The following is a 576,716-nucleotide window of genomic DNA, read 5'->3' as shown; positions in this document are numbered from 1 at the left end:
CTTACTGTCCGTTGCCTACAAAGTATTTACTAAGGTAATTGCAAATAGAATCAGGAACACCTTAGACTTCTGTCAACCAAAGGACCAGGCAGGATTCCGTAAAGGCTACTCAACAATAGACCATATTCACACTATCAATCAAGTGATAGAGAAATGTGCAGAATATAACCAACCCTTATATATAGCTTTCGTTGATTACGAGAAAGCGTTTGATTCAGTCGAAATCTCAGCAGTCATGGAGGCATTACGGAATCAGGGTGTAGATGAGCCGTATGTAAAAATACTGGAAGATATCTATAGCGGCTCCACAGCCACCGTAGTCCTCCATAAAGCAAGCAACAAAATCCCAATAAAGAAAGGCGTCATGCAGGGAGATACGATATCTACAATGCTATTCACAGCGTGTTTACAGGAGGTATTCAGAGACCTGGATTGGGAAGAATTGGGGATAAAAGTTAATGGAGAATACCTTAGTAACTTGCTATTCGCTGATGATATTGCCTTGCTTAGTAACTCAGGGGACCAATTGCAATGCATGCTCACTGACCTGGAGAGGCAAAGCAGAAGAGTGGGTCTAAAAATTAATCTGCAGAAAACTAAAGTAATGTTTAACAGTCTCGGGAGAGAACAGCAATTTACAATAGGAAGCGAGGCACTGGAAGTCGTAAGGGAATACATCTACTTAGGGCAGGTAGTGACGGCGGATCCGGATCACGAGACGGAAATAATCAGACGAATAAGAATGGGCTGGGGTGCGTTTGGCAGGCATTCCCAAATCATGAACAGCAGGTTGCCATTATCCCTCAAGAGAAAAGTATATAATAGCTGTGTCTTACCAGTACTCACCTACTGGGCAGAAACCTGGAGGCTTACTAAAAGGGTTCTACTCAAATTGAGGACGACACAACGAGCTATGGAACGAAGAATGATAGGTGTAACGTTAAGGGATAAGAAATGAGCAGATTGGGTGAGGGAACAAACGCGAGTTAATGACATCTTAGTTGAAATCAAGAAAAAGAAATGGGCATGGGCAGGACATGTAATGAGGAGGGAAGATAACCTATGGTCATTAAGGGTTACGGACTGGATCCCAAGGTAAGGGAAGCGTTGCAGGGGGCGGCAGAAAGTTAGGTTGGCGGATGAGATTAAGAAGTTTGCAATGACGGCATGGCCACAATTAGTACATGACCGGGGTTGTTGGAGAAGTATGGGAGAGGCCTTTGCCCTGCAGTGGGCGTAACCAGGCTGATGATGATGATGAAAACGAGCTGCACTTGGAAAATTAACTTTAACTGAATTCATTAGTAATGTTCTAATTTCGTGCGCAATGAAGAAAAAACACAAAAACAAGATAAAGACCAAAGTAAATTGAAGTGAGATAAGAAATTCAGAACTATATATTTTGAAACACAGATAAATTATACGAAAATATCAGCATTCTCATTTACAGTAATAAATATACAGTAATCCAATTACATATGGGGCCCGGATTACAACCGTTATCAACTCTAAAGATATTGTTACGGGAGTAAAAGAAGCAAGAAATAAAAGAAGTAATAACCGTACAGAAACTGTCACAATAGGATTCCGCCGAAGTCGGCGTTCTGGAAAACAAATATAGTGAAGCAATACCAAACATGCCGCTGTTTTATTATTCAACGGAAAAGATTTATAGAAGAACCCTTCCAAAAGCTTGGACTGAATTTGACTCTGTAATTCTTTCCTTTAGCGCTACTGTACTATATGTTACAGCCATAGGAACGTTTGTGAAGCCTTCTGCACATTTCTACTAAAGACAAAGCGAATTGCATGCTAGAATTCTTGTAAATACTCATTATGCTCACAAAATTCTCAAGTTACCTAGATAATTTATTTTTCATATCTGTAACAGTATACGCTTTCATTCCCATCTGCAAGGTACTTACTTCATTTCACCCTAATTGACTTTTTTTTAATTTCTAACAGTTCCTTCACCGCCAGATTCATGGCCGATCTCCCAGAGTTTGTTGCACCATTTCACTAGGGAACAAGAACAAGAAAACCAGACATTCACTACAGTGGAGCTCCTCTACAACGAATGCCTCACAACATAGTGACCTGTATTACGAAGGAATATTTCTGTCCCGGTTCTACTATTAGCTGTGCGGTGCGCACCTTTTATAACGAAGTGATCTGTATACCGAATAATTTCAGAGTCTCCATGGACTTTGTTATAAAGGCTTTGGACTGTATACCTGTGAACACACCTATTCAAGAATGACATGTGCCGCACTTTACGTCGCCAGTTGAACGTTTTCACCAGTTAAGGAGTCGCGTGAAACTGTAATACAAGGGAGTTCTCACGCACCTATCGAAAAGTATATTGACAAGATGTTTTACGAGGCCACCTTTGGCTTCTTGGCACATCATGTCGGAACAATATATCAAACTTGAGACAGGGACAGAGGAGGCAAGACAACGCAAGCACTTGTGTTGTCTTGTCTCCTCTGTGCGCGTCTCAATTTTTCGCTCTTGTTCCAACGTGATGCTCTTAAAGTCATTCAAAGACTGCAGTCTTTTTAGCCGATGACTGCGACCTAAACCAATTTGAAGAGGTGCCGAATACATAGCTGCTGACTATCTGAGGCCACCAATGTGGCCGTCGTACTGTCAAAACGATAACGTGAAAAAAAAAAAACACAGTGGAGGTACCAAGCATATAATTTTGTAGAGGGAACTATTTACCAGCTGTTTAATACGCTGCTCTTCATGGATTTGGGCCTTTTGTCGTGGAAACACCTTGTGGATTTGGTGTACATAACAATAAACTCTCACTGCGCTTCTAATTTCTACCATTACATCCAGTTAAGAATGCTTGACGCGTATATCTGCTTAGAACATAAAATACACACACATTCTTCATTATGGGTGTTACAGAATATTACTTATATTAGCATTACCCTTGATATAAATTCTCGAAATTTCGTTCTCACTTGAAAATATCATTACTAAATAAGTTAATGGCACGCCTAAAGCACTTATTCGATCTTCGAACACTTATTCGATTCCCATTATGATGACGATGATGATGATCATGAGGACGATTATTTATCAAACTATGCCAGATAAAGGGATTGGCCAAGCATAGGGTGGTTCATTTAAAATTACATAACTTTAATTGAATAATTAAAGGCAACGAAAGAGTTAAAGAAACGAAAAAGAAGAGAAGTCATCCAAAATTGCTCGAACGTGATTCAGAAATAACACAAAATCAACATGAGAATTCCCAAGGAGATGAACGATAATTTAAAATTTGCGCAGTAATCGTATTGTTATGCAAATGAAATACAACGTTGCAAGAAAAATATTCCTATGTCTGAAGCCCAGGCCGAAGTCTCGCTAGAAAGGATAATTGGGGACATTAATGCTAGTCATAAGTTACTGAAACGGAGCCTCGAGGACGTATATTTGTTTGTAGCGAGAATTAACGGTAGAACACACGGTGACGGAACGGTTACGAAACCACGTTTTTTTTTCAAAACTTTATCTTGCACTTTCTGTATTTAACAGTCGAGAATGTTCACCAAACTTCCAAAAGTCTGAGGCTGAGAGAGTGAGAGAGAGAGACTGAGAGAGATGTACTTATACCAGCATAGTAAGTCCCCCCCCCCCCCTGTCCGCCATACCAAAATTTTCAGTCAATGATAGAACTCTGTCAATTACGGGTTTTTGGGAGCAGAAAAAGGCAAGGTCATCTGCGTAAAGCAATACAGCTAAAGAGAAGTTCTTGTTGGGCAAGTTTATATCTATTATGTTCAATATAACTATTTAAAAGCGCCAAATAACACACAGCACACAAGAGAAGATAACGGGACAGAGCGCCAATCCTAAGTGGTTCATTTTTACAGAAAACACGTACATATTATATACCCTCAGTGACCGCATGCGCATTAAGCGCATTTCAAGCATCAAGTGCGGTATGCTAAGGATGGCTGAACAAACTTTGTACCGGCCTTAAACAATGGCATGGACTTTTCACAAAAGCACAAACTAGGGTTCTTACTGACATAGAACACTTCCATGAATTCCCTGACATTGGTATCTTCTGGCTGAATCCGCACGTCAGAAAAGCATGGCCCACAAGAGCGCGAGCTGCAGTTTCTAATATGCTGAGGTAAATTTCGGCCTTCTTTATTGTGTACAGCGTTTGGTTCGTGTTCTCTGATCCAGTCATTTGCACACCGCGCGGTTTGTCGTATATATATATATATATATATATATATATATATATATATATATATATATCCGGAGAGGCCGCCATTGGAATCTGAACCTGGCAACGTTTAACGTTAGAACGCTGTCTAGTGAGGCGAGTCTAGCAGTGTTATTGGAGGAATTACAGGGTACTAAATGGGATATAATAGGGCTCAGTGAGGTTAGGAGGACAAAAGAAGCATATACAGTGCTAAAAAGCGGGCATGTACAGTGTTACCGGGGCTTAGCGGAGAGACGAGAACTAGGAGTCGGATTCCTGATTAATAAGGAAATAGCTGGTAACATACAGGAATTCTATAGCATTAACGAGAGGGTGGCAGGTCTTGTTGTGAAACTTAATAAGAGGTACAAATTTGAAGGTGGTACAAGTCTATGCCCCTACATGCAGTCATGATGACCAGGAAGTCGAAAGCTTTTATGAAGACGTGCAATCGGCGATGGGTAAAGTCAAAACAAAATACACTATACTGATGGGCGACTTCAATGCCAGGGTAGGCAAGAAGCAGGCTGGAGACAAGTCAGTGGGGGAATATGGCATAGGCTCTAGGAATAGCAGAGGAGAATTATTGGTACAGTTTGCAGAACAGAATAATATGCGGATAATGAACACCTTTTACCGCAAGCGGGTTAGCCGAAAGTGGACGTGGAGGAGCCCGAATGGTGAGACTAGAGATGAAATCGACTTCATACTCTGCGCGAACCCAGGCATCATACAAGATGTAGACGTGCTCGGCAAGGTACGCTGCAGTGACCATAGGATGGTAAGAACTCGACTTAGCCTAGACTTGAGGAGGGAACGGAAGAAACTGGTACACAAGAAGCCAATCAATGAGTTAGCGGTAAGAGGGAAATTAGAGGAATTCCGGATCAAGCTACAGAACAGGTATTCGGCTTTAACTCAGGAAGAGGACCTTAGTGTTGAAGCAATGAACGACTATCTCATGGGCATCATTAAGGAGTGCGCAATAGAAGTCGGTGGTAACGCCGTTAGACAGGAAACAAGTAAGCTATCGCAGGAGACGAAAGATCTGATCAAGAAACGCCAATGTATGAAAGCCTCTAACCCTACAGCTAGAATAGAACTGGCCGAACTTTCTAAGTTAATCAACAAGCGTAAGACAGCGGACATCAGGAACTATAATATGGATAGAATTGAACAGGCTCTCAGGAACGGAGGAAGCCTAAAAACAGTGAAGAAGAAACTAGGAATAGGCAAGAATCAGATGTGTGCGTTAAGAGACAAAGCCGGCAATATCGTTACTAATATGGATGAGATAGTTCAAGTGGCTGAGGAGTTCTATAGAGATTTATACAGTACCAGTGGCACCCACGACTATAATGGAAGAGAGAATAGCCTAGAGGAATTCGAAATCGCACAGGTAACGCCAGAAGAAGTCAAGAAAGCCTTAGGAGCTATGCAAAGGTTGAAGGCAGCTGGGGAGGATCAGGTAACAGCAGATTTGTTGGAGGATGGTGGTCAGATTGTTCTAGAGAAACTGGCCACCCTGTATACGCAATGCCTCATAACCTCAAGCGTACCTGAATCTTGGAAGAACGCTAACATAATCCTAATCCATAAGAAAGGGGACGCCAAAGACTTGAAAAGTTATAGACCGATCAGCTTACTGTCCGTTGCCTACAAAGTATTTACTAAGGTAATCGCAAATAGAATCAGGAACACCTTAAACTTCTGTCAACCAAAGGACCAGGCAGGATTCCGTAAAGGCTACTCAACAATAGACCATATTCACACTATCAATCAAGTGATAGAGAACTGTGCCGAATATAACCAACCCTTATATATAGCTTTCATTGATTACGAGAAAGCGTTTGATTCAGTCGAAACCTCAGCAGTCATGGAGGCATTACGGAATCAGGGTGTAGATGAGCCATATGTAAAGATACTGGAAGATATCTATAGCGGCTCCACAGCCACCGTAGTCCTCCACAAAGAAAGCAACAAAATCCCTATAAAGAAAGGCGTCAGACAGGGAGATACGATCTCTCCCATGCTATTCACAGCATGTTTACAGGAGGTATTCCGAGACCTGGAGTGGGAAGAATTGGGGATAAAAGTTGATGGAGAATACCTTAGCAACTTGCGATTCGCTGATGATATTGCCTTGCTTAGTTACTCAGGAGACCAATTGCAATGCATGCTCACTGACCTGGAGAGGCAAAGCAGAAGGGTGGGTCTGAAAAATAATCTGCAGAAAACTAAAGTATTGTTTAACAGTCTCGGAAGAGAACAGCAGTTTACGATAGGTAGCGAAGCACTGGAAGTGGTAAGGGAATACATCTACTTAGGGCAGGTAGTGACCACGGATCCGGATCATGAAACTGAAATAACCAGAAGAATAAGAGTGGGCTGGGGTGCGTTTGGCAGGCATTCTCAAATCATGAACAGCTGGTTGCCACTAACCCTCAAAAGGAAAGTGTATAACAGTTATGTGTTACCAGTACTCACATATGGGGCAGAAACCTGGAGGCTTACGAAAAGGGTTCTGCTGAAATTGAGGACGACGCACCGAGCTATGGAAAGAAGAATGATGGGTGTGACGTTAAGGGATAAGAAAAGAGCAGATTGGGTGAGGCAACAAACACGCGTAAACGACATCTTAGTTGAAATCAAGAAAAAGAAATGGGCATGGGCCGGACATGTAATGAGGAGGGAAGATAACCGATGGTCAGTAAGGGTTACGGACTGGATTCCAAGGGAAGGGATGCGTAGCAGGGGGCGGCAGAAAGTTAGGTTGGCGGATGACATTAAGACGTTTGCAGGGACAACATGACCACAATTAGTACATGACCGGGGTAGTTGGAGAAGTATGGGAGAGGCCTTTGCCCTGCAGTGGGCGTAACTAGGCTGATGATGATGATATATATATATATATATATATATATATATATATATATATATATATATATATATATACAGATATGTATATATATATATATATATCTGTGTATGTATATGTACAAGTATGAACGACCGCATGATAAGGAAATATCATAGACTACCCCTTCGGCATATGTTATGAACGCTCGCCCATGCTTAGTTCGGCAGCCTCTTTCCTTTTTTTGTCCTTTCCTTCTTCTATCCGAGACCAAAGGCCTCCGGGCTTCCTATGGGCTGAGAAGACGAGCGGTACACCAAGCCTACTCGCAGCCTTCTCCCAATTGTCGGCCAACTTGTGCACATACCACCGGTCCCGTACAACTTGTGCTACCGCTCTCGCCTCTTCTCGATGGACCTCTGCCCCAGCCCTCACTGTATTCTCTTCATTTTCGCTTTCGGCGACCCGAGTCACAAGCGAACCAGAGAACCCAGCTGTAGCCAGCCTGGTCAATTGGTCTTCGAAAGTCGATTTCATCTTGTGAATACATGATTTCTTCAGAGCCGGTTCAAGGAGAGTGAAGCAATTCCTTGCTTTGAATGAGAGGAGTCTCTTGACAAAAGCCCTTTCTTTGCACGCGGAACATAATCCCAAGAAAGCCAATCTGTACAGAACTCTATGTTCAGATCTAAAAACTGCAAAAAAAATTTCCCTCAGGCAGTTGACGCGTAAAATCTAAGCCTTTTCCGTGTTGTACCACTACGGATAAAACATTGCCCACAGCTTCTGTGAAGTTTAAACTCCCGTACTTTCTTAAAACAATCACGGGAGGAGCAATGCAGAAGAGCTGTCCGGACTAGACGTAATTTGGTATCTGTGGAACGGCCGTTCTATCCGCACTTTCAGTGAGGTCCAATAAGTAATGTCATTGCATACTGGAGTCGAATAAGGCAGAATTTTGCGTAAATTTTTCCGTCTACATTCATTAGTGTAATGGGTCTATGTCATTCTACGGACCCTAACTTTTATCTGTCACTACCTTTAGGGATTAAGGTAATATGCATTTAGGTAAAGGATCATGGTAGGCAATTTTCATCAAAACCAGCAGTAAAAGTTTAAGTATAACCTGGCTTAATATAGACTTAGAGGCTTTATAATTTTCTCATGAGAGAGACAGAGAGAGAGAGAAACTTTATAGAAAAGAGCACACGAGCGTAGGTAGCTCTTCCACTGTGCAGTGCCCTCAGTCCAGGAGTCCAGCGGCCTTAGCAGCCCTTCTCGCTCGGTTGACGAGGTTGAGCTGGTCCGTCGAGTCTTCGCTGGACAGCGCTGCATCCCATTGCCGTGTAGTGGGGTGTGTTATGGGCGGGAGCTGTGGTGTGCTTGCGCAGGCCACACACCATGTGGTAAAGACTTGCGCATTGATGACAGTGTGGACATTTATAGGAATACTGCGCAGGGTGCATGGCGTGGTCGAGACTCAAATGTGGATATGTGTTTGTTTGCAGTTTTCCCCATATTAGGGTTTGCTGTCGCGTCAGAGTATTATGAGGCGGCTGTAGTGTTGTAGGATGTGCGTGTAGGCTAATGATATGGGCTCGGGGCGGAACGGCTCGGCGTGACCCTCTCGCGGCTGCCGGTGTGCACGCACTCGGGCGTAGGCGTGTGCCTGCTGATTGCCGCGTAAGGACTCATGCCCCGGAATCCACACGACTTGTATGCATGGCGGGAGCTTGTGCGCCCCAATTCGAATGCGATGTGCGGCCCTGGAAATCTTGGCCTTGGAAAAATTTCTGCATGCCGTCTGAGAATCCGCTAGAACTATGACGGACTTCCAGTGTGGTCTCGTCGTGATGTCTAATGCTATGGCTAGGTCCTCTACTTCTGCAGCGCTAGCTCTGGAAACCAGCGACGCATTTATTTCGGTCCCGTGATTGTCGACTGCGCTGGTGGCAAATGCAGTGCTTCTTGCCGTGCTGGCCACGTCTACGCACAAGACATTATGGTGGTTCTCATACTTCCTCACGAGCGCCTACGCTCTGCCATGTCGCCGTCCAATGTGGGAGTTTGGGTGCATGTTTCTGGAAATTGGTGAGGCGAGCATAGCTTCCTGTATTCGTGTTGGCATTTTTGTCAGTGCGCTGGTCTTCTGTGCGGAATATCCAAAACATTATGCAAAAAAGAGGTGAGGCACGCGCACAGGACACAGAAGTAGAGAAGTGGGCAACACGAACGCCGACTATCAACTGAAGGGAGCACTGAGGCGAAAAAAGAAAGAAGATACAAAACTCATCTGCGCAAGCTCAGGAATGGTATCAGCACGTGTCAGTCAGGTACATGTGTCGGTCTATGTGAGAGATAATTGTTAAGGCACTTAATCTCTTCCTTATGTAAAGTAATCGAAAGCTGAGTCACGATATAGATATAGACTCACGTTATAGATATGCCATGCCTCTACCATAAGACGAGTATCTTGGTCGAAGATACTCGTCTGATACTATACTCGTCTGATACTCGTCTGATACTCGTGAAGATACTGCAACGGTGGAAGTGCGTGCGTGAGTCAGCCTTCGATTACTTTACATAAGGAAGAGATTAACTGTCTTAACAGTTATCTCTCACGTAGACCAACACATGTATCCGACTGACACGTGGTGATACCATTCCTGAGCTTGCGCAGATCAGTTTTGTGTCTCCTTTATTTGGTCGCCTCAGTGCCCCCTTCAGTTGATAGTCGGCGTTCGTGTTGTCCACTTCTCTACTCTTGTGTCCTGTCTGCACGCCTCACCTCTTTTTTGCATAATGAATCCTTACCAACTAGCTCAACTTTCTGTCGCTCTAGATATCCAAGACGTTTCAAAATGCAGTGTCCCGCTGTTGTGCGTTGTAGACTTTCCTTCAGGTTTACCTGAAAAAATCTGGTTCTCCTAAAAGTTAATCCGTCAGGGCCTGGTGTTTTGGAAAGGGATTACTGATCACTGGCAATTTCTTGCTGGTAAAACGTGCATTAAGAAGAGCACATTCGTCCTTTGAGAGAGGATTCACTAGGGAGACGAAATGTGTCAAAACACCGGAATTTCGCGTTTGAGTAGAGCTGGACAGCGCCATAGAACAGCTTTGAAATTCCGTCATAATATCTGCCGTATTTGTGACAAGCATGCCACTAGAATATGTTTGCGATATCATGTGAGTATATATCTGTGCCTCTAAGTATCAGCGCCTCCAAGTCGATACCGGGATCAGCTGACGAAAATTGCAACACGAAAAGCAGCTAGAGAAAACTGGGTTCGATTCGCCAAGGATGCTTATACGTATCCATACGTAACATACGTATAGCGTCTTCCGAGAAAAAGTCGTCTTCGCTCAACGCAAAACTTGCTGGCTTCCCTACTACGCTTCTTGCCCTTTGAAGTGTGTGCTTTATCTCAACGTTTAGCCCGAGTGCGTGACGCCGACACTTATTTTGGATATCCTAAGGCGCCTCCGTGTACGTCCTGCCGATCTGCACCGACCTACATTCTTCTTTAGTTTTCCCCATGGCAAAACATATTCCCATTTCCTCACTGAAGCCCCAGCAGCCTTTTTCTATATTTACCCCACCGTCTGCTCGATGCTAACAGCAATAACGACATACGAGGAGTTGCTGCCATGAATTTCTGAAACCTCAACTGCTTCCTTTCATTCCTCCGGAGCGATGAACAGTGCTCCAGGCTCTGATTTTAACAGAGGAACCTCGCCTTTTAAGCTAGGAAGTCAGTGGACTCGCTGACATAATTTAATATGTTGGATACGTTGCCCCTGGCAGTGTTACACCTGGCGCTCGTCCTTCAACAAAGATGCTTCGTCAGCGAGCATGCTGCTTATATGACGTTCGTCCCAACGCCTCTTAAACTTGGACTGTTGAAGTCAAGAACTGTAATCAAAATGGTTGTGGATGATTAATAGCGCTCGTGGGTGTGTGCCTAGAAAGGACGGCAAGTCCGCCTTGCTGCGGCGGCTAAATAAAATTCCTGGCCCCATCCTCCCCAAAGTTCAGCGCCCGAATGGACAAAGATGAGGGTTCAACGGAATCGCTGCGGCTCAGCTACTGATGGCGAAGAACGCGGCCCTGCCCATAGGTCAAGTGTCTGACACCACTGCGGCGAGAGTTAAAGCGGACTTCGCTAAGCCTGCTGCTGGCGATGAATGCTCTTCGGGAAAGTCTGGGGATCTGAGGAGCAAAGATTTTATTTAAGCGCGGAACACGATGCTCATGCGGACTTACTTTTCGAAATCTTCAACGTGTAAAGAATGGCCATGAAATTTATTTTCTGGTCCCTCTGGGCTTTTCTGTCGCCTGTAGCCAGGCAAAGCACCAGCCCTGGAGCCTCTCTGGCCATTGGGACACCGATATCCTAACACTAGGAAGTAAGTCGGACAAGGCGGCCTGGGTCGTATGAACAACCTCTATTTATATATTCCATAATAGCGTCGGTGTAGCCGCAGTTTTAGCCTTGCGGCGTTGCACGGCTATGGTGCTCGAAATCATGATGCGTGGCCGTGGTGTCGTATCTTACTGGGCCACCACGGCGTTGCTTGGGTCTCCTTGTTTACAGACTTAAGCGATCGTGATGAGCGAGCGCCGCGTAGTCCGAAGGCATGGACGTCTGTAAAGTTCGCCATAGCCCACATGTAGCCACAGCATCGCGGCTGCATCGCGGTTTCTGGCAGCACACGAGACCTTCCAGGTTGCAGCCGTCACATGCCCCGGACTGCAAGCGGGGGTCGTTGTGGCGACGTAGTCGCAGTCGAGGGCATCGTGCGGTCCTCCCGGCGTCCGGAGGACTGGCCACTTCAAAGACCGGAGTTCCCAGGATGCAGTTGTGAAAAGCCCCGGAGTGCACGCGGTGGTATTTCCAACGGCGTAGTCACTACCGAGGCCTTCTTGGCGCGCTTCCCGTGCCGGGAGGGCTGGCCAGTTCCAAGACGGAAGCCGCGGACTGCGCGCGGCGGTCTTGCCGTCGGCGTAGTCGAAGCCGCAGCATTGTTGGCCGTCTTCCCGTGTCGGGAGGGCTAGCCAGTTCCAGGACGGCACATCCCAGGATGCAGCCGTCAGATGCCCCGGACTGCACTCGGTGATCTTCCCGGTGGCGTATTCGCAGCCGAGGCCTTCCTGGCGCGCTTCCGGTGTCGGGAGGACTGGCCAGTTGCGGGACGGCAGATCCCAGGATGCAGCCGTCAGAAGCCCCGGACTGCTCGCGGCGGCCTTTCCGGCGGTGTAGTCGCACCCGAGGCCTTCCTCGCGCGCTTCCGGTGTCGGAAGGGCTGGCCAGCTCCAGGACGGCAGATCCCAGGATGCAGCCGTCAGAAGCCCCGGACTGCACGCGGTGATCTTCCCGGTGGCGTATTCGCAACCGAGGCCTTCCTGGCGCGCTTCCAGTGCCAGGAGGGCTGGCCAGTTCCAGGGCGATAGATCTCAAGGTGCAGCCGTCAGAAGCCCCGGACGGCTCGCGGTGGTCTTTCTGGCGGATTATTCGCAGCCGAGGCCTTCCTGGCGCCCTTCCCGTGTCGGGAGCGCTAGCCAGTTCCAGGACGGCACATCCCAGGATGCAGCCGTCAGAAGCCCCGGACTGCACGCGGTGATCTTCCCGGTGGCGTATTCGCAACCGAGGCCTTCCTGGCGCGCTTCCATTGCCAGGAGGGCTGGCCAGTTCCAGGGCGACAGATCTCATGGTGCAGCCGTCAGAAGCCCCGGACGGCTCGCGGTGGTGTTTTTGGCGGATAATTCGCAGTCGAGGTATTCCTGGCGCCCTTCCGGTGTCGGGAGGACTGGCCAGCTCCAGGACGGCAGATCCCAGGATGCAGCTGTCAGAAGCCCCGGACTGCACGCGGTGATCTTCCCGGTGGTGTTATCGCGACCGAGGCCTTCGTGGCGCGCCTCCGGTGTCGGGAGGGCTGGCCAGCTCCAGGACGGCAGATCCCAGGATGCAGCCGTCAGAAGCCCCGGACTGCTCGTGGTGGTCTTTCTGGCGGTGTAGTCGCACCCGAGGCCTTCCTGGCGTTCTTCCGGTGTCGGGAGGGCTGGCCAGCTCCAGGACGGCAGATCGCAGGATGCAGCTGTCAGAAGCCCCGGACTGCACGCGGTGATCTTCCCGGTGGCGTATTCGCAACCGAGGCCTTCCTGGCGCGCTTCCGGTGTTGGGAGGCCTGGCCAGCTCCAGGACGGCAGATCCCAGGATGCAACCGTCGGAAGTCCCGGACTGCTCGCGGTGGTCTTTTCGGCGGCGTAGTCGTAGGCGAGGCCTTCCTGGCGTGCATCTAGCGTCGAGAAGACTGGCCAGCTCCAGGAAGGAAGCTCCCGGGACGCAGCTGTAAAATCCTGTACCGCATGCGGTGGTCGTCGTGGTGGCGTAATCACGACCGATGTCTTTGTGGGGCGTTCGCAGCCTCCGGAGGGCTGACCAGTTCGAAGACGGGAGCGCGCAGCATGCAGCCATAAGAACCCCCGGACTGCCCGTGATGGTGGCAGTGGCGGTATAGGCGCAGCTATGGACTTCCACAGATGCTGCCGAGAGCCAGAGGACTGGCGAGATCGATGCAGCCTGCGAGAAGGACGCCAGCTGGGCTCCTCCGCGCAGCCGTGACGAACAGGGGCCCCTTGCGCCTCTGCGTGACGTCTTCGCCTTGTCCCAGGCAGTCTCAACGTGGGGCGAAGCGTTGATGTTCCGGGCTGAGCTGAGATGCTGAGAGGTAGACCTTCTTCTTTGAATCAATGCGTCTTGTTCGAAAGCACGGTCTCGCGCGCAGGCTCGTGGCGCATGAAGCGTTGTTGTTGTTGTTGTTGTTGTCCTGAGTGGCCGTGGCACATACCAACAGTGGGGGATTGACCAAGAATCGGGTGGTTTAATTAGGTGCATAAAAATAATAATGATAACAGGGGAGTTAAATATTTTAGCGTGTGAGTTTAAAATAACCGTTTTGTGTTTCGAGAAAAAAGGAAATAATCAGATGAAAACTTGGTATAAAATAATAATAATAATAATAATAATAATAATAATAATAATAATAATAATAATAATAATAATAATAATTAATGGATAAGAAATAAAAGAAAGCTATGGTTGGGAGGGAGAACGATCAATCTAACATGGAAATCGATTGGTTGTAATTATTGGTTCGTTTCGTTTTCCTTGTTTGCTGGCACATACCCCCTGGGGAAATAGGCAAAGATTAAGATGGTCTTGTCTTGCCTTGTCTCCAAATACTGGCTTATACCCACTCGGGGGATTGGACAAGAAGCAGGCGGTTTCAGCTATATTGATTAGAATTGAGATAAAAATTAAATTTGCCAAGGTGAGTGTGAGTTAAAGATATTAGGAAAGAAGTTATTGCTACTGTATCGCGCCTTGGTCTTTTTGCGCAATTGGGTCTGATGCCGCACATCATTCCAGCGTTCCATATGGCCCCTCGCGCTCGTGCATGCTTTTCGTGTTGTTTTATTGCGAGAGCAATTATATCAACCATCAGGCCCATTTCTGCCGTCAGCGTCGCCGTCACATTGAGATTCCGTATAAAGTCCAAGAGCGATAAAAACGTTGCCGCGCGCCGTATGCTGTATCATCATCATCATCACCACCAACTCCTCCACCACCACCACCACCATCATCATCAGCAGCAGCAGCAGCAGCAGCAGCCTATTTCATGTCCACTGTAGGACGAAAGCCCTGCTGTATGCTATATGTGCGAGCGAAAGCGTGCGACGGTGAGCCGGCGATCGGGGCTCAATCTGGCGCACGCAACGGCGGAAAGCGGCGAGGAAGCGCGCCGCTTTCCGTCGCGCGCAAGCCTTTGGGAAGAGGGTATGGCGGGGGTGGGCGTTCTACTATGGGCGGCCGGGGCGGCCCCACACTCCCGGCCGGGCCGCTGTATCTTCAAAGTCGTCTGCCACTGCGCTGTGTTTTTGCGGCGTACTTAGCGTTGATCCGAGCGGCTTCACGAAGGTCAATTCGCTCACTGCAGCGTTTTGACAGCGAATTTCCGCGGTCATCGAGTGAGATGTGTTCATGCTGGCTTGTGCGTGCGTGACACCATGCTTGTTCATTTAGTTAGTATGCATATGTTTACAAGTTTATACGGCCGATAAAGGTACTATCATTACTTCGAAAAGCAGTCCACAAATTTGCTATCGCAATCGATACCTCGCCTTTCGGGCAAAACTTCAACTTTTTTTCCTTGTCTGACGAAATTATCCAGTGTGCGCCAGGCTGTACAATCGCACATACAAGTGTTAGATTCTGTCGCGCACAATTCGTGCAAGGTGAATCGTAGGCAAGGTCGATAGGCCGATAGATCGATAGGCCCAAGTTCGTGCCATGCCTCAACAATGTCGTATACGAAATCCCCCTCCCATGCGGGTCTTGTTATATCGGCCAAAAGGGCCGGAATTTAAATAGAAGGTTGCAGAAACATTCTTCCAGAATGAGGAACGCAGGACTATCACACTAGACAACCCATTGCGCAGCTTGTGGTTGCAAGCCCACTTTTGACTGCACACGCTTACTCCGGAAAAATAAAAATGCAAAACGGCCGCGTCATATCAGTAAATCTGATGACAAGTGCGTCAGCCAGGCGTCACTGGCACTACAAAACAAAGTAAAACGCTTTTTGGGTGTATCTAACCGTTAGAAAAATACCACTATCCCACGTGTTCTGTTACCGGTCTTCCTATGCGTGAGCTTCCTATTTACGTAGTGTTTGTAAGCAATAGAATTTGAATCGTGAGTCAGCGCTCGTGTTACGTCCTTCTTTGCCCGTGTTGCTTTGTTCACGAAAAGCAATGATGCAGATGGTACCGACTCTCCCAGCTAGCTACCGCACTTGCGGGAAACGCGTTCAAACTTATTTACCAATTGTCAAGTGAGGCACGATCACAGTGGCAAGCGGGCGTCGCTCGCTGATGTACAACGAGCGACATCATTCGCAAGCGTCTGTAGCGGTAGCTGAAGCAGACGACAGTCGGGATGGAGGCCATAAAGTTTACTGGAATTACCAGAGGCAACTCTGGCGATGCTATCGTTAAGCCATGATGAGAATGAGTGGTAGTACGTACATGAATTTGACTGATTTTTGTGTTTGGAGCTTCAGACGTTTTGGCGGCTTCGTTTATTGCGCTTTATCTGGGCCTAAATTGGCATAAATTTCAAATCAATCGATACTTTTTTAATGCAGAAGGTAATAAGACTCTGCAAGCATGCATAATTGCTGCTTGAAGTGGTTCCGCTTGTCCATGTGACAGTGGCACAAGGTGCCATGCCTTTGAATTCTGCCATCGGATAATTTTAATTATGTTTTTTTATTGATGACGCAGTTCTTTCTTTAAAATGATCATTTTTCAAAGTCACGAAGTCATTTAAAACCAGAAGGCCTAAGTTTAGACAAATAGATGCGTTACCCATAATTCTCCTGCTGGTTCAGCTGCCATGCTTGCAGCTCGCGTAGGCACTAGCGCCACTGTTCCCTCTAGTAATTGTACGAAACTCTGTGGGGGAGGCGGTGACTGCGGTTGGTGACACGGAAGTGAAAGAACCCTGCCAAATCTATCGGCTGGCGCGGAGCAACTGCTAGTGTCATCCATCTGTAGCACAAGTGGTAAAACTGCTCTCTCGCCACCTCAAGAAAGGAACACTGTTAGTAGAGCAGTCGACTCTCCTGTTTATCTTATGGCATCTTCGGATGGCCGTTTTCGGAGCACTCTAGAGCGCTCTCGTGAGCGGCGTTCTTTTCGGCTGGTTGAAAGAGGGTGCGTGCTCTGCGTTCGGGTGGCTCTTTTCGATCGCTCTCCCCCATCTTCGAGCGCTCTGAGGCGCTCCGAGCGCTGCCGTCGGACCAGGGCGTCTCGACGAACGCTCGTCCCACCGGTGCGTCCGCCGATTTTCCCGGCAGCGCCTGGAGCTTTGGATACTCAAAACATTGGACGTTGGCAGTAGTCCCGTGGTTATGCATCTGTCATTTCCTCCTGCGAGAGCGAGTAGTCACACGTTTGGCTTGCGCGCTTGCCTCTACCTCTGAGTTCGTGGAACGCCGGATCTGCCCGACTCTGCTTCGGGGTATGGAGGCGGCCAGTCGAAGATACCATCAGCGGCTGAAAGAGGGTGCGCGCCTTGCATTCGGCTTGTTCTTTTCGATCGCTCTAATCCACCTTCGAGCACTTTGAGGCGCTCTGAGACCTCTCGTCGGAGCAGTCGTCCAGATCGAAACGTTTCCCTCAACGTCCCCAACAGCGGCGACGGCGTTGGGGACGGTCCGCCGTAACCTAGGTATTCTACGCCACTGCACGCTGGCGTCTCGACGAACGCTCGTCCCACCTGCGCGTCCGGCGGTTGTCCAGGCAGCGCCGGGAGCTTTGGCTACGCGAAACATCGCACCTAGGCAGTAGTCACGTGATTATGCCTCTGCCATTTCTTTATCCGAAAGCGAGTCACGTGTTCTGCTTGCGCGCTTGTCCTCTACCTTTGAGTTCATGGAACGCCGGATGGATCTGCCCGACTCTGCTTTGGGGGATGGAAGTGACCAGTCGAAGATACCATAAATGTTACTTGCTTATCTCGGCTGCTGACCAGTTATTGTTTCTCTGAGGTATTGTCTGACCTGCGGGTCAAGCACGTCGGCCTTTATACATGACTTGTCGAACGTACCAGTGTAATTGTTGGTGCCCCCGTGCTTTCCAGAAAGTACTTCACAATTCGTGTCGCGTATACACTCTGATTACACAATGTTCGGCGAGAACATGCGCAACACTTAGAATGAACGATAACATTTGATTAAGTTTCAAATCATGCAGGCGCTGCTTGCACTAAGCGATAACTTGGTTGTTAGCTGGTGAAATGCAGTCCACGGATAAAGGATAAAGTACACATGTCAATATTACAGTTTCCTTATTTTACATTCTTAGAATAAACTAAATATGCGCCCGGTGGGTGGGCTATGCTGTGTGAATAAAGTGAGATGGCAGTGTGTATTCACGAGACCGTCATAACGCAGCACCGCAATTCTGAACGCTTTAGCTCACAGGACCCAAAAGCATAATAGCATATCTTTTTGTTCACTACAGTAATCCACGAATATGCACGGCGAAAAAATGACTACGACTGCCAAACCCCAAGGAAGAGACAAATAAAGCTTCGATTTAAATAAATGTTGACTGAGGAACCGAATGATTGCGGGTCCGGCTCAATAGCACAATGTACTTTCTTAAGCTCTTGCGTGTGTGATAGAGTGCGCCACATGTCTGAAGCTGATGGTCCCAGAGACTTGTTAATGACACATTGTAAGAATGCAACGAGTGTACATATGGCACAGCCAAAAGGATAGAAAGGAAAGAAAAAGAACACTTTACCTTGCACTCTAAAAGAAGTTTACACCCTTTGGGGCTTATCGTGCCCCAAATGGTGTACGATAAGCCCCAAAGCTTTGGCCGTGCATTGGGCCATTACAGTGAAGTTTTGACATTACCAACTTGGACGACGGTTCCATCTTCTGACAGACAACTGGTCAGTTGCCTGCTTGACGACAAACTTTAAGCCCTCTCGACGCTTCACAGGAATGCTACTCGATCTAGCAGAGTTCGACTTCTCTGTTGAACATCGACCAGGACGTCAGAACCATGTGGCTGACATGCTTTCACGTTACTCATCCGCCACAGTGTCTCAAGCCCACACCCTCATCACAATGCAAGCTGACGATGAAACATGCAAGGCCATCCATGCGAAGCTTCTGTCAGGACAGGAGAACCAGAACTTTGTTGTGGCCAATGAAATCCTCTACAGGATTGTGAGTCCAGATCTGTACACAATTGTTGTCCCAGCCAAAGTGCAACAGGAAGTCCTTGAACTTGCTCATGATGCCAATGGACACATGTAGGTGTCACGCACCCTCACAAAGATCAAAGAGTGCTATTGGTGGCCGAAGATGGCTGCTACTACGAAAGAGTATGTTGAAGCCTGTCAGGTTTGCCAGGTACACAACCGGCCTACCACATCTTCAGTTGGTACAATGTGTTACACGCCTACTACTGAGATTCCCTTCAGTGCCATAGCTCTTGACCACATCACAATGCCAGGAACAGAAGAGAAGTACATCCTCAACGTCATTGACTTCACAACCAGATACATTATCCCAGCAGCGGTGCCCACAACCTCAACCAAAGATGTGCTGAAGCACTTGCCTTCGTTGTTCTACAGATTTAGAGCTCCTGACGACTGTCTCTCCGACCATGCCAAGGCATTTGAGTCTCACCACTTCAAGAATTTCATGCGCATGCATGGTGTGAACATGCATTTTTCAGTAGCATACCGTGCTGCCAGCAACAGACTTGTTGAGCCTGACAGTGGAACACTTGTGATAATAATTCGCAAACTATGCGATGGTGATCAGTCACTTTGGGTGACGAAACTAGAAGAAGCCGCTTTAGCTGTCAATACAAGCCACCATCGAAGCACTGGCTTTTCGCCCTTCGAACTTTTGTTTGGGTTCATACCAAAGCTGCCACATCAAAAAGTCCGCCCACATCAAGCCTCTAACCTCAGCGAAAGGCTCCTGACACTGCCAGGCCGGCGAAGCGAAGGAGTCAGTAACTCGGAACAACCGCAAGAAACTCGGAAAACAATATATGACAGGACCCACTGCAATGCATCATTTGACACTGGCGACTTTGTATGGGTACGCCGACAAGAGCCAACCTTACAGGGATCTGAAAAGCTTGCTCCCAAGTTCAAAGGCTTATACCAAGTCATACGCAAGAGAACTCCTGTCACCTACGACGTTCAACAGGTAACCAACTCCAGAATGTCTAGACAAGATACTCGAGTTCAATTCAATTCAATTCAGTCTTTATTTTTCTCTTGGACAGAGAAGGAGACAGGACTAAAAGCTCGTAAGCTTGACAGAGGTCCTGCCCCCTTTATCAACCTGGCAGTACAGTACACAGGCAGAGATTTTCAATTTTCCGAATAAACACTGAAACAAAATAACAAAACACTTGTAAAAAGCAGCGCTATGCATTTCAGCACAAACATAGGTATTAAAAAAACAAATAACTGGTCATGGGGAAACGAAAAAAAAAATAATAACAGGTATAGGTTTAAACTGAGTGCAACATTACGTAATCTTGCGAAGAAAAAATCGCTTAATAACATCACTTGAATGCTGAAAGTGGTCAAACAATTCTCTGTTTAATTTATTTAATAATACTGGAACAGTATAAGAAAGAGACTGCTCGGTATAATATGCCCTAGGCGTCGGCACTAACCAAATTTCTTTATGTCTAGTCTGCAGGATATGCGTGTTTTTCTGAAGTTTTGCCAGATGACTAATATAATGTTCATGACTGTGTGAAGACCGTTTATAGATCATTAAAAGTCTATAATTATATAAACTATAGATTGGCAGGATTTCATATTTTTTGTTCATGTTAGCCAGATGAAGAGGTACCGTCCACCATACTTCGACCCAATCCTGGCGCAGCCAACTGAGGGAGATGAACGCCCTACTCCAGACTCCGCCGAGTTGCTGCCCGAGGACCACGTCCCTGTTCACTCCACCGCTGAACTTTTAGACGCACATACCTCACTTCACATGTAGATGAAGCCTCGGCCCACCCTCCAAGTCGACGCCCCCTACGTTATCGCACACGACCCCGACGTCAAACTACCTGTCAATGCAAGAGTAGTTTCTCTTTTCCAAGTGGACTTGGACTTCTAGGTGAGGTGGGATGTGAGCTTCAGCTCTAAACATAGCTGTATTCGGAATCCAGGTGAAGCAACCCTGAGAGCCGTTGGACGTTTTTCCGCACAAGAACGGAGAGCCGGGGTTTTCAGCCTTGTACAATGTGACCGTGCTTTGTAAATTTGCCCAATTAAAGGTTTTCCACCCTTTCCGCCCGCTTCCTCCGCTCACTATATAAACACCGGGCCTCACGGCGCACGGGATTTCAGGAGCCATCATCATCATGACAAGTGCCGTGGTAGGTTGCAACAAGTACGTAGACAAGGCAGAAGAGGAAGATCTTTGAGGTCGATCAGGTTTAACACATATGAACTCGAAGCCTACGTTTGTGTATGCCAAGTGATGTCGACTGTTGTTGGAAGCGACTATGAGCAGTTCTTGATGAACCTCTTTGTCGATGTCGATGATTTGGGCGCCGGCGTCTTCGACCCACACCAGATGTACAAGGCATTGGCGTACACCATAAGTCCCTTCCGGCACTGCTCCATCACTTAGTTGACCGCGGCGTTCCTGATCACCCTGGTCGACCGAAACAACACAGGTTTCGTGAACATGCAACAGTTTTTACGCATACATCAGATTTTCTCCCACTTCTGGATGGCCTTCCGGATCTATGACCCCAACGATTCGGGTTGGATTAAGTAGACGGACCTCGAAGCTGCGATGGCGTACTGCTGCCTCCCGATGACGGAGCGACCAGCGAACGATGTGCGGCACCAAGTCCACCGCAGGGCCCGGTTGTGTCTTGACCACTTTATTCGACTCTGTGCTCTGTCTATGAGCGATATGCTTGACCAGTAAGGCTGGACAGTCTGAAGTCGTCGACTTACCATCCGCAATAAAATAAATAAAAACTGCCAGCATGTTCTCTGGAGTATTCTTATCGTGCACGCTCAATGCACAGTGCACAAGAGGTGACATGTTGCAGCACAAAATGCAACTGAGGTTTTGCTTCTTCGTTCCCCAGGGAGCAATGATGATGATGATGATGTGTTTTGTGGCACAGGCGCGCACATATGGCAAAGGGTGCTAAGCAAATGGTCATGAGTTTTCAATGTAAAATTGTGAATGGTAGATGTAATATCTTTGCAAAGAAGCCTAAGAACATGTCGCTGTCAAGTGCCTAAAATACATACGTATTACAACGAGAAGAAAGGGGGTTGACCGAAGGGCCCGATTTTTATTAGTCATATTGTAACGTATTGGTCATATTGGTAACCCTGTTAAGGTGCCGATAATCCACGCAAAAACGCCATGAAGCTTCCTTCTTTTTTACCAGTACAATAGGTGACGCCCATGGACTACATGACGGTTCAATAATGTTCTTGGCAAGCATTTTGCGAACTTCTGCGTGAATAACTTGACGCTCAACCGGTGACACTCGATACGGGCGGCGATGAATAGGAGGGGCATCGCCGGTATTAATTCAATGTTTAACAGCTGTAGTTTCGGCCAAACGACGATTGTTAAAGTAAAAAATATCGTGGTAGGAAAACAGAACGCGGTAGAGCTCACGAGTGTGCTCGGCACGGCATGTCGGGCGCAATCATTTTCTGTAAGTCGGCGATGGTACAAGTTGCCGACTGCGATGGTAGAGGAGGATCAGCTGAATTGTCGTCTACTGCAATAGATGCTACTGAGTGATCCTCGAATGAGCAAAGCTGGGCCAGAGACATCCCGCGTGGCAGCACTTGTGTCGTCAAGCCAAAATTGACCACTAGCAGGCAGACGCAATTCGCCGTGATAGATAAAACTGTATGAGGTACGGTGATCCCGTGTGTAAGTAGGACGTCTTGCACAGGAGCCGCGATGTAGCGACCGTCGGGCACTGGTGGGGATGACACTAAGTCAACGTAAGTCAGTGCCGAAGGTGGCAAGCGAACGAAGTCGACGGAACTGAGGCGACAGGGGTGTGGTTCAGCGGGACCCAGAACAGGCAGACCAAGGCGGAGTACTGGCGGAACAATCGATGAGAGCCGAATGTGCGGAAGGGAAGTCTAAGCCGAGGATGATGTCGCGGGGACAGTGGGCGATGACTGTAAATAGCATGATAGTGGAGCGATCGGCGAAGGAAACGCGAGCGGCACACATACCAATTAGAGGGGCTGTTCCGCCTTCGGTGACACGGGCAACAGGTGTCGTGGAGGGCATGATTATTTTCTTCATGCGGTTGCGAAGGTCAGCGCTCATTACCGACAAATGCGCCCCAGTGTCTATAAGAGCAGATACAGAAACACCGTCGACTTGCACGTCAAGAAAGTTCAGTTGAGTGGGTAACGTCAGTAGAGGATTTGGCGGCGTAGGGATCAATGAAGCGTCACCTCGAGGCGCTGCATCGCCTAGTTTTTCGGCTGGGAGCGGCGTCCGAAGGGAGTCGGCGAAAAAGAGCGACGTGGCTGGGGAGAGCGAAATTGTTGTCGTTGGGGCGAAGGCGAACAAGAATAGGGGCGGTTCAGCGCAGGAGAATCAGTGGCGGCATTACCAGAGTGTGCGACATAGGGACGAGAAGGGCCACCTGAGGAGCGAGAGTAGTCAGTAGAAGTAGACAGGGTCGGAGAACTCTAGCTACTGCGAAAGTGCCGAGAAATGTGCCCGATGCGATGGCAGTGAAAACAAATGGGCTTGTCGTCAGCAGTGCGCCATTCAGATGGGTTGCGGAAACGTGGTGGGTGAGAAGATGCTGGATGGGGCGGAATCGATGAAGCTGGGTGGTTAACAGGGCGACGGGCTGAGCAGATGGCGTGAAGGCCTCGCATCCGCAAACATCACATGCAGGAATATCAGCTATTCCAATTAGTGCTGAGTAGGCATTCGCGAAGGCCACTCCAAGCCATAACCGACACAGAAGAGACGCTTCACACCGGTGCAGACCGGCTGGAGGTCTGAGTTGAAGTGACGGGTTTAGTCTGTGCAGTCTTGTGCGCTTTGTATGTACGGTATTCCACTCTGCTAAGGAGATCGTGCGTGCTGGAATGCCAAGTTGTCTCGCGGCGTTGGTCCTTGAGAGAGGACTGGGGACGCAGCGGTCTTCTTGGTTTGCCGTTTGAGCTGCCTTATCGGCGTCATCATTTCCAATGGTACCGCAATGACCTGGTATCCACTGAAAATAGATATCATGGCCTTTTTCTCTTAAGTGATGGACAAGTTCCGAGATTTCGCACGTGAGCTCATCGTGAGCTCCATGTAAGGTTCACTTGAGTACGGTAATGTAAGGTTCACTTGAGTACGGCGCATACACCATGGAGGAATGGAAGGCCTTGCCGCAGGTGTGCAACCTGACCTGAAAGACGCACGGTGCGCGAAGACAGTCGCACTGCATGTCGTGTGAGGCCTATCTACTGGGAGACTTGCCAGGTGGTGGGTAGGGGTCCGAGCGAAGTGTCTTATGTGCACACGCATTGTTTCAATGCTAATATGCGTTCTAATAGTGAAATATTGAGCAACTGCAATAACTTCAGTCGTTGACGCACTCCGCGGTAGAGCGAGACATATCTTGAGGGCTTGGGCTTGGATGCTTTGGATTATATTCAGGTTAGTTCTGCAGGTGTTGGACATGACCGGTAGGCTGTACCGCAAGAATCCAATAAAGAGGACCCTGTACAGTTGCAGCATAGAGTGTATTGGCACTCCCCAGGTCTTTCCTGCAAGGAACTTAAACATATGGCAAATTCCTGTCAGGCGTTTTTTCACGTAATTCACATGAGGGGTCGAGGAGAGATTTTTGTCAAGGACCACCCACAAAAATCTGTGACTCGTGCTGTACGAGATCATGTGTCTGTCGACGGATATCACGTATGGAGACACTGATTTCCTGGTAAATGCCACCGCTGCGCACTTTTCGTATGATACACGAAGTCCTTGTTCTCGAAGATAGAATGATGTTAAAGTGGCTGACTTTTGAAGCCGCGCGCGAAGCTGCAGTCGCATCACAGCCGACGTCCAAATGCAAATGTCGTCGGCATAGATGGAGAGCCTAATGGTGCCTGGCAGGATGTCGGTGAGTCCAATGAGTGTTAGACTGAAGAGCGTTGGGCTGAGTACTCCGCCCTGAGGCACCCCACGGTTACTGTAATGCTGGGAGGTCGGGCCATCCTCGGTAAGTACGAAAAAGGATCTCTTATGTAGATAGCTACTTATCCAGAAATAGACTTTGCCGCCGAGTGAACTGCTTCTAACGCGTTGAAAATCGCTTCGTGCGTTACGTTATCGTACGCTCCTTTAACATCCAGAAACAGGGCAGCAGGTAATCTCTTGCAGGACTTCTGGTACTCGACGTACGTCACCAAGTCGATAACGTTGTCTATGGAAGAACGGCCACGCCTGAAACCGGCCACTGCATCTGGATATACCTAGTAATGCTCGAGGTACCATTCTAGCCGTGTTAGAACCATCCTCTCCATTAGTTTTCCGATGCAACTGGCAAGTGCAATTGGTCGGTATGATGCAATGTCTACAGGCTTAACCAGAGAGCGACGCTTAAAAAATTCACATGTTGACATCCATGAGGCGTTTTACTCTCCTAATATTTACATAAATCAATAAACGTTGATTCCATCCATCCATCCATCCATCCATCCTTCCATCCGTCCAAAGAGAAGCAAAGCTTTAAATAAATGGTTACATGAGTACTGTACAGCTCAGAACAATGCGTACAATGTGTTTATGTTCCTCCTATACAATGTGTAATCTCGTGCAATGTTGACGTTTATGCAAAGGCCATGACTTTTATGTCATTCAATGTTTATATTTATGCACAGTACCATTCAGAAACTACGCCAAAATACAGATGTCTAATAAGCTGGATGCACAGTGTGAGAAGCCGACGTGGACGAAGGCTATGTCAAAGGAAGAATGCCGCGACCTCGTGCTTAGCAGCCCATGCAACCAAGCAACCGCGGCCGTTGTATTTGTCTTTGTTTTCCGGAAAGGCGACTTTGGTGGAATGCAGAATTTAGAGTTCATAACGTTTGTAGTCCAGCTTCGTAAATTAGATTGCAATGTATGTTTATTGCCGTGATTGATAATGAGAATGAGGACATTCTCCAATATGATACCCGTTTTAGGCACAGTACTGAATTACTCATGTCTGTTAAATATACTTTCGTCTTGATCTCATTTCTGTGTTTTTCTCTTAATTATTATTCACCAAATTAAAAGGCGCCCACGCAGTTTTGGGGCACTTTACTAAAGAATTCAATGAAAGTTAATTTTCCATGTACAGGTCGCTTTCGCTGTTGGCCAAAACGCTGGTCGACTTTCATTTCACGCTTTTCTGGTTTCATTTAAGGTGACTTGGTGTACGCCCTATGTATGCACCGCAGTTGCAGGTTTTGTCCTCGTTTCATATGAGCACACCCCCATTTACACATTCACGTTCTACCAAGCTGCAACGCTGTTTACAGCTTAGCCTCATCATCTGCTCGCTTTTATCCCACATCCCTATCGAAAAAGTCCCCTTGCTCAATAACTCCCCATATACAATAATCCGACATGAAACATATATAGTATCCCATACAAACACCCATTTTTCCAATATGTCATTTTATGGTGTTGGACGTAGTAGTTATGGGGAAAACGAGTTTTTTCACTAGGGATGATGCGCTGAATGTCTGTATAGCCTCAAGCGCTGCCTGAAATGGTCACCTGTAATGTTACCACCAGAACGGAGAGCGGCTTCTCGCGATGGCGCTGACGTGAGTGATATAGCTGCAAGCTGCATTGGTGCCTTTGTTGGTTTGATGTCATACTGAAGCAGCAACCGCGGCTTTAGTGCTGCCCACTCAGTCAGTTCCGAACACCGTACTTTAACATGTGGCATACGTTGTTTCTCGCCTAAAGAGTAAAGAAAACGAGGCGGCGTCTCGTATGTTCAACGTGTATTTACATAATTTACAAAGAGCGTGGGTGCAGCTGGCGTTATATCGCCATATCGCCACGATGATAAGCCGCGATGGGAATAGACGTAGCGCGATAAGTGACCGTGGCGTCACATCTGTCGAGGCAGTTGTCACGCGGCTGGGGTGCGGTTGGTCACGGACTTGACTGTCCGTGCCAAGCGTCCTCAGCCACCGCGTCGATGGAAGTCGCGGTGGTGTCCATGCTCGCCGTGGCGCAGTCGTCGCCACAGCATGGTCCGTGCCCAAACACCAGGGTTGCGCCGTACGTTGGCCCGCACGGGAGGTCCGAAGTTTCTGCAGCCGTCGGAACCCCGACATCGCCCACGGGTCTCGTTGTAGCCGCGTATTCGTGACCGAGGGCTTCCTGGTCCGCGACCGGCTTCTGGTAGACAGGCCAGCTGCCCGACGGCTGCGCTAAGGACTTCTCCCCGTCTCTTCGGGGCACCGGCGACGATCGGCGGCCCCCGCCCTCTATTCGCGACGATCTCGCCTTATCTCGGACAGTATCGACGGGAGGCGACGCGCAGGTCTTGCACGCAGATCGTAGAGGCTGTGCTCCAGTCGACATGGTCGCGTTCTTCTCCTGCTGATTCTTGGTCATCTTGGAATGCACGGCTCGAGTCCTGGCACGCGGTGCGTGAAAGCCGACGATGATGACGATGATGATGATGACCTCATGCTATGGCTCGTACCCACACTGGAGTATTGGCCGAGAAGTGTGTACGTTCAAAAATTTATTCGTTTAGTTGATTGTATTGTCACGTGGTAGTGACGGTGAAGAAAGCAGCCCAACTGCGAAAGACGAAACTAGCGTTTTATTCGGCCAACTTGTGCCCTCGAAAACAGGCTCCACTCAAAGAATGTCGACAGCGGCGAACACAGTCGGCGATCGTCGAAAATCTGATCGGCGGGTCAAGCGCGTCGGCTTTTATACAGCAGTCGTCGAATGTTCCAAACTAATCGTTGGGACCCGCTTGCCTTCCACAAAGTTCTACACCATTCGCGTCAGGCGATGAAATCAGATAACACAAGGTTCGGCTACAACAGACAGCGGATAGAAGCATCGAAAACTTTCCAGAAACTTCGGATACATGCCGGTGCGTCCCCCGCTGTGTGATAACATTTGTTAGGCGGCGAAACGTGGTCGCCCGATAAAGATTAGTACACGTGTCAGTATGAAACCACAAACGGCATCAAAGACCATGGTGCCGCATGTACCTCTTCGGTGTAGGCGACTATGGTCCCTGCTGGCATCTCGGAAAGCGAAATTTGACCGATGATTAAAATGTGGGAGAATACCCTCTTCTGCGATACACTCAAGCGCTTAGCGTCTGTAACTTCAAGTTCTAAAATAAATGTGAAGACATACAAATAAATTGAAAGAAGATGCTCACAGTGGGCTCAAAGCCATCAATAATTGAGGAATGGTTACCCTGTAGCGTGCGCGGCAAGGGCATTAGCTTTAATGGAATCATATCCTACGAATCGTTACTAATACTTTTGTGCAAATATAACCTACGTAATAAAGTGAAAAGACTTCGCTGCTTCTCACGGAGGACTATACATTTTCCTGTTTACATGAATGACGTCGCAATAATACCATATTGCCCACGTATTTCTCGTTTCACCAATGAAGAGTATTTTTTTCTGTATCAGCGAATATCTGTCTCGAATATATTTTAATACGATTACGTATGCAATGCAATGAGAGGCAAAGCAGAAGAGTGGGTCTAAAACCTAATCTGCAGAAAACTAAAGTAATGTTTAACAGTCTCGGAAGAGAACAGCAATTTACAATAGGCAGCGAGGCACTGGAAGTCGTAAGGGAATACATCTACTTAGGGCAGGTAGTGACGGCGGATCCGGATCATGAGACGGAAATAATCAGAAGAATAAGAATGGGCTGGGCTGCGTTTGGTAGGCATTCTCAGATCATGAACAGCAGGTTGCCATTATCCCTCAAGAGAAAAGTATATAACAGCTGTGTCTTACCGGTACTCACCTACGGGGCAGAAACCTGGAGGCTTACGAAAAGGGTTCTACTCAAATTGAGGACGACGCAACGAGCTATGGAAAGACGAATGATAGGTGTAACGTTAAGGGATAAGAAAAGAGCAGATTGGGTGAGTGAACAAACGCGAGTTAATGACATCTTAGTCGAAATCAAGAAAAAGAAATGGGCATGGGCAGGACATGTAATGAGGAGGGAAGATAACCGTTGGTCATTAAGGGTTATGGACTGGATTCCAAGGGAAGGGAAGCGTAGCAGGGGGCGGCAGAAAGTTAGGTGGGCGGATGAGATGAAGAAGTTTGCAGGGACGGCATGGCCACAATTAGTACATGACCGGGGCTCTTGGAGAAATATGGGAGAGGCCTTTGCCCTGCAGTGGGCGTAACCAGGCTGATGATGATGATGATGATGCAATGTTTCTCGCTAAAAACAACTGTAATGCAGTTTTAATGACACGTGGCTGTCCTATCAAGTAATGTGTGAAGCGACATTCCCCAAAAATTTAAAAGATAAATTGGGGGGTTTTACGCGCCAAAACTGCGATCTGATTATGAGGCACGCCGTATTTCCAAATTTCGTAGTCCAAATTCATAATCCACGCCGTAGTCCAAATTTCCAAACTCGGGTCCTCCTGGGGTTGTTTCACTTGCGCTTATATCTAAGTACACGAGTGTTCCCGCCCCCATTGAAATGTGGCCACCGTGGCCGGGATTCGATCCCGCGACGTCGTGCCACCATAGCCACTGAGCAACCGCAGCGGGTTACATTGCCTAAAGCGACAAAAACGGCCCTGTGAGATGCCGTAAGGTGTTGACTCTAGATTAAGTGAGACATCCCTGTGCTCCTTCACGTTCTTGTGCGTGGAGCCCCCGATCCCACCAACATTTTTCCATTCCGCGCCTATCGAAATGAGGCTGCCGTGCATGCTATTCGAACCCGTGACCTAGCGCTTCGCACTAGGACACCTTCGCCAGCGTAGGGCGATTCGATATGAGGGAAGAAAAGGTGCGAGGGGCAACAGGATGGCTGCGTAGAACACGCCCTCTGACTTCATTAAGCCGCGTAGTGCAAATTAACTCGCATGGAATCTAAATGCATACCGACTGGAACGTACGATGCAAGGGATGCGCGACGGCCAATCGCGACTGTTGCGAAGACGACAAACTGCGCGTGCAGCCACTTGACGGCAAAGAGGCAAATAAAAAATAATGCAGCAGCGTAATTTCCCCCTCCATCTCTATACCAGATACGGGCTTAGCAAAAAGATGAGCAGAAGAAATTTATGATTCAATATTAAGCACTTTCGTGAACTCCTTCTCATAGAAAATTTAGCAATTGCCTAGATAATATATATATATATATATATTGGTCGCCTATTGTCTATTGGGTACACGTAAGAGACAGTATGGGACTATTTCACTTGAAAACCAAAACAGGAGGATGTATGAGATCAAAGATTTCTGAGGGGCAGAAAGAATTTCGAATGCACTTGCGATCATTCTATTTTGTGTGAACCCACAAGCATACGGCTTTACGAATGGTCGCCGAGGCCTTCAGATTTAAACATGAAGTTTTTTTTTCTTATTCAGTTATTTATGGAAAGGTGGCGAAAAATACCGTAACCGAGAAATATGTAAACAGGGCGACACTGTAACCACAGGGAAGGCAAAGAGAATGAATATAGCTGGCGCAAATAAAGTGCCGGTTTTGAAATCAAATAGAACATCCTCTTGTCTTAGCGTCCATCGTTGGCTCCGTATTTTTCATTTTGCTACTTCGCCAAACGATGCGCGCTCTTTTATCAGTTTTTTTACTTTCGACATCTGAGCTTCCTTTGGAATAATGAATGATCTGCCCTACATCGATGGCATATTATATTTACAGGATTACGGCACCCCATTTAGAAAGCTTTCCACATTAATTTACTCATCTTGCTAGTAGTAATCTTTGCTGTGTTGAGGCCTCTCCTCAGGATTTCAGCTACAGGCGCTTTCCCCTTTAAATGTGCCATTTTCTGCGCGTTCTACTACTTCTACTACTACTACTACTACTACTACTACTACTACTACTACTACTACTACTACTACTACATACTACCACTACTTCTACAACAACAACAACAACAGCAACAACAACAACAACTGCTACTACTACTACTACTAAAACGTCTTCCGCAGTGAAAGCGGGACTTCAGTGGATCTAAACAAAAAGGTGGTGTCGTACTGATTGCTGTAGACCGTTCACTAAAGTGTGTTCTGCGCAACGACGTAGGAAGTGCACAGGAAATGGCTTGACTAAAAGTCAGCCTAGCGCGCTGTCATTGGGTCTTTCTGTGTTCAGCCGAATATTGCCCCTGTTTTGTTTGATGAGGTCACCTCTTGAATTGAAAGTGTAATATCTTCCCATAGCCAGCACAGAGCAATTTTCCTTGGTGATTTTTACACTCCTGGAATTGATTTCCGCACGCTTAGATATTCTCATTACAATCATTACATAAAGAAAAAATGGATCCTTTTATACGTCTTCCCGCCGTCTTTTGACTTCAGCAGAAAACCTTGATCGTTAATTCCTGTTTCAACGTCATAGATCTTTGCCTCTCGAATGCTCAAGTTATTGATATCTCTTGTTGGACATGTCCCTATTGCGTCGGGACAAGCTTCACCCGTCAATATACATAACTCGCTCTTTATCAGCTCTGAGGCAGAGCTCCTCCAGTGGCGTAAAAGATTTCTCTCGCTTTGCTTTCAAGCGTGGTGGTTATCTTGGTTTATGTTACTTCTTATCCACCACCGATTCGTCACCGGCCATAGACAAAACCAATGTAGATGACCAAGTAGATGAGGGGTGGAATTCACTAAGCTGCGGTGCACACACGCAATTTTTTAGCCAAGAACTTCTTACGGCAAGATGAGGGTGCAGCCGAAGCGGCAGCGCATATAACTTATGGTGTCTCATTAGAGCGAGGAGGAAGCAAAGTTCAGAGAAGATCAATGAAGTGAAAGAATCGCGGTCAACCGCTAGCGTGATCACACATGATGCAACTGCAGTTGAGGCTATATTCTTATGCCAAATCACGTAGACACTCCTATTCGACTACTTCTTTTTCCGAGCGTCTGGTACAACACCGACAAGCGAGACCGCGCTCTCCCGTTCACCGCACTGCCGTCAGGAGAATAGCAGTGGAAGTTTATACAGGTGTTCTGCGGTTCAAGTGTAAAGGCTGTTTCACGTGCTGCGACTGGAGCGAAAAAAGTCGGCGCAGTCGCCCGCGTCGTAATGCGATATTTAGAGGGTTCATTTCGCACGGTTGCGATTTAAACAGTGCGACGCCCAGGGTTGTGTGTTGCCACTTTTTGTGGCATACGCTGCAAAATTTTCAAAATCCGATATAAAAAAGCCTGTGTTTTACGATGTTATTCACCTGTCTTTAACACGAGCAATACTAGACTTGTTTTTGTGTAACCAAGTACTTTGTAATTTAACCCAAGCATTACGCCAATGCTCAAATCAGGGGAGACTGATTCTTTTCTGGCTGTTAAAAAGCTACTTGAATGTTAGCAGCTTAGTAAATATTGTTCTGAGGTAAACTGTTAATCATTGACAATATCTGTAAGCTTCTGTATGATATTTCTTCATGAACAACAGTGCAATAAAACTGTTTCAAATTCCAAAAAGTATAAAATTTTTCACGAGATTCCATTAAAATTTTCAGGTATAGACAAATGTGCCTAAGTACAACTACCGACTGAACACAATTGAGTGGTTGAGTAGCTGGCTGCAGAATTTGAACAGCGTCCGTACCTGCTACCTCGAGGTGACTGCTAAGTTCCACGTAAGTTTCTCCTACAGTCCATGGACCCGGCAAGCGGCATGGTCATGGTCATGTGTGATGCCATTGCAGTGTTAGCCTGTGCTTATTTTTTATTTTTTGAAAAATGGCGGCCAACTCGTCGGAAGTTCGATTCCGTTTGTACATGCATTTAGCATTCGTCTGCATCTTATTAAGCGCACGTTTGTATCAAGTTTTCATTTTGTACCTGCAGTGATGTAATCGTTTCTTTTTAAATATATTGCACCGCAACCACTTATTCAGCTTATTGTTGAAATGTGCTATATGGCATCCCAGGAGGGAAATGCCCAAGATAGTGAACGGCATCGGCAAGAATACGTTGCAGATCCAATGCACTTGTTCGAATTGACATGAGGCGAAGCTTTCACGCAACAGTCAATCAAATTCGATAATACCAACTGCAATGTGTACAATTGATTTAATTTTCATCCGATAGAGCAAGGACTCCTATGCAATGTTTGCTTACGCATCACGCAGATCACAACTACAATGCCAGGCAATGTATATCGCATGGCATTGCCGTGAGCTCACTAAAGTTCACTAAGACTTGGACCCAACCGTGAGGCTGAGTTCGTATGAGCGTGGCTGAGTAAAATTCTGGTGAATATCAGTCGGAGCAAAAGCGGCTGAGTAAAATTTATTGAATATGAGTCGCAACAAATCCGAAAATCCATAACCTATCCATAACAGCGTACCTGCTGTGTGGTTTTTTGTACTGGAATAAAATGAGATGACTTCTGGCCTTAAACGGGAGGAGGTGTTTACTTGACAGCTGCGTCTCCTTGTGAGCGTGGCCGCTTATGAAAACGGAGAAAGGAAGTTGGTCGTATTAGGTTCAACGCCGTAATCAGAAACTATGCGTGTGTAGCATGCCTCGAGTCGCTTTGGATTTAACGTTATCATACCTCACAAATAGTTCCCAGTACTGCTATAAAAGAATTTCCCCATCAAGTAAAATAAAAAATAAACTTTAGGTCGTCCGTCAGAGTTCTATTCTAGAATGCTGCTCGCTCGTTTGTTTGTATACATAATAGGGGTCATTTATCTTCAGATGCCTACCAGCATTCCAAACGCAGTTTTTATTGCACCAGCAAAGAAATCTTATAAGTGCAGACAAATATCTCGCCTTGTAAGACTATCGAAAGGTCAGAGATTTATACTTTATGCATTAACAACAATCACATAAAAATTAATGCAATTTGAAAACCAATAAGTAAGATAGACGACAATCCTTGTAACATTACATTTGAAGGCGCATTGATTCAACCTAATGAAAAAAAAAATGAAGTGCGTGGTTTGCGTGCGAATGTTGTCGGGTTAATTGCACTTATTATTGGTGAATCACCAAACTTTCCCAAACAGCTGGACCTCCATGGAAAGTAGCATCCTATTCCCCGATTGCTAATGCAGATTCTCGGCTGTTCATATTTCTATTCGGAATTACCTATAAAGTATAAACGTTTAGCTTTGCTATAAAGTTATTGGCACAAAGGCATCACATGAAGAACGAACATAGAACGTTAACTTTTTTTTTCTGTGTATGAGGATATTCTACTAGCTGCTCGCATATAACAGAGCTCAATGTGTTGTCGCATGACTCCGCTGACGCGAGGGATGGTGTACCACGTTCCGGTGGAAAAAAGAAAAAAGAATGAACACTATAGGTTGGCTTTTACTTGTCAACACAGTGAGTGATGAGTGAAACAAGGCCACCGTGCACGTATGTACGATCTGTATTTACATATTTTACAAGAGCGTCGGTGTAGCCGGAAATTGGATGCCGTGGAGGTGTACGCGGCCATGGATGTCGCGCTGCGCGATGCGTGTAGCTGGGGCCGACGTTGCCCGGTCCGCAACCAGACTTCGGGAGTCTGGTTGGTTACGGATTTGAGGGCCGCCAAAAGCGGCCGCCGCGTCGTCCGTGGGCACCGGCCGTGTCACGTCGTCCACGGTGACGTTGCGGCGGCAGCATGTCCCGTGCCCTCATGGTGCCCGGGCCGCATCTCTCGCCGGTCCGCGTAGGAGGCCCCAGGTTGCAGCCGTCAGAACACCCGTACCGCACGCGGTGGTTGTTGTGGCGGCGTAGTCGCAGTCGAGAGCTTCCTGGGCCTCTCCCGGCATCCGGAGGACTGGCCAGTCCCAGGCCAGGTGCAGGGAAGACACCACCCCTCCTCGGCAGACCGGCGATCGGCAAGGCCACCCGTCGCCTCCACATGACATGCTTGCCTCGTCCCTGGCCCTCTTGACTCCAGGCGACGCGCTGGCGCTCCGCTCCATGCCTGGGCGTTGACCTGACGCAGCCGTGCTGGCTTGCTTCTGGTTCCGATTCCTCAGCCGCTTGAGAGCACGGTTCCGCGCACTGGCTCGCGTCGCGTGAAGTGCGGCCGCCTCGTGGCGTCTTCGTCTTCGCTCTTCTTTTATCCTGGTCACTGCTGACATCTTGGACAGAGAGTGGAGACGAACGTTGAGATTGTGTGGTCTTGTGGGATATCTGTACTCTGACCGTCCATAACGTGACAATGTAGCGTAAAAACTATTCGAATATATTGAAAGCGTCGTTAACATTAGGTGGCGCGACGTATTGCCGAGAGCAAAAGTTTGGGGGCAGAGGTGGCGCAAAATTTTCTTTCCTTTTCGCAGCCTAGGGATAAAGGCTAAAGACAAGTAGTGCTGCTTACGTGTGGCTTTTTTACTTGCATCATGCATTTCGACAATTTCACGTTGCACGGCTGGGCACAAGAAATAATTTTTTTTTGCTCATGCCGTAGTCCCTAATCTTCTGTTCTCGACTGTACGAGTTCGCTTTGCCGTAACTAGGGTTCCGCGTTTTCGGAACCTATTTTTTAAAAAAAAATATCGGTGGCTGCTTTACGGAATGAAATTTTTTTCGCACCAGTCGGAGTGTATCGAAGCTTATTTTTCCTTTCCTTTCTTTAACAGCGCATCCAATATCTGTGTTTTACATGCTTTTTAGCGTTTTCTCCCTATTTTGTTTCACTTACACCTTAAAAGCACCCTGGACTGCTGAAAAAAATAAAAGTGAGAAGAGAAAAGAAAGAATAGAAAAGAACAAAGGGAGTGATTGTAGTATTGGAATGTTTTTTATTTAAAGACATCATTTACAATAGCGGAAGTATTTCTCGCCGTTAGAATGTGTGCCGGATAATTTAGCCAAGGTATCGAAATATGCGAAGGCAACCTAGGAGGACGACACTGAGTGCATGTTGTTCGCTGCTGCATGGAGCAAGACACACGAGCCTTTTCTTCTTGCTTGCGTAATTAGTCAAGATTTAACTAATTTAGCAAGTAATAACTTTTGAGAATAACTTTTGATGGTAAGGTTGTATATTCTCCAACAAGTTTGCGCAGAAGTGCAAAGAGCAATCGCTGCTTTAAGTGCACAAAACAGCATCAAAGTAGAAGTGGGCATATATGAGAACGACCTAAAATGCTTTTAAACGTATGCGAAACCACGACGCCTCGTACGATGCCGCAACTCGCGCTATACCTATTTTTACGCTTTTATTAGTGGTCTGCGGAGTGAAGGGATTAGAGCAGTCTTCCGAAGAAGCACCTGTTCACGAACTGCTTCGAGCAACAATGCCAGCGGTACTAAAAGTGTCGGTCGCTCCCGTTCGTGACACAACTCAAAGAGCGTTTCGCGGAGCTCACTGTTCGGACAAGAGTTGCCCTTATCTGCTTGTTAACATTTCTGTTAATTTGTGGATCGCAGCTTCGACTTGATCATCTTCGTAATTGTGAAATGCTGCGATACGGACATACTTGCAGCAATCCCGTAAGTGGATCGGTAATTGAGCGTAATTGCATAATTCGTCTATTGGCGAGAAGCGCAAGTAGGGATAGTGTCGTGTCGATGGTCATTGAATGAAATGCGTTTTCCTTGTTCTGAAAGCGCGTACAACTATACGGAAACAGACGCGGCAGTTGTTACCGCAGTGATGAACATGACGATCTGCCCGGGCTACGGTGAGGCACGCGCTACACCGCAATACACACAGAATGAGCTTATGCGCGCGGGAAACATGTATTTAGCTGTTCAGCGTGATTATGCCGGACGCATCTCGACGTAATGCATGCCAAAGCCACGAGATGAATGGACCTTTCATATACGTCTAACGTCTAACCTGCTTGTGAAAAAAAGCTCGAGATAGGCGTCGGACGTACCTTTAGCCACAAACTAAGTCATTTCATTTAATATAAGGACGTCGTGTTAAAAAGAAATGTTCTGTATTCGCCGTCACTAAAAGAATGATATACAAAAGGGGACCGTACATCATCACACGCGTTATGCGAAAGATGTTGGTTTGACTCCAATCGGTGGCAAGGTATCTGCTTTAGCCAATTATCAGGGCGCTGGAACAAGATATTTGAAGTATGATTGTGCCGGAATGATCTTGTTGCACCTCAGGAAGCAAAAACACTTTACTGTTCCATAACCCGGAAGTACATTTGAGTGTTGAGAATCGTTGCTGTTCGCCTTGGTAATTATTATGTTAAATACCGTAGCGACCAACCTTATCTTTCTCACTACTGCCCTCGTCAGCCAAACTCCGCCAATTTCGAGATTCATCCTACAAGCTGCTCGTATTTGACAGTATTTATTTATTTATTTATTTATATATTTAATTGTTTATTTGTTTATTTATTTACTTACTTACTTCAAAATGCTGTCAATGTTCTAGCGAGGATTGTTACAGGAGTGGGAACAAAATACCAACATTAGGTAAGCATAGGTAACAACTCACTCAAGAAAAAATGTCAAAAACATCCGCAACTGTCTCTTATTTAATTGGGAACATTCGTAATATATGTATGCATACAATATACAACACTAGACTTACTGTGGTTTCAAATGAGAAGAACACAGGAACTTATGAAGCAAGGAAACGTTAAATGAAACGCCTACAGATGGATGTTAGTGGCTTAGTATTAGGAGCTTGGAGCTCCGGGATATATTCAATTCTTTCTAGAAACCTTTCCAGTGTTGTCGTCTCGGCTACAGTTAGTGGGTCAAGCGCATTCTATTCCCTTTTTACTTGAGGAAAAAAATGAAAAACGGAATGTATTTTTGTTGCAAAAATATTCTTTAAACATTTGGTAATGTGTCTGGCGCGTTTTCACATTTTCTTTAGCAATAGCGAAGGCTGTGGCATTGGTTTTAAGTGGCCGTTTCAGAATTGATAAAAGAATTTCAGACGATGTCTTTTGGCTCTGTCACAAAGCGTAGACAACTCTGCTCGGTGCCGTAGCTCAGTAGGGGAATCAGTTCGCTTGTAGCTGTTAGAGATAAATCTTGCGGCCTTGCGCTGTACGTCTTCCAGCATAGAAATGATGGTTTTCGTCTAAGGGAACCGCACTATATTCGCATATTCCAGCATTGACATAACAAAAGAGATGTACGATAAGCGCTTTCTATCTGTGGTAGCGTAATGTAGTGTTCTTATGAGGAAAAACAACTTGTTCATTGCTTTTTTCGTCACCTGTTGCACATGCGCCGCCCAGATGAAATCAAAACCACCAAATATTTCTACTGAGTCACTCTACGAAGGGAGACACCATCAAAGGTATGTGGAAAACTTCGTGCCAACGGAATATTTCTGAAAACGCATAAGGTCTTAGGGCGAAATGAGTCCGATGAAGCCAAAGAACGGGTTGCAGTATCTTGTAAAGGCCGAGTCGTGACAGGCGACATTCCATGTTCTGTTGCCAACGTTGCGGCCACATATATTTGTAGGCAAGGCGCACCAAAGCTACGATTTCTGGGCTGAATTCTCTCTACCGCAGTTATTAAAATGGCAAACCTCTTCATTATTTATTTAATCAGAGAGGCAAGGCGGCTTTGCGCATACGTACAACTTCTATTTAAATAACACAAGAGCTTCGCAGTAGCCGGCAAGTGAGCGACGTGACACTGCGCAAGCCCCTTGACCGCACAGCGATGTTCGTGGTGGCGCCATCGCTGCTTACAGACCCATAAACTTGCTTCAGGAAGGTGCTTGGCTGCGGATTCGGGTATACCCGTCAACCGTAGCCGCCGAATCGTAGGTGGCCACAGACGTCAACAGCGTTCGCCGCGGCTTAGTTAGCATGGCCCGTGCCTTCTTGGCGCCAGAGCCATGTAGCTCGTCGGACCGCACGGGAGCCCCCAATATGCAGCCGTCAGAAGCCCCGGAACACTCGTGGTGGTCGTTGTGGTGACGTAATCCCAGCTAATGCCTACGTCGGCCACTGCCGCTCCAAGCGTTCGGAGATCCGGCCAGCTCCAGCCAGGCAGCGGGAAGGACGCCTTCCCGCTTCCTTGGCGTAGCGAACACGAGCTAAGCACCCTTCCGCCTCCGCGCGACGTGCTCGCCTCGTCCGTGGCCGTCTTGACCAAAGGCGACGCAACGCGTCGAGCTGCCGAACTCAGCTGCCGTCGACGGGCTCATCAGTTTCCGAATTATCTGCTCTAATCACATGGACAGGTAAGCCGGCTCGCGGTGCGTGATGATGACGATGATGACGTTTTACTTAGTGGCAGAAACCTACTGCGCTGGACTCGCCACGAATCGGGCGGTAGTATGAGAAATATAGACAAGGAAAAAAGGAAAACAACGAGTCGGGAAAGAAACCGACATCAAACTATTGTAAATAAAGTAGTGTGTAATAAGGTAGTCAGCCTTACATAAACAGGTAGAGTAACATCTACTATATATTTTAAAAAAATACCTAAAACAAAGGGTCGACGTAAGGATAAGTAAGTTAAACTTTGAATATGAGTATTATTAATATTGTTACTATGAATTTGTGTTTCTGCTATTTCAATTTTCCAATTTGATAATTTATTGAGGATTGAGGATGAAATCGCTTTAACATGAAAATTCCGGTTCCCTGATTGACCAATAGCGTGTTCCAATACGCAACTTCTTAAGGTTTATGGATGAGCAACTGCATAATAGTTCTCCTACGGTTGGCGATTAAAAGTATCTGAAAGCTATTCGAAAAATGTTCGTATTTATAAGTAGTGACTATTTCATTCGGTTCAAGAAAGTAAATACGCCAATATTCTTTTTGTGATTCGAAAGCATCGAATATTCGCACACCCCTAAATGCTGCTGGCATATCTCACAAATGTGGGGTGGGGTCAATGCTCATTTTTTTATTCAGATACCCTAAATGCCCTTACGGGCATTACATAGAGGGGGGGGGGGTTAACAACAATATATTTAAACACAATTAGAGGGAAAGGCAATGTAGAACACCGTGGTACAGATCACCGAACACAACAAAAAACATAAAAAATAAAAAATGCATACATAATGAAAAAAAGACTCTCGGTACAAAGCATGTAGATGCACTTACAATGCGTCAAAGGCACAAAATTAACAAAATTCTCTTTTTACTCAACATACGTAAAACTGCGCTTCAAATGACTTATAAATGGGTCATGATCATGTATAGAAGCAATTTCTTTTGGCAGCTTGTTCCAGTGACAAATACCAAGAAAGAGCGGTGATTGTCGAAGGAGATTCGTACGTGCAAACATGGGACGCACTTTGAAGGGATGGTCGAGGCGGGGGAAAACTTTTTGCGGGGGTTTGATATGGGATGCTGTAAAGGATGACGGGGTATGATACAACCTGTGGAAGTGGGAAAGCAGTGCTAACAGTCGTCGTTTTTCTATAGAGGGTAATTGAGGGGCCTCATTGATAGCCGTCATGCTGAATGTTCTAGAGTAGTTTTAGTAATGAAACGTGCTGCTTTATTTTGTAAAGATTCAAGCTTGTTTATTATGTATGTCTGATTTCGATTGCATATTATGGAAGCGTATTCAATCTTTGAGCGAACTAGAGCTGTGTAAGCTAATAATTTAGTTGACTGATTTGCCAAATAAAAATTTCGCCTGATGAATCCAAGTGTTTTATTTGCTTTCGATATTATTTCCTCAATGTGATCATTCCATGTAAGGTCTGAAGTTAAATGAACGCCCAAGTATTTTAATGTAAACACATTCTCTATGCATATGTTGTTCATAAAATATGAACTTATGTGAACGTTGCTGGCTCTGGTAAATGTCAGTGTTTTTGTTTCTGAAACATTAATTTCCATATGCCATTGTTCGCACCAAAGAGAAATATTGTTTAGGTCGGCCTGTAAAATAATAGTATCTTCACAGGTGATAATTTGTATATAAAGAACGCAGTCATCTGCAAACAACCGAACTGTTGAGGTCAGGTTGTTACTGATGTCATTAATGCAAATTAAGAATAAGGTTGGCCCAAATACGAAGCCCAGAGGAACGCCAGATTTAACTTGTGCTAAAGCGGAAAACTGATCATTTACGGAAACAAATTGGTAGAGATTAGTTAAAAAACTTGAGATCCAATTAACAATTTTATTATGTATGTTAAGCCGGCTAAGTTTCATCATTAAGCGAGAATAGGGAACTTTATCGGATGCTTTCTTGGAGTCGATAAATATGGCATCAATTTTTATGGAATCCTGAACAGCTGGATGAAGATCAGTTATAAGTTCGAGTAGTTGTGTTTCACAAGAGCGTCCTTGCTGAAATCCATGCTGATTATTAGAAAAAAGAAGTTATGTTCAGATAGATAGTTCATAACTGCGGAAGATATGATATCCTCAAGTAACCTACCTGGAATACTAGTCAAGGATATAGGTGTATAGTTTGAGGGCTCTCATCGGTCACCTGATTTGTAGATGGGAGTGATACGACAGATCTTCCAGTCGTCTGGTACAATTCCTGTATCTATTGATTGCTGGAAAAGGGCGGCTAACACGGGAGATATTATAAATTTAATCATTTTGAGTATCTTTGTGCAGATGCCATCTGGACCTGGCACTGAGTTATGCGAAAGTCGATCGATGGCCGATTCTATTCCATCCGGTGTAATTATAAGGTCATTCATACATGAGTTAATTGAAGGAAACGTAAGATCAGGTGGTATTGGGTTTTCGTTTGTGAATACAGAGCTGAAAAACGAGTTTAATTCAGTCGCAGCTTCAGATGTTGAGATTAGCCCGCCGTTATTAACGATTGGTATAGTGAATTGAGAAGAGTGTTTAGGGTTAATTACTTTCCAAAACATTTTTGAATTGTTAATTAACATTCTGACGATCTCACGGTTAAAAAACTTGTCTTTAGATGCTTGAATTTCTGCTTTACATTTATTTGATTGTTCTTGGTATCGCTGCCAATCACCACCCGAGTCGGACAACTTAGCTTTAGAGTAAAGATGTTTCTTTTTGTTGATTGCTCTCTTCACTTGGGACGTGAACCATGTGCTCTGTGTTGATGAGATGATTTCAATTTTGGGAACACGCATTTGTTTCAGTTCAGTAAGCTCTCTTCGGATAGCGAGCCAGTTATCATTTGTATTCCGATAAGCTGTGGTTTCCAAGAACCAAACAGAAAAAGATGACAGCTCTGTAAGAATCGCGTCGATATTTGCACGGGAGTAATCGTAAATAAATTTCGTTGCTTTTTCTGGTTTACTACTTTGTAAAAGATATTCACAGTATACTACGTCGTGGTGGCTAATACAATCAAGGACGTGAACAAGCATATTCTCCGGTTCGGATGTGAGGGCTATATCTAGAATTGAGTTTCCACGTGTTGGCTTGCAAACTATTTGATGCAAATCGAATGAATAAAGTACATTTGTATGATGGCGTCGCGCAGAGTCAGAGTCTGTGCTTGTCGGATGAAGGATGCGTCTTCACGTGGAAGGAGGTATGAAGGAGTAGGTACGAGAAACTTGAGACGCTACGCACTACGGCGTCTTGCTGCTGAGCATGAATGAGGGGTTCGACTCGCGCCTAAAGCAGCCTCAAGTCCATACCGACGAAATACAAAAACTCTCGTCTACTTGAATATATGTGCACGTCAAATAACCGTATGTTGTCAAAATTGATCAGTTCGAACGTTACGCAAAAACAGAATTCTCTTACATTGTTGGCGTTCATCCCAGTTTCCAATCCTAGATGTCAGTACCAACGATGGTTGCAAATGGTAGGGCAGGCTTCTTGGCCAATTCCCTATAGTGGGTAAGCGCCATGGTATACGTAAGAAGCAAGCAAGCAAGCAAGCAAGCAAGCAAGCACTTCACCGTCTGAGCTCTGGGCTTCATCTGGAGGGATATTTCTCTTGCCATATACAATTTGATCGGTAGCAGAAAAATTGTGGCGCGATAATTTATATTACCCTTCTTCCCATTTCTGAAAGTCTCGCATCCAAATTTAGAGTTTTATTTCACCTACCTTTAATCAATCCTGTACGATTCCTCTTCTCTTTTTATTCTTCAGACCTGTATTTCCTTGTATTTCTTCGTTTCGCCTTATTTATTTTATATGTATTGTCCGCTTCTTGTCTAATTCCCCGTTGGGAGTTCTTTCTTGTTTTTTCTTTTGTTTTTTGTTGTTTCTTTTTTTCTCGATTTCATCCGCAACTTTAGATTCTGTTCTTGTACAACCATGTAGTCATCCCCTGTAATGCCCCAAAGGCCCTGAGGGTAAATAATCAAATAAGCCCATAATAAAAAAGAGATCATCATCATCATCTCGTCATGCGCTGCGAACCAGCGTGCGAGAACGTGCGTTCGAAGCCGCTGAGGAACCAGAAGCACAAGAAAGCTAGCATGTCAACGACAGGTCAACGTCCAAGCTCGACGCGGAACACCAGCGTGTCGCCTCGGCTCAACACAGACAGCGACGAGGCAAGGACGTCGTGCGGAGGCGACAGAATGCCTTGCCGATCGCCAGTTCGCCTAGGAGGACCAGCGCTTTCGCTACAGATGGCCTGGAGCTGGCCAGCGCTCCGCACGCCGGAAGTGGACCAGGAAGCACTCTACTACGACTACGCCGCCACAATCACAACCGGGAGTGGTCCGTTCGTTCCGATGGCAGCATCCTGGGCCCCCCCGTGCGGTGCGTGGGTTCCAACGGCTGCAAACTGGGGCCTCCCGTGCCAGCCATGGGCTCCGACGCCTATACCGTGGGGCCTCCCGAGTGGTCTCTGGGTTCCGATGGCTACATCCTTGGTTCTCCCGTGCGGTATGCTGGTTCCGACGGATGCATCTTGGGGCCTACCGTGGGGTTCGTGGGATCCAACGGCCATATTTTGGGGTCTTCAGTGTGGTCCGTTAGTTCTGACGGCTGCATCCTGGGGCCTTCCTTGCGGACCGACCTACGGCATGGCCCCCATGAGTGCGCTCGCCATGCTGCCGCGACAACGTCGCGTTGACCAACTGGGCCACTCCCGTGGCCACGGCCGACGCGGCGGTCGCAGTTGGCGCACACTCTAATGCGTAACCAACCAGGCTCCAGAAGTCTGGTTGCAAATCGGCTGAATTCGACGCCACCGCCACGCATCGCGTTGCGTGAGCCCCACGGCCACAAAACGTCGCGGCATCCAGGTGCCGGCTTCACCGACGCTCTTGTAAAATATGTAAATACAGGCTGTCCATTCGCGCAAGGTCGCTTTGTCACATTCATTCAATGGACAAAACTGCACCCTTGTCTTTCTGAACCCTTTTTTTTTTTTTGCGCGGGAACACAGGACTGCGCAAGTCGCGTTATGGGCGTCCAGAGACAATGGTTCAAACTATGCGAGCAGCCGGTAGTGTAGCCATTATAGAGAGCGATGCGGCTTCAGTGGGAGCACGCGTGTGAATCCACGCAGAGTTGGTGGGGGCGAAAAGCAAAAGCCCACCTGTCCCATGCCATGCGGGCACGTTAAGGTCCCCTGGTCATACAAATGAACCCGGACTGCCCCACTACGGCGTGCCTCTTAATCAAATCGTGATTATGGCACGTAAAACGCCAGAATCCATCCATCTATCCCCAAAATTGACGAGAATTACAATAAGAGTAAATACATGCAGTCTATACATTTTTTCGCTTATGCATGCAACACATTTTTGTACAATTCTTGCAAGTTCAGTTACGTGTATGTTGAGAAACCCTTCGAATTTATTTTCGAAAATAGCAGTTTATATCTTGTGGATAAATAATGATGCGAAATAAAAATAATTCGCACCTACATTGTCATCTGTGCTCTATGTGGAATAGAGTAGGTCATTTTATAGCACTCTCTTCGTTAGCAGTGTGCTAATAGCAGCTTTTGAGACCGAACCCAATAAGAATCTAATAGTACCGGAAGCGAATTGAATCAGCATGAAAAAGTGCAAGAAACGATTCGAATACCTAATACATCCCAATATTGCTAATCAGTTTTTCTGGAATCCCGAAAGGTAGAGGAAGTGCAACATATACCCACTGCTCCAAGTGGGCGTCAAATAATTTCTTCGAACAGCGACAGCTACCCAGTCCCGCATCTACAGTAACCCATAGTGGCGCGAAAGAGTTTCGTTAAGACTACATAACACATTGGCCACATACTCAGAGACCTAAGTTGACCCAACGGTTGGTTTCGAGCTTTGTTCCCCTGATCTCGCCTACCCCCTAGCCCCTCCCCCCCCTCCCCCCCGGCAGAGACAGAGAGGGCAAGGCAGTAGGGCAATGTGTAAAACTAATGAAACAACAACGCAAAGCTCGGAGACGAACAATGTCAGCATGTTATGAAAATATCGAGATGATAAAAAATAAGCGTTACAAAGTCTCAGTATTTCAGTATATTCCGTGGACGCTTGAGTGTTGGTGATGACAGGCAGGAAGGAACATGGAAAGGTCTATCTACTCTCGTGATCTTCGACGGAATACGAAATACGATACAATTGGGGATTTCGGAGCAGGTATGTATCCCGCGAAGAAGTTTTAACTGAAGCACGACGAGTCCTGCTGCAGTGCACGTCTCATACATAGCGCATTACGACGGTGGCAATACTTTGTGTCCATATATTGCTTCGATGGTAAACAAATTGAAAAAATTATGGGGTTTTACGTGCCAAAGCCACTTTCTTATTATGAGGCACGCCGTAGTAGAGGACTCCGGAAATTTCGACCACCTGGGGTTCTTTAACGTCCACTTAAGTCTAAGTACACGGGTGTTTTCGCATTTCGCCCCCACCGAAATGCGGCCGCCGTGGCCGGGATTCGATCCCGCGACGTCGTGCTCAGCAGCCTAACACCATAGCCACGAGCAACCACGGCGGGAAACGCATTTCCGTCGACATAATCGCGAAATGGGTTCTGCTGAACTTTTCTTAGCTCATTGCTGTTTCGCCCCGATGCGATGAAGTTCATCGGCGAACAAGCGCAGCTATGCCGCTGGCGACTGCGTAGCCTGGTGGCTGGGTAGACGGCATATCTTGCTGCGTCGCGTGAAGGTTGTTTGAATAGCAGAGTGCCGGCAGCAGGTAGCTCACCTGATGCGGTATGTTTCTTCACCGGGAAAGAAAGCACCGCTGCCGACTTTGTGGTCAGCAGCCGTGTGACTGCATCACGGACAGGATCTTGTGACGGTACTCACGTGGCAGAGTCCGTAAATTCCAGACGTGTGCACGCTAATTTGATTGGCTGAGATATTTGCTACGCGACATTATTCTTCTTTGAGTCGGCGACCACGTGGTGCCGACGTATATATCAAATGAAATAAAAATTATCTGGTTTTTCGCGCCAATACCACGATCTGATTATGAGGCACGCCGTAGTAGGGGAGTGCGGATTAAGTCTGACCATCTGGAGATCTTTAATGTGCCCTCATTGCTTGTGCCAAGGGCGTTTTCCCATTTCGCCCCCATCGAAATGTGGCCGCCACGGTGGGCAATTTTATCACGTGACCTTGCACTTAGCCGTGTTACACCACAGCCGCTAAGCCAGCACGGCCCTCAAGATAGCAAGGATTACTAGTAAAGTGAGGAAATTGAAGTTAAAAAATTTAAATTAAAGACGAGGTTTAGATAAGTCTTTTTCTGTGCATCAAAAATCTACGGGACAGTGAAAATAAATATTCAGTAATTTCAGGGCAGTTGCGAAAATGACATACAAGGGGACTGCATCATTCCACGCCTTTTCAAATAACTTAACAGAGGAAATGGGGCATCGCAGTTATGTAAATATAACACACTATTGACGTGTGGGAGACCATTGATTACTCAAGGGGAAATGCAGATGCTGACAGTAAGAAACAGACAACACTGCGTGCATTGTGAACCGTAGTCGGCAAAATGACAAATGCAGGATCATTGACGGACTCTAAGGCAAGAGGATCGGTCATTTCATTCAAATGCCTGCACCTCAATTGCAGCTCTATTTTTATCTTCACCTATCCTAGTCATTATTGAGGTAATCGAGAAATCCGCAGAGTACAATCAGCTTCTATATATGGCTTTCATAGATTACGAAAAGGCATTTGATTCAGTAGAGATACCAGCAGTCTTAGAGGCATTACGTAATTAAGGAGTACATGCCGCTTACGTAAATATCGTGGAAAATATCTACACAGATTAAACAGCTGCCTTAATTCTACACAAGAAAAATAGGAAGATACCTATAAAGAAAGGGATCAGGCAAGGAGACACAATCTCTTCAATGCTATTCACTGCGTGATTGGAACAAGTATTCAAGCTATTAATGGGAAGGGTTAGGAGTAAGGATCAACGGCGAATATCTCTGCAACCGTCAGTTCAGATTACGTTTTCCTGTTCAGCAACACCGGAGACGAGTTACAACAAATGATTAATGACCTTAACAGAGATAGTGCAAGAGCACGGTTAAATATTATATGCACAAGACAAATATAATGATAAATAGCCGGGCAACGCACCAAGAGTTCAGGATCGACAGTCAACCTCTAGAGTCTGTGAAGGAGTACGTTATGTTAATTACTCACAGGGAACGCTGATCATGAGAAGCAAATTCACAGAAGAATAAATATGGGTTGGAGCACATACGGCAGACATTTTCACCTCCTGACTGCATGCTTACCATTATCATTGAAAAGGAAGGTATACATTCAGTGCATTTTACCGGTGCTGACATATGGGGCAGAAACCCGGAGACCGACAAAGAAGCTTTAGAACAAGTTAAGAACTGAGCAAAGAGCGATATGAACAATGAATGCTAGGCATCGCGTTAAGAGACAGAAAGAGAGCGGTTTGGATCTGAGAGCAAACGGGTATACCCGTTATTCTCATTTGCATTAGGAGAAAAAAATGTAGCTGGGCAGGTCATATAATACGTAGGTTAGATAATCGGTGAAACATTATAGTTACAGAATGGGTACTACGAGAAGGAAAACACAATCGAGGACGACAGAAGACTAGGCGGAGCGATGAAATTAGGAAATTTGCGGGTGCTAGTTGGAACCAGTTGGCGCCGGACAGGGGTAATTGGAGATAGTGGGGTGAGGCCTTCGTCCTGCAGTGGACATAAAAAGGGATGATGATGATGATGATCTTGTATTGAAGGTATCACCCTGTTTATACACGTATCGCCGACACCCTTTTCGTCGCTTTTGACAAAGAAATTTTAAAATGTTTTTTGCCTAAATGCGGAGGCTTTGGCGCGCATTCCTAATATAATTTCCGCATGTTGATTCAAAATTTGTTATACCTCTCGCAAACGTCATAACTTCTAGGCGCGCCTCATTTGGTTCTGTAGTAAAACAGAACTATACTTGTTTTTACGTGTATCCCAACCAATAATACGCGACCAATGCATATACACGAGAAGAAAGAGGGTTAACCGAGGGGCGCGATTTTCATTAAGCCTATCATAGGAATCCAACAAACATTGACACCAAGGACAACAAGGGGCAAATTACTTGTACTTACTAAGCGATTTAAACAAATGATAAATAAATTGAAATGAAAGTGGATGAAAAAACAACTTGCCGCCGGTAGGGAACGAGCCCACGTCCTCGTATTACGCGCGCGAGAAGCGAGAAGAAACGAGACGAGAAATAAATGAAAACGAGAAATAAACGAGAAGAAAGCGCATTAACCGAAGGGTCCAATTTGTATTAAGCATATCATAGGAAGCCAACAAACACTGACACCTATATATATATATATATATATATATATATATATATATATATATATATATATATATATATATATATATATATATATATATATACACAGCATCATGTGCAATATCAGGGTCTATGGCAAATCAGTTCTGCGGAATCCCGCAAGGGGGAAGAAGCATCATGAAAAGAAAAATTTGGGCATCCACCCGAATGTCGCGCGAGACTGCAAAGGAGTGAGACGAAGAGAGAACATTCATTTCTAATGAAGTGAGGAGACTACCAAGGAAAGTCATATGGATTTCTCAGAAAGAACCATTCGCAGTTAAAGAAAAATTCGTCTTAGTCCGGGACCCGAACCCGGGACCACCGCGTTTACGGGGCAGCTGCTCTACCATCTGAGTTAACCAGGCGGCTAGCAGATGCCAGGACGACTTGCACACATGTATTTGTAATGACTCTTCGTGCTTCATTAGAGCTAATAGCCCTACTGCGCATGGCACATGGTAACCATTCCTCAACTATTTACGGTTTTGAGCCTCCTGTGAGCCAACTTGTTTTCTATTTATTTAAATATCTTCACATTCACCTTACAGCTCGACGTTGCGGACGCTAAGCGTTTGATCGTCTCACAGAAGTGGGTAACCTCAGACATTATGTCCGCAATGAGCAACATCATGTGCACAGATGAAGTCAATGATCACAGAAACGCACAAGTAAATTTGCATAATGCACACTATTGGAGTGACTATAATGGACACTGGGTAAAGCACAGCCAGAACCAGTGCGAATGGTCGGTCAATGTGTGTTTCGGAATTTACGCCGGTGCTATAATCACTCCCATCTTCTTCGGTCACACACTGACTAGACAGCGTTACGTGGACGAAGCAAGCCACTGAAGATTGATAAAGCGGACTCAGTACTGCGTAACTGCAGAAGGAGACTTATTCGAATACGAAGCAGCTGTTGTTCAACGGCGTTTATGAATTCATAGAAAGTAAGGGCACACTAAAATCGGATGTTTTTTTTAGTTTTTTGTGTAGGCGTCCCGATTGCCAATTTGGCTGATTTAGAAGTGGTTGCTTACTTTCGTGAACGCGTCGGTTGTGCCTTTTCACAATACTGAGGGCCGCTTCGCGGTCTGTTCACTTCGCTGTTATTTTATACCACGAACCTGTTTTTGCTGCACGTATGCACTCTCACGAAAACTAAATACGTCACTTTAATTTGGCTTTTGTCCGAAGCAAGCTTATGGCACGAAATATAGCTGCGCGCGCACTCTGTCTATGCGGTGCGAGCAAAGCCGGGATTTTGAAACATGCTATGCCTATTACATTGCTTTTCGTGTTTCGTGCGTAGTCAGAGCGGCGCTTCGGCCGCGTTGTCAAGGGGCTTTTGTTATCGATGTGATCAGTCGACCTTGAGAGACGGATAATAAGTGCGACGTATATCGGAAGGAACAGCTGCAAAGCCGTGACACCTGCTGTTGCAATGGTGCTCCTTCCATACCATTATCACGGTAATGCGCTGTCTCTTCGTGTTTGCGACAGGCAATGCAGTTGCTTTCAATCAGCTTTTTTGAGGGCGCTGCTTTGTGAAGCGGGTAGGAGCGCAGCCAAGTGGTGTTTTTCATTTTTCGTGAGGTTTGTTTGCCAGCCTGAAAAAATTGCACGCAATTGGTACGTCCCTGAAAACAAAGCAGTTTGATGTCATTTGGGGGCACGTCAGCGCCATCGCGAGACGGCGCTCTCCGTTCTGGCCGTCCCATCGGAGGCGGCCGTTTCAGGCAGCGCTTGAGGCCAATCAGACATTCAGCACATCATCCCTACGAAAAAAAATCGTATTCCGCATAACTCCTATAACCAACATCATATGACATATAGGAAAAACTGGTTTTTGTATGGGATAGTATGTGTTTCATATCGGATTATTGTATATGGGAGTTAAGGTGCATGTGGATTTTTCGATATGGATCTGTTTTAAAAGCGAGCCGATGATGGGGCTAATCTGCAGAAAGCGTTGCAGCTTGTTAGAATGTGAATGTGTGAATGGGGGTGCGCTGATATGAAACGCGGACGAGGCCTGTAACTGCGGTGTAGACATAGGGCGCACACCAAGTCAACTCAAGAGAAACGAAAGAAACGTGAAGTGAAAGTCGACGAGTGTTTTGACCAACAGCGAAAACGACCAGCACTTGGAAAATGAACTTTAACTGAATTGATTAGTAATTTTCTAATTTCGTGCGCAATAAAGAAAAAACACAAAAACAAGATCAAGACCAAAGTAAACTGAAGTGAGATAATAAATTCAGTACTATATAGTTTGAAACACAGATAAATTATACGAAAATATCAGCATTCTCATTTACAGTAATAAATATACAGTGCAATCCAATTACATATGGGGCCTGGATTACAACCGTTATCAACTCTAAAGATATTGTTACGGGAGTAAACGAAGCAAGAAATAAAAGAAGTAATAACCGTACAGAAACTGTCACAATAGGATTCCGCCGAAGTCGGCGTTCTGGAAAACAATTATAGTGAAGCAAAACCAAACATGCCGCTGTTTTATTATTCAACGGAAAAGATTTATAGAAGAACCCTTCCAAAAGCTTGGACTGAATTTGACTCTGTAATTCTTTCGTTTAGCGGTACTGTACTATATGTTACAGCCATAGGAACGTTTGTGAAGCCCTCTGCACATTTCTGCTAGAGACAAAGCGAATTGCATGCTAGAATTCTTGTAAATACTCATTATGCTCACAAAATTCTCAAGTTACCTAGATAATTTATTTTTCATATCTGTAACAGTATACGCTTTCATTCCCATCTGCAAGGTACTTACTTCATTTCACCCTAATTGACTTTTTTTTTAATTTCTAACAGTTCCTTCACCGCCCGATTCATGGCCGATCTCCCAGAGTGGGTTGCACCATTTCACTAGGGAACAAGAACAAGAAAACCAAACATTCACTACAGTGGAGCTCCTCTACAACGAATGCCTCACAACATAGTGACCTGTATTACGAAGGAATATTTCTGTCCCGGTTCTGCTATTAGCTGTGCGGTGCGCACCTTGTATAACGAAGTGATCTGTATACCGAATAATTTCAGAGTCTCCATGGACTTTGTTATAAAGGCTTTGGACTGTATACCTGTGAACACACCTATTCAAGAATCACATGTGCCGCACTTTACGTCGCCAGTTGAACGTTTTCACCAGTTAAGGAGTCGCGTGAAACTGTAATACAAGGGAGTTCTCACGCACCTATCGAAAAGTATATTGACAAGATGTTTTACGAGGCCACCTTTGGCTTCTTGGCACATCATGTCGGAACAATATATCAAACTTGAGACAGGGACAGAGGAGGCAAGACAACGCAAGCACTTGTGTTGTCTTGTCTGCTCTGTGCGCGTCTCAATTTTTCGCTCTTGTTACAACGTGATGCTCTTAAAGTCATTCAAAGACTGCAGTCTTTTTAGCCGATGACTGCGACCTAAACCAATTTGAAGAGGTGCCGAATACATAGCTGCTGACTATCTGAGGCCACCAATGTGGCCGTCGTACTGTCAAAACGATAACGTGAAAAAAAAAACACAGTGGAGGTACCAAGCATATAATTTGGTAGAGGGAACTATTTACCAGCTGTTTAATACGCTGCTCTTCATGGATTTGGGCCTTTTGTCGTGGAAACACCTTGTGGATTTGGTGTACATAACAATAAACTCTCACTGCGCTTCTAATTTCTACCATTACATCCAGTTAAGAATGCTTGACGCGTATATCTGCTTAGAACATAAAAAACACACACATTCTTCATTATGAGTGTTACAGAATATTACTTATATTAGCATTACGCTTGATATAAATTCTCGAAATTTCGTTCTCACTTGAAGATATCATTATTAAATAAGTTAATGGCATGCCTAAAGCACTTATTCGATCTTCGAACACTTATTCGGTTCCCATTATGATGACGATGATAATGATCATGAGGACGATTATTTATCAAACTATGCCAGATAAAGGCATTGACCAAGCATGGGGTGCTTGATTTAAAATTACATAACTTTAATTGAATAACTAAAAGGCAACGAAAGAGTTAAAGAAACGAAAACGAAGAGAAGTTATCCAAAATTGCTCGAACGTGATTCAGAAATAACGCAAAATCAACATAATAATTCCCAAGGACATGAACGATAATTTAAAATTTGCGCAGTAATCGTATCGTTATGCAAATGAAATACAACGTTGCAAGAAAAAAATTCTTATGTCTGAAGCCCAGGCCGAAGTCTCGCTAGAAAGGATAATTGGAGACATTAAACCAAGTCTTAAGTTACTGAAACGGAGCCTGGAGAACGTATTTTTCTTTGTAGCGAGAATCAACGGCAGAACACACGGTGACGGAACGGTTACGAAGCCACGTTTTGTTTTCAAAATTAATCTTGCACTTTCTGTATTTAACAGTTGAGAATGTTCACCAAACTTCCAAAAGTCTGACTCTGAGAGAGTGAGAGAGAGAGAGACAGAGAGAGATGTATTTATACCAGCATAGTACCGTTTCCGCCATACCAAAATTTTCAGTCAATGATAGAACTCTGTCAATTACGCGTTTTTGGGAGAAGAAAACGGCAAGGTCATATGCGTAAACCAATACAGCTAAAGAGAAGTTCTTGTTGGGCAAGTTTATATCTATTATGTTCATTATAACTATTTAAAAGCGCCAAATAACACACTTCACACAAGAGAAGATAACGGGACAGAGCGCCAATCCTAAGTGGTTCATTTTTACAGAAAACACATACATATTATATACCCTCAGTGACCGCATGCGCAATAAGCACATTTCAAGCATCAAGTGCGGTATGCTAAGGATCGCTGAACAAACTTTGTACCGGCCTTATACAATGGCATGGACTTTTCACAAAAGCACAAACTAGGGTTCTTACTGACATAGAACACTTCCATGAATTCCCTGACATTGGTATCTTCTGGCTGAATCGCACGTCAGAAAAGCATGGCCCACAAGAGCGCGAGCTGCAGTTTCTAATATGCTGAGGTAAATTTGGCCCTTCTTTATTGTGTACAGCGTTTGGTTCCTGTTCTCTGATCCAGTCATTTGCACAGCGCGCGGTTTGTCCTATATATATATATATATATATATATATATATATATATATATATATATATATATATATATATATATATATATCTGTGTATGTATATGTACAAGTATGAACGACCGCATGATAAGGAAATATCATAGACTACCCCTTCGGCATATCTTATGAACGCTCGCCCATGCTTAGTTCCGCAGCCTCTTTCCTTTTTTTTCCTTTCCTTCTTCTATCCGAGACCAAAGGCCTCCGGGCTTCCTATGGGCTGAGAAGACGAGCGCTACACCAAGCCTACTCGCAGCCTTCTCCCCATTGTGGGCCAACTTGTGCACATACCACCGGTCCCGTACAACTTGTGCTACCGCTCTCGCCTCTTCTCGATGGACCTCTGCCCCAGCCCTCACTGTATTCTCTTCATTTTCGCTTTCGGCGACCCAAGTCACTAGCGAACCAGAGAACCCAGCTGTAGCCAGCCTGGTGAATTGGACTTCGAAACTCGATTTCATCTTGTGAATACATGATTTCTTAAGAGCCGGTTCAAGGAGAGTGAAGCAATTCCTTGCTTTGAATGAGAGGAGTCTCATGGCAAAAGCCCTTTCTTTGCACGCGGAGCATAATCCCAACAAAGCCAATCTGTACAGAACTCTATGTTCAGATCTAAAAACTGCAAAAAAAAAACTTCCCTCAGGCAGTTGACGCGTAAAATCAAAGCCTTTTCCGTGTTGTACCACTACGGATAAAACATTGCCCACAGCTTCTGTGAAGTTTAAACTCCCGTCCTTTCTTAAAACAATCACGGGAGGAGCAATGCAGAAGAGCTGTCCGGACTAGACGTAAGTTGGTATCTGTGGAACGGCCGTTCTATCCGCACTTTCAGTGAGGTCCAATAAGTAATGTCATTGCATACTGGAGTCGAATAAGGCAGAATTTTGCGTAAATTTTTCCGTCTACATTCATTAGTGTAATGGGTCTACGTCATTCTACGGACCCTAACTTTTATCTATCACTACCTTTAGGGATTAAGGTAATATGCATTTAGGTAAAGGATCATGGTAGGCAATTTTCATCAAAACCAGCAGTAAAAGTTTAAGTATAACCTGGCTTAATATAGACTTAGAGACTTTATAATTTTCTCATGAGAGAGAGAGAGAGAGAGAGAGAGAAACTTTATAGAAAAGAGCACACGAGCATAGGTAGCTCTTCCACTGTGCAGTGCCCTCAGTCCAGGAGTCCAGCGGCCTTAGCAGCCCTTCTCGCTCGGTTGACGAGGTTGAGCTGGTCCGTCGAGTCTTCGCTGGACAGCGCTGCATCCCATTGCCGTGTAGTGGGGTGTTATGGGCGGGAGCTGTGGTGTGCTTGCGCAGGCCACACACCATGTGGTAAAGAGTTGCGCATTTATCACAGTGTGGACATTTATAGGAATACTGCGCAGGGTGCATGGCGTGGTCGAGACTCAAATGTGGATATGTGTTTGTTTGCAGTTTTCCCCATATTAGGGTTTGCTGTCGCGTCGGACTATTATGAGGCGGCGGTAGTGTTGTAGGATGTGCGTGTAAGTTAATGATACGGGCTCGGGGCGGAACGGCTCGGCGTGACCCTCTCGCAGCTGCCGGTGTGCACGCGCTCGGGCGTAGGCGTGTGCCTGCTGATTGCCGCGTAAGGACTCATGCCCCGGAATCCACACGACTTGTATGCATGGCGGGAGCTTGTGCGCCCCAATTCGAATTCGATGTGCGGCCCTGGAAATCTTGGCCTTGGAAAAATTTCTGCATGCCGTCTGAGAATCCGCTAGAACTATGACGGACTTCCAGTGTGTTCTCGTCGTGATGTCTAATGCTATCGCTAGCTCCTCTACTTCTGCAGCGCTAGCTCTGGAAACCAACGACGCATTTATTTCGGTCCCGTGATTGTCGACTACGTTGGCGGCAAATGCAGTGCTTCTTGCCGTGCTGGCCACGTCTACGCACAAGACATTGGGGTGGTTCTCATACTTCCTCGCGAGCGCCTACGCTCTCCCATGTCGCCGTCCAATGTGGGAGTTTGGGTGCATGTTTCTGGAAATTGGTGAGGCGAGCATAGCTTCCTGTATTCGTGTTGGGATTTTTGTCAGTGCGCTGGTCTTCCGTATGGAATATCCAAAACATTATGCAAAAAAGAGGTGAGGCACGCACACAGGACACAGGAGTAGAGAAGTGGGCAACACGAACGCCGACTATCAACTGAAGGGAGCACTGAGGCGAAAAAAGAAAGAAGACACAAAACTCATCTGCGCGAGCTCAGGAATGGTATCACCACGTGTCAGTCAGGTACATGTGTCGGTCTATGTGAGAGATAACTGTTAAGGCACTTAATCTCTTCCTTATGTAAAGTAATCGAAAGCTGACTCACGATATAGATATAGACTCACGTTATAGATATGCTATGCCTCTACCATAAGACGAGTATCTTGATCGAAGATACTCGTCTGATACTATACTCGTCTGATACTCGTCTGATACTCGTGAAGATACTGCAACGGTGGAAGTGCGTGCGTGAGTCAGCCTTCGATTACTTTACATAAGGAAGAGATTAAGTGCCTTAACAGCTATCTCTCACGTAGACCAACACATGTATCCGACTGACACGTGGTGATACCATTCCTGAGATTGCGCAGATCAGTTTTGTGTCTCCTTTATTTGGTCGCCTCAGTGCCCCCTTCAGTTGATAGTCGGCGTTCGTGTTGTTCACTTCTCTACTCTAGTGTCCTGTCTGCACGCGTCACCTCTTTTTTGCATAATGAATCCTTACCAACTAGCTCAACTTTCTGTCGCTCTAAATATCCAAGACGTTTCAAAATGCAGTGTCCCGCTGTTGTGCGTTGTACACTTTCCTTCAGGTTTACCTGAATTAATCTGGTTCTCCTAAAAATTAATCCGTCAGGGCCTGGTGTTTTGGAAAGGGATAACTGATCATTGGCAATTTCTTGCTGGTAAAACGTGCATTTAGAAGAGCACATTCGTCCTTTGAGAGAGGATTCACTAGGGAGACGAAATGTGCCAAAACACCGGAATTTCGCGTTTGAGTAGAGCTGGACAGCTCCAGAGAATAGCTTTGAAATTCCGTCATAATATCTGCCGTATTTGTGACAAGCGTGCCACTAGAATATGTCTGCGATATCATGTGAGTATAAATCTGTGCCTCCAAGTCGATATCGGGATCAGCTGACGAAAATTGCAACACGAAAAGCAGCTAGAGAAAACTGGGTTGGATTCGCCAAGGATGCTTCGCATTAAATAGAACGGACGTGTTTCGCCAACATACGTATAGCGTCTTCCGAGAAAAAGTAGTCTTCGCTCTATATACGCAAAACATGCTGGATTCCCTACTACGCTTCTTGCCCTTTGAAGTGTGTGCTTTATCTCAATGTTTAGGCCGAGTGCGTGACGCCGACACTTATTTTGGATATCCTAAGGCGCCTCCGTGTACGTCCTGCCGATCTGCACCGACCTACATTCTTCTTTAGTTTTCCCCATGGCAAAACATATTCCCATTTCCTCACTGAAGCCCCAGCAGCCTTTTTCTATATTTACCCCACCGTCTGCTCGATGCTAACGGCTATAACGACGCACGAGGAGTAGCTGCCATGAATTTCTGAAACCTGAACTGCTTCCTTTCATTCCTCCGGAGCGATGAACAGTGCTCCAGGCTCAGATTTTAACAGAGGAACCTCGCCTTTTAAGCTAGGAAGTCAGTGGACTCGCTGACATAATTTAATATGTTGGATACGTCGCCCCTGGCAGTGTTACACCTGGCGCTCGTCCTTCAACAAAGATGCTTCGTCAGCGAGCATGCTGCTTATATGACGTTCGTCCCAACGCCTCTTAGACTTGGACTGTTGAAGTCAAGAACTGTAATCAAAATGGTTGACTGCACTCTCGCGTGGATGATTAATAGCGCTCGTGGGTGTGTGCCTAGAAAGGACGGCAAGTCCGCCTTGCTGCGGCGGCTAAATAAAATTCCTGGCCCCATCCTTCCCAAAGTTCAGCGCCCAAAGGGACAAAGGTGAGGGTTCAACGGAATCGCTGCGGCTGAGCTACTGATGGCGAAGAACGCGGCCCTGCCCATAGGTCAAGTGTCTGACACAACCGCGGCGAGAGTTAAAGCAGACTTCGCTAAGCCTGCTGTTGGTGATGAATGCTGTTCGGGAAAGTCTGGGGATCTGAGGAACAAAGATTTTATTTAAGCGCGGAGCACGATGCTCATGCGGACTTATTTTTCGGAATCTTCAACGTGTAAAGAATGGCCATCAAATTTATTTTCTGGTCCCTCTGGGCTTTTCTCTCGCCTGTAACCAGGCAAAGCACCAGTCCTGGAGCCTCTCTGGCCATTGGGACACCGATATCCTAACACTAGGAAGTAAGTCGGACAAGGCGGCCTGGGTCGTATGAACAACCTCTATTTATATATTCCATAATAGCGTCGGTGTAGCCGCAGTTTTAGCCTTGCGGCGTTGCACGGCTATGGTGCTCGAAAACATGATGCGTGGCCGTGGTGTCGTATCTTACTGGGCCACCACGGCGTTGCTTGGGTCTCCTTGTTTACAGACTTAAGCGATCGTGAAGAGCGAGCGCCGCGTAGTCCGAAGGCATGGACGTCTGTAAAGTTCGCCATAGCCCACATGTAGCCACAGCATCGCGGCTGCATCGCGGTTGCTGGCAGCACACGAGACCTTCCAGGTTGCAGCCGTCAGATGCCCCGGACTGCAAGCGGGGGTCGTTGTGGCAATGTAGTCATAGTCGAGGGCATCGTGGGGTGCTCCCGGCATCCGGAGGACTGGCCACTTCAAAGACCGGAGTTCCCAGGATGCAGTTGTGAAAAGCCCCGGAGTGCACGCGGTGGTATTTCCAACGGCGTAGTCACTACCGAGGCCTTCTTGGCGCGCTTCCCGTGCCGGGAGGGCTGGCCAGTTCCAAGACGGAAGCCGCGGACTGCACGCGGCGGTCTTGGCGTCGGCGTAATCGAAGCCGCAGCATTGTTGGCCATCTTCCTGTGTCGGGAGGGCTAGCCAGTTCCAGGACGGCACATCCCAGGATGCAGCCGTCAGAAGCCCCGGACTGCACGCGGTGATCTTCCCGCTGGCGTATTCGCAGCCGAGGCCTTCCTGGCGCGCTTCCGGTGTCGGGAGGACTGGCCAGTTGCGGGACGGCAGATCCCAGGATGCAGCCGTCAGAAGCCCCGGACTGCTCGCGGCGGCCTTTCCGGCGGTGTAGTCGCACCCGAGGCCTTCCTGGCGCGCTGCCGGTGTCGGAAGGGCTGGCCAGCTCCAGGACGGCAAATCCCAGGATGCAGCCGTCAGAAGCCCCGGACTGCACGCGGTGATCTTCCCGGTGGCGTATTCGCAACCGAGGCCTTCCTTGCGCGCTCCCAGTGCCAGGAGGGCTGGCCAGTTCCAGGGCGACAGATCTCATGGTGCAGCCGTCAGAAGCCCCAGACGGCTCGCGGTGGTCTTTCTGGCGGATTATTCGCAGCCGAGGCCTTCCTGGCGCGCTTCCGGTGTCGGGAGGACTGGCCAGCTCCAGGACGGCAGATCCCAGCATGCAGCTGTCAGAAGCCCCGGACCGCACGCGGTGATCTTCCCGGTGGTGTATTCGCGACCGAGGCCTTCCTGGCGCGCCTCCGGTGTCGGGAGGGCTGGCCAGCTTCAGGACGGCAGATCGCAGGATGCAGCCGTCAGAAGCCCCGAACTGCACGCGGTGGTCTTTGCGGCGCCGTAGTCGCACCCGAGGACTTCCTGGCGCGCTTCGAGTGTCGGGAGGACAGGCCAGCTCCGGGACGGCAGATCCCAGGATGCAGCCGTCAGAAGCCCCGGAATGCACGCGGTTGTCTTTCTGGCGGCGTAGTCGTAACCGAGGCCTTCCTGGCGCACGTCCAGTGTCGGGAGGGCTGGCCAGCTCCAGGACGGCAGATCCCAGGATGCAGCCATCAGAAGCCCCGGACTGCTCGTGGTGGTCTTTCTGGCGGTGCAGTCGCACCCGAGGCCTTCCTGGCGTGCTTCCGGTGTCGGGAGGGCTGGCCAGCTCCAGGACGGCAGATCGCAGGATGCAGCTGTCAGAAGCCCCGGACTGCTCGTGGTGGTCTTTCTGGCGGAGTATTCGCAGTCGAGGCCTTCCTGGCGCGCTTCCGGTGTCGGGAGGACAGGCCAGTTGCGGGACGGCAGATCCCAGGATGCGACCGTCAGAAGTCCCGGACTGCTCGCGGTGGTCTTTTCGGCGGCGTAGTCGTAGGCGAAGCCTTCCTGGCGTGCATCTAGCGTCGAGAAGACTGGCCAGCTCCAGGAAGGAAGCTCCCTGGACGCAGCTGTAAAATCCTGCACCGCATGCGGTGGTCGTCGTGGTGGCGTAATCACGACCGAGGTCTTTGTGGGGCGTTCGCGGCCTCCGGAGGGCTGACCAGTTCGAAGACGGGAGCGCGCAGCATGCAGCCATAAGAACCCCCGGACTGTCCGTGATGGTGGCAGTGGCGGTATAGGCGCAGCTATGGACTTCCACAGATGCTGCCGAGAGCCAGAGGACTGGCGAAATCGATGCAGCCTGCGAGAAGGACGCCAGCTGGGCTCCTCCGCGCAGCCGTGACGAACAGGGGCCCCTTGCGCCTCTGCGTGACGTCTTCGCCTTGTCCCAGGCAGTCTCAACGTGGGGCGAAGCGTTGATGTTCCGGGCTGAGCTGAGATGCTGAGAGGTAGACCTTCTTCTTTGAATCAATGCGTCTTGTTCGAAAGCACGGTCTCGCGCGCAGGCTCGTGGCGCATGAAGCGTTGTTGTTGTTGTTGTTGTTGTTGTTGTTGTTGTTGTTGTTGTCCTGAGTGGCCGTGGCACATACCAACAGTGGGGGATCGGGTGGTTTAATTAGGTGCATAAAAATAATAATGATAACAAGGGAGTTAACAATTTTAGCGTGTGAGTTTAAAATAAACGCTTTGTGTTTAGTTAAAAAAGGAAATAATCAGATGAAAACCGGGTGTAAAATAATAATAATAATAATAATAATAATAATAATAATAATAATAATAATAATAATAATAATAATAATTAATAGATAAGAAATAAAAGAAAGCTATGGTTGGGAGGGAGAACGATCAATCTAACATGGAAATCGATTGGTTGTAATTATTGGTTCATTTCGTTTTCCTTGTTTGCTGGCTCATACCCTCTGGGGAAATAGGCAAAGATTAAGATGGTCTTGTCTTGCCTTGTCTCCAAATACTGGCTTATACCCACTCGGGGGATTGGACAACAAGCAGGCGGTTTCAGCTATATTGATTAGAATTGAGATAAAAATTAAATTTGCCAAGGAGAGTGTGAGTTAAAGATATTAGGAAAGAAGTTATTGCTACTGTATCGCGTCTTGGTCTTTTTGCGCAATTGGGTCTGATGCCACACATCATTCCAGCGTTTCCATATGGCCCCTCGCGCTCGTGCATGCTTTTCGTGTTGTTTTATTGCGAGAGCAATTATATCAACCATCAGGCGCATTTGTGCCGTCAGCGTCGCCGTCACCTTCAGATTCCGTATAAAGTCCAAGAGCGATAAAGACGTTGCCGCGCGCCGCATGCTGTATCATCATCATCATCACCACCAACTCCTCCACCACCACCACCACCATCATCCTCATCATCAGCAGCAGCAGCAGCCTATTTCATGTCCACTGTAGGACGAAAGCCCTGCTGTATGCTATATGTGCGAGCGAAAGCTTGCGAGGGTGAGCCGGCGATCGGGGCTCAATCTGGCGCACGCAACGGCGGAAAGCGGCGAGGAAGCGCGCCGCTTTCCGTCGCGCGCAAGCCTTTGGGGGGAGGGTATGGTGGGGGGGGGGGGGCGTTCTACTATGGGCGGCCGGGGCGCCCCCACACTCCCGGCCGGGCCGCTGTATGTTGAAAGTCGTCTGCCACGGGTAGAGTCCTCGCTGCGCTGTGTTTTTGCGGCGTACTTAGCGTTGATCCGAGCGGCTTCACGAAGGTCACTTCGCTCACTGCAGCGTTTTGACAGCAAATTTCCGCGGTCATCGAGTGAGATGTGTTCATGCTGGCTTGTGCGTGCGTGACACCATGCTTGTTCATTTAGTTAGTATGCATATGTTTACAAGTTTATACGGCCGATAAAGGTACTATCATTACTTCGTAAAGCAGTCCACAAATTTGCTATCGCAATCGATGCCTCGCCTTTCGGGCAAAACTTCAACTTTTTTAGAGCGCAGCTCTTTGGCGTCCGTTCCTGGGTTTCGTGTCGTCGTCGGCCTCGTAACCAGCTCCGCCCCCCTTTCATCCCCCCAGCGCTAGCAGCGACCGACTGATACCGCTGGACGCCGCTGACGCCGCTAGAGAGTCAAGATAACGTGACTGCATAGAACACCGTCGCCGCCATGCAGAAAGAGGAGGAAAGGGTCCCCCCCCCCTGTATCGGCGTCAGCGGCATCAGTCAGTCGCTGCTATCTCTTCCCTCCTCCCTTTATCGTGTTGTCCGCTTGCTGCGCGCGCTTCTGCCCCCATCGTTTGCAGCTGGGTGTACACGCCGCCCCCCTCCCCCCTCTTCCTGCGAGTCTCCGGTTGTCAAAGCGCCGGCTCGAACTTAATTCCTTTCTTCGCTCCTCCTCCAATGCAACCCCTGTGCGGTGGCAATCAGAGAGCCAGATCGGTGGCGGCGGATCTGTATATGTGCACCGCCCGAGCCGAAATTGCCGCTGCCGTTCGCCCTGTGCGGTGGCAATCAGAGAGCCAGATCGGTGGCGGCGGATCTGTATATGTGCACCGCCCGAGCCGAAATTGCCGCTGCCGTTCGGCACTGCGAAATTATCTGCCAGTTCTTTCTGAGCCATGAGCGAGACGACCGATGGAAGTCCTCCGTCTGCTGCTGCTGCTGCTGCTAAACGAGCTGCCAGAGCAGAGGCCCAGCGCCGTCGCCGTCAGAATCCAGAGGTGCGTGCCGCCGAAGCAGAAGCTTACCGTCGCCGCCGTCGAGATGATCCAGGAGTACGGGAAATATAAAAAAAAAATTCTGTGATAGCGCATACATGTGTTGCTCGATTTCTTTGCCTCAATCTATCGAAAAGGTGAAACAGCTTATTTGCTGCGCTCAAATTTCGCATTAGGAAGTAACGTAATGGTCGGTAATTTTTTTTTCCTTGTCTGACGAAATTATCCAGTGTGTGCCAGGCTGTACAATCGCACATACAAGTGCTAGATTCTGTCGCGCACAATTCGTGCAAGGCGAATCGTAGGCAAGGTCGATAGGCCGATAGATCGATAGGCCCAAGTTCGTGCCATGCCTCAACAATGTCGTATACGAAATCCCCCTCCCATGCGGGTCTTGTTATATCGGCCAAAAGGGCCGGAATTTAAATAGAAGGTTGCAGAAACATTCTTCCAGAATGAGGAACGTAGGACTATCACACTAGACAACCCATTGCGCAGCTTGTGGTTGCAAGCCCACTTTTGACTGCACACGCTTACTCCGGAAAAATAAAGATGCAAAACGGCCGCGTCATATCAGTAAATCTGGTGACAAGTGCGTCAGCCAGGCGTCACTGGCACAACAAAACAAAGAAAACGCTTTTTGGGTGTATCTAACCGTTAAAAAAATCCCACTATCCCACGTGTTGTGTTAGCGGTCTTCCTATGCGTGAGCTTCCTATTTACATAGTCTTTGTAAACAATAAAATTTGAGTCGTGAGTCAGCGCTCGTGTTACGTCCTTCTTTGCCCGTGTTGCTTTGTTCACGAAAAGCAATGATGCAGATGATACCGACTCTCCCAGCTAGCTACCGCACTTGCGGGAAACGCGTTCAAACTTATTTACCAATTGTCAAGTGAGGCACGATCACAGTGGCAAGCGGGCGTCGCTCGCTGATGTACAACGAGCGACATCATTCGCAAGCGTCTGTAGCGGTAGCTGAAGCAGACGACAGTCGGGATGGAGGCCATAAAGTTTCCTGGAATTACCAGAGGCAACTCTGGCGATGCTATCGTTAAGCCATGATGAGAATGAGTGGTAGTACGTACATGAATTTGACTTATTTTTGTGTTTGGAGCTTCAGACGTTTTGGCGGCTTCGTTTATTGCGCTTTATCTGGGCCTAAATTAGCATAAATTTCAAATCAATCGATACTTTTTTAATGCAGAAGGTAATAAGACTCTGCAAGCATGCATAATTGCTGCTTGAAGTGGTTCCGCTTGTCCATGTGACAGTGGCACAAGGCGCCATGCCTTCGAATTCTGCCATCGGATAATTTTAATTATGTTTTTTTATTGATGACGCAGTTCTTTCTTTAAAATGATCATTTTTCCAAGTCACGAAGTCATTTAAAACCAGAAGGCCTAAGTTTAGACAAATAGATGCATTACCCATAATTCTCCTGCTGGTTCAGCTGCCATGCTTGCAGCTCGCGTAGGCACTAGCGCCACTGTTCCCTCTAGTAATTGTACGTAATTGTACGGTGACTGCGGTTGGTGACGCGGAAGTGAAAGAACCCTGCCAAATTTATCGGCTGGCGCGGAGCAACTACTAGTGTCATCCATCTGTAGCACAAGTGGTAAAACTGCTCTCTCGCCACCTCAAGAAAGGAACACTGTTAGTAGAGCAGTCGACTCTCCTGTTTATCTTATGGCATCTTCGGATGGCCGTTTTCGGAGCACTCTAGAGCGCTCTCGCGAGCGGCGTTCTTTTCGGCTGGTTGAAAGAGGGTGCGTGCTCTGCGTTCGGGTGGCTCTTTTCGATCGCTCTCCCCCATCTTCGAGCGCTCTGAGGCGCTCCGAGCGCTGCCGTCGGACCAGGGCGTCTCGACGAACGCTCGTCCCACCGGTGCGTCCGCCGATTTTCCCGGCAGCGCCGGGAGCTTTGGATACTCGAAACATTGGACGTTGGCAGTAGTCCGGTGGTTATGCATCTGTCATTTCCTCCTGCGAGAGCGAGTAGTCACACGTTTGGCTTGCGCGCTTGCCTCTACCTCTGAGTTCGTGGAACGCCGGATCTGCCCGACTCTGCTTCGGGGTATGGAGGCTGCCAGTCGAAGATACCATCAGCGGCTGAAAGAGGGTGCGCGCCTTGCATTCGGCTTGTTCTTTTCGGTCGCTCTAATCCACCTTCGAGCACATTGAGGCGCTCTGAGACCTCTCGTCGGAGCAGTCGTCCAGATCGAAACGCTTCCCTCAACGTCCCCAACAGCGGCGACGGCGTTGGGGACGGTCCGCCGTAACCTAGGTATTCTACGCCACTGCACGCTGGCGCCTCTACGAACGCTCGTCCCACCTGCGCGTCCGGCGGTTTTCCAGGCAGCGCCGGGAGCTTTGGCTACGCGAAACATCGCACCTTGGTAGTAGTCACGTGATTATGCATCTACCATTTCTTTATCCGAGAGCGAGTCACGCGTTCTGCTTGCGCGCTTGTCCTCTACCTTTGAGTTCATGGAACGCCGGATGGATCTGCCCGACTCTGCTTTGGGGGATGGAAGTGACCAGTCGTAGATACCATAAATGTTACTTGCTTATCTCGGCTGCTGACCAGTTATTGTTTCTCTGAGGTATTGTCTGACCTGCGGGTCAAGCACGTTGGCCTTTATACATGACTCATCGAACGTACCAGTGTAATTGTTGGTGCCCCCGTGCCTTCCAGAAAGTACTTCACAATTCGTGTCGCGTATACACTCTGATTACACAATGTTCGGCGAGAACATGCGCAACACTTAGAATGAACGATAACATTTGATTAAGTTTCAAATCATGCAGGCGCTGCTTGCACTAAGCGATAACTTGGTTGTTAGCTGGTGAAATGCAGTCCACGGATAAAGGATAAAGTACACATGTCAATATTACAGTTTCCTTATTTTACATTCTTAGAATAAACTAAATATGCGCCCGGTGGGTGGGCTATGCTGTGTGAATAAAGTGAGATGGCAGTGTGTATTCACGAGACCGTCATAACGCAGCACCGCAATTCTGAACGCTTTAGCTCACAGGACCCAAATGCATAATAGCATATCTTTTTGTTCACTACAGTAATCCACGAATATGCACGGCGAAAAAATGACTAGGACTGCCAAACCCCAAGGAAGAGACAAATAAAGCTTCGATTTAAATAAATGTTGACTGAGGAACCGAATGATTGCGGGTCCGGCTCAATAGCACAATGTACTTTCTTAAGCTCTTGCGTGTGTGATAGAGTGCGCCACATGTCTGAAGCTGATGGTCCCAGAGACTGGTTAATGACACGTTGTAAGAATGCAACGAATGTACATATGGCACAGCCAAAAGGACAGAAAGGAAAGAAAAAGAACACTTTACCTTGCACTCTAAAAGAAGCTTACACCCTTTGGGGCTTATCATGCCCCAAATGGTGTACGATAAGCCCCAAAGCTTTGGCCGTGCATTGGGCCATTACAGTGAAGTTTCGACATTACCTACTTGGACGACGGTTCCATCTTCTGACAGACAACTGGTCAGTTGCCTGCTTGACGACAAACTTTAAGCCCTCTCGACGCTTCACAGAAATGCTACTCGATCTAGCAGAGTTCGACTTCTCTGTTGAACATCGACCAGAACGTCAGAACCATGTGGCTGACATGCTTTCACGTTACTCATCCGCCACAGTGTCTCAAGCCCACACCCTCATCACAATGCAAGCTGAAGATGAAACATGCAAGACCATCCATGCGAAGCTTCTGTCAGGACAGGAGAACCAGAACTTTGTTGTGGCCAATGAAATCCTCTACAGGATTGTGAGTCCAGATCTGTACACAATTGTTGTCCCAGCCAAAGTGCAACAGGAAGTCCTTGAACTTGCTCATGATGCCAATGGACACATGTATGTGTCACGCACCCTCACAAAGATCAAAGGGTGCTATTGGTGGCCGAAGATGGCTGCTACTACGAAAGAATATGTTGAAGCCTGTCCAGTTTGCCAGGTACACAACCGGCCTACCACATCTTCAGTTGGTACAATGTGTTACACGCCTACTACTGAGATTCCCTTCAGTGTCATAGCTCTTGACCACATCACAATGCCAGGAACAGAAGAGAAGTACATCCTCAACGTCATTGACTTCACAACCAGATACATTGTCCCAGCAGCGGTGCCCACAACCTCAACCAAAGATGTGCTGAAGCACTTGCATTCGTTGTTCTACAGATTTAGAGCTCCTGACGACTGTCTCTCCGACCATGCCAAGGCATTTGAGTCTCACCACTTCAAGAATTTCATGCGCATGCATGGTGTGAACATGCATTTTTCAGTAGCATACCGTGCTGCCAGCAACAGACTTGTTGAGCCTGACAGTGGAACACTTGTGATAATACTTCGGAAACTATGCGATGGTGATCAGTCACTTTGGGTGACGAAACTAGAAGAAGCCGCTTTCGCTGTCAATACAAGCCACCATCGAAGCACTGGCTTTTCGCCCTTCGAACTTTTGTTTGGGTTCATACCAAAGCTGCCACATCAAAAAGTCCGCCCACATCAAGCCTCTAACCTCAGCGAAAGGCTCCTGACACTGCCAGGCCGGCGAAGCGAAGGAGTCAGTAACTCGGAACAACCGCAAGAAACTCGGAAAACAATATATGACAGGACCCACTGCGATGCATCATTTGACACTGGCGACTTTGTATGGGTACGCCGACAAGAGCCTATCCTACAGGGATCTGAAAAGCTTGCTCCCAAGTTCAAAGGCTTATACCAAGTCATACGCAAGAGAACTCCAGTCACCTACGACGTTCGAGATGTAACCAACTCCAGAGTGTCTAGACAAGATACTCGAGTTGTTCATGTAAGCCAGATGAAGAGGTACCGTCCACCATACTTCGACACAATCCTGGCTCAGCCAACTGAGGGAGATGAACGCCCTACTCCAGACTCCGCCGAGTTGCTGCCCGAGGACCACGTCCCTGTTCACGCCACCGCTGAACTTTTAGACGCACATACCTCACCTTCACATGTAGATGAAGCCTCGGCCCACCCTCCAAGTCGACGCCCCCTACGTTATCGCACACGACCCCGACGTCAAACTACCTGTCAATGCAAGAGTAGTTTCTCTTTTCCAAGTAGACTTGGACTTCTAGGTGAGGTGGGATGTGAGCTTCAGCTCTAAACATAGCTGTATTCGGAATCCATGTGAAGCAACCCTGAGAGCCGTTGGACGTTTTTCCGAACAAGAACGGAGAGCCGGGGTTTTCAGCCTTGTACAATGTGACCGTGCTTTGTAAATTTGCCCAATTAAAGGTTTTCCACCCTTTCCGCCCGCTTCCTCCGCTCACACTATAAACACCGGGCCTCACGGCGCACGGGATTTCAGGAGCCATCATCATCATGACAAGTGCCGTGGTAGGTTGCAACAAGTACGTAGACAAGGCAGAAGAGGAAGATCTTTGAGGTCGATCAGGTTTAACACATATGAACTCGACGCCTACGTTTGTGGAAGCCAAGTGATGTCGACTGTTGTTGGAAGCGACTATGAGCAGTTCTTGATGAAGCTCTTTGTCGATGTCGATGATTTGGGCGCCGGCGTCATCAACCCACCCCAGATGTACAGGGCATTGGCGTACACCATAAGTCCCTTCCGGCACCGCTCCATCACTGAGTTGACCGCGGCGTTCCTGATCACCCTGGTCGACCGAAACAACACAGGTTTCGTGAACATGCAACAGTTTTTACGCATACATCAGATTTTCTCCCACTTCTGGATGGCCTTCCGGATCTATGACCCCAACGATTCGGGTTGGATTAAGTACACGGACCTCGAAGCTGCGATGGCGTACTGCTGCCTCCCGATGACGGAGCGACCAGCGAATGATGTGCGGCACCATGTCCACCGAAGGGCCCGGTTGTGTCTTGACCACTTTATTCGACTCTGTGCTCTGTCTATGAGCGATATGCTTGACCAGTAAGGCTGGACAGTCTGAAGTCGTCGACTTACCATCCGCAATAAAATAAATAAAAACTGCCAGCATGTTCTCTGGAGTATTCTTATCGTGCAGGCTCAATGCACAGTGCACAAGAGGTGACATGTTGCAGCACAAGATGCAACTGAGGTTTTGCTTCTTCGTTCCCCAGGGAGCAATGATGATGATGATGATGTGTTTTGTGGCACAGGCGCGCACATATGGCAAAGGGTGCTAAGCAAATGGTCCTGAGTTTTCAATGTAAAATTGTGAATGGTAGATGTAATATGTTTGCAAAGAAGCCTAAGAACGTGTCGCTGTCAAGTGCCTAAAATACATATGTATTACAACGAGAAGAAAGGGGGTTGACCGAAGGGCCCGATTTTTATTAGTCATATTGTTACGTATTGGTCATATTGGTAACCCTGTTAAGGTGCCGATAATCCACGCAAAAACGCCATGAAGCTTCCTTCTTTTTTACCAGTACAATAGGTGACGCCCTTGGACTACATGACGGTTCAATAATGTTCTTGGCAAGTATTTTGCGAACTTCTGCGTGAATAACTTGACGCTCAACCGGTGACACTCGATACGGGCGGCGATGAATAGGAGGGGCATCGCCGGTATTAATTCAATTTTTAACAGCTGTAGTTTGGGCCAAACGACGATTGTTAAAGTAAAAAATATCGTGGTAGGAAAACAGAACGCGGTAGAGCTCACGAGTGTGCTCGGCACGGCATGTCGGGCGCAATCATTTTCTGTAAGTGTGCGATGGTACAAGTTGCCGACTGCGATGGTAGAAGAGCATCAGCTGAATTGTCGTCTACTGCAAAAGATGCTACTGAGTGATCCTCGAATGAGCAAAGCTGGGCCAGAGACATCCCGCGTGGCAGCACTTGTGTCGTCAAGCCAAAATTGACCACTAGCAGGCAGACGCAATTCGCCGTGATAGATAAAACTGTATGAGGTACTGTGATCCCGTGTGTAAGTAGGACGTCTTGCACAGGAGCCGCGATGTAGCGACCGTCGGGCACTGGTGGGGATGACACTAAGTCAACGTAAGTCAGTGCCGAAGGTGGCAAGCGAACGAAGTCGACGGAACTGAGGCGACAGGGGTGTGGTTCAGCGGGATCCAGAACAGGCAGGCCAAGGCGGAGTACTGGCGGAACAATCGATGAGAGCCGAATGTGCGGAAGGGAAGTCTAAGCCGAGGATGATGTCGCGGGGACAGTGGGCGATGATTGTAAATAGCATGATAGTGGAGCGATCGGCGAAGGAAACGCGAGCGGCACACATACCAATTAGAGGGGCTGTTCCGCCTTCGGTGACACGGGCAACAGGTGTCGTGGAGGGCATGATTATTTTATTCATGCGGTTGCGAAGGTTAGCGCTCATTACCGACAAATGCGCCCCAGTGTCTATAAGAGCAGATACAGAAACACCGTCGACTTGCACGTCAAGAAAGTTCAGATGAGTGGGTAACGTCAGTAGAGGATTTGGCGGCGTAGGGATCAATGAAGCGTCACCTCGAGGCGCTGCATCGCCTAGTTTTTCGGCTGGGAGCGGCGTCCGAAGGGAGTCGGCGAAAAAGAGCGACGTGGCTGGGGAGAGCGAGATTGTTGTCGTTGGGGCGAAGGCGAACAAGAATAGGGGCGGTTCAGTGCAGGAGAATCAGTGGCGGCATTACCAGAGTGTGCGACATAGGAACGAGAAGGGCCACCTGAGGAGCGAGAGTAGTCAGTATAAGTAGACAGGGTCGGAGAACTCTAGCTACTGCGAAAGTGCCGAGAAATGTGCCCGATGCGATGGCAGTGAAAACAAATGGGCTTGTCGTCAGCAGTGCGCCATTCAGATGGGTTGCGGAAACGTGGTGGGTAAGAAGATGCTGGATGGCGCGGAATCGATGAAGCTGGGTGGTTAACAGGGCGACGGGCTGAGCAGATGGTGTGAAGGCCTCGCATCCGCAAACATCACATGCAGGAATATCAGCTATTCCAATTAGTGCTGAGTAGGCATTCGTGAAGGCCACTCCAAGCCATAACCGACACAGAAGAGACGCTTCACACCGGTGCAAACCGGCTGGAGGTCTGAGTTGAAGTGACGGGTTTAGTCTGTGCAGTCTTGTGCGCTTTGTATGTACGGTATTCCACTCTGCTAAGGAGATCGTGCGTGCTGGAATGCCAAGTTGTCTCGCGGCGTCGGTCCTTGAGAGAGGAATGGGGACGCAGCGGTCTTGGTTTGACGTTTGAGCTGCCTTATCGGCGTCATCATTTCCAATGATACCGCAATGACCTGGTATCCACTGAAAATAGATATCATGGCCTTTTTCTCTTAAGTGATGGAAAACGGGTTCGTGAAAAACGGGCGGTCGTCGAGATCGGTCACAAAATTGCATTTACGCTGAGTCCGCATGATGCGGTGCGGTTCGCATGCGCCCTTTGGTTGTCCAAATAGGTAACCAGCAACTGGCAACATGCATCAGCGAGTTGGCAGCCTCGAGTGCTGGCGATCAGCAATATTTCGCACCGTGCCAGGATTTTTTTGTTTACGTTTGTGTATTATTAGTTATTTTTTTATTAGTTAGCTCGAGCGGTTCGAATGCGCCTGCATCCGCACTTCGGTTCGGGGACGCGACGTCTGTTGAAAGCTGGCAAACATTCGGCAGTGCGCAGAGCAACACTGTTCGAAGTCGGCAACTATCGCCAACAGCAGACGACACTAGCATATTTTTGTCGATGTAGGTAGAAGCTTCCGCGTCATGGTGAAAACGCGACTCCTGCACTGTCACATTCTGTGCTGCATGTGTGGCATTGACGTGGTGACCCACCTTTGGAACACTGTGCAGTCGTCTTACCTGTGCCGCTTTTTTGTTATTTGTTTGTGGCTACCCCGTAATGTTGCGACAACATACGTCACTATGTGCTCGGTTGTGTACGGCGTGCTGGCGAACTTTTTGTAGCTGTGCTAGCGAAAGCTTGTGTTGTGGACAAGCGACGCACCACCGGTCCTCGGCTGGACGAATCACCAGCGTGAAAGAAACAGGAAGCGACCCCATCCCAGGTTGAGTTCTGATAATCCTCCGTCGGGGGGCCCTCAGCGTCTCGGCTACCGGACAGGGACCGAGAGTTTGCCCCCTTGAACACATGCAGCTCTCGCCTGCGTCTTTTGTAGAAAATAAACGCAGTCTGTTTTCTGCCACCAACCGATGCGCACTCCTTTCACGGATGGGGCCAGACCCCGTACGTAACACTGGCGATGAGGCAGGAGTTGCGAAGCGGATCTGTAAGTTTTCGAAGTTAAGGCCATGGCTATAGGACGAATGTACGGCCCTGTCGAGCCTTTCTCGGGCAAGTTATGGGAATCGTGGATCCAGCGCCTCGAGTTTTACTTCGTGGCGAGCGACGTCAGCGAAGAAGCGGGCACTTCTCCTCACGCTTTGTGGAGCCGACACTTTCGAACACCGTGTGCGCGCTGATATACGCCGAAGATCCCGGCAGAAGTAAACTTAATGATTTAGTGACACTTCTAAGGCGGCACTTCGACACCAGGACATCCGAGCTTTAGAGCCGGTACGTGTTTCAAAGACCCGACCAACGGCCAGACGAGTCGATCAGCAGCTAAGCTGCGGCCCTCGGAACGTTGACAGCCGACTGCAACTTCGGAGCGCTGCCTTAGGCTACAATATCGACGACGTCACCTGACACCCAAACGACCGCTTCAGCGGCGAACCCACCTATGCCGCCCCAAGATGTGATGCTGCGGAACAAGTTCGTCCGCGGCGTCTGGCACGAACATCTTCCGCAGACACTGTTCGCAGAAAAAGCCTGACATTTCAATGCGCTGTGGACTCAGCCTTGTCAGCGGAAAGTGCGTCAAGGCATCAGCGAGATATCAAGGGAGTGGCAAACTCGGAGGAAATTAACAGGACGTCGCAAATCAAGCCAGGAGGCAAGCATACGTCAGCGTGACATTGCTATCGATGCGACGGCTTGCACGACCCTGAAACATGCAAATTCAAGACAGCCGAGTGCCGTTTCTGCTCCAAGGAAGGTCACATCGAGCATGCCTGCATCTCAAAGAAAAAGAAAAACACTGAACCACGCTCCGACAATTAACAGCTAGGGGCCCACAGTGTCAAACCACCACCTGTCAGCAAATCCTGCTGCAAGCTGCAGACAGATAGTGTACGTACACACTGCCCCAAGTTGCTCGTGGACTTGATAGTGGAGGGAAAGCCAGTCCAGTTTGAGGTGGACACAGGTACAGCATGCTCCCTGATAAGCGAAGACACAGCCTACAGAAGGTGGAAGAAAAACACTCCGTGGCTTTCATGCGAGCCGCTCGATTTGTGCACATGGTCAGGTAAACAATTACACGTCCTGGGCTCCACACAAGTTCATGTGATGTTGAGATCAAAGGACTATCTGCTGCCGTTGTTGGTTATGACGGGCACCGGGTGCAACCTCCTAGGCAGAGATTGGTTTTTGGCACTTCAAATTCAGGTGAAGGGGATCAACCACGTTGGAGAGCCAGCACTAGAAATTACAGAGGTCATGGGATGACACCCAGATGTCTTCAAGGAAGACATTGGAAGCTATACAGGTCCTTTAGTTCACCTGGAACTTGAAGACGGTGCGACAGCAATGTTTTGCAAGGCTCGTCCGATTTCAGTGGCGCTGCAGGCGCTTATGGAACATAAGCTTGACCATCTGCAGCGCCAAGGCATCCTAAAACCAATGCAGCATACCAAAGGGGCAACCCCATTGGTACTTGTTCAGAAGACCGACGGTACACTCAATGTCTGTGGTGACTACAGGAGTACTGTTAAAACTGTTACTGTTAATGCAGCAGCGAAGAAGGCATCTTACCCGCTACCAACTATAGATGAAGTGTTTGCAAACCTGCATGGTGGAACCCTCTTCTCAATGTTGGATCTTTATCAAGCATATCAACAACTGAAAGTTGATGAAAAAACAGCAGCACTGCTCACAGTGAACACCACAAAATGACTATTCAGGGTGGAATGCCTCCCGTTCTGAATTTCTGCTGCACCAGCTATCTTCCAGTGCGTGAGGGAGATAAAGATACCTGGAATTCCAGGGGTGAGTGTTCCCCTTGATGACATCATTGTCAACGGGAATAGTGCAAATGAGCATGCACAGCGTCTGAATCAGGTTCTGTCGAGACTGAGAAAGGCTTACGCCTCAAGAAAGAAAAGTGCAGGTTTGGAATTACGTCAGTTTAGTTTCTGAGACATCGAAGTGATGGCAATGGTGTTTGCAACACCGAGAAAAAGGTTGAGGCTATACTTCAAGCACCCAAACCATCTGACAAGACATCCCTAAGGGCTTTTCTGGGCCTTATTTCATTTGACGACCGCATTTTGGAGAACAGAGCAATGGTCGTGGTGGAATTGTATAGGCTCCTAGAGAAAAACACGCACTGGAAGTGGAAGAGCAAGCATCAAGCCAATTTCAAGGCACTTAAGGAGATGATTCGTGCATCTACAGTGCTCGCTCACTACGACGGGACGGATCCCCTTCTTTTGTCTGTGGACGCATCGCCGTACGGCGTTGATGCCGTCCTCGCTCGGGAAGATGCCATTTGCTGAGAGGCGCCCATTGCATTCAGTTCATGAACACTGGGAAGTGCCGAAAAGAGCTACTTCCAGCTCAACAAAGAAAGTGCAGCAGTAATCTACAGCATCAGTCATTTTCATAAGTACATAGCTGGCCGGCATGTGACCATAACAAATCACCAGGCATTGATTGTAATCGTGAGTGAAACAAAGCAAGTACCCCGGGTCTTTTCATCAAGGATTACGCAATGGTGCCTTAAACTAGCAATGTACGATTACAAGTTGCTGTACAGGCCTGGCCTACTGCACCAAAATGCGGACACTCTAAGCTGACTTCCACTACCGGCACAAGATAAACCTTATCCCCTAAGAGACGTGCTCATGTTGGCTACCATTCCCAGCTTCAAGCTTTCACCGCGTCAACTAGCACGAATGACTCGAGAAGACTCAGTTCTGTCCCAAGTGCTGGAGGCTGTTTCAAATGGTGAAGTTCATAAACTGCCAAAAGAACAGTTTTCATCGTGCCGGAAACTGAAGACAGCTTTCAGCGCAGGAAGGGTGCCTTGTTAGAGGCTTCCGGATGGAAACTCCAACAAAGGCAAAAAACTACCTTCTTAAACTCGCACCTGCAAACCACCATATAATTGTGGTCATGAAGGTATGTGCAAGAAGGTACTTTTGTTGGGCAGGCATTAACTTTTGTTGGGCAGGCAGGCATAACGGGCCATCCTTCGCTTCAGTAGAAGTTGAGAGCTTCCTAAAGAAGAATGGGGTGGTCCATGTAACAAGCACACCGTACCATCCTACAACAAATGGCCAAGCAGAAAGGATGGCTTTTGAAACAAAACGAGCATTAGCCAAAAACAAGGACGAAACATTCGCGTGTAGGCTGGCCCACTTTTTCTAAAGCAACACACCACAATCTGCACATCAACGGGTGAAATGCCTACTGCACTTGTGTTTGGGCGTGAGCTGGATACAGCTCTCACGTGCATTCAGCCCCAAGCAAAAGCGAACGAAATCCATACCAACTGCAACAGGGACACAAAGTCGAGAGTACTCGCTGTAGGACAAGCAGTTTTCTTTTGAAACTTTGGATGGAATCTGATCTGGACAGAGGGAACGATTTTGGAAAAGCTAGGCCACAGATTGTGGCTCATTAAACGCCCCAACAGGTTAGTGCGATGACAATGTGACCACATCAAGCCTGGTATATTGAGACACCCCACAGAAGATTCGGCGGCACAGGATAAGGGCTGTACACTAACCGCGAGCAGTGTCCCACTCCCATTTATGCTTGGGATAAAAGCAGATAACTCCACGTCGTCAGAGGCCACTCTCTCAGGAATGCTGGAGCCTTCGCAATCATCGGTGACCAAACCAGAGATTGGCACTGCCCCTGAGACCGTGCCAAACACAACTGCAGAGTCATGTTCGCAGTGGGAACGACACCCTCCGGATCACTACGGCGACTCCATCTGAGAAGGGAGGCAAGTGTTTTGTACAAGCGGTGCACCACCACTCCTCGGCTGGATAAGGCACCAGTGCAGACGAAACAGGAAGCGACCCCGCCCCGAGTCGAGTTCCAAGAACTCTCCATCACCCTCAGCGTCTCGGCCACTAGACAGGGACCGAGAGTTTGCCCCCTCAAACACATGCGGCTCTCTTCTGCATCCGTTGTAGAAAATAAACTCGGTCTGTTTTCTGCCACCAACCAATGCGAATTCCTTTCACGGATGGGGCCAGACCCTGTACGTAACAGCTTGGAAGAACACGCATACACGAACACACAGGTGTATCTGTGTGTTCAGCCAATGAGCAAGGGATCTGTCACAGCAACAGCGTAGCACGCTGAAGCACCGTGGCATTATCTATTAACATACTCCTATACAGATGTTCTATTAGCACGGAATACAGCTGTGTTGATTGACAAGTCACTTCATCACCGAGCACGCATGTGAATCATCAACAGTGGCTTGTTGATTTAGTTGCACTTTGCTGCTGAGGTCTCTTTAGTAGCTGTCAAGTTAATAGTGAGCCTACAATTGCTTACATGATGTAATATGGCATTGCACTTCTGAACAATGATGTTACACCGAATGAACACACAGGGGCGCACAGAGCTAGCATTTGTTCATTCTATGTTACGTCATTATTTCAAAGTGCACTGCCATGTTAAGTCATGACTAAACAACTAGCCATCAGTACGTCTTGAGCAATTGATTACAATTATGACATACATAAAAGTGATATGTACATATCACAGTTATTTCTTCAGGCAGAGATGCTTGTCAGATATGTTTTCAAGAGAAGAATGTTTGCATAAAAACAAATATTAATTCATATTGCTGATAAGACACCACATATAGGCGTGAATTCACCTAATGTTTACATTTCTTGTTGGTGCTAAAAATGTCCCTGCCAATAGAAGTAGTGTTATGTCATTCATGCCTTAAGAGATAACAGAGCTTTACAGGGCACACAAGGCAGCAATGCCCATGCATAAAGGCTTGGGTGGCCAATCTGCTGCCCCTTCACTATTTATCCATACTTCTTTCAGCATTTAAACAATGTACAGCCTGTGGTCAAAGTGAATACAGGCACACTTGCTCTCTCAGCAATGGCGACAATCAAGGATGATTGCCTTGAGACCGTTTGCTGCTGTCAACATCATTTATGCATGCATTCTCTTTTTATTCTTTTCCCTAGACAAAAAAGAAGCTTGCACAGTCAGTGAGCTATAGCAAAGTAATGTTACTTGATTGCGTTGGGCTTGGCCCAAACGTCATTCATGTAGTGACAACCTAGCTAGCTGATGCACAGCCACATTAAAAAGAAAGAGAAGTGCATAGGCTAACAAACAGGTGCACAGTACGTGTACTTCATCTCAAAGCAAAGCAAGATTATCAAGCGACTATATAGAGATCTAGATTAAGGGGACGCAAGCATTGAGGCCCCCTAGTATTTCGAGCCTCAACGATTGCATCCCCCTGATCTAAAACTCTCTAATAAGCATTGCAATGAGTGCAAGGATCTTGCATGAAAAATGGTTGACGTAGTAAGTCATTTTATATTTGCCTTTCTGAATCAGTAACAGCTTAAACAGGTACATGACAATGAAATGAAATGCTGGCTCATATGGTGCACAAGACACAAGTAGGGGAGAACATTTGGCATGCCTGCTGTAACACCGATTCCAACATGCAGTAGCTTGTGGGCAATGAATGCATGTTCATTGTGTCAGAGCAACTTGCAACTAACCCTAATGAAAGAACAGAATGTCTGCATTGTAGACATTAGTTAATTAGCAGCATGTACGGGGCAGCACAAGAGAGTAAGGGAATGTTTGTTGCCATTTTTTATTTTCATAACCAACAGACAGTTTCTTGGGTGGAGCTTTATGATGAATTCATATTATGTTCTGTGTAAATCTGTGATGTGGGCATGTTCTATTATGCAATCACTTCATAAGTAGTCAAATGAATGCAGATAGCCCCATAAACACTGTGAAACGGAACGCAGAAATTTCCAGTTAAGAAGCCATAGTAACTCACACTCTGTGCTGAACATAAAATAGAAAAAATGCGTAGTGGCAAATTGGGTGCACATTCTCATCTGCCATACAAATCCATATATTACAAGTAATCTTTTACTCATTCTCGTATTGCTTACAGTTGCACGAACCTTACTGCAGCATCCTCTGTGGAATAAAATAATCTTGCCAGTCACAGCTACTTGTTCACTCTATTAACATATATTAGCCCCCAGGCTCTCCTGTATCCCTTCATGCATGCTACAATACCATGGCTGTGCTCAATCACCTCTTTCCGTTCCACTGAAATGAAGATGGCATATATTTGTTACCAAAATATGCTGTAAAGCATAACTGTTCATCATTCTTTAAGCCTCTTAGAAGCAAGGATGGATGTTCAACCTTGCTGTTGTGGGATTTCATAGGTTCTAACCCATCGTCGTATTTCTAAACAAGCAATGATGAAATTATATAATCAAGCCATACCATCAGTACAACTGAGGTATTGCTTCCCCAGGGAGTCTCACTGCCACCCCAATTTCGTAAATACTTAGACATGTTAACAACCTAGACATGCTGAATTTAACTTCACAGCCTGTGTTTTAACACGACAAATAAACCAAATTAATCCAACAGCCCTTATATCATTCTCTTAATCACTTGAAATACTAACTAGCACAAGGCATTATAGTCATATTATATTCTGTTTGTATGTTTGGTGAATTGCACAAATAATTTTTGTCGCCCTTACAGCCTAGCTGATGCTGCCTTTCTTTATAACAATTAAGCAACAACCTTACTTGGTGCATTGCGGTGAGAACTATAACTAGCTTCCCAGTAGCACTGCACATGTACCCTCAGACTACATCATAGACATGCTTCTGTACATACTAGAGGCTGGCCACAATCAGCATAATTTTGAAATCTAGATGAACAGGGTGCGAATTCATGTGTATCAAATAAATGTCTGTTCCATTGAGAGGCTGTGTATTTGTGTGCAACATAGTTATTAATTCACTATACTTATGGTAGAAGAACAGAATACACAGAACAACAAAATCAAGTTCTCTCTGAAAAGCTGCTTTTTGCCACTATTATATGCAGCAAAGTAAGACTTCAGGAAGCGCAAATATGGCTTAGAACGACAGAAAGCTGCGCTAGTTGGTAAGGATTCATTATGCAAAAAAGAGGTGAGGTGTGCAGACAGGAAACAAGAGTAGAGAAGTCCACTTCTCTACTCTTGTGTCCTGCCTGCATGCCTCATCTTTTTTTTGCATCACAAATATGGCTTGGGGGCCTCTTCATGCATTGTGAGGTGGGCGAATGTTAATTTTTTTCAAACAGAAATTGAACAAAAATAGTAAGTGTCAAATATTGAATAGTGACACGACGACGTGAGTACTTGTAGTAGCAATATTTATTTCCGTATATTTAGGTACTACATCTTAACCAACTAGTGCGAAATAGAGCTAACTATTGGGGACAAAGGATAAGTTTTAAATGCAAGGCTACTAATGTTATATATAAAAAAAAATACTTGAATAGTGTATCAACAACTTTAGAGCCTCGTTGCAAAGAAGCTTTCCAAGAAATAATGGCTGCTGTATGAAGAGCTTCCAAAAATGCAAAATAAATTGTTTCCAAAAAAACATGAAAGTTGTAGAAAAAACAAACATAATGAAGGGTCAATGTTTTGCGGACACATGTAAAAGGACTTGTTGCAAGGAAAACAGCAGAGACTTTTCACATAAAAGATAAATCTGCTAGATCGAGATGGGTGCTTGGCTTTAGGCAAAAAAAAAGCCTATGGAAAAGTTTTGTGCCAATATGGCTAAAAGATACATTCGTTACCGTGCTTGCCTTTGGAAGGCTGCATAGGCTTGTTCACATGCAAGTACTTGTCACATATTCGTTGTTAAAAAACTTCCAATTTATATATTGACACAAATGCCTCCTCTGATCACGGAAAAAGAATAGTATTGTCATATAGTACACATAACATTTAGAACATCAGGGTACTATTTTTCACATTACACAAATACTCATGAGAGACCAAACTGCAAGAAACAGCATAACACTTTGGCATAATCTGTAACTGATTATACCAACGAGTTTCCCATTTCATGTGGCACAGTTGCATAGGGCATATGGGATGCGATATCTGTGATTCAAAGATGTGTTATTGTATCTGAGCACAAGTATTATACAACTGATCGTTGTGGGAATAAAGAAATAACAGGCATTGATTACCAGTATGTCATCATGTCACTTCTATCTGAAAAGTGACTATCATTTCAAGTCAAAGTTGCATTGAGCACCATGTTTATGTGCTCGTATATGTGTATCCCATGAACCGTTGCTTTAAGTTATGACCAGTGTCATGTCATTCCTGTATGTAATTGTGGTTTTACACAATATACCTATAAAACTTTTGATCAGCATCCTAGTACATTTCTTTGTATTTTCACGCAGGCTTTCTGTCGCAACACACTCTTCGCACCCACGATAAATACTGCAGTCAGTAAAATAGAGCTTTAGATTATTTCCTAAACTGCTTTCATTCCAGTAAGTAGACGCCGAGCAGACGCTGTGCCACAAGTGAACATTTATGAGGGAATTCATCCTTGCTGTCTATTAAGGTGGCTGCAAGGTAAATGGAGGGAAAGTGTACAGGGGAAGTAAAGCTCCGCTGTCGCATGCACGTAAACAATGCTTATGGTTATGGCATCGAAACATTTTTTGCGTCAATCCTCCAACCATGGAGCATGTACTGACAGGAAGGAAAGCAGACACCGAGCAGACTGCGCAGCGCGATGAACACATCTTGAGGGCCATTCAGCCTTCCTATTAGCTAAAGAGCCCAGCAGCTTCTCTAGTGCTGCAAGGAACTACTGAGATGGAGTATATCTCACAGAACACATTGTTAGCGTGAAAGGTTGGTGTCGTGTTCCAGGGCTTCCGTGAACGAAGAGGCAGACTGAACTTGAAACATGTTTTATTGCATGGCAGCAACTTAATGTGGCAGAATGACAGCCAAGGAATATAAGGACAAAAAGTACACCGCAGCTTGGCTGCCAGCGATTATATACACATAGTGGGCAAGGGTGATGCAATTGCAATATGACCGGCGTGACAGAAAGGGAAATGCTATCACACATGTACACGTGTACAGATATGCGACAGTTGGGCAGTGGCAGAGAGGGTGTTTTGCTGTGTCGCCACATGTGCAAAAATTGCATAAGGAGCATTTGCATAGCTTACATTGCAGCACATGACACCTAGCACAAAATGAATAATTGCAATACGTGGAACAGTGCTATAACTTCTAAGCTGTTCCCTAGCCTCCCCTCTTCATAAAGTGTAAAATGTGCAGAGACAGCTCTGGAAACAAACATGTACAAAGCAAGGAATCTGCTTTGATACAATACCTATATTGAGAGGCATAAGAGCATAAAAGATCAGTGATGCTTCTGCAATGTTTATTACAGCAGAGCACATGCAATTGACAGAAAAAAATCACAGATGATTACGATACTCCCTAATACGAAATTTGAGTGCAGCTCTACATGTGTTGTCATTTCGTTGGCAAGGACAATCGGTCTCGTGTCGCATGTTGCAAACGGAGCGAAGTATGGCGCCACTGCCTTGCCAATCTGGAGATCGCGTGAGCCAGCGCATGGGTGACGCATGGGCATCGTTCATAGAAGCCACCGCCAACAAACCTCCCAGACATTGCGTGCTACTCTGGCACCATCTCATAGCTACCGTCACTGCATTTCACTTTTATTTGCACACTTTTGCCATACACTCCTCTCCTTTCTGCCTCATGGTTATGCTGCACCTTCCTATCCACTTTCCTCCTCATGCCTCTTCTCACTTGCCGATTTTTTAATCTCCCACTGCATGCTGCCTTTGCTCTCATCTTTTGCTGAACTCGTTCGCTCAGTTTAATCGAGCGAACGAGTGGTCCTCACAGCACGACAAAAGCTAAAGGAAATGTGCTCAAAAGTAAATGGAATGATCAGCGAAAGGAATACCCTGAATGCATGCACTATAAACCACGTTAAAGGATTGACATGAATGCACGATAGACATGGTCTACAAGATACCTTTGACACGTAGGGCTGATTACATGGGCCAAACAGGCAGGTGCGTAAACCATTGACTGTGCGACCACCTATACAACTGCAGTCTGATATAAGCACCCAGAGACCTTGCCATACACTGCGCTTCATGCCGTATCTTCCACAGGATGGGGATCTTGCTCAAATGTAGTAACCAAAGAAAAAGAAGTCATGGAAGCCTACAACATCAAGATGACCCCATGTGCCATCTACATCAGTCAGCAAAGAGATTAGCATAATGACTGACAATAGATGGCATGGTTAGACTGGGAAGAACATCCTTGAACATGCGAGTAGGCTATATGAAGGTCTCATTTTCCGAAAAATAAAACAGTTGTTAGTTTGCACTTGGGTGTCGTGCATTGTTTTTCTCTCTTAAGTCCTGCCCCTTCGTCACTTTGTGCAACAGTGTTATGTCGAACTGGGAATTTTTTTTTAATTATATGTAATATGCTCTGAGTGCACATTTATGTCAGTCTTGTTTGCAATGCACATGTGAAAGACAGCACAAAAAAGATGCAATATTAGAGGTGAGCAAATAAGGATTTTTGGGACCGAATAGTGTAGTGCCAGAAGCAAATTGAATCGAACACTTCTCTAAAAATGAAGAGCCATTATCGTAATTAACATAAACTGATGTTTATATCCCTGTATTCTTGAAGTTAGCAAATTTCTGTAATAGTATAGTACCTTACTAAGTATTGTACTTGAAAAACACAAACTGAGCATACGAGCAAACAAGTACTTTATTCGCATGCACAGGGCTCTTCAGAGGATGCAAATGATCACTGTAGAGCCTGCAAAGTGTGGCTGCCTGAGTAACCTAGCCTGCTCCTCTACGCAAGTTTTCATGTTTTATGGCTATAGCACACCTGTCATGGTGAAAATTTACCGTACTTTTCTGCAATTTAGTGTTTATGTGGGTGCAGTTGGCATTTTGAAATACCCGAAACGTATAAAAAAAATATTCACATTTACAAAAGGTGACCACCGAATCGAATAGGGCACTATTCGATGCATAATTACAAAGTTGCAAATATTCACACATCCTTATGCAATATAACAGCTTAAAATAATGGTTTCGACACTTACATACACACTACATGCTCCAGCAGCCAACAGAATATCATATATTGACAAAAGGGTGTTTAACTGGGCTACTTGGTTATTCTTCGAGGGTTGTAGCAGCAGAACTTAAGGAACACGGGCATAGAAGGAACGACTAGACGAGTACGCAGCTGCACTGTCAACTGATTTCTTGATTGAAATTCCCACTAATTATTTCATCGCCATATCTCTTCTCTTATACATCTGAGGCTGTCTCAAAAAGGTGACTTCCTTTCTTGTCAAGGCCACTGACGGTGTGCTTACACATTACGCTCCTGTTTTACTTATCTCGAATGCCTCAAGGATCTCCCGAGTTAGCCTATCGTCGTTCCTTTTCAGGACTTGTACTTCATGAAATTACGAGTTACGACAAGAAAAGTTTGCCAAAGTCTGGTGCCTACTGTCAGCGGCGTGTGTTCGTGTAGTGTCTCCGCGTTTCTCGTTGGACGGGGTGAAGCAACGGAGCAAGACCATTCTCAGGAGAAATGAGAAAAGCATGCGCGCATGAAACAAACTTACGAGCGTCTCAACAGAAAATATTTGCAAAAGAAGCCTCCAACGCAAAGATTTCTCGCCATCAACTTAGCGTGAACGATCATTGTCAGCAGTGAGATAGCCGAGCGTCTAACGGTGGTGTTCGAGCATTGTGTAGCACCGTCGATTGATTGCTTTCCACCAGTGCTCACCAGACGCGCAAGCTGTAGAATGTGTGCTGTGGCACAGTCACGCATAAGTTGTGTTGCCAGCGCTCGACATGGTTTCCCACAACATAGCTTCACACTGCTTTTCGATTCTCGTGATATGTTGCAATTAAACATTCCCAAGACAGTGTTAAGAGAGCAGTTAAAAAAAAACATACAAGAAGGTAGGTAAAGCAGCTTGTGAACCCACTCCTATACCACCTCTACCTGCGTCTGTTTGTAAATGTGTGTTTTCTTGCGTTTGTAGATTTTTTTTAATTTCCCACATTTCTTTCGAGTTTTTTTTAGTTTTCGCATTTGTGTGTGAACACATGCCTGCTACCATGCGTGTTTGCGCTTACTCTTATTTCTGTCCTTTTATTTTATATTAGCATTTGTTTTTGCTAGTTTTCTTTTAGCAAAGTCTTTACACATTTTTATTAACCAATCTCATTCAAAGCACTAACTCCTGTACACTACAGGGCTGGTCTCTTCCATCTTATTAAAACCTGTCTCGCTGGTCTACCTAGTCTTTTCAATCTGCCTACTCGCTGTGTTTTCTGTCCTTGCTTCTTGTGTTGTTGCTGCAATGTGATTAACCAACTTGCTCAAAACAAATTTTGGTCGCCTATGAAAACAGAAAGGTTTAGAGATACATTTTCTTAAAAGCGTCATGTGGGTTGCACAGTACTTTGCCTCTTACCTCTGTTCATGCTTATGCATCAGTGCATGTGGCAGCTCGCCAAAAGTGCACATGAAAGGCTGAATATTGCAAAACAACACCTTGCTATGCTGTTGCATTTTTCATGCATTCAGTCTTAGTAAACAGACAGTTTCACTGCCCATCACATATGATGGTAAAAATATTCAACATGAATAACATTGTGCAGTGGGGTATCATTTCCTGTCTGATGCTTTCGTCGTTGCAAAGACATTTTTCAGTGAATGGAGCCCGGCGAAGCAGTGCACTGAGAGCTTTTGCAACTTTCAACATTTATTACTTCACGAATGTCATTGTCTGAACCTGGCTATCGATCGCTATGCCGATGGCTTGTGAATTAAATAATTGCCTCAATAAAAGACATTCAACTTCACTCAGCATTTTTTAGTACAAACAATGTTAGCAGAGCTATTTAGGGTGAATAATTGTGCTTACATTGGTGTTACTTGCGCGGTCAGATAAACAAATATAACAAAGGCTGCGGCATGACTGCGATTTGATGTGCAGATTGCAAATGGTGCCTTTCAAGCGTGCCCTCGACTACTGCTATTAATAGCTACCCGACTGAGTATTTTGGCCCTAACTAAGCTATTGATGTTTGATAATTGATCTCTTATCCGCATTACTTGCCTGGGCCAGGTAGCCAAAATAAACAATGCCACCACATTAATGTGTGTTTGCATGCAAGCACACATTAATGTGTGTTTGCATGCAAGCTGCCAACAGTGGCTGCCCTTTTTGCGTTGATTGCTGCCATTTCACCGACAGTGGCGACAGCTTGACTGTGCTTTGACGTGCAGACTGCTAATGGTGCCTTTCAAGCGTGCCCTCGACTACTGCTATTAATAGTTACCCGACTGAGTATTTTGGGCCTAACTAAGCTAATGATGTTTGATAATTGTTCTCTTGTCCATATTACTTGCCTGAGCCATATAACCAAAATAAAGAATGCGACCCGACCACATGAATGTGCTTTTGCATGCAAACTGCTAAAGTGGCGGTCAATTTCGCATTGACTGCTGCTGTTTCACCTACAATGTCCACGACATGGTTGCGCTTTGAAGTGCAGATGCTAAAGGTGCCTTTCAAGCATGCCCTGACGACTGTTCTCTCATCACAGGGCCCGTCATGCTCGTAGGTGGTTGCCAAATAGAGTATTTTGGGCCTTCTGACATTGGCATTAGTCATCTCAATGGGCTGGAAATAACAGTAGGCGCAGCACAACTGCACGCAAAGCACAATGTGCTTTGGCGTGCACATTGGTGTGGCTGTCGCTTTCACGTTGACTACTGCTTTTTCGTGTGAAGCTGGATAGTGGGTGCCCGAATGAGCATTTTGGGCCCCACATAGTTATTCAGGGTTAACAACTGTATTTGCATTCAGGTTTTCCAGCATTTCAGCACGTTTCCATGCCAATACTTATATTGAGCACGATCTGTGCAGGACGTTGCTTTTTCAGAATTGGGCTTCCATTAAAAGGAATGTGTCACCAAATGAACTGCTTATTTATTTGAGAGGTCACGGCAGAATGCTTGGCTGCTGCGAACCCACCGGCAATATTTTGGTAGCCCTAATAAGGGCTGTCCTTTCATTAAAAAGAAGCCGTTATGCTTCATCGAGTGGCTCAATGCCGGACAGCTCGTAGTCGGAGTCGCTTTCTTGACTGTCATTTTCACCCAGTTGGATGATGATGGGTTGCATGTGGTCACTTCCAGACATATCAAGCCTGAACTTTGCCTCCAGGTCCATCACATGGTGAAGTTTTTTCCTCCAGTCTTCCGCCGTTACGTGCTTGATTTTTTCCCTCAAGACGTCTCTGACCGTGGACAGCTTGACGCCTCTGTTGTCCTCAGCTATGCCATTTTTTACCTTTGCCCATACGAGCTCCATAGGATTAAACTCGCAGTGGTACGGTGGGAGCCCGAGTACGATGCAACCGGCCCTTTCAGCTGCATTGTCTACGATGTAGCTCAGAAAGCGTGGCTTTACAGATGCTACCAACTCAAGCAGCTGCTTTTTAACCACCCTTTCGCTGTAGGTGATGTTTTTGCTTTTGAGTCACTCCTGTATTTTTTCCTTCTTCCAAGCTGTTGACAGCAATTTCTCTTCTCGCCGGGAATGGTAAGGTGCATTGCCCAAAATAATGACGCTACCAGCAGGCAACTTCTGCAGAACATCATTAAACCATCCCTCGAAGTGATTGCTGTCCATTTCTTCGTGGTAGTCGCTTGTTTTTCGGCCTCAGAATATAACTAAGCAGTCATCGACGAAGCCATCCTCGCTGCCAATGTGCGTCACAATCAGGCGCTGGCCTTTTCCAGAAGGTTGTTTCAGACCCGTTGACAGGCCATTTGCTCGAGCGTATAGGTGTCCGCGCTTCTGCACCACGATGTCTGTCCACACGATCGACCCAGTGTGTACCGCCGTCACCCATGTCTCGTCCAGGAAAAAGATCTTTCGGCCTTCTGCTTGTAGCGCTCCACGTCACGAAGGTAGCGATTCTGCCATTCAGCGATGTCATCCTGATTGGTCAGCAGCGAATTGTGGCTCCTCTTCTCGTGCTTGAATCAGATCTCAACAAGCCGGCAACGCACAGTACACCGCTTCAGTGATGGGAGATCCATTGTTGCATGTGTCTAGGTATGTGTGGCTGGCAGGAGGTCTGGACCCCACTTCACGCAGAGTCAGAGATGAGGAGAGCTTTCTCGGTGAAGAATTCTTTATATAATGTTTAAATGTTGTTGTTGTGATCAGGAGAGAGACCAACAGAGTAGCTGCAAGCTGCTTAAATAACACCCCTCAGTCCACAGATTCGCCAGACAGTCCCTAAGGACAAAACAAGGTCGAGAGAGAGAGGGTCTGGGCAGCCTCCGTGGTCCTAACCACCGCTCTTGGTGGCCGGCACTTCCTCAAACCGCACTGCGGCGTCTGGTCGATCTGGCGGTCGGTCAGAATGGTGCGCCGGGGTAGTTTTATGGCCCGCATAGGACAAAGGGAACCAACTGTACAGGGTCGAAACACAGCCCTCCTTTGGAAACCGTCCCAAACACAGTGGGAGTCGTTCGTGGTGCGGGCACTGCTAGACAAAGGAGGGGGGGTTGCATTGCTGCCGGCACGGGGAGGGGCCAAATAGCAGTCCGTGATCCGGTGGCCGCTTCTGTCGTGGACGCCGTGCAGCCACGGGGAAACCCAAGCCATGCACGTAGTCGTGTGCCCGAAGCAGGGACCATGCGGGGATGAATGCTGCCTCCACAGTCGACACACCATAGCACTGGCCTTCCGTCAGACAAATTCCAGGGCACAAAATAACACCATATACGCTTCGAGAACTCGTTAGTGATCTTCTCGACCGTCGATATCTCATTGCGGCGAAAGTAATCGTGCACACGACCTCGGTGTGCACAATGTGTCATACTTCGTGCTGTGTCTTCTTTTCTCCGCATTTTGTGGGCACTTTCGCGAGGGCGTCGATAGTTTGCCACCCGAAATATGCAAAGCTTCGACCTCCCTCCTCACCTTGAACACCGTGCTTTTGCTAACACCGAGCATCTTGAGTTTGTAATGGTTGCGATAAATGCATTGTTTTATATAAGTACTTGTTCAATAGAAGCTGATTCATTTGAAGCTCGGAACAGGAGTAGTAAATGTGCCGTGCACATGCAAACAAGCACAAAAGCCAGAGCTGCTCTTTCTACTTTTGTCACTTGCATGAAGCTAATGAGCAGACGACAGGCAGTGTTGTGGAAGGCAAAGGGTTATTTTTCGGTCGCGATCCGGCATGTGCTGTAGCACATGAGAGCTCTACTAAACCAGTTATCAAAATACGAAAGTCTTTATTTATACCTAGAATTGTGCGTTTTAGAAGCATTTTTTTAGTGGAATTATTTTAGTCACGGAGGCAATCGGACATCGCGCTTTGGTCATCTGGGCGAGGCCTCCCCTTTTTTCTAAAGTTGTATCCGACTATAATTGTTCCTTCTGTGCCCGCATTCTTTAAGTTTTTCTGCTACAATCCTCGAACCAGTTGTGTTGTCATCTTCATGCATTGTTAAAAAATGCATACAGCTTTTTATCAAAAAATGCAAATTGTCAAGAATCACAATGAAGTATCCAGTTCTCACACATTATATGCTTATCATGCTGTGCCACTGGTGTTGGCACTAACAGTGTGTACTCAGACACAAGAAACAACCAGCTGAATTTCTTGCACATGCAAGGCGCTCAAATCTCTCAGTATAAAAATGTATACTTTGCTTAATCTAGAAATACGCCTCAGGATTTCTGCTGTTTACACCAATGTCCCTATGACAAAAATGAAGAGTGCCCGAAATTTGCGTTCATGAGAACAGTGCGCACGCGCGTCCACATTTCACGATAGCGCGCATGTACTCATGTAACTTTTAAGCTGTTCCTTCTATTGCCCTCAGCGACTATAAACACCTTCATAGCACAGAAATAAATTCTGAAAAACCCACAAGATACGTGAACGAGGCAGAAAGGGCCGGAACCAAAACTCGCCCGCAACGCTTATGCACTGTTCACTTCAGAACATATGCATATTGCATGAAACGAACACTTATACGCCTAGCACCACTGCGACACATTGCACGTGCATATCACAGTACACTTACGCTTCGTAAAAGTAAGAACCCTAGCGCCCGAACATTCTGTACGTGTTCGCGATCACCAATGCGCATCGCAGCCGGCAAAACAGCTCACACGAAGCAAGACACAAACAGCACATTACGAATGCCTGCAATGAGACGACAACGAAGCTCATCGCTACACATCGTGGCATCACTTCTGAAACACAAGCCAGCACTGCACAAACGTGCAATCTTCGTATCGATGAAGCGCGCACACACAACACCTACGAACACTATATGCTGATGTGGGCGATCGCAAATCTTTTCATTTTGGCGCGTACCGAACTAGTGTCATGCTTAAAATGCAGGTGTGTGCGATGGCCTTCACGTTTGTAATGCACATGCAAAAAACGGCCTAAAACACACGAAATCGGCGGCTTCATTCCTTCCGATCCTCGCGCAAACACAACGCACATCCGTCTGTTTCCTTTGGCGATCGCACGTACTGAAGACTGTCAGGAAGAGTACAGCTGCTTGTTACGTCAGACAAATAGCTTTGCAGGTGCTGAATAGCTCTTGCAATCATCACAATAAACCACACAAAAAACAAACGGCCGCTGAAGCCTTGGGGTCTAGGGCTTGCGCCCCGCTTCGCTTCGAACCAGCGCCATGTTTGTGCGGTCGCCGTACGCATAGAGTTTCCTACAAAATTTTGTAGGAAACTCTATGGCCGTACGGATATGGCACGGAGGTAAAAGTATAGAGGCTAGAAGGTTATATAGTAAAAGTTCACGGCCGCCTCTCGTGACGTCACGTCGGCCATTACTGGCGGGCCGCTGGCTTGCGCTGCGGCGTGCGGCCATGGGCGGTTTGAGCGTTGAGAATTTCACGTTGCAGGGCTGGGCACAAGAATTTTTTTTTTTTTTTTGCTCATACCGTGGTCCCTAAACTTCTGCTCTCGACTGTACGAATTCGCTTTGCCGTAACCAGGGTTCCGCGTTTTCGGAACCTATTTTTTTTTTATAAATATCGGTGGCTGTTTTACGGAATGAATTTTTTTTTTCGCACAAGTCGGAGTGTAACGAAGCTTATTTTTTGTTTCCTTTTTTTAACAGTGCATCCAATTGCTGTGTTTTACGTGCTTTTTAGCGTTTTCTCCCTATTTTGTTTCACTTACACCTTAAAAGCACCCTGGACTGTTGAAAAAAATAAAAGTGAGAAGAAAAAAGAAAGAATAGAGTTCAGGACCGCCTCTCGTGACGTCACGTCGGCCATCACTGGCGGGCGGCTGGCTTGCGGTGCGGCGTGCGGCCATGGGCGGAGAATTTCACGTTGCAAGGCTGGGCACAAGAATTTTTTTATTTTTTTGCTCATACCGTGGTCCCTAAACTTCTGCTCTCGACTGTACGAATTCGCTTTGCCGTAACCAGGGTTCCGCGTTTTCGGAACCTATTTTTTTTATATAAATATCGGTGGCTGTTTTACGGAATGAATTTTTTTTTTCGCACAAGTCGGAGTGTAACGAAGCTTATTTTTTCTTTCCTTTTTTTAACAGTGCATCCAATTGCTGTGTTTTACGTGCTTTTTAGCGTTTTCTCCCTATTTTGTTTCACTTACACCTTAAAAGCACCCTGGACTGCTGAAAAAAATAAAAGTGAGAAGAAAAAAGAAAGAATAGAAAAGAACAAAGGGAGAGATTGTAGTATTAGAATGTTTTTTATTTAAAGAAATCATTTACAATAGCGGAAGTATTTCTCGCCGTTAGAATGTGTGCCGGCTAATTTAGCCAAGGTATCGAAATATGCGAAGGCAACCTAGGAGGACGACACTGAGTGCATGTTGTTGGCTGCTGCATGGAGCAAGACACACGAGCCTTTTCTGCTTGCTTACGTAATCAGTCAAGATTTAACTAATTTAGCAAGTAATAACTTTTGAGAATAACTTTTGATGGTAAAGTTGGTAAAGTTAAAGTTTTGATCGTAAATTCTGGAACACGTTTGCGCAGAACTCCAAAGAGCAATCGCTGCTTTAAGTGCGCAAAACAGCATGAAAGTAGAAGTATATGCAGAACGACCTAAAATGCTTTTAAACGTATGCGAAACCACGACGCCTCGTACGATGCCGCAACTCGCGCTATACCTATTTTTACGCTTTTATTAGTGGTCTGCGGAGTGAAGGGATTAGAGCAGTCTTCCGAAGAAGCACCTGTTCACGAACTGCTTCGAGCAACAATGCCAGCGGTACTAAAAGTGTCGGTCGCTCCCGTTCGTGACACAACTCAAAGAGCGTTTCGCGGAGCTCACTGTTCGGACAAGAGTTGCCCTTATCTGCTTGTTAACATTTCTGTTAATTTGTCGATCGCAGCTTCGACTTGATCATCTTCGTAATTGTGAAATGCTGCGATACGGACATACTTGCAGCAATCCCGTAAGTGGATCGGTAATTGAGCGTAATTTCATAATTCGTCTATTGGCGAGAAGCGCAAGTAGGGATAGTGTCGTGTCGATGGTCATTGAATGAAATGCGTTTTCCTTGTTCTGAAAGCGCGTACAACTATACGGAAACAGACGCGGCAGTTGTTACAGCAGTGATGAACATGACGATCTGCCCGGGCTACGGTCAGGCACGCGCTACACCGCAATGCACACATAATGAGCTTATGCGCGCGGGAAACATGTATTTAGCTGTTCAGCGTGATTATGCCGGACGTATCTCTACGTAATGCATGCCAAAGCCAACGAGATGAATGGACGTACCTGTCATATACGTCTAATGTCTAACCTGCTTGTGAAAAAAAGCTTGAGATAGGCGTCGGACGTACCTTTAGCCACAAACTAAGTCATTTCATTTAATATAAGGACGTCGTGTTAAAAAGAAATGCTCTGTATTCGCCGTCACTAAAAGAATGATATACAAAAGGGGACCGTATATCATCACACGCGTCATGCGAAAGCTGTTAGTTCGGCGCCAATCCGTGGCAAGGTACCTGCTTTTCTTCAACTTTTAGCGATATTCTCATAGTTTAGCCAATTATCAGGGCGCTGGAACAAGATATTTGAAGTATGATAATGCCGGAATGATCTTGTTGCACCTCAGGAACCAGAAAACACTTTACTGTTGCACAACCCGGAAATGCATTTCAGGGTTGAGAATCGTTGCTGTTCGCCTTGGCAATTCTTATCTTAAATACCGTAGCGGCAAACCTTACTTTCTCATTACTGCGCTCGTCAGCCAAACTCCGCCATTTTCGAGATTCATCGTACAAGCTGCTCGTATTTGACAGTATTTATTTATTTATGTATTTATTTATACATTTATTTGTTTATTTATTTATTTACTTACTTAATTACTTACTTACATACTTAGTCACTCACTCACTCACTCACTCACTCACTCACTCACTCACTCACTCACTCACCCACTCACTCACTCACCCACTCACTCACTCACTCACTCTCTTACTCACTCACTCACTCACTCACTCACTCACTCACTCACTCACTCACTCACTCACTCACTCACTCACTCACTCACTCACTCACCCACTCACTCACTTACTTACTCACTTACTAACTCTTTTACTAACTTACTTACGTACTAACTTACTTACTTACTTACTTACTTCAAAATACTGTCAATCCTCTAGCGAGGATTGTTACCGGAGTGGGAACAAAATACCAACATTACGTAAGCATAGGTAACAACTCACTCAAGAAAAAATGTCAAAAACATCCGCAACTGTCTCCTATTTAATTGAAAACATTTGTAATATATATACGCATACAATATACAACAGAAGACTACTGCGGTTTCAAATGAGAAGAACACACGAACTTATGAAGCAAAGAAACGTTAAATGAAAAGCCTACAGATGGATGTGAGTGGTTTAGTATTAGGAGCTTGGAGCTCCGGGATATCTTCAATTCTTTCTAGAAACCTTTCCAGTGTTGTCTCGGCTACAGTGAGTGGGTCAAGCGCATTCTATTCCCTTATTACTAGAGGGAAAAAAATGAAAAACGGAATGTATTTTTGTTGCAAAAATATTCTTTAAACATTTGGTCATGTGTCTGGCGCGTTTTCACATTTTCTTTAGCAATAGCGAAGGCTGTCGCATTGGTTTTAAGTGGCCGTTTAAAAATTGATAAACGAATTTCAGACGATGTATTTTGGCTCTGTCACAAAGCGTAGACAACTCTGCTCGGTGCAGTAGCTCAGTAGGGGAATCAGTTCGCTTGTAGCTGTTAGAGATAAATCTTGCGGCCTTGCGCTGTACGGCTTCCAGCATAGAAATGATGGTTTTCGTCTAAGGGAACCGCACTATATTCGCTTATTCCAGCATTGACATAACACAAGAGATGTACGATAAGCGCTTTCTATCTGTGGTAGCGTAATGTAGTGTTCGTATGAGGAAAAACAACTTGTTCATTGCTTTTTCCGTCACCTGTTGCACATGCGCCGCCCAGACGAAATCAAAACCACCAAATATTTGTACTGAGTCACTGTACGAAGGGAGACACCATCAAACGTATGTGGAAATAATAGTTCACTTCTTTTGTTGCTTATGTTCATTGCGACCGTTTTTTTTAGAATTAACTACCATCTGCCTGTCGCGGCACCACTGGGTTATATTGTGCAGGGAATTGTTAAGGGCGACTTCGTGCCAACGGAATATTTCTGAAAACGCATAAGGTCTTAGGGCGAAATGAGTCCGATGATGCCAAAGAAGGGGTTGCAGTATCTTGTAAAGGCCGTGTCGTGACAGGCGACATTCCATGTTCTGTTGCCAACGTTGCTGCCACATATATTTATAGGCATGGCGCACCAAAGCTACGATTTCTGGGCTGAATTCTCTCTACCGCAGTTATTAAAATGGCAAACCTCTTGATTATTTATTTAGTCTGAGAGGCAAGGCGGCTTTGCGCATACGTACAACCTCTATTTAAGTAACACAAGAGCTTCGCAGTAGCCTGCAAGTGAGCGACGTGACACTGCGCAAGCCCCTTGACCGCACAGCGATGTTCGTGGTGGCGCCATCGCTGCTTACAGACCCATAAACTTGCTTCAGGAAGGTGCTTGGCTGCGGATTCGGGTGTACCCGTCAACCGTAGCCGCCGAATCGTAGGTGGCCACAGACGTCAACAGCGTTCGCCGTGGCTTAGTTAGCATGGCCCGTGCCTTCTTGGCGCCAGAGCCATGTAGCACGTCGGACAGCACGGGAGCCCCCAATATGCAGCCGTCAGAAGCCCCGGAACACTCGTGGTGGTCGTTGTGGTGACGTAATCCCAGCTAATGCCTGCGTCGGCCACTGCCGCTCCAAGCGTTCGGAGGTCCGGCCAGCTCCAGCCAGGCTGCGGGAAGGACGCCTTCCCGCTTCCTCGACGTAGCGAACACGAGCTAAGCACCCTTCCGCCTCCGCGCGACGTGCTCGCCTCGTCCGTGGCCGTCTTCACGGAAGGTGACGCAACGCATCGAGCAGCCGAACTCAGCTGCCCTCGACGGGCTCATCAGTTTCCGAATTGTCTGCTCTAATCACATGGACAGGTGCGCTGGCTCGCGGTGCGTGATGATGACGATGACGATGATGACGTTATTAAATGTCTTAACCATGCGGATGCTAAATCTAATTTTTGGGTGGGTATATATATAGTAGCTTTCTCATAGAATGTAGTTTTGGTAGAGAACAGAGGTAGCCCAAGCCATAAGCTTAGAGCTTCTCATCCTAACAACACATGAGGATGAATTCTATAGGCGGGGCCACCAGAAAACAACACCTAAACAAATTCCAATATGGCTGAGCATACATCCGGTAAATCATAATTAACTAATCTAGCCCGGCCTACTCCAGAACGACGGTGACTGCTCCGGCGCACCCTACCGATGGCGGGCTGTGCTTTAGATTTAATATGTTCAATGTGATTACACCAGTCGAGATGGCCATCGTAGGGCCTCAATTCAGAGCCCAGAAGAGGATGACTCGATGCGGTAGCAACAAGTTAACTACTTTCCTAATAGGACCCAAATCTTCACCAATCCCCCACAGAGTGTATATGGGCCATGGAAGAAGGAAAATGGAACAAAACAAACAGGGCCACGCGCTTTTTAACACCTATGCTGTCCTTTATTTCTTCATATAACATTATTTTACATTAATTGTACCACCGGCTTCTTGGACCGTAGCCCTAGGTGGGTCTGTACCTTACGAAGGAAATCATTATCATCATGATCAGCTTCATGCGCCACGAGCCCTCGTGCGAGGCCATGCGTTCGAACCTGACTTATTGATTCAGAGAAGAAAACCACCATGTCTGCTTGTCAGCGCCAGCTCAGCAAGGAACAGGAGCGCTCCGCCCGATGTCGAAACTGTCCGGCACAAGACTGGGACGTCATGCAGAGGCGGCCGGGGCACTCGTTCGTCGCGGATGTGCAGAGGGGCCCAGCTGGAGTCCTTGAAGCCGCCGGACTCCAGCTCCCCAGTCCTCCTGACGCCGGAAGCGTGTCAACAAGGCCCCCGCTGTGACGAAGCTGCTGGAATGACTACCGCGGAGAGTCCGGGGCTTCTGACGACTACATCGTGCGAACTGCTGGCCTAGAATTGGCCAGCCCTTCCGACAACGGAAGCGCGCCAGGAAGGCCTCGACTGCGCCTATACGCTGCCGTAACGACCACCGCGTGCAGTCCGGGGCTTCTGGCTGCACCGTGGAAGCTGCCAGACAGGAACTGCAGTTCCTGACTGGCAGCGTGGGAAGCGCTGGCCATGGCCAGCGCTTCCCACGCTAGAAATACCCCAGCAAGGCCTCGGCTGCGACAACGCCGCTGTAAAGTCCACCACGTGGAGTCCAGGGCTCGTGACGACTGCTCCGTGGAAGCTGCCAGTCAGGAACTGGCCAGCGCTTCCCACGCCAGAAATACCCCAGCAAGGCCTCGGCTGGGACTACGCCGCCGTAAAGGCCACCGCGTGCAGTCCGGGGCTTCTGATGGCTGTACCATGGAAGCTTCCAGTCAGGAACTGGGCGGCGTTTCCCACGCCCGAAATTCCTGAGCAAGGCCTCGGCTTCGACTACGCCGCCGTAAAGACCCCTACGTGCAGTCCGGGGCTCCTGACGGCTGCTCCCTGGAAGCTGCCTGCCAGGAATTGGCCAACGCTTCCCATGCCAGAAATACCCCAGCAAGGCCTCGGCTGCGACTACGCCACCGTAAAGGCCACCGCGTGCAGTCTGGGGCTTCTGACGGCTGCACTGTGGAAGGTTCCTCTCAGGAATTGGGCCGCGCCTCCCACACCCGAAATACCCCAGCAAGGCTTCGGCTGCGACTACGCCGGGGCGCCACCGCGTGCTGTCTGGGGCTTCTGACGGCTGCATCCTGGGAGCTTATGGCCTGGAACTGGCCAGTGGTTTTCACTCCCTAAGCGTGCCAGGAGGGCCTCGCCTGCGCCAGGGCCGCCACAAAGACCAACGCATGTAGCACGGGGCTCCTCACGGTTGCATCTCTATAGCTCCCGTGAGAACCGATGTACTGCGTTACCTCGGAGCTCGGAGGGATCGGGCCATGCGGGGGTTACAATTGGGCCAAGTACGCGATGGCCGCTCTTGACGGTTGCGTCAATGCCTAACCAAGGAGACCCGAGCAATGCCGTTGCGGTCCATCAAAATACGACACCACGACCACGAATTGCGCTTTGCGAGTACCATAGCCGTGCAGCGCCACAACACTAAAGTTGCGGTCACACCGGCGCTATTATGTGATATGTAAATAGAGGTTGTTTGTCCTACTTTGGCAGCCACGCCTCACTCACTTCGTACTTTTAGGAAATCGGTTTCGGAAACGCTCCAGAGGCTCCAGGGCTTGTGCAAAAGGAAGAGAAAATTAATTTATGTGAATTATTTATACGTTAAAATTCCTATGGAAAATCCCGCGAGAGCGTCGTGCTCCGCTCTTAAATAAAATCTTTGTTCCACACATCCCCTAGGCTTTCCCGAGTGTTCTTTCATAGCATTCATTGCCAGCAGCAGGGACAGAGAAGTTACGTTTAACTCTCACCGCGGTTCTGTAAGACAGTTGACCTATGGAACGGGCTCCATACTTCGCCGTAAGTACTAGGACCGCAGCGGTTCTATTGAACCCTCACCGTTGAGCACTGGGGCTCTGATCTTCGAGAGGGATTGTATCAGTTTTTGAGCCACCGCATCAAGGCGGACTACTCAGGACGAACTAGTCGGTTGGTTGGTTATGCATGCCTATTTGATCACAGCGCACTAAATATTGACAGGGACGGAGGTTCAAGTGGTGACTGGGTCGGCAAAGTGCATTCGTATGCTGATTTGATTTTTGTTTTTTATTATGCGGCGCATGGCTATGATTCGCACGAGATATTTCCCGCTATCGAGGGAGGGCTTCATGAATTGCTTTGCGTTTTTTGTTTTCCTGCACACTGTTACTCGTCGTAATGTATATTTGGAAGCGCTTTGCATGTCAATTAACCAGTTGCCGTCAGCGCTTTGCGATGTCCACTATGTCACTCCCTGTCAATTTTTTGTGAGCTGTAATGAAATGGAAAAGGCGGACCAGCCGTCCCTTCCATGGACGCAACCAAGCGCCATCACACTCCCACGAGTTCGATTAATCATCTTTACGCCAAGCTATCAACCATCTTGATTGCAGTGCTTCTGTTCTTTGCAAGCTCACAAGTCGAAAAAGCATTGAGACGAACGCCATTCATGCAGCACGCTCGCTGAAGCATCCTTGTTGAGAGAGGACAACGTATGCGACATCTTACACTCTATGGCAGCGAGTCATCTGCAGATGACTCGCTGCCATAGAAGGCGCCGTAGCTCAGCTTAAAAGGCGCCGTAGCTCTGCTAAAATCGGACCGTTCAGCACTGTTCACCGCAATGGAGGAACAAAGTCCTGGTCTTGCCAGGAAGCAGTTGGGGTTTCATACATTGACCGCAAGAACACCTCGTATGACGTTGTGGCTGCTAAAATCGAGCAGACGATGGGGTCAATCTCAAATATGTGTGGAAACGGAGTCCGTTTCGCCACAGGAAAAACCAAAGGAGAGAGTGCTTCGGTTGGGGTGGGCCGGACGTAAACGACGGTGGCGTAGAATAAACCAAGTGAGCTTCGTCATTGCGCAGGCAGTCCAAACACCGAGGTAAAATACACACCTGAAAGGTCAAGAAGCGCAGTAAGTTCCATTTAATGCGAAGCATTCTCGGCGAATTGAAGCCAGTTTTCTTTAACTGCTTTTCTTGTAGCCGTTTTTGTGAGCCGACACCGATATTGAGTGGCAGCCGCAGACGCTGAGAGGCACAGACATATATGCACATGACATTACATTCACAGACATATTCTAGTGACCTGCATGTTTACAAGAATATAACAACGCTCAATGAGATCATTAACGAATGTCGCCGCTTTGAAGACGCGAAGAGCCGCCGAATAATTCAACAGTTTACGCGTCTGCCCAATAGCGCAGCTTCGTCGACGTGCGAAGACATTTGTCGACCGCGTGAGCCCACCTCCTCCGAGAACCTCGTACGTATCGTCCGGCGAGAAATTGAAGCAGCGTCTCCTGCCATGCAGGGACGCAGTGCTTCGAAGATTCGCGTCCGCTCGTGTCTCTCATCTAGTCGGTCGGTCATTCGCCAAGAATTCGCCAATGTGGGTCTTCCGTCCATCTGCTCCGCCAACCATCCGGACTTCGCTTCGTCTGCTGCATCTGCCCCTGTTCACCGGAGCCAATACGGTCCACATCCGAGCTATCGCAACCCGGCTGAACGGCGAACACATGATGATCGACCCATCTGCTATCATTGTGGACGTGTGGGCCACATCTCTCGCCACTGCCGAAGTTCCTGGCCAAACCATTCTCGATCAAGTTTTCCCGCCTACCGCCGCTCCCCAGTGAATCCTCGCCCACCTGCACTCTCCACCGAGGTTGCAGACACACCTAGCAACGCTTGAGCCACTGCAACTAGCCGCTTGCCATCACCACACAGTTGCCGCTCCCGTTCGCGCAGTCTGCGTCGCTCCCCGTCCCCAGCTTACCGTCTCACTAAGGCCAATGGTATCCCAAACAATGTCTGATAGTTCCTCAACGATTCCTGATAAGCTAGCCTCAATCGACATAGTTCGGGTGTGAAAGATTCCAGTTTGTCAGATGTCAGATTCCAATGGCGGCCTAGTTGTCCAGGTCCAAACACTATTAGCACGCTCTGCTGCGTTACAGGTCTGACCGCCAGCTTGGTCATGGGCTCCGCAGCTGCTGCGGACTAAGGGCCAACTGGTTGATCGAATGAGTCATATGGGAGAATATGGCCGAATACTGCACCAGGGAGGCCAATTCCTGTTCTGGGGAGGGAGCGTCTTTTGTTGAAGATTATTGGGTCTTCCTAATTTGGTTGTATATGGGTTATAATAACCCCACTCACTCTCGGCATCTTCTGCCGCTGCGAGGGGCCACTACAGACATGGAGATGTAGTGCACTGGAGGAGGTGAAATTCTTCCTTACCATCCTCAGAAAATGGTTATTTTTTCATATATTTTCGGCGAATTTGAACACTTAAAACGTGTGAAAAAAAGTAATACAAAGGAAAAATGTTACAGCCCTTACCAAGAAGCCCGGAGTCGCCTATGCGCGAAGAGACACCCATCCGCTTATAGTTGCGCCTGCCTGCCTCTGGTCATCTATTTGCGGCTGTTTTCTGACCGTCCGCTCGCGAATATAACGAAACTTTCCCTCCCGGGCGAATACTAAAAGTGGCGAGACGGGCGGCCAGAAAAATATGGTTCGGAGCTGCGCGTACGACAGGCAACCGTGACAGCACCTAGGTGACCTTTCTACAGATTTGGACAGCGCTTATACCAGAGCTAATGAGAAGAAAGAAATGGTGGAACGTGCCCCTTAGCTGACAGGGAATGCTTCAGACCTAGACGCTAGCAAGTCAGGAATGTTCTGCCTGCTTTAAGCTACAGCAAGGCCGTCTGCGATCAGTCATACATGGTTTGTACATTTCGCGTGCATAAGGAATTTACGACCCTGTTACCGCCACGCTCGCAATACAATTCAGAGGAACACAAATGTAAACATGCAAGAACGAATAAACGCACATGTAGAAGAAAGGAATGGACGCAAATACAACCGTTCTCACGCGATGAAAATATGTGCGTTAACTTTACAGGTGGTGTCACTACGTGCTTTTTCCTTATCTGCGAGCGAATACTCTAAAGCCTTCTCGTACTTTTCGCTGTTACTTCTGTGCGGAAATTTTGCATGATGTTAGGAAGCACGTCTCAGCAGCGCGCTTCGTAAGTTGGTGCGGATAAATTCTTGAACTTTTGTGCCGTTGTGGAGTGTACAGGACAAACATCTATTCAGGCATTAGGTTCCCCGAATACGTTTGCGACATATGTATAAGCAACCTTCTATGTACAGGGCTTACAAAGGAAAATCTCGTCCATATTTTTTAAAGCGTCATCATGGAATGTACAGATGCTATGGCTTTGTCAATGTTATATTTTCTAGTGATGCACGTTTCTCGCAAATATTGTTATTTATGGTGTAATAAATACCATGTAAGAAAAGAAAACTTATTGTGGCCTTATCTTGAAAGGTATGGGCAGCTGATCTGGGTGACCGCAGTTACAGCCCACCATCGGGCATGCAATTGAACTTTTTCCAACATTGAACTGTTCGGCAGGACAGCAGCAGTACCAGCCAGCAACCACGGTCCGGAAAAGCGCAGGAGGTTTCGCGACGCAAACTTCGCTTTAAAAATCTGCGCTTTTGCCGAAGGTATTTATCCACTCAATCATATATATGCATCTATTTGCCGAAAGTATATAATATGTGAAGCTCTCCAATGAATCTTTGGCACCAACTTGATTCACTGGATGTCACAGGCACAACGAAAAGGATGCTCTGGACTTCGTATCAGTTCCCAACTCGTCGCAAAAGCACTAACCGTTCGCTGCAGAATAGTTACGTGAAGCACTACACCTGTATTCTACCAAACCAAGACTGCTTCGCATAACGTTGATGTCAACTAGAGTCGTGCCTGCTTCCATCTTTTAGCGAAACATTCTTGGCGAGTTCAAATGATCCAGTTTTCTGTAACTGGTATCTGGACGATTTCGTGGGCCTATACCGAAGATAGAACAGCCTAAATATGTGGGCCCTTTACATTGATATGCGTCACTGAGTATAGGCCACTGGGTGTGATCCGCTCTTCATTAAATTGGGCATGTGTCACTCCGTATGTGCCACTCAGTACGTGTCACTAGGGCTGCTGGTTATGTTCCGATTGTCAATGAACCTCTTGGACGCCAACTCGGGGATATGCCACGGTGTCCACTGCGTATGGATCGTTGGCGTCTCCGCCACGGGATATGGGCACCTCAGTGTGTTCAGTTCTTCAATTAGTTCATTCACTCCCGCTTGGATTAATGGCTAACACAACGACCAGCAGCACAATGCGCTGCAGTCTGCATCAGTTGAGAACACATCGCAAAAACTTCAACTGCTTGCTTCAGAACAATCATATGGTTCGTAGGAACCATTATCTAGAAAACCAAGACTGCTTCGAATTACGTATATATCAACTGGAGTTGACTCTGCTAATTGTTTTCACCACACGGGCTGCCATAGGGTGCTGTATTTAAATGGATGAGTAATTCGCTCAATGAGTTTGCAGCAGCGGTCGTTTCTAAGTGCCGGGGGCAGGAAAACGGCCTTCTGACAGGGATGTGCTGTTATGCACATTAGTGGGGGTTTCAAATGCTAAATTAAGTAGAGGGAACTATCGGGTGACTGCATGGGTGCATTGCTTTTTGCAGAAGACTGGTTCCTTCTCTTGCATGTATGGCTGTTGAAGCAGTATGGGCGGTACAGACAGTTTATTTATTTATTTATTTATTTATTTATTTATTTATTTATTTATTTGGAAACACACCCGGCCATAGGGCATGACAGAGAGGATGGTTAAGTTCAAATGAAATTATTGGCAACCATCTTGAAGTTGGTGGCGTTCTTGGACCAGGAACGACGAACATGGAGACGAAGTGCTCCTATAAGAGAAGCATGAGAAAAAGAATAAGCTTATGCGAAGGAGACAGCAGCATTACCTACGGGAGGAGAGAGGATCAATGGGCCCACGGTCGTCGCAATTTCGCCACCTCGCATGCGAAGATCCACAGTCCACTGTTAACCAGAGAGAGACGCTTATAAAATTCACATGTTGACATCCATGAGGCATTTTACTCTCCTAATCTTTACTGAATTCAATAAACGTTGATTCCATCCATCCATCCATCCATCCATCCATCCATCCATCCATCCATCCATCCATCCATCCATCCATCCATCCATCCATCCATCCATCCATCCATCCATTCATCCATCCATCCATCCATCCATCCATCCACCCAACCATCCAAAGAGAAGCGAAGCTTTAAATAAATGGTTAAATGAGTACTGTACAGCTCAGAACAATGCGTACAATGTGTTTATGTTCCTCCTATACAATGTGTAATCTCGTGCAATGTTGATGTTTATGCGAAGGCCATGACTTTGATGTCATGCAATGTTTATATTTATGAACAGTACCATTCAGAAACTATGCCAAAATGCAAATGTCTAATAAGCTTGATGCACAGTGTGAGAAGTCGACGTTGACGAAGGCGATGTATGATGCCTGTCAAAGGAAGAATTCCGCGACCTCGTGCTTAGCAGCCCATGCCACCAAGCAACCACGGCCGTTGTATTTGTCTTTGTTTTCCAGAAAGGCGACTTTGGTGGAATCCAGAATTTAGAGTTCATAACGTTTGAAGTCCAGCTTCGTAAATTAGATTACAATGTATGTTTATTGCCGTGATTGACAATGAGAATGAGGACATTCTCCAATATGATACCTGTTTTAGGCACGCTACTGAATTACTCATGTCTGTTGAATATACTTTCGTCTTGATCTCATTTCTGTGTTTTTCTCTTAATTATTATTCACCAAATTAAAAGGTGCCCACGAAGTTTTGGGGCACTTTACTAAAGAATTCAATGAAAGTTAATTTTCCATGTACAGGTCGCTTTCGCTGTTGGCCAAAACAGTGGTCGACTTTCATTTCACGCTTTTCTGGTTTCATTTAAGGTGACTTGGTGTACGCCCTATGTATGCACCGCAGTTGCAGGTTTTGTCCTCGTTTCATATGAGCACACCCCCATTTACACATTCACATTCTACCAAGCTGGAACGCTGTGTACAGCTTATCCTCATCATCTGCTCGCTTTTAACACACATCCCTATCGAAAAACTCCCCCTGCTCAATAACTCCCATATACAATAATCCGATATAAAACATATATAGTATCCCATACAAACACCCATTTTTCCAATATGTCATATTATGGTGTTGGACGTAGTAGTTATGGGGAAAACGAGTTTTTTCACTAGGGATGATGCGCTGAATGTCTGTATAGCCTCAAGCGCTGCCTGAAACGGCCACCTGTAATGTTACCACCAGAACGGAGAGCGGCTTCTCGCGATGGTGCTGACGTGAGTGATATAGCTGCAAGCTGCATTGGTGCCTTTGTTGGTTTGATGTCATACTAAAGCAGCAACCGCGGCTTTTGTGCTGCCAACTCAGTAAAATCCGAACACCGTACTTTAACATGTGGCATACGTTGTTTCTCGCCTAAAGAGTAAAGAAAACGAGGCGGCGTCTCGTATGTTCAACGTGTATTTACATAATTTACAAAGAGCGTGGGTGCAGCCGGCGTTATATCGCCATATCGCCACTATGATCACCCGCGATGGGAATAGACGTAGCGCGATAAGTGACCGTGGCGTCACATCTGTCGAGGCAGTTGTCACGCGGCTGGGGTGCGGTTGGTCACGGACTTGACTGTCCGTGCCAAACGTCCTCAGCCACCGCGTCGATGGAGGTCGCGGTGGTGGCCATGCTCGCCGTGGCGCAGTCGTCGCCACAGCATGGTCCGTGCCCAAACACCAGGGTTGCGCCGTACGTTGGCCCGCACGGGAGGTCCGAAGTTTATGCAGCCGTCGGAACCCCGACATCGCCCACGGGTCTCGTTGTAGCCACGTATTCGTGACCGAGGGCTTCCTGGTCCGCGACCGGCTTCTGGTAGACAGGCCAGCTGGACGACGGCTGCGCTAAGGACTTCTCCCCGTCTCTTCGGTGCACCGGCGACGATCGGCGGCCCCCACCCGCTATCCGCGACGATCTCGCCTTATCTCGGACAGTCTCGACGGGAGGCGGCACGCAGGTCTTGCACGCAGATCGTAGAGGCTGTGCTCCAGTCGACATGGTCGCGTTCTTCTCCTTCTGATTCTTGGTCATCTTGGAATGCACGGCTCGGGTCCTGGCACGCGGTGCGTGAAAGGCGACGATGATGACGATGGTGATGATGACCTCATGCTATGGCTCGTACCCACACTGGAGTATTGGCCGAGAAGTGTGAACGTTAAAAAATTTATTCGTTTAGTTGATTGTATTGTCACGTGGTAGTGACGGTGAAGAAAGCAGCCCAACTGCGAAAGACGAAACTAGCGTTTCATTTGGCCAACTTGTGCCCTCGAAAACAGGCTCCACTCAAAGAATGTCGACAGCGGCGAACACAGTCGGCGATCGTCGAAAATCTGATCGGCGGGTCAAGCGCGTCGGCTTTTATACAGCAGTCGTCGAACGTTCGAGACAAATCGTTAGGACCCGCTTGCCTTCCACAAAGTTCTACACCATTCGCGTCAGGCGATGAAATCAGATAACACAAGGTTCGGCGACAACAGACAGCGGATAGAAGCATCGAAAACTTTCCAGAAACTTCGGATAAATGCCGGTGCGTCCCCCGCTGTGCGAGAACATTTGTTAGGCGGTGAAACGTGGTCGCCCGATAAAGACAAGTAGGCGTGTCAGTATGAAACCACAAACGGCATCAAAGACCAGGGTGCCGTATGTACCTCTTCGGTGTAGGCGACTATGGTCCCTGCTGGCACCTCGGAAAGCGAAATTTGACCGATGATTAAAATGTGGGAGAATACCCTCTCCTGCGATACACTCAAGCGCTTAGCGTCTGTAACTTCAAGTTCTAAAATAAATGTCAAGATATACAAATAAATTGAAACAAGATGCTCACAGTGGGCTCAAAGCCATAAATTATTGAGGAATGGTTACCCTGTAGTATGCGCGGCAGGGCATTAGCTTTAATGGAATCATATCCTACGAATCGTTACTAATACTTGTATGCAAATATAACCGACGTAATAAAGTGAAAAGACTTCGCTCCTTCTCACGGAGGACTATACATATTCCTGTTTACACGAATGACGTCGCAATAATACGATATTCCCCACGTATTTCTCGTTTCACTAATGAAGAGTATTTTTTTCTGTATCAGCGAATATCTGTCTCGAATATCTTTTAATACGATTACGTATGCAATGTTTGTCGCTAAAAGCAACTGCAATGCAGTTTTAATGACACGTGACTCTCCTATCAAGTAATGTGTGAAGCGACCATTGCCCAAAAATTTAAAAGGTAAAGTGTGGGGTTTAACCTGCCAAAACTGCGATCTGATTATGAGGCACGCCGTATTTCCAAATTTCGTAGTCCAAATTCATAATCCACGCCGTAGTCCCAATTTCCATACTCCGGACCTCCTGGGGTTCTTTCACTCGCGCTTATATCTAAGTACACGAGGGTTTTCGCCCCCATTGAAATGTGGCGACCGCGGCCGGGATTCGATCCCGCGACCTCGCGCTTAGCAGGCCAACACCACAGCCACTAAGCAACCGCAGCGGGTGACATTGCCCAAAGCGACAGAAACGGTCCTGAGAGACGCCGTTAGGTGTTGGCCCTAGGTTAAGTGAGACCATCCCTGTCTTCCTTAACCTTCTTGTGCGTGGAGCCCACGAGCCCAAGAACATTTTTGCATTCCGCGCCTATCCAAATGAGGTGGCCGTGCATGCTATTCGAACCCGTGACCTAGCGCTTAGCACTAGGACACCTTCGCCAGCGTAGGGCGTTTCGATATGAGGGAAGAAAAGGCGCGAGGGGCAACAGGATGGCTGCGTAGAACGCGCCCTCTGACTTCATTAAGCGGCGCAGTGCAAATTAACTCGCATAGAATAGAAATGCATACCGACTGGAACGTACGATGAAAGTGAAGCGCGACGGCCAATCGCGACTGTTGCGAAGACGACAAACTGCGCGTGCAGCCAGCTTGACGGCAAAGAGGCCAATAAAAAATAATGCAGCAGCGTAATTTCCCCCTCCATCTCTATACCAGATACGGGCTTAGCAAAAAGATCAGCAGAAGAAATTTATGATTCAATATTAAGCACTTTCGTGAACTACTTCTCATAGAAAATTTAGCAATTACGTAAATAAGATATATATATATATATATATATATATATATATATATATATATATATTCGTCGCCTATTGTCTATTGGGTGCACGTAAGAGACAGCATGGGTCTATTCCACTCATAATTTTTTCACTTGCAATCTTTTCCGCCAGTCGTTGTCATCAGGCCAGCTTCCTTTAGACTGGAAAATTGCAAAAGTGATACCAGTCCACAAAAATGGTAGCAAGAATTCCCCAGAATACTTCATTGACAAGTATTTGCTGCAAAATGCTTGAACATCTCATTGCATCTCACATATATCATCATTTGGAATCAAATAATTTTTTCTTTATTAACCAACATGGGTTTAGGAAAGGTTTGTCATGTGAGACGCAGTTACTAGAATTTACTACAGACTTGCATTTTAACATGGACCATAATCTTCAAACAGATTGCTTTTTTCTCGACTTCTCCAAAGCCTTCGACCGTGTGGCTCACTGCCGTTTAATTTCCAATTTATCCGTTCTCAAATTAGACTGCTTAACGCTCTCCTGAATTCGTAACTTCCTAACAAATCGTCAGCAATTTGCAGTCGTTAATAATTTTACGTCACCCCTTGCATACGTCAGTTCCGGTGTACCGCAGGGTAGCGTACTAGGACCCTTGCTTTTTCTTATTTACATCAATGATCTGCCCAATAACATCTCATCCTGCATGCGTGTTTTCGCCGATGACTGTATATTATATCGACCAATTCGCAGCCTTGATGACCATCACATTCTTCAAGAGGACCTTCATCTCGTTACCAAATGGTGTGAAGACTGGCAAATGAAACTTAACTCATCTAAATGCCAACTAATGACATTCACGCGAAAAACGTCAACTCGTAGGTTTTCCTATTATATGAACTGAAGTATAATATCTCAGGCATCAGCATATAAATATCTAGGCGTAAATTTTACACCGAGCCTTTCCTGGGCCTTTCACATTGCAACCATATGCGCAAACGCTTCCAAATCTCTTGGGTATATTCGCCGCAACTTGCGTAATAGCCCGTCTAACATCCGTAAATTAGCATTCGTATCATTTGTACGCCCTCAGCTCGAGTTCGCGTCCCGTATATGGTTTCCCTACCATGAATACCTAATCCACATGATAGAAGCCATCCAAAACCGAGCTAGTCGATTTATTTCCCGAAATTACAGCTACCAGTCAAGCATTACTCAAATAAAACTCGACCTTTCCCTTCAATCACTGAGTAGCCGACGTGACATAGCACCCCTGTCCTTGCTCCATAGATATGTTCACCAAATCAAGCCACCAAACTTGCCACTGGAACGCGCGTCTTGCACATCACGACGACTTTATAATGATTTAAGTCTCACTCGCATTTATGGCAACACTAACGCATTTAACTTCTCGGCTTTACCACGAGCGATTCGGTTATGGAATTCGCTTCCTAATAGCACTGTCGCTCAAATGAGCAATGATAAATTTAGACAACTACTGAACCTACAGTCTTCATCATAAACAAATATCTTCATCTGTACATATGTCATGTCATATAATACGTGACTTTCTTTTTCTTGTTATTGTGGTTTCAATTTTGTTTGCTTTATGTACTCGCGCTATGTACGTTATTTTGCGCAAGTGTTACATCGCCTTTTATGTTAGGGTGAAATGTACTTTTCATTCCTTTCCCGATAACTCTTTGTATTGATTTAGCGTTTTTTTAACACTGTTTTGGAAGCATGTGATCGTTACAAACATTTTTAACTCTCACATTTTTTAGCGCTCATATATCTGTTTTCTCTTGTCATTTGTTCAATGACGCCCCCCTTACTCAATGTTCCCCTTGGGGCCTGTAAGGTACTTTGAAATAAATAAATAAATAAATAAATAACCAAAACAGGCGGATGTATCCGATAAAAGATTTCTGAGGGGCAGAATAAATTTCGAATGCACTTGCGATCATACTATTTTGTGTGAACCCAGAAGCATACGGCTTTACGAATTGTCGCCGAGGCCTTCAGATTTAAACAGGAAGTTTTTTTTTCTTATTCAGTTATTTATGGAAAGGTGGCGAAAAATACCGTAGGCGAGAAGTATGTAAACAAGGTGACACTGTAACCACAGGGAAGGCAAAGAGAATGAATAAAGCTGGCGCAAATAAAGTGCCGCTTTTGAAATCAAATGGCACATCCTCTTGTCTTAGCGTCCATCGTTGGCTCCGTATTCTTCATTTTGCTACTTCGCCAAACGATGCGCGCTCTTTTATCGGTTTTTTTACTTTCGACATCTGAGCTTCCTTTGGAACAATCAATGATCTGCTCTACATCGATGGCATGTTATGTTTACAGGATTACGGCACCCCATTTCGAAAGCTTTCCACTTTAATTTCCTCATCTTGCTAGTAGTAGTAATCTTTGCTGTGTTGAGGCCTCTCCTATGGACTTCAGCTACAGGCGCTTTCCCTTTTAAATGTGCCATTTTCTGCGTGTTCTACCACCACTACTACTACTACTACTACTACTACTTCTACTACTACATACTACCGCTACTTCTACTACTACTACTACAACAACAACAACTACTACTACTACTATTTCTAAAACGTCTTCCGTAGTGAGAGCGGGACTTCAGTGAATCTAAAAAAAAGGTGGTATCGTACTGATTGCTGTAGACAGTTCACTAAAGTGTGTTCTGCGCAACGACGTAGAAAGTGTACAGGAAATGGCTTGAGTAAAAGTCAGCCTAGCGCGCTGTCATTGGGTCTTTCTATGTACAGCCGAATATTTCCCCTGTTTTGTTTGATGAGGTCACCTGTTGAATTGAAAATGTAATAGCTTCCCATAGCCAGCACAGAGCAATCCTCCTTGGTGATTTTTATACTCCTGGAATCGATTTGAGCACGCATAGATATTCTCATTATAATCACTACATAAAGAAGAAATGGATCCTTTTATACGACTTCCCGCCGTCTTTTGACTTCAGCAGAAAACCTTGATCGCTAATTCCTGTTTCAACGTCATAGATATTTGCCTCTCGAATGCTCAAGTTATTTATATCTCTTGTTGGACATGTCCCTATTGCGTCGGGACAAGTTTCACGCGTCAATATACATAACTCGCTCTTTATCAGCTCTGAGGCAGAGCTCCTCCAGTGGCGTAAATGATTCCTCTCGCTTTGCTTTCAAGCGTGGTGGTTATCTTGGTTTATGTTACTTCTTATCCACCACCTATTGGTCACCGGCCATAGACAAAACCAATGTAGATGACCAAGTAGATGAGGGGTGGAATTCACTAAGCCGCAGTGCTCACACGCAATTTTTTAGCCAAGAACTTCTTACGCCAAGATGAGGGTGCAGCCGAAGTGGCAGCGCATTTAACTTATGGTGTCTTACCTGAGCGAGGAGGAAGCAAAGTTCAGAGAAGGTCAATGAAGTGAAAGAATCGCGGTCAACCGGTAGCGTGATCACACATAATGCAACTGCAGTCGAGGCTATATTGTTATGCCAAATCACATAGACACTCCTATTCGACGACTTCCTATTCCGAGCGTCTGGTACAACGCGGACAAGCGAGACGGCGCTCTCCCGTTCACCGCATTTCCGTCAGGAGAATTGCAGTGGAAGTTTATACAGGTGTTCTGTGGTTGAAGTGTAAAGGCTGTTTCACGTGCTGCGACTGGAGCGAAAAAAATCGAAGCAGTCGCCCGCGTCGTAATGCGATTTTTAGAGGGTTCATTTCACACGATTGCGATTTAAACAGTGCGACGCGCAGGATTGCTTGTTCCCACATTTTGTGGCATACGCAGCAAAATTTTTAAAATTCAATAAAAAAAAGCCTGTGTTTTACGATGTTATTCACCTGTCTTTAACACGAGCAAGATTCGACTTGTTTTTGTGTAACCAAGTACTTTGTAATTTAACCCAAGCATTACGCCAATGCTCAATAAGGATTCTTTTCTGGCTGTTAAAAAGCTACTTGAATGTCAACAGCATAGTAAATATTGTTCTGAGGTAAAGTGTTAATCAGTGACAATATCTGTAAGCTTCTGTATGATATTTCTTCATGAAGAACAGTGCAGTAAAACTGTGTACCTGCGCAAGTTTCAAATTCCAAAAAGTATGAAACTTTTCACGAGATCCCATTAAAATTTTCAGGTACAGACAGAAGGTACAGAAGGTACAGACAGGTACAGAAGTGCCTAAGTACTACTTCCGTCTGAACACACTTGAGTGGTTGAGTAGCTGGCTGCAGAAATTGAACAGCGTCCGTATCTGCTACCTCGAGGTGACTGCTAAGTTCCACGTAAGTTTCTCCTACAGTCCATGGACCCGGCAAGAGGCATAGTCATGGTCATGTGTGATGCCATTGCAGTGTTAGCCTGTGCTTATTATTTTTTTTTCGATAAATGGCAGCCAACTCGTCGGAAGTGCGAATCCGTTTGTACATGCATTTAGCATTCGTCTGCATCTTATTAAGCGCACGTTTGTATCATGTTTTCATTTTGTACTTGCAGTGATGCAATCGTTTCTTTTTAAATATATTGCACCGCAGCCACTTATGCAGCTTATTGTTGAAATGGTGCTATATTCCATCCCAGCAGGAAAATGCCCAAGATAGTGAGCGGCATCGGCAAGAATACGTTGCAGATCCAATGCACTTGCTGGAATTTACATGAGGCGAAGCTTTCACGCAACAGTCAATCAAATTCGATAATACCAACTGCAATGTGTACACTTGATTTAATTTTCATCCGATGGCGCAAGGACTCCTATGCAATGTTTACTCACACATCACGCAGATCACAACTACAATTCCAGGCAATGTATATCACATGGCATTGCCGTGAACTCACTCAAGCTCACTAAGACTTGGACGGACCCGTGAGGCTGAGTTCGTATGAGCGTGGCTGAGTAAAATTCTGGTGAGTATCAGTCGGAGCAAAAGCGGCTGAGTAAAAATTTAGTGAATATGAGTCCCAACTAATCCGAAAATCCTTAACCTTTTGATAACAGCGTGCTTGCCGTGTGCTTTTTTGGACTGGAATAAAATCAGACGACTTCTGGCCTTAAACGGGAGCGGGTGTTTTCTAGACAGCTGCTTCTCCTTGTGAGCGTGGTCGCTTATGAAAACGGAGAAAGGAGGTTGGTCTTATTAGGTTCAACGCCGTAATAAGAAAGTATGCGTGTGTGGCATGCCTCGAGTCGCTTCAGATTTAACGTTCTCATACCTTACAAACAGTTACCAGTATTGCTATAAAAGAATTGCCCCATCCAGTGAAATAAAAAAAAAACTTTAGGTCGTCCGTGAGAGTTCAATTCTAGAATGCTGCTCGCTCGCTTGTTTGCATACATAATATGGGTCATCTATCTTCATATGCCCACCAGCATTCCAAACGCATTTTTTATTGCACCTACAAAACAAATCTTATAAGTGCAGGCAAATATCTCGCCTTGTAACACTATCGAAAGGGTCAGAGATTAATACTTTATGCATTAACAGCAATCACATAAAAAATTAATGCAATTTGAAAACCAATAAATAAGATAGTCGACTGTCCTTCTGACATTACATTTGAAGGCGCATTGATTCAAGTTAATGAAAAAAAAAAGAGAAGTGCGTGGTTTGCGTGCGAATGTTGTCGGGTTAATTGCACTTATTATTAGTGAATAACCAAACTTTCCCAAGCAGCTGGAGCTATATAGAAAGTAGCAGCCTATTGCCCAATTGCTGATGCAGATTCTAGGCTGTTCACATTTCTATTCGGAATTACCTATAAAGTATGAACGTTTAGCTTTGCTGTAAAGTCATTGGCACAAAGGCATCACATGATGAACGAACACAGATCGTTAACTTTCTTTTCGGTGTATGAGGATATTCTACTAGCTGCTCGCATACAGCAGAGCTCAAAGTGTTGTCTCATGACTCCGCTTAGGCGAGGGATGGTGTATCACGTTCTGGTGCAAAAAAAGAAAGAGTGAACGCTATAGGTTGGCTTTTACTTGTCGACACAGTGAGTGACGAGTGAAAGAAGGCGACCGTGCACGTATGTACGATCTATATTTACATATTTTACAAGAGCGTCGGTGTAGCCGGAAATTGGATACCGTGGTGGTGTACGCGGCCACGGAGGTCGCGCTGCGCGATGCGTGTAGGTGGGGCCGACTTTGTCCGGTCCGCAACCAGACTTGTGGAGTCTGGTTGGTTACGGATTTGAGGGCCGCCAAAACCGGCCGCCGCGTCGTCCGTAGGCACGGGCCTTGTCACGTCGTCCACGGTGACGTTGCGGCGGAAGCATGGCCCGTGCCCTCATGGCGCCCGGGCCGCATCGCTCGCCGGTCCGCGAGGTAGGCCCCAGGATGCAGCCGTCAGAACACCCGTACCGCACGCGGTGGTCGTTGTGGCGGCGTAGCCGCAGTCGAGGGCTTCCTGGGCCTCTCCCGGCGTCCGGATGACTGGCCAGCCCCAGGCCAGGTGCAGGGTAGACACCGTCCCTCCTCGGCAGACCGGCGATCGCCAAGGCCACCCGTCGCCTCCACATGATGTGCCTGCCTCGTCTATGGCCCTCTTGACTCGAGGCGACGCGCTGGTGCTCCGCTCCATGCCTGGGCTTTGACCTGACGCAGCCGTGCTGGCTTGCTTCTGGTTCCGATTCCTCAGCCGCTTGAGAGCACGGTTCCGCGCACTGGCTCGCGTCGCGTGAAGTGCGGCCGCCTCGTGGCGTCTTCGTCTTCGCTGTTCTTTTATCCTGGTCACTGCTCACATCTAGGATAGCGAGCTGAGACGAACATTGAGGATGCGTGTTCTTGTAGGATGATAACTAAACCCAGAGAGTCAATTACGTGATGATGTAGCGTATAGACTCTTCGAATATATTGAAAGCGTTGTATACATATAGGCAGCCCGACGTATTGTCGAGAGCAAAAGTTTGGGATTAGAGGGGCCTAAAATTTCTCCCTTTTTGCATCCTAGGGATAAAGCCTAAAGTCAAGTGGCGTTGCCTACGTGGGGCTGTTTGACTAACGTTCTACATTAAGAGAATTTCACGTTGCACGGCTGGGCACCAGAAATTATTTATTTATTTATTTATTTTTTTGCTCATACCGTGGTCCCTAAACTTCTGCTCGCGACTGTAGGAGTTCGCTTTGCCGTAACTAGGGTACCGCGTTTTCGGAACCTTTTTTTTTTTCTAAATATCGGTGGCTGTTTTACGGAATGAATTTTTTTTTCGCACAAGCCCGAGTATAACCAAGCTTATTTTTTGTTTCCTTTTTTTAACAGCGCATCCAATTGCTGTGTTTTACGTGCTTTTTAGCGTTTTCTACCTATTTTGTTTCACTTACACCTTAAAAGCACCCTGGACTGCTGAAAAAAATAAAAGTGAGAAGAAAAAAGAAAGAAAAGAACAGAGGGATAGATTGTAGTATTGGAATGTTTTTTTATTTAAAGACATCATTTACAATAGCGGAAGTATTTCTCGCCGTTAGAATGTGTGCCGGCTAATTTAGCCAAGGTATCGAAATATGCGAAGGCAACCTAGGAGGACGACACTGAGTGCATGTTGTTCGCTGCTGCATGGAGCAAGACACACTAGCCTTTTCTTTTCTGCTTGCTTGCGTAATTAGTCAAGATTTAACTAATTTAGCAAGTAATAACTTTTGATTGTAAAGTTGTATATTCTCCAACAAGTTTGCGCAGAACTGCAACGAGCAATCGCTGCTTTAAGTGCACGAAACAGCATCAAAGTAGAAGTGGGCATATATGGAGAACGACCTAAAATGCTTTAAAACGTATGCGAAACCACGATGTCTCGTACGACGCCGCAACTCGCGCTATACCTATTTTTACGCTTTTATTAGTGGTCTGCGGAGTGAAAGGATTAGAGCAGTCTTCCGAAGAAGCACCTGTTCACGAACTGCTTCGAGCAACAATGCCAGCGGTACTAAAAGTGTCGGTCGCTCCCGTTCGTGACACAACTCAAAGAGCGTTTCGCGGAGCTCACTGTGCGGACAACAGTTGCCCTTATCTGCTTGTTAACGTTTCTGTTAATTTGTGGATCGCAGCTTCGACTTGATCATCTTCGTAATTGCGAAATGCTGCAATACGGACATACTTGCGGCAATCGCGTAAGTGGATCGGTAATTGAGCGTAATTTCATAATTCGTCTATTGGTCTATTCGTCTAGTGTCGTGTCGAAGGTCATTGAATGAAATGCGTTTTCCTTGTTCTGAAAGCGCGTACAACTATACGGAAACAGACGCGGCAGTTGTTACAGCAGTGATGAACATGACGATCTGCCCGGGCTACGGTCAGGCACGCGCTACACCGCAATGCACACAGAATGAGCGTATGCGCGCGGGAAACATGCATTTAGCTGTTCAGCGCGATTATTCCGGACGCATCTCGACGTAATGCATGCCAAAGCCAATGAGATGAATGGACGTACCTGTCATATACGTCTAACGTCTAACCTGCTTGTGAAAAAAAGCTTGAGATAGGCGTCGGACGTACCTTTAGCCACAAACTAAGTCATTTCATTTAATATAAGGACGTCGTGTTAAAAAGAAATGTTCGGTATTCGCCGTAACTAAAGAAATGATATACAAAAGGGGACAGCATATCATCACACGCGTTATGCGAAAGATGTTGGTTCGGCGCCAATCGGTGGCAAGGTATCTGCTTTTCTTCAACTTTTACCGATATTCTCATAGTTTAGCCAATTATCAGTGCGCTGGAACAAGATATTTGAAGTATGATAATGCCGGAATGATCTTGTTGCACTTCAGGAACCAGAAAACACTTTACTGTTGCATAACCCGGAAATACATTTGAGTGTTGAGAACCGTTGCTGTTCGCCTTGGCAATTCTTATGTTAAATACCGCAGCGGCAAACCTTATCTCTCTCATTACTGCGCTCGTCAGCCAAACTCCGCTATTTTCGAGATTCATCCTACAAGCTGCTCGTATTTGACAGTTTTTATTTATTTATTTATTTATTTATTTGTTTATTTGTTTTCATACTTACTTACTTACTTCAAAATACTGTCAATCCTCTAGCGAGGATTGTTACAGGAGTGGGAACAAAATACCAACGTTACGCAAGCATAGGTAACTACTCACTCAAGAAAAAAATGTCAAAAACATCCGCAAATGTCTCTTATTTAATTGGGAAACATTTGTAATATATGTATGCATACAATATACAACAGTAGACTACTGTGGTTTCAAATGAGAAGAACACAGGAACTTATGAAGCAAAGAAACGTTAAATGAGAAGCCTACAGATGGATGTAAGTGGCTTAGTATTAGGAGCTTGGAGCTCCGGGATATCTTCAATTCTTTCTAGAAACCTTTCCAGTGTTGTGTCGGCTACAATTAGTGGGTCAAGCGCATTCTATTCCCTTATTACTTGAGGAAAAAAAAAGGAAAAACGGAATGTATTTTTGGTGCAAAAAAAATTCTTTAAACATTTGGTAATGTGTCTGGCGCGTTTTTACATTTTCTTTAGCAATAGCGAAGGCTGTGGCATTGGTTTTAAGTGGCCGTTTAAAAATTGATAAAGGAATTTCAGACCATGTATTTTGGCTCTGTCACAAAGCGTAGACAACTCTGCTCGGTGCAGTAGCTCAGTAGGGGAATCAGTTCGCTTGTAGCTGTTAGAGATAAATCTTGCGGCCTTGCGCTGTACGGCTTCCAGCATAGAAATGATGGTTTTCGTCTAAGGGAACCGCACTATATTCGCATATTCCGGCATTGACATAACAAAAGAGATGTACGATAAGCGCGTTCTATCTGTGGTAGCGTAATGTAGTGTTCTTATGAGGAAAAACAACTTGTTCATTGCTTTTTTCGTCACCTGTTGCACATGCGCCGCCCAGATGAAATCAAAACCACCAAATATTTGTACTGAGTCACAGACACCATCAAAGGTATATGGAAATAATAGTTTACTTCTTTTCTTGCTTATGTTCATTGCGACCGTTTTTTCTTAGAATTAACTACCATCTGCGTGTCGCGGCACTACTCGGTTATATTGTGCAGGGAATTGTTAAGGGCGACTTCGTGCCAACGGAATATTTCTGAAAACGCATAAGGTCATAGGGCGAAATGAATCCGATGAAGCCAAAGAACGGGCTGCAGTATCTTGTAAAGGCCGTGTCGTGACAGGCGACATTCCATGTTCTGTTGCCAACGTTGCGGCCACATATATCTATAGGCATGGCGCACCAAAGCTACGATTTCTGGGCTGAATTCTCTCTACCGCAGTTATTAAAATGGCAAACCTCTTGATTATTTATTTAGTCTGAGAGGCAAGGCGGCTTTGCGCATACGTACAACCTCTATTTAAATAACACAAGAGCTTCGCAGTAGCCGGCAAGTGAGCGACGTGACACTGCGCAAGCCCCTTGACCGCACAGCGATGTTAGTGGTGGCGCCATCGCTGCTTACAGACCCATAAACTTGCTTCAGGAAGGTGCTTGGCTGCGGATTCGGGTATACCCGTCAACCGTAGCCGCCGAATCGTAGGTGGCCACAGACGTCAACAGCGTTCGCCGTGGCTTAGTTAGCATGGCCCGTGCCTTCTTGGCGCCAGAGCCATGTAGCACGTCGGACAGCACGGGAGCCCCCAATATGCAGCCGTCAGAAGCCCCGGAACACTCGTGGTGGTCGTTGTGGTGACGTAATCCCAGCTAATGCCTACGTCGGCCACTGCCGCTCCAAGCGTTCGGAGGTCCGGCCAGCTCCAGCCAGTCTGCGGGAAGGACGCCTTCCCGCTTCCTCGGCGTAGCGAACACGAGCTAAGCACCCTTCCGCCTCCGCGCGACGTGCTCGCCTCGTCCGTGGCCGTCTTGACCAAAGGCGACGCAACGCGTCGAGCAGCCGAACTCAGCTGCCCTCGACGGGCTCATCAGTTTCCGAATTGTCTGCTCTAATCACATGGACAGGTGCGCTGGCTCGCGGTGCGTGATGATGACGATGACGATGATGACGTTATGAAATGTCTGAACCATGCGGATGCTAAATCTAATTTTTGGGTGGGTATATATATAGTAGCATTCTCATACATTGCAGTTTTGGTAGAGAACAGAGGTAGCCCAAGCCATAAGCGTAGAGCGTCTCTTCCTAAACACATAGGAGGATGAATTCTATAGGCGGGGCCACCAGAAAACAACACCCAAACAAATTCCAATATAGCTCAGCATACATCCGGTAAATCATAATTAACTAATCTAGCCCGGTCTACTCCAGAACGACTGTGACTACTCCGGTACCGATGGCGCGCTATGCTTTAGTATTAATATGTTCAATGTGATTACACCAGTCGAGATGGCCATCGTAAGGCCTCAATTCAGAGCCCGGAAGAGGATGACTCGATGCGGTAGCAACAAGTTAACTACTTTCTTAATAGGACCCAAATCTTCACCAATTCCCCACAAAGTGTATATGGGCCATCGAAGAAGGAAAACGGAACAAAACAAACAGTGCCACGCGCTTTTTAACACCTATGCTGTCCTTTATTTCTTCAGATGACATTGTTTTATATTAATTGTACCACCGGCTTCTTGGACCGTAGCCCCAGGTGGGTCTGTGCTTTACGAAGGAAATCATCATCATCATGATCAGCTTCATGCGCCATTAGCCCTCGTGCGAGGCCATGCGTTCGAACCTGACCTATTGATTCAGAGAAAAAAACCACCATGTCTGCTTGTCAGCGCCAGCTCAGCAACGAACAGGAGCGCTCCGCCCAATGTCGAAACTGTCCGGCACAAGACTGGGACGTCATGCAGAGGCGGCAGGGGCACTCGTTCGTCGCGGATGTGCAGAGGGGCCCAGCTGGAGTCCTTGAAGCCGCCGGACTCCAGCTCCCCAGTCCTCCTGACGCCGAAAGCGTGTCAACAAGGCCCCCGCTGCGACGAAGCTGCTGGAATGACTACCGCGTAGAGACCGGGGCTCCTGATGACTACATCGTGCGAACTGCTGGCCTAGAATTGGCCAGCCCTTCCGACAACGGAAGCGTGCCAGGAAGGCCTCGACTGCGCCTATACGGGGCCGTAACAACCACCGAGTGCAGTCTGGGGCTTCTGGCTGCACCGTGGAAGCTGCCAGTCAGGAACTGGCCAGCGCTTCCCACGCTAGAAATACCCCAGCAAGGCCTCGGCTGCGACTACGCCGCTGTAAAGACCACCACGTGCAGTCCGGGGCTCGTGACAACTGCTCCGTGGAAGCTGCCTGTCAGCAACTGGCCAACGCTTCCCATGCCAGAAATACCCCAGCAAGGCCACGGCTGCAACTACACCGCCGTAAAGGCCACCGCGTGCAGTCCGGGGCTTCTGACGGCTGCACCATGGCAGCTTCCAGTCAGGAACCGGGCGGCGTTTCCCACGCCCGAAATTCCTGAGCAAGGCCTCGGCTTCGACTACGCCGCCATAAAGACCCCTACGTGAAGTCCGGGGCTCCTGACGGCTGCTCCGTGAAAGCTGCCTGCCAGGAACTGGCCAACGCTTCCCATGCCAGAAATACCCCAGCACGGCCTCGGCTGCGACTACGCCGCCGTAAAGGCCACCGCGTGCAGTCTGGGGCTTCTGACGGCTGCATCCTGGGAGCTTATGGCCTGGAACTGGCCAGTGGTTCTCATTCCCTATGCATGGCAGGAGGGCCTCGCCTGCGCCAGGGCCGCCACAAAGACCAACGCATGTAGCACGGGGCTCCTCACGGTTGCATCTCTATAGCTCCCGTGTGAACCGACGTACTGCGATACCTCGGAGCTTGGAGGGCTCGGACCATGCGAGGGTTACAGTTGGGCCATGCCAAACATGAGAGGCGCCCATGCTCTCGGAGTACGCGATGGCCGCTCTTGACGGTTGCGCCAATGCCTAAACAAGGAGACCCGAGCAATGACGGTTGCGGCCGATCAAGATGCGACACCACGACCACGCATTGCGCTTTGCGAGGACCATAGCCGTGCAGCGCCACAACACTAAAGTTGCGGTTACACCGGCGCTATTATGTGATATGTATATATAGGTTGTTCTTCCGACTCTGGCAGCCACGCCTCACTCACTTCGTACTGTTAAGAAATCGGTTTCGGGAACGCTCCAGAAGCTCCAGGGCTTGTGCAAAGGGACGAGAAAATTAATTTATGTGAATTATTTACATGTTAAAATTCCTATGGAAAAATTCGCGAGAGCGTCGAACTCCGCTCTTAAATAAAATCTTTGCTCCACACATCCCCTAGGCTTTCCCGAGTGTTCTTTCATAGCATTCATTGCCAGCAGCACGGCGAGAGAAGTTATGTTTAACTCTCACCGCGGTTCTGTAAGACAGTTGACCTATGGAACGGGCTCCATACTTCGCCGTAAGTATAAGGACCGCAGCGGTTCTATTGAACCCTCACCGTTGAGCACTGGGGCTCTGACGTTCGAGAGGGATGGTATCAGTTTTTGAGCCACCGCATCAAGGCGGACTACTCAGGACGAACTAGTCGGTTGGTTGGTTATGCATGTCTATTTGATCACAGCGCACTAAATATTGACAGGGACCGAGGTTCAAGTGGTGACTGGGTCGGCAAAGTGCATTCGTATGCTGATTTGATTTTTGTTTTTTATTATGCGGCGCATGGCTATGATTCGCACGAGACATTCCCCGCTATCGAGGGAGGGCTTCATGAATTGCTTTGCGTTTTTTGTTTTCCTGCACTCTGTTACGCGTCGTACTGTATATTTAGAAGCGCTTTGCAAGTCAATTAACCAGTTGCCGTCAGCGCTTTGCGATGTCCACTATGTCACTCCCTGTCAATTTTTTGTGAGCTGTAATGAAATGGAAAAGGCGGACCAGCCGTCCCTTCATGGACGCACTCAAGCGCCATCCCACTCCCACGAGTTCGATTAGTCATCTGCACGCCAAGCTTTCAACCATCTTGATTGCAGCGCTTCTGTTCTTTGCAAGCTCACAAGTCGAAACGGCATTGAGACGAACGCCATTCATGCAGCACGCTCGCTGAAGCATCTTTGTTGAGAGAGGACAACGTATCCGACATCTTACACTCTATGGCAGCGAGTCATCTGGTTACATAGCTTAAAAGGCGCCGTAGCTCTGCTAAAATCGGACCGTGCAGCACTGTTCATCGCAATGGAGGAATAAAGTACTGGTCTTGCCAGGAAGCAGTTGGGGTTTCATACATTGACCGCAGGAACACCTCGTATGACGTTGTGGCTGCTAAAATCGAGCAGACGATGGGGTCAATCTCAAATATGTGTGGAAACCGAGTCCCTTTTGCCACAGGAAAAACCAAAGGAGAGAGTGGTTCGGTTGGGGTGGGCCGGACGTAAACGACGGTGGCATAGAATAAACCAAGTGAGCTTCGCCATTGCGCAGGCAGTCTAAACACCGAGGTAAAATACACACCTGAAAGGTCAAGAAGCGTAGTAAGTTCCATTTAATGCGAAGCATTCTTGGCGAATTGAAGCCAGTTTTCTTTAACTGCTTTTCTTGTAGCCGTTTTTGTGGGCCGACACCGATATTGAGCGGGAGCCGCTGACGCCGAGAGGCACAGATATATATGCACATGACATTACATTCACAGACATATTCTAGTCACCTGCATGTTTACAAGAATATAACAACGCTCTATGAGATCATTAACGAATGTCGCCGCTTTGAAGACGCGAAGAGCCGCCGGATAATTCAACAGTTTACGCGTCTGCCAAATACCGCAGCTTCGTCGACGTGCGAAGACATTTGTCGACCGCGTGAGCCCACCTCTTCCGAGAACCTCGTACGTAGAGTTTCAATCGGTCGGCCGAAGTGAACGGACGTGTCGTCGGCGCGCTCCGCAACCACCGAGACTACGCGACCTTCACCGACCGCCTTTGACCGCCCTTGCCGGGCTGCTTTCGCCGGGAGTCGTATGGGAAGCGGCTTTCTCGCCGTTTCCCGCCGACCGCCTTTTCTTCCCGGGACTTTGTTGCTGTTCCCCGCGCCTCTACAGCTCTGAAGCAGTTCCAACGCGGCTGCCCCTGCCGGGGCCATAGCTGCCTTGGCGTGATTTCTACACCATGAACCAAGAGCGCCAAGCGACCAGCTCTTCCGAGGCCCATGTTCTAAACGGGCGTGCTAAGGGCCTTTGACCAATTCACCGCTCTGTTTCGATGGAGCATTTATCTACCGCAACGTCATTTTCCAACGAGCAGAAGACGCAATCGGCGACGGAGAACGCCGACGCGCGTTCCTCGACAACAACGAAGACGCCCGAGGTGGATACTGCGGGAGTGGCCGCCGATCCCATCGTCGCCGATTTTCCCTCCCAACAACGAGAGGTAGACACTCCGACCGGGGAAAGGATGGAGGAAGATGCTGCCCCGAACATTTACGACGACAAAACTGACGACGACACAGGTGGCTGTTGGAAGACAGTCATACATAAGCGACGCATCCGTCAAACGCGCGCTAAGACGCAACCCTTCGAGAACATCTTGGGCATTCCGGACGCCTTCCAGCCTACCGTACGCAAGCGCATTCGGAATCAGAACATGCCGCAACTTCCTTTACACGATGAAAAGATAATTGTGCGGCCTCACGGAGGACTTTGTCTCGATAAGTGGACGCGCCCAGAACTCGCCAGTGCTCTATGGAGTGCTGCCGGCTTGACCACCGAGGATCGTCAGGACATCATATTCCGACTGCGACCTCAGCAGAACTTGGCAATCATCAGCACACCGCAATCACACGTAGCCGACGCATTGTACAAGGTGAGGGAGCTGAACCTTGGTAACCGGGTCTATCCCATCACGACATATTTTGCGGCCCCAGACAACTCATGCAAGGGAATTGTTCCTGGCCTTTTGCCCGGTACATCGTCATCCAAGCTAGTGGATGAGCTTGTGGCTCCTGGAACTCAAATACTTCAAGCACGAATGATGGGTCAAACCAACGTTGCGTTGGTAACATTTGAAGGACTTAAAGTGCCTCGCTACGTGCGTTTCTATGGTGCCGAACTCCGCTGCTACCCCCATCGACCTCGCCAACTGGTTTGCAAGATATGTCACAAGCTCGGCCATTGGGCTGATTACTGTCCTACGCCGCACGTGGTCATTTGCGCGACGTGCGGCACTGACAACCTCACCCCGTCACATCCGTGCACCCCACACTGCAGATCCTGTGACGGCACCCACCCTACAGCGGATCCAAACTGCCCGCGGCGTGCTAGGCAGACACTGAACAAAGCTTGGGTGCGGAAAGCTCTCGAGAAAGAGCAGCGTGAACTCCAACCCTCCAGCGACCCGACCACTACCACAGATACGGCGGAGACCCGAACGTCGCGCGCCCCAACGAAGGAGACTAGAAAAGTCCGGTCAGAGACCCGTTCGAGCTCCCGTCGCAAGTTCCGGACCCGCTCCAAGTCTCGGTCCCGATCCCGCGAGGCATCGGTGCGCCTGCCAGAAAAGCGCCCTCCTTCCCCATCTTCCCGACAACCCTACAAGAAGTCCCTGCAGACAAACGCCCCAGCCAAGGTGACCCTGGTCCCTTCAGGGGTGCAGCGGACCCGGGAGCGGACCCCGGAGGCGCATCGGGAGGTAGGTCGGGCGAATGGTACCCCACAGCTCGCTCTGCCCAGTAAATCTCTCCCTACCCCTTCCCCTATTACCAATTCGTTACCAAATCCCGATCCTCAATAGAAATAGCCCGCCTACGTCGTGACATGGAGGCGCGCTGTGAGCGCCTACAAAAACAAATGGACGCGCTGGTGGCAGACATGAGCACTTGTATGCAGGCGGCTCTGGGCAGGATAGAACGCCAAATGAAGGCCCTTCAAATAGGGATTACGGAGCAAGTAAAATCATGTATAGAGTGCACTTTCGCACGTATGCAAGTTCCTGCGCTTAGCGGTAACAACGAAAGCGCGCTTTCCGACCAAGGCTCTCGGCCGCAACCTTCATATGTGGGCACCCGGCGCCCGCATCCCTATGCACGACCGCCTGCTTCCTCTCGCGATGATGATGGCGCCGCGTAACGCGGAGCAACTAGTGGTGTGGCAGTGGAATTGTAGGGGATTCCGCCGAAAACGAGGTTCCCTACAGCAGTATATCGCCACATCCATGAACCCTCCCGATGTCATCCTCTTACAGGAAGTCAATTGCACCCCTTCTTTATCCGGTTACAGCACGCTCTCGGGTGTCTCTCCTCTTGTGGGAGCCCTAGTTTCGAAACATGTTACATGTCGCATGCATACCACTAACATTGACATTCCTCACCAAATATTGGAAATAATTACGCAAGGTAAACACAGCGAGAGTCTGTTTATACTCAATGCATACAGTTCCCCCCGTTCGCGAACGCACTCTTTTCAGCACCTACTAACAGAATTTGGTAGGTTTGGACGGGTTTGTGTGGTGGCCGGCGACTTTAACGCTCCGCATACTGCATGGGGTTACGTTAAATCGCAGGCTAAAAGGACCCGCTTATGGAATGCCATCTGTAACATGAGATACACACTCCTTACCGACCCAGAGCACCCCACTCGTATGGGCAGCAGCGTATCTCGTGACACCTGCCCTGACCTTACCTTCGTGCGCAATACTGGCCCAGTCGTTGCGCACGGGCCTTTAGAGGAGCACCTTGGTAGTGACCACTACATTGTGGCGACCACCTTGTCATTACGGGGTGTGCGCAGGCCCGAGCGAAATGTGCGTATAACGGATTGGGCGAAATTCAGGGAACGTCGCCAGGACCCACCTGAGCGCCAAGGGTACGAACGCTGGCTTGACTCTCTCGCACAAGATCTGGAGGCCACCACGAGCACACTGCGCACCACAACCGAGACACCAGACACAGACCCGCATTTACTTGATCTTTGGAACGCCTGCAGAGGGTTGTCACGACGATGGAAACGACAACGCCTCAACCGCAAACTTAGGAAACATATAGATCAAATTACACGGGAATCTCAGGAGTAAGCAGAGATCCTTACGAGGAATAACTGGCGAGGATTTTGCGATCGCCTCTCAGGCACATTGAGCACAGCAAAAACGTGGTCGATTCTTCGCTCACTCGCAGATCCCACCACAACAAAGGGAAAAACATTTCAACAGCTGACCCATCCTAATGCACGAGTACAGGGACGATGTCTCGACACTCCTCAGAGAGCTAGAGAACCATTTCATACCCACAGGCCCGCCGGCCCAGTACCCTGACTATCCTTATGTAGGCGAGGCGAACGAATTGCTAGATGCGGACATCACATCTGACGAGGTGCGGGTGGTCCGACAAGACCTACGCCGCAACACGGCACCGGGAGCCGACCACATCCGATTCGCCACCCTCCGTAACCTCAGTGACGCGGATATTAACCACCTCACTAATATCTTCAATGATTGCTGGCGCAAGGGCATGCTTCCCCAAGCATGGCGACATGCCGACATCACACTGATCCCCAAACCGGGCAAGCCTGTTAAGGTTGGAAACTTACGACCCATCTCCCTAACATCCTGCATTGGTAAGCTCATGGAGCATGTACTCTTGCGGCGTCTGCAGCTCTTCCTCGAAGAAAAATCATTCTTTTCAAACTCTCAATTCCGATATCGGGCTCATCTGTCTGCCAAAGATGTGCTTTTACAATTGCGGGAGGAGGTCATAGGACCTCCGTCGTACGCCCAAACGAGAGCACTCATATCCTTAGACCTAAAAGGGGCATTCGATAATGTTGAACATGACATCATCCTTCGCAATGTTGCACATTCACACTGTGGAATTCGTATGTACAACTATATCCGCGCATTTCTTCGAGATCGCACAGCCACCGTAGGAATGGGACCGCATCGATCCGGTACGATTCACCTTGTAGGACGTGGGACACCCCAGGGCTCAGTTCTTTCCCCTACTTTATTCAATATCGCGCTCGCAGGGCTCCCCCGACTACTCGACCAGATCCCTGATGTCGCCCACGCTATTTATGCGGACGACATTACTATCTGGTCGACACGGGGTTCCGACGGAGCCATCCAGGACCGACTGCAGCAAGCAGTCGATACAGCTTCCGAGTACGCGAGAAAATGCGGTTTAAGATTTGCTCCGGAAAAGTCGGAGCTCATAATCATTCGCCCCCGGAGCCGTTCCTCTACTCCCCCTATCACTGTGCACGTGGATGGCACACCGATACCACAGGTTAATCGTGCTCGTATCCTCGGCCTACACATCCAAGCGGATGGCAGGTCAAACTACACTGTTTCCCTTCTATCCAGATAGATTGAGCAAATTCTGGCCATGATCCGGAGGGTCTCCAACAGGCGCTCGGGCCTTCGAGAAGAGGACCTGCTGCGCTTGGTGGAGGCATGCGTGATCAGCCGCCTTACATACCACCTCCCATTTCAGCGGTTGACCCAAGCGCAACAACTTCGCGTAGACGCAATGATTCGCAAAGCGACGAAGCTGGCCCATGGCCTCCCGAACTATACTTCCACACACCGTCTCCTTAACTTAGGGACACATAACACACTAGGCGAGCTGCTAGAGGCACATTGGGTCAGCCATCGCCAGCGCCTCCTACTCACTCCTACTGGCCGCCATCTTCTCACACGGCTAGGATACTCAGTCCCACTCCTTGAGTCTGAAACCCGTCCAACGATCTTGTCGTCAGCGATACGCCAAGCACTAAGTATTCATCCATTGCCACGTAATATGCATCCCGAGCATGACAAAGGGCGGCGCAAAGCCCGTGTACGATACATTGGCCGCATGGTTGCAAACATCCCGGAAACACACACTTTATACACGGACACATCACGCACTCAAGAGGGCTATACCGCGGTAGTTTTGGATGGCACCGAATCCCTGAGAGACTATGCTGCAATGCGCGGAACAAATGCCGCTTACGGAGAAATTCTCGGTGTTGCTCTTGCAATTCGATACGCCATCCGTGTTCCTAAGGAAGTGTATATATTGACGGACTCGCAACAGACATGCCGGGCGTTCCTATCAGGACATGGCATCCCTAGAGCGGCGCACCAAATTCTCAAACAGATCCCACAAGATACACTAACCACACCTCCCCGCATCCACTCACTCTGGACCCCTGGTCATAGCTCGCTGCCGGGTAACGAACGCGCACATGCGATTGCCCGAGAAATTTCCCTCCGGGCGACTCGGCGTGGTGAGGCGACTAGTTCAGAGTGGGGGGATCCCTTGCTCCGTTATAAAGACATACTCCGTCATTATACACGCATTCGTCGCACCCACGCCGCACCACCGCCGTCCTTCTCGCGGGAGGAAGCAGTGGCATTACGCCAGTTACAAACCGCAACTTTTCCTAATCTTGTCTCTCTCAATAAATTCTACCCACACTGTTATGCAGATCGTTGCCCTGGCTGTGGCAGCTCGCCCACAATCTTCCACGTCACGATTGAGTGCACTGCAAACCTCTTTCCTCCCTTGCCAACTCTCCTTTACCCCCTACGCAACAAAGAGCTGTGGGACGATGCCCTCCGCGACGAACCTCCCGAGGTCCTCCGCGCAGTGATACAACAGGCTCGAAACATCGCCGGAGTCACCTTAGGGACCCTGGACTGAGGGTTCCTCCCACACTGCTCTCGCCATTCAGATCTTATTAATGAAGATGTTTTACTCTCTCTCTCGTACGTATCGTCCGGCGAGAAATCGAAGCAGCGACTCCTGCCATGCCAGGCAAGCCGTGCTTCGAATATTCGCGGCCGCTCGTGTCTCTCATCTAGTCGGTCGGTCATTCGCCAAGAATTTGCCAATGTGGGTCTTAGTCTGCGGCATCTGCCCCTGTTCACCGGAACCAATACGGTCCACATCCGAGCTATCGCAACGCGGCGTAACGGCGAACACATGATGATTGACCCATCTGCTTTCATTGTGGACGTGTGGGCCACATCTCTCGCCACTGCCGAAGTTCCTGTCCAACCCATTCTCGATCAAGTTTTCCCGCCTACCGCCGCTCCCCAGTTAATCCTCGGCCACCTGCACTCTCCACCGAGGTTGCAGACACACCTAGCAACGCTTGAGCCACTGCAACTAGCCGCTTGCCATCACCACACAGTTGCCGCTCCCGTTCGCCCAGTCTGCGTCGCTCCCCGTCCCCAGCTTACCGTCTCACTAAGGCCAATGGTATCCCAAACAATGCCTGATAGTTCCTCAACGAGTCCCGATAAGCTAGCCTCAATCGACAGAGTTCGGGTGTTAAAGATTGCCAGAGTCAGTTTCCAATGGCGGCCTAGTTGTCCGGGTCCAAACACTATTAGCACGCTCTGCTGCGTTACAGGTCTGACCGCCACCTTGGTCATGGCTCCGCAGGTGCTGCTGACTAAGGGCCAACTGGTTGATCGTATGAGTCATATGGGAGGAAATGGCCGAATACTGTACCAGGGAGGCCAATTCCTGTTCTGGAGAGGGAGCGTCTTTTGTTGAAGATTATTGGGTCTTCCTAATTTGGTTGTATATGGGTTATAATAACACTCGCTCTCGGCATCTTCTGCCGCTGCGAGGCGCCACTCCAGACATGGAAATGTAGTGCACTGGAGGAGGTGAAATTCTTCCTTACCATCCTCAGAAAATGGTTATTTTTTCATATATTTTCGGCGAATTTGAACACTTCAAAAGTGTGAAAAAAAAGGAATACGAAGGAAAAATGTTACAGCGCTTACCAAGAAGCCCGGAGCCGCCTATGCGCGAAGATATACCCATCCGCTTATTGTTGCGCCTGCCTGCCTCTGGTCACCTATTTGCGGCTGTTTTCTGACCGTTCGCTCGCGAATATAACGAAACTTTCCCTCCCGGGCGAATACTAAAAGTGGCGAGACGGGCCGCCAGAAAAATGTGGTTCGGAGCTGCGCGTAAGACAGGCAACTGTGAGAGCACCTAGGTGACCTTTCTACAGAATGGGACAGCGCTTATACCAGAGCTAATGAGAAGAAAGAAATGGTGGAACGTGCCCCTTAGCTCACAGGGAATGCTTCAGACCTAGACGCTAGCAAGTGAGTAATGTTATGCCTGCTTTAAGCTACAGGGCCGTCTGCGATCAGACATGCATGGTTTGTACACTTGGCGTGTATAAGGAATTTACGACCCTGTTACCGCCACGCTCGCAACACAATTCACAGGAACACAAATGTAAGCATGCAAGAACGAATAAACGCACATGTAGAAGAAAGGAAGGGACGCAAATACAACCGTTCGGACGTGATGAAAATATGTGCGTTAACTTTACAGGGGGTGTCACTACGTGTTTTTCCTTATCTACGAGAGAATACTCTAAAGCCTTCTCGTACTTTTCGCTGTTACTTCTGTGCGGAAATTTGGCATGATGTAAGGAAGCACATCTCAGTAGCGCGCTTCGTAAGTTGCTGGGGATAAATTCTTGAACTTTTGTGCCGTTGAGGAGTGTAGAGTACTAGCATCTATTCAGGCATTAGGTTCCCCGAATACGTTTGCGACATATGTATAAGCAACCTTCTATGTATGTGGGCTTACAAAAGAAAATCTCGTCCATATTTTTTAAAGCGTCATCGTGGTATGTACAGATGCTATGGCTTTGTCCACGTTATATTTTCTAGTGATGCACGTTTCTCGCAAATATTGTTATGTATGGTGTAATAAATACCATGTAAGAAAAGAAAACCTATTGTGGCCTTATCTTGAAAGGTACGGGCCGCTGAGCTGGGTGACCGCGGTTACAGCCCACCATCGGGCACGCAATTGAACTTTTTCCAACGACCAACTGTTCGGCAGGACAGCAGCAGTACCAGCCAGCAACCACGGTCCGGAAATGCGCAGCAAGCTTCGCGACGCAAACTTTGCTTGCTTGAAAAATATGCGCCTTTGCCGAAGGTATTTATCCACCTAATCATATATATGTATCTATTTGCCGAAAGTATATAATATGTCCCGCTGTTCAATGAATCTTTTGCACCAACTTGATCCACCGGATGTCACAGCCACAAAAAAAAAAAAAACGATGCTCTGCACTTCTCATCAGTTCCCAACTAGTCACGAAAGCACTAACAGTTCGCTGCAGAACAGTTACGTGAACCACTACACCTGTATTCTACAAAACCGAGACTGCTTCGCATTACGTTGATGTCAACTAGAGTCGTGCCTGCTTCCATTTTTTAGCGAGGCATTCTTGGCGAGTTCAAATGGTCCAGTTATCTGTAACTGGTATCTGGACGATTTCGTGGGCCTATAGCGATAATAGAACAGCCTAAATATGTGGGCCCTTAACATTGATATGCGTCACTGAGTATAGGCCACTGGGTGTGATCCGCTCTTCATAACATTGGGCATGTGTCACTTCGTATGTGCCACTCAGTACGTGTCACTGGGGCCGCTGGTTATTTTCCGATTGTCAATGAACCTTTTGGACGCCAACTCGGGGATGTGCCACGGTGTGCACTGCGTATGGGTCGTTGGCGTCTCCGCCACGGGGTATGTGCACCTGAGTGTGTTCAGCTCTTCAATTAATTCTTTCACTCCAGCTTGGATTAATGGCTAACAAAAGGACCAGCAGCACAATGCGCTGCAGTCTGCATCAGTTGACAACACATCGCAAAACTTTAACCGTTTGCTTCAGAACAATCATATGGTTCGTAGGAACCATTATCTAGAAAACCAAGACTGCTTCGAATTACGTATATATCAACTGGAGTTGACTCTGCTAATTGTTTTCACCACACGGGCTGCCATAGGGTGCTGTATTTAAATGGATGAGTAATTCGCTTAATGGTGTTTGCAGCAGTGGTGGCTTGTAACTGCCGGGGGCAGGAAAACGGCCTTCTGACAGGGAGGTTTGTTATGCACATTAGTGGGGGTTTCAAATGCTAAATTAAGTAGAGGGAACTATCGGGTGACTGCATGGGTGCACTGCTTTTTTGCATAAGAATGGTTCCTTCTCTTGCCTGTATGGCTGTTGAAGCAGTATGGGCGGTACAGACAGTTTCTTTCTTTATTTATTTATTTGGAAACACTCCAGGCCATAGGGCATTACAGAGAGGGGGGTTAAGTTCAAATGAAGTTGTTGGCAACCATGTTGAAGTTGGTGGCGTTCTTGAACCAGGAACGACGAACAAGCAGACGAAGCGCTCCTATGAGAGAAGCATGAGAAAACGATTAAGCTTATGCGAAGGAGACAGCAGCATTACCTACGTGAGGAGAGAGGAGCAGTGGTGCCAAAGGGCGTCGCACTTTCGCCACCTCGTATGCGAAGATCCACAGTCCACTGTTAACCAGAGAGAGACGCTTAAAAAATTCACATGTTGACATCCATGAGGCATTTTACTCTCCTAATCTTTACTGAATTCAATAAACGTTGATTCCATCCATCCATCTATCCATCTGTCCATCCAAAGAGAAGCGAAGCTTTAAATAAATGGTTAAGTGAGTACTGTACAGCTGAGAACAATGCGTACAACGTGTTAATGTTCATCCTGTACAATGTGTAATCTCGTACAATGTTGACGTTTGTGCAAAGGCCATGACTTTGATGTCATGCAATGTTTATATTTATTCACAGTACCATTCAGACACTATGCCAAAATGCAAATGTCTAATAAGCTTAATGCACAGTGTGAGAAGTCGACGTTGACGAAGGCGATGTCAAAGGAAGAATGCCGCGACCTCGTGCTTAGCAGCCCATACCAACAAGCAACCACGGCCGTTGTATTTGTCTTTGTTTTTCAGAAAGGCGACTTTGGTGGAATCCAGAATTTAGAGTTTATATCGTTTGTAGTTCAGCTTCGTAAATTAGATTGCAATGTATGTTTATTGCCGTGATTGATAATGAGAATGAGGACATTCTCCAATATGATACCTGTTTTAGCCACACTACTGAATTATTCATGTCTGTTAAGTACACTTTCGTCTTGATCTCACTTCTGTGTTTTTCTCTTAATAATTTTTCACCAAATTAAAAGGCGTCGACGCTGTTTTGGGGGACATTACTAACGAATTCAATGAAAGTTATATTCCATGTACAAGTCGTTTTCGCTGTTGGCCAAAACAGTGGTCGACTTTCATTTCACGCTTCTCGGGTCTCATTTAAGGTGACTTGCTGTACGCCCTATGTATGCACCACAGTTACAGGTTTTCTCCTCGTTTCATATGAGCACACCCCCATTTACACATTCACATTCTACCAAGCTGGAACGCTGTTTACAGCTTAGCCTCATCATCTGCTCGCTTTTAACACACATCCCTATCGAAAAACTCCCCCTGCTCAATAACTCCCTTATACAATAATCTAATATAAAACATATATAGTATCCCATACAAACACCCATTTTTCCTATATGTCATTTTATGGTGTTGGACGTAGTAGTTATGGGGAAAACGAGTTTTTTCACTAGGGATGATGCGCTGAATGTCTGTATAGCCTCAAGCGCTGCCTGAAACGGCCAACTGTAATGTTACCACCAGAACGGAGAGCGGCGTCTCGCGATGGCGCTGACGTGAGTGATATAGCTGCAAGCTGCATTGGTGCGCTTGTTGGTTTGATGTCATACAAAAGCAGCGACCGTGGCTTTTATGCTGCCAATTCAGTCAATTCCGAACACCGTACTTTAACATGTGGCATACGTTGTTTCTCGGCTAAAGAGTAAAGAAAATGAGGCGGCATCTCGTATGTTCAACGTGTATTTACATAATTTACAAGGAGCGTGGGTGCAGCCGGCGTTATATCGCCATATCGCCACGATGATCAGCCGCGATGGGAATAGACGTAGCGCGATAAGTGACCGTGGCGTCACATCTGTCGAGGCACTTGTCAAGCGGCTGGGGTGCGGTTGGTCACGGACTTGACTGTCCGTGCCAAGCGTCCTCAGCCACCGCGTCGGTGGAGGTCGCGGTGGTGGCCATGCTCGACGTGGCGCAGTCGTCGCCACAGCATGGTCCATGCCCAAACACCAGGGTTGCGCCGTACGTTGCCCGCACGGGAAGTCCGAAGTTTCTGCAGCCGTCGAAACCCCGACATCGCCCACGGGTCTCGTTGTAGCCGCGTATTCGTGACCGAGGGCTTCCTGGTCCGCGACCGGCTTCTGGTAGACAGGCCAGCTGCACGACGGCTGCGCTAAGGACTTCATCCTGTCTCTTCGGTGCACCGGCGACGATCGCCGGCCCCCGCCCGCTATCCGCGACGATCTCGCCTTATCTCGGACAGTCTCGACGGGAGGCGAAGCGCAGGTCTTGCACGCAGATCGTAGAGGCAGTGCTCCAGTCGACATGGTCGGGTTCTTCTCCTTCTGATTCTTGGTCATCTTGGAATGCGCGGCTCGAGTCCTGGCACGCGGTGCGTGAAAGGCGACGATGATGACGATGGTGATGATGACCTCATGCTATGGCTCGTACCTAAACTGGAGGATTGACCGAGAACTGTGAACGTTCAAAAATTTATTCGTTTAGTTGATTGTATTGTCACGTGGTAGTGACGGTGAAGAAAGCAGCCCAACTGCGAAAGACGAAACTAGCGTTTTATTCGGCCAATTTGTGCCCTCGAAAGCAGGCTCCACTCAAAGAATGTCGACAACGGCGAACACAGTCAGCGATCGTCGAAAATCTGATCGGCGGGTCAAGCGCGTCGGCTTTTATACAGCAGTCGTCCAATGTTCCAGACTAATCGTTGGGACCCGCTTGCCTTCCACAAAATTCTACACCATTCGCGTCAGGCGATGAAATCAGATAACACAAGGGTCGGCGACAACAGACAGCGGATAGAAGCATCGATAACTTTCCAGAAACTACGGATATATGCGGGTGCGTTCCACGCTGTGCGATAACATTTGTTAGGCGGCGAAACGTGGTCGCCCGATAAAGATAAGTACACGTGTCAGTATGAAACCACATACGGCATCAAAGACCAAGGTGCCGTATGTACCTCTTCGGTGTAGGCGACTATGGTCCCTGCTGGCTTCCCGGAAAGCGAAATTGGACCGATGATTAAAATGTGGGAGAATACCCTCTTCTGCGATACACTCAAGCGCTTAGCGTCTGTAACTTCAAGTTCTAAAATAAATGTGAAGATATACAAATAAATTGAAAGAAGATTCTCACAGTGGGCTCAAAACCATAAATAATTGAGGAATGGTTACCCTGTAGCATGCGCGGCAGGGCATTAGCTTTAATGGAATCATATCCTACGAATCGTTACTAATACTTGTGTGCAAATATAACCTACGTAATAAAGTGAAAAGACTTCGCTGCTTCTCACGGAGGAATGTACATTTTCCTGTTTGGCTCTCCTATCAAGTAATGTGTGAAGCGACATTGCCCAAAAATTTAAAAGGTAAATTGTGGGGTTTTACGCGCCAGAACTGCGATCTGATTATGAGGCACGCCGTATTTCCAAATTTCGTAGTCCAAATTAATAATCCACGCCGTAGTCCAAATTTCCATACTCCGGACCTCCTGGGGTTCTTTCACTTGCCCTTATTTCTAAGTACACGAGTGTTTTCACCCCCATTGAAATGTGGCCACCGTGGCCGGGATTCGATCCCGCGACCTCGTGCTTAGCAGGCCAACACCACAGCCACTAAGCAACCGCAGCGGGTGACATTGCCCAAAGCGACAGAAACGGTCCTGAGAGACGCCGTTAGGTGTTGGCCCTAGGTTAAGTGAGACCATCCCTGTCTTCCTTAACCTTCTTGTGCGTGGAGCCCACGAGCCCACGAACATTTTTGCATTCCGCGCCTATCCAAATGAGGCTGCCGTGCATGCTATTCGAACCCGTGACCTAGCGCTTAGCACTAGGACACCTTCGCCGGCGTAGGGCGTTTCGATATGAGGGAAGAAAAGGCGCGAGGGGCAACAGGATGGCTGCGTAGAACACGCCCTCTGACTTCATTAAGCGGCGCAGTGCAAATTAACTCGCATGGAATAGAAATGCATACCGACTGGAACGTACGATGAAAGTGAAGCGCGACGGCCAATCGCGACTGTTGCGAAGACGACAAACTGCGCGTGCAGCCAGCTTGACGGCAAAGAGGCCAATCAAAAATAATGCCGCAGCGTAATTTCCCCCTCCATCTCTATACCAGATACGGGCTTAGCAAAAAGATCAGCAGAAGAAACTTATGATTCAATATTAAGCACTTTTGTGAACTACTTCTCATAGAAAATTTAGCAATTGCCTAGATAACATATATATATATATATATATATATATATATATATATATATATATTGGTCGCCTATTGTCTATTGGGTGCACGTAAGAGACAGTATGCATGGGTCTATACCACTTGAAAACCAAAACAGGCGGATGTATCAGATAAAAGATTTCTGAGGGGCAGAATAAATTTCGAATGCACTTGCGATCATTCTATTTTGTGTGAACCCAGAAGCATACGGTATTACCCGCCGTGGTTGCTCAGTGGCTATGGTGTTGGGCTGCTGAGCACGAGGTCGCGGGATCGAATCCCGGCCACGGCGGCCGCATTTCGATGGGGGCGAAATGCGAAAATACCCGTGTGCTTAGATTTAGGTGCACGTTAAAGAACCCCAGGTGGTCAAAATTTCCGGAGTCCTCCACTACGGTGTGCCTCATAATCAGAAAGTGGTTTTGGCACGTAAAACCCCAAATATAATAATAATAATAATATAAGCATACGGCTTTACGAATTGTCGCCGAGGCCTTCAGATTTAAACAGGAAGTTTTTTTTTCTTCTTCAGTTATGTATGGAAAGGTGGCGAAAAATACCGTAGGCGAGAATTAAGTATGTAAACAAGGCGACACTGTAACCACAGGGAAGGCAAAGAGAATGAATATAGCTGGCGCAAATAAAGTGCCGCTTTTGAAATCAAATGGCACATCCTCTTGTCTTAGCGTCCATCGTTGGCTCCGTATTTTTCATTTTGCTACTTCTCCAAACGATGCGCGCTCTTTTATCGGTTTTTTTTACTTTCGACATCTGAGCTTCCTTTGGAATAATGAATGATCTGCCCTACATCGTTGGCATGTTATATTTCCAGGATTACGGCTCCCCATTTCGAAAGCTTTCCACTTTAATTTCCTCATCTTGCTAGTAGTAATCTTTCCTGTGTTAAGGCCTCTCCTATGGACTTCAGCTACAGGCGCTTTCCCCTTTAAATGTGCCATTTTCTGCGTGTTCTACTACTACTACTACTACTACTACTACTACTGCTACTACTACTACTACTACTACTTCTACTACTACTTATTACCACTACTTCTACTACTATAACAACAACAACAACAACTACTACTACTTCTAAAACGTCTTCCGTAGTGAGAGCGGGACTTCATTGGATCTAAACAAAAAGGTGGTGTCGTACTGATTGCTGTAGACAGTTCACTAAAGTGTGTTCTGCGCAACAACGTAGAAAGTGTACAGGAAATGGCTTGACTAAAATCAGCCTAGCGCGCTGTCATTGGGTCTTTCCAGAGTCCTTCCATGTTTTTTCTGGTCACGAAACTGCCGCCTCAGTTTCATATAGCGCCAGCGCCCGCCGCTAGAGGCGCAACCGTGCATGAGAGGGCATGCGAACGCCGCTACCGCTGTGGTTGTGTGTGGGGCAGCCTCGGTATTCTAGCTTTCTCAACTTCCTCAACGATCGCTTTAGTTTCACGTAACTATTTTTAACATTGAATATAATTAAATTACTGCCTGAGCGTGTCTTCTGCGATGATATGAGCGCACGGGACGAAAAAAAAAGCCGCTCATAACATGGAGCTTGCGACGGTCTCAGACCAAAAAGAAGAAAGATCTGGAATTTTAAGAGCCAGAACCGCGATACGATTATGAGGCACGCCGTAGTGGGGGACTCGGGATTAGTTTTGACCACCTGGGATCCTTTAAAATGCACCTAAATTTAAATAAACGGCTGTTTTGCATTTCGCCCCCGTCGAAGTGCGTCCGCTGTACACGGCCGGGCTGTCCCGGTCCGGATTTCTTCGTCATCGCCGTTCGCCTCAACGCTTCAGTGGGCTCCGCTTTTTAATATTTGCCTTAAATTAAACACCGCGCATTCGCAACAAAACGCCAGTGGTCCCACTTATCACCAGAGGAGTAAGCGCCAATTCTCCGTTGCGCATAGCGCCAGATTGTTCGCCGAGCACAGCTGTTCAATTTCTGTTAAACTGTGGCATAGAAGGACTCTGTGGGCAGTATCTTATAACGAGATCAAAAGAATGAAATTGCTATTGCAAAGGGCTGCTACCGTAGAATACTTAATGACAAAGAAAAGGGAACTGAGCTGCTCCATGCGCTTAAGATTTCTTGCAAAGCGATGTCATTTCTCAATAAGATTTAGGTAGAATTAATGCAAGACGAACTTCGCTACTAAATGTCTTCCTAGACAATCACATGTAAGAAGACAGGACAGACAGACAGACCTGTCCTGTCTTCTTACATGTGATTGTCTAGAAAGCGCAACCAATGTTTCCTATTACAATGAACCAACTTGCCCAACAACGCATCCTGCTAAATGCCTTCGGTGCGGCTTTTAACAACGGATTAAGGCGAACCTGAAGTGTTAGGACCTGCACAGTTGAAACTAGCTGTAATTAGGCAATTGCCTTAGCAAGCAGTCGTTTAGAAGCGTCAGTAAGCCCAGCACTTCACTGCTCGTGGTTTCGACGCAGAAACGACGAGACTAGGTATTTTGGTTCTTAATTTGCAACTATTTACAATATGTTAAAATGTTGCAATCACCGGTCCTGATATTCTTATCATGGTCGAAAAATGAAAAAAAAACTTTATAATTCGATTAAGAAAATAAATAAAACGTGTTGGTGCAAAAACAAAATACAAGCACGATCATTTATTTATCATGTAAAATAAGCGGAACGAAATACAGATAGCACGGAGGCGTCCGGTCACAAATGGTCCACCATTCACAATGCAAGAAGTTTGTTAAAAGCATGACACTGATATAATACGCATAAAGAAATAAGATCAAACGTGAGAGGTATGCATTGGGAGGCAGGAAACAAACACCAGCAAACGAATGGCAATAAGTACAGAATGCATAGTCGATTGTTTCTATAAACAAGAAAGTGTAAAGCATAAGCATTTCATAACACACGGCTAAAGAACTCTCAAACGAACACAAGTAGCCACATCACAAATACAGCAATTTTTTTTAAATGGCTTGTTAGAGATACCACCTTTCTACTTCTTCAGCTGTTACTTAAACATGCAGACAAAACTTGCTCAGCAAATCACAATACAAATGTAGCTAACAGTGTGCTAACAACCTTCTTACTCATAGCAGCTTACAGACTTAAAAGTACGTGCAATTGAAGAATTGTAGCCCATCATTAGCCAAGACTAAAGGACAATGGAAAATAAAACAATGCATATTATTCTGTTTTAACACTTGCATTTAAAGGAATTCTAATGCTATACCTTTCATAGATGGTCGGGGTAAGGGAGCTATTGCTTTGAACTCCTCTATCCTGGTATAACACAAATTGAGGTTGCAACAAAGCATAAAGCAAATGTGTTCAGCGTCGGCTTCTCACGCTCCAGGGACACGTCGTCGCCGTTGCTGTTGAAATTGTACGCAGTGACGATGTCCGAGGCGTCAAAGTGTTTCGCGCACACACGTGTATACTTCGATTCGAAATTAAAACCGCCACTTTCCTGCCGCGGTATGGCCCGCTTCCATTTCTCGCGCTGCTCCTTGTTATTAGGTAAACAGAACAACGACACCTTTTCGGTCGTGCCCTTGTAGCCGGAACGGCATCCAGGCACGCAACACGTTTTCGGCATCGTTGTCCCACCCCACCACTTCAACCAAACAGCCCAACACTCGAAAAATAGCACAGCACATGCACAGAACGTACCCGAAAAGTCAGCTCGCCTCGCACTGCGCACGCATTTCGGTACGCGAACGATGCCCTCTGTGGCACAGTGGCGCCGGGTCGCGGCACCTTTGGGCAGCATATGAACCTCTCCCATAGCGTGACGGCGGAGTTTCGTGACCAGAAAAACATGGAAGGACTCTGGTCTTTCTATCTACAGCCGAATATTTCCCCTGTTTTGTTTGATGAGGTCACCTGTTGAATTGAAAGTGTAATATCTTCCCATAGCCAGCACAGAGCAGTCCTTCTTGGTGATATCTATACTACTGGAATTGATTTGAGCACGCTTAGATATTCTCATTACAATCATTACATAAAGAAGAAATGGATCCTTTTATACGACTTCCCGCCGTCTTTTGACTTCAGCAGAAAACCTTGATCGCTAATTCCTGTTTCAACGTCATAGATCTTTGCCTCTCGAATGCTCAAGTTATTGATATCTCTTGTTGGACATGTCCCTTTTGCGTCGGGACAAGTTTCACCCGTCAATATTCATAACTCGCTCTTTATCAGCTCTGAGGCAGAGCTCCTCCAGTGGCGTAAATGATTCCTCTCGCTTTGCTTTCAAGCGTGGTGGTTATCTTGGTTTATGTTACTTCTTACCCACCACCGATTGGTCACCGGCCATAGACAAAACCAATGTAGATGACCAAGTAGATGAGGGGTGGAATTCACTAAGCCGCGGTGCTCACACGCAATTTTTTAGCCAAGAACTTCTTACGCCAAGATGAGGGTGCAGCCGAAGTGGCAGCGCATATAACTTAAGGTGTCTTATGAGAGCGAGGAGGAAGCAAAGTTCAGAGAAGGTCAATGAAGTGAAAGAATCGCGGTCAACCGGTAGAGTGATCACACATAATGCAACTGCAGTGCAGGCTACATTCTTATGCGAAATCACATAGACACTCCTATTCGACGACTTCCTTTTCCGAGCGTCTGGTACAACGCCGACAAGCGAGACCGCGCTCTCCCGTTCACCGCACTTCCGTCAGGAGAATTGCAGTGGAAGTTTATACAGGTGTTCTGTGGTTGAAGTGTAAAGGCTGTTTCACGTGCTGCGACTGGAGCGAAAAAAGTCGAAGCAGTCGCCCGCGTCGTAATGCGATTTTTAGAGGGTTCATTTCGCACGATTGCGATTAAAACAGTGCGACGCCCAGGGTTGCTTGTTGCCACATTTTGTGGCATACGCAGCAAAATTTTCAAAATCCAATAAAAAAAGCCTGTGTTTTACGATGTTATTCACCTGTCTTGAACACGAGCAATATTAGACTTGCTTTTGTGTAACCAAGTACTTTATAATTTAACCCAAGCATTACGCCAATGCTCAAATAAGGTGAGACTGATTCTTTTCTGGCTGTTAAAAAGCTACTTGAATGTCAGTAGCATAGTAAATATTGTTCTGAGGTAAAGTGTTAATCATTGACAATATCTGTAAGCTTCTGTATGATATTTCTTCATGAATAACAGTGCAGTAAAACTGTGTACCTGCGCAAGTTTCAAATTCCAAAAAGTATAAAATTTTTCACGAGATCCCATTAAAATTTTCAGGTATAGACAAATGTGCCTAAGTACAAGTACCGACTGAACACACTTGAGTGGTTGAGTAGCTGGCTGCATAATTTGAGCAGCGTCCGTATCTGCTACCTCGAGGTGACTGCTAAGTTCCACGTAAGTTTCTCCTACAGTCCATGGACCCGGCAAGCGGCATGGTCATGGTCATGTGTGATGCCATTGCAGCGTTAGCCTGTGCTTATTATTTTTTTTTTCGATAAATGGCAGCCAACTCGTCGGAAGTTCGATTCCGTTTGTACATGCATTTAGCATTCGTCTGCATCTTATTAAGCGCACGTTTGTATCATGTTTTCATTTTGTACTTGCAGTGATGTAATCGTTTCTTTTTAAATATATTGCACCGCAGCCACTTATTCAGCTTATTGTTGAAATGGTGCTATATTCCATCCCAGCAGGAAAATGCCCAAGATAGTGAGCGGCATCGGCAAGAATACGTTGCAGATCCAATGCACTTGTTGGAATTGACATGAGGCGAAGCTTTCACGCAACAGTCAATCAAATTCGATAATACCAACTGCAATGTGTACAATTGATTTAATTTTCATCCGATGGAGCAAGAACTCCTATGCAATGTTTGCTCACGCATCACGCAGATCACAACTACAATGCCAGGCAATGTATATCGCATGGCATTGCCGTGAACTCACTCAAGCTCACTAAGCCTTGGACCGACCCGTGAGGCTAAGTTCGTATGAGCGTGGCTGAGTAAAATTCTGGCGAGTATCAGTCGGAGCAAAAGCGCTTGAGTAAAAATTTAGTGAATATGAGTCCCAACAAATCCGAAAATCCATAACCTATTCATAACAGCGTGCTTGCCGTGCGTTTTTTTTTTTACTGGAATAAAATCAGACGACTTCTGGCCTTAAACGGTAGCGAGTGTTTTCTAGACAGCTGCTTGTCCTTGTGAGCGTGGTCGCTTGTGAAAACGAAGAAAGGAGGTTGGTCGTATTAGGTTCAACGCCGTAATAAGAAAGTATGCGTGTGTGGCATGCCTCGAGTCGCTTCAGATTTAACGTTCTCATACCTTACAAACAGTTACCAGTACTGCTATAAAAGAATTGCCCCATCCAGTAAAATAAAAAAAAATAAACTTTAGGTCGTCCGTCAGAGTTCAATTCTAGAATGCTGCTCGCTCGCTTGTTTGCATACATAATATGGGTCATCTATCCTCATATGCCCACCAGCATTCCAAACGCATTTTTTATTGCACCCCTACAAAACAAATCTTATAAGTGCACGCAAATATCTCGCCTTGTAAGACTATCGAAAGGGTCAGAGATTAATACTTTATGCATTAACAACAATCACATAAAAAATTAATGCAATTTGAAAACCAATAAATAAGATAGACGACTGCCCTTGTAACATTACATTTGAAGGCACATTGATTCAAGTTAATGAAAAAAAAATGTAAGTTCGTGGTTTGCGTGCGAATGTTGTCGGGTTACTTGCACTTATTATTGGTGAATAACCAAACTTTCCCTAGCAGATGGAGCCATATAGAAAGTAGCAGGCTATTGCCCAATTGCTGATGCAGATTCTAGGCTGTTCACATTTCTATTCGGAATTACCTATAAAGTATCAACGTTTAGCTTTGCTGTAAAGTCATTGGTACAAAGGCATCACATGAAGAACGAACATAGACCATTAACTTTTTTTTCTGTGTATGAGGATATTCTACAAGCTGCTCGCATATAACAGAGCTCAAAGTGTTGTCTCATGACTCCGCTTACGCGAGGGATGGTGTATCACGTTTCGGTGCAAAAAAAAAAAAAAACAAGGAACGCTATAGGTTGGCTTTTACTTGTCGACACAGTGAGTGACGAGTGAAAGAAGGCGACCGTGCACGTATGTACGATCTTTCTTTACATATTTTACAAGAGCGTCGGTGTAGCCGGAAATTGGATACCGTTCTTATAAGGAAAAACAACTTGTTCATTGCTTTTTTCGTCACCTGTTGCACATGCGCCGCCCAGATGAAATCAAAACCACCAAATATTTGTACTGAGTCACTGTACGAAGGGAGACACCATCAAAGGTAGAAGCAAATAATAGTTTACTTCTTTTCTTGCTTATGTTCATTGCGACCGTTTTTTCTTTAGAATTAACTACGATCTGCCTGTCGCGGCACCACTGGTTTATTTTGTGCAGGGAATTGTTAAGGGAGACTTCGTGCCAACAGAATATTTCTTAAAACGCATAAGGTCTTAGGGCGAAATGAGTCCGATGATGCCAAAGAACGGGTTGCAGTATCTTCTAAAGGCCGTGTCGTGACAGGCGACATTCCATGTTCTGTTGCCAACGTTGCGGCCACATATATTTATAGGCATGGCGCACCATAGGTACGATTTCTAGGCTGAATTCTCTCTACCGCAGTTGTTAAAATGGCAAATTTCTTGATTATTTATTTAATCAGAGAGGCAAGGCGGCTTTGCGCATACGTACAACCTCTATTTAAATAACACAAGAGCTTCACAGTAGCCGGCAAGTGAGCGACGTGACACTGCGCAAGCCCCTTGACCGCACAGCGATGTTCGTGGTGGCGCCATCGCTGCTAACAGACCCATAAACTTGCTTCAGGAAGGTGCTTGGTTGCGGATTCGGGTATACCCGTCAACCGTAGCCGCCGAATCGTAGGTGGCCACGGACGTCAACAGCGTTCGCCGTGGCTTAGTTAGCATGGCCCGTGCCTTCTTGGCGCCAGAGCCATGTAGCACGTCGGACCGCGCGGGAGCCCCCAATATGCAGCCGTCAGAAGCCCCGGAACACTCGTGGTGGTCGTTGTGGTGACGTAATCCCAGCTAATGCCTGCGTCGGCCACTGCCGCTCCAAGCGTTCGGAGGTCCGGCCAGCTCCAGCCAGGCTGCGGGAAGGACGCCTTCCCGCTTCCTCGACGTAGCGAACACGAGCTAAGCACCCTTCCGCCTCCGCGCGACGCGTTCGCCTCGTGCGTGGCCGTCTTGACCAAAGGCGACGCAACGCGTCGAGCTGCCGAAATCAGCTGCCGTCGACGGGATCATCAGTTTCCGAATTGTCTGCTCTAATCACATGGACAGGTAAGCCGGCTCGCGGTGCGTGATGATGACGATGATGACGTTTTACTTAGTGGCACAAACCTACTGCGCTGGACTCGCCACGAATCGGGCGGTAATATGAGAAATATAGACAAGGAAAAAAGGAAAACAACGAGTCGGGAAAGAAACCGACATCAAACTATTGTAAATAAAGCAGTGTGTAATAAGGTAGTCAGCCTCTACATAAACAGGTAGAGTAACATCTAGTTTATATTTTAAAAAAATACCTAAAACAAAGGGTCGACGTAAGGATAAGTAAGTTAAACTTTGAATATGAGTATTATTAATATTGTTACTATGAATTTGTGTTTCTGCTATTTCAATTTTCCAATTTGATAATTTATTAAGGATTGAGGATGAAATCGCTTTAACATGAAAATTCCGGTTCCCTGCTTGACCAATAGCGTGTTCCAATACGCAACTTCTTAAGGTTTATGGATGAGCAACTGCATAATAGTTCTCCTACGGTTGGTGATTAAAAGTATCTGAAAGCTATTCGAGAAATGTTCGTATTTATAAATAGTGACTATTTCATTCGGTTCAAGAAAGTAAATACGCCAATATTCATTTTGTGATTCGAAAGCATCCAATATTCGCACACCCCTAAATGCAGCTCGCATACCTCACAAATGTGGGGTGGGGTCAATGCTCATTTTTTTATTCAGATACCCTGAATGCCCTTACGGGCATTACATAGAGGGGGGGTTAACAACAATATATTTAAACACAATTAGAGGGAAAGGCAATATAGAACACCGTGGTAAAGATCACCGAACACAACAAAAAACATTAAAACATAAAAAAATGCATACATGATGAAAAAAAAAAGACACTCGGTACAAAGCATGTAGATGCACTTACAATGCGTCAAAGGCACAAAATTAACAAAATTCTCTTTTTACTCAACATACGTAAAACTTCGCTTCAAATTACTTATAAATGGGTCATGATCATGTATAGAAGCAATTTCTTTTGGCAGCTTGTTCCAGTGACAAAGCAAGAAAGAGCGGTGATTGTCGAATGACATTCGTACGTGCAAACATGGGATGCACTTTGAAGGGATGGTCGAGGCGGGGGAGAATTTTTTGCGGGGGTTTGATATGGGATGCTGTAAAGGATACAATCTGTGGAAGTGGGAAAGCAGTGCTAACAGTCGTCGTTTTTCTATAGAGGGTAATTGAGGGGCCTCTTTGATAGCCGTGATGCTGAATGTTCTAGAGTAGGTTTTAGTAATGAAACGTGCTGCTTTATTTTGTAAAGATTCAAGCTTGTTTATTAGGTATGTCTGATTTGGATTCCATATTATGGAAGCGTATTCAATCTTTGAGCGAACTAGAGCTGTGTAAGCTAATAATTTAGTTGACTGATTTGCTAAATACAAATTTCGCCTGATGAATCCAAGTGTTTTATTTGCTTTCGATATTATTTCCTCAATGTGATCATTCCATGTGAGGTTTGAAGTTAAATGAACGCCCAAGTATTTTAATGTAGACACATTCTCTATGCATATGTTGTTCATAAAATATGAACATAAGTGAACGTTGCTGGCTCTGGTAAATGTCAGTGTTTTTGTTTCAGAAACATTAATTTCCATATGCCATTGTTCGCACCAAAGTGAAATTTTGTTTAGGTCGGCCTGTAAAATATTAGTATCTTCAGAGGTGATAATTTGTCTGTAAAGAACGCAGTCATCTGCAAACAACCGAACTGTTGAGGTCACGTTGTTACTGATGTCATTAATGTAAATTAAGAATAAGATTGGCCCAAATACGGAGCCCTGAGGAACGCCAGATTTAACTTGTGCTAAAGCGGAAAACTGATCATTTACGGAAACAAATTGGTAGAGATTGGTTAAAAAACTTGAGATCCAATTAACAATTTTATTAAGTATGTTAAGCCGGCTAAGTTTCATCATTAAGCGAGAATGGGGAACTTTATCGGATGCTTTCTTGAAGTCGATAAATATGGCATCGATTTTTATGGAATCGTGAACAGCTTGATGAAGATCAGTTATAAGTTCAAGTAGTTGTGTTTCACAAGAGCGTCCTTGCTGAAAACCATGCTGATTATAAAAAAAAGTTATGTTCAGATAAATATTTCATAACTGCAGAATATATGATATGCTCAAGTAATCTACCTGGAATACTAGTCAAGGATATAGGTGTATAGTTTGAGGGCTCTGATCTGTCACCTGATTTGTAAATGGGAGTGATACGACCGATCTTCCAGTCATCTGGTACAATTCCTGTATCTATTCATTGCTGGAAAAGGGCGGCTAACACGGGAGATATTATAAGTTTAATCATTTTAAGTATCTTTGTGCAGATGCCATCTGGACCTGGCGCTGAGTTATGCGAAAGTCGATCGATGGCCGATTCTATTCCATCCGGTGTAATTATAAGGTCATTCATACATGAGTTATTTGAAGGAAACGTAAGATCAGGTGGTATTGGGTTTTCGTTTGTGAATACGGAGCTGAAAAACGAGTTTAATTCAGTCGCAGCTTCAGATGTTGAGATTAGCCCGCCGTTATTAACGATTGGTATAGTGAATTGAGAAGAGTGTTTAGGGTTAATTACTTTCCAAAACATTTTTGAATTGTTAATTAACATTCTGACGATCTCACCGTTAAAAAACTTGTCTTTAGATGCTTCAATTTCCGCTTTACATTTATTTGATTGTTCTCGGCATCGCTGCAAATCACCATCCGAGTCGGATAACTTAGCTTTAGAGTAAATGTGTTTCTTTTTATTGATTGCTCTCTTCACCTGGGGCGTGAACCATGCGCTCTGTGTTAATGAGATGATTTCAATTTTGGGAACACGCATTTATTTCAGTTCAGTAAGCTTTCTTCGGATAGCGAGCCAGTTATCATGTGTATTGCGATAAGCAGTGGTTTCCAAGAACCACACAGAAAAAGATGACAGCTCTGTAAGAATCGCGTCGATATTTGCACGGGAGTAATTGGAAATAGATTTCGTTGCTTCTTCTGGTTTACTACTTTGTAAGAGTACAGCACACAACACTGTACTTTGTAGAGCACAGTGTACTACGTTGTGGTACGCTAATACTTTTAAGGACGTGAACAAGCATACTTTCCAGTTCGGTTGTGAGGATTAGATCTAGAATTGAGTTTCCACGTGTTGGCTTGCAAACTATTTGATGCAGATCAAATGAACAAAGTACATTTGTATGATGGCGTCGCGAAGAGTGAGAGTCTGTGCTTGACGGATGAGCGATGCGTCTTCACGTGGAAAGAGGTATGAAGGAGTAGGTACGAGGAACTGGAGACGCTACGCGCTACGGCGTCTTGCTGCCGAGCATGAATGAGGGGTTCGACTCGCGCCTAAAGCAGCCTCAAGTCCATACCGACGAAATACAAAAACTCTCGTCTACTTGAATATATGAGCACGTCAAATAACCGTATGTTGTTAAAATTGATCGGTTCGAACGTTACACAAAAACAGAATTCTCTTACATTGTTAGCGTTCATCCCAGTTTCCAATCCTAGATGTCAGTACCAACCATGGTTGCAAATGGTAGGGCAGGCTTCTTGGCCAATTCCCCATAGTGGGTAAGCGCCATGGTATACGTAAGAAGCAAGCAAGCAAGCAAGTAAGCAAGCAAGCAAGCACTTCACCGTCTGAGCTCTGGGCTTCATCTGGAGGGATGTTTGTCTTGCCATATGCAATTTGATCTGTTGCAGAAAAATAGTGGTGCGATAATTTATATTACCCTTCTTCCCATTTCTGAAAGTCTCGCATCCAAATTTAGAGTTTTATTTCACCTACCTTTAATCAATCCTGTACGATTCCTCTTCTCTTTTTATTCTTCAAACCTGTATTTCCTTGTATTTCTTCGATTCGCCTTATTTATTTATATGTATTGTCCGCTTCTTGTCTAATTCCCCGTTGGGAGTTCTTTCTTGCTTTTTTTTTGTTCTTTGTTGTTTCTTTTTTTCTTGATTTCATCCGCAACTTTAGATTCTGTTCTTGTTCAACCATGTCCTCATCCCCTGTAATGCCCCAAAGGCGCTGAGGGTAAATAATTAAATAAGCCCATAATAAAAAGAAGATAATCATCATCATCTCGTCATGCGCTGTGAACCAGCGTGCGAGAACGTGCGTTCGAAGCCGCTGAGGAACCAGAACCACAAGAAAGCTAGCATGTCAACGACAGGTCAACGTCCAAGCTCGACGCGGAACACCAGCGTGTCGCCTCGGCTCAACACAGACAGCGACGAGGCAAGGACGTCGTGCGGAGGCGACAGAATGCCTTGCCGATCGCCAGTTCGTCTAGGAGGACCAGCGCTTTCGCTACAGATGGCCTGGAGCTGGCCAGCGCTCCGCACGACGGAAGTGGACCAGGAAGCACTCGACTACGACTACGCCGCCACAATCACAACCGGGAGTGGTCCGTTCATTTCAATGGCTGCATCCTGGGGCCCCCCGTGCGGTGCGTGGGTTGCAACGGCTGCAAACTGGGGCCTCCCGTGTTACCCATGGGCTCCGACGCCTGCACCGTGGGGCCTCCCGAGTGGTCTCTGGGTTCCGATGGCTACATCCTCGGTTCTCCCGTGCGGTATGTGGGTTCCGACGGATGCATCTTGGGGCCTACCATGGGGTTCGTGGGATCCAACGGCTACATTCTGGGGTCTTCAGTGTGGTCCGTTTGTTCTGACGGCTGCATCCTGGGGCCTGCCGTGCGGACCGACCTACAGCATGGCCCCCATGAGTGCGCTCGCCATGCTGCCGCGACAACGTCGCGTTGACCAACTGGGCCACTCCCGTGGCCACGGCCGACGCGGCAGTCGCAGTTGGCGCACACTCTAATGCGTAAACAACCAGGCTCCAGAAGTCTGGTTGCAAATCGGCTGAATTCGACGCCACCGCCACGCATCGCGTTGCGTGAGCCCAACGGCCACAAAACGTCGCGGCATCCAGGTGCCGGCTTCACCGACGCTCTTGTAAAATATGTAAATACAGGCTGTCCATTCGCGCAAGGTTGCTTTGTCACATTCATTCAATGGACAAAACTGCACCCTTGTCTTTCTGAACCCTATTCTTTTTTTTTTTTTTGCGGAACACGGGACTGCGCAAGTCGCGTTATAGGCGTCCAGAGACAATGGTTCAAGCTATGCGAGCAGCCGGTAGTGTAGCCATTATAGAGAGCGATGCGGCTTCAGTGGGAGCACGCGTGTGAATCCACGCAGAGTTGGGAAGAACCGAGTGTGCATGGAGAGCACCTCAGGAGAGGGAGAAACGAGTGTCGGCGAGGAGTGATGGAGATTCTAGCCACTTGGCAAGCTGCTTGCGCTGCTTTACGTGGAGTCCAGACCGACGTATCAGTTTAACTGTATTGAAGCAAATGCGCCTGACCGAAATTACTGCCGCCGCCCCGGTGGCTCAGCGGATATATGATGTTGCGCTGCTGAGCACGAGGTCGCGGGATCAAATCCGGGCAGCGGAGGCCGCATTTCGGTGGGGGCGAAAAGCAAAAGCGCACCTGTCCCATGCAATACGGGCACGTTAAGGTCCCCTGGTCATACAAATGAACCCGGACTGCCACACTACGGCGTGCCTCTTAATCAAATCGTGATTATGGCACGTAAAACACCAGAATCCATCCATCTATCCACAAAATTGACGAGAATTACAATAAGAGTAAATACATGCAGTCTATACATTTTTTCGCTTATGCATGCAACACATTTTTGTACAATTCTTGCAAGTTCAGTTACGTGTATGTTGAGAAACCCCTCGAATTTGTTTTCGAAAATAGCAGTTTATATCTTGTGGATAAATAATGATGCGAAATAAAAATAATTCGCACCTACATTGTCATCTGTGCTCTATGCGGAATAGAGTAGGTCATTTTATAGCACTCTCTTCATTAGCAGTTTCTAATAGCAGCTTTTGAGACCGAACCCAATAAGAATCTAATAGTACCGGAAGCGAATTGAATCAGCATGAAAAAGTGCAAGAAACGATTCGAATACCTAATACATCCCAATATTGCTAATCAGTTTTTCTGGAATCCCGAAAGGTAGAGGAAGTGCAACATATACCCACTGCTCCAAGTGGGCGTCAAATAATTTCTTCGAACAGCGGCAGCTACCCAGTCCCGCATCTACAGTAACCCATAGTGGCACGAAAGAGTTTCGTTAAGAGTACATAACACATTGGCCACATACTCAGAGACCTAAGTTGACCCAACGGTTGCTTTCGAGCTTTGTTCGCCTGATCGCGCCTACCCCCTAGCCCCTCCTCCCCCCCTCCCCCCCGCAGAGACAGAGAGAGAGCAAGGCAGTAGGGCAATGTGTAAAACTAATGAAACAACAACGCAAAGCTCGGAGATGAACAATGTCAGCATGTTATGAAAATATCGAGATGATAAAAAATAAGCGTTACAAAGTCTCAGTATTTCAGTATATTCCGTGGACGCTTGAGTGTTGGTGATGACAGGCAGGAAGGAACATGGAAAGGTCTATCTACTCTGGTGATCTTCGACGCAATACGAAATACGATACAATTGGGGATTTCGGAGCAGGTAAGTATCCCGTGAAGAAGCTTGAGTCGAGTCCTGCTGCAGTGCACGCCTCATACATTGCGCATTACGACGGTGGCAATACTTTGTGTCCATATATTGCTTCGATGGTAAACGCATTTAAAATATTATGGGGTTTTACGTGCCAAAACCACTTTCTTATTATGAGGCACGCCGTAGTAGAGGACTCCGGAAATTTCGACCACCTGGGGTTCTTTAACGTCCACCTAAGTCTAAGTACACGGGTGTTTTCGCATTTCGCCCCCACCGATATGCGGCCGCTGTGGCCAGGATTAGATCCCGCGACGTCGTGCTCAGCAGCCTAACACCGTAGCCACGAGCAACCACGTCGGGTAAACGCATTTCCGTCGACATAATCGCGAAATGGGTTCCGCTGAACTTTTCTTAGCTCATTGCTGTTTCGCCTCGACGCGATGAAGTTCATCGGCGAACAAGTGCAGCTATGCCGCTGGCGACTGCGTAGCCTGGTGGCTGGGTAGACGGCATATCTTGCTGCGTCGCGTGAAAGTGGTTTTGGTAGCAGAGTGCCGGCAGCAGGTAGCTCACCTGATGCGGTATGTTTCTTCACCGGTAAAAAAAGCACCGCTGCCGACTTTGTGGTCAGCAGCCGTATGACTGCATCACGGACAGGATCTTGTGACGGTACTCACGTGGCAGAGTCCGTAAATTCCAGACGTGTGCACGCTAATTTGATTGGCTGAGATATTCGCTACACGGCATTATTATTCTTTGAGTCGGCGACCACGTGGTGCCGACGTATATATGAAATGAAATAAAAATTATCTGGTTTTGCGCGCCAATACCACGATCTGATTATGAGGCACGCCGAAGTAGGGGAGTGCGGATTAATTCTGACCATCTGGAGATCGATAATGTGCACTCATTGCTTGTGACAAGAGCGTTTTCCCATTTCGCCCCCTTCTAAATGTGGCCGCCACGGTCGGCAATTTTATCACGTGACCTTGCACTTAGCCGTGTTACACCACAGCCGCTAAGCCAGCATGGCCCTCAAGATAGCAAGGATTACTAGTGAAGTGAGGAAATTGAAGTTAAAAAATTTAAATTAAAGACGAGGTTTAGATAAGTCTTTTTCTGTGCATCATAAATCTACGGGACAATGAAAAGAAATGTTCAGTAATTTTAGGGTCGTGGTGAAAATGACATACAGGGAGACTGCATCAGTCCATGCCTTTTTAAATAATTTAACAGAGGAAATGGGACGTCGCAGTCATGTAAATATAAAACACTATTGACGTGTGGGAGACCATTGATTACTCAAGAGGAAATGCAGATGCTGACAGTAAGAAACAGATAACACTGCGTGCATTGTGAACCGAAGTCGGCAAAATGACAAATGCAGGATCATTGACGGACTCTAAGGCAAGAGGATCGCTCATTTCATTTAAATGCCTGCACCTCATTTGCAGCTCTATTTTTATCTTCCCCTATCCTAGTCATTATTGAGGTAATCAAGAAATCCGCAGAGTACAATCAGCTTCTCTATATGGCTTTCATAGATTACGAAAAGGCATTTGATTCAGTAGAGATACCAGCAGTCTTAGAGGCATTACGTAATTAAGGAGTACAGGCCGCTTACGTAAATATCGTGGAAAATATCTACACAGATTAAACAGCTGCCTTAATTCTACACAAGAAAAATAGGAAGATACATATAAAGAAAGGGATCAGGCAAGGAGACACAATCTCTTCAATGCTATTCACTGCGTGATTGGAAGAAGTATTCAAGCTATAAATGGGATGGCTTAGGAGTAAGGATCAACGGTGAATATCTCTGCAACCGTCAGTTCAGATTACGTTTTCCTGTTCAGCAACACCGGAGACGAGTTACAACAAATGATTAATGACCTTAACAGAGCGAGTGCAAGAGCACGGTTAAATATTATATGCACAAGACAAAGTTAATGATAAATAGCCGGGCAACGCACCAAGAGTTCAGGATCGTCAGTCAACCTCTAGAGTCTGTGAAGGAGTACGTTATGTTAATTACTCATAGGGAACGCTGATCATGAGAAGAAAATTCATAGAAGAATAAATATGGGTTGAAGCGCATACGCCAGACATTTTCAGCTCCTGACTGGAAGCTTACCATTATCATTGAAAAGGAAGGTATACAATCAGTGCATTTTACCGGTGCTGACATATGGGGCAGAAACCCGGAGAGCGACAAAGAAGCTTTAGAACAAGTTAAGAACTGAGCAAAGAGCGATTTGAACAAAGAATGCTAGGCATCGCGTTAAGAGACAGAAAGAGAGCGGTTTGGATCAGAGAGCAAACGGGTATACCCGTTATTCTCATTTGCATTAAGAGAAAAAAAAATGTAGCTGGGCAGGTCATATAATACGTAGGTTAGATAACCGGTGGAACATTATAGTTACAGAATGGGTACTACGAGAAGGAAAACGCAATCGAGGACGACAGATGACTAGGCGGAGCGATGAAATTAGGAAATTTGCGGGTGCTAGTTGTAACCAGTTGGCGCAGGACAGGGGTAATTGGAGATAGTGGGGAGAGGCCTTCGTCCTTCAGTGGACATAAAATAGGATGATGATGATGATTTTGTATTGAAGGTGTCACCCTGTTTATACACGTATCGCCGACACCCTTTTCGTCGCTCTTGACAAATAAATTTTAAAATGTTTTTTGCCTAAATGCGAAGGCTTCGGCGCGCATTCGTAACGCCGTACTCCTTTGGGTTGACACCTAATATAATTTCCGCAAGTTGATTCAAAATTTGTTATACCTCTCGCAAACGTCATAACTTCTAGGCCCGCCTCATTTGGTTCTGTAGTAAAACAGAACTATACTTGTTTTTACGTGTATCCCAACCAATAATACGCGACCAATACATATACACGAGAAGAAAGAGGGTTAACCGAGGGGCGCGATTTTCATTAAGCCTATCATAGGAATCCAACAAACATTGACACCAAGGACAACAAGGGGAAAATTACTTGTACTTACTAAGCGATTTAAACAAATGATAAATAAATGGAAATGAAAGTGGATGAAAAAACAACTTGCCGCCGGCAGGGAACGAGCCCACGTCCTCGTATTACGCGCGCGAGAAGCGAGAAGAAACGAGACGAGAAATAAATGAAAACGAGAAATAAACGAGAAGAAAGCGCATTAACCGAAGGGTCCAATTTGTATTAAGCATATCATAGGAAGCCAACAAACACTGACACCTATATATATATATATATATATATATATATATATATATATATATATATATATATATATATATATATATATATATACACAGCATCATGTGCAATATCAGGGTCTATGGCAAATCAGTTCTGCGGAATCCCGCAAGGGGGAAGAAGCATCATGAAAAGAAAAATTTGGGCATCCACCCGAATGTCGCGCGAGACTGCAAAGGAGTGAGACGAAGAGAGAACATTCATTTCTAATGAAGTGAGGAGACTACCAAGGAAAGTCATATGGATTTCTCAGAAAGAACCATTCGCAGTTAAAGAAACATTCGTCTTAGTCCGGGACTCGAACCCGGACCACCGCCTTTACGGGGCAGCTGCTCTACCATCTGAGTTAACCAGGCGGCTAGCAGGTGCCAGGACGACTTGCACACATCTATTTGTAATGATTCTTCGCGCTTCATTAGAGCTAATAGCCCTACTGCGCACGGCATATGGTAACCATTCCTCAACTAATTACGGTTTTGAGCCTCCTGTGAGCCAACTTGTTTTCTATTTATTTAAATATCTTCACATTCACCTTACAGCTCGACGTTGCGGATGCTAAGCGTTTGATCGTCTCACAGAAGTGGGTACTCTCAGACATTTTGTCCGCAATGAGCAACATAATATGCACAGATGAAGTCAATGTTCACAGAAACGCACAGGTAAATTCGCATAATGCACACTATTGGAGTGACTATAATGGACACTGGGTAAAGCACAGCCGGAACCAGTGCGAATGGTCGTTCAATGTGTGTTTCGGAATTTACGCCGGTGCTATAATCACTCCCATCTTCTTCGGTCACACACTGACTTTACAGCGTTACGTGGACGAAGCAAGCCACTAAAGATTGATAAAGCGGACTCAGTACTGCGTAACTGCAGAAGGAGACTTATTCGAATACGAAGCAGCTGTTGTTCAACGGCGCTTATGAATTCATAGAAAGGAAGGACACACTGAAATCGGATGTTTTTTTCTGTTTGTTTTTTGTGCAGGCGTCCCAATTGCCAATTTGGCTGACTCAGAAGTGGTTACTTACTTTCCTGAACGCGTCGGTTCTGCCTTTTCACAATACGGGGGCCGCTTCGCGGTCTGTTCATTTCGCTGTTATTTTATACCACGAACCTGTTTTTGCTGCACGTATTTGGTTGCACGTAATTGGCTTTTGTCCGAAGCAAGTTTATGGCACGAAATATTGCTGCACGCGCACTCTGTCTATGCGGTGCGAGCAAAGCCGGGATATTGAAACATGCTATGCCTGTTACATTGCTTTTCGTGTTTCGTGCGTGGTCAGAGTGGCGCTTCGGGCGTTGTCAAGGGGCTTTTGTTATCGATGTGATCAGTCGACCTTGAGAGACGGATAATAAGTGCGACGTATAGAGGAGGGAACAGCTGCAAAGCCGTGAAACCTGCTGTTGGTGCTTCTTCCATACCATTATCAAGGTAATGCGCTGTCTCTTCGTGTTTGCGACAGGCATTGCATTTGCTTTCAATCAGCTTATTTGAGGGCGCTGCTTTATGAAGCGGGTAGGAGCGCAGCCAAGTGGTGTTTTTCATTTTTCGTGAGATTTGTTTGCCAGTCTGAAAAAATTGCACGCAATTGGTACGTCCCTGAAAACAAAGCAGTTTGATGTCATTTGGGGGCACGTCAGCGCCATCGCGAGACGGCGCTCTCCGTTCTGGCCGTCACATCGGAGGCGGCCGTTTCAGGCAGCGCTTGAGGCCATTCAGACATTCAGCACGGTGTTGGGCTGCTGAGCACGAGGTCGCGGGATCGAATCCCGGCCACGGCGGACGCATTTCGATGGGGGCGAAATGCGAAAACACCCGTGTGCTTAGATTTAGGTGCACGTTAAAGAACCCCAGGTGGTCAAAATTTCCGGAGTCCTCCACTACGGCGTGACTCATAATCAGAAAGTGGTTTTGGCACGTAAAACCCCAAATATTATATTACATTCAGCACATCATCCCTACTGAAAAAAATCGTATTCCCCATAACTCCTATAACCAGCAACATCATATGACATATTGGAAAAAGGGGTTTTTGTATGGGATAGTATGTGTTTCATATCGGATTATTGTATATGAGAGTTAAGGGGCATGGGGATTTTTCGATATGGATGTGTGTTAAAAGCGAGCCGATGATGGGGCTGATCTGCAAAAAGCATTGCAGCTTGTTAGAATGTGAATGTGTGAGTGGGGGTGCGCTGATATGAAACGCGGACGAGGCCTGTAACTGCGGTGTAGACATAGGGCGCACACGAAGTCAACTCAAGAGAAACGAAAGAAACGTGAAGTGAAAGTCGACGAGTGTTTTGACCAACAGCGAAAACGACCTGCACTTGGAAAATTAAGTTTAACTGAATTCATTAGTAATGTTCTAATTTCGTCCGCAATAAAGAAAAAACACAAAAACAAGATCAAGACCAAAGTAAATTGAAGTGAGATAAGAAATTCAGTACTATATATTTTGAAACACAGATAAATTATACGAAAATATCAGCATTCTCATTTACGGTAATAAATATACAGTGTAATCCAGTTACATATGGGGCCCGGATTACAACCGTTATCAATTCTAAAGATATTGTTACGGGAGTAAAAGAAGCAAGAAATAAAAGAAGTAGTAATAGTACAGAAACTGTCACAATAGGATTCCGCCGAAGTCGGCGCTCTGGAAAACAAATAGAGCGAAGCAAAATCAAACATGCCGCTGTTTTATTATTCAACGGAAAAGATATATAAAAAAACCCTTCCAAAAGCTCGGACTGAATTTGACTCTGTAATTCTTTCCTTTAGCGCTACTGTACTATATGTTACAGCCATAGGAACGTTTGTGAAGCCCTCTGCACATTTCTGCTAGAGACAAAGCGAACTGCATGCTAGAATTCTTGTAAATACTCATTATGCTCACAAAATTCTCAAGTTACCTAGGTAATTTATTTTTCATATCTGTAACAGTATACGCTTTCATTCCCATCTGCAAGGTACTTACTTCATTTTACCCTAATTGACTTTTTTTTAAATTCTAACAGTTCCTTCACCGCCCGATTCATGGCCGATCTCCCAGAGTGGGTTGCACCATTTCACTAGGGAACAAGAACAAGAAAACCATACATTCACTACAGTGGAGCTCCTCTACAACGAATGCCTCACAACATAGTGACCTGTATTACGAAGGAATATTTCTGTCCCGGTTCTACTATTAGCTGTGCGGTGCGCACCTTTTATAACGAAGTGATCTGTATACCGAATAATTTCAGAGTCTCCATGGACTTTGTTATAAAGGCTTTGGACTGTATACCTGTCATTCAAAGACTGCAGTCTTGTTAACCGATGACTGCGACCTAAACCAATTTGAAGAGGTGCCGAATACATAGCTGCTGACTATCTGAGGCCACCAATGTGGCCGTCGTGCTGTCAAAACGATAACGTGAAAAAAACACAGTGGAGGTTCCAAGCATATAATTTTGTAGAGGGAACTATTTACCAGCTCTTTAAGTACGCTGCTCTTCATGGATTTGGGCCTTTTGTCGTGGAAACACCTTGTTGATTTGGTGTACATAACAATAAACTCTCACGGCGCTTCTAATTTCTGCCATTACATCCTGTTAAGAATGCTTGACGCGTATATCTGCTCAGAACATAAAAAACACACACATTCTTCATTATGGGTGTTACAGAATATCACTTATATTAGCATTACGCTTGATATAAATTCTCGAAATTTCGTTCTCACTTGAAGATATCATTATTAAATAAGTTAATGGCATGCCTAAAGCACTTATTCGATCTTCGAACACTTATTCGATTCCCATTATGATGACGATGATAATGATCATGAGGACGATTATTTATCAAACTATGCCAGGTAAAGGCATTGACCAAGCATGGGGTGGTTGATTTAAAATTACATAACTTTAATTGAATAACTAAAAGGCATCGAAAGAGTTAAAGAAACGAAAAAGAAGAGAAGTCATCCAAAATTGCTCGAACGTGATTCAGAAATAACACAAAATCAACATGAGAATTCCCAAGGAGATGAACGATAATTTAAAATTTGCGCAGTAATCGTATTGTTATGTAAATGAAATACAACGTTGCAAGAACAAAATTCCTATGTCTGAAGCCCAGGCCGAAGTCTCGCTAGAAAGGATAATTGGGGACATTAAAGCAAGTCTTAAGTTACTGAAACGGAGCCTCGAGAACGTATTTTTTCTTTGTAGCGAGAATCAACGGCAGAACACACGGTGACGGAACGGTTACGAAGCCACGTTTTGTTTTCAAAACTTAATCTTGCACTTTCTGTATTTAACAGTCAACAGTCGAGAATGTTCACCAAACTTCCAAAAGTCTGAGTCTGAGAGAGTGAGAGAGAGAGAGAGACAGGTAGAGATGTATTTATACCAGCATAGTACCGTTTCCGCCATACCAAAATTTTCAGTCAATGATAGAACTCTGTCATTTACGGGTTTTTGGGAGCAAAAAACGGCAAGGTCATATGCGTAAACCAATACAGCTAAAGAGAAGTTCTTGTTGGGCAAGTTTATATCTATTATGTTCATTATAACTATTTAAAAGCGCCAAATAACACACAGCACACAAGAGAAGATAACGGGACAGAGCGCCAATCCTAAGTGGTTCATTTTTACGGAAAACACGTACATATTATATACCCTCAGTGACCGCATGCGCAATAAGCACATTTCAAGCATCAAGTGCGGTATGCTAAGGATCGCTGAACAAAGTTTGTACCGGCCTTATACAATGGCATGGACTTTTCACAAAGCAAAAACCACGCTTCTTACTGACATAGAACACTTCCATGAATTCCCTGACATTGGCATCTTCTGGCTGAATCCGCACGTCAGAAAAGCATGGCCCACAAGAGCGCGAGCTGCAGTTTCTAATATGCTAAGGTAAATTTGGGCCGTCTTTATTGTGTACAGCGTTTGGTTCGTGTTCTCTGATCCAGTCATTTGCACAGCGCCCGGTTTGTCCTAGATATATATATATATATATATCTGTATCTATATGTATAAGTATGAACGACAGCATGATAAGGAAATATCATAGACTACCCCTTCGGCATATCTTATGGACGCTCGCCCATGCTTAGTTCCCCAGCCTTTTTCCTTTTTTTCCCTTTCCTTCTTCTATCCGAGATCAAGGCCTCCAGGCTTCCTATGGGCTGAGAAGACGAGCGGTACACCAAGCCTACTCGCAGCCTTCTCCCAATTGTGGGCCAACTTGTGCACATACCACCGGTCCCGTACAACTTGTGCTACCGCTCTCGCCTCTTCTCGATGGACCTCTGCCCCAGCCCTCACTGCAATTTTCTTCATTTTCGCTTTCGGCGACCCGAGTCACAAGCGAACCAGAGAACCCAGCTGTAGCCAGCCTGGTCAATTGGTCTTCGAAACTCGATTTCATCTTGTGAATACATGATTTCTTCAGAGCCGGTTCAAGGAAAGTGAAGCAATTCCTCTTTTTACTTGCTTTGAATGAGAGGAGTCTCATGGCAAAAGCCCTTTCTTTGCACGCGGAGCATAACCCCAACAAAGCCAATCTGTACAGAACTCTATGTTCAGATCTAAAAACTGCAAAAAAAATTTGCCTCAGGCAGTTGACGCGTAAAATCTAAGCCTTTTCCGTGTTGTACCACTACGGATAAAACATTGCACACAGCTTCTGTAAAGTATAAACTCCCGTCCTTTGTTAAAACAATCACGGGAGGAGCAATGCAGAAGAGCTGTCCGGACTAGACGTAAGTTGGTATCTGTGAAACGGCCGTTCTATCCGCACTTTCAGTGAGGTCCAATAAGTAATGTCATTGCATACTGGAGTCGAATAAGGAAGAATTTTGCGTAAATTTTGCCGTCTACATTCATTAGTGTAATGGGTCTATGTCATTCTACGGACCCTAACTTTTATCTATCACTAGCTTTAGGGATTAAGGTAATATGCATTTAGGTAAAGGATCATGGTAGGCAATTTTCATCAAAACCAGCAGTAAAAAGATTAAGTATAACCTGGCCTAATATAGACTTAGAGGCTTTATAATTTTCTCATGAGAGAGAGAGAGAGAGAGAGAGAGAGAGAGAGAGAGAGAGAGAGAGAGAGAGAGAGAAACTTTATAGAAAAGAGCACACGAGCGTAGGTAGCTCTTCCACTGAGCAGTGCCTGGTCCCCTCAGTCCAGGAGTCCAGCGGCCTTAGCTGCCCGTCTCGCTCGGTTGACGAGGTTAAGCTGGTCCGTCGAGACTTCGCTGGACAGCGCTGCCTCCCATTGTCGTGTAGTGGGGTGTGTTATGGGTGGGAGCTGTGGTGTGCTTGCGCAGGCCACACATCATGTGGTAAAGAGTTGCGCATTGATCACAGTGTCGACATTTATAGGAATACTGCGCAGGGTGTATGGCGTGGTCGAGACTCAAATGTGGATATGTGTTTGTTTGCAGTTTTCCCCATATTAGGGTTTGCTGTCGCGTCGGACTATTATGAGGCGGCGGTAGTGTTGTAGGATGTTCGTGTAAGTTAAAGATATGGGCTCGGGGCGGAACGGCTCGGCGTGACCCTCTCGCGGCTGCCGGTGTGCACGCGCTCGGGCGTAGGCGTGTGCCTGTTGATTGCCGCGTAAGGACTCATGCCCCGGAATCCACACGACTTGTATGCATGGCGGGAGCTTATGCGCCCCAATTCGGATGCGATGTGCGGCCCTGGAAATCTTGGCCTTGGAAAAATTTCTGCATGCCGTCTGAGAATCCGCTAGAACTATGACGGACTTCCAGTGTGGTCTCGTCGTGATGTCTAATGCTATCGCTCGCTCCTCTGCCTCTGCAGCGCTAGCTCTGGAAACCGACGACGCATTTATTTCGGTCCCGTGATTGTCGACTACGCTGGTGACAAATGCAGTGCTTCTTGCCGTGCTGGCCACGTCTACGCACAAGACATTGGGGTGGTTCTCATACTTCTTCGCGAGCGCCTACGCTCTGCCATGTCGCCGTCCAATGTGGGAGTTTGGGTGCATGTTTCTAGAAATTGGTGAGGCGAGCATAGCTTCCTGTATTCGTGTTGGGATTTTTGTCAGTGCGCTGTCTTCCGTACGCAATATCCAAAACATTATGCAAAAAAGAGGTGAGGCACGCAGACAGGACACAGGAGTAGAGAAGTGGGCAACACGAACGCCGACTATCAACTGAAGGGAGCACTGAGGCGAAAAAAGAAAGAAGACACAAAACTCATCTGCGCAAGCTCAGGAATGGTATCACCACGTGTCAGTCAGGTACATGTGTCGGTCTATGTGAGAGATAACTGTTAAGGCACTTAATCTCTTCCTTATGTAAAGTAATCGAAAGCTGACTCACGATATAGATATTCCGATATATATATAGGCTCACGTTATAGATATGCCATGCCTCTACCATAAGACGAGTATCTTGATCGAAGATACTCGTCTGATACTATACTCGTCTGATACTCGTGAAGATACTACAACGGTGGAAGTGCGTGCGTGAGTCAGCCTTCGGTTACTTTACATAAGGAAGAGATTAAGTGCCTTAACAGCTATCTCTCACGTAGACCAACACATCTACCCGACTGGCACGTGGTGATACCATTCCTGAGCTCGCGCAGATCAGTTTTGTGTCTCCTTTATTTGGTCGCCTCAGTGCCCCCTTCAGTTGATAGTCAGCGTTCTTGTTGTCCACTTCTCTACTCTTGTGTCCTGTGTGCACGCCTCACCTCTTTTTTGCATAGTGAATCCTTACCAACTAGCTCAGCTTTCTGTCGTTCTAAATATCCAAGACGTTTCAAAATGCAGTGTCCCGCTGTTGTGCGTTGTAGACTTTCCTTCAGGTTTACCTGAATTAATCTGGTTCTCCTAAAAATTAATCCGTCAGGGCCTGGTGTTTTGGAAAGGGGTAACTGATCACTGGCAATTTCTTGCTGGTAAAACGTGAATTAAGAAGAGAACATTCGTCCTTTGAGAGAGCATTCACTAGGGAGACGAAATGTGTCAAAACACCGGAATTTCGCGTTTGAGTAGAGCTGGAGAGCGCCAGAGAATAGCTTTGAAATTCCGTCATAATATCTGCCGTATTTGTGACAAGCATACCACTAGAATATGTCTGCGATATCATGTGAGTATATATCTGTGCCTCTAAGTATCAGCGCCTCCAAGTCGATATCGGGATCAGCTGACGAAAATTGCAACACGAAAAGCAGCTAGAGAAAACTGGGTTGGATTCGCCAAGGATGCTTCGCATTAAATAGAACGGACGTGTTTCGCCAACATACGTATAGCGTCTTCCCAGAAAAAGTCGTCTTCGCTCTACGCAAAACATGCTGCCTTCCCTACTACGCTTCTTGCCCTTTGAAGTGTGTGCTTTATCTCAACGTTTAAGCCGAGTGCGTGACGCCGACACTTATTTTGGACTTCCTAAGGCGCCTCCGTGTACGTCCTGCCGATCTGCACCGACCTACATTCTTCTTTAGTTTTCCCCGTGGCAAAACATATTCCCATTTCCGCACTGAAGCCCCAGCAGCCTTTTTTTATATTTACCCCACCGTCTGCTCAATGCTAACAGTAATAACGTCATACGAGGAGTTGCTGCCATGAATTTCTGAAACCTCAACTGCTTCCTTTCATTCCTCCGGAGCGATGAACAGTGCTCCAGGCTCAGATTTTAACACAGGAACCTCGCCTTTTAAGCTAGGAAGTTAGTGGACTCGCTGACATAATTTAATATGTTGGATACGTTGCCCCTGGCAGTGTTACACCTGGCGCTCGTCCTTCAACAAAGATGCTTCGTCAGCGAGCATGCTGCTTATATGACGTTCGTCCCAACGCCTCTTAGACTTTAACTATTGAAGTCAAGAACTGTAATCAAAATGGTTGACTGCACTCTCGTGTGCATGATTAATAGCGCTCGTGGGTGTGTCCCTAGAAAGGACGGCAAGTCCGCCTTGCTGCGGCGGCTAAATGAAATTCCTGGCCCCATCCTTCCCAAAGTTCGGCGCCCGAATGGACAAAGATGAGGGTTCAACGGAATCGCTGCTGCTCAGCTACTGATGGCGAAGAACGCGGCCCTGCCCATAGGTCAAGTGTCTGACACCACCGCGGCGAGAGTTAAAGCGGACTTCGCTAAGCCTGCTGCTAGTGATGAATGCTGTTCGGGAAAGTCTGGGGATCTGAGGAACAAAGATTTTCTTTAAGCGCGAAGCACGATGCTTATGCGGTCTTATTTTTCGGAATCTTCAACGTGTAAAGAATGGCCATCAAATTTATTTTCTGGTCCTTCTGGGCTTCTCTCTCGCCTGTAACCGGGCAAAACACCAGCCCTGGAGCCTCTCTGGCCATTGGGACACCGATATCCTAACACTAGGAAGTAAGTCGGACAAGGCGGCCTGGGTCGTATGAACAACTTCTATTTATATATTCCATAATAGCGTCGGTGTAGCCGCAGTTTTAGCCTTGCGGCGTTGCACGGCTATGGTGCTCGAAATCATGATGCGTGGCCGTGGTGTCGTATCTTACTGGGCCACCACGGCGTTGCTTGGGTCTCCTTGTTTACAGACTTAAACGATCGCGAAGAGCGAGCGCCGCGTAGTCCGAAGGCATGGACGTCTGTCAAGTTCGCCATAGCCCACATGTCGCCACAGCATCGCGGCTGCATCGAGGTTTCTGGCAGCACAGGGGACCTTCCAGATTGCAGCCGCAGATGCCCCGGACTGCAAGCGGGGGTCGTTGTGGCGACGTAGTCGCAGTCGAGGGCATCTTGGGGTGCTCCCGGCGTCCGGAGGACTGGCCACTTCAAAGACCGAAGTTCCCAGGATGCAGCTGTGAAAAGCCCCGGAGTGCACGCGGTGGTATTTCCAACGGCGTAGTCACTACCGAGGCCAGCTTGGCGCGCTTCCGGTGCCGGGAGGGCTGGCCAGTTCCAAGACGGAAGCCGCGGACTGCACGCGGCGGTCGTACCGTCGGCGTAGTCGAAGCCGCAGCATTGTTGGCCATCTTCCCGTGTCGGGAGGGCTAGCCAGTTCCAGGACGGCAGATCGCAGGATGCAGCCGTCAGAAGCCCCGGACTGCACGCGGTTGTCTTTCTGGCGGAATATTTGCAGCCGAGGCATTCCTTGCGCGCTTCCGGTGCCGCGAGGACTGGCCAGTTCCAGGGCGCCAGATCCCAGGATGCAGCCGTCAGAAGCCCTGGACTGCACGCGGTGGTCTTTGCGGCGGCGTAGTCGTAACCGAGGCCTTCCTGGCGCACTTCCAGTGTCGGGAGGGCTGGCCAGCTCCAGGACGGCAGATCCCAGGATGCAGCCGTCAGAAGCCCCGGACTGCTCGTGGTGGTCTTTCTGGCGGTGTAGTCGCACACGAGGCCTTCCTGGCGTGCTTCCGGTATCGGGAGGGCTGGCCAGTTCCAGGACGGCACATCCCAGGATGCAGCCGTCAGAAGCCCCGGACTGCACGCGGTGATCTTCCCGGTGGCGTATTCGCAGCCGAGGCCTTCCTGGCGCGCTTCCGGTATCGGGAGGACTGGCCAGTTGCGAGACGGCAGATCCCAGGATGCAGCCGTCAGAAGCCCCGGACTGCTCGCGGTGGCCTTTCCCGCGGTGTAGTCGCACCCGAGGCCTTCCTAGCGCGCTTCCGGTGTCGGGAGGGCTGGCCAGCTCCAGGACGGCAGATCCCAGGATGCAGCCGTCAGAAGCCCCGGACTGCACGCGGTGATCTTCCCGGTGGCGCATTCGCAACCGAGGCCTTCCTGGCGCGCTTCCAGTGTCAGGAGGGCTGGCCAGTTCCAGGGCGACAGATCTCATGGTGCAGCCGTCAGAAGCCCCGGACGGCTCTCGGTGGTCTTTCTGGCGGAGTATTGGCAGCCGAGGCCTTCCTGGCGCGCTTCCGGTGTCGGGAGGGCTGGCCAGCTCCAGGACGGCAGATCGCAGGATGCAGCCGTCAGAAGCCCCGGACTGCACGGGGTGGTCCTTGCGGCGGCGTAGTCGTAACCGAGGCCTTCCTGGCGCACTTCCAGTGCCGGGAGGCCTGGCCAGCTCGAGGACGGCACATCCCAGGATGCGGCTGCCAGAAGCCCCGGACTGCTCGTGGTGGTCTTTCTGGCGGAGTATTCGTAGCCGAGGCCTTCCTGGCGCGCTTCCGGTGTCGGGAGGACAGGCCAGTTGCGGGACGGCAGATCCCAGGATGCAGCCGTCAGAAGTCCCGGACTGCTCGCGGGGGTCTTTTCGGCGGAGTAGTCGCACCCGAGGCCTTCCTGGCGCGCTTCCGGTGTCGGGTGGTCTGGCCAGTTCGAGGACGGCAGTTGCGAGAATGCAGCCATCAGAAGCCCCGTACTGCACGCGTTGGTCGTTGTGGGGGAGTAGTCGTAGGCGAGGCCTTCCTGGCGTGCATCTAGCGTCGAGAAGACTGGCCAGCTCCAGGAAGGAAGCTCCCTGGACGTAGCTGTAAAATCCTGCACCGCATGCGGTGGTCGTCGTTGTGGCGTAATCACGACCGAAGTCTCTGTGGGGCGTTCGCGGCCTCCGGAGGGCTGACCAGTTCGAAGACGGGAGCGCGCAGCATGCAGTCATAAGAACCCCCGGACTGCCCGTGATGGTGGCAGTGGCGGTATAGGCGCAGCTATGGACTTCCACAGACGCTGCCGAGAGCCAGAGGACTGGCGAGATCGATGCAGCCTGCGAGAAGGACGCCAGCTGGGCTCCTCCGCGCAGCCGTGACGAACAGGGGTCCCTTGCACCTCTGCGTGACGTCTTCGCCTTGTCCCAGGCAGTCTCAACGCGGGGCGAAGCGTTGCTGTTCCGGGCTGAGCTGAGATGCTGAGAGGTAGACCTTCTTCTTTGAATCAATGCGTCTTGTTCGAAAGCACGGTCTCGCCCGCAGGCTCGTGGCGCATGAAGCGTTGTTGTTGTTGTTGTCCTGACTGGCCGTGGCACATACCAACAGTGGGGGATTGACCAAGAATCGGGTGGTTTAATTAGGTGCATACAAATAATAATGATAACAAGGGAGTTAACAATTTGAGCGTGTGAGTTTAAAATAAACGTTTTGTGTTTGGAGAAACAAGGAAATAATCAGATGAAAACCGGGTATAAAATAATAACAATAATAATAATAATAATAATAATAATTAATAGATAAGAAATAAAAGAAAGCTATGGTTGGGAGGGAGAACGATCAATCTAACGTGTAAATCGATTGGTTGTAATTATTGTTTCGTTTCGTTTTCCTTGTTTGCTGGCCCGTACCCCTGGGGAAATAGGCAAAGATTAAGATGGTCTTGTCTTGCCTTGTCTCCAAATACTGGCTCATACCCACTCGGGGGATTGGACAAGAAGCAGGCGGTTTCAGCTATATTGATTAGAATTGAGATAAAAATTAAATTTGCCAAGGAGAGTGTGAGTTAAAGATATTAGGAAAGAAGTTATTGCTACTGTATCGCGTCTTGGTCTTTTTGCGCAATTGGGTCTGATGCCACACATCATTCCAGCGTTTCCATATGGCCCCTCGCGCTCGTGCATGCTTTTCATGTTGTTTTATTGCGAGAGCAATTATATCGACCATCAGGCCCATTTCTGCCGTCAGCGTCGCCGTCACCTTGAGATTCCATATAAAGTCCAAGAGCGATAAAAACGTTGCCGCGCGCCGTATGCTGTATCATCATCATCATCATCATCACCACCACCACCTCCTCCACCACCACCACCACCACCATCATCATCATCAGCAGCAGCAGCAGCAGCCTATTTCATGTCCACTGTAGGACGAAAGCCCTGCTGTGTGCTATATGTCCGAGCGAAAGCGTGCGACGGTGAGCCGGCGATCGGGGCTCAATCTGGCGCACGCAACGGCGGAAACTGGCGAGAAAGCGCGCCGCTTTCCGTCGCGCGCAAGCCTTTGGGGGGAGGGAATGGTGGGGGGAGGGGGGGCGTTCTACTATGGGCGGCCGGGGCGGCTGCGCACTCCGGTCGGGCCGCTGTATCTTCAAAGTCGTCTGCCACGGATAGAGTCCTCGCTGCGCTGTGTTTTTGCGGCGTACTTAGCGTTGATCCGAGCGGCTTCACGAAAGTCAATTCGCTCACTGCAGCGTTTTGACAGCGAATTTCCGCGGTCATCGAGTGGGATGTGTTCATGCTGGCTTGTGCGTGCGTGACACCATGCTTGTTCATTTAGTTAGTATGCATATGTTTACAAGTTTATACGTCCGATAAAGCTACTATCATCACTTAGTAAAGCAGTCCACAAATTTGCTATCGGAATCGATGCCTCGCCTTTCGGGCAAAACTTCAACTATTTTTTTCCTTGTCTGACGAAATTATCCAGTGTGCGCCAGGCTGTACAATCGCACATACAAGTGCTAGATTCTGTCGCGCACAATTCGTGCAAGGTGAATCGTAGGCAAGGTCGATAGGCCCAAGTTCGTGCCATGCCTCAACAATGTCGTATACGAAATCCCCCTCCCATGCGGTGTATCGTAGCGCCTAGGAAGACGAACTTGCTGGGCCAGGGCAGTGGGGGAAAGAACTCCGATTTATTGTACATGTGTACATATACAGGTTTTACGAAGGGGTGTGTCTTTTTATCAAGAACAGATAAGTTGTTTGCACAGCATGCACATGGTGCATGCGTATTGACATACAATGCGCTTGCGCGGAACACGTGTGGCGCTCGGCGCCCAAGATACTATACATGCGGGTCTTGTTACATCGGCCAAAAGGGCCGGCATTTAAATGGAAGGTTGCAGAAACATTCTTCCAGAATGAGGAACGCAGGACTATCACACTAGACAACCCATTGCGCAGCTTGTGGTTGCAAGCCCACTTTTGACTGCACACGCTTACTCCGGAGAAATAAAAATGAAAAACGCCCGCGTCATATCAGTAAATGTGGTGACAAGTGCGTCAGCCAGGCGTCACTGGCACTACAAAACAAAGTAAAACGCTTTTTGGGTGTATCTAACCGTTAAAAATATCCCACTATCCCACGTGTTGTGCTACCGGTCTTCCTATGCGTGAGCTTCCTATTTTCATAGTGTTTGTAAGCAATAAAATTTGAGTCGTGAGTCAGCGCTCGTGTTACGTCCTTCTTTGCCCGTGTTGCTTTGTTCACGAAAAGTAATGATGCAGATGGTACCGACTCTCCCAGCTAGCTACCGCACTTGCGGGAAATGCGTTCAAACTTATTTACCGATTGTCAAGTGAGGCACGATCACCGTGGCAAGCGGGCGTCGCTCGCTGATGTATACAACGAGCGACATCATTCGCAAGCGTCTGTAGCGGTAGCTGAAGCAGACGACAGTCGGGGTGGAGGCCATAAAGTTTCCTGGAATTACCAGAGGGAACTCCGGCGATGCTATCGTTAAGCCATGATGAGAATGAGTGATAGTACGTACATGAATTTGACTGATTTTTGTGTTTGGGGCTTCAGACGTTTTGGCGGCTTCGTTTATTGCCCTTTATCTGGGCCTAAATTGGCATATATTTCAAATCAATCGATACTTTTTTAATGCAGAAGGTAATAAGACTCTGCAAGCATGCATAATTGCTGCTTGAAGTGGTTCCGCTTGTGCATGTGACAGTGGCACAAGGCGCCATGTCTTCGAATTCTGCCATCGGAGAATTTTAATTATGTTTTTTTATTGATGACGCAGTTCTTTCTTTAAAATGATCATTTTTCAAAGTCACGAAGTCATTTAAAACCAGAAGGCCTAAGTTTAGACAAATAGATGTATTACCCATAATTCTCCTTCTGGTTCAGCTGCCATGCTTGCAGCTCGCGTAGGCACTAGCGCCACTGTTCCCTCTAGTAATTGTACGAAACTCTGTGGGGAAGGCGGTGACTGCGGTTGGTGACACGGAAGTGAAAGAACCCTGCCAAATCTAGCGGCTGGCGCGGAGCAACTGCTAGTGTCATCCATCTGTAGCACAAGTGGTAAAACTGCTCTCACACCACCTCAAGAAAGGAACACTGTTAGTAGAGCAGTCGACTCTCCTGTTTATCTTATGGCATCTTCGGATGGCCGTTTTCGGAGCACTCTTGAGCGCTCTCGCGAGCGGCGTTCTTTTCGGCTGGTTGAAAGAGGGTGCGTGCCTTGCGTTCGGCTGGCTCTTTTCGATCGCTCTCCCCCATCTTCGAGCGCCCTGAGGCGCTCCGAGCGCTGCCGTCGGAACAGGGCGTCTCGACGAACGCTCGTCCCACCTGTGCGTCCGCCGATTTTCCCGGCAGCGCCGGGAGCTTTGGATACTCGAAACATTGGACGTTTGCAGTAGTCCCGTGGCTTTTCACGTTTGGCTTGCGCGCTTGCCTCTACCTCCGAGTTCGTGGAACGCCGGATCTGCCTGACTCTGCTTCGGGGTATGGAGGCTGCCAGTCGAAGATACCATGAGCGGCTGAAAGAGGGTGCGCGCCTTGCATTCGGCTTGCTCTTTTCGATCGCTCTAATGCACCTTCGAGCACTTTGAGGCGCTCTGAGACCTCTCGTCGGAGCAGTCGTCCAGATCGAAACGTTTCCCTCAACGTCCCCAACAGCGGCTACGGCGTTGGGGACGGTCCGCCGTAACCTAGGTATTCTACGCCACTGCACGCTGGCGTCTCGACGAACGCTCGTCCCACCTGCGCGTCCGGCGGTTTTCGAGGCAGCGCCGGGAGCTTTGGCTACGCGAAACATCGCACCTTGGCAGTAGTCACGTGGTTATGCCTCTGCCATTTCTTTATCCGTCGCGTATACACTCTGATTACACAATGTTCGGCGAGAACATGCGCAACACTTAGAATGAACGATAACATTTGATTAAGTTTCAAATCATGCAGGCGCTGCTTGCACTAAGCGATAACTTTATTGTTAGCTGGTGAAATGCAGTCCACGGATAAAGGATAAAGTACACATGTCAATATTACAGTTTCCTTATTTTACATTCTTAGAATAAACTAAATATGCGCCCGGTGGGTGGGCTATGCTGTGTGAATAAAGTGAGATGGCAGTGTGTATTCACGAGACCGTCATAACGCAGCACCGCAATTCTGAACGCTTTAGCTCACAGGACCCAAATGCATAATAGCATATCTTTTTGTTCACTACAGTAATCCACGAATATGCACGGCGAAAAAATGACTACGACTGCCATACCCCAAGGAAGAGACAAATAAAGCTTCGATTTAAATAAATGTTGACTGAGGAACCGAATGACTGCGGGTCCGGCTCAATAGCACAATGTACTTTCTTAAGCTCTTGCGTGTGTGATAGAGTGCGCCACATGTCTGAAGCTGATCGTCCCAGAGACTGGTTAATGACACGTTGTAAGAATGCAACGAATGTACATATGGCACAGCCAAAGGATAGAAAGGAAACAAAAAGAACACTTTACCTTGCACTCTAAAAGAAGTTTAGACCCTTTGTGGCTTATCGTGCCCCCAAACAATAACCGTCATCTGCCTTGCTTGCGGTTCCTCTCTGGAAAACTCGGTGCTCGCTACTTTCCTGCCGAGAATCCTTTGTCAAGCTGACAAGCCGCAAGCCGTTCGTGACTATGAAGTACGGGGCTCGCAGCGTTAAATGAAGAAAATTTGGGAAAGACAGATGACCATTATTGTTTGGGGATAAAATACAACCCAAAGGGTGTAAACTTTTTTTAGAGTGTGTTGAAATGGTTGGGGTCGGGCATGAAATATATGGTAGCTGGCCCATGCCGTCATCCAACTTATCCACGCTGAGGGCGTTGTTGAAGGGAAAGACCTGTTCTCATCGAGAACGAGGAATATGGGATTTATTTACAGTATCTACATGAGAACGTTACAGTTCATGAGTCTAACATGACTGAAAGAGGAACTGCAGTAAAACACGCTGTGGGGCTAGTTGGTGCATAGCTTTCAATAGATTAAGCGCCAAAAATGACAGCACACAAGAAGAAATAGACAGGACAAGGCGCCTTGTCCTGTCTGTATTTCTTCTGGTGTGCCGCCATTTTTGGCGCTTAATCTATTGAAAGAGGAATGCACCCTGAGGAGCCGGCAACGGCTCCTTAATACACTCTGTCCTCCATAGATCCCTAGGGGAGGGAAAAGCGGCCGTTCGGCAAAACTGAGCGTCCAAGGTCATCGTTGCCGATCCGTGTTTGAGGGGGAGGGTTTACGCACTCACTTCCGCACTGGTTTCACTGACCACACCGAGGTGAGAGGGTTCTCGCAGACACGGGTCCTGCCCCGAGCAGGCGCCTCTTCATCCCAGTGTTAACCCTACAGACAATGGCCGCCGTTTCTGTCCATGACTTCCAAGCCCCGTGAGACGGCCGCAAGACATCTTCTCCCAGGATTTCCACCGCTTCTAACAAGCCGTGACGGCGACGGCGAATCGACTAACAATACTTGGTCCGCCGACCGCGTTTAGTCATAGCGGCGCCGTGGGCGTGTTGATGCGGCACATCGTCACCCCTACAATACGAGTCGCCGCAGCAGGTGAGGAAGGGTTCCTCGGTCGCTTCTCGAAAGCTCGCCACCTCCGCAGCTGCAGCTGGCTGGGAAAATATTGTAGGTCGGTACCCTTGCAGGCCGTTCGTAACAGTGTTCTCAGCGTTCGAAAGCGCGAAAAGCTTAACTGGCCGCCTTTGGCAAAGATTATCTCAGCAGAGGCGATGTCGCATCGAATCTATTGTGAGCTTCAGCTCTAAACATAGCTGTATTGGGAAACCAGGTCAAGCAACCCTGAGAGCTGTTGGACGTTTTTCCGAACAAGAGCGGAGAGCCGGGGTTTTCAGCCTTGTACAATGTGACCGTGCTTTATAAATCTGCCCAATTAAACGTTTTCCACCCTTTCCGCCCGCTTCCTCCGCTCACACATGGCGCAGTCGACATCCGCAACCTGCCACAGCCACTTCACCGCCAAGTAGGTCGTCGTGCCCTCGACTGAGCGCTGTTGAACGCCAAACCTAAGCCTACCTAGCCTAGCCTAAGCCTACCCAGCCCGACGTGTCAACAACGATGTCGTTCATCAACTGGCGTGTTGCCACCGCAGAAAACCTCGCCACCTTGAATGCACAGTTGATTAAAACTGAGCTGCCACACCGAAACCTATCCATAACCGGCAACAAGGAGGAACTAATCGACCGACTTCTGGTTGATACCGCGCAAGACCCACCGCTAAACCACGAACCCGCGCCATGCGTGCCCGCAAATTCAGCGTCGTTGCCTACCATGCCAGAGCCTACGACGCCATACCCAGCCATGCCAACCTTCACGTCAGACCCAGCAGAGAACATGCAGCGCATGGCAGATTTTCTTCTCCAAAACATGGCCATTATGATCACCACGATAGCAACTCACGCGAACCCAGTGCACGTGACAACGCTACCAGACCTCTCAGCTTCGCTGCCTACCTTCAATGGAAGCGGTACCCCTACTTTCAAGCACTGGATAGAAGAGCTCGAGCGCATCCAACGACTTTCACGATGAAAAGACTCAACTCTCCTCGCTATAGCGCAAGGAAAGCTACGTGCAGTCGCAGCAGACTGACATGCCTCAACAGGGCGGCAGCTTACCACATGGTCCATCTGGAAGGCCGGACTCCAAGAACAATTCGGCGAGCAACTTTCGATCATACAGTGGCTACAGAAGGTCACAGCCCTCACACAAAAAGCCAGAGAGAGCCTGCAGCAGTACACCATTGCAATGCTCAAGATCATATCACGCTATCCAGTTCCCATTACTGACAAGGAACGCATTGAATACCTCGTTCAAGGCATTCGTGACGACCAGGTAGCCACATCTATCGCTGTTCAGCGAACTCGTACCGTGGACGACTTCCTCAGCATTGTGTCCGAAGTGGACAGAGCATTGGACCACGCCCGCCTGATCCGATCTCCGCAGTCAGCAGAGCAATTCGCAAGACAGCCGGGACGCCCCCAAGTCCAGAGTGCTACTGCCAGAATCGACAGTACTGTGAACTCCTCGCAGACTGCTCGACCATCTATGTTCCAGTACACCACACGCATGACGCAGCCTCCTCGTTTTAACAGCCTACCACCTGCGGACCAAGAGTCGAGGTACGAAGCCATTTCAGCTAAGTACGGTTCCCCAGCATACAGAAGACGACAAGACTTGAGAGATGCGGTGTGCTACAACTGTCAAGAGAAGGGTCACCTTGCAAGTAAATGTACTTCACCAAAGCAACCTTCTGGTGAGAATAAGCCAACAGTCCCCAAAGCACAAACAGCCTGTGTTGGCCGTGTCGATGACACCCTGTATGGATCCAAGTTCAGATGTGCCGTCGCTACCGCTCAAGTCAAAGGACTGGGAGAGATCAGTGCTTTCCCAGACAGCGGCTCAAATGTCACCATTCTTGCAGCAAGCTTAGCATCAAACCTCAATATCGAACGGTGGACCAAGCCACCTTTGCTTGTCGTTGGTGGAAGCTCCGTCATGCCGGAAGGATCTGTCTTTTTGAGGATCACCATTGGACCTCTAGCAGCAGTTGTCGAATCAGCCGTCCTTGAACGGAACGCCCTTCCCCTCATTCTAGGAGAGGATTGGTTTTACGCAGCTCAAGCTGAACTTCACTTCAAACCTACAAAGCTGCCTGTGATCTGCCAACCATCTACGAACGTTGTCGTACAGTGCAAAGAGGAACTATTGCCAAGAATGTCAAATACAGTAATTTTGACAGCATCTGCATTGTCACGTTTTGATCCCTCGCAGCCCACGGCAGAGCCGCTTCAATTCGAGCATGAGCCGGACGAGAATGAACCCTTGTGGAGCCAGCTAAACAAGGCAGCCCTAGTTCAACTGGAAACCACATGCCCCACAAGCCCACTCCAGACAAGCTCCTCCAGCTCGTTGCCTTCAGACCCACTTGATAACGTCCCTGGCGATCCCTTGACTGAAATCTGCCTCGGATCTCAGCTCAATCCCGAAGAACAAGCAGCCGTAATGCACATTGTACAACGACATGCTGGTATTTTCAGCACCAGCCCTGAAGATATCGGTCTATATGAAGGCATCGAACACGAGATCAAGCTGCTGCCTGACGCCAAACCCTACGGTCGACAGCCGTACCGTTACACAGCCAGTGATAGACAATTTCTCAAGCGTCAGACAGCGACTCTGCTTGAGAGTGACATCATCCGACCATCATATGGCCCATGGGGCTTCCCTGCAGTGGTAGTGACGCAAAACGACAAAAAGAGGCTCTGTGTGAATTATATATACCTCTGAACCAAATGACAGTGAATGTCTTGCAGCCACATCCCCGGGCTGATGACATTTTTTACGACCTTGCTGGAAACTTCCTGTTTGCGGTCTTGGATTGGTGTTGTGCATACTGGCAAATCAGAGTGAAATAGGAAGACCAAGAGAAAACCACATTCATCACGCACCAGGGTACTTTCAAGTGGACTCGAATGCCTTTTGGGTTAAAGAACGCACCTTCCACCTTTCAAAAGGCCATGCACAAACTCTTTTCTCAGCTAAAGCATCGACAGTCCACATCAGGTGTACGCACATACCTGGACGACATCATCATCATCGCCAGCACCTTGTCGGAGTTCCTAGATGTTCTGGACGAGACTTTGACTCTGCTGCAGCGGGCCGGCTTCAAAGTTTCCCTGAAGAAGTGCAAGTTTGCTGTTTCTTCGGTGAAGTTTCTCGGATTTCTGATCTCGGAACAAGACAAGCAACCAGACCCCTCAAAATTGAAGCACTCCTACGAATACCAGTGCCAAAAACGTCAAAACAGGTGCTCTCCTGGCTCCAAACAGCCAATTTCTACAGACGCTTCATATGTAACTTTTAGAAGATTGCTGCGCCTCTCCAAGCCGCCATCCGCACTGTTGTGTTCGAGTGGACACCTGAGTGCTAGAAGGCCATTGACACTATTCGCTCTGCACTGACATCAGCGCCAATACTTGACCATTTTGACGCTGATGCACCTACGACAGTCGCCACAGACGCATCTGCTACAGCCCTTGGGGCAGTGCTCACCCAAAAGAAAAACGGCGAAGAGACTGTGATCGAGTATGCCAGCCGATTGCTCACAGAACCTGAGCGTAAACAGCACAGCAACGTTTGGGAAGCTTTGGCCGTGCATTGGGCCATTACAGTGAAGTTTCGACATTACCTACTTGGACGACGGTTCCATCTTCTGACAGACAACTGGTCAGTTGCCTGCTTGACGACAAACTTTAAGCCCTCTCGACGCTTCACAGGAATGCTACTCCATCTAGCAGAGTTCGACTTCTCTGTTGAACATTGACCAGGACGTCAGAACCATGTGGCTGACATGCTTTCACGTTACTCATCCGCCACAGTGTCTCAAGCCCACACCCTCATCACAATGCAAGCTGAAGATGAACCATGCAAGGCCATCCATGCAAAGCTTCTGTCAGGACAGGAGAACCAGAACTTTGTTGTGGCCAATGAAAACCTCTACAGGATTGTGAGTCCAGATCTGTACACAATTGTTGTCCCAGCCAAAGTGCAACAGGAAGTCCTTGAACTTGCTCATGATGCCAATGGACACATGTATGTGTCACGCACCCTCACAAAGATCAAAGACTGCTATTGGTGGCCGAAGATGGCTGCTACTACGAAAGAGTATGTTGAAGCCTGAAGTTTGCCAGGTACACAACCGGCCTACGACATGTTCAGTTGGTACAATGTGTTACACGCCTACTACTGAGATTCCCTTCAGTGCCATAGCTCTTGACCACATCACAATGCCAGGAACAGAAGAGAAGTACATCCTCAACGTCATTGACTTCACAACCAGATACATTGTCCCAGCAGCGGTGCCCACAACCTCAACCAAAGATATGCTGAAGCACTTGCATTCGTTCTACAGATTTGGAGCTCCTGACGACTTTCTCTCCGACCATGCCAAAGCATTTGAGTCTCACCACTTAAGAATTTCATGCGCATACACGGTGTGAACATGCATTTTAGAGCGCAGCTCTTTGGCGTCCGTTCCTGGGTTTCGCGTCGTCGTCGTCGTCGGCGTCGTCGTCGGCCTCGTAACCAGCTCCGCCCCCCTTTCATCCCCCCAGCGCTAGCAGCGACCGACTGATACCGCTGGATGCCGCTGACGCCGCTAGAGAGTCAAGATAACGTGACTGCATAGAACACCGTCGCCGCCATGCAGAAAGAGGAGGAAAGGGTCCCCCCCCCTGTTCTTGTGTGGCGGATAGCTGGGGTTGACTCACTATCGCCGTCAGCGGCATCAGTCAGTCGCTGCTATCTCTTCCCTCCTCCCTTTATCGTGTTGTCCGCTTGCTGCGCGCGCTTCTGCCCCCATCGTTTGCCGCTGGGTGTACACGCCGCCCCCCTCCGCTTCCGCTTACTGCTGGTTGCTCTCGACGGCGGCGATGAGCCTCCGCTTCGGCGGCGCGAACTGCAGGGTCTTCTCGGCGGCGGCGATGAGCTTCTGCTTCAGCCTCGCTTACTGCTGGTTGCTCTCGACGGCGGCGATGAGCCTCCGCTTAGGCGGCGCGAACGGCAGGGTCTTCTCGGCGGCGGCGCTTAGCCTCTGCTTCCCCCACGGCTGTGAGAACCTCGCGAGGCACTTGTATAGATCTCGTCTTTGAGAATCAAGCATTGGTGTACCAAGTCGAACATATATCAGTCTATTTCTCCGACCACAAAGCTTCCTTCATGACTGTCAAGAACTGTTAGTGGAGTCTTTGTTAAAGGAATACGTGTGAAAAATAAAAAAAAATTATGTGATAGCGCATACATGTGTTGCTCGATTTCTTTGCCTCAATCTATCCAAAAGGTGAAACAGCTTATTTGCTGCGCTCAAATTTCGCATTAGGAAGTAACGTAATCGTCGGTAATTTTTTCAGTAGCATACCGTGCTGCCAGCAACAGACTTGTTGAACCAGCCAATGGAACACTTGTGACAGTACTTCGAAAACTGTGCGATGGTGATCAGTCACTTTGGGTCACGAAACAAGAAGAAGCCGCTTTCGCTGTCAATAGAACCCCCCATCGAAGCAATGGCTTCTCGCCCTTCGAACTTTTGTTTGGGTTCATACCAAAGGTGCCACATCAAAAAGTCCGTCCACATCAAGCCTCTAACCCCAGCGAAAGTCAGTAACTCGGAACAACCGCAAGAAACTCGGAAAACAATATATGACAGGACCCACTGCGATGCATCATTTGACATTGGCGACTTTGTATGGGTACGCCGACAAGAGCCTATCCTACAGGGATCTGAAAAGCTTGCTCCCAAGTTCAAAGGCTTATACCAAGTCATACGCAAGAGAACTCCAGTCACCTACGACGTTCGACAGGTAACCAACTCCAGAATGTCTAGAAAAGATACTCGAGTTGTTCATGTAAGCCAGATGAAGAGGTACCGTCCACCATACTTCGACCCAATCCTGGCTCAGCCAACTGAGGGAGATGAACGCCCTACTCCAGACTCCGCCGACTTGCTGCCCGAGGACCACGTCCCTGTTCAGGCCACCGCTGAACTTTTAGACGCACATACCTCACCTTTACATGTAGATGAAGCCTCGGCCCACCCTCCAAGTCGACGCCCCCTACGTTATCGCACACGACCCCGACATCAAACTACCTGTCAATGCAAGAGTAGTTTCTCTTTTCCAAGTGGACATGGACTTCTAGGTGAGGTGGGACGCGAGCTTCAGCTCTAAACATAGCTGTATTCGGAATCCAGGTGAAGCAACCCTGAGAGCCGTTGGACGTTTTTCCGAACAAGAACGGAGAGCCGGGGTTTTCAGCCTTGTACAATGTGACCGTGCTTTGTAAATCTGCCCAATTAAACGTTTTCCACCCTTTCCGCCCGCTTCCTCTGCTCACACTATAAACACCGGGCCTCACGGCGCACGGGATTTCAGGAGCCATCATCATCATGACAAGTGCCGTGGTGGGTTGCAACAAATACGTAGACAAGGCAGAAGAGGAAGATCTTTGAGGTCGATCAGGTTTAACACATATGAACTCGACGCCTACGTTTGTGTATGCCAAGTGATGTCGACTGTTGTTGGAAGCGACTATGAGCAGTTCTTGATGAACCTCTTTGTCGATGTCGATGATTTGGGCGCCGGCGTCATCGACCCACACCAGATGTACAAGGCATTGGCGTACACCATAAGTCCGTTCCGGCACCGCTCCATCACTGAGTTGACCGCGGCGTTCCTGATGACCCTGGTCGACCGAAACAACACAGGTTTCGTGAACATGCAACAGTTTTTACGCATACATCAGATTTTCTCCCACTTCTGGATGGCCTTCCGGATCTATGACCCCAACGATTCGGGTTGGATTAAGTACACGGACCTCGAAGCTGCGATGGCGTACTGCTGCCTCCCGATGACGGAGCGACCAGCGAACGATGTGCTGCACCGAGTCCACCGCAGGGCCCGGTTGTGTCTTGACCACTTTATTCGACTCTGTGCTCTGTCTATGAGCGATATGCTTGACCAGTAATGCTGGACAGTCTGAAGTCGTCGACTTACCATCCGCAATAAAATAAATAAAAACTGCCAGCATGTTCTCTGGAGTATTCTTATCGTGCAGGCTCAATGCACAGTGCACAAGAGGTGACATGTTGCAGCACAAAATGCAACTGAAGTTTTGCTTCTTCGTTGCCCAGGGAGAAATGATGGTGATGATGATGATGATGATGATGTTTTTTTGTGGCACAGACGCGCACATATGGCAAAGGGTGCTAAGCAAATGGTCATGAGTTTTCAATCTAAAATTGTGAATGGTAGATGTAATATGTTTGCAAAGAAGCCTAAGAACGTGTCGCTGTCAAATGCCTAAAATACATACGTATTAAAACGAGAAGAAAGGGGGTTAACCGAGGGGCCCGATTTTTATTAGTCATATTGTTACGTATTGGTCATATTGGTAACCCTGTTAAGGTGCCGATAATCCACGCAAAAACGCCATGAAGCTTCCTTCTTTTCTACCAGTACAATAGGTGACGCCCATGGACTACATGACGGTTCAATAATGTTCTTGGCAAGCATTTTTCGAACTTCTGCGTGAATAACTTGACGCTCAACCGGTGACACTCGATAGGGGCGGCGATGAATAGGAGGGGCATCGCCGGTATTAATGCAATGTTTAACAGCTGTAGTTTGGGCCAAAGGACGATTGTTAAAGTAAAAAAAATCGTGGTAGGAAAACAGAACGCGGTAGAGCTCACGAGTGTGCTCGGCACGGCATGTCGGGCGCAATCATTTTCTGTAAGTCGGCGATGGTACAAGTTGCCGACTGCGATGGTAGAAGAGCATCAGCTGAATTGTCGTCTACTGCAATAGATGCTACTGAGTGATCCTCGAATGAGCAAAGCTGGGCCAGAGACATCCCGCGTGGCAGCACTTGTGTCGTCAAGCCAAAATTGACCACTAGCAGGCAGACGCAATTCGCCGTGATAGATAAAACTGTATGAGGTACTGTGATCCCGTGTGTAAGTAGGACGTCTTGCACAGCAGCCGCGATGTAGCGACCGTCGGGCACTGGTGGGGATGACACTAAGTCAACGTAAGTCAGTGTCGAAGGTGGCAAGCGAACGAAGTCGACAGAACTGAGGCGACTGGGGTGTGGTTCAGCGGGATCCAGAACAGGCAGGTCAAGGCGGAGTACTGGCGGAACAATCGATGAGAGCCGAATGTGCGGAAGGGAAGTCTAAGCCGAGGATGATGTCGTGGGGACAGTGGGCGATGACTGTAATTAGTATGATAGTGGAGCGATCGGCGAAGGAAACGCGAGCGGCACACATACCAATTAGAGGGGCTGTTCCGCCATCAGTGACACGGACAACAGGTGTCGTGGCGGGCATGATTATTTTCTTCATGCGGTTGCGAAGGTCAGCGCTCATTACCGACAAATGCACCCCAGTGTCTATAAGAGCAGATACAGAAACACCGTCGACTTGCACGTCAAGAAGGTTCAGATGAGTGGGCAACGTCAGTAGAGGATTTGGCGGCGTAGGGATCAATGAAGCGTCACCTCGAGGCGCTGCATCACCTAGTTTTTCGGCTGGGAGCGGCGTCCGAAGGGAGTCGGCGAAAAAGAGCGACGTGGCTGGGGAGAGCGAGATTGTTGTCGTTGGGGCGAAAGCGAACGAGAATAGGAGCGGTTCAGTGCAGGAGAATCAGTGGCGGCCTTACCAGAGTGTGCGACATAGGGACGAGAAGGGCCACCTGAAGAGCGAGAGTAGTCAGTATAAGTAGACAGGGTCGGGGAACTCTAGCTACTGCGACAGTGCCGAGAAATGTGCCCGATGCGATGGCAGTGAAAACAAATGGGCTTGTCGTCAACAGTGCGCCATTCAGATGGGTTGCGGAAACGTGGTGGGTAAGAAGATGCTGGACGGGGCGGAATCGATGCAGCTGGGTGGTTATCAGGGCGATGGGCTGAGCAGATGGTGTGAAGGCCCATGTTTGCGAATTCCTGGCGGACAACTGCCTGGATCAGGGAAACCGTGACTGCAGGTGCGTTGGAGGGGCTGGAGTCGAAAGCAGCCGGATAGGCGGCCTCGATCTCACGCCGGACGATCCGGGTAACATCCGGGTTGGTGGGACGAGGAGCATCGGCACAGGAAGATGCCGCTGGGGTGTTGGGCAGACGGGCAAACTGCTGGTCGATAAGTCGGCTTTTAGCGAGTTCCAGGCGGCGGCACACTTTTATAACTGCATCCACGGTCGCCACGTTGTTGAAAACGAGCAAGTTGAAGGCGTCATCGGCAATGCCTTTGAGGATGTGGGAAACCTTGTCTGACTCAGTCATGTGTGCGTCAACTTTTCGGTACAGAGCCAAGACGTCCTGAATGTACGTGACATAGGACTGTTGACGTTTGCACACGGCCGGAAAACGCCTTCTGCGCGGCAAGTTGGTGACCGTAGGGGTTGCCGAACAAGTCTCGGAGCTTTTGCTTAAGCGAATCCCAACTGGTGAGCTCATCTTCGTGCTTCCGAAACCAAACTCGAGGTGTGCCACCGAGGTAAAAGACTACGTTGGCGAGCATGATAGTAGGGTCCCACCGATTATTGCGGCTGACGTGTTCGTAGAGGCTGATCCAATCATCGACGTCTTCCCCATCTTTGCGCGAGAATACGCCATGATCACGGGTAGGAGGGAAAGTGATGTAGGTCGTCGAAGTGGCAGCAGGTGTCGGAGCCGGCAGAGTCGAGTTGTCGCCGGAAGCCATGAAGGAAGGCTCGACGTACCGTCTACTGCGAGGCTCCGTGACGAGGTACAGGGAACGTCCACCTCCACCAGATATGTTACGTAGGGAGACGCAGACGAAAAGCTATATATACAAGTATATTTATGAGGGAATACGCCGCACTTGGCCAAGAGGCAACAGCCCGCGCTAGCCTCTAATCGTCGTCTTCTCACTGCTCACCTCTTTGTCATTGTAAACACTTTTCCGTAGCAATATCATAAGAAGCCAACAGACACTGGCACCAAGGACAACATAGGGGATATTACTTGTGCTTAATAAATGAAATAAAGAAAACGATGAATTAATGGAAATTAAAGTGGATGAAAAAACAACTTGCCGCAGGAAGGAACCGAACCCACAACCTTCGAATTTCGCGTGCGATGCTCTACCAATTGAGCTACCGCGGCGACGTTTCCCCAGCCACTTTCTTGGGTATTTGTGTCCTAGTAGAACCCTTGGAGTGTTAGCCAGCGCCACCACTCACAGACCTTGGCGGCGGACGTGGAACGTCCTTTTTGCCGCAGGCGTCACGAGAACGGGATCTTTTTGGGTGAAGGCAACTGGTCAATAAATCCACACATGCTACCTGAAGGCATCAATGTTGCCGGACTCCCAGGGTTCCACTAAGACACATAGAGAGAGAGAGAGACAGAGAGAGAAGAATAGAGGAAGTTAACCAGTTAATAGTCTGGTTGGCTACCCTACACTGCGGGATGGGAGAAGGGGAAGAGAAAGAAGGGAGAGAGAAGGTGTAGGTACGTGTACGGACAGCACTTCAGTTAAAGTCGCTCGAGCAAACCAGAAGTTCTGAGAAAACACAAAAGTGCCTTCACTGCCTTCTGAGCCGATGATCGGTCGGGACGGTGCTCTAATATTGTCTGTTCACTCAGAGGACGATCATCTAGTTTCCTGAATGTGTTGAACAAATACTGTCTTTGTGCTTGAAATTGAGGACAATGGCACAATAAGTGGTCAATGTTCTCCTCGCATCCGCAAACATCACATGCAGGACTATCAGCTATTCCAATTAGTGCTGAGTAGGCAGTCGTGAAGGCCACTCCAAGCCATAACCGACATAGAAGAGACGCTTCACGCCGGTGCAGACCGGCTGGAGGTCTGAGTTGAAGTGACGGGTTTAGTCTGTGCAGTCTTGTGCGCTTTGCATGTACGGTATTCCACTCTGCTAAGGAGATCGTGCGTGCTGGAATGCCAAGTTGTCTCGCGGCGTCGGTCCTTGAGAGAGGAATGGCGACGCAGCAGTCTTCTTGGTTTGACGTTTGAGCTGCCTTATCGGCGTCATCATTTCCAATGATGCCGCAATGACCTGGTATCCACTGAAAATAGATATCAGGGCCTTTTTACCTTAAGTGATGGACAAGTTCCGCGATTTCGCACGTGAGCTCATCGTGAGCTCCATGTCGGAGAAATGACTGCACACATTGCAAGGCCGGCCTTGAATCGCAGAAGATTGCCCATTTACTAGGACTTTCGGCATTTATCACTTGAAGCGCGTCGCGGAGAGCCGCGAGCTCTGCAGCTGTAGACCTAGTGACATGGGAAGTCTTGAACCGCTTGGTTATTTTCATTGCTGGTATAACTACAGCGCCGCTGGAACTTGTTGATGTAGTTGATGCCTCAGTGTAGACGTGTGTGCAGTCGCTGTATTTCTCGTACAAGAGAAGTAAAGTTAGCTGCTTGAGCGCTGATGATGGCAAGTCCGACTTTTCTGAAGTCCTGGGATTGTAAGGTTCACTTGAGTACGGCGCATACACCATGGAGGAATGGAAGGCCTTGCCGCAGGTGTGTAACCTGACCTGAAAGAGGCATGGTGCGCGAAGACAGTCGCACTGAATGTCGTGTGGGGCCTATCTACTGGGAGACTTGCCAGGTGGTGGGTAGGGGTCCGGGCGAAGTGTCTTATGTGCACAGGCATTGTTTCAATGCTAATGTGCGTTCTAATAGTGAAATATTGAGCAACTGCAATAACTTCAGTCGTTGACGCACTCCGCGGTAGAGCGAGACATATCTTGAGCGCTTGGGCTTGGATGCTTTGGATTATATTCAGGTTAGTTCTGCAGGTGTTGGACATGACCGGTAGGCTGTACCGCAGGAATCCAATAAAGAGGACCCTGTACAGTTGCAGCATAGAGTGTATTGGCACTCCCCAGGTCTTTCCTGCAAGGAACTTAAACATATGGCAAATTCCTGTCAGGCGTTTTTTCACATAATTCACATGAGGGGTCCAGGAGAGATTTTTGTCAAGGACCACCCCCAAAAATCTGTGACTCGTGCTGTAGGAGATCATGCGTCTGTCGACGGATATCACGTATCGAGACATTGATTTCCTGGTAAATGCCACCGCTGCGCACGTTTCGTATGATACACGAAGTCCTTGTTCTCGAAGATAGAATGATGTTAAAGTGGCTCACTTTTGAAGCCGCGCGCGAAGCTGCAGTCGCATCACAGCCGACGTCCAAATGCAAATGTCGTCGGCATAGATGGAGAGCCTAATGGTGCCTCGCAGGATGTCGCTGAGTCCAATGAGTGTTAGACTGAAGAGCGTTGGGCTGAGTACTCCGCCCTGAGGCACCCCACGGTTACTGTAATGCTGGGAGGTCGGGCCATCCTCGGTAAGTACGAAAAAGGATCTCTTATGTAGATAGCTACTTATCCAGAAATAGACTTTGCCGCCAAGTCCTACTGCCTCTAACGCGTTGAAAATCGCTTCGTGCGTTACGTTATCGTACGCTCCTTTAACATCCAGAAACAGGGCAGCAGATAATCTTTTGCAGGACTTCTGGTACTGGACGTACGTCACCAAGTCGATAACGTTGTCTATGGAAGAACGGCCACGCCTGAAACCGGCCACTGCATCTGGATATACCTGGTAATGCTCGAGGTACCATTCTAGCCGTGCTAGAACCATCCTCTCCATTAGTTTTCCGATGCAACTGGCAAGCGCAATTGGTCGGTATGATGCAATGTCTACAGGCTACTTGCCAGGCTTGAGCAGTGGAATTAGGCGACTGGTCTTCCATTCCTGTGGAACCGTACCTGTCTGTCAGGAGCTATTGAACAAGAGCAGGAGCACTTTTCGAGCCTCTTCGCCAAGATTACACAGGGTACGGTAGGTTATACCGTCGGGTCCTGGTGAAGATGAACGCTTGCACAAGGCCAGTGCAGCTTCGAGCTCGTCCATGGAGAAAGGACTATCCATGCGGGGTCGCGTGAAATCGGTGAGTGGCGGAACGTCGATGTTCCAGCGGAACTAGTTTCGCTAGCAATCCTCCTGCAGAAAGCTTCCGCTACGTCACTCTCGCTGCATTGTTGGTGAAGGGCCAAAGACTTAAAAGGGTGGCGCTGCTGAGGGGTTCCACGGAGACCGCGAACAGTTCTCCATATGTGAGACAAAGGTTTTCGTGGATGCAAAGATTCGCAGAATGATTTCCATCTTTGCGATTCAAGTTTGTCCATGCGACGCTGAATTTTCTTTTGAGTTCTTCTGGCCAACCTCAAGTCATGTACAGACTTCGTGCGCCTGTATCTTCGCTCTGCACGACGACGAATTGCACGAAGCTTCTCTAGCTCAATGTCATATTCGGTGCGTGTATACGTTCTCAAAAGCGAATGTTTCGCAGCCTCTAGGGCACCTTTTATGATGTCCTCTAGGCTAGAGGACTAGGACACATAAATACCCAAGAAAGTGGATGGGGAAACGTCGCCGCAGTAGCTCAATTGGTAGAGCCTCTCACGCGAAATGCGAAGGTTGCGGCAAGTTGTTTTTTCATCCACTTTAATTTCCATTAATTCATCGTTTCTTTATTTCATTTATTAAGCACAAGTAATTTCTCCTACGTTGTCCTTGGTGTCAGTGTCTGTTGACTTCTTATGATACGTATTAAAAGTATGGCAATGACTGTAGTGATACGTGCTATGAACATAGACGATATTACTACACTGATGGTAGACTTAAAAGGTATCAGTGGTGCTAGTTTCCGAGTAGCACTACTGCCGTATTAGAGCACTTGAACGCGAGGGACTGAAGGTGCGTACAATACTAGGTGCAACATCGCATTAGCAGCGAGACTGGGCTACGTATCTCTTGGGCGGAAAACGCGTGCAGTGTACGAACGTTATTTTAAAAAAAACCTAGAACAGATTAGGTGTCGAAGAACAGGTTTCTACCAAGAGAGAATGTGGGATAAAGTGGAATACGTTGCCGGTATGTTAAAGAAAAGTCAATTTTTTCTCTCAGCTTCTGCTTCCAGACACTTCAGCAGGACTTGGAGGGTGGTCAGCTCCTCACCGCATCTACCACAGATAGGAACTTCACCACCAGTCAGCAAGTAATTGTGTGTGCCGCATGTGTGTCACATTTTTAATCGACAGAAGAGAATATCGGTTTGTCGTGATTAGATTATTGATGATCGACTGCCCATGGGTAGCCTACTTAAGTGGAGCTTATTAGGGACTTCGGCGTCCTACGGGCAGCCAATAGCTCCTTACTTTTCTACGAATCAAAAGCTTCAAGTCTGTGGCAGTGACTGCTATGGAAGAGTTGCAAGCTTTCGTTGCTATGGACGAGGTGAATAGGTCGGCAAGAATATTACCATCGATGCATCAATGCCCAGGCACACAGCATATTATGACACATTGTTTAGATGCATAAGAAGTACACAGAATCAAGTAAAGGTTGTTGTAATTACAGAATTTTTATGCTTTTCTGGCGAAATCAAAGGTTTGACGACACTTATTGAGTCGTTCAGGATGTCGCTATCCAGCGCCATCCTGAAAGTCCAACAAGGGCTAGTAAGGCGTGCACGCAGGGCAGCTACCCTCAGCGGAACCCTGGACTAGGGAAACCGACCCTGAAGAGAAGATGGAAGACTCCATCTGAAGCCGCAAAAACCACTGTAAAATAGAGCAAATAAACGTTTTTCATCATCATCATCATCATCATCATCATCATATCAACTGAGCTTACACGCATTCAGGAGGGCTCTCTTGTGGCAGGTTGCTTGTGGAAAAGCGTGGTACATATGGTATTGCTTATGGCAGACTACGAAGGACGCTCACAGTTTGAAAGCACTTTTCGAAAAGATGTAAAACTAGAATATGACCTCTACTCATGAAAATACCACTCATTCGGCTCTACGTGGAGGCTCTGTACAGGGAGTCTTTTTTAGACAAGATATATTTTTTCATAAGAAAAGCTATTAGCCTGAGCACCTGTCGTCTTTTCATGCATGCTCTGCGGCGAGGCGGAAATGCTTTGCCGCTGCTTAAGTTACTCTGAAAAGACAAATGAACAAAAATTTCTTAACTTGACTTTTATTAACGTGAGGGCAGTTGTTTGTAGAGAAAAAATGCAGGGCGTCAAAACTTATGGAACACTCATTTTCCAGAAATCGAAAAGAAAAACACAGCACGTAGTTTGCGATACTCTTCATCGAAAGTGAAGGACAAATCCAGGCAATATCGAGAGTGAACGCGTCCCGTTGCTCGTCAGACGGCAACGGCCCGTAAAGAAGTGTGGGGCGAAGCTTGAACGATAGCACGCAGCGGCAAAGCTTGACCCGGCGCACATGCCTGTAAGGCAAAGCGGCCGCATCCGTAGGTGCCGCGACTGGACGAGACGTTCAGTTCCGAACTCGTTGCGCTTGTCGTCACGGGGCACTTTGGACTGACATGATGGCGGGGCCGCCTTTTCTCTCCCGCGGCGCTCGGTTTCGATATTGCCTGCATTTGCCGTTGAAATTCGGTTGTATCTCGAATTAGGTGCGCTTTTCAAGAGCTTTAAAAATTTAGGGGCATTAAAATGTGCCTACCTTCCAATTCGCAGTTTGAACAACTGCATGGCCCTAACGCGCTAATAAACAAGTTAATAATGAATGTTGTTAATTATTCTTTGCAGAGTAACTTAAGCAGTGGCAAAGTATGTCCGCCTCGAGGTAGAGCTCGTATGCGAAGACGACAGGTTTCGCACGGTCCCAGCTTTATTTAAAAAAAATATGTATTGGTCTAAGAAAAACCTGTATAGGACCCTGAAGGCACCCATCGTAGGCGGATGCCTACATAAGCAACAGGATCCAGCATCTTTTTAGGGATACTAAAGAGAAAAAACAAACTATTTGAGCTGTGTTAGTAAATTACCCTTGCAGAATGCAAAAAAAAAAGCCACTCTTACCGCTAGGTAATCGAGAAAAGATACAAAACATGAAAGACGGGTGGCGACACCGTCTTGCAATTCCCACACCAGGCCGCCGTGACGTAATAGATTTGGACGTCCTCTCAGCAGGCCTATAGGTAAATTTGTATCGCTAACAATAAACTACAGTGTACTCCAAAAGAGCCAAGGCTGCACTTAGAAAGTTTCAAGAACATGTAGAGAACAAACAACGATCAACATGCGAAAAATGCAAAGTATATTTTCGCATTTCAGTTTTGGCGCAAGATTCAAGAATGATAGTTTGACTTTCAATTTCTTTTCTAATAATCAATCTATTACCGCAATATCTCTATCAATTTAGACAAATTATGCGTTTCTGTTTAGTGTCCCCTTAAAGCACTGGGTGTAGCATATTGATAAATTTTGGCACCGTAGTCTAAACGTGACCGTATGATGCTCGTCTACAGGTTCAATAAGCACTTTTTGTCATTGCCACATGATATGTGCGACATAATTTTCAGAATGGATGTTGTTTTAGCATTTATCCTTGAGATGCTTTATGTGGGGATCAAGGGTCAATATTGAGTCAAGTGTGATGCCAAAATTATGTGTTTTTGCACTCGAAGGTTCTTTTTTTTTATAAAGATAACGTAGGAAATTTTATGGGGATTTAGCTGAGCCCCATTCCTATACTCTGACACTTTATTCAGGCGAAGCTGAACATGTCGTTCTCACACTGCGACGTTAAGCGATTTGAGTCATATGTGCAGATCATCGAGGTGTGCAAAATAAAAGATACTCTGTTGTATAAATTGACGCGAATAATTCATTTGGTGGCCTACAGATAAGTACGCCACCCTTCGGTACCCCATCTTTCTGTATAAATGGCCTAGACAAAGCATCACCCATTCTAACACGGAATCAATGGTTCGATAAGTAGCTTTGAATGACACTAAGCCTGTAGTCATGGATTCCCATTTCTGATAGGTTTCGCAAACTTCCGTAATGCCAGATAGTATCATATACCTTCTACATAGCGGAAGAAAGACATAAAAATATGTTTGTAAATAAAGGCATCGAGAATGTTTCCCACAATGCGTACGAGATGGTTGGTTTAGCATTGGCCTTTTCTAAAGAAAACTCCGCTCATCGAATCAAGCCATTTGTTAGATTCAAGAAAATGTAAATGTCAGCGATTTTTTTTCCGAAAAGTTTAGAAAAGCAACTTGTAAGCGCTATTTATCGGTAACTTGCCGCCGAGGAGGTATCATTACCCTGCTTCAAAACTGCAACAACAACAGATTATTTCCATGCAGCTGGCAAGTACCCGGCCACCCAAATAGTATTGAAAATTGCGAGCAGTGTCATTTGTGTGTTGGTGTGGAGGTTCTTGATCATGTCATATGCATGATTCTGTCCGAGAGAGAGAGAAAAAACTTTATTGTTCAGTTGATCGGAGTTATGGCAGGTCTGGGTGGGGCCCTCAGTCCAGGGCTCCACTGGCTCTTGCGGCTCGCTGAGCTTGGTCCAGGAGGGCCAATTGCCTCCCCTGATCCTCGCTTGCGAGTAGTGCCTCCCACTGCCGTACGAAGTCTGTGACGCTTAGAAAAGCTGAATTGACGTTGGTTGGCCGCGCCGTACATTCCCACGTTATGTGGGCCAGCGTCGGTTTTGCGCCGCACCACGGGCAAGTGTCGGCGTAATGTGTCGGGTGCTTCTTGTGTAAGAGGTTTAGGTGTGGGTATGAATTTGTTTGTATGCGGCGCCAGTCTTGAGCTTGTCTTCTATTTAGTTTGCAGTGCGGAGGGCCGTAGGTCCGTCTCTCCCTCCTCTGATTCTCTAATATGTCGTGCACTGCGGACAGTGGTTCATCTAGGGTTCTGGCCGCTGCTCGGTCGTTGCTTCCTCGAGCTATGCGGTCTGCCCTTTCGTTCCCGTCGAGTCCGTTGTGCGCGGGGCACCATGTAATGCCGTGGTCCAAGTCCAGTCGTGAGCCGAGTATTCTTTGGGCGCTGCGCGGTAGCATTCCCCGCATGAAGAGTCAACACGCTGCCTGCGAGTCTGTAAGCACATGAGCCGACTGACCCTTGAAGTCGGCGTCTCGTATCGTCAGCGCTATTGCCGCTGCCTCTGCTGTGCATACCGAGGTAGTCTTGGCCGTAGCGGTTATCGTGGTGACTCTGTTAGTTGCGGCGATCGCGTAGAAGTCCCTGCGACTGGTTGCACTCGCGTCCGTGTAGTAGGCGGCCGGATCCTTGCCGAATCGCTTCTGCAGAGTCCTCGTCCTGGCCTGTCTGCGGCCTGCGTGGTACCTGGCACTCATGTGTCTTGGTAGAGGTGACACATGGACGTGCTCCCTCAAATCTCGTGACAGCAAGTCTGTTTCGTCTCCGCAGAACAGGGGTGGAGCGTTGTATCCCAGTCTTTGCGGGCGGAGAATGATCTTGAAGTCATCCCGCGGCAGTGGTGGTAACTTGTTCCGTCGCACCCTGCGTCGGCGGATGGGGGGTGAGTTCTGTTCCTTCTGCGAAGGCTCGTTCCGTTTCGCCTGCAGGCGTTCCTTCGCTTGCTGCCGTTTTTCGCGGAGCGTTAGCACCGTCTGCCATCCCTCTTCGTCGGGTTCTCTCGTAAACCGCCGCAGGTCCTCAGCGTCCGTGAGAAGCGTTGTATTAGTTTCATCTTTACGAGGACTTAAGGCTTCGGAAAAATCCATGCCGTTTTCCTCCGTACCGGGTTTCGGTTGGGACGGCGCGCCATTTGAGGCGCCCGCCGCAACAGAAGCGATTTCTTGAGACGCCATATGCATCGATGTCTTGTGCCAGACGCTGCACCAACGCGACGCGGCGGCCGCCGCCGCGCCTTAGCTCTGATGCATGCTCGCTCCGACGCCGCGTACCTGGTAGCTTGTTGAAATTGTGGAGCCGCCGGAAACGGGCCTAGGTCCAAGAGGATGGTGTTCCTGGGTTCCGTAGACGCTCACAGTTCTGGTGATACACAATTTCGGTCGGTTACTGGAACTGCAACCAACGAAAAACATGGATATTGCGGAGCTCGAAGCGGGTGCTGCTGCACAACTCGACGCCGCCTATCGGTCCCCCGATTCTGTCAGTTCCCTATGCAGAGCTTTTACGTAAGGAAGCTTTCAGTAATATTGAAAGGATGATTATATGGCTTGTTTTATCTGTATTTGCGGTGCAGTGCCTTATGTTCTGCTATTTCTTTTTTTTTAAGAAGAATTATTTATAGTGGATGAACTAGAGCTGCTAGATAGACGTTGAAAGTGTTCCACAAGAGCGTCTGCGTGGCCTTTCAAGCTATTTTCTCGGTCATTCGCCAAGGGCCACGCATGTATTTGTTGCACCTTTAGCCTTCTTAGCCCATTCCGTAATTTGTGCCGAGTCTAAAAGTTTATGCCCAAGAGAAACCGCTTACAGCCAGTCCTCCTCGTCAGTCGTGGTGTCCTCATTCCCTGTGACTCTACATGTTTAAATTATATTACATTTTAAAAATTTGGAGATCGACGCAGTATGCTCGATGCTTTGTTTCTTCCGCGCGTGTTTAGAGTCGTCATTTCACCAGAAGGCATGCCTTCTACGTACTTGAGTTATTAACTGTTTGCGGAATGAATTTACCTGCTGCGTGGATGATAAAAGCTGTAAAATACGGCGTCATCTATATTGAATTCTTTGATAAAGTTTCGTGTCAAGCAGGGAGATTTCTGAAATTGTTTCTAACCAGCTGATGATTCCCATTAAGGGATGTATGGGGAGGACTGCACTATTTTGTTATATCGAGTGTTATTGGAATGTGATCCTTCCCGAAAGGATTCTATATCACATCACATTCCAAGTGAAGAATAATTGAGGCCGAGCCAATCGCCGAACTTATGGCAGAATACCCGTTATGCATGAAATTGAAATATGGAGGTTCTCTTTTTTTTTGGCTAAATAGACATGCACCAAATGTGAGAAGGAACATTTATAATATTCGGCTTTGCTTGTCACATCGCGAAGCTCCCCAGAGACTGTTACGGGCATTGATATCACCTACGAGTATGCAGAGTTCCGGAAGCGGATCAATGATGCTTTAGAAATATGTTTTGTTGAGCACGTCATTATGTGGTACGGGTACGGAGAAGATGGTCACAAACTTGCTGAATCGAATAGTTCGTACTGACACTGCCTCAAGAGGTGTTCGAAGTTCTGGCTTATCGACTATGAGCGCTACATTACTGGAAGAGGAATTAGCGTAATCACGGTGCTTGTGGGAAATGCCGTATTGCTGTAGAAATATTTCCTATGTATGTATATTGACCCTTTCAGTGTCAGGTCTTTTGGGAGGTGACGCTACCCCAGCATCGGGAATTTTTTCTCGAACATTATAAAAGAAACAACGGTTTATTTTCCATTGTGTAGAAATGAAAAAAAAACGTATGACACGGGTAACGGCAAAGGCTGTCTTGGTGATTCCTATCTGACAAAACGAATGTCAAAAAGGAACATGATGGGACAGGAACGCAGAAATGTACTGATACGTCAGTGACGCTTAAAGGGTTCAAGGCGACAGATGCCGGCGGCGCATAGAACCAAACTCTGTAAAGTCCTGCCAAGCATACAAAGTGCAATGAAACGCAAGACAATTTGTACTACAGCGCAGTTTTCACGCGTTTGCGGGGTTTGGAAATTTATGCGGTGTTTATTGATGGCACCTGTGCTTATATCAAAGATGCATTCTTGGTGACTCCTGCCGGACTTTGATGACCGAGGTTGTTACTGCTGCACTGCCGAATAGCTCAAAACATGACCGCACCCACATAACCAGTCGCCTCATACGTATCTGTAGACTATCCCTACAGATGTGCTAGTGGTCGGCTCTGTCCTCTACGGAATTACGCAATGAAACAACAAAGGTAACCAAAATATTCCAACTGCAACAAATGTACGCCTTCAAGCGGGCAACTCATCATCGGCAACTCATATCGAAATAATTTGCTCGGCAGCTTCTCGCACGCTAGGTTACCTGCGACGGAACTTGCAGCTTGCACTAGCAGAAATAAGAAAGCTCGCAGATTAGACGTACATTTTCCCTACGCTTGAGTATGCTTCCGCCATATGGCATACCTCGCAAACATACCTTAACACACTAGAAGCAGCACCACTCCGCGCCGCACGATTTATCACTTCTGAACATAACCCAATAGTGAACTGCGCTGAAGCACCGTATCAGATCTGCCATCTCTTCATTACCATTGCGTCACCTCCCACCTCTGCCTCCATCAAACTTCTTTTAATACAATCTACAATCAAGACACACCTTACTGAAACCACCATGAATATCATCTTCCCGACTTTATAAGTAACCCGATAACGCACATTCGCTGACGCACGTCAGCGATGACGGATTCTTTATTTTTCATATACAATAACCCTAGGAGCACAGCCTCTTGTACAGACTGCCACTTTACAGCAACTGTTCAGAATAATCACATAAAACAATATATCTGCTGTATCTCATCAAATCATCGTCAACATCGCTTGGTGTTAGCATGTATGGAAAAACTTTATTGAGGTCCATCGGAACGGGTCCTAGCATGTAGCGGGCCGCTCCCACGTCGAGACAGAAAGACCTAGCCTCTCCGCCACGTCGCGGGCCCGTTGGACTGCCCATAGTTGTGCTGAAAATCGGAACTGTGTAGGGCACCCTCCCACTTGGACGACGTAATGTCTTCGTCATCCCGTAACGCTGGGCACCGCCAGAGCATGTGTTCTAATTTGGCAAAGTCTGGGCAAAGCGCGCAAGTGTTTGACGTCTGAATTTTGGGATAGATCCGGTGTAAGAGTGCGGGGCTAGGGCATGCCCCGACTTGCAAGAGTCTGAATGTCAATGCCGGAGGCCTGTTCAATTTACTGTGCGGCGACGGATACTTCCGTCTCCCCAGATAAATGTATTTTGCGAGTTCTTTGTACGAGGCAGGGGGATCCCTATTGTCCGGAACCTCAGCGCCGAGCCACCCGGTAGCTACGCGGTCAACGACTCCTCGCGCAGCTCTGTGGACCGAATAGTTGAGGTTTGACAGGGCGCCATTGATACGTCCCATGTGAGCAGAGAACCAGACGATCGTGTGTTGCTTGATTTCCTCGTCCCTTAGGATCCACAAGACAGGTTTCAAGACGGTGGCCTTGGCGAATGCTCGGACCGCGGATCTCGAGTCATTGTATATCGTCGTTCTCCCGTCGTCCAGCAGGGCAAACGCTATTGCGACCTGTTCCGCAACCTCGGCCGCCGTCGTCCGGACCGTCGAGGAGTTTGTGATTTTGTCTTCTTGATCGATGCTGACTGTAGCGAACGCCTTTCCGACTGGGTACCAGGCTGCATCGACGAAACAGCAACTCCGGGCGCCTGCGCCGGCCTCTTTCAGGAGGGCTTTAGCCTTATCCCGCCCTCTGCCCTCGTACTCGGGGTGGATATTCCGAGGAATGGGGGTAACGTTCTCTCTGTTGAAAAGCTACCACTGCTTGATTACCTATGTCCTGCCTCTTTATTATCCTACGCTGTTTCTCTTGTGTTATTGGAGTTTTATTTCGTATATGTGACCCAATATTTTCACAGCCCCCGCACTATGCAATGCTTTCGGGCCTTTAGGGCTACAATAAATGAAATAAAGTATTCTATGGTGAGTATTATGAAGAGTGGGACATACCCATTGGCAAATATCCAGTGACCCAAGTTGGCGTCAAAGATGTTTATTGGGAGAGAGCGCAAGAGATTTATTATGAAAGAAGAACTGAGAGGTCGGCCTGAACTACCATGTTCTAGCCTGGTACTCAGCGCTGGGGAAGGGAAAAGGGGAACACAAATTGAAGGCAGAAAGCAAAGATGTTGATATGAAAAGAAAGAGCATGAACAAAAAATTCATCGGAAACAATGATAACAATCGTATATCCAGTTCAATGCCTCTTAAAAAACCCACAAGGGCCTTCATAGCCTGACACAAGGAGTATTTTGACCATAGATCTAAAAGAAGGCTTTCAGAAAGTGGCCGGTTATCGATGCTTTTCTAAGTATCCCTCCATTTGATTGTCTTTCTCGCAGGTACAGCAGGCACACACAAAGCAACAGTGGCCCAACTTGGCGTCAAAGGCGTTCATTGAAGAGCGGCACGTAGCCAGTGGCCCACGTAACCCGGAAAGAAAACTGGTCTGGCAATGTTAGGAATGCTATTCTCATTAAAACAGATTTGGTCTCAACCGGAATGCCCTCTCCCCTCCGACACACAATAAAGAGAAGAAAAAAACTACACTATACTTGCCGATCATACGTACTCCATTACCTATGCAGGGATGCCCCACAAAAAGACACAGCTTCAATGATAATTGGGTTTCATCTCATAATCCATTGTGCGGCAGAAGGGTATGGAGATAGGAACAAATGCGCGAGAACTGTACAGTCACCCGCGTATATTATATAGATGCAACTCACCCGCGCAAAATGCGCTCATGATCTAGAAACGGAGTGCGTTGATTAGGGAGGAGCAGACGTTCATGATACCGTGTAATCAGGCTACTTTGACAAAAAAGTATTGTTCATTCCCGACTCTGATTATTGCAACACACCAATAATAGCAACCCAACTAAACGGGGGAAAAAGCCCTTGGAGGTGCTGTAGTAATGTTTACTGTATGCTTTTTTCTTGCGGGGGGAGGGGGGGCGGAGATTCAATGCAAACACCTATCCGAAGAATTTATTTACTCTTCAATAAGCTTACAGCCATAAATATAACAAGAGAAAAAAAATTCAGACAAAAATGAAACATTGTACTTCCTGCAAGATATCATCGGCTTTCTGCATACGTACGAATAAAATTTGGTCAACCTCTGAGGAACTGTTCATTTTCACGGCCCGAGCATAATCACAGGAGACGAAGTTATTCGCACGCGGTAAGTAGGGAAAGGTGAGCAAACGACAACAAGATTCATAGGCGCATGCAACATGACACACTTAGACAGTACTTAAAGACAGTGTTATGCATTGAGTGTGATTCACCGTTACAGAGGCAATGGCAAAAGGAGGGCAAACAATGGCGGGACACAGTTTTTTTGGTGCGCGCGAAGGTTCTTCAGAAAGGGCTGTGTTTTAAAGCCCTGTGCGACGTAGTGGTGGACGCTCAGTTACCACCTGCACTGGATTCTTCCTCTTCTACAGTGGCGGGTGACGTGTCGGAAGGCGGCGGCGAGACCGGCGCGTCTTCCTCACAGGCGAGCAGGACGGATGCCTCGTCACCTTGAGCCGCCGGTCGCTGGCCGCTCAAGTTCGTCATGCGGCTCAGCGCCTTCAGTGCGTTGCCGCTCTTCTGTAAAACGCGAGGAGTCATCGGAGTCAAACAAGACCAGACTTTACAATATGAACGGTTACTAACTCCGTAGTGCAAAAGACTACGTCACGCACGAAGGTGCTATGGAAGCCTTCGTGTATTACCGCAAGTTTGAGCATTGAATGGAATTACGTGACACCACGGAAGACTACAAAGGTTTCGAATGAAGGTGGAGACTTGCATCAATCAAACAGTGGGCGAACAAGAGGCCCAGGCTGAGTTCCAGCCTGCATGAGGCCTTCCCTTATTCGCCCGCAGTTAATCGTGACACCAAGAAAGTAATTCTAACACCAAACCGCTGAGATTGCGGCGCAATTAGCGGAACTCTCTAAGCAAGATAACGAGGTTAACAAATTTAACAGTCGGGCGACAAATCTTATAGAATTGTACAAAATCCAATGTGGCTTGATCCATCACAGGATAATAGATCCCTCTTCGTGTGCAAACTGGTAAGCTACTAGGATTTTCACAATACTACTCTGCCCATAGATGCTCTGGAGCATCTAAGGTGCACTGGACAGTGCACCTTGAAGTACTGACAGAATTAAGAACGACAACCAAATGGCATCGCCGCGCTTCCTCAACATGTTACGAATCTATTATAGATGTTTATCATTTGTGGGGGTGTCGGTTTGCAGAGGGCGTCACTACATACGATAACAAACATCGATTCGACCTCAGTGCGTTCATACAACCAAGCTACGCAGTTCAGTAACAGCTTATTTGGTGGCCAGGTTGTTCCTGATAGTACGCGTATGTGACGTCGTATTCGCAGTAAGTGCTGGACACTGCACTGTTAGTAAAAAGGAACAATAAAAGTGGGTTGGAGGGTAGCCTGGTGATATATTTACGATTTGCGCAGCCTGAACGCGGAACAATGATAATGCAGCGCAGACCGTACTTTCTATGCATCCTAGACGGCAATTATGAGATGGGAAGTGGTGAACGTCCCTCTTCGCTACACCTCTGAAGTTGAATTGAATTCTGAGGTTTTATGCGCCAAAGCCACAATTTGATTATGATTTACGCCGCACTGGGGGACTCTGGATTAATTTCAACCACCTGGGGATCTTTAATGTGTCTCCAATGCACGGGACCATGGGCGTTTTTGCATTTCACCCCCGTTTAAATGCGTCCTCCGCGGCCGGGATTTGATCTCGCGACCTTGTGCTTACCTCTAAAGTTGAAACTTTCATTGTTTAGGCTCGCTGTTTCGTATAGTTCTCCAGACGAAACACGACTGGGGGCATTGTAAGCACTGAATATGCTTTGCACCTTGATCACAAACGTTGCTGCAGGACCATGTCTTGTTGTGTGTCGTAAGCGCATAAAACAGTTCAAGTGCAACGCTCTGCGAGAACCTGTACTTGTCGATGCAGCAACAGTGGGCAATGTTTGTGCGCAGAACTTTGCGCTAGAGCGACCACAAAACGCCAGGGACCACTTAAGAGATATGATTCTGGCTTGTGGCTATGAAACTCTTCCACATTCGAGCGCATCTACAGTACACTGAGAACAATTAGGCTACATCCCGACATGGTATGAATGCAGCCAGGATTCATAGAACGCTTACGCGCAGGAACGGCTCGTAAGAATGAGCCTGCGAGGAGAGAGAGACGACGAATAGTTCTTACGAATAACAAAGTTCGTGAACGTCACACCGATTTCTTACATACATCATCATCATCATCATCATCATCATACATCATCTGCAATGGGAGAACTATACTTCATGACTTAGGTATCGTCAAGCATCATATCTGCCAACAGCTTACTGCTGTTGTGCCTGCTCGCGCAACAGCAGTAAAAGTAGGATACCGTTCACTGCATGGTGTAGAGTCGCCAGCGTTATGGGAAGCTACGATAAAATAAGGGAAGAAAATGGCCGCACCAGCCACTTCCTGCGGACGACGAACTTCTTGAGCTTGTCCGTGGGCAGCGGCAACGAGCTGGCGCCGCGCTTGGGCACTACACACAGCCACTCGTGCTCCAGACACTGTTCCGCAGACATCCGTTTTCTGCGAAGAAGGGTATTTTCAGAGGACGGCAGCCAAGCAGGGCAAGTACGAGAAACGAATTTAAATAGACGTTTTGAAACCGAATCAGCCTCTACTTCAGTTTAAACACTTACTGCATCAAAGTATATAAGCCATTAGAATTCGCCTGAACCTAATCTACCGTGATGCCACTATACGTTAGCTCACATTCCTTTGTGGGCATGGTACACAATTAATCATACGAATCTAGTAATATGACAGAAGTTAATCCCGTACATCCGATAGCAAATAGCTTTGCAACTCGAGAATTACTATTAATTACTTTTTCCTTGCTTAGCTGCGTAGAATTTTTCCTATAACACAGACCAAACGGGAGGGGGAGGGGGGGGCACAAGAAGAACGGATGAACATAGGCGCTGTTCCATTCATCTAACAACAAGCTATACAGAAGGAACAGCGTCCATGTAGCCTGCTACTCTGATGATGGATGAACTGTTGAACTCATATTAACAAAGCAGTTCGTACGATGAAAGAGTTCGGAGAAACATACGTATCGGCAAGTCGTGATCTATTAACGAAAGAGGCCGGCCAGTCCCGAACAGCTTTTACGAATGAAAAGCCGTGTGAATGTGTTTCCTATTCTGCAAAGATGAACGCACTTGATTCCAATTATGAATATGCGAAGGAGTAGCTATTGCGCCTAGTTGCGTTTAATCACTTACGACAACAGAGCAAGAGTACTGACAACTGTACTCGTAGGCAAACGGCCCCACCAAACGGGTTAACTTTTAACTCAAGACCGCAGCACCTGATGTGTGAATATTACGTTCTCTTTAGAAGCAAGGTCCCGATAAACTCGAGAGGAGGTCTTTCTTCCAACAAATAATTCGATTAAGTGGACCGTGCATGTGGTGCCAAGTGACAGCTTGCTCATTAAGGATTTCCCCTCGCTACACAGCCACATGAGCGCCAAATTTCAGGAAATGCCAATTCATTATGCCCCCTGTCGCTCCCTCCCCCGAACCGGCCTTGCTGATGCTATTACCAGAAGGACTCTGCTATTACGCACAATGCGGAAACTTGCGGGAATTCAGCATTCCATTTTCTGAAATTCTATAAGAGGCGGCAGAATGCGGAATAGTCCCCGGAGAATGCCATTTCTAGAGCTACAACTCCTCACATAACAGGCGGGAAGAAGACGGGAATAGGACTTAGCCGATACATATGCACTAGGTTAAAGCTATAGTGCCGTCTGAAATCAGCCACGAAATGCTCAACGTGCACACAAATGGTGCCTCAGGATTAGTCTAAAGCAAGCTGGGCTGTCTAAAGCGCTAACATGTTATGATGACTGCGCTCAGTTTTATTTTTTTCAGGTAACTCTCAGAAAAATTGAAGTTTTCTAGAAGATCATGCGGACTTATAGCCTTACACTTTTTGTCGACTAACGACCGTAGACTTTTAGCAAGCAACCCATTCGAAAGCGTATGAACACAAATTCACCCAAGTAAATAGACTTTTTGACAGTTTATCTACAGAATACTTAACATTTGTCTAGAGACCATTTACAGACCACAAAGCCAAACGAACGCTCTAGAAAAAGCTAAGCACTTTACAATATGTATACAGTATATCTATGGAGTAAGTATATTTTTATAAGAAGACAGCATTCCCAGATAACTTTCTCAAGACAAGCTCCTGTCTCACTATTTGGACAAGGCAATCTCAGCGCAAATGCAAAAACGCGACTGAAAGCTTGGGGAACACATGCCTGGGGTTCTTTAGGATGAGTTGGCACATGAAATCCTTGGCCACGGCAGAGATGGTCTCGAAGACTGGGTCGTCGAAGTCGAAGTCCACCCTGACGATATTGTTGAAGGTATCCGTATCCGAGTCGCCCATGAACGGTGACAACCCGGAAAGTCTGCAGGGCAAGGGAGGGTTCTCACGCGACCGCGCACGGGGGCGGTGCGCAGATCACGCGGTCAGCGCGCCACAATATCGCGGTAATGTTGCCGGCGCTGAGCAGATGGGATAGTAACGACAGCAAGGCGATTTAGCCGGCCGCGTTACGGCAAAGAAAAGGAAGGTAGGCGGCGGAAGGCCAGACACGGGCGTCGCTTCTTACGTGCGGTTTATGGCGTTACGAAAGGAACGCTGACGCAAGGCTGCACGAAGCGAACGAGCCACTGAGCGGCTGCGCACAGAAGCTTGAGAGCAAGAATGCCACAAAAAAAAGTAAGGTCCCATATGCAGCCTCGAAATCCCTATTTCACAGTGCACGTGTCACGAGCAAAGCGCAGAGTACACTGACACTATGATACATGGTCAAAGCTTTTAGTGCTCGACCACTACAGTAAAAACTTTACAACGGCCATGGAAGCCCAACCACGCGGGGAGCAATGCTGAAGCAGGTCGCTTAAAACCGGATGTGAATGCTATTTAGCTATGCCTTCCTTCCTTCTACAATGGAAACAACCGCTAGAAACACAGCACATGTAATGAGTAGCGTGATTGCAACGGTTCAGTACAGGATAACGTTGGAGCGTTAAGACACAAAAGCAGCCAGGTCTAGCCCTACAAAAGAAAACGTTAGAACACATTCATCAAAATAACGAGGTGAAGCATAGCGGACTATACGGTTAACTAAGTATTCAAGACCAGTGAGACACTCGTTTTAATGTGAATCTGGAGATATTAACCTGGTTGATGGCCAGGCACGCTTGACCAGTGTTGGATGATAAATATGATATATACGCAGTGATCTGGATCGCAGACATTGCAGTAGCAGATTTCTTTATCTCGGATGGTCCAGAGGGACAACATTCGAAGACTTTCAGTACTGCGACATACTACTTTTATTATGCGAATTTAAAAAAATATGTTGGCACTTCTAAGCGGCGACGGCTAATCCTCGTTGAAGAGTGCACGAAAAGGAGACACACGAAAGAGCGTCCAAGAGCGCACGCGCATGTGCAGCACACGCAGGCCAGTATCACAACACGGAAACAGCGCGAAGTTTACCGATACACAGTTTTATACATACCTGAGAGTGTTCTTTTTTTTCGTGACCGACGATCTAACGACATTAGATCGCTTCTCCGTCTCCATCTTTCAACATCACATCATGAGCACCTCAAAAATAACTGACGAACATCGTCACCCGCGTAGACGCGTGAGCATCTGCTGGACTGTAACAGTGCACCACATTTTACATAAGTGCCCTGTGTGTACGAGTTGCCAAAGTGCGAACGACAAATAAAGCTAAACAATTTTCGTTCTCAATTAGAACTGATGGAAGGGCTAGCTCAGTGTAAGGGCTAATAAAAATTGATCAGTTCATAGCAGCGGCAGTTTTTGCAGAGCACACGTAGCGAACACGTGAACAACAAAGCTTCAATTCATTTTTCACTAGTACAGCACATGGCAGAGTATAGCGACACAGAGTTCGAGGCTAGCGGGCATTGCACTGTCCGCTCCCTATCTTTGACAAGCACCACAGACAAAGCAGCAGTAATAAGCAAATCGGAATACTTTCAGTTTCGCAGAGAGAAATGACTTCACCAATGTCCAAACTACACGGTCTTACAGGGTCCTGAACCTCGCAGCGGCATTAACGAGAACATCCTAGCCATGGTCACTTGGCACAGCGGAGGCAGCACGGACAATCGACGTAATCGCTGCACCTGCTATCTTTGCAGGTTGGCATTTTTCGTACAGTATTTCTTTCAACGCAAAATATTTGTTACGCTGCCTTGACTGCTGCCAAATTCCTAGCAATTTTTTTTTCTTTTCTCTTAACCATTTACCTGTGTTGTACCATGGCTGATGCTGCTCGGTTCTAGGAGGAGCTAAGAAAGGAAATGAATGACTTTAAGGCAAGGTTGGAGCGTGAATTACGCAAAGAAATCTGCGAACTTAAGTCAAGTTTCGAATTCTTGAACTTGGAATTTGAAAAAGTAAAGAAGGAACGTGACGAGCTTGTGCAAGAAAACAGATCTCTCAAAAAAAAAAAACAAATGAAAAGCTTGTTTTGGACTGCGAGGCCCTTAAAAGGCGGGCGTTTCAGCTTGAGCAACGCATGACTGCCTCCGAGCAGTACTCTAGAAAATGTAACCTCGAGGTGAAGGGTTTGCCTTTCACTCAGGGTGAAAGCATTCCTGACACCCTGAGTCAGACTTGTTAATGAGCCCATTTCGGAGTCAGATATTGACGTCTGCCACCGTGTTCAAGCGAAAAACTCGAATGTTTCTCCTAACATTGTTGTCCAGTTTCAATGTCGATCTAAGCGTGACACTGTGCTCGAGAAGGCAAGAAAGCTGAAGCTTTCGACGCGTGACTTTAGCCACAAGTCTAGCGAATCTGTGTTCATCAACGAGCACCTTTGCCCTGCTATGAAACAGTTGCTCGGAATGGCAATCGCGCAAAAAAAGGCGAAAAACAGGCGCTTTGCTTGCACACGTGGTGGCAAGGTCTATGCGCGAAAAGAGGAAAAATCTCCTGTCTTGCACATCCGAAGCGCGCATGACGTAGAAAAGATTGTGTAAACTGCTCCGGTTTTCTGCCTGAGTAGTCTATCTTGAATGATTAACGAGTCACCGCGAGATGTCAGCAACATAATTCAAATCAACTCCGATGTATGCTTTTTTTGCCTACACCTTAACATTCGTTCAGCTAGACACAAAGAAGATGAGTTATCAGTATTTCTAGACAAGTTTAGTTTCCAGTTCGACGTTATCATGTTGACTGAAACATGGTATACATGTGGCGAAGAAATTTACAAGCCGGACGGATATCAGAGCTTCTTTGTAAATCGATCCCGTAGGATGGGGGTTGGGCTTGCTATCTTGGTTAAAAATAAGTTCGACTGTGAAGTTCTTTCAGAATTTTCCTTTATATGCAACGAAGTTGAATGTTTAACTTTGACAAAATTATATTTATTCCGTAGCGTACCGACCCCCTAATGCTGACATAAGTACCTTTATTGAATTTCTAGACCGCCTCTTCAGCTACGTAATCGACAAGTTCAATTTAATTCTTGGGGGCGATTTTAACATTGATCTTCTGAAACGATCTCCTGTGCAGGAAGCTCTTTTACTAACTGTGGAATCGAGTGGTAATTGCATACTGACTCAGACGGCTATACGCGCTACGATGCAGACAGCCACACTTATTGATGTATTTATCTTCAACCTAAATACTAGTAGCTTACTTTCAGATGTATTACACAGCTCTATCAGCGACCATTATCCCATTTATGTGCTCCTGAACTGTGCCACAAATAAACAACACAACTTATCAGCGCAGAATACTGTGCAAAATATTACTCCGGACACCCTCGCGTCCTTTTTTTCTATTCTTTCAAATCAAAACTGGGATGACGTCTTTTCTTCTGAGACTGTAGATGCGGCGTATGAGGCATTCATCACCTGTTTTAAACGCGTATACCATGATCATTTCCCTGAGAAAACAGTAAAAAAGTCCACTAGAAGTCGTAAGCCATGGATAAATCGAGATTTCCTTAGAATGATTAAAAAGAAAGGCCAGTTATACAAGAAATTTATAAGGACCAAGTCCCTTGCTGATCTAGGCAAGTTTAAACAATACCGCAATAAAGTAACGTCTTTTCTCAAAAACGAAAAAAGAAACTTTCTGCACAATGAATTTGACAGGGAGTTCTGTGATGGTAGCGCACAAGTTTGGAAAAAAGTTAATAAATTATTAAACCGAGCACAGTCTACGTCAGGAGTTACAGAGCTTTGGTTTGAAGGTGAACGTATTGAGGGTGTGGCACTTGCAGAGAAATGTAATACGTTTTTCAAAGATATTATAAATACCGGTCTGAGTTCAGATTTCGCTTGCAACACTATACGACGGAATAGCAATAGTATATTTTTGGAACCTACGGATGACACTGAAGTGTGCAGTATTTTTACTTCCTTTAAGGACAACAGGTCTTGTGATGTAGATAGCGTTCAAATCTCACCTGTAAAACTTGTCCTCACTCTAATAGCACCAGTATTAACTTATATTTATAACCTTGCCTTATCAAGAAGGTCCTTTCCAAAGCAGATGCAGAAATCTAAGGTAATATTATTATATAAAAGCGGTGATAAAAATAGCATGTCAAGTTACCGACCGATTTCCATTTTACCGCTTTTTTCGAAATGGTTGGAGAAAATTATTGAAAAACGGTTAATGAAATTTTGCAATAGGTTTATATTGTTATCAACAGCACAACATGGCTTTTTGCGGGGTAAATCTACCGAATCAGCTTTATTGTCTCAAAATGAAATTATTCTTAACGCTTTTGAAAATAAAGAATTGTGCATCGGCATCTTTATAGATTTCTCAAAGGCTTTCGATCACCTTAATCATAATACCTTACTTAAAAAATTAGACCTTTATGGCGTACGTGGCACTCCACTTGAACTACTGAAATCGTACCTACGTCATCGTGTACAATGCGTTAAAATAGGGCCACATATATCTCCATTTCAAACTATTACTGCTGGTGTCCCACAGGGTAGTATTTTAGGACCTCTACTTTTCATTTTATATATAAATGACCTTGTTTTGACTGTTACCCAGCCGAAATTTGTAATTTATGCTGACGATGCAAATTTATTTTTCACAGGTAGTTCCATACAATCTCTGGTTTCTGTTACTAACAATGCTCTTGATAAACTTAAGGAATGGTCTGAAGCAAACTCTTTACTCCTAAACACAAAAAAAACTAAAGCGGTTCTATTCAGTACAAGACGGTTTCCCACTCAACCCGATATACATATATACATAAGCAATTCACGTGTCCAGTTTGTAGACACTCTCAAGATTTTAGGCGTAATTTGTAGCAAGACCATGAGCTGGGACACTGAAGTTCAGTTCATTATGAGTAAACTGGCAAAGTGCACCAGAATTCCCGCAAAATTTCGACATTTTCTGTCCGAACACATAAAATTAATTATTTACAATGCGCTTTTTGTATCCCACCTAAATTATTGTTTCTTGGTTTGGGGTACTACCACTAAAACAAACATTAATAAAATATATATACATGCTTCAAAAGAAAGCTGTACGCTACATTGCAAACGTAGACTACCTTGCTCACACTCAGGAACTGTTTGCTCGTTACCAAATTTTGCCGATTAATACCGTGTACGAATATTACCTAACATTAATATATAAGCGTTGTATCCAAAATAACCAGCTTAGTTTTCTTGAATTACCCTGCCTCAGTCAAAATCTTTCAGAATACTCCTTTCGCAAGAAAGAAATTTGGCACATTCCCTTCTCCCGTACAATGTACTGGCAACAGATGCTCCAACATAGCATGCCCACTGTTTTGAATAAATTGTTGTCAAGGGGTATAATTCCTGAAACATGTTCAGTAGTTGACATGAGAAGTGCATTAATTCACTAATATCTTCTTTTTGAAAGCCACATTCATGTATTCTTTTCTTATCTCACTGCGATGTATCCAGTGTAATTTTATCTTGCTGCGATGCAGTTCTGTGTTTCTTTTTTTACTATTATGCTGTGTTTTTTCTGTTCTTATGCTTTGTTCACAAACTCATGTATATACGAGATGTCTTTGCCCTTGTTAAATAGCCAGAGCGTTACTATGTCTTTTACACTTTGCGTTTTCGCTGTATGCCTTGTACAGGGGGGCTCGGGCGTCCCTCAAGTGATTGTGTTCACTTTTTGCCCGGGCCTACCCGCATCGTTGATTTTTTGGCGATGTAAATAAACTCGACTTCAAGTTCATTGCTAAACGTGCCCGTTGGGGCTATGTGATCAGCGCCTGAGTCAGTGGTGCCGTGGCTTTGCGTACGTGAACAATGCAATGAGTCGAGGCAACTAACGATGCCTTGCTAAGCCCTTTTCAAGAGATGTATTTTGCGCCGCAACGTATACCTAAGAAATCTAAGACCAACTTGCCCAAAAAGCAGTTATTTTGGAATGTCTTCTGTCCCTTTTCAAGAAATGTATTTTGCGCCACAAAGTATACCTAGGAAATTTGCTAAGCCCGTTCGTCGCAACACTGCCGCCATCACCACCCTACTTCCAACTTTCACGTCAGGGTATCTATATATACCTGCGATATCTCCGTCAAGAGGAAAAATCTATTCCCCGCCTCCTTCCTTCTTCAGATACGATAGGGCTCAGTGACAGCAGCATTAATTGGCCACTCGGCGTAGTTTGCTTCGCCCAGCTCATCCACCCTGCATTTTATTGCTTTCATTACTTTGCCTCTTTGCAATGATGGTACGACCTACTCGTGTACCTGGAGCAACATTAGCCCAATTAGCAAACTCTTACTCTGCACACGCCCACACCTACGTGTTGTCGACATGTACATTATTGTTGCACTTAGGCAAGCTCCAGGCATCGAGAAAGTCCCGAAATACTGTTTTGGTTTACATACTACCAGACTATGATGATCCTTCGTTATAAATGCGATGAAAGACGGGAGCGGAAAACATGCAGTTGCCCGCACGGGGGAACCGATTCAAGGTGAAGCGCGCCGCGTTACATGCCAACGGATGAAGAATACAGACTGTCCCTGCTTTCCGGCGTTATGTTTCCGACTCCGAGGTAATATGCCTCATTGTGCGAATGTGGCCTGTTCATTGGTGCCTCGCTCAGCCAACGATCGACCCGACAATAGCTGGCGTACGTTACCTTACCTTACTCCTATTATACGAAAAGTACCGGAACTATGCACGCATACACACCCGCGGCTTCGTCCTATACACAACAGCTCTATCGCAGCTGTCGTCATTCCAGCAAAAGCCACCACTATCAAGTTCCAAACGTCTCACTTGACAACGTCGATGGCATCGGAACTCGCAGCGCTTAGAGTCGCACTACACTTTATTAATGACGAACCAAAAGACAAATAGTCTGTTTTCTGCGTCTCGAAGACGGCTCTGTAGTGTATACTGTCCGCCTCAAGGCGCGGTCTGCAAGAACATTTGGTACTCTGAATCACAGAGGTCATACACGAGCTGACTGAGAAAGTCGTTTTTCAGTGGCAGCCAAGTCACTGTGGTATTATCGGCAATGAATGTACTGATAAAGCTGCTCGTTTAGCTCACGTAGAAGACCGATGCCTATCAATCCCGCTGTCTAGGACAGATGCTGCAAGGATGCGCTGCATGCTTGCAGGCCAATGCATTACATCAGAGTGGAATGAACCACATTTTATGCATGCCCGTATATACACCCTGAATCCAACCTTAATCCATCGACTTCAACCAAGACTTCTCCGAAAAGACATGACCCTTTTGTGCAAGCTATAGTTGGGCGTTGCGTTTACCAATGCCTACGCGTTCCGCATATAGGCATGGCAGGCTCCGCAGCCTGGGCCCGTTGCGGCGATGAGGAAACAATTTGTCACGTTCTGCGCCAGTGCCCGCAGTACAGTGTGTAGGGACAATCGCTTTTCGTCATGCTCAACCAGTTGAACAATCAGCCTCTGTCGGAGGAAAGAATTTTTACGACATAGACGAAGACTTAACATCATACCAGAAGGCCGTCCAAGCGCCACTGGGCTTCTTGAGATCCACAGGCATATGTGAACGCCTATAATTGGAATGCTGTTTCTTCCTCTTTCTAACCTCCATTTCCCCTACCCCAGTGCAGGGTAGCAAACCGAAAACTCGCATCTGGTTAACCTCTTTTTTTTTGCCTTTCTTCTGTCTCTCCCTCTGGCCTGCTAAACAGTACGGGGGTTTTAATAGTGGCACGTTTTTCCTTGTTGTTCCCCTTTTGATGTATGTTGACATTATACCTTGGCCCTGTAAGTCTGACGCTCCGAGGTTCTCGAAGTTCATATATATTTTTGGCCACGGGACACTTCTACAGCGTTGCGTCTTTAGCTCATTTGCGAAAATTGAAGAAATGCGACGATTTGCGATCTGACACACTATAAGCAAGGCAAGGCGTGGGCACTCACAGGACGTAGCAGATGACGCCGACGCTCCACATGTCGGTGGCAGGGCTGACCGGCTCGTAGCTGACGACCTCGGGGGCCACAAACTCTGGCGTGCCAAACATCACGCGGAGGCTAGAGTTGGGCTCGTAGAGCTGCGCCAGGCCGAAGTCGATCAGCTTGATCTGCGCAGAATGGACCCGCCGACACGTCAGCGCTGCCTGCCTCAGAAGCGAGCGGCATTCAGGCATAGTTCGCTGTTACCGCTGGGATGTAATTGATATCACAGCACGTGCCACAGCATTTTATTGAATTCTGTGACAATCATGTTTCGACAGCTCGGAACTGAGCATACGAATGAAATAACAGCGAATTCTACAGGTCCAGTTGCTGTACATTTCTTTCTTTTTTTTTTTTGAGCTCCGCAGAAAAAAGACGAAGGTCCTTCATACCGATTCTATACAAAGTGCATGTTTAGTTAGGGGATTTGAAACAAGCAGCTTCGTGTTATATTCTAATAATGCACGCATATTCATGAGCGCACACACACACGTACGCATTCACGCACGCACGCAACGTTGATTACTGATACGAGGGAAGGACACCATTCGCATAAGAAAAGGCTGTCGGTGAACATCTGACTTAGTTGAATACAACTTAGGACCAGGACCTTCAAGGAGACTTCAAGTACGTTACAGAAAGCTAAGCTGTGTATTTTAATGATTGGAAAATGTAGAGAGGTCGGCCGGATAATGGAGCATCTGGCCTGCTACTCTACGTAAGGGAAGGGGAAGAGGGGAAGAAAAAGGGTCACAATGGGGGATGATAATGGGAGGAACGAGGTGAAGGACACATTACACAACTGGTATCACAGGCGTGAGTCCACTAAGCTGTGAACACCACAAGGAAGAGCAACAGACGTTATCATAAGCGTCACTATAAGCATGGAATGTGGATTTATAAGTCACTCTTGCAGTCCGCAAAGGATGTATGAAACGGATACCCATAACTTGTTAAAAATTGTTATATGCTTACAGGAATAAGACCAATCGTTGTCTATCAGAAGGATGGAATAAAAGGCGTAACTCTAGAAAAAGAAAGAAGGAAAGAAAGAAAGAAAGAAAGAAAGAAAGAAAGAAAGAAAGAAAGAAAGAAAGAAAGAAAGAGAAAAATGCAATACAACATATAAAATACAGTTGCTTAAAAACTAAATTTTTGGGTCTTGCATGCCGAAACTACACTGCGATTACGAGAGACGCCGTAGTGTCGGGACTCCGGATAAATTTTGACCACGTGGGGTTCTTTGACGTGCGCCCAATGCGCGGCACACGGGCGCTTTTGCATTTCGCCCTCGTCGCCGTGGCTGATCCCGCGCCCCGGGCTTAGCAGTGCAATGCCAGAGCCACTACGCCGCCAGGGCGGGTGGTACAGCCGCTAATTATCGTTCCTTTTTTTAGCCGCCTGTATATGCTACAAAGAGCTCAATGTATAAATGGGCTTCACCGGTCTTTGCATCTGTCGCCGCTATTGTTAGTGAGGCCGCTGCTCACCAACCACCGTTAGAGTAACTAGAAAAAAATATCTGGTGACTCTTGCCATGGTGAGCAAAATAACACGTGTACAAAAGCCACGGCAAACGTTCCCAATAGACTTTGGAAATGGTTAGAGCACCTCGCTTCCACCGAGGAGCATAGGGTCACCCGACCCAAGATGAGGAAACCTTCATACACGCCAAGTTTGTAGCTGCTGGCTTATGCACCGACAGCAACCGTAAAGCTGATGCACCGCAATATGATATTCGAATTTATGCAAATGTGCGTGGCGTTGCGGCCTCTCATGAGCATGCAACAAATCGCGCGGTGAAACAAATAAAACGAAAATTCAGTTTTCACTTAAACCCATCCAAAGTGGCAGCACGATGCCACTGCGCAAGCGCTCCGTCACGTGGCTTTTTTCATATTTCGCGGGCTTTATTTGCAACCCGGAAAAAAGGACTACGTGAGACGTATCGTAAAGGAAACAACTCGATCGGTGGTTTCTGAAGGTGATCTACAAATCTGCGCATCATACTTGGGGTCCGCAGCCAATAATTAAAAATATGGGTAATTAAATTTAATTAATTAGTGAGTTATAGGGAAAACAAAATATTGTCTCAGTTACCATAGGCTACTGCGAATAATACGCGTTCGGTTCAATTCGCTACCGACGCGCCTTTCTTTTTTAAATTCTTGGCTTGAGTCATGTGGGACACCCTGTATAAGTACTAATGTCGACGAATGCTATCGCTGAGTGTTCCTCATCAAGAGGCGACAAGATTAACGGGCACACATAATCGGCAATGGGATCAACCTGATGGCGAGCCGTCATCTTCAACCTCTCGCACATCCAGACAATGGCACTCTTGCTGAACCGTGGCGAACGGTAACATATTGCCTGAAAAGGCGCACTGCATGCCTGTGCCATTGTTGAAACATGAATAATCTGTGAATATTTTTTCTCATCATTGCGAACGATGCTCCTGTACGCAGAGGCGGAGCATAGTCATGCCGCACTGATGGAGCCTTTCGTCAAACCCTGGTCCTCAAAGGAGCTTGTGTCCGCACCTTGTGTCCGACCTGGCTCTGGCAGAGGATGTTCTCGGGCTTCAGGTCGAGGTGGATGACGTGTCTGCTGTGCATGTAGGCCATGCCTGCGCAGATCTGCCTCAGGAACAGGACGCAGTCCCACTCCGTGAGCACGAAGTCGTCGGCTATAACCCGTTCGAAGAGCTCTCCACCGGACACGCTGCAACAAAGCGCCGCCATTGAGAATGTGCTCGTCCTCCAGCCTTTCTGCCAGATACTTTTGCTCAACGGTCACCCCCTCCAATTATAGCAACTTGAGGGCTCGGCGTCGTCGATGTATCGCCAAGGGGTCAACACCACTGCACCAATGCCACGCTTTCCGGTAATGGGGTCCTAGTATGTGGATGATTTACAAAGGAACATTTCTGCTCACTAGCGCTAATTTATGTTAATCTGGAATCGAATGTACGGCATAAATTACGCTACATTACGCCAAAATACGCACTCATTAAAGAGTAACAGTATAACAACCTTCTCAGTCATAGCAGTGCTAGCTTTGTACGTAAGCTCCAGAGACAGAGAGGGAGAAAATAATTGAAGGAACATAGTTTAACCAGATGATTTAACAAATTTAACCACATTTTAAGGTACACCGCGGAAAGAAGAACAGGGAAATAGAAAGATGTCTTGACATAAGTCCTTTTATATCCGTTAAAATTAAATTAAATTGAATTCAATTTCTTTTTCTAAGTATTCCAAGAAACCCAACAAATACCAAGTTCTACGTAGCAATTTTGCCCGTGTCCAGGAGTGAAGCAACAGGACCGTATATTTTTTGCAAACGAGTTATGCTTCCAATATCACGTTTCTTATTATCAGCGAACGTATACTTTAAAAGACGTTCAGTAATTTGATATATTTTTCCTCAACGCAGGTATGCGAAACGTTGTTGTACAACAGGCAAATGCATAATAACTTGCAAACAGGTTATAGCCCATTGCCGTGAAGCACGACTTGAAACTCGATTGTATTCATGCGTGACTACACTGTAATATCGGGGATGCGGAAAGCTGCTTTGCAGATGCCTAACTTTCCCCAAAGGCGTGACCTTCTCAATGGGGCTGATAATAAGAGTGCCCAAATGGAGCCTTGTTTCTAAAACGGGCATGAATGCATAATTCGCGAAGGTAATTTAACACACACTACAGCTACGCAGCACCTGTTTAATGAAGTGACACAGGCCAGCGAACTTGCGTCACAAAATCCAGCCATAGAAATTAAATTGCCGTTTCTTGAAACGACATTAAGGGAAGCTCCAAAGAAAACAGTTCTCGGTATAGGCCAGTTCATTTGCACCTCTCTCTATGCAACAAAATGAAGCAGCATTATGCAGTCGCGAAGCAGCCAAGGACACACCTGAGTCTTACTTTAATCAAATTTTCGAAAGCGAAGACCAGGGCACGGAAAGGTGAACAGCGGAGACGAAGAAGGATATTTCTTAAGCTTTGCTGAAACGCTCGGCACCGTGAAAGCCAACGACAATGGAGTTCATTGCTGCTGATTTTGAAATAGGCGCATTGCGTCTAGCAGCATTTTACAGCGACGCTTGTTAAAGGGACTCAGCAGCTAAATTCTAGGTGACGCCGTAGACACTTTTTGTAGTAGTTTCCAGAAAAAAAAAAGCAATAATCGTGTCATGCCAACGAAAAAACTTTGAAAACGTTTACCATTGTAAAAAAAATTGATGTAGTCTCCTTATCCGGCATCAAACCTGAGGTTTCCAGAAATTGTATCGCGAACCAACAGCGCCACCAGTGAGCAGATTTACTTCTGTTCTTGCTGATCTGTGTCGCGCTGAGAAGAGCGTGGCCCCACAAGGTGGCGACTACGCTTCGTGCTACGATGCACGATACGACAATAAGCCGGCATTACGGTTAGAGTAGGCTCCACTGGTTGGCTTGAGCAACGCTGCGGCTATGAAAAACGCCGCAGTGGGTCCCTTTGGATTAATTTCGACCACCCGGGTTCCTGTCAGCTGCAACCGATGCGCGGTGCACAAGCGCTTCTTGCGGCTGCCGTGGCCGCCAGTCGAACGAGCGACTTCCTGCTCAGTATAGCAAAACATCATAGCTGCTAAGAACCATGGCGGCAAAACCTTATTTTTTATTGCCGCCAAGCCGCTCCTGTCGTGTCACAACTTGGTTAGTCGAATCATTACATCGCTCTTATTGTTTCACAGCGAAGCTGTTTGTGCAGCTATATGCGGTGTAAAACGTCCACACAAAATGTAGTTGTGGTTTCTGTTTGGAATGGAAGCTGTTCACTCATTACGCCCGAAAACTCGCACCTCGGCAAGGCGTCTTTGGCGGGAAAGCAATTTTTGGCTGCAACAAGGATCGCGCGGTGGCAGAACTGTATCGGCGCAGTGGCACCTTTCTGTCCGCTCCGCCGCCTTCACATCCTATCATTTTACTCCCACTGCTGATTGTCGTTCAGGAGCCAGCAGCTAAAGTTAGTTACGGTGCGGTCCCCTGTAATTTACTTTCCTTACCTCATAACCTAACAAACAACGAATTAGTACTACTGCACTATGGACGCAGGCATGACTTTAGGCGGCGGCAAGGGGAAGCTATACTGAAATTTGCGCTGTGATTATGCAATGTGACTAAGGTCTACGGGGATTTAATATTGTTAAAGACTATGGGGTTTTACGTGCCAAAACAATTTCCTGATTAGGAGGCACGCCGTAGTGGGGGAGTTCGGAAATTTGGACCACCTGGGGTTCTTTATTGTGCCCCTAAATCTAAGTACACGGGTGTTTTCGCATTTCGCCCCCATCGAAATTTGGCCGCTGTGGCTCGGACACGATCTCGCGACCTCGTGCTTAGCAGCCCAACACCATAACCACTAAGCAACCACGGCGGGTTTTAATATTGTTCATGCGGTCTCCGATCACATGAACAATATTTATTAATATTTCAACAATATTTGTGAACATACGTTCAAAAATGAAAAAAAAAATAAAGCAAGGTGCAATTATTATGTCTACGCGCGGTTCACTATATATCCAGCTATATGACGCACTGTATTAGCACTTGTCTAACTGACTGCCGAAAAATAAATAGCGTAGTTACGAATAGGCAACTCCATTCCATCTTGAGTGGAGCAGCGAGAGACCGCAGAGAGTGCGGGGCCCCATTCAGTATCCTAGCGTCAGTAACGGCGCGAGGTAAGATAGATAGTAAAACTGGTACATGTCATCGCAGCTGGCGCTGCCTCCAACTACACCTTGCCATGTGGCGAAATCAGCGAAGAATCCTTGTGTTGCGTTCAATATTATGGCTGATATTATATAGAAGATGTAACACGTATTAGAATCTTCTGTGTTAGACTATAGTGGTTGCAAGCAGGTAAGGGGAGCGAGGAGGGGGCGCGCGATGATACACAGACAAACAGTACACGAGCCACGTTGTGCTTGCGTCTATGTGACGTTGGTGCGCTCAATTTCGCCCACCACAGCCCGGCGGAGGCCACCGAGGCCAACAGCACTCGCAGCGGCGCAGGCGGGGCTCTGCGCCGGCGATCGACAGAGGGCACCAGTTTTACGCCTTGCGATTCACTGCGCGTCTGCGACTCGCCGTGAAGGCTAAGCAAACTCAACTTGGAACACGCACGATTGCCGCCTCTAGAGTTACAACGGCATGAAACGTGTTTTAAACTTATTTTCGGCATGGCTTCGGCCAGCGTCATGGAATCGTGCTACGACCATGGTATTGTCGTCGCCGAAATGCGCACTGTGTGGTTGTTTGCCTCGACCAGTAAGCGCGTCACTTGCAGCACATTTAGGCAAGGAGAATGGAGCAGTGATTTTGCATGAGTGTGCAATACTTGACGCAATACGTGTAGTACAATACGTACTTGACGTGTGCAATACTACGTAGTAAGTACATCAATATGAACACAAAGCGTGCATCTTAAGGAACTTCAAGTGAGCCTTAAAGCAAAGTGCAATTAAATCCTATGGTGTATAGGCTATCTGATCTTAATAATGTAACGCTAAATATAAGACAAGCCAAAAACCACTTCGAGCATCACATAACGCTCCTCTTTACGCAACGACACCTATCACGTAGTTTTTTTTTTCCCCAGAACTCGGAAAAAGCCAGCAATATACTACATGTCCCTTCGTCCTTGAGTGCCTGGATTATAGCGCTACCAAGCTGGATTTATGTAATGAGGAATCGCATGCTTATATGCGTGTATCGAACGGAAATGGAAGAACGCTTGTTGTGAGAGGAAGGATGATGGACGGCGATTAGAAAGGAATCATTGCAATTTTGTTAGAAGACTGTCCGCAGTTTATATATATTATGCGAAGGATGTGGGATCGTTCCCCACCTGCGGCAAGGTGTTTTTTCATCCACTTTCAATTTCATAAATTTCTCATTTCGTTATTTCAATTATTAAGCACAAGTAATTTCCCCTGTGTTGTCCTTGGTTTCTTTGTTGGCTTCTTATGCTACCATTAATATATATATATATATATATATCATTATGAGTATTCCGCCTCTTATTCCTTGTATATTTCATCTCTATTTTCATCTGTAAGCATTCCTCTTGTCCCCCTTTTCCCTATAATGCGAAATTTTAATCTGTTGCCTTCCCCGCAACAAATTGGTTGGGATAGCTGATCCTCTTGTTTGGGCAACCTCAACAGGGAGCATCGAAACTCTAGCTCCCTGTGCCTTCCTCGCAATTCCTAGATCCACATTTGATACGCGAGTCGAAGCACTCGATTACTCCACGGGAGCAAGTCTGAACATTAAAGGGAAAATATGAGAAACAGGGAAAAATATGGGAAAAAGGGAAACATATGGCAACAACAAATAAGTAAAAACTCCAGCTGCTAGTTAGGGCTGGAAGGCCACTAGTGTGCTGCCCGTTCACCACCTATATACATGCAAAAAGTAACACACCCGCTTTTCATAAGCACTGCACGTGCCTTATATTTCGTTGCCTGTTGCTCAACCCAGATTCATTGCAATCGTAAGGATAGCTGCATTTTCTTCCGCAACTTGGATTTCTATGTGACAGATATATCACTGTTTTTCTCGGCGGTCAGTAATGGGAATGTCAATATTGCACCGTGAGGAGTGGACAAAGACAGCGTGAAACCTCGCTGCTTTAGTAACGTACTGAGACGAACATTTTCCACGGCACTCCTCGGCGTTCAGTCACGCATTCAGCGCGGAGTTTGAGCGTGATCCGGCTTTTACGGTGGAAGAAAATGGACGAAGTGCGAAGTTGCGCGGGCGGATCACTGAAACCGATTCGAGGCAACGCAGGATAAAGGGAACGCGCGAGCACGAAAGAGGGAAAAAAGGTGCGGTACGCACTATTCGGTGACGAGGATGACCTCCCGTGGCTTCTCGTAGGCGTCCAGCAGCCGCAGGAGCCGCGGGTGTCCCCGGAGCAGGTTCAAGATGGCCAGCTCGTGGCGCATCCTGTCGCGCTCGGCGGCGCGCGTGCAGCGAACCAGCTTGGCCGCCGCGGCGGTGCCGTCCGCGAGTCGCGTGCACCGGTGCACCACGCCGAAGCGACCCCTGCAGGGGCGCGAGAGAAGGCGCCGCCATGTAGCGCGGCCATCGCGGGAAGCAGGCGCATCGAGAGGCGACCGCGCAGACCGACCAGGAGGCACCTGGTCTACCTAAATCTAGGTACACGGGTGTTTTCGCATTTCGCCCCGTCGAAATGCGGCCGCCGTGGCCGGGATTCGGTCCCGCGATCATCGCTCAGCGTAGTCGCATGAAAACAACTATATTGAACAGTTATCTGGCGTTCGTAACTCCCTACTTTTGATTGAATCCGTTAAGAAACGATGAAACCACCAGCGCCATCAGAATTCAGACAATCATTCACAAGCGAAAAAACACAACGTGCGAGGGGGTGCATATTGTAAAAGGTGAACTTTACGAACGTGCCTTTCTGGACACTTCAAACGTTTCATTGAATTGCATGTGATAGCGGCGTCAATGCCCCCTTTCATGGCGGTCGCTGAAGAAACGGGGCTTATTAACGACAGTTTTCTTTTCTCACTCCGTGTATATAAAATTGATTAGGAATGTTATTTTCCTTGAGTGAATCAAACTATCTTTGGCCTAAATTTAAAAAAGAAAACTTTCTTTCTCAATGTTTGTTCCCTTCGCACATAGTCGCGCTTCAATCGCCGCTCCCATAACCACCCTTGCTGACGTCGGTGATAACTGATTCTGAACCGCTTTTCGACAGAAGCTTCGCGACTTATTTGGACTGACCTTGTAGAACATGTGTTGCGCGTACATAGGAATTGCACCACACCCCAAGAGATATGACGTGACATTGAAGGATTATCTCTGCCGTTGCATCTTTGATCCAAACAAGTCCTCAATGTCACGTCATATCTCTTATGTTGCGCATGCGCAGGAATCGTACCATGCCCCCATCTTCTACTTCAATAAATCAGTTGGTAGCTGGCGCTCTGTGTGTCTGCGTGGTACTCCCTTGCATTTGTCTTTCTAGCGGCCTAGAGTAATGGTTTCTAAATCGCACTAACTTGCCCAAGAAGAAGTTTTATTAAGATATATCCCCGGCTAGAACTTGTAAATTGCAATATGTGCCATAAGATAATTAGGTAAAACTTAATTAGTGAAATTTTTTGTTTAGTCGATTATGAATTTCAAATTTTTGCGCAAGTAATGTCAGCCTCTTCGAGTAGAGTAATTTATGGACTAGAACTGGTACTATCTGCCACAGGCAATTCTTTTAAAAATTTTTTTTAAACGCTCGCTGAAACATTCGGTACACATGTATTGCGTCCTCTTGTCCAGTCGCCTTCTCGTTCTTCCCCTCTGCTCTCATTTCATATCAATTTCCGACGTATATTCAGCGCGGTGTCCTCTGGTATAGACACGTCCATTTCCCGCTACGCGATTGCTATAATACTCCACTCTACTCTGCTATAATATTATTTAAATCCGTAACATGGGGCCTCCACACTTCAGTCGATAACGACATGCAACACATATAGGCAAGCTTAACAGCGGGGTTGTCGCATGGAGGGAAATGCATTGGACGTCGGACGACACCAGGCCGTCAGAAGGTGCCATTTGAATTGTTTCGTACTAATGTTACGATAAAACCTGGTGATACAGTGTCTACATGTGTTGCTAGTATGGTGCTCTTCCGTCAGCATGGGAATGATCGGAAGTACATGCATTTGCCAAAACATCGTCCTTCCGGTTTCAAATGATATTGCACATGCTGACATTAATGTTTAAAAAGCTGTTTGTCGTCGCAATGTCGAGTTAAAGCCACAGTTAATTTCTGCCGTTAGATTACCTTCGCAACATGATAAACTAAAACAACTGTGCTGAATGAACACACACACACACACACACCATATATATATATATATATATATATATATATATATATATATATATATATATATAAATTCACTGGCCTCCTTGCCCTACATACAGGTATATGGGACTCCGCCTTCCTTTTGCCCTGCATCGTAGCCACTAAGGCAGCTGCAAATCTGCCAAACTGCTGAGAAAAAGTCAATCACAGTCACAACTGTCCCTTTCGGTTTGACGTGTCTGAGACACACCGGGCAGCCGGTCTACTGTCTTTAGTATCAGTATAGAACTGCGATTTTCTTGGAAACCCTGATGAATAACGGTCCACCGGTCGAAACTGCTGAAATAAAATACTTGTTCTGTTGACCTTGTGGCATCGCTCAAGTGCTTTACGTTTGAAGCGTAGCCTGAATAATTTCTCTATTATATATATATATATATATATATATATATATATATTCTAAAGGTGCTTATTTGGCAGAGCTCCGAGCAGCGCAACGTCAACGGTCAGGACAGTGACAGCTTCCAAGCACGAGGGCCGTTGCCGAGCCAGAGCGCTCGACCCACTAGCGTCTCTCTCTCTCCTTCTTTACAATATATATATATGAGTGTTACTAATCAGACATTGATTTGAAGACACGCACTATGAAAAGTGTCGCGATTTACTGAGGCGCCGGCAATGAGGCAACGAAATTACTTGCGAATGTAAAATATTTTTCTCCTTTCAAGAAACGTTGAGGTTAGCTAGAACGCAAACTACACATTGCTCCCATTACTAACTCTACGGTCGAACGATTACCGCGCGCCCGATCTCCCTCGAATAACCTTCGTATGAAACTCTGTGGGAATGGCGTCCGCTGAGGCTGCAGCTCGAAAGAGCCACAGGCGCCCCACCACTGTGTCCCTGGACAGCGTTTACGGAGCACGCGCTCGACATGCAGCCAAAGGGCTGACGAGGGCAACCGGCGCGCGCCCAGAGATCCTCGCTGCGTTCACAAGAAAGTCTGGAACCGAGTACACAGTCACAACCTTGGCGTTAAAGAAGTGGGTTTCGGACGCTAAGAACCCCTCGAGAGCACCAACGCCATCGCGCGGTCACTGGTCCTGCTAGGGCGATTTGACTTCTCCATTAGTTGCAGTTGCAGCCCTTGCCAACCTCCACGCTTGACGTCGAGTCGTCACGTGCCGTGGTAACCGAGCGGCAACATCGTTCTGCTGCTCAGCACGAGGTCGGCAACGGCCGCATTCAAGCGGAACGCAAGGCAGGATTTATGTTAACGCGAGTGCGTGCGACCCGATACATTAGAAATAACTCTCACTATAACAACCACGTCGCTACGCATTATGCTGAAAAGAAAAAGTCAATTGGAAGAATGCACGATGGTCAATCACTGGCGCCTCTTGGTGACGTGAGGGCTTTTACCACATCACGGCCACATTGTCTGAGCTTTCAGTTGAGGTAAAAGGAGCTTCCCTGTGAATATGTTTCATTGAACTACACGGCCGTGCTTAATCATGCGAAAGGCTGACGAAAGAGTGCAGAAAAATAGTGCATCCGGGAGCGGCTAGAAGAAGGATGGTCCTTACAAAACAAACCTTAGTAACACTTAGCCGTGAGCAGGCGCGTTTTGACTACTGCAAAACAAGAAATAAAGAAAGAAAGAAAGGTATTCTTGCTTTATTTCTTTAGGCGAGTCAAACTTGCGTCACCCTTCTATCCCCATTTGACACATTCACGTTACCTAGCAAGTAAATTGTAAATTGAAAATATCATAAACGACGACAGTAGAGCGAACAAAAGTGACAAATGTCAGACAATGTAGACAGGTATTTTTTCTTTGTAGTTGTTTCATTTTGCGTTAATATGAAGGTATCCACTAAAACAGGCTTAAAGACCTTAAAGGGAGAATGTTTTGTATTACGCACCACATTCACAGAAGAGGAAACTACGAATCTGGAGGTATGTTTAAGCTACTGAACCAGAAAATCCTGAGGAATTTAGTTAGTGTTCGTACATGCGCCACTTGCCATTATATTCTAATTCTGGCTTTCTAAAGTTGCTTTGTTTTCGTTTATTTGGGTATTTTGCAAGCTTTGCACGATGTGCACCTCAGTGAGAGCTCAAAGGCGGCCAGTGGGAGTAGCGGTTCCGTGGCCACTGCTCTTTGATGCGATGATTTGCCTAAAAGCAGACTTTTGCAGATAAACGATCTTCAACATTAATCGCGTCCTTGATTCGTGCGTGTCGGAAGGTGTGCGATTCGTGGCGGAAAATGACACGGCGATAGCGGCGCCTATTTATGAAGCTACAGCGCTGACTCGAGCCAAGCTTGAGGAAGTTTACAGCAGAGGCAGCTTGATGTAGTTCTACCGTGAGCACATGGCACTGATCTTTTTTAAACATCAGGAAGGCAGTTTGCTAGGTCATTGTCACCCCTATTAAATATTTTTTCTGCTGCTTAAGCTCGGCTTCGAACACATAGTGAGCCTGTGAGGTCGGCAGGCGCAAGACATTTTGAGAACCGCCGTGATTACCCTGCCGTGCCCCACCGCGTCACGCTCGCCGTGGTCATCGCTCCGGCGTCCGAAATTGCCCAACCGCCAGGCGTGCCATCGAAACGCCAAACTGTCCAGACTGCTTGTAACGTTATATGCGAAGCACGCATCAGGTTCAGCGTCACATTCGTCCAGCCAGAGGAACGTGAAACAAAACAGGATCAGCTTTGAAGGCAACGACCCGTTATAGGCTCGTAATGTTCGGTGCAGCAGAAAAATCTTATTGCACTCGAAAAAACAATTTCGCAGTGTAACGCAACGTGGCAAAAAAATGTCCTCTATCTTCTCCCAATGCATTCGGCGACCAAGAGCTTACGCGAGTCGTCAATAGCGGCCGATGATGAAAGAATCTCGAGATGATCGGGGTATTGGCTAGGACGCTTTCCAGATGCACTTTAGTCGTCTGGAGCGCATACTACCCTGATCACTGCAGTCACCGTGTACTGTTAGTGAACAAAGCAAGCTCCACTTGCTGAGCATTTCTCAGCATCGCATTTGAACATGAATGCACAGACGGGTAACACTCGCGGAAACAGTTTCTCGTGATTCGGTCGATTCAAATATGGAAAAAGCGCAGAGTGATACAGACCTGCCCACCGATTCGTGCAGGTGGTAGTTTTGGCTGAACTCCTCTCCTGGCCGCATCGTAACAGGAAGGCCTGGTGGCTCCATGATCTCTGCAAATCACGTGAACGAAGACACGCGTATAAGCAGGATGAACTATTCGGTGCAACTTCACGGCGCTTTGCGAACTTGCTGCATACATTTGCGGAGCACGTGTATACCCTGCGCATCTTAGTACACAAACACCAGTTCGTACACAAAGCATCCCATAAATCACGATGCCATGTGCTTCCAGCTTGAATTGAATTATGGGGTTTTACGTGCCAAAACCACTTTCTGATTGTGAGGCACGCCGTAGTGGAGGACTCCGGAAATTTCGACCACCTGGGGTTCTTTAACGTGCACCTAAATCTAAGTACACGGGTGTTTTCGCATTTCGCCCCCATCGAAATGCGGCCGCCATGGCCAGGATTCGATCCCGCGACCTCGTGCTCGGCAGCCAACACCATAGCCACTGAGCAACCACGGCGGGTTTGTGCTTCCAGCTTGCCAGGCACCAAACGCTATAGTGATGTATACATGGTGATGCCTGAGCGGAAGCGTAATCAGAGAGACTGCAGCGCTGCTAACCATTGACTCCCAGGACAGCGTTACTCAATCATTATTCAGACTTTCACACCCTCCCTGTCGCATGAAAGTAGTTCGGGAGCACCTTCGCGCAAAAGCAGCCGTAATTCTACAGAACCGCAAAAGCACGCACACTATCACCCCTGTTGCTCGTTATCATCAGTATAGGCCCAATTATATCGAAGATAAAAAAAAAGAAAAAAAAAACATGTGGAAGTTGGGGGAGCACCAGGATTGTGTGAAAATTTGTGCAGTTAAAGTGAAGGAAGACTTTATACAGGCACATTCAATGTTAAAAAACGCCATTCAAGGTTTATGTTCTGGGGTTTTACGTGCCAAAACCACAATTTGTTTATGAGGCACGCCGTCGTAGGGGACTCCGGATTAATTTTAACCACCAGAAGATCTTTAACGTGTGCCCAATGCAGGAGACACGGGCGTTCTTGCATTTCGCCTCCGTGGAAATGCGGCTGCCGCGGCTGGGATTTGATCGCGCGACGTCGCGCTTAGCAGCGCAACACCATAACCTCTAGGCCACAACGACGGGTCTATGTTCTGGAGATACGTTTCGAAAGAAGGCGACTCTTTCGGTGAAGATGATGTCCTTTCTGGGGGAATATCAGGGTTTCTTCGATATTTTTTTATTATTGCTTCTGAAGGCGTCACTCGCCACCAGTTGTCCGAAGAATCTATTTAGGTCAATAAAGCACCACATGTGAAGCTTTTGAAGGATTTTCGGGGCGAATCGAGAAAGAGTGCATGCTTGGGTAGGACAGTCCCGGACGCCCCACAATGGCAACACACGCCCACACATACACCATCGCTGACGAGAGAGTTTTCGGTCAAAGAAATTAGTGCCACTTTTACATTAAGCAGCGCACTCAGAGAAGCTTCAAGAAACTTTGTTCTGTCCCCCATATTGACATGAACTCTCAAATTTCGCTTTAAATCCACTGACGTCAATAAGGAAATTCGCCAGAGTACCTGCGTGACATTCCAAATGAAGTGTCTCAAGAAGCGTTCTATTCATGGCAGAACCATTGGATCCGGTACACAGACTAATGACAGAACTATGTGAATGGTAGCAAGGGCTTTTACCATCTGCGAGCACGTAGGTAAAAAAGGAAAAAAAAACGTATGCCTGCAAAGTTCGCGAACATGCCGGCCAGACTATACGTACACGCCTTCTCGTTCTGTTCTTAATTTGCATGTTCAATCAGGACTCAATCCCAGTCAGGAGGCTAACTACTTCCTTTTGTCCTGCTTCGTAGGCAATATCTCTGTATTGCCTAATAAATAAACTGCAAAAAGTTAGCGTGAATTCCTTTCGAACAATATTGTGCAAAAATGCGGCCATTCAAGCGAGACACGATGGCAGCGCTTACCTCGTGCCTCTCGCTCGTGTGATCGTCACGCGACATACTATTGTCCTGTGGGAAGAGTTAGATCGGTCAAACCGGAAGGTGTGTAAACAACCGATGCCGAGATTATGCCTTGAACATAAAGAATGAACGCATGCATTTGGCAGAGAACGCGAACTATTGCGATTGTGAGGCACTGTTTCGAAAAGCTAAGATTCTTCGCAAAAGCTCAGTGGCAGTGAATCTCGGAGTGCGAAAACTCGGACTGCTTAGCAGGAAAGCTCGTGAGATTAGTAAACATCTAATGGCAATAAGTGTAAAAGCAAGGTTATAAGTTGTATAGACGAACAATATTTCAGTGATAGGACCGCGCACTGACTTCAGCATCAGTACTCTTTAAGTCAGCGCTGTGATGCTGAATGCCCTTACTCGAGTTTTATTTAGCAACTGTCCCACTGAGGCACCCTTTCCGCAGGGAATTCTGTTTAGGGAACTCCAGCCTATTTGAAAAGAACGGCGACGAGCAGCGAAAGAACACAAAAGCCCTACTTGCACTGAAGTATACGCGTTAGAACTGCAGTGCGATTTCCAGATTTACGTGCCGTCTTGTGCCCCGTCTGGTACTGCAGCTTGTTGCCCTTCATAACGAACCCTTCTCAAAGAAAGTAATTTCCTTCCCAGCAAGTGCTTGGTTCACTAAAGGGACCTGAGAACGTGCGCGTGCAGTTGAAGACTCGTTACTGAAGTGATGATTACGACCATTACCTTAGAGTAACCTCTTCCCGCTGAATTTCTCTAAAAAGGCGCAATAACAGCAACGCTACATGTATCTGAAGCTGTCGCGTTTCGCTGAGCTCTCCTTTCAATACTTCTCATGTCACCGGCGTGCTTTTAATATCTGCATGCTTTCTTGGACGCGGTGCCAGCGTGCGTTGCAATCTTACTAAGAGGCAATGTTAACATTGATACTTAAAGCGTGCGATAGAGTAGGCTGTGCTTTAACTAGCCCATAGGGAAATGGAATTAACGTGTGTTGTGCTCGAAGATGCAGTCTTCGTGTTTCGGAATGTTACAACCGTTTTGTAGCAAATGATATAATAGGGAACAGCGCTTTGCTTGCGCCATTTCTGTCCCTCTACAGTACTGTATATTCACTAACGTAGCTAGCTGATCCCGCTTGCATAGCGCACTCACTAAAGAGATGTTAACCTCGCCGTAACATGCTGCGCTGAGTAATGTGTTTCAGTTGCTCGGGACGGCATTGCGACGCGTACTTTTTTCTGAGCGCTGCACATCTCGACCTTTATGTTACAGATCTATACAATACGGCAAAAGCAAATCTAACTCGGTTAGCTTTCGACCCAACAACGATGCCGATCAGCGAGCGCAATTTCACCGACGTTCTGTGCTTGAGATGTCAAGGAGGCAAAAAGCACAGCGACGCACCTGGGATCGACGGATAACGCCATTGAAATGCGGCGCGTGAGCACCGGCATCTTAACGATGAGGCAGCGCTGCTCGCGTGGTACGACAACTTCGCAAATAAATCGAGCAGACCTGCGCGTCTGCAACTGCACCTGTAGTGTCACATTGTGCAAAATGATCATTCTGTGATCATCAGAATAAATAAAAGGGGCTTGCGAGTCCATCAAGGTAACGCACAGACGGTCACGCTCTCTCAAATGTCACACGAAAAGCTGAACTTTAGCAATCGACTACGTACCGACACAAACCCGCCTTTTCACAATAAGCTGACAGACTATTAGGCCAGCATAAGGTTTCATACAAAGACGACAGAAAGAATACGCGTTCTTCTTTCTGTCGTCCTTGTGTAACGTTATGCTGGCCGAACCAGTCGATATCCACCAATTAGCCCAGCAAAATACCATTTAAGCTGACAGAACATGTACTACCTCCATAGCACCGAACTGCTTCCCACATCAGCACATGTGAGCGGCTGCAAAGAATGGTCATCGACTGTGTCCGAGTATGACGCTGCTGCTCAGCGTCAGAAAGAAAACAGAAAGAACACACATCGGAGCAATTACTTTAGCGGCGCCCAAGCGGCAGGTCGTCACGCAGGCTGCAATCATTGCCATCTGCACGCAGTCGTCCCCATACTTGGAACAGGTTACGTTGTTTGTAATTTGTAGTTGTCTAAAATGGCTTAACAATAGTCCGAAAGTTTTTCTACAGACAATGCGAAACTGGAAAGTGGCGCTGAAATCGTTGAAACGCCATTGAAATCATAAGACTACGTTCCCTCATGGACTTGGTACACCTAGTCCTAGGTAGCGATGAGTAAGTGCAAGAGATTACTTGGAGATATTTGCAGCGAGAGCCTCCAGCGTAGTGCACACCGAGAATTTGATTCTGATACTCGCTCCCGCGGCCAGCGTTTTTGCGGCTACAGGCCGCTTTGTTGTGCGCAGCAGCACCTGTGTTATCTAAGGAATCTCCAACGTATTGCGTTCTTTATTCAAGGCGAGCAACCGTATAACTCTGTGGACCTGTTTATGAGCATTGCATCCTTCCTTCTATAGCATGATCTTTTTTTTTTTTGCGATGAGCTGCGCATAAACCATTCAAACTAACTGCTGAGTAATTCACAAGCATTGTTTGTGCTCAGCGGAGAAGCGGCATTCCGAAAATGATAATTGAACGGACCCCGTGTCTTCACATCCATACGGCATCATGTCCCCTTTTCAGTATTGCGGAGTGTGTGGTCAGGGCTAAAATGAATCACCGCCCAAGCACTCCGTACACATGTTTAATCAGCGAAGCTGAAAGTGCGGCCCCGGTATTTGTCAGTGGAATAATCCGACGGTTCATTAAACAACTGCTTGGTAGGCTCCCGGATCCTCGGTACGCAGTTGCTGCTTGCGCTCGGCTACACATGCCTGTACTTGTGCCCTGGCTGCAGCATCGGCACGGCACAGATGACTTAGTTCCCGGTTCTGCACGCGGCGTGGCTCATCGAATGCTGCCTGCTCCTAAAGAGTATGTATGGCGCGTGGCCTACCTATTTCGGAGCCGGAGAGATACTGCTGCATGCGCGCACGCTCGGCTGCGACGAAGAGCAACCGCGTTACTACTGGCGCAGCTAATCCAACACCACCTAGCTAGCACAAGGCCTTTTCACTCCATGACATGTTACCTGGCCTGACCACCACAGAATCTAATGGGGACGCTCCCGAGTAGGCAAGAGTGATTTTGTCGTCACCGCTTTTGTCACGCCAGCCTTGTCAATTGAAATTTCGGGCCGGGCAGCGTGAGGGCATGGAACGGAGTAAACACGCGTTGCGCTATCTAGGTGGTGTTCGCTAATCGCGCGCCTCTCTTTCTCTCCCTCTCTTTTCGCGCACGCGCATGGGGTTGCGCCGGAGGAGCCCTCGGCGTACAGGCGACCGACAGACGGACGGGCGGACGGAGAAATCGGCTAGCCACATGCAGCTTCGCTGTAGTAAGCGCGCAACTTGGGACCACCACCTTTACATGTGTTTGTATCTGACGTACATGCACGGCGAATACTGACCGCTCGTGTATACCCTTCAGGTCTGGCTGTAGATTATCCCGAAATATATTATCGTCGGTTCAGAGTATGTTGGGCGCTGTAGAGAGAGAAAAAAATATATATCCGTCTGGCGAGATACACGCAAAGCCAGACTTCAAACGAGTGCTTGTCCCGGTTTAAGTGGCTTGACATTCTGTTAGGGGCATGACGTTTAAAAAATTGTATATGTGCATTGCTTAAAAAAATGGTAATAAACGGCAGCTGGCACAATACACCAATACTTTATTAACTTTGCTCCTGTTCAGGAATCTCAAGAAGACACAGAACACCTCCTTTTACGTTGTGACAAATATAATGCTTGCCGCCAAAAGCTATCAGTAAGACTGCAGATCGTATAATAATAGCCAGTGTTATTGTTGAAGTTACTGGATGCTTAAGCAACAGAAAGATCCCATATACGGGCTGGATGTGCACTAATAGACTTTCTGTAAGAAACCTGACCGGGATAATTGACCGGGACCGGGACCTCGGATAATTTTACACCTTTGTAAGTGATTGAATATATCTGGTATATTTAACGTTACGTCAAGCATGTGCATCATGTTCGCTTCTATTCGGTTGGCTATATAGATCCCGCGATATGATCATAGTGAGGTTCATCTTCATAATAACGACGCTACGATGCGTAGAGTCTTGACAGTGCTGTTTACCAAACCGAAGCTAAATTGAAAATACTATGGTATTTGATCGTTTTGTGAACTGAGCGCTGTTCTGTTCTCGTTTTATTTTATAACAATGGTTACAACCCGCGTGTTCCAGTTTGGTGGCTACGTCGGAACTCATTCTATTACGCGTTGTGAAGGCATATGAATCTGATTAACATGAACTCTTCCCAAATTGTTTTCTGTTCTGCACTGAAGCTTTCATTTTGGTTGCTTTTACATTTTCTTTCCCTACATAAGAACAGCGCTGTAACAGGCCCGTCAGACATGTGCTAATATACAGTTTTAGATGGGCGTCCGCATCAGCTCTGCGTAGGTAGGAAACCCGCGGAGGCGACAGTGCGCATGCGTAGTACGCAGTAGCACGCACGGTCTCTAGCGTGCGCCCGCAGCTTTTCAAAACCTGCGTAGCGGGCTTTGCGGGACATTCTCGCGTGTCCACGAGAGCGCATTCTTCGATGTGGCTCTTGACGACGATATATCTCCGGCTTGTGGTTTGACTGCGTGGCGGCTGGTATTGGCTACACAGTTTCAGAAGCTGGCATATGGCGGCGTATAAGTACACTACCGGCTCCTGCGCATGCAGGCCAGCAATATCCCCTTCTCAACTTTTGCGTCCGGCCGACTATTGGCGTTTCGTACGCGTGCGCTTCGCCACGTACGCACGACCTCGCGGGCTGCGTACGTGGGCGGTTGCAGACGCCGCCCCCCCCCCCCCAACTGAAGCTGTCTAATAACTCCTCACGCACGTTCAACACCAGTGAAATGAAGATAGAAAAAAAAAGCGCGAAGAGTGCTTACAGAGCAGCTGCAGTGCGCAGGCATACGCTACAGCAGTCCTTATCGTATGTGATCAAAGTGCAGGTGACAACTGATTTGAAGTCAGTTATCACAGTGAAGTTGTTTTGACTGTGTATTGGTGCCGGCAAGCATAGTCGAGAATGGCAAGTGGAATCATAAGTAGCCTAAAAAGGCGAGGACATACATAAGAAAGACAGCAGTAGAAGACAACAGACAGTCTGTCCTTATCTTTTTGGCGCTACTTAGAAATCCAGTATGATACTAATTTGGCCGAATTACTGCCTGGGAGCCTGATTAGGGCTCCCAGGCAGTAATTCCAGCCAAAAAAACATGAGTTATTTATACACAGACAAAAAAAAAAAATAGTGGGCATAACGGGAAAATTTTTTCTATGTTTTGCATACCTATAGTCAAGCACAATCTCAAAAAAGAGTGAGTAGGTAGTCCACCTCCACCACTCACTACCGTCAGCCATTGTTTTCCCGCTATCAGCAAATGCTCGCTGACAATCGAGGTTTTTTTTCTTTTTGTGGCTAAAACAACATCCTTATCATCAAAACAGGCTTCAAAAGTCTTGTTTCCTTTCTCAAAACTTCTGCTGCTATGATCAAACTCACGCTCTAGTAAAGACGCTTGAACAGATCTGCAGTGCCGAATTCTTTGTTTTAAAGCAGACAGGTTGCTTGGCTACGTCACGCTCGTTGATATTTGTTTTCTTCGACAATAAGTGCCCTGGATAAAATATAACGAAGGCCATGAAAGCGAAACCGCCTAGAAAACTTGGCAATAAAGCACGAGGCGCCAAAACGTGATGAAAAAAAGAACCTTGACTGGAGTGACTCTGATTCCCATAACACTATTGCTGCAGAAAATAAATCCCCGATTCGATAATATGTTTTCAGACTCCCACGTGACCTCGAGAAGAAAGCACTGTAAGAGGTTGTCCCAGAATGTGCTGGAGCCACAAGCGATGACACACATTGCACACGGCCCCAGCTTTCTTATAATTGAATCTCCGCTTACATTATGCACCTGCCACTCACCAATTCAAAAGAAATCACCGATTCCATAATATGTTTTCAGACTCCCACGTGACCTCGAGAAGAATCAGATTCAAAAGAAATCACCGATTCCATAATATGTTTTCAGACTCCCACGTGACCTCGAGAAGAAAGCACTGTAAGAGGTTGTCCCAGAAAGTGCTACAGCCACCCACAAGCGATGACACATATTGCACACGGCCCCAGCTTTCTTATAATTCAAACTCCGCTTACATTACGCACCTGCCACTCCCCACCTGGGATCCTGGTCACCGCCGCTACTGGTCAATCCAGTACCTCCAAATCCATCACGGTCTTTCTGCACGCTTTCCCCTTCATTTGCGGAGTAATATTTCAAACCAACGTTACACTATCTGTCTCGCGAGAGCTTATCGGCGTTTGAAGGCTCAGATGCTGCGCTGGAGCGCTCTGAAGGAACAGGCTTCCTGTTCTCCCACTATACGATAACGATACCCCTGTAGCGGCCTCAGGAGACACCGTTAGAGGTGTACTGGTTAACGGTATTCTCTGCGGTATTCTATATATATATATATATAAGAAAAGAAAGGGGGTTAACCGAGGGGCCCGATTTTTATTAGTCATATCACGAGAAGCCAACAAACACTGACACCAAGGACAACATAGGGGAAATTACTTGTGCTTAATGAATGGAATGAAGAAACGATAAATTATTGTAAATTAAAGTGGATGAAAAAACAACTTGCCGCAGGTAGGAACCGAACCCACAACCTTCGCATTTCGCGTGCGATGCTCTACCAATTGAGCTACCGCGGCGGGTTCTACTAGTACACATAAGGGTGCTACTAGTACACATAAATACCCAAGAAAGTGGATGAGGAAGCAGCGCCGCGGTAGCCCAATTGGTAGAGCATCGCACGCGAAATGCGGAGGTTCTGGGTTCGGTTCCCACCTGCGGCAAGTTGTTGTTTCATCCACTTTAATTTCCATTAATTTATCGTTTCTTCATTCCATTTAATAAGCACAAGTAATTTCCCCTATGTTGTCCTTGGTGTCAGCGTTTGTTGACTTCTCATGATATGACTATATATATATATATATATATATATATATATATATATATATATATATGTATATATATATATATATATACACAAACGAGAAGAAAGGGGGCTAACCGAGGGGCCAGATTTTCATTAATCATATCATCAGAAGCCAATACACAAAGACAGGGGAACAAAGACAACGCAGGGGAAGTTACTTATTTTTGCTAAATGAAATAAAGAAATTGTAAATCAATGGAATTGAAAGTGGATGAAAAAACAACTCGCCGCAGGTGGGGAACGATCCCACGTCTTCGCATTACGCGTGCGATGCTCTGCCTACTGAGCTACCGTCGCGCCGTTTTCCCATCCACTTTCTGGGGTATTTATATGATAGTACTAGAACTAACCCTATATTATATTATATTATATATATATATATATTGTCATGTGGTAGTGACTGAAGAAAGCAGCCGAACTGAGAAAGACGAAACTAGCGTTTTATTGGGCGAACTTGAAATTCTAGAAACTTCCCACACATGCAAGCGCATCCTGCGCTGTGCGATAACATTTGTTAGGCCGTGAAAGGTGTCGCCCGATGAAGGCAAGTACACGTGTCAATATATATATATAAACGAGAAAAGAAACGGAAGCGAGAAGCTCCATATTGTTAATCATGATCATATAAAGCCAACAGTCAATGAATCCAAGGAAAGCATCGCGGAAACTAGCTGTGGTTGAAATTGAAATGTAGAAAATAATAAAGGCAAAATAGGTTCGGTCCCTACGGGCGACAAGTTATCTTCTCGTCCACTTTCATTTCCATTTTTTCAATCAATCAATCAATCAATCAATCAATCAATCAATCAATCAATCAATCAATCAATCAATCAAAGCGAATACTTGTTTTCAGAGGATCAAAAAACAAGCTTTAATTAAGCGAAATGAACACCCTAAGTCTCTAGTGCAGGAAATCATCTCTGTTGAACTGCGCAATTAGTAAAGAACCTGCCCTATCGTCTTTGTTGAACGACGAGATGGAGTAAGGACATGAAAGGCAGGGAGATTAGTAAAGAACCTCCCCTATCATCTCTGTTCAACGGCGAGATTAGTAACCTCCCGTATCATCTGTTGAACAGCGAAATTAAACAACCTGCCCTATCCTTGAACCTCCGCAACTGTGAATTAGCTAAGTTCACTAGACGAACTCGCTAGTTTATTAAAAACTTAAGCGTTCGAATAGCGTTTGTTCTGCTTCACTACTTCCATCAACAAATAAGCTATAGCAGTCAGGAAGCAGCGCTTGTTATTTTTCAAGGTATAGTCCAGCTCGTTCTTAAAGAGTATCCGACGATACAGTAACCGCCAGGCGCACATGAAACAGTACCCAGTAACCAGGTGTAGATGCGGAAACTTTGCTTCTACAGAGGTCGCGGTCGCCGCTGTCCATAATTCCACGCGAGCTCATTGGGCAGGAACGCAACACTCGTATATGCAACCAGCGCCGAAACTTGACATGCCAACGCGAAATTGAGCGCCGACTGTAATATTTGCGGGCTGCTTCCACACTCGGGAAAACAGTTTTATGTAGCACGTACTGAGCAACAGAATGCTGTATTGGGAGTTCTTCACGTTGCTCTACCAATTTCTCATTGACACTTCTCACCTAATTATAATATTTAATGAAGTTGATCAATTATTCAAAACTAATTATCTAATCAAGCGGAACGAAAAAAAATAATCTGAGTATCTCCAAGCGACGGCGAATAACATTACCTCGGTTATGTCCAGCCACGTGACATTTGCATATTTTTTGAAATCTTGGTGCATGACAGGGCCTGCATACGCAGCTCAAAGTTCGGAGTGACAGCGAAAATGACGTAACGCTACTGCATGGCACAGTGTTAGTGAATTAAAGAAAGGGTCTGTTGAGAGGCTCCTTCACGTAGCGCGGGAGATAAGAAAAGAGCGAACAAAAGCGTTCGCCCATTCATAAGGCACGCTTTATCAGCCACTCTTTATCAGCGTGATTGCGCGCAGACGGCGCAGCGTCGGAACCACATATCGGCGCTGGTACTTACTCCCTACATGCTTGCACTGTTCGCGTGTAACGTTGTTGGATGCGTGTCTGCTGTGAGGGCGTCTGAAGTGCACCCCGATTCAAAACATGCGAAGTATGCATGGGGGCATACCACTCTCTTTCATGCCTGGCACGGAAGCTAGGCTTTGGGCGTCACAGCAGCGCATACACGCTGATAACACCAGCATGCCATTTTCTTCAAAGCTGTGTTTGTGCAGGTTCACGCAGTGCGACAGATAGCGAGCTTCCGCCACGAACGGCTGCTGCCCCGCACATCCCGAACGCCTGCAGTATTCAGCCCACTCCCCCACCCTTTCTGTAGGAATTTTGTATTTTCTCGCAAAAATTTTGAATTTTGTATTTTCTCGCCAAGCCTTTGTATAGGCCTCAATTTCTCCAAAGAAACCTCACATTCTAAAGAAACTAGTGATTGCGAGTTTACGAATGGAATTTGTCTATAGTATCATATATGAGACCGTGCAGTTACGGGTATACATTATTACCCCACATACATACACTTGAATTACAGAAAACCTGGAAAAATATCAGGGCCACTGATATAGCTTGAAACCTTGCTGTAAATAATGGAGTGTATTTCTCGCTTCTAAAGTAGAAGTGGGGATTCTTAGATAGCAGGGGCGCGCATTTCGCAGTGCCGGTGCGATCGCGCAGGCCACGGTACAAGTGTTTTTCGTTTTCAAAATTTTGATGAAGTCATCCTTAACTTTCTCACTGACAGCTCTAATATCTAAACCGGATCATCCAGTTTCGATCGGATCCTATCGCTTTCTTTTGTGTGGACTTTTTCAGCGCCGTTAATCCTTAGAAGGCTGACACAAGCGCAAAGAATTTCTTCCTCCTCCTCCGAAAGCTCTTTGCTGCTGTTGTTGTCTAACTCTATATGAACGCGGCAGGCCCCACGCTATATGCTTAAACGGAAACAGTGCTGTATTTTTCATTTTCTGACATAGTCATCGTAATAACGATGCTAAGGTACAGTATAGCCTGTAAAAACATTTCACCACGAAATTTGCTCCCTCGGGACGAAACGACCTGTGCTCTTCTACAAAACAACGCATAACTGCGTGCTGTGTTACACTTAACCCGAAAATTAATGCTTGCCTCGCAGCCCTACTCGAGGCGTTTGTTGGAAACATCACAGTAGGCTGATAAAGAGCCAACAGGCAGCCTGGTACGTTCGTGCGCTGCTTTCAGGTGTAAGAATTCTGCGAATACCCTGCTTGACAAGCTACCGGTATACATTCTTCAAATCGAAAATTAAAATAAATAACGGGAACGTTATTTCCAGAGCTTCAACCGCGATGCATTCCCCTGGTAGTGATGGCACAGATTCCGGGTAAATATGTAACATTTCCTTCATGTTTGGTTTGAAGAAGTTCGATCTGCGACCCATAGCGCGGTGACAATGGGCGGAGCCTCACCGTCGTCGTCCAGCTCTCGGTCGTCGCCGCCTCCCGCGGTGGTGGACGGTCCGCCGTCGGGCGGCAGCGGCGCGGCGGGCGGCGACTCGGCGCTCGCCATGCTCAGTCCGCGCGCGTTCTGCGCACGCACGACGAACACGTACGCGGTCGCCGGCGGCAGATCTGCGAGCCGGCAGCAGGTGCTGAGCACGGCGGCGACGCGGCTCCAGGCGCGGGGCTGCGCCGACGCCGGAGACGCGTCCACCAGGTAGCGCTGGATGCGGCAGCCGCCGTCGAACGGCGAGCACGACCAGGTCACCTGGATGGCGCCGCCCGGAAGGGCGACCGCTCGAGGGGCCTCGGCCGGTGGATCGGGGGGACCTGCGCGGGGGCACCGAGTCACGGTCGTGAATGTTGCGCCCGTCGGGTGACTGCAGCGCAGGCACGCGAAGGAGCGAGATTGAGAACTAACAGCACTAACAACATTTCAGCGAAGACGCGTGATATGCATGCTCGCGTCGTCGTTCATTACCGGGCATTTCTCCTTCGGTACTTTCGAGACGCTTATACGAATGAACGATCGTACCAATCCCGGTATTTTTCCTGGCCTTTTTCTTTTCTTTTTTTTTTTGAGGCAGAAAGATGTATGAGCAGTGCTGATAAGTACTATACAGCCTTACCTAGAAAACATTGCGCTAGGTAGCTGTACATTGGAGGCTGTATTGGCTAAATTTTCTATATTTATTGGTACATAATGTGTGCAGTAAATGTACCTATGTGTCCAGTTTATCTTTCTTCAACTCCAAAGTGAACATGGCAGCACCTCCAGAAAACTTCTCTGGAATAGCAAAGGAGCCTAGTCAAGTTCTTGCTTTGCCAATGGAAAATTGCGAAGCAGATTCATAATGAAATGTCATTCAACTTTGAGCGACAGTGACCCTTCATGTGCTATCGTTAAACATTAGATTTACAATTTTAAAACTGGCCATTTAGGTATCGAAAGTCAGAAACTCAGTGGAAGGCGTGTTTTTCTCTGTCTCTGGCTGAAAATGTGAAAGCCATCCATGGCATGATTACGGATGACCGCAGAATTGCAGCCAAAAGTATTGCTTCTTACAACGAAAATGACGCAACACACCAAGAAAGAGAGAGGCGAAAAGAAAGAGTCACTCGGAATTAACTTTTTTCCTTGAAAACATGGCAATATATAGCCACGCCATACATGCGCAGCAAGGTTCCGAGCCTCACACACTATAAATTTGTCCTTATCAAACATGTGCTAGTCTAAAAGGAAGTAAAAAAAAAATTCAAATTCAACACTGCGCAATACTACTGACGTATCGCTAATACAGATATCCCTTTTTCTTCTTATGTAATATGCCTCCAAAATTTTGCGTACCAGCACCTCGTTGCTTCTGCCAAGAATAGCGATACTTTTAAATCTGCTTTTACATTTGCAGGATTTGCAGTGCATATGTGCCGAGAGGTTATCCTTAACGGAAAGTTCGTGCTCTCACGCTCTGTGGTTAACACATCGGCCCGTTTGGCCAATGTAAACCATGCCGCAGGTGAGCGGAATTTCATAAGATCAGACCCACCGCACATGTGACGTCGGCCCTTGCATGCCTCTTGTCACATATAAAGGGTGTTCCAACCAACTTTAGCCAGAGTTTTAAAAAATATGCAAATGCCATGTAGCTGGACAGAACAAAAATAATGTTTGCCGTCGCTTGAAATACTCAAACTATTTTTCTTTCATTCCGCCTAATTAGATACTTAGTCCTAATTAATTAATCAACTTCTCAAATATTACAATTAGATTAAAAGTGTCAATGAGAAAATTGTACAACGACACTAAAAACTCCCGATACAGCTTTATGTTGCTGAATACGTGCTATATAAAAGTTTTTCCGAGCGTGAGAGCAGACCGCAATATACGCAAAGTGCCTCGAGCGGCCAGGTATGATTCTCTATTTTCTTTCTCGTTCAGAACGTATATCTGACTAAGATGTGGAGCTTAAGTTTATCAAAGTTATGACCTGGCAGGTTGAAATGCTCGGCGACGGCTTTGGGAAGCTATTTAGCTATGTCCGCGCGATGTCCATTTAATCTGACGTCCATTGATTGTCCCGTTTAAGCGATATATTGTTTCTTACAGATGGAACATTCAAGCATATAAATCACATCCGAAATAGTACAAGTAAAGCTAGTTTTCACTTCGTGTGTATAACTATTTGCGGTGCTTTTAATTTTAATGTCACTTTGAAGGTGTCTGCAGATTTTGCACCTGCGGCGACAACATGCATTTATTAGCCGGGAATGATGTTGGCTGACTTGTGCGTGCATTAACATGTCATTAAAGTTTCTGTTGCGGCGATGGGTAACCCTCGGTACATCCGGGACCGCTTTTCTCAGACGCTCGTTACTTGATAATATCGGGTGGTATTTTCGTAGGATGTTTATGTTTGGAAGGGCATTAGAATATTTTGTTATAAATTGTTATAAAGGCTGGCGGTCTGTCAGATTCTGATGTAGGCTGTTTCTTAGCTAATTGCGACTGTCTCCCCAATCTTGACGCGGCATCATAAGCGCTATCGAGAGCAACGTGGGGATAGTTTCTTTCTGCTAGCGTTTTAAGCTCATTTAGGTGGTGGATATAATCGTGATCTTCGCTGCAGATTATTCTTATTCGTTTCGCTTGTCCGACAAAAATTCCTTGCTTGCAGTGTCGCGGGTGATGACTGTTGTAGTCTAAATAATAATAATAATAATAATAATAATAATAATAATAATAATAATAATAATAATAATAATAATCTTTATTCAGTATAGTTAAAACAGTGTACAAAACGGAAGCGCCGAAGCCACAAGAGGGCTTATGCGGCGACAACCGGCAGCCGCGGCAATCTACGCGCCACACCAGAACTCCATCAGAAGCTGGTTGTGCATTTGGCACAGCCATCACACATTATCAAAGATGCACTGATAACATCAGTACATATTAAAGATTCTCTAACGCTTGAACAGCAACTCTCAGTGTTTTGCGGGTGGACAAAGAAAATACATCGTCCAGTAGTTCATTGAAGATAGCAGGAACATAATAGCGTCTTGTTGCTTTACCGTAGTGAGTGCGCACTCTCGGTTTAAGATAACGAGGAACATGTCTCAACGGTACCGGTTTCGTATTTATGTGCCTGTATGCACTGCTCCAAAAATATTTAAGTACTACGATTTGTTTAAAAAGATTCTCAAAAGAAGGCAAACCGGCTGTTCTAAAGACACTGCTGGGCAAATTCTCCTGTGGCATGTAGAGGACGCTTGTAGCGATGTTTTTCAAAATCCTATTAACTCGACATTTCCATGTGAAAGAGCAGTTAAAAAAACAACACATACCGTATCTTAAAACACTATACCCCAGAGCCTGGGCGATTAGTTTTCTGATAGAAAAAGGCATCATGGTTTTTAAATTAAACAACAAACATGCAACACTTCTAAGTTTCTTACAAATGTGGGTCAAATGAGCATTCCACGTCAGATCACTGTCTATGTGCCCACCAAGATACTTAACCGACTGGACGCTAGCTATAGGTTGACAAGAGCACAAAGAGCAATATGAAGGGTGTAAATATATGGAAGCGACGCTTGGTACATCTTTGTGCGGGTTACGAAAACAGACAAGTCTGGATTTGGTGCTATTTATTTGTATTAAGTTTGAGGCAAACCAATCACTAACTTTAATAGCGTCCTCTTGAAGGTTAGCCAGCGCACATGAAAACTCAGGGTTGCTTGACACTAGTAAAGTGTCATCGGCATAAAGGAATACGGTGGATGCTTTCACGTGGTCACATATATCATTCACATATAAGTTGAACAACAAAGGAGATAAGATAGACCCTTGCGGGACACCGCACACCAGACTTACCGCGTCACTGCTGGCGATCCATATTGCTGGCTATCCCTAAGCTTCCGGTAAAGTGTCGTTCTGAGTTTTCAGTTTTCTATGTAGACCGTCGTATCGAGGAAGTTGATTTGACTAGGTGCCTAAGTGAGCAGTAAATGTAATACTCGAATGAAAGCGATTGAAATGGCTAATTAAGTCGGTTAACGCGCTTGTGCCGTGTTCCCATATTATAAATATGTCGTCAATGTAACGCAGATAGGTGACGTTTTAAATGGTATGATTTCAACAGGTCTGCTTCAAGCTGTCCCATAAAAATGTTCGCGTAGTGGGAACGAATGGCGTTCCCATGCTAGCGCCGAAAGTTTGCAGGTAGAGAATATAATTCAATTCGCAATAGTCGAGCGTGAGAACTAACCTAAGGAGTGACAGGTAAACTTCAAGAGCGTGCGCTTGGGGACTGACTGCGAGGGATTTTGATACGGCTTCAATTCCTTCACTCATGGTATCTTAGTGTAAAGGGCAGAAACATCCATAGTTACTAGAATAGCACGGTCGGAAAGGATTTGGTTGGCGTTGATGCCGTCGATAATTCCAAGGAAGTGGGGCGTGCCATGAACAAAAGACGGGGAGGTGGATGTTTGAAAGGTGATGATTTAAGAATTTAGATAGTCACTTGGTAGGTATGTTGTTATTAGGCAATATAGGCCGACCTGAGATTTCTGCTCTAAATATTTCTTCTAGGGGAACCTTGTGCATTTTAGGAGAAAGATCAAAGCGGCCTGCTTGTTTGCTTTTGGACATCGTGAAGCGATATTCACATTGCGTGATTCGTTCCCTAGACTGGATAGTTCCCTAGTGACAGGGAACTAGGCCGTCAAACAAAGCAGTCACAGTTCAATGCACTCTCATTGTTTAAAGAGCTTGAAAATCGCACCAAAATCGACATATCTATAATCACATTTCCAGGGTATACATTAAACCGATCGCCGCGGGAGCGCAGAAAAGTCAGCCCCGCTATCATACGAGTCCCAAACGCCCCGCGACGCCAAGCGGAACGAGGTTTGAAACAACGCCTCGGCCAGTCGCGGCACCTGCTGACACGGCACGCTTTGGCTGGCGAGCATGTGCCGCTGCATGTCGGGTCAGGATTTGCCGCGGCATGCTATCATTCAAGCTTCGCCCCACACTTATTTGCGGGCCGTTGCCGTTTGATGCGCAGCGGGATTCGCTCAGTCGCGATATTATTGCCTGGATGTGGCCTCCCCTTTCTATTATGAATATTTCTCATTGCGTGCGATTTTTTTTTTTTTACAGCGAAAGCTGTATATGGGGGGGGGGGGGGGGGGGGGGACTAACCTTCCGTACTTTTTTCGGCGTCCGGCAACTGAAACGGCCTCAGCGATTTCTAACAAACCCATACGGGTGCAGTGCGGCAGCGCAGATGTCAAAATGCGCAACAGATTAGAACGCCTGCCGTGAACAATAGCGTGACGTCAAGGTTATCGCAGTATATAAGCAGTAGCGGTATCGGCGCTAAAAACAGCTGCGTTATCGATGGGGCGGACACGTATAGTTCCCACATCCAAAGAACAACACGAGTACGAGGAGCGCCACAGGGAACAGCAACGAAAATGTAAATGGCACCGGCGCGAAACAACCAACGACGAAGAACGTTCCCGCGATGCTGTGCGAAAACGACAATCGCGAGCCCGGGCACCTTCAAACAAGCAACGACGCCAGCCTCGCAACGCAGAAAATGACAACCATTCCACTCTGTGAAGATGGAATGGCAGCGAAAGCACTTTGCTTATCGTTTGAGAGCTTTGACGGTCGTCGGCTTTCGCTGACATTCCATCTTCACAGAGGGGAATGGTTGTCATTTTTTTTTATTTTTAAGAAATTGGTGGTGTTGCCTAAAAGAAGAAAAAAAAGCTTGTATGCGTTGCATAGACTGCACCCGGATGGGCACTACTTTTCCAACAAGTCTTGTCTCCACCTCATACAGCGAAGGACATGGCAAGCCGTTTGAATTAGACTAATGGATTCTTGAAGGATGCTGACATGAAGAATATAGAACATATTTGGGGCTGTTTGAAGGTAAACATTTCGAAGTTTGCCTTGGAATTCGCCGTGGTTGCTTAGTGGCTATGATGTTCGGCTGCTAAGCACGAGGTCGCGGGATCGAATCCCGACCACGGTGGCCGCATTTCGATGGGGATCAAATGCGAAAACACCCGCGTACTTAGATTTAGGTGCACGTTGAAGAAGCCCAGGTGGCCGAAATTTCGGGAGTCCCTCATTACGACGTGACGCATGATCAGATCGTGGTTTTGGCACGTAATACCCCAGAATTTTTTTTTTTAGAGTGGAAGCGCCGTCACAGTAACACCGCCTTCATCGATTCTTCTTACGGGTCTCTGCCTCAAAGAATGGACGCCATCACTGCAGTGGCATAACGCGTTATTAGGCCACCCGATGCAGAAGACAGAAAGCACGAGAAAACGCCCGTATGATGCTACTGCATGTTTTATTTTTCGGCTCGTGTTTTATGTCGCTTGCCGCATACCAGTGTACATGAATGTTCGTCTTCTACTTCAGCTCACGCCGCAGACACGTGTTGGCACTCGCTTGCCACTATGCCTCTGGGTAAATGTTCTTGCTTGACAAATGGTAAATGTTTACGGCGCAAACTATATATTCACATGAAGACTATCTCCACCCTACGGCCTGCTCACACTATTAGTAGCAAACGAGCCATAGCTGACATCTAGGTACCTACAGGCTTGTGCTAGAATTTGCGCGTGCATATAATAAACATGGAACCATGTTTATTTTAAAGAAAAGAATGGATGGCTAATGTCCCAGGGAACGGCACTTAAAAGAGAAAAGAAATGGGTCTACAAAAACGCTATAACGCTATAACTTTAAACTAGACTTTGTTGCGCTCTTCTTTCTATACGAAAGGATTCATGGTGCTCATAGGTGAGGGAACGTAAGCTTGCGCGGTCTCCATTAAGGCGCGTGTTCAGTGGAACGACTAGAGGACGTCAAGCTGCAGACCGGTCGGCCAACGTCTATGCTCGTTTCCTTCGGTATGCCGGGACCAGCATCCGAGAACAAAACACTTCAGCAGTGCGCTAATCCACCATCGAACGAGCTTAAAAAGTTAAATCTATCACATGCGCGACGAGAAGTCACCTTTGAGCTCAACGAAACACGGCACGAAAACGGATGGGTGCCAGCTGAAGACTCAAACCACGACTGAAAGGCCACAGCGTACGCGACAACTTCCCGGCGTGACAGCCGCTGGCGGTATGAAATGGAAGCAATCGATTGAGGTTTGCAACACTTATGAAACAACCGAGCAATGCAAAGCGCGTTTTTTGCAATCAGATTGGCATGCAGCTTCGTTCTTGTCATATGCTACGCGGTCACATGGCCACGTAAGAGCCGCTTTTCAAGCTGGATGTTTGTTATACAATTGTGATGGCACGTGGCGCGCTGTATTTGTGTGAGCAGCCTGAAGGAGAGGAGGAGGGAAGGAGGGAAAGCATGTTGGAGAGAGGGGGAGCAGCAGAGAGCACATCGGCAGGCTGCGCGCGCTGAGGGTAAAACGCACTGGGGAGTGCCATGGAGCGTCGGTTCTCCTGGGTCTCTTGCCCCGTGGTTGCGTGCAATTTCTTTCCACTTTATGAGCTATTCGACACAGCCCCATATTAGGAAGAATATATATAAAAAAACACACTGCAACTTTTTCCTGATTTTGAACGCATCACCAGAAACCGCAATATCAAACGTTGTTATCATTGTCCGCTGGCGATATGAAGTTCGGCACTTCGTACAGGCAGAAGCACGGCCGGAGTGCCAATGATGATTATATTTATTGACATACGCTTCGAAATGGAACGGCGACAAAGAGTCCCCCAGCCTACGGGATCTAACCAGGTTTTACTACATCTATTACAGTCTAGCTTTTCGCCTATATCTCTCCTTCATCCTTTCGTTCTTCATTAAATGTTACGTATGACTGTAAAGAGTTTAGCTCTGTCAATCTGTTCCTTGCTTTTCCGCAATACTCTAAACCTCTCTTGCTTATCTAGACTATTGACCAGGTAATACTCCCATTCACTTTGTATCCCAGCGCTTCTGCAAGGCGGCTTCTTCGTTCAGCGCCAGTGACAACAACGTATACATAACCGTTTAAGTAAGCTGTTCGGTTCGCACGGCTCACCCTGCTTCACGTTATCTTGAAAACTGCGTACACCCTGCTACAGCATAATTTTGAATGCTTGAGCATTGCCAACAGATATTACATCTCTATACAGCCTCGTACGTCATTTTATGACAACAGTGCAGCAAAAACAAAGTACTCTTCCAAAAATATAAGTGCCCAATCTGCATAGGATGTTATGACAGCGCGCGCTTTTCACATCTAGTTTTCCCATGATCTAACAGACCTCCTCCTAAAATACTTTTTTCTTTCATTATAATATTCAGATAAATGGTCGTCTACATCGTGCCCGCTCCTGTAGAGCAGTAATGCGAGCGAAAGACTATCGCCACTCCGATGTAGCCACGTACCCAAAAAGCCCTGTGTTTATTAGACAGCCGTTTTTTATCTCTTTTTATCAATAATGTCATATGGCCCATGAACACTCGTGCATGTCCAGAATCGAGATAACCGATAACATTATACTGTCTACGCAGGAAGGAACGCGATCGCAAAGAATACAGAGATGTTGGATTTATAAAAGAAAATACACTCCTGTTCATGTAGTGGAAAAGTGAACAACAAAACAGTCTTTCAGAACACAGTAGCACATCTGCAAATGCAGTGCAAACTAGAGTACATCAAAGGAGCAAATATACGATTAAAAGCACATAAGTACGCATATTTACTCATGCCCATATACAAAGATATTGACACGTGTACTTATTTATCGTTTTCTCGGGGCTGCATTTCGCCCACTAACACCTTGAAGTTATCACACAGCGCAAGACGCGCCCTCATGATTGGAACTTACTGGAATCCTATCGATGGTTCTATCCGTTGTCACCGAACCTCGTGTAACCTTATGGAATACGCGACGTGAATTGTGCACTACTTTCTGGAAGTCACGCGGGCACCAGCGATTACTCTGGAACCTTCGACGACTGAAGCGGGAGACACCTGTGCGGAAACCTGACCGGAGCGCCGCACCGGTCACCGCTTGCGAACCGCCGGCGGGGACACATCGGAGCGATGGCAGCAGCGGCGCCGGTTCGGTGAAGCTGCGCCCATTTGCAATCTTACTATATTTCAACGTCATCGTGACGCTGCGCTCTCCCTGCTCTCATTGGCTGCTGCCGCTCGCCGGCGCGAAGCTTCGCATGCGGCATGCCGGTCATGTCTACTCCGCTAGACGCATGCGGCGGCCGCCGGTTTGCCGTTGCGGACTTCGCGGCGCTCTCCGCTCACGTGTCCCCACCTTCGTGCATGAGAGCCGATGCGCTCGACTCGCAGATCAGACTTCGACGATCGCCGGCTGTGTTCGCAGATATCGTTGTGCTTTGGGTGTAGCCGTTTTTCTCTTTTTTTTTTTTTGTGGCCGCAGGTTCCCCTCGATAAAACTGTTTCGTCATTGACAGTTTTGCTACTGTGTTCCTTGCCGTCACATCCGCATTTCGATGGAGGCGAAATGCGAAAACACCCGTGTACTTAGATTGAGGTGCACGTTAAAGATCCCCAGGTGCTCAAAATTTCCAGAGTCCTCCACTACGGCGTGCCTCATAAACAGAAAGTGGTTTTGGCAAGTAAACCCCCCCCCCCCCCCCACTTTTTCTTTGCCGTCACTACTGCGTGACCATATGCTTACGTCTCGCGTGAATGCAGGGCTGTTAACGAGTTGTTTACAACGCGAATAATTTTCTTAAGTGGCTTAATTCTTTGATAATTCAGAAAGAAAATAAGTACGGCATTCGCACATAAAAACCAAACTGCGTAAACCATTCACGATGATTGTCAATGTAAGTGAATAACCCGAACCAACGAGTGAGTGAGCGACTGAGTTTCTCGTCCCTTGATTCCGTTTGTGTAGTTATGCTAACAAACAAGTCGTGAAAAGGAAAAAAGCATAACGAGCTTAGGGCGATATTCTTTTTTTCATATCGCTTCTATTTCAACGAAACGCCCTTCCTTAACGATGTTAACCAAATAAGGGTGTTTGTTACAAGGGTGCTCGTCTGGCGACAGACTGAATTACACCCTTATGGGTGTTTAAATGTTACCTGTGTACCTCTACCTTCGCTTATACCGGAAAGATTCGAAAAACGTTCTGGGGCAGCAGGTTTGAGAGGCAATATCCTGCAATGGTAAGTCAATTCTATGATTACTCAAAAGATGTTTCAAGGCCGCTTTAATGCCTAAATGCCCTACCATGGTGATATCGCAGCAACCGCGTCACGATGTCTAGGATGGCTACCATTGTGCGTTGCCGCTTTAGGAATCCTGACATAAATTGAGGCAGCACTCTTATCATGGCATCATTGTAGCCATGGTGCCAATCATTGTTACGTCAGAAATTCAGATGAGCAGTCTAACTGGACAGAAAGATTATATACATAAGGGTGTTTTTCCATGTTTTGATACATACGGGAACTACTCTAGCACTCTTCCACGAGTTGCGCACAACTTCGCTTACCCACGAGTCAACAAAAATCGCAGAAGCGCCTTGGTGTGGTTTGGTTCAAGGTTACGCAGCATATTGCACGTCATAGAGTGGTACTGCAGCTGTCATTTGGTGACATGCCGAAAGTGCGCATTTTAACTGACTAAACGAGAATACGCTATCCACTTGCGTTATTTTTTTTCTGGTTGGATGTGCTGTAGATAAAACCAGGCACTAAATCCATAAGCTGTCCTTGCAATCATGTCTTTGTTCTGAGCATTGTGGAACAGAGCGATACACAAGAAGCTCATCCGTATAGCTGATTATGCGCAAGTTGGGCCCAAATAGAGAAATAACGTGTTCGAACAAGCAGTGGCCGGGACCATGAGCTCGCCCACGCAGAAAAATTTTCTGCTGAGCATTGCGTCTCTCGAACGTTGCTTTCGTCGATCAACACAAAGTACGGACAGGTAAATGCCAGACGCTGCTCTCAATAAAGAAGTCATTAGGGCTCTCGGCGTCGGTGATTGTGCACGCGTTCACCGTGTCACCAAATCGGCGACGGTAAGCAAAGAGAGAGAAAAAGAAATAATGCATGGGATTGTCGGAAAACGAGTGCAAAACAACCGAGACCCAAGGCCCTAATACCAAAATAAAATGTTGCATGTGTCGCAGAAATCCCGCGGACCAGGAAGAATAGACTTAATCACAAAATTTATAATTAAGCAAGCAAAAGCCACGATCATCCGACGCGTCTCGCGCGTCAGCACCACATAGTGGTTCGTCGCTTTGCTTGCGTCTGCAGTATACCGTGCTGCAGGAGTTTTGCTTAACTGTGGATGAGAATGGCACGTTTTCTTTTGTTTTTTATTTTTTTTGGGGGGGGGGTTCTGTAAGACAGCAAACATACGGCCAGGGAAATGAGTGGCATCACGTGGCGGCCTCTGGCGGTCGTTTCAGCGCGTTCCTGTCCAGCCAGTGTAAACACATACAGTATCGACAAACTCCTGTGAACCGGACGAAAGCGGAAGCGACAGGCACTGCTGACTTTGATGCCTGTTTATTTCAAAGAGCCTGTCGAGATTAATTATGTCCCATTGGACAAAGTGTCTTCTAGCGCAGTATTCGCAGGACCACTTTGCGAGCACAGTTTGCCTTCAACATACCAGCGAATAATTATGCGCTATAGAGGCGCACACTGAGCCATTTATTACTTACCCAAGACTACATTATCGGTTAACAGGCTCACATTCATTGACATGTGCTAAAATGAGATGTTAGTAAGCTAACCTGATACCGGATGCTGTTTGTCTCGCAAACAAAAGAATTGTTACACGGCCGTCAATACACTTATTAAAATTTCTTACAGTGATAATGAGTCCGGAAAGGAACATGTTGACAATAGGGATATATACGTATTATCGAGACTTGCGTACCAAGCATTTTCGCACACGCAATGCAAACGAAGGAACTAACACGCTATAGCATGCGAATGCCGGCAATGGCCCCCCGACTGGCGCTCTTTTTAAATTTTTTTTCGATAGAGTATGCGAGGAGAGTATGTACGCATTGAGTATGTGCTATAGTACACGTACAACGACGGATAGTGCATTTTCAAAGAGCGATTGACCGGGCCACAGTCTTTCATGAGTTTTTAATACAATCAGCACGCACCTCTGCGTTCAGTTTGTTGGCGACGGGAAAAATTACTCAAACTGGAGGGCGTACACCGCGCCTCCTCGTACGCCCCTGAGATGTTAGCTATTAAGCGATGCAGAGCGACATGGTTTTTGGTGTCACTGCGTGTTGCACTGCGCGAGTAATTCGTGTCACTGCTTCCAACTCGTGGACAAACTGCGACTTGTAGGTTAGTTTTCGTTATGTCGCAATTCTGCTGTTGCCCAGTGTAAGTGATGAGAAGGTACAGACGTTATCAAGCTTTTTGAGTGTGTGTGCTCGTTTCCTGTACCCCTGGCAACAGCATGCGTTTTTACATTGTTGTCCAATAAACTTCTTGACTGTAACCAAAATCTCTTCCCAGTGGTCCCTTAGCCTATAAGGCTGCAATACAAGGCCGAATATTCAGCAGCTACGACGCCAGTGACTCCTGGCGACCTGGCGCAAAAAGCGCCAAATTCGGACAGTCGCATGTGAATTTGGTCATACGGATCGACACTGTTTTTTTTTATTCTTCAGCGTTACTTGAGGACCTCGATCGTGCTGCGCAGCAACTTTAATTTTCGACGCGAAAAAGATGGAAGAAATCACTCACGTTCCATTTTCGGACCGGCGCGCGTCTCAATAGGGCCAACCACAGCAACAAATACGAGAACAGCACGATTAAAAAGAGAATGCCTTGGTAACAGTGCGGAAGCGCCCAGTCGTCGCGGTTTTTCTGGATTCTGGGTCCGACGTCGGCAACATTGTTGCTCACCTGACTCACTGCAGAAGCTAACAGCACTCTGTGGGCTGCAACCACCCCGGGCGTCGAGTCGACAGCGGTTCCATTTGCAACAGCGTTTCCCTCTCCCTTCTACGAGTCGGGAGACACTCCAAAGCGACGGACGCTCGCATTGCTGTCTGCGTCACCCGGCGGTTGACCGCCAGTTGACCGCGCAACGCCCCACATCCTCCGCGCGGCGTGCGCAAGGCGTCCGTGCGCTGACACGCAGCAGAAACGAAGGCACGGCCGAGCGTTCATTTTCGTGTTAGCTCAGTGTTCGTTACTGCCGTCACCTTCGTATGTCAGAGACGTACGAGGATGATTGCGCCTCGCTCATCAAGAGCCTCAGTCAGTAATTGCGCTTTTATGCTGCGTTACTCGAACACGAACAACGTTGACTGCTTTAAGATACACGAAATTTGAGAAATTTCCGTTCCTTAAGCTGAAGAACGATGCCTTATTAGAGAAAAGAAAGATGGATAAGAGAATTAATGGAATGACTCAAAGCAAGACATGGCCTCGCTGGCTTCCCACTCGCCAGCACTTTATTTTCGGCTTTAGAAAATCGGGGAGGAGGGGAGGGGCAAATGACATGAAAGGTTACATGCGTACGTAGCATATTATATGGGGTTGGCGAGTGTCAGAATATTTTTTAACGAAGTTGCATTGGTGCAAAATTGAAAACAGTCCTCCTGCGTTCGCCAGTGGCGTCACGCTAAAGATATCGCTGCATGGTTGTAGCTCACCAGTTTTCAAGTGTTACCGGCGTACTTTTCCTGGATCATGCTTTTGTCCCTCTCTGCTTCGATTCGTCCATTTCTTTTTTTTTTTTTTAGCTCAGTGCAGCAATGTCCGTGTACAGCTCTCCTTGTCACTTGCTAAATTTAGGTCGTATCACAAAAGCCTGTCATTTAGAGGAAAGCACGTCCTTTTTTTTTTTCCATGTTGCGCTGAGACCTAGTTCTCCGGCAAGGGAGTTAATTAAGGCGCCTTTCGACGGTAGCGTCAATATGCGCGCCACAGCATTCTCTGCCGTTTTTACACGTCTTTAAGCCGACATTCCTAGAAAGACTTAATTTCCAGGATGTATTTTCGTTTACAGAAGCACATGTTTTTAACTTGTAACGTTATTGACGGAAAGATAAAACAACACACATCTATTTCAACACTACGTGAGACTCGTCCAGTAAAAAAAGAAGAAAGAAACATTTGGGAAGGCAGGCTAATGATAAAAATGATCACTGCATATTGAAATGTGGGGGGCACTGCATATATACCGCAATGCTAAAGCCAAGCAACAAATATTTAAGGAGGCGAAACAGGTCAATTCGTGTTCAACAGCTCAATTAGTGTTCAGTCATTTATTAGGAGACTTAGCATTATGGGTGACATTATAGCTGCCGAAGATAAGAGTTAGGAGAGTGAAACAAAATAAACTTTTCAGCTGCACACAAAATGAATTCAAAGTTCAGCAGAAGAGTGCGGACCTTATAGAAGGCGAGAAAGCACTTTCGTTACTAAGAGAGCGAGCAAGGCACCAAGCAAGCACACAAACAGAAGGAAACAAACCAAAAACAACTTGATACCACCAGACACGTCGCAGTGACATTAGTCCACGGCATGTCGAGGCCTAATCGGCCCATGAGGTGAACGCTAACAAGCAAGTCGCCCCGACACACAGCCAGCGTGCGTCAGCGTGGACGATTCTACGATTCTCTATAGTAAGTCGACAGGCGTTTTCAATGATGACGCACATGTAAGGGAAATAAAAACAAAAACACACGGCTGTATCTGCGCTGCGCTCACGTATGCAGCTGTTGCCGTTTGCTCGGCAACGCACGCCATGATTTCATCTTGCCTCCATTCCAGCCGAACGTGGCCAAAAATTACAGCTTCTACAGCGAGACGAGTAAAGGTTGAACAGAACATCCCCGTTAATCCTTCCTCTTATCCCCAACAGATTGCGCATAGGTGCTTTCTATAACAAGGATGGAAACCAATGAGCAGTAGGAGTGAAAATGGCACCACCATTCCTCCACTTTCTTCAGCTATGACAACGTGCGCAAAAAATGTTTTTCACCTGCAAGTGCGCTAATTGGGGCTGCAGTGACATGTAGTCTTCGCTAAACGCACAGAAAGCAAGTGTACTCAGCGGTGTTTCTTTTCACGGTGAATTCAGAACGTTACAAAGGCAAACGTAGGGCATAATGATGTTATGCAAATCGCATTCTCATCATTCGCCTCTCTATAAAGAGTGTAAAGGTTTTTTTAACAATTATCTGGGCACATGTAGCGGTACGAATACTGACTGACACTTTAAAGCGCTATACTTTGCCCGCTTCACTGTCACCGACTACGTCATGACACCTGCCAAAGGACCGGAAAACACGCGTTCAAGCACGCTCAGGCACGGTCTTATCTGTCAACGCAAAAAACTGCCGAAGGCCGTGGTATGGCAGAGACGTTGGCAGGTAACAGTGCTCCTTTTTTTTCTTCTTATATATGCCGCTTCTCTCTGAATCGCGTGTGTATGTATGTGCGAGCGGGCACATGCGCAAATAGTACAGCACTTTCTGATCACGAGTAATCGACCCTGTGTCAGCCCGGCAACATCGGCTACCTAAGCCTGTAAATATCATACAGTCTATAGACTGTATGATATTTACAGGCTTAGGTAGCTATAGCTCAGGTATATACACTCCTTTAGCTTGCTCCGCTGTGTCGGTGGAAGAAGGAAACACAGTACGCAATGAGAACCGTCAGAAGTCATGGATAGACTGAAATTCGTGTCCTGAAGACTTGGTTAATAGTGGTAAGCCTGAACCTTACGATGCCAGTTCAGGGCAATGATGACGCAGCCACCTGATCCAGAGTCCGGCTAGGTGCTCAGTGGGGTGGCTTCAGTGAGCAGTTCGTTGCCAATTCGTAACACCCATTTCAGCTTGCAAAACACCGTGCACACGACGGCTTATTGCTTCGAGAGTCTCCTCCCCCAAGTCTTTTCAAAAGGGTATTGTGCGATCGGAGTCATGAAAAGCAAAATGTTTCCTGCGATACCTTATTCCTATTTGCTTTCCTCTATAGTGGGCTCGAACGGCGCTGAAACCTGCGCAGCAGCGTCCGGCGAGTGCAGTGCTCCGTCTACTGTCCCTTGGTTGGCCCGACTTTTCTGTTCTTCTAATGAGTTGAATTCTGAGGTTTTGCGTATCAAAAATCCCGATTTGATTATGAGGCACGCCGCAGTGGGGAACTCCAGATTCATTTTGACCACCAAGGGGTCTGTAATGTGCCCCCAAAGCATGGGACACGAGCGTTTTTTTAATTTTTTTATTTCTTTTTTTTGCATTTCGCCTTTGTCGATATAAGACCGCCGCGGCCGGGATTTGATCGCGCGACCTCGTGCTTATATCAGCGCAACATCATAGCCGCTAAGCCCCCGCGGAGGGTCTGTTTTCTTACTCACGCGGCGCACAACACAGAGCCGTTTATTGGTATTACTATGCTGTTCACGCTCTCTGCTGTAGCACCCCTAAAACCCATGCTGCGTCGTGAAACTGAAGTTTGCTGCAGTGGCAGAAAATAAAAAAATAAAGCTCGCACTAAAGAAGCGCGGTAAATATCCACAATATCGTGAACATGCTTGCTATCAATGCTATCAATTAACAATACCGTTACCTAAGAGTACTCCTTGGTGGACTAATCGGTTCATGTTGTGCGGATAAACATTAATGATCGCAATATTGAAACGAGGACCGAGGCAGGAAGAAGTAGACAAGGGAAACGTTTACTTAAGACTTACTTAGTAGAAGAGAAAGTATCTCACATCTCTTTATGCGCGATATGTAGCAAACTTCATTGCAGTGCCCGTACGTGCACAAAGTATAGCGCACAACAACATGGCCAACTGGTATAATGTGCCCGTAGTGTTTTCGGCCCCGAGGAAGCTTGGCAAATCGTTCTTACAAACCAGTGAGTGAGAAGACAAGAAAGGTGGCTGCAGCAAGAAGAATTCCAGACCACCTGTAGAATGTGCAGTTGGAGTGGTCTACGAAATACCACTCTCGCCTGAATAGGTCAGACTCGCAGGTGCGTAAACGTCCGAGGAGGGGAACATGAATTATCCCCAAAAATAGTAGTGACGAGATGCACTCAAGCGGTGCACTGTATGCATTTCACGTGCCGACCATCGTTTCAGATTATTAAGATGCTGAAAAAGAACACAGATACCGCGCGTGAAATCATGTAAGGTTTCCATATAGTTCGGAAAGGACAGGATGGCAGCAGTTAGTCAACCGTATGTTTCCAGAGTAGATGCGAGATTTCAAAATAATATAGCTGGAAGTGAGCGCTTTTCCTGCCTCCTAGCTTCTGCCTCGAGCAACACTCGTCTTCATTTCACGCTCATTATTTTTATCAGCACAACACACTCGCTCGCTCGCTATACGCTTCTAAACATAGGTGTGTAATGTTCAAGGACTTGGAACTGTCCTAGTTGATAATTCATCTTAGTAAGCTGCTTCAGAGTGCAAAAGAACACAATCGCATGTACGCAGGCACTCATACACAAAAACACTGCAAGTCAACCACCCCTCGCCCTGCGGTGATACTGCAGCCCACCTTTGTGTGAACGCGCTCTTTCTTTTTTTTTTTTTTCTTCTCCGTTCTGTAGCGTGTGCTTGTTCCGCGGGTCAGCTCACTGCGAGTTGTATCTGGCTGCTCGTCAGTTGTCACTGTTTGATCACGGCCAATGGGATCAAAGCAGGATTTCATAAAGAAATTATTTCAATCGCAGTCGAACAATCCATCGATATCAAGCAGCTCAATGAAGGGCGGTGGGGATTCGCAAAGTCGAAGGAGAATACCACTGTCCGATTGCACAGTGACAGAAAGTATGGTGGAGCCTCTATTCAGCAAGAGTGTGCAGCTACTCCAGTCAGAATACACAATCCAATATACACAATATACAAATCCAGTCAGAATACACAAGTTTGATATCGTAAACAACGACCCCTTACATGATCATGCTGACTGTTCTTTGAAAAGATGTGTCAGTAGCGTTCCCCTTGAACAATTATAGCAGTACTTACGTTGGAACGATGTAGCTGCAAACAGTAAGCTCAGGTTGACTATCTGAATTTAGGCATACTGACGAAAATTCACATGATTAATCAACCAATTAGTTATAAAACAATAATAATTTTGTTGAAATACGTAGTTCACTGTCTTTCTATCCTAGCTACGCTTCATACAACGCTTCGTGCTACTTAGTGTCTTCTGCTGCCGTTTCCTGGCGACACGCTTGAGCTCGCACTGCTGACATCAAAGCCCCGCTTTTTAGGCGACCGACGATCTATACGAACTGACATCGGAAGAAATACTGCTTTTTGCAGAGTAAAGTATACTACCTGTTGACAAGTATACATACCATACAACTAAAATGAGCCTACATAAAAGCCTCTCAATTGACGCGACTTTGGTCACCTGATCTGTGGAGAAAGGTACGAAGGAGAGTTAACCGGATATATAGGCAGCATTTTAGATCAATGCAGCATTATGCCGCCCGCAGTGGTTACTGTATGGGCCACGTGAGAGCTAAAGGTGGAAGCCAGGATGAAGTCGGTATTACTGTTCTCTAGCAGCACATGTCACCTTTCTAGAGAGGGAACCGTTTATTGACACTACGGATGTGGCGATCATGGAAGGCTGTTCCCCGCGTTTAATGCGTTTAGCATTCTTTGGGAACTAACCATAATTTCCTTGTGAATGTCTAAGCGTTCCCGTGTGCCGACCCCGAAGATAGTGCAGCCTAACACAGCGCTAAAAACCGCATGGTGGTACCATGCAGCGGCGTGGTGGTAAGGCGAGCGTTCTCGCATTCTTTCCTCGTGACAGCCAGTTTTCAGACTCTGTCGTAGAGAAACTGCGCCTCTGGTCGCAGTCGCTGCCCGGGGTTACCTGCTGGCCAATGAGGAAGTCGCGTTCGAAGTACCGGTTGGTTCGCGCGCACGACTTACGCTCAGTCCGCACGCCCTTGCGGGCGCCTCCTGCACGCGTGCGGACGTGAGGAACGCTGCACATGTCGCACACAGGCGTGCAAATTTCCGTCTGCTTTACACGCGCGGCCCCTAAGTAAATTAAAATGTGTTAACCTGTGTGCGACTTGTGCAGGTTTGCGCATGTCCGCAAGCCTGTGGAAGGCCGTGTGGATAGAGCGCAAGCCGGCCTTAAGACACGGTGGTAAGGGCAGCGTGCCACCCATAACACATAGCGCAACATAGAGTGCAAAGAATAAACCCCCTGCCGAAGTATGCTAAACATATTCTTGGATAGCAAATGGGGTTGGTTCTCCACAAATTTTTATCCATCAGGTTTCCGAGTTCTTGGATGGTGCCAGAAGGTGAACCAGGATATTGCCTGTTTGGAGCAGCGATCGAGTCCGACTAAGAGGTGGATGGTTCGAAGTGATGATGATTTCTAATGTCATCATCTTCGAAATGGGGCGGCGACAAACAGTGACCTCGCATTGAGCTGATCAATATTAAAAACATCTATTGCAATCTAGCATTTTGCCTATCTCTAGTTAATATTCTTTCTGTTTGCTATGACCATAGTTTCTTACTATAACACCTAGAGGGAAATCTGGCTCTGCTGCGCTGTGGTATGCATGCGAATGCCGGTACTTTGTGGATTCGGATTGGCATCGTTCTCGGAGAGCCAGGACACCTTGAAAACGCGCCTGGCTAGTGCCGTTCCGTCTGCCACAATGATTAATGTTCTAATAAAATTACGCGTAAAAAGCAGTTTTAGTTTTATTATTACACAAAAACATGTTTCGTTTTTTTTATGATTAATTGTGATTCGATATACAATTATATGAAAGGTAAAAAGTATCAGTGGACCGCTAAAGTTTGAGGACAGACGACAAGATACGCGCTCGCTTTGGAACAGTTGGTCGTCTGTTGTACCTTTTCTTCGCTTAATTGATTACGCGTTGTCTATGAGTAAACTTCATTAAAATATATAATTTGGGTGGATGAAAACCTTTTATGAAGATCGTATTTGAGTGTAGCCATATCCACGTTTTAGACAAAGCCTCGTACAACACGAGCCAACACAAGCCTCGGATCCCCATATATCGTCATTCCCATCGCGGCACAGCGCTCTTCAGAAAACTCGCACAGACGGTGACACCAGATCTACCTCTTAATATATGAGAAACTCTATGGCTATGATCGCCCGTTACCCGGCAGCTATTCTCGATAACCCGTCTTTGTCTTCGCCGACGAACCGCTGCCGCTGCGGTTCGCGGAAAGAACGATTTCTGCACGCACTTCCAGTCATGCTCGGTGACCGTGCAACTTGACACCCCTCGTCTGCTTGACTCATGGCTTAATGGTTTCAGAAATACGAACAAAGACATGTTTCGCTGTGTGACCTTCTGCTTGTCGAACTCGACTTGGCGAATTCTTCGGCGTGGCGAAGCTTGTCAATGGGGCACCACAATGTTTTACACGGAGTCCACAAAAGGAAAAAACCCACGGGTCCAATTAAAGGTCGCGAAAGCTACAAAAGGTTCCTTCAATGAGAAAGGACTTTTCTCAAGCGCACACAAACTTTACACGGACGTAGGCCAGTTGCGAAACACGGGCCGTATCTGTCCATGGCTGCTGAATCCGGCCCGCAGATCGGCTCTACACGTGCGGAAATATAATGAAAGTGCTCAGTTACCTGAAACCGTGCCGGTCCTTTGTCTAGAGTGCTGTCTGCCTGAACTTGAACATTGTACTGAGACAACGTCTGTATTGACGTGAACAGCAAATAAAGTTGTATGGAAGTTGAAATGCGTGGCTACTGTGCTTCACGATTAGTTTATCTGAAAGACAGAGATGCCGATGTTCACAAAGTCGTATACTTGCACTCAGGTCCAGAATTAATGTTCTGTTGAAACGTACTCACGCAAATGGCGGAATCTTGGTCCGTCGGGAAAGGCTTCGAATGTATAATGGAGGTGCACGTAGCTAAGGAAACGCTGGTGCGCAGCTATCGAAGAATGCTTGTGTCTTCGCGCTTCAGTGCTGATGGCGGCACTGGCTAAAGTTACAATTGTAGCAATGCAACTACTCGTATATACCGGCTCTATACACAAGACTCTGGGCAATGCCCTCTGGCAAACAAGCTCGTACATATACACGGAGGGGGCACCGGTGAAGCGGTGCCTGATCGCGCGACCTTTACGGCCCCCTATACACGTGGCCAGCGAAGCGTGTGAGAGGCTCGTTACGCGCAGTCTCGAGAGGGCCATCGGGTCGTTGAGGAACCGACCGCCTGCTAGGTTTGAGCGCGAAAGCTGCTAGCTATGTACTACGTAGATGGCTGCAGCGACGACAGGCATCCCAAAGAGCAAGCCACAGTTCGATATAGGTTCGCGCACACAAGAAAGGTCCAGAGGGTGCTGTACATGCACCACGCGCAGCGCGATCGCCAAAAGCCGCAGCATTCGGCGCACCGTTCTGAGGAGGCGTGCACCGGAGACAACAGTTACTGAAGCCGCGGGGATGCAAGGAGTGATGTCAGGTGGCTGCTAAAGATGCATTTCATGGGACATTTTAGCGTCACATGTATCCTTATTGTTCGCGGGAACAGCGCCGGCTTTGAAGTGGCGTATAGATACCTCAATCACTGTATGCATGATGAAAACAGCGCTTGCTTGCACGCATAGCGACAGCCAGTAATAGCATATTGAATAGTTCAATAACAATGAGGGATTTTGCTTTCTTTAGAAGTATTCAAGGCGTCTTACTCCTTGCGATGTATCAGAGGGAGGAAGCCGGCGTACCGCCGCGTTCGATGCACGGATAAGCAGGTAATGTCGACAACTTATTAAGGCGAAAGCATTATATGTACCATAAGGAAGATATTCCGTCGTTGTAGGCAACAAGTGGTACCAAAAATCATGATCAGCGTCTTGTATGACGTAAGTAATACAGACAAAGTTACAAACAGGTTAGAGTAAGGTGACTTAAGGTGAAGTAATGTGACTGAAGGTGGAATGAAGTGGATTAAGATTAGTACATATTAGAACAAGGTGAATTAAGGTAGAGTTGTGAAGGACACGTGACAATGTAAGACGTACATTATCATGGACATAACCAACTGATCAGAGAAGTCGTAATGCTTTCCCATTCAAAGCGCGTAAGAATACTTAAGGGGCCCCTCACCAGGCGCCATAGCAAATTTTGGTTATATGATGGAAGTTGTTACGTGTCCTCTATGGAGCGTTCTGCCGCAAATATTTTTCAAATCGGCTCATTAATAGCCGAGATAGAAGTATTTCAGTGCCGCGAACCCATGATTTCAGTAGGGGAGTTCCACTGCATAGAGAGACTCTCTCCACTCGCCCCGTCTAGCATCCCCAAGCGAAATTCCTTCCCCTGCGTTCTCCCATGCCGGACCTCGAGGATCGCGTGACAGATACGTCACGGGTCCCGCTTTCACTTTCTTTTTCTCCTCGCTTTTCTTTCTTTTTCTTTCTTTTTTTTTTTTTTGCGGGGATGCGCTTTTTCACTGGCGGCGTTGCGCGCGAGCTGTTATCGTTTCGCGCAGCGCACGATTTCGCGCTATGTGCACAAGTACACATGACTAGCGGTATAATTCAGTGCCACACGAATACTGTGGCAGAACAAGCGGATCGCAGAGCGTGATCACGCGCTGGACCATGGTAGAAAATGGCATAGTTTCGGTACCTGACCACGTGACCGCACGACCGTGGGAACAAGCAGACAAAGTGGAAGTACACCTGTCTTGCTTCGGTGCGAAGTAAAAAAAAAAAAAACACGCACACATTCCGTTTGCGTGTTTTGTTATTTCTCTAAACTTAAATTCGCCAATTCAAGCAACAGATCACACGGATAACGGATGATGTCTTGAATAATTCTCGAAGTCACATGTCACCACGAGCGACGTCGAACTGCGGACACGACTACATAGGCGCAGGTATACGAGTGCGTCACCGTCCGTCTTGGAGGGCGGTGGCAGCGAGGAGAAGGGAAAACGGCGTTCGGTTTGAAATTTCAGACCTTATGGCGGCGCGTAGCGATGCAATACTTTGCGGACACGATTGTTACCGCGCATTATGCTTTGCGCTTGTTAGCTCAAAATGGCCAGACCTGGTGAAGGGCCCGGCCCTTTAAGTGACTGTCAATTTTTTGTCTTACGCCTTCTCAGAAGCACACAGAATGAATGCAGCCTAGAGGATGCTTGCATCTGTAAAAAAGCATAGAGGGATATATATCTAGCGCAAAAGCGCGCAGGTCACCTACAGAATGTGTAGTTATAGCCTGCGTTTCCGTAGTTTCTGAACCAACTGAAGAACAAAACATGAATTGCCGAAAAAAAAAACGAAGAGTGATAGCGAGAAGCGATACCGTTTTGTCACAGCTGCTTTGCTCGTACTATTTAACCTAAATATATGTCAAACATGTGGCAAAGATCAACCGTCCGTTAGACGCAGCACAAAGCACCTCAGCTGCCTCAGCTATTCCCGTTCCTGCTTGTTTCTTCGCTTAGCTGAGGCGAAAAAGAAAACGTACCGCCCAAGCACTCCATACAGATGGTCAACCAGCGAAGCTGAAACGAGCGGCCCCGGAGTTTATCACTGGGTTAATCCTGACGGTTCAGTAAACGACATCTTGGTAGGCTGCCGGATCCCAGGTACGCAGTTGCTGCTTGCGCTCGGCTGCACGAGCCTGTTCTTGTGCCCGCGTGTAGCAGCATCGGCACGGCGTAGAAGAGCCCGATCCCGGTTATGCTCGCGGCGTTGCTGATCAAAAGCTGCCTGCTCCTCAGGAGTACCTATAACGCGTGGCCTAGCTATTTAGGAGACGGAGAGGTACTGCTGATCGCGCGCTCGGGTGCGACGGAGAGCAACGATGTCAACACTGGCGTAGCCATGGAGTCGCGCGGCTCTCTTTTTTTTTCGCGCATGGGTTTGCGCCGGAGTTTTCAGCATACAGGCGACAGACGGACGGACTAATCGGTTAGCCATATGCAGCTTCGCTTTAATATTCCTCGCAAGCGACTTCTATAGGGGCCGCTTGAAGCTCCTGCAGAGAGTTTTCAGCTATCACGCAAATCGGTCATTCAGCTGTCTGTCCTTCCATGGAATTCACCCAGAGCTGGAGAATTATAAGTGGCGGTGCTCTACGGGCGCAAGTTAATGTTGTGGTGCGTACTTTTCAACTCATGAGGCTCCCTTTTCTAATTGTAAGACATGAAATATGGAGACAGTAATCTTATGATAGCTTGAGCGAGCTTTGGTAAGTGCAGCTACATTCGGATTCCGTTCTTGCTAGATCGTGGCACAAGCTTGAGCATCATGTAATTCAGCTGTTCCGTGCATTATCTGGCAGGAGCTTGCTGCTTTTACAGCGAAGCTGGATGCCTCGACCATCCAAGGAAATCTTTGAGTTGTTGGCGTGGTAAGCAAAACACTCCCCATAAGTGGGCCGATCCCGGACATAGTGCAATGTCGGGTCGACCCGCAGTGGAGGAGAAGCAGGAGTTAAGCACTTCCCATACGTGGGCCGATCCCGAAGGTGGAAGCCGCGAAGGAGGTGCAGTTCGCCATTAAGGGGCCCACATACACAGCTTCGCTGGTCATCCTTCTTCAGAGTGGAAGGGAACCGAGTTTTTTTTAGGCCGATTTTTTTTTTTACACAACACGGAAAGAAAGGCTATATATGACTTGTCGAGGGCCACACGAGCACGAGGGCCAATGAAACGTATGTTCGATACAGAGTTCGTCGAATGCGTTTCCGCTCGCTATTGCCTTGCGCTGCTTGATTTCCTCAAATTAATCTGCTGTTATTTGTGTGTGCGCGCGCATCTCAAAAAGTTGCCTGGCGAGTATTCTCAGTAATTTCTCACTGTCATTGTATGTAAACAGCATATCCAAACAAATTTGTTAGCATAATACATGTAATGCATTTTAGTATTTAATACTCTTCTAACTCAAAGGGCACATAGATTAACAATGCGCTCATCACTTCTGTAAATACTCCAACATTGCTATTAAGCCATAGATGGTGCCCAAAGTAACTAACATGAGGTGTCAAAAGCGAAAGCCACATTGGGATTATTTTGTACTGGATGCTTGTTTTTTCTATGCAAGACTTTTACAGAAGCGCTGAAACGCCGCAGTTTTCGACGAAACAACTAAACAATTCGCTCTGCGTTTGGGCTAGTGAAGATCGCAACATATTTATAAACGGGTCTCTGGTGTTTCGCAAGCGCGTGAGGTGCGTCATAGCGCACAACAGTGAGAAATGCTTGACATCAGTGGACCAGCGTTTTAAAAAATTACCGACGATTACGTTACTTCCTAATGCGAAATTTGAGCGCAGCAAATAAGCTGTTTCACCTTTTGGATAGATTGAGGCAAAGAAATCGAGCAACACATGTATGCGCTATCACAATTTTTTTTATTTTTCACACGTATTCCTTTAACAAAGACTCCACTAACAGTTCTTGACAGTCATGAAGGAAGCTTTGTGGTCGGAGAAATAGACTGATATATGTTCGACTTGGTACACCAATGCTTGATTCTCAAAGACGAGATCTATACAAGTGCCTCGCGAGGTTGTCACAGCCGTGGGGGAAGCAGAGGCTAAGCGCCGCCGCCGAGAAGACCCTGCCGTTCGCGCCGCCGAAGCGGAGGCTCATCGCCGCCGTCGAGAGCAACCAGCAGTAAGCGAGGCTGAAGCAGAAGCTCATCGCCGCCGCCGAGAAGACCCTGCAGTTCGCGCCGCCGAAGCGGAGGCTCATCGCCGCCGTCGAGAGCAACCAGCAGTAAGCGGAAGCGGAGGGGGGCGGCGTGTACACCCAGCGGCAAACGATGGGGGCAGAAGCGCGCGCAGCAAGCGGACAACACGATAAAGGGAGGAGGGAAGAGATAGCAGCGACTGACTGATGCCGCTGACGGCGATAGTGAGTCAACCCCAGCTATCCGCCACACAAGAACAGGGGGGGGGGGGACCCTTTCCTCCTCTTTCTGCATGGCGGCGACGGTGTTCTATGCAGTCACGTTATCTTGACTCTCTAGCGGCATCAGCGGCATCCAGCGGTATCAGTCGGTCGCTGCTAGCGCTGGGGGGATGAAAGGGGGGTGGAGCTGGTTACGAGGCCGACGACGACGCCGACGACGACGCGAAACCCAGGAACGGACGCCAAAGAGCTGCGCTCTAAAATGTTATAGCAGCCAGAGCTACCAGTATAGACCGTCCGTCAAGAAAGCCGCGAAACGTCAGTCAGGGCTTTCTTGATATGCACGGTACGTCCCTCACCGTTTGAACGTCGCGTACTGCCAAGGTCCTCGATGTGAACTTGAAAACGACGCGCGATCACCTCGGCTAACAAAATGGTACCAGCAAAGAACTTTCCCGCAACATAGACGACGTTTCCAATGAACTCGGCGTCGGCATTTGGTCAACACTCCACCACACTTGCCTTCCACTTTGACGGAGGCGAAGCCCGAGTCGCTCCCGATACCGTTCTCGACGACCACCTGGTACTTGCCGCTGTCGTCGCAGCAGGCGTCCCGGATGCACAGCTCAGAGCAGCAGTGTCGTTCGCTGGAGACGCTCACGCGGTCCCCGGCTGGCAGCACGGGTTTGCCCTGCGAAATCAAGCATCACCTGTACGGCAGTCTCGGCGCGCATGCGCTCTGTGTTACGGAGCCGTCTCCCCTATGTATCACTTCTTTACCCAAGCGATAACAAGGCGAACGCAGAGTCCACACGGAAACGCCTGGCTGCAAACTGCGTTTATTATCTTTGTTGCAAGCCCCGAATGCAGAAAAGAGCGGCCGGACAGCGCCCGGCCATGCGAGAGACGAGCACGCTCAGATCCAAGGCTCAGATCTGAGCCTCCAAGGCTCAGATCAGACTCGCGCGCTCGTGAGAAAAGGGGCTCCGAGTTAATTTTGAGCACTTGGGGTAATCTAACATACGCACAGAGCATGGTACACGAGCATTTCTGCATTCGCCACCAACAAAATGAACGAAATTCTGGGGTTTTATGTGCCAAAACCACGATTTGACTGTGATGCACGCTGTATAGTAGGGGACGCCGGGTTAATTTTGACCGCCAGGGGATCTTTCGCTTGCCAAAAAATTTACGGGACACAGGCGTTTTTGCATTTCGCTCCCATCGAAATGCGGCCGCCGCGGCCAGGATTTGATCCCGTGACCTCGTGCTTAGCAGCGCAACACCACAGCCACTAAGCCACTTTGGCGGGTTCGCCACCATCGGAATGCGGCCGCCGTTACCGGGAATCGAAGCCGCGACCTTGGGCCCAGCAACTGCCAGAATCTACAGCCACTGCAGTGCATCCACCGCAGCGGGTGTGAGGAAAAAAGGCCTGCTCAACAACAGAACTGGCGTCTCGTCTCTAGCCCGTACATGCTCCACACAATCAAGAACACTCATACTCGGTAGTGACAATATATGACATGCGTGTGTGCGTGTGTCAGTCACTCTTGGTCAATTCGCACACCATGCGCGCTGATGTTGCTTACCAGATATCCTAATGCGTGCTGCTTTCGTCAAGCCTCGCCCCCTGCATGGGGCCACTTTTGCATTCCTCCCACTGATGGCGCCGCAGTCGTAAATTGTATTACACATCACCACCACGAGCGCTGGTTTTGCTGTGAGAATACGGTGCTGCCTACGCCGAGCACCATAAATTTCTGTTGCGGAAACTTTCATCCAATATGGAATAAGAACCAGGAATGAGCGCTTTATAATGTTGCAAATATGGAGTGACATACAGCGGCGGTCGCGAGCCGTAACAAACCGACTCAATATTCAAGCCAGCTTCGGCTGGGTTTACCATGTGCTCGCGCCGCATGCGGCCTCACCCCCACCCATTCCCGCCATATTTTTGTCCTCATAGGAATCTGAAGTGCGGCTTCCGCTGCTTTACGAAAACACGTGAAAAAAACAAAAGTTGCCGCCGCTGTACACGCGACTGAATATTGTGAACATCTTCAGGCAAGATAAGACATTGATCGCTTGAAGCTTGAGTTTCACTTCTTGCAGGCTGTAGTGCATACCGTTTCTATTCCTTCAGTAGCTACGCGGTTACTGCATTTAAAGCAAACTAAACTGAGAATATATGAGCAATTTTGACACGATAATGGCCCGGACAATGTTTATTTAATGATGGAAAGCATGCCTGTTTTCAGTGGGCAGGGAAGGGTAGAAAGTCTCACCAACACATGATGTGATTGCAAGCGACCACATATCTCGACAGCGCTCGACATGCAATAAGCACTGATTTCAGATAGAACATGCCCAAATGCTCACTGAGTGATAAAATACAGTTTAGCAATCCATTTCTTATTACCGCCACATACCAGTTATTTTCAGCGCATGTTGCGTATCCTTAATGACCAACGAGATGATGTCCATCTTTTGTAAAGGTATGTACCTATGTACTCCGAATGTTGCATGAAATGTAACAACAGTCATTTCTGTGTTCTCGTGTATTCAGTGTTTTCTTAATGAATGTACAAGCACTGATATCAATTACCAGCGTAGATGGTCATTAAGTAACCTGTTCTTGGCCTATAGTTTTCTTTTTGAGTGACATATTTGCCGCAAAAAGCGCACACACAAAAGGCAAAGGAAACACACACTCGACGACGCAGTCTGCCACCCTTGTCATCGTGTTTGTGCGTTTATTTTACCTTTTGCACGTGTGCTTCTTGTAGCAATTATCTCATTTAGCTGGTCATCGTTCCGTTAACTATACAAAGTTCTTAAATAGCTTTCTTAAACACAACTTCTGCCAGACTTCTCGAGTTTTCATGACACGTCTAGAAAATATTTTTACAGCACATTTTGCGTATGAACAGTATAAGATTACATGTGTGATGCCAGTATTCCACACACTCTTACCTGTTTGTCACACAACTGATGCTTACTAAGCACGTCGAACATAGTTGCATTAACACAAATCGAAAACAAAACATGATTGCTTATCACTAAAAAATAACTGCACCGCAATGTGCCATTTAAACGAGTTTCTAGACTCAAAGCAAGATTAAATTACGATCGCATGTAGACGCTTCGCCAGACAAAACGCATCCGTGCTCCTAGAAACCGAGAAGCGGCTTTCGTGAATGCCACATATCACCACTGTTGCATATGTATATGTGTTCACATCGAACACCAGTGGCAGAAGAACGCCAATTCAAGTCATTTTCTTCAGCTAAGTGTCCTGTGCTTTCACATTCGGAGATGTGTAGGGAAAGTGACGGCTACATGGACAACATGGGTTCTCATCAGCCATCCAGCTTATCAAGCTGTAATGTACTTATACCCTGAGGGTACTGAAAATAAATAAATAAATAAATAAATAAATAAATAAATAAATAAATAAATACGAGGGCCGTAACAGAAGGGAGAGCTTAAATGCGAAGAAAGTTGCGCATGACTGACAAAAATGAATAAAACGGCAATAGATAAATGATAACGTAGGTACGCTGCAGTGGAAAAAGAAATGCAATAAAAATTTCTAGAAAAGGGCTGCGATTGGACACCGTACCAGCAGGAGGTGAAACGTCAAGCACACGTGTTGCGTCCTCGACATCGCCTCCACTTCGTCAAAAGTCGGTGGCACAATAAACCGCATGAGTGAGACACCAGGTTGACAAACTCACGCTTAAGGAGAAGATACAGCGCAACAGAGAGGAAGTCTGGAAGGGATAGCGCAATCCACAATCCAATCCATGTCAGTTTGTGCCTCGCACTTCTCCGTCTGTGCTTCGCTGTATCTTTTCCGAAAGCACAATGAACCAACCAGACAGGTAAGAAGTTTTACTGGTAAACTCACGCCTTTGGTCCAGGTGACTCGCGGGGCCGGAGTGCCGACGAATAGGACGCCGAGGTGAACGCGGCCGCCGATGACCGCCACCACGCTCTCGGGGCCGCGTACGATCTTGGCCGGCAGCGGGTCGGCCCCATTGCAGGACAACCTGCTAGGACAATACGTGCCAAGGAGACTCGCAGCACAGCCCGCTATTGTCGCTGCTGTTACCCGACCGAAACGACACGTAACCACGAGGGAGGTTCATGTCGCTGACGATTATGTCCTCGAAAAATTGCATTACGCACTTCTGAAAGGCCGCTAATCGGGTTGGTAGCAAAAAATGACAAAGAAATTTAAAAAAAAAACATAAATGAACATATAAAAGAGGCCAATCATATTTGATATATGACTGGCGATCAAACATTTATATTCGCTGTTATTCTTTCATCCCGTGGCTGATACCCGCTATGGCGGATTAACAAAGAATCGTGTTAAAGCAAAATGATAACAAACAGGAAGTTCGTTTGAAGGCTGTAAGTACGTCCGACCTTTCCCTCCAACTTTCTGTACAGATGCGTTAGATAGATTCGCCAGTTTCTTTCTTTTTTTTAATGGAAGTGGGTCCGATGTTTCTCGTTGGTTTCGCCATGTTGGATACGTCGGGCATAAGCCCGTGGAACAGCTAAATACACCTCCCCCCCCCCCCCCCCCCCGTTTCCCTCTTGTCAGCTCTTATTTTGTGTGTGGTGCGGTGCAGCGTGACACGTGTGCCTGCTTCGGCGCAGCTCGCGCAGATCAGCCTGCTCACCAACAGCTGCAACAACTGCCGCATCTGCTCCTGCAGCGCCGATGCGCGCGCTTTTGCAGCGAAAAAAAAAAAGGGCATTCCATTCGGCGCCCCTTGACGCGATGCTTTGACAGCGCGTGCTTATCGCAAATATAGCTATACTGTAATTACGCTTTGCTACCGATAAGCGAAGAGGGGAAATCTGTTCGTGTTGCAGCATTTCACAATTACCAAGACGTCAAAGTGGAAACTATAATCCACAAATTAACACAATCGTTAACCAGCGAAAGACGGGAAGCGCAACTCTTTTCCGTATACAGGCAGCTCCGCCGAGCGCTCTTAAAGTCGCCCTCGGTTTTCGTTGGCGAACAGGCGCGAGGGACGCTTGCCATGCCGTTTGCTTTTTTCGCCCAAAGCGGTTCTTTCTTGACGCTTCTTTAGGAGAGTGTTTTAGTCATATTCCTAGGAAAATCACTAATAAAAGCTCGAAAATTTGTTGCGCGAGTTACAGCGTCATGTTAGACGCCATCGTTCTGGATACGATTCAAAGCATTTTCGGCTGTGTCAGTAGAATACGCGCACTTCCTCTTTGATGCTGCTTCGTGTACTTAAGGTAGGTAATGCTGCACACATGGGGTCCTGCGCAAACGTGACCGAAAACACGCGTACAATACCTCACTTCCATGGTAATCACTGCCAACACGACTGAGGATTCGCTTTCTAACGAAACACGCAGTGGCTGTTTGTGTTTAATATCTCATAGATTAAATGTCAGAGTAGAACGTACGTAAAGCGTGCGAAAATTTCTTTTTAGAAACGCCGAAATCAGCAAAAATCAAGCGGCAGTAAGCTAAGCAGTTTGTAGTCAGTGGTTACTATTACAAGCACACATACAGTACCAAGTCGGCTGCTTTGTTAGCATTGCAGTAATATATACGCTTGCTAGCGGGTTCGATGCCAATTGACGAATCTTATTGTTCGTATGATTCTTTCTTTTTTCTTGTCTGTGGCAGTTTGCCGGACGTGGCGGAAAGCTTTTCGACACTATACATCTCACAAGGTAAGGCGTCATCATTGCTGCCGGACTGCCACAAACATCGGACCGTCGGATCACACGTTTAAGTTTCTTGCGCTGTTCTTGCGTACACAGAGCACATGTAAGGTCAGCAGAAGAATCATCTCGTATATACAGAGAAATAAACGTACTTATCCATACGACCCGATTGTGCATTATAACGGCACGTGCTCCTCATGTCTGCGCAGGTTCATAGCTCGCACATGTGATGACAGGAAGGTACGCGTGTATGATAAGTAGCTCTGTACGTACTCGTTATTTAGAAGCATACATACAAATAAAGCATATAATGAATGAATGAATGAATGAATGAATGAATGAATGAATGAATCAATCAATCAATCAATAAACAAAGACGCCAACAAAACAGTTCACTGCATGCGTAACGTGAGACTAGAAACATATAATTGACTAAGTCGAGCAATTTTCCGTCCTTGCGTGATTATAGATATTCGCTAAACGAATATCTATAGAGATCGCTAAACGCCTACACGTGTTTCCAGCTCGCGGCCGTCAAAGACGTTCGATGTTGGCATCTGGGATTGTTCTTGCATGGCGTATATATATATATATATATATATATATATATATATATATATATATATATATATATATATATATATATATATATATGTGTGTGTGTGTGTGTGTATAGAGAGAGAGAGAGAGATGAAAGACAGGGAGGTCAACCAGACGAGCACACGGTTTGCTACCCTACACTGGCGGTAAAGAAAGGGAGAATATAAGGAGGAAAAGAGGGTGAGAGCGAGCACTGAGTGCACGTGGGATGATCCGCATGGACTTCATAAGTGGTCTCTTGAACCGGTGGACTTCAAGTAGCGGACTAGTATACGCATCTTCGTTTTGTGCCAGTACTTTTTGTTCCGGGTTTTAAGAGCAGCAGAGTAAACGTAAATTCGTCTGCGTTGGAGACTAGTGATGAACAACTTGAAGTCTGCTGGCGCAAAGAAAAGAAAACACGCTACGAAGCGAATGCAATAATTTTAATAACCTAGCGTAATGAATACAAATGCTTCAAGATTAAAACAGACTCAAACACAGACACAGAGTAACCGCATTGAAACGGGGATATCTAAATCTCAGTTTCCAATGGGGATTATCTAATCATCACTGCCACCGTATTATTTCTGGCTGTTAGAATGTCATATAAAACACAAGTAATACAAAGTACAACTGCTTGAAAATGAGGGACTCTTGGAAACGAGGAAGCTTCGAAAATTTGCACCAAATTGACCAGTATTTTACAGTGAAGCTGTATACCTCTATCCCCCAATGCACTTGTCGTGTGCGTGGGCAAAAATAACCTCTTTCGTGGGCCGATCCTGGGTGTAGCCCAGTGGTAGCCTAAAATTGAAGCGAAAGGTGTGCATATCCTTCCGAATCACACATACGGTGAATACCGCATAGGTCGTTCGGATAAAGAAAAGCATAAAACACGTATCGTGGGAACAAGATAGATAACAATAGGAAGCACAGGGTGATTGATAACCACATCCGCTTGTAACAGGGGGTGTGACTTCAATACCCATATCAAATATAAAATGCAGGCTTGTGACAGCACAGTGTGTAACACAGGACGTCACTGCATTACACATATACATATAATAGATATGGTGTTTTGACAGTGCTATGGGAAGTCCACGTATAGTGAGGACTCCTGAAGAACAGCGTGCATGCGAGGAGCGGTGAAGCGACCAGAGATGAGAATGTGAACAACGGCCTCGTGCTCGTGCCAGGGATGAACACCGTTTCAAGGACGCTCAGCGCGAGCGTGGACCACGCGCGGCCGGATGATGATGAATGTCGTGAAGCCGCAAACACGACCGAGCGACGGAAGTACAATGCAAATTCTAAATCTCAGAAGAAATTTCTCGACGCAGGATTTGTATTTAGTTGCTCCGCGTGTGATAGACTGTGGTTCCAGGTTAAGGGCATTTCTCTTCTCTCTGTTCCACTCTTTGTGGGTGCACGAAGTAGCGGCGCAAACCAAGTCGCAGGCAATTGAAACATCTTTGGCTAATAAATACGTAAAGTGCATGTGAACGTCGCCATGTGAATAATTTCAAGCGACTTCGCAATGGGTAATAGTTCTAGGTGTCGTTTACAGCTTCGCTATCCAACCACCAACACAACGTGGATTGGAGCCCAAGTTTTCTTCTCATTATTTTGCAGTAGCTTTTCGGGGTTTTTTTTTGCTTTTTTTCCCCGTAAACGTAGATGTATACGTAAAACTTATTGAAGTGTCTCGTGTGTCGTATATTCAAGCGTCATGTAGTACATGCCAATAAAGAATATAAACTATAGGACTGTTAGAAAGCAGGGGAATAAGTTGTAAACATGATCAATAAGGAAAGCACGACAGCGTTTTGTTAGTTTTCCCCTGTACTAACAGTGAACAAATTTGGTGGTTTTCTCACAAGGAATACTGAAGGAATTCGCAAACTTTTAAAATTTTGTTTCCATTAAGGAAAAGAAAGGAACTTTCATAGCAGAAGTGCTCAGCATGGATTTAATTATCGGGTGTTCGCCAAGCGCCTATTATTTTACACGTTTTGCGCAGCTAAGACGATAGCTAATCATCTGACACGCAGCATATAATTAGTGCTCTATCATTAGACTTATTACAGCCTTCAGTCGTGGAGAAATTGCATTGAATGCGGTCAAGGAAGGCCAGAGCGTCGTCGACGAATACCTTCTGTTGCAATCGCCTAGAATTTAAGGTACTCACCTCACGGGGCCTTCGTCTGTTCCGAGATCGGCCTGATGCTCTGCAGTTTTCGGCAGAGCTTTAGTCTGTTGGACGTCTCCTTTATGAAGAGCATGCGGGTCTTTGTTAACCTGATGCGATGATTCGGACGTATGAGGGTAAGCTACGGTATGAGGTCCATCACATTCCTGCAGGACGATGACCTGCGACGGCTGGCCGGAGGGCACCATCGCCAGATCGAGCGTTTCTGTGGTGTCAGGGGACGTGTTACAGATGGGCCCAAGTTTGCCGCCGTTCTGGCGAGCGTTGACAGAGTCCAGGCAGTAGCTATCACTAAAACGGGATGCAGTCGCTGCCGACCCAGTGGACTGGAGTAAGGTTGCAGAGCTGTCTTGGTCCTCAGAGCAGGTTCGGGATACATCGGCGTCATCGCACTTCAAGGTCGCGACTCTCCGTTCCTGGGTCGGAGATGGCAGCGCGTGATGTGGAACCCGGTCGAGATCATGCGATGACGGATCTGCGATTTCGCCAGCACCCGGACGGCTGTTTTCGCCGGGCTTGGCAGAGGTTCCCTGCGCACTCGCCAGTGACGCGGGCACCTCGGGAGGGAGAGGATAGTGCGCAGGCTGGCAAAGCGGGCACGTCTCCGCCGATGTCTGCAGAAGAGACGACACGTCCGTGCACCTGTTTCCAATGGAGCAGAGAAGCGTGTCATCGTCACAAGTCACGAAGCCCTTTCGAGTTCGAGCAAACTGCATCAAGTGTACCTCTAAAATGCTTGAGCAGGCATACTGAAAGGGGGGGGGGAATGTACGGTAAATGCCCACCTATAGCGAACTGCCCATTTCGGCCGTCGTAGATTGGCTGGAGCTGAACCGGCGAGCAAAAAAAAAACAAGTTGTGGGCCCCTGTTTATCTGTGGCTGGTGACCCAGCTCAGTCAATCAGCACCACAGCAGCAGCCGATATTCCAGTTGGCTAGTTCACATTTCATCGCTAAATAACAATTTAATAAATAATTTCTGGACACATATTGCAACTTCCGAAATTAAGCTGGATAATATTGTTGGGAGGCAGAAGCAGGCACTAGTCTTGCACGCAGGCTAAAGCATCACGACCAACACGGAAGGCGGAACTCTTGAATCATGGCACCGGCAGCCACTGGCTGGTGACACAAAACTTCGAACTCTTACCCGCCATGGTTGCTCAGCGGCTATGGTGTTGGGCTGCTGAGCACGAGGTCGCGGCATCGAATCCCGGCCACGGCGGCCGCATTTTCATGGGGGTGAAAAAAACCCGTGTACTTAGATTTAGGTGCACGTTAAAGAAGCCCAGGTGGTCAAAATTTCCGGAGTCCCCCACTACGGCGTGCCTCATAACCAGAAAGTGGTTTTGGCACGTAAAACCCCGTAATTTCATTTTTAACTTTTAACTCTTCATTTCACTTTGCTAGTCCTCTTTTTCAGCGCGACACAGGCGAAACACTATTCAATCTACATTTGCTTTGCAGAAATTTTGAACTAACACCAGTTTCCAGATATCTGTCCCAATATCTGCTCAATAATTCATTGGCGTTGAAATTAGCCGCGACCTGAGTGCACGAGGGAGGTTTCAAGGAAACTTAAGAAGAGCGGCTTCGAACCCCATTGCAGAGGCGAGTATCGCGTAAGCTGCGCTGTAGCCGCAGGATTTCTACGCCAGATATTTCACTACTTCTACGCTTGAATTCCACAATTTCAACACTCACGTTAAAGTGAATGATTTTTATTTAAACAGTAATTTGCGAACTAGCTACCTGACCATCACGATTCTTTACTTAGCGTTCTTTTCGGTTATCTTTAGCGACAATTTGGTATAGCGGGGTCTTTAGTAATCAAGATTCCCACACTATCGCATTTGATAAACAACACCGACAGCAATTTTCATACAAGTAATGTTCGCCTCTTCAAATAATCCACTTGAAAAACCATGTTACGCTATGTGAACAGGCTATACTTGAAAAAAATGCATGACGTAGAAATAGAAAAGGCCCTGGGGGGGCAGAGCATATTCACTGCCACTGCACGTGCTTGTGGACGCCCACTTCTTAGCATACTCGCCCGCCAAGTGACAATACCCAACGAAAAGGTGTAAGACCAGATGTGATTGGATTAGCAGCGTGCGAAAGGCAATGGACACGAGAACGCAAAACTGATGCCACGAGGCCTGTGTCGTCCGTTTCGTGTTCTCCAGACCCCACCCGCTTACTCATCTTCCTGCTCGAAGCCCTCTCCATCATTTCGTCGTGTTCGCTTAGTGCCATAGTTTTCTGGTGAAATGATTCAGGCATGCAACAGAATTGTTATTATAAAGATTCTGCCCTTTGGTGCTGTATTGGATACAATACCATAATTTCTTTTTCTGACTTAAAGTGCGGGGCGTATGAGTTGTCCTTAAGTTGGTGCTTCTTCTTGAAACTACAATCAAATCTAAATCATGCATTCTAACCACAAGTGGAGCATAAAAGAACGAGATCAGACTTTATAATGTCTTGTGCCCTAAACAACCATCTTCATTTTCAAAGTCTTAAGTGAGGAATACTATGGCACAAAATTCCCTTAGCCTCTTCGGAACGCAAAACGTACCATAGAATCTCGCGCATTAGTTCATTATTGATGTTATTGCACACGGCGGTTTTTGTTCCGGTAATGCTCAAACACAGTTCCACATTCCAGCTAAATTGGAATAGATTCTTGAAATTTATTTGCGGCCATGGAGAGTGCGTTTGTAGAAAAGAAAAAGAAATTAATATTTTTCTGTTATAGCTTAATTGCTCAATTAATCAATTAGCGTTAGGTTAGCTAAACCATTCACAGCTGAAAAATTACTCCAGCATATCAATAATGCAACTATGGTCCTCGCATTAGGTATTCCAAGCTTCAATCAGCATTTTGAAGCATCAAACTCAGCGTGGCATATATGACAGCTTGGACATTGCAAGGCCGTGGTTGCTTAGCGGCTATGGCGCTGCGCTGCTAAGTACGAGGTGGCGGGATCAAATCCCGGCCACAGCGGCCGCATATCCATCGGGTGTTATATGCAAAGAGGCTCGTGTACCGTGCATTGGGTGCACGTTAAAGGATCTCTGGTGGTCAAAGTTAATCCGGAGTCTCCCACTACGGCGTGCATCATAATAAGATCGTAGTTTTGACGTGTAAAAACCCATAATTTAACAGATCAATTACAGGGCTGAGACACTGTGGGCCAATATTGATCGTCCGCTTCCTCTTGTGCTTTAATTCTACTCATTATGAGAAATCAACCAGCCCGCTCTCAAGCCTTGCAAATCAATCGCAGGATAAAGCGATATTCGTACTTGTGTTCGCGTCTGTACTTCCTGGAGCCCCCTGGACTGTCACCATACACCAACTCACCCGGCAAACCACACTACTAAGCGAGATATCAGTATAACGTTTTGACCCAAAATGACCTTCACACTGAAAGTAGACGGGTGTTGAACAAAATTGCTAAATAAAAACAAGAAGAAAAAAATAAAGGCATATGGCCACAGATTAAAATGTTTACATAGAAGGCAGGACTCCGCAGCCTCTTTTATTAGCTTTGTTTACGATATTTGCGCATCTCGGCGGCGCTGGTTAACGCTGCTAGTTTTTCCAGCGAAAGGAAAAGTACAATTCGGTGACATCACTTCTAAAGTTCACAATATACAAATGTCCCTGGGTAGTTGCAGATGAGTTACCTCACGAAGGCTCACATTCGCAAGCACAAAAATGCGGTAGCACGAAAACAAGAGCCACGGAAACAAGGAGACAAGATTATATATGTGATTCCAGGAGAAAAGAAGTACATAGATGAAAAATACAGTAATGAGATTTAGTAACCTCTAGTTATTGGTAGTTGTTTCAGGAAACAGTACTAATGCGCCTGCCGCACTGTGTCACGATGACCATGCATGCAATACTTTTAGTAATCATACTGGCCATCTATCCGGGATATGTGGCCTTGCTGACCACATCTTACGTGAATATCATATTTTAAGCGAAGCTGCCTTTGCCTTCTCTCCCGAATTTGGTGTAAGCACGTACGTCTCCGAATGGAGGACTTATATAGCGCTAAAAGTTGACCTGTAAGTTAGTGCCAGTAGGCGTTACTCTGTTCTACGCAATGAAGAAATACATTCCGATATAGAACCTTCACATATATTTGTCCACTCATATATATGTCCAAAACACACAAGCACCCTAAAAGAATGGGGCATGGTATTGAACTGCCTTCTTTATCCTAATTGTCAAGTTATATATAGTTTATATTATCTATAGTTTATATTAATGTTCAAGTATATGTGGGTTAACCCTTTATTATTCAACTGAGTATCTGCTACTGGATGCTCCAACTTTACAGGGTGTCCCCACAATCATGCAACAACATTTTAATATATGCAAATGCCTCGTAGCTGGACAGAATCAAGGTAATGTTGTTTGCCGTCGCTTGGAGATACTCATATTATTTTTTTTCATTCCGCCTAATTACATAATTAGTCGTCATTAATTATAATCTTCGCAAATATTACAATTACATGAAAAGTGCCCCTTATACAATTGTAGATCAACATGAAAAACTCCCGATACAGCTTTCTCTTGCTCAATACATAAACGTGTTTTTCCGAACCTGAACGAAGCACGCGTATGCACGCAACGTGCCTCGAGCGGCCACTCACGCGGCAATGTTGCGCATATTCGCGGGCTGACATAGGCCATCATCCTGCCGACGCGAACACTTGGTAGAGTTCGTCAACACTGCGTTGGACAACTGTACCTGCGAGGCCCTGGACTTAGGGTCTCTACTGAGTCCCTTTTTAATTTTTAACAAAGTGGTCATTTCTCTCTTTCACTATCTCTCATCAACATTCTTCCCCCAACAAACATAAAACATCGTAAATTCGATGAGCTGTGCGTTGGATCTGCATAACTCTTACAGTGTAACAGAACGTGCTCTGTCTTAATCAGCAGCATAAATAAAATGAAGCAGCGCAGTCAGTCTTTTCTATCTTGTACAAGAAGCATTTAGCATCAGCTTTGTCATGCCGAAGTATATAAATTGTTCTTTCAACAGAGCGGTATATCATCCTCGTTGCAGCAAATAGCATATTAGAGGCTACCGCATATAATCGTAGTTTCCTGCGCAATTGACACCCCAAGTTTCCTGGAGATCCGACCGTAGAGTACAGAATAAAAAAAAAAAGAACAACGCACGTCAATCTCCTCTAGAGGTAGCAGCAGTATAATACTTAGTTATGGTGCGGCACGCGCGTCGTGGCAGCTTTCCTGCCACGGCGCGACGACTTCTTTAGTCGAGTGACGTTTTAGTCATAATAAATCAGATCAAAGGAGGCCTATTTTTTAAGGCAAAGCAGTGCTGCGTACGTTATTTCGACTAGCGGCGCAAACAAAAAAAAAGTGAATACTTGCGGTGAGAGCTCAGCTTACGTTCCAGCCCGGTAGCTATCCTGCACGGTTCCGAAGGCGCTAGGCTTGCTGACTGTACTAACCAAATCCCAGCGGGACTATAGCCGGTGAGGAAACGCGCCGGCACGCCCAACACGTGGTGTGAGCGCAGCCGTTTACACGCGACGCAAAACCAGAACCAGTTGGTGCGCCACGGGGGAGACGCGGAATGAAAATTAGTACTCTCTTTCTCGAGGACAGACAGCCTCTTCTTTCGCGATGCTAGCTTGCGTAAGACACGCTCTGTCCCTGCGCTGCAGGGTCCATAATTTGTCAGCTTTTTCGTCGAGCGCGTTGTCGCAGCAGCAGGAGGTATACGTCGACCTAAGCGCTTTCAGCAAAGTTAATAGATGGAACTTACTCATACTGACAGCTGAAAGAGTTGGTATGGATTCATGGTGGGAAAACAGAGCAAAAATTTGTATACGGACATAAGAAGAGACTGGATGACAAAAGCAGGATGTGATGATACACATGCATTTAAGTTCTTATTTTATCACTTGCATTTGTGCGGAATATTTTTGCGTGAAAATGGTTAAGCCGCCATTTATCTTTCTAAGTGGACTGGGGCGCGCTGAAACTTGCAGTATAAGAAGCAGGAAACATTTCCTTGTACTTATTTGCAGAAATAACTGTGTGAATTCCTGCGATAACCACAAGAAGAAATGAGGGGGGGGGCGACAGTCCAAGCGTGACAAGTCAGCAAAATGCAGTCTCTACGTTTAAGTTTCGAGATCTCTCGTACCAAAGCTGGAGAATGCTATCGTCGGATTGAAAGGCACAGCAGTAAACCAAGCGTATTTGCGCGTTGACGCTATTATACTACGTGCTTCGTAGCACACGTGCATGCAGACATAAATGTACAGCCACTAGACAGCAAAACCAAAGCAAGCGAAACAAAAAATATTGACCCGACAAATCGTTTCGAGCGAGCTTGGCAATTTTTGCGACTTGGGAGGCACCGTTCGCCTTTTGAGCAATAAAATGCAAGCTCAAAGCTTCATGTCACTGCTCTTAGAGTCTACATTTGCCGCTGTTGTGACTGTGCGCTGCGTGATGTAGAATGTATTAGTGGGACGTTGACACTGTGTATGAATATGTAACGCCTTCGCAGACTGTATGACAGCGATCACATAGAACGTTCTGTATTGTTTTACGGCGAAGCTGTTGGCCTCTCGGTGGTCGGCATTTTTTGTGTCCGCCCGTGAACAAAAAACATCATCAAAAGTTATCATCAGTAACAAGCAAAAATGATATGGCTCCTCCCCTCGTAATGCAGAGTCTACGAGCACTCGGCAAAGTGAAACGAACAGCGTATGCATTCATTAGAATCACGCATACAACGTACAGAACAGCGTACGTTTCAATAAAGAACAAGCTGAATTGCAAGCACCTGTCTACATCAGCAATGGCTGATACCCCCGTAAGCAAAAAGAAATCCAATGGCTCCGCAGTGGCACAGGCTACAAGCGCTCAGCAAAGTGAAACGAAATGTGCATACATTCATTGAAATCACCCATACGACAAACTAGAACAGCATACGTTTTAATAAAGCAATAAGCTCAAAACAGGCATCCGAACCATCAATAAAGCACTGCATACCACCCTCAGCAGGTGTAGTGATGACTTTGCAACAGCTTCGCTAGCAATCGACTTTCGCAGGGCCGGGATGGCGAGTCAGTTTATTCAGAACACAGCTCTTAGGCGCCCATTCCAGCGTTGAGCGTCGGCGTGCCTAGTCCTCTCTCGGCGTAACCGAGCGAACGAGCACAGCCAACGATGAAAGAGCGAACGCGGAGCACAGCGGCGGATGACAGAGGGCGAAAGCAAAAAGAGCGCGAGGAGGAAAGTGGAGGAAGCCACCTTGAAGCACCACCAGATGGCGTTCACGTCCACGCATCTGCGGCACCAGCCGTGCGGGGGAAATAAAGCAAGAAGAACCAGGAAGCTCGCCATCGCGCATAGCGATCGCCGCAAGCGTTTCCCGGTAAAGATAACGGTTGCATAAGCTGCACGTGCCGGGAACTAGCAACTGTGTGGCCGGTCTATACAATAGCGCCGCGAGTCGTGACTCTGCCAGTCGGTGCGGTGATCGGTGCGATGCCTCAATATATCGCGAAAGGAAAACGCGTACTGAGCTGCGCTCAAATTATGCATTAGGGGGTGTCGTAATCGTCAGCCAATTTTTTTCGTGTCTTCTTTTTCTGTAATCTTTCGCACCCCTTTCCCCCTGCACCGTTACAGGGCAAGCTCCATATCTTTCCTTTTCCTTTATCTCTATCTCACTCTCTTTTGCCGCTGTTCATTCTTCTTCCATGAAGCACAAGAATATGTTGGAGTGAGAGAAGCGGATTTTAGATATCTTAGCCTGATGAACGCACTAGCTTTTACTCCAGTTGTTGACTAGATAAAGTGACACACCTTGAACACAGACACTTGTAACAACAAATACGCCCACAGAAACGCACGTAGACAATATAACTGTTCATATAGAGTCACAGAGCTGCATTCTGGGGGTCAATTAAGTGAATTTATTATTGAACTATTTAATATTGTATAACTACATTACAAGAACGCTTAATTAAAACTCGTATGGCAACAGCACCATCTTTCGATTTCCTAGGTGTGCGTTATTTTCGTTTTAAACGGACAACCAGTGCTGGGCAGTATCGAAGATACATGTATCTTAGATACTATCTTAAGTACTCTTTGGGTATCTTGTATCTGTATCATGATACGTCTGGCAAGACGTGTACCAGTATCTGTATTTCCGATATATGAAAGAATGCATCGTGTATCTTAGGATACAAGATTATGTTATCGCAACATAGCCGTGCGAAACGATAAACCTTGGCTGACCTCCACTTTTAATGCAGATACTGGTGCCACTAAGCTGCTTGAATAAAACTAAAGGCAGCTGCATTCTTTTATCTTTCCGCCAGAGCTCTACAGTGAGGGCAGGCGCTGAGGTCTGCGCATGCCTATTGGTGGAGCATAGTCATGTGGTGGCACTCACACCGTCTCGACAAAAACAAGCGCACGAACTTCTGCGCACCGCCGACCTCTTCTTTTCTTGATTTGTATTTTACAGTGGAGCTGTTAGAACCTCGCTGGGTTTCTCTTGACGTCCGCAGCTTCGTCGAGCTGGGGGTGAGAGAGCTTAGAGAGAGAGCGAAAGCAGAGTATAAAAATAGCATCGCGCAGCATAGCGACGCGGCGAGGGTGGGTGGAGCCTAGCGGGAGAGAAGGAGCGGCGAGGCGCGGACACAGGTGGTGTGAGGTCATTGCTCTCCGATAAAAACCCGCGCGCTTGCTTCGGCGGTCCTCTTTCTCACAGTGGGAAAAATTATGCGTGGCTCTGCTATCGCAAACACCACAGACCAGCGGAGCTGGCGGAAGCTCAGCAAAAGTTAGACTAAGTGTGCGGTTTGGCAGTACTTTACTGGCCTTCCCCCAGCTCCGCTGGTCTCTGGTGCTCGTGATGGCAGAGCCACGCATAATGTTTAGTTGGGTCGCTGCCATGACACTTGCTCGTAGCTACCGTACTGTGCTGCGTACGCCAATGCATGCGGTGTCACTCGCGCAAATTCTGCTGCCGCTAGTGCCGCTATGAAGTTTCTCTTGCGTGGTGCTTTGTTACGAATTCTGAAGAATGGAAGAATGGGGTTGCCGTGCGTCTAGGAACATTAACACAACAGCGATTTGAAGGATCGCGTGGATGTAAGTTTGACTGTTGTGAACCAAAGCGTGGATGGCGCTGCTTCCGGGAGACTTGAAGCTTAAGGCGGCCATTTTGTGCCCGTGATTGTTGCTCGCAAGCACCAAAAGCAATTTTTCGGACTACGTTACATTCGTAAGCGATGCACAGCGGTATTCGCGACACCGTGCAGAGGCTTCTTATTGACGTTCTTGTAATTAGATGGTGACCCGCTAGCTGGTCGGCAAGCAGACGAGCGACTCCCATCAATTACAAAAGCCACAAGCAAAAACCATTGAGAGCGCAGCGTGTAACGAGCTTTCATGCTAGGTAGCCAAGCAACCATAATAAATTGTTTCGGAATTAAAATATTATACTTCCAGCAAGAAATCAAAATGTTTTGAGATACTAACAGACATTTCATTCAAATGAAACAAGGTTGGTCGGCGTTCAGAAATTTCCAAGCAAACATTTTTGTCCATACGCGTTTGCTGCTACATTATGTAGGTCTATAATAACAAATTTGCCAATGTATCGAAGTAACTTAAGATGCAAGTAGAAAGTCTCGTATCGAATGCAATAACTGCGGTAGTATCTTGTATCTGTACCTCAAATACTTGTTGCGCGAGCATCTTGTATCGTATCATGATACACTTGCAAAGTATCTTCGCCCAGCCCTGCGCACAATCCTCGCTGCAGGTTGTGCACTCACCAAACGCACCGAGAAGGGAGTGCAGGACAGCACGACTTTCGCGCGGCCACTCTGCTTTCGGAGCACGCCGGCGAAGACGCCGGCCAGGGTTGTGTGTTCGCCAGCACCGTGCGGGCAGTGATTCGTGGCCCAAGGGACTCTTCGGGCAGGTGAGCTCAAGTGCCTTCTCAGCAGCCGAGGTGGAGCGAAGCACAGGACCTTACATGCCGCGACCAGGACAGCGTCTTCTAGCCGTCATTGCTGACACCAGTTCCTGCATGGGCACACAGAGAACTTCGTTATGCAAACTTGTGCGTATAGGCTAGTTGGTTCTGGACCATGGTGAACGTTCAGCAGCGCAAACAGGCCAAGGACAGGCGAGTAGGGGGCACAGATGGACATTGTTTTATTACTTTAATTTTTTTTTTTTGACGCGAAGACATCTGACGCCGTTTTCTCAGCGTTTCGCATTTGCAAACAATTATTGCTTATGAAGGTTCAGAGCAGTGCAAAAAAGATCCGCAAAAGTTATCAGTTATTTTAGATAAGCTTTCTAGAATGGTAAGACTATAGTGAAAAGGGCTGCTTGGAAATGATTTTACAGCAAAAACGCACAAGCCTAATTACCTCTTCCCTGTCATTGTCTCTGAACATGGTAAATGGCCAAAATGTGTCGCATGGGTTTTGCAGGCCAACTTGAAGTTCTTATTGTGTGATTATCATCTTGTTGTCCAGAAGTCTGAGCAGGCAAGGCGGTAAACTTACTGCCTTCTTTGTTGAGATTAAAGATCTGTTTTATTCGATACCACACAACGACTTGATGAAATCCGTCAATGAAATCATTGATAGACTAGGAGCAGTATCTTTTCCGGATGAGTTGGGTCTGTCCTGCGACAGATCTTTAGAGTTTCTTTCCTTTTATCATAACTATACATTTGAGGCGCAGGATGGCAACATTGCAGCATAAAAGGAAGGTGTTTGTATCGGCTCTTGTATTGCTCATTGTTTAACTGATATATATTTGTCTATGAATGACAGGACAACTGATGGACGTCCATTCGGGAATTGACGCGGTTTTCGGGTCTGTTGATTAATTTATAGTTGCTTTGAAATACTGACACCGCTGACCTTCATTCACTGGATTTAAAGACCGCAATGATGTTTTCAGAGTGCTCTGCTCCTTCAGATTTCACGCATGAACACACAACAGATTTCCCTGTTGATGGCATCATCAGATCTTTAGATTTAGGGCTGCATTTTATACCACCCGTCATATCCGCTAAGGGTGCAAGCCGAGGGGCAAAAGACCTGCGCTTCCTTTAGGTTCCGCCCATGATATGTTGGTAAAACTCGTGGTTATTTTTTTCATATCTTGAGAATGGCATAAAAAAACCTTGTGAGCAAAGGGTTGAAGTTAGACTGCTCGGCCAGGTTAACAGACTAGTCCAGGCGGGGTATCCTGTACCATTACTGACTTTGGCGGCGCAAAGCACGCGGAAGTGGTGCATGGTGGGAGTACGGAATGAAACGGCACGTGCTGAAAAGCGAAAAATAGTAACATGCGTACCGTGCTTGCACCGCATTTCGCAGAACCTCAAAAAGATAAGTAACAAAGCAGGCATCCACGTGCTCCTGAATGCCGGCGGGCTCTTTGCAGTCGTGTAAACAAGGGATAAAAAATGGCGTCGGTCGCTTGCTCTAGGCAGCATCGCCGGCGTTTGGTTGACGGCCCAGGGAACGAGGTTTGTTCTATTGCCTTGTCATGTGGCAAGGTGTATATATAGGGCAAGCTGGTAAATGCATAAACGAACGGTGTGAAGAGTACTATTTATTCGTTTATTTATACGTAATACCCTTAAGGCATATTGTTTCCTACAATATACTAGAGGCACTATACTGGCGTTGCAATCGTTCAGCCACCATGGGAATGATGGGAAGTACATGGATTTGTCTGATCTTCGTGCTTGTGAATTCAGACGTTCTTGTGGATTCGTTTATTACGCTTTGTATGTCTTCCTTGTCGTAACGTTTAGAGAAAGTTATTCGCAACTTTCACAGACGGTGGCGCAGTCGTGCGGCGGCGGCCGGAAACAATCGAAAGATTATGCTCGCCGCTGGCTGCCGCCCGTTCACGTAGCGTGTTGGTGTTGTCTACGCTTTTCCTTCACTTTTGGTAGATGTTTTAACGCGTTCAAAGCTCCCGTGGGATCCTGAAGGACACTTAACGTGCTCAGAATGAGCAAACATAGAAGTAACCGTATTTGCTGTGTGCCGCATGCAAAAGTTATGCGGTAGGTGATGTGAACCTTCACTCATTCCCACCGGCTGCGTCCATGAGGAAGAAATTGATTGTTAAGCTGCGGATCGGCAAAGCTGTCGCAGAAGTGATGAAGGCTGGCAGTGCATGCGCACTTCATGCCGGAGGACTTTTTTTTTTTAATACGAGAGATGAGTGACGATTTCGAGCACTTGAAATCCCGAATAGACACACCTCCATAAAGATGCAGGCATAGCGCTATATTATGTGCAAGGAAAGAAATAATGCACATTATTAACTCAAATTTGTCGTAGGATGATTGACGCTTGCGTTTTTGCTACTCATGCCTTTGTGGCTGCGTTGGAACGCAAACATTCTCCGGGAAGCGTTGTACCTGTCTCAAAATTTCTTGTTCTCGCTCATGCGTTCGTGCTCTGCAACGCCGGCTTGACATTCCACCATTTTCGAACAGAGAGATGAGTTTCTCATTTGTGCATCGAAGCAAAGTGACGCAGGCGTAGAGGGACTTGGAACTCGTGCTTGTCGTCGTCTGCCACTTCGATGCCCGGCTGCAACGTGCGCACAGGTGTGCATGACTGCACTCGTAAGGTAACAAATCCTAGTATAACAAACGTTAAACTACTGTGCAGTGTTCGCGTAGCGAACCCTCAGCTGATTTGCGTCTATATTATTTTATAAAGATAACCGGAAGAATGAAGCGAGCATTGCCGCGGCCGGTAAATATCGGCTATGTATCGCTTGATCTGTCTATTGACAAGAAGACAGCACACATCAAGCGCAATAACTAAATTACAAGGGTGAGCGGTTATCGTATTAGCTCGCAAAAGCGGTCAGATATGGGTTTTTGTTTACTTCTCGTGCTCAAGATGCAGCTTTGTGAACACAGGCAGGGATAACTAGACAAGAAATTTTCGCTCACAAAACGCTGCTGTAAGGCTGCTTTTCACGCCGTCGATGTAAAGAACTTGGGTCGCGCAACACCAGGGAGATTTTTTTTTTCTCGACATGGTGGCTTATTCAAGCGCTCCAAGTAACAACTTGCAGAGAGCACCACACCGTATAAAATGGCATCGTACCCGTTCAAAGCGGTCGAATTAATAGAATAGCAAAGCGAAAGCACGGCCACTCCTCTTTATAACACCGTCGCGGTGAAATTGAAACTACAGCTAGTGTGGTTTGCTTCGAAGCCGCGAAGTTTGTATGCAAAGGCCTTCAACAGTCACCAATGTCGACGTGCACGCTTTTATGCCGCAGCACACAAGATGACCTGCGTTTAGGACTTCCTCGCCTTCAAGCAGGCTTCGAATCCTGCGTTCTGCTCGCCCAATGTGAGCCATTACGCACGCTAACGACAGCAGGCGTGTAGACTGTAGAGATACTTGAACATGACGACGCGAAACAACATGTCACTGAGCAAGACGACCGCAGCACTGCACCAGCTGCTCGAGTTCTTAATCTCTCGGACAGCCATATTGGATTTAAGGTGGCGACCCCTATAGGCCGTGAAGTTGCGAATACTTTTCTAAATGCAGAAGACGCTGCGAACACGTACAATCGCTAATAATTGCAACGGGCCAGCTTGTCCAGGTGGGCAATCGAAACGCGCCACGCGTCTTAAGGCACTGGCTTGCCCGCGATAAATTCATAAAGGCGTTATATGTCTGTTGCCGATGCATTTATTCGTGGCGTAATGGTTTCAATATCGGGCGTGTGTGCTAGAGGTCCTGTGTTCGAACCCTGCCGTCGGACAATTTTAATCATGTTTACTTAGTAATTATTACGAAGTACATTGTTGAAAATGACGAATTTAGTAAGTCATGATGCCGTTTAAAGCCAGGAAGACGAAGCTAAGGCAAATCCATGTACTTCCCATGATGTCCATGCTGGCTCAACCGCCCCATTACAGCTCCCGTAGACACTAGTTGCAGAGCTTCCTCTAGTAATTATTGTATGAAACGCTATGCCTCAAGGTACATTATAGAGGCGAGCAGCATGAATAGAATATAAAACAACACATTACTGCGAAAAAAGCAAAGTTGGAAGGTTATGATAAAAAATACGAGAAGCGCAAACACCTAAACATAAACGGAGTAAATAAAACGCATTTTGTAGCGAAAAGACAGATTCGCTACACGGTACTTATACAAAACAGCAACAAGAACTTCTGTGGAGAGTTGGGTCACGTTATGTTCACCATTGAAGGACGTAAGTTATTCTATACGACAGAGGTTTGGGGAACAAATGACTTTGAGCATGTGACAGTGTTACATTGTCTTTATGGCGATGATGTCGGACAGCAGATGCAAATGGCGAGAGATACGTCATGAGTGAGCGGAGAGGTACATTATGATAGTAAATTTTATGAAAAAATGAAATATCAGTTTGCATCCGGCGAACGGCTAGTAATGGTATGTTAAGAGTGGTTGTCATTTGCGTTATCTAGCTCTACGATTGTAGTTTGATTGATTCAATAATTGATTGATTTGATTTGATGGCTTCATTTCACCGAAAGGATGAGGGTGCTGCTAACAAAAACGGACAAAACGGTACACGGTACTTATACAAAACAGCAACAAGAAACGAAGTTACGTCACTAGTTCATGTTAACTAAAGCACTTCTGTAGAGTGTTGGGTCACGTTATGTTCACCATTGAAGCACCTAGGTTATTCTATACGACAGAGGTTTGGGGAACAAATGTCTTTGAGCATGTGACAGTGTTACATTGTCTTTATGGCGATGATGTCGGACAGCAGATGCAAATGGCAAGAGATACGTCATGAGTGAGCTGAGAGGTACATTATGATAGTAAATTTTATGAAAAAGTGAAATATCAGTTTGCATCCGGCGAAGAGCTAGTAATGGGATGTTAAGAGTGGTTTTCATTTGCGTTGGATTTGCGTTGGATGCTGCTAACAAAAACGGACAAAGTAATTGTGTACGGCTTAGGTTGCTTCAGTTAATATGAAGTGATGCGGACCCCAAACCGTGAAGCCTACCCCAGCTGAGTATGAACGTAAATGGCGTACATGACGTAAATGGCGTAAAGACAGAGCGAGGAAAAAAAACTGTCCCTTTAAGTAACCTAGAGGGCGGTTGGCTTTAGATATTGCGTGTTTGACATCGTATTTCCATTGCAGGTTGTGAGCTATATGAATGCAAAGGTAATGGTACGACGTGACAGTTTTGAGAGGAGAATTCTGTACATATGTAGGTACAAACTGCGCTAGAACGCGAAATTCGCATATATTTTGATTTATTTCATCTTCCCTGTGGCGCGTGCGGCACCAGTTGTGAACGTGGTTCATGCCAGTCGGAAGGCTAGTGACGTCGGTCTATAAACACGTCAACGACGCCGCTTCCGGTCATTTGTGCATAAATTGCAACAACTGTGGGTGCGTACGTACCCCGTCTCGACAATACAGCATTTCTCAGTCGCTCGTTTGACAAGATGACTAAATTAATAATCCAAGCAGCGGCGGTAAGCATGGCATCCCTGACGCTGACAGAAAAGAAGCAACAATATCTGGCTGTTTATGTTGGAGAAAAAACAATGCTGATCCAGAGCTACCACGTGCCTTTGATTCTTGTATCTCTTTTTTGTTTCGTGTGTACGATTTATTCCATATACTTCGTCTTAAAAAAAAACGAGAAAAAAAACGTCGCCCGTTTGTCACCTACTCGCTTTTTCCTTCGTCTCTTTGGGCGGCTAAACGTTTGCAGGCAGAAACGATAGACGGTACGTGAATAGTAGGCTCAGTGTTTTTAGACTTCACGAAATAATTCGACATCATTCATCATCACGAGCTCCTCACCAAACTTGAACCTTATGGCATCTCAGGTACGTGTCCTTGCTGAAATGTTATTTACTATATACAAATAAAACAAACAGCTTGTATCAGGTGTTTCTTTATGTACATGTAAATAAAAAGTTATTCGAGGAATACCTCCAGGAGCTGCATGCTACTTGGTCTGTGACACTACTGATCGTCTTAAATCTAAACATGATTGACTGGGCTTTGTATGTTGATGCTACCGTTGTCTCACTTCTATGTTACAACTAACAGGTATAATTACTTTAGCATGAAAACGTAATACGGTTCTCGGTAGTGTATCTAAGGAATCTCGTAACGAACATCTGCTGATTAACCCCAACAAGTCTACATTCATGGTGGTTAATTCGCTCAAAGAAACTTGGACATTGCACCTGCGATTATGTTGCGTTCTGATTACATTACTCCCTCAAATAGTGTGTTGTTCCTCAGCCTTGATTGATTGCTTTTAACTAAGTGACTAATTATTTCATTAGATACTCTTCAGTGTCGAGGGTCCACGTGGAGAAATTGGGAGCAACATGCTTGGGGCCGCGTTTTAGAAATGAATCGAAATAGAAATCTAAGGTAAAACTGGATGTAGCATGCGCTAACACACACAAAAAAAATTGCCATCCCAGCTCATCAGGCAAACCATGTCAGTATAGGTACACAACCACTAACCTGCACCAACGCCACTACTACCACCTTCGTATGTGAGATCTTAAGAAATATTCATAGTAAGAAATCATATCAAGTGCAGCGCCATGCGCGCAAAGAACGACAACGCAAAGAAAAAGAATGCGCAGGTGAAGTTAACGCCTACAAATATAAATCATAGAGTTAAAGGTTCAATTGAAGACAACGGTAACCTTTAGACGATATGGGGTTAGGTACGGCCTTTTGAGACCGTTTTCTGTAGAATTCACATCGAGGAAACGTGATCTTCGAAAGACAGTTGAAAAATATTCGTCGGCACATGCGCTCAAGAGCTTTTCTGTTGTGTTTCCATTCTTAACGATGTACAATTTTAAGTTGCACAATGTACATAGTCGATGAAATTGTTATCCCGAATGCTTGTGGCTCGTGTATACCCACAGTAGGCGGAGAATCGGGTGCATAATGAACTGCGCCCCCGCAAGCAGTTTTATGCATGCTTGAAAATGCAGCGCGGAAAACAGCACGAAAGAAGAGAGAACGGAAAGCGTCGCCCGTTTTCCACCTCTGTCGTTCTGCGTTTTCAGGCGTGAACTATGTCCAACTAGTCCGGCTGTCCATTATAGTTGCAGATTAATATCATTCACACTCTAATACCTTTCACGGGAACATAATGAAGTCATTGAAGCAAAGAGTAACAACGCGAACGCAAACGTGCTCTTGAGCGTAGCCGCATTCGATGATATAAAATGATAGTGAGACTAACCGGAAAAGTTTTGAACAGAAATGCTGCGCCGCTCCTCGCTGTCCCATAAAAAAGCGATAAAACGATGTTACTGCCCGGCTAGATGAGGCGACGTGCGCTGAAATAAATTGAACTTCGCTAGAAAAAGCTTCACACAAGAAAGACAGAAATAAAAGAAAGTCGTCTGTACTGATGAGGTCAAGAAACGTGTGCATCAGGACACTTCACCCTATGGTAGCAAACGTAGACTGACTTCACTGAATTCCGAGCACGTGTGCAGCGACCCTGTAGGCGCCACGATGACAGTAGTCCTCGCAGCTTTGCAGCAGCACTTGGGTTCAAGGCAATTAACACTGAGGCGAATGCCGAAGACAATGCCAACGGCTCACTATGGTGAATTTTAGGGAGAAGAAAGGGGCTACGTCTGCTCAACTGCACTGTTCTTGTAGAATGATTTTATTCTCGCCTACTCGCCTTTTTATCGCGAGGGTCAAGTGGGTTCGTCAGAGTACAAACAAAATACGCTTGTTACCTACCGCCCGCTAAGGACTACTACACTACCGGCATGCTTCGCGGTAGCGATCGCGTAATGAAACTCATCACCCGATAATCATAAACATATGCCCTGAAAACGGCCATTGTACAACATTGCAATCCATCAGTGCCAAAAACATGAAGGCTATGAACATTTGACTCTGCGGCCTTCTTCGATACGGAATAAGCGGAACCATGTATCGAAGAGATGAAAAATGCGACAGGCCACGACATTCATAGCATTCATATCGTTCTAGATACAGTATGCCGGAACAGTTCTTTCTTCTGGTCATTGCACGTAGAAAATAAATAAATAAATAAATAAATAAATAAATAAATAAATACAATTTTATCTTGTAGTTAAGGAGATGAAATTTAAAACAAACCCAACAGGAGCTGTGTGCACGGTACTTCACGTGGACGTCTTTTGTGCTCTTACTGTGTGTGGAGCCATTGTGCACATCAATGGTATTTGCAGCAGCTCAACTCTAAGCAGCAAACGCCAGGTGCCGCCCTGCTCGACTGAGGTCAACACCTGTTCCTGCTTTTCACCGCCGACCACCTGCTGTTTCTCGCGTGGGTCACGTGCTGTGCGAACACACAGCTCAACTATGTACTCTAGCGCTACCGAAATGAATACGGAAGTGTGTCGCAAAAATCGCTTGCTGCTTTTCTTGTTGTCTTTCTCCCTCCCCGAGTCTCAACCTTGAGTCTTTTTCCTCCTCCTATACCCAACAATAAAAAGGAACATTGTTGCGGCTCAAGCTAGGGCGTGCTGTCACATGGTCTTATTTAGATTTTCTTATCTTTTCTTCTTTTGCAGCAGCCGACCCCCTTTTCCCCGAACAAAATTTCTGGCTACGCCACTGGTTACAATGTTTCCACGAATCAGTACGAGCAACGAAATTGTTCATCCAGTTTCCACAAACGCTCCACGGAGTCATCAGATAAATGGACACAACAGTTGCTGAAACAAAGCAGCCAGTAATTTGCCATATAGAAATGAGGAAGAGCCTAACAAAGTGAAAATCAAAAAAGAAAAGTAGGCACTTAGCGAATAGAAATGCACCGCACATTAAGAACGCCTGCATCATTATCGTGCTGGGTTTAAGGGAGAGAGAGAAATCAACTTTTCTGGAACAGTTATCCGAGTCAGGACCCGGTTCGCCCTAGGTGGGATGATTCCTCATTCCAGGAACCCGCTGGCTTCGGCTGCATCCTTGGGCCGGGCGACGAGACTGCGCTGGTCGTCCAGGTCGTCAGAAGAAAGCTTGGCCTCCCACGTTTCAGCGGTGGTATGGTGGCTGTATGTGCGTTGAGTTGGGATGCTCTTCTCATGTTTCTATGGGGCTTCCCTGTTTGGAGTCGTCTTATGGAGCTTGTGAGGTGGGGAATGCAGATGTACCAAGCAGCGGACAATCCTAGACCATGTGTCACCGGGTGTTTGGGACGTCGCAGTGGGGACATGTGTACGAGTACTGCGTAGGATAGTTTGTGCACGATTATTCAGTGTACTATCGGTGACAGAACCGATAAAACTGCCCAGGACGCGGCTCCAACAGCCGGAGCAGGGGAAAACTAGTGTTCCTGTATATGCTCCCGCAGGGAGCAGAGTTGCGCATAACTTTTCCGGCGCCGCTCGCACCGCTATTGGTCGGGCGCAATCACGTGGTACAAAATGACGTCAAATGATCAACTGCGCGCTCCGAAGCCAACTTTACGGAAACGGCGCCTACTCGTTTCTGTCAGTGCCATCGAAATTGCAATCAGCGGACCGTCGAGCATGCGTAGCAACGATTGGCTACGGGTTGCAGGTACGGTATTCGAGGATATTAAGTTAATGACTTTGGTGAAGTGCTACGAAGCAGATCATTTTGACACTTGTATTCCAGTATGACGGGTTGCAACGCACCAAACTGCGCAAATCGCACGGAAGGTGGCAAAGTTTTTTACGCGGTGGCGTGCGGACGGACGAGACCGGCCGGCGCCGAAAGGGACCAGGATATGCGACGTCCGTTTACCTTGTTTACAGAGATGAGTTCGATTTGTTTACACGAAAGCGGCATTTATCTCGAGTAACACTCCTGTACACGCTGAAATGCGTACGCCTGGCATGAGAGGTTGTTCACTTGTGCAATTTTTGGTGTATATGTGCAGCGCGACACAGACGCGGTACAAAGAAAGGATGACACGTCTGTGTCGCGCAGCACATATAGGTAAAAAATGTTAACAACTCGCTCAATTAGCGTTGCTGCTTGTACGATTGTTCTGACTATGCGGCTCCAGAAAAGTGTGTTCAGAACAGAGTAAATACTAGCAGGTATAATTTGCCCGCTGCACCCTGGCTTTTCTCTGCTCCGTTTTTTTTTAAATTTTTTGTCGGCGTTCTGATTTTTCATGTAAAGTCGATTTATGTGCTGGTGTTCATTGTTTTGTAGTAAGCGAAAACACCGCACGCTCCCGCTTATGAGACAGCTGCGATAGCTTCAGCATTTACCGCGCGAAAGATGTTGCTTGTTCGATCAGCCTTAGATGACGTAAGGAATGTGAAATTATTTTTGTACGTTTAATAAGCGCTGTGTTATAGCAAATTAACCTGAGGAGTAAGTATGAAGAGATAAAGAAAAATGTGCTGTCATATTACACCCTGCAATGTGTGAAAAATTGCTTTGCCAGTTTGTCATCTTATGTGATTAGTCCAATAAAAATAACCTGTTGTTACTCTTAATAACTTGTTGCCTTTCCAGTGGCTTTGAATTCTGCCCCCCAAGGCTCCAAGAACCAGCCCTCACCCCCTGCTGCCACTAGCCATTGCACATCCATTCCCTTGTACGAAATAAATTTGACCTAGAAGCTCGTGCATCTTGCATCTTTTTCCACTTGCAGATTTGCTGCTACGAAGCAGCTGTTAAGTTTGCTGTATGAATCGTAAAAATAAGCTTTGCATAAGATGTGCACATGTGAACATTTGAAATGCGTTTAAGTTTACGTGTCTGCATCACATATATCGAAAACGTGCAGCTGCTGTGACGACGTTTAGTGATGAACGATGGTCAACGCTAACTGACGTAACTGCAGGCACGATAGTTTTGTTAGCAACATTCATTATTCGTCTCGTTTCGGCAGCCAAAATGTGCTCACCTAATTGTCTACCACACGTGTGTGAAGATTTATTTAAACACCCTTGAAAACATTTCTTGCCTTCCGCCTCTGCGAGAAAACTTCATATGCATGCTGAAAAAAATTGCTCCGCTTTTTGTTGCAAGGTAATGGGCGTTTGCACTTGAACTTTTGAGCTGTTCGAGCCACGAGCGTAGTCAGGATTTTATTTCGAGGGATCGAGGGGGGTCCTATTCTTTATATGTACATTCGTGCGTGTGTTTGTATATGTGCGTGTATATATGTACACACAAACTAAAAATTTTGGGGGGTTGGCACCTCTCCGGCTACGCCAATCTTTCGAGCTTGGCCTGCATTGAAAAGCGTCATCTTGCTCAGCGCTTGCGTACAGTTGCCGCAAGTAGCTCGCGACCAGCAGACAAAAAGGCAAATGGAACACCGCGCGGCATTTGCCTCCTGCGCGCGCGAGGAGTGGCTCCACTGCAGAGCTGGATCACTAAACCGGACCTATGCGCAACTCTGCTCCCTGCGGGAGAATATATAGGAACACTAGGGAAAACTGCATCGCTGCGCCGTCTAGCGATGGTTCGCCTGGTTCTAGATCAAGAATGAGCGCATGCGCGTCGTAGCTTACCAGCAAGCATGTACTGGCTGGCACCTTCAAGGCGAGTTGTGCTTTGCCCACGAACCTTGCGCGATATGCCGCTATGACGGCATCGGTTGAAAGCGTCTGCTGTGCGTGCTGCAGCGCTGGTGACAAGGCACTTGTCATGGCAAGCAAGTCACGCTCCCAGCCGATTCCCACATAGCAGCATCTCGCGAAACGTTCCTGGGCGAAGCGAAACTCACGTGAAGGAGCCAGCGAGTATATACACGCTTGCACGCAAGCTACGACGCAAGCTTGATCTCGAACCAGGCTAACCATCACTAGACGGCGCAGCGATGCAGTTTTGCCTATAGTTTTTCCCTGCTCCGGTGGTTGAAGCCGCATCCTGGGCAGGTCTGCCCCGATAGTACATAAGTATTTGTTTGTAGGCGGCGGAGGATGAATCCCGCCTCTTTTCTCATGTTCTTGTGGGGTAAAGGGTACGTTCTTCTGCCGAGTCTGTGGTGTTGCAGAAGCTCCGAGCAGTTTGGGACGATGTCGCCAACGTCGGTGGCCGGCCTGATGTGGAATGGCAGGAAAGCCCGGCTGGCAGGTATGCCCGCGGGTAGTGGCGTGTGCCGCCTCATTTCCCGCCGTACCCTGATGACCAGGAACCCCGTTGATGTGGGTGTCGGGGAGCGAGGCTCGTGCGATGTGATTTTGAAGCATCTTGAGTGCGGTTTCTGATATGCGTCCTTTTTGATATAGTTGTGAGCTGCTGCTTGGGAGTCAGTTACTGCTACTTTAGGTTAAGTTGCTTATTTAAAAACACTGAGTGAGTGAGTGAGTGAGTGAGTGAGTGAGTGAGTGAGTGAGTGAGTGAGTGAGTGAGTGAGTGAGTGAGTGAGTGAGTGAGTGAGTGGACTTTATTCGGTCCAGAGAAGACGCAGGGAAGACCCTGCGCCACCCGGCTAGTCCCACGTAGGGACCGCCAAGCCGAACTTGACGGCCCAATCGTGGGCACTCTGGACGACCAGGGTTTGGTCGTTGAGTTCGGGGCTGCCCAAAAGCACAGTCCCCCTATCTTCAGTGAATTTCTCCAGTGGTATATTAAAAGTGGTTTGCAGCTTCTTCTTTCGTGCCAAAGCTGCCCTCAAACTTTTCTTGTTTATGCACTCGCATGAACGCGACACATTAGCATATAATTAATCGTGAATGCCGCACCATAGCCGTCATCACGTCGGTTAATTTAAAACTTTTGCATTGCTAATTACGCAAGACCCGTACTTTGCTGTTACATTAACCTTAACACCCACACTCCTAAGCTGCACGCTTCAATTTTAATTCCAAACGTTCTTTCTCGTTAAACCTGAAACTTTATTGCCTTCCGTGGCATCTCGGTTCTTCCATCCAGTTGCGAAGGCACTCGATACTTCTGCCCCTATTACTCTGAGGAAACTTGGCAGCCGAAGTCACCTCCCAGAAGGCTTTACTTTGCCGCCCATGATGAAAAATGGGGACTCTTAGCGCGTAGGCTCACAACACAAAAAGAGAGATATTCTGACATCAACGAGAACCTGACTAATAGCCTGGCTAGCGGCCTAGTATACTACTGCACGTGTTGAGTAAGACGCATAAACACAGTGATCACACAACAGAGACCTGTCGTGGTGGCTTAGTGGTTACGGCGTTGCAGGAGGTCATGGGGTCAAATCCCGGCCACGTGACCGGTGTGCCCCCCTTGCCCCTATGCGCACACGCACGCACTAATGAAAAGAAACGGACAGGCGACAAAACAAGCGCTATACTCTATACAATTAACGGCAGCGTTCGTCCCATGTGATTTTCCTTTCGTGCGTGCGTGCGTGCGTGTGTGCGTGCGTGCGCGCGCGCGCGCGCGCGTGTGTGTGTGTGTGTGTGTGTGTGTGTGTGTGTGTGTGTGTGTGTGTGTGTGTGTGTGTGTGTGTGTGTGTGTGTGTGTGTGTGTGTGTGTGTGTGTGTGTGTGTGTGTGTGTGTGTGTGTGTGCGTGCGTGCGTGCGTGCGTGCGTGCGTTTGCGCGGTCGTACAATGTCAAATTAGCAAGGCTTCGACAGACAACACCGAGTAGATAGAATGAAGACGCACACAGCGTGCATTTATGAAAGGAAATGTACAAGCGCGTGCCCTGCGCATTGTGTCGGCTGTCGATGGTGCCGCCAACAGACCGCTATATAAATCAAAGACTCGTCAGCTACTACAGGCAAAGCGAAGCCACAGCTATAGTCTAGTTAAAATTTATATTAAGCGAAGAAAGCTCAAAGCAGCACCTAGTTGCCTCTAGCATCTGTAAAGCTTCTTGCAGTCGGCTAGTGGCGTTGTAACCATAGGAGGCCGAGTTATGCGCTAGCGTGTTCACCGTCGCAGGCCATGCGTTAGCGTGTTCACCTTCGTACAGAGGCTTTGTACGCTTTCGTATAAATTAACGTTGCTGCGCATTGCAGCAGGGAATATAAACGCCTTTAGAGCTGTGCTTCAAATTTTTCTTGCTGTGTTGCTATTTTTGGGTGTGATTATGTCATTTGACCTACCTTCATTGGCAGGAGGTCTCCTAACAGCATTTTTTTCTGAGACCTCCTTCTGTATACATTGAAGTACGTAAGAACACTAAACCAAATAAACTGAATTGAACTTTATAATACACTGTTGTCTTACAAATTCCTTGAATTTGTGCGTGTTTCTCCGTTGCTTTATCTTTCTTTGTAGGATTTAGTTTATTGGTATTACATATTTCAATAACGTTCACTCTTCGCAATGGATCATTCTTCGTGGCGTATGGCATACAGTAAGTGTAGAACTGTACGTGCTACAATTTAAACGTCGATACCAGAAATGTTCGTTTACCGCGGTATGGAGCAGTTCAAATCCCTAGAATAGACATGTTTACATCAGGATAAACGGTGGCTTCAATTGCCCCAGCATCGGCCAGCAGCTAGTCTACTTTCAAGGTGTCGCGCATCCGCTGCTTACTGTGCATGACCTGAGCGGACACTCACTAGTCAACAGCGCTATACCTGGCTCCTGAAAGAGGTTCCAACTTACCAACAGGCGGCAGCAGAGTACGAGCTTACTTTTGCTGATCGAGGTAAACAAAATGTGCGTATGGCAAAACAGGTGCATAAACGCCACCTGTATATATGTACACCAAAAGAATTCACTGGCGGGCTAGTTTGTACGTTTCTTTCAGCACAAGTTTGTGCAGCGCAATATAAACAGGACATGAAGGAACACAAAACGACGTAGACAGGCGCTGACTGCCAACTGCTTCACTTCCAAAAACGTCGAACAAACTTAAATACATTCAGACATGTTATCAGGCAAATACTAAGCGTCAGAAGTGACCAGCGAGATATTGCATTTCTTTATCTTTGACGATGATGCCAGGGGCCCTCACATGGATATCACCAGCTTTCTTAATGTACTTTCTGTCTATTCCCGCAGACGCAAACTCATTTTGTGTGAGAGCAGATATGAACGCGTGAACGCGTCATTTCTGTGTGCCGACTGTCCTGTCGCACTTGGCAGCTGCGCATCTGTAGCCCGGTGACGCTCAGTAGTCGTAATCGGTGACGCGAACTCTGTCCGTCGATACTGCGAGTACACCTTTAGATTTCTTAAATGCGATCTGTGCTAGCTACTGCAAGCATGCATTTGCGAAATGCCGCGCGCTATGTTTGCTGAAAATCTCAATGTGAAAAATTAGGGCTTCGTGTGTAACCTTTATGATGGGATATTCCTAATCATTATGTTTTGTTCTTGCTTAGCTTCCGCTAGCCAGATATGTGGACAGTGTTTGTATGTATCTTACTTCCTTTGCGCCTGATGGTTGTTACTGTGCGCTAAAAGAACAAAAAAGAGTAACATACGAACTACTCCTGTCTAACACCTTCAATCACGCTCCAAAATTTCGATTGTGATTGATGATGAACATTGAAATCGATTGACGATTGAGGCGAATGTGTTAGAAATCAAGCATGCCGTGTATCAGCGCCCGATCTGCATATAATTCAACTGACCTTATGACGCTTCACAATGCCCGCGCGGCTGTGAATGATTGACTATTGGTATACATGGACGTTGCATGAATGTTCGATGTACATAGCATGAATGTTGTAAGCTAAGCAATTCCATGGACCAAGAAATTCGACGCCGAAACGACAATGTTGTGTGCCATATTCGCGTCTCTCCAACGTTTCTATAATTCCGCAGTTGACACGCGCAAGAACAATCACATGAAATGTTCTCGCGACCATGACACTGCTTCTGCCAAACCGTATATTGTGCAAGAGGTGCATGTATCTTAGATACTATCTTAAGATACTCTTTTGGTATCTTGTATCTGTATCATGATACGTTCAGCAAGACATTTATCAGTATGTGTTTTCGATACATCATACGGAGTACCGTGTATCTTATGATGCAAGATACACTCATGGCAAAATTCACAAAGACACCCAGAGTCAATGACACCAGTTAAAATTTATTCTCAGGCGATATTTTTATGCTAACTCATTTTTATAATAACCAAATACGATTGATAATATCGACTGCTGTTCGCCCCTAGTGTTATTAATGAATAAAGCGTTACTAATTAATGTTTCCAATTTACTCGTGAGGTAGAATATTTCAATCGCAGAATGGAAGTTAAGCCGGAAGTCAAACCGCTTGTTCAAGGGCATCACCATATTGAGTACGCCGTGGTGCCATCTATGGGCAGTCAGCATGCTGGCTTGGAAAAGCGCTCCGTGTTCTACGCCAGGTATACGCTCAGCGGCACTTTCTTGTGGTTCTTCTCGCGTCGCACGGTCTATTTAGTGTGACGTGGCCTCCTCTACGTGGGAAACGGTCCTGTGAGACGTACTGAAGTGGTTTAATTCGGTATGGCCAGACTTTCTGCTGGCGTTGAGGCGGACGGAGCACGCAGCGCAATGTGTGCGCGCGTGTTTGAGCCTACAATACATCGCGGAGATCGGTTTTGCACTTCTGAGAATTTATTTCACTAATGCGACCTTGCTGCTGCATTCTCCCCGCAGTTCTAAGCTGTGATTTAGCAGCAGTGAGTAGTTCTGAAACATATGGAGAACCGAACAGCGTGGGTACTGTTCTGATACAGAATAAGTAGTGATCTTTATCTTCGAGAGGCGTTCAAACTGTTATCTGCGAGTACATTGTGCGACTAACTGGTTTGTTGGGCGATGTTTCCACCCACGCATAGTTCTACTTAGCAATAACGGCATACCATATAGTGTGAATTAGACTTGTCGAGTGCAAAAATGACCGTCTGCGGACTGCGCGAGCGTCCAAAGCAGTGCAAGATGCTGGTTTATAGATCTGTTTAGTCCAAACAATGATTGGTCCAAACATTGGGCATGAGCATGCGAAGCCTTATCGCAGCGTTAGCCCGTGTTCTGCTTTTTTTTTTCCTGCGGAAGAAAAAAAATTACTTTTTTTTATTTTTAGTCTTGTTGGTCCCGCCCTCTACGACGCGCTCAGCCGTATTACGGGAATTGTGCCCTCACAAATAGCTGCCAGATTCTTTTTATACTATCCCCTTCGGTTATTACTGCCTTAAAGGCAAAAAGGCAATGCCGAACCAGAAACCTTATATGTATCAGTGGTTTACCAACCTCAGTGATCGCTGTGTTGAGTAACGTCATCGACCTCATATAGGAGACTAGCGTAGACATAGCATAGAAATTTCAAGTCTACCAGATTTGAAATGCTTGAGAACGATGCTGGTGATCGACACAAACATTGTATAATGATTGGCGCTTAGGTGTTTCGCGGTTGCATCGTGTTGGCCATATGCGAGGATGTACTTTTATGTTTTAGTTCCCATGTCAAGGCTATCAGATAGTGAGAAGATCTTGCAGTTCACGCTGGAAATTCGCAGATACCGGTTCTCTTAGGTCAGTGAAAACCGGCACAGCCAGAATAGTTCCCAACACGAACACACATTGCGGCTGATGATGCATGTCGCTTGTTCGCACACCCGAGAGAAATTTCCGCATACTCTGCAGTTACCGCTGCACCGAAAGGCTAGACAGTGGTTCTATGACGACGCCTGTATGAAGCGACATAACATAAATTTCACGGAGAACGAGCCCAGGCATCTCCAAATCGTACAGCATCATACGACAACAACACATTCAAGCAGCGCCGTGCTGGCTCGCGCACGCCAGAGATGAGGAAGGGCTCACCGCGCGCCCTTTCCTCCTCACCAGAGGAAAGGGTGTTTAGCATACCATTTTACTAGAAACACGGTGCTTACAGCCGGTCTTAAGAAATACAGACTGTACCCGAGTCGTGAAATACATTGCTCTTCTGGCTACAGTTTTACACACAGTATTTTACACAATGCAGAAACGTATTATCTGGAACATCAATGCACATCGCTGCAGACATTTTAAGTACTTCGATTGCACTTTACGAACGCTTGATCTAGGCACTTCTGAATAGCCACACGGACACACCACCATGAAAGCTGGAAAAGGAGGTCCTAAAATATTGTCAGTTCCAGACGAAGGCGAAGCAGTGAAAGCGACGGCAAGGTTTGGCGTTGCACTGAAGGCGTCTCAGAACGCTGCCGTACCGATGAGCATGCCACCGGCGTTACAGGTGTCGCACCTAGACGGGATTAAAGGAAAACCGTGGCGTTGGTCGACGTCCAAAGAAAGGATTGCGCAAATCTAGCTTGACGTTCACCACGGTGTGGCATGCACACGGCGACTCAGCACGAACGACAATATGTGCGCGCACGACGCTGATGTCTGCAGTGGATCAGTCAGGACGCTGCCCCGGCTCCGGTGGAACCGACTGAGCGGAGCGTCAAAGGGCTTGCACTTGGTTTCGTCGCTTTTGGAACAAGACGCGCCGCGCTTCTCTTGAGGGTTTCTGCTGCACTGAATTCGGTTAATAGTCCGCCATTATAGGAATTACCTAGATAACGTGGGTCAGTACAGCTCGGCCGCTGTGACAATTACAGAGCAGCGGCAGAAGTTGCGCAATGGAACGCGGAGCCTGCTGTCCCTCTACTGTCTTTGTGCTAACTCTATAACTGCAGCCTTCTTTTACTATTTTCCACGGCAGGTTCATTTGCTTTTTTTCCTATACTATATTTAAATGGGCACTAAAGAGAAAAAAAATGATGCGAGCTGTATTAATATTAGTATTATTAGCATTAGTATTAGTTATAGCTGTATTAGTAAGTTACCCTTGTCAAACGCGAAGAAAGCCGCTCTTGTAATACTGCGAGAAGAGACTTGGTTAAAAGACGCAAAAACCAGACTGGTGACGACGCTGCCTTCTCGCAGAATCTCGGCGTGACGTCATGAATTTTGACCTCTTCTGCTCGGGCGTAGTAAATTTTTTATCGGCTAAGAAGGAGTACATTGTGTTCCAAAACCGCCGAGGAGTGGACCTAGCAAGTTTCAAGAACATTTACTGAGCTCAAACGGTGCAAATAGTCAAACGTACTTTCAAATCCATGACTTCACACTGACTGTGTGGTACAGCGCGAAGCAGGGACAAGGGACGCAAGGAAAACGAGGACAAGCGCTTGTCCTCGTTTTTCTTGCGTCCCTTGTCTCTGCTTCGCGCTGTACCATACAATCTAAAATAGGAAACCAACTAGCCCAAACCATCACCCTTCTAAATTCACACTGACGTGCTGGCGCTGGGGTTTCGGCATGAGATTAAAAAAATTGAACTTTGACTGTCATTTTCCATTCTAATACTCAACCTATTACTGTTGAATTAGCAATAACACAGTTTTAAAAGTATATTCCTTATCAGTCTAAATTAATTAGGTGTTTCTCATTAGTACCCAAGTTCAAGGCAATCGATAGAGTAACTACACAATTATTCACCTCTATGCGGGTACTTTGACGTTATAACAGAACATGCTCAATTGTTTCTGCGCTATTTCCGGACACTACAGACGAGTAGTCGTCATGGGCAATTTTTCGCCAAAAGCACCGCGTTCAGAAAATCATATTGCTTCAAACAGCCCTGCTGCAGCGCTTTGAAGCATTATAAGACTTCACTCTCGTCTGATCTCATTCTGTGGTATTCGATGCAGTTTCATGGCTGGCTTCCTCTCCATCATCCCTATATCCACTGTGCTGTTTCCCGGTCTCGAATTTCCTGGCCATGTCAACTTGTCCGTTTATGTAATATTTGCTGGTTAGCTTCGTGGCACGTTTCCTAAACCGTGAGTGAATGTTTTTCAAAAGTTGCGGACATTTTTCAATACGTTTTAAATGCCCCTTAATGAGAATGCGAAAAATGAGCCTGTTGCCAACGCGGGTCATCGCTGAGATCTCCCGCCCTCGTTTTTGAGCATAATGTTTGGAAGATTCTGCCGGAAAGCTGAGTGCCGCTAATTATAGTCGACATGCTATCTCGTATTGACTATTATTTGCTGCTACATGATATAGCGTTTCTTCGTATGACTGGTACAAAGTCAAATTAAGATGCACACTTTGCAAGACCATGATCAGCGGCGTGTACTGCTCCAGCTTGAGCTTGAGTCTTCACTTAACGTTAGGCACACTTTGAAAGTTGCAGCGAACACATTATGCAGTTGTGATGAAAAGGATGATGACGATGATGTGAGCATATACTTTAAAACTGGGTAGAGTCTAACCTTACCAGGCTTCTTCTTTCGACTCTCTAGTACGTCTGTGTTCTTTAAATACCTTTATACTCTAACCTATATTTACTACCATTTACGAACGCTTAGAAACAAAATCTATACAGCGCGGTGTATTGTTAATAAGCATTGTTATCTTCATATAACACGTGCAACCTATTCATTGTGTAATATGCAGATTATGCACTGAAGCTTCATGTGGCATAATTATAAAACTATACCATTAAACGAACACGTTACAATATCAGATACTCAGCCGCTTTACGAATGAACCGCAAAACAGTGCATCGTACCGATGATAAAGGCAGCATGAAAAAATGCCTCATTGTGCAGTGCATCTGAACAAAGTGCTACACTTCTGACCGGCCCCGTGGACTGTTCCAGGATTAATTGCGATACAGATCGTTGTCAATACTTGGACAACTGTTTGCATACACGCGTCAGTAGAGGAAACTTGAAAGAGAAGGTTGTCTGGCTGGCGGGTGATGAGAAGTTAGCCAGTACACACCTGATAACTTGCAACGGCCTTTGCAGTGCACCTATAATGAGGAATTAACTAATGTATCGAAGTATCTTAACATAGATGTGGAAAGTATCGCATCGGATAAAATTATTCCGCTTATTTATTGTATCTGCACATCCAATACTTATCGCTTCAGTATCTTGTATCATATCATGATACATTTGCAAAGCATGTTAGCCCAGACCTGCTATTAAGACTACTGTGCAATGTAAGATGGAAATTATCTCAAAGAAGAGCAGCTTTAAACACATAATTGCGTGCTATTACAAGTAAATACCTTTGAGGGTTTATCAAACTGAACGATAATAATGCTGCTGCTGAACTTGGCCATTTACAACCATTAAACTATAGCGGTATCGTTAAAGACGGGTACAGTTCATTTAGTCCGACAGACGAGCAGACTGGCGGATCAAGATTTCAAGTGAGGCAGACTTTCGTTTCACAAAATTCTTCCTCACCTGCAACATCGAAGTATGCAGAACAGCCTGTGGGAAACGCAACAGAATAGATCACTAACTGGATGTAATTAATCTACCGTGTCTACGTTGCGGATATGGCGTTAGGATCTTCATCGAGAAGTCTTAAGTATGCGGCTGGTTCGCGGAGCAGCAACATGGCAATTAACGTGGAGGAAATGAACACAGGAAATGAGATTTCTGTAACCCTTAATCAAAGCCTAGTGTTTTCATTATTTCGCATATGCGTAGCGCTGCCGCGTCGTGCTCTTTAATTTTCCACGCTCGATTAGGGACTGAAGAGAAAAAGGAAAACTCACAAATGCACATCAAAGGAACACATTCAGACAAAGCAACTTTCTCAGTTTTTTGTAGCTTCCCAAGCGCAGATTGCTCTTTGCTTTTGCCTGACATTGTTTCCATTGCTGACTACATTTCGCCAACGGTATAGACAGTGGCGACTCAACCTCAAGGAGGGAAAATTCGAGAGCTGCTTTCCAACCGAGCGACCCTGTTGTGTGGTACAATGAGCTTCACGAGCCACGTACACAATGTGTTTGAAGCGTGGAAGAGTCAATGGTATTCACAAGCACTCGGCGGAACGAGTGCGTCCAGAGCGAGGTCAGTCTCAAAACCTTTGTGAGGTTGTGCACACGCTGGCATTTTTTCAGCGTGCTTGGTAGATGTCCGCTGACGGTTCACCATCACCTTTCTCAACCACCTGAGTGAGCTCTGAAACTGGATGCCATTGTAATTGGAAACGTTGGTTGCGCTTTTTAGACAATCACAAGGAAGGGAGACAGGACAGGCGCACATGCCATTGTACGCAAGTGCCCTAATCCTGCGGGGTTAGAGGCCATGGTTCAACGCATTGCTTCGCAGGCTTGTCTTCGAGCCTGACAGCGAAGCTGAGGGCAAAGAAGACCATGATAACCGCGGTGCTGAACTTTTCTAAAGTAGTTCCTTTGATCTCAAAGGAACTACTACACAATACACAATTTCACCAATTTCTACACAATTTTCACCGCATTCGAAGTGCGCGCACTTCGAATGCGGTGAAAATTTTGCACGACCGAGACCCTCTGCGTACACTAAAGAACCACAGTTGGTTGAAGCTAATCTGAAGCCGAACACGCAAAGATCATATATCTGCAACGAAAGAAAGCCACATGACATGTGAAGCGCTATGACAGATGTCGAGCCTATGCTCTAAGAACATCAGGTTTACTCGTAAACCTTTAATACGCTCTCATTGCACTTGGAAATGATCATCGTCGGACATATGCTACGTTACAGCGACGAATCTCTTGGACAATAGCCCAAAGAAAAAGACATAAAACATAGATTTCGCCTATATGTCTAAGCAAAGACTAGGGAGAGCTGCGCGGTATTACGCATACCAAGAATCGCGGTGATTAGTGTAGTGTCATGTCCCGATCCTGCTCCTCATCGTCAATTCACTGCAGGACGAACGCTTCTCCCGTTGATGCCAGTTTATCTCTGTCGCGCGTCATTCTCAGCCCCACGAGAACAATCTTTGCATCCCTGTCTTCGTAACGCCGAACAGCTTTAAACGGAAAACCAAAGAGCTATATATATATATATATATATATATATATATATATATATATATATATATATATATATATATATATATATGCATACACATGCCGTCCTTTTAAATCCAGACAGTATGTCGACCACCCGTGCGTAGTACACGCCGCTACTTTGGCCTGGGACCATCAAGAGCCGCAGAAAAAGAAAAGCCTGGCAGCTTTTACCCAGCCTGGAGCCCGCGCGCAGGTGTGCAGCAGAGAGAGAATACAAACTGCGGGATTTTACGTTCGAGGCCTTTCCGCTGTCTCCACCCTCTCCAGAAAAGCTGCGCGCCACTGCAGTATCCCGCCTATTTCCTGCACCTCTGGAAAAACAGTTTTTTCTTCATCTTCCTTCCTGTGATCTATTTAAGTTCGTGCCGCCGGCTCTGCGCTTTAACTATCTGGCATCGACGCTGCATGTTTATGTCTGTCTCGTGCAGCGCGCTCGCTCGCTGCGGCGCCTACCTCGTGAGGCGTTGAACTTCTCAGAGCTCACACTTTGCTGATCTCATGGTGGGGAAATGGGTTCGAGCGTCCTTTTACAAAGCGTACTCTATATGCACGTTTTTTTGTTTTTCGTAGCTGTACTTGCAAGATGATGACTATTACCGCGGCACGACTACGCGGCGACGCCGATGTCGCGATTTGCTGCTGCACAGAAATAGCTGTTCTCGCTATAAAAAAAGATACAGTAATAATAAAAACTCTCAAATCTCGGAACTCAGAGAGGAGCGGAAAGCCTCTTGCGCAAGAACCATTCGTGGATACAAAAGGTTTTCTTGTCAATTCCATGCCAACTACTAAACAGCGACACATCAGAAGATGTAAATGTTTCAGTGCCTTGTAAGGTGTGTCTCTCACATCCTTGCGTACTTAGGCCCCAACACTGGATTGTAGTGTGCATCATATTGTATTCTACAGACCTGTGAATACAAAATTGTGTCAGCTTCTGTTTTTTTTTGTGTGAGAAACATTGAGCTCAATAGAGTGTACGCTGTTTACGTGCGGAGGTGAGCAATTACTTGTTTATTGCTCGCTGTTTCTGTTCCCCTGCACGTAAACGTTGCCACTGGAAGTCGATTGTTTGCGTTCACTTGAACGGCCGAAAGGATATACTAAAAAGGTGTCAAAATTTCGCTTCTTTTTGGCCAGAATGTTTTGCTTTGAGACGCTGAACTCCATCAATCATTCGATCACCCTTCCCTTGTTTTTTCAATGTGTCGAATTTCGCTTGAGTGGTTATCCTCTTTTTCAGAGAGCGAATACAATTCCTCGTAAACACGAAATGCATAGTACGCGTATTTTCCGTTTAGGTTCACAATTCGCGCTTGATGCCTAAGGGAATTACACTTGCGCACCGCAGATGTGACACGATGGTTCTTTGCGCTCTGCAACTCGAATCACTCCACTGCTGGGAAGCGGTAGCATTTAACTCTCGCTGAAGCTATCACTATACCTATACAACAACACGAGCAGATCACGTCAGTAAACGCAACAGTGTGGTGTGGAGAATAAAGAGAGCGAGAAAAGGATACAAAAATTAATGAATAGTGCGTCAACATTACCTTAACACTCGCCCCTTTGAAGGCTTAGTTCATCTGAACCAAAAGGTGTGAGGTGTGCGAAAGTACAGTGTAGTGTGTCTGTATATCTGTACAATAATGTACGCCTTATGAATTTCACTATTGCCATTTACCGGGGCAATCCACGCAGCCAAGGCTTCAGGAAAATGACGAACATCTCTCTGTCAATCCCGTGCAGCGGTCTATGATGGATGCCACTGCCGTTTTCATAAAGTACTTCTGTCTTGCTTGTTGGCTAGTCTCGGCCACTGAAACACGGCGTTGTGCTAGAAGTTGGGAAATTATTCCATGGCCGCGGTGATATGAGCCTGCTTACTGCACACGACGATAAGCCCATCCATCCCAAAGCGATAATTCAAAAATATTCCGCTACACTGCATGGGTAGTGCCAAGCGCCAAGCCGCTCCGTACTGGATGTTCCAGACGGACTCTCTATGGTTGTGAACACGCGTAGTAGCTCACAATGCACGCCATATAGTGTTGAGAGGAAATCGGTGAAATCCCGAGCTTTCTTGGCGTCTTTCCCCTCTTTGCGAAGACAATCCTTGTCCAACACACTCAGAAAACTAGATGATCGTCCCCTGAGAGAAGAGACAGTACTAGAGCACCGTCCCCACCGATCACCGGCTCAGAAGGCAATGAAACCCGCCGTGGTTGCTCAGTGGCTATGGTGTTAGGCTGCTGAGCACCAGGTCGCGGGATCGAATCCCGGCCACGGCGGCCGCATTTCGATGAGGGCGAAAACACCCGTGTACTTAAATTTAGGTGCACGTTAAAGAAGCCCAGGTGGTCGAAATTTTGGGAGTTCCTCACTACGGCGTGCCTCACAATCAGAAAGTAGTTTTGGCACGTAAAACCCCATAATTTCATTTTTTCCCTTATATTTCTCTCTCTCTCCCTCTTTGGTGTGCGTCTGTAACCGCTATCGACTTGCTGTGAGCGCACTCCATTCGGACCACACATCCTGCACCCTTAACTTGCACGAATATCTAATCAACGCCGGTCAACTGCGGTGTTTGACAAGAGGTTGTGCGCCACATGTGTCATTTGTTCACTCACGTGATTTCTGACGCATGCGCATAGTAGCAAGCGATTTAAACGCACTGAAATCGTGAGAAAGGGGGTGTTTTGGCAGTACCAGAGGCTATTAGACGTCTCGATACCTACGACGAGATTAGGTGGACGTATCGATCACGTCTTCACCAGAGGAATTGTCAACATGAGAGTCGTTAAGTGTGCGCGTCTTACATTACACCGTCCACGGATCGCTATTATGCGTAATCACGCGAGGACATGATACGATAGAAATTGTCGTTACCTGTAAACGAAAAGATCTGCAAAATTAAAATTACATTATGGGGTTTTACGTGCCAAAACAACTTTCTGATTAAGAGGCACGCCGTAGTGGAGGACTCCAGAAATTTCGACCACCTGGGGTTCTTTAACGTGCACCTAAATCTAACACGGATGTTTTCGAAAAGATCTGCACATTGTACATGCCATGTGCTGTGTTTCAATGCACCGTTCTCCAAAACTAAGAAAGTGTTGCTTACATGGGCAGACGTCAAGGATCTGCCTGAGTTTCATTTTTTTTTTCGGTTTCTGCGGAATAATAATAACAAAAAAGAACGATGACACCAACATCACCTAAGTTGGATATCAAATGTCGTCAAAAAAAAAGTTGAAACGTTTTACGGCCAGCGCCTTCACTTCCTCACCGCTTAAGATGAGCTGGACCTATCAAAATCATTCTCGGTGACAAAGGTCCTTGGACCATGACCACATGCGTCGCGACCTCAGAAAGCTACAGATCCTTTGCGACATTTCCTGAAGCCGCCAGGCCTGGATGAGCGACTGTAGTCCTTATCTCCGGATGGACGTGCTCTTACTGTTGTCCGTTCCATCCCTTAACCTCGTCTTACCCTGTGTATGGGAGCAAAGAAGACGGGTGCCTGCGTGGTTGACCTCCTTGCATTTGCTTCACTTTAGCTCTCTCTCACTCTCTCTCTCTCTCTCTCTTTGCACACAAATTCCAATATGCAATGATATTGGCACGTGCTTCTCTGATTTATCCGATATTGTGAAGCCCTAATTTACCCTTTAATGTCCAATGTATCATAGGTGCTACCCTGAGGTTGACACCTCAAAATGCCGATTTAATCACAGGAGACTTAATCCAAAGCCCATAGTTTAGTTATTGATATGCTGGAGTATAGTTGCAGCTGTGGATAGTATAGCAAAACTATTTCTAACTAATTAATACAGTAATTAAGCTACGGCTAAAACACATTTCATTGTATTCTTCTGCAAATGTGCCAGAAATGTATGGCTGCAATTTGTTTCCGTTCACCTTGATGTGAAACTATGTTTGGGCATTAAAAGGTCAATAATTATATCTTGTCTTCATCCTCACCTCAGTTACCGCGGAACCTCAGCCTCAAGGATTTGCGAAAGACTGTTCTTTAACCACCACATGGTGCCCTTACCCTTAATACAGCACGCTTAAGGCCCTACAGTATATGTACCCCCAATGCGTACTCTTAGATTCGGCTTGTTCCAATGAGGCGCATTGAAGGACCAACCAAGCAGGATCCAGCGTCGCCATGCTTCCTTAAGGCAATCGCATAAGGGCAGCTGACAGCCCTCAAGATCGCCGAGCCTGGGTTGTATGCGTACATGCACCGCGTGCCGATAATCGTACCAAAGGCACGCGGAGGCATATTGGCGACCCCCTAACCCACAAGCCAGTCCCGCGGCGTCCAGCTTTAGTGTCTCCGTTGTCCCTTGGGTGTCCTGGAGGCGCCGCCAAAGAATACCAAACAATGAAACGTCAACAATAAAAAAAACACGAATAAAGAAATGAAAGCAGGCCGGCCGCGAGGCACCGACTCGCGGGGACATGCCATATCGATGATTTGCCCTCGCGCGTTAAACATCGCCATGGAAGGGAAGGCATTTATGGAGAAACCTAAGGGAGCAGTATAGCCACAAAACGGTGATTGACGTCACAACTAGGTCACATGGCTTATACTCCGCTAATGACGGCGCAATTTCGTTGGACAATGAATGTTTCCACTCTCCCTCCCTTCAAACGTTTGTAAAATTTCTAGCGAAAGAATACTTTAGGCATGCTAACTGACGCCAATTCCGCAAGCCCCTAAAATTTATAAATAAAAAAGTTAAATATAACTTTTTTCGTAGATTGTATTTGTATAGGCGATTGTAGCGCAAGTTCTGATGTCCTCCATTAGTACAAAGCTTGGTAAACAAAACTTCTTTTATCTCGAATTCATGTTATTTAGTGGCCTGAGACAGTTGTAGAAACAGGAGAAATAATGTTCCAAAAAGCAACCAATACAGAAAGAGAGGAAAGCGAACGAAAAGCAGGGAAGTCACCAGGTGCAGGTCCGGTTTGCTGCCCTAAGCAGAGGAAAGGAGGAAATGAAAAATAAAAATAATGCGTCGCGAGCTTATAATGGCTGTAGTGTTAGCTGATATAATCAATAATTCTCTTGCAAGCAACCGCGTCATTGAACGGTACGAAATAACAGGAGCGCTACAGTAGCGACACTGACAAGTGTAGCTCATAAAATGCTGAAAAGGGGTCCACATCTGTCACGACAAGCAGCGGCCGGACACCGCACTTCGACGGGGGCGAAATGCGAAAACACCCTTGGTGCCTATAGATTTGGGTGCACGTCAAAGAACCCCAGGTGGTCCAAATTTCCAGAGTCGCCCACTACGGCGTGCCTCATAATCAGACAGTGGTTGTGGGACGTAAAACCCCATAATTTAATTTTAAATTGTTTTAGTGGCTGGACGAAGGCAGGCACTGGGCGAAGTTCTACATTTTAGGCTCGCTAAACAAGAAAGAACACTCGAGTCACGTCGAGACAGACAGGCGGAATCACAAGTCGTCTGAATTCCTCACACCACAGTTTAAGAATTGATAGAACGGGTCTGTACATTTTAAAAAGCACGCAAAGATCACGGCATACAAGTATGACGGCCAGGCAAAGCAGGCCGACATCACAAAAGACGCGCCTTGGTAAAGAATTGCACGACTTAGCAGTTACTGTATAGGCACCTCTGGCCCGAGCGCGCAATGACGCTTTTATCAGCTCAGCGTCACCGACGTAGGCTGCTTGGGCGCTAGGTTCGCCACGAAAATGAGACGACACAACGGCACACCACACACGACGAGAGAGGCTAGGCTTGTACGCTTCATCACTAATGTCAGTGTTAAGCAGCGAATATTGTCGAGCTCAAGATCGGCAAAGATCGCGCATGTAAACTCGATCGCAAGCATGCCTATCATGTAGAGCATGCGCACTTCGATATTCACTTGCATCGGGATAAGCGACCAAAAGTGTTCCATCGAATGTGACGCTTGCAATTTTTGCTATCAGCGCTCGCTATATATAGTGACGCTCACGGTTAAAAAGAAAAAAAAGGAAGGTATGTCTTCTACGGTTGTTTTCCTGAGTCTCAACATATGCCCATTTTGCGAAGGTTATCTGAAGCTAAACATGAAATAGTAAAATAACCGTGCAACAGTTCACAGGCGGTATGTTTTAATAACGTTGTTTGTACGTGTGGACGCGCCGTATACATAGCGTCCGCGCCAACACGTACATGCAATCGCAAAATATTCATTACTTACTTATTCGCGATCGGCTGTAATTAATTGCTTCAGGAAACAATGCATGCGTTGCCGCTTTTTGGCAGTGCGCAACATCGTTAACAAGCCTATGCAAATACGATCGGTGTCAAAAGGATGCAGAAGGAAGGAGCAGGAAGGACGAGCGTCGGAAACTCGCACTTTCTGGCGATTCCTCCTGCATCAAGGAGCTTGTGGTACACCCACATAAATAAATAAATAAATAAATAAATAAATAAATAAATAAATTTGTCGCACCGCCTCGAGACCTGCAATATACAAGAGCAGAAAAGGAAGTATTGGTGACGTCAAGGTTGGTTATTTAGCGACCACTAGGTACACGCCAATAAAGGTCACCCTAAATAATTACGCAGATCCAATGCACTGCGGCAATAAATCTCATGTAAAGCATTCTTGCAGGTATCTGGCTCTCTAGCCTCGTTTAGGGCTGCGTAAAGGCCTATCAGATGGCGGAACGTGTCCGTGTAAGGCGAACAATCACGTGTGCCATGCGAAAAAGCGTTTGACGACAGCGACAAGAAGACGATGAATGACGACGGCGACAACGATTGCATGACGAAAACCGCCTATCTCAAAGGTGGTGCAGTGGAAATCGCAGAAAGACAGATCGCATTGTGCAAGTTAGAAACCGAAAGCCGCTGGAAGAGGCAGCGTCACATATGCAGGGCGTCGCAACTATCATGCACCAAGTTTTAAAATATGCGAATTCCACGTAGCTAGAAGATACTCAGAGTATGTTTTTGCATTCGTATTAATTACACATTAAGTCTTAATTAATCAATCAACTTCTGGAATACTATAATTAGATTAAAAGTGTCAATGAGAAAACTGTAGAGCAGCATGAAAAACTCCCGATGCAGCTTTCTGTTGCTCAATACGTGTTACGTAAAAGTGCTTTTCCCAGTGTGAAAGAAGCCGGCGAATACATGCAAAATTGCCGCGCCACTAGCCGCTCGAGGCAATTTGCGTGTATTCGCGGCACGTCGCGTGGCAATTTTTTTTAAATTCAGAAAGCAACAAGACTCTGCGAACACACATATCTGATAATTTCTGTGGTTACGCTTGCCTATGCATCTGTGGGGCAATGGTTTCAATATGGGGCAAAGCGGTCGCACCTTGTCGCTCATGCTGAGCGCGAAAGTACAGTGCTCAGCGATTGAAACGTGACGTTGAGGGGGCGTGGCTGCCGCAACTTCTGCGCCACCGGTGGGCGCTGGGGACACCTATATGATGCATTTTTGCACCAAATGATAGCGGGTGCCTTTGCGATAGATCGTGACTGCATTCGGCACCCTCAGCGATCATCCACCGTGCACCGGTGGCTCAAAGACGCAAAGGGGGCCGGCCGTCATGCGGTCCCATCGAGTATCGCGTTTCAGTCGCCGAGCACTGTACATTACGGCATGCGCAATGCTGGCCTGCTTGCATTTTTTCTTCTGCTTCTTATGCAAGACAATGCCAAATTGTCGTGGGAGTCGTTGCACTGCAGCTTGAAGACCCGACTTCCTGCTATACTGAAATCTCGGAATGTGCGCGATTCGCTGATTTTGCTATATAGCACTCCGAAGAAGGCCACAGAGATGAACAGTATACAAGGCATGGAAGTAATCAAAATCGGGGCAGGTGCCACGGCGCTTGACGAATCGAATTCGGACATGCAACCTTTGCATATATCCCAGTCGATTCGTCCTCTGTGCGATGACCTGCAACTGCGCAGGAAAATGTTTGCCGTACTGCGCCTGCGAATCACACCACGTTACTGAACATGAGCCGTTGGTATAGGGATCCTAGACAATGAGCAAAGGACAGAACCAAAGCGGTACGATAATGCTCAGATATTTTACTGCGCTTTAACACGCAAGAAAAGCGGGTACCTTGTTGCTTGGAAGTGCAAAGATATATAAATGAGCCGGTAGAAAACTTGAATTTGACGTCAGGAATGTATGAACTCTGGTGATAGCGTACAATGAAAAAAAAAGACGATCCGAAAGGACAAACAAAGCAAGCATACGGCGACAGCGCATTGTTGAAAAGTTTAATAAACGCTCACCTCTGGTGATGTACAAGAAAAATGCGCTTCAGAAAAGCAAAAACCCGCGTCGACAACCCACGAAATCAAACCCTCTGGTTCACAATAAATGAGGCGAATAGCTTAAAACAATGACGCTTAAACACTTAAACAACTTTGCTGCTCGCAGATCCTGACCAAATATTAAAGGCCCGATCCCCGCTTTGCAAACCTCAAAATAGAGCAGACAGCGCAGTATGACCTTCGGAAACAGTCTTAAAACATAAAATAGGGAGACCCTGTTCAAGTAAAATGACGACACACTAACAGCTTAAGGAAGAGGTCTCAGGATATCACTAGCAGCGCAATCGCGTCTTTCCCGCAAATATCCCGAGTTCCTATTTTTTTTTTTTAGGAAAAAGCGCCGTGCGCCAATTGAGATGCACAGCGCTCACGGAACGTGCCTGGCTTACGGCCTTCAAGCTGCGAGCGTTTGTATCAACGGCCCGAGACGTGAAAGTGCATTCCAAGAGCACATGTAGAAAGCTCTCGCAGACACGAAGCCCAGTGCGCTGTGTAGGCTACCCTTTCCTCATAAGTCTGAACTCAACAACTGCAGTAGTGAGAAGAAATGTTAGGTAAAGTATTATGAGGATAGCCCCGACCACGCGAGATGAGCGGAACCACGTCACAAGTGCCGACAGAAGCAACACAAAGAGGACGACCACGAGCGTTCCATAGATGAGTGGGAGCAGCTCACTGTAGTGGAGCTGCATGCAGGTCACGGATCGTGATGCGAGGTTCATACTGAAGGCGACACCGATACCCAGCAGTAGTGCTAGCACGGGTCCGGCGAAGCAAGCTGCCATGGCCATCTGCGGAAAGCCTTGGCGCGACAGCGACAAGTTGGTTACCATGTCGCCGATGTTGTTGCCCCAGGCGAGAACGGTCATGCCGAGAAGGACATCACTGACGCCGTACAGGGCGCCGAATGCCTTGAGGAGTGCCACTATTTCAGTGGCGATGCCGTAGATCCAAATGATGGACATGGCGAAGCCGACGTAGGCGAAGACAAGGTGGTAGCGCGGTGGCTCATGCGCCGACGATGTGAACCAGACGAGCCCGGCCAATGCAATGCCTAATGTAATGGTCAAGCACCACGCTGGCACCAGGTCGCCAATGCGTGCGGTCAGAATTCCAGAAACGCTTAGGGCCACGATCGGACCAGTGATGCAATGAAGAGCGTTCAGCGGTCGCGACCAGTTGGCGTGACGATTCTCGTGGTCCACCACCGGTATGGTCAGCACAAGCACCAGCGAAATTGGCAGGGTCAGCACTTCGTAGACTTTGCAGCAGAGGTGCTTGGCTTTCCACTCGCCCGGTTCCACGGGTGAAATGTGCAGAAGGAACTCGGTCCACTCGCTGTACGTCGGCGGCACTTTCTCGTCGGACGACTGGCTGATCAGGGGAGTCGCCTCTCCAGGAAACACCGACGAAGAGACCAAGTTGAACGAAGGCTGGCTCGTTCGCGATGGACGCCGAGGCTCCGCGACCTCTGGTGAGGGTGGCTCGGCACGCTGCTCTTCGACAGAGGTGGTGAAGTAGTAGATGGCATTTTCATGGTGGTGGTGCAGACTGATACCCGAGGACGATCGACGCAAGCGGGGTCTGGTCAGAAACGGCGGTGGCGTGGGGACCACGTCGTCAGCCTCGGCGAGCGAAGCCAGATCCTGACTTTCTTCTTCACATTTGACGCTCTTAGTCTTAGTACTGCTAAGCAAAGACTCACTGATGGTCTCATCTATGTTGCTGTAGCTGACCCGAGAAACGCGCCGGCTTGCAGGGGCTTGGCGGCAGAACTGAATTTTGCATACTCGGTCGAGAAATTTCTGGCCCCAGACCGCAACTGTTATATAGACCACGTAAAGTACGATGAAGCCAACCGCGTCAGATAGTTTGATGCATCCGCTCGAATAAAGTGTGAATGCCCAAAAGGAAGCCGCCAGGTAGAAGATGATGTCTCTCAGCAGGGACGACTGGATCAGCTCGAAGTCGTTCTTGATGAAGATAAGGCCAACGACAATGGCCGCGACATAGGTGCCTCCACCGAGCAGCTCGCCGATGGCCAACGCCGTGCGGTCACGCCGGATGCTGGCGATCGTGGCGATAGTGTCCGGCGCCCCATTACCGAACGCCAGAAAAGTGACGCCGGCCACTCCTTGGGAGAGCTGGAGGGACTTGGAAATGTGTACGAGCGCCGGACACAGGTACGAGCTCGCCGTTGACCCCAGCGCCACAAACAAGGTGACGAGCCACAAGAACAGAAGCACCTGCGCTGGGACGCCAGCAGTCTGGCCAGCTCCGCAGTACAGGAAATCCACGTAGTGCAGAATCGCACGTCCAGCGTCGCAGTCGTCGAGGCTCCTAGCGAGAGAGCAGCGACTGGCGCTGTCGTTGGCGAGGGTGTTCACCGAGCTGCAGTCAAGCTCGCTTTCCGCGGTGTGCAGGGCGGACGCGCCCATCGCAGCTCTTGCTGAACTTTCCTACGGGTGGGAGGGAATTTCTTGCGAGCACGCATCACTGGCACAGCTGTACTGGTTGTCCGGGCGGCGGCGCCAGCAGCGACGCCTCCTCGTTCCACGAATGCAAGATGCTCGCGAGTGTCCTTGTACCGTGGCCAGGCAGTAATGGACGAGAACGGTGACTTCGAGGAGCGTCCACCGATAGCCAGTCTCCGAGAAGATCTGCACGTGTGCCGGCAGGCTGCCCGCTTCAGTGATTACTAGGGCAGCGCAGATTAGACGTGACGTAACGCTTGCTGCGGACAAGGCCAGCCAATCATGGGCCAGGTGATATCCCTCGCGTCAAAGATGGAGCACGGGAGAAAGAACGACGACGTTTACGACTATAGGCGTTACTCAGGCCTTCTTTTCAGATGACACCAACGTATGAAACGACCGGGTATCACACATCTTTTTTTTTTTTCATTTGTCTCGCCGCGGGCTTTGTGCGCCGACATGTTTTTGACAGCTACCAGTGCTATCATGTCGAAATACATGCGCCGTATTGTCTGCTGATAGGCTGTCGAAATGGATGTTATTCCATAAATCTTTACGAAGACGTACAATAGCTCTGAGCAAATTAGCTGACATGGATCTTATTTCATTTTATCTGCGCTCGGTGCTTTATCCTCGGCCTGTAGCTCGATAACGAACCGTTGTTTTATAAATGCGCGCTACGCTCTCGCCTTTATCGATGTTTACCCCCGTTGATTAGGGAGCGGCGCAGAGCGAAAAAATGATAAAGAATGACCTAGGAAAGACAAAGGAGCGTTGAGGCGGATGCGGCGACTGGCATGCGTATAGCGTTTGTTTGTGCTGGCCTCGTGGTGGAGAGCGTTTCGTGTTCGTCGCGATCGTCAACACTGGGGACCAGCTGGTGCGAGCGTCTTACGAGGGCGAGCTTGGGTCCATCCTTTGTCCACAGATAAAAAGGTGGCCCAGCACGTCTGCCGCGTTGATTGTCGAGGGGACGGAGGGGGAAACGCCCAAACTTCCGGCTCGGTTGTGGCCGCACAAACAAAAAAAGACAGGTGCAGATGGCATTACGTAGTCGTGATATTTTGTCGCGCAGGTACATAGAATAACGTACAGTTGTACGTTGTTGCCAGTGGCGCTTGAAGCCCTAATTTTCAGTATACGCAGAAACAATTTCTGAGCGATAAAGAACACACAAAGAACATGAAAGTTAAACTAAAAGCTTAACTTTTATTTCCAGCTTCGTCTAGAGTCATGTTCCTCCTTATATTGAAGCAAACATACAAATTCTATTTCGACCTACTTCTACCAACTTCGCAATGAGTCTGTGTTTCGTCAACAAAAATGCAACCACTGCTCGTGTGACCGTGCAAGGCATGAGGATAGCGAAAAACACGTCATTCTACATTATATTTTCTGCAACAGCGTCACATCGTTCCGCGCTTGCTGTTCGCTCATCCGATAAAGCAGAAACTTCGCAACTAAGCAGTTTAAGTTGCTCGGCGGGTTATTATATAAAAAATAGACGAAGCAAAATAAGAGGTTGGCAGTTTTGTTTTATCAGGAGCACACAAAATGACAGCTAGCAGTGCTACATAAAACAGCAAAGGCACACCGAATATTCCAATAAACCGTGACAGGCGAGATTTCGCACACGGTCCGCCGGATGCTTTATCGTTTTGTAACATGGCGCGAAGGGTAAATTTTTATTTTCACGGCCTGAGAAACATTAACTAGCGCAGAAACTTTAAAATATGGACTAATTATAATCTCATCCAGCACGAGACGCATCACGATGCACAAGCACTTGTAATGCGAAGATATCTTTTTTCTTGATTCAAGTAATATCGTTAAATTAAATAGCGGAGTCAAACGTCTCGAAGCTGCACAGGGACGAGGATCCGGACTAATCTGGACTATCTGATGACCTTTAATGTGCACCGCAATCGTGGTACGCGAGCACTTTTCTCGCATTCCGGCCCCATCGGAATGCGGCCGCCTGACATCAAACCCTCGACCTCGGTACACACATTGGGGCGTCCCGTTATGTGCGTCTCGGTGTCGGAGCTCATTGGAAAGAGCGCGCGCCCTGCCGTGGCATGCGTGGAGCGGCCACTGCCGTTTCTGTGCGGCCAACACGGGCGCAAGGCGTGCGCGAACACCTTCCGGGCGATCGGTCCGCGCAGCGGGCTATCCACAGGTAGTAGGGCGCCATGGGGCTCGGGTAGGGACCGACACGAGGCCCTTCTCGGAGCTTCCAAAAGCGCGACCGCGCTAGTTCTGAAAGCCGAGTGGGAAAAGAGCCCTGACGAAAGTTGCGTGGCGCGGCGGCCTCAACCTTCTTGTCCTATACAGCGCGCGCCGAGGCAGTAGCGAGCGTTGTAAGGGCCGGCCTGCGCAAACGTCGCCGGAACACAAGAGGCTCGCTACCGAAAGCCAAGAGAGACGGACGTGCTCTTCGCCGCGCAAACGAGCCGCCGGACCAACTTCGTTCCGGCGTGTGTGTTCGATGCGCAAACACTGCCTGTGAGCGAACACCGCCTCCTCTCCTTTTGAGACCCCGAGGGCATTCAGATAGGTTTTCCTCTTTCCAGGCGAGTTGTATATATATATATATATATATATATATATATATATATATATATATATGAGACAGGCACCTGTTAGCTTCCGCGTATCTGTGCTCGGCATATCGATCTGCGCTACCTACTGCGCAAGATAGCTTGGTCCTGCTTCCCGAGCGGCGCTCTTTGGTGAAGCGCCTCGTTAAAGGCCGTACACAATTAATTGGCGCGAACCAACGACTGAGCGAGAGTGGCAATTTCTTCTGCTCCGTTTCAAACGCCTCCGGTCGGTCAGGAGCCTTGCGGGGCCTTCTCCTTAAGCGCCGTTCTTACACTGATTCGCAAATTTCAGGTTCGGCTACGGGCTCAAACCACCGCGTTTAAATGGCAAAAGGAGCGCAATACGCGTATGCACTGACATTGAGGATTGTTTTTGGATAGATGACTTGTCAGACGCTTGTACGGCAGAATGTGCAGTAGTGGAACGATTCCTTTGGCGCTTGATGTCATGTAGTGTCGTTTTTTTTATTGAGGATTTTGATGTTAATTACGGTACCGACTCATGTAATAGACACAACCCTCCCCTCGCCACCACTTCCGCCCACCCCCTTTTTTTTTTCACTCTTTAGCCCGAGGAGTGAGGGTAACCGCTTTTAAGAGACAACGTTGAAGTTTCTTAGTAAGTACTTCTTCATGAAAGTTAGCGTGTTTGCTTTTACAAAATTAAACTAGAGCATGGATATATGAAAATATGCTCTTCTTTATTAAATAGGGAAGTTGGCCACAGAGAGGGCCTGCTATTTCAAAATTATGAGTAGGGAAAACAACAAAAACAAAAAAAAACGTAATGATAGCACAAAATACTGTCAAAAGTCTAAAAAGATGGCAAAACACTAGCACAGGAAGTCCATGGATCGCGGAGAAAACAAAGAAAGAAAAGAGGTTATTAGACTACAAGCATGAAGAGAATATATGCGCACCACTGAGAGGTGAACGTGCGGAATTCGTTACGTTACAGTAGTTGGTAATGCATGTTTCCCAGTCTTTGTGGCGGTGAAAAAGTCTCCTCCCAAGACAATGTGCAGCACCCCCTTTGCATATAGTATCTTAACATACACATTGCTTGAAACAATTATCTTTAATAGCGTAGTTTCCTCGTCCATGCAATACTCTAATACAAGGTTGAACAATTGCGAAATTGCTTAAACAGAGCCCCACGATCTACACACGAGGGGAGTGTCAGGATTTATTGATGGTTTCCGACGTCTCGAATGAGAGCCGACCCTGAGAGCCGACCCCGGCTCTCAGAAGTGCCGTAATGGAGTGCGCAGCAATTAACTTCAGTTATCGGGGTCTTCTTATGTGCATTAAAATTCCAGCTTACGCGCGCTGTAGTAGTCCGTGCCCAGAAATTCGGCCACACGTGGCCGCGATGCACATTCACGACCTCAAGCTTAAGTCCATTTCGCTTAAGCTGCTGATGAATGGCCGACTAGTGAACTAGAGCGAAAAAAGAAAGCGACTACCGTGCTGAATAGTCCTGTTTAGTATAGTTTAACACAACATTGTTACAACGTATTGTCTGCATCAACTGCGTCGTACGAATTGCCAGTGTCATTCGGATACTGTTGGGACAAAAAAAGAAGAAAGAAAAGAAAGACATGTCTTGGCTTCCAATGAACAGGATAGCAAGAGTGACAGTTTCTTTGGAAAATGGGTTGCGGCCACTGTGCATATTCCCCCCTGTTCTCGCGTTTACGCCAATGTTTTCCTTCTCTCAAGCTGCGTCGTGGCCGAGAAGCGCCAGTCCACAAATTTCTTCTCAACATCCGAAAATAAAAACTGGCTTCCTAACTCATGTACCGAAACACGCCTTTCAGGGCTGGCACGACGTTCGTGCCGGTATACAAGACAACGCAAAATCGGCCTCGACCCCGATAACGCACGCGCGGACGTTTCGGAGCAAAGCGCGTGTCTGTCCCGTTAGATACGCGCTGCGCGTACGAAAAAGCAGCGCCAGCTACGAAGCAACAGAAATCGACGTAGCAGAAAGTCACGCATCAGCTGTCACGGCTGTTTGAAAAATAAGCGCGAAATGAACTGAGCACGTACCACGGGAAACGGGTGGCACTCACCAGGCGGTGCGGAGCTGCTCGCGAGGAGCAGGCGGCGGCCCGCGCATTCTGGGAAACGCCGCCGGGCAGCGGACGGATCGCGCACTGGAAACCGAGGGTGCATCCTCCTCGTCGCTGCTGTGCCCAACCCGGGGCATTCTGGCGGAACATCAAGCGACGCCCTTCACGGCTCCAGCGGCAAGCGCGTCGGATGTTTGGTCGTGGGTGTGTTGCGAAAGTGTAACCGATCTTCATTCACCCGCTGCGGCCCGGCGGGCGCCGGATTTGTCAGCGCTCGGCGGCGCGGGGTTGAGGCAACGACGAGCTGCCATGCAGTTCGGGCGCCACGCATAAAGGGACGCCTGGCTGACTTTCGCCAATGCCGAGAGCGGGTCGGCGAACGGGCGCATTCTTTACTGCCGTTACATTCATTTTGCTCATACTAGTCTCCAGTACAACGAGAAGGTCGAGAAGGGGTACTTGGAGATCGCAGGGAGAGGCCTTCGTCCAGCAGTGGACATGAAAATACGATGATGATGATGATGATGACAGTGGCTGTGGCATCCTCCAATTGAGCACAAGGTCGCGGGTTCGATTTTCTGCTGCGATGGTCGCATTTCTACGGGGACGAAATGCAATAGCACTCATGTGTAAAAGAACCGACTGATGGGCTAGTTGGTATTGCATTACGTGATGTATAGCACAAACTGTATCCGAAAGAGGACAGAGAAGTACATAGTCTGTACTACGTACAGTGCAGTCTCGTCCACTCTTAGGGTGAACACGGCTCACCGGGGCCGCGCTCTGCGGGGCGCCAGTGGTGGTGGTGGTGAAAACCCTTTATTACTGAGAAGGCCAAAAGTAAAAACAAATTAAAAAGCAGCGTTGTGGGCGGCCTTCAGGCTGCCGGTTGTGGCGTCCAGGCCATGCCTAGTCGCGACGTGCTCCGCCCAGTTGGTTCCGTCTACAGCTTATGAACAGCCTGCTTAACCAATATTCATAAACAGCAACAAGCTTCTCACCACATAAATCACTTAACATGTTTTTTATAAGCGATGAGGGTAAAAATACGGTCATTTTTGTCGCGCTCATTATTAGGCTGCAGCCCTTTTATTTTACTCTCACAGCACTTGGTGTAGTGCATACCGAGAAGCCTATTAGGCGCGCTCTAGGTTGGAGTCATCATGTGATGGAGCCTAGCGCGCCATTTCGCGCATGTTTGATGCCAGAACGAATGTGCTTAATTGACTTAAGAAAACGACCGAAACCCCCTATAAATTTCGCAGAAAGTTAGAGGGCGATTGTTCAATCACGCATCGTCATGTTTGCCATGGATTTTACCATTAAGGAGGGCAATACAATTACTTCGACAGCAACTAAGAAGTGATATCCGCTGCTTCGCACTATCTTATTGACGCGTTAATGTCGCTGGTAGGAGAGCATGGAGCGCTTTACGCGATGTAGGAAAGTGCTCTGTCCGACAGAGAAGTGGTTCTTGTGGGGAAGGAGAAAAGGCTAGCGCTATTTTCTGCAACCCATGCGGGAGCACGGCTCAGCGCCAGCGGGGTGGAGGGGATGGGGTTGAAAGAGAGAGAGGGTAGGAGGGAGAAAGGTAGAGGGTCGTAGAGATGGAAGCGAAGTAGTGGCCGATCAGGAAGCCCGAGGTGGTGGGATGGCCGTTAGGCCATCCGTCTTTGTAGAAATGTCCTATAGCAACTGATTTGGCGGCAATTTTACTCCTCCTTTTCCTCTTTCTACATCCTGTAAAAAAACTAAATTCATTTTTGTTGTCACAGATTGGGTAAAACCACCGAAGTGGTGCCGGTCCTCTGACGGCTACCTGATGCGAGAAGTCGCATTCTCATTTAGAGGAATCGTCGGTCAATTATTTGATTACATTGATTAGGTGAACTAAAACATGTGGCGCCGACTTTTTTTTTGGTTGTTTGTTTTTTTCTTCTTGGAGTCAATGCATGCCGCATGCGAATGCTGTTTCCGTCAGTTTCGAATAAGTAGTTGGAGTGGAAAAATCTATAATCTACATGTCTGTTTTCTAGATTAAATTACGTCTTGCCGGGTAATTAGGTCGTTATTCGCTTCTATTTCATTTCAGTACTTCCTCGGAATGGGCCATATGCATATTCTCACTAGTATATAATTTGTTAATTGTGCGGTATACGTCCCGAAGCGACACATGGCCTCTGAGCTACGCCATAGAGGTGGGCATAGGATAAATTTGGAGATTAGGAGGAATTGATTTCCTTTTTTTTTTTTTTTTAGGGGGTAGGCGGGGTGGGCTGGGCTGAGTGGGTAAAACCCAAATATGCATACGTCACAGGAATATGCATACGTCACAGGAGAAGTGGCCGGTCCGTGTGTTGGACGAACGCGGCCACGATATTTAAACCGGCGGTCATGAGGCCGGCCCGGTGTCGTCTGCCCGGTGGTCGGCAAACAGGCGCGCCATTTGTAAAAGCCAAGCCAGATTGCTGTGGTCGGGCCAGTCTACTTTTTAACTGACCATGGGCGTCAGCGCGATCAACCGCCTCCCCCCCCCCTTTTTTTTTTTTTTTTTTTTTTGCTTAGGTCACGCTATCCCATCTTAGCTTAATATGATGATGCGGTGCAGCCAACGACTACTCAACTGAGTGACTGGCTGCTCAGGAGTTAGATTCTGGGATCACTCGCCAAATCGAAAGACACCAGAGGTGTTTCCATTAAACGCATTTCCGTCGACTTGCGTGATGAATTGCATTTTGTTCGGTTGCTGGTTGCCATGGCACTTCGGCGATAAAAACGCTGTAACAGTGCAGGATAATTTCATTTCCCCAGTGCACTTTGGAAACTAGCCATGTCGCGGGTACTGGAAAAAGAAAAACGACGCACTGTAGATCTCTGCCTACAAAACTATTCTCTACGCGTTATATCGGAGAGGACAAAAAGGCCACTGAAAACTGTAAATAGAATCGTCCAGGCTTACAAGAAGGATGGAAGAATTGCGGATGATCTCCGTAAAGCCCGGCAAAGAGTGACCATTGTTGCGGCGGCTGCTGCGAACCCGACCTCCAACGTTCGAGCAATTAAGAACAGCCTCAGGCTGGGTGACGTCCCTGACACGACTATCAAGCGTCGCCTCTACGCCGCAGTCTAATAAAGAGCGCGAAAAAATTACTGTATTTTTACCCTCATCACTTAGAAAAAACATGCTAAGTGATTTATGTGGTGAGAAGCTTGTTGCTGTTTATGAATATTGATTAAGCAGGCTGTTCATAAGCTGCAGACGGAACCAGCTGGAAAATGCTCCAGTTAGTGAAGTGCGCCTTCCCGCAATGCCGCCTCGGGCACTCAGTCACCTGGGTCTAGCGAAGTGTACTTTGCAGCAAAGCAAGATGCCCCAGCGCTGTAGCAGACGACGCAAAGCACTTCCCTATAGGTCCGTGTGCGCCTGCGCCGCTTCGCTTCGATGCGCCGCCGCGCCGGACGCACTGGCGCCCCGCGGAGCGCGGCCACGGTGAGGCGTGTTCACCCTAGGAGTGGACGAGACTGTACGTCTATTTAGTCTAGTGCACGTTAAAGAACCCCAGCTGCTCAAAATTAATCGGGAGCCCACCACTACGGCTTTCTCCCGTAAGACTGTTGTTTTCAGGACATTCAAAAATTCTGGGGTTCTACGGGCGAAAACCACGATATGATTGTGAGGCACGACGTATACCGGGAACTCCGCGTTAATTTAGACACCTGGACATCTTTAACGTGCCTAAATCTAAGCGCGCGGGCGTTTTTGCATTTGGCCCCCATCGAAATGCTGCCGCCGCGCCCAGGATGGAAGCCACGACCTCGCGCTCAGTAGCACACCGCCGTAGTCACTGGGCTGCCGCGGCGGGTCATTCGGGACGTTAAATCCAATTAATTAATTTTCTACGAGGAAGCAGGGAGAACTATAGTGAAAGAAGCGATGACCGTCTTTGTGTTATGCCTCTGTAAGCACAAGGCTGCCAAATGACTTCGTTTACCTTATATATGTATACCACTTGATTGACTGATTTATTTGTACTTAATTCACAAGACAACGTACATTATTCATCTATCTTTAAACATTATTTTAATGGCGCGGTGATTTTTTCTGTTCGTACTGCTGTACCCTATTCTTTGTCATTGTTTTACTTTACTCTTTGAATCTTGCACTGCTATATGTTTCTGTTCCCTCCTTCAAGTGTAGGCAGGCGTTGTGCTCCTTCCAGTGACAGTTGCCAACTTGCTCCTTGCTTTCCTTTAACGCGGAAGTGTTCTGAGGCAGACTGCAGCGAAAATCTGTCCCATGCACGTACGTCACGCAGTCGTCCTTACACAAATCGGCGAGGTGGCGAAACATTGCCGTTTTGTGTCGTCCTAATGGCTACACGAAAGTAGGCACAGAAAAGTTAGAAAGGCTTGCTTCATTAAGAATATTGTATTCCTGATGACGGTTATTTGTTACAATGAGAATATTTAGGTATCACTTGTTTTATTACTGAGTAATTCCGTAGAAAACAGGGCCAGCAGTTTGGACACCTATGAGGGTAGCAAAGATTGTAGTGCTTGCAAGTGTCTTGCGCTCTAACTGGTCTAACTCAGTCGGTGCCAACAGACGGCGGCGTTTGTGGCGCGTTCCTGGGACTTTTTCGAAGGTGATCCCTGAAAACCGTCACCGCTAGGTGGCGCTGCGGCTGCTCATGCTGTTCTCGCGCGTCTGCTCGCCTTTGTTCTTGATCTGTGAGTGCAACAAGAGACAAATACAAAAAAGAAGAGGCGATGACAGGTGCTGTCTATTGACTGAAGCTTTATTTTTCGTGGTTGTCTATTGTTGCTGGTAGCGAAGCTTTGAAGCCTACAGGTTCAAAACAGGGGGGGTTCATGGGACTTAGCGACATCTGTGTGACCAGGCAACACTTCCAGCGGAACAAAAGATTAGGTGACGGCATATCCGTTAAAAAAAGCAAGCGAGGTTACCTTAGTCGCCGAAGGCGCGAAATTTATTTTTGGTACCCTGCCATTACGGCAGTATCGTCAAATGCCCCGCAATTTGACGCGATGGTCGTTTAGAGCTATTGGCGCACAAAGCGATGCAGCGAAACGCCAGCCGTGTGGGTGTCGCAATCGCACGCGCGCATGGAGCATTGTTTTTTTTTTTTTTTCAGGCCGAAGAAAGCTTTCGGTGTTGAGTGCTAGTCACATCGTCGAACGGCAAGCCCACCGGCAAGCGTTGCCACACGAAGGCCGCTGAGTGAAAAATTATCTGGCGGTCGCAAATCACTACTTTTATCTGAACCCGTTCTTGACGATGAAATAGACCTCGCTAGCACAAAGGCACCAGAACTCTAGCAAACGTCGACGAGCTAAACAACACAACATGCGAAGAAGGCGTGAGTACGTATCAGGTGAACTTTACGAACACGTCTTTTTGCACACTACAGAAGCCACATATCACTGCGACTGATAGCGTCGTGAACAACCTTTTTTCATCCGGCGCTGAAAAACAGATATTCATTGTTAATTGTGAAGTGAAATAATTATTTTCTTCCTTGCCACGCCTGTATGAAATTCATTCGAAATATTGTGTTCTTTGAATAAAGTTGTTTTGTGTCTTGTTTTTCATTAAAAATGGTTCTATTTACCAACGTTTGTTCCCTCCTCACCTAGTCGCGCTCCAATCGCCCCCTGCCCCCATAACTGGCCTCGTTGGTATCGGTGACAATTGGTTCTGGACCTCTTTTCGCCCGAAGCTTCCCGACCCGTTTGTATAAACCTTGGTTGTTGCGCTCACAGATCACGAACATATGTCAACTCGCCCAGCTCTCGCTACTTAGGCTCATCTTTGAGCATGTGTACGAGCGCGCGCGCGCGATGCCGCAGCATGTATATGACGACGCAGTTTCGCCACATACGCACTCACCGTTGCGTCGGATAAACCAGTTACGCCTGGTAGTCTCCGGGGTTCTGTTTACGCTGCGATAGCAAGAATGTTTACGCCTCGCATTCCTCTTATCGCTGTCACTGTTTTGCCCTTCGAGAGAAACTGTCATTCACAAATGACTGTGCACATGTGTGGACTTGTATTTGTGGACGCGCAAACGTTCCTGCCACTGCTTCTTAGAATACGTTTCATTTGTGTGCTCACCAAGTCGTCTAAAAGAGTAAACAACCTATTTTCTTTTCTCTCTTTCAAGTGTGCATATAAGTGCACGCCAAATAATCATAACTGCCAATTTTGGCAACCATATTGCCGCCGGCTTCTCCAGAAACAATAAATTGTTAAGTGATTAAAATGATAACATGGGGTAATAAGAAAGCATTCCAGCAATAAGCCACATTTCGCAAACTGCCGTTAAGAGTGAAATGAATATAAGAATAAAAATTTAACCAATGATTACAATGCTTATCGATGCGAAATTTGAGCGCAGCTGTATACGTGTTTTCATTTCGCGATACTATATTGGCTGACGTGGACAGACAAGCCGTCATGTGCGGCACGTTGCAAGCGGAGCTAAGTGTGGCAGGACTGCCTGGCTAATCGGGAGATCGCGAAAAGCAGCGTGCGGGTGACGCGTGGGCGCGACTAAGAGCAGCCGCCGCAGACAGACCTCCGCTCATGCAGTGCTTTGTTTTAATATATGGTATCGGTGGCGTCATCCGTGAACAGAAGACGCGCGCTACTCTGGCGCCGTCCCGTAGCCATCGTCACCGCGCAGCCCGTCTTGCGCGGCACTAAAACTGACCCTGGCAACTTTTAACACCCGAACTCTGTTGAGTGAGGCTAGCTTAGCAGAACTCTTTGAGGAACTATCAGGCATTGTTTGGGATATCTCTGGTCTTAGTAAGATTAGAAGAACTGGTGAGGCTTATACAGTGCTGACTAACGGCCATGTCCTCTGCTACAGAGGTCTCCCAGATAAGAAGCAGTACGAGGCAGGATCTCTAATCCATAAGGACATAGCGGGCAACGTTGACGAATTCTACAGCATTAATGCGAGGGTAACAGTAGTCGTAAGCAAACTTAATAAGAGGTATAGATTAAAGGTAGTACAAGTCTACGCTCCAACATCCAGTCACGATGATGATGAAGTAATTCAGTTTTATGAAGATGTTGAATTAGCGATGAGATAAGTACAAACTCAGTATACTGTAGCAATGGGCGACTGCAATGCAAAAGTGGGGAGAAAGCAGGCTGGTGAACAAGCAATTGGCAACTACGGCGTCGATTCTAGGAATGCTAGAGGAGAGATGCTGGTAGAATTCGCACAAAGGAATAAGCTGTGAATAATGAACACGTTTTTCGGGAAGCGTAGCAACATAAAGTGGACCTGGAAAAGCCCTAATCGTGAAATAAGAAATTAAATTGATTTCATACCTTCTGTCAATCCCAGCATAGTGCAGGATGTAGAAGTGTTAGGTAGGGTAAAGTGCAGTGATCAGAGGTTAGTGAGGGCTAGGATTCAACTCAATTTGAACAGAGAAAGAGTAAAATTGGTCAGGAAGAAACAGGCCAACCTAGACGCAGTAAGGGTAAAATAAGACCAATTCAGGCTGGTACTTGCAGACAAATTTGCAGCCTTAGAACAGAGAGATGAAGATGACATAGAGGTATTAAAGGAAACCGTAACTAGGCCGGCTTCAGAGGCAGCATTTGAAGCGGGAGGTAAGGCAACCAGTAGGCAAGCTCGCCCAAGTAACAAAGGACCTAATAAAGAAACGACAAAGAATGAAAGTGTCCAACTCAAGAGATAAGATAGAATTCGCGAAACGGTGAAAACTGATCAAAAAGAAGAAAATAAGGGATATTTGAAATTATAACGTGAGAAAAACTGGCCAAATATATGCACTGAAAGTTAAGCAGGGTAATATTATCAGAAATCTCGAAGGTACAGCAAAAGCTGCAGAAGAATTCTATACTGACCTGTACAGTACCCAGAGAAGCCACGATACCTTCATCCGAAGTAGTAATGTACAGGTTACAGCGACTCCTTCTATAGCTAGCGATGAAGTTAGAAGGGCCTTGCAATACATGAAACAGCGAAAAGCGGCAAGATAAGACGGAATACCTGTCAATTTAATTAAAGATGGAGAAAACATAATGCTTGAAAAACTGGCGGCTCTATATACGAAGTGTCTATCGATTTCAAAGGTCCTAGTGAACTGGAAGAATGCAAACATTATACTATTTCACAAAAATGGAGGCGGTAAAGAAGTGAAACATTGTAGGGCCCATTAGCTTACTCCCAATATTATATAAAATATTCACTAAGATAATTTCCAATAGGATAAGGGCAACGCTGGACTTAAGTCAACCAAGGGAACAGGCTGGCTTCAGGAAGGGATACTCTACAATAGATGACATTCATGTCAATATTCTGGTAATTGAGAAATCCGCAGAGTAAAATTAGCCCTCTCTACATGGCTTTCACAGATTACGGAAAGGCATTTGATTCGGTAGATATACCAGCAGTCATAGATGCATTACTTAATCAAGGAGTACAGAACGCTTACCTAAATATCTTAGAAAATATCTACATAAATTTCACAGCTACCCTGATTCTCCACGAGAAAAGCAGAAAGATACTTATAAAGAAAGGGGCTAGACAAGGAGCGCCACTGTGTTTTCTAACGTTTTAGCTAGTCACCGCTTACGAGGAAACTACAAAATCACAGGTATACTAGCCGTTTTTCTTCTATTGCGCCGGGTTGAGACCATTATCAGCCTTGCGGACCACTAGCCTTCACGACACTTTGTGTCTCTATAGTGTATGTGTATGTGCATGCGACTGTATGTGCTGTCAAGTGTTCATCACTGTATACATCATAATCATCGCCCAGCACCTGGAGTGGCATGTCAAGCGAACAGCCAGGCCAAGATTGCCAGCATCTTTAACTTTCCCCCTGCGACAATGCCTTCGAGGCGACGCAGGTATTATGTAAATGAATAAATATAATTAAACCTTGCTTCTATTATCAGTGCGGATGTCATATGAAAACCCGTATATGCATCCGGTATTACTTCAAATCTGTTTGGTGCCACTAATTAAGGAAGGAGCAAGAGGGGAAAGCGAAGCGCTAAATTTTTGTTCCGACTACACGAAGCCAACGTACAATGAAGTCAAGGAAAGCATAGGAGAAATGAACTGCGGTTTTAATTGACAATGCCCAAATAATGTAAAAGGCACGACGACTACGAGAGGCGACTTAACGTAGCTGTCCCCCACCCACAATCGTGGATTCAGCTTGAATGCCTCGCACACGTTTGTTCGGTTCTGAAGACGAACTCGTAGTCGCACGAGAAAAATGAGCGAGCCGTCTAGTCGCGCGCCGCGCAACACGCGAGCGACGAAGAGCGGCGCCGCGTGACGCACCCCGAAACTATTCCGTCGTCGCGTTAGCGGAACCGGCCTCGGCGGTCGAGTTCACGGCAGGCCAAGAGATAGCAGGAAACCGCGCGCTGCCGGCGGGAAAGAAATCTGTCGCAGCCGATATCGCCGGCCGTATGCGCGGGCGCGCGTACTTGTGGCAAAGCGAGTCTTAATTGTCCCAAAGCGGAAGATTATACGATGCATGGATCGTATCGTGTATTTGACTTGGCAAACAATTAATGGGAGATACTATGCCGAAGAGGTTAGATTTTGTTCCGCTAATTAGACTGCAGTGAAACTTATTTATTTAACCGACATTTCTCCGTTCTAAACCTTCTATTTATTTATTTATTTATTTATTTACTCTCAAGGCCGTAGGGCATTGGAGATGGGAGTCGGGTAGAATGATAAATGCAATACAACAGCAGCAACGGTATAAAAGAATACATTTGACAACCACGTAGTTAGTGACAGTGAAGGTTCGTAGCAGCACTTCTAAACGCAATATCTCTCATTGCCATAACATTGAGTGGAAGGCGACTCCAATACGAACATGCACTGGGATTAAATGAGTCGAGATAGCGTTTAGTGTTTGAAAATTGAATACCTACTTTAGGATGGGGATCAATGCGTGTGGAACAATAGGATGCTTTCGTTAGTAGCCTAACCTTAAGGAATGAATTGTTCTGGTAAATCTTATGAAATAAACGATGGCGGAACACTTTTCTACCATGACCCGCCGTCGTAGCGTGGCTTTGGCGTTGCGCTGCTAAGCCCGAGGGCGCCAGGTCGAATCCCGGCCGTGGCGGCCGCATATCGATGGGGGGAAATGGGGAATAAAAAACGTTTATTTATTTATTTGTTTATTTAGGTACCCTAAGCCCTGAAGGGCATTACATAGGGGGGGGGGGGGAGGGGGGAGTGCAATACAAGATCATTGTGTCAAATACAGAAACACCCGAACAAACAAGAAGAAAAAGAAAGATATGAGTTGGGTAAAAGGAAAACACCGTGGTATAAAGGAAGTTTAACTACACTTTCAGGATGCTATTCATATTTAAATAAGGCGCAACGAGAAAAAATATTACACAATTTCGAATGCGCATAAATAACAGGAACACTGAAATGAATCTACGAATCGGTAAGCACTGTAGTATAATATAAAGGTTGAGTGACACATTTAAATGTGCACGAGTAAAGAAAAAAATACACATTATATTATTCTCAGAGTCGCATACACACAAAAATGGCCGTTATTCATGGAGGTGCTCCAGAAGTTCCCTTTGAAAACTAGCTGCACCAGTGCAAGCGACAATGTTTTCTGGTATCGCGTTCTGCTCGTTTATGGATTGCACTAGAGGTGAACATTGGTACTTTGGTGCACGAGCAAATATAGGTTGCACTTAGTGTTCATGATCTCGCCTGGATGAAATGTGCTGTGCCGGTTTAAAGCGATTGGTTGTAAATGTTGACTCGCCGTAATATAAAGAATGAAAGTAGGTTAAACGCGAATATTTGCGTCCGGTGTTCAGAGCGGAAATGTTGATGCTGCTTTTTAAGAATGATACGCTCGTATAGGGTGAATATGATGAAAGTATGAGGAAACTGACTCGATGTGGTTCTGCATTGAAACCAGGCACGTACCCAGGATTTCTTTTCCGGAGAGGGGGGAGGGGGGGGCAAGCCAAGGTAGCTTTTCTATGAAAATAGGGGGGAGGGGGGTACTTTTACTAGTATAAACGTGAATAATGCCTACCGTTCGCTATAAAAACGCGGAAACCCGCGAAAGAGAAATAAAATTATGTGTATCTCGCAGGTACGCCCGTGAGATACACCTCTCCTTTACATGACAAACAAGGAATAACATCAAATGGACTCGCGCAGGAAAGAAGCGCAGGAAGAACACTGCCAAGAACAAGTAAACAAGCGAAAGAAGTGTAAAATAAAGATTTCTAGTAGCGTTTTTTGAATTAGCTCCAGAAGAATTGTAGAGGAATATATATTTGCGGAACAGTCACAGTTCTTTTGAATCCCTCGTTTGCAGCTCTACCAAGTGCCAAAACCGACTCGAATCGTTAATTGGAAAGTTGCGTAACGATGCGAGGCCGCCGGTCCCGTACAACCGCGTAGAGCGCCGGACGCTGCGGTTCTAGACGTACTGCGCCTACCGCGAAAGGTTAGAAAAACACCCCCATAAGCACAGCAGAGAAGTGGCTACGTCAGGCGGCTCAACAGATAACAGTAGAAGCGTCATTCAAAACACACGGAATAATTCTCCACTTCCGGTGGCGTTTTTTTTTTCTACTTCCTTCTTAAACAAAAAAATGTTCACCCATAAATATTTTCAGAAACAATGGTTAAATTTGTTAATTTTCGTTTTCCTTCCTGTTTGGCTGTTGCCTCGACTCACTCCCTTAGTAGATCGGGTAATTTCTAAACTCCTTGCGACTCTTGTTTCCAGTTGCCAATTTGCGCGAAAATTGCTGTACAATTAGGGAAAAACCAAACGAGGTAACGGGTGACATTAATATTGCTTATGGGTTTAACGGTTATTGTGGGGTTTGATGACGGACGCTGTGTCGCATGATCTTATTTTCCACCTTTCTAACCCATATCATGGATATATGGTTCCGAGGATCTGCCAGCGTCGCGGCGAGCCGTCACTCGAGGAAGTAATGAGACAAAAGGAAAAGTTAAACACAGCTGGCGTTTTCTCCGGCAGCAACTCGTTCCAAGTACATACAGAGCAGCTTACTACGAACTGAATCCCTTTCCTGGTCCCTGGATGAGTGTAAACAAAGAAGGTTGAGCTAACGAAGGAACAGCGATGCGCGTGACCCTTGCAACAGATGATGACAACTGAACGCATCTCGAGTTAATCGCGCGGGCACCGAATCGATGAGAAAACTGGCCTTCACACCCCAGGAGATGCCCGCAACTACCGCCATCCAAAAGGAGTGAAAAAGGCAGCCAAATGTTGACCGCCGAATAGCTGTCAAGTCTCAAGATTGATTTGGCGGTGCTTTAGGAATGTGTGTGAGGAGTGGTGGCGTGGGCAGGGGGGGGGGGGGGGGGTTGCCACTTAATTTCGAGGGGCGGGGTCGCCCAGGCTCTCCGCCCCCCCCCCCCTTGGGTACGTGCCTGATTGTAACAGTACCTGCGTGCCATATTATCCATGCATATTCTAACAAAGACCGGATGAGAGATGTGTAAACGTGAAATCTGAGTTGGCAGGATACAAACAATGTTTGATTAATCCGAATTTTTTAAATGCCTTCTTGGTTATATATTCTATGTGTGTGTGCCAAGTTATATCTATTGTTAAATAGACGCCCAGGTACTTGAAACTTTGCACTCTCTCTATACCTGTATTGTCTATTGTGTAAACGTTTAGAGGAGTATTAGTAAGTGCAGAAAATGTAATAAGATTTGTTTTTTCTACGTTTATCTCCATATGCTAGGCCTTACACCATTGGCTGAGTTGCACTAGGTCCGTTTGTAAGCCAGTGACATTCTCGGGAGTTGATATCTGCCTGTAGATGACGCAGTCGTCAGCAAAAAGGTTCGTTTGAGAACCTATGTTATCAGTCATACTATTAATATAAATGAGAAAAAGCAATGGTCCCAGATTCTTGTGGCACTCCTGAGGTGACATGCGTGGTTCCAGATGTATGTTCCTTAACAACAACTCGTTGGTATCAATTAGTTAAGAATTCGGCAATCCAACGGGTTGCGTTAGAATCTAATCCTAGGTTATCGACCTTCTTGATCAATCGGTTATGCGCAACACGATCAAAAGCTTTTCTAATATCAATTAATATTGCGTCTGTGTATGTTTGCTCATGTATGTAGTCGTGAAGGCCAGTAACTAGTTCGACCAATTGTGTTTCACAAGATTTTTTGCGCCTGAAGCCATCCTTGCTGTCTGAAAGTAAGTTATTTGTATTTAAATGAGCCATAATGTGTGAGAAAAGAATGTGTTCTAAAATTTTGCTGGAAATACAGGTGAGTGATATTGGTCGGTAATTATTATGGGAATGACATGAGCCATTTTCTAGTCATCGGGAATGCTCTCGCAGTCTAAGTACTGTTGAAAGATGAGCAACAGTAAAATGGATAAAATCTGCACTATCATTTTCAGAAGTTTAGTGTTGATCCCTTAGGAGCATGGCTTGAATTAAGTGGCAACCGCTCAATAGCACGGGCTACGCCTGGTGCTCTTATGGGTACTTCTGCACATGGATGACGAAGAGCTGAATTAGTGCTCTCAAGAATAGCCTAGAAGGGTCACTCATGAGTGAAATTTTCAGAAAAGTAATTATTAAAGGCATCGGCTATGGCTTCCGCGGGGCAGCGTTACCGCTTTCGTCGTTTATTAAAGGAACTGCGTGTTCATCTTTAGGATTAAACGCTCGGCAAAAAATTGCAGGGTTAGTTTTTAATAAGTTAGATAAGGTGTAAATAAAGAAATTGTCTTTAGCCTCATTATTTGCTGTCTCAGCAGTAGCGTGCGCGTCTTTGAATTTTTGCCAATCACTGTCAGCGTTTGTTTTGTTCGCTGTTCGGTATGCTCTCCTTTTTCCTATTAAAAAGTTTCTTTAAGATCTCGTGTGAAGCACGGCGCATCTGTTCTGCTTTTAATTGTTATTTTAGGGATACAAGCAAGTCCAATTTCTTTCATTTTATCGCGGAAGACGATCCAGTTCTCATTTGTTGTCCGGGTATTGAACGTGACTTCGAACATGGGGGCGAACTCATCTAACATTCGGTTCATTTTAGTGGTGTTAGCTCTAGAATAGTTTAGTATCTGCTTTGTGGCAGTATATTTCGCTTCAAGGGACAGTGGAAGTGTACAGTGAACGAGTCTGTGGTCGCTAATTTTCTGAACTACATTTGTACGAGCTTTGCCTGGAGGATTTATGAATAGCAAATCAAGAATATACTCGCCTCTAGTCGGCTTGTGTACCAGCTAGACCAAATCGAACATGCTTATTGTATAAGAAAGTGGGCACACTCGTGACGATTGGTCGAACAGTTCACAGAGGACGTTGTCCAATTTATACCGGGGTAATCAACATCGCCGCCAATATTAGAATGCATTGTGGAAGCACGATGAACACGTATTTTAATGAGTCATGCAAATGATCAATGAAGTCCGACTATAGCTGCTAGGGGGGTGCATATTGGGTGCATATTTATGAACCCCAGGTAACCAAATTATTCCGGAGACACCCCCCTCCCCCTCTACGGCGTGCGTCATAATGATACCGTGGTTATGGCGCTTAAAACCCCAGAATTGCATGCCATTCCTCAACGAGAAGAAAGACGGGGTGAGTAAAGTGTATCCTGTATAGCTATACCACTAGCGCGGTGCGATGATAATTGGAAATAATGAATTATTGGACTGTACGATAAAAAATGCGCAAGAATCAACGGGGATTTATTCCTGGTTTCCGCGCTATTCGTCACATTCCAGTACACATAACACGAAGAAAATAAGCACACTTCTATTGGTCCACAGAAAATTTTGCGTGCGTTACAAATAGAACATGTCTGCGCAAAGGGTTTGCTATTTTAGGCTCCTTTTTATACAGCGAGGTTGCCTAAACTACGTGTTCTGTTTTCTCAGCATGGGCATTCCCGACGCTTTTGTTCTGAGCTTTCAAATATAGAAATTAAGAAAAATGTGAAGCCAATATCCTCTCCATTGCATGCCTACATTTTCTCCTAAAATTTACCTTGTAAGTTTTCTTTAGTCGCATGGTCTTAAAGACAAGCGTTGCAAAAATTGAGATAAATGGGTTCGGTGTTTCAGACAAGCTCGGTTCTGTATATTTTCAACACGCACAAGCATCAATATATATGGCCGTCTCTTCATCGAGGTTTCGTCCTCTTGATCTTCGTCGGGGATCGTCGCGGAGGACGCATGATAAAAGGCCGCCCTTTGTCTCTCTGAGGACAAAAGCCCACTTGAAGCGGCAAAATATACACCGAACAAGCTATAGAAAATATAGAGAAATAAATAAAGAAAACGGTCCAAGAGGGCCTATGATAGAGAGTCTTCTCTGATTTAACGGCGTTTCCTGGCGATCACTTCTTGCTGCTGTTTCGTGGCGTTACAGCTATCAAATGATTGGGCCCGGATTCTGGCAATGTGCTAGATGTGCGCCCCACATCTACAGTACACGGCATGTTGAGTACTTCCTCAGTTTCTTGGAAATTGCGACCGACGTACGAGGGACTGCAAATGTGCTGCGGACGGGTTCACAAAGCCAGCTTACGAACAAATTTAGGGAAGATCAACCTATTCACGAAGCTAAAAGCATTCCCAACATAGCCAAGCTTAGGGTGTTCGGCGCTTTAAGATGCGCGCGCGCTCGTCCTCAGGCAACGCGTCATTTACCGAACCTGCGGACGACAAGATGTGGATGCATTTTAGCAGATAAACGGTGATCAAATTAAGACGCCGTATTAAATAACCGACCTCCCCCCGTTTCCTGCCAGCGGCGCTTTTTTTTTTTCTTTTCATTCCAGCCCTAGATCAGCGAATACAAAATTTACTTATTGCATCACAACGGTATTGAACCAAAAGAAACTCGCCTCTAGGCGTGCATACTCGGGGAGAAACATATTGCCACGTAGCCTGCATTCAAGTACCGCGCAGGTCGCTTTGGACGCCGCAAGCGCTGCGACAAGGGGGAACACGTACCAGCGGCGCCCATCACGACACGCTCAGTGCGCCTGCCTGCCAACCTGCGCGCGCACGAACTCCCACCGAGGAGCCGCTCCACCAATGGGAAACGAGCGCGTGTGGCTTGATCGAGGGAGGCCGCAGGCGAAGTTCGCAGGACAGTGGCACGCGACAGAGGACGTCTTCGACTGCCTTCGCTACGCAGAGCACAGAGCGATCTTCTTTAGTTGTGGGTTAAATAAACTATTTATTAGGAGGGGAACTTGTGCAGCGCATACATTTCGGGAAACCCTCGCAAAACCTTGGGACGGCTGGTAAAGATACGAGCGAGGGTTTTCAATGTACGCCTTTCCTTTGAACCTATCTTTTTGTCACTTGAATCTTTTGTGACGTGCGTTCTATTTTTTTTTTTCAGTATAGCGTAGGCTATTGCAGAAACCAATTAGAATATTACTGCAGTTCCTGGAGTCGACATGACTCGGCAACTTTTACGAGTATATAGATTAGAATCGCATTTCCACGTGGACGCGCAATCAGTGCTCGTTCCCACCATTTCCTCTCCAACCAATCCTTTCCCCCGTTAAAATGTAGCAAACCGGACGTCCGCCATGGTTAACCACCCTGCCTTTCCTTTTTCTCTATCTCCCTCCCTCCACTGAAGAATGGTATAACTTTGGTTGGCGTTTCTTTTAGATACTCACGCACACTTTTGGTATACCATACCAGTCTGAAATGAAAGACGCTGTTTTCATTCCTGCAAAGCTCACGTGAACCGTTCTGAACTTTAATTGCTTAATCACAGAGTTAGAAACGTGCCGTTGTATTAACGGTGAACCGAGAATACACCCTGAGATGGTGTACACAACACAGCGCCAACGATTCTGCGAGCGCTGTCACAATGTACCGCACATGTTTTCTGCGCCTCGAAGGAAGATTGTTTATGAGACCTACGGAATTCATTACCTGGCGCCAACTAACGAGTTCGCATCCGCTCCTTAAACACGAAAGCAGGCACTTTTGTGTCGGAGAACTAATGGCTTAGCTGTTGGACCGAACCAATTAACGAAAGTGCTAGAAACTGAGGTACAGCTTATTTCCAGCCATTGGCACGAGTGCGAGGCTTGTGGCCGGATTTTAATGCGCTGAAGGTTTTCACATGCCCGCTGTTTCTGAGCGGTACGGTGCGCCTGAACAGCTCAGAGCACCATGCTTAATTACTAATAGCGTTCTTGTTTGCAAAAGGCCTGACCAGACAAGGGGCAACAACCGCCCTGCGTCGTGAACGAAGAGCTCATTTGCTATTAATGCGGCGGCAGCACGACGCTAGTCCAGTGCGCAAGCCCGTATGTCCGACCTTTTCAGTGCCTGCCCGACAAAGGCGATCCCGATGGTAGCGCTGCTGTTTTTAATCGGCACACAAAGGAAAAGGCGATTTGGGAAGCGGCTGTGGCTGGCTGGGTGCGGTTGAAGCACGGCGCCCATAAAGCTAGCATTTTCTTTTCGTGCGCATCTTTGTCGTGTCGTCCTGTTCTAAGCTGAGTTTGATAAAGCCTTCGTTCAAAACTCTATCTGCATTGACTTGGCGGAAGAAAAATATGTTTATTTATTACTTTACAAAATGGGAAGGGAAATTCCCTTGCCTTTCTTTAATTTCTAAACCTCAGCGCTGGCACACTCGTCGTCCCTTTGCTGGCCTTAATGGAAATAAGAGCAACCGTTTTACATTTGCACAAGCGTAAGTGTAGTTCACGAGCCATTTATTCGCAACCGCTAAATTGCATGTATTGCAATTGCGGCGGCAAAGGAGACGTCAATATGTTTCCCGCGCGAAGTGCACAAACAATACCTGACTGATCGCAGACGCTTGCGCTGTAGCTTAAAGGAGGCGCCGTATAAGCGCTTTCCAAACATAGAGCAAGGCCGCTTCCAAGGTCGCCTATTTTACTTTTAGGTTTTTAACGCATGGAAAGAGGCCAGCGAGAGAGGTACGACGCGGACACAGCGCTGTGTCCGCGTCGTACCTCTGTCTCTCGTCCCTTTCGTGGGGTAAAAACCTAAAAGTTATGCAATACCAACATGCCCAAACCTACGCTCTTTCAAGCCTATTTTACGTGCGGCTCAGAACTATTGTTTGGCGACCCGTTTCGTCACTGAGGATTTGCCTTTGAGCGAAAGTCTCTGTCAATGCATCCTCCTCACATCCGACGTCTCAGCCTTGCGTGGCGCATCAGTACCAGTTCCGTCTCGTTCGGAAAGACTTCTCCGATGCGTGAGGCAGGCAGCCGAGACCGTAAACTGTTTGGTGCACCTCCCTCCATAAGCGACTAGTGAATTCGCGGTAAGCGCTGAAAGTTTTTTTCATTTTCTTATTATCTTTTTTTTTTCGCACTACTTTTAAGTGCTGTTCAAATTCGCCGAAAATATATCGCGTATCTAGCTGCGTTCATAGCCGCTTGCGTACAGGAGACTCCGAAACCAGGATGTTAGAACCACTGAGAAATACTATGCCGCGCCACCAGCCGCGATCTGCAAAACCCGTATATCGCGGATAATTCAAACATGCTTTCAGGCATTTGAGATATACTAGATTGATTTAAACTGACTCTACCGACATGCCTCGCGCTGACTTCTATAGTGAGCGCCTCCCCTCCCCCCCCCCCCCGAAAAAAAATTGCAGCGCTAAAGGAAGAAAAAGAAAAGTGGTGAGAAGGTTTGCAAGTATCACGCAAGCAGTAAGAAAAAATAACGTAACGACAACAGTTGGAAAGTTCAAATACAGATTTTCATCAAGCAAAAAAATAAATAAAAGGTCGCAGTTAGCGTCCATTTCTTTTTTTCTACATTTGCACTTACATTCGTTTTCGCGGTTTTCCGTTTGTACTCCTGTAGATCACGGCATGCATTCGCAACAGTGAAAAGTCGTCGGTACGCCTGTATGGTCTGCCCAGCCGAGTTCACGGCCGCCTGCACACGTCAGATTCCGGAACTACAACGCCAGAACCGCTTAGAAATCGTTATATGTTGAGTTACCCATCGCGATCAGGAAAGCACATCTATCGCGGATAACTCAAAGAAGTTTTTAGGCACGTAGGGGCCTCTGGGCTGTATTTGTCGGCGATAAGGTAGCCTCGCCACCAACGGGAGAGAGAGAGAGAATGAAGAGGAAAGGCAGGGAGGTTAACCAGATATGAGTCTCCGGTTTGCTACCCTACACTGGGGATGGGGGATAGGGGTTAGAAAGATGACAGAGAGGAAAACGTTAAAAAAATAAAGGTAAAAAAAAACACGCACACATGGAGGCACACACACAAAAGGCGTTCCAGTTAAAGTCGTTCACACAGGTCGGTAGATCGCAAAAAGCGCAATAGCGCTTGCACGGTCTTCTTCTGTGACGGTAGGTCCTTTCGATGTTGCAGAATTCTTTTTTCGGATAGCGCTTGGTCGTCCAGTTCGTCAAGTTCGTGGCGAAGGCATGCCCTCTGTGTACTGTACTGCGGGCAGGCACACAAAATATGGCCAATTGATTCTTCATGGCCGCAGTGGTCACAGGTTGGGCTGTCGGTCATCCCTATGCGGAATGCATAGGCTTTAGTAAAGGCAACGCCCAACCAAAGTCTATATAAAAGCGTGGCGTCTCGACGGCGAAGCTGTGATGGCGCTTGAAGACTTAGTGTTGGATCAAGTGAGTACAGTCGCGTGTTTCTTAAATGTGGCTCATTCCATTGCGACACGGTGCACTGCCGAGCAAGTAGGCGGAGCTTCCGTGCTGCGTCAGTTCTAGAATGAGGAATTGGGACGTGGCGCTCCTCAGTATGGGCTGAGCGGGCAGCTATTTGGAATGCGCGGTATATAGTCGGAAGTTCAAACCCTTCTATAAGGTTTTTTTTTTTAATTTGACGATGGTGAGTTTGAAATTCACCTCCTCCAGTGCACAACATCTGCAGGCTTGGACTGACGCCTGACACCGGCAAAAGCTGCCGAGAGCGAGTGGGGCTATACTAATCCAGGTACAGCCAAATTAGGAAGGCCCACTAAGCTTCAACAAAGACACTCCCTCGCTAGAACAGGAATTGGCCTCCCTGGTGAAGTATTCGGCCACTACGGGCAGGGCATGGGTAATTGGAGATCGCAGGGAGAGGCCTTCGTCCTGCAGTGGACATAAAACAGGCTGATGATGATAATGAATTTTTTAGTACAGGCTATAGGCTCTTTTTGTTAACTGTATATTGGACGGCGCAGGTTACAGCTTAAGTTAATATTCCTCTTTGTTGTCCCTTTAATGTTTCCATTAAACTGCGTGACTATCAGCCGAGTTTTGGGTAACGCTGACGTGCTCAGTGCACGTACAAAGAAAACAGCAAGCCGAAGTATTAACGCGATAGCGTTAAGGAGCTCGTGTCGCAGAAAAGCCGGTGTCGTCGGCGTCGGTGTCGGTGTCGGCGTCCGCGGCGTTGGCCGTGAGCGATAAATCACGGCAGGCACTTCATAATTCAAATGACACTTTGGGTACAAGTTTCACCATAAGCGTAAGTAGCACTGTGTACGTTTACCGTGCACAGTTGACGAAGTTAACTAGAGAGCGTGTAGTCATGCCACGAGAGCAAGTTCAGTCTTTTTTTAATATTTTGCCATAACTAGCCACTGGGAGTGCAAAGCGAATTTTGAACACCCTAGATACCCTAGAACACCCTAGGTACGCAAAGACTTGCCTTCCGCAACCACTGCGACGTTCCGGGAGTAAACCAAATGCACTTCTCTCCACCACTGTAACGCCAGAGGCCTTGAAATATGCATATTAAGCTTCAGTGTTTCAGCAATTTATTTCTCTGAATCGGTTTCCCATTCACATAACTTGAGGGCCTCACTCATCGGCAATCATTCGCCGGTCGGACAGTTAATTGATAATTTCCTTCTTCAACATATAGTGGACGTATAGACAGGTCGCTGTGGATGTCCACGAGGAAATCACTTTAAGCCCACCAAATAGTACGACCTCGCGATTGTGTGCCATCATAAAAAAGAGGGACTCATTTCAACTCGTCAGTGCATAAAGTTTCTCACCAGGTCGACTTGACCGGGAGAGACTTAGACACACTTATGTCGTCGCTTGACTTGGACTTGGCGGAATGGGAAGACGCTCGCGTATGGAGTACTGGGTGCACGTAAAAAAAAATTTAAAGAACTAAGAAAAAAAAGGCGGTCAAAATGTAACCTGAGCCCTCCGCTACGGCGCCTGTCATATTCTCTGTGTCACATTTCGGACATTACAGAAAGCCAAGCAGAGCACTGCTGCGCTTCTGAGAGGTGATTGAACATGCAACGACGTTCATCGCGCATTCAATCAAAGGCAGCTGTCGACCTTCGACTACCAAATGAATAGCTGTTATACGTGCACGTGCGTCACGCATTATCACTTTCCTTTCATTCCATCATCCTTCACCCTCCACAATGTTGGGTAGCAAACCAGTTTGCCAGATTGCATTTTCTTCTTTCTCTCTTCTGGTACATAGAGCCCACCAGTCATTCAAGTAAACTCTCTTTCCTGTGATATTTCGAGACAGGTTGATTGGCAATCGTTTAGACTTTATGAGTAGAGCATATGTAGCCATGGGCATTCCCACACCTTCGAAGAAGTGATCTTAAGAGTAATGGAAGGTTCTACGCGCAAATTTACGGTATTAACAAAGCGCACTGGTACGCAGAATTGGAAAGGTTTCGGGCAAAACTCCGGCATGCCGGCGACAGGCGGTATCCGTCCGTCCGTCCGTCCGTCCGTCCGTCCGTCTGTCTGTCTGTCTGTCTGTCTGTCTGTCTGTCTGTCTGTCTGTCTGTCTGTCTGTCTGTCTGTCTGTCTGTCTGTCTGTCTGTCTGTCTGTCTGTCTGTCTGTCTGTCTGTCTGTCTGTCTGCCCATCCGTCCTTCCATCCGTCCGTCCGTCCATCCGTCCTTCCATCCGTCCTTCCATCCGTCCGTCTGTCCATCCGTCCGTCCGCCCGTCCGTCCGTCCGTCCGTCCGTCCGTCCGTCTGGTGCTAGCACTACTACACCAGAGCACGGGATGGCGACAATCCGTAGCGCTTTCGCTGCACAACGGATTTTCAGCTTCACTGTGGGCAATTATGCCGAAGACGTAGAGAAGGGGGATTCGCAACGAAAACATTACGCAGGGCAGTTCGACTGCATCAATGACGACCTGTAAGTTCACTCCGTCAGGTAAACGGTGAAAGTAGTCAGTCTTTGCCGAGATGCCTTGTCCATGCGACCGCACGGTTTTTTCTCCCAAAGGCGCTGGAGGTTGCATGCAGAGAGGGCGAAAGCAGTCCTTAGTGTGTTGCACCGCAACGCTACATACTTCGGCCATTTTGCATAGCGTGATAAAAGAAAGCAGAAGAAACAAAGCGACTGCGGGGATGGCGCTGCTTACGCAACGCGCACCCGAGCCTTGTACAAGAAACTCCGCATACATTTGCACCGCACTCGAGCTCGATGCTTATGGTGCAGCATTGAAACGGCAGAAACAAAAGTAGGATTTAAATCCTGGCTAAGCGCCTACGATCGTATAGACTGCCGCAGAGTAGCACATATACGAAGGAGAAAGCGGTGAGAGGTGAATTTATCGTCAACGCTGCTCGTTTTTCCTTGCATAACTGAAGTCTTTTGGAGCGCTGATTTTAACGTATCTGAAAGAGAATCGCGCTAGTCTCGCTGCATGCATGCTCCTCGTTTTGCCACGGCAAAGCAGTGACGCCAAGATAGGAAAGAAAGCAAGAAAGAGAAAGTAAGAAAGAAAGAAACAAAGTACAAAAAGTAGAAAGGTGCACGTCAGATAGAAACGCTTCGCATCGTTTCTTGACGCCGCGGGAAGTGGTCCGTGGGTGAGAGGGAGGGGGGGGGGTGAGGCTAGGGAAGGATCTTCTTTTCATCGTCGTCGTTCAACCGACCGACCGCGTTCGCACAAGCAGAAAACGACACGCACCCAAACCAATTGAGCCACATTGAAGTGGCCGATGTAGGCGGGGGCAAGGAGGGGGAGGGGGGGGGGGAGTTCGCAATTGGAATTTGCTGCTTCACAAGAACACTTCGAACGGCACTACAATCACCGGGAGTTCCCCTACCCTTTCATTCTTGTTTCCGCTGTATTTTCTGCGAGCTCGTGCTCTTTGTTTTAAGCTTTCCGCTTCCTTTTGCTCCTTTCACTCGTTCTTTTTATATATATTTAATAATTTCATCCATTTTTTCGTCATCTGGCACACGTAATTTGTACTTCGCGGTGCATCTTGCATGCGAACGAGACCGAAGACTTCGACGTATTCTGACGGTAAACATGTTCTTCGTACAATTATGTCGCCCAGAACGCGTGCTCCGCTGTTCCGCGAACGTGAAACGCCGAAGTCCGCACTCGCCTCATCGGTGCTTAGATGACCAGGAGCTTATAGGTGCTAGACGTCCGATTCCGCCGATGTTCTCAATTCTCTCGCAGTTTACTCAGCTAATAGCCGCTTCATGCGACAAATGTCTAGCCAGCACGGACTGCATTGCCGCGCGACGAACCACTCGAGGTACTTTGCATGTATTCGCGGGCTTCTTTCACATTCAGAAAAGCACTTTTATGTAGCGCGTATTGCGCAACAGAAAGCTGTATCGGGAGTTTTTCATGTTTCTCTAAAATTTCTCATTGACACTTTTCATCTAATTATGAAATTTGAGAAGTTGATTAATTAATGAAGACTAATTATGTAGTTAGATAGAATTCTAAAAAAAATAATCTGAGTGCATCCAAGCGACGGCAACCAACATTACCTTTGTTCTGTCCAGCAAGGTGGCATTCGGATATTTTTAAAGTTTGGCTAAAATTACGTGGGACACCCTGTAAAATAGGGAACCGCCACCAGTCGGTCCTTCCCGCTAGTCGATAATGTTGCCGACGTGGAGCCTACTAATTTGTTCCGCGGGATCCAAACAGATCCATTTCAGGCGGGAACTTGCCGTATGCCATCACACGAGACGTCATATACGATAAGGAGGAAGCACTGAAGTGCTCCGCGGTCTTTCAACCCTTGTATACTGCGGTGTGCCAGGATGCCGTTCTCATGTTATACACAGTAGACACATACACAATACAACCAGGATGCCTATCAATATCTTATCGTGGGACGTCGGAAGTGCCAGCAAAAACGTTCGATTGCATGTAAACATCGCCGACCGCCATTACTTTGGCACCCTTTTAGATCACGCTCACAATGGAATACCGAGAAGTGTCGCAACGGTACGTAGCACTTAGGTCACTGGCTCATTTAGACGTCATGTCGGCGAAGAATTTTGAAATTTGCCTTTTCATTGGTGTCACACGCTCTACCTGTAACCGCGTATTTATGTGGTGCGAATAACAACTTCATAATGATCTCGAGGCTTTTGCAAGTCTCGAATTATTTTTTTTCAATCTTGAACAGTCTAATATCTGCGCTAAAGAAAAGGTGCGCATGAACATGTAAAGTGGCAAATTTTCTCCTGAATTAATTCTTAATGTAGCGCCTAATATCGCCGGTGAGCGCAATGTCCGCGCAGCGTAATAAACCAGCTGCAAAGGCGGCATAAAAGAGAAAACATTTTGCGAGTATGCAGTGAATTCTAGCCCCCACGACGGGAATGAGGCCATGCTTTAGTAATAAGTTCCGTCCATGCTTCCATTTTCTTCGTTACAGAATAAGCACTGCCGCCTCTTCAATATTTATCACATTATTACCAGTCTGGTGCCCGCCCAGATGAGTTAATAAGTTTTGTCCACTAATATCATTTATGTATAAGCACTGGAAGTACGTATGAAATGCTCTTATATATTCTTCGAGTAAGCAGAAAAGTTGTGTGCAGAAAAAATTTAAACACGCAAATTGTTAGCCCGCACAGAAAGAAATTCGGGCTACCAATTGTCTCCTAAAAGAAAAACCACGCCCATACGCTTGCAGAGGAGAGAAGAAAAAAAAAGCTGAGAGATAAGAAGGAGACAAGGGAAGAAATGTAGGTATTGGGAACAGCATAAAGTGGGCACAAGGACGCCGAAACAAATTTCTGTAGAAGGAAACGAGTGCATAATGCCTTATATCCGTGTTATCAACGTTATGCAAGCACAGAGCAAACGCTGCTGCAATCGATATGTAACCACTCGTAGCGACGTTCCGCTGCCGAGTATATATCATGCTGCGGGATGAATTACCGGCTGCGGCGTTCGTGTGCCAAATAAGTGTGTCATTCAATTCTGTCCGCTTGCTCTTTCTACCTCTTTCGCAATTTTTGTCCTAAGAATGAATGCATACCAACACGCTCAGCGTTCAGTCATGCGCACTGGGGTTTTATTAAGGCTACAGCGACGTATTTGTTAAGAGCCTCATTTGAAACGTAACATTGCGGCAGTGACAGGTCTCGTAGAACGAACGACAGGCAAGCTTTAGGTGATATGCTGGCATTCTTCCTATCGGAGGTGAGCACCGTGTTGTAATTAACAACAGTTTACCTTCGACGAGGGCCGAATTAAAGTGTTATTTAAGGCTCTTTTACCTGCTCTATATTCGCGTCTTATCATTACTTCATAAGGACGTCGACCGCAGAGGTTACCTCAATGACACTGACAAGTAGACAATGATGGGAAGGAGGCTCCGTGCCCTGCGACCCCGTTTCGCGGAGCGAGCAATTCTCGTTGCAGACACATGGGCTGGACAGTGCAACTGTAAAATGGTGACCTCTCCCCTCCAACTTCTGCTTTCTTACTGAAACAAACACGCACACGCACCATGTCCTCTTCCACCAGTTGTGCTCAAAGGCCGATTGCAACAGAATTCTTGACCGCATAACCGCCCAGTTTTACATAATGTCGATATAGAGAAGCCTCTATGCAAAATCTTCCGCTTGAAATACTAGTGAATGCGTCACGAAAAGGTCGCAAAAATAAAAGAAGCTGAAAACACCGCCAGCATTATCACTCGCCGGAGGTGTTCAAAACCCAGAGCGTTGAGAACAGCCGCTGCTCCTTGGCATGATCTCCGAGATTTCGACACGCTGAAGATCTCGTAGGCCATAGGCTTTTGAAGGCTTTTAATAGGAAAATTAAACAATTAGCAGCTCTGCAGCTTTGCCAAGATTGCTTAAGTGGTGTATGCTACTCATTTATAACCTTTCGTTTATAGGCAAAATAAAATTGAATTCCATTGGACCAATTGAGCCAAAGTCAAATTTCGTTGTAGTTGGTCTTTAATCACGAGGCAGAACAAGCAAGCACTGGCGAGCCGTTGCTCTAAAACAACTTGTTAACTTTTGACGACTACAAATGTCTAAGCTCACCAAGCCTTATATATTTTAAAGCCCGCAGCGCATTCTAACCTTATTCCGTCGATTCCTGGAGCAGCCGCTGGTATCGAATTCACGACAGCAAACCATTGAGTCGATACTTCGAGAACGGCTGCAAGTTCAGCAGATGGAAATGGGTTAGCGCATCGCGAGTGTTTCATTTTTATTATTTTTACGGTTTGCTTTGTTATGTTTCGCGTTTGCTGAGATTTATTTATTTATTATTATTATTACAAATATTGATTTATTAGATGTTTACTTTTACTAGAAAAAGTTATAAGTGATAACCACTTAACCATCTACAAGGCGCAAAACACCTAATTTTCAGGAACAGTACATGAAAAGTTGCTTCGGAGCGTCTTGCATTTGTCAGAATTTTGTTTTTGTTTTTTTCTCGATTTATTTCTAACCTAATCGATTCCTCTTTTCCTTATTTTTTTATTTATTTATGCTGACGTACATGGGTTCTGGTCACCGGTGGCTCACAACCTTCCAATATAAACCCATATCACCACGAGTTTCGCCCATACACACCTACCGCAAAAAAATATCTGTAGTTGCCATTAGCGGGCTGGAGGCAATTACGGTTTGAAGCTCACATGTTTTAGCGATGTTTTTTCTTTCTTCTTTTTACCGTGACGTATCGACTTAGCCCTTGAGGTAAGGTGATAGCAAAGTGACGAGGCAAAAATGTTGACATAGTAGCAGGCTGAGGAGACCGCCACCACATGCCGCTGATAGTTCATCGGAAAAATGCGCACCATCTTTGTCGGCATTCCTCTCAAAGTTCACTTGAACAAAAATGCAGAGGGAAGGCGGTGGTGGGCACCGAACTGTGGGGGCTACCGGAATCATGCCACCGGCAGGGAATGTGCACGTGCGCTCTGAACGTGGTGAGATTGGGCTGATGACTCGGGTCGCCTTCCTGAAATCGGTGCAGGGTATAGTGGTCGATTTCCACGCTTGAGGTTGTTTTTCATCCATTCCATTGTGCACCACCCTATTTGGAGCGCGTGTTTAAGCATCGCTCTTGGAACTGAACCTCTGCTGATGCTGTGGCACTATTCTATGGGAACAAAAGTTGCCATGTCTCCGCTACCAACACAGTCTCAGATGGCTTCACTAAACTGTCACGAGGAGCTTGTCGAAATGTGACATCGGGGATCAAAGTATGACCATTACTACCTTTTGATGGAATGCCGCTCGAAGTTGCGTCTTTTATCATTTTATTTTGTTCTTCGTTTGCATACCGTAAGTAGTTCGAAAACTTCCACGTATTCTATCTATAGTGCCTATGGATGGGGATGTTGGAAGTAGCCTACTTATTCCGGCTATCCATTTCCTTTATGGGGAAAACAGGAATATGGGTGAAATATAGTAACAGATCAACAAAAGTAACATGTTGACACGATTGCGCACAGTTCCAAGTGAAAAAGGCGATTAGCTATAGTTTACTGTGGCAAAAGACGTAATGAGGTTGCGTACGGGAGCGCTGCTACAATTTACGAATGACGTGCAACTGTTTTCGACGCTTCTTATTTTCTGCGCCGGCAGTTGATACTAGGGCACGGCGGTTTGACGGGCGCACCAGTCGTCACTTGAGGGAGATTGAAGCGTTGTTCTTGGCAGTAACAAACTTCAGTCGCCTAATATCAGCGTGCTCTGACACATAGCAAGCACAACGCATGGTCGTAAACAGACGAGTCCGCGCAGGAATGCGCGGCTTATAGGGGTTGTTTACGTTGCAGGGAGGGAGCAGGAAAGTAGCAAGCATTCCAAAAATGAAATGATTAATGGAGGTAGAACAGCCGGGAAGGGCGTAGCGAGTATCAATTAAGTGCTTCAAATAAGTTCTAATGTTTCAGGTACAGTGACACTGGCACAGTTTCGTATACGTGTCTTCGAGCTGTCGTCGCCAGATAGCGGCAAAAAAAATTTCAGTTTTCCTTGGCATAAGAGAAGGGATGTTTGATTCGGTAACGCCAGCGTGGATTGTGTAACGACGATGGGAATTAACGGTGTAGGCTCACCTATATTTACTGCGTGTGCAATTCAACCAAAGCAACGTGCCAGCTAGCGACTCGTGTGCGCCTTTCGGTGACAAACAAACTGGGTAGCTCCGTCAAACAAGTTTTTTTTTCTTGCTTTGTAGATATGCTTTCGCAAAGCATGTTTCCCATCCGTGATATCAGTGTGGAACAGAATTCGCCTCGTAAATGCTGAGATTGGGCGCCGTTTTGGGAATGCATCAGCGAATGGTACAAGCCTCAGCACTTCATGTATTGTCAAAGGTCTTGTGCGGCGTTTGTTCCACCAACAAAAAGACTGACACGCGCGCATGAGTAGAAGCAAACTAAAATGTCAGCGACTCTCTTAAATGCCTGCCGCGGAATGGAGACAACTTTTGATCTGCTAACTGCGCCCAGGAGCGGGTCGAAGGGCAAATATATCTCTCAGAACGGTCGCGTTTTGCGGGGCTAGTCGGTTCACACTATGAACAATTAGTGCTAATTCAAAGACGAGCGAGTACGTTGGCAGAAACGAGTAAATGGAACAAATGGTCTTGTTTTTTTTTCTCTCTGTATGTCTTGCTACCTTTCTCTTCGCCTTCAATTTCGCTCTCATTAACCAGTTCGTTAGTAAACTTGTACGCGCATTTATGTACCTCAGGCACGATCTACTGACCATACGCCTTGAAATGCGAAGAGGCTGAAATGTAAGCGGTAAATGTATTACACTTTTGTGAACTGTTCATCTTTACGTATAGGAGCACCCGCCGTGGTTGCTCAGTGGCTATGGTGTTGGGCTGCTGAGCACGAGGTCGCGGGATCGAATCCCGGCCACGGCGGCCGCATTTCGATGGGGGCGAAATGCGAAAACACCCGTGTGCTTAGATTTAGGTGCACGTTAAAGAACCCCAGGTGGTCAAAATTTCCGGAGTCCTCCACTACGGCGTGCCTCGTAATCAGAAAGTGGTTTTGGCACGTAAAACCCCAAATATTATTATTATAGGAGCGAGCACTTGGTGCAGCAGCAGCCTCGGTACGCCCACTGCAGGGCAAAGGCCTCTCCCATACTTCTCCAACTACCCCGGTCATGTACTAATTGTGGCCATGTTGTCCCTGCAAACGTCTTAATGTCATCCGCCCACCTAACTTTCTGCCGCCCCCTGCTACGCTTCCCTTCAACCCTTAATGACCATCGGTTATCTTCCCTCCTCATTACATGTCCGGCCCATGCCCATTTCTTTTTCTTGATTTCAACTAAGATGTCATTTACCCGCGTTTGTTGCCTCACCCAATCTGCTCTTTTCTTATCCCTTAACGTTACACCCATCATTCTTCTTTCCATAGCTCGTTGCGTCGTCCTCAATTTCAGCAGAACCCTTTTCGTAAGCCTCCAGGTTTCTGCCCCATATGTGAGTACTGGTAACACACAGCTGTTATACACTTTCCTTTTGAGGGATAGTGGCAACCTGCTGTTCATGATTTGATAATGCCTGACAAACGCACCCCAGCCCATTCTTATTCTTCTGGTTATTTCAGTCTCATGATCCGGATCCGTGGTCACTACCTGCCCTAAGTAGATGTATTCTCTTACCACTTCCAGTGCTTCGCTACCTATCGTAAACTGCTGTTCTCTTCCGAGATTGTTAAACAATACTTTAGTTTTCTGCAGATTAATTTTCAGACCCACCCTTCTGCTTTGCCTCTCCAGGTCAGTGAGCATGCATTGCAATTGGTCTCCTGAGTTACTAAGCAAGGCAATATCATCAGCGAATCGCAAGTTGCTAAGGTATTCTCCATCAACTTTTATCCCCAATTCTTCCCACTCCAGGCCTCTGAATACCTCCTGTAAACATGCTGTGAATAGCATTGGAGATATCGTAGCTCCCTGTCTGACGCCTTTCTTTATAGGGATTTTGTTGCTTTCTTTGTGGAGGACTACGGTGGCTGTGGAGCTGCTATAGATATCTTCCAGTATCTTTACATATGGCTCATCTACACCCTGATTCCGTAATGCCTGCACCGTCCACGGACCCGGATATTTAGGAAGAGTTGCACCAAGAGCCTCCAAACCTCAGCAGTCATGGAGGCTCTTGGTGCAACTCTTCCTAAATATCCGGGTCCGTGGACGGTGCAGCCACGAGCGGAACTCTGATGGGCCTCAGTGTTGCTGGCAGGATAGTCGGAGTTCTGTGTCGGCTCTGGCCCGGAACAGAACATGTTCAAGGTAATTGGCTAGCTCAGCGTAGGCGTTTTTATGTGTGGCGATAGCGTTTACTGTCTCTCCCCCAGATTATCCCCATCGTGCAATGCCAAGTCCGTGTCGTGGAAGCTCGTGTCAGCAGCCTGTACAAGTTGTTTTGACAGCGAAAGCGTCCATCCGTCACGAGAATGAAGAAGGCGACCTGACGCGTGTTCATTTCAACGTTACAAAGAACTGCTCTCAGCGTGTGAAAACGCTTCAGTGCCTATAACACGGCCCAGACTTCATCCTGCGCTGTCCGGTGTTTGGGATCGGACTGCTGGTACGATCTGTTGGGAACTCGGCGCTGACGCCCGTGGTTGTACCTGGGTCGCAAGCCCCAAGGGTAGCGTTGGCCTGGCGGCCTGGGGTACAACTCGAAGCATCCGAAGGTCCCGGCAAAGCATGAGTCGACTGGTAACAACGAAACAACTTGTTTATTTTAACATCGCAAAGAGTTGGCGGTCAGGTTGACCGAAGTAGAGAGACGGGAGAGCACTTTACTCAGCAGAAGAAATCGGAGCCCTCCCTTTTGGCGTCCGGGGGCAGCTGTTTTTATACTCTCGCAGTTGAGGGCAAGAAGGAACCCCTCAAAAGACGAGCACGTGAATGTACAATGGGCTCATGGTGACGCACACTGTCGTAGCGATGCCGTAGCACCATGTCGAGCACGATCTCGTAGCACCCTGTCGTGGCGCTGCCGGTCGGACACAATGACTGTAATGAGAGGATGGTCCCTGCTTTGGCATCGCCTGTTTCGGGCATAATGACTGGAACGAGATCCCTGCTTTGGCATCGCCTGTTTCGGGCACAATGACTGGAATGAGATCCCTGCTTTGGCATCGCCTGTTTCGGGCACAATGACTGGAATGCGAGGATGATCCCTAGGCGGTCGCATCGCCGCAGTCGCGCCTGGAAACACCTGGCGATGAGTGTTGTGGCGACGACGATCGGGCCAAAATGTCTGCCGCCCCGCCGCAGTCGCGCCGGCAAAACCACGTGTCGCAGGCGAAACGCAACAGACCGCCCCGCCGGGGGAAGGAGATCCCGATGGACAGGGGACTGCATCCGCTGTCCGGAGGGATGTCGCTCGATGATGCTCATAACCGAAGTCGGGCGTCCCTCGACGTTTCTTGAGCGCAGCGCACAGAGAAGGCCTCGTTCTCTCGTTCAGGTTCGCACGGGACACTGCAAAGTGACTTCGGGAGAGTTCACATTTTTGTTCTCGTTCCCGGCAAGCGTTAGAACTACGCTGAAACTCAACCGCTCAGTCAGCAAGCACGGCACAACCCTCACTAAGCCCTGCCAGGCTCTTTCCCCTTTTTATACCACTGCCTAGTTCCTTACAGTAGTCTAGCATCACTCAGAACGCGTCCACAAATTGAAAAATTGCACTAGAAAGCATATCATCACTTTGAAACACTAAACAAAAGCAATATGTTAAAAAAAAATCCTGCCTCAGGAAGAAAAACATCAGTAACAAACAATTTTGAGGCTGATTCCTACGTTAGGGGCTTCGACTTAAGCCATCGGCGTTACCGTTGAGACTCCCCTTTTTGTAACGTACCTCAAAGGAATATTGTTGTAAAGCGAGGCTCCAGCGCAGGAGGCGGCCATTTTTGGGAGAGATGGTCTGCAGCCATTGGAGAGGGCAGTGATCCGTCTCAATGATAAACCTCGAGCCGGCTAGATAGCATGACAATTTCTGAACGGCCCACACGAGACATGCACACTCTTTCTCGGTGGCGCTATACGCCTGCTCACGACTGGTCAGCTTACGACTAGCATACAGGACGGGGTGTTCTACTTCTCCATTTTCCCGTTGGCACAGTACAACGCCCATGCCTCGCTCACTAGCATCGCACTGAACAACGAACCCTTTTGTATAGTCTGGCGATCGTAGCACAGGCTGGCTTGTTAGGGCACTCTTTAGGGCGCTAAAAGCTCTTTCCTTTGTCTCGTCCCAGACGACTGTTTGAGGCTCTGTCTTTCTTAGAGCATCCGTCAGGGGAGCCGCGATATCAGAGTACCTAGGGATGTACCTCTGATAGTAGCCGGCGACACCCAAGAACGACCGAATATCGGTCTTTGTGCGCGGTTGCGGAAAGTCTCGCACAGCGGCCACTTTTATTTCAGAGGGGCGGCGACGACCCTGACCCATCACGTGACCGAGGTAGACAACCTCGGCCTGTGCTAACTGGCACTTAGGAGCCTTTACTGTCAAGCCTGCTTCGCGCAGGCGGGTTAGCACTGCCCGCAAGTGTGTCATATGCTCAGACCAGGATGCGGAGAATATCGCTACGTCGTCTAGATACGGTAAAGCGAATTCTTGCTGTCCCCGTAACACTTTATCCATGAGGCTTGAAAAACAGTATGGCGCGTTCTTCAAACCAAAACTCAACACTTTAGGACGGAATGTTCCCATTGGTGAAATGAACGCCGCATACCTACTAGCCTCTTCTGTAAGTGGAACCTGCCAATAACCCCTGACAAGATCTAGGGTGGAAATAAACTGAGCGCTACTAACTTTCTCAAGGCGCTCCTCGATGTTAGGGATCGGATAAATTTGATCCTTAGTGATGGAATTAAGCCTGCGGTAGTCGACGCAAGGACGAGGTTCCTTGCCCGGTACCTCAACTAAAATCAAAGGGGAGGTATAATCACTCTCACCTGCCTCAATAACACCGAGCTGTAGCATTTTCTTTACCTCAGCCTCCATAATATCGCTCTGGCGGGGTGACACCCGATACGCCTTGGATCGTACTGGCTCTGGGGAGGTAAGTTCAATATCATGAGTAAGTACAGAAGTCCTACCAGGCCTCTCAGAGAACAGACCTTGAAACTCTTGTAATAGCTGGTGTAGTTCGGTTTTCTGCTCGGGCGACAGCGGTGCTTTACTGATAAGGTCACTAATGACTTGACCGGTGTCTTCCCTGTTCGTCACTGAGCCTAGTCCTGGAAGCTCGACCGGAAGCTCTTCAGGAACGTTTACCATCATGCACACCACTGCTTCCCTTGGTCTATAAGGTTTGAGCAGATTACAGTGGTAAACTTGCTGTGCTTTCCGCTTTCCTGGCAGACTTACCACGTAGTTAACGTCCGACAGTTTCTGAACAATTCGTGCTGGGCCCTCCCACTGCACGTCTAGTTTGTTGTTTAGCGATGTGCGCAATATCATGACCTCATCGCCAACCTCAAAACGACGGGCCCTGGCTGTCCGATCATAATAAACCTTGGCCCTCTGCTGGGCCTTTGTCATTGCTTCACCTGACAACTCCTGTGCCCTTCTTAAGCGTTCGAGGAGCTTAAGCACGTACTCCACCACGACTGGGTCGTCGCCCCTACCTTCCCACGATTCTCGAAGCATGCGAAGCGGAGATCGAAGCGAGCGACCGTACACCAGTTCAGCTGGCGAAAACCCCGTAGCCGCATGCGGCGCGGTCCTTAAAGCAAACATCACCCCAGGCAGACACAGCTCCCAGTCAGTTCGATGTTCAAAACACAACGCTCTCAACACGCGCTTCATGACGGAGTGGAGCTTCTCAACGGAATTCGACTGTGGGTGGTACACTGAGCTGTGTAGCAGCTTTACCCCACACCTTTCGAGAAAAGTTGTCGTCAAAGCGCTAGTAAACACTGTGCCCTGATCTGATTGAATTTCTGCAGGAAAACCAACTCGCGCAAATATGGACAGTAGTGCATTAACTATCTCAACTGAGCTGAGTTCTTTAAGCGGCACTGCTTCAGGGAACTTTGTCGCTGGGCAGATCACAGTCAAAATGTGTCTGTACCCCGTGGCTGTTACCGGCAGAGGTCCCACAGTATCAATAACGAGCCGTCTAAAAGGCTCCGTAATGATAGGTACCAATTTCAACGGCGCCCTCGATTTGTCCCCTGGTTTGCCCACCCGCTGACAAGTGTCACATGTCCTCACGAAATGGTCTGCGTCCCGAAAACACCCTGGCCAACAGTACTCTTGCAAGAGACGGTCCTTAGTTTTCTTAACGCCTAGGTGTCCGGACCACGAACCCCCGTGTGACAAGCGCAACAGATCCTGACGATAGCATTGAGGCACGACCAGCTGATCGAACTCCACTCCTCTTCGGTCTAGATACTTCCGGTACAGGACTCCACCTCTTTCCACAAAACGCGCAGTTTTCCTGGCGATACCTTCTTTGACATTGCAGCGCACGTTTTCCAGGCTGCCATCCTTTTTTTGCTCGGCTATCAAAGCCGACCGGCTGACTTTTAGCAACCTATCAAGTCCGTCTGACGTAGGCGCGATGAGCAAATCAGTAGATAGCTCTTCTAACTTTCCCGAATCGGGATTTTCCTCTCCAGTATCTGGCGCCTTCAACGCTACAGACTCAATTTTATTCAGTTCGGGCGTGCTCTGAATATCAGCTTGCTGCGCCTCTGACCCTTTTTCGTTGTTTGATAACGTCGGCCCCGCAACTACCGCCTTTGCAGCGAGCTCCCGAACCTTCGACCTGGTTAAGGCCTGAACACTAGCTTCACCAAACAAAAGCCCCTTCTCGCGCAGGAGGTGATCGGACCTGTTTGAAAATAGGTACGGGTACTGGGGTGGCAGCATAGATGACACTGCCGCCTCTGTCTCAAGCGCTCCGAAAGGTCCTTCAATAAGCACCTTTGCTACTGGCAGACACACGCTATGAGCTTCCACGGCTTGCTTGATCCACGCGCACTCGCCCGTGAACATATGGGGTTCTACGTAAGATGGGTGAACTACATCCATCGTAGCTGCGGAATCGCGAAGCACTCGGCACTCTTTCCCGTTCACGAGGAGGTCTCGCATGTAAGGCTCGAGAAGCTTCATGTTCTCGTCCGTGCTGCCTATTGAAAAAAACACAACTTTTGGGGTTGTTTCCGGACACTGCGCCGAAAAGTGACCCGGCTTCTGGCACGTATAACAAACGCCCGCTCGCCTCATCTCGAACCGCTTTCTGCGTTCGGCTTCGGCTGCCGTCTCTTTACGTTTGGTCGGATTGCTTTCACTCGCATCCTCACTACGCGTGTCCCCCTTAAATCTCATGGGCGTGAACCTTGGCCTCTCAGACTTGGAGCCAAATTCACCCTTTTGACCGTCCTTAGCTCCGCGAGCTCGACGCGTCACAAACTCCTCGGCTAGCTCAGCGGCTCTAGCCACCGTACTCACGTCTGGCCTATCCAAGACCCAGTATCGCACGTTCTCCGGTAACCGACTATAAAACTGTTCTAGCCCGAAGCACTGCAGAACTTTATCGTGGTCACCAAACGCTTTCTCTTCTTTGAGCCACTCCTGCATGTTCGACATAAGCCTATACGCAAACTCTGTATATGACTCACTTCTGCCTTTCTCATTTTCCCGAAACTTCCGACGGAACGCCTCCGCAGACAGCCGGTACTTTTTTAGCAGACTCGATTTTACTTTGTCGAAATCCTCTGCTTCCTCTCTATCCAAGCGAGCGACTACGTCGGCCGCCTCGCCGGGTAACAAAGTGAGCAAGCGCTGTGGCCACGTTTCCCGAGAGAACCCCTGCTTCTCGCACGTTCGCTCAAAGTTAACCAGGAACAAACCAATGTCCTCTCCAAGCTTAAACGGCCGCATCAGGTCCGTCATTTTGAACAATACGCGTTCTCCTGCACCGTGTGCCTGACTTCCCTTACGAGCGCGTTCCATCTCTACCTCGAGACGCTTCATTTCCAAAGCGTGTTCGCGCTCTTCTTTTTTCTCTTGTTGCTCTCGCTCTTTCTGTTCTTTACGTTCACGCTCTTCTTTTTCTTTCTGTTCTTTAAGTTCGCGCTCCTGTTTCTCTTTTTGCTCTTTAAGTTCGCGCTCCTGTCTTTTTGACCTCTCCTCAATAGTCTCAAGGCATTCCGACAGCTCGTCATCCTCAGCCTCTAACTCAAGAATAGCCTTTAGCAGTTCAGGTTTTCTTAGTTTGTCTGAGACATCCAGACCCAACTCTCTTGCAAGCTCCAACAATTTCGGTTTGCGCAACGACTTCAAATCCATGGCTGCTCTGAATGCTGCTTTCTCTACTGCTTACTATTGTCTTGCCGCAAACTAACCCGGCAGCAACGACAACCACAATTACCAGCTCTGTTTCTAACACTAACAAAAGCCTGGCAAAGCTCAGAAGAAGAAAGTCCCGCACTCACCAAACCTCGCAGGCAGGAATTCCGCGCAGTCGTTCCGCTGCAGGCAACCAGTCGTCACACAGGGCTCGTTGCACTGCTCCCGGATCGTCGTTGAGCTGCTCAGCATACCGTCAACTGCATCTCTTTGCTGCTGGCCTCCGTTGTCGCGATCTCACCGCTGGCAGACAGTTGTTTGAAGTCGGAGGCGATCTCACCGCTGCCAACCAGATGTTTCGGATCCGACCGCTTGTGCGATCGTTGGGAACTCGGCGCTGACGCCCGTGGTTGTACCTGGGTCGCAAGCCCCAAGGGTAGCGTTGGCCTGGCGGCCTGGGGTACAACTCGAAGCATCCGAAGGTCCCGGCAAAGCATGAGTCGACTGGTAACAACGAAACAACTTGTTTATTTTAACATCGCAAAGAGTTGGCGGTCAGGTTGACCGAAGTAGAGAGACGGGAGAGCACTTTACTCAGCAGAAGAAATCGGAGCCCTCCCTTTTGGCGTCCGGGGGCAGCTGTTTTTATACTCTCGCAGTTGAGGGCAAGAAGGAACCCCTCAAAAGACGAGCACGTGAATGTACAATGGGCTCATGGTGACGCACACTGTCGTAGCGATGCCGTAGCACCATGTCGAGCACGATCTCGTAGCACCCTGTCGTGGCGCTGCCGGTCGGACACAATGACTGTAATGAGAGGATGGTCCCTGCTTTGGCATCGCCTGTTTCGGGCATAATGACTGGAACGAGATCCCTGCTTTGGCATCGCCTGTTTCGGGCACAATGACTGGAATGCGAGGATGATCCCTAGGCGGTCGCATCGCCGCAGTCGCGCCTGGAAACACCTGGCGATGAGTGTTGTGGCGACGACGATCGGGCCAAAATGTCTGCCGCCCCGCCGCAGTCGCGCCGGCAAAACCACGTGTCGCAGGCGAAACGCAACACCGGCTATAGTCATGTGTGGCTGATATATGTTTTCGACAAAGAATACAGGCGGAGTTTAAACCCTACATTGTAATGTGACAGGTTAAAGGTTAATCGTTCCAATCGTTAGTGTGTAAAGCAGTGGAGGTGAGTGAAGCAGTCCAACTTTTCCTTTTCAGAGCAAAACCTCTTTGTCAGGCTAAAATGCTCCATTTGCTTATACTGACATGTGTACTAGATGCAAGATAAACAAGTACACGTGTCAATACAGTTATTGGCAGGCAATATACATAAAATCAGTAATGAGCAAAAAAAAATATTTCTTTTTTCTTCTGAATGTGCAGCCTCAACTAAAATCCAGTGGAAACGCATAAAAATGGTGGCCAAGTGCACGAATTTCATTTGGCTGACGATGGTTAAAAAGGGCCGCCAGGGAATAAAAATGACGAAATCTTCTTTCTGGTTGGGAGTCCTGGTTCTGCCAAAAATTTTTTCATCGGCCTCGCGCGTAGGGGTATGCCTCAGGTAAGTCAGTAAATATCTACGGCTACACAGGCGTTGTTTTGACAGCGTTTTGACGGCGAGTGTGCGCAGTCATCGGGTGAGATGTGGTCATGTTTGCTTGCGCGCGCATGATATCACGCTTGTTAATTTAGTTACTAAGTGGATGTTTACAAGTTTATACCGCCGATAAGACTACTGTTCAATCTCCAGAAACAATGTGCAATAGATGTCGCTGCTCAGTCTCCGGAAACAAAGTGCAATGGATATCGCATCTAATATTTCATCTTTCTATGAAAGAGCATTCAGAAGAGCATTCAGAATTGAGGGTTTGTCGAGTGTATGCTCGGGGGCTCCTATATGAATACATGGGAAAAGAAAAATCGTTTATATCGAGAACCAATGCACCAATTTTCATGAAGTTTGTTGTATTAAAAAAAACGATAATCTAGCGATTCTAGCAAGCAGAATATTCATTTGTGTCATCAGTTGTTTAGAAATATTGTTTGAAAATCGCAATGCTTAAAGAAAAACTCAAGTATCAGTTTGACACTGCGCAACTCTTCAATAAAAAAACCAATATCACAATTCTACAAAAAGCCCCTAATAATAATTCTAATGCACACAAAACAGATTTATTAAGCACTGCTCTAAAATGTACCGCTGATTTGGGCGTAGTACTTGGAGCGTAGTATATATATATATATAACTGCACTCGGACGAAGGCTACTCCACCAGCCGAAAACGTTTAATAAATAAGTCTTCCAAAAAGTTCGTCGCCTCTTTCCTGCATATGTTACGTCTTGCGTGCTGAACTATGAAGAAACCATGCCCCCCTGTATATATATATATATATATATATATATATATATATATATATATATATATATATATATATATATAGGTACATCAAGCTGTATATATATATATATATATATATATATAGGTACATCAAGCTGTCAAGCTATGAGAGCGGAACACCCGGAGCCGTGGACATCCAATTGCATAACCTCTATCTTGTATCTTCTATTAAGTTGAGTATCATTACGAAGAAGTGCTGTTAGTGTCCTTTTTTTTTTGCGTGTCCATACTATCCAGGGGGATTATGTTAAAGTAAACATAGCTCATAGAGTTTTCTGAGCATTGCTCTGTTTTCATGTGATCCACCCTTATGTACCAGGTGTCTCTCTCCCTCGTTTTTTTGTTTAAGCTGCACCACATTTTTTTTTAAATTGCCTGGAGCGAAAGCGACATTTTAACCCTTGAGCTATATTACTCGATGAGGCGGCCATTACTTCTACGAAGAATCGAAATGCCTAATTCAATAATTAGCACAATTACACTAATTAACTTTTTATTTGTTTACTTGACGGCACATATTTCAGTGTTCGAATTATAGTCGGTAAGTTAGCAAGGCGTATCCACTTGGAGCGGATTCGCCAGTCTGAGAACTGGCTAACCTCTCTGTCCTTCCGTCTATTCCTGCGTGCTTGCTTCCTTCCTTCCTTCAGGACTACGTCAGTTTTCAGATATTAATTGTTAATGTGTCCGACGAAATGCATTGGCGTTCTAGTCACTTTTCTTCTGCAATGCATAAAACAGCGTTTTCTTTATAGATAAGTTAACACTAATGTATTTTTACTGCAAGTTTGACGGCGGATATCTCGGAACCGCGGTGCCATCCTCAGAATTCGTTCCAAGTGGATATGATTTGCAGCTACAATTCCTAGATTGAAATATATGGCGTTAAATATTTAATTCAAGCGTTAATTAGTGTAATTATGTTAATTATTCAATAAAGCATTTTGGAAGGAAGGAAGAATAGACGGAAGGACAGGGAGGTTAGCCAGTTCTCAGACCGGCTGGCTACCGTGTGCTGGGGAAAAGGGATAAGGGTAATAAAAGATCACAGAAGAAAGATATTACAAAAAGGAAAGAAGAGGAAAAAAGAAAGAGGAAAAACGAAAGCAGAATATGGCACTGCTTAAAGTTTGTCTAGCAAGAAGCGCAACAACGTTTTCAAAGCCTTCTGTGCTGAGGACGGTCTCGGACAGTGTCCCAGGACGGTTTCCTCCAATAATGAGCGTTTATCAAGACTATCTAACACTCTTGAAAGTTCTTTCTTGGGCGCACTGAAGCCGGTACAATCACAGAGACGGTGGGCGATTGTTTCCTCGCAGTTACAGTTATCGCATGTAGTGCTGTTGGCCATTCCGATGCGAAATGAGTAAGAATTCGTGAAAGCAACGCCAAGCCACAAGCGGCACATAAGCGTCTCCTCAGCTCTAGATACTCCTGATGGAAGACGTAGCCGTAGGTTCGGATCCATGTTGTGCAGACGAGCGTTGGTAAATTCCGTCGAGTTCCACTGTGCAAGTGTAAGTTCACGTGCGAGGGAACGAGGCCCTGTAGCTGCGTCTGTTCTGAATAACGGTACAGATACACAGTGGAGGCCATCGTGAGCAGATGGCCTCCGTGCACGGTCGTGCACGGTCGTTTCTGTAGATACCGCAATGGTCCGGTATGCACTGATAAACTATCTTGTGTTTTTTCTCTATTGTGTGGTGATGAAGAAGTCTCACGTCTGCGACTAATTGTTCATTCGGTCTGTGACGAAATGGCGACATAATGCACTGGAAAGCGGCCTTGGAGTCGGAGAAGAATAACCTTGTCTGTGACGGTTGTTCAATTACGAATTATAGAGCAACACGGAGGGCGGCGAGTTCTGCAGCCGTCGATTATGTGAAATGCGATGTCTTGAATTTTACGGTGACGGACTTCGCGGGAATAACCACAGCTCCTGCTGAGCTTGCAGAGGAAACTGAACCATTCGTGTAAATGTGAAGGCGTCCACTGTGTTTTTCATGCAGGAGCAGTAGTGTGGCTCGTTGTAAGTCTATTGTGTTTTCTTTTGGATTCCAGGAATGGTTAGGAGGGCTTCTAGGGGATGTAGGAACCACAACGGTAATGGTGGTCTTGCTGCAGGCGTGAAGTTCGAGGGAAGCGCTGCACGATGCGAAGCAACAATATCGCTGAATGCAGCGTGTGGCGTAGAAGCGGGAAATGCGGCGAGGTGGTGTGATGGAATCCGGATGAAATGCCTGATGTGAATTCTTAAGACATCGACGCGAATATATTTTGTCATTTGCTGATCACGCGCGATGAACACAGTGGCTGCCGAACACACACTTTTCGGAAGGCCAAGGCATAGTCTCAGTGCTTGAGCTTGAACCAACTAGAGGACGTGTACGTTTGTTCTTCGGGTCCTGCCCAGCACAGGTAAGCTGTAGCGCATGAACCCGAGGTTGAAGCATCGCTCGTACAGATGCACCCTACGATTTTCCCACAAGAAATCTCAGCACGTGGGTGATCATGGTGAGTTTCTTTTTCATGTAGGCAATATGAGGGCTCCAGGACAGGTCGCGATCTATTATTACTCCCAGAAAGCGGTGGGTCTTCTCATAACTATAAGTTTTTCTGCGCACAAATTCCTTTTTTCTGTGCACAACACGAGGCTGGAATGGCCTACCCACCGAAGTTGCCACTATCATCGACCCACTTGCATTCAAGCGGCTCATCGAAAATATCCCTTTATAACTTGTAGTATCTTTGTTTGCCATTAAACCTGCCCCCCTCTCCCTCATGTAATGTCTCAACAAGAGACCTTTGAATAAATAAATAAATAAATAGATAAATAAAAAAGATTAACTAATAGCCTGTCCATTGATTTTAATGGCGTATGGACACATCGCCTTACGCGTGAATGCAACCAGCGAGTAATTATCAGATGGCAGCTCTAGTACCCGTCCTTGAAGGTAGTTTGACGTCACTGTAGCCGCTCACTGAAGCCTGGCACGTACATGTACACGCGTCACCCCTGATGCCCAGATGCGGATGTCTGCGTATATTGACAAAAGCGCGGACCGCAGAAGTGCATCAACAAGGTCGATGAGCACAAGGTTAAAGTGGGGCTCTGGACTCCACCTTGAGAAACACCCCGACAAGTACAATGGTGCGTAGTTGTACCATCTTCTGTTTATACAGATAAGGGGTTCTGCCCTTCAAATAACTGTATATCATGCAAAAGGATGGAAAGTTGGGCGAGTTGGTACGGTGACATGATCTTGGATTGTAGCGCGAATTGAACACGGACACAGAAAGGAGCAGACAGGACGAGCGCTCGTCCTGTCTGCTCCTTTCTGTGCCCGTGTTCAATTCGCGCTACAATCCAAGATCATGTAACTGCATATCCACTGGTAGACCCGGCCCTCTAATTCAATGTTCCCCAAGGCATACAAAATAGCTTCATGCGATACATTGTCGTATGCGCCTTTGACATCCAAGAAAATCGCCGCAGATAATCTCTTTAGGCTTTTTTGTTGCTATGAAGACGAGACAAGGTCAATCACGTTATCTATCGAGGACTGTCCACTACAAAAGCCGGCCATAACATCAAATTATATCTCCTTATGGTGGTGGTGGTGGTACCTTACTGCCTCGCGGTTGATCTATTTCTTCTTGACCAATTTTGCTCTTTCTCTCTTCAAATTGAGATGAATCCTAGCCCTCACTATGCTATGTTCCCTGCACTTTACCCTACCTATCACTTCTACATCCTGCACTATGCTGGGATCAGCAGAAAGTATGAAGTCAATTTCATTTCTTGTTTCACCCTTAGGGTTTTTCCAGGTCCATTTTCTGTTGCTACGCTTCCTGAAAAGGGTGATTATTATTCTAAGCTTATTCCTTTCTGCGAATTCTACCAGCATCTCTCCTCTTGCGTTCCTAGAATCGACGGCGTATTTACCAATTGCTTGTTCACCAGCCTGCATTTTCCCCACTTTTGCATCGAAGTCGCCCATTACTGCAGCATTCTGAGTTTGCACTTTTCTCATCGCTAATTCAACATCTTCATAAAACTGATTTACTTCATCATCATCGTGACTGGATGTTGGAGCGTAGACTTGTACTACCTGTAATATACACCTCTTATTACGTTTCATTACGACTACTGCTACCCTCGCATTAATGCTGTAGAATTCGTCAATGTTGCCCGCTGTGTCCTTATGGATTAGGAATCCCACTCCGTATTGCTTTTTATCTGGGAGACCTCTATAGCAGAGGACATGTCCTTTATTCAGCAATGTATAAGCCTCACCAGTTCTTCTAATCTCACTAAAGCCGATATCTCAAACAATGTCTCATAGCTCCTCAAAGAGACCGACTAAGCTAGCCTCCCTCGAAAGAGTTCGGCAATTAAAGGTTGACAGGGTCAGTTTCCATTGGTTGCCTGTCCGGAACCAGAGATCCTCAGCACCCTCTGCTGCGTTACAGGGCTGACCGCCGCCTTGGTCAGATGCTCCGCAGCTGCTGGGGACTGAGGGCCATTGGGTAATTGAGTGATTCATTTGGGAGGGAGTGGCCGAATACTGCACCATGGAGGCCAATTTCTGTTCTTGTGAGGGAGTGTCTTGTTTAAGCTTTGTGGGCCTTCCTAATTTGGTTGTACCTGGATTAGTATAGTCCCACTCGCTCTCGGCATTTTTCACCGGTGACAGCCGTCACTCCAAGCCTGCAGATGTTGCGCACTGAAGGAGGTGAATATCAAGATCACCATCGTAAAAACAAAACTTATAGAAGGATTCGAACTTCCGACTATGGCAACCGAGCATTCGACATCGCTCAGTCAGATGATCCTATAGGCGGCAAGGCTACGTTATCTCCGACAAGTACAGCCCAGAAGGCCCTACATGCCTAAAAACTTCTTTGATGTATCTGCGATAGATGTATCTCAATATAGAACGATTTCTAAACGATTCTGGCCTCGTAATTCCGGAATCGTACGTGCGCAGACGGCCGTGAACTCCGCTAGGCAAACCCTACAGGTGTACCGACGATCATTCACAGTTGCGAATACATGCTCGTGATCTACAGGAGTACAAACGGAAACCCGCGAGAACGAATATAAGTGCAAATGTAGAAGAAATAACTGGACACAAACTACGACCTTTTTTTTTGCTTGATGTAAATGTGTATGTGAACTTTGCAACTGTTGACCTTACGTTATTTATTTCTTATTGTTTACGTGCTACTGCAAACCTTCTTACCACTTTTTTTCTTCCTTTAGCACTACAATCTTTTTCTTGGGTGGGAGGGGGGGTTCTGATTAGAAAGTCAGCGCGAGGCATGTGGGTGGAGTCAATTTAAGTCAATCTAGTATATCTCAAATGCTTGGGAACTTGTTTGAATTATCCGCGATATACGGGTTTTGATGATCGCGGCAGGTGGCACGGCATAGTATTTCTCAGTGGTTCTAACATCGTGGTTTCGGAGTCACCCGTAGGGAAAAGGAAAACAAAAAGGAAAACATATAAAACGCCCGCAATGGTGAATCCACGACAGGCGTTATATTTAAATAAAAATACATAGCTTGCGGAGTTTAACGTCCTGAAACTGCACAGCGGGTTATTAGAGACGCAGTGGAGGACTCCCGAATAATTTTGACCCCCTGCGCTAGTTTAAGGTCCACCTATATCTGAGTATAAACGAGAGCTTTTGCATTTCGCTTCGGTCGAAATGGGTCCCGGAATCGAACTCACGACCTCGCGCACCGCAGCGCAAAGCCATAACCACCGCGTCGGATAACAATGTTAGAATAACTGAAGTTGGGCAGACAGAAAGCCCGAAAGACCTTATTGATGATGCCACCTCACTTCCGCTTCCGGAGGAAATAGCAGCGCGGTCAGACTCTCGTTCTGCATGGCATCAAGCAGCACGGGAGTAATTCGACATGCACTGTGATGCCTGCACTCCGAAGGCAAAAGCACGGCGCAAAGTCTGGAGCGCCTTCATGTTAAAGTTTTCGAGGTCACTGATCTCGAGAACAGTAGTGACGCTATGACCTGTGCCGGCAAAAAGATAGAGGTTGATGCAGTTTGGGCCGGCTAGTAGGTCTATACCAGTCTACACTTTCCAAGCTACCAAACATCAGAGTACGGCAGAAGTGTTAGTTCGGGAAGACGTAATGTGAACACAAGATCCGGGTATGCACATCAACTTTCAATGTTCTTACTCGCCTTCAACTTTGGAACCTCGTATTCACATCACTCTCACTATGTAATTTTTCTAGACTCTCCGTTATGCTAATCGTTCATTCATTATCCTTAAGACATGAGTAATTTCGTACGACTTGGACACGATAAATGGTGCAAGTTACAGACTGAATAAAGATAAGTCACTGTATTAGATGTGATGACAGATTTTGGTGGGCAGCCGGTGCACGGATAAAGAAAACGAAGGGTGGTATAAAACTGTTATGTTACTTCAGAAAGTTTGTTCAGAAAGCATGGTCGTTTCATGACTCTGAACAAGCACTGAGGAGTTGGGTGAGGCCACAACTTTTTGATTGGTAGGATGCGCCTCTGATTGCTGCATGTGATACATACTTGAATACGCATAGCTACCTGCGGGACTCCCAATTCGAGCAGTTTGAAACCGTGCAGACAACCGCATCGACCTGTACTGAGTCCTACCCCCCTAGCCACCCGTGTTGCCAGAAAAACGTTACTTTTTTTTCTTTTTTAGCCAACCAGAAGGTTTACTGAAGGAATATTGTTGGAAACTTAATCAGATGAACATCAGATTGTAACCTGTTGCATAGCACATTATACTGACAAATATATATATAGCCATAGTTAGTGTGACCACGTCCTGAACTGAAGCGATTTTAAGCACTGTTCCCCCGTCCCTTTTATTTTAATAAATTTATTTTTATTAAAGAAGCGTAGGAACTTTAATTTAAAAAGCGACCAGATGAAGTTTTTTTTTACCTTTTTTATTTTTTCTTGAATACGATCACCTAAAGAAGGAACGCTCGCCTCGTGGGGTGCTTATAAACATGCAAATAGAATACGCATGCCCAAAAATATTCAAGCACATTTAACACTGGAATCAACTAGGTCGAAAAAGAGAGCTGATATAAGTCGTGCGCAATAACACGATTTAGTATCGGCTAAGGAGCTTGAGCATACAACATGGCGGTATTTGACGGCGACTTCGACGTCAAACCGAAGGCGCGATAAGATTGCTTAGAACAGCATAGCACCAATGGCTCAATAAATGAAGTAACTGCAACTCTTCAGTGAAATGGAAGGAAACGGTATGTGAACCCCCCGCGAGTTTCGGGGTGAACGAAGCCTCACTCTCTGTTCCTACTGAGATATGGATCCATAATCTAAGCAGCAGTCCCAAAGCAAAGTGGACGTACAGAGTCGCCATCCTTTAAGAAAAACACCTAATTAGTATTTAAGCGCTCATAGCAGCCTAAATTTGGCATGCAATCCAACAGACTAATCTTCCAACCATAGGTATCCTCATTAAGCATCGTAGAAAACACATACGCCCCATGAAGTAAAAAAAAATGCTGAAGCTAAACTGACTTGAATACCGATGATATGTTCCCCGTAAACGTGGACCACCCTGTACGTGTGCAGAAACAACGCTTGTGTAAGCCTAGACATCCACGGAGGTAGCGACACTGAAACACTCTTGAGAAAGCCCAAGAATGGTTATACCTGCCATTGCGTTCACAAGACTTGCACGGTCCGAAAGTGCTCGTCTGTCTCATTCACGCACCAACTGGACATAAGCAAGTTTTATTTATTCTTTTCTCTACATTGTAAGAGGATCAGCGACATTAAATGCATTCGGAGGTTCCAGGGTTATGAAGCTGTCACGGGGGACCTTCTAGCAACTCAGCTCAGTAAAATATTTTACTGGTGACTAAGCACAGCACAGAACCCGTAAGATCCGCAAACGTGTGTAACATTAGAGGCTGTGCGAAGGGGGGTCGCAGCGGGCAGATGCCGTATTGTTCGTTCGCAGAGATGCGCTTCACAGAGGACAATCGTGTAGCGGCATCGTCCGCGACCGCCTCTCGTGTCATGTCCTCAACGTGTCGCACACCCTAACCTTCACCGGCACTCTTATGCAAAAAGGTGAGGCGTGCAGACAGGACACAAGGGAAGTGGACAACACGAACGCCGTTCGGCGTTTGTGTGATCCATTTCTCTTCTCTTCTGTCCTGTCTGCACGCCTCACCTTTTTGCATAATTAATCCTTACCAACTAGCTCAGACTTCGGTCGTTCTAAACTCTTACTATGTCTCTTGTTTTCTCACAGTTACACTAATTAACTTCCGTCTCAGTGTGACGGTATACGATCACATTAGCTTGAAGACGCCCTCGTGAAGGCGGGCTTTCGTAACGACAAAGATGTTATAACCATATATATTCTTGTGAATATATATGGCTCCTTGTGAATCAGATTAACCATGTTAAAACAAGCACCTACATCATTTTTTTTTTGCTCTTTTCCTTAGCCTGCAGCTTGGAGTACTGTTTCGGAAGGAGTGAAAACGCTCTAAAAGATTTTTTTTTGCTTGTTTACAGATGTCACATTGAAGGGCAAATTATCTCCTTTGGCAGTCCCGATGTTCGCTTCAGAAGTACACGTCCACTTTGCTCAAGCCACGGCAACAACTTTAAGTGCACGCACGCCGGCCCCACGGCTCAGTAAAGAGATAAAGAGAGACTTCGACAAAATGCATGCACCCTCCAATTAAGTGTGCGTACCTCGTTCGACGTTAAACTGCTTTACATTCTATATTGCGCGTACTTGGCTGCATCCTCTAAGATCACCGTGGTTAGATTTCGCATACTCGTGACTCGCATCGAGTATCACCGAGTCAGCGTGTAAGGCGTGTTGAGACAAACTCGCGTCTGTAAAGTAAAATAATTTCATTTACCATTGCACCGTGGTAATCGGTTGGGGCAACAGTGTACGAGACCCACCCGTGTCTGCTTTGTGCAGCATCACCGATGACCCGAGACGGCTCCAGCGCTATCTTAGTTGTGTGCGGCCTCGGCAAAGCCGCGCGACAACTGCTCGCGCGGATTCGCTTCGGCGGCGAATCGCGCGCGTGTACATGCGATAAAAGCTCCCGCCGGCACATACGCGCCCGTGTTGACGTTTACAATTACGGGCGCGTGCACCGGGGCTGTTTTCGAAGCCATCGGGAAACCCGCCGCGTCGCCGGCGTCACCGCAGAGACCCACTAATAGCCTACGCAAACATGTCATCCGGCATAGATAAAACAGCTCGCGGACGTCTCAGCGCGCGCTGCGAGGCGCCGGCCAATACAGCGGGTCCCGGGAAGCGCCAGCATAACGCCGCAAGCGGCGGTCGCGGCTTGTCGCGCTAATGGCCGACAGCTGGCCCCGGCGAGCCTCTCTAATGGACTGGGCGCAGGAATTGTACCTGAGAGGTCTGACATGCGTGCTTTTCCGTTCTCGTACAGAGCCCCTATTGTTCAGCGTTCGCTTCCGCCGTGGCGCCTAGGTTCGAGCGCCGAGCACAGTTACAGGGCCAATTAGCTTCTCCGCCTGTTGCGCTGCCGTTCCTACGCCGTCGCGTGCGAGCGAAAATATGATCGCCGTCTGCGCATTCGCAGCCAAGTGCTGACTCAAATAGAGTGCCTCTGATTTCTTCTTACTCACTTCCAGAGCCACGGAGGAGGTAGTAAAGGTAATTAGAGAAGAAATAGGGGGAATGAAAAGCTTTGTGCAAGCGTAGCCAAGAAGCTATTTGAGCACTCAATAATAATAATAATAATAATAATAATAATAATAATAATAATAATAATAATAATAATAATAATAATAATGAAAAAGAAGAACTGTGACGCGCACGTCCAAAGGATGAATACGTGTGGTGTTCGCTGGCTCTCGTGAAGACGGCAATCGCGCAAACGTACAGGAAGAAAGAAAAAGAAGAAAGGAAATGGGCGAATAAGGGAGTTTAGCAAAGGATGCTATGACATATGCCGATATAGTTCAACATGAAGTTATCCCTCTCTCTCTCTCTCTCCTCTTTCACTTACTTTCTCTTTTTATCCCCCTACTCCTTCCGCCGTGCACGATAGCCAACCGGAACTACCTCTTCTTAGCCTCCCAGCCTTTCTATGCATCCTTTCTCTCTCTCTCTCTCTCTCTCTCTCTCTCTCTCTCTCTCTCTCTCCTACCGCGCGCACATGCGGTTCTATAGTGACATTGCGTCGCCTACTAATCGTGACCTCACTACATTTTTTTCCATCAAACCACGTGTTTGAGAACTACATCAACCGTGGTTACAATGTGAACTTAGCACAGGGTCAGATGAAAAGTCTACCTATAGGAGAGGGAGAAGTGGGTCGCACATTACAGGGTATTAAAAATTAAATTCTAGGGTCTTATGTGCCGAATCCACAATATTATTATGAGGCACACCTTAGTCGGGGGCTCCGGATTAATTTTGACCACCTGGATGAGGCTCTTTAACGTGCACCCACTGCACGACAAACGGGCGCTTTTGCGTTTCGCCCCCAAAATGAGACCGCCGCGGCCGAGATTTCCACCCGCGATCTCGGGCTTAGCAGTGCACGCATTATAAGATTAGTTAATAAGCTAAAACCGTCGATTTCTGACAAAAAATCCACAGACATCGCCATTGTGTAAAAATATCGTAATATTCTGCACATCTCGGTTGCAAGCGTAGGCAGGTGGTCCCACTTTCGTTTGACCGAGAGAATGCGCACGCCTCGCATGTATAAACAGGGCAGCTTTCTCAACAGATTCTGCATATAAGCTGGGCGAATAGTTGTCTGACGCCAGAGAGCGTCACGCACAATAAAGCACTACCCCCCACTCCCGGCCCGCATTTATATATATATATATATATATATATATATATATATATATATATATATATATATATATATATATATATAACGCACATGTGCAAGAGTAAAGCTTAGTGACGCTGTGCATCACTTCACCGCTGCCTTAAATTTTTTCGAAAAGGCGCTTTTCAAGATCTGGGTCAACTGCTCAGTGCGTGTCCCTCTCTAAGAAACTACATCAATAGATGGAAACGTATGGCTTCTGTTTTTAGCGTTTTATACTGGCTCTGGAGCTCTGTGAAACTTCCGCGAAGACTGGAAAGGCGCAGCAGAAACTCTCAAGCACACAAAAAAAGTGAAGACGCCCGCCGTTTGGAAATAAAATGCTTCATGACGCTTCACTGACACACACGCACAAGAAAGCAGGACTAAGCGCCGAGAATGGCGCCGTGCCTCGAGTTGAATAGAAGCAGAAACATACGGTCACCGCTGTAGTAAATACATAGCAGCAAGTGAGCGATGACAAGAGAGCTGAAATCACAACTAGCGGCGCTGCATTCACAAGCAAGGCAGCGGTAAAAGTGGCTGGTCGTTCCCGCTCTTCAAGCTGAGGACGGTTTGGTACTGTGAGAAGGTCAAGGACACAGAACACAAACGAAAAGGAAGAGGTAGAATAATCAGAAGATGGCCTGCAAAATAGCCCGTGATAAGCATGAGGAAGCCGAGGGAAACACTGCATTAAAGCAGAGAGAATAAAGAAAACCGAAAGTGCGCCTCGGGATGAAGCAACAGCCTCAGTGCTTTCATTACCTTCTCTTCAGCTCTCGAACAGCGTCCCCACTGATCATCGACTCAGAAAGCAGTGAAGGCACTTTCGTACTTTCTGAGAACGTCTGACTTGTGCGATCACATTTCTGTAGTGCTGTCCGTGCACTTCTCTCTATCTCTATCTCTCTCTCTTTCTCTCCCCCTTCCTTCTTTTCCCCTTGTCCCTTACCCCAGCGTAGGGTAGCCAAGCGGACTCTTGACTGGTTAACATCCATTCCTTCCTTTTATCTATCCCTCTTCATCTCTCGGCCCACTTTTCCCTGCGTAGGGTTGCAAACAGGACGTGCGTGTGGTTGACCTCTCTGGCTTTCCTTCACTTTTCGCTCTCTCCGCAAGCACATTTGGCTGAATGACGAGCGATGCTGCACTTCAGCATCCTGGAGACAGATAACACATCTGTTGGACTTGCCGGTAGGGAGGGTGATGAACAACGTTTATTGCTGGGGTAAAAGCGATTACAAACGCAGAACAGATGTGACGTAATAGGTCACGCCTGCATCGTGATTGATGCTTAGCTTAGCTTCGGCGTAGCACTTGCTCAGGTTCTGCGGAGTGTTCTGGAACTGGTTGAAGGACTGTAGTGGCATACTGGGGTCTGCAATGCCGATGTGCTCTCTTGTGCCACGAACTTACACAATCCCGCAAAGCGAAGTTCGTCAGCTAGCCTCAGCAAGACAGCTGGTGACCAGGTCTGCGTGACGGTGTTGTACGTAGTGACCACCTGGCCACGCGAAATAAGAGGCAGGTTTCTGCTGCGACGGTTCTAGTAGATTCTCTGGTTGCGACGGTATGTCATGAAGTCGTCCATAGGCTGTGCTGCTGGGTACTGCCTGGGGTTCCAAGTGGTTTCTTGGTACCGGCAGCAGGGTCCGGGTCTGGATCGCGGGATCGAATTTCTGGATCGCATTTCGATTTGCGCGAAATGCGAAAATACCAGTGTACTTAGATTTAGGTGCACGTTAAAGAAACTCAAGTGGTCGATATTTCCCGTTTAGAAAGTGGTTTTAGAAAGTGGCGCTAACAGCGGCAAAAATTATTAACGCTATAGACAGTCTCCTGGCTACACTGCAGTAACTTCTACCTCTGTTCGCTAAGATGACTGTGCTGTGGAGTGAAGTGTACACGTACACAATGCACAGAAACAATATAATGTGCAGCCCTCATCGTATTTGCCATACCACCACCGTCCTTCCCCACCCCTTCCCCAGCGTGGAGTAGCAGGCTAGAGTCACTTCCCTCAGGCCAACCTCTCCACCTTTCTGCCATTAAATATTCTCTCTCCCTCTCTCTCTCTCTGTACCCGCATGCGCCGAGTGCATAATACTCATCATTTCCATTCTTTTCGACTGGGGTACGATTAGCTCGAAATTCGAAAAATTCGAAATCCCACAGGTAACGCCGGAAGAAGTAAAGAAAGCCTTGGGAGCTATGCAAAGGGTGAAGGCAGCTGGGGAGGATCAGGTAACAGCAGATTTGTTGAAGGATGGTGGGCAGATTGTTCCAGAGAAACTGGCCACCCTGTATACGCAATGCCTCATGACTTCGAGTGTACCGGAATCTTGGAAAAACGCTAACCTAATCCTAATCCATAAGAAAGGGGACGCCAAAGACTTGAAAAATTATAGACCGATCAGTTTACTGTCCGCTGCCTACAAAGTATTTACTAAGGTAATTGCAAATAAAATCAGGAACACCTTAGACTTCCGTCAACCAAAGGACCAGGCAGGATTCCGTAAAGGCTACTCAACAATAGACCATATTCACACTATCAATGAGGTGATAGAAAAATGTGCGGAATATAACCAACCTTTATATATAGCTTTCATTGATTACGAGAAAGCGTTTGATTTAGTCGAAACCTCAGCAGTCATGGAGGCATTGCGGAATCAGGGTGTAGACGAGCCGTATGTAAAAATACTGAAAGATATCTATAGCGGCTCCACAGCCACTGTAGTCCTCCAAAAGAAAGCAACAAAATCCCAATAAAGAAAGGCGTCAGGCAGGGAGATACGATCTCTCCAATGCTTTCACAGCGTGTTTACAGGAGGTATTCTGAGACCTGGAATGGTAAGAATTGGGGATAAGAGTTAATGGAGAATACCTTAGTAACTTGCGATCCGCTGATGATATTGCCTTGCTTAGTAACTCAGGGGACCAACTACAATGCATGCTCACTGACCTGGAGAGGCAAAGCCGAAGAGTGGGTCTAAAAATTAATCTGCAGAAAACTAAAGTAATGTTTAACAGTCTCGGAAGAGAACAGCAGTTTACAATAGTTAGTGAGGCACTGGAAGTGGTAAGGGAATACATCTACTTAGGACAGGGGATGACTGCTGATCCAGATCATGAGACTGAAATAATTTGAAGAATAAGAATGGGCTGGGGTGCTTTTGGCAGGCATTCTCAGATCATGAACACCAGGTTGCCATTATCCCTCAAGAGAAAAGTTTATAACGGCTGCGTCTTACCAGTACTCACGTACGGGGCAGAAACCTGGAGGCTTACGAAAAGGGTTCTACTTAAATTGAGGACGACGCAACGACCTATGGAAAGAAGAATGATAGGTGTTACGTTAAGGGATAAGAAAAGAGCAGATTGGGTGAGGGAAGAAACGCGAGTTAATGATATCTTAGTTGAAATCTAGAAAAAGAAATGGGCATGGGCAGGACACGTAATGAGGAGGGAAGATAACCGATGGTCATTAAGAGTTACGGAATGGATCCCAAGGGAAGGGAAGCGTAGCCAAGGGCGGCAGAAAGTTAGGTGGGCGGATGAGATTAAGAAGTTTGCAGGGACAACATGGCCACAATTAGTACATGACCGGGGTAGTTGGAGATGTATGGGAGAGGCCTTTGCCCTGCACTGGGCATAATCAGGCTGATGATGATGATGATGATGACGACGACGACGACGACGACGACGACGACGACGATTAGCTTATTGCTGTGGAAGACGAAGCCATCATGCACACGTATCTCCTCCTTGTATAGCCAATACGCACGGACGGGGTCGGGAACTCCTTGCTTCTCAGGGGACCTCGTTTACTCTGCATATTCGCGGTGCTTCGTCAAGGTGCTTTCGTCCTTTGTTGCGGCAGGCAGGTTGCGCAGACTGCACTCCAAGGCGGAAACACAATCAAGCACGTTTACGTGAAAACGCTCTATTTCTTCTTCCATGCATACTTGCTGGGAAATCTTGATAGAGCATCGGCAAAGAACAGTCCCTTTCCAGGCTTGTACGTACAACACGTCGATGGAGTATTGTTGCAATGTCAGACGCATGCGCTGCGAGCGTAGTGGGCACTGAATCAGTGGTTTGGAAAATATGGAAACCACTGAATAAGTGGTTCGGAAACTATGGAAACTAAAGTTCTGTGATCAGTTTCAACCCTTACCATGTTCTGACTGAACAAATGGTCATGAAAATTTGTACAGCCATGTACAAAATTACGACAGGTATGTTCGACAGACATGTTGCGACCGACATGTTCGGGATAAAGCTCTGTACGAAATTCAATGTGTCAAGAATAAAACTTTCACTTCCTTACCATTCTTAAGTGTTGTCGTTTCCAGACGACGCGCTGCGGGTCCATCATCAGGCCTTCTGTGGTAAACATGTGTCCAATGTAGCAAACCCCAGGCTGCCGAAACGAGCATTTCTTCAAGTCGTAAGTTATGCTCCCAGAAACCAGTAAATAACTTCTCTAGGTTGTAGTCGTGTACTTCTTTCGTCTTGCCCCACACTGGAATATCATTCATGATGAATGTGACGAAGGGCAGTCCCTCTATCATGCGGTGCATCACTGTCTGAGAGATTTCCGTGTGCGGAAGCAATGCCAAAAGGCATGCGGAGGAAGCGGCAGCGCCATACGACGTGTTCATCGCACAAGGGTTCGAACTCGAATGCGATAGTTTGATTTCCCCGAAACCAGATGCTGTGAGAAGAGTGAAAAAAAACTTCACTCCAGCAAGCTTATAGCGGTCTTCAAGAGTTGGCATGCGGTAATTGTTGTGCAGTAGGACCTTGTTAGGCGCTGCTGGGCCCAGGCAGATACGCACTTTGTCTTTTTTTTTTCGTGACCGTAACCATGTGTCTAGATCATTCAGTATGCTCTGTTACTTGCGTAATGACTCCTTGGTCTTCTATGCGATGTAATGCCCCTTTGACTTTTACTTTAAGAGCTACCGGGATTCACCTTGCCTGCACAACGACACCCACGGCTTGAGTTTCATGACATATTCCAAGTCTTTCAGCTGCCCCAGTCCAGCAAAGACATCTGCATATGACTGCGCCACCGGGTACAGCAGTTCGGCCTGCATGTTCTGTATGCGACAAAGCCGAGACGCTCCACCACTGATTCGCTCAGTGTGACGGGTACGCTTTGATCGCCAATAAAAAATGATTCGTCATGCATCCGTGCGCTTGCTTACAAAGACAGTCCGATTCGTGTCTTTGCAGAAGCCCTGTGGCCGAAGAACGCCGTCAAAGTCGCATTGCATGCGTGCTGTGGCTTATGTAGTAGTTTCTGAACGTCTTGTTGCGAAATCACGGAACAGTTTGCGCCTGTATTAAGCTTGCATGTGAATGATAGCCCTTCAATCACAACAACAACTGAATTCCAGTGGTCTACTGCTATTGTGCTCACTGCCTCGCACCTTAGTAGAAAAGAAAGCGCTGCAGTTTGTGCAGTGCTTTTGAGGGGGGTAACGGATAACTACAGCTGTCAAAAGGCTAACGTGGCGACGCCCAGCGACTTCCACAGCAGCAACAGCAGCAGCAGCGGGGAAGTCGAAGGAAAAGGCAAAGAAAGCTTCCCTTTAAAATTAAATTATGCAGTTTTACGTGCCAGAACCCCGGTCTGATAATGACGTACCCCGTAGTGGAATACCGAATTAATTTTGACCACCTGGGCTTCTTAAACGTGCACCTAAATCTAGGTACACGAGTGTTTTTCTATTTCGCCCTCATCGATATGCGGCCACTGCAGGTATTTGATGCCGTGTGCTTAGCAGAGCAATACCAAAGCCACCAGACAAATGTGATTCACACTGCACGTATATGTAACTTGCTTGAAGAGCGGGCGAATTATAGACGAACGCCTTTTATTTTTCTTGTTTTCACTATATCAATCGTTTATGTTTACGCTTGCAGTTTTCGCGGAAACTTTGAGTCCTCGGAAAACGCCAGCAGTGCTTCGGCTGATGCCCCTATATTAGGCTACATCGGCTGTAGAAGAACACCCGCCACCAACTGAAGTCACTTTCGACCACAAACGGAGAACGAGGCAGAGCAACAACTCGGAACTCCTCAAAGAAGCCTAACAGTGGTCAATGCAAAGAACTTTTTAACAAGTTTCATTAGACCAGTGGGGCTGATATGTAACTGAAGGGTGTAACCGAGAGTAAAGACAACAAATTAATAACTGTTGGAAGTAATAAGCAAATGAAGGCAACAGGCAATGAAGTCCAGGAAATCTCAGGGGAAATTAACCATATTTAAATATTCATATGTAGAGGTAACAACTAAATGTAAAATGAAAGCGGAAGCGCCAGTGGAATCCCAACCCACAACATCCGCGTGATGCGTGCGATACTGTATCAGTTGTGCTATGGTGTCTGGAGTCCCTCGACCCTCATACTTTCTCGAGCATCAGTGCATGAGTGCTAAACATTCCTGGTAGTGTAGGCTGGCGTAACACATGGCCATGGCGGCAGATGTGGAGCGTTCTGTCAGGCGCAGGCGTCGCTTAGTACGTTAACGTAGCTTGGCTTCATCGTTGGCTTAATTTGGTTATTTCGAGCAATAAACATAGCCCCTCGGATCCCCTGAGTCTCTTCGTTTGCTGTAAGAGATTTGGCTCATGGAATCACCTCGTAAATGGTGGGAAAATGGTGATGAATAATTACGACAATTGATGCAGTTGATACCTGGTCACTGCAATATTCCTGGTAATACTGCAGCGGACGCAGCTGCGAATCGGGCGCACAATAACGCGGAGACAACCAATCTTCCTGTATTGCGTAGTGAAGTCCGTCTGCTGCTGAGACAGATTTCTTGTCGCCTCAGCAAAACTACCTGGTTTGATCAGCAAACTAAAAAGTCTGAGTTATACTTTATAGACCCATGTATAAACTTAACAATGCCGGAAAATCTAAGAGACAACAGAAAATTTGAAACATTGGTACACCGCCTGCGTCTTGGTACTGCATTCACTAAACACTTCTTGTACAGGATAAAATGTGTCTCTAGTCCACAGTGTTCTTGTGGCCATGCAGACGAAGATGTGCATCATCTTCTCCTCGAGTGCACTAAATACAATCCACAAAGAAGGGTACTGCAAGCAAATTTGTTGATATTAGACAGAAGACCATTCACTCTAAAAAAAATACTTGGCCCATGGCCAACTGCGGGCCTTCAAAAAAGAGCGCTTCTTGCTCTGAAAAAGTTTTTAGAGGAGACCAACATTTTTGGAAAATATTAGGTATCAGATGATCCGAATGCTCTAAATGAGTAACGTAAACGTCGTTCGTGATTCATAATTGGTTTATGTGGCGATCGCAAATTTTATGCAATATGTATAATTCTGTTCTGTACTTGCAGTGCATTACATGTGTTGTGTGTTATGGCTGTTCTAAATATCTGACTTTATATATGCGTACGTGGACTGAACTAATGCACAGAAATTTGCGACTCATGTACTGTTGGACTGTATATTTTTTATTCTTCCAGTGTTCTACTGAGTGCCATATTTCGTGTCGGTATTCTCCCTTTTTACGCAAATTTGTTTCCTTTGCCAAGTGACAAGGAGTAGCCGGTGCCACCATAAAGGCGCCAACCTCTCCTAATATTCATTTCAATAAAAAAAAAGATGCAAAGATGCAGTTTTACGATCCAAAATAACACCTGAACCATGAGAGACACAATACGGCAACGCCACGGGATTATAAATTGTTAATCTGTACTGTAGCCAACCACCCTGCCAGAATGCGGCAACCGCAACCGGCATCTAATAAGCAGACCGACCGACCCACCAGGGCGGGTTATACATGCATTGTAGATAAACAGTGTCAAATGTAAACAAACCGTTTGGGCACAATGCCCACAATTTTCTGCGACCTAAATACGAGTGCCTTCTCACCTTAGCGCAAGAAAAAAAGTTATCCCAGAGCTATCGGTGAAAAACAATTACGATATGTTACCCCGTGCCACGCTTTCTTGCTATCAATCACACTACGGGTGTCCCTTCATCTCCAGATGTCAGACGAAAATGGGGTTGGGAGAAGCTGAAAACTTGATTGCCATTCATTGCGGGCAACCTTTTTTTGTTTACGAATTGACGAACGCATACAGTTGTTCGATATTTCATACTCTGTGTCAACCCCAGCATTTTGCAGGATGTAGAAGTGTTAGGTAGGGTGAAGGGCAGTGATCATGCGTTAGTGAAATTCAGGATTTCTCTCAATGTGAAGAGAGAGAGAGAGAGCAAAATTAGTGAAGAGAAAACATGCCAACATGGAAGCAATCAGGGGAAAAACATATGAATTCAGGCTAATGCTCGCGAACAAATTTGCCACTTAGAATAGGAAGACGAAGTTAACACAGAGATAATGAATGAGACCGTAACTAGACTAATTTCAGATGCCGCACTTAAAATTGGAGGTAAGGCGCCAAGACAACAAATGGGTAAGCGCTCCCCGTAACAAAGGGCCTAGTAAATAAACGACAAGCGTGAAAGTGTCTAACTCAAGAAATCAGATAGAATTGGATGAACTGTTAACGCTGATAAACACGAAGAAGGTGAGCGATATTACAAATTATAACATCGGAAAGAATGAGGAAGCAGTAAAAAGTGGGGGCAGCACGAAATCAATGAGAAGGAACTTGGCATAGGGAAGAGCAAGGGGTATTCAGTGAAAGTTAAGCACGGCGATGCCATCGGCAAGTTCGAGGACGCAGTAAAGGCAGCAGAGGAATTCTGTACTAAGCCATACAGCACCCTGATCAGCCACGCTACTTCCATTGGAAGTAGTGACGAAAAGGATGCAGAAGTACCGCGTGCAACTAGCGATGAGGCTAGAAGGACTTTCCATCAGGTCCTGGGGAAAAGCGACAGGCGAAGGTGGGATAACAGTGAATTCCATAAAAGATGGAAGGGCTATTATACTCGAAAAACTTGCGACCCTTTAATTATTATCAATGCCTTGAGACCTCCACTGTACGAGGGAGTTGGAATAATGCAAACATCATACTAATCCATAAGAAAGGAGACGCTAAATAACTGAGTAATTTTATACCCATTAGCTTGCTTTCAGTAATGTACAACGTAATAATCGGATTTCCAATATAATCAGGGCAACCCTTGACTTAAGGCAACCCAGTGAGCAGGCTGGTTTCAGAAAGCGGTATTATGAAGGGGAGAACATCCATATTATCAATCAGGTAACTGAGAAATCTGCCGACTTCCAACTTCTCTGTAAGGCTTTCATAGATTACGAAAATCGTTTGATCCAGTAGAGATAGTAGCAGTATCGGAGGCATTACGTAGTCAAGGAGTACAGGAGCATATGTGAATATCCATAAGGACTCCACAACAACCTTAATTCTGCACAAGATAAATGAAAAAATACCGATCAAGGAAGGAGTAAGGCAAGGAGACACAATCTCTACAATGCTATTCACTGCATGATTAGAAGAAATGTTCAAGCTATTAGGCTGGGAAGGACTAGGAGGGAAGATCAGTGGCGAATATCTCAGCAACCTGCGGTTTCCAGATGACATTATCGTGTTCCGCAACGTTGAAGATGGCTTGCAACAAATGATAGAGGACCTCAGCCGACAATATAGAATAATAATATGCAGAAAACAAAAACAATCTTCAATAGCCTGGTAAGAGAACGAGAATCCGTGATTGGCAGTCAGCCCCGAATCTGTGCAAGAGCACATTTATTTAGGCCGATCACTCACAGGGGACACTGATAGTGAGAGGAAAATTTACAGAAGAATAAAAAATGGTTGTAGCGCATACGGCAGGCTATACAAAGTCATAACTGGCAGATGACCGCTATCCTGGAAAGGAAAAATGTACAATCCCAGCATTCTACCGGTACTAACATATATAGGGCAGAAACGTGCAGGGTAACGAAGAAGCGTGAGAATAGGTTAAGAACCGCGCAACGAGCGATGCAACGAGAAAAGTTAGGCGTAAGAGATGTGAAGACAGCGGTGTGGACCAGAGAGCAAACAAAGGTAGCCTATATTCTAGTTAATATTAGGAGAAAAAATTGAGCTGGGCAGGCTGTGTATGATGTAATGAGTATAGGGTGGATAGCCGGTGGTCTATTAGAGTTCAGAATGGGTGCCAAGAGAAGGAAACCGCAATCGAAGACGGGAGATAACTAGGTGGTATGACGAAATTGGGAAATTCGCAGACATAAGATGAGGTCACCTGGTGCAAGACAAGGTTGATGGGATATCGCTGGGAGGGGCCTTCGTCCTGCAGTGGACATCAATATGTTGATGACAAAGATGACGGCAGTCGTTCGGCTAAACTAACCACGACGGCTTCTGCACTTGGCTTGCACAGGTGAAATCAATATTAAGTTATAGTTCGATTGCGAGTAAACAGGTTAAGTATGGTTACAAAACGACTAATTGCCAAATATCATTTCGAATGTCCTCATTGAAAGCGAACGTTGCGAAAGAAAAAAATTGTTGCTTCCAGCCCTGCAATGACCCTTGCCTTAGCTTGTGGTGATTAAAGTTTAAATTTTAAACTTTTTATACTGCAGGCATGAAATGCCCAAGCAGGAGCTGAAATAAATACAACACCTAACACAATAATGTATGCATAATAACAGTTCATTATTATAACAACAGTTCTAAAAGTGTAAGTAATGCGTAATAAAACGTTTCAGATACTAATGTGACATAATTTAATAAGAGCCAAAGAGAAGAAAAAAATAACGGGTGAATTGTGCCAGCCGGTTAGGCAACTGAAGCAAGAAGCAGCATTTACGCTCAGTCGTTACAGGCTAGGCCCCACGGCTTTCCACCCCACCTGGGCGAAATTGACATATTCAAATTTTCTGGTATTGTTTGCTTAATAGGTATGTGACGAGCAATCCTTTGCAAGGCTAACTACAGTCATGCATTTTCTCAGGAACATTTGAGGAGTTATCCAGTCGATGACAGCTAACTCCTTTATGCGCTGTTCTTTATCTGCTGGTGAGAATGTGTGAAATTTGGTAAGGATGAGAGGTCAGACCAGCGCTCATCTGACCAGAAAGCCCCACTACTGCTTCTTTAGTGCCTGAATGCGGGCTTGAGTGACCTGCTATAAACACGCTGTATGCACCTTGCCTAATGCACGCCACTAATCTGAACTCATGTCTCTTATCTCTCAAACAGAATGCTAACTTGGGCTGATTAGTACATGATGAAGCTAAATCGAATGACAGCGCAACAGACGGGACAGGCGGAAGGAAACGGAAGAAGCGCTTCATCCGTTCCCTTCTGTTTTACCTCTCTGTTGCGCTGTCATTCGATTATGCTATCTCTCTCTCTCTATCTTTCTTCTTTCGCTCCCCCATCCCATTCCGCACGTCTAGGTTAATTCACCTTGGACAAAGTTTAAATAACCACTCTGTCTTTTCTTTCCCGCTCTTCACTCCCTGGTTATAGTTATGAGCGGGCTATCCCAAAACCGTAGTAAGAAAAACATCATGCAGATCCCGCGCACTATGTAAATAGGTGTACGCGAAGCTTTCATGAGGCAGCAAGGGAAAATGGCGCGCTATGTGGCAAGAGACGCGCTGCAGATTTCGGTGTCGAACGCGTCCCTCAGCCGCCATGACGGAGGCTTGCAGAAAGAGTGAAACTTTTATTCAGCATTGAAAACGTGTTGAATCAACGGACACGACGTGCTTGACGTTGTGAAAATGCGCCACAGCGTCGCACCTCGATGAGAGACTGGCGCCGAATTTCGAATAACTTTTGTCTTCCTCGTCAGCTAGAAGATGCGCGCGCTCAATTTATGTACGTAGCTTGTTGCTATGCGACGCAGCTAACGTGCCAAGCGTCTCAAAGCCGTGGCTTACACGAGGGCAACACGTAAAGGTGTTTTATTCCGTCATTTGAGGGATGGTCCGTGGCCAGAGCATCGGGCTGTACTGTACTGGCTGTACTAGGCTTCGAAACCAACCTTCGGAAATGTTTACGTGTGTGTGCGTGTCAAGGTCACAATAATGGCCATACAAAAACATATATACGTACAAACCGCAAAGTGTAGAAAAAAAACCAAAGAAAGGTATCCCTTAAAAAATACTTTAAAATCCTGAATCAAGCAGAAAAATGTGGAGCGAGTGACCGCAGGTAGTGCCTGCACTGACGCGCCGAAACGCAGCACCGGAGCACACAAAAATTCATCCAACGAGCGCATCCGTCTACCCATATTAAAGAGGCTCTACAGGCTCGTCCGTACATGCGTGCCCGCCATCGGCAGTTCGCTGTGCCACGAGATGTCCACAGACGTGAACCGAGGGAACGGTGCCTCCCCGGCATGCCCGGCACAGTGCACCATGGCAACGACATTTGATCCCCCAATGGAGCTATTTGCTGAGCACACAGCCACGGGATACAACCGGTATTATTATTTCTTTTTTTTTTTTGTATTTGTCGCGGACCCTCTATCGTTCTGACTGCGGTCGCGTCGAATATCGCCGAGGCTTTTCATTCTTCTTTTTTTTTTACGGGGCCGTTATTCTGACGTCCTCCGCTGAACAACCGCAGCCAATGGCTCGCGTAACGAGATCTCTCCCAACTGCGGAACGGATAACGCACGTGCACGCGAACGCAGAACGCCAAGCCTGTCACACTTCGGTGAAACGTAAGCGGGCCTGTAACGAAAAGGCGAGAGGGTTTCGCTTGATGCATTGCTTCCAGCACTCGTTGTTTATTTATTTATTTTTTATGCGCCACTCGCCTGAAATCGTGATGCACTAATCCGGGAAAGCTACCCTGTCGTCGTCGGAATTAATTGGATCGCCCCGCAAATGTGCTGTAGTTCGCTCAGTGTTATGAAAGTTTCGCCGACTCTGACTCATTGGAATAGCCTGCGTTTTTTTTTTCTTTCTTTGCTTGACGTTGAGCCCAAGTTTAAGCTCACGAGCATTTGCACATTTCGCCCCCTATCGGTATGCGGTCGGAGATGCCAGTAATCAAACCGTAGACATCGTGGTCAGCCGCAGAACGCCCTAAATACTGCATCTCAGCGGCCTGTATACCGGCCTGTATACCCGTGACATAAGTTTAGATACCCTGTCTGGTTTCGTTTGCCTTTGTTTTTTGCTTTACTTAATTACCATTACTATTACTATTATACTTAATTGTTATGCGATTAATTATGATGATTGAAGCGCCATTTCGTTGTGTACGATAACGACTTACTCTTTTTGCATGTCATTCGTGCGGAAGGTGCCACCTACGTTCTGGTAACATTACGACACCAATCCGCATTTATATCGCAGCGTGGGATATTTTCTGTATTTTAAAGACCAGTTTGAATTTTCGAAACTGTATTGTTTGCCTTAGTATCGCTCTTGTTCGTGCTGTCCTTTGTCAGTACTTATAGCGTGTGCCTTTAGGCTAACGTTAGCCAAGCTGCCGAACGAAAAAAAAAAATTTAGAGAAAGAGGATGCAAAATGCAAATATCAAACCTACTGGGTTCAACCGTCAGAGGTCGGACGACCGAACACCGCAGGTCTTACCATCGTATCTTGCACCGTGTCTTTCTTTAATCTTTTTTTTTTTTTCCTGAACAACTTGGCTAAAGTTAGATAGGACGCCCTATAGATTATCTCCGGCCGTGCGGACTGCGTCCAAGCGCAGAGGACATACCGCTTTTATTCAAAACCGCCGCCCACATCATTTTGTGTCTCTTCTCCTATACCGTAGGATAGTTAATCGGGCAGGATTTCTTGTTAGCCTACACTGCTTGCTTTTCGTTGTCTTTCTCTCTTTTTCCAGCTACTAGATATTTTCGATACAACATTATTTTCTCATTTCTGAGTGCAACCTTTGCTGACTGACGCAAATGTAAGTCTTGAATTTGAGTGTGAAGCTAAGTCCCGCGGGAGTAAAAGCGTACAGACATAAAAATTAAGTATCTTCGTTAGCCATTGTAAGATCGTTATAAAAATGACATCCTTGAAAGCAAACTCGACCTGCATAGCTTTCAGGCATTACGACCACTTAATAGCTCAAGTTAAGACGAGAGTGGCATTACGAGCAGGAACGTGTTGTTTGACTAAATGATTAACTGACTGATCGCTGTATCTTTCCGTCAATTAGACGTACTAACTTCTTGATAGAAATCTGTATATATGCAGATATTTGGTCGCCTCCATGACCGTAACGATGTATTATTAGGCCGGTAACAATATATACGAGCCAGTGTGGTCGACAAAAGGAAGAAGACCACAGAACGCACACTCTAAACGTGGGAACCTCTATAAAGCTGTGGAGTTTCCGATTTTTTAAGCAGTCGGTGCTCTTTACCCCAAATAATGGTAACAGCCACAGAGGCTTAGGCGCGTGGCTATTCCCCTTGCGTCCGCTCTCTTTTGTAGCCATGCATAATGATAGGAATAAATATTTGATTTTTCATTAGGTCTGATGGTAGCCTCCATGTTGATAAAGTTTACAGGGGAAATATACCCTTAAGTTCACCGCCAGGCGCCATGTACATTTTGTAACATGACATCTGGCGCCACGTGCAGTTACCTAGGCCCTCCCACTCGAATCTTACTTCGATTGATGTCAACTTCAGGCCTCACGCAAGACCCCCAAAACATCCAAGCATGGACAGATATCACCATTACTTGAGGTAAAAAGCGCCGGTTGCCTACAAGTTGTGAGAGATGCCCACCTTTATAAACGTTAACGCGTTTCGAGTGAACAGCTTATACCGCAAAATACCGCAAATACCTCAATAGCGCAAAAATACTCGGAGCACAGGATTCGCGGGCAAGTTAGCGAAAACTGCATCGTGTCAGGACTTTTTGCTCAGACCAGAATTTAGTTTGACAGTGCGGTGATGTAGAGGGAAACATCAACTGGCACCTTCCGGTTAGAGGGCAGATAAATTCGAAGCGACAAATTTGTACAATATTTGCGGTTGAGGGTATATGATTGCGCTGAAAGCACTGAAAGAAATGTACGAAATTTGGTGCACGTAAATTTCCGTAACTGCGATTCGCAAGTACACAGAATGCATGAAAATCGAGCGTGAAAACGATAAATGAGAAGAAAACCTGTGCGATTAAAGTGTCAGAGGTGCTCAGAATTATCGGAAGACGTTGAACGGAGACTATCATATGATAATAGGTCAACATGGTTCAATTAGGGAACATAGAGGTCAAATTACAAAATTTAACGAACACGGTAATTCGCGCTTCAAGAGCTCCGAGGGCATAGAGTGAGCTTATTACCGTGCGTCTTGGCATATACAGCGTCGTACTTTCATCGCGCGTGATGCACACGTTCGCAGCGCAGTGGAAAGCTAAGTTAATAATATTGAACTTAAGCCAAGCCAGAGATCATGCTGCACTTAGTGCGAGCGTGATCTAGGGACAGTGGGTCGACAAGCGAAGCCGCGTGTTGTTAAGATTTACGACATTTAAGTCTAGCACCAGAAGTGCTACTCTCGAAACGCAACGCCAGTGTTGAGAAAGCAGAAACGATCCGCCCAAGGACTGCTCATTTCAACACGCAGGCTCAGCGGGAGGCGCACCAGCTCTAGATAACGCACGCAGCGAAATTTTGAGCCGTGCCACGCGTAACGGATCGCATTTTTCGAATAGTTCCTCGTGACCTTCAAAGCCCGGTTCTTAAGCAGCGGTCATAAACTTGTTTTTCACCGCATGACGTGAACTTGCCATTTCGCATTCGGGCAGCGTGGAGTCAGCGTCAATAAAGCCTAGAATTATGTTTACTGCTGTAGCGCGTTTGACGCATGCGCTTTGCCGGGAAATGCTTGCATAACGGTTGCAGTCCGGGCGCGAATGAGCATTTCGCTAGTTCGATCGTATTCGCTTTCGCGATTTCTTTCCCCCTTTTTCTGTGTTGTATTACGTCGTCTTTTTATTTCCGAGCACCACGAAGGGCAAATTCCTGAAAGGGTGAAGCCGAGTTTGGTACCGCTGCAGTGCGCCTGCAGACGAAAGAAGGAATATATATAGCGGTTTATATCTTGCCTCCTTCAATTGCATGCAGGTTATAGACAGGACGATGCCATCCGTATCGTGGGTTTGTGACCCTAGCGGTAGTTGAGGATGAGAAGGCGCTCTGAGGAAGGACAATTTGCGCACGTTTGTGCATTGTTGGTCACAGTTTTGCGAGCCGGGCTTGGCGCATCGAAGACACGACACTGTACAAGAAAGAGGAGCGTCTTCTGTAAAGCAGTGTTTATATCGTCGACTTGGGTTTTTCTTTTCTCTCTTTTTGTTTTTTGAATGTGGCAGACAACAAAGTTGAAAGTACTGCATCCCTAGTTGTTTTTAGCAATGTATTCAACGTCAGAAATGCAGCTTTGCTTTGTTTCTTTTCCTTTCCTTTCGCACGCGGGCAGCGTCTTTAATGCAAATGAAACTCTGAGTGCGATTTTTTTTTTCTTTCTCTCGTTCATTTGGCTGCTGTACAAATGTCTGTGTCTTCGCTATAGGAATCAAGGATTATTGACACAATTGCAACCTTGTACATCCACAAAATGCATATAATCTATTTTTTTCAATACGCAGCGTGTGACGTACAAACGCCTACCTATTGAAGTGATAAAAGGATGCTTCTGACGTAGAGGGCGCGCTCCGTCACCACGCTAATAGTTTCACAATAAATAAGAGAGAGGGAAAGAGATAAGGATGGTAGGGATGTGAACCAGTCAAGAAAAGATAGAGAGATAAAATGCGTCGAAAACGGCCGCTCTGCACTCGTTCGGGCACAGTGCTCATCTTGTTTTATCAACTCTTCCCTACCTTTTCTTTTTCTTTTGCAAGCCTGACTGCAAAATTTCTACAGTTCTTTTGATTTATTATCATGTACCGTTTTTCATATTTTGTGGGCTATTTGCTTACCTCTTCTAACGGAAGCGTGCTAAAAGAAAGGATCAACAACGACAATCTTCCAAAACATATGAGCTGTCGAGTTCAAATCCCAGGTGCCTTACAAAACAGAACCTTCAAATTGTGTTTTGCGTCCCGCCGTAGGTCCTGTGCGTAAGCTTATCAGGACGCGTCGCGTTTATTCAACAACACCGTATAAAATAAATATTATGCGCCGCGTGACGTCCTGCTCCAACAAGGGCGTTTATTCGAGCTTGGATCAAACACCGTGTTTCATAAATACATGCTTGCACGGGTGGCCGGCGCTGAAGGACAGCGGAAATCTGTTTAACAGCACGTCATAGAGCAACGTAATGAATATGACGTAAGCATTTCCCTCTCTGTTTGAGATCACGCGAATTTGTGCGGTTACAGATGTATCACTGTAACTAAGAGCGAAAAGTTATTTGGTCTCAGTTCAGTTGCACAACAAAATTGCAGTCCACTATGTTTCTACGTAGTAATTTCAGATAGTTCATCGTTTCATGGGGTGGTATAGAAAAAGCATCAGTTACGCAGCCGAGCTCACCGCAAAAGCTCGAACTTATTTGAACGAACTATTCTTCTTTTTTTTTAAGTTTTCGCGCAACTCCAAAAAACTCAGCCTATAGCGCCATCATGTCGTCGAGGCAGGCTTATGTTTCGATTGGTGTATAATTACAGGCGATTACTATAAGCAGTGGCAAGCGGCTCCTAATCCCAGAATCTTATTTTCTATGAGCTAGAATGTAATGGCCTATAGTAGATTGCTGGTGGTCAATGCGAACGCGTTTTAAAATTGGCTCAACGAGCAAGCCAACACTACGGCTATCGCAACTGGGACGCGGGCGCACCATAAATAACTGCCATTGTATACCTCTGACTGACCTCTAGGGCCTACGCCCACACCGTAGATGAACACGTCAATCTTCCTCGTTACTTACATATTGTATGTTAGTTGAATGAAGGTTACTACTGAAGAATACCTTGCGACGGAAAAAGTTCCCTTTTTCTGCCCACACGGAACCATGGCCTTCAACCAACCGGTACGCCATATAACTTCAGAATTGCGTTTGGCTCGCTGGAAAACGACTCGCCTGCCCCTCTCTTGCTTATTAAACATCCACTTGCGAAAGTGGACCATAAAATGTCAGCGAATCCTGTCACCAAATATCTGCAGTGCAATAAAAATAAAAGTAATCGTATTCATTGACAAACCCGGCTGCACGTTCACGTATCCTCTCTTTCTTTGAAAAGGCTCCCGCTGCTACGGCAGCATATCAAAAGCGGTACCACGTTCCGGCATGGACCTTAACCATAATTTTTTTTTTTTTTTTGCCTGAAGGGAAATTGTGCCTTCGCTACTGTTAAGTGTCCGCACCCTTGCAAATTTTCTCACATAAGGTTAAGTAGCGATTCAATTGGGAGAAGGTTCACGTGATGAGCTGTTCAGTTACAGTGTGTTTTTGCAGATCTAACGCTTCCGTTTGGTCGTATGTCTGTACTGAGAGATAGAGAGATAGAGAGAGACAGAGAGCGAAATGATATGGGAAAAGAAGGGAGGTTAAACAGAAGAGAAACATCTAGTTGGCAACCGTCACGTGGAAATAGGTAAGGAGGGAAAAAACAATAGAAAGATGAGAAAGCAAACACAAATTTTAAAAATTAAGTCAATTCTAGGGGTTTTATTTGCTATAACCACGATCTGATTATGAGGCATGCTGTAGTAGGGGACTCCGGATTAATTTAGATCACCTGGGGCTCTTAAATGTGCACCCAGTGCACGGTACACGGGAGTTTTTGCATATCGCCTTATCGAAATACGGCCGCCGTGGCCGCAGTCTTATCGCGCGACCTCGTGCTTAGCAGCACAACGCCAAATCCGCAAAGCAACCAAGGCGGCTCAAAAACAAGCACGTACAAGAAATAATAAAGTGCGAGAAGTTTATGTCAGTATTGAGTACTTTGTGTCTTACTGGAGTTCATGGCAGGCAATCAACAGAAAAGACAGAAACCATAGTAGAAATAACATAAGCATAGTGATGGTTTCCAATTAATCTTTGTTTCGAAACAAGCACATATCTATGGCCCCTGAAGTGTTTTAATTTTCGCGTCAAAAGCACATGAAGGTCCTGTGGAATCACTGTACGGAAGCAGCGTCCTTTTTTCTCCATTTTCATTTAGGACAAATTGACAGGCATTTGACACCGTGTCTAAATTGCCATCTCTCCGATAAGTTAACTTTCACGGAACCTTCGTTCCCATGTGTGCACACGTCGCTTGCCGTATCGAGGTGTATAATCAAAATAGAAAGCGACTGACTACGGCTTGGGTGTTCCCATAGGCCGTGCTTCTGTGCCTTTTAATGTTTCTCCTAAACCTACCTACGCTTGCCTGAGAGGCTTTCTGCTTTGCATATGCGTGCGAGCTCTAGGCTAACAGAACATAAGTAGCATGCCAGATATAGGCTTTTAATCCAAAGCAAAAAAAAAAAAAACAATTACGCAAGTCCCAACTATTCTGCGAATCTAAACTGGTATGGCGGACTGTGCCAAGTGCAACAAATGTGGTGTCCATCATACGAAGATGACAGGCTTGCCCTTCGGACAGCTTTAGGGCACTTAGATGACAGGACTGTTCCAGAAGGGAAGATCCTGGTACTATGATTTCGTGCGTCTGTGATGCGCAAAGTCACAAAAGCACTGCTAGGATTCTTGAGATGCACTAGCCTATATGACCGCTTGTGACGATCTAAACGATCAACGCTTCATTATGTGTGCACACCATGCAAAATGTGAACTTATGTCTTCGTTCTTATCTTTCAGTCACCCTTCCTCAGTGCAGGGTAGCCAACTGGGCTCAGCCTGGTTAACCTCCCTGCCTTTCCCTTATGAACTCTCTCTCTCTCTCTCTCTCTCTCTCTCTCTCTCTCTCTCTGTGTGTGAGTGTGTGTGTTAACGCGAAGCATGTGCCTTACAACGTATTTGATGAAATGGTTTATTGTTTCGGTTTGTGTATTCGCTGTTGGAACCCGCTTTAGGCGGCCATCACAAGCAGACTGCAGCATAACCCAGCATAACCTATAACCACCTGGTTTTCGACAACACGATGCTGCCGTGAACCCTGCCCAAGGTCATGTGCAGCTATCATTGATGGGCTTTATTGTAGTATACGTTGCCTGAATGGCCTCTCCCTCGCCGCCTTTCCGTGCAGAGTGGGGTCATCCTTTGAAGGGGCACTCACCGCCTCGACCGGTTCTTCCCGGAGGCCGCCGCCATTGCGGATCTCGCTTGGCAAGGCGACAGGTGCGAGGAAGGAGCTGTGGCCGCTTGGTCGTTACCTTTTTCAGTGAAATGACTGGCTGCCACGTGCCCATGTACCCGAACAATACCAGAAATTGTTCGAAATTTTACCATTTTCCGACCGAGCCCAAGAAAAGGCTGTGGTGGATCCTGAAGGTTAGGCGGGACCTCGCCGACATGCTGTCCAACGGTAAACAAGAGCGCGGAGAAGTGGAGGTTGATGTGATCAATTACTGAAATTTTATTCATCGCAGAACTTGAAACAAATGAATGTAACATCCTATTCTACATCGGCGGTTTTCTTTAAAAAAAGATGCTGCCAGGTGTTGCAGAATGCGAGCAGTGCAACAATGCCTTGTTGTGCTCAGGTGACAGCGAGCACGCGCACCTGACTCTTAAAGAATACCGACGTGAAGGTGGCAGTCTTACATATCCACGTGAGAGTGTTTTGCCGGCGCTGAAATCATGCGAAGAGCATTTCAGAGGCATCATAAGTTGGACTGAGAGCTTTCCTCACCTGAGGTCCCCTTTGAAGACTGCGAGTGAGTATTTGAGGAAAATGGTGCGCCCTTGCGTGAAGACCTGCCACGAGTTCAGCGAGTCTCTAGAGAAGCTCATGATCCCAATTTATGCAAGGCTGGGGCTTCGCATACATTTGCGCCACGTTTGTGCTAACGGTGTCAACGAATATGGATTCAAAACATATGCCGGGGTGAGCCTCTAGAGACTGAAAAAAACTGGACTGTTTTTTACTGTGTGCATTGTTTTTTTCAGATCATTTTATTGTTTTATTATATTATTTTGCGCTTGTAGACATTCCCCTTATTCATCATAAAATACCACATGCGCCGACAAAATAAACATTGTGATCTCTGAGCTGATTAAGGGTCTGATTTTTGCAAGGTGTTTATTCTCTGTGAAAATGATGATTGTCGGAGCGATACGAGACATAGCGTCACTGAGCGGAATACGTCAGTGATTCTTCCCTGCTGATTCGATCGGGCGCTTTTATATATAAAGGGAGTTCCAAAATGCAAGTCTAAAACATGCTTATTACTCTATTTCTCTTTCTACCCTCCTAGAGATCTGTAAGCAGTTCTTTTTCCTAGCAATAGTCGCACAAGAAAAAAAAAACGCAACATTCATTTTTTATGAACGCAATTTCACACACTCCGTCAGCTTAAAGAGAAAAAGAGCGATTGATAAACCTTGACGCTCCCTCCGTCATGATTTGTCAGAGCTACGAGAGTACCCACCAGAGGCGGTGAAAGAAAGCAGGTTTAAACCGTGTAAGAAGGGTCCCAAGCGCACCATGAGAAAAACAATACGGAGCGGCTGGCAGGCCGCACGGCCACCGAGAAGTCCACTGAGAAATTGCAATGACAGGGGACAACGTGCGACAGCTCAGTTAATGTAGCTTGACCCTGTAAACAGCCTGTGAGCACATGCGTATTCTGACCATTCTCTTTTGCGCGAAATGCCTTTGATTGCAAAAACTCATGCTATACGCGCGGGCTGGCAGTGCGCTCCGTAGGGAGTGAAATATGTAATGGCGGACGCAGTAGCAGACGACGCGGTTGTCCGCGCCCTGTACGGATCGGCGGCGAGGGAGAGACCATTCAGGCACCTTAGTGTAGTAAAACGCGTAACGCCATCTCGAGTACACCGCACGACACATCAGAGCAATGAGAACGAGTAAACACCCCACACAAGAGTGCGGCGCCAACTATAGACGCAATATCTACTGTTTGCGAGAGAGAACGAGGGAGGGAACGCTTGGCATTACTTTGAAACACCTACCTGCAACCGGTTTTCCGGACGTGGCGCGGAGACTGCAATTTAGAGAACGCCTAACGCCATCCACAATACCGAACACGACATATCAGCGTAGAGCGAACAAGGAAACACTCGCAACCACAACGCGCCACTGAAGTCGATATAACATTTGCTCGGTGTTGTGTCTACGCAACCTCGCGTTTCTAGACGCCTTCGCACGTACCGTTGCAGCAGTGAGCCCAAGGAATTTCCGGTCGCGTATCTTATCAGTCTTCTATGCCGAAAAAGAAAGCGCGTTGGAAATATAGGTTTAATGTAAGGGAAGTCTCTTTTTGTGTTTAAAATAAAAGAGAGGTGCACTATGCTTCAAGACGAATAGGCCTACCAGGGGAAATCAATGCTAACAAGCATAATTTTTCTTACATCTTACGGCAAAACTGATTGTAAGATTAAGATTGCCTGTAGCGTAATAGCGTGGAAAACCTACGGGTTTCGGATATTCTGTAGTACTCATCCTCAGCATTGAACGAGAAGAAAGGAAATCGAGGACCTGATTTTTATTTGTCAATATCATAAGAAGCCAACAAAGACGCCAAGGACAGGTGTCTTGGTGACCAAGGACGGGGACTTGGTGCCTTTGTTTGTTAGCTTCTTATGTCATGCTCAGCATTGTCGTTGTTGCCCGCAGAATTAAACGACCTGTGCCAGTGAGCAAAACCGGAAGCTTTCCAGGGCCTCTGTTTGTAAACAGCATAAGTACGTCGACAAGATGCGACGCAACGCATACGCCAAGCATCTCAAAGCGCTACAGCTTACACGAGAGAAGTACTTGTGAGGTTGTTACTTCAACCGAGCGAAACTGTGCGGCCCAATTCTTAGAACTGAGCTCTGGTCGTCTGCCTGAGGGGAACAGGACAGGTTGGAAACCCACCGTATAAAGACACACAATTTGTTTATCATTATTATTAATGAGGCTATGTGTTGCCAGAAGTGCGAGGAAACCTGAGAGGTCTACCCTATAGTAATGTTCCGCATTAAAGGGGAATGGAGGGGGAGCACGGGCATACTAAGCTGTGCCGTCGACTTGTGCGGCCACGCTATACCACTGGGAGCGCTGTTCCAGACGCGTGTTACCGGATCCGTTAGAGGAAAAGCCAATGGTACGAGGCATGTCGAGAAGCTTTGAGGAGGACAAAACAAAAGATTAAGGATATGCATGCAAGAACATAACAACATGAAAATCATGTATAGCATACTTGTTTTATTCAAGCAGGGTAGGTGACTATTTGTCACCTCCCCGTTTCAAAGGATATGCCAATAAATCATCATCATCATCATCATCATCATCATCATCATCATCATCATCATCATCATCGTGTCGGCGTGACTAAATTTGGCCAGTATAATGTAAGGAATGCTTTCGCTCGACTTTATTCCTTTCCTATCACAGTTCACGGCCGCCCAATCACGGTGATACCATGGTAGAGCGCCGCTCGGACCACCGACGAAGCGCGAAAGGGAATAGCATTGGAATATAATCGTGACACTATCCCGGCCTTGGTTTCATTCACATGGGTATGGCCACGCACGTGCGTGCGTGCGTGCTTGGGAAGGTAGACGAAAAAGAAAATGTGCTGTGGCAGCGGTATCCATGAGAGCAGCGAGTCTTGTTCGGCTGTTGAGAATATCTGCATCGCCACCCACGTTTGAAGTCCGCGCTGTGCGTTTTCACTTATAGATATGTTCTACTCGCGCGCCCTTCATTCAAGCGACTGAGCTGACTTTGAAGCCGCACCTCTTGTGTACCTAACGTTTGGTGCGTGCCGTCGCAGCTGGCACCAACCGAGGAAACTAAATGGTGCTTCCATAGTGACTTGTACTGCGTTCTAATCGCACATGGCAGTGGCTTCCCACAACTCACTTATCCACTCTTTTTTTTCTAATGTGAATTATTCTTTACAGTCGCCTATACATCCGAGTACGTCAATTCAGTTAGAAGTTGTGTCTACAAAATAATAATAATAATAATAATAATAATAATAATAATAATAATAATAATAATAGTAATAATAATAATAATAATAATAATAATAATAATAATAATAATAATAATAATACTTAACATTCTATAGGTTATCCATCCAACTCTGAACACGACCGCAGGCTCTCGTAGCAGACCCCCCCCCCCCCTGCCATCTTCTCAATCAATAATATCCTTGCGACGCACACAACGTCGGCCTTGACACCACCCTGTGCTCCAATTCTCGCCAGCATTGGAGACAGTCCACGTTGACAATAAGGAAGACAGCTTCGAGTCCAAGTTATGGAACGCACGTAGAACCGTCTGGAAGACGCCTCTGCGACTTGACACCATCTTGCGTCGACAAGAAAAAGCTAAGAAAAACACATATTATCATGGTATTTTAACACTTTGCATGTGCGAAGCTAGGAAAAACACAATGTAGCTTACATGAAGCGCATGTGAAAGCATGACTACATTTTCCTGTGAGCCAGACAGCCTTCCCGTCGAGTTTCCAGGCTCTCTGCACAGCCGTCATCTTGTTTGGACAGAAAAGTAGCGGGCATAGTTTTCGACTTCGATGCTGTCATCACGAAGCTGTCTCTTTTGCCGGCTTCGTCAGAACTGGAACTATACATAAGACGTCCGGGCTTAGCTGTCTATTTGGCCGTGCACTGCAAGTATCGTAACGCAGCCAATATTGCCGGTTGTGGCCTTCTAAATACAGGCACAGACGCCACCACTATAAGTATGCGTGCGGCGCAAAACCCAGCACTAGTTATTAGGCACTGCAAGTGCGCGACAATACAGAGCGTGCAGCTGCCAATTGACTGCTCAAAGCCGCGGGACGAAACCCATGTAGTGGCGGTGTTTGTGGGCCCCTTCGCCTTATATGGCAAGGCTGAAGGCGATGAGGTGGCCTGGCGTCGTCGCCGACGTAACGCGGAAAGGGCGGACACAGAAAAATCAAGCCTCGAAGCCTTAAATGCTGCCGCAGTGAACTCTGACATGCCAACATATGAGAGACTTGACCGGCGGCTGTCGACGCGCACCAACGCCCGCAGTGGGCAGATGGGGTGACCATTCCTTAAATGTTAAACGACCAGTCGAGGCCGTTAATCTTGTAGAAGGTCAGAAAGGCTGTGCGAGGTTTTGTTTCTCTCTCTCTATCTCCCTGTTTAGTAGCAAAGAGACGACAGTTGAAGCCTACATCGAAACTTGCCCTCCATACAAGAACATCATGCTTCGAGGGAGGTTACAAAATCATGCATCGTGAGTCATAGTGAGTAACCCGAACAAGTGATATTCCCGAAAAATAGCGGATGCTCATCTCGCTTCTATAGGCTACTGGAAAACAAAGAAAGAAAAGTCGTGCGATTAATGGAGTGAAATGAGAGGAAACGTTAACTGTCGCAAGCACGCGCTGCTATATGATTGACGTGCAATTTGCTTAAACTCTGTAATAGTGCTTGCGTCGGCAGTGCTAACACTAACAAACGCTCACGGTGAGCGTCAAGTTTTAAACAGCGCTGTTTCATTTCGTTTGTGCTGCGCTGCTGGAAAAATTCCGCGCTGTCCTCGTTCAGAAACGGTCTCGCGTCAATCTCTTTCAACCTGCTTAAAGCAATTGAAAATGCCTATACGCGGCCTCCGTCTCGCTTGCTTTCTCTCTAACACATATACACGCACGCAAACACGGTAGTGAACAGACGCCCGGATGCGTTCGGCAACCGCTTAGCCGTCGCAGCAGGTGTTGGTGCCACTTGGAACAGTCGGAAATCGAGCTACACCTACGCACAGAACGTCCTTCAGCTACTGAACACACTTTGCATGCGGGTGGCCTCATACAGACGATAGATGCACCACGCATGAGACAAGTTTCCAGTGGGAAACTCGTGCGCGTGGTGTTGTATATACAGTGCCGCAGTGACGCTGATCCTCTTACTCTGCCATTTCAAAATCACGGTGCACCGAAATCCCTTTACCACCTTTTCGTTTGAAACGTGTCTTGCTCGTGCAAAATGATGTTTTAAAAAATTCGGCCTGTGTTCTGTTCGAGCTTTGTTTTCTATGGAGGACGGCTGGTGTAAAGAAGCCAGCACTCCGTGCCTTCATAGTCACAATAAGTGACAGATTATAGATCCGCACTGGAGAGAGCGGTAAGACGCTCAGACATTGTTATTGGCTCATGCGGAATTTTCAAACACAGAGAACGAACTTGGAAGCGCTGCCAAAGAGGGATAGTAGTCTATACAAAGACAAGGCCGCTCGTCGAAACTTGGGAAACTTGTCTTTCTTTCTTGCTTTCTTTCTTTCTTTCTCTCTTTCTTTCTTTTGTTTCTATTTATTATGTCCACTGGGCGGCGTGATCACCTCTGATCACGTGACGTTTTCATGCGCGCGTACGATCGTATGTGTTCAGGGTGCAATTATATTTCTCTCTTATAATCTTTCTATTCCCTGTGTAGATATAGCGAACCGGATGCTCTTCCGTTTATCGTTCCTACCTTCCACTCTTCAGCTTTCTCTCTCTCTCTCAACGCCGACGACGAAAAAAACAATGCAAGCACAAGAAATGATATAGAGTATTTCCATAAGCATAAAAGAACGAAGAAGAAGATACAAAGGAAAAAAGAAGAAAAAAGAAAACAGCAGGCTGGTCATCGATACTTCACTGTTGCAGTCGTCCACGTTCACACATATCTGTTGTCCACCTTTGCTGCTTTAAACCACGGGATTCTGCGGCTTGGTTTCTATAGTTCCGTTTTATAGAGAGACGGCAAACATTTGAACGCGTCAAAGCATCACAAGCAAACGCGTTCTTCCCCATAACAAAATGGGATGCTCTTACAGGCTTATATATCGTACGTGATATAAACTGATGCGATACACAGGCCAAATCAGACTCCTGTTTTACGCAGAACGTATATAAAGGAGAGGATGGCCCCAAATACTTAAGCGGAAATTGTGCTTTTATTTCTAACTTTCTCCGTCAGATTCTTAAACAGAGAAGAAACGCCGCGTACTCACCGCCCTTGTACGGCGATTTAGGATCTCTTTTTAAGCGAGCACTCACGCAAGCGAGAGCGACGACTTACTTCGAGCTTAGGAGGGCGACGCGCGCTAAGAAACAGTCCGACTAATCCGACTAATCTCTCCGCGCACGCACTACGCGTCTTCAGAGCTGCCGCAATTAGTTCGCACAATCAGACTGCATAGAATCCACGCGCTGTGCTGCTCGCGTCTGTGAGGATACGAGAATGTACGTGCCCTACTCCACATACAACGAGGCAATGAGCAAGGGCGTGCGTGCGTGTGTGTGTGTGTGTTAGACGGAGAGATTACACGTTGCTTCATGAAAATACTGAAGAGTAGAACGCTTGTACCTTATTACAACGCTTATCCCCTGTACCAAATATAGGGGTCTATATTGTGGTCTTCGCGATGAACTTACCTTCCCTCCTCAAATACATTTCATCAAGGTTAGATCACAATAACAAAGTTGGAATTTCATTATGCCAAACAAATGTCATGTCTCATTCATTCCATCCGCGTACATCTGCTGAGTGGAACCGCCTACCCGCCTCAACCGTTACTATTGTTGACCATCAGCACTTCATGGCAGTATTAGGTAACGTTGTATAAACAGGAGCATTTCATTCATGTTCTTGTATAACCTATTGTATCACCGTCTTGTATTACCGTAACACTGTATTATTACGTTGTATGCACCGTATTTAATTTTATTAATCAGCACTACAAGAACACTTAGATAACATTGTATAACCGAGAGCCATAATAATAATAATAATATTTGGGGTTTTACGTGCCAAAACCACTTTCTGATTATGAGGCACGCCGTAGTGGAGGACTCCGGAAATTTTGACCACCTGGGGTTCTTTAACGTGCCCCTAAATCTAAGCAAACGGGTGTTTTCGCATTTCGCCCCCATCGAAATGGGGCCGCCGTGGCCGGGATTCGATCCCGCGACCTCGTGCTCAGCAGCCCAACACCATAACCACTGAGCAACCACGGCGGGTAAACCGAGAGCCATGTATTTCTTTACTACTAACCATTTTGCTGCACTGTACTTTATTTCTGTATTTAATGTAACCACTCCCCTCTTTAATGCCCCTTGCCCTGAGGGTACACGAAATAAATAAATAAATAAATAAATAAATAAATAAATAAAGATTAGCCGCCAACTATTCCTCCGGCCTCAAATACTACGACGGAACAAACAGGGCTAAATTCTAATTCCTTAATTGGTCGCTTTGCCACTTGCAATTCCATAATGATTAGAAAGCCTGGAACCCCAATTTCATTCCTTTCAGCTTGCTTGCGCCGCTTCAACTCTGCACCTCTAAATTATTCCCAATATGAATTAGCTCCCCTGACCACAATTCCTATCATACCGACACAAGTAAAACTTTTTCATATAAAGAATACGCATAAATAAGCTCGATATGGCGACTGCATTTAAAGCCTTGCGATCGACTCACTCTGTCCATCTGCACAGAACATCTGCTGCAAATACATAGGCATTGGCGGTGAGGCGAGCGGCGCTGGCAAAGGCTCAAGTTCGTACGTTACGGACGGCATGCGGGACGGGGTGTTTCGTTGGTGCCTGATAATAGCCCATATAGCATGCAGGGTCATGCAAAGCGCCGGGACAAGACACCGGGCTCGAGTTCCTTCTTGTACGAACACGGCTTGTCCCCCCCGTGAATTGTGAACAGAATGAATCATCCGCCTAATTAGCACACGCATTGACCTGTCGGTCTGAGGCGAGCGAATACGGAGGCTCAGCGTCAGGGCTACGAGAGGGAACAAGGTGAACTAGGAATGAGTTGTGAATATTTCTCTTGAAGACGCAGCGTGACACGTGGATTCGGCGAATTATTTTAAGAAGAATACGAAGCGAAAACTATAGGAGACAGAGACGGATTGGCCTGCAGAAAGGGCACAGTGCTTGCCACCATTGAAGCGTGGGGGATAAAAAGAGCACAGTGAAGGAAAACTGGGACGTTACAAAGAGCTGTAAGAAAGAAGCGAAGTCAAGTGAGACAGAGGTGCTGGTAAAGCGTTGAATCCGACAAAGCACGCACTATGTGAATTAAAAAAAAACAAAAAAGCCCAAAAATAGAGATGTCAACAGGCTACACTTAAAGAATAGACGAAATGCAGAATGAAGCGTTGCAAATGAAACACACTCGAAACACGGAAAGAACAGCTTAGATGCCTGGAATCTCGGAAAGCTGCAGAAAATTTAGCAGTATGCTTAGCGCTGATGCACGCTTTTAATCAAATGACTCGAGGAGTCGCACAAGAAGGCAAACAAAAGATCTAATTAGTCTTATTTCAAGAAGCACGTGAGAATATCGGTTGAGGAGAAGAACATAACCTTGCGTCTTCATCTAGAGTCGCCTCACATCCGAAATATGGCAGTGAGACTGAAACGATGATGATTTGGTAGTAGTGCACGCGGGGTGTTTTGGTTCAGTCATGTGACCTACTTAAGCTACTGTGTTGTCGCTTTTAATCTAATTGTGGCTCCCTGTGAGAGCCTAAACGTCAGTATTGCTAAATATTTAGTAGACGGCCTTTGTCTTCATATTTAGATAACGAGTTCCCTACGTAAATACTTTTTCGCTTCTTGGTACCTTACATTTACTTAGTAGGTTTTAATAACCATTTTACGCCAAATATGCCAAAACAATTCCTTGCCTCTGCTTACTCAGCTCGACGTTTACAACGTGCTAATTAAGAAACTTAAGCATATAATGAATGCTGTGGGCTTATACGATCAGCAGCATGAGTTGAAGTGTCATCGTCGCAATTTTCTTGTATCAGCAATATTGGCTTTCTATTTTAATAAAGCTAGCAACGAATATTAAGGAACTACCGTGTGTTATAGTGAATGTATCACTGGTGTCATAAAAAATTGCCGTCATAATATCCATGTTTAATGATGAACTTGCCGCTCCTGAAGAATGCTGTAATGTATTTAATGATGGTGTTTTCTTCCCATGTTACCCGGATGCCACATAGATTACCGCTTGTATCCAATTCTGGTTTTTGGCCCATGGATTCAATCTCTATTGACTGGGTTGGTGTTAGCTGCGTAATTAACAATCAAAAAAACGTCCTCCTCTGCCGGCCCAGACTGCCTGAATTCAAAAATTTTGAAGTGTACTAATGTATTTTCTGCTGTTATTTTGTCGCACATTTTCACTCAGTCATTACAGCAGTCTGTTCTTCCACACAACTGGTGTGGGGGAAAGGTGATTCCAGTTCACAAATCAGGTAACACACTTACCCAGCAATTACAGGCCTATCTCACTAACAAGCATTTCATGTAAAATTCTCGAGCATATAATATATTCACATTTGGCTGAGTTTTTAGAATCAAACTCCTTTTTCAACCCCTGTCAACATGGTTTCCGTAAGTTCTTTTCCTGTGAAACACAGCTCTTATCATATACTAACGATCTTTTTGCAATTTCTGATCTAGGTACCGACACTGACTGCGTATTTCTAGATTTTGCCAAAGCCTTTGACTTTGTGACCCATGATTTACTTCTGCTTAAGCTGACTGAACTTAACTTGGACATAAATGTACCCGAGTGGATAAAAAGTTTCTTTCTAACCTGACGCAGTTTGTAAACGCTAATAACTCCAATTCTCGATTTTCTAATGTACCAGCAGGTGTTCCCCAAGGCTCAGTGCTGGGTCCACTTCTCTTTATAATCTGTATTAACGATCTTCCGAACTGCGTTCTTTCTTCTTTCATAAAGCTTTTCGCGGATGACTGTGTTTTTTACCGTAAAATTACTAATCCTTCCGATTCCCAAGAGCGGCAGGACAACCTTGGCCGCGTAACTGAGTGGTGATCTAATTGGTGCATGCAACTAAATTCAAATAAATGCAAGGCCATGCGAATATCTCGTAACACTGCCACGCACACGTACTTTGTTAATGGTGAACCTGTGACGTCAGTTACCTCTTACAAGTATCTCGGCCTTCACATATCAAATAATCTTTCTTGGCACTCGCATAATGACTATGTTACTAACAACGCTAACCGCATGCTTGGTTACTTGAGCGTTATTTTAGCTCTGCCCCTTCTTCCTTGAAGCTTACTCTGTACAAAACTTTAGTTCGCTCCAAATTGGAGTATGCTTCAGCCATTCTGGATCCGACTCAGTCTTCATTAGTTTCTACTCTAGAAAGCATTCAAAACCGCTGTGCATGCTTTGTCTTATCTAATTATTCTCGCTATGCAAGTATCTCTTCAATGAAACGAACTCTTAACCTACCTGATCTTTCCTCAAGCTGCAAATGTTCCCGTCTCTCCCTCTTTCACGAAGTTTTTTCATTGGAAACTCCTTTTAAAAGAAACTCTTCTTGACCCTCCATCTTATATTTCAGCCCGCACTGACCCCAGCCTTAAAGTCGGGGTGCCATTGTGCCGTACAAACCGGTACAGTGACTCATTCATCCCTAGGACAAGCACCGACTGGAATCGCCTTCCAGCATCAACCGCACTCATCACCGACTTTACCAAATTCAAGACCGCTGTTCAGAATGCCTTTTGTTAATATTTTTTGTTAATACTTTTTGTTTTGTTTTTTGTTAATACTTTTTGCGGTGTATCACAACGCAGCGTTGTGATACACCGCTGCGTTTAATAACGACAACCTATAGTCATAAGCGAGCATACTCGTCCAACGTCAAGACGGCAATGACAGAGTAATACCTTATGCTAGCCGCTCGCTGTCCCGTGCCAAAGCAAACTACTCTACCACAGGGAAAGAGTGTCTCGCGGTTGTGTGGGCGATGACGAAGTTTCGCCCTTATCTCTACGGCCGTCCTTTCATAGTGGTGACTGACCCCCATGCCCTATGTTGGTTGGCAAACATACGCGATCCTTCAGGACGGCTGGCAAGGTGGAGCTTGCGGCTACAGGAATTTGACGTCACTATCATTTACAATTCCGGCAGCAAGCAGGAAGACGCTGACACACTGTCGCGTGCACCCGTCGAATCTGTCAGTCTATATAGAGTCAGAGGACGATGACGGCTTCCTGGGCGCCATTACTGCATCAGACTTGGTAAGACGGCAGCGTGACGACGCTGAAATTCGACCTATCATCGACCACGCAGAGCGCCGGCCAACAGCCATTCCACGCCATCTATGTCGCGTACTGACGTCCTTCTGTCTGCGAGACAACGTGCTTTACAAGAAGAACGCCCGTTCAAATGACGGAGCCTACTCCTGATGGTTCCAAAAGTTTTGCGGGACGACACTCTTTTCGCTTGCCATGGTGAGCCCACATTTGGCCACTTAGGCTCTTCACAAACGCTTGCCAGAATACGCAAGATGTATTACTGGCCCGGGCTTTCGGCAAGCATCAAACAGTACGTTAACGGCTGCCGCGAATGTCAGCGGCGAAAGTCACCGCCCATGAAGCCCGCCTAGTTATTGCAACCCATCGAACCACCTAAGCCATTCCATCAAGTCAGCTTGGACATTCTTGGGCCTTTTCCTTGGTCAACCGACGGCAAGTGGGTGATTGTCGCGACTGACTATTTAACCCGCTATTTAACCCGCCCCGTCCGCTGTAATCACCGACCGAGGGACGGCGTTCACAGCACAGCTCATGGACGACATTTTTCAGTTGAGCAACACTAGGCATCGATAGACTACTGCTTACAAGCCGCAGTCCAACGGACTTACGGAGCGCCTAAATGAGGCCATCACGGATATGGCCTCGATGTACATCGACGTCCAGCACAAAACATGGGATCATATCTTGCATTACGTGGCCTTTGCGTATAATACCGCAAGAAACGACGCGCTTTACACCATTTCGTCTCCTTTACGGCCGCGAAGTTCAGGCGATGCTGGACGCTATGCTGCCGTGTCAAGACGACGAGCGCCTAACTACTGACGTCCAAGAATTTTCCCAGCGTGCTGAGGAAGCTCGCCAGCTTGCGCGGCTGCACGTCGATCAGCAGCGGCCCGCAGATACACTCCGTTATAACATCCGCCACAGACAAGTGCGCTACAACCCCGACAACCAGGTGTGGTGTGGACTCCTGTCCGACGCCGTGGCCTTAGTGAAAAGTTGCTCAGCCGGTATTTTGGCCCATACAAAGTGCTGCGCGCATTAGTGACGGGAACTACGAAGTCGTTCCGGACAGTGTAGCTCACACACGGCGTAGACAACCTAGTCCTGACATCGTTCACGTCGTCCGCATGAAGCCATATGTTACGCGTTCGTGATTATTTTTTATTCATTTTTTTATAGTTGCGCTCATATGTGCAGCTAATGCGGTTACTTCTGTTTCTTTAGACTCTGCACGTCACGCTTCCCCTCTGTTGTACTTGTGTCCTTCCTGGTGGCGGTCACTGTGTTCTTTGCGCCAGCATCTGCCTTGACCACGTTTTTGTTTCCGCTTCTTAACCATCGAGCCAATTCTCTTTTCGAGAAAGGGGGGAAATGCCACCTGTAGTAGTGGGGACAGTGCAAAGGAAGAGGCAGGAAGGCCAAGAAGGAAGAAGTGCCCGTGCTATCCCCGCCCGCTCGGTAGCTTTCTCCAAACACAATATGTTTACTTTTAAACTCCAACGCTCAAATTGCTAACTCCCTTGTTATCATTATTCTTTTTATGCACCTAATTGAACCACCCGATTCTTGGCCAATCCCCCACTGTGGGTATGTGCCACGGCCACTCAGGACAACAACCAACAACAGCCTGGTCCCGTCGCTGTTGTTTTTCAGAAGCCAGCTATCGCCATTAAACGTCGTCAGTCCCCCCCCCCTTTTTTTTTTTTTGAGGCACGTGACAATATCTACGAACATTCAAAGTTCCTCGCTTAAGCAGAGACACGCCTGCGAATTCTTAGTCTGGCATCCGACCTGCCGATCATTACTGATACATTTAAGTATTTAAGGATTTTTGACAGAAAGCGGGTAAAAAATGTGCAATAATATATTTCTATCGAGTGTCACATAGGCTAAAAGCTAATTAAGTGCATATTCAGTATACGAAGTGTTCGTTATATTAAAACCATTACTTTTTTTTAATGTGGCAGGAGCATCGAGTGACACTCTTATTTCTTGCTCAGTACTTCTGGTTCACTTCCTGAGACGACCGGGGACGAAATTCAGAATAAATCAGAAAAAAAATTAAAAATAGCACAGTACCAAATTCGTGGGTTTCATTATATATGTGATATCAGAGCATAAGTTTAGTTACAAGTTCAGTGCTGAAGTACCTGGAATAATCAGTATTAATTAAAAATCACTGATTACAGCACACCAAAGCATATAATCGTAGACTTTAGAGACCCGCCACGTAAGCACGACTTTGGCGAAATTCCTGGAAACTGGGAAGTAGAAAGCGGAAGTAATGACGTCACTAATAAGGTGACACAGAAGGTGGCACGATATTTAACCGGCTAATTAATGGAAAACAGTTGCCTGGCACAGACCGAACATCTGCCTAGCAGAGCGGATGTGACGTCGCTCGCTCCTCTCTCACTTCTCCTCTCTGGGTGCTCACCTGCTCGCCAGCTTGCTCGCAACAGCTGTGCGCGCGCACATTGCACCCTTCGGGCTGCAACTTTCCTCACAGGGTGCTGTTCCGTGTTCTACTAACATTCGCCGATGAAGCCGGTCTTGCCGACCTTCTCTGAGCTTATCCCCTGATCCGCCTGGGCATCCTGTCTTAGCGCCTGCTGCTGCTGCTACTCCCACCCTTCTCTCCCTTCCCCGTTGTGCAGTGCGGTTGAGGTGTCCTCTACTGAGAGACAGTTACCGCGTTGCACTTAGCCCTACATTTCACCCTACAACCAAGAATCTCTCTCTCTCTCTCGCAGGTTACATACTCTGACATCAGCACCGAGGAGGGCGCGTAAGGTGCGCTTCGTGCGCAGCTCGCTAGGGGGCTACGCCCCACCAGGTGGAGCGCGCTGCGCTTCCTTCTAGCCCTCTCTCGCTCCTCGTCCGCATACCGTGCCAGGGGAAAGAAGTTCGCTCGCTTAACCTAACGAACACCAACGCCGAAGTGCGAGTGCCACTAAGATACACCTAAGTCAAACATTAGGGTCGCCTACCATTTTTATTGCACCGGATGCACTATGATATAATATAGCACTAGCGCATTTCAAGCGTCACAGTGCATCGCATGCGTGCTTAGATCCAGAACGATCACATGTTGCGTACAGCTCCTGCGAGAAGGCTGCAGCAATGTGAATCGCGAGGTGGGTAATGGCAGGAGTACAAACGGCTAGGTTGTTACGCAGAAATAACATAAATATAGTTCGCGTCAAAGATAATTTGTAACATCAGTGCAAGTAGTCAGAATTCAAAATCTCACAAATAAACTTCCCATCGAATAAAATGCAGCCTATAAAAATATACGGCAGCGAATGATTCAAAATGAGAAAGCCTGGTTTAATAATCATGCGAAATCTTTGTTCATTAGATTCTGGGGTTTTACGTGCCAAAACCACGATAGGCGACTCCAGATTATTTTTGACGACCAAGGGTTCTTTAACGTACATGAAATGCACGGTGCACGGCGGTTTTCGCATCCAAATGCGGTCGCCGTGGCCGAGAACCGAAACTGCGACCTCGTGCTTAGCAGATCGACGCCATAACCGCTAAGCCACCACGGCTGGTAATGGGGCAAACAAAGAAACACGATATGCTAGAAGAATCTGGCATCACTGCATCACTTGCTAGCCATATTTTTACTTCATTTCATTTCAGTCATTGTGCCTCGAAGGACCCCTCACCAGGTCGGGTCATTTTCAGCTAACAAGCGCAGCGCATACAATGCGCCCTAACGATCGTGTTTGCAAAAAAATTACATCGCTACGCGCCACGGAAAGGTCTGAAATTTCAATCCGAACGCCGTTTTTCCTTCTCCTCGCGGCGACGGCGCTCCAAGCTCGACGGTGACGTACTCGTATACCTGCGCCTACGTAGTCGTGTCCGCAGTGTGACGTCACTCGTGGTGACACGTGACTTCGAGAATTATTCAAGGCAACGCCTACCCATGCGTCCGCCTGTACACCGCTAAAGGCAACACGATTCCGGTGGTCGGTCCCATCAAGATGTTGGGCATGACAATAGAGGCGAATGGCTCGAGCACCATCGCAGTCCCTAAGCTCACCACGAAGGCCGAGAACGCCACACGCCTACTGAGACGAGTGGCCAACCTGCATCAAGGGCTCAAGGAGGACAACCTGCTTAGACTGGCACAGGCCTCGTGTACATCGTGGCCATGCACAATTGGTCCAAAGTGAAGAAAGACAAGTTTGACACGCTCCTGCGTAAGGTCGCCAAGAGAACCACGGTCTGCCCATGCGCACGAGCACGGAGGCACTGGACGCATTAGGTATGTACAACACACTGAGCGAGATTGCGGAGGCACAGGAACGGGCACAAATCACCAGGCTGTCGAGCACACCTGCGGGCAGATGGATCCTACGAGAAATCGGCGTCGCGCCTCGGGAGGTCGAGTGTAACAGCCACGGGTTAACACCCGACCAGAGGAAAAGGATCAGGGCAGCCCCTCTGCCCAGGAATATGAACCCAGAGCACAACATCGACAGAAGACTTGCTCGAGCCAAATCACTCCTCCAACAGGCAGCCGCGTTCGGGAAAGCATGCTGCTTTACGGATGCAGCCAAATATCCTGGCAGACGAGCCTATGTAGCAGCGGTGGTCAACAAAGATGGCACGGTCATCAACGCGTGCACGGTCCGCAGTGATAATCCTGAGGTGGCTGAGCAGGCGTCATCAGCCTTGCACTCCTAGAAGACGATAACAGCTCGGTATACTGCGACTCTAAGAGGGCAGTTCTGTCCTTCGAAACAGGGAGCATATCCCAGATCATCGGCAGAATACTTGGTACTCAACATCTCACCCCACACTACATCAATTGGTTCCCGGCACACATGGGACCATTAGAGGGGCCGCTCCCTAACCTCAGCGAGACGGCACACGAGGCCGCACGAGACCTAACTCACCGTGCTAGCCCGGACTCCCTCTCGGCAGGACGGGAGAGCGAGCGCGACCCCCTCGTCACTTGCAACGATCCCATCGAGTACTATAAGTTAGTCAAAAAAATCATGCCGCTACTGCACAAAGCACTCAATAAAGCACAAGAAGTCACGTACAGGAGACTTTAGACGGGCACCTAACCATTCCCGGTCTTCCTGCACAATATCTTTCCCGACCCGCACCCTCACAATGCATGTCGCTTTTGTAAAGATATAGCTAGCCTTGCTCACATGCTCTGGGGTTTCCCCCTAGCGCCGCGGACCAGGACCACCAAGGAAGAGTGTGACCAAGCTCTACGCAGCACGGACCTTGAAGCACAGCTCTGGGCTGTCCATCGGGCCCGCGTCCAGGGGCATGGCTTGTCCCGACGTGGGAGCGGCCCGCTGCGCGCTAATCGCGCGCACCGACGGACCTCAAGAAAGTTACCCATCCATCCATCTGTTATTTGTGTTATCTGTTGCTTGAATTGACGAATTGAAGTTTAGAGAAATAATAAAACACACAAACGGAATGTCTGCTTGTTTTTTTTGTTTCACTTCGCACCCAAGCAAGAGCGATGTACTTCCGCTTCATCTGCTTATTCCCACGGTCGTGCAGCCACGTGCGCAGGTACCGAAACTATGCCATTTTCTACCGTGTTCCAGCGCCGTGATCATGCTCTGCGATCTGCTTGTTCTGCCTCAGTATACGTGTAGCACTGAATTATACCGCTAGTAATGTGCCCTTGTGCACAGCGTGCCAAATCGGGCGCTGCGCGAACGAGACAACAGCTCGCGCGCGACGCCGTCAGCGGAAGTGCGTAGCGCCAAAAAAAAAGCGAGGAGAAAAAAAATGAAGGCGGGGCCTGTGATTTATGCTTCACGCGATCCTCGAGGTTCGGTATGGGAGAACGCGGGGAAGGAATTTCGCTTGCGGAGGCTAGACGGGGCGAGTGGACAGAGCGTCTTGCTTGGCAGTGGAGCCCGCCTGCTGAAATCATAGATTCGCGGCACTGAAATATTTCTATCTCGGCTATTAATGAGCCAATTGGAAAAGTTTTTGTAGAAAAACGCTCCCTAGAGGACACGTAAGAACTTCCAGCGTATAACTAAAATTTGCTATGGGGCCTGGTGAGGGGCCCTTTAAATGCCCGAGGGCATTAAGCAAGGGCCCGGTGCACACATCGAAGTGTTTAACTAAAATTACCCAAAGAGAAGGCAATAGTAAACAAAACACGCAAGAACACAAAGCACACAATAAATGACACTCACTAAAATGCAGATAATGCAAAACTCTAATTCGCTCTTTGATAAGCTCTAACAATATATAAAAAACAGACGTTATGACGGGAATGTATATAAAGATATCAGATGGCTGGTTCGTTTCTTGCGAAACCTTATTCGATCCAAGTATCAAGCTCATGCCAGTCAATTTAATGCTCCTTTCTTTGCAGAGCCCCTTCTTGTTCCTCGTCTTCCCTACAGAGTGGGTATGTGCCACAGTTGATCATCAACCATCATCAATCCTTCGAGGAGAGCAGATATGCCGAAGCGAACAGGCGGCAGCCGCGCTCGTTCTCTGGCCTCGACGCCTTCCAAGGAGGGCCCTAAGGACGCTCAGCAACGGCAAGGGAGGCTCAAGACCAACTGCAAGCGTGAGCCCATCGCAGGCCTTTTGGATATCAGCACAGTGCTCGAGATGCACAATGTACTTTCCATATCCGCTTTGCAGCCGTGCCCCGTATTCGTCTACTCCACCAAGTACCGGTTATCTCGCAACCGTTGGCTCTGGGAATACGCCAGCTACAAGGGCTACTTCATACAAAAGGCAGCGGGCCGCGAGTCCGTGCTTCTCCCGGTCCTTGGCCTGCACAACAGCATCACGGATGTGACGAGCGAGTTGATATCCATTGGTTATAGCCACAAGCAGCCGACGATCACGGTAAAATCGCGACGGCATGCTGTGGCTTACTGCCGCATGGCACGCCAGACCTGGTTGCAGCACAAGATGCCGAAGAGGCCTCTAGAAAATTGCCGACTGCGCAGAGTGACCGGAGTCGGGTTCGAGATTCCAGGCGTCGACGAGAAGCACGTGAAGAGCGTCATGTCGCTATCCATGGAGGCCTTTCAGGAACCTCACGACAACGTCGCGTCTCCTGTTTTGTCCGGCCTCAGCCAGCACGGCAGCGACTCCGCGTTCTTCTTGAAGAAAATGCAGGTGCTGAAAAACAAGTGCAGTGGCACAGTGAATGACGCAGAGTCGGAGTCGAAAGAGCATCAGCTCGTGATTCCGATCAAGCAATTGCCTTGGACAAAACTTGGGTGGGCGATGGCACCTTACAGAGACCATGAAGATGACGTGAACTTTAGCAGCGAAGCCCTCGTCGCCCAAAGACGGGAACTTCACGCCTCAGAAGACGTCTCGGTCTGCTTGCTGTATCGCCTTGTCCTGGTGACACACAACATCCTGCAGTACCTTGTCACCATCAGTGTCGGCAGGTCGACGACAGTGAAAGAGAGGGCCGACGAAGCCTTGGTCGTCTCTATCCGGCAGCAGATGACCGACAGCGTGCTGGAGATGTTCCTCGACCCATGCACACAAGTTGTGGATGCGCTCTTTGAAGCAGTGATGTGCCGAGCCGCCACATTGGTTGTCAAAGGGTGCACATCTAAGCACCTGCGCGTGAGAACGCTACAACAGTGCCGTCTGGGTAGCGCGGTAGCGTCCTGGCAGCTGTCGACACTGCTCCTGAAAAGCGTGGGCGAGGCTTTCACTGAGGCCATTCTCACGGAGGTCGGACACGATGAGCAGACTCACAAGTACTGCAGCGACTGCCTGAGTCTGATTCCACGGTTCAAGGATGACTGCCTGTGCCAGATGTTCCAGACGCTCTCACTGCGGCATCGAAAAGTATCAATGCTGAAATCGGCGCAGAACACCGAGCCTATGGATCCCGTGACCTATTCGGCCGTGACCTTGCTCACGAAAATAAGTATCACCTACGCGCTGCACCTATTCCGAACACAGAAAGTGCTGCCAAAACATGTCTACTTGCACGAGCAAGACCTCGAGGATGACTTCTCAAGTTTTTTGATGTGCCTCAATGGTCTGTTCACCGTGGCCGTGCCCCAACCTCCTACCACAGTGCACAAACTGACAGACGGGCGGCTCAGGACATTTATGATGAATATGCTCGTAGCGTACTATAAGGAGGTGGTCGAGCCTTTTGCCTGTGATTCGCAACAGACGACAGCTTTTGACTAACAACTCAAGGCGATGACCCCTAGCAGCCGGACGTGAATGCACTGGATGGACTTGCACACCGGATTTACTGTATCAGGAGTGTTGATCATCGGGCATGGGACACATTGTCGTGTCTTTGCTGTCAACTGAAAAATATGGGTGGTTTTGTTTAACGTGAGCATTGTTTTCTGTCTCTAAATGCCACCAGAATCCACAAACATAACAAGGCAACGACTGCTGGTTTTCGTTTTAAGCTTTTCCTTCAGGGCGCTTCAGACGAACGGCAGTATACAAGGGCACACGTACTTGTGTTTTCACATGACAGCTTTATATGAAGCGGTAGAAACACCCCATTAAAGTGACCGCGTGCCGAAATGTGCACTTGATTCCTTTCGTAGTCCACCATGATCGGAAAATGCTTTTCTAAAGTAGGAAAGCGTCGCATAAGGTTTTGAAGAAGTGAGACAGGCAGTTATATTCTATATTTTACTGCAGCCGAGCAGACGTGGAGTTCAACAGTACTCTGATTAAAGAAACTGTACTGCGCTCTCTTAAAGATATGGATTATTTACTTTAATGGTGGCACACTTATTGTAATGCAGCATGGCACCTATGGGATGGCCAGGAGGAGTCCTCTCCTTCCATTCGGAGATTTTGTTATCCGGATAGAATATTTTAGTCTTCGGATCACGCCAATAGACGATCAAGTATCCATTCACTGTCTTAAGACATACGAAGTAGAGCTAGGAGAGGCGGAATCACGTCGTCTTGAAAGGCAGAGCGCTTGAGCTTCGTTAGTGCGGACAGTCAACTGTGAAGCTGCTCTATTCGCTCCCGCCAGAGAAATTTCAAATATGCAGCTGAAGCCTTTCACTTCGATCACCTAAGAAGCAGTGACTACGGTAAAAAGCTATTTACATCCTTATAGGTCTAAAACATCTGATTGATGACTGAAACTTTTGATTCCTCCTCCTACACCATGTCCCGTCAGTGGTTCTTACTGTCGTACTTTTCACTGTCCTACTCAATAAATATTGTCACCCAGGTGCTCGTGCCCTCGCTCTCGGAACGTTTCTAATTTGTCTCATTTTACCTTTCACTCCTTTCAATCCGCCTTCTCACTTTTTCTTTCCCTGCCACTTCCGCAACGTAGTATGTTCTCTCTGTGCGTAAAATCTGGCTTTTCCGTCCATAGACTTAAAAGTAAACTCCACTCTGATTTGACTTGGTTTATTTAGTAAGATATTGGCAATGTAAACTACAGGGTGATCTTTCTTAGTCTGTACAGAATTTTTATAAAGAGCCTATGAGCTGTAGCGAGCGTAAAGTTTTTGCAGTTCCTCATCGAAGTTGACATACTTTGCCGCTAAACGTGAGCTTCGGAAGAAAAAATTATAATTAACTTTTTTAGCACCTTGGGTGCAGTTGTTCAGATATAGAATTTGCAGGCAGGTAATATTTTATTCCACCCCACTTCTTAACTTTGAAAATCGCACCTTATTCGAGAAATTTTTCATCAAATTTCAACGCTCAATTCATCATCATCACCAGCAGCAGCAGCAGCAGCAGCAGCCTATTTTATGTCTACTGCAGGACGAAGGCCTCTCCCTGCGATCTCCAATTACCCCTGTCCTGCGCCAACCGATTCCAATTAGCACCCGCAAATTTCGTAATTTGGTCACACCACCTACTCTACTGCCGTCCTCTACTGCGCTTCTCTTCTCTTGGTACCCATTCCGTCACCCTAATGGTCGAACGGTTATTTAACCTGCGCGTTACATGACCTGCCCATTTTTTTTTCTCTTAATGTCTATTAGAATATCGTCTATACCCGTTTGCTCTCGGATTCAAACCGCTCTCTTTCTCTCTCTTAAAGTCATGCCTAGCATTCTTCATTCCATCTCTCTTTCCGCGGTCCTTAACTTGTTCTCAAGCTCCTTTGTCAGTCTACAAGTCTCTGCCCCAAATGTCAGCCCCGGTAAAATACACAGACTGTATACTTTCTTTTCAATGATAACGGTAAGCTCCCAGTCCCGACCTCACGATGTCTGCAGTATGTGGTGTAACCCATTTTTATTCTTCTGTGAATTCCCATCTCATGGTCAGGGTTCCCTTTGATTAATTGAGCTAGGTAAACGTACTCCTTCACAGACTCTAGAGGCTGACTTGAGATCTTGAACGCTAGTTCTCTTGCGCGGTTATTTATCATTATCTTTGTCTTCTGTATATTAATCTTCAATCCCCCTCTTACACTCTCCCTGTTAAGGTCCTCAATCATTTGTTGTAACTCGTCTGTATTGTTGTTGAATAGAACAATGTCATCGGCAAACCGAAGGTTGCTGACGTATTCGCCGTCGATCCTTACTCCTAAACTTTCCCAGTTTAATAGCTTCAATACTTCTTCCAGGCACGCAGTGGACAGCATTGGAGAGGTTGTGCGTCCTTGTATGACCTCTTTCTTTATAGATATATTCTTACTTTCTTTGTGTGGAATTGAGATGGCTGTGGAATCTCTGTAGATATTTTCCAGGGTGTTTACGTAAGCGGTCTGTACTCCTTGATTACGTAATGCCTCTATGACTGCTGGTATCTGTACTGAATCAAATGCTTTTTCGAAATCTATGAAAGTCATATAGATAGGCTTATTGTACCCTGCGGATTTCTCGATAACCTGATTAATGACATGGATGTGATCCATTGTAGTGTATCCCTTCCTGAAGCCAGCCTGTTCCCTTGGTTGACTAAAGTCCAGTGTTGCCCTTGTTTTATTGGAGATTATTTTGGTAAATATTTTATATAATACGGCTGAGTAAGCTATTGGGCCTATAAATTTTGCAGTTCTTTAACGTCTCCCTTTTTGTGGATTAGTATAATGTTTGAATTCTTCCACTTTTCTGGGACTCTTGCAGTCGATAGACACTTCGTATAGAGAGCCACCAGTTTTTCAAGCATTATGTCTTCTCCATCTTTGATTAAATCGGCTGTTATTCCAACCTCTCCTGGAGCTTTTCCCCTTTTCATGCCTTGCAAGGCCCTTCTGACCTCATCTCTAGTTATAAGAGAAGTTTCTGTGTACTGTACAGGCCAGTATAGAATTCTTCCGCTGCTTTTATTATACCTTCGAGATTGCTGATCATATTACCCTTCTTATCTTTCAGTGCATACATCTTGGTTTGTCCTATGCCAAGCTTCCTTTTCACTGATTTCAGGCTGCGTCCATTTTTTTACGGCTTCTTCAGTCTTTCGCACGTTACAATTTGAGTTGGACACTCTCATTCTTTGTCGTTTCTTTATAAGGTCCTTTGTTACTTGGGAGAGCTTGCCTACTGGTTGCCTTGGTGCCTTGCCTCCCACTTCAATTGCTACCTCTGAAGCCAGCCTCGTTACGATTTCATTCATTACCTCTACGTCATCATCATCGTCTCTATGTTCTAAGGCTGCACATTTGTTTGCAAGTACCAGCCTAAATTTGCCTGCTTTTACCCTTACTGCTTCTAAATTTACCTGTTTTCTCTTGACCAATTTTACTCTTTCTCCGTTCACATTGAGGTGAATCCTAGCCCTAACTAACCTATGATCACTGCACTTTACCCTACCTATCACATCTACACCCTGCACTATGCTGGGATCGGTAGGAAATATGAAATCAATTTCATTTCTAGTTTCACCATTACGGCTTTTCCAGGTCCTGCTGTTAACAGCGCAAAATGTAGACGAGAGACGAGACAAGCAGACGCCACAAGCGCTGACTTTCAAGAACATTTATTTTGAAAGAAGCACGGCTTCTTATACCATTGCCCACACGTGTCGCAGTCACGTCATCGCGCATCATGTGAAACATGCACTTTTTCTTTTTTGCACTCAAGATAGTGGTTGCACGTGCAGAAGCTCAAGTTCTTTTTTTGTCAGTAACAAGGACGGCGTGCTAACGCATTGGTCACGAAGTCTAGTAAACTCGGCTGCCTCAATTATTTCATGTTTCTTCAGCACTTGACAGCGTCTGAATTCTGCGGCGCAAGCATTTGAGGGGCAATCCCTGACATGGATGCCTAGATTCCTGTTAGCATGCCCAACACTAAGTTTGTGTTCTTTTAGTCTTTCATTTGTGCATCTCGAAGTTTGCCCTGTATACCTTTTTCCACATTTCAAAGGTATTGAATACACCACGGCTTCTGTGCACTTCACAAAACGATTCTGGTGATTAATCGTGCACCCTTGCTGGTTTATCGGCTCGTCAGCATTGACGCGTCGGCAGAGGCTTTTCAGTTTTTCCGGGGCAGTAAGGACTACATTAATTCCAGCATTGCGCCCAATCTTTTTCAGGTGGTGAGATAAGTTGTGTACGTATGGCAGGGCCACGGTCCTTCGCTTTTCTTTCATTTTTGGCTTCTCGCCACCTTGCTCGCCATGGACATGCTCGAGTTTTAGGTTCTTGCTCATTTTTTCTGCAACAGACACAACAAGGTGCAACGGGTAATCAGCACTAGTAAGCCGGTCAACCTGCCGACGAAAACTTTGTTCCATTGTGTGGATGCACGATTTTTTGAGCGCATTTGTTAGACAAAGGTTTGCAATTGCTTTCTTCACCAGTTTTGAATGCGCTGATTGGAATTGCAGTGGTGCTTTGTCGCCTCTGGGTTCATAGGCCCAGCAGACCTTACCCTTGGAGAGCTCGAGTCTGAGATCAAGGAATCTCAAAGACCCTTGCGTGGGGACCTCGTGGGTAACACCAATCGGCTAAAGCACATGACTAAAGCATGTTACTGCCTCCGAAACTGCGTCATCTGAATTCGTGCCAGAGCCATCACACAGAACTAAGTAATCGTCAACATAACGAAAGACTCTCCTGACGCTTTTTCTGGTTATAGGCATTCTGAAGTAATATATCTTTCTGGACAATATACAAATCACTAAGTGCTGGCGCAATACATGACCCTATACAGACACCGCGTTTCTGGAGGCACACATTCCCTTCCCACATAACATAAGTGGACTTCAAGTATACAGAAAGGAGTTCCAGGAACCCACCGGTTGAAACCCCGGAGGCATTCTTAAAAGCGACAGCACGGTGTGCATCTATACATTCTTCCACGCACTCCAAAATTTCATCTTGGCGGATCGAATAATATAAATCTTTAACGTCTACAGAGCATGCTGCAAAGCCAGTGCTAGAATTGTCTTTTAAAAACTTTATTACATCGTCTGAGGATTTCACCTGGAAAGGATCGTCAACAGTTAGCAGTTGTAGCTTTTCCTGCAAAAACAGGGCAATCGTTTTCTGCCAAGTGCCCTTCTCAGATACTACAACCCGCAGGGGCCACTCAGGTTTATGCGTTTTTACAGTGAAAAACATGTAAAGGGATGATTTTTTGATAGTTTCGATGCTACGCACAAGGCGGTCGAGCTTGAGGTTTCCACATAGCTTCTTTGAAGCTAACTTAGCTTTTCGCAGAACAGACTTTTTGTGACTGTTAAAAACAGAACTTATGGCCTCTAACGCCTTATATTGGCAGACGTCTTTCGGCGTAACAGCGAAATCATCCTCCTTGTCAGAAGTAAGCAACGAGAGGGAATGTTCTTTGAAATACGTCACCACATGTCGCACAGGTAGGCTCTTCGTGCGCATTTTGCAACGGGAGACCGCGTCAACTCCGTCGGACACGCACCTGGCACTTTCTGACTCTGGCCCCACGCGCGCAACTCGTCGCACCATTGCCAGTAGTTCCGGTGTAGAAGTCCTCAGCTCGACGGCGAATTTTGGTCCATGACGTAGAACCTCCCGGATCGAGTGAGGCAGAGCCTCGACTCGGCTGGTATGGACACTCCTTCCAGGCGTCCGTGTTTCTGCTGCTCCTCTTTTCAGCGTTGTGTCGGCGCACAGCTTCGCTAAGGTGACGTTCCACAGAGCCTCGGTAGACCTGTCGATGGCGCACAACGTGTCCCGCCACTGCCGGGTGCTGCTGGAGAGACGGAGGCGTAAGCAATCCCTGTACAGACGGGCCTGGCGGTACCATTCAGACTTTAAAATCTTCAAACATCTTCGCCCGTAGCTATCAGAGAGTGCATGCCCTCCAAGGAGGGCAATCACTTCCGGCGAAAGAATCTTCATACGGGCGCAGAACGACATGGTTCTCGCTCGGCAGACAACGTTGACAATGAGGGCAATGAGTGCTGGGAAGTCGAGAGTGCTTACCCCCCCGGAAAAACTGAAAAGCCTCTGCCGACGCGTCAATGCTGAAGGGCCGATAAACCAGCAACGGCGCACGATTAATCACTAGAATCGTTTTGTGGAGTGCACAGAAGCCGTGGTGTATTCAATACCATTGAAATGTGGGAAAAGGTATATAGGGCAAACTTCGTGATACACAAATGAAAGACTAAAGGAAAACAAACTTAAGTGTCGGGCAGGCTAACAGGAATCTAGGCATCCATGTCAGGGATTGCACCACAAAAGCTTGCGCCGCAGAATTCAGACGCTGTGAAGTGCCGAGGAAACACAATGACCAGCTGGTCCGGGAGATAATTGAGGCAGCCGAGATTACCAGACTTCGTGACCAATGCGTTAGTACGCCGTCCTTGTTACTGACAAAAAAAGAACTTGAGCTTTTGCACGTGCAACCACTATCTTGAGTGCAAAAAAGAGAAAGTGCATGTTTCGCATGATGTGCGATCACGTGACTGCGACACGTGTGGGCAACGGTATAAGAAGCCGTGCTTCTTTCAAAATAAACGTTGCTGAATGTCAGCGCTTGTGGTGTCTTCTTGTCTCGTCTCTCGTCTACATTTTGCGCTGTTAACAGCAGGATGGAAAACCAACAAGCTCAAGCTGCTATTCTAGCGAAATACATTTCCAGGTCCACTTTCTGTTGCTACGTTTCCTGAAGCAGGTGTTCATTATTCTCAGCTTATTCCTTTCTCCGAATTCTACCAGCATCTCTCCTCTAGCGTTTCTAGAATGGACGCCGTAGTAGCCAATTGTATGTTCACCCGTCTCCTTTTTCCCCACTTTTGCATTGAAGTCACTCATTACTACTGTATACCTAGTTTGCACTTTTCTCATCGCTAATTCAACATCTTCGTAAAACTAATCTACTTCCTCATCGTCGTGACTGGATGTTGGAGCGTATGCTTGTACTACCTTTAATCTATACCTCTTATTAAGTTTGATTAGGACTATTGCTACCCTCTCGTTAATGCTGTAGAATTCGTCAGTGTTGCCGCTGTGTTCTTATGGATTAGGAAGCCTACCACGCATTGCTTCTTATCAGGGAGACCTCTCTAGCAGAGGTCATGGCCATTATTTAGCAATGTGTAAGCCTCACCAGTTCTTCTAATCTCACTAAGGCGGTAATATCTGAAACAACGTCTGAAAGTTCCTCAAAGAGTCCTGCTAAGCTAGCCTCACTCGAGAGGGTTCGGGTGTTAAACGTTGCGATGATCAGTTTCGATTGGCGGAAGCACAGAAGAGGCGCTGCTATCAGATCGGACGGAAACGCCAAGTGACGAAGAGCGGGACGGAGTCATTACCAGAGTGCAAACAAACAAGCAAACAAGCAGACACCGCGGCTCGACGTGGCAGACACTGAAACGACCTGGCAGGCATCTGCTGCTACGTGCCGAATCATCATTTGCTGCGACATGCCATCGCTCAATTCCTCACACACTAAGCCATGGGGCGTTTCCGCCCGACGTACGCGCAGGGCGTGCTTGGTTTCAATATTGCCCGGGATTGGGTGTTGAAATTCGGATATGAATAGTTCGCGTTAGATGTGATTTCCAAGGTTTAAAGAAGGAAGGGTGCATTAAAATCTTAATGTCTCCACCTATACCATATATACAAAACTGCCACCCAGGTACATCCTACTAAAAAGTTAATTAATAAAGTTTTATTTAATTTTCTCAAACCTATACGTTACTCCCGGCAAAGTACGTTCACCTCCACCGCCAACAAACAGCCTTTGCATAAACGCCAGGTGCGCTACACTCACAGCCGTTTTGTAAAGAAATCTGTGTAGTGTAAAAAAAGAAATGGTAGGCGATCCTAATCTCCGACTTAGGTGTCTCTGGCACTCGCACCTCGCGTTGGTATTCTTTAGGTTAAGTTTAGGCGAACGCAACGCACGAACCGAACTCGGAGGCAACTGTTTTCCATTAAGTAGCCAATTAAATATCATGCCTCCTTCTTACGTGTGGCGTCATTAGCGACGCCATTAATTCGGCATTCTACTGCCGGGTTCCCAGGAATTTCCCCAAAGTGGTGCACACGTAGCAAGTCTCTAAAGCCTACGATTCTATGCTTTGGTGTGGGGTAATCAGTGATTTCTAATTAATTCTAATTATTCCAGACGTTTCAGTAACTCAACTTGTAACTAAACTTATGCTCTGATATCATGTCTATAACGAAACCCATATATTTTGTACTGTACTATTCTTTTTCTATTTTTTTATTTATTTTGAATTTCGACCCAGTCGTCTCAGTGATTTCCAATTAATCTGAATTATCCCAGACACTTCAGTAACGCAACTTGAAACTAAGCTTTTGCTCTGATATTATATCTATAATGAAACCCATAAATTTGATACGGTACTATTTTTTCTATTTTTTTCTGATTTATTTTAAATTTCCTGCCCAGTCGTCTCAGGAGGTGAAACGGGTGCGCTGCGCAAGAAACAAGAGTGTCACCCGATGCTTGTGCCACTAATTAAGAAAAAGGAGTTTAACCGAGAGGCCCGATTTTATTAGTCATATCATAAGAAGCCAACAAACACTGACACCAAGGACAACATAGGGGCAACTACTTGTGCTTAATAAATGAAATAAAGAAACGATAAGTTAATGGAAATTAAAGTGGATGAAAAAACAACTTGCCGCAGGTGGGAACCGAACCCACAACCTTCTACCGCGGCGCCGTTTTCCCATCCACTTTCTTGGGTATTTATGTGTCCTAGTAGAACCCTGGGAGTGTTAGCCAGCGCCACCACTGACAGACCTTGGCGGCGGACGTGGAACGTCCGGTTTGGGTTTTGAGTTTCCGCGTAACAAAATTATGTTTGCTCGCATATTGAAATTACATTCCGACGCTATCATGTCTGTAGGTTGTGTCTAAGTCATACTTTATGATTTTGCTGACGTATTTTACCTTGAGAAATTCAATTAGTTCAGTAATTTACTTGCGTTACTTGGAGAGCCTGCATGGTTTGGTATGCGTGGTTCGAAATGATCGTTGCCGGAACAGCGGTCGACGCTGAACGCGGGACGCCGAATTTTCTGCCACACGGGGAATTTAATGACGCGAAAAACAATTGCGGCGATCTAAAATACCAAGATTACAACAGAAAGAAATGCACGAAAGAAAACATATCACCACGAAAGGGCGCTTAATTTTAATACTTCCACACTAAATCACTATCTCTTAGGGGAACGATTAAGGCCTGCAGAGCTGTTCGCTGCACTAGTGCTTTAGAATTCCACGACCCAAGAAGCTTTCCTTGCACGCCCTCCCTGCATTGCATGACCGTGGCTGCTGGTTGCTGCTGCCATTGCAGAGTAGCACACAATAAAAGAAAATGAATTACGTGCCCTATGGTTGGATCTAACCTCAGTCCACCAGCACAGCAGCCAGATGCTCTAATTAGGACACAATCACACTTTTATTTTCTTTATTGCAGGCCACAGTCGCACGTATACTTCTACGTCAACTAGCTCTCTGAGGTGATCGCCACATGTGTCGCGTTGCATGTCACATTGTCATGTATTTCTTATCAGTCTACACTAATTTAGTGTTTAGGCCAAACTACACGTAGGCTTGCCGGCGCGTAAAAGCTTGCGCCCGCGCGCCATGCCTTTGTCGCGTCTCGCGAGTAGTGGCGGTTTGAACCTATACAATACGTTCGCCAGCCCGCGTCCACTTGCATTGCATTTTCGCCTTGGCAGACATAGTTTCGTATTTTTGCGAGGCAGCCAGAGCACCGATATCTCTCTGGAGATGATAGAAAATTTTAGAACAGCGTTTCTTACGTACATTGAACGCAAGCACCTTTGCGGGATGTTATGGTGCGCGTCCCTTCAGGACTTTGGGGCGCTATAACGTAAAACTATTCCAAACTTTTCTATTCCAATTCTGCAATCAGCCCCCCGCGATTGGTCAAAAACATTTTTGGACCACTCCCACTTCATCTGTCTGTCACGCGACGTCACGAAAACCGCGATAGCTCCCCATCTGATATGACGTGTACACACTGATTATGCATAATTTGACCGTACAAAACAAAAATAGTTATTTCTGATTTGACGCCTTTTTGCCATTATCCCTCGGCTATCAGTCAAAAGTTTTCGGGCTGCACGCACTTCACCTGCCTTTCACGCGACGTCACAAAACTGCAAAAACTTGCCGCGTCAAAGTGAAGCGTACGCATTAAACATTCATTAATATGCCGAACAAAACTGAATTTTCTTCTGAGTAGCCGCAGGCTGCCCCGTTCCGAAAGGAATAAAAGATGGCTGCCGCCGATCGTTCCGGCACTGGCTACTCGCCCCTGCCGGAGAGCATGGGTTTATTTGCGTGTAATAAAACTTTTTGCGTGGCCGCGTAACGTTTTCGAGAACTTCCGGCACGTTTATGACCTCGTTCTGCCAACTCTTCATTGCAGAGGATCCGTTTTAGCGTCATTCTTAAGCTTCCGTTGCATGCCGCCGCGATTTTCGACCAGCCACCGCAAGCTAAGCAAGGGAAAGCGTGCCAATCGCAGACGCCGACACCACCTTCTTCATACGGTTATCGATATTCAGTGCAGTGGCTCGGCCCCATCGAATCCCTCTCCACTTAAGCATGCTCCTCCCCTCTTGTGAGCCAATTAGATAAAACAAGCCGCTCAGTGCAGGCAATGTTATTCGTTTTTCAAGCAAACAAAAGTGAACTCCTATGAACGAGGGGAGCATTTGATTTGTTAAGAAAACCCTGCGGGTGACCGCCCGATGCTTGCGTCGGCGGTTACGCAAAACTTGACGTCAGGAGATTGGAATAAAAACATATTGGAATAGTTTTACATATTACGGCCCTTGTTTAACATACAGGAACGCACACGCAAGGAAGCTTTATTGAGCGTGATGTTAAAAAACTAATTTCGCTCAAAGAAAAAAATGCGGCAGCCGTGGAGCCTTCCACTTCCGTTCCAGTGACCGAGCATGATGCAACACGTACGCGATGACGAAATACGCAAGTGCCAGCACAGAAATCCTGACGTCGTAATTTGCGCAGGGTCCATCCGCAGCTTGTTGCTCTGATCTCTCAGAGGGTTTCTCTCAGGGGGTCTCTCAGAGGTAAATAAATAAATAATCGCGTTGTGTGATCACAGTCCCCCAAAAATGTTCTCTCTCATATTCTCGGACATCATATCATAGACATGAGCGGAAGCACCAAATTGCTGTATCTTTGGTAAACGTTCCTCAGTCCACAACATGGGTGAAATCGCGCTTGAGGAACTGTTCCTAAAAGCTTCCTTCGCCCACATGTTATGTCCACTGCTGCTCTTGTCGGCGCCGAGAACAATGCTGCTTTATGCCCCCGTGATTTATAGTTCAGAACGAAGAGCTAAGTGTGTTTGTTGATCTCTGAAGCAGAAATACGGCCACTATTTGGTGCAGACTCCGCTTATTCGACATCGGAGGTGGGCTTCCGCTAACCATGCCGCTCACCTTTTCGTCGCAGAAGCTTCAACGTATCTTAGCAACTTGCAAACACACAATACCAGAGACCTGTATCTCCTCATTGAACAAACTGACTGGTACAGATAACAGTTTGTCACTCTGCATGCTGCATTTGTTGCGTGCTGTCTGCCACAAGTACCAGATGGCATGCGCCGCTGAGAACCGTTGTACTGAGTGCAGCGCCAATTTTGCGTCATAATGCAGAGAAGTGGCGAACTATGCTCCAGACGGGTCGGTCATATATGTCATTCTATATATGAGTCGGTCGGCACACCTACTCCTCTAGCCACCATAATCCTGTTATTGCTATGCGGACGCGTCGCGCCGGAATCGCAGGGCGATCTCACAAATTGGCCGAACTATGCGCTCATGACTAACGTTTCAGGTGAGTTTAGAGAAAGCGAAAGCTCATTTCCATAGTTCCTGGTGATCAACGCGAGTGAAAGCGTAGCCATGACGAGAATTCACGCTGAAGCGCGAGCCATGGGTGACGCCATTTTGGACGACGCTATTTCTTAGTGTGCGTAACATTAGATATCTGTGCTCGCGCGGCGCTTCGACGCGTACAATCTGTGCTGCATCATCTGCGCATGCGTGAGGCGCGTGGGCACGAGCTTTCGTGCGCCGGCAGACGTACGTGTAGTTTGACCTTTCCTCGTTAGTACCCCTTTAAAACTCGTCATTCGACAGAGCAACTGTACAATTATTCACCTCTATCTGTATACTTTGACTTAAAGCAGAATATGCTCAATAGTTTCTGCGCCATTTCCAGACTAGTCGTCATGGGTAATTTTTCGCCTGAAGCACCACGTTCAAATAATCATATGGGTTCGAACAGCAGCGCTGCAGCGTTTTGAAGCATCATAAAACTTCTCTCTCTCTTCTGATTTCATTCTTCGGCGTTCACCCGCCGTGGTTGCTTAGTGGCTATGGTGTTCGGCTGCTAAGCACGTGGTCGCGGGATCGAATCCAGCCGCGGGGGCGGCATATCGATGGAGGCAAAATGCGAAAACACCAGTGTACTTAGATTTAGGTTCACGTTAAAGAACCCCAGGTGTTCCAAATTCCCGGAGTCCCCCTTTACGGTGTGCCTCTAATTTTTTTTTCTTCTGTGTTCGATGTAGTTCCATGGCTGGCTTCCTCTCCATCACCCCAAACTCCACTGCAGTTTTCCGGCTTCAGATCGTTTGCCTCTGTCCACACGTCCGTTTATGTAACATTTTCTCGTTAGTTCTGTGGCACATTTCCTACACCATGAGTGAATGTTTTTCAGAGTTGTGGACATTTCCTTATGCGTTTTCGATGTCCGTTAATGAGAATGAGAAAGATTAGTCTGTTGCCAATGCGGGAGATCGATGAGATCTCCGCACCCGTTTTTGAGCCTATCTTCTGGAAACTTCTACCGAAAAGCTGAGTGCCGCTAATGATAGTCGGTATGCTATCTTATATAGAACATTATCTGCTCCCACATGGTCTACCTTCTCTTTGACTGACTGCAATCCAAAGTCAAATTAAGATGCACGTTTTGCAAGACCATCGTCAGCGAAGTGTGCTGCTCCATGTTGAGCTTGAGCCTTCACTTAATGTTACGCACACTTTAAAAGTTGCTACAAACCCACTATGCAGTCGCGATTATGACGATGATGATGATGTGAACTCCTACTTTGAAATTGGGTGGTGACAAGTTTACCAAGCTTCTTTTAACTTTATAGTGTGTCTATGTTTTTAAATACCTTCATATCACCAGCTACGCTCGGTTATTTAGTGCCTCTTTACTGACGCCTATAAACAAAACTTATACAACGCGGTGTATTCTTAATACACAATGCTATCTTCAACTAACCCGTGCAGCCTATTCACTGCGTAATTATGCAGATTACACACCGAACCTTAATGTGGCGCAATCATAAAACTATAGAATTAAACGAACATGTTGCAATATCAGACACTGACCAGCTTTACGAATGGACTGCAAAGCAGTGAATCGCACCGATGACAAAGGCGGCATGAAGAAAAATTCTGATTGGCGCAGCGTATTTGCACTAAACTCTGCTTGCCCTACCGGCCCCGTAGAATGTTACGGGATTAATTGTGATATAGATCGTTGTTAGAACTTGGAAAAATGTTTTTACATGCGTGTCAGTAGAGGTCATTTCAAAAGAAGTAAGTTTAGCTAGCGGGAGATAGAAAGTTTACCAGTAAACACCCGATAACTTGCAGCGGTCTCTGCAATGCAGCTATAATAAGGAATTAATTATTGTATCGAGGTATCTTAAGATATATATAGAAAGTATCGTATCAGATACAATTATACTGATTTTGTCTTTTATCTGTATCTCTAATACTTGTCACCTCAGTATACTGTACCTATGTCATGATACATTTGCAAAGTATATTTGCCCAGCTCTGGCTGTAATGTAGGCAGCTATGAAGGAAGTATCCATGTGCAATGCTGTCGTGATAATGAGTGAATTAATTAATTAATATTTCATCTTGTCGCCTCTAATATAACAACCAGATCCGGAGATGCAGCCTACACATTTCCGACCTTGGTCTGTGGCATAGTCTTGAGCACGTAAGTTTCTTCCTCATGCCACAGCTCATCACACAGACTTGAATTTTTCATTCCGCTTCCACCACGGCTTGTACAGCGGGGTCCTTCTTGCCCTACGTGCGAACAAGGTCTTCACCCTGCCACGTCGAAGTTTGCCCGATGGCCTGGCGTCTCCCGACAACGACGTCGGCAGGAGACGTGCAAGAAAGACTGCTGGGGCTCGGAGGTGCGGGCTTGACGGGCGCCTACACACGGGCTCGCTGAGGCCGCCACCCACCCAACTCACCCGACGACCTGTGGCGTCTCTACTGGCTGTGTGGAGAATAGATGGCGATTCAGCGACCAGGCAGCGGCGGCACTTGGCTATTGAAGGAAGGCATGTTGTTGAGCTAGTCAGTTCAGAGATTTAGCAAAATTTTAAACTGCGCGAAGAAGACAGGACATGAACAGAAACAGGCGCGCACACAAAGCGCTGCGCCCACACACACACTGCGATTTGTGTGTGCGTCTATGTTTCTGTTCATGTCCTGTCTTCCTCAGGCAGTTTAAAATTTTGCTGAAACGACTATTGTTGAGCGTCTGACAACGTCACGGTTCTGCCTTCACTGTTTGGACTTCTGATCAGGAAACACCTATAAACGTTGAACTTATGCCTTAAATTTTTCGTTAGAGAGAGACAGAGAAGAAAAAACATTTATTCGAACCATCGAGGTGGTTGCTCTTGAGGTCGAGTGGGTGGTGTCCTCATTCCGGAACTCCACTGGCCATGGCTGCTCGACGTACTTAATGGACGAGAGCTTCTTGTCCCACCAGGGTATCGCCGGTCAGCTGTACCTCCGCACCCCCACGAGATGTGAAAGTGTAGGGCGTGTGTCGTCGCACCAGGGGCAGATGCCGCGATATGTATGTGGGAACATTTTACTGTATCTGTGTAGGTTTGGAAATGTGTTGGTCTGAATAAGTCGGAGAGCTACGGCATCTTCAGTGCTGAGCTTTCTGTGAGGCGGAGGATAAATCCTGCGGTTGAGTCGCTGGATCTCGAGTCGGTCGCAGTAATTGGACGGCAGGGGCATGAAGGTAAAGGGTGGGGATTGATGAGACGATTCGTCTTGCCCCGCTCGGTTAATTAGCGCTCGAGCTAGGGCGTTCGCCCTTTCGTTCCCCTACAGACCAGCGTGGCCCGGCGCCCACGTGATTTGATGGTATTCTTGCAGCCTCGGGCCTAGAATCTGAGCCGCCAGCAGCGGTGTTCGTCCGTAGGTAAAGCTACGGCAGGCCTGTTGCGAGTCGGTAACGACATGGACTTCCCTGCCTACCCTGTCTTCTTGCTTTATTATCAGCGCCGCGGCTATGGTCTCAGCCGCAGCTGGGGTCTCTGCCCTTACGGAGGCCGCGAGGGTCAAGGAGTTGTCTCTCCCGTTCACGGCGGCTACCGCGAAGAGGCCCCCTACAGGGTACGCCACCACGTCCACGTACGTTACGTACGGGTCACCCTTGAATTGGCGGCGCTGTCTGTCGACGCGAGCCTTGCGTCGTCCTTCATGGAGTCCATGGCTCATGTGCTCCGGTATCGGGTTCGCCTTGATCTTGCCTCTGACCTCAGGCGGGAGTGATCGTTGCCCAACGAGGGCACGGAGCTCCGTTGCCGTTCCGGTCCGGTGGAGGATGGCTCTGCCCGCCGCCGTCTTCTGTAGTCTGGTGTTTTGCGAAGCCATAACCGCGTCCGACAGCTCAGCGAAGATGTTGTGGATCCCGAGGGCCGCTAACTTCTCGTTTGAGGTGGTGACAGGGAGACCCAGGGCCGTTTTGTACGCGCCTCTTATGATCGCATCGACTTGTTCTTGGTCGCGTTTGTTTAGCGAGTGATAGTGATACGGCATGCTATACGTTATTCTGCTGATCACCAGAGCCTGGACGAGGCGAAGCGTGTCCTCTTCTCGCATGCCCTTGCGGCTTCTTGTAATTCGTTTTATAATCCGCGAGATCTGGTTAGGGTTTGGATGGTGTGGGAGGCTTTCAGGTTGCTCTGGATCCAAAAACCCAGAATCCTAGTCTTATTGCCTTCCGTGATCTTCTGGCCCTCAAGATAGAGGTCGATAGGGCCGGGGAACTTGTAGATTCCTCCTCCGTGCACCCGGATCACCTCGGACTTTTCGGGCGCACAACGCATCCTGCTCGCTGCTGCAAATCTCTCCACGGCCGTCGCGGCCTCTTGAAGGGTCGCCTCTTTTCGCGCTAGGGAGCCCTTGGGGGCCCAGAGCGTGATGTCGTCTGCGTACAGGGCGTAACCTAGATCGGGGATCTTCCTCAGCTCTAAAAACAATCCTGCCTTTGACATTGGTACTTTCAATTTATCGCTCAGGTGTTGAACCCAAGAGCTTTTCTTTAAGCCCTTGAAGTTTCTTGCATGTTCTCTGTTTGTCAGTTGCCATTGAGGTTTCCCAACTTTCCACAATTAGACTACTCAAAACTGTTCGATATTTGCTAAATAAATTAAGTGTGCTTATCGTGTGTGATCATTTGCATCGATCTTCGTTTCTCTGTGGCACCGAGACAGAACCTCGGATGCTAAGTAAGACTCGAATCACTCGTTACAAATGGCGTCCGCGACAGGACAAAGACAGCTGTAATTTTAACTAAGACATTGGCAAAGCTGCAGCTGGTAGCCCAAACAGGAGTTAACTTGGGACTCACGGGAGAGGAACTCAAATAATGGGTTCAAAAGGAAAGTGACAGCGATCGAAGACGAAATGATTATGAAAGAATCGTTTACAAAAGAGCCGAAAGAGAGTCTACCAAACAGCCGTCTTTCTGATTCAACTCCCGACGTGACGCTTCTCCTTATTACCTGCTTTCCTTTTGCTCCCTCCTATGTGTGATACCGTGCTTCTTGCTGACTGGGCATTTGTTTTGCCTTGTCTTTTTTTTTTGTGGCACTCGGCGCGCTCGCGCCACACTCGCGCGGCACTTCGTCGTCGCTGTCGTCGTCTTCATCGCGCACGAAGCTCGCGCAATTGTCCTCTACCACGCAGGGGGCGATGACCAGGCTACGGTGACTTCGCGCACACCATCGCGCCTACAATGCGTACGAGATATTCCGAGTTTGGGTGCGAATGTCTGCTCGTGAGCTAACACAACACATGGACGCAAGCGAGGAAACAAACGTCGTTCAAGCATTTGTAGGTTGCTCGAGTTTCATCTCGTGCCGAGCTACACGTTATGAAAGCAGCGCAGCGACTTCTTGGCATAGAGGACGTAGCTGGCCACTGAACGGAGACACGCTGCTTTGTGTGCGCAGATCATAACTTCAAGGGACATGTTAAATCAAATTCCTCACCGGTGGAGCGTACTTAATTTCACTTTGGCGCCAGCGTCATTATTTTCTTGCTGCGTCGCCATTTCTCGCCGCAGGCAAGACATTCTAAACTGCGCTGTAACTAGCACTCATGCCGTCGTATGCCTTCGCAAAAAAAAATAAATAAATAAACTACTCCGCACACGGATGCTCTGAGACGTTTGTTCTTCGTTCTCGCCTGTCTTCAGCGACGGAGAGTGGGCGTCATAATTGCTTTTGTCTGATTTTCTTTCCTGGTCGTGTACACACACAGGGTAGGTGCGTATACTAGCGACCTTAATTAAGACTTTGTCACACTTACCGTGCGTTCAACTTGCGAAATAATCGACCTGCCAAGAGCTATAAACCAAAATTGTTCGTTTAGCAGGCTACGCCATAGTTGAGTTATGGCCTATTCTTCGCTATTTCTTCTTCCCTATTTTCTTTCACCTTTTTTTTGCGTTTGTGTTGTTGTTTTTTCATACGTTCCTTAATGACTGAAGTTTGTTTTCCATGATTGAGAAAACCGGCACTTATGTGGTATACTTACCGACTGCTCATCGTTTAATAAACAACAAAATTGTCCGTCAGACCAGTAGCAGTTAATCGATAGAAGACGGCACCACGAAACCTTGCGTAACGTTTTTGATGCATGCCTTTCAAGTGTATCTTGAACTGCTTTTGTCTTTACTCTGGCGAGGCAAAACGATAAACTAATACCGCTCCACCACAGTAAATATCGACCAAGAGGTGCGCTGGGTTGCGTCCTTTGCAATCTGTACATCGATGTAAGCTGGCTACCATAGAGCCGGCTGCGTTCCGTATCGAACATAGATGACAATTAGAGGCAATAGGTGTAAAATCGCTAATTACCGACAGACTAACAATTTGGTACGGATTACATGAATGCGAGCTGCTTTAGCTCTCAAAATTATTTCGCGAGACGTGGATCACTGCTTTGTACGTAAAGGCGCTGTTTCATACAATGGGCATCATGAGGTTTGTAATTACAGCTACAGGCTAACGAATTCGTGAAGAAGAGCTTTTCTGAGGACCACTTAGTCCATCATTATAAAGGTTCAATTGCTGCGCAAAGACATAAAGGCGAAATCGGAAAGAAGAAAGAAAGAAGAAAGAAAAACTTGAGCGAACGCAAAACCTCCGTTCCATCGCACTCGGTCCGGCCTAATGATGCCCCGCGGTGGATCCCTGGTGCTGCTGAGCGTTAGGACGCGGGTTCAATTCCAGATCGTGGTAGCCGCTTTCTGTGAGGACGGAATGAAAAAAACAACAGTAAAAGGTAAGTGCCGACCTTAGGCTCAACCGGAGCCCTCCACTGAGGCGTACTTGCAGAGGCCTCGTGTTAGTTGCGATGTAAGTGTTGTAAATGAGTTACGTTTATTTGCTGCGGAGCATTGTGATTGGTAATAATGCGGCCTATGCCTCTAGCGCGGGCACGTCAAGAATGCTTTGCGCAAATTGGAAAGGCAGGCACGACGCACGGCTGGCCTAAATGCGGTCTTCGCTTCCATGCAAAATTGAAACTGACAGGACCGCGCAAGCTTTCAACCACTCGGCCCTGGCAGGACCCGTCACGATGCCTTGATGAAAGAACAAAAAATATATGGTTACAATAACAGTGGTATTACGGTGTTAAACGTGTACTGGTGGATAACTGGTGCGAGAAGCGTGAATTTAAAAAACAACATCCAATACGAGTGAGTCGAGAAAAAAAAAAGCTAGCTTCGAATGTCGGATCTAATGCCGAACCAGACCTATTATACACGTTGCAGAAAAGAAAAAGTAACGGATTATGAATATAATTACTTCTTTCAAAAATGCAATTGATTACGGTTGCCAATTACAGCCCCACAAAAGTAAGTGAGCAATTCCTAAAAAGTAATTAATTAATTTAACGTTAATTTCCTCCCTACTTTTATTAACATTGCACAAATGCAGTAGATGGAACGATCTGGCCAGACTCTTTTAATGCGTCTTCGGCAACCCCTTCACACATTACTTATGTGCACAAGAATGGCTTTTCAAATTTTTATTCGGTAATTTTACCTTGATTTCTTGTAAAGACATCTAGGGGTGTGCGTGTGTGTGTATTAGCATATTAAAGGGGCATGTTATTCAGCCCTATGAATAATGTTCGTGTGCTACAATCACAAAAGATAAGTGTACATGAGTTATGTAATATCATACAAATAGAAACGTGCGTTTAAGCAAAAAAAAATGTCTGTTTCACAGAAGTCATAAACTGCATTGAGCGAATTATATTTTTATATAAAGAAATGTGTTATACTAGAAAAGCTCAGAGGTCAGACTGAAATCCAATAGAATTGTGCTAATCTGCAACCCTCCCATGTTCACGTGATCGAGGTGTAGCTGCATTGCGCGGATTGTGACTAGAAGGTAACCCATGCAAATGTTTTCAAACCTTTGGACTCAGTAGTTCTCGCCAAATTTAAGTACTCAAAGCTGAGTCGCCTGAAAGAGCTTGTTTCGTCGAAAGTGTAACTGGCTACGTGTAATTGATGACTGAAAGAAGTAATCGAATTACAGTGAGCGTTACCGAGTAAACAAAGTAATCTTTAAAATTACAAAATTACAAAAATATGTAATTGAATACAAATCATTAATTACATCTATTTCCTTGTGTACAAGTCTGTGCCGAACGCTTTTGTGTTTTGAGACAAGAAAGAAATAAAGGAGCTGGGGTCGACGGTAAGTTGCAGTCCCATGCGATAGCAATTGAAATTTTATACCTGTGACAACTGAGTAAAGTGAATCAAAAAAGTAAAACAAAAGCTTTGTGCCAGTAGCTTGCCCAGGGTCGCTTGAGGCTCCTTAGCGCAATGATGGCTTTGATCCGAGCTAAGCATTCCGCGTGTTTACAGACCGAACTCTCGCGGGGAAACGAGGGCAGTTCTTGCACTGACTGAAAGGTAATTCTGTGCCTTGCTCGTTATCCTTCGAGTCGAGGTACCAGTGTCCGACCCACGGAAAGCAAATGTCAGTGAGCCCGCTCGCTTGACCGTGGTGTGACAAGCGGCAATTTCATTTTCTCCGGGTCTCCTAAATCGTTAGTGCAGGCGCCGGCTCTTTCTCGCAACACGATACGCTCAGTGCTCGGAGAAGACACGTCGAAGTCGGCAGCCGACAACGATTTTATGCGCGATCGCATAATCCGCGAAGGAGACGACGCCGGAAGGGCGAGCGTTGCGCAACAATTGACGGCAAAATTCGTCGACACGTCGCTGCTTATAACACGTGGCGAGAAAACATGCGACAGATCCGGCTAAGGGAGCTAGGAATCGCGATAGAACTAGCTTAAAGAGATGACCGTTGGACTCTGTAACGGCTCGAGTGGCGCACTCAATTTAAACGCTTTCAGATTTATGAAAGTAAACTCTTCCTATTACCGGAAGATGTGAAAAACTAGGCGAATTTGCTTACTGTAGAGAACCTACGACGTCGAGCTGAGGAACACTGGTTCTTTCATGTCGCTTTTTTATATCTCCGCCACCCGTTTCTTGAGCCCCGTGTCATGAAAAGGGAGAATGCGTAGGATACTCAAATTCCTTCGTTAACTCAAGCTAATGGCGAAATTTCTTTACCAGCCATGACTAATCAGTGTCGGAAACAAACAGCGCAAGGCGCGCCCAGTGAGCTATAAGTGATGTGAAAGGCAATGCCGAACGTAAAAAGAAAAAAAGAAACATTAAAAAAATAAGGATAAGGCGCCGTGTGCCTCATGAGAGCCATTATCAAACAACTGTGAGGAGCGCGAACACCAGTGTCCAAAACGAAGCGATTTGCAAACAAGAAAAAGCGGAAGTGTTTATACAGTCAAGTATTTTTTGTTTCTTATCAATAGATGAAGAAGATGTTGGCGCGCTGATAAAATACTGGTTACTCCATGTTTCATAGTCAGAAAGTATTATATACTTCTGCGTACATTGATATTGTGCACACACACACACACACACAGAGGGAAGCTTAATTACCTTAAAGACCTAAGGCTTTTCAATGTAGCTATAGTACGACACAGTCAATCAACGGAAAACGACCCTAAATGGCCCTTCCAGGTAATATCTTGATAAAACACTGATAGAACATACATGTACTTATTTATTCATTGAGGCAAGCGATAGTAGGCTCAATGCAACATGGGTATAACGGCGCGTTCTGAGAACAGGACAAAGAAAGAATGCAGAGGACAGCTAGTCGCCGAACTTCAACTGTGGACTCATAGTGGGCTCATCCTCCCCCTCCGCGGTAATGCATCGCAGCTTGCAGTGTACTTGAATATAACTAAACGAGATATAACATATCAAGGGCAGCGTTTTCTCATTATTTCTTATTTCTTTCTAGCTCAGAAGATACAAAACACTTTTCAAAAGTCCAGGTACGAGGCGTTTTGCAAGAATATTAAATAGGGATCGCAGGGCCCCTTGAAGGGCAGAAAGAGCTAGAAAATTCACTATTTCTCTCGAAACATTGAATTTCTTAGTTTTCCATCGATGTACATTCTTTTAACGTTCGACTTAACGCATAAATTTGTCACAGCAAAACATTAATCAACCATAAAAAACTGAAAACTGCGTATACCTAAGTCAGTCCGGATAAGTTATAGAAAACCCCATTTGAAGCACGTTGTCCATCGCCGCTCAACTGACTCACAGAAGTAGAGCTTTCTACTTCTTCCTATTTCTTTCCTCAGGTATGGTGTTTCACATATCGTCTGTTATATTATGAAATTAAAAAAGCAAAAGAAAATATAAAGCAAAGAAACGTTTTCTTCTTACGTCGTCTAAGTGTCACCGCGTAACGTGCTTTATTTTTCGCGCACTCCACCGTGGGTTTATGTTACGTACTGTCCTATGCATACTTGAACTTGTCTTATTATTACGAAAGATTCATTCCATATTTGTCAAATGCACGCAGATTGCAATTATAAACTTTTGATCATAGTACATATATCGCAGACATCCTTGAAAGAAAAAAATATATCCCGTACAAATTCAATAACAAAGCGGTTCACAGAAGGTCTGAATTTATCAGCAGTACTCGAACCAATGTTTCGACAAGAGAATTTTTCTTCGTCAGGGCTGACGTAGGCAAGTCCCTTTGTCTAAACATTGGTTCGAGCCTGAGGCATCCCTTGTTCGAACACTCAGGCACGTCCTAAATGCTAACATTCAGAATATCTTAACGTTGCGTAAACTATCTTTTAAAAACAAACGCTACCTACGCCACGCCTCAGTAATTGTTCTTTACGGTAATTAAGGAGCGGAATAAGTTACTCTGAAATGACTATTGCGACAAATCATTAAGCATTACAAACTCCTAATGAAAGAAGTGTTTTGCTGTCGTATATGACAAAATAAATATAGAAGTTAACTAAAATGAATAAAAGAATAAGCCATACTCTGTCGTCGCAACCACTTTTTTGTTATAATTCCGACTCTAATGAAATAACATTTTCTTTTTTTTTTTTTTTTCAAGGGCAGCACTACATTAGGGCCCATGCAAACACCTTGTATATGCAATGCAAGTGACGAACTTCTTACCCAGCGTGGGTAATGCTATGCGTGGATAATGCGTGGGTAATGCGTGGGTAATGCTTCTAATGCTATGTTCGAACGCAGTTTGGCGCGCTCCTTTTGAGCGTGCATGTCATTTGGTTATTGTTCAGTAGTTTCTACGTCAATAGCTCTCATTTTTTTTTTTTTTTTAGGCAAGCGATGTTCGCGTAGATGTATGACACGATATTTCGGTCAGAGAATGACCCTAGTCATGTCTGACGAAGGTCATTCGTTTCCCGAAATTGCGTACCACTGGCGACGTCATCAAAATGTTATTCGTCTTTATGAAGTAACGTCATTATGACAGCACTGTCTTCAGAAAGCGACCGCACTCTTAGAGAAAAGAAAACCCAAGGTGGGCAAGGAATACGAAGACTCTTCCGTTTGATCCGATACGCTTAGATTTCAACGCTCTTCCTTCCCATTTTCTAGTGTACCACGCTTGCTTCTGAGACGGTCCCGAAATAATGTCTAACTGAAAGCACTACGTAATTTCAGCAGAGAGCATGTATTGCATTTCACAGCTGTTCGGCGGCTTTATTTTTCACTGCTTCCACCAGTTGGTCCGCTTTTTTTCTTGCCATTTTGCCTCAACAGCTCTGCTGCGCGTGGCACTATAAGAATAATGAATAAACAAGATCTACGATAGCAGAGCTCCACAACCAGCACTCGCTACGAAATGCATCCAGTGCATCTGCACTGAGCTAAAAAGAGCATTCGTTCAGCGCTAACCGAATAAGTTGTGATCCTCATGTTATTCGACCCGGATTTGCAATCCCTTCGTGCACCAGAAATGCTCGTAAGAACAAGCTCCAAACAACTGTGATAGCGAACGAAGTGACAGCGAATATGTCGGCCAACGAAAAAGACTTCTTGCGTACGCAAAGTTTCGTAAATAGTGTCTCTGGTGTGTATATTTCTCTACTCATTCCTGCTCAGTTTAGAGTGCCTCAACAAACAAGGCGATACTTAGGTCGAGTAAGCAGCTGAGTCACACTCGGTTTCATTTCAGCGTTGGGCTGCTGGTACGTCCGACAGTTGCACCCAACCTGACAAAGCCAAACAAATCAGTCCCGTGCTGACAGCTCGACTAATTTGCACGTTCATGTCTTATCAGGAGCTGTAACGTTGACACTGCTCAACACATCACGAACAGCCAGCCCGCACGTGCAGCTGAAATCTCCGAGTATTTTCTTTGGCTAGTTGGTTCATAGCGAAGAGCGAAAGGAAAGAAAACGGAACGTACAAAACACAAGGGATGAACAGCGTCCGCAGAACGGGAACGACGGAAAGAAGTCACATTAAGTGGAAGCATATCACGAGGACTTCGATGCCTCATTCATGTTACGAACCCACAGCCCCAAGCAAAACTCGAACTTTCTGATTTTGCAGCGCGACACTTCGCAGGTACAAGCGAAGAAGTTCACAGAGTCAGAAGACACGTGGCGAATGAACTTCCCTTCTTTCTTTTTCTTTTTTGTCCTTGAAGGATAAAAGAAAAAGGAACAGAGCTCGAGATATAGAAATGAAAAAAAAAAAAGTGCTCGGTCAAGTGGCGACAAGGTAAGCCGCGGGCTCACCAGTGTTTTCCCGGGGGACCGGAACGGCGCATGGGCGACCGGTGGCGGCGGCTGGCGGAACGGACACGACTGGCGGAGAAGCCGACCGCCGGGGGCCAACGTGACGGAGCGATCTGGCGAGCGCGTGCGCGCAACGGCGGACGACGCCAGCGACGCTCACCGCAGCCACAGCACAGACGCCGGCGCGGCTCTCGAAAGCGGCGCTGGGAGAAAGGAGTGCGAGGGCAGCGGGCGAGGAACTGGGCCGGGCGCTCGCGACGCCTGAGGGTGAGGCTATCCCTCCTCTCGACGCACGGCTCGGGGGGCACCCGCTCTCGGTGACGGACCTCACTCGAGCTCGACCGCAAGAGTGGCAAATGTAAAGCCCGTTTCGGTCCAGTGTCTCCATTTAAAACTGATAAATGGTTCTTGATCAAACTCTCGTCGAGCGAAAGGGTTGAACGATAAAAGGATGTCAGGGAAGTGTGAGACAGCGATATATATATATATATATATATATATATATATATATATATATATATATATATATATATATGTATTCAAAAATCTATTTTCTTATGTTTGCAGAATCTGACGAGAGTAGATGGAACAGCAGCTGTCAGGAAGGGAAAATACGAAGAGGGCTCGGCAGTGGAGAGAAGTTGTAAATGTCCGTTTGCCTTGAGCTGTCGGACCAAGCCGTCTGTTCCGCATTTCCTCCACTGAGAGAGAGAGAGAACCAAGAACCAAGCAAAAGTGCCGCACGACTGGCCGCTAGAGGTACTTTGCCTGTATTCGAGGGCTTCTTTCACGCTCGGAAAACACTTTTATCTCCTTTTTTGATCTCCTCTGCTACTCATCGCAGATCACCAATTATTCAACGTCACAGCTAGCACTGTATCACTAGGAACCTTTTTCTGCACACCGTTCAACCTGTACTCACAAACGCCTTAGCTAACTTTGTATATCTAGGTGACATTTTTTATTCGTTGTATATATATATATATATTTCTCCTGCTTCAATAACTCTCGTTCGTTGAATTTATCCGTTTCGCTTGTAACCACTACCCCCTATAATGCCTTAATGACCCTGAGGGTGTGCTAAATAAATAAATAAATGTACCACGTGTTGAGCAACAGAAGGCTGTTTCGGGAGTCTTTCATGTTACTGTACAATTTTCTCATTGACACTTTTCTTCTCATTTTATTACTTAAGAAGCTGATTAATTCATTAAGGATAATTACCTAATTAGGCGTAATACAACAAATAATATCAGTATATCCAAGCAGTGGCAAGCGATATTACCTTGGTTCTGCCCAGCTACGTGGTATTTGCACATTTTTTTTTTTAATCCTCGTGCATAATAGTTGCGACACCCTGTACAGCTTACGTTGAACTCTAGTAGTGCTCCCTCTGCTTTATTTCAAGCGGTTAGAACGCACATCCTGACATGCGCGAGGCGGGCGCGTGTGTTTTACGCACTCTCATAAGCGAGTTCGGCGTACAGAGAGAACGGGGTTAAATGCGATGGGGGGGCTTGCTTTTCTCCGGGAAATCGTAGAAACCATGGCCCGGAGGTCAAATACAAGTGGAGCAGTAAGTCACCACGCCGAATACGCCCCCCCTCGGCCTCCTTATTCCCTCCTGCTGCACATCCGGCGCTGCCAGGACACGCCTCTCGGTGAGTCATACATTATTTTTGAGCCAGGAAGGAAAGGAGACGGCGCGAAAGGAGCTCAACAGGTGGGCGCTCGGGTGCCGTGTTCGAGTGCGCGCAGGCCGGGCAGGAGGGGGGCGCTCCGCGACGGCCGGCTTCTGCTACTCCTCGGTGTCGCGAGAACGGGGTCGTGGCTCGGAGAGGGAGGGGGGGGGAGAGGCGGGTGATCCAGGATTACGGTGTTTGCTCGACTGTGCACGAACTTATCGTGTTCCCCACACAGCCCTCCATGGATCAGCAACATGACACACAAGATGTTGGACACCGCAAGTGCCAAGCACATGAGCAAGCTCTTTATCTTTCATTTCTTCTTTTCTTTCTGGGGTGGGGGGGGGGGGAGAGTGGATGTTAAGTATGCAGAAGAAAACGTAATACGCCCTCGCATGCTTTTGCACACTCGATAGGCATCAGCCCATAACCAGCGAAGGACACAATATCGAAGGATGCATGTGCCGGCAAAACGACATCGTTGAAGCAATTTACGCCCATCGGTTTGAAACCTGACGGAAAGAAAAAGTACATAAAAAATAGGATCAATGCAGGGCTTTATTCTGCAAGGGAAAAGGGAACCGATACAGTCAAGGTTAAGGGAGATGAGTTGAAACAGCCATCTTCTAGAACAAAAAAAATTTTTTTGAACCATTTCGCTGAGCATATGATTTGTGAGGCCACGGCAAGGTGCCATTGAACCTACTAAAATGTACTCAACGGTACTAAAACGTGCTAAAAAGCTCTAAGGTATTAAAATATACTTACGGAACGGTCGCATGCAGCAAAAGGGAAAGGTAGCAGGGAGACCTACTCGGTGCCACACTTATGCCTGTTTGTCATCATAGTTTCCGGCCGAAGACATTCATTTTTTGATTGATTGATTGATTGATTTATTTATTTATTTATTTATTTATTTATTTATTGGGTGAGAGGGTTAGTGAGTGAGTGAGTGAGTGAGTGAGTGAGTGAGTGAGTGAGTGAGTGAGTGAGTGAGTGAGTGAGTGAGTGAGTGAGTGAGTGAGTGAGTGAGTGAGTGAGTGAGTGAGTGAGTGAGTGAGTGAGTGAGTGAGTGAGTGAGTGAGTGAGTTGATGTTTTGCAGCAACAGAGTAGGGCAACAGACGTTATTTGCCCCGTTTACTCATTACGTGGCCCGCCGCGGCAGTTTAGTGGTTCTGGCGTTGCACTGCTGAACTCGAGGTCGCTGGTTCGATCACGGCCGCGGCGGACTCATTTTGATGGGGGCGAAATTCAAAAAGACTCTCGGGTACTTAGATTTAGGTGCACGTTAAAGAACCCCAGGTAGTCAAAGTTAATCCCCACTCTCATCCTCACAATCACATCGCGGGTATATGGCCGCGTAAAACCCCGGAATTTGTTATTATCGCTTATTGCGTGTTCAAGAATGCAGCTGTCTCCTATGTGCAGCTAGCCTGTGATAGACGCCAACCAATCCGACTACCTCCTAATGTCTCACGTTTGTCCAAATCGGCAACAATTACATTACCCGCAGTCAGATACTGTTAGTCGCAGTCACCCACTGCTGTGATATTGTGTACATGCGGTCTCGCACTGCCTGAGCAACATGCTTAGTGACCTGCCTTGTTTTGTAAGGAACTAATCCTAGCCGTATATGTTCCGCTTAATAACATTCTGTTATCTAGAAAGAACCAAATTGCCATCAAAAATGAAAAAAAAAACGAAAAGGAACGATAAAAGCATTACCAACAACAAACGCATGTGCTACGCTAAGCCGCAGAGTTCCAAGCTGCATGGGGCTCAAGGATTTCGCCCACAGATCAGTGCAAGATTAACCCTCCTACGGCGTAGCTGGCATGGATGATAGCATATATAGCTGACTTCAGCAGATGTGCAGGAGAGGGCTCCCACCTACTGCGCATGCTCTTGCTATTATTTTTATATGCATACTTTGCGATCCCTAGCATTGCATTTTTTTTGTAGCTACTTCTACACCAGAACCAAGTAAGTTGCACACTATATGGCCAGCCCGCAAGTCCTCGCTGGCGACCTAATTAATCCTGTCTCTCTAGCCTAATACGTCACAATAACATAATTCATCCAGCAGTATACTGCATGCTTGAGCGCAGGTCAAACACACGTACAGAAAACGAATAATATATGCTGGAGACAGTGCAAACATAGAGATAATAAACGATGACTTTTTCCTGCAGCAGCTCATCAGCAGCGACAGATGTCAGGAACTAGCTGATCCATAAACTACAAAAACCAATTAAGTGAAATGCACAAATCAACCTGTAATTGGTAAAACTGTATCCTGGAATTAAAGGAAGCCAGTATATTCAAGACAGTTTCATTTACAGTAATTCGAACATCAGTGCCAACTTTCAGATATCAATATATCAAATACGAAGAATGTTCCGAAAGTAAGTTTAGTTATTTATTTTTACTCGGAAACATTACTGAAAAAAAAACATATAACATGACATTATCAACTATTGCACTATTTTTCCACATAGTCACCACCGACATTGAGACATTTGTTGTAACGTGCAATCAGTTTGAAGAAACCACTCTGGTAAAACTCGGTGCTCTGCGATGCAAGGAATTGTCGCACAGCTTGGTCCACCTCAGCACTTCTTTTTCTTTTTTTTGGAAGTGACGTCTCCAGTGTGCGGCGGCTTTAAAAGGAGGAAACAGGTGCCCCTTCATACCGAATAGCAGCACGCACTGAAGCCATTGGCGACCACGTTGTCAGCACTCGTCTGTCTGCCATCGCGATTTGTACTCTAATAACCCCAGTCTGCTGCTACTCTTTCTTCGGCGCTCTACGCATGCGTCATTCCTCCTCCGCTGACGCTCCTTCCGTCATTTAACCAGTAACGGGCGAGGATTCTTATGGCAATTGTTTGTTTCACTTGGTGTACCATCTTCTCTTTCAGAAAAATTACGAAACTTACTTTCGGAACGTCCCTCGTATATCGGCGTTATATCATTGCCGGGTAATAAAGTAACATTTAGTGTCCCCAAATGACGGCTAAGAGCTTTTGGTAATAGTGGAAAATAATTACGCGTACACCTCGGAACTCGTACCAGTAAAGAAAAGTGTTTGGAAATATGCATATTCAATATCGAATGTGCTCAGCGGCGATAAAGGTTAACATTACAGAGCGGCTACCGTCTGTTGATACAAGCGGACCTGGCCGGCAATTGCTCCCGTCTCTTTCTGCGCCAAATACGTCCCCATGAGTCCATCAGACCTGTCTCTCGTAGAAATGCGAGAAGAATGCGGGTCGCTTCCTTGCGTAGCATCCTCGGTCCTTTCGGGAAAACCAACTGTTCGACACGTTGGTGAGGGAATTTACTTTTTCCCATGTTGTCCAGAAGTCCAGGTCAGGAGCGCTTGCAGGACCAGATTAAATATTCTATGTCGCCCACTTCATTTCACACGGTGCAATTAGGATGGAGAAGCAGTACCGCTGACTGTGAACATCCATGCAGGAGTGGAGGCCGATCCTGATCTCACTCGGTATAGGAGGGTGGCTTCCATGCGGCTAAGTCCGTTTACAACACAAGGCTGATGCGGTAGCTTCCAAAGTTAACGAAAGTGGCAACGAATTGTGTCCTTAGGAAGTTGATGATTTACCGGAGCTCTCACTGATGGCTGCCTTGAAAGCGCTTTATTGGCTTGCACGCAAATTATGCGAACTACTTCCATGTATACAAGGACGGGATCGGTCAGCGTGGATTCTGACGGCTGCACATAGGATTCTGACGGCTGCACATAGGGATCGGTCAGCGTGGATTCTGACGGCTGCAGTAGTACGGCTGCACATTGGATACAGTCTCTCGGTATTGCGTGGTATGGCCGTTTGAACCGCCTAGTCTCCTCGACTAGAGCAGAGAGCGTCGCTATTGCTGCAGCTATTCGTAAGCTGAAAAACGGACCCGCACCGAAAACCGTGATACTATCGGACTCGAAGTCTGCAATTCAGCAACTATATCATAGCGCGCCTCCAAACAAATTCTGTCGTCATTCACTGGTATCACTCAAAGAAATCGCTAAGAAATTGTATCAAAATAAACTATCAGTGCATACCATCTCGTGTTGGCATCAGTGGCAACGAAAGAGCAGATGCGGGTCGAGGAAGCTTCATATTTCTATGTCTACTTCTGGAATGGGTTCAACTTTCTCACAATAGAAGGAGTACTCACATAAAAACTCTTATTTCTTTGTTTTTATTTTCTTCTGTAGTCTTTAATAGACAGTGCTCGATCTATGGACGGCGGTTCTTGAGGTCACAGTAATTAATTCCTTAATTACATCAATTTTAAAACAACCGTATCTATATGCGCGCCAAGTGAAGTGCGGCTTTGGGCTCGGAGCAGGCCTCCTTGTGGCATCGCGGAATTCGGAGGTGGCGATCAAGCGGTATCGCAAACCGCCGACGCGCGCGTCGAAGCGCACAGCGTTGGAGGCGAACCATGGCCCACGCGGCGGGCATGCGCGCGCAGCATTCGGCGCGGTGCCCTGCGACCACTGACTGGGCTCCCGACCGACCCGTTTCGTCATCGTTTCGTCATATCACCTCCTTATCACATTCAGATTTCCACGGTCTCACAAATATGCACGCGTTAAGCCTGAAACCACACTGCACTAGGTGCGCGGTTTTGAACTGAATTAATCGCATTTAAAGGTTACGTAATTTATCATTCGCGTCGCGCTCAACGAATTGAGTCCTCATATGGTGATTAAGGAGGCGGCGCCTTACTAATAACCGGAAAACAATATTAACAAGAAAGAAAGAAACACGCCAACTCATTGTATCAGTACTCCTTTAGCTAATTTTGTCCGCTCACGGAAAGTGAACCTGATCCTCATTTTGACGCCCATTAATTTGAAATGGAGGGGGGGGGGGGGATAACGCGGAACCGCTCGCGTACCGAACTTTTGTGGCAGGTGGTAGCCAAAATTAATCCGGGGCACTTCATTATACTGCATGCCTGATGCGTTGTTCTGGAACGTTGTACTCAATCAGTCATTCATATATAAACGAGCATCAGAAAGCAATTCACAATCTAATCGATGCGAAGTAGAGCGAGAGGGATATATTTATCTTGAATGCTCAGGTTGAGACTACACGGAGCCGGCTACATGAAAGATTTTAGCGCTGATTAAGGGATGATTGATTAGTTCATTCATTGTCAACTTCACCTAAATGCAACTGCAATGCAAAATAATAATAATAATAATAATAATAATAATAATAATAATAATAATAATAATAATATATAATAACATAATAATAACTCCTTAACAAGCACATTTGTATTAAATCATTGTGTCCACATTTACACAATGTACCGATACTACAGATCTTATACAGGGTGTCCCGGCTAAGATGGACCAAGCTTTAAAAAAGATGGATCACTTCGCGTGAACAAAACTAAGTACATACTTTTCACAGTCAAGTAGAGAAGCCACCAGTAACACCTTTGCTGATGACATGCAATAAGTTAATTTAAAATATTCCTCTAACTCCTTGGTTACTGTCCTGATTGTAAAATTGCGCCATATTGTCAAGTTTTGTAATGGTGGCATTTTGAGCCAATCAGAGGAGCCATTGCTGCTCTCTCGACCAATAAGATCTCACTCGACAACATGGCGGAATTCGTCAATGTACAAATTAGCACTGCAATTCAAAATAAATGTACAGGCCTCTGCTCGTTTTATAACCTTTCATGAAGTTTCATAAGCTCACAAAAATATTTGTTACCTGATATTGAAAATTGTGCCTTTTCACTGTGAATTTCTAATAATAATATTTGGGGTTTTTCCGTGCCAAAACCACTTTATGATTATGAGGCACGCCGTAGTGGAGGACTCCGGAAATTTTGACCACCTGGGGTTCTTTAACGTGCACCTAAATCTAAGCACACGGGTGTTTTCGCATTTCGCCCCCATCGAAATGCGGCCGCCGTGGCCGGGATGCGATCCCGCGACCTCGTGCTCAGCAGCCCAACACCATAGCCACTGAGCAACCACGGCGGGTTGTGAATTTCTAACCTACATATATTTTTATTGAAAAGTGGCGGTGCTTGCGCGCATGGAAACGGAGCCATTCACCGACGGAACGCCGCTGACACAAGACACTGGATACTAAACTATGGCTCATGCACGTCGTCACATCAAGATTGTGATTTTATTTTATTTTGCATGTACCGTCCACGTGCGTCGCATCGGACACTTACCCTACTACTGATAACATCACATGACCTGCGTTTTCTTTCTTTTATTTTCCTTTTTTCTTCTAGGGCCTTCCTTCTCCTTCGTCCCATTCCCTGCAGAGTAGCATGCTGGCGAAAGTACGCTGGCACTCTGCATTTTCAATAAAGAGCTTTCTCTCTCTGGGCCCAGTTTCGTGTTCCAGTCAGTGACGGCGTCGCAGTCGTAAATTGCCTATCACGGCCACTACTAGGAGCGCCTACTTTCATTTTTTTTTAAATTTAGCTGCTGCCCACGCCAAGCCTTTATACACCCTTTTTTTATTTTTCTTCATTTTTGTTTATTCAGGAGTATTAATTAAATGTGGAATAAAAAGAACCAAAACCAAGCGTTTCATAACGTTGCGAATATGTAGCCGCTTATTGCGGCAGCCTCGAACACAAAACAGGTCGAGCAGTTTTGGATGTGCCCTCGCCGTGCGAGGCTTACGCTGTTCGAGATAAGGCTGGAAAGTGCGTGTCCCCAACGGTCGCACGGGCGAACAGCATGAAGCGGTCACTGGGGTCCAAGGGTTCCCCACAATGTTTACGGCGCAAGCTGGTTGCATTTCAATGCGCGCAAACTATTCACATAAAACCTATCTCCCCTCTACGTCCTGTTCTCACTGTTAGTAGCAAACAAACCTTCGCGGATATCGATGCACTTAGGTGATGACGATATATGGGGTTTATTGGCGCAAGGGCCAGGGATGGCCAAACAGCGTCGCTAGGCATTTAGGCTTTTGCTAGAATATGCGAGTGCATATCGTGGCGGAGTGTTTCCTTGAACGACAAAAAAACAACAGCTATGGACGGTTGATGTCGCATGGAACGGCATTTAAAAAAAACAAAATGGGGCTACAAAAACGCTATCAGCGAGAACACAGCCTTCACTTACACTCCATTCTGCAGCTACGTTCTTGGGAACATAGGAGCACTCCTTATGGAAATAGGTGGTAGGTGGTCAGAGCAGACAATTTTTTATTTCTTTTGCCGTAACTGCACAGTCATCGGGAGACAAAATCCTTAATCACTACCCTAATCCATCATCAAACGAGCTAAACAACATAAAGCTATCACGTACGCGGCGAAAAGTCACTTTTAAGAAAGCTCAAAGAAACACAGGCAAATCGATGTGCGCTAGCTGAAGACTCAAACCACGCCTGAAACGCAACAGTGTATCGCGACAACTGCCTAGCGTTGCAATCGCTCGAGACAAGGCGGTATCACATGGAGGCAATCGATTTATATACGCAGCACTTATCGAACAACCGAGCAATGCACAGCGCGTTTCTGGTATCAGGCAGCGCGCCGTTCTTTTCATGTCGTCAAGCTTGTAGTCCGATACGCGGCCCCCTTCAGTCGCGTAACAGCTGCTTGCTGTTTAATATCAAATTTCGACTACTTTCGCACGTGGCAGCCGCTTTTTTGTTGAACAATTTTTTGCTTAATACAGTACGCCCCTTTTGCCACTTAACGTCCCTGGCAGTTACCGACAGCCAGTTCAATCGAGTTCTGTGCGCGGAGCAGCCTTTGCTAATTCATTCAACTTACATTTTCGGGCACGTTATCCGGCAGTCGCGTGGTAATTCAATTTCGCGCACTTTACAGTAAAGCTGGAAAAAACATTAAACAGGACAGTTAGCACAGATGAAATAATCCGATGTTTCTGAACAAGCGCTACAACTTTCGTATTGAAGGTCTTTCGCTGGAGTTACTACTTTAAAAAATAATTAAGCAATCTTTGTTAATGACCCACCTTGGCGGATTGAGAAAAATATCACGACGTGCTCCATATGGCTCAGAAAAATACTGCGCCAATTCGACACGAGTATCGCCTGTTTTCTTTTTTTAATACTTCGCCCAAGTTAGCTGAAACACCCTGTATATTGGCACATTCCCGCGCTAGCGCCACCAAGTCGTCGTTGACGACTATACAATGCGAGAGCAGCAACGGGAAAAGGCATTGATTGCAAGATCTACAACTCTTGTCTTGTCTAACATCATTCCTGGTTCCACTAGAGCAAATTACACTCAAAAAAAGGCAGTTTCGCCCGATCGGGCGGAGCACTGACTGCGATAGCAAGGTTTAGCACTGCGCTCGAATGCTTCGGACCTTGTTCTAACTATACACGGGTCCGATAAACGCGTAGGCGATATACGCGGATGCGCCAAAATTTCTGGCACCCTTTAAAAGTTTTACAGGGCCTGCACTGATATGGCACAGGCTACAGGCCCGTAAAGAGCCGCGCCAGAAAAACTATACCATTTTCAGATTTCAGCTCTGATATTGTTTTACACTTTTAATATTCAATAGTCTGGGAAGATTTAAGATAAAAGCCACAGGCTGTGAGTGTTAGGCTTCATGGCATTTGTTTTTGGGCTACCACCCTCAAAATTCTGAGGAATAATTTAGCCAAGAATCTAAGACCTGGTATGAGAAACGTTAGTGATAGAATGGTGTAGCAATATAACCCGCGTACACACCTAAATATATGCGGAGCCTCACGGCAACGCCAACGGTGATGACGACGGCGCAAATTCGCTTGGAGTGTCCATATAAGTGCTATAGCAATAAAAAGAAGCGCAGCACGCTGCGGTATCTCATGTATGAATGTAGCAATCCAGCGCCGTCACATATAGCATGGCCCAAATGGCCTCGCAAGTGTTAAACTACTCGGCCACAGGACCGGGTCAGCTTGTTGCAGCCACTGCTGACGAGCATATCATCCTTGGCTCAAAAAATATGACTGCTGTCACTTACATGGCTTTATAGACGAATGACTCGAATCTCACGACGGCACTGTCGCTCACGTGTGAAAAACAGATACAAAGAAATCACCTTCCCTTCCAGTCCGTGAAGACGGTCGTACAGCGAAGCTGTGTTAGTTAAAACGAGTGCTACACCATGCAATTCAAACTTCGCAAGCAGTCGATATTGTAAATCTTTTTCTTTCGCTATTATTTCACCCCCGTTTTTGCTTTTGCGTGCTTCGCGTGGTTTCCATGCACTGCCATTTAAACTCGGCATCTCTGGCGCGCAGCTCGGGTTCGGCCCTACGACGAAGAGCCCATTCATCAGCCAACTCTCGCTGATGCTCGCGGTAGGCAGCTTCTTCCTCGGGAACACTCACTACTCGTGGTCTTCCCATAGTTGCAACTGGGATGGAATGTGCGGAACCATGCACTAATCCAAAGCTCCGTACATTGGGCGCAAGGCCCACCATTGAAAATGCAGGCGCTGCACTCGTTTTGACGATTGCTTGGATGGGTTTGACGATTGACGTCTTTGTGTTTCTTAATGAGGTTACACACACGTTGGGCTGCGATGGAGAGAACGACATTAGTGACGGCATGCCCGCAGTCCGCCGTTGTCGCTTGCATTCGATGTGTCGAGTTTGCGAGGTGGCGTGGTTAGCAGCATCCACCAGGCATTGCCGCTTGCGATCTTTCAACATTAAATTGCTCCAAAATTAAATCTGTCCGTCACGTAAGCTAATTAATGGCTCATACTCCCATAAACGCAGCCTCCCCATTACGACGACAGAAGAGAAGTGAAATTCTACGCTGGAATGACGAGCGGCCACGGGGCCAGCTGTGGAAGAAGGCGACGGCGATGACGAATGCGGGAGCAGTGGCAAGAGTGCGTTCGCGCGGTAGCGCTGAAGGCCACCAACAAGCCAGCTGTGGAAGACGACGACGACGCTCGAGCCATTGCTGCTGATGATAGTTTTAGCAAACTCCGACAACGACGGCACAGGGTCAACATAAGTAGATTCGCTGTAAAAATTCAGTGTCATTCCACTCTGTGAAGAAGGATGACCAGCGAAGCTGTGTGCGTGGGCTTCTTAATGGCGAACTGCACCTCCGCCGCAGGCCGGTCCGGCATTTCACTATCTCGGGATCCGCCCACTTAACGCCTGATTCACCTCCGCCGCGGGTCGGCCCGGCATTTCACTATCTCGGGATCGGCCCACTTAACGCCTGCTTCACTTCCACCGCGGGTTGGCCCGGTATTGTACTATCTTCGGGATCGGCCCACGTATGGGGAGGGCTTAACGCCTGCGTCACCTCCGCCGCGGGAGGGAAAGTAGCCCTTAACAGCTTGGCTGTAATAGCCATGTGTGCGCTGTGCACATTCCTGTTAGCTGCATTCTCCTGTTACTATGAACGATCCAACGTTTGACATTGCCTGCAGCAGAGCCCGCGCTGCAGAGCCCGCGTGCCGTAAGCTGCGGGGAAGTCAATGTGAGCACAAGGTTCTCGGCATTATTCAAGAACTCTATAGAATGGTCCTCTATGCCTGCTGAGCCTATATATATGGGTGAGTATGCTTTGAGTTTGGTAGTGCTCTTGGGAGTGGCGTTTACTTCAAAAAATGCTGCAGTTTCGCCCGAGAGGCGAAGCATCGGTCGCGATAGCAAATTGTTAGACAGAGACTGCTATACGATCTAAGGATAGTAGTTTTATCGGCCGTATAAAGTTATAAAGATACGCTGACTAAATAAGTTAACAAGCATGGTGTCTCGCGCGCACAGGCAAACATGAACACATCTCACTCGACGACCGCCGGGCATTCGCTGTCAAAACACTGACCTGGGGAACAGCGGCGGCAGCAACAGAGAGCGAATTGACCCGACTGGCCTTCGTGCTGCCCCTCGCTTCAAGGCGAACTAAGCGACGAGGATACAGCGCACACGAAGCTATCAGCCTTCGGAGAGCCTAGACTCTGTACCCATCGCAGATGAATTTCAAGATAAGGCCCGCACAGCCGCGCTCAGCCGCTACATACTCAGCCGCTGCCGGAGTGGAACCCCCCCTCCCCCGGTGTCCTGCGCGCGATAGAAGACTGAGCCACCATCCTCGACTCACCCTCGCACGCTTTATCTTGCACGCATGACATACGGTGCACGGCCTCGATGGTATCGCACTTGGAGTTTATACGGAACGACACAGCGACGACGATGACGATGCAGACAACGGAAATGCACCTGGAGTGTCCATATATTAGCTATTGCATAAAACCGTAACACTGGCGAAGTGAAAAGCGAAACTTTTCATCAGTGCCTGTGCTCTACGCGTTGATGTTGCTTGCTTCGCGGAAATCATTGGCCGTGAGGGACGCGTTATCCGATTGCTATGTTGTGTTATTGATTGTTCGCGTAGACTAACCCAAGTGTTTCAGCCTGCAATTTTTTTTCAGCTCAGTTTAAGTGCGTTGACTGTTCACTCAATCTGTGCCGTCATGCGTGCTCGATCCCGTTTCCGTGCTTTATATACCGCCGTGTGTTGCTGGCGACAAACATGGCTGAATTCTTGTATTTGTCGTTCATGTCACACTGTGGGACCATCATTATTTATTAAATAAAACAATTGTTCAACCCACAATCTGATTATAAAGCACGCTGTAGTGGGGGACATGTACTCAATGCGCGGTACAGGAGCGTTTAGGCATTCCGACCTTATGGGAATGAAGCCGCTGAAACGCCGCGGAGTCGATGTTGGCGCGATATTATTAAAGAAGTGCAAGGGTGCACAGCCTCCCGGATTTTTAATACTATCATGCGAGCGTCGACCACACGGAATGTCAGCGTCTTATAACGACGAGAAGCGCCGTGATCAGCAATAGTACGCACAAGCGCGATCGTCGTCTGTTACGCTGTTCATTTCAGGATTGCATATGCCCAGCCTTTATTATCCGTGACGCCCCATCGTTCACAAATAATACATCATATGCGCTGACAAATTCCCTCTACTACATTTTTTCATCTTAATTTCGATACGCATGCGCGGGTCCAGTAATTCGACCCCAGAATAATGAAAAGTTCGCCGCACATAACTCACCCTAGTCCTGCTCGTTCTGCTTCCCACCGGTTACGTACACAAGACCGCGTATGTCCCTCTGGCAGGGTGTGTATCCTTCTGATGTAAACTGTCGAGCAGATGGCGCTCACACCAGAGTGTGATTTGTGCGTTTACGCGTAGTATTGCCTATTTCGTTGCTTCGGCGTCGTTTTAAGGCGCTGCTATGACGTGCAGTCGACGTTCGCACGGTAATAATAAAGGCCGGCAGGCTGTACCCCAAGGGAACTTCAAATTTTTTTGTCTTATCAGATGTTCAGTTTAACCCAACTTCACTGTATCAATAAGAGTGTTAAATAGGGCAGTGATCATAGGTTTCTAGCGCCAGCGACGTCTTAGCGATAAGCCATAGGAAGCAAGACGAGGTCAGGCGATGCCACGTGCGGCGCGTAAGATTAGTTGGCTGGGAACAGAAGAAATGAAAGATCAGTTGAATTTGAACTCCGGTTGAACAACGCCTCGTTGTCTCTCTCTCATGTGCTCTACGATTGGTGACCGCGGACGTCTGGATCAACGCACAGCTTGCGCCTGGTAATAACGCACCACAAAAAGAGGAAGCGGAACCGTGTCCCCCCCCTCCCCCGATTACCGACAAAGAACGCCAGCAAGCTTCGACCAACCCGAAAAACGCTGAGCCCGCGTCAACCGCTGCGGTTGTCTCGAACGTCATCCGCGTGCCAGAATTTTCGGAGCGGAACCCCACGGCTTGGTTCACCCAAGCACAGGGCCGTTTCGAATACTCGCGGATAACATCACAGACCCGCAAGTACCTCCTTGTGGTCGACGCGCTTCAGCTGTCATCATCGACGAGATTGCTGGCATTCTCCTTTCGTTAGCGCGCAATCTCCCAACGTCGCCTTATGATCCAATCAAGGCCGCTATACTGGATCGTACAGGTATACGCTGGAACTCTCACAAATACAAGAGCTACTCTCATTTGAACAGCTGGGCAATCAACGCCCAAGCCAGCTACTGTGCCGATTGCTTAACCTCGTCACCCGCCGTGGTTGCTCAGTGGCTATGGTGTTGGGCTGCTGAGCACAAGGTCGCGGGATCGAATCCCGGCCATGGCGGCCGCATTTCGATGGGGGCGAAAACACCCGTGTGCTTAGATTTAGGTGCACGCTTAAGAACCCCAGGTGGTCAATATTTCCGGAGTCCCTCACTACGGCGTGCCTCATAATCAGAAAGTGGCTTTGGCACGTAAAACCCCATAACTTAATTTTTTTAACCTTGTCGGCTCACGCGCTTCCGCCACGGACAGCGCCGGCGTACGTGAGCTATTTCTTCAGCGCTTGCTCAACCAAGTCCACATGGTGGTAGTCACTGCTTCAACCCAGGATCTGTCAGAGCCCGCTATATTGGCCGACAAGGTGGTGGAAGTCTCCGATCCACTTCCGCTGGTAGCAGCTGTGATGCCGGCATCAGCGTCGCACACTGCGCGTTCTCCACTTCCAAACCAGCCAGAGACAGCATCGACAACATTCCTCATCGCTGAGCTGTGCGATAGACTGGACGAGCTCCTGGTTGCGACCATTTGTAGAAACGTTTCTTCTCGCTACCGTAGTCATCGCCGATCTCCAACTCGTCAACGCCGTCCATCCAGCGAGCGCCAGCGCAACAGTGCAGCAGATCAGCCAGCCATCTGCTGGTATCACCACCGTTTTGGTGCGCAATCAGGCGCAAGCACGTCGCTGTCTTTTTCCTTGCACTTGGTCGGGAAGCCATCCGGCCGACCACTACAACGGCTACGAGCGGTCACGGCTCCACCCCTTCTCGCCTCTTCTACGTCATCGATAAGGTCACTGGGCAACACTTCCTGATCGACACGGGTGCACAGGTCAGCATTCTACCGTCTACACGAGCGGATCGCACAGCTGCTCTCATTCTGTACTTGCAAGTCATGAATGGAACTCGAATTCTGGTATTTCGACAACGCTCGCTCATACTTGACTTGGGCCTGCGAAGAGCATTCCAATGGTTGGTCATGGTAAAGGCATTAGTTCTGCCATTATCGGCCCTGATTTCCTCATCGAGCGCGGCCTCATTGTAGACGGCAAACGACATCTCCTGGATGCGACAACTTATCTCTCTGTGCAAGACATTGCAGTGCCGGAAACCATGGTTAGCGCTCTCTTGCGCTACGGTTTCCAATTGACCCTTCGCAGCTTTGTTACGAAAATTTCCCGAAATGACTGCGCCGCGCAACTGAAAAAAAACCCGACTGCCACGACGTACGACACCACATCACCCCTTCCGGACCTCCTGCATTCTTCGGCCATGTTGACTTGCTCCGGACGAGCTCAAAGTTGCACGTACATAGTTCGGCACATGTTGGAATTAGGCATTATCGGCCATCCGCCCGTAACTGGGTAGCTCCACTCCACATGGTGCCTAAGAAATTGGCTGGCTGGACGTCACGTTGATATCACAGGTGTCTCGATACTAAGACTATTCCGGATCAGTACCTTTGCCCAACATACAAGATTTCACCCTCGCTCTGCACTGCGCCAACAACTTTTCAAAGATTGGCCTTGTCCGCGCCTACCACGAAATTCCTGTGGCTGAGCAAGACGTACCTAAGACGGCCATTACAACTTCATTCGGACTCTTCGAATTTCTGCGAATGTAATTTAGTCTCAGAAACGCCACCGAGACATTCCAACGTTTTATTGACATGGTAATGCGTGGGCTATGTCCTTCGTCTTCACCTACGTCGACGACTTGTTGGTAGCGAGCAAATCCGTTGAAGAGCATTTACAACACCTACGGACTTTTGTTACAGCGACTATCTGAACACGGCATCGTCATCAACGTCTCCAAAAGCAAGTAGAGAGCTTCCTCAAGCCCACAACAATCACGAATCTACGACAGTTTCTCGGCAAGGTTGATTTTTACCGCCGATTTATCAGGAATTGTGCAGCCATAGTAGCGCCTCTGGATCGCCTCCTTATCAACAAGAACAAGACGTCCTTGCTGCATAGGGACGCCGCCGCTGAATACGCCTTCATCAAGATGCAGTCAAACCCCGCACTTTTTACACATCCTAACCCCACGGCATAACTGGCCCTCATGACTGGCGCTTCCAGCACAGCCGGGCGCGGTTATTCACCAGCGCATCGGTAATTCATGGCAACTCCTAGCCTTTTTCTCCAAGAAACTCACTCCAAACCAAGCTCGCATACAGCACTTTCGGTCGACAGTTGCTCGGAATTTACCTCGCCATCCGTCACTTTCGCCATATCGTCGAGAGCCGACCCTTTACCATCTTCACGGATCACAAGCCCTTGACGTATGCGCTTTGCAGAGAGTCATCGACACATACGCCACGAGAAATCCGCCATCTCTTGTTTCTATCGGAATTATCCACCGACATCCGACACGGCAGTGGCGACCAGAGCGTACATGCTCACACCTTGAGACATGTGAACGCCTAGACATGGCCTGCACGCCCTGCGCCACTCGATGTGCAGACACTCGCCATACATCAAGTTAATTATCCTTCAGCTGCGCTCACCCAAAACAGCACTGCGGTTGGGCGATATCCTGCTTGATGGTGTCACGGTCGTCTGCGACACTTCTACAGGCACAACGAGGCCATTTGTCCCCCGCGCGTTACGCAAGCAGCTTTCCGACACACTGCAACAGCTCGCTCACCCCGGTGTTCGTGCTACACAACGCCTTATCCCATTGCGCTACGCATACCCCTGGATGAACGCCGATGTACACGACTGGGTTCGTGCATATGTACCCTGCCAGCGTGCAAAAGTTCGTACGTGTCCTGTTCCCCCTTGCGCGCCAGTTTCTCCAACCTGATCATCGTTTCGACGTTGTTCACATTGACATTTTTGGACCACTACGCCGTGTCAGGGATTTCGCTACGTGTTCAGCTCTATCGACAGGTTTACCCGCCAGAAGCAACGCCACTTCAAGATAGCTCTGTTGCAACATTTGCAGCAGCTTTTGTCACAACATGGAATGCCCGCTTCGGATGCCCTACCAAAATTGTTACTAACAGAGGACAGCACTTCGAGTCCGCTCTCCTTCAAGAGCTCCTGTGCTTGCTTGGCACGAATCGTCTGCGCACGGTCGCCTACCATCCCCATTCCAATGGCTTTGTGGAACGCTTTCATCGACATCTCAAGTCAGCGCTGATTTCTCATGGCACACAATAACAATGGGCTCAATGTTTACCACTGGTTCTTCTGAGTATCCGGTGCGCCTTAAAGTCGGTCATCGGGTGCTCGAGCGCGGAGCTCGTCTACGGTACTCCACTACGTCTGCCCAACGACTTCTTTTCACCACAACCATCTTCGGCTGCTCTGTGTACTCACAAATATGTGACCTGCTTCACGACCTCTTCCGGGATCTAAAACCCTGTCCGACGTGTCCAGTTTCAGCACGCACACCTTACGTTTCAATTGACCTTGCCAACGCAACCCACGTCTTCGTGCGCTATGGACCCGTTCGGCCTGCTCTCCACCCGCACTACCTCGGACCCTTTCCCGTACTGGAGAGACATGAGTCCACATAGATCACGGACACTCATGGCATATCTGATACCATCGCACTTGACTGGTGGAAGCCAGCCTACTGCGATGCGACTCCCACAGTCGCAACCCTCAATTCAGCCTCGGACGTCTCCTTTCCGTTCGGTGCCCACGCTGCTTCAGTACGCCGAGTTTCGTGGACGTGCTGATATCGTTCGAAGATCATGCTGCTCTCTAGAGGAGGAGCCATGTAGCGCCAGCGACGTCGACGCGATCGCCATAGGAAAGAAGACGGTCAAACGATGCCACGAGCGGTGCGAACGCGTTTAGCGGTAACCGCGGTTAAGGTCGCCCGTGTAACAGGGGTATTAGTTGGCTAGGAACCGAAGAAATGAAAGATCAGTTGAGTTCGAGCTGCGGTGCTGGAACAACGTCTCGTTGTCTCTCTCTCTCTCATGTGCTCTACAGGTTAGTGAGATCAAGGATTGCTCTCAATTCGAAGAGAGAGAAAACAAAATCAATCAAGTGGAAACATGCGAATCTGGAAGCAGTCAAAGAGAAAGCAGATGACTTCAGGCTAGTGTTCGTGAACAAGTATGTGGCATTAAAACAGGAAGATGAAGATACCACATACATGATGAATTAGGCCGTAACTAGTTTAACAGGCCACATTTAAATTTGGAGGTAAGGTAACAAGACAACATATCTTAAAGTAATGAATAAAGGGAAAATGAGACATCCACCCGTTCGTAGCAATTCCTACAAAGGAAACCCATACGGGTTCCTCGAAAGAAAAGCCTCATAGTTGAAGAAAATTCGTCCTGGTCCGGGACTCGAACCCGGGACCACCGCCTTCCCGGGGCAGCCACTCTACCATCTGAGCTAACCAGGCGGCCAGCAGATGGCAGGGCGAAGTCGAATTTGCCGACAACACGAAACAAAGGCAAGAGTTTGACGTAGTAGTTCTGCGGAAACCCGCAAGGTGGAGAGATGTAATGAATAAAGGGAAAATGAGACATCCACCCGTTCGTAGCAATTGCTACAAAGGAAACCCATACGGGTTGCTCGAAAGAAAAGCCTCATAGTTGAAGAAATATTCGTCCTGGTCCGGGACTCGAACCCGGGACCACCACCTTTCCGGGGCAGCCGCTCTACCATCTGAGCTAACCAGGCGGCTAGCAGATGGCAGGGCGAAGTCGAATTTGTCGACAACACGAAGCAAAGGCAAGAGTTTGACGTAGTAGTTCTGCGGAAACCCGCAAGGTGGAGAGATGTAATGAATAAAGGGAAAATGAGACATCCACCCGTTCGTAGCACTTGCTACAAAGGAACCTACAAAGGAACTTTCGAGGAACCCGTATGGGTTTCCTTTGTAGCAGTTGCTACGAACGGGTGGATGTCTCATTTTCCCTTTATTCATTACATCTCTCCACCCTGCGGGTTTCCGCAGAACTACTATGTTAAAGTAAGCATTCCCAAGTAACAAAGGACCTAATAATGAGACGACAAACAAAACATAAATGTGTCTCAGTCAAGAGATTAAGTCAAACTTGCTGTACTGTCAAAGCTGATAAACAAGAAGAAAGTACCTGAATTTGGCCTAGTTAATGTTTACTACATATCATATTGACCGCTAATAAAGACGAATAAATAACGCCCGTGTCGTCGTTTTGTGTTCTCTTTCCCTGTCTTCATCATTATTAGCGATCAATATGATAAGAATAAAGTAAGTGGCATTCGAAATTATAACGTCGGAAAGCTTGAAGAAGAAATAAAAAAAGGGTGGCAACATAAAATAAATGACAAGAAAACTTGGCATAGGAAATAGCAGGATGTATGCAGTGAAATATAAGCATGCATCATCAAGTTCGAAGATACAGCAGAGGCAGCCGAGGAATTATACACGGAATCATAGAGCACCCAGAGCAACCGCGTAAGCTTCATTGAAAGTAGTGACGAACAGAATAAAGAAGCTCTATGTGTAACTAACGATGTGGTTAGAAGGGCTTTGGAAGACATATCCCTGGGAAAAGCGGTAAGAGAACGTGGAATATAAAGTCGATTTGATAAAAGACGGAAGGGTTATTATACTCGAAAACCTTGCGACCCTTGCTTAGAAATGTCTCAAGACTGTGTATCAGACAGTGGGAAGAATGCCAAGACCGTTCTAATCCATAAGCAGTAAAACGTTTAAAATTGAGACGTATAGGCCCATTTATTTACGTTCTGGATTGTACAAAATATTCACCAACGTACTTTCTAATAGAATCAGGACAACACTATACTTTAGTCAGCACAGAGAACAGGCTGACTTCAGGAAGGGGTATTCTACAATGGATAACATCCAGTGATATCACAAGCTGAAAAAACGCTTCTGTGCCGCCTGTGGCTTGGCGTGACATTCACAAGAGTTTATTCATTTCGCCTCGGAATGGCCCAAAACCCTACATGCGACAACTCTGGCTGCTAAGAGACGATTGCGCGTTTCCTTCATGAATGTGCTCACTTTAGTGCTCCTAGAAAAAACTCTCAACCGCTTGAGACAGACTGGAGAATCGCCCCTTGTCCGAAGCGTGTATCCTCGGAGACTGACCACTGGCCGACACCGTCCTCCGCACAGATGGAACGATGCCATGGAACCAAATATGCCAGGCGTAACCTTCAGAGATAGTGACAAAGATATGGGATTAGAGAGCAAACCGGAGTAGCCAATATTCTAGTTTACATTAAGAGGGAAAATTAAAAATCAATTGAATTCTGGGGTTTTGCATGCCAAAACCGGGATATGATGATGAGGCACGCCGTAGTGGGGGATCCCGGATCATTTGAGTACACGAGCGTTTTTGCCTTTCGCCCACACCGAAATGCGGCATGCCGCGGCTGCCGCGGCCGGGATTCGATCCCGCGCCCTCGAGCTTAGCAGCGTAACGCCAAAGACACTACGCCACCCCGGTGGGTAAGAGGGAAAGTGAATCTGGTCAGGCCATGTATGCTGTAATTCGTAGCGCGGATGACCGGCGGTTCACTAGAGTTGCAGCACGGCTGCCAAGAGAAAGGAAGTGCAGTAAAGGACGGCAGGTAATTAGGTGGTGTCGTGTGCTGAAATTAGAAAATTTGCGAGCATAAGGTGGAGTCAGCTGGCGCAAGGCATGGATAATTCGAGATCGCTGTGAGAGGCCTTCGTCCTGCACTAGACATAAATAATATAATGATGAGGAAAGTAGGTCCCTCACTCTAGCCTAAGAAGAGCTCAACGCTCGTCAAAATAGAAATTAATGCATTGTTCCCAGAATTAGGGTGGAAGGCCAGCTCAAGAACGGTAAAAGCTGGGGTCTCCTTAGACACCTGCTGCACGATGGCAACACCAAGTCCAATCAGAAGAGAGCTTTGGCGAAAGCTGTCCATTTGGCCACTCACTCGACTCCAGATGAGGCGGTCACGGAGCACCTCATAGGCACCTAGCGGCCACGGATGATCCGGTGCCCCCCCCCTCCAGTTTCCCGAGTACGAAGGGTGTGACGTACCATCTATGGACGAGGATTCTACCGTGGCTGAGGTCAAGCGGGTTCTCGCATCCCTCAACGGCAGATCTGCCCCTGGGTCCGACGGGATCACCAACAACATGCTCAAGCATCTCGACGACGACTCAATCGAGTTTCTTACGCACAAGATGAATGATATCTGGTGCAGCGGCCTCATTCCCAAGAGCTGGAAAGCAGCCTACACAGTACTCATACCGAAGCCAGGTAAGGCGCCGAGCATTGACAATCTAATGCCCATCTCCCTGACGTCTTGTGTTGGGAAGATGGCCGAGCACGCCATGCTTAACCGCCTCACTGACCATCTCGTGTCTAACGAATGCTATACACACAACATGATTGGCTTTCGGTCGGGGCTTTCGACTCAGGACGCCATGAGACTGATCAAGCACCAGATCATTGACTCTACCTCCGCCGACACTAAGGCAATTCTCGGCTTGGATCTGGAAAAGGCTTTTGACAACATATCGCACGCCTTTATTCTCAAGAGCCTGACAGAGTGTAACGTCGGCAAACGGGCGTACAATTTCGTGCGCTCCTTCCTTTCCTCAAGGTCCACTAGACTCAAGATTGAAGAGTTTTTGACCCAGGAAATCCAGCTTGGGCCAAAGGGAACACCTCAGGGGGCGGTGATCTCCCCGACGCTGTTCAACATCTCCCTGATCAACCTGTCGAGGGCCTTGAACAATATCGCGAACATTAACCACACGATCTACGCGGATGACATCACCATATGGTGCTCCAGCGGATGTGAGGGTCAGGTCGAGGGTGCTTTGCAAGAGGCCATCGATGTGACGGAGCGGTATCTTATCCCTACCGGGCTAAGGTGCTCGCCCGCTAAATCCGAGCTTTTGCTCTACAAGAAGAGGCGCAGAGGCGGTTCCATACCGGTCCTGGAAGTCAGCAACAGAGAGCCACATAGCATTATTCACCGGTAAGGGCTCCCCCCCTTACCGCGGGTAGACACTATCAGGGTCCTGGGAATGTTTATCGAGTCGAACGGGGCCAATGGAGCCGCCCTGAAACGCATTTGTTCCAAGACCGAAAGCGCCCTCGGTCTGATCCGAAGAATCGCCAACAGGTACCGCGGAATCGGGGAAGACAATCTGATCCGGATTATCCCCGCCTTCGTGCTATGCCACGTCGGTTATTCAGGGGCTATGCACAACTGGCTCGCATCGGAGCGCAACAAGATCAATGCCCTAATCAGAAGAGTCTTCAAGCTTGCCCTCGGCCTTCCCATCCGAACGCACACAAAAGACCTCCTCAATTTGGGAATTCACAACACGTTCGAAGAAATCGTTGAAGCCCAAGAATTTTCCCAGTTTGTCAGACTCTCCGGTACCCTAGCGGGCCGAGCCATACTTGGCAAGCTGGGACGTAACCCCACGGTTGTCAGTCTCGACGCTGTGAAGCTGCCCAGCGACGTAAGATCTAAGATTTACATACACCGGATGCCACGAAATATGCATCCCACCTACAACGAAGGACGAAGACGAGCTAGGGGTAAAGCTCTGCTCGCCAGTGCCCGCTATAACAAGGACCGAACATGCTTCGTAGACGCTGCTTCGTACGTTCAAGAAGAGGCCTTCTCCTCAGTGGTAATCGACTGTGATTCTAAAATCCTTAGCTGCGCTACCATCCGCACTTCTAGTTCCAGCGTTGCAGAGCAGGTTGCTCTTGCTCTTGCATTGAGGGACAGTGTACATGACACGATTTATTCGGATTTCAAGGCCGCTGTCAGGGCCTTTCAGATGGGAATGGTGTCTCCCCGGGCCCTACGTATCATCCAAAGTGCCAAAGACATGAAACATCACCCTTTGGCCTGGTTCCCTGCGCACCTTGGAACCATTGAGGGTGCCTTGATCAACCCCAACGAGGAGGCGCACTCGGCTGCACGAGGTTTGACTGACCGTGCGCTGGGCAACGCGTCCTCTCCTGGGCGACCCGAGCCTCTCTGCTCGTACAACGAAATCTGCAAATATAATTATCTGTCAAGAAGACTCCTACCTTTGCCGCACTCCTCGCTGTGCAGGGCCCAGGCAGTCACTCTCAAACTTCTGCAAACGAGCACTTACCCGAACCCCGCGGCGCTGCGCACAATGTACCCCGAACGGTTCCCAAGCGCGGACTGCCCTCTGTGTGGTGATTATGCGGACTTCGAACATGTCCTGTGGGGCTGCGCCTCTGCCCGTCCCCCTTTCACCCAAGAGGAAATGATGAAGCTAATTAGGGCACAGGACCACAGCTCTCAGATCCTGGCAGTCCAGAGGGCTCGCGAGAGGGAAACCTGACGGTCACTGAATGGGCCTAGCCAGGTGACGTGGAGTTTGCTTACGTCTATAGTGGACCAAATGAAGTTGTTTCACTCACTCACTCACTCACCCGTGAAGCGTAGTGCCCTTTATGCACATTGTTCTCTTTCATTTAGATTGAGAAGATGAAGAAATGGCTCTTGTGTGGAACCCCGTTTTCTACTGCTCTCATTTTGCGAGTATTTTTGCGTGTTTTCGGGAGGCGCCGCTTCCGAGACCTTCGGCGATGGAAGCGGAGTGAGCTAGACGTCCGGGGGAGACCGACGTCACAGCGTCGAGCGCTCCGAGGAAGCGCAATCACCTGATGAGCGACACAGGCAGCGAGGACACCTTGCTGTACTACTCTGCTTCAGAATATCTGTCGGATGACGGCGACTACATGACAGTTGTGAGGCAAAAAGGAAAGAGGAGAATTGTCACTGCCTCTTCGTCTTCAACAAGGACGACGGCGGCAGCAAAGGCCCATGATATGGCTCATACCATCCTCTTCTTGCCCGAGACGTCGACCGACAACCTGAATCGGCTAAACAGGCAAGCCATATCTGTAACACTAGAGGATCTTGTTCCAAATGAGATCACGGATATGAGAATTAACACCCGTAAGAACATTGTCGCGGTTATGTCGAGAACAGAGCAGCATTGGATATCTTGAGTACAGTGAAAATACTGGGCAAGGTAAATGTTCGCACCATAATACCACAGGACAGCAATACCATATCAGGTGTGATTTATGATGTCGATGAGTCAATCGACGACAACGATCTGCCTATTTTGGTCAAACCCGCCACAGCAGTGTTGAAATCCGTCACCTAGGAGATTCACGCTGTGTGAGGATAACTTTCAAAGAGGTAGCTTGGCGTCCCACGTGAAAGTTGGATTTTTTCGTCATCCAGTGCGACCATTCGTTCCAAGACCACTTCAGTGCTGTAATTGTTTGAAGATCGGGCATGTCAGCGGCATATGCAAAAATTCGACCGTGGGCGCAAGATGTTCTGAGCATCACAGCGCTGATGCTTGCCGTACGACTCAATTCAAGTGTGCCAATTCCTCCGATCCCTATGAAGCATCGTCGAAAGACTGCCTGAGACACAAGACAGAGCGGATAGTCCTAAAATAAATGGTGGGAGACAACTCAACTCACAGAGAGGCCGCTGCCAAAGTGCGACGGCGTAGTGTCCACCAACACCGTAGACGATCCTCGTCTACTAGAAACACTGAAACCGTCGCAAGACAGGCGCTACTTCCTGAGGCTGGTGCTCCCAAGGCGCTCACCCACACTAACAACACGGTGTCTGATGACGCAGTGAATACCTCTAGTGCAAACGACTGGCCTGCACTTCCGACATTAAGTCCTCCAGCCCAACAAAGGTCGACGGTGGACTACCGACGAACCAATGAGGGCACAGATCACGTGCGAGGTCAAGACAAGCAAGTAATCGCCATAATAAAATCTCTAATGAAAGTCATTCGCGTGTTGATAAATGACATGCAGACACCATCTGCTCGAGGTGCACTACAAGTGCTGGACGGCCTGGATCCGGTTCTTGCGAACCTCGAATAGCAAGCACAATGGCTCTACCACGTCAGCCGTTCTTCAGGCAAGTCAAGGAAGCATCTATTATGCAATGGAATGCCCGTGGCCTGAAATCCCGGAGTGGTTTTCGACATCACGTTTTCACCAATCGATTCCCCATTGTTGTCGTCTGTGAACCGAAGCTACAGAAACCCGTCCGGATCTCAGGCTATGAAGATCATGTGTCATCGACTTGTACTGACAGTAGCAAAGTGATCATCTGCATACGGTGTGAACTGACTTACGCTGTTCATCCAGTGCGACCACATGACACTAATCAGTATGTGTGTTTGATCGTGAAAAAACAAAAACTTGAGTTTACTTTAGTGGGCGCTTACCTTTCTCCATGAAATCGTTTCGATAGGCAGACACTGAGTGACATTATAGATGCGACACCTGGTTCACGGATTGCTGTTGGGGACTTCAACGCGCATCATTCACTTTCGGGAAGCAACAAGATAAATTCCAAAGGAAGAACCCGCGTGTCCTTTGCTTGCTACCATGAACTTTGTTGTCTAAATGATGGCAGTCCCACGTTTCTGCGCGGCCGGACGTACAGTAGTTGTTTAGACTTAGCATTTGTTTCGCGATGCCTCACTCGCTGCGTCCATTGGTTCGCAGATATAGAAACCCACGGAAGCGACCACATTCCTACCTGCCTGAAGATAAAATGCCTCACCAAATCCGTTCCATCAAATTTTAAACAAACAATAGATTGGCCCGTGTTTAAATCACTTATGGAAGACGCATGCCACGAAGGCATTTCGTCCACACTAAGTACAGACGGACTAAATCATTCTACAACCTTAGAGAGGCCAGACGCGTTCAAAAGAAAATTCAGCGTCGCCTTGCTGTACTGCAAAATCAACGCTGGAAATCGTTTTGTGAATATCTCGACCCGCGTAAACCTTTGTCGGTTATCTGGAGAACAATCCGTGGACTTCGAACAGCTCCTCAACAGCGTCTTCCATTTAAATCTCTAGCCTTACATCAAGAACGCCGAGAAGTCGAGGTAGCCGAAGATTACTGCGCAAGGATCGTGGGTCCGGCGCTCACGTATTCACCTCGCGCACCTATTCCCATTGTGCCCCCTTGCTCCCGGGATCCTCGTAAGGACGCTGCTTTCTCTATCGAAGAACTGGAGGCGGCACTTGCTGGGTGCAGGCTATCTTCGTCACCAGGACACGATGGCATCACGTACTCTGCGCTTGCAAACCTTGGTCAAGAGGCTAGAGATGCCCTTCTTGGCCTATACAACGCATCATGGCGTGACGGCCTGGTCCTTACAACGTGGAAATCCAGTCCGCTTGTTCCACTCCTCAAGGCTGGCAAATCCCCGTTGGAATTGTCATCTTACCGTTCAATAGCACTGGCCAGCTGCGTCGGCAAGGTAATTGAGAGAATGATCGTTACACGGTTAGAATGGTACTTGGAATTTTACAACGTCCATCCAGAGGTAATGGCTGGTTTTCGACGTGGCCGCTCGTCAATAGATAGCGTTATCGACCTGGTAACATACGTACAACACCAGAAACATCTGAAACGAATCACTGCGGCTCTATTCCTTGATGTTAAAAGTGCGTACGACAATGTAGATCATGCAATTCTGGACGCCTTAGAAGCTGTAGGGATTGGTGGACGCACCTTTCGCTGGATATACAACTATTTGAATGGAAGATCTTTCTTTATTTTGACTGAAGACAGACCAACGCCATCTAGCTATACCAGTCGTGGTGTACCGCAAGGCGGAGTACTCAGCCCTACCCTTTTTAACCTGGTGCTCGTTGGTCTCGCTGATTCGTTACCGCAAACCGTTCAGCTCTCCGTATATGCAGACATTTGCATATGGGCTTCAGGCGTGACACGTGTACAAGTCCGCGCACTACTTCAGAAAGCCTCAACGGCTGTGTCAACATACCTAAGAAGACAAGGCCTGGAGCTTTCCGATGAGAAATGTGCACTCGTTGCTTTTACTCGCAAAGCGATGGCCCCGTATGCTTTGCGGATTAATGAACAAATTATACGATATAGACGAACGCACCGATTTCTGGGCGTCATCATTGATACAGACTTGTCTTGGAGCCCTCACATCTCGTACATGACAAAGCGCTTGGCCGCCATTGTGGACCTTCTTGCGTTTCTCGGCCGGAAGTCCTGGGGCGCAACAGTACCGTCAATGTTGCAACTATATAAAGCACTGTTTTTGGGCTTCCTGCGGTACCAGCTTACCTGTACTAGGAAATACTTGCACTACGAATATTCGCAAACTCCAGAGCGTGCAAGCCCAAGCACTCAGGACTTGTCTCGGTCTTCCCAAAACTACGTCATCGATTGCGACAGTGACCATAGCCAGAGACGCTCCTTTGACAGTCTACATTGATACAGATGTCCTGAGAGCACACATACGACACCTGACTCAGATTCCCTCACACTATCTTGCTTGTTTGCCAGCAAAAAGGCCACTTTCAACTTTTGCTAACGCTATTGTAAGACATCAGTCCTACTTGCCATCAGAATTTACGCCCGCTACACGATTGTAAGATCCATTGTGGTGTCTGCACCGGCTGCAAGTGCAGCTGACAATTCCAGGAATCAGAAAGAAAGCTGGAGCGCCATTGCAAGCTTTGAAACAAGCAACTTTAGAGCACATTCACAACGTGCACAGATTCCGGCAACATGTATACACAGACGGTTCAATAAAACTCATCAGCTCTGCTGCTGCAGTCATCATCCCGGCACAATCTGACGAAATCAAATTAAGAACTTCATGTGTGACCACATCGACGGGTGCAGAACTCGTGGCGCTCCGTGCTGCACTTAATTTCATTAAGCAGAAGCCACCGCAACAATGTGACTCCAAGGCAGCCCTTCAGTGCATACGAAGCCCAATGCGCCACGGACCCAATGAACAACTGGCCATAGAAATTCGGCACATATATCATCAAAGCCATGACAAGGGACACAACATAATCTTTCAGTGGCTTACAGGACATTGTAACATCAGCGGGAATGACCACGCCGACGAAGCCGCCCGATCTGCAAATGAAAGTGGTCAACGAGTCTTCATTCCGCTTTCGCGAACAGACGCTGCGGCTGAGCTGCGACTGATGTCCCGTAAGTGTACTTTGCCCCTGTGGGACTCAAATGTTTTCACCATGTGTCGGTTGCGTTCGTTGTCTCCGGACATACGGATGCACCTCCCGCCTGAATTACCACGACGTGAACAGACCATGCTCTACCGTCTGTGGCTAGGCGTTGCCTTTACAAACTCATATGCTTTCCTCATAGGAATGGCCAACAGCCCCACGTGCGACACATGTAACATCGACGAGACGCTCGCACACATTATCTGTGTCTACCCGCGATACAATGCTGAGAGACCAGTGATGTGCAGAGTACTGGACCAGTTGAACAATCGTCCACTTTCAGAACTAAAAGCTTTAGGCCAATGCTCCGAAGGAACATCCACGTTGAAGGCCTTACTCGCGCTATTAAGGTTCTTGCGGTCTACGGGGCTTCACGACAGACTCTAAGAATGCCGCCCCCTACCGCTCTGTAGTGTACGCGCTTTGTTCCTGCTTGTCTCCCTTTCTTTCTATCTCCCCCTTGCACTCTGTTTCTCTTTTTATCCCCCTTAACCCTTCCCCTGCGCAGGGTAGCCAACCGGAACTACCTCTGGTTAACCTCCCTGCCTTTCTCATCATTATTTTTCTTCTCTCTCTCTCTCTCTCTCTCTCTCTCTCTCTCTCTCTCTCTCTTTCATTTAGATTGCTATGCCAGAGATGAAATGTTAGCATATCGCAGCGTATTTCACAAATATAAAAACTTCAAGCCGAAATTTTTAACCATTAATCTCCTTCCAGAGCTCTCCTTGTAATCAACACAGATCGTGACACAAACTGAAAGGCGAAACCCGCTTTAGTCAAAAATGTGCGAAAACGTGAGCATCAGATCGTGGAAACAGATTCGGATATTTCGTTATGTTTTTTCCTCCTCGATCAGCTTTCTTTGAGTGTAAAAATGAAAGTAAACTGTGGCGTAGTGAGAGCGCGCTGCGAAAAAATGTTTGTGCTCAAGAACTTATACTCTGTATTTATTTTCTGCCCCACAACTCAAGCATTTTGTCATTGTCCACAGTGGACTTCACTAATATTCAAAACATATCCGGAACTACCGTTTCTCTTCAACACTGTCAACAACCCGTTTTGTGCAATAAGCCCGTTATTTTCTACCTTGTTAGTTTCTCAGCATAGTATTTTATGCAAGCAGCCTTTTTGCTGATGCATATATACGCAACTCGTCATTATTACAGAATAAGGTGCTAGTTCTTGTTTTCATTGCATATAGTATCTAGAATGTAAATACCAAGGTTACTTTTCACCTTTCTTGCGTCTACTGCATGGTTCTAAAGATCTAAAATTAATGCAAAATAAGCGTTACCGCACCGTTATAGATGTAAAGCGTACTGTGTAACACTTGAGAAGCAGTGCTACAACCTCGCACATGTAGTGTTCTCTCATTCAGGGTTGCCAGATTGCTCCGACCACAGGTAGCCAAATTGGCCTCCCCAGTAGCCCAAATGTAGCCAAAAGCGAAACTTTCGGGTAGCCCAAAAGTAGCCAGAAAGCTGTATCTTTTTTGTGAAGTCATTTAAGCATATTGAATTAATTTTGGGCAAGAATACCTACATATTAGTTTTTCCACGCATGACCACGCATGACCTCCGCGCGCATCGTCATGAAGGCCATGCGGCACGGAAAACAGATGCTGCACAAGCGCAAGAAGTGCAGAAACGCAGGCATGCAGGCAAATTCATGATAAGGCAAATGCGGTCTTCATTGCAAATGTACGGTTTTATTTTTCCCAGAGCATTAAAAAATCAAGAAAAGAAGAACTGACAAACAGCACCACGCAATAAACACGCTAAGCAATGGCATGCGTTCAGGCGTTCAGTATTATTGCTTACAGCTCATGATAATTTCGCTTAACACAGCACAATGCACTAAACAAAAAACTACAAAAAATTGCAAGACAAAGTCTAACACAATAGATGGTGGTTGGTACAATATCTAGTACGATATATAGACATAAAAAAGTATGCTATGATTAAGCATCACGAGCTTATTGCGAAGTGGAACTCCTTGGTCCGTACGAAATGTCAGAGCTGAAACGGGACAAAAATTCTTGGCTCGGTTTAAAATCCTTGCAGCAGCCTGCGTTCCTGGCCAGGGCAAACTACACGTGGAGGAGTGCTACCAATGTTTCGTTCGACAAACTATTTCGAAGGTCGGTTTTAATGAGCGACACCTGGCTGAACACTCGTTCGACGGCGGCATTTGATACGGGTAGTGACAGCAAAGAAAGGAGGGGGGTTTGGAGTTGTGTAGGAAATGGATAACTGTTTTGGCTGTGGGGCAACGGAAGAAATACGTTCTACGTTGGCGTTGGGGCAGGGACAATTTAAGCAGGAAAGGTCCGAGCGAATTGCCACGTATGCGGCAGGCAGGAAATTCGGCAACTTTCAGTAGTTTCAGCTCGGTGGTCTCCCTCCGTTCTGGCGCCGAGGTCACCCACGGCGCACCGTCAACGGGAGCTAAAAGCATCTCATGCTTAAAACGTAGGACGCTGAAAGCTCACACGTGAAGGCAGCAATGGTTCGCTGGCGCGCCCGGGTGCGTTTTTACAGTTGCTAGTAGGTACAGCGGGGCGGGGCACTTTTGACGGCGCTCGACGTTTCTGCGCAGGCGCGAGTAAGAGCGGGTGCGAGAAAGAAAATCTGGGGGCCTTTGCTCCGTGAATATGTGGCTCTGCCTAGGCACTACGGTGGAGAAGTTGCTTTGCGCGTGTAGCGTGCGTTTGTCCCTAGGCTTGCCGGCATGGCGCCGGGGGGTCGAATTTGTTTACGCTCCGCCGCTGGCTGCCCGCGCGGTGAGGCAGTGGGCACGGACGCCCCATTTGGTGATCACTGTCTCTGAAGGGGCAAGGTTCTGACTGGTGTTGTAGAAGTCGCGGGTCACTTTGTTAGTCGCGACGATAGATTGCATTTTTTACAAGCACTGCTCTAGGAGCGCGCTTGTAACCGGCAGACGGAGGCCTCAGGAGAGCACCTGAGGTTATGATAAAGCAGGTGGCGCAGGATCTCCGGGGCACCCAAGCGGTAGCGGGAGGATCAAAGTTGGAAACTGGGTGGTCCGTGGGTTGGTGCCTCTGCGTGCCCCAACCCACGGACCAGTCCGGCTTCTAGCTTTGATGTCCCCGTTGCCGCTTTGGTGTCCTGGAGGCGCCGCCAATAATGTGAATAGTGACACGTTGTTTTAAATAGCAAACAACACGATTGAATAAATATAATTGCGTCGAGCCACCAAATTGCGATGCTAGGTTCAGCACTACCGCGCCCCGCGACTTCTGCCGACGCGCCTAGGGACAAGCGCATACAACGCGCGCTAAGAAACTCCTCCGTAGTGCCTAGGCAGAGTCGTATATTCAAGGAGCAAAAGTCCCCACATTTCCTCTCTCGCACCCGCTCTTACTCGCGCATGCGCGCAAACGTCCGTCGTCTCCCCAAATGCCACGCCCTGTTGTAACTACTAGCAATTGGAAATACGCCGCCCGGGTGCACGGGTAGCTAATTTACAATTGCTAGTATGCTAGTAGTAACAACGTGTCATTATTTCGCATTATTGGCGGCGCCTCCAGCAGGACACCATAGCGGCTCGCCGAGGCCTGCGCGTACCAGGAAAGTAATAAGATCGGCTGTCCGCAATAGCGCACCACCAATTTTTTTTTATGCGAGCACCCCTGGCAAGCTTCGGCCTCCGCGGCCCCAACCTACGGGCCGCCCTGCTTCCAGCTTTGACCCCCACGCTACCCTTTGGGTGTCCTGGAGATCCTGCGCCGCCTGCTTTATTATAACACCAGGTGCTCTCCTGAGGCCTCCGTTTGCCAGTTACATGTGCCTTCCTGGAGCAGTGCTTGTAAAAAACGCAATCTATTGTCGCGACGAAAAAAACCGCCCCGCGACTTATACAACGCCAGTCAGAACCTTGCCCCTTCAGACACAGCGATCACCAAATGGGGCGTCCGTGGCCATTACCTCACCGCGCGGGCAGCCAGCGGCGGAGCGTAAACAAACTCGACCCCCCGGCGCCATGCCGGCAAGCCTAGGGACAAACGCATGCTACACGCGCAAAGCAACTTCTCCACCGTAGTGCCTAGGCAGAGCCACATATTCAAGGAGCAAAGGCCCCCAGATTTTCTTTCTCGCACCCGCTCTTACTCGCGCCTGCGCAGAAACGTCGAGCGCCGCGAGATGCCACACCCCGCTATACCTACTAGCCCAATACGCGCCCAGGTAGCGTTAGTGCGCGGATTCCTGAGGCCAGCTTTCTTATATTAAAATCATCAAAAAGCCACAATCCTTGACCTTTTGACATGCATATGTGTTCTGTAACAGAGAACTTGCAAATTTTGATTTTGCAGCAAACGCGCTCAATTTCTTTAACCTGCTGTCGTCTGCATTTTGATTCCAGCGTGCTTTTCATTTGTGCTTAACTATTTTCACTTTTTTTTTTACACAGGAAAAAGATGTAGCCCAAGAATAGCCACATAGCTAACGGGAAAATTCTGACCCACACTCGGACAAAAAGTAGCCCAATTTGGCTATTAATAGCCCAATCTGGCAACCCTGCCCTCACTATGTCCTTTTTTCTTCTTTTTATCCCCTTAAGCAGGACTGATCTCGGTTATTCAATCTCTGATAGGTAGGCTATACATGGGGACCCAGAGGCTATTCTTCCGGAGCAATAAAGTTGGTAGGGCCCAACCAACGGTAGGGCCCATCCCTCGTTCCCGTCAACCATCCCACCTTTACCTTGCGTATGTAGAAATTAAAAACATGCGCGTCTAGTATACAAGAGTTTCTCATCATCTTTTCTTCTCTTCTTTTTCCGTTTTTTACAGCGCTAGGTTCTGGCGGTTTCTGTGCGTAGGCAAAAAAGATGGCGGCCACCCCAGAACTCAAAAAGCTAAAGCATAAAGCAAAAGCGTATCGCCGGGTATGCCCCAGCTGCGTTTAATCGTGAGAAGTGTCAAAACGTATTGTGATAAAAGAAATATCTTAATAAATAAAGTAAAACCAGAATAGAAACTGTGTATTATGGATTGCGGTTTGACGTCACGGGCTCTGTAGGCAAACCACGTAACCTTATGTCAGTTCCCTTCCACCCGTGCAATGGGTAGACCGCGTGCGGTGAGGGCATGCATTTCAGAAGTATAATCACCAAATAATTGAACGAGCGCCGCAATGCGGCTCGCGAACAATTTCAACGCTCGCGCCTGGCTCAGGCCACGGTGGCCTCGGCCTCGCACGCACGTCTACCCTTCTGGGTGGTGGCGGGAGCCCCAATGTTGCCTTGCACGAGCACACGGTGGTCGGCAACGTGCGAGAGGTTCCACGTTTCGCAGACGCGTTGAAGCTGGAGGCAGCACGAAGCGCTCGTCGCCGCTGCTGCCGCTTTTCACTCCGTCAGCGTTGTGACAGCGAGAGCTTCCGGTCATCGAGCGAGACCGGTTCATGTTTCAGGGTGCGCGCGCAAAACAATGCTCGCTAATTTAATTGGTAAGCGAAGGTTCACTACAAAATATACGGCCGATAAAGCTACGAAAATTAATTCGCGTAGCTGTCTGATACTCTGCTATCGCTATCAATGCAATTCGCCTTTCGGCGGAACTGCGACTTTTCTCGCCCCTCACCAAACAATAAATAGTCCTACCACTACTCGGCGCAGATGCTTGCCAGGTGAAACGTGCCATATCAGTATCTTCAGTGATTGGCAGCGACGTTCAAACTTCGTCGTGGTTTTCGTCACGGAACATCTCGTCTGATGTGATGGCGGGGCTGCTTTCCCTGCGCTTCTGGGGTGCTCGGTTTCAATATTGCCTCGATTGAGCGTTGATATTTCATTATGAATATCTCAAATCACGTGCGATGTTCAATATATAATTTTTTTTAAAAGACAGGTGCTTTAAAATGTGACTGCCTCCATATTTCCGTTACAGACAACAGCCCCCCCCCCTCCCATAGCGCTAATAAAACAGTTCATTTTATTACTTAGTGAAATTCGCATTATTAGCGGCACAGCACGTCCGCCTTGCGTTGCAACTCCTCTGCAAGGACACCCCGTTCCCAACGCTCAGAACCGTTGAATAAAAAGTCCGTATAGTCTAAAAAAAACACCCTGTATATAAAATCAGCTAGGCTATATATACAGGGTGTCCCAACTATTAAGCACCTAGATTTAAAAATATGTAAATGCCACGTAGCCGAACAGAACCAAAATAATGTTGTTTGCCGTCGCTTGAAGATACTCAGATTATTTTTGCATTCCGCCTAATTATGTAATTCGTTTTACTTAATTAATCAACTTCCCAATTATTATATTTAGACTAAACGTGTCAATGAGAAAATTGTAGAGCAACGTGAGAAACTCAGGATGTAGCTTTCTGTTGCTCAATACGTGCAACTTAAAAGTTTTCCCGAGCGTGAAAGAGGCCCGCGAATATAAGCAACATTGCCGCGCTACTGGCCGCTCGAGGCACTTTGCGTATATTCGCGGGCTGTTTTCACGCTCGGGAAAACATTTAAGTTGCACGTATTCAGCCACAGAAAGCTGCATCCTGAGTTTTTCAGATTGCTCTACAATTTTCTCATTGACACTTTGAGTCTAAGTATAATAATGGAGAAGTTCATTAATTAAGACTAATTATCTCCTCAGACGGAATGCAAAAAATAGTCTGAGTATCTCCGAGCGACTGCAAACAACATTACCTGAGTTCTGTCCAGCAACGTGGCATTTGCATATTTTTAAATCTTTGTGCATGATAGTTGGGACACCCTGTACATACCCTCGTGTGCTTAATAGTACCACAACTAATAATTAGCTTTGTCACAACACACCCCACTATAAAGAGTTCAGACAGCGTCGGGGTATATCTCAAGCTGGGAGGCAATCAGCGGTCAGCACCCTAATCTCAATCGCATAATTGACTTCTAGCTGCTTGGAGTCGTATATAATTTCCCTCTGTCGATTTCTTATCGTCCGTCACGATGAGTGGCCGATCCTGGAGATTGGGGGCGGAGCGCCTTCGTGCGAGTCAACGACCAGGGGTGAAAAGAATGGTAAATCAAAAATGACCATTGCAAAATGCGGCCTTCGTTGAAAGCTCGTTGCCTCCAAGTAAGACAAAACTATTGTTTTCGGACAGCCACTGACGGAAACAACAAAAAGAAAATAAGCGCCTCACCTGCAAAGGGGAGCCGGGGGGGGCTAGGCAACGCGTGGGCGTCGGACTCACTGAAGCACCGACCTCGGGCCGGAAGTGTGTGGCAACGGCGTCGCATCCGCCCTGAATAGCGCGCCGCTTCATGTCGCACGAAAATCGCGGAGCCACGCGATCAGAATTAGTAGTGCTGTCGGCAGCACCGCGCGCATACATTCCGCGGGGTCTGGGTAATTTATGAGTTTTCTGAATGGCACGGAAAGCTTGTCTCTCGCCCTTTCGACAACTCATTTTATAATAACCTGATCAGATTGCAGCAAACAGGCGTTCTCAAAACTAATTGATTCGTGAGGCTTATCACCCAGAAATAACCCAAAGGCTTCGAGAAACCCCATAGTGGAGGGCTCCGGATCAAATTTCACAGCCCGGGGTTAACGTGCACGCATCGCATCATATACGAGCGCTTTTATCGTGGAACGGCTTTCATTTCGGTCAGCATAGGAGGTCGCATACTAAAACCGCCCGCATCGAAAACGTGTAACACAAATGTGGCTTGAGCAAAACGTGAACAAGGTGAATGCAGGAGCCAACGTTTCGACAAGTGGACTTGTCTTCTTCAAGGCGGCGTACGCTTTCCTCGCCACAGTATATATACGTTGGGTTCTTCTAAAGGGGAGAGGGTGTGAGGCGGGAGGGTGCTGAAGCGAGGGAATGTGTGTTAGCGTGTCGAATTGAGAGTAAAGGAACGCTGTGCATGGACACAGCTAAAAAGTCGCGCGGACACAGCTAAAAAGCTTCCCAAAGCCGTCGCCGAGCATTTCAACGACCAGTTCTGCGGGTTTCTGCAAAACTACTACGTTCAACCAACCAGGTCATAACTTTGATGAACTTAAATTCTACATCTTACAGTCCAATTTCCGTTCTGAACCAGAAAGAAAATACAGAGAATCATACCTTATCCTTAAGTTCAAGACATTGCAACCAATAGGCATAAACGTTTCGAAGGGAGCTTTAGAATACATTCTCTATGCTAAACTTCAAGCTATAGGCAACAACACTTAGTTTGATTTCTTGGCGTATCCCCCCCCCCTTTTTTTTCTTTTTTTCCCCTTTTTTCCATTTCCATTATTCTTTCTTCTTTTTTTCCAGCCTGTCAGACGCCCTTGACACGCCGGCTAACACGCGTGCGTTGACAGACAGGGATGGGGAGGGGGGGGGGGGACGAGTGGCCCTGGCTTTGACGTTGTGCACAGCGTTCCTTTACTCTCAATTCGACACGCTAAAACACCTTCCCTAGTTTCCGCACCTTCCCTCATTTCCGCACCCTCCCGCCTCACACCCTCACCCCTTTAGAATATAATAATAATATTTGGGGTTTTACGTGCCAAAACCACTTTCTGATTATGAGGCACGCCGTAGTGGAGGACTCCGGAAATTTTGACCACCTGGGGTTCTTTAACGTGCACCCCTTTAGAAGAACCTAACCTATATTAGTGTGGCGAGGAAAGCGTACGTCGCCTTGAAGAAGACAAGTCCACTTGTCGAAACATCGGCTCCTGCATTCACCTTGTTCACGTTTTGCTCATCGTCTTGAATTTCTATCTCCCGCATTCCCCGTCTTTTCCACAAATGTCGCTTGTATCTTTGCAACCGTACTACCCACGCGATACTTTGGTATCGTTGTGTGTAGAGGAAAGAAGCCGTTGCTCGACCATGCATGTGTCGCATGCACATTTGGTGCGTTGTCGCGCCACGCATCACACAATCGCAGCTAAATTTACCCTCTAGCACGGCTTTCAGAGAGGCGTAGCTCAGCAGTGCGGTCGTCGACCCGAATGGGAGTTGCTCGCGTTACAGAGCGCTGGCTCTGCCACAGTATGCATAATCCACGAAATTCAAACCGGTGATTATCAGGAGTTATAAGGCCAACAAGTCTACATGATAGAATGTGTATGCACGATTGAACGAGGACGTGGAAAGGAATAGACACACAGAGACAGCGATCTATCGTGGATTCTAACCAACTAACCCACCAACGTGTTTGAGCCTACAAGTGTGTAATTTGTTGCAGAAATTTCACGCGTATTCGACTATATGACGCCACTACGCTCGACACGCAGGGTCTAGAATTGGCGCGAAGAGACTCGCGCAGCAAGACAGAGGGATAACCGACCCCTTTGACCACGGTGGAATGTCTCTTTCTTCACAAGGAGCGCAGGGGCCCCATGCCCTTTGAGAGTGTGGCGGGATCGAGCGAAGCAACGCAGTCTCGGAAAAGAAAAATAACACCCTCGAGGGTGGATTAGACATCGAAACACCCTTACTGCACCTCCACCTTTTCAGAAATTTTCGAGATAGGTTGTAGTTGTTACACTCTAAGAAATGTTTACACCCTTTGAGTCGTATCTTGCCACACAACGATAATCGTCATCTGTCTTCTCCGCATTTCCTTTCTTTAACGCTGCGAGCCCGGTACTTCCCAGCAAGAACGGCATGCGCGTTATCAGCATGACATAGAGTGGCCCCCTACCTAATTTGGTGCGTGGAAGTCGTCAATTATTAGAAGAGGGTGATGTTCTGCAGCGGCAATGGCACGTGCAAACAGGGTGTTGAAGCGATTATGTCTCGCCTGGGGCCGGCTATATAGACGTTTAGTACGTATATAGCTGACGCTTGAATTTTGGAAGGAAGAATTTCTAAAAACTCGTGTTCCATGTCGATGTCGTCGAACAGGGAATGAGTTGCCGTCAAGTGTTTTTGCGTGAAGATAGCAGTGTCTGGTGGATTTGCGGATTTAGTTTGGTGTACATTATACCCTGGGAAGCTTATAGGTCCATGGGTCTCCTGTAGCACAATGACTGTAGGGGTATTGGGGTAGGAGGCCAGATATTGTTGGAGATTTGCTCTCTTTTTTCGGAACCCTCTGCAGTTTCATTGCCACACCACAAAGAGCGATTAGCTGGTTTACAGCGACCATAGGGGGGGTCTGGTGTTGTGCAGGGGGTGGGTATGCCTATGTTTGGGTTGTTCGCGGTGACGGCGGCCATCCATCCTGTCGTCTTTCGAGCGTGCGCTTGGACAAAATCAAGAAATTTGTCAAGTTTTGCATTGATTGCTATTTTGCCGTTCTCCAGAGCAGCGATTCTGCTGTCTATGTGAGCAATCTTGTTCTCCATGCCAGCGAGTCTATTATGCGTTTTATTTTCGATAGCGCTCATCCTGTCGTTATGATTTAATATCGAGGCGTCTAGAGATTCTTCCTGGCGCGGTGTGGCAGGGGTTTTGCGCCTGCGTTTTAAGGCCGGCGGCGCGGCGCGCGCGTTTTACCGCGAGTGTGTATGGGACTTTCTGCAGCGACCATTGCTCCGAGATAGAGCCAGAGGCGAGCGTCGTCTGTTCACCGTTGACGCCTTCGATAAGGCATGCGGCGAGCACAGGAAAACAAAGCCCTGCGTCAGCGGAGGTCTGTCTGCGGCGGCTGCTTTGAATCGCACCCACGCGTCACACGCGCGCTGCCTCTCGCGATCTCTCGCTTAGCGAGGCAGTCGCGTCACACCTCGCTGGTTTGCAACGTGCCGCGCAGGATAGATTGTGCGAGCCAGTCAATATATCCCGAAATGAAAACATGTGTACGGCTGCGCTCAAATTTCGCAATAGGGAATATCGTAATCATCGGTGAATTTTTTCCTTCGTCTGCAGACAGATCGGCGCTTTGTTTACGTTCTTCGTCCTTCGTTCTTAACGTGATCCATGTCTAATGAAGATGACGACGCCGTTGCCACTTATAATAATGGCGCGCTCTCTTCTGTTGCGGCGTCGCCGCGTTCCAAAGTCTATAGGAGAATGAGGTACTGCGTGTCGCCTCCGCGTCCTTCCGTTCAGGGTCCGTCTAGTCGTGCAGAATCTGATATGGCGCACTGTCTCCAAAAAACGTTCCATCAGGACGTCTCCGTGACTCATCATTGTAAAAAAAAAAACTCAAACCATGGTAATTGAAAGAAGCGTGAACGAGACCAAACCAAGCAAAGCAAACAAACGCGAGCGAGAGCTGACGCGTGCAGACGATAGTATGAAACGAGCGGTCCGGCTGAGACAAGATGCGAGTACGCATCGAGCGGTCGGGCGGGTCCGCATGACACCAGTTCCCCGCGCCCGCGTCACTGAAGGGGCCGCTCTCATTGGTCTCCGCCGTTCGCGGCTCGCGTCTTTCATCTCCCGCTCCGCGGTCGCTCTTTCATCTTGCGCTGCTTTGCTCGTTCGCTCGGTTACTCCGACGCTCGCCGCAGAAACGAGCAAGCTGCGCTTTAGAAGGCGTGCGGGTTTACCTATTTCTCATGAGTACGCGCCAAGTCATTGTTCGAGCATGTCATAGGGTCCCAGTAGGCTACAGATGTTATCCTGCTACTACATGTATATGGCGTCGCCGGTGGTGGGGAAACAGGGCCGCCGCGCACAGGGCGTTTTTCTTAATTTCCTAGCGTGCCGTTTGTTTCTTTAATGGGAAGAATTCTTTGTGAGCTTCAGGTTCTTTGAGTATCTATCTATCTAGCTAGCTAGCCACCTACGTCGTGATGCTGTCGTGGTCGTTCTTTCAACTAGATATACACGTTATATCAGAATAGGCATAAAGGAAGTAGGGGGCGTGACATGTCATGATATTATTACGATATCATCGAGCGATGCTCAAGGGACGAGCCGCCCCGAGAACAACGACGAAGGGGGTCTGTGCCCTTGGCGCGAGCCAGTGTCGGTCTGGCTCCAGTGTAAATAGCTTGTATATAGCCTCTTTCATCTGTGTATTTCCACACGTAACATTCTGGTGGAGGTCAGCGATCCCCGTCCTCACCACTGAACTCCGGAGTGGTCGGTACATGGAGCTTGTCACCATGCCTCCCGCTGGCGAGACCGCCTCTGCAACGGCTTCGGCTTGTCCGACTGCTCCAATCATCACGGTTGCCCAACATCGCGACCCTGGTGTGTTCTCTGGCTTGGAGGGAGAGGACGTTGACGAATGGTTCAAGCTCTATGAACACGCCAGTGCCAATAACATGCGGGACCCAACGATCATGCTCACCAATGTCATCTTTTATCTCGGCGGCACACCACGCGTGTGGCACCAAACGCATGACGACGAGATAACCAGTTGGGACAGTTTCAAAGAAAAGCTCAGGGAACTGTTCGGCGACCCCATTGGGCGCAAGGCTTCCGCGAGAAAGGCTCTTGCGTCTCGTATTCAGACATCTACAGAGCCGCACGTTTCATACATCCTCGACGTCTTGGCTCTATGCCGCTCTATGCAAAGCTGACGATACTATGTCTGACGCAGATAAACTGCCGCATGTGCTAAAAGGCATCGCCGACGATGCTTTCAATCTGCTTGTTTTCGGCCACGTCTCGTCTATCGACGCCATCATCAAAGAATGCCGTCGCCTTGAACAAGCTAAGAGACGCCGTATCACACATCACATCACGCGGCTACCCAACACTGCTGCTACGTCGACATGTGAGGGTCGACCGCGTCAGACCACCCCCTGTGACGACGTAACCCGTATTTTTCGCCGCGAGCTCGAGGCCGCCTGTTCGCCAGCTTTCTCCGCGACGCCTCCCGATTGTTACGTTTCGCCTACGACGCGCGGTTTAGCCGGCGCGATTGCAACAAAGCGGCAGACATTTTGGCCCGTTCGGCGTCGCCGCTACGCTCCCCGCCAGGCGTTTCCAGGCGTTTCCAGGCGTTTCCAGGCGTTTCCAGGGATGTTCCGATGCCACGTGTCTTTATGTGCGTGTGTGAGTGTATGTGCCATTGTGCCCGACCGCCGGCGATGCGACAGCAGGGGGTCACCTTCTCCTCTCAGTCATTGTGCCCGACCAGAGGCGCTACGACAGTGTGCGTCACCTTAGCCCATTGTACAATCACGTGCTCGTCTATTGAGGGGTTCCTTCTTGCCCTCAACTGCGAGAGTATAAAAACAGCTTCCCCGGACGCCAAAAAGAGGGCTCCGATTTCTTCTGTTGAGTAAAGTGCTCTCCCGTCTCTCTACTTCGGTCAACCTGACCGCCAACTCTTTGCGATGTTAAAATAAACAAGTTGTTTTGTTGTTACCAGTCGACTCATGCTTCGCCGGGACCTTCGGATGCTTCCAGTTGTACCCCAGGCTGCCAGGCCAACGCTACCCTTGGGGCTTGCGACCCAGGTACAACCACGGGCGTCAGCGCCGAGTTCCCAACCGATCGCACCAGCGGTGCGACCACAACAACTCGTACCAGCGGTGCGATCCAAACAACCGTTGCCATCGGTGGGATTCAAACAACTGTCTGCCAGCGGTGAGATCGAGACAGGCCAGCAGCGAAGAGATGCAGTTGACTGTATGCTGAGCAGCTCAACGACGATCCGGGAGCAGTGCAACGAGCCCTGTGTGATGACTGGTTGCCTGCAGCGGAACGACTGCGCTGAATTCCTGCCTGCGAGGTTTGGTGAGTGCGGGACTTTCTTCTTCTGAGCTTTGCCAGGCTTTTGTTAGTGTTAGAAACAGAGCTGGTAATTGTGGTTGTCGTTGCTGCCGGGTTAGATTGCGGCAAGACAATATTAGGCAGTAGAGAAAGCAGCATTCAGAGCAGCCATGGATTTGAAGTCGTTGCGCAAACCGAAATTGCTGGAGCTTGCAAGAGAGTTGGGTCTGGATGTCTCAGACAAACTCAGAAAACCGGAACTGCTAAAGGCTATTCTTGAGTTAGAAGCGGAGGATGACGAGCTGTCGGAATGCCTTGAGACCGCAGAGGAGTGGAGTTCGATCAGCTGATCGTGCCTCAATGCTATCGTCAGGATCTGTTGCGCTTGACGCACGGGGGTTCGTGGTCCGGACACCTAGGAGTTAAGAAATCTAAGGACCGTCTCTTGCAAGAGTACTATTGGCCAGGGTGTTTTCGGGACGCAGACCACTTCGTGAGGTCATGTGACACCTGTCAGCGGGTGGGCAAACCAGGGGACAAATCGAGGGCGCCGTTGAAATTGGTACCTATGATTACGGAGCCTTTTAGACGGCTCGTTATTGATACAGTGGGACCTCTGCCGGTAACAGCCACGGGGTACAGACACATTTTGACTGTGATCTGCCCAGCGACAAAGTTCCCTGAAGCAGTGCCGCTTAAAGAACTCAGCTCAGTTGAGATAGTCAATGCACTACTGTCCATATTTGCGCGAGTTGGTTTTCCTGCAGAAATCCAATCAGATCAGGGCACAGTGTTTACTAGCGCTTTGACGACAACTTTTCTCGAAAGGTGTGGGGTAAAGCTGCTACACAGCTCAGTGTACCACCCACAGTCGAATTCCGTTGAGAAGCTCCACTCCGTCATGAAGCGCGTGTTGAGAGCATTGTGTTTTGAACATCAAACTGACTGGGAGCTGTGTCTGCCTGGGGTGATGTTTGCATTACGGACTGCGCCGCATGCGGCTACGGGGTTTTCGCCAGCTGAACTGGTGTACGGTCGCACGCTTCGGTCTCCGCTTCGCATGCTTCGAGAATCGTGGGAAGGCAGGGGCGACGACCCAGTCGTGGTGGAATACGTGCTTAAGCTCCTCGAACGCTTAAGAAGGGCACAGGAGTTGTCAGGTGAAGCAATGGCAAAGGCCCAGCAGAGGGCCAAGGTTTATTATGATCGGACCGCCAGGGCCCGTCGTTTTGAGGTGGGCGATGAGGTCATGATATTGCGCACATCGCTAAACAACAAACTAGACGTGCAGTGGGAGGGCCCAGCACGAATTGTTCAGAAACTGTCGGACGTTAACTACGTGGTAAGTCTGCCAGGAAAGCGGAAAGCACAGCAAGTTTACCACTGTAATCTGCTCAAACCCTATAAACAACGCGAAGCAGTGGTGTGCATGATGGTGAACGTTCCTGAAGAGCTTCCGGTCGAGCTTCCGGGACTAGGCTCAGTGACGAACAGGGAAGACACCGGTCAAGTCATTAGTGACCTTATCAGTAAAGCACCGCTGTCGCCTGAGCAGAAAACCGAACTACACCAGCTCTTACAAGAGTTTCAAGGTCTGTTCTCTGAGAGGCCTGGTAGGACTTCTGTACTTACTCATGATATAGAACTTACCTCCCCAGAGCCAGTACGATCCAAGGCGTATCGGGTGTCACCCCGCCAGAGCGATATTATGGAGGCTGAGGTAAAGAAAATGCTACAGCTCGGTGTTATTGAGGCAGGTGAGAGTGATTATACCTCCCCTTTGATTTTAGTTGAGGTACCGGGCAAGGAACCTCGTCCTTGCGTCGACTACCGCAGGCTTAATTCCATCACTAAGGATCAAATTTATCCGATCCCTAACATCGAGGAGCGCCTTGAGAAAGTTAGTAGCGCTCAGTTTATTTCCACCCTAGATCTTGTCAGGGGTTATTGGCAGGTTCCACTTACAGAAGAGGCTAGTAGGTATGCGGCGTTCATTTCACCAATGGGAACATTCCGTCCTAAAGTATTGAGTTTTGGTTTGAAGAACGCGCCATACTGTTTTTCAAGCCTCATGGATAAAGTGTTGCGGGGACAGCAAGAATTCGCTTTACCGTATCTAGACGACGTAGCGATATTCTCCGCATCCTGGTCTGAGCATATGGCACACTTGCGGGCAGTGCTAACCCGCCTGCGCGACGCGGGCTTGACCGTAAAGGCTCCTAAGTGCCTGTTAGCACAGGCCGAGGTTGTCTACCTCGGTCACGTGATTGGTCAGGGTCGTCGCCGCCCCTCTGAAATAAAAGTGGCCGCTGTGCGAGACTTTCCGCAACCGCGCACGAAGACCGATATTCGGTCGTTCTTAGGTGTCGTCGGCTACTATCAGAGGTACATCCCCAGGTACTCTGATATCGCGGCTCCCCTGACGGATGCTCTAAGAAAAACAGAGCCTCAAACAGTCGTCTGGGACGAGACAAAGGAAAGAGCTTTTAGCGCCCTAAAGAGTGCCGTAACAAGCCAGCCTGTGCTACGATCGCCAGACTATACAAAAGGGTTCGTTGTTCAGTGCGATGCTAGTGAGCGAGGCATGGGCGTTGTACTGTGCCAACGGGAAAAGGGAGAAGTCGAACACCCCGTCCTGTATGCTAGTCGTAAGCTGACCAGTCGTGAGCAGGCGTATAGCGCCACCGAGAAAGAGTGTGCATGTCTCGTGTGGGCCGTTCAGAAATTGTCATGCTATCTAGCCGGCTCGAGGTTTATCATTGAGACGGATCACTGCCCTCTCCAATGCCTGCAGACCATCTCTCCCAAAAATGGCCGCCTCCTGCGCTGGAGCCTCGCTTTGCAACAATATTCCTTTGAGGTGCGTTACAAAAAGGGGAGTCTCAACGGTAACGCCGATGGCTTAAGTCGAAGCCCCTAACGTAGGAATCAGCCACAAAATTGTTTGTTACTGATGTTTTTCTTCCTGAGGCAGGATTTTTTTTTAACATATTGCTTTTGTTTAGTGTTTCAAAGTGATGATATGCTTTCTAGTGCAATTTTCCAATTTGTGGACGCGTTCTGAGTGATGCTAGACTACTGTAAGGAACTAGGCAGTGGTATAAAAAGGGGAAAGAGCCTGGCAGGGCTTAGTGAGGGTTGTGCCGTGCTTGCTGACTGAGCGGTTGAGTTTCAGCGTAGTTCTAACGCTTGCCGGGAACGAGAACAAGAATGTGAACTCTCCCGAAGTCACTTTGCAGTGTCCTGTGCGAACTTGAACGAGAGAACGAGGCCTTCTCTGTGCGCTGCGCTCAAGAAACGTCGAGGGACGCCCGACTTCGGTTATGAGCATCATCGAGCGACATCCCTCCGGACAGCGGATGCAGTCCCCTGTCCATCGGGATCTCCTTCCCCCGGCGGGGCGGTCTGTTACGTTTCGCCTACGACGCGCGGTTTAGCCGGCGCGATTGCAACAAAGCGGCAGACATTTTGGCCCGTTCGGCGTCGCCGCTACGCTCCCCGCCAGGCGTTTCCAGGCGTTTCCAGGCGTTTCCAGGCGTTTCCAGGCGTTTTCAGGCATGTTCCGATGCCACGTGTCTTCATGTGCGTGTGTGAGTGTATGTGCCATTGTGCCCGACCGGCGGCGATGCGACAGCAGGGGGTCACCTTCTCCTCTCAGTCATTGTGCCCGACCAGAGGCGCTACGACAGTGTGCGTCACCTTAGCCCATTGTACAATCACGTGCTCGTCTATTGAGGGGTTCCTTCTTGCCCTCAACTGCGAGAGTATAAAAACAGCTGCCCCGGACGCCAAAAAGAGGGCTCCGATTTCTTCTGTTGAGTAAAGTGCTCTCCCGTCTCTCTACTTCGGTCAACCTGACCGCCAACTCTTTGCGATGTTAAAATAAACAAGTTGTTTTGTTGTTACCAGTCGACTCATGCTTCGCCGGGACCTTCGGATGCTTCCAGTTGTACCCCAGGCCGCCAGGCCAACGCTACCCTTGGGGCTTGCGACCCAGGTACAACCACGGGCGTCAGCGCCGAGTTCCCAACCGATCGCACCAGCGGTGCGACCACAACAACTCGTACCAGCGGTGCGATCCAAACAACCGTTGCCATCGGTGGGATTCAAACACGATCCACCAGCAACCACGATTGCATTGATTCAGGCCGTCGTCAGACAGGAATTTGAGAACATGGGTCTCAACTCCGTGTGTTCATCGTCTCCTCCCCGGTTCCCCAGTTCTGTAGCAGCCCTCCTCGTCCCCGGCAGTCCTTTTCTGCCACATCTCGCCGCAACCCGTCCGAATGGCATACCCCTGATGACAGGGGGATCTGCTTCCACTGCTGTCGCATCGGCCACGTCGCTCGTCACTGCCGCAACCGATAGCCACCACCTCCTTGGATATACACCGCCGCTCATTCCCGCCCCTTTGGACCTTCTGCTCCCTATGCCACCCGCCATGAACCCACTGCCGCTGATGCTCCTGCCCCGAACCTTCGCTACAGCCGCTCGCCCTCACCTCGACGCCATCAGTATCGTTCGCCCCAATCCCGTCGCTTCTCTCCGTCGCCTATCGCCTCCCGGATCCAGCCGGAAAACTAGGCACTGCAGCTTCTGGAGGTGAAGCTGCGTTGTCCACCCTGCCCTCAAATCCTCTGCTCACGTTACCTACGAACCAAAACCTTCTTGACGTTGATGGCTATCCTGTCACGGCACTCATCGATACAGGAGCACATCTTTCTATTATGAGTGCTGCCTTCCGACGACGACTGAAAGAGCTCCTCACCCCAGCGTCGGCACGCGTCGTCCGCATTGCGGATGGCGGTACTGTGCCTATCATCGGCATGTGTACGGCACGTGTTAGCATCGCCGGCCGCCACACTCCTATCCTCTTCACCGTGATTGCTCATTGCCCTCACGACCTCATTCTCGGCCTCGATTTTCTCTCCGCGCATTCTGCCCTTATTGACTGCTCTGCCAGTACCCTCCGCCTTCAGCTGCCGATTCTCGCAGAACCTTCTGACGCACCCCCGTACCACCTACGCCCCACCGGCTTTATTCGCCTGCCGCCAAAATCAATAGCCTGTATTGAACTCTTGTCTTCCCCACCAGTCCCTCATGGCGAGTACCTCGTCACTCCTCTGCCCGACATTCCACTACAGTATGACGTTACCGTGCCTCACAGTATACTTACTATTACTGCGAACCGCACTTTCATGCCTATCTTTAACTTTGGATTGCTAAGCAAATTATACCGCAAGGTATTTGCCTTGCCACCGTTGATTGTCTCGGCGACCATCACGTGGCAACTTTATCGACTGATGCTTCTTGCGAGCTTAACAGGCCCATCGTGCCAGCCTCGGCCGCCGATCCCAAGATACAGAAAATGGTTGCGACGGACCTGTCTTCTGCGCAGGCTGAAGACCTTTGCCAAGTATTATCGTCCTACCGCGATATTTTCGACTTCGACGATCGCCCTTTAGGCCAGACGCTCGTGGTCAAGCATCGGATTCTTACTGGCGATGCTACTCCTATTCACCGACGACCGTATCGAGTTTCTGCGTCGGAACGCCGAGTAATTCAAAGTGAAGTGAACAACGTTAAGAGACAAAGCCGGCAATATCGTTACTAATATGGATGAGATAGTTCAAGTGGCTGAGGAGTTCTATAGAGATTTATATAGTACCAGTGGCACCCACGACGATAGTGGAAGAGAGAATAGCCTAGAGGAATTCGAAATCCCACAGGTAACGCCAGAAGAAGTAAAGAAAGCCTTAGGAGCTATGCAAAGGGGGAAGGCAGCTGGGGAGGATCAGGTAACAGCAGATTTGTTGAAAGATGGTGGTCAGATTGTTCTAGAGAAACTGGCCACCCTGTATACGCAATGCCTCATAACCTCGAGCGTACCGGAATCTTGGAAGAACGCTAACATAATCCTAATCCATAAGAAAGGCGACGCCAAAGACTTGAAAAATTATAGACCGATCAGCTTACTGTCCGTTGCCTACAAAGTATTTACTAAGGTAATCGCAAATAGAATCAGGAACACCTTAGACTTCTGTCAACCAAAGGACCAGGCAGGATTCCGTAAAGGCTACTCAACAATAGACCATATTCACACTATCAATCAAGTGATAGAGAAATGTGCAGAATATAACCAACCGTTATATATAGCTTTCATTGATTACGAGAAAGCGTTTGATTCAGTCGAAACCTCAGCAGTCATGGAGGCATTACGGAATCAGGGTGTAGATGAGCCATATGTAAAGATACTGGAAGATATCTATAGCGGCTCCACAGCCACCGTAGTCCTCCACAAAGAAAGCAACAAAATCCCTATAAAGAAAGGCGTCAGACAGGGAGATACGATATCTCCAATGCTATTCACAGCTTGTTTACAGGAGGTATTCAGAGGCCTGGAGTGGGAAGAATTGGGGATAAAAGTTGATGGAGAATACCTTAGCAACTTGCGATTCGCTGATGATATTGCCTTGCTTAGTAACTCAGGAGACCAATTGCAATGCATGCTCACTGACCTGGAGAGGCAAAGCAGAAGGGTGGGTCTGAAAATTAATCTGCAGAAAACTAAAGTAATGTTTAACAGGCTCGGAAGAGAACAGCAGTTTACGATAGGTAGCGAAGCACTGGAAGGGGTAAGGGACTACATCTACTTAGGGCAGGTAGTGACCACGGATCCGGATCATGAGACTGAAATAACCAGAAGAATAAGAATGGGCTGGGGTGCGTTTGGCAGGCATTCTCAAATCATGAACAGCAGGATGCCACTATCCCTCAAAAGGAAAGTGTATATCAGCTGTGTGTTACCAGTACTCACATATGGGGCAGAAACCTGGAGACTTACGAAAAGGGTTCTGCTGAAATTGAGGACGACGCAACGAGCTATGGAAAGAAGAATGATGGGTGTGACATTAAGGGATAAGAAAAGAGCAGATTGGGTGAGGCAACAAACGCGGGTAAACGACATCTTAGTTGAAATCAAGAAAAAGAAATGGGCATGGGCCGGACATGTAATGAGGAGGGAAGATAACCAATGGTCACTAAGGGTTACGGACTGGATTCCAAGGGAAGGGATGCGTAGCAGGGGGCGGCAGAAAGTTAGGTGGGCGGATGACATTAAGACGTTTGCAGGGACAACATGGCCACAATTAGTACATGACCGGGGTAGTTGGAGAAGTATGGGAGAGGCCTTTGCCCTGCAGTGGGCGTAACTAGGCTGATGATGATGATGATGATGATGATGATGATGATGATGATGATGATGATGATGATGAACAAAACGCTAGATAAAAACATCATTGAGCCTTCTTCGAGTCCCTGGGCGTCGCCTGTGGTGTTTGTTAAAAAGAAGGACGGCACATGGCGCTTCTGTGTAGACCACCGCCATCTGAACAACATTACTAAGAAGGATGTCTACCCGCTCCCACGTATAGACGATGTCCTTGACTGCCTCCACGGTTCCAGTTATTTCTCTTCTATTGATTTTCGTTCTGGATACTGGCAGACTGCTGTTGACGATATGGACAGAGAAAAAACCGCGTTCATCACATCTGATGGCCTATACCAATTTAAAGTAATGCTGTTCGGTTCATGCAACGCCCCTGCCACCTTCGAGCGTATGATGAACTCCTTGTTCCAAGGTTTCAAATGGTCCACATGCCTCTGCTACTTCGACGACGTCATCGTCTTCTCGCCAATGTTCGAGACTCACCTTGAACGTCTCACAACTATACTTGATGTATTTCGAAAGGCGAAGCTGCAACTTAACTCGTCCAAATGTCGTCTTGGCCACCGGCAAATTACTCTTCTGGGCCATCTCGTTGACGCTTCCGGAGTACAGCCTGATCCCGACAGAAGTCGCGCTGTCAGACAGTTTCCGGTTCCGAAGACAGCTGCAGACGTTCGAAGTTTTGTAGGGCTATGCTCGTACTTTCGTCGTTTTGTTCCAGATTTTGTGACAATTGCTAGACCCCTCACTAATCTTTTGAAGAGAGGCGTACAATTCTCTTGGGGCACTGGAGAGGCCGCCGCCTTCTCTCGTCTCGTCACTCTTCTAACCTCACCACCCATTCTCGCCCACTTCGACCCTGATGCCCCTACAGAATTGCGTACAGATGCCAGCGGTCATGGCGTAGGTGCCGTAGGTACCAGGATCGCGTTATTGCTTATGCAAGCCGCCTCCTATCACCATCGGAGCGCAACTATTCCATTACGGAACGAGAATGCCTTGCGGTTGTCTGGGCGGTTGCGAAGTTCCGTCCTTACCTTTACGGTCGCCCTTTTTCCGTAGTCACTGACCATCATGCTCTCTGCTGGCTCTCTTCGCTAAAAGATCCTACAGGCCGGCTTGGTCGATGGGCTTTGAGGCTACAAGAATTTTCATATTCCGTGGTCTACAAGTCTGGACGCCTGCACCAAGACGCTGACAGCTTGTCGCGTTACCCTGTTGACGACCCTGACTTCTCAATATTGCCAGTGCTGCTTGCGTATTCTCTGTATCGCAGCTGCTTCATTTCGCCGACGAGCAACGTCGTGACGCCTACATCAGAGCACTCATCGACCGTTTTGAACACTCTCCGGCCGATGCCACTCTACGCCTCTTCGTCGACCACGACGGTACTCTGTACCGTCATAACCTTCATCCGGACGGCTCTGAGTTACTAGTTGTATACCTAAACACCTCCGTTCAACCGTTCTAGAAGAGCTTCACGACGCACTAACGGCAGGACATCTCGGCGTATCTCGAACCTATGACCGTGTACGTCGACGGTTTTTCTGGCCGGGCCTTCCCCGTTCCGTACGACGTTAGGTCGCCGCTTGTGAACTTTGCCAACGACGCAAGAAGCCTTCCCAGCTCACCGCTGGTTACCTGCAGCCGCTCGACATCCCTGCCGAGCCCTTTCATCGTGTCGGCTTAGACCTTCTCGGCCCATTTCTGGAATCTACATCAGGAAACAAGTGGGTTGCAGTCGCGGCGGACTACGCAACCCGCTACGCCGTAACCCGCGCTCTTCCGACCAGTTGCGCAACTGATGTTGCGGACTTCCTCCTGCATGATATCATTTTGATTCATGGTGCTCCGCGTCAATTGCTAACAGACCGTGGCCGTACGTTCTTAGCCAAAGTCATTGACGACATCATGCGTGCCTGCTCAATACAGCATAAATTTACCACCTCCTACCACCCTCAGACGAACAGCCTCACTGAGCGTTTGAACCGCACCCTTACAGACATGCTATCCAAATACGTTTCAGACGACCACCGTGACTGGGACCAGGCTCTATTTTACATTACCTTTGCGTACAACTCTTCCCGTCTCGAAACTGCTGGCTTTTCGCCTTTTTACCTCTTGTATGGCCGTGAACCGACGCTACCACTGGACACTGTGCTTCCGTCCACCACAGCTTCAATTAGCGCTTATGCCCGTGATGCTATTGCTCATGCTGACCACGCTCGCCAACTTGCGCGCGCTCGTCTACAAGTCTCTCAAGGCAAACAAAAGCAACGCTACGACCTCCGTCACCGTGATGTCCATTTTGTGCCCGGCACCCTCGTGTTGCTTTGGTCACCATCGCGTAAAGTTGGCCTGTGTGAAAAACTGCTTTCCTGCTACACAGGCCCATATGGCGTGCTCCGCCAAGTGACCAGTGTCACCTATGAAATCGTTCTAGCCACGCCCACTACGTCCTCCGCTGTGACGACCAGTGACATTGTCCACGTCGCCCGACTCAAACCCTACAACTCTCCACGCGCCTTGGATATTTAACAGCACCGTGACGGCGCTTTTGCCGCCGGGGGGTAGTATTACGATATCATCGAGCGATGCTCAAGGGACAAGCCACCCCGAGAACGACGACGAAGGGGGTCTGTGCCCTTGGCGCGAGCGAGTGTCGGCCTGACGGTCTGGCTCCAGTGTAAATAGCTTGTATATAGCCTCTTTCATCTGTGTATTTCCACACGTAACAATATCACTGACATAGTTGTCACGGCATTAATGACAAGACATACATGTGAATGTCATGTCATCAATGAGATCATATGCTTGACATGGTATGTATCATCTTCATTACCATCATCGTCATCCTATTTTTATGTCAAGTGCAGGACGAAGGCCTCTCCCCAGCGATCTCCAATTACCCGTCTTGTACTAGCTGATTCCAACTTGCGCCTTCAAATTTCCTAATTTGATCTGCCCACCCAATTTTCCGCCGTCCTCAACTGCGCCCCCTTTCCCTTGGCACCCATTCTATAACTCTAATGGTCCACCAGTTATCTTCCCGATGCATTACACGGCCGGCCCAGTTCATTCTTTTTCCCCTCGTAATGCCAACTAGAATACCGGCTATTCGCGTTTGCTCTCTAATGCAACCCCCCCCCCCCCCACCATTCGCTTCCTCTCACTTAACGTTACGCCTGACATTCCGTGTTCCATCGCTCTTTGCGCGGTCCTTAACTTGCCTTCGAGCTTCTTTGTTAACCTGCAATTTCCTGCACCATAAGTTAGCACCGATAGAATGCAATGATTGTACACTTTTCAACGACAGCGGTAAGCGCCCAGTCAGGATTTGGTAATGCCTGCCATATGCACTCCCAATCCATCTTTAATCTTCTGCAAATTTTCTTCTCACTTATATCACAGAATATATGTCATGATACAGATGGTATGCATGACATGATGCCATTGTGGTCGTTTTTTTAACTCGATATGTATCTGGATATGAATCAAATGGCATGTGTGCATGACCTGACATGAATGACATGACATAAATGTCATCACATTATTGACATGCGTGACATGATGTGAATGCTATGAACTGCATAAATGTACGTCATGACTTGACATTAATGACAAGACATGCAAGTCATGCCGTTCTTGCTATTTCATGAACGCATGTATCGGCGCGCATATCCTGATACATACCCAGTTAAACAAATCACCACGACGCCATCACCTCCTGTCATTCACGCAACCACGTCATGACATGCATGTCATGTCATGTTTCATTCATGTCATGGATATCCTGATACATAGCTTGTTAAAAGTGGACCTGACATGAAAGACAATGATGTCATGACATGGATGACATGTCATGCATGGCATGCCATGTATGTCGTGACATGAATGTCATAAATGCGATAACATTAATGGATTCAATGACATAGCAAGAATTTCTTTGGATATATTCTATATATGCGTGTCATATGACATGCATGTGTGACATTAATCGCATGTCCTGCCATGCATATTATAAAATGATGGGCATGAATGCCATGAATGCATATCATGCCATGTCTGTATGTCAAACCAAGGCATGATTACCATGAATGTCATTGCATGCATAAACGGCATGACATTATTACCATAACAGGGACTCGTGCCGACCCGTGCACCAAGTTTTCTACTAACTACGCCCGCTAGTCGTGTTCATGATGCCGGGATCATCGTTGTATCGTCATTCCAGCTTCGTAATCCGACTCTCACCTCTGATTCTTGCGTGCTACCTGCGCTCAAGCCAGCTGGCAAGCGTGAGAAGATCTCGGCATCTCGGCAGCAGAACACCGGGTGGTGATTGTGCACGTTCGGACACTGATTAAAAAGCAAAAAGCAAGCAGATGAGCCAATCCAAGTTACGCAGGCGCATGTTCTTTGTGATGTAGCAACGGCGGCGGATCGATATTATGCGCAGTAAGTGTCAGGTGTCATGCAGTATTGGTTGGAGTAAACATTCGCAGGTGCGTTCGGAGCATTTTGCTGCCAATAAGAACACATAATTTATTAAGGCGAAAGCCTTAATCAAGGCTCCCTGATGTAGAAAATGCTGAAGCAATCTTTTGGAAACTAACGTTGGCCCAGCGCGCGGTTACGGTGGGGTGTGTTTATCGCTGTCCCACATCTGACTGTATTATTACCTGTTCGATATACGACTAACTAAACGTCATGCGTCACGTGGTCGGCCAATCTTATTTGGCGACTTCAATTTACCCGATAATGATTGGAAAGCCACGCAATTTTTATCGACATCCTCTGAAATAATCATTGACATGATGTTGCATTTAAACCTGAATCAGGTAGTTACCCCGCCAACGCGCACTAAGGGTCTAACATTCTGGATCTGACATTACTCAGTCGTCACTTTCCACTTGAAAACATAAATTTACAAATTCTGCAAGGCATACCCGACCACGAAATAACATATTGCACCGTCCGCACAGAAACACCTATTCCTGTCTTTAAAAAGTGTAGCACGTTTTATTATTTTTCAAATGCTGATGACGTCAGTATTATCATCTCAGTTATGAATACGCTACATTTGAACAGCTTTCTACGGACGTTTCCATAGATATAGACGCTTTGTGGAACAAATATACATACATCGCATTTTTTAGCCTTCGAAATTACGTGCCAATCAAGACGAAAAAGGCGAAGAAAACAAATCCATGGATAACACGAAGAATAATGCAAGTTAAACGAAAAGTAAAAAGGCTACATAAAACCCTCAAGCTATAGCCTACGCACGTAAACAGACATGCGCTTAACACATTCATTACAAATATGAAATCAAAAATTAAGCCAGCTAAGAATAACTATTTTTCTAAAACTCTTCCTAACTTTTTGACAAGCGCGCCATAGAAATTTCCGTAAATTTCCCCGCCGTTTCTAGTGATGATAATAGAAACTCCACAAATTCCTTTAACAGTTATTTTCAGTCAGTATTTAACATCGATGTTGGAAAACAACCCCACGTAGTAGCACGTGACCGAAAGCATATCGAGCCGCTCACAATCACAAAACCACACCTGTTAAACCTTTTGTTAAATATTGACATTAAGAAAGCGATTGGACCCGATAGCATACCTAATATATTTCTGAAGAGATACGCTGAGTGGAATGATAAATATCTATTGCAAATCTTTAGTAAATCATTAATGACGTGCTCGCTTCCTGCCGAGTGGAAAACTGCTGAAATCATCCCCGTGCACAAATCTGGTAGCACATCACAGGTATCTAATTTCAGGTCGATTTCCCAAACCTCGACAATATGTAAACTTCTCGAACACGCAGCACTTAAACACATAAACACATACCTCTAACAGGAATATATTCTTTCTTCCTATCAACACGGCTTTCCTCGCGGTCCCTCAACAGTCACAGAGCTACTAGAACTAACAGACGACTTGTCACAAAGTCTAGATAATAGAAAACAAACAGACTTAATTTTACTGGACTACTCCAAGCTTTTTGATAGTGTACGACACAAAAAAAAAAAAACTAGTTAGGAAGCTTCAGTGCAGACTAGTAGAAGGCTCTATTGTTAAATGGGTGGAAAACTATCTGAATGACCGCTTGCAATTCGTGCATATTCATAACGGAGATTCCACTTTAGCACCTGTTACATCGGGAGTGTCCCAGGACAGTATATTGGGCCCTGTTTTATTTCTAATATACATAAACAATTTGCTTTCCAGATTACATGTTAATATCCGTCTATTCGCTGACGATGGTATTTTGTATCGTGAAATTAATTCCAATGATGATCCCCACGCGCTAAACAATGCCCTAGATTCTGTCTTTGTTGTGTGTGTGTGTCAGGAGTGGCAGATGACTCTAAATGGTAAAAAATCTGTAACGATAACCGTAACTGGGAAGAAACATATATCTGATTTTACTTACCGTATTAAAGACACCTATCACTCGTGTATTTCTGCATAAATATTTAGGCGTCACTTTAACGCATCATCTTCGATGGGAAAGCTATATTAACAATATAACTTCAAGTGCACTAAAGCGGCTTTTCTTTCTGAGACCTTGCCTTCGTCTTGCGCCCCCAGATACAAAGCTTCTGGCCTGCAAAATGCTTGTTAGATCAGTGATAGAGTATGCCAATATTGTTTGGTTCCCGTACACAAAGCAACTTATTGCAAGAATGGAAGGGGTACAGAGGAAGGCAATAAGGTTAATTCATAATAAATATAAGCTAACGGATTCTCCGACTGAATTACTCGGGCAAAAATAACAAGACTAAAGTTTTTTTTATTCATAGTGACATAAACATTGACACGTCTAGACTAATTTCATACAATCATTCTAGATCAACACGTTACAGGCACTCTCAAACACTTAATGAATACACATACGACTCAAATTGCTAAAAATATTCATACTTCCCTCAAACCATGAGATAATGGCACAAACTTAGTCCTTGTGCTACTAACGCTTCATCTTTAAATATGTTCGTAACTATGGTTGAAATGGATGTGCAGGCTGAGCAGTTTCTGTAGACTTTCTTTTACAACCTGTATCCGTATTTTGTGTTTCAATAACCTGATTGCATCATTCCGCACCCTACCATTGTAATTGTAATTTGTAGTCTCGTCGTGATTTGTCGCATTGCTATTACTGACCTATCAAATCTATTACTGATACAAAAGTGAGGAAAAAGCAGGCTGGTGAACAAGCAATTGGTAACTACGGCATTGACTCTAGGAACGCTAAAGGAGAGATGCTGGTAGAATTCGCAGAAAGGAATAAGCTTCGAATAATCAAAACCTTTTTCAGGAAGCATAGCAACAGAAAGTGGACCTTGAAGAGCCCTAATGGTGAAACAAGAAATGAACTTGATTTCATACTTTCTGCCGATCCCAGTATAGTGCACTATGTAGAAGTGATAAGTAAGGTAAAGTGCAGTCATCATAGGTTAGTGAGGGCTAGGAGTCACCTCAGTTTGAAGAGAGAAAGAGTAAAATTGGTCAAGAAGAAACAGGTCAACCTAGAAGCAATAAGGGTAAAAGCAGACAAATTCAGGCTGGTACTTGGAAACAAATATGCAGCCTAAGAACAGACAGGTGAAGATGACATAGAGGCAATGAATAAAACCGTAACTAGGCTGGCTTCATAAGCAGCAATTGAAGTGGGAGGCAAGGCTACAAGGCAAACAGGGCAAACAGTAGGCCAGCTCTCCCAAGTAACAAAGGACCTAATAAAGAAACGACAAAGAATGAATGTAGCCAACTCAAGAGATAAGATACAATTCGCGGAACTCCCAATACTGATAAGAAAGGTGAAAATAAGTGATGTCGAAACTATAACGTGAGAAAGACTTAAGAAGCCGTAAAAAATGGACGCAGCCTGAAATCAGTGAGAAAGAAACTTGGCACAGGACAAGCCAAGATGTATGCACTGAAAGATAAGCAGGGTAATATCATCAGCAATCTCGAAGATATAGTAAAAGCAGCGGAAGAATTCTGTACTGACCTGTACAGTACACAGAGGAGTCAGGATACCTCAATTACAAACAGTAATGAACAGGATACAGAAACTCCTCCTATAACTAGCGATGAGGTCAGAAGGGCCTTGCAAGACGTGGAACGAGGAAGAGCGGCAGGAGAAGATGGAATAGCAGTCGACTTAATCAAAGATGGAGGAGACATAATGCTTGGAAAACTGGCGGCTCTTTATACGAAGTGTCTATCAACCGCAGGGGTCCCAGAAAACTGGAAGAATGCAAACATTATACTAATCCACAAAAAGGGAGACGTTAAAGAATTGAAAAATTATTGACCCGGCCATTAGCTTACTCCCAGTATTATATAAAATATTCACCAAAATAATGTCAATAGAATAAAGTCAACACTGGAATTTAGTCAACCAAGGGAACAAGCTGACTTCAGGAAGAGACTCTACAATAGACTACATCCGTGTCATTAATCAGGTTATCGAGAAATCCGCTGAGTACAATATGCCTCTCTATATGGCTTTCGTAGATTACGAAAAAAACATTTGATTCAGTAGAGATACCAGCAGTCACAGAGGTATTATTTAATCAAGGAGTACAGAACCCCTACGTAAATACCTTGGAAAATATCTACAGAGGTTCCACAGCTACCTTAATTCTACACAAGAAAAGCAGGATACCTATAAAGGAGAGGTCAGACAGGGAGACACAATCTCTCAAATTTTATTTACTGCGTGCTTGGAAGAAGTATTCAAGCAATTAAACTGGGAAGGCTTAGGAGTAAGGATCGACGGCGAATATCTCAGCAACCTTCGATTTGCCGATGACATTTTTCTATTCAGCAACAATGCCGACGAGTTACAACAAATGATTGAGGACCTAAACAGAGAGAGTGCAAGAGTGGGTTTGAAGATTAATATTCAGAAGACAAAGATAATGATGAATAGCCGGGCAAGGGAACAAGAGTTCAGGATAGCCAGTCATCCTCTAGCGTCTGTGAAGGAGTACGTTTACCTAGGTCAACTAATCACAGCTAATCTTGATCATGAGAAGGAAATTCATAGAATAAAAATGGGTTGGATCGCATACGGCAGATATTGTCAGCTTCTCACTGGAAGCTTACCATTATCGCTGAAAAGGAAGGTGTACAATCAGTGCATTTTACCAGTACTGACATATGGGGCAGAAACTTGTAGACTGACAAAGAAGCTTGAGAACAAGTTAAGGACCACGCAAAGAGCGATGGAACGAAGATGGCTAGGTATAACGTTAAGATACAGAAAGAGAGCGGTTTGGATCAGAGAGCAAACGGGTATAGACGATATTTTGATTGACATCAAGAGAAAAAAAAATGGAGCTGGGCAGGCCATGTAATGCTCCGGTTAGATAACCGTTGGACCATTAGGGTTACAGAATGGGTTCCAAGAAAAGGGAAACGCAGTCGAGGACGGCAGAAGACTAGGTGGAGCGATGAAATTATGGAATTCGCGGGGGCTAGTTGGAATTGCTTGGCGCAGGACAGGGGTAATTGGAGATCGCAGGGAGAGGCCTTCGTCCTGCAGTGGACATAAAACAGGCTGATTATTATTATTATTATTATTATTATTATTATTATTATTATTATTATTATTATTATTATTATTATTATTATTATTATTATTATTATTATTATTATTATTATTATTATTATTATTATTATTATTATTATTATTATTATTGGTCTTTATGTATTGATTACTTCAGGGTTTGCATTGTATAAACGATTTGATTGTACTGTTTTGAATCTGTATGTATGCCTTCCCTGCTATGATCTGTTGTGAGATCGGCATATTGATAAATAAATAAGCACACAGAATTCATTAAGGCGAAAGCCTTAGATGGCTCACGGGTCGGAAAATCCGATGTCCGGCGTTACGATCCGGTAGCATGGTCGACGCGCACCGGGTCACGATAATTTGAATGCGACGGCGAGTGGTTGCGCCCGGAGAACTTGACCGATGCTAATTAATGGTTGGCATCTAACAGCTCCTCCTCGCCCCGGAAGTTTGGAATGGCCGGTGAACTCAATTTTATGGCCATGAAGAACACTGATGACGCTTGTAGTGCGCTGGCGACAAGCTTCGTGTGACGAATTCCTGGATCCCGCGCCTTGGAGAACGTATGTCAAACAAGCAAAACAACATAGCGCTGCCGACGTGCAAGCGCAGGCTCTTGACCCCTGACTCGCCAGGTTCTTACTATATCACACTCAACTCTGTATCGTTTTTCTTTGTCAATGTCGGTAAAGCAGATCGAACCACCTTTCTAAACAGCTTTTCACACCCGCCGTGGTTGCTCAGTGGCTATGGTCTTGGGCTGCTGGGCACGAGGTCACTGGATCGAATCCCGGCCACGGCGGCCGCATTTCGATGGGGGCGAAATGCGAAAACACCCGCGTGCTTAGATTTAGGTGCACGTTAAAGAACTCCAGGTGGTCGAAATTTCCGGAGTCCTCCAGTACGGCGTGCCTCATAATCAGAAAGTGGTTTTGGCTCGTAAAACCCCATAATTTTAGAAACAGCTTTCCATATCGGCTCGAATGCCGACAAGGCCAGAGTGATGTTGCCGTTGCAAAACAATCGTGAGAAAACTAAGCAATAAATGAAAGCAACCATTATAACCACACACAAGCAAAGTTTTGAAGCTACGACAATAACTTTCAGCCATTAATAAACTACATACTTCGTTATTCAACGGAAGGAAGACAACACGTACCAGCTACACCAAAGGCTATAAATAATCGATTTTTCAACATAACTTATGCAGCCTAACTTCACGAACAGCCTGTTAATACTCTATCACAGTTGACTACTTATCGCCTCCGCTGGTACCACTGAACAGCCGCGTCAGCTCCGCGGATATATACACAAAATCGCACCAATGTTGTGGTCAGTATGCACAACGCATACTTGCATGTCACGTAGGCGTTTCCTAAAGCTTACTAACGTTTCTTCCCTTTTTCCATACAGGACACACCCTAAATGAACAACAAAATTGAACTTGGGTAACTTGCGCCTTCACAAGAACCTTAAAAGAAACGCGTGTGCTATTAACTACTCCCGCGCACGCTTAATTGAAAACTCAGAACGCTGCCGCCATCAACACGCACGAGCGACCCAGTCACGTTCTGTTTCCTTCCGTCCGCACAGAACACGCGCTAAAGGAACTACCAACGCTCCTCAGTGCACTTACTGAAAACCAGCGCGCTTAACTTGAGAAGAAAACTTCAAAAACACTTCAAAAAAGGTTAAGTGATACACGCGCGCATTACTATAGGCCTTGCAAATAACTTTGACGGTTCAAGACACTCAAATAAAAAAAGAGAAAGCCTAACTATTTATTAGCGAACACTTCGCGAAACTAAAGCTTAACTCTAAACGCATCTTTCAACACTCAGTGTTTCTCAAATGAAAGCATTAACCAAGCCCATAACTTACCAATGAAAGAAACTCTATAGTCTCAAATCGTGAAAATTCTCAAATGCTCAAAAAATAAACAAACAAAACAAAACTGTTGTTTCTTCGGAAGCTGCCTTTTTCTCGGTCGCTCCGATAATCTCACAAAAGTTATTTTTGAGCCTCACTAGAGGCGGTCGCGGTTTGAAAACTTTTCTGTCTATCCAGCAACAGCAAAATGCCTGTCATTATATCAGCTCGTTCAAGACGTTACAGCCTCTAGCCAATTTGCGTCCTGGCGACAGGCTTTCATCATGACCTCGTCTGACCGCGTCGCGTCTCTTTAGCACACTGTCTCGTCCTCCCATCATACGCTCCTGCGCCCCCCCCCCCCCCCACTGCATGCTGCACCCCGAAAAGAACGACGTAACGACGGATAACATTTATTGATCCGTGCCCTTCGTCTGCGTTCGCGCAGAACATGCTCCTCTGTCTTGGTTAAAACACGTTAGCGGACTCGTTGGTTAGAATCCATGATAGGGTGTATAAGCGCGACTGAACGAGGACGTAGAAAGAAACAGATACACAGAGGCAGCACTTCACTTTCAACTATGGGTTTTTTATTTTCGCATGCATCGATAAATATATACGTACGAGCGGAAACAAACGTGACAGCAAAAAAAAAAAAACATTCAGTCGTGCATTTCGATGAACCGTACACGGTCCTCTAATTTGGCAATTTCGTAGGCCTCCACAATCTCCCTTGTCATCCTGCTATGAGCCCTATACAGAATCGAAGTACTTTCAAACATGGGCTTGCAGGAACAATCTCGGCAATGAATCCCCAAATGACCCGAGATTACCCTAGTGACGTTATATCGATGTTCTTTTAATCTCTCATTGATGCATCTGCCGGTTTGAGCAACATACGTCCTTCGACGCGAAAGCGGAATGTCATAGACAACATTATGAGTGCAGGTTACAAATTGTATGCGATGTTGAGTAGAACATTTTGTTATTCTCTGTTATTAACCTGTTTGCATAGCTTCTGTAGACGCTCAGGGGCAGACAAAACTACTTCCACCCCCGATTTCGCCGCTATTCTTCTGAGATTATGTGAAATGCAATGAACGTACGGTACCACAGCAAGTTTCTTTGCTCTAGCATTGGCACTGCTTCCATTCGATGCGTTTTTACACTTCCTGCTTAAGCCCTCCGCGACAGAGGTGAGCATACGCATCGGGTAACCGGAATCTTATTAAACCTTTGCGCGCACAAAGACAGGACGTCGAACGAAGAAGGGACCCACAACATGCGCAAAATGCGTCCCTTCTTCGTTCGACGTCCTGTCTTTGTGCGCGCAAAAGTTTAATAAGAACCGTGTACAACCAACTAGCCCAAAGCGTAATGCTTTTGAGCCAGAATCTGCCAGGCGCTTGGCCTGATCTCTGAAACTGGCTTCCACTTTGTGGTCACATGACGTCGTTAGAGAATTATTGAAACATGATGTTACTACTGCGCGTTTTGCAAGTTTTGAATGAGCGGAATGAAGTGGTAGGACTGGCTTATTGCCGCTCGGCTGATAACTCCAGCAGGCCTTTTGTGGGGAAAAGTACAATCCCAAGTCTAAAAACCTTATGAAATTGCCTATGGGGACTTAATGTGTCAACGACAAAAGGAACAGCACTTCAGTGAACGAGGTTACGGTTTTCGAAACCATCGACTCAAAATTGTCTGATTCGTTATTCAAAATGATTAGAAAATCGTCAACAAATCTAAACACTTTCACAACATCGGCTATACGCCTACCGACCCTCTCGCTGGCTGTCAGCAGAGCCGTCATTGGACAACGCGCCGTCGAGAAGTGTCCTGTCACTCGCAGAGGCATAATTTTATTGACAGTGTTCGTGTAAAGCGAAGCAGTGTTGTGCAGAGTTCTTTATATTGCGTTTCTCGGCGTGGATATGAAGTCTTCCGAGCGTACAAGTCGGGGCGCTGGCTCTGGGCGGAGCTTACGCGCCGCTCGCTCGTCCAGATGCACGCACCGTGTGTCCCGAATCGCCGTATGCCGCATTCCGGAGCATGCAGCGACGCACGTCAGATCGGACGCCGAATCGTACCGTGTGTCTTCTGCTTTAACCGCATGCAAATCTTTGCAACACTCTTTTCTACGGCGCTTTTTCCTCTAACTCACTTCCATGTCATCTTCTCGCGCCTCGTGCTGGCCGTTACACATCTCGTCGGCCCGGATCACTGTCTCATCCGCACAGTCTGAGTGATTTCTTCCTAAATCATCTCTTTCTTTGCCTCGACTGGTGGACAGCTTAACCGACTCTGGAACAATGCAGCAGTCTTTATTCGAGCTACGCAACTCGCATTCTTGCGAATTGCCCTCTACTGCATTGTCCAGCTCACGCTGTGACAGCTCGTCTGTCTCGATCGCTGTCTCACACGCACAGTCTGAATGATTCTCTAAATCATCGCTATTTTGGCTACCTATACCGGCTTCACCGATCCCTGAACAATGCAGTTGCTGGCCTTTGAGCTACGCAGCATGCACTCTGGCGAACTGTCCTCAACTGCATGGTCCAGCTTGCACTGCGCTTCGATATGCAGCATTGAATCGACATGGGTGTTCATGTCTGCCGGGGCAGCGGGGCCCTGAACTTTGTTAACCACCTCGTTAAAAATACCTGCGACGCACACACGCGGACACAGCGTGTCACACGCGGTATCAGCTTGACACAGCATTCTCGACAGGAAAGTAGTGAGCGCCGAGTTTTCAAGAGAGGAAACGCACGCAAGACAAATGACGATTATTTTTGGGGGGACAAGATAAGCCCCAATTAGTGTAAACTTTTTTTTTAGAGTGCAGGAGCACGGCTCATACGCGCCGACGCGCCAATCTCGAAGGCCACGCCATCTCGGAGGCCACGAAAAAGACATCGCCGCGGAGCCGCTCGATGCCGCAGCGTCTCCAGAGAGAAGCACGACAGAGGAACCTGGCTGCAGTACAAGCCTCATACACGACGCGCTTCGGCTGTTCAGATATTTTGATAGTACTCGTAGATGAGCTCCGCCGGAATTTTCAAGATACGGTTTGCGCTGGTAGCTTGGTATGGCGTCGCGTATTCCAAAGTGTCTTCCCCCGTTTAGGCCGCTTGTGTTCGAAAAATTAAAGAAAAGGAACTCTCAAGGCCCATCCGGTTGACTTTTTGCTTCCTTTAGAATTCAAAGTGTAGTCATTGTTTATCAGTCAACTATATATCTTATAGTTTTAAAAGCTATCGCGGGAACTTCAAACCTGTCCTTCCTTTTTGACTCTTTTCTGGCGTTGGAAGACTCAGCTCACGGTATGATCTGATATTCGTGGTGCTAGAAGTGTAATTTACCAAACTCACCATTTCTCTTTAGTCTCTCTTCAACTGACCGTTGAGTTCGAGTGTTATAATATAATATAATAATCTTAATTTCTCTCTTTCCACAGAACACAGAATGAGAGCGGACGTAAGGGTAAAAGCCGCATGTAGCGGCTTGAGGAAATCCCAACAAGGCATCCCTAATTAACGCTAACGTTTGCGTACGAGTGGCCGTCTCGTGACTTGTTTGCATACGCGCCACCACAGATTAGAGCCAAGGCGACGGGTGTACAACGAGGAGCCATTGTGGACGGCGCATGCGCAGACTACGTGAAGCAAATCAACGAAGCCGGCTACGTTTTCAGATTGATGCGTTGCAACAGGAGGTACTACATGAGACGGAATGGAAAAGAAAGAAGAATAAAGTTATGCGAAGAGAAATTAGGTCAGCGTACAACAAGATGAAAAAGAACGCGTAAAGAAAATTTCGATATAAAACAGAGATGCGCGAAAGGTCAGTTAGCGCATCCGGTGTACAGGAAGATCTGGCGCAACTCAACGCCAGCTCTAATTATGAGTCCATTAATTACTGTCTGCCCTACACTCTCATGTTTTCTATTTCTTTTTATTTTTTTGCAAGAAGCTGCCGGCACATCGGTATTACGATTTGTTCATGCAATGCATAACGTACGCGTGGGAAGTTTTCTCCCGAATAAATTTGAAGAAAATTAGACGTTCCAGTTGTATTGAACGTAGAGAAAAGTGAGCTAACTATATCAACAATTCGTTTGCACGAGCTATACGCTCTAATTCCGCGTGACGACCTATTGGTTGTTTATGACACTCGCAAGCTTCGACGGTCAACGAAATGGATTACAAAATTAAATTCTGGGGTTTTACGTGCCAAAACCATGATATGATTATGGGGTGCGCCGTAGTGGGGGACTGCGAATAATTTTGGCCACCTGGCTATCTTTAAAGGGCAACTCCGGCGTTTTTTTTAACCATATTAGGATATTGTCATTTTCAAATGGCATTGACAGTCTTGTCACCGGTAGGGTGGCTCAATTTGCTTAAAATGTCATCAGTAATTTTAAATAACCACTAGACGAGATGCCGAAACCGAAACGGATAGCTGCTTCGTGTGACGTCACGATGACTCAGTGACGTCAGATCCTACACTACCATAATGTAAACACACAGAAACCGTGCTAAACAAGCAGTACACGTGACGCTAACGCTAAAGAAGCGAAGCTCATTGCGTCTGCTGACGACACATGAAGCTTTTACAGAGTTTCCAAACTAGACAGCGGCGATTTAAGCGACGATTTCAGCGACAAGAGCGGTGTAGTCTCTGACGTCACAAACACAGAGTGGCCAGTAGAAGTCATGAGTCGGGAACGCAACCAATCTTTAAAATTCATTTTAAGGAAAACTAAATGACTTACATCCATATAGTTTGGCACAGTTAATCAGAGTGCAAAAGAGAATATATATTCAAAATTCTATAATTATCAGTGGATATCGAATAATCGCCGGAGTTGCCCTTTAAGCATGTGCCGAATGCACGGTATACGGGCGTTTTTGCATTTCGCCCCCATCAAATTGCGGCCTCCGTGGCCGGGTATTTGATCCGGCGCCCTCGGCCTGAGCAGTGCAACGTCAAAGCCCTTACGCCACCGCGACACCACCACGAATTTTCTGTTGCGGCGAAAGGTAGGATCCGGAAACGCTTTTGTCAGACACTCTTCAATTGACCATATTGGGTGGTATTTTCGTAGAATGTTTATGTTAGGAAGGCATTATAATATTTGTTATAAAGGCTGGCGGTCTCTCAGACTCTGATGTAGGTTGCTTAGGTAGTGGTCATCTAGGTAGTGGATATTGTTACGTAGTGGTGATGGTGAAGAAAGCCGCAATACTGGGAATGACGAAACTAGCTTTTTATTGGGCGAACTCGTGCCCCTTGTGCCCTCGAAAATGGGCTACACTCAAAGAACGGCGACAGCGGCGAACACAGTCGGCGGTCGTCGAAAATGTGATCAGTGGGTCAAGCGCGTCAGCTTTTATACATGAGCCAGCGAACGTTCCAGAGTAATCGCTGGTGCCCACGTGTCTTCCAGAAAGTTCTACACCATTCGCTTCGCGCATACATGCAATGAAATTACACAAGGTTCGGCGACAATGGACAGCGGATAGAACCACCGATAACGTTCTAGAAACTTGCGATACATGCAGGCGCATCCTGCGCTGTGCGATAACATTTGTTAGGCGGTGAAACATGGTTACCCGATAAACGAGTTCACGTGTCAATGCCCCCCTCTCAAAAGGCATCGTCCCGATGCTACAAGCATAAGAGAAAACACAAAAGGACACTTATTGAACAAAAAGAACAAAACAACAACGAAACAAAGACTAAGGTAACACAGTCCAAAAAGAAAGTTCAAAGTTCAGCTGTGCAAAGTCCCAATGTTCATTAGCGCTGTTCTCACAACATGGAGACTACTTCCATGTCGTGAGTGGCGCCCCTGTGATAGCGAAATGCCGTCTGCACGACCTCATAGTCGAGTGCGCCAATGTGTCGGATGATCTTGTAGGGTCCGAAATAGCGGCGTAAAAGCTACTCGCTAAGTCCTCGTCGGTGCATAGGGTTCGAAGCGCAAACACGGTCGCTGGGCCGCTACTCGACGTAGCGTCGTCGAAGGTTGTATATAGTGTCGGCTGTCGGTCCTCTGCTGGCTCTTGATCCGCAGGCGGGCGAGCTGTCGGGCTTCTTCGGCGCGCTGGAGATAGTTGGCGACGTCAAGATTCTCTTCGTCGAAGACGTGCGGCAGCATGGTGTCGAGAGTAGTCGATGGATTCCTGCCGTATACCAGCTTGAACGGCGTGATCTGTGTTGTTTCTTGCACCGCCGTGTTGTAAGCAAAGGTTACGTACGGCAGGACCGCGTCCCAAGTCTTGTGTTCAACGTCGACGTACATAGCATGCATGTCGGCGAGGGTCTTGTTCAGGTGTTCCGTGAGACCATTCGTCTGCGGCTGGTAGGCAGTTATCCTCCTCTGGCTTGTCTGGCTGTACTGCAGAATGGCTCGGATTAGCTCTGCTGTAAAGGCCGTTCCTCTGTCGGTGATGAGGACTTCTGGGACACCATGTCTCAGCAGGATGTTCTCGACAAAAATTTTCGCCACTTCGGCTGCGCTTCCTTTCGGCAAAGCTTTAGTTTCAGCGAAGCGAGTGAGGTAGTCCGTCGCTACGACGATCCACTTCTTTCCGGATATTGACGTCGGAAACGGTCCCAACAAATCCACCCCCATCTGCTGAAAAAATCGGCAAGGAGGAATGATCGGCTGTATTATTCCCGCTCGCCTTGCGTCGCTGACAGTCTCGGCATGTATTGACGTAACGGGCGACGTCGGCGGTCAGGCGCGGCCAGTAATACCTTTCCCGTATCCTCGATAGCGTCTGGGAGAATTCGAGGCGCCCAGCGGACGGATCGTCATGCAGGGCGTGCAGTACTTTTGGACACAGCGCTGACGGAACAACAAGGTAGTTGGAGCGCGGAATGGTGAGAAGTTCTTCACGAGCACGTTGTTTCCAAACGTGAACGAAGACAATCCGCGCTTAAATGACCTAACGTCGGTATTCCCTTCTAAATACTCGACGAGGCATTTTAGTTGCGGGTCTGCTTGTTGCTGTTCAACGAAGCCTTCCGCGCTTATTATTCCAAGGAAGGCATCGTCATCCTCGTCGTCTTGCGGCGGCGGGTCAATGGGGTCGCGTGATAAGCAATCGGTATCAGAGTGTTTTCGTCCACACTTGTAGATTACAGTTATGTCATATTCTTGCAGTCTGAGGCTCCACCGCGCCAGCCGTCCTGATGGGTCCTGTAAATTAGCTAGCCAACACAACGCGTGATGGTCGCTGACGACTTTGACTGGCCTGCCATATATAAGTAAGGGCGGAATTTTGCTGTGGCCCAAATGATGGCGAGTCATTCCTCTTCGGTCGTAGAATAATTGCCTTCCACTTTTGACAGCGACCGGCTAGCGTAAGCTATCACCCGTTCAGGTACGTCTTTCCTCTGGAGCCGGGCCCTAGGCTACTGGCGTCAGTGTGGATTTCGGTATCGGCGTCCTCGTCGAAGTGCGCAAGTACCGGCGGCGACTGCATGCGTCTTGAATTCTTGAAATGAGTCAGCCTGCGGCGTTTCCCAATTGAACTCGACATCACATTTGGTTAGATGTGTCAGCAGCTCAGCGATGTGTGAAAAGTCCTTGACAAAGCGCCTGTAGTAGGCACACATGCCAAGGAATCTACGCATTGCCTTCTTGTCGATGGGCTGTGGGGACTTTGCGATTGCAGCTGTCTTCTGCGGGTCAGGGCAGACTCCAGATTCACTGATGACGTGGCCTAGGAACAGCAGCTCATCGTAAGCGAAGCGGCACTTTTCCGGCTTCAGAGTGAGCCCTGATGACTTGATGGCCTCTAGTACTGTTGCAAGCCGCCTAAGGTGATCGTCGAAATTCCCGGCGAAAACGACGACGTCATCCAAGTAAATAAAACAAGTCTGCCACTTCAATCTTGCTAAAACCGGTGTCTGCGCTGGAACGTTGCAGGCGCCGAGCACAGACCAAATGGCATAACCTTGAACTCATAGAGGCCGTCTGGCGTGATGAAGGCGGTATTTTCGCGATCTCTTTCATCGACTTCTATTTGCCAGCAGCCAGACTTGAGATCCATCGACGAGAAGTATTTAGCGTTATAGAGCCGATCCAATGCGTCGTCTATCCGTGGTAGGGTGTATACGTCCTCCTTCGTGATCTTGTTCAGTCGACGATAATCGACGCAGAAACGTAGGGTTCCGTCCTTTTTCTTCACCAAGACTACAGGAGATTCCCACGGGCTTTTCGACGGCTGGATGATGTCGTCGCGCAGTATTTCGTCGACTTCTTACCTAATAGCCTCACGCTCTCGCGTCGAAACTCGGTAAGGGCTCTGGCGGAGTGGTCGAGCGCACTCTTCGGTTATTATGCGACGCTTTGAGACTGGTGTTTGTCGAATCCTCGATGACCTTGAAAACCAGTCTTTGTATCGTCGGAGAAGAGTTCTGAGCTGTTGCTGCTTACTCATGGGGAGACTTGGATTTATGTCGACGTCTGGTTCGGGAACTACGGTCGCGAGGTAGATGTGGCAGAATCCGAGAGGACAAAGGCATTGCTGATTTCCACAATTTCCTCTATGTACGCGATTGTCATACCCTTGCTGATGTGCTTGAACTCCCGGCTGAAGTTGGTTAGCATCACTTCCGCTTTCCCTCCGTGGGGTCGAGCGATCCCTCTTGCGATGCAAATTTCAGGGTCGAGCAGTAGACGTTGGTCGCCCTCGATGACGCCTTCTACGTCAGCGGGTGTTTCGGTGCCGACGGAAATCAAAATAGTAGAGCACGGCGGGATGCTCACTTGATCTTCGAGCACACTCAAGGCTTGGTGACTACAAGAGCTCTCCGGCGGTATCGCTTGATTTTCCGACAGCGTTATCGCCTTCGACTTCAGGTCGATGATTGCACCGTGTTGGTTCTGGATGTCCATGCCAAGAATGACGTCTCGTGAACACTGTCGGAGGATAACGAAGGTGGCAGGGTAAGTCCGGTCATGAACGGTAATTCTTGCCGTGCAGATTCCAGTCGGCGTTATGAGGTGTCCTCCAGTTGTCCGAATTTGAGGGGCTTCCCATACAGTCTTAACTTTCATCAACTGGGCGGCGATGGGCCCACTCATGACGGAGTAATCGGCTCCTGTGTCTACTAAGGCAGTGACTGCGTGGCCGTCAAGCAGCACGTTGAGGTCGGTGGTTCTTTGTATTGCGTTACAGTTAGGTCTTGGCGTCGGATCACGGCTGCGTCGCGCTGACCTAGTGGCTAGTACGTGGCGTCGTCAGGTCGTCATTTGTCGGAGTATTCTTTGCTACCAGACTTCGTCGGGATGGCAGCGTGTCGTTATGTCGTCGAGACAGCCTTTTTGGCATCTTCGTCGGCGACGGAGGATCTTCGTCAGTTCGACGAACAGCAACCGCACCTCCATCGGTTGCTGCTTTTAGTTTTCCGGATATGGGCTGACGGACCTACCCCAGGCTGGGCCAGTGTATGGACGGCACTGTGGCGACAGGTAGTGGCCTGGTGACGGTGAACGGGACGGTCGTCGAGGGCTCCACTGAGAAGCGGTGATGTGGTCGGCGATATCAAGAGGGCGCTCCCCAAGCTGTAGACGCGGAGCTTTGACGGCGAACCCTATCAGTCCCAAGTCGCGGTATGGGCATCGGCGGTACACATTCCGCAGGCCGGCTTATCCGCAGTGATAACAGAGCGGGCGGTGGCCGGGGGCTTGCCAAATGTCCGTCTTCCTCGCGTAGCTGCTCTGGGCGACGGGTGGGCGTGCTGGCGGTGGTGGCGGTGGACGATGGAATCCGCCTCTGGATGGATGGATGGATGGATGGATGGATGCATGGATGGATGGATGTTATAAGCGTCCCCTTTGGAACGGGGCGGTGGGTTGCGCCGCCAAGCTATTGCTATTATACTGCCTAATGTATACCTAGGTTAAACAATAAAAAAGAGAAAAGAAACACTATGAACTACCTCACCCAAATTTTCTGACCCCTATTTCGAACTGTGCTTTTGTACGTCTCCGTTTTTTGTCGTTTCCCTACTTTTCTTCCACCAATCCTCTAATCGCCTCTTACTAATGCCTATTGCGGACATGTTTACTTTTCCACTGATCTCGCTGAACCCAAGTGCTTCAAGGACGCCAGTGGCGCCTAAATCGACCGCTGGGTAGACGTCTTCACATTCTAAAAAAACATGCTCCATAGTATCCCTCTGGATGGATGGATGGATGGATGGATGGATGGATGGATAGATGGATGGATGGATGGATGGATGTTATGAGCGTCCCCTTTGGAGCGAGGCGGTGGGTTGCGCCACCAAGCTCTTGCTATTATAGTGTCTAATGTCGTACCTAGGTTAAACAATGAAAAAAACAAACACTATGAGCTACCACGCCCAAATTTTCTGATCCCCTATTGCGAACTGTGCTTTTGTACGTCTCCGTCTTTTGTCGTTTCCCTACTTTTCTTCCAGCAATCCTCTAACCGCCTCTTACTAATGCCTATTACGGACATGTTTGCTTTACCACTGCTCCCGCTGAACCCAAGGGCTTCAAGGAGGCCAGTGGTGCCTAAATCAACCGCTGTAGACGTCTTCACATTCTAATAAAACATGCTCCGTCGTTTCCCTAGCTTTACCGCAGCAAGCACGTGCTTCTTCTTCCTTCTTATATCTCGCTTTATAGGTGCGTGTTCTAAGGCATCCCGATCTCGCTTCGAAAAGTAATGAGCTTCTCTTTGAGTTATCATTTTCATTTTCATTTCTTTTTCATTTTCCTGTGCTGCCCTCTGCCGCACACGGCTGAAAACGTTCTGGAAGAGTTCCAGGGCTTTCGCCGGTTGATTTGTGTACCTGCGCCCACGTTGAGTGCGCGTCGGTTGTGCGTTTCGTGGTTCGCGAATCATTAATAATGGCTTCTTCGGGACAGCATGTCGTTTCTGAAGCCATGTAGCACTCAATGACTACTGGTTGAGCAGGCCTGAGTGCGCTGTTCTGAAAAAAGTGCGGCCGATAAAGGCACGCCGAGTTCCATTTGGCGGCACGGCTGCCTTGGAATTTGTCACTGATTTCTGCACTTGGACATCACTTTTTGTATTCTTTTTACACATTATTTAGACGTTTCGCATATTCAAAAAGTCTTCGAGCGCAGCCTTCCGCGTCGGATTTATTAAAGCGGTGCCCTTGTTTACATCGACATCTACAGCCGCAGGTCATTCTTATCGTCGAATATTGTGGACAAGGTCCATCGCTGGGGGATATGAAATATATTGTCAAAATGTAGCAAAAGATGCATATCTGCGCATACGTGCCATGTTGTTACACCCTGAGACGAGTCAATATGCACTATAAGAATAGCTTACACCCTTTGGAGTGTATATTTGCCAGACAACGATAATCGTCATCTGTCTTGCCCGTATTTCCTTTCTTGAAAACGCTGCGCTCGTTACTTTCCTGTCGGGAATGCTATGTCATGCTGATAACGCGCATGCCGTTAGTTACTGGAAAGTACTGGGCTCGCAATCGTACTGGGCTCAAATGCGGACAAGACCGATGACGATTATAGTTGTGTGGCAAATATACACCCGAAAGGGTGCAATTGTTTTTAGAGTGTGAGCGGCCGAACCACTTAAACAACGGCAACTATGATGCATATACATATATTACGGGCTGTTAACTCATTATCGCTTTTCTTTAACTCCATCATACTTAGAGTTTTAGCGTGCCATAGAGCATCATTAGAGAAAACTGAACTCTCGTAAGTGCTCATTTGTAGGCCATGTTCTCTCACGAAAACGCGCGGATGCCATCGCTCACACGGCGTTGGTATAAATGAGCGAGGCGGTTGTTTATGCTGCTGTATACTGAATACACCGTCTCTTGTTTGCCGCTTGACGCAGAGGCAAACAGTGCATCTCTGAAATTGAGAAATGTGTCGGCAAAGCAACACGTACAGGCCCACCCATATACGTAGCGAATGCGGCCGACAGCCTACAGGTACGGTGACGTACAGATGTTGGCACAGCGCTGTGTCGCTGCTTATTGCGTACGCGCCGTGCGAAGTGAAGTGTAGCTGATTTCAAATCGATAAGGCCAGAATTGAACTATATATGCTGTTCCGTTCGACCTAACTACTTACATTTCAGTTCAGGTCCGCCAGTAGCGAGTGCACGAACTCGAAGGCGCCAGGTTAACCTTCGCTGAACAGGATCGACACTCAAACTTCGTGGGCACGGCTGCCATTTCAATTTGGCAGACGTGCTTGACTCATTTTGAGCACGATTAATTATATATACAATCGAAGACGCTGTCGCTATTCTGTTGTCGGTTCGACGGCGGATCGCGCGGGGTGCGGTCGAACGATGGTCGGCACGCTGATTTTGCCGGTGCCTTCGACAAGAAAGCCTGTCGCAGTACAACTCGCGCTCGTCGGTTGCGTCGTTGTCGCCCTGTTATAGTCGGTCAATCATTGGAGTGAGCGTCTTGTCGGTCTCGTATCGACCCAGCGTTGCCGCGCCTTACGAGTACGTGCAGTCAGGAACACGCTGCCACCACCAGCAAGTGAGGACCGACGCTGCAAAAAGACTTCGTCAGCAACGTGATGTACTTAAGTGTCACCCAAGTATAACGCACGGGTTTCTCATTAAATTAGCGAACCATTCATGAAAGGCGGCAACTACGTGGCTCCCGGTGCAGTCCGGACAACTCGGACGACGCTATGGTCGCTTTCTCTTTTAAACTGGAGTTGCAGTCTTACGCTACGCACGTTTTCGGCACCGCACCGACGTCGAGCTGCCAGTAGAGTTTCAACGCGGTACACGGCACGAGTGTTTGCAGCAGCGCGCGTCCGAGCGCTTTTTTCATCATTTTTTTTTTCCGGGGGACTTTCGGCGCGCGGCCACGCGTGCGACCCTTCCAAAACGTTTTGCGGTTAATCCGCTAGGGCAGGGCGACGGCGGCGTAGGTCATCGCTCCCCGTACGGGAAGCGGCGATTCGGGCTGCACTTCGGAAACGCCCAGTGATCGTCGAAGTTCGTCCTTGACGATGTCAGTGACTGAGGACACCCGAGGTTGTGACGAAGAAAACATCTTGCGCAATTCCTCGCGCACAATGACCCTGGTGATCTCTTGGAGGTCACCGGAGCCCAGTGCTTGGATGGCGCACTGCGGCGTGAGCACTTGGCCGTTACATTGTGTAGTGCGCATTTCTATAGAAATGCAGAGTTTTCTCAATCGTTGTTGATTCTGTCAAGAACTCAGCTACAGTATTCGGTGGGTTTCGGATCAGTCCGGCGAAAAGTTCGTGCTTTACGCCTCCCATCAAAAGCGCACTTTTTCTCTTCGGAGATTTCCGGGTCGGCGTGCCGGAATAGACGGGTCATCTCTTCCGTGAAGATGGCGATGGTCTCATTGGGTAGTTGCCCTCGGGTTTCCAGCAAAACTTCGGCCCTTTCTTTTCGGACAACGCTCGTGAACGTCCTCAAGAAGTTACTGCGGAACAGGTCCCACGTACGTTGTAAGGATGGACTCCGAGTTCTCGAAACAAGTCCTCGCGCCACCTTCCAAGGAGAAGTACACATGTCGTAGCTTATCCTGGGTACAGCCAGAGCATGTGATCAAAAGAGCTCGAGTCATGACTACATTTTGGGCACGACTGTGAGTGGTCAGGGTCTAATACTGTTAAGGGACCGAGGAGTGGGATACGAACGGGTTTGCAGAAGTCTGAGTGTGCTAGCCTGAGGTTTGTTCAATTTGGGGTGCGGGGGTGGAAATGTCCTCCTGCCCAGATGGTAATGGGAGATAATTTCGTGGAAAGTACATAATGGATCTTTGTGGATGTTTACGTTGTTCCAAGCCTGGCTATCCGCGACAGCGCATTGTGTGAAATCTTGCGCCCTCCAGTAGGCCTGCTCGTTAGCATTACATCCGAGCGGATTAACTTAGCCATCTAGATGGGCTGGGAACCACGAGATGTGGTATCCTCCTATGCTGCTCTCCCGAGTTCTTTGAATTGATTTGTTGACAATACTGTTCGCCTGTTCAGACACAAGGGCGGTCGAAGGATCCAACCGCCGTGCGCGATACCGAGAACTAGCAGTATTGCTAAGGGCCCAGGTGATTTTCAGCCACGTTAGTAATCATAAATAGACAAACTGAAACTAAAACTGAGAAGACGATAGGGGGAACTATTGCGCTGTGAAAGGCCACAGCGATCGCCGCTTCCTCCGTCACCTGAGCAAACTTAGTACAGACAGACGCTTCTTTTAACCAGGTTGCCCACGCGTCTATAACCGAGTCAGCGAACTTATCCCCACTGTCAGATCTGGCAGCATCAACAAAGAGGGTGCTTGTGCTGATCGATCTTTTTAACGATGGACTTGGCTCTCGCGAATCTCCTACCCTCGATATGCACTGGGTGGATGTTTTGCGGGACAGGGTCAACCATGATGCGAGTTCTGCTTTCGCGGGTCAAGCTAACTTTGGTCGCTGGTTCATGTCTGGGTCGGATAACCGCTTCTTATAAAATTTTGATCCCTGGCTTAGTGGATGATAACCTCGTTATTTGAGCCACTGTGGGAGCTTCTATTAGCTCATCGATGGTGTTGTGGAGTTCTAGCTCCAGCAGCTTCTCAGTGCTCGTCGACTGCGGAAGGCCGAGCACGCGCTTGAGGCCGGTTTTGATTAGGGAATCGAGTTTGACTTTTTCCACCTTACCCCAATTAAGGTACGGCGCGATGTAGATAACATCACTTAAGAAGAATGCCTGATAAGCTCTCAGCCGATTGTCCCCTTTAGGAGCGCCTCTTCGATTTGACATGCGGGCTACAAGTCTTACGATACTATACTAGCCTGTCCGGTGACCCTGTTGAGGGCTGTCGAGTTGCAGCCCTTTGCATCAATGAGGAGACCTAGAATCTTGACCGAGTCTATCCTCGGTATGGGATGTCCATTCTTAGCTCGAATTTCTATCGGCAGAATTTCCAGAGGCGCAAGGTTTCTCACCCCTTGCCTGGACTGTCGGTATAACAGTAGCTCTGATTTAGCGGGGGAGAGTTCAAGGCCAGTGTTTGAAATAAAGTTTTCCGTAGCCTCCAACGTGCTTTGTAACGAGGTTCGAGCATGGCTAGAGAGCCGCCAGGCACCTAGATCGTGATGTCGTCCGCATAAATGGCGTGACCCACGTTCGGGATTGCAGCGAGGCGAGTGGAGAGTTTGTGCATGGTTATATTGAATAAGAGTGGGGAAAGGTCCCAGCCCTGCGGGGTTCCGCAGGTGCCTAGCTCGTAGGGTCCTCCCGAGACCGTGCCTAGTCGGAGGTGTGCCCTGCGATCTACGAGGAAATATTTGGTTTATTCATGAAAACGCTGACTCAGGTTAAGAGAGGTAATCTCCGTCAGGATGTGTCTATGCGCGACCCTGTCGAAGGCCTTGGAGAGGTCCAGTGCGAGGATCCCTCTCGCGTTGCGAGCAGTGCTATCAAAGATTGCTCTCTTAAGCAAAAGCATAGCGTCCTGTGTGGACAAGCCTGTCTAAATCCAATTAGGTTGTCTAAAGAGCTCCTTCTTCTCAACGTGTTCAATGATCCTGTTATGTATTGCGTGCTCCGCAACCTTGGCGATGCATGATGTAAGGGAAATAGACCGCAGGTTGTTCATATGAGGGGTTATCCTGGTTTGGGTATGAGTAACACTTTTGCAGTATGACAGTCTACCGGGACCTGTTCAGTTTTCCATACTTCTTTGATTTCAGCCGTGACAATCTTGATTGCCCTATCGTCTAGCTGCCAGAGGAGTTTGTTCGTGACTCCGTGTGGTCCCGGGGCTGATCTGCCATTTAGATTGAAGAGAACATTTCTGATCTTTGACACGGTGAAGGCTTCGTCAAGATTAGATGCTGAGAGTCCCATGTAGCTTACAGCCCTGGGGTTTCTTGGAAGCCACCACAACACCTCTTCCATGTACTGATTTGGGGTGGTATTCTGTAAGCGTCCACTTAGTGGACATGTCTATTTCGTCTACAGCTGAAGTTCTGATTCGCTGGACTGTGGCATGTCTGACAAGGAGACAGGTGCTCACCGCCAATCAGCACTTCAGCAGCAGACTAAATGGCCATGTCCACTAGGTGGACACTTACAGAATACGCCCCTGACATCTCAGTGGGCACCAGCCACTGGCTGGTAACCTGAAATTTTTCTTCTTGAGAGGGGGGGAGGGAGGGGGGTCTAGCAAGTTTTTAGAAATGGATGGTTCAAAGAACACTCATACTACAATGTAAAATGTCTCATGTTTTATTTCAGCCTTTGTTTCTGAGCTGTAGCTCGAACAAATGCAGCAAGAACCATACTTCACAGGTCACAACTTGGTAACAGCTTAATTAATATAAAAACAAAAGTTCACTTTTAACACTGTGGAAAAGAAAGGTCCACAACCCTGTGACTAAGTTGGGCAAAAGCAAACAAGTGTAATAATACAATTAAAATAATAAGGGGACAGAAAACACAACTTAAACACATTTTTGTTGACGTTTCCAGAAAAATGAGGAAGAAAAAATTATGCTTGAAATAATTGTCAACAACAAATTTTTGGTACCAAAACAACTGACTTGACAAAATGAAATTCAGGTGCAAATAAATTTATACTTCGGCATGAAGAAGCTACCTATTTCGAAGAAACACCAGAACCATTGCATGACAATAATCACAGGCCTCAATGGTTGCGTCACTTCTACAAAAAAAAAAAAAAAAGAAAAGCTGTGAACAACCACTAAACCGACACATACAGAAGATGAAAGTATGCATCTGTACTGGACGGATGGTATTTTTCACAGCACAAACACACATGGCCCTCAGTTTTGATATTTTAGACCGAATCATGTTCCTTTGCTAAAAGTGGAAACAAGAATGCAGGTGTTGTTTGCATTTAAAGGTATTAAATAAGAAGGTATTTCATAGAAGCAGCATTCTTCTCTGTGCATGTATTTCTGGCATAAGATTACTTACACTGTACGAACTTTTGCAGCCAATAAATACCCCCAAGATATAGCAAAGTAAAAAGGAATAAGACTAGATCCATACATATGAACATCAATAATAGAAGCAAATAAAACATGTTGGAAATTTCTGGAACTGTAAATAAAATGAAAAGGCTTCACTGGTGCAACATGAATTACCACTAAATTAAAACTAAAAATGGAATTGGCAGCATTGGTAAGATCAGTTTTTGTAAAACAAGCTAAAGCAGAGAAGACCATCTTTGCTTTAAAGATTTGTACTAGTTTGGCAAAATTAAAAATACCACTCGGGCAGGCTAACAGCTATGAATGAGACCACTTTGGCCATGCTTAGAATGAAGCAAGTGCAATTAGTAAGATTGCAGACGTGCTTTGCATAGGCAAAACTTTGCAACAGGAAGTCTGAAAACCAAAAAGTTGCAATTCTACAAGAACTGACTTAGGACTGAGACTGCAGTCTCAACATCAAAGCACACAGACATACCCCTAGTAAAGGAAACCAGTACATCAGCCAAGTAAAGCATAAAATACAAAATGAATGTTCCCAAAGTGGTCAGTTTCTGCTATCCTTAAATGGTTATTGAGAAAACAGCTTCATGTGCCATGATTTGTCCTGACCAGATAGGATTCCAACATATTACAAACTTATACAACCAGCTTGTATTTTCTTAGATGATAGCATATCCAATATATTGCACTTGCTGCCTACAAACACATACTGCAAAGGAATGTTACGGACGTTACTTTGTGCTTCAGAACAAACATACAAAAATCTATACCTGCAAACAACAGCATTTAACATGATGTGAGATGAGAAACAACATTAAATTATAATAGAAGAATGAAGCCCAAAAATGAACTTGACAAGTTTGCTATGCCAGTAATCGCACTATTCCCCCCAAGAAAGTACACATGTACGTATTAGAAGCAGCAGTTGAAGCATGTTCTATTGGTTTCTACACATTTCATGCAGCTGAAACATTTAAAGGCCCTTTAAATGTTGCAAGGCTTATTAAATGGCTGAATCAGGTAGTCGTATTATTGTAACACATGGTATGAGTTATGCATTTTAAGCTTAGATTTACGCGGGAAATAACAGTTTTTGAGAAGAGGCAAAACAATCTTGAACACCGTCATTTTCATTACACAATGACATTTAGTCTGCGGGACATCCAGGAAATGTCAGCATAGATGCTCTAATACAAATTATTTGTGTCAAATTTGGAGACAAGATGGTCAACTTATTATGATAAAAAATTTCACTGATGTCCACTTTTACCTTTTTGCCTTTTTTAACAAGCAACAAAGAAAGGAGGATACCAAGCACGTTTTTTGCATAGTCAAGGTAACCTTAAGGTTGTCAACAATGACTGCACTCGCATGCACCAATCTAATGTATGTGGTGGACGCCACAGTTGGTGGACACCATGGTCCACCACCCATGGGCCATGACATGTACAATAATGTCCACAACAACAAAACAAGCTCTAATAAGTGCTGGTAGCAAATCAATGCAAAACAGAATGCACAATCCCAGATACAATGGCATCTGTTTCTGTGAGATACAGGACCTCACTTGCATAAGTAACGGATGTGGCACCTACCACGAGCATAAAACAAGTGCACAGTCTCAGTATGAAAGCCCTTCTGACCAAACCATCAACTTTTGTTCACATGTAATGCGGATTGTGAATACATAGAAAACTAGGCACAAACATACCAAATAATCTTACTGGGTCACTTACACAACTCCACAAGTTGAATTATGTATGAAGGTAAACCTTCAGAAAAGAAAATTAGAAACAAAGCATTTGAGTGTGTTAAATGTTTCAAAGTCATAGCTGACTTAGAATAGTCAGTAAAGCAAAGTGGTAAAAATTTCCAGGTCTCTTAAATGAACCATATAATAATATGTGAAATGAGGTGACTGTAACAGTGGCATATAAACCATTCTCAAGACTATGGAATGCATTGCAAGTCACCTTTTAAACAGTGAAGCCATGTAAAATTGCTGATGCTCAATGGCACATTTCAGAGGTGAATCTGTCCATGAGCATAGCTTTTAGTATTGCCCATAGGAAATTCAGAATTTTCACTTCAATGAGCACAGGTTTTAGTACTCGTCCAGCTCTAGTGTTCCAACACTTGCAGACGATGAGCCCAAGTATACCAGCCAACCTCGCAATATGGTGAAAAAAAGAAAAGCTAATGTATTGAAACATGTAAATGCAAAATTGAAGCATATGGACAGGTCTCCTTGCCTACATGCTGCAATAACAAGTAATTATCAGGCCAGTATTATATGCAACGGAAGCTTAACTATTAAGTCCACTTTTCAATGTTGGAAATTTATCTGACTTATGGCGCCAGCGATCATCATAAAAGAACTATGTGCCAAACAGGTCCATCAGCACTCGACAGCTCCAAGTGATGTCATATTCACATTTTTAATTTTTATTTTATTTATTCACAGCATACTGCAGACCCTAAATGGGTCCTGGCAGGAGGAGCAAAATAAACAGACAACAATAACAACAACAAAAAGCACAGCAAATTACATTGCAGTAAACAGAATATGTAAAGAATGACACATAGTAGGAACAAGAAACAATAAGTCTACAACTGTCAATAAGCAACTTTGTCAAAGGCACCAATACTGGTTAGTAGATCAGTCAGGAATAAAGTCCATTGAGTTATTGTGTGCGGAAAGAAAGTGTATTGAAAAACATTGACTCTAGCGTTTTACAGTGTTAGGGATTCCGTGTGATGATTTCTTGTTAGGCGTGTTGTGGTGGACTTAATAAATGAATCAGGTCTCATGGAGAGTTTAGTATTTTTGATTAAGAAAAGTAACTTCGATCTTTGAATTTTTCTTCGTATTTCTAGTGTCTGTATGTTATGTTGCACCATGAGGGTGATGGGAGAGTCAGTAGAGCGGCATTTGTTAAAGATAAATCGAACAGATTTTCGCTGGATCATTTCCAATGCCTCGATGTCACATTTTGTGTAAGAGTCCCAGACAGTGCATGCATATTCGAGTTTATGTCTGATGATAGAGGTGTAGGTTAAGAGTTCTGCGCTAGTAGGGGCAGCTTTTAATTTGTGCCTGAGGAGGCAAAGTTTCTTAAAAGCTGACATGCATATGTTTGATATATCTTTCTTCCGGCTAAGATTATTGGTTATAGTAGCACCTAAGTATGTGTATTCATTAACTTCCTCGAGCGGGTGAGATGGATGGTTATATAAAAATGATAGGCTACTCTTTTTTTTTTGGTAACTTTCATGAAGACTGTTTTGTCATTGTTAAGCTTCATGTCCCATCGATTGCACCAGGAATGAATGTTCTGAAGGCTAGAATTAAGAATGACTTGATCTTCAGAAGACTTGATTTCATTAAACAATACACAATCATTGGCAAAAAACCTAATCTGCCCTGGTTCACAATCATACCAACAATGTCATTTATGTATATCAAAAAGAGTAATGGTCCCAGCACACCTCCCTACGGTATGCCAGAAGTGACTGGGAGGTAGCTGGACAATGAGAATCAACAGATGGACTGTGCACAGTTAGAAAGGTAAGCAGACACCCATTTAATTATGAACACCAATAGGCATGCTATGCACATACACTAAACACCTGGCTGTAGCATTCGTGAAAATCGAGGTGCCTTGCTGTGTCATTTCAAGCTTGCACGTGCTGACAGTCATTTGCCAAGCTGAAAGCTGTTGCTCCAGTGGCAGCAATGCTGGACACAACTAGTGCAGCAGAGCTACTTTCCAGAGTTGCCACAGGCACAGAAAAAGATTGTAGCAGATTTCAGCCAAGAAAATTGGCGGGAATCAGTAGATTTAAATTTTTTTAATATATTATGTGCTTTACGTTGACACCTTTGCTTTGAGGCTCTTTAATTTATAGCATTTTTTTAAATCAGTTCAGTTAAATGTTTATTCCCAAACAAAATTGATAATGTTTCAGAAAATGTTTGAACACCCTTAGCCAGAGGCTAGTTCTGGGCACTGTGTTACAAAACATTTTAAGCAATTATGACATTTGGAAAGATCAACAGCAAGTACATAGCACAGCAATTTGTATGCACTTCTGTAGCCTCCCTTCTTTTACGTTAAAATAGCTAGCAGGCTCCCCAAAGCCAATCAAAGCTTATCTCAAAGGCCATGCTCTTGTCGTAATGCGGGTGTTAGAAGCGACTGTCAAGGTCCAGGCTGGCAATTTTTGGACGCAACTTATTTTTCAGTGTGCTGATGGGCGTGGCTTGTATTGCATTGGGAAGATCTCAGAGGACCAAGATTTATAAACAAGTACATAATGTAATGCAAAAATTTTGCTGCTGCCAGTACTGCTGCTATGGTGTGTATCACCTCCTAGCCCATGCATGCCTCTTATACCCCAGTCACACGGGCATACCAAAGGCACTTTATATTAAGGAGCTCGGGGCTTTCAAAGGAACATTAGTTCAAGAAATATGTGTCAGTGCTACACAATCTCCAGATGGTCTCCGCTGAAGCTTTTAACAGAAACTGCAACATAGCCTAAAACGTGAAAGTGATGAGGAATTAAAAAGTCACAGGCCTGTGCAGGACACGCACCACAGTTGCAGCATAAGCTGGAGGAGCGGCTCCATAGGAGCTCCACTTTCAGCACCATGCACTACAGGGTCATTGCGGTGAAGTCTCTTTGCATTGTTTTCACAAGAACGATCTGAGCTGTCCACCCATGTTGACGGCGAGCTGCGGCTTGTCCTGCTCTCTGCAAAGCGGTCTGCTGAACCCGTTGTTGCGTGGTTGCAACCATTTTCACCGCTCTAAAATTTGCTTCTTTGGCAGCGATTCATACCTTACAAAGAGGTGCCATAACGTGTACAGGAGAGTGAACACAGATATCCAGACTATGTGGTGCACATTCCCTTGACCCGTGGCATGATACAGCGCACTTATGATGATGATGGTTTATTAGCATCCCCTTCGAAACAAGGTGGTGACAAATAGTCACCTAGCCTGCTTGAGTTAACCAGGTCCAGCTACATACCGCATGCGACAGCTACATGCTGGATGGATGGATGGATGGACAGATGGATGGATGGATGGATGTTATGAGCGTCCACTTTGGAGCAGGGTGATGGGTTGCGCCAGCCACCAAGCTCTTGCTATTATACTCCCTAATGTCCTACCTAGGTTAAAAAAGAAAAAAGAAAAAAAAAGGTACGATGAATTCCCATAACCAAATTTTCTAAACCCCTATTGTGAACTTTTTTATACAACTACGTTTTTTGTCATTTCCCTACTTTTCTTTCACCAATCTTCCAATCGCCTCTTACTAATCTCTATTGCGCGCATGTTTACTTTCCCCCAGCTCTCGCTGAACCCAAGGGCTTCAAGGAGTCCAGTGGTGCCTAAATCGACTGCTGGGCAGATATCTTCACATTCTAATAAAACATGCTCCATAATTTCCCTAGCTACTGCAACTGCTACATGTCAGGACACCTGGTGGAATATAACGGAACTGCGATGCAAAGTTAACCTGCATCAACACTATGCGTCACGCATATCACATCACGAGCCAAATGGCACAATACGATGCTAATGATTATTATGATGATTTAATGGCATTCCCTTTGAAACGAGACGGTGACTAACAGTCGCATAGCCTGCTTGAATTAATCAGGTATGCCATATATGTTTTTTATTACATCAATATTTATACATCTCCACAATCTTCTTTTTATTCCTCAAGACCTCTCTATCTACCTTGTATCGCTACCTATGTAACTGCAACGCAAAGAGCACACGTATAGGTGCTACGCTGTACTCATCTCCCATCGCAAGGCAAGTGGCAGGATACGATGCTAATGATGGTGATGATTTATTGGCATCCTCGTAACCTAGCCAGCTTGATTTAATCAGGTACACAACAATATATATTTTCTCTAGCATTCTTCTATACATCTCCTTAAACTTCTTTTTCTTCCTCAAACCTTCTTTAACTGCCTTATACCGCTACCTGTGCATGTGGTACATGGCATTCTACCTGGTGTAATAATATGCAACTGCAATGCAAAATGTGCATGTATCAATGCTATGCGGCACACATGTCACATTGCATGTCTCCTCGCGCCCTAGGACACATTTTTAGGAGATTCTTCCGCTGCATGCTAGCAAGTGCTGGTGTGGCTCAGTCATTCTGCTCCCGCAGAGGCAGCTTGTTATCCATTCAAACCAGTTGAATCATGAATCAAATAAAGGTACCCGATATTGGCACACTGTTACGAAAGGCCTGCAGAGGTGCCGACCTGTAAGCCGTAACCGGCCAGCTGCAGCTGCTGGGGTCGCAAGCTTCGAAGACGTGACCGTCGAACCCTCCGAGCCCATTGCAACAACTCGCTTCGTAAGGACTACAATGCGCGAGTCAACAGCCCTTCGACGCCGGCAGGTCTGCGGCGACGACCTGCTTTGTGAAGACAATGCGCCACGTCAACATGGGGATGGCGACGAGATGGCTAGCTGCAGTCAGCGGAGCAAGTATTGTTAGTGTATACAGTGTCACCGTCAAGGTCTGGTTGGAGCAGGGGAATTCCTGGAACGAGATGCTTTGCGGTGCCGTCTCACGCTGCTTAGAAGTCGTCGGTCAATGGGCAGATGTGGCGGTCACTGAATGCAGGGTCAACTCTGGGACAGAGAGGCGCCTGCTTGGGTCTGGCACCGTGTCTGCGAGAACCCTCTCCCATTGGTGTAGCCAGTGCAACCAGTGCGGAAGTGAGTGCGCAAACCCTCCCCCTCAAAGGCGGGTCAGCTACAATGACTTAAGGCTACGATGACTTAATTAAGGAGTAGTTGAGCGGCTCCTCAGTGTGCATTCCTCTTTCAGTCATGTTAGACTGATGAACTGTGACGTTCTCATGTAGATATCGTAAATAAATCCCATATTCCTCGTTCTCAATGTGAACCAGTCTCTCCCTTCAACAACGTCCTCAGCGTGGACAAGTTGGACGACGGCATGGGCCAGCTACCATCTATTTCATGCACGAGCCCAAACATCCCAACTGGCTGACAGCGATGAGACGGACTTTGCGACGTGGTGCTGTGTCTGCGGTGAGTGTTTGGTTCTTGCTTTGACTCTCTAGGTTTCATTTTGTGGTTGTTCTATTTAGAAAAGTAGGGAAGCTGGATTGTTGATCGTTAGCTAGGTTGTGTTTACCTAGGTATGTTTAGCAAGCAAGACCAAAGCAGTAAAGCAGCAATCATGGAGTTAAGGACACTGCTGAGAGACGAATTGTTGATTGTTGCTGAGGAACTGGGCCTAGAGTTATGCAAGGAAATGCTAAAACCGGAATTATTGCAGCTGATTTCTGAACAAGCCAGTAAGGAGGACATCGAAATTGGGTTGGAACTTCTGAACTTCTTAGGAAAAGAGAGAAACGGGACAGAGAGAGAAGGGCAGGACAGAGAGAGAGAGAACGGGAAAGAGAAGAACGGGACAGAGAAAGAGAGGAATACGAGAAAGATCGCAAGTTAAGAAAAATGCAACTTGAACTTGAAAGCAAACATTTGGAGTTGTCTCAAGGAAGTGAAGGGGCTCTGGAACGATCAAGTGAGGCAGAATCATACCGCATGGACAGACTGTTAAAGCCATTTGAGGTCGGGAACGACATAGGCTTGTTCCTCGGAAATTTTGAAAGGACTTGCGAGAAGATGAACTTCGGTCCGAGTACATGGCCACAATGGTTGCTGTCTATGTTGCCGTGTGAGGCTGTGGAAGTAATCGGCAAACTCAGTGCGCGGGTTGCATATGATTATGCAAAGGTTAAGGCTAGTCTTTTGAAAAAGTACCACCTTTCAGCCGAAGCTTTTCAGCAGAGGTTTAGAAGCACAGGCAAGTAGGATAGCGAGGGGTAACCGGAGTTTGCATACGGCTTAAAGGCCAACCTAATCGAATGGCTGAAAAGCGCGGAAGCGTACGAGAGCAGAGACAGGATCATTGAATGCATGTGTCTAGAGCAGTTTTACAACAGCATCCCACCATCTGTGGAGCTGTGGGTGCAAGACAGAGGAAATGTAAACACTGTGGAAAGGGCAGTTGAATTAGCCAAAGAGTATGAAACGCGTACAAAGCTGAATGCCAAGGACGGAAATTGGGACGGTCGAAATGGACCGCGGAAACCATTTCCGTTCAAAAAGGGTTCGCAGACTAGACGACCGAAACCTGTAGACATGGAGGAAAAGCCCTCAGAAAACAGCAAGGAGAAATCAAACGGGGAAACCGTACAAAAAGAGCATAAAAGAAAATTCAAATCTTTTAGACTGATCCGCTGCTATAACTGCCACAAACTGGGACATATCGCTGTAAACTGTGGGAAGCCTAGCGTAGTTTTCTCCTACGTGGATGAAAAAGACGAGAATATGGAACTTTTAAGCCCATATCTTCACGACCTGCAAGTTAATGGGAAGCCATGCCGGGTGCTAAGAGACAGTGCCGCCACGATGGACATTGTCCATCCGTCTTACGTGACAGTAGATGACTTCACTGGAGAAGTAGCATGGATCAAACAGGTTGTAGAAGAACACAGCATGTGTTTGCCCATGGCCAAAGTCAAAATCAGTGGACCGTTCGGGGAGCTCGTGACCGGCACTGCAGTTTCCAAATTCTTGTCGCTGCAGTACCCTCACATTTTTCGAATCGGTCAGATTAGTTACTGCGTAACAAAGGGCTTAAACTGGAAGAGGGCGTAGCACAGGCGTTGGCGCGAGGCCAAGCTCGTAAAATCGAGTCGCTTTTGGCTGAAAATGCAAAAGCTGCTCCAGCGGAAGTAGCAAAGGGGTAACTTTAGTAAACGAATCCGAGCTAGGCTCGAGGGACGAAAAAATGGTTGAGGAAAGCCTGGCAGCTGACCAGATCAATGAGAGCGGATCACTAGGGTGTCAAAGTTCACGCCTGCAGGAAGAGCCCACTGAAGCACTTGCAAGCGAGACAGGATCATTTCCATCACCGGCCTCAAATAAATTTGATCAGCTCTTACATGTGGACAGAGAGTCACTGGCAGCCGAGCAAAAGAACGATGACAGCTTAGCTAAATTGCATCACACAGCAAAAGAAGACATTGCTAGGCGCAACGTGACGATACAAGAGAGAGAAGGATTACTGTATTGGCACTACAGAGACCGAAAGGGTAGGATTCTAGAACAGTTAGTCGTACCTACTAAGTACAGGGAAGACCTTTTGAGTCTCTGTCATGGAAATGGGTGGTCTGGCCACCTAGGCATGAACAAATCGAAGGAAAGATTGCTTATGGAATACTACTGGCCTGGCTGTTTCAACGACGTAGAAAACTTTGTAAGATCATGCGACGCCTGAGAGCGCTCGGGTAAATCAGGAAAAACATGGAAAGCTCCACTAAAAGTAGTGCCCTTAATAACAGAACCTTTGAGACGACTTGTGATAGACACGGTAGGGCATCTACCAAAAAAAGTCGGGTTAAAGGTACTTGTTTACCGTGCTGTGTCCGGCTACAAAGTTTCCAGAAGCAATCCCTCTGAAAGAGCTGATTTTGACAGTATTCACACAAGTTGGGTTTTTAGCCGAAATTCAGGCGGATCAAGGGTCACTATTCACCAGCGCACTGAATTGCACATTCTTACAAAAGTGCGGGGTAAAGTTGATAAACAGTTCCGTCTGTCACCCTCGGTCAAATAGTGTAGAGAGGTGGGATTCAATGCTTACGTGAGTTTTGCGGACACTATGTTACGAGCACAGGAGGACTGGGAGAATTGTCTTCTGGCCACTTTGTTTGCTTTGCGAATGGTTCCTCATAAGGCTACAGGGTTCTAGCTAGCAGAACTAGTGTATGGGAGGACACTCTGTTCTCCACTGAGAATGTTAAGAGGGATGTGGGAGGAAAGAGGAGAGAGTTCAACAGTGGGAGAATACCTGCTAAATCTACTGGAATGGCTAAGTGCAACCCAAGAACTAGTCGAAAAGAACATGGGAGTAGCTCAAAAGAACGGCAAGTTCTATTACGACAAGAATGCGAGGCTTCGTACGTTTAACACCGGAGACCAGGTCATCGTCTTCGTCATCATCATTACCATCATCAGCCTGGTTACGCCCACTGCAGGGCAAAGGCCTCTCCCATACTTCTCCAACTACCCCGGTCATGTACTAATTGTGGGCATGTTGGCCTTGCAAACTTCTTAATCTTATCCGCCCAACTAACTTTCTGCCGGCCCCTGCTACGCTTCCCTTCCCTTGGAATCCATTCCATAACCCTTAATGACCATCAGTTATCTTCCCTCCTCATTACATGTCCTGCCCACGGCCATTTCTTTTTCTTGATTTCAACTAAGATGTCATTAACTCGCATTTGTTCCCTCACACAATCTGCTCTTTTCTTATCCCTTAATGTTACACCCATCATTCTTCTATCCATAGCTCGTTGCGTCTTCCTCAATTTAAGTAGAACCCTTTTCGTAAGCCTCCAAGTTTCTGCCCCGTACGTGAGTACTGGTAAGACGCAGCTGCTATACACTTTTCTCTTGAGGGATAATGGCAACCTGCTTTTCATGATCTGAGAATGCCTGCCAAACGCACTCCAGCCCATTCTTATTCTTCTGATTATTTCAGTCTCATGATCCGGATCCGCGGTCACTACCTGCCCTAAGTAGATGTATTCCCTTACCACTTCCAGTGCCTCATTACCTACCATAAATTGCTGTTCTCTTCCGAGACTGTTAAACATTACTTTAGTTTTCTGCAGATTAATTTTCAGACCCACCCTTCTGCTTTGCCTCTCCAGGTCAGTGAGCATGCATTGCAATTGGTCCCCTGAGTTACTAAGCGAGGCAATATCATCATCGAATCTCAAGTTACTAAGGTATTCTCCATTCACTCTTCCCAATCCAGGGGAGACCAGGTAATGATCCTCAAACCTTCAAGAAAGAACAAGCTTGAAGTTCACTGGGACGGGCCCGTTAAAGTGTTGCTCAAACTTTCAGATACTAACTATGCTCTGAAAATGCCCGGTCGCAGGAAGGAGGTGAGGATATACCACTGCAATTTGATGAAGCCGTACCTATAGCTGAGCGGAGTCGTCAACTTTACCATCAAAGGGCAGGATAACACTAGTACCAAGTTAAATGAGCATAAGGCAACCACCAACTCTGAAATCCGCCTGGAAGAAGTGGTAAAACATTCGGTAAGCTTGCACGCTCTTAGACCTGAGCAGCTACATGAGCTAAAAGGGATGTTAGGGGAATATCTCGACAGATTCAGCGATCAGCCAGGTAGAACTGAAGTAATAATGCATGAAATAGAGCTGACATCAACCGAACCCGTAAGATCAAAGCCTTACAGGGTGTCTCCACAACAGAGAGAAATTATGGCGGCAGAGATACAGTGCATACTAGAGTTGGGAGTTATTGAGCGTGCTGAGAGTGACTACACGTCACTGCTAATACTTGTAGAAACCCCTAATAAGGACCCTCGTCTGTGTGTGGACTACAGGAAGTTAAATGCCATCACTAGGGATCAGCTGTACCCGATACCCAATGTTGAGGAATGAATCGAAAGGGTTAGTGCTGCTAAATACATTTCAACTAAAGATCTCGTGCGGGGATACTGGCAAGTTCCCCTTTCAGAAAGTGTCAGCCGCTATGCCGCATTTATCTCACCTGTAGGCACTTTTCGCCCTCAGCTTCGGGCTGAAGAACGCGCCGTTTAGCTTCTCTACATTAATGGATATTGTCCTAAAAGACTTGCAGGAGTTCGCATTGCCATAACTTGATGATGTAGCAATTTTTTCGGACAGCTGGGAACAGCACGTATCGCACCTCAAACAGGTGTTCTCACGGTTGAGGGAAGCTGGATTAACAATGAAGACGGAAAAGTGTAGGTTTGGCTGTTCGCAGGTTACTTATCTGGGCCATGTTGTCGGCCACAGCACGAGACGCCCGGCCAAGCTGAAAATAGCTACAACTGGAAATTTTCTCAGCCGCGCAAGAAAACAGACATTCATTCATTTTTTGGACTTGTGGAGTACTATCAATGGTACATTCCGAATTACTCGCACATAGCAAGTCCTTTAACGGACGCCCTCCGAAAGGGAGCACCGAGTAGCCTGCACTGGGATAAGGACAAAAAGAACGCTTTCCAAAGTTTGAAAACACTATTGATTTCTCGTCTTGTGCGTTGCACGCCAGACTACACAAAGGAATTCATAGTTCAATGTGACGCAAGCGACAGGGGTATGGGAGTGGTACTTACTCAGGTTGGCGATGATAATGAGGAGCATCCTATCCTCTATGCCAGCCGTAAACTAAATATAAGAGAGGAAGCCTACAGCGCTTCAGAGAAGGAATGTGCTTGTTTGGTTTGGGCAGCCCAGAAGTTGTCGTGTTACTTGCACCGAGCGAGGTTCATCTTCGAGACCGACCACTGTCCTCTGACGTGGCTCAATCAAATGTCACACAAAAATGGCCATTTGCTCCGATGGAGCCTCACTCACCAAGAGTACAACTTCTCCGTTAGATATAAGAAGGGAAAGTTGCATAGCAATGCGGATGGTTTGAGCAGGCTAATTTGAATTCTGCGTTTAGGGATATCGCCTAAATCTTGGGGTTGTTATTGTTAATGTCGTTAAGCCAAGAAGATCCCCTCTCATTTAGCAGAACTCCCTCCATGATTGCTCAAGTTGTCAGCACGAGAACTCCTTCAAAAATTGGCATAGCGAAATGCAGCATTTTTTGTTTCTGCACTTATGTTTTCTTTGAAGCCTAGCAGGTCTAAAGTGAGATCTAAGATACGTCATCTCGCCACAGAGCCGTGTTGTGGGGTTCGCTTTGCAGTTGTCTGTCCTTGTTGGATGTTTTGGGGCGGTGTAATCATTTCCCAGCTGGTCGCTGCAAGCCAAGGCATCCCCCCACCTTTCCACCAGCCGTTCTCTTTCTGCCCAGCAGTTGTCAGCGCTGGCCAGTCGAGATTTTCTGGGCCATGGAGGAGCTGTTATGAATGGCCTGCAGAGGTGCCGACCTGCAAGCCGTACCCGACCAGCTGCAGCTGCTGGGGTAGCAAGCTTCGAAGAAGCAACCATCAAACCCTCCGAGCCCGCTGAAACAACTCGCTTCGTAAGGACTACAATGTGCGAGTCAACAGCCCTTCGACGTCGGCAGGTCTGTGGCGACGACCTGCTTTCTGAAGACAAGAATGTGCCACGTCAACATGGTACGGCGCCGAGATGGCTAGCCACAGTCGGTGGAGGAAGTATTGTTAGCGTATACGCTGTCACCATGAAAGTCTGGTTGGAGCATGGGAATTCCTGGAACGAGATGCTTTGCAGTGCTGTCTCACGCAGCTTAGAAGACGTCGGTGAATGGACAGACACGGCGGCCACTGAATGCAGGGTCAAGTCTGGGATAGAGAGGCGCCTGCTCGGGTCTGGCACCGTATCTGCGAGAACCCTCTCCCCTTGGTGTGGTCAGCGCAACCAGTGCGGAAGTGAGTGTGTAAACCCTCCCCCTCAAAGGCGAGTCGGCTACGATAACTTTGGACGCTCCGTTTGGTCGAACGGCCGTTTTCCCTCACCTAGGGATCTAGGGAGGACAGAGTGTATTTAAGGAGCCGTTGGCGGCTCCTCAGTGTGCATTCCTCTTTCAGTCATGTTAGACTGATGGACTGTAACATTCTCATGTAGCTACTGTAAATAAATCCCATATTCCTCGTTCTCGATGAGAACAAGTCTCTCCCTCTAACGTTCTCAGCGTGGATAAGTTGGACGACAGCATGGGCCAGCTACCATCTATTTCATGTCCGACCCCAAACATCACAGCACTCACTGTTGGTGTTGCCAAGCTTTCAATCAGAATAGTTATTGTTCCCCCTGAAATGTATGTGAGCACATCCGAAACGGAAACGTACCTCAAGATGTGCGGCATACTCGAGATGTCAAGAAACCACATGACTGCTATATGTCACAAAACATGAGAAGGAAATGGGAATATTAAAGGCCATTAAGGGTTCCAATCTTTCCAAGTGGTTGCCTGACAACTATAAGCATGGGCCACTCTTAAAAGACAGCAAGGGAAATTATATCCCTGTCAACTCAAGCAAGTGCTTCTGACGTCGAAGTGAACTTGGCCATCGCAACTCGGCTTCTTAAGAACACCAAACTAGGAACCAATGAGTATAGACAGGCCACTAGTAATAATCTCATCGCTTCCATATCAGGCCTGAAAGTAGGAGGTGAACTAACAGTAACAAGTGCCTCAAAACACACTGAACTGCAATATGCCTCTCCAATGCAGGTGCAGAAAGAGAAACAAGTGACTCATGGACAATTGGAGAAAGCCTGCCGTCATGTCTTGAGCCTCAAAGAGACTTTCATTGCAGAATCCAAGAGTCTTTCGGAGGAGGAGATGGACCGTCTATTGGCAGCTCAAGCTTGATGTTCTCTTCTACAAGCAGCACACTACTGCATTGGCCAAGGCCACCCAAATATTGGGACGTCGATGCTGCGAGGACTGCTATGCGACAAGGGTGAAGATATGACATCTGACAAGGGTCCTTACACCTGTTGAGAGAAATCCCAGTACACTCATGAGCTAGCCCCAGCAAGGAACCCTTCAAGTATCTTCTTATAATTGGTTATTTTCAGTGTGAAGCATATAGTTCTTAGAGAAAAAAAAAAGCTGGTGTGGCTCAGTGGTAGAGTAGCTGACTCCCATACAGCGGGCCCAGGTTCGATCCTGGCAAGAATTGAGTTTTTTTGTTTCCTTCCGATTCTTGGTGATAGCTGCTATGGACAATGGACACCGGCGGTGGTGGACACCATTGCCAACTGAAGCGGCTATTGGAATGAGCCCATAACAGCTTACGCTGCAAAAAGGTAATGACGCATAGCATAGCAGCCGACAACCAAACTGCACATGGCCTCGATGTTGTGTCGCTGTTGCTGATGGCACCAGGCCGTGCCGGCACTGCTGTACTAGTGCATTTATGATTGCGATTGCACATGCCAAGAAAGTGTTTAGTGCTTTGAAGCTTCTATGGTACAGTGAAACTTGCTTTTAACAGGTAAAAGTTGAGCTTCTGTATTTATACAGAATATATTTTTTCTTCTGTCAGATGCCCTTTGGGCTCAAGAGTAGCCCCTTCAGATTTCAAAGGACAAATGCAAACTCCTTTGACTCAAAGCTCCCTCTGACTAGTCCCCCTTTTATGTTCCCATGTGACAGCGCACATCTTTCCTTGAAGCAAAGGATCTCTGGTTCAAAAGACTTTGAAACCGCCTGTGTGACTGGGGTATTACATCTCAAACATTTAAAGTGCCATTTACCACTGTCACTGCTGTTTCATGAAAAGCAAATTTGATAATAACCTGGAGCATAGTCAAGTTAAAGGAGGGAACTGTTACTCAGATGTTACTGTCTCACAAAATGTGTGGGCATGGATAAAGATGCAGAGAGAGGAGAGTGCACCTAGCAGCTTGAACACTAAAGAATAATAATATATGGGGTTTTACGTGCCAAAACCACTTTCTGATTATGAGGCACGCCGTAGTGGGGGACTCCGGAAATTTTGACCACCTGGGGTTCTTTAACGTGCACCTAAATCTAAGTACACGGGCGTTTTCGCATTTCGCCCCCATCGAAATGCGGCCGCCGTGGCCGGGATTCGATCCCGCGACCTCGTGCTCAGCAGCCTAACACCATAGCCACTGAGCAACCACGGCGGGTGAACACTAAAGAAATTTGTCACAATGACATCCATGGTGTTGTTATCCTTGTGGAACATTTTTCATGGAAGGCATCATTCAGCAAGGGCTATGTTATCTGGATGCAGAGATGCATCCTCAATTGATAAAAAAAATATAAAAGCAATATGCCCACGGTTCCCATGATCCTTCTAACTCACTGTGTAGTAGAGTCTCAACTCTGGCAACCTTGATGCCTTGAGGCACATATGAATATGAACAAGGGTTTATTGGCTGGGAGCGGTATTCTCAGTTGATAAGTTCAGGGCTATGACTTTCTATGGATGCTAACTGGCTAAGCCAGCCAAAAGAATGGCCATCACTCCAGTGAAGCATCGTGCCTGACACCGCATCACAAAAAAAGTACAAATATCTGCGAACGCTATAGATCAAGAAAGTGGCCTCAGCTGCCTGATCCTAAGATTCGATACTGTATGATGCCTGTGGTTGGAAAAAATGTTCCACATCTTCTACTACAGCCATGAATGATGCTGACAAACACTTCTTCCAGCACTAGGTTACACATATGAATAACCAAGAAATTCTATGGCAGATTAGTCACTGCCGATGCTCAATTGGTAGAGCATTGCACGCATCATACGGAGGCTGTGGGTTTGGCTCCCATTGGTGGCTTATTGTTTTTTCTGACACTTCCTTTTCCCTTCTCCTTAATAATTCTATATTTCAACTAAAACAAAGTCAAGTTCCCCTATGCTTTGCCTTGCTTCAATATTGTTTTCATATGGTTGTTACCAGAAAAAAAATCAAGTACCTTGGCTGCACCTGATTCTTATCGACCTGTGGGTTAGTATGTTCCCTGAATAAAACTAAAACTAATAGACAGGCTTATATGCAAGTACACTACACGCAGAATATGGTGTATGTATAAAGTTTGTATTGTGACATATGGTATCAGAAAACAGTGTTACACCTGAATTCTGGACACATCAGCTACATGGACATGTGCTAATACCGTTACCTTCACTTGGCCAACTGTATGTTAGTATGACAAAAGTCAATAAAAACAAAGCCATTTATAAATAATAAAAATAAAAATGATAAGCTATAACTGGTTTTAACACAAATTATGGGAAGGCGTAAGCAAGTTCATTTCAGAAATGATCTTCTTAGGCTATTGAGCTTGTGACATGATGCATCTTTTTAATTGTGGCTGAATTTCCCTATGTATAAACATTTTATCTACAGCTGAAAAATTTTCAGTGGTGACAGGACTCTCTGTTGAAAACATTCATGCAGCTAGAACAGTGACATACGATGCTTTCTTAATTATGGCTGCTTGAAGGCTCCCACCAGCTTAAGCACAGCAGAGACTGTATACGTGTTTGGTAACGATTAATGTAATTCACCATTCTTACTTTCTTATCACTGTTGTGCCATATGGTAAAACCTGGTGATAACAGCAGCACACAAGTGTCCAAGCCAGTGATGAGATGAAACGAATGCAAAATAAAAACAGACCGTTACAAAATACAGCCCCTGGCAAATATTACTTTTACTAGGTCATTCTGCAATAATGACCACATCATGGTAGTCAAACATGTGTGGCTTCCACCATCAACACTGAGCACCATGTTTCTTCCTTCTCACAATAAACTCACAACTCTCACAATAAAAGCACAATGTGGCTTCAGCATGTAGCAGTCTTCAAAGTGAGGACACACAGTGCCCCAAGAATCACAGAGTACAAGTCCATTAGCACAGATGCTAGTTCACAAAGTGACAGCACTCACTCCCATTCACAAAGAACAAACACAAAGACTAAACAATGAAAAACAAATATCAATAACGCTGGTCCTATTGTACGTAACTCACTACAAACAAATTTCACTACACAGCAAGCAATGAATAAAAAGAACTGGGGGTGTGCAAATATTAGAAGGTTTCAAGCACAAATCAAACACTTAACACTATTCAATTCATATTATTAGAGAATTTGGTGGTTGATAATTTCAAAAATTCTATTTTGTGATAAATCTGGCACAGTATGCTAAAGCTCGCATGAGGCTTTACGTATTCGGCAGTTTCAAGTGCCTTCTTGTTCTTGTTAAACCACCTCTGCCAGAAATGCCTAGCTATTCCTGAAACCACCGGTTTAAGGGAAGGCTTATTTTCTTCTACGGAGGCACTGGTTGCATGACATCTGATGGCACTACCTTCTGGAAGTGCTGTATATGATCATGAGCTAGGATACTTCAGAATACTGCAGTGAGGAAGAGTGTTTGTGCTGAAGACACTAGATTTCAGGACATGCAAACATCAGTTTTATAAAATTTTATGTTTGTGCACAATTGCTTGGCTTGCTCATTCCCTATATAGCCATCATTAGCATAAAAAGTTTTGAGTGCATTATAAAGGCTGTATCATTCACAACCATTGCTGTATCAGGTATGCTATGCTGACTGACAAATATGCTGCTTTTCTGAAAGTCAAGCGATTCCAATTGCTGTGTGAAATAACTGTGCATCTTACATTAAGCTGCCTATGCAAAAAAGTTACGAGGTCATTTCATTGAATGGGTAATGGAGTGTTACAGCAAGTTTCTGCCCATGATATGCAGTTTGCAAGTGAGCAAAATTTTATTGCTGCGAGGACAGCTGAGCTTGTAGCAGCACCAGTGACTTCAAACATTAGTGAACGTGCAATACATATTAATAATGTTAAGAAGCACAGCCACAGACGAGGCTGAGGACAGTACAGAAGACGACGACGCTCGCTGATGTCGCACGGACTGTCTTCCATCTTGTACGCCAGTGAATGCATTGTCAATACCCTGTAAATATATTGAAACCTCTCTTCTCCCCAAAACATTTTGGTGGAGGTTGCGGGCTTTCTGAGACACACGACGGATTTGCGCAGTGGGCGCTCATTGGCTGCGTTGGCAATGCCAGCTCAAGGCGAAAATGTTTCAGGCACATCACCACCTGCGCACACCGTCATCGTGGTACAACTGTGCGACCCAGGGACCTTGCCTGGCACACATAATACCTACATTGAAGATTGGCTTTAACTATATGAACAGGTGAGCGCAAGCAATTACTGGGACCAGACCATCATGCTCACTAACCTGAGCTTTTACTTTGTGGGAATGACACGCATCTGGTTTGAGAGCCATGAAGAGGAACTCACTAGCTGGGACTTGTGTAAACAAAAGCTCACTGATTTCTTTGGCAAGACTGTTGGCTGCCAGCGTCCCGCGCAGAAAGACCTTGCGTGCCGAGTTCAGACTTGCACTGAGTCCTATGTGACATATATTCAGGACATGCTTGCACTTTGTCGCGAGGTTGACAAGAAGATGGCGGAAGCGGAAAAGGTAACGCATATCCGCAAAGGAATTGCAGACACGTTTACTCTCCTCGTCTTCAAGAACTCTTTGAAAGTGCTGGACATCATTGCTCAATGCTGCCACTTCGAAGAAGCCAAAAGCCGTAGCATTGCCTACTACTTTTCTTGCCTTCCTAACATAGCTGCAAACATCTATCTGCAAGGACCTCCATCTCCCACCCATGCCTGCTGCATCCAACAGTATAGTGCACATCGTCTGACGGGAGATTGAAGCTGCCTCCCCAGTTCCTCCCCAGGCTCACACCCCAGACGATTCCCACACAACATTATCCCTCATCCAGACCGTTCAACAACAACAATTGGCCAACACTGCACTCCCGTAACTTTTCCAAGTCAACAGACCCGACTATCACTCACCCAGCGCACCCAATCTACCACGAAGTTTGTGCACTCGTCCTCGTTATCGAAACCTCGAAGAATGGTGCACTTCAGATGACAGGCCTATGTAGTTCTGGTGTGGACACGTTGGACATATTTCCTGCCATTGTTACAGCTCATGGAACTCACAGCCTTGGCCGAGCTTTTCAAATACCCGGCACCAGCTTACCCGCCGACACACATCGAAGAAGGCACCGCTCCAACGTCTCTGCCCGTATGACCAAACAGTTCCCCTTTGCCACGCCCACATCTTTCCCACACGCCTCTGCCTCGTCGCTCTCCATCTCCTTCTTCCTCCCGCTGCTCCTTGGAAAACTAACAGCCGCAGCTTTGAGAGGTGAGCCTGCCATGACGACCTCCGAAATTCCTCTGCTTACACTTAGTGGCCACCACAACCTTATCGACATGGAAGTGGACGGTATACCTGTAATAGCACTGATTGACACAGGAGCACACATATTGATTATGAACTCGAACTTCCATACGCACCTAAAGAAAGTCCTACTCTTACCCCGCGCACTGTGGTCCACATAGCCAATGATGGACAAGACATGGTAGAGCGCTGTTGTCTATTTGGTTGTCCCACTTTTGTGCTGGAAAATACCACTATGACAAACCAACAAGCCTAACGGCACATCCTTGCAAGTTATTCACTGTTTTGAGTAACCTAACTTGTCAGGGTTTCTGAACATAACTGGAATCATGCTGGGCTGGCTCACATGCATCCAACATTGCAGCAATGAACAGTAAACCATTGTGTTGGACACATAGCAGCAGTGTAGTTTTACTTTTGTGGATTTCCTTAGACCTTGCACCTTCTGCAGTGGACACGGAAAAATTTTATCACATGATCCCAGACAGCAACTCACCTCGACGGCAGTCCCCACCTCTCCGATGGTGCAACCAGAGGCCAATTATTGCGGCACGTGCTGAACAAGCATGTAGAGAATTCAATTGCTTCCATGATGACTCACCAATCTAGTAATATATGCCTTGAATTTAGACTGCTTACAGATGTCTGGCCTAAAAAAATATATGCTAAATTTCATTACTCTCATGGAACCCACCATGTTTGCATCACTAACATGATCTGTGGTACTCTTGAGTTAGGTTTACTTCCTTTCTGTAGTTAACATCATGTTACAACTAACCAAACTTCACAGGTGTGTCTGATACTGGTTGCATTCTTAATTGATAACATTTAAACCTGCTTACATTTTTATGAGACATCCTGTCTAGCATGATGCATTATTTCAGTGCACACCATAAAATGCATAACTTGAAAATAACACCAATTTGAGGCACATCTAGACTTAGTCGTTATTGTCACAAGTGATTGTTCTGGTTTTAGCCAATTAATGTAGATAGGAAGCGGTGTCCTGAAAAGAAATATGGCTCTAGGTTGAATGCAGTGCATTTCCTGCATTACATTATTTTGTTTTCAAGGTCGAGCATTTTGTGCTAACCTTTTACCTGCCACTCATCCCTGCACTGATGCAACTGAGTATACATTTATTCACCTCCACTTGCAAGCTGTAATGCATCAAAGGGATACTAATTAGCATTTCCTCCTGCCTTTAAACTGCTCCTTCTGTCCTTACTTCTCTTGTATGAGTCAATAGATGGTACTTGATTCAATTTGAAAACATTTAATATTTGGACACCCAATAGAAAGATAGAATAAAAGCACAACAACTTTTACTATATATGGTTGATACTACTTTCCACATGTGGAAAAATATGATGCACTAGTACACTCATTGCCTTAAAAGCTTTATTGAAGAGCTCTCCAAGGCTTACTAATTCTGAACTATACTATGAACGTACAGCTCAAAATTATGATGACTGATGAGATGAGATGAGCTAAATCAAGAAGACAATTTCCTAAACATTTCCATTTTTGTGATGTAGCCATAGAAAGCCACAAAGTAAGTCACGCGAACTCTAGGCAACTTAAGACATTTTGTGAACCAACTAACAATTAAAAGTAGACTTTAAAAAGTCAGACAATTTATTGCAAGACATTCTTAAGATTCAACACTCAGGTTACTGATAAGCTTTGCCGAGCACTTTCATTCCTTGTATTGTTGCATGTGTTTGCACTAATTAGAAGACCTAGGTAAGAATAACCATGAAGATCACTAACATTATGGGGATGCAGATGTATGTTACTCCCTCCTAAATGAATTCAAAGCTTTAATGTTAGATAATATTGCCATATTTTGTGCATATGTGACATAGGTGCTATTATAGATGTTTCTCACAAGTGACCATACAGAATTTCCTAGCAAGTTATATTCATTGCAAGGAACAATGGAAGCACTATTATTCTCACAAAATCATTTTCACATGGAAATGTTGACACCTGTACCTATGGAAATACATTATTTGCAGGCCATTCTATACTGCTCGTTATGAACAGGATGTACACAACTGCACATTTGGTGCACTCCATATCTTGGGAAAAGGTGATAAATACAGCTGAGCGACTAGACATACTCCAGAACAATAAAGCCCAGCATAAATTCACAACTGCAGTTGCCCCCTTATCTTACCAGAGGCCAGGGTCATGGCAGTTCAGGAAGAAAGGTAGCAAAATATCAGAAAAATAGGCCCTCCGTACAACATAGATCCTCAGCACTGTTACTGGATGATGATAAAATGCCACTTATTCATTCATATCTCACTTTTCTTTTCATGAGTGGCTCGCATTTTGCAAAACTTCCATCACTTCAAAGCCATGAATCTGGTCTTTGGTACAGAAAGCAAGCGGAGGCATACTTTGAAACAGGTGTTAGGTCAACATAGGTGAGGAGATACTTTGCATGAACTTTCAGTGTCATCCATGACTAGAGGCCAGTGTAGACAGGGTCTCGACGACTTTCTGCAACCAGGGAGCTGATTTCTGTTGGATTCTTAGACTGATCTTTCCATCTGGTGTAGTAGTATCGGGCTGACAAGAATCCCAACATTATGACAGCAGCTGCAAAGACAAACAGGAATAGCTTCACCATAGGAAAAACCTACAGCTCATCCATATCAGAACCAACACACATATGACAGATTTCAGTGGCAGCACTGTGCTTGCACACACGTGCATGCTGCCTATTCTCAGCTGGCCCAACGCATCATGACTTTGAATAATCCCGTTTCGCTTATTGCCTTTTCGTTCTTGTTTTCACAAGCAAACAGGTCAGTATCATAATAAGACTCTCACTCACCCTTCCCGAAATTTTTTTTTCATTGCCACATTGAATAAAATGAAGGGGCCAAACATGCAGGGATGACTTACAATCATGCAGATTTATTGCAGGGATTGCTATATATAATCACCACTGAAAGAATCAACCAAACAAAACAAATGATAGGAGGCACATACACCATGGAAGCACGAAAGGGGTCACAAAAAAAGGGCGAAAATGTGGCAGCAATGCATGCGTCAATCTGCCAGATAGGCGAGCTTGCTACTATGCAGTGCTAGAGACAGCATGTCTGCACAGTGCAAAAAACAAGGACAGAAGAAAGGACACAACACAAGCGCTGTGTTGTGTACTTTTTTCTGTCCTCGTCTTTTGCGCTGTGCAAACATGTCAATATTTAATCACCAACTCACCCAAGCTTCCACTTTATCAAGCTAAAGATGGACAGCTAACACAGCTACAGTATCGCTTGTCATGTGGACCACGAATGCTTCCCTAATCTCTCGTGCTTATTACTGACTGCACTTGGCCTCAATTATGAAGTTCAGGAAGGCCAGACTGCACGAGCGCCTAGAACAGTCAATAGCCAAATGACTACCATGTTACCCATGAAGTGAGTTCATGTGCTTGCGCAGGCGGTTGTTAGCACACTGGCCTATTTGACTGATGTAGCAACGACCACGTGATAGGGGAATTTGATACACCCCAGTGGCAATTCATATACTTTTTTTGCTCGTCTCTTTTCACAAGCCGGGGTACACAGGTGCTCTGATTAGTTACTTGTCCATGTAGATTACCTAACTTTTTCCTTGCAGTGAACAGCAACTTCAAGCCTATTTTCCTAACAATCCATTTTAGGCAATGGGATACACTGTGTACAGCCGCCCTGATTTTTAATAATATAGCGCGAGCGTCGACTGAACTGCCGGTGAGCGCCTTATAACGGCGATAAGTGTGCAACAAGCGCGTGCAACAAGGCGAGTGCAACAAGGCAACAAGGCTCGTGCGCGAACTCTCGCCTTGTTGCACGCTTATCGCCGTTATAAGGCGCTCACCAGCAGTTCAGTCGACGCTCGCGCTATATTATTAAAAATCAGGGCGGCTGTACATATGGTATGGCAGCGGTGCTATTCGGATGGCAGTTGATTTTCCCTCACTGTTGACATCTTCCTTTTCTTGAATTTGACGATAAGCAATTCCGCTATGCTAGAAAGCAATGCTACTGGGAAACCAGCTGCCTTGAGACAAAGCACCTGATTAGCTAAGCTATTTTTCAATATGTGGTGCCAAGATTTTGAAAAGGACGATTTCATGTAAGATTTTGTGATTTCACACCCAACTAGCTTGAAATGCACTGAGCTGAAGGGAAGTAAACTTTTTGATGACCGGGGATACTACCAGCATATGTGCTTATTTGAGAAAACTATTTCAAATTCTCAAAAAATTACTTTGAACTTCTCAGGGAGTTCCTTTGTCAGTCCGAGGTCCTTCATTTCGGAACAGAAGATGCTAAACATCAGAGTGGCATTTAAGTATGTAAGTCGGCTGTTATTAGATGCACCATATTGCCACGTGAACTTGCATATCTTTTTCGAGTGACCACTTTTCACCGTCTAACAAACGTTATCGCTCAGCGCAGGACGCACCCACATGTACCGGAAGTTTCTCGGATGCTATCGATTGTTCTTTCTGCTGTCTGTTGTCACCCAGGCTTGTGTAATCTGATAGCATGTGCGACATGAATTGTGCAAAACTTTCTGGAAGCCACGCGGGTACCAGCGATTACTCTGGAACTTTCGATGGCTTATGTATAAAAGCTGACGCGCTTGACCCGCTGGTCAGGTTTTCGCCGATCACTGACTGTGTTTGCTGCTGTCACCGTTCTTTGAGTGCATCCTGTTTGTCAGGGCACAAGTTTACCCAATAAAACGCTAGTTCCATCATTCCCAGTTTTGCTGCTTTCTTCACCGTCACTACTGCGTAACATTTGGTGGAGGTGCTTTGTGTTTATGTACCGGACGCCCCCCCCACAAAGCCATGACCCAAGCCCGAACACGGAAGACAGCACCAATGACGCCAAGAACCAGCGAGGTAGCTGCAGGCTGCAAGGACTGCCCTTAGAGCACAGACTTTTGCCTGAGACGACAAGGAAGACCGTCGCCAAGTAAATCCCAATTGCAGCCGCAGTGTCCCCCATCGTACTGCAACAGCCCAGGGAGCCACCGACCTTCCGTGGATCATCATTTGAAGACCTGGATAACCAGCTAAAAACATATGAAAGGGTTGCCACATACAACAACTAGAATTCCAATGAAAAGCTCCTGCATGTGTACTTCGTCTTAGAAGATGCCGCCAGGACGTGGTTTGAGAATCGGGAATCAACCCCGACTACATGGGACCTCTTCCGCAACGGCTTTCTGTAGACATTCACAAGCGTCCTGTGGAAAGAGCGAGCCCAAGCTCTACTGGAAACCCGCATGCTGTTCCCGAACGAAAACATTGCGATCTTTACAGAGGAGATGACTCGCCTCTTCCGACACGCCGACCCAGACATGCCGGAAGAGAAAAAAGTTTGCTTCTTGATGCGTGGTTTGAAGCAAGGGCCTTTTGCTGGATTGATACGCAACCCACCTAAGACTGTTGCCAAATTTATTTCCGAGGCCACAACAATTGAGAAGATGCTTGGTGTGCAGACAAGGCAATATAATCGCCGACTGCTGACTCCAAATCACGCCGACACTCAAGGACTCGGTAGCGACGACCTGTGCGAGACCATCAGAGCGGTCGTTCGCGAGGAACTGCAGAAGCTCTTTCCAAGATCACAGCTTCAAGTGGCCAACATCGTCAAAGAAGAGGTTCAGCGATCGCTTGGGTTTCCTGAGGTGCAGCCACAATCAACACAGGCCCAGCCAGAAGCAATGACCTATGCCGTCATCGCCTGCCGTCAAGGTCTCTCTCTGCGACCGCGCCAGGGCCCTGTAACAGCACAATTCCGTTGACCACCGCCGCTGCCGCCAGTACACCCACTCGCTGCCCAGCGCAGCTATGCGAGGAAGAAAGACATTTGGCATGCCCCTCACCACCGTCCGCTCTGATATCACTGCAGAGAAGCTGGCCACATCTACCCCCGATGCCCATACCGTGACTTGGGACTGCAAGGGTTCGCCGTGAACGCGCTGCGGCCACAGCTTGGGGAGCGCCCTCTTAACATAGTTGACTACATCGCCGCTACTCAGTGGAGCCCTCGACAACCATCCCGTTCGCCGCCACCAGGTCGCAATCTGTTGACAAAGCGCTGTCCATACACTACTGGCCTAGCCTGGGACTGGTCCGTCAGCCCATATCCAGAAAACTAAAAGTAGCAACCGATGGAGGTGCAGTTGCTGTTCGTCGAACTGACGGGGATCCTCTGCCACCGCTAAAGACGCCGAAAAAGCTATCTCGACAACATCACAATGACACGCCGCCATCTCGACGAAACCTGGAAGCAAAGAATGCACCGACCAAAGACCTGACGACGCGACGTACCAGCCACACGTCAACACGACACAGCCATGATCCGATACCAAGACCTAACTGCAATGCAAGATAAAGAACAACTGACCTCGACGTGCTTCTCGACGGTTATGCAGTGACCGCCTTAGTGGACACAGGAGCTGACTACTCTGTTATCAGTGGATTGTTTGCTGCCAAGCTGAAGAAAGTCAAGACTGCATGGGACAGCCCTCAAATTAGGACAGCTGGAGGACACCTCATAACGCTGACGGGAATCTGCACGGCAAGAATTACAGTTCATGACCGGACCTACCCTGCAATGCTCGTTGTCCTACAACAGTGCTTGCGAGACGTATTCTCGGAATGGACTTCCTGAACCAACACGGCGCCATCATTGACCTGAGGTCTAAGTCAAAAACGCTGTCCACTGACCAAGCTATACCCACAGAGAGGCCTTCCAGTCAGCGTGCCTTGAGAGTACTTGAGGACCAAGTCAGCATCCCGCCTCGCTCCAGCATCGTCATTTCCGTCGGTAACGAAGCACCCACAGATGTAGAAGGCGTCATTAAGGGTGACCAACGGCTGCTGCTCGACCGTGAAATTTGCGTCGCAAGAGCGATCGCTGAAGTGCACTGACGGAGAGCAAAAGTGATGCTGACAAACTTCTGCCAGGAATTCAAGCACATCAACAAGGGCACGACGATCTCATACATAGGGGAAATTCTGGAAAGCAGCAATGCATTTGTCCTCTCGGATTCCGAAGCATCTACCCCGACGGCCATAGTACTTGAACCAGACTTCGACATAAATCAAAGTCTCCCCCTGAGTAAACAGCAACAGCTCAGAAGTCTTTTGCAACAATACAAAGCCTGCTTTTCAACGTCATTGAGGATTCGACAAACACCAGTTGCAAAGCATCGCATAATAACTGAAGAGTATGCTCAGCCACTCCACCAGAGCCCTTATCGAGTTTCGACACAAGAACGCGAAGCTATTAGGCAACAAATCAATGAAATGCTGCACAACGACATCATCCAGCCGTCGAAAAGCCCGCGGGCATCTTCTTTAGTCGGTGAAGAAAAAGGACGGAACCCTACATTTTTGCATCAATTATCGTCAACTGAACAAGATCACGAAGAAGGATGTATACCCCTCCCACGGATAGATGACGTATTGGGCCGGCTCTGCAACGCTAAATATTTCTCGTCGATGGACCTCAAGTCTGCCTACTGGCAAATAAACGTTGATGAGAGAGATCGCGAAAAGGCTGCCTTCATCACACTAGACGGCCTCTATGAGGTCAGGGTTATGCCATTTGGACTGTGCTCGGCACCTGCAATGTTCCAGCGTGTGATGGACACGGTTTTAGCAGGATTGAAGTGGCAGACCTGTCTTGTTTACTTGGATGACGTCGTCGTCTTCGCCGGAAATTTCGACGATCACCTCAGGCAGCATACGACAGTACTAGAGGCCATCAAGTCTTCCAAGCTTATTCTCAAGCCGGAAAAATGCCGCTTCGCTTACTATGAGCTGCTGTTCCTAGACCACGTCATCAGCAAATCTCGAGTCTCCCTCGACCTGCGGAAGACAGCTGCCATCGCAAAGTTCCCTCAGCCCATCAACAAGAAGGCAGTATGTAGATTCCTTGGCGTGTGTGCCTACTACAGGCGCTTTGTCAAGGACTTTTTACGCATCGCTGAGCCGCTGACACATCTAACCAAATGTGATGTCGAGTTCAAGTGGGAAATGCCGCAGGTCCATGCATTTCAAGAACTCAAGGGACGCATGTAGTTGCCACCGGTACTTGGTCACTTTGACGAGGACGCTGATACTGAAATCCACACTGATGCCAATAGCCTGGCCTCGGTGCCATCCTAGTCCAGAGGAAAGACAGACTTGAATGAGTGATAGCTTATGCTAGCCAGCCACTGTCAAAAGTGGAAGGCAATTATTCTACAACTGAAAAGGAATGCCTTGCCATCATTTGGGCTACAGCAAAATTCCGCCCTTACCTATATGACAGGCCATTCAAAATCGTCAGCAACCATTGCGCGTTGTGTTGGCTAGCGAATTTAAAGGACCCTTCAGGACAGCTGGAACGGCAAAGCCTCAGACTGCAGGAATATGACATCCCTGTAATCTACAAGCCCGGACGAAAACACTCTGATGCTGACTGCCTGTCATGCGTCCCTACTGACCCGCTGCCACAAGATGACTTCCTTGGAAGAATAAGCGCGGAAGACTTTGCTGAACAGCAACGAGCAGACCTGGAGCTAAAAATCCTCGTCGAGTATTTGGAAGGGAACACCGATATTGTCCTTAGGGCATTTAACTGAAGATTGTCTTTGTTCTCACTTCAAAACAACCTACTCATAAAGAAGAACTTCTCACCAGTCCGCATCAACTACCTTCTTGTTGTTCCCTCAGCGCTGCGTCCAGACGTACTGCAGTCCCTACATGACAATCCGACCACTGGGCACCTCGGATTCTCCCGGACGCTATCAAGGATACAGGAAAAGTATTACTGGCCCCGCCTGACCCACCACCCCAAGATGACCAAAACGAGGATGCCTTTTTAAGTACAATAACGTATTTACTCGAATCTAGGCCGACCCCGATTCTAAGCTGACCCCCTAAAGTCCGAAGCCAACAACAACAACAAAAAAAATATTACCTCGAATGTAGGCTGAACAAAAAAAGCGAGGACAGCCTTCACAAAATGCAAACAGCATTTATTGAATCTGAACATGCAGAGCTCATTCAACGTCGTCGTCGCTGCTAGACTCGTCGCTGTGTTCCTTGTCACTGTCACCTTCAAACAGTGCACTATCTTCGGTACCGTCAAGCGCATTAGATATGCTGCACTTTTTTAAAGGCGTGCACGATCAAAGTACCTGGCACTGTAGTGGCTTCTCATGCTTGGTGCCATCGTGATAACGCCACGCTGCACACAGATACGGCCAACACAACACAGGTCAAAATGGCGACCTCGCTTGAGTACGGTTGGCTACTGGCACGGCTGACTTTTCTAGATGGCGCTAGCTATGCACCATAGTTAGCAGTTTCAATGAAAAACTGGCGCATTTTTTTAAAATCCTCGAATCTAAGCCGACCCTAGAGTTTGGAATATGATTATTTGAAAAAACTATCAGCCTAGATTCGAATAAATACGGTAAATGCAGATGACTTTGCTGAGTAGCAGTGAGCGGACCCGGAGCTCAGAAGCCTTGCCGACTCTTGCCAACAGCAAGGCAGGACCGACATCCCGAAGGTATCCAGGCGTAGATTCTCTTCTTTTTTTTCTTTTTCTTTTTAAGAAATGACGTCCTGCTTAAGAATAACTTTTCACCAGCCCGCGCAAACTACCTTTTCTTCATGCCCACAGCACTGCGATCAGAAGTCCCGCATGCCTTGCACGATGATAGGACAGCCGGGCACCATGAGTTTTCACGTACACTCGCAAGAATATAAGTAGTACTATTGACCGCACCTGGCCACCGTCGTCGCCCGTTACGTCAAGACATGTTGGGACTGTCAGCGATGCAAGACACCAACTGACAAGGCCAGCAGGATTACTACAGCTGATCGAGCCTCCTTGCCGACCATTTCAGCAGATCGGGATGGACTTTACCCTTTCGAACGTCAACATCTGGAAATAAGTGGATCGTCGTGGCGACGGACTACCCCACCCGCTTTGCTGAAATGAAAGCTGTGCCGAAAGGTAGCGCAGCCGAAGTGGCGAAATTCATTGTCGAGAACATCCTGCTGCAACATGGCCATCGCGATTCTTTGATTGTAGCCAGTGTTTTAGGGCACAAGTTCGCCCAATAAAATGCTAGTTTCGTCATTCCCAGTTTTGCTGCTTTCTTCACAGTCACTACTACGTGACAATATGTATTGTTTAAAATTACAGTCTTTATATTAAATAGGCATTTGTGCGTTATTCTACGCGTATTACGAACTGAAAAATGTTTCAGTTCTAACAATTGGCTCTGCCTTCACAGCAATGAGTGGAATGACAGAACTGCGAACTCACTGTGTGGCTACCATGGTAGTCATTTGGCCATTCACTGTTCTAGACACCTGTGCAGTCTGGCCTTCCAGAAGTGCAATATTGTGGCAAAGTGCAGTCAGCAGTCATGATTCTCAAGGAAGGAGATGGCTCTGTTACCTGTTCGAATTATGGGGACACCAGCCGCGTGGTGGCACAGCGGGGCTCATTTGCCCGGGCCACGCGCAGTGAGCCTGGCAAGAGGAGTGAGAATCAGGAAGCTGGGTTTCGGCTTGGTTAGTCTTTGCTCCAGACAGTAAAGGTTGTCTTTTGCATGTCTCCCACACTCTGTGTTGTCTCTGAGAGCCTCAGCTGGCCACTGGCTCTGAACCAACGGCCCTGAGCCCATATTTCGCGCCCAACGTGGGGCCAGCTGGTTGTTCTTGGAGATAGGCATTGGGGCTTCTGGTTTGTTAGCTGGTGTTATTGGCATTTTGCCAGCAGCGCTTGTGGTATCTTTCGTGGTTGGGTTACCACGTCTTGTGCGGCGTTACTTGTGTGCTTACATATTTTTTGTCTTGTTTGCCTGGTTTGTTTTATCTGTTTTTCATGGAGGCGTTCTTCGGCACGCAAAGCAGCCTAGGAGGACCAACAGCAACCTGGAGCCTCCGCTGTGGCGGGAGCTGGAGTCGGTGAAGCCGGTGAGCGACGAGACACGATGGCCTCGTCGCCTTTGGGCCACATCGCCCCGTTGTGCCAGACGTTAACAGCTTGGCTCGAGGACATGGCCGCCACCCCGCACATAGGCCACGAGCGCGCGCAGCCTGTGGCGCTGACGAAGCTGACATTGGATGTTCCAATATTTAGCGACCGCGCCGCCGGGAAATCTGTCACTGACTTTCTGAATGATTTAGCCCTTTACAGGACGGTTTCGGGTGTCTTGGAGCTTGACTTGCTCGAACGAGTACTGCCCGTTGCTCTTCGAGGTACCGCGGCATAGTGGCTGCGCCTGCTGCCTTTGTTCCTGTCCTGGGACCAAATTGTTGCGGCGTACTGAGTGGAGTTTCTGCCAGTAGACTACAACTACCGCATTCGACATGAGCTGGACGCCCGAACGCAACACCCAGATGAGGGTCTGTGAGAATATGTTCAGGCCAGGCAGGAACTCTTTTGACGCGTTGATCCCAGCGCCACTGAGTCCGCTAAGGTCGCACATGTTTTGCGAAAGTGCCACCCTTGCTTCAGGCCTTATCTCTTTGACCGTTAATTTTCCTGCCTCGAGGAACTTGCGGGCTTCGCGCGGCAAATCACGGAGACGCTCGTTTGGGAGCAACACTACGCTCCGTCACCACCTGCCGACGTTGCTCTCGAGCCAGCCTGTACCTGGAGGGAGACTAATACCGTTGTACTGTCCCCGGCCATGAACTTCCGTGGCGGGCCCAGATAGAGAACTTGGTTCTCTTGGCCCCATTACCGGAAACTCTCCGCAATGGCAGGGGCACTGCACAAATAGGGATGCCCGTGATGACTTCCCCCCGCTACCACCCCGGTCCACTCCCTCAGACCGGCAACAAAATCCTCTGAACACCGGAGGTTCCTCTCATGTCTCTTATAGGCAGCAGGCACCGAGGGTACAGGGAAGATGCATACCAGGCTGGCTCATGCTACAGTTGTGGTCAGTGTGGACACTACCGGCATGAGTGTCCAATGACGCACTCGACTTGGCGTGTTTCCACCCAGGGAAACGGCTACGGCCTGCAGTGGTAACGAATGAATGTTTAATGTTTGGTGGTGCAAGGGCCAGGTATGGCCAAAGAGCGCCATGCCCATAGTAATGAGTTCGCAGCATTTATGAGTTCTGTGAAGTTGATGTGACATAGCTGTAAAAGGGCCTTAAAAATAGTCGACCTAAAGTGCATAAAACGTATGTGTAATAAGAATTTGGCAATGAGAAATGAGGTGTACTATGAGCATTAATCACGCATTGCGAAAGAATGATACCACATACAAAATATGTCAGATGCTAAAATTTGCTAGGGCACTACTGCCTCGTTAGAGCCCTTGAAACACAAGGGCGTGGAGGCATGTACTATATGAAACAATTATCACAGTGGCATCCTCTGGAAAGAGGATGCGCTACAAATTTTGTGGGCTTATAACATGTAGGACAACATTATTTAAAAAAAACGAGAACTGCTTTTGTGCTAAAAAGTGGTTCCTTCCCAAGAAACATACAGGGTGTCTACCAAGTTGACATTTCCAAATTCCCTGAGTTTTCCAGGTTTTCCCTGAGTGTCTTTGCAAAATTCCCGGAGTGATGCAGAACTCTCTTATGTCAAGACGAGCTGAAACCATATCGCCCGATGCGGTCACTCTCTAGTGAGCATATAAAAAAAATTAAAAAAAAACTACTTAATCAAATTTGAATACTAAGAAGTAATGTTCATGTTATTCAACAAGAGAATAGAAGGGAGGGGTTAGTAAGATGCACAGCAAATGAAATGTCTTCGAAAAGATTGCAAATCGAGTCGGACATTCTCAAATACGACTAGAAAAGGAGATGCATATAAAAGCAAATATTTTCGAACATGAGCTATTTCTATCAACTGAGCAAGCTCAGTGGTATGAGGCCCGAACTTTGTTACAATTGAGATTCTCTCTCAACAGCTCATAAGTCAACCTCAACTGTCCTGACATACTCTCAGCCTGCGCATGACACCTCATTGTAGTGTTTCACTGCTTCAAAGAGTTTATTTTGGTTTGGATGAGGGACACTTGCATCTCGGCATCAGCCAACACTGTTTTTTGAGCTCAAGCTCCTTCAAAACGGCGGCAGCACGCTTCCTTTCCCGTTCATTCCTCAATGCGTAGGTCCTTTCTGTTCTCGTACTCCTTCCGTCACTCGTTCGCCCCACGGACCATTTGAAGCGTCTTCTTGGTCAGTTGCACAGTCCACGTCCTAGTTTTCGAACTCCTTAGGCGCCGTGAAAACGTCCAAAAAATCGGCCAGTTGTAAAAAAATAAATGCATGTCATTTACCGCCCTTAACGGCTGAAGCCGCCACAGGCACATTCGAAAACGCTCTGAAGGCCCGTCGGTACACATATTAGGTATATCGGTGCTCATACTGTGACAGGAAATACGGGGTGCACGCGTGTATAATTAAGTAATACATACTGTGTCCCGTGGCAATAGCCCCTTCCCAGGCTTGTTACGCTTCACTGCAATACTTTTGCGTATGCTTCACCAAGTAACATTTCCATACGGAGGCGAAGCTGACTTTCGGGAACCAGCATGATGCAACGCACCGTGCTTTCCAAGCTTCCAAGCCAATCGCGAGAACCGCAAAGGCGGAGTCCGTGCCATTGCTGACAGCAGCGGATTCTTTCAATAAAAAACACGCCACCCAACGGTAAGAAGCTTCATAGCGAACGTCGAAGCAGCTAGGCCTAGCGCTGCCGCAGCGGTGGCTACAGTTGGCAGCGGATCTGCGTGCGACAGCGCCGGTTTCAGGCGGCGAGGTAATCAAAATGGCAGCAGTGGTGGCTTTGATTAATGCGGTTTCGGACCTGCGGTCATGGCAAAACGTCCGGAAAATCGAACGGCGAAGAGTTTTTGCGTCCGAAATTTCAGACGTTCTGATACGTGTACGTGGTAGTGCCGCGAAGCCGTCCAAATTATCGGGAATCCGGAAAGTCGGTCGTTGATTGTACACTGGCAGCTCCTCCAACCGCCGACAGGGCGTCAAAGACGATTCATCACGGTTCCTGTCTTGCTCGAGCCAGCATTACCGCGACTTTTGACCCTTTCAATAAAATTACAGCTAATTTTCCCTGATAGAGGCACAAATTCTCTGAGTTTTCCCTGAATTTTTCCAGACTACTCAAAATCCCTGAGAATTCCCGGTTTTCCCGGTTGGTAGACACCCTGAACATAGCCGGGTGAAGAAGAATGCAATAACGGTATGCAAGAGGAAAATGTTTCTTTCTCTCGGCTTCGGCTTCCCAACACTCCATGAGGACGGTCAGCCTCTCACCACATCTACCACAGGTTGGAGGTTCATTTCCAGTAAGTAGAAAATTATGGGTCCCAAATGTGTGTCCTATTCTGAGACAACAGAATAGGACATCTGTTTACCATGATGTTGTTGCGGAGGGCCATAAACCTAACCGTGGCCTTATCGCGTGCAGTTTATTATTTATTTCTGTGTCCCACATGTGTTGCCAGTGGTTTTGCAGTTTCTTTCGTAAGGAAGGCTTCAGATCTGTGACAGGGACAGCAGTGGTAGGATTAACAGCATGTGATGCAATTGACGTGGCCATCTGGTCCGCCAGAATGTTACCCTCGATTCCCCTATGGCCAGGTACACAGCATATAATGACATACTGGTTAGATAGATAAGCTTAACAAAGGTAGGAATAGAGTTCAGTAAGTACTAGATTTTTGTGCTTGCAGAGTGACATCACTGCCTTCACGACGCTTAGGGAGTCTGTATATATGTACTTTGTGTAGGAGTACGCATGCAGAAGCTCCGTCCCTGTAGCCTTCCCTTCAATGCCAAGAAAAGTTGTCCACAAGTATAGCCAAGAACACAATACATTTTGTGAACTTGTGAATACCATTTCCTCAGTAGCAAATTATAATATGGTGTCCATGCATTTTTTTCTTTTCCCTTATACGCCAGTGGTGAGTGTAATAACATGTATGAAAAAGAAGAAAGGCTCTCTAAAAGGTACAGCTGTCACATATATTACTATACAGCACCATTTTCGAATAAAACTAGGATAAAGGTTGTCCAGAGTGTGGTCTCTCTCATAATGACCTCATTTATTCTATGCCACCGCATTCATTGCAAGCATGCACAAACTAAATCTAGCAATGGTTCTGTTATGACCGGCAGATGACTGCCAGATGGGAATAGTGGAGCAGGTGTTGAAGCAGGCAGGTCTAGCTAGGCCAGTCTCAGCCCCTCATTCTGACATGTAAAGTTGTCATCACACATTGAAGCCATGTGCCAGATCTCCTTCCAAATTATTTTGGTGCCTTCTAAGAACACTGAGTGCTGTAACACAATGGTGTGGAAATGATGTTATCTTAGTTCTAAACTGTAAGTCACAAACACAAGGTGCTAAAGAATTTGTCTAAAAAATGGAGAATTAGTTGTATGTAACAAAGGGCCACGTGCTGCTGTCCTTGGCAACAATCACATTTGTAAAATTCACCCCCAAGCATGCATAATCTTTGAGAACAATTAAACCTTTTCTGAACAATTTTTAACACATTTGGCAACGCACAACACCAATTTAACTTGCCCATTACCCAAAGGTGGCCAGAAGTGCAGCCAGGCAACCTAAGTATGTTACCAAATGGCTTGCTCAGCTGCTTGCAGTTGTGCATTACCTGTATATTCCTTCATTCTGATATTTTATTGCTTCTGAGTGACTGACGACAAAAGTCTCTTTTTTTTAAAAAAAGAAAAATAGCCACTTTTTTCATCACTACTGTCATAAAGCTTCAATTCAAAAAGCAGTAGAGACCAAGTGAACAACAAATGGAGTTGCCGTGGCTTGTCCTATAGCCTTGAATTTCTTTTGCATAGGTGTGTAAACTCGTCACTGCCACAATAGATGGCATTATTTTTTATTAGTCGACAAGCCAGCAAACAGAGATGACTTTAGTTCAAGTTCACCCGACAGGGATCCATAGAGTAGAGAAAGAAACTTACAGATGCAGACACCAATGATGATTCCAATTGCTGAATCAGACATGTAACAGGAATAGCCGTGCTTGACAAACAGTGGTTTGTAACAATACGTTGGCTGAGTGCTCCCGACAGGACAAATGGCGTCATCAGAACAAGGAAGTGGTTCACAATGTGTGCACTGCAAGGAATTAATCAGACAACAAATAAGGGTTGGATCATGGCAGCCTTAGGCTAACCTTTCTGACAAAACCTTCACATGCAGATATTAATGATGAGGACATAGCAAAGACTTACTGCTCAAAGATTGCACAATTAGCTATATGATGAAGAGCACTAAAACCCGCCATGGTTGCTTAGTGGCTTTGGTGTTGCGCTGCTAAGCATGAGGTTGCGGGATCAAACCCCGGCCACGGCGGCCACATTTTGATGGGGCGAAAGTCACAAACACCTGTGCACTTAGATTTAGGTACACATTAAAAAACCTGAGGTGGTCAAAATTAGTCCAGACTACCACGTGCCTCATAAGCGGATTATGGTTTTGGCACGTAAAACCCCATACTTTAAATTAATTTTCACCAACAACACTAAATATTGTTCGAATGAAGCGAAGGAAGGGTGAACTTCGTTAAGCCACACAGTGAACGCATGGACGTACATACGCATACACATACACACACAAACATTCAATAGGAGTAGCAACCTCGTCAGTATAAGTAAGAAATACACAACTTATCGGTGTTGTAACTACTGAGAGGCATGGCCAGCAGGGATGCCTAGTGCATTCTCCAACAACCACAGGTTGACAGAATGAATAGATACTCACTCATACTCAGTCAGCAATATTTTTGCAGGCTATGTATTCACTCACACTAGTCAGTACTCGCTCACATTCCTACTCGCACCTACGCATACTTGTCAGCACTTGTGTTGATAGTTGCTTCCATTCACACTTACTGATGCGCACCCACACTTGTACTTGTGTCGACCAACATTTGCCGACAGTCACTCATGTTCATACCCATGTCCATTCCAACTCACCGTCACTGAGTTTCATTTGTACTCTTGTTAACCGGCACTAACTCCTGTTCATACTCACATCCACTTAAACTCACCGGCATTCACTGCTGTTCATAATCACGTCAACTCACACCCTTTGTCACTAATTAATGCTTTATCTCACACTTGCGAAATGAGTGTGGCAAGAGTACAAATCCTATACCAACAACACTGATCAACACCTGGTTTTTTCCAACATTGTTCCAACCACCAAAGCCAGCCTGAAACTGACATTTAGAGCACCATTAGGGATGACGTCTTTGGGCACAAACAGTGTTCTAGGAGCAAAAAAATTAGCACTGAAAAAGCACATTCTCAGCAATAAATCTGAAAAAAGAGGCATAAATCATCATAAATCATCAAATGACAACTGATTTTATAATAAAATCTACATAATATGTTATGAGGTAAGGAAACTGAACATACTGATACATGAAGTGAAAGAGGCACCAAACTTAAAAGGCAGGCCTTCAAAAGCAGTCCCACTGCACAACTGGAAATATGAAGGAGCATAATACAGTCTACCAACTTCTTTCAGACAATCTGTTTGTGTCACAACACTCTTAGGCAGAACATAATCTAGCACTTGATTTGAGAACCACAATCTTTAGCTCATGACATTGTATGCAGCACAACAGAAATAAAAATAAATAAAATGTTTTAAGGTCTTTAACCCTTTCGGTGTCTGGTTTTTTTCAGAAGTGATAAACCCCAGCATCAAGTTTTTTCTTGGTTACTGTAAAACAAACACAACGGTTTACTTTTGGTTTTGTAGAATGGAAAAAATGACACGGACAATGGCAAATGCACCCTTGGTATGATCCTCACATTCCTATCTCCTACCTAGTTCATTTTGATGCATGCATGAAAACTTACCAGTACATCAGTGACACTTAAAGGATTAAAATGCTCTTATAGTGATGCTTACAAACTCCTAATGTTGGATCGTTATAACCATACAGTGTGGTAACCCAAGCAATTTTATAGACTATCTACTAACGCCTTTAAAAACGCGTTCTTGCCTATTGCTAAGTGGAATGGAATAAACTACCTGCATAAGTCATCCTCAAACGTGGTCACGTAAACTTTCGTTATTTATTATCCACACAACCTATATAATTCTTGTACTATTACCTACAGTTCACCCTGCTTTGTTTGTTTAAATCATGCCTTGTTTTTCAATTTTGCTTCTCTGTACCAAGCGTTTTTGAATTGTATTTCGCTCCACCATGTGCATGCTACGTAACATTATTTTTCTATTATGTCTTAGTGATCCCTCTTTGACCTTGTGTATCCTGTGGTTTTTTAACTGCTTTTTATTCCCTGAATGACTTCTCACATATTTTGCCACTTTGTTTTACTGACCAATTTTAGTGTATTCTGCAAATGTACTCCCCCCCCCCCTTATGTAATACCTCAAGCAGGGGCCTTCATGCCCCATAGAAAATTTTGCTTATACACTAGAAGTTGTTACGTGTCCTCTAGGGGGCAAAAATTTTTTAAATTGGCTCGAGATATAAGTATTTCAGTGCTGTGAATCCATGATTTCAGGAGGCGAGCTCCACTGCCAAGCAAGACACTCTGTCCATTTGCCCCATCTAGCCACCACAAGCGAAATTCTTTCCCTGCATTCTCCCATACCGGACCTCGAGGATCATGTGATGACACGTCATGGGCCCCCGCATTCATTTTTTTTTCTTCATGCTTTATTGCGGTGCAGCGCACTTCCGCTGACAGCGTCGCACGTGAGCTGTTGTGATTGTCTTGTTTCACACAGCGTACGATTTTGCACGCCGTGCACAAGGACACATGACTAGCGGTATAAAGTCAGCGCTACATGAATACTGAGGCAGACACAAGCAGATCACAGAGCATGATCCCACGCTGAAGCACTGTAGAAAATTACATAGTTTCAGTGTCGGTGCATGCAACTGCACGAAATGGGAACAAGCAGACGAAACCGAAGTACATCTCTCTTGCTGCGGTGCGAAGTAAAACAAAAACGTGCAGACATTTAGTTTGTATGTTTTATTATTACACTAAGCTTTAATTCATCGATTCAAGCAATGTATTACACAAGGAACAGATGTTGCCTTGAATAATTCTCGAAGTCACATGTCACCATGAGCGACATAACAGTTCAAACACGTGTACGTAGACGCACTAGCATGTGCATGTCATCCTCCCCCTTGGAACGCAGTGGCCACAAGGAGAAGGGAAAGCGGCATTCGATTTGAAATTTCAGATCTTTCCGCGGTGCATAGAGATGTAATACTTTGCAGACACGATCGTTATCATGCAATGTATGCTGTGCGCTTGTCAGCTCAAAATGGCCAGACCTGGTGAGGGGCCCTTTAAGGGAATAGTAAATTAAGATGCTGCTGCTGATGATGATGATTACCAAGAATAAACAATGTTGTAGAGAAAGTCAGACACCAAGTCATTTATTGTTTCTACAAGCTGACTGCACTGTATTAGTGGAATTTTATTCATCATGTAGCTGTGACGCCTCTTCTACCATACTACAAGTCTGCCTAGGCAGAGATAATGATTCACTAATTCTGGTAGGAAGGGCTGAAATACCAGCTTCCTACTTTTTCCTGGGAAACTCTTGTTTAAACTTGCTCCAGACAGACTGTACATTCACAAACATTCTCAGTGGCTTTTCATACTCTCTAAACACCAGTGTGAACGTTTTATGTTTGCACAGTGCAAAACAGCAATAAAACCTTCAGTGTTCTTAAAGGGTTCCTCATCAAGTTTTAGACAACATCATGGCTGTTGCCTTTTGCTTCACATGCACTGCCTGCAGTGCATAAATAGCAAGCAGCAACATAGTGAAATGTAGAGCGAGCAAACTGCCACAGGAAACACCCTATGAAGCAAGAAAACAAGGAAAACAGAAAAAAAAATGGGCAGAAATTGTCAAAGGATGATAGCAAAGGTCAAGAGAGCTAGTATGTTGGCGTTGTCAAAACACAACTCCTGGCCAAAGCTTTTCTTGCTCGCTCAATGCTGTGTAAAATATTGGAGCCCTGAACTACCAGATCTGTGTGGTTTCATTTCTTACGACCAAAACCTAGCGTGTGTAGAACTCCTAGGAGGCCAGCAATCAAACCTCAAGTGAAAGAAATCAAATGCACTTGTAATGACATTTTTCTAAGAGTAGCTGAGCCAGAACTAAAGCTATGTTATCAAATAAGAGTAGTATTCATAAAATTGGGCTTGCATGTAAAAAAATTGGATGCAATCGCAATATAACTGTGCTGCACTATATAATTGATACCTTTTCTAAGTTTATAATGGGGGAATATATTTCTTCAACTCGCTGGTTTTCAAAAATGCACTACAGGCTTTCTTCACAATCTTTTTGCTGCATTCAAGCTGATACTCACGAGTACTAGAAATGCTCTTCTTTGTAGCTTGCTACTCAATTGAAATATGTTTTTTTTTGTTTAATCATATTAATCAACACAATAGTATTATGACTGATGACTGCTGAGCCCAGACTTAACAAGCTATGTTTTACCTGCGAGTACACGCCTGATAGAGCTGGTAGCTGAAAGCTTGAGAGATAAAGGTACTGATGATGATATAAATGTACTAGCAGGAAGTGAAAGGTTTGCCATTCTAGCAAAATTGTGCAGCAACGTAGAGTCCCAATTTACATAACTCAAACACGGAAATCTGACAATAAACGAGTTTTGTGCCAAAACCACACACACAAGAAAGGAGACAACACAAAGCGCCCATGTTGTCTCGTTTCTTGTGTGTGTGGTTTAGGCGCAAAACTCATTTATTATGTCGGACAACGAACTAGCCCAGCAGTTCACTCTTTCAAACATGGAAAATTTCAGGTTAATTATAAAGAACGAAACAGTTTACATTACAACTTCCCATTACACATGCAACAACTATTTACTAGCAATATTAAACATGCTGGCATGCAAGAACAACAGTCATGAATGTTCTTGTCCCAAAAACGAAATGCCGCTCATGTTGCTTACCGAGCAGTAGAAGCCAGCAGGACAGACCGTGCATTCAGTAGAGCCTTTCAGCAAGGTGTAGCTGCCTTGAGAGCAGGCACTGCATGTGCCAGATCCAAGAAAAGGCTTGTAGAAACCTGTGAGGTATTGTGCCCATTTCAGCAAAGAAATTTCTGATGATTGATTGATGTGGGTTCACCATTCCAGTGTTACACAGGGGCAGTGAGAGACTGTGAGGTAAGTTCTGAATTGTTTTTGAATGCTTGGGACATGCAACCGAAGCTCAGTACAAGAATGTTTTTGCATTCTGCTCCTACCTGAAAGCCATTATTGTGGCCAAGGATCAAACCTGCAACGTTGCGTTCGGAAGCACAACACCATAGCCAATGAGCTATAGACTAATTTATGATGTTGTAAATGATCACTCTTGGCACATTTGCAAGAATAACTTCCGGCAATTATGTGCCTATGAGCAACTCTATGCTCTAGAGTTTTCTGCAGTCTCTATTCACTATGGTGCTAAGCACAGGTTCAAAAACATAGAAAAAAAATTATTGGGACTGTAAGATAACTGGCACAGCAAGAGGTTCAGACTGCCATAAATGAAAAAGCAGGGCATCTAAACTTAAACTATAAAAATTTATGCAAAACTCTTACTCAAAATCACTGCAAAGAATCACAATAGCTTAGGGTTGGATGTGACTAAGACAAGCAAAAGCTTGCTCGGAATGGAAGAAATCCTGTGTTAAAAGTTATGTTTATTTAGAAAGTTTATTAAATCATTCAACATTTTAGTAACATAATTTTTCATGTTCCCAGAACACATAATTTGGTAACATTTCATGAACAAGCATAGTAAAATTTCAGCAGAAATTCTGGAGAGGATCTTGCAATTGCAGGCAACCAATTGTCACATTGTGCAGTCATGACAGCAAAGCTTGGCCAAGAACAGCTACATACAGTTAACCTATGGATTAGGAACTGCGCACACTTACAATGACACACCAAGATTTATACTGAAAAATAAGACTGACCAATTTCAAAAACTACAAACTGTGCCTGCTACCTTCAGTTGATGCAAGCCTCGTGATCCGTACCTCGTGAAGCGTACCGATGTTACATAGCAATCACTGCTTTGTCCACTACTAGAGTCAATACACAAAAACACAGCTAGAGTGGGTCATCATTCGGTTCATAAAAGCTCATGCACGTTCCTGACAGCTTGTTACAAGGCATCCCACAGGCACGAACAGAGCCAACTCGGCGTGAGCCTTGAATATTTTTCTGCACTAACAGCATTGAAATACATTTTGCTAGCCAGATCCATGTCTCCCTAGCCTGTCTTTTGAAGCACCATATGAATAAATTATAAATTATTTGTTTCTTTCATACACAGTCTGCTGATAAGTGTGTATTCCCAAAGGCTATATTCTATAGAAACTAATGCAATATTTCTTTGTTACAAATTTAGAATAGGCTGTTTTAAGCAGGAGCACAAAAGAATGCCAAAAAATAATGTTACATTGTGCTGAGCTTTGTTAAAACCAATGAAGAATGGAGCAGCAAAATTTTGTAGCTGCATAGTTCACTTCTTTGAAAATTTCTCAAAATAGCTCAGGAGGACGACGACGAAGTGACTGCAAGCCAGGACGCTATTCTTCTAGCTCAGCTATTTTTGCCTGATTTCTGTGTATATCACGGGGGAGCCGCCATGGGTTGTGGCACGGATACAACTTGACGTCCTCGCGCCTCTGCCAGGAATGACGACTTCAGTGGTGGCTGCGTCTAGGAAGCGCACTGGTCTCCAGAGCGACACTGACCGCAACGATACCAGTGTCTACTCGCTGAGAAGTGAGGACTTCTCCAATGACGACTTTCAGTTAGTGAGGAGCTGCAAGGTGAAACGAAGAAACACCAGGACCTACCTGTCTTCAAGCACATTGACTGTAGGACCAACTCAGAATCCTTCAGTCGTACGATTCTATTTGTACCAGAACTCGCTACCGACAACCTGAAGCGACTCAACAGACAGTCTGTCTCTATGCTTCTTGAAGCAGTGACACCAAATCAACTCTCGGATGTCAGAGTCAACGCACGAAAAAATGTCTTGGCTATTGACACTGTACATGAGACTGCGCTGCGAACTTTGAGCAAACTTACGGAACATGGCAGCATGAAGGTCCGCTCGTATATTCCACTGGACAGTGACACCACTGCTGGTGTCATCTACGACGTGGACGTCTCCATCTCCAGCACTCACTTGCCTATTCTAGTGAAGCCAGCCGCTAATGGCTTCGCCATAACTCGCATGTCTCGACTCAGCGAATCCCACTGTATGAAGCTAATTTTCAAGGGCCAATCTCTTCCCTCACACGTCGAGGTGGGCCACTTTAGACACCCCATGCGATCATTTATCCGAAGGCCACTCCAATGCTGCAATTGCATGAGGCTGGGGCACATAAGTGCTGTGTGCGAGAACATGAGAGCTTGCTCGCGCTGCGCAGAGCCCCACGCTGCAGATTCCTGTATAGCCACTTTTCTCAAATGCTCCTGTTGCATTGGGTCCCATGAGGCTACATCAAAGGACTGTCCCAAAATGAAGAAGGAATGGAAGGTATTCAAGCAGATGGCGAGAGCCCGTTTATCTCGTCGGGAAGCTGTTGTGGCCGTTATAAAGCGATGCTCCCAACACTGTCGGACTTCAAAGAACACAGATGCCTCCTTGAAGAGCATGCCACAACCAACAACTCCTCCTCCTCTATCCCCCAGGCCTGGCGGAGTCGAGTTTAAGGTCGTGCCGCACAACACCAATACTGAAGCTTGGTCCACGCTACCAAAGTGGCAGCCACCGCCACAAATGAAACCACAGCCAAAGAAACGACCGGGGCCACAGCCGATGGCACAGCTGAAGCCACAGTTGAAGCCTCAGCAGGAGCCACAGCCACAGCCACAACCGAAGTCACGACCGATGCCACAGCCGGAGCCATGACCGAAGCCACAGCCGATGCCACAGCCGGTGCCACAGCCGGTGCCACAGCTGGAACCACAGTCACATCCAACGGATACAGTGCACCGTGGTAGAGTCCACAGTGCCAACTCCCGATAAATTGTCCAAAGAAGACCAGCAAGTTGTTGTGATGCTTCAGTCCCTCATAAATACCCTTTGTGTACTTTTCAGCAAGTTGCATACTCCATCAGCGCGAAGTGCAGTGCAAGTACTGGATGCTCTTAATCCAGTGCTTGCAACTCTCGAGTAAGCCCCATAGCTCACCCACAGCCTCCTATTCGCGCAATGACCACTGGCCCTTTGGTCGTACCAGATGTGATCAATGCAGATCACCACCTATGTAACTCCACTTCGGTGTCACGGTGCTTCACTGCACCCAGTCATCACTTCCTTCCTCCTTTTTTATTTCTATTCCCCCTTTCCCTCATCCCCAGTGTAGGGTAGCAAACCAGACGCTTGTCTGGTTGACCTACCTGCCTTTCCTCTTCTTGCTCTCTCTCTCTCTCTCTCTCTCTCTCTCTCTCTCTCTCTCTCTTTCTCTCTCAAAATAGCTCAAATGAAAACAAGGACATAAAGCTTAGTGACCACTTCTATGAAAAAATGCGTGCTGAATATAACATGTTTTACACCTACTTGGACAGCTGGGATACCAGACAGTCATTTCTGAAGGTGCATCGGTTGCGTAAAAGTAGGAACAAGAAACATTTTTCAGGTCTAAGTTAAGATGATGACACAAACTAGCTATCACTAATCATGGTCATACAGGAGATGTCATAGTGCACATTTGCAGTAAAGATTCACAGATGTGCGTGGGCAAATGCAAGTCATCTTCATTTTTGGAAATACCACTCCCTGGTGCTGGAGAAGTTGAGAGACACAGCATTTTCCTCCTCTTACCTATCCTTCCTTTCATTTAATGCTGGCTTTGTTTAAATTGTTTTACCTCAGTGATGGTTTATTGTGACAAGTGGCCATCACATTGCAATAAAGTGAAATTCTCAGGCCCTTTATTAAGCCAACAGCAGCTGCTGTTGAACTGCATCAAATTGGACATGCTCAAGGGCACATCATCCATAATTATTACAGCCTTGCTTGCTTAAAGACACATCCCCTGCACTTCATTTGATGCCTGTATCTCCCCACAAAAAGCAAAGCTTTTCAAATGACCAACTTTTACTGCCACATCGCATGCTATCAGTGATAGATCTGTATGTCAGTAAAGAGTTTATTCCTTTACAAAGAGCCAACATGCAGCGTCATGCTGTAGTAAGTGATCATTATGACATGTGCAATCATTACAAGTCGATGTCATTGTACATAAGGCAATTCAATGAAGGAGGTATGAAATGGTCTAGAGTTAACTTATTTGTTATCTGGCCTAGCCTAGCACACCTATACATGAAAAGGCTGATTAATGATCCATTTTTTTTATGTTTGCTACAAGCTTTGTTAAAGAGAGGTTGCATGGCAAATGTAAATGGGGTAGCGTCTGTCTAAACTTGCATTGTTGATTTAATCAAATACTGAATCAGCTTCCTCACAGGCACAACATTTGAGGATATTCATATGCCACAATAATATCATCTGTGCACAATGTAAAGCTTGTAATGCTGAGGATGCAGCTCCTCACAGCTCTTTCCATGCTCAACAGCATGTTCTAGCGCTTTGCAAGCTCGAAGCTGGAACATGGGGGTTGCAAACATAGATAAGGGGACATTCGAGTATGACAAATGGTATGTTCACAGTGGTAGTGAGTGCGATGCGCACAGTAACAAAATCTTTCTTTTTTCTTTTGTAAAATGTCTTATAAATGAAGCTTTGTTGCTCAAAGTTGCACTCTTGAGCTGCACACGAGGACAAATTGGCACTGGTAGTAAATGAGACAAGTGAGGCAATGCAAAAGTGCTAGATGTAAAAAATGTCCTCAGCTGACAGAGCAAGCAACTTAGCAGCAAGAAAGCATTTCTGTAATAATACAGCATTGATAGCTGCAGCAAGCACACTGTGTGGCCGTGCATCTCTCATAGACTGCTTGCTCACCTTCCTGTGGGAACATTGTTTTTTTTTAATTTTGTGAGGCTGACAGATGAGACACGGATTAATGCTATGTAGCGTGAATGCCACAGAATGTGTAGTTAATCACAATGCGTCGTACCAATTGCTTCTGTTTTGACAAAGTGATGGGGGCCACTGGAAGGAAGAATTCAAACGTGATTTATTCTGATTACCCATAGTACCCACAACTGTCACCAGTCACAAACTATGTGTCAAATCAGAACGTTGTAGTATTCTGAAGGAAGTATAAAGCAACAGCATTAGAGAATAGTTTCCTTGAACAGCTACCAGAAACAGTTAAAAGGGAGCTGTGTTCATTCACTGCATCCACTTTATAAAGCAATGCAAGGTATTGTAAGCATATTGCTGAACACAGAAAATTGCACAGGTGCAGGTCATGGTATGCCTTCAAAAATGAGGGTGAGTATATCATTTTTTCCCCATTTGCCCCTTTGTTTGCATTGGTTGCTGGATAGCTTTAAGAGTGGAAAGGAACACAATATTCAAAATGTTATCAGCAAACAAAAACGGCTTTCTTTTTAATGTCGAAACTTGTGGGTAGGTTTAAAAGAAATCTGGAACCTATAGTGGACATCACCAGTAAACATACAACCCTTTGTTAGTACCACATATCTAGTTACATGTGTGTCAGAATGTGACATCATAATGAGGGGCAGAGAATCGGAGCCACAACTTTGTCCTGAGCAGGAGATGTCACAAACAATCAGCCACCGGGGCAAGTACAGTTGTGTCTCGTTATTATGGCCCCCGTAAATATGACCTACTTGACTTATGGACAACTTCTGCAGACACCAAACTTCTCCAATGCATTTGTACTGACAGACAGTAGCGAGAAAGGAAAAGCACAAAGCCTGTAGAATCCCATGTATTTATGTCTTGCTAATCGCTAGTATGCACAGGACCTCCTTTAAATAAAGTAAGCCAAAAGGCTTACTCGCAATGACAATGAAACGCCCATGGCATGCCGGTGGCAGCAAGACATGGCACTGTTGTCATAACCACACTGGCCGGCACCTCTTTCGCTGTGGCAGTCAGGTAATAGACTCACATGTTTTCTGAAGTGCAAGTGCTTTCTGAGACAAAGACTGTCACTTTTATGTCTTCCAATTCTTCTACGGGCATCCTGTACATTAAAGTCCATGGCGACACAGCAGTTTTTCCTCTTGTTGCTCACTTGGTCAACAAGCTCTTGATCTCTCTATACTGGGTTGGTATAATGTAAAACTATTCCAATCTGTATTATTATTACTTACAGCGCACATTAAAAACACAGATGAAAAAGAGAGACAAAACACGAGCGCTCTTGTTACATCTCTCTTCTTCACCCGTGTTTTTAGTGCATACTGCAAGTAATAATAATGCAGATGTACCGACTCGCCCAGCTAGCTACCGTATTATATCCCAATCTGCTTTTATTCCAAATCCACCATTAGCCCTCCGTGATAGGTCAAAATGGCTTGGGCTCTGCCCACATAGGCGTGGCACCCACCCATATGGGCTGGACCCGAACCATTCTGGCTTATTACGGAGGGCTAATGGCAGATTTGGAATGAAAACAGATTGGAATATAGTTTTATCTTATACCAACCCTGCATTATCCCTCTGTTTGATTCACTTTCTTTGAGTGAAAGCTTCATACTGTCACAGCCCTTAATGGCACATGGCATGCTTCAAAGTGCACAGAGATTTTTTTTTCACACAGCAGAGCCCAGAATAATGCACTTCCTGAGTAAGATTTTCTCAAACTTCAAATCCAATTCACAGCGCAATACATAAGAAGAAATTCTACAGTCAATTTTTTTTCTCAATGAATGTTCTCAGTTTTCCATCAAGATTCATTATTATGTACAACCCACTTTATAGACAACATTGATCAGGAACCAAAATGCCTACATTAACCCAACACGACTGTATCCCTTCAACCCGTTAGCATGGTGTATTATATATGCTACACAATAACGTACTTCAAACTTAATATAGAATATAGAAAAAAAAAAAAGAAAATTCAACATTTTACTCTAAATCTGTGTCATGTCTCGCAATAAAACACATAGCAGCCCTATAACATTGGAAACAATTTTTGAGTTCTTTTGTTAAAATGTGTATGGCAACACACCTAGGAAAAGTTTGTGAACAGACAGGATAATCTTACACCCTGAATGACTGCCAACAAAATTCCACAAAAATTATTTTTGCTACTAGCCTACTCTGATGTTTTCAATGAGAGATACATTCTTGTTGTTCTGTGAGGCAAACATTAATTGTTGTTTCATAGATGATATGGCATGCATGGACTGCTGTTTCAAGGACAGCAGAAATTTTCAAGTCATGAGTGAGCACATTGGGGGAGGGGTATGGGGAGCAATTTTTTTACAGTGGTGCACTGCTTCTTAGAACTATATATAATTGCAATGAATACGTCAGAAAATGAAAATTGCAGCAATGTGTACAATAAAACATTGGAACTGCCATGTTCCAAGAGCTAATGAGAAAAGCATCAATAAAAAGCTATTGAATAATGCGGAAGAAAGCATTCTTTTTCTGCCTGCATCAAGTTCCAAAAGACTGTGCAAAGCAAAAAATACACATAAGATAAGAAGCACACTAAGGGCTTATATTCAGCTATTATATGAACAATCAAGAATAATGACATCAAAATCAAAGAACCTTGTTCCAGTTGGAGCTATAATTAATGCCATACATTTTTTACAACAATGTTCTTAACTTTTTTCAGTAACTCTGATATTTTTGTTTGTTCTTAGTGGCAAATAAACATGTATGCAGTAATTGGTTAAAGCTGACAATAGCATGTGGCCCATGCACTAACAGACCATACCTAGGCAATCGCGCCATCAAAAGAAATCTCCGAAACTCAAGGTGTATTGTATGCTTGGCTTTCCAATTGAATTGATGGCAGTATGCAAAAGGCAAATGTACAATTTCGTATGGCTATATTTCGATTATGTCTTTGATTCACTCACGTAGGTGGCATGCCAGCTACGACGGGCTACATAAATGATGGGCTATTCAAGTGCTGCGTCGTTTCCTTACCTGCTTCACAGGGTGTGCAGTTCTGTGCGCTTCGTTGAGCTGTGGATGTGCCCGGAGGGCAAGGATCGCAAGCTGGACAACCCAGGTCCCTAGAATTGTTGTGTATTTAGATACTGTCTAATAACACTCGATAAATCAATCACTTACTTGCAGAATGTTCCAGTGTTGCATGGCAGACACAGCGTGTCGGAGGCGTCGTCCGCTGCTGGTTTCGGACAGTGGCCTCGGATGGGGCAGCAGTTGCATGCTGCAGGCGAAAACAGGAAATCGTTACCTTCAGATGCCCGGCGCTATATTGTGCCAAAAATAGGCGCTTCTCTATCATGGCTTGTTTCTTTCACCTGAGCTTGCGTGCGTCCCTGGAACACATGCTTCGCATTCTCTCGTGCAGTTCCTTGCACTTGTGCTGCTAACGTGACCAGTAAAAGCTGAAAGTGTGCAAAACAAACACATTTAGCAGGCAACGCTAAGGGGCAATGCGCGATTATCCAGGAGCGAACAATTAAGGCATACGGGCGATCAGCACGGGTACAGTAGCACGGGATGCGCAGGTGAACGTACACGCGTTTGTGCCTCCTCGCCTTGAACTCACCGAAGAGTATCAGAAGTTTGGCAGTTCCAAGCGACAAAATATGCATGGACGGCGCAATCTTGAAATGTGTCGACACCTTCATACTACATTCACGTACGGATACTAGGCGATCAAACAGTTGAAGCACAAGCAGTAAACAGGTGAACAATCTTGGCACGGGAGAGGTTCACACGGCGCACTGCAACCATCATCCTACTTTGACACACAGAAACGAAACACGGAAACAAATTTCATCTTCTCCTTTTACTGCTGCTGGCTCACAGCAAACCAGCAGCTTTTGTTGTGACGGAGACAAACCTTTGTTGCGTCTGGATCGCACGATGCGGCCGAACGCAAACACCGTCACCCAGTCGAAACACAACTGAAGCGCTGAAGCAAGTCAGCCGAACGCGCAGGCGACTGATCACTGAACCGACTCAACCACTTGTATGAAACCTGACGCGGCGCGACGATCGCACGCGGAGTACGCGAAGCGCGCTCGCTTAAAATACTGGATTTTAAATGCTTTTGTGAGCATTTTGTTATTTCACAATACCTTTACAGCGCAGTAATTACTACTGCAACAAACCTACTTTAACAAGATACTTCAACTGGAGAATTGTGCGTAGAGAACCTTTAATGCAGCCATGAAATAAATATGGAACTGCTCAGACAACGCAAAGCACTAATCCTAAAAGGTTCCTGATCAAGTCCATTATGTCCGTCCGAAGTTATATATACGTCCCACAACTTGAGGTCCATTTTAGGATGATGTCGGGAGGTGTTCCAAGGCACTACTATGTGATGTTGTAATTAGAGCGCAATTCATTATTTACTATTTGGGTTAATATATTATGCATATTGCAAGATAATATGCATATGCAATATACCCTTATTATAGGGCTCCGTTTCGATACTTGTGCGCTTTAATGTGCTCTGAAAGCTCATAAATTTTGCGTCTTTGTTTCTTGCCACTATTACCAAGTTGGTCGTGCGTCAACGCCGCTCGGCGAAAACGTGTATGGAGGGTTTTTAGTCGTGACTTCAGTGACGGGGCCCGGCACTTTACATCAGCACTACAGTGACGGGGCCCGGCACTTTAGCAACAACACTGTAGCGACGGGGCCCTCACCATTCACTTATGGTAGTGACTACAGCCCGGACTACAGTGACGAGGCCCGGTACTTTAACATTTGCACTACAGTGACGGGGCCCGGCTCTTTAACCAGTGACAAATGAAAGTGAGACATATGACAAAAATATGAACACATATGTCGACGTGTTGAGATAAGAACGGTAATCGAGGTCCCATGACCATGATTGTATACAATTTTTTTGTGCATGAATATTTTCTCAGCGATCAGTGATCAAATCTGGATACATATTGCGTGAAGGTTGGGCTAAAAAGTGGCTTCGTAGCGCGTAGCTCGTGGAGCAAAGTTTAGGATTTTTTCCTAGAATAAGAAGACAAGAAAAGAAATGTTACTTAGTGTTTGAAACAGTACAAGTCGTTAGGCTTACATGAGAAAATACTCAAGCACGACAAGAGAGAGAGAGAAAACATTTATTTATCATGAGTTTGGGCGACTTCCTCGCAGGGTGGAGCCCTTAGTTCAGGGCCCCATTGGCTCGCGCCACTCCGCGTGCCCGCCGGATCAGCCGTCGCTGCTCTTGCGGGTCTCAGCTGGTCAGCGCAGTCTCCCAGGAAGAAGGGGAAGGTGAAGGAATAGGGGAGTAGCCCGGAGGGCGTGGGCACTCCCAGGTGCAATGATATACTGTGGGCTTTGCTCCACAATAGGGACAGTATGAGGGATATTGTGTGGGGTGGAAGAGGTGAAGATAACAGAGGCAGGGAAATGAATTAGTTTGAAGCTGTCGCCACGCGACGGCATCTTCTCGATTAAGGGAATTATGTGGTGGAGGGAAGTGTCTCCTGGTATCTCTGTAATATTGTAGAGTTTCAGTGTAGTGCAGTGGTTCTGTCGGTGCGTCGTCTGGGTTGGACAGCTCTTCCAATGGCGCCCGGTTAGCGAGCTCTCGAGCTACCACATTAGCGACAAGAAGTAAACATGTGCATGCAGGAGGTCATCAGACTTAGAACTTTACGAAATTGCAAAAATAGCATTCTCCACCTTTTGTTATAAATAAATTTTTCTCAAGAAAACTAGAGCGTTTCATGCAGAGCTAAGGGTTATTCCTTTGTGTCAGCATATTTTCCCATCATATATAAAAATTTTATCGAAAATAAAGAAATGGTCATGAGACCTTGATTACCGTAATCTGAACACGCCCATATTAGTTAGAGAAAACTTTGCATACTTTCAAAAATTTCACGCATAACAAATCCGACAACACCACACCTTACTTTTTGGCGTAGATGTGACAGACGCACATTTAAAGTGCAGACATTTCAGACACGCGTCACACCCAATGGTATTATCATTGACATTGCCTGTGCCGACATGCAGTACATGTCCACAAACTAAGATTACGCTTCTGAGTAATTTTTGCAGTGAGCGCGGCCCACACATCATCGGCGAAATAGTTCCGGTCAATTTAACAACAACCTTTCTTTTCTTGTCTTCTTATTCTAGGAAAAAATCCTAAACTTTGCTCCACGAGCTACGCGTTACGAAGCCACTTTTCAGCCCAACCTTCACGCAAGATGTATCCAGATTTGATCACTGATCGCCGAGAAAATATTCATGCACAAAAAAATTGTATCGTGCATGCAGGAGGGCCCCAAACACGGAACTTAGCTAAATCGCAAAATGGTATTCTCCACCCTTTGTCATATACAATCATGGTCATGGGACCTCGATTACCGTTCTTATCTCAACATGTCCATAAATGTGTTCATATTTTCGTCATATGTCTCACTTTCATTTGTCACTGTGGTTAAAGAGCCGGGCCCTGTCACTTCAGTCACTACTATAGTGAATAGTAGTGACTACAGTGACGGGGCCCGTCTCTTTACCCAAGTGACTAAAAAGTTTGGTATCAAACGAACTACCTCGGGTACAGCACCACCTATATATGCAGGTACAATAGCATAGCCTTCAAGATCTGCTTTTGGTACTTCAAGAGAACCGTCGGTGGAAGGTGCGCTATGGACACAAAGGCCAATAATAATAATAATAATAATAATAATAATAATAATAATAATAATAATAATAATAATAATAATAATAATAATAATAATAATAATGTTTAGAACAAAATAGTCTACAACTAAACGTTTGTTTTTTTGCAGTGTGCCATTTGTATTTAGCTTTTGGTTATACCCAATTTCATCCGGGCAGGCATGAAGTTCTCAAGTGGAGACACCTGGAAGCAACGTCCTGAGAATATCCTGCTGATGATGTTGCTCGGGTGTATGTCAAGCTAGGTTCGCGATAAGTCCTTATAACTTGACATACATTCGCGCAACATCATCAGCAGGATATTCTCAGGATTAGATGTTGCATGTGTTTAAAATTCATCGTGGGCATGGTGCTGTGGACGTCCTCAGTACGTCCCATAAAAAGCTAGGATGTTCGGACCTTTCGGCACATCCAAGGGATGTTTTGTGTTGACTGGGTAAATGCGATCTCATGAAATGTAAATCTTATATACTGCACACTGGGTCACAATTGTAAAGGACCGTGCCATAGACAAGAGGGAACTCCCCCCCCCCTCCGCCCCCTCCTCCCTGAATTTTCCCGGTGGAGGGGCAGATCAACGCCACCTAGAGGAAAGTCTAGGTGGCGTTGGGCAGAGCCCGAACAGTCTCTCATAGCAAAAGGGCGAAGAGATGCCGGGATAATGGAACACAGGGCATTGAGGGGGTACAACAGGTATGAAGTACTGAGAGGTATTTGGAGAGGAATAATGGTGCCGGGGCTTACTTTCGGGAATGTGGTCCTGTGCTTAAGGGCAGAAGTTCAGTCGAGACTAAAAGTAAATCAGAGAGCTTGAAATTGATTTTCACTCAATCTATTGCCTCTTCCATATTCCGAATGATTGGAGAATTAACAGTATTGTACCTGTGCACAAATCCGGTAGTCGTTCCAGTCCATGTAATTACCGCCATATTTCCCTAACTTGCATACCTTGTAAAATACTAGCGCGTATATTGTACTCCAGCATTGCATCTCATTTAGACAAGCACTCTTTTTTCTTTCCCAATCAACATGGATTTAGACGAGGCCACTCATTTGAAACGCAGCTGTTCGAATTCACCCCAGACCTTCACCTCCACCTTGACTCCCGTTTTCAAACCGATTTTATCTATCTTGACTTTGCAAAGGCGTTTGATCGTGTCACCCATCTACGTCTTAACGCGAAACTTGCTTGTCTTAATCTCGATCCACTTGTATTGTCCTGGATTGAATGTTTTCTCACAAATCGCTCACAACACACTGTCATCGATAACCTCAAGTCGTCAAGTAGTCCAGTCTTGTCAGGTGCACCACAGGGCTCTGTGCTCGGACCTCTTTTGTTTCTAATTTTTATAAATGACCTCCATAATAGCATTCTTTCATCAATTCGGTTATTCGCTGATGACTGCGTCTTGTATCGGCGCATATCCTCCCATAATGACCACCTAATACTCCAGGAAGACCTAAGCAAAATAGCAAATTGGTGCTCTGCTTGGCTCATGTCCCTCAACGTTTCCAAGTGCATGTACATGTGTGTAACTCGCAAGCGGGGCATCATTAACCACCAGTACTTTCTTAATTCCACAGCCCCGACTAAAGTTGACTCTTATTGTTATCTAGGCGTTACTATCACTAATCAGCTTACGTGGTCTGCACACATAACTTATTAACGACTGTTCTAAATCACCTGGCCTACTCAAACGATCAATTTTTCTGTCTCCTGTTCCCGTACGCAAGCTCGCCTATGAAACGTTCATTCGACTAAACTTGAGTATGCCTCAGCAATTTGGAACCCTCACCAGTCTTATCTTATTAACTCGCTCGAAGCAATGCAGAATCGCGCAGCACGTTTTATCACTTCAAACTATGACTGGCATACAAGTATAAGCGGCATTAAATCATCCCTCAGCATTCCTAGCCTAACACTTCGTAGGAACATTTCACAACTTTCCCTTTTCCACAAACTATATTATAATTTCCCACATCTCAGGAACACTTTTTTACTACCTCCCAACCGCTTTTCTAAGAGTCTCTTTAACAACCTGAGTCTACAACGTCTCCATGGTTCCTCTAATGCCTTCAACAACTCTTTCTTACCTAGTGCTATTGAATTGTGGAACGCTCTACCCAACAACATAGTGAATGAAAGTAATCCAGATAAATTTAGACACATATTGTCATGTTTTCTAAACCCTTAACCTACCACTACTATGCTGTTACTCTAAAGTCTAACTTTCTTTTGCTTTTATGGTATATTGGGGGGGGGGGGGGCTGTTGTGTTGCCATTTCTACTGCCGGTTCGTACCTTACTTTGTTTTTTTTTTAAATTTTGCTTGCCCATCATCTAGTAGCATGTACACTAAGTTTTGTTTACCGCTGTACAAATGAGTTAACCATTGCATAATAATGATCATAGTGTTTCTTGATGCTTTTGCCCCCCCCCCCTTATGTAATACCCTGAAATGGGTCCTTAAGGGACAATAAATGATGATGAGCTGTAGGAAGATTAGCACTAGCTGCCCACGGGAAAACCACAAACGAGGCAGTACAGGGGGATATGGGCTGGGCATCGGTCGAAGCACGGGAATCTCAAGAGTAAAATCCTATACAAAAAACGCCTGAGGAAATTGGACGATAACAGGTGAGCAGCTAAGGTATTTAAATAACTATACAGAAAGAACATTGACTCGCAACGGCGGAAAAGAACTAGGAAGCTAACCAGTAAGTATGCCAGACGCGAAGACGGAGAAAGACAGAGCATTCAACGACAGGTTAAAAACGGGGAAGGTAAAAATTGGACAAACTCTATGGAAACGAAGCATAGTGTTGAACTATATCGATACTGGAAACCGCAGATCAAGAAGGAAGCGTTCTATGATAACTCAAGAGGCAGTAGTGCCCTACTCTTTGAAGCTAGGTCAGGATGTCTTAGAACGCGCAGCTATAAAAAGAAATTTAACGAAGAAGACACATGTACTGTGTGTGGTAAATCTGCAGAAACAATAGAACACCTAATACTAAAATTTGATGGTATCCATCCCGATGTCGATGCGGGCACAGTCACGCTTCCTGAGGCCCTAGGGTTTAGAGATAACAATAGTCATGTAAATAAATATGCGGTGGAAATTAGCAAAAACCATTGGAAGATTGGTGGCTCAAAAGCAGAGAGATGACATAAGGTTAAAAGTGTAGGAAGACGTATTTAAAGAAAATGGCGAATTTTAATAACTTACAACACAGTTAAACAAAAATAAAAAAGCTGAGCATGGTGGCAACTACCATCACCCCGTTTCAAAGGGGACGCTCCTACATTCCATCCATCCATCAGCCCATTGCCAGGTTTCCGTTGCCCACATTTGAGGTTTCTTTCGAGTTCCCTCTAATTTTTCGCTTCTTACAATTTTAAATTGGCTAAAAGCCCGTTGTAGTGTTGCTTGCGCTGGCGTGTTCGGCTTCTTATTAATTCTTATATATATATATATATATATATATATATATATATATATATATATATATATATATATATATATATATATATATATATATATATATATATGCGTCGTCCGGCTCATCTGTATTCTCAATCTAAACAGTAGGTTATTTCCACTATGAACACCCACATAGTTACATAGGGGAATGTTCATGATATTTCAGGTAGAGAATTGTAGCAAACTAACCTTCATTTCTAATGGTATGGATAGCTTCTACATCACGAATACATATCTCCCTAAATGTTCACATTAACTGCATGCTTTCTGACTCTTGGAAAAATCTTCAGACTTCAGAGATACATCCGGCGGAGCAGTGTTTCAACGACGTGCGAAATGGACGTGAATACAATAAGTGTCTCAACATAATTGCTTATCTTTCGAGTATGTAACGTTGACAGGTCATGAAGTAATAGTTTAATAATTGACCCCATTTATCAGTGATGGAAACATAGGCACTTACACACAGAGGTTGCAATAAATATACAAAGCTCGCTCAGACTCACCAAAATGACTCAGCCGGGCTCACTCAGACTCAGAATCAGCACAAGCCAAGTGCAGCGCAGGGCAAGACCACAGCTCGGGCCGACTAATTAAGCAAGTTCTGACCTGGGCCCAGGCCGGGCCGGGCTCGGGCCTATAGGATCTTTAAGCTCAGGTCGGACTTGGACTTCAGTTGGGCCCGGTTATGACAGTTGTAGCTTCGCATGACGGTCGACTATAATAGTTGCCGCCCTTACAGCATTTCAAGACAGTGACACCTGTCGGCCTGCGGGAAAGCAGCAGCACACGGGCCACGACATAGCCGCGAGGCTTAGCAGCACCCCCTCCCCCTCCCCCCTCCGCCGGTCGCTGACTACACTATTTTATGGCGTTTTTCACTGGTCGATTCGGAGCAGGATTCCTTGCTCTGCGGCCACGAATCCGAATTTCACTGGTCGATCTGGAGCGGGTTCGCGCGTTCCACTGGTCGTTTCGGATCAACTCGCTCCGCGCCGGATCGCTCACACTTGCTGCGCCACCGAGGCGCGGATTCGGGCGGAAATAGATCGCGTCACTTCCGTCTTCAAGCGAAATCGGTACCCGGTTGGTACGCACAACATTGTGTTGCTTCGCAAAATGGCTGCGTTCGGTGCTGCTGCAGAGCTCGCGTTTAGCGATGAGAGCTCGGACGACAGCGATTACGAGGTGACGCAGGTGCTTTACGAAGCCTTCTATGCACGTTGTCCATGCACAATCCTTGCGGGCGCGACATGGAAATAACGGGCTATGCGTCTGCCGCGGTCAAAGTATTGGCCTCGAGCTCCACCACTGGAAAAGCTGGCGCCACCGTCGGCGTGATGTGCTAGGAGGGATCACGTGGACATAGCGGCCGCGTCGGCTGCTTCGGGAGCGCCGAAGCGAGCTGAAAACGAGAGTTTAAATTCCCTCGTACGCTGCGGTCTTCATTTAGTGGCGAGATTTCCCCGCTTCGAGTGTCTCCTTTACAACGCTTTAAAGCACTACAATAGGTAGTGGCTGCCTTTGAAGGCGCGCAACATGGTAGGCTACTGCTCGGTGCCGCAGTGCCGGACGTACGTAACGGAGGCCGATGTCGGCCTTCTTCACACGTAGGCGCAGGACAAGAAGCCGCGTGAAGCTTGGCTCGCGAACCATAAAACCGGCAAACAGTCATCGGCTACAACTCGAGTATCCAGCAAGCACAGACGCGAGGAAGATTTCTGCTACGGCGCCGTGTCTGTGATGTTCAGAAAACGCGCACTGAGGTCGACGCTCGCCCGAGTCCGTTGCCCGAGTAATGTCACGACGGTTTGGTCTAAAAACTTGTCGATGCTATAGATACTGGCAAGTTCAGTGGAGTGGAAAGGGAGCGGTAAGAAGCACATTAAAAAGAAAGCATGGCATATGGTCATGTTTGTGTTGTGAATTAGTGCACTGGATTACAAAAAAGGAGCAGCGGGAAATCGCACGCCGAGAACACCGATAAGCATACAGTGTGACGCAACTCTAGAAATAATATTGAAAGGTAAAAGAATTTAGAATAAAAAAAAAGATTGAATCGTCGCGACGGCACGTACATCACAGTCCCCGTAGGCGTCGAAGTCTCTACAATGAAATTATTTTTTGAACAGCTCTGATAGCGCCCACGCAACAATGGTTGCTTGTATACTGTCAAACGCTCATATTCTGCGGCCTAAAGCTCACGGCACAGTGCGAAAACGGGCACGCGGCGAAAGCGAAACAGTGCGCGGACAAGCATGCAGACGCGCAGTCTGTCGCTGCGAATCTGTGCGATCGCTGCATTGAGGCTGCATTCTATTACGCTCCATTTAGTTATACAAACACTATAAGAACATATTTCACGTAGTTTGCTCTCAGCGTTTACCTACCTTTCACGCAAGAAGCCGGTTCAGGAGACTCCATCGCGGCGACCGCGCGCAGTGGCGTTCACTGTACATATTCGGTAAAGAGATAGCGTCTGTAAACGATTGTGCTCTTTCAGTTTGCCCAAGATTATTATTTAGACAGTAAAAAGCTTCTCTCGTTTCGAAAGTACTTACAGAAATGTCCGGAAGAGCTCGCGCGTGGTGTTTTCAGTGAGCGCTGACAGCAAAAGCTATGAGGAGCGCGCCACGTGATCCCCCCTCATACTACGCCAACGAGCCGCTTCCGATAGATGGCGACTCCGCAACTCCTCGCCGCCAATACACGGGGGACGGCGAGTTTGGTTGCCGTGGAAACGTACAGAGCGGAAGTCGGGCATGGTTTCCGGAACCGGTTTGTGCGACGTGTACGTAGACTTCCTGTGTGATCCCCCGCGGAGCGTTTTTGCGCTCCGCTGGCCGATTCGGATTTGTGAAACCCGAGTGCTCGCTCGAGGATTTCGGCGGCCGCTCCAGATCGACCAGTGCTTTTGCGTGCTATAGCAAAGGTATATTTCTTGTGTTCTATTAAATCATGCTGCATTTGAAACCGCGCAGTGATCTGAGAATGAACTCCGAATTATTCTGCTGTCGTCGTGCGTTGTTATGTTAGCATAAAAGCAAAGTAAAAGCCCACTACACACCGCTAGCAAAAAAAAAAAAAAAACACCGTCTATTCCTGACTTACACGGGTCCTAGACAAACGTGAGACGTTTCGGCAAATGATTTACGCCATGTTTGCGTATATTGTGGTGTTACAAAATGCCTACGTTACCTAAGATCTACTCAAAGGTTCTAGTGACAATTTTAGTGACATTACAAAAAATTTAGCGGGAATTTAGCGACTTCTTTGAGTCACTTTAGCTACACACTTCAAAAAAATTGCCACACTGCGAATAAGGCATAAAGATTCCCCTTACCCTTTTTTGTTGGCACCTGTTTATACGTACAATACGCCTTGAATGAGAGCTTCTAGTGGCAATATATTACGGAATTCTAAAAGCCAATAGACCAGCGCACATAAATTTACATTCCCGCCAATTTTATTCGCCCGAATTCTAGCACTGTACGATGCAATAGTTGGAGATTCAAGATAGATGGAATGGCTAGGTGCGTTAAAGGAGAGCCACATGGAAAATCCTCAATTTTTTTTTTTTGATGTCACCTATATAATTTTGCTCTATATTGCTGTGTACATGCGACTATATATTTGGCCAATGTAGTAAGGGCATTCGTATCTCACATTAACGCATAAGCGTAATGAATAGCGGATGCATTTTTGCATGTTTTTCTTTTTTCCTTAGCTGTTCATTTGTCAGCAACAACTGCAGTTTGAAACCTAAAATTTAAATTAAATAAATATTCTGGAGTCTTGCGTGCCAAAACCACTATATAATTGTGAGGAATGCTGCACTGAGAGACTCCGAATAATTTTGACCACCTGATGTTCTTTATCGTGCACCCAATTAATGCATAGTACGCAAGCGTTTGTTTTTTATTAATTCCGCCCCCATCGGAAAGCGGCCGCCACGGCCTGGATCGCACCCACGACCTCGAACTTAGCAGCGCAACGCAAGCCACCAAGCTACGCGGCGGTTGAGTGGGAAACCTGACATCCAAATGTCCCTTGAACTGCGTGACTGGTATCTGCTCAATAACCGTGAACGGAGCCGTGTTTCGTTTAGGCAGAAGGGCTAACGGGCCGAACCGGGTCGGGTACGGGCCAGGCTTGAAAACACCGGGCCGGGGTCGGGCGAGCTAGAGAACGGCACTTTCGGATTCGGGCCGGGCCGGACAGAATAGACCGCGCAGTGCTCTAAGCAGGACTTTCCCGGGCTCATTCTCATATTGGATTGGATTGGAGCAAACGTTATTTGTGCCTGCAGTTTGGCGCTCGCGCGCCCCGACGAGGGCCTACGTCATCTACGAGGTCGCCGTTACTCGGCGCGGGTCTCCGCTCGCCGTTTCCGGCTCGCTGGGTTCCTGCCTTTCGAGCTCCCCGAGGACCCGCTTGACGGCCCTGAGCTGTTCGTCTTGGTCGTAGCTTTTCGCGGCTGCCTCGAGCCGCGGTAGGATCGTTAATTTTTGATCTTGCTTCTTCTGGATATTTAACGCAGTCCCACAAGATGTGCGTGTAATCTGCCGTCTCCCTCCGGCAGACTCTGCACTTATCGGTCGGATATGTCTCGGGGTACATGCGATGCATCAGTCCCGGGCTCGGTAGCGATCCGGTCTAGAGCTGTCTCAGCAGTATATGCCTCCTCTCGACTCAGCCTCGGGTGCGGGGTGGGAGAGTCCTGCGAGCCAGGCGGTAGACCTTTGTGATTTCATTGTAATCCGTCATGCGGTCCTTGGTTCCGAACCACGTCGGACGGTCTATCGCCAGGGAGCGGTTGGTTAGCGCTCGCGCAGCTGCGTGTGCTGTCTCATTGTGGTTCTCATTGCGTTGCGACGCGTCGCCCGCGTGCGCCGGGAACCACTTGAGTCTTTCTTACTTTTCGGTCTTGTAGTTTGGCCGCTCGCAGTACGTTCTCGGCCTCCCCGCAGATTTGGCCTGTGAATCCCGAGTCCAACAAGGGAAGAAGAGCGGCGAGGGCCAAGGCTCTCATCGACGAGCACGCGCTCATTCTCATAAAACTCAGATTCAACCAGCCCCACCCGCAGCGGTGGCTCAGTGGCTTAATTTTTGGTGTTGTGCGTGCTGAGCTCGTGGTCACGGGTTCGACCCCCTGTTGGCGACCGCATTCCGATGGGGGTTGGACGCAAAAACGCCCCTGTGCTGTGCTATGGGTGCGCAATAAAGGACCCATGTGGTGAAAATAAATCCGGACTACCCCACTGTACCTCACAATCTTATCGTGGTTTTGGCACCTAAAACCGCGCAATTTATTTAATCCGACAGGACTCACTCGGGCTCCTACTAATCAACGTCGGACTCACTCGAACTCACACATTGAAGGACTCAGGCTTTAGTGGGACTCACTAAATCATGGACGCACTCTGACTCAAGCTCACCCGGCCGGGTGAATTAAGTTTTCATAGGACATGGTATAGGAATTGGCGATGACATCTGCATATTGTTTTTTTTCAGGCTTCTTAGAAAAGAAGAGAGAAGCGTGATCAGCCCGATGGCCACAAGTTCAATAGGAGAAACAAATAGTGCAGATCCAACGTAGATAATAGGATCTATGTGAAGCGATGTTTTCGTAAAGCGGTTAATAAAATGCTATAAATTTGCGTATTTCGTTTCTTCGTGGCGAAAAGGAAACTGGCGCGCGTATGTGATCTCTCTCGCCCGTGTTACCTAATGCGACTAATGTTATCTTGGCGTATATTTGCTCATTTATTCTGATTTATTTTAAATGTACCGGCTGCTTCTTGGCCGATCACCTATTGTGGTATGGTGGGTATATACCATTGGATGCGAATCATCATCAAATCAAGAAGCAGATACGCTTTGAGTGAAATGACCGACAGTGCTGCATGCGACATCTCTGGCATGGAAGAGAACATCGAACCTTTATTGTGCCACTGTCACCTACTTCAGTTGGAAAGACAAACATTATCTATCGCATTGCAACGACTGAACGATCGGCCGTTGTTTGTGCAGGTGCTACGTGAAGACCGTCCTCATCGGTCGTCGGCCACAAAGTTATCAAGGCATTCTTGTATCTCTTGAGGGCGACTGGGCCTTTGACTCGCTCAGGCCCTCCGCGTGCGTGCGCGAGCTCACCGCGGCTTTCCTCCCTCTCCCCTCCCGCTCTCTGTTTTATATTTCCATTCTCTCTTTTCTGTCCTCGAGAGTAGAGTAGCCAACCAGACGCCCTTCTGGTTAACATCTGGCGTGATTGGCTGCGCAAGTAGTGACTTCGTTGCTCTCCGTCGTAGCCGAGTGTGCGCACAGCAGTTTCTCGCTGGCTCCGAAATGAATAGGCCGCGCGTCATACGTACCCCTGACGAGCAGGCAGCTTTCGATCATGTTGCGTTTCGCCTGCGACACGTGGTTTTGCCGGCGCGACTGCGGCGGGGCGGCAGACATTTTGGCCCGATCGTCGTCGCCACAACACTCATCGCCAGGTGTTTCCAGGCGCGACTGCGGCGATGCGACCGCCTAGGGATCATCCTCGCATTCCAGTCATTGTGCCCGAAACAGGCGATGCCAAAGCAGGGATCTCGTTCCAGTCATTATGCCCGAAACAGGCGATGCCAAAGCAGGGACCATCCTCTCATTACAGTCATTGTGTCCGACCGGCAGCGCCACGACAGGGTGCTACGAGATCGTGCTCGACATGGTGCTACGGCATCGCTACGACAGTGTGCGTCACCATTAGCCCATTGTACATTCACGTGCTCGTCTTTTGAGGGGTTCCTTCTTGCCCTCAACTGCGAGAGTATAAAAACAGCTGCCCCCGGACGCCAAAAGGAGGGCTCCGATTTCTTCTGTTGAGTGAAGTGCTCTCCCGTCTCTCTACTACGGTCAAACCTGACCGCCAACTCTTTGCGATGTTAAAATAAACAAGTTGTTTCGTTGTTACCAGTCGACTCATGCTTTGCCGGGACCTTCGGATGCTTCCAGTTGTACCCCAGGCCGCCAGGCCAACGCTACCCTTGGGGCTTGCGACCCAGGTACAACCACGGGCGTCAGCGCCGAGTTCCCAACAGATCGTACCAGCAGTCCGATCCCAAACATCTGATTGCCAGCGGTGAGATCGCCTCCGACTTCAAACAACTGTCTGCCAGCGGTGAGATCGCGACAGCGGAACGACCAGCAGCGAAGAGATGCAGTTGACTGTATGCTGAGCAGCTCAACGACGATCCGGGAGCAGTGCAACGAGCCCTGTGTGACGACTGGTTGCCTGCAGCGGAACGACTGCGCGGAATTCCTGCCTGCGAGGTTTGGTGAGTGCGGGACTTTCTTCTTCTGAGCTTTGCCAGGCTTTTGTTAGTGTCAGAAACAGAGCTGGTAATTGTGGTTGTCGTTGCTGCCGGGTTAGTTGGCGGCAAGACAATAGTAAGCAGTAGAGAAAGCAGCATTCAGAGCAGCCATGGATTTGAAGTCGTTGCGCAAACCGAAATTGTTGGAGCTTGCAAGAGAGTTGGGTCTGGATGTCTCAGACAAACTAAGAAAACCTGAACTGCTAAAGGCTATTCTTGAGTTAGAGGCTGAGGATGACGAGCTGTCGGAATGCCTTGAGACTATTGAGGAGAGGTCAAAAAGACAGGAGCGCGAACTTAAAGAGCAAAAAGAGAAACAGGAGCGCGAACTTAAAGAACAGAAAGAAAAAGAAGAGCGTGAACGTAAAGAACAGAAAGAGCGAGAGCAACAAGAGAAAAAAGAAGAGCGCGAACACGCTTTGGAAATGAAGCGTCTTGAGGTAGAGATGGAACGCGCTCGTAATGGAAGTCAGGCACACGGTGCAGGAGAACGCGTATGGTTCAAAATGACTGACCTGATGCGGCCGTTTAAGCTTGGAGAGGACATTGGTTTGTTCCTGGTTAACTTTGAGCGAACGTGCGAGAAGCAGGGGTTCTCTCGGGAAACGTGGCCACAGCGCTTGCTCACTTTGTTACCCGGCGAGGCGGCCGACGTAGTCGCTCGCTTGGATAGAGAGGAAGCAGAGGATTTCGACAAAGTAAAATCGAGTCTGCTAAAAAAGTACCGGCTGTCTGCGGAGGCGTTCCGTCGGAAGTTTCGGGAAAATGAGAAAGGCAGAAGTGAGTCATATACAGAGTTTGCGTATAGGCTTATGTCGAACATGCAGGAGTGGCTCAAAGAAGAGAAAGCGTTTGGTGACCACGATAAAGTTCTGCAGTGTTTCGGGCTAGAACAGTTTTATAGTCGGTTACCGGAGAACGTGCGATACTGGGTCTTGGATAGGCCAGACGTGAGTACGGTGGCTAGAGCCGCTGAGCTAGCCGAGGAGTTTGTGACGCGTCGAGCTCGCGGAGCTAAGGACGGTCAAAAGGGTGAATTTGGCTCGAAGTTTGAGAGGCCGAAGTTCACACCCATGAGAGTAAAGGGGGACACGCGTAGTGAGGATGCGAGTGAAAGCAGTCCGACCAAACGTAAAGAGACGGCGGCAGCCAAACGCAGAAAGCGGTTCGAGATGAGGCGAGCGCGCGTTTGTTATACGTGCCAGAAGCCGGGTCACTTTTCGGCGCAGTGTCCGGAAACAACACCAAAAGTTGTGTTTTTTTCAATAGGCAGCACTGACGAGAACATGAAGCTTCTCGAGCCTTACATGCGAGACCTCCTCGTGAACGGGAAAGAGTGCCGAGTGCTTCGCGATTCCGCAGCTACGATGGATGTAGTTCACCCATCTTACGTAGAACCCCATATGTTCACGGGCGAGTGCGCGTGGATCAAGCAAGCCGTGGAAGCTCATAGCGTGTGTCTGCCAGTAGCAAAGGTGCTTATTGAAGGACCTTTCGGAGCGCTTGAGACAGAGGCGGCAGTGTCATCTATGCTGCCACCCCAGTACCCGTACCTATTTTCAAACAGGTCCGATCACCTCCTGCGCGAGAAGGGGCTTTTGTTTGGTGAAGCTAGTGTTCAGGCCTTAACCAGATCGAAGGTTCGGGAGCTCGCTGCAAAGGCGGTAGTTGCGGGGCCGACGTTATCAAACAACGAAAAAGGGTCAGAGGCGCAGCAAGCTGATATTCAGAGCACGCCCGAACTGAATAAAATTGAGTCTGTAGCGTTGAAGGCGCCAGATACTGGAGAGGAAAATCCCGATTCGGGAAAGTTAGAAGAGCTATCTACTGATTTGCTCATCGCGCCTACGTCAGACGGACTTGATAGGTTGCTAAAAGTCAGCCGGTCGGCTTTGATAGCCGAGCAAAAAAAGGATGGCAGCCTGGAAAACGTGCGCTGCAATGTCAAAGAAGGTATCGCCAGGAAAACTGCGCGTTTTGTGGAAAGAGGTGGAGTCCTGTACCGGAAGTATCTAGACCGAAGAGGAGTGGAGTTCGATCAGCTGGTCGTGCCTCAATGCTATCGTCAGGATCTGTTGCGCTTGTCGCATGGGGGTTCGTGGTCCGGACACCTAGGAGTTAAGAAAACTAAGGACCGTCTCTTGCAAGAGTACTATTGGCCAGGGTGTTTTCGGGACGCAGACCATTTCGTGAGGACATGTGACACTTGTCAGCGGGTGGGCAAACCAGGGGAAAAATCGAGGGCGCCGTTGAAATTGGTACCTATCATTACGGAGCCTTTTAGACGGCTCGTTATTGATACTGTGGGACCTCTGCCGGTAACAGCCACGGGGTACAGACACATTTTGACTGTGATCTGCCCAGCGACAAAGTTCCCTGAAGCAGTGCCGCTTAAAGAACTCAGCTCAGTTGAGATAGTTAATGCACTACTGTCCATATTTGCGCGAGTTGGTTTTCCTGCGGAAATCCAATCAGATCAGGGCACAGTGTTTACTAGCGCTTTGACGACAACTTTTCTCGAAAGGTGTGGGGTAAAGCTGCTACACAGCTCAGTGTACCACCCACAGTCGAATTCCGTTGAGAAGCTCCACTCCGTCATGAAGCGCGTGTTGAGAGCCTTGTGTTTTGAACATCAAACTGACTGGGAGCTGTGTCTGCCTGGGGTGATGTTTGCTTTACGGACCGCGCCGCATGCAGCTACGGGGTTTTCGCCAGCTGAACTGGTGTACGGTCGCTCGCTTCGATCTCCGCTTCGCATGCTTCGAGAATCATGGGAAGGTAGGGGCGACGACCCAGTCGTGGTGGAGTACGTACTTAAGCTCCTCGAACGCTTAAGAAGGGCACAGGAGTTGTCAGGTGAAGCAATGACAAAGGCCCAGCAGAGGGCCAAGGTTTATTATGATCGGACAGCCAGGGCCCGTCGTTTTGAGGTTGGCGATGAGGTCATGATATTACGCACATCGCTAAACAACAAACTAGACGTGCAGTGGGAGGGCCCAGCACGAATTGTTCAGAAACTGTCGGACGTTAACTACGTGGTAAGTCTGCCAGGAAAGCGGAAAGCACAGCAAGTTTACCACTGTAATCTGCTCAAACCTTATAGACAAAGGGAAGCAGTGGTGTGCATGATGGTAAACGTTCCTGAAGAGCTTCCGGTCGAGCTTCCGGGACTAGGCTCAGTGACGAACAGGGAAGACACCGGTCAAGTCATTAGTGACCTTATCAGTAAAGCACCGCTGTCGCCTGAGCAGAAAACCGAACTACACCAGCTATTACAAGAGTTTCAAGGTCTGTTCTCTGAGAGGCCTGGTAGGACTTCGGTACTTACTCATGATATAGAACTTACCTCCCCAGAGCCAGTACGATCCAAGGCGTATCGGGTGTCACCCCGCCAGAGCGATATTATGGAGGCTGAGGTAAAGAAAATGCTACAGCTCGGTGTTATTGAGGCAGGTGAGAGTGATTATACCTCCCCTTTGATTTTAGTTGAGGTACCGGGCAAGGAACCTCGTCCTTGCGTCGACTACCGCAGGCTTAATTCCATCACTAAGGATCAAATTTATCCGATCCCTAACATCGAGGAGCGCCTTGAGAAAGTTAGTAGCGCTCAGTTTATTTCCACCCTAGATCTTGTCAGGGGTTATTGGCAGGTTCCACTTACAGAAGAGGCTAGTAGGTATGCGGCGTTCATTTCACCAATGGGAACATTCCGTCCTAAAGTGTTGAGTTTTGGTTTGAAGAACGCGCCATACTGTTTTTCAAGTCTCATGGATAAAGTGTTGCGGGGACAGCAAGAATTCGCTTTACCGTATCTAGACGACGTAGCGATATTCTCCGCATCCTGGTCTGAGCATATGACACACTTGCGGGCAGTGCTAACCCGCCTGCGCGAAGCGGGCTTGACAGTCAAGGCTCCTAAGTGCCAGTTAGCACAGGCCGAGGTTGTCTACCTCGGTCGCGTGATTGGTCAGGGTCGTCGCCGCCCCTCTGAAATAAAAGTGGCCGCTGTGCGAGACTTTCCGCAACCGCGCACCAAGACCGATATTCGGTCGTTCTTGGGTGTCGCCGGCTACTATCAGAGGTACATCCCTAGGTACTCTGATATCGCGGCTCCCCTGACGGATGCTCTAAGAAAAACAGAGCCTCAAACAGTCGTCTGGGACGAGACAAAGGAAAGAGCTTTTAGCGCCCTAAAGAGTGCCCTAACAAACCAGCCTGTGCTACGATCGCCAGACTATACAAAAGGGTTCATTGTTCAGTGCGATGCTAGTGAGCGAGGCATGGGCGTTGTACTGTGCCAACGGGAAAATGGAGAAGTAGAACACCCCGTCCTGTATGCTAGTCGTAAGCTGACCAGTCGTGAGCAGGCGTATAGCGCCACCGAGAAAGAGTGTGCATGTCTCGTGTGGGCCGTTCAGAAATTGTCATGCTATCTAGCCGGCTCGAGGTTTATCATTGAGACGGATCACTGCCCTCTCCAATGGCTGCAGACCATCTCTCCCAAAAATGGCCGCCTCCTGCGCTGGAGCCTCGCTTTACAACAATATTCCTTTGAGGTGCGTTACAAAAAGGGGAGTCTCAACGGTAACGCCGATGGCTTAAGTCGAAGCCCCTAACGTAGGAATCAGCCTCAAAATTGTTTGTTACTGATGTTTTTCTTCCTGAGGCAGGATTTTTTTTTAACATATTGCTTTTGTTTAGTGTTTCAAAGTGATGATATGCTTTCTAGTGCAATTTTTCAATTTGTGGACGCGTTCTGAGTGATGCTAGACTACTGTAAGGAACTAGGCAGTGGTATAAAAAGGGGAAAGAGCCTGGCATGGCTTAGTGAGGGTTGTGCCGTGCTTGCTGACTGAGCGGTTGAGTTTCAGCGTAGTTCTAACGCTTGCCGGGAACGAGAACAAAAATGTGAACTCTCCCGAAGTCACTTTGCAGTGTCCCGTGCGAACCTGAACAAGAGAACGAGGCCTTCTCTGTGCGCTGCGCTCAAGAAACGTCGAGGGACGCCCGACTTCGGTTATGAGCATCATCGAGCGACATCCCTCCGGACAGCGGATGCAGTCCCCTGTCCATCGGGATCTCCTTTCCCCGGCGGGGCGGTCTGTTGCGTTTCGCCTGCGACACGTGGTTTTGCCGGCGCGACTGCGGCGGGGCGGCAGACATTTTGGCCCGATCGTCGTCGCCACAACACTCATCGCCAGGTGTTT

The 576,716-nt window shown here is 46.9% G+C and overlaps 5 protein-coding genes and 1 non-coding gene across 11 annotated transcripts; 2 read left to right on the top strand and 4 right to left on the bottom strand.

Annotated features, from left to right (window-relative positions):
• Positions 1–68,127: 68,127 nt before the first annotated feature.
• On the top strand, positions 68,128–68,586 carry LOC142565805 (programmed cell death protein 6-like). The gene has a single exon (XM_075676343.1). The coding sequence runs from the start codon at positions 68,128–68,130 to the stop codon at positions 68,584–68,586; it is 459 nt and encodes a 152-aa protein (XP_075532458.1).
• A 107,932-nt stretch (positions 68,587–176,518) lies between these two features.
• LOC142565804 (programmed cell death protein 6-like) lies at positions 176,519–176,977 on the top strand. The gene has a single exon (XM_075676341.1). It carries the CDS (start codon positions 176,519–176,521, stop codon positions 176,975–176,977), a length of 459 nt encoding a protein of 152 aa, XP_075532456.1.
• Positions 176,978–192,625: 15,648 nt separating this feature from the next.
• On the bottom strand, positions 192,626–429,913 carry LOC142566134 (myosin light chain kinase, smooth muscle-like). 6 transcript variants are annotated; one of them, XM_075676941.1, is made up of 13 exons: positions 429,764–429,913; positions 276,238–276,490; positions 266,347–267,009; positions 261,760–261,904; positions 258,369–258,537; positions 231,896–232,255; positions 219,312–219,399; positions 214,163–214,369; positions 208,806–208,986; positions 206,227–206,387; positions 198,037–198,189; positions 196,160–196,286; positions 192,626–194,247 (listed from the first exon to the last, which is right to left on the bottom strand). In XM_075676941.1, the coding sequence occupies exons 3-13, from the start codon at positions 266,553–266,555 to the stop codon at positions 194,062–194,064; spliced, it is 1,986 nt and encodes a 661-aa protein (XP_075533056.1). In that variant the 5' UTR covers positions 266,556–267,009; positions 276,238–276,490; positions 429,764–429,913; the 3' UTR covers positions 192,626–194,061. The 6 variants fall into 6 exon arrangements, with proteins under 6 accessions (XP_075533056.1, XP_075533059.1, XP_075533058.1 ...); XM_075676944.1 differs by having other exon boundaries at positions 276,247–276,490; XM_075676943.1 differs by lacking the exon at positions 429,764–429,913 and adding an exon at positions 314,721–314,834.
• On the bottom strand, positions 307,498–310,385 carry LOC142566294 (mitochondrial sodium/calcium exchanger protein-like). Its single transcript, XM_075677192.1, has one exon. It carries the CDS (start codon positions 310,004–310,006, stop codon positions 308,066–308,068), a length of 1,941 nt encoding a protein of 646 aa, XP_075533307.1. The 5' UTR covers positions 310,007–310,385; the 3' UTR covers positions 307,498–308,065.
• An 18,948-nt stretch (positions 429,914–448,861) lies between the features above and the next one.
• Positions 448,862–448,936, bottom strand: TRNAP-GGG (transfer RNA proline (anticodon GGG)). The gene has a single exon. It is a non-coding gene; the product is annotated as a tRNA-Pro (tRNA).
• A 76,202-nt stretch (positions 448,937–525,138) lies between these two features.
• On the bottom strand, positions 525,139–557,953 carry LOC142565876 (uncharacterized). Its single transcript, XM_075676445.1, has 7 exons — positions 557,545–557,953; positions 557,294–557,380; positions 557,100–557,199; positions 556,953–557,041; positions 548,840–548,955; positions 543,798–543,954; positions 525,139–530,369 (listed from the first exon to the last, which is right to left on the bottom strand). Exons 1-7 carry the CDS (start codon positions 557,624–557,626, stop codon positions 530,236–530,238), a joined length of 765 nt encoding a protein of 254 aa, XP_075532560.1. The 5' UTR covers positions 557,627–557,953; the 3' UTR covers positions 525,139–530,235.
• Between the last annotated feature and the right edge of the window lie 18,763 nt (positions 557,954–576,716).

This window comes from Dermacentor variabilis, unplaced genomic scaffold, assembly GCF_050947875.1.
Source record: "Dermacentor variabilis isolate Ectoservices unplaced genomic scaffold, ASM5094787v1 scaffold_12, whole genome shotgun sequence".
NCBI lineage: Eukaryota > Metazoa > Arthropoda > Arachnida > Ixodida > Ixodidae > Dermacentor > Dermacentor variabilis.
This window is presented reverse-complemented; position numbering and strand designations above follow the sequence as displayed.

What these genes read in the sequence shown, in the direction of transcription:
- LOC142565805 (XM_075676343.1), top strand. Translation starts at nt 68,128, where the DNA reads ATGTCGACTGTTGTTGGAAGCGACTATGAGCAGTTCTTGATGAAGCTC.
- LOC142565804 (XM_075676341.1), top strand. Translation starts at nt 176,519, where the DNA reads ATGTCGACTGTTGTTGGAAGCGACTATGAGCAGTTCTTGATGAACCTC.
- LOC142566134 (XM_075676941.1), bottom strand. Translation starts at nt 266,555, where the DNA reads ATGGTGCCCTCCGGCCAGCCGTCGCAGGTCATCGTCCTGCAGGAATGT. An exon ending in GGCGTCATCTGCTACGTCCT is followed by an intron (nt 198,190 to 206,226) that starts GTGAGTGCCCAC and finishes CTTGCCCTGCAG; the next exon opens with ACTTTCCGGGTTGTCACCGT. An exon ending in TCGTCCGCAGGAAGTGGCTG is followed by an intron (nt 194,248 to 196,159) that starts GTGCGGCCATTT and finishes CGCGTTTTACAG; the next exon opens with AAGAGCGGCAACGCACTGAA.
- LOC142566294 (XM_075677192.1), bottom strand. Translation starts at nt 310,006, where the DNA reads ATGGGCGCGTCCGCCCTGCACACCGCGGAAAGCGAGCTTGACTGCAGC.
- LOC142565876 (XM_075676445.1), bottom strand. Translation starts at nt 557,626, where the DNA reads ATGAAGGTGTCGACACATTTCAAGATTGCGCCGTCCATGCATATTTTG. An exon ending in CAAACTTCTGATACTCTTCG is followed by an intron (nt 557,381 to 557,544) that starts GTGAGTTCAAGG and finishes GCACACTTTCAG; the next exon opens with CTTTTACTGGTCACGTTAGC. An exon ending in CATCATTGGTGTCTGCATCT is followed by an intron (nt 530,370 to 543,797) that starts GTAAGTTTCTTT and finishes TTGTCTTTGCAG; the next exon opens with CTGCTGTCATAATGTTGGGA.